Source organism: Vulpes vulpes, chromosome 4 (assembly GCF_048418805.1).
Source record: "Vulpes vulpes isolate BD-2025 chromosome 4, VulVul3, whole genome shotgun sequence".
NCBI lineage: Eukaryota > Metazoa > Chordata > Mammalia > Carnivora > Canidae > Vulpes > Vulpes vulpes.
Window position 1 is genome coordinate 66,880,016 of NC_132783.1, and position 536,280 is coordinate 67,416,295.

The window sequence follows — 536,280 nt, forward strand, 5'->3', positions numbered from 1 at the left end:
TAAAGAAGAAAAAAAAAGAAGAAGAAGAAAGTGATCAAGAGGAATTTGGCTGGCCCAGTCAGAAGAACATGTGACTACTGATCTCAGGGTCATATGTTTGAGCCCTATGTTGGGCATAGATATTACTTAAATAAATAAATACTTAAAAAAGGGTGATCAAACCTTTCCCTATCACTACCCACATTCTAGAAATGCCCACCTATCCAGGCTTTAAGATCCTATTCAGGAGCATCTGGGTGGCTCAGTGGTTGCGCGTCTGCCTTTCACTCAGGTCTCAGGGTCCTGGGATTGAGTCCCACATTGATCTCCCCACAAGGAGCCTGCTTCTCCCTCTGCCAATGTCTCTGCCTCTCTCTGTGTGTCTCTCAGGAGTAAATAAATAAAATGTTAAAAAATATATATCCTATTCAGGTCCTGACTCCTCCTTGATGTTCACACTCCAGCTCACACCCTCTCCTGTGAAACCACATGGTCAGTACGACTCAGTGTTGCCATGGACTATTCCCACCTGTATCGATCTGGCCTGTCGAACAAACTCTAAGTGCCTGTCTTACTTTGTTCAGCTTGCTATAACAACAAGAACATAGACTGGGCAGCTTAAACAACAAATATTTGTTTTTCATAGTTTCAGCAGTTAAAAAGGAAGAAGAAGAAAAATGTGATCAAAATGGGAAATATACTCTAAGTCAAAAAAAGAAGTGACTAACCAGGTGAGATTGGTATTCACACATGGTATAGAAATTAGATCTGAAGACAATTCCAGAAGGGTAATTAAGTTCACTAAAGTAAGATTATCATCTCCTTGAAACCCTATCTTTTAAAGAACAATAGTCACTTTTATGGGTAAGTTTTGCTATATTGGCTGTTATATAATCCATTAATTTTTAATTATGCTTTGAAGTATTCTGCTCAGATCTCCCTTCTGTCCTGGAGAACATATGGTCTGTCAACCAGGGGAAGAAAAGTATTTCCTACCACCACCATTGCTGCCACTTTTCCTTCTACTCCTCAAACCCCACGCACAGGAAAAAGTGAACTGGCCAGCAAATTCTTTTATTTTCTGTGATTATTGTCTTTAGACTCAACAACACCAGACAAAAATCCAACCATCACTTGCACCTTGCGAAGGGATTTACCTGATTCGTATTTGATATTGGTATCCAGGCTCCCTAGACAAGAAAGAGGGCTGGGGAACAGAGTTGGCATCATTACAGGCAGATAGGCTATCAAGTATCTACAAATGTGGAGCATCAAAGAAGTCTGATTGCAACCAAGGACTGAGTACCTAGGTTGAGGAACTGAAGTGCCAACAAGGAGAGAAAATAACGTAGAAGGGAGAAGGGGAACCCCAAATATAAACTTTGAGGAAGTTGTAATCTTGTGAAAGATGGGCTCTGCTGCCAGGTACCCATTCAACTATTTACCAGTTGATAGTGGGGCACTCATCAGCCCCCATCAGCCCCTACTGTGTCAAGGATCACCTAAGAAAATTTGGTCGTGAAAATCACAAAGTGTTGATGTATTAGTTCTGTGTCTACCAATGTATCATACAACAAGAAGAGAAACAGATTTGCCTGTGCATTAGCTGAAAGTTGCTTATGATTTTAATAAGACAACAGGAAAAGAGAAGAAAGGTGTTTTCTGTTAACATGGCTCTTTTTGGATATCTGGATAGAGGGAATCCAATATATTTCTTTATATGTAATGACCCAAAAGTTTAAATTTCCTCATCTGCAGAAGAGGGGTAATAGTAACCACCCTTCAGGGTTATTAGGATTAAGTGATTTACGTAAATCATTGGGAGGTCACTGACTTTAAGTTCCCTGCCATCTACCACAGGGTGTGTTTCTGCTGTTCCTCACATTGAAACTCCTTCCAAAGGTTGTTGATTTTGCGGTCTCCCATTGACTTCCTCTCCTTTTCTCCTCTTGCACTTCTGTCTCTTTAAATATTTCTCCATTGCTACTCAGGTTTACATAATTCTACAGCCTTAAAAATCATCTATGTGTTAATACTCAGTCCAATTTAAGCTCCTACTGCCTTCCCAGCATCTCCATTTGTATGTCTAATAATCATTGCAACTCAACACAGACAAACTACTGATAGCCTATCCCCATCCCAACACACACTCCTCTCTTCTCCAAGGTCCTCCCTGTATCAACAAATGATGTTACCACCTGTGTGGGTCTGAAACCTTGAGCTCATATTAGATTGGTTTTATTCCCTCGCACTCTTGACAAGTGAGCATAAGTTAGATAAATGGAGACCAGCATTCAAGGCTAAGAGCATAGCCATGAGCAAAGGCCCATATGCAAATAGATGGAAGGGGCTCCTGGGCAGCACAGTCAGTTAAGCACCTGACTGACTCTTGGTTTCTGCTCAGGTCATGATCTTAGGGTGGTAAGACTGAGCCCCACATCAGGCTCCACACTCAGAGGGGTCTGCTTAAGATTCATTCTCCCTTTCCCTCTGCCCTTGCCACTTGTGCTCTCTCTTAAATAAATAAATCTTAAAAAAAAAAAAAAAGAAAATAGAAAGTTGAGAAATGGTAAATGACCTAGAACAGTTAGAAGGAGATCATTCACAATGAGTCTGGAAGGATAGTTTGGTTACAGACAATGATCATCTTTGATGAAAACTTTATTGTTTAGGCAACAGCAAATCACTGAAGGGTCTTGAGCCTGAACTGACCATTGGTTAAGGAAAATAACTTTGGCCATGAATTTATTTTTTTAAGATTTTATTTATTTATTCATGAGAGACACACACACGCAGAGAGAGAGAGAGAGAGAGAGAGAGAGAGAGAGAGAGAGAGAAGCAGAGACACAGGCAGACACATACAGGGAGCCTGACATGGGACTCGATCCCAGGTCTCCAGGATCAGGCCCTAGGCTGAAGGCAGCGCTAAACCGCTGAGCCACCCGGGCTGCCCAGACCATGAATTTAAATTATGAGAAATTACAGACAAAGAAAACAATTAGAAATCCATCGCAATAGTTCAAGTCAGTATGGTGAGAATCTGGGCTGCACAGTACACAGAGAATGAGAGAGATAAGAACTCTCAATGCTAAAAACAGAAAGACTCACCTGATTAGACAGAGGCTTAGGATGGAAAAGGAGCATAAAGCAAATGTGAAGCTTCCAGTCAGTGCATCTTGGAAGAAGGAAGTGCCAGATTCCAGGATAAAGAACAGCTGAATGGCAGGTAGACTATTAGAAGGAAAAAAGTGAAGTTGGTTTTAGACATGTTGAGTTTGAAATGCCTAAAATGTAGCAATAGAAATGTCCAGTAGAATCTAAACCTCAGACAAAAGGGCAAAACCAGAGAATGTTTTGAGAGCACTAAACCATACATAATTTTGAGTTTGGGGCCTAATATAGTAGCTAAGGTTTAGTGGATGCTCCATAAATATTGCCAATCCAATCACATACCTTTGGGAATAATCACTATAAAGATGATATTGAAAGTGTTGGAGTAGATGAAATTGCCCAGGGAGAAAGGAGATCTGCAGACAGGGCCTTGGGGTATCCTTCTTCTATGCCTGAAAGAAAACAATCTTGCAAGAAGGCTCATGTAGGATGAGACCACTGGGGGATGTAGTGTAATGGAACCCAAGAGTGAAGGGAGGTGCAACAAGGAAGAGATTTGTTTCAGCATTGGACATTGTTACCAAAATGATGAGTAGAATGAGGGCCGAAGAAGTGCTGTTGGATTTGGCAAAGCATGTGCAGGAAGACTTTCAATGAAAAGATGGGAACAGGGGATCCCTGGGTGGCTCAATGGTTTGGCACCTGTCTTTGGCCCAGGGCACGATCCTGGAGTCCCGGGATCGAGTCCCATGTCGGGCTCCCGGCATGGAGCCTGCTTCTCCCTCCTCCTGTGTCTCTACCTCTCTCTATATATATATGTATCTATCATGAATAAATAAATAAATCTTTAAAAAAAAAAAAAAGAAAAGAAAAGATGGGAATAGGAGCCACACCTCAGGGGCTGAGAAGTGAGTGTGTGACAGGAGAGCACAGCAATACCTTGTAGTATCAACTCCTATAAAATATCATAGATATCTCCATAGTGGAGCTTCATAGTTGTCTGGTAATTGTACGGGCATTAATAAATCTTTTAGTCCTCCTGTCCATGCATATAACCATTTGTTATGAGCATGTGAAATATGCCAGTTATGACAGCTCTATTCAGCTATCCATCATGGTTTAAAACCAAAGCATAGGGTGGCCCCGGTGGCCCAGTGGTTTAGCGCCGCCTTCAGCCCAGGGCCTGATCCTGGAGACTCGGGATCGAGTCCCATGTCGGGCTCCCTGCATGGAGCCCGCTTCTCCCTCTGCCTGTGTCTCTGCCTCTCTCTCTGTGTCTGTCATTAATAAATAAATAAAATCTTTTAAAAAAATAAAACCAAAGCATAAATTTTAGACCAACAACATTATGTCACTTTCCTGGGGAATCACATGTCTGCCCCAGGAAATGTCTCAGGGAGAAAAGCTTCCATTTTGTGTGCCTTTATAAATGTTTCTCCTCATTTAGAAAGTCATTCAGTAGCTCAAGAAAATCCTTTCCTTCCTCTACAGGACAGAGGGATCTCTTTATGATTAAGAAAAAACATCATGGTACAGTGAGCTGTATTCTCTTGATAATATAACAGAGTGAAAAGTAATAATTAAGCAGGATGAGAGTCTTGTAATCTTCTAAATGGCTGTGATTTCAGATTTGCCATAACCATCATAAATGAAAAGATGATTTAACAAGAAAGAGATTTTAACAAGAGAGAAAGGGAGACTGCCCACCCAGGATGGGGTGGGGTGGGGAGAGCAAGTAAAGGGTTCTCTGTTGGCCCCTCTTCCGCCCAGCTGAGACACTTAGAATTCCCCATGAGGCGACTCTAATATCATCCTGGGGACATCCTTCCTCTGGCCTATCCCTGTCTGCCTTTGGAATTCTTCCCTGGACTCCTGGCATAACCTGGACCATGGCGGGGACCAGCCAGGCCTGATGCCTCTACGCTGCTCTGCCCCCACAGCTCACTGCTTGCCAGGGGGGCACAAACACAAAAGTACATTGGAACACCAAATAAACAATTTCACTGCGATTTTGTAGGCCGGCTGAAACTCTTCCTCACTGCTGCGATATGCCCGTGGTACATCTGTCTCAGTATGTGAAAGGATGCAGGAGCTTCCTAGCATAAAATATCCAGATGCCCTTCCTCAGTTCAAACTGCTCAGAGCTAAGTGTCTCCCTGGTAATTGCCAGCTCCTGGGGCCAGGAAGAGACGCCTTTGTACACTTGCCCTTAAAAGTCAAAACTACACTTAACGAGATACCAGTTGGTGCATGCCTTCTGCGTTTCCCAATTTGGCTGAAAAGTAATACATCAGAGACTGTCATCTGTGTATTGTGTGGTCCATGCCACCGCATAAAGGTCTTTTTAATTCTCCTTTTTCTCACAGGCTGCAAAACACGTCATTTGCCTTCCTCTGGCCTCACGCCTACTTTCTTACCGTCTCTTCCCATATTTGTAAGAGTGCACTGTTTTACTTCCCCTTCATTTTCTTACACATTTTCTTCGAACCACAAGTGCCTTTGCCCAGAGTGTTCATTATCAACTTCTCTCCGGTTCTCTGGTTCCTCAGTCAAGTAGTTCTTATTCATTCTACTTGTAAAGGATGGAACTCTCTGGGCCCACACAAAGCATCAGACGCTTCCATCTGGGTGAAGAGAAACCAGGGCTTGGGGCTTTTATTGACTGATCAGCTTCCAGAAAAGCCCAGCAAAGTCTCCATTCCCAGTGTCCCCAGCTGTGTGGCTGTTACAGATGTTAGGGTCCTGCTGAGAACTGGAGCCCCCCTACCAATGTGCAGTTGAATGAGGCTTCAATATTAGTAAATGAAGAGGGTGCTTTAGAATCACAGGGAGTTCACCTCAAAGCTCTCAAGTAATCAGAAACTGCTACTTTTCCTTTCTCCTCTAAAAAGGAAATGCAAATAAAGGAAATAAGAAAGAGAGACTGAAATAATAAAAGCACCAAGTGGGAAGTATGAGGTAAAAATGTGGACAATAGGTCGTTGACTTTGGGCACAGGTAAAAGAAACCAGAGAATCAAGGGACTGGTATTAAAGCACCTTTGGGAAGGAGACCAAACTCTGGGGTAACCTACAGGGTTGTGGAATGTGCATTCTCATGTTGCTCAGGGATGAAGGACACAGATGGGAGGGGCACCAGGCTGGGGAGGTAGTGTACTGGCCAAGGCCATCCAAAGCCCAGCTCAGGTTGATGTGCGGTTCTGCATATTGGGGGAGGATGCTTTGGTAAAAACGCTTGCTGTACTGAGTAGATGAAGTAAAAGTTATCCAAAGCACCTTACAGTTCAACTTTTCATGTTCCCCTGAGCGTCTGAGAACACCATGGGGGCAGGCAGCAGGGAAGGTTGCTCAGGCCACAAAACAGAGACTTTTTTTTTTTTCCACTAACAACAACCACTGCCACCTGAAGCTAAGTACATCTCAATATGCACTTGCAGATGGGCACAGGAGTCTGGACCGGATGGTGTTCTCCCTTTGGTTGGTTCTGTTCACTCCCCATGCTAGATATTCTCCTCATTTTTAAATGTCTGTATATGTTGCTTTACTTTAAAAAAAAGTCTTTGCACAGGCATAGACCAACTGAGCAATATTGATAAAGGTCAGTGACATATAGCTGCAGACCAAGTCAACACTGCTCATTTTACTTTATTTTTTTATTTAAATTCAATTAATGAATATATAGTGTATTTTTAGTTTCAGAGGTAGAGTTCAGTGATTCATCAGTCTTATATAATGAGCACCAGATATTACATAACACTGTTCATTTTAAATGATAGGAATTGTCCAACTATGATCTGCCTGATGTGGTTATTGTGGACACATTCATGACGAGAGAGAGAATGGCCACAAAATCAATGAAGCCAATCAATATGGGGGTTGGGAATTCCCCCAGCAGAGCACTAGCTGCTTGCAGGGCTGCTGATTATCTTCAGCTCACTCCCCAGTGCAAACTTCATTTCCAGTATGGCACTCATTCTTACCTTTTCTTGTATCCTCCCTCCTGGGAATTTTTTGTACGGGCATAATTCAAAGGCACAGAGAAAGCTGTATGCATGAAAATGTCATTGCTGCATTATCTATAACAACAAAATACTGGAAAGATTTAGTACCCGGTTGCACAGGAATATCTAAGTTATGGTAGATCGATTTGAGAAACGATTATACAGCAATACATACAATGATTATAATGATTATGTGGCAAAATGGGGAATACCATAATATTAAACAGAAAAAAGAGGAATGAAAAATAGGCTGGCTATAGATTGGTGAAATGTGTTTCTTATGAACATAGATTAGAAAAATGAAGATAGTGGGTTACGCAGGAGTCTTTTTAAATAATTGCTTCTAAATGTTGTCTTTACAAATAAAAATCATATAAGGAATAGAAAATAATAAAAAACTGTCCATCAGTATTAGCTGACTCACTATTTTGCGTCTGTGTGTGTGTCTCCATGTGTGTACATCTTCACGCATATGTATGTAGTCTAATCATTTATTTATGTAGATGTAAAACCAAGGGTCCCATGAATCAATATCCAACCCATTTTCAATATTTACTGGATGATTTTCACTAACATTTTAAACCCCTATAGTTGTAAATTCATCCATTTCTAGGAAGAACAATTTTTATAGTAGGAGTTCAATAAGTGTTTCTGGAATGAATGAATACATACACGCTGGGAAGATCTCAAATTCCTTCTATAGGGCTTTGTTTCTAGCAGATGCTTTTCAAACTCTTGGTAAAGGGAGCTGTAGTGTCAAGAAGTTCTGTGTTACTGGGATAATGAGGGGAAGTAAAGGAGTTCTCCAGACTGTCCTTCACTCTGGTGTCTGTTATAGCTTCCCTTCTAAAATATGAATGTGTTTCATACTCAAAAGCATACTTATTTAAACAAAACACTGATGGTGTGAGCAGGTCCCCCTAAGGGACCGTGGGGGACAGATGTGACTGCATTTCCTCACTCTTCACTCTGCCCACATAACCAGCCCACAGGGCTCTTTGGTCTAGTGTTCGGAGGAAGAAGGTTTTACCGAGCTCCCTAACCCAGGACAGGGACTGTGGTCCCAAATGGGGTAGAAATTTTGGTACTAAACCACTGATCATAGATGGTTGTTCAAGAAAGGGCCAAAATAAAATTGATCTCTAGTCTTTAAAATGACAACAATTAAAATGATCATGGCACTCAGTTTCCTCCAAATCTTCTGATTATGAATGTCATAGTTTTCTTTTCACTGATATATGGCACACATCGCTCCAGCACCGTCCTGGGTCCATGGTGGGTGCTGAACAGGTGATGAATCTTGCATCAGCTTCAGGGAGGCCTGGGCCCATGCGCCCTGCTCTACTTTAGGGCCTGCACACAGTCTCCATGATTTGTCATTTTTTTCTTAAAGAAATTAATTTTTGAAAAAGTAAAAATAACCACATGGTACAAAAATTTTGAAAGAATAGCAGTATACATGAAAAGTTAAGTCTCCTTGCCATCCCTTTTCCCTATGTTGCCTGGGTCCTTTTCCAGTGATATTTCTGCAGATATAAGCATTTGCACATAGGAAGATTCTGGGGGGTGCCTGGGTAGCTCAATTGGTTAAGCATCAAACTCTTGATTTCAGCTCATGATCTCAGGGTCATGGGATTGCCTCCTTGATCTTCGTGAGCCCAGCGGGCCCTGCACTGGGTGTGGAGCCTGCTTAAGATTCTCTCTTCTTCTCCCTCTGCTCCTTCTCCCCTCCCTCTCTAAAAAAATAGATGGAAACTAGAATCATAGCTTAAAGGCTAATTTAGTGATTAGTTGTCCTTGGGTTTCAATTTCCTAAACCTGAAGCATTTTCAGGCCTAGATTTTGGTCTGCTTATGTCACCTCCAAGGCACCAGGGCCACATCAGTCTAATGGCCTCCTTGCTTGATCCACTTGACGAAGTAAGGCATTCTGTGCATGTGTAAGCATGTCTGACACCCAAGTACCAGGATGAGGAATTGCTAGAAGGGATGGAGCAGAGTGGGTACTGGGGGTATCTAGACATCTATGACCCAGTTGAGGTCAGATAACATTAATGAACTAATTTACAGAGATTTGACAATTTCTGATAACTTCTCATCCCAAAGTTTAGTATGTCTGTTTATTCAGTTCTTCTCTAGTGTCCTTCACCTTCAAATTTCCTTCAGGACTTACACATTTATTTAATTTTACTCCTAGCTGTTTTGTCTTTATTTTTGTTGCTGTTAAAAATGCGATCTTTTCTTTATAATGTATCTTCTGATTTTTGTTTGTATGTGCAAAGCCCATTGATTTTGAAATGCTAATTATGGTAATTGTGTAAAAATGTTTCTCTTAGGTTTTCTAGCTTACAATTATCAGCACCTGTAAAAACTCATGTTGTATCTTCTCCTTCCAAAATCACACCCCTCATTTGTTTTTCTTGTCTCACTGAATTAACCAGGATCTCCAGTAAAATATTTCAAGTGGGCACCCTTGCCTTGTTCCTCACTTTAGTGGTGATATGATTTTCAATTTCCTCAATGAGGAGTCTGGAATAGAAAATGCCATTGTTTTCTGATTTGTTGAAACTGAAAGTAAACACACACACACTTTAAAGCTTGCTTTATTAGAAATGTCTTGTGTGATGTAACTGTACAATCATCCTATAACAAAAGAGATGAAATGGATAAACCTGATAAATTTTTCTATCATCTATACTCCAGAAGCCAAAAACAAAAGTTAAAGTGCTGCATGGTTTGGTTATTAGCTTTAATTTTGTGTAACAAAAGTAAAATTTATGAAGCAATAAATTATATGACAAAATTCAAAGATTAGATAAGGTGAGGATATTAAAAATAGAAATACTGAATCACTTATACCAGAAGGGATTAACTAAGGGGCACAATGTTGCTTTCTTGAATGCTTTCTGAAAAATAAAAGTCGAATGGGGGTCTTCAAGAAAATCTGCTTATGGCCAGGCAGTACGTGGTTGTTCCTGGCATGGTTTTCCTGGTGGATTGGGAATGAATGGTTGGTTAGGATGGGGGTGGGAGGAGTCGGGTGTTGGGGGATGGGGTGGGGGGGAGGGGTCTGTTGAAACCTGTCTGAACCTCAGAGTTGAGCTAGATTTCATGGCTGCAGCACAGTGGGGCTTAGCTGGGGGCCTGGGAAGCTGAAGTTTCCCTTGCAGGATCCCCAAGGTGACCTCATGTGTTCTTAAATGAACAAAGAAGCTTCATGACTCAAAGTCTCAAAAGTCTCAAAAAGACTTTGAAGGCACTTTAGGAAAAGGAACAGTTAAATGCATTCCACCTGTGTCTGACCACTACTGTCACTCCACCCCTTCCCAGCTCTGTGCCTTGAGGAAAGTTCATTGGTCTCCTAAGGCTCTGTTGTGTCATCTACAGACACCTACCCCATAAGGCTGATATGAGAATTCAATGAGATAATGATGATAAAGGTCTCAGGACAGTCCCAGTGCATACAGATGAGCCCTTACCTGCTCCTGGGGTGGGGAAACCAGCCTTAAAACAGAGGAAGAAAGGTTTCCAATATTACATACTGGTTGCCTGATTTGAAGGAAGATCATTTTGCTCTTGAAATTTCAGGAAGTTGGAAGGCACAGGATCATTACCGACTAAGAACACACCCTAACTCAAGCTGGTGAAAGATGACTGGATGGCCATTTGAATGCCAGCCTCGCAGCGTGATGGGCAGTGTAACCTGCGATTCATTGTTTCATAGCATTGTCACAGTGAAATCAGACTCCACGTCACCATCTTCAATCTGCATTTTGGCTTGTGCTTTTGACTAGCTCCATAAAAGCTTCAATCTGTATTGTAGTTTTGTTGCTTGTAAGTTTAAGCCCTGATAAAAACTGCCCTATGGGGCAGTTTGGGGTTTGGGATACACAATCCTGAGTCTTCCAGGGTCACAGTGGCTGAAAAGGGGACTTGACCCGAGGAAGTTGTGTGGCCAGAGGACACACCCTGGCCTTTAGGAGGCTTCCTGGCTGACTCTGATGCCAGCATAGACTAGAGGGGAGTGGCAATGTGTGGTTAAAGCATCACTCACTCACCTGCCGCCATACCTACATTTGTTCAGCCATCTGAACAAGGAAACAAACACACTGTCTAACCAGAGGTACCAGAGAATTCTTACATGGGGTATAGTCACAGCTCTTATTAGCTTCTAGAATGCTCAAATACATCATGACCTCACAGAAATATTCATGATAGTGTCTGAGTAACACAAAACACTTGGGATAGTGACTGTTAAGATGTCTTGTGTCCAGGGACCTTTTTAAAAGGATGCATGTTGGAGCACCTGGGTGACACAGTTGGTGAAGCATCTGCCTTCAGCTCAGGTCCTAGGATCAAGCCCTATGTCGGCCTCTCTGCTCAGTGAGGAGTCTGCTTCTCCCTGACCCTCTGACCCTTCCCCCCACTTGTGCTGTCTCTCTGTTGCTCTACTTTCTCAAATAAATACATAAATAAATGTTTAAAAGATACACGTTAGGGCAGCCCAGGTGGCTCAGCGGTTTAGCGCCGCCTTCAGCTCAGGGTGTGATCCTGGAGGCCCGGGATTGAGTCCCGCGTTGGGCTCCCTGCATGGAGCCTGCTTCTCCCTCTGCCTGTGTCTCTTTCTCTGTCTCTGTGTCTCTCATGAATAAATAAATAAAATCTTTAAAAAAAAATAAAAAATAAAAAGATACATGTTAAAGTAAACATTTGTCATTGGAATACGCTTAACAAGTTTTGCTCCACTGGAATTAATTCAATGATTCAAAGATTCCAAGAGCCATGTGACTAGTATGTAATATTTTTTAGACATGATTATAAATAATTCACTAATTTGGTCCATCATTAAAAAACCAAGAAGTTCGGGGCACCTGGGTGGCTCAGTGGTTGAGCATTTGCCTTTATCTCAGGTTGTGATTCCAGGGTCCTGGGATCGAGTTCTGAATCAAGCTCTCCCCAGGGAGCCTGCTTCTCCCTCTGCCAATGCCTCTGCCTCTCTCTGTCTCTCATGAATAAATAAAATAAAAATAAAATAAAATAAAAAACAAGAAGTTCTAGAAATTAATTATACTTCTTAAAATACATACAGTATATTCCTTTAAATGCTCAAGATAAAACTGATGAAACACAGTCAGCATTCACATATTGTGCTTTTGCTTTGTTCCCTGGACTATGGCCAGTTGCTGGCTTAAGCAGGGCATCCCTTTGACTGAGGACAGAAGTACTGCCCAGCACGGGAGGCTTAGCAAAGCACCAGCTGCCTTCCGGAAATGACAGCATGACTTTAGGAAATGACAAGAACTGTCCAGCGTCCACAGATCCTAATGATAGCAGGACCATCACTATTCTTATAGGGATAAATGAGGACAGAAACAAACAAACCAAAGAGAAAAAAAAAACAGTAAATCAACTAGTAGTACAAACAGTAGCATGTAGTTACTAAGCTGGACGTTGTGCAAAAGCTTGAGTCTGGTCGCTATCACATCTATATACATGATGGAAATCTTTATTTAGACCATGACTTCCCCAGAGAATGCAGGGCTGCACAACACAAGATTAGTGGGATATTAATAAGACTTAATAAAATCTATGATCCATTAAACTTGGGAAGTCTGGGTTAAGCAAAAAATCAAGTGGATTTCTTTACTGCGCTCTGTCCTAGTCAAATATGCTAATATGCGCTGTGGCTCTCCAACCAGAAATCATGGCATGGCAGATTTCCCAAATGTATTTGACCAAGGGAGACCTGTTTATTTGTGGGGCAACCCTCAGAGGCTGCTGTCCTCAGTGCACCTGGGGAAGTGCTGCCTAACTGAACTTAGCCTGTCATACAGCTGCCTCAGGGGGAGGGACCTGCAATGCCCCACATTGCTGAGTGAGTACGCAACTGCCTTCCTGAGTACTGCTCTGCCCTACTGAGCATGCACTGTCCTACTGAGCAGGCACTCACTGCCTTCCTGAGTACTATACTGCTTTACTGAGTACTGCACTGCGTTCCTGAGTATGCACTATCTTACTGAGTGCTGTACTGTCCTACTGAGTAACTACTGCCTTCCTGAGTACTTCTCTGCCCTACTGAGTATGCACTGCCTTCCTGAGTATGCATTGCATTACTGAGTACTGCACTCTACTGAATGAAGGTTTCCACACCCATGTCTTGCCTGGTCCTCAGTGAAACAGGTTAGGGAGGAAAATAAGAGAGGCCCAGAAGTTTAAACTTGTCATCTGATCCCTTCCTGCCCTTCTCCCTTTTTGCTGTCATTGTGGACAAATTTCAGAATGTCCTCCTTGGTGTGAAACACCAAGGACCCTTCCAGCAGAAACAGGTATTGCCACAATAGGAAAACCATAAGACTGCACCTCACTGACAGGTTGTTACTTTAAAGAAATGCCTTTTGGAATTTTTCATATGCATTCTTCTGAGATTACAGTGAATCACAGGAGAAGGTGAAAAGCTGTTAATTCCAGATCCTGGGGTTAATTAGCTCTTTTATATCATGTGCCTGTAAGAAAGTATAACAGGTACAGTGAGAGAGACTTACATTTAGTTTCCTCTTAATAGGTTCTTAAATCAGGAGATACTTTAATTGCAGTAGCAAGCAAGATGGTACAGGAAAAGAGACATTTTTCTAGCAGAATTCAACCCCAACTTCTGTCTAATGGGAGCTGAGACGAGAAGATTTTCAAGTTCTGTGCAGGACTCTCCGATGAACGACTTGGGAAAGGTACCTCTGGCTGGCATTCGGAAGGAAATCCAGCAGATCATCCCCCTCCAAATTCAGGCCCTGTGTCTGTAGTTGATTCAGGCACCTGGGTCATGCAGGGGAGGTGAGAGAGGCCTCGGGTGCTGACGTGGCCGCTCGCCCTCCTCCTCCCCTGCTGTCCTGCCTCAGGCCTGTGCTTCCCGGACACCAGCTGTCACACAGGAAGCCGCAGCCTCTCTTTCTCCCACCTCCTTTGCTGGCTGGAGCTGCAGGATCATGGCCTGCAGAGTTTCCTTCACCATCTGGAGCTCCCTCTTGAGACTCTGTGCACACGTTGTTAAGGAACACACGCGAAGGTGACGGGCAGCCCTGTGCAGCCTCAGAGAGATCTGATAAGAGCACGTGTGCCTGCAGGAAGCAGATGGGCACTGACATCTAATTGCAGTTTCAAGTTCTTCCAAATTGTAGGAATTAAATATTAATACAAATTTTACACTTCTTGTAAGAGCGATAGCCATCTCCATGAGGCCTGAGGTTATTAACTATCTCAAGTAAGATTTCAGAAAGGAAAAGAAGAGTCAGCTTGTTGACTGAGACACTGAGACAGATGGCCCACTGGGAGGCTCCGGGCTGTAGGGTCAGTGTGAGGGGTTCCTGCTAAGCCCCAGGTGGGGGTGGGGGGGGGCACAAATGCTACAGCCAAGTGCTTGGACAGCACGAAGGGCAGAAGGCTGGAAATTCGAGCTTCCACAAGAAATCCATTATTTGGGGCCACTGTAGGTCCTGACTCGTGAGTTAAAGTCCCTGTTAGCCACAAGCCAGTCTTGTCACCTTGTGCAAATCACTTTGAACCTTGGTTTTCTCATGAAACAAGGATTTCTAAACCCCTGTAGGTTCGAATCTGCAGTCTTGTGTTATTATATCCCCCAGGGACTTGTAAAATAGCCACTCAGGGTACACAAGATTTGACAGAGCTTGCCTTTTCTGGGTTGGTTGGTTGGTTTTTCTTTAAACTGTTGGGTTCTTACTTTCCTAACCTATAAAATTGTTTCTCACATAGAGAAAACCATCACTGAGAACTTAGCAAATAATTATAGGGGATAAATAAGGTTGTCATTCTCTTAAGAAATCAGCCCTTTTCTGGGACTGTATTTAATGAATCGTGCTTTTTTTCTATCCACGGTCAGGTCCCTGTTTCCTTTCATACCTAAAGTCAGAGCAACTCAAAGATAAACAGGACCAGAGACAGATTGAATTATTTTTGTTTCATAAGCAAATTAATTTCACTTCAGCCAAGAGGAATGAAGGGGAAATATGGGAATATGTCACTTAAACATCACTTAAATACTGTTAAATTATCACATGAGGTCAACCACTTAAATATTCCTAGATCAGAAATGGAAAAAAACATAAAGAAAGCTTTGGGAGAAGTAGCTTGCAGAGATTTTACCACTCACAGACCATCAACTCTACAATGTTGTTTTATTTAAGTACAATGTCAATGCAATGTCAAGAGAAAAAGATACCCCCAGGTTATGACTGTAGAGAGCTTTCTTTTTCTTTTTTAAATAAAGAACTCCAGTGGATTCTGGGAATTATGCAAATGAACTTCTCCTAAGTAAAAATGCTGAACCACCCTGAAAAGCTTTTGGCAGCTTTTCATCTTGAAGCTTCACCAGACTTCATCATTTGTGTAATTTACATTCATCTACTAGCATGGTTCACTCCTTGCACTTGAACTTGAGGGGAATGAGGGTGGAGATGAGCGGGTGCAAGGAAAGAAAGAATACCATATTTACCTTTTTTTTCTTTTCTTTTAAAAAAGGCTTCACTGTCTTCCATTTCTCTGGACACTAATCCTTAGTGAAAACATGTATGACTTTACGAGTAAAAGCGTATATAGTCCCAGACTAAATACCAAGCTGCAATTTAACCACAAAGTTATGTCACATTTCCAAAGAGTAAGCACAGAGTTTAAGTAGTTTATGAATCCTGACAAACTCCTGAGATCTAATTACCGTTGATATGCAGCCTGGGACTACATGCCCCTATTTGTAATAATTATTGCTAAAAGATGACACAGGTTTTTAGAGAGAGAATTGAACCAAAGTGAGATGCTTCTTAAAGAACTTGCACAATTTCTGGCCCTCACAGAACACTAGAACACTAGAGACTTTTAAAAAGAGACTGACAGAGAAGCCATAAAGGAAAAAAGACTAAGTTACATAATTAAAATAATGCATCAGCACTTCATCCGACAATTTGCAGTGACACACAGAGGAGTTGGAAGACAGGGATTGGAGCAAATGATCACCAGCGTCAAAAAGCTAGCAAATCACTAAAATGCTTTGTCTCACTTGGAAAATGCATATTCTCAGGAGCCCTCCTCAACTTGCTAGAAGAGATGCTGCCCCATTCATGAATTGTTTAATAAAACCAATTAGATCTTCAAAAACATAAAAGAAAAATAGCAAATAAAAGTAAAATACATACTCTCATACTTTCTTCACAAGACTAGAGTTAAAAGAAATACTTTTTTTTTCTTGTAAGCATTTAGGGCCTTTTGTGAGGCACTAGAGATTTAAGGCTTATCAACTAACGCAGCGGATGTAGCTAACACTCTGGGCTCTGTTGGATCAGGACTAGACATCAAAAATCCTGGAAACCTCATTTAATGAGTCTATGGCGTAATGATCATAAGAATGATTAAAATCATGTTTTTATTACAACAAGTGTTGGCCATGATGTGCAGAAAGAGGAATCCTTGTGTACTATTGGTGGGAATGCAAATTGGTGCAGCCACTGTGGAAATCATATGGAGGGTCCTCAAAAAACTAAAAATAGAATTACCATATGATCCAGTAATTCTACTGGGCATTTACCCAAAGAATTTAAAAATACTAATTCAAAAAGATACATGCACCCCTATGTTTATTGCAGCATGGTTTACAATAGACAAATTATGGAAGCAACCCAAATGTCCATTGATAGATGAACAAAGAAAAGTGATATATATAATGGAATACTGCTCAGTCATAAAAAAGAATGAAATTTTGCCATTTTGTAACTACATGGGTGGACCTAGAATATAACACTAAGTGAAATAAGTCAGTCAAAGAAAGACATACACCATATGATTTCATTCATATGTGGAATTAAAAACAAACAAACAAACACTCCTTTTTTTAAGACTCTTAACTGTAGAGAACAACTGGATGGTCACCAGAGGGGCAGTGGGTGGAGGGATGGGTGAAATAGGTGATGAGGATTTAGGAGGGCACTTGTCATAATGAACATCAGGTGATATGTGGAAGTGTTGGATCATACTATACACCTGAAAATAACATAACACTGGATGTTAACTATACTGGAATTTTTTTAAACTGAAAAAAATCATGTTTTTATTTACAAAATACCTCTCTCTAACCAACCTGACTATGCGATGCCTTACAAATGTATGTTCCAAAACATGGACTAAAATGGCAGAGAATCCAGGATAAAATATGGAGTGGAGATGGGGAAGACCAAGTTACAGGATAATTTGTATGGAATGGAGAACCTATACACATAAGTGATTTCTGCAAGAAAAGTGCATTAGAAGGACACAGTGGTAAACTTCTAGGTATTGATCCTGGGAAGACAATGTAGCCTTTTATTTTTTTTCATACTTCTATAATATTCAAATCGGAATGCATACTTTTATATTTAAATCAATATTTCTATAAAAGAAATCACTTGAAACATTTCACCATTCAGCAGTTGGGGAAATAAAAAAAAAACAAAAAACAAAAAGAGATCCTTGTTCTTTCCTTCACTCATTCAAATACTCAAACGTTTCCTGAGCTCCTACTGTGTGCTAAGAAAGGTTCTGGGGGGTAAAAAAAAGAAAGAAAGGTTCTTGATGTAGGAAGCACAGGATTGAACTGAACAAAGTCACCACCATCGTGGAGTGGAGTGTCAGTGAGTTCAAGGGAAAGTAAACCCACATGGGCATGTATGTAGCCTCCAAGATGGAGGCCATGGAGGGTATGGAGCAGGAGAGTGACTGATCACTCGGCTACTTTCATCACTAGTAGGTTAAAGGGGGCAAAGGCAGAAGCAGGGAGATAAGAGGCACTGGTTGCAATACTCCAGAGAAGAAAAGATCACGTATTGAACTGGGCTAGTGGCCGTGGAGGTGAGAGGTGACCAGATTCTGCATATGTTCTGAAGGCAGAGCCAAGGGCAGATAGTGATGGGCCATATGTGGGAGGTGAAAGAGGGAAAAGGCATTGAGAATGACTCCCAGATTTTTTATCTAAGTGATGAACTTGTAATTTATCAAGGAGAAGACTGAGTATGAGTTGGAGTTTTTTGAGGGTGGGGAGGGATTTTTGGAAAAGCCTATTTGTCAGCCAAGAAATGTACTTAGATATGTACTTATCTAAGTACTTAGAGGTTGTGTTGAATAATATATTTAAAAAAATATTAGATAAGTACTTATCTAAGTACTTAGAGGTTATGTTGAATAATATATTTAAAAAAATATTCTCATACTTTCTTAATGTATTCCATTTGATACTGCTAACTAAGATCTTAAGGCTACTAAGTAGTACAGTAGGTCTAGAATCAGTGTTTCTGATTACTAGTCCAATAAATTCAAAGTGGAAGCCCATTGACATATTTGACCTTGGTTTTTGTCAAAGTGCTGAGCAAATGAAGTAAAATTCCAATATTGGATTTTAGATAGATATGATAGAGGTGCTCACTATATCTAAGTGTAAGAGTAAGTCTCAAAGAGCTGAAAGATTCTTATGATGCCTGTGCCATTGAGACCTCTAGGGCTAAATATAAAATTCCCCTGTAACAGATATGCCACTACAAATCTGTGGCATCTAAGAATATGAGCAGATTAATTACAATAATGGCATAAGGACTGACATGCCAACATCTTTAAAAATACCTTTGGAGCCCAAGACCATTCTTTACCACCATGGGGTAGACTATACACATATCAAGCAAATGTATAACTTCTTGCTAATAAACTTATGCAGGCTGTGTTTGCAATTAGTAAAGGGGTAAGATAGTAAGACAACTTTCACAGATGTCACCCAGGAATACAGAGGCAAGACAACATTGTCACTTAGGGCAGCCACTTGCAAAGAACCTCAAATTCTTTCAAGAAGGTCTTTTGTTTACACATAAAAACATTTTTTTGTGTGTTTGAGACTGTCAATTAGGATTCCAAGCAATCATGTTCGTAGCTCAGTCAAAAGTAGATCAGCTCAGCTGGTCTGGTTTGGTTCAAAAAGAAACAACAGTATTTCTCAGAAACAGTTTCTCATTTGCTAAAAGTGTTTCTTCATACCAACAGTGATGGCTCTCTAGCCACTGGGGCTTGCAGTGCGAGGAAATTTACCTTCAGGAAAAAGCCGAAGGTGAGGAACGCAGCTGCTAAAGAGCAAGGAGGAAAGCCTCATCCACACACGTGACCTGCTTGGTTGCATCTGATGCTTCTACAGGGGCCGCTCCTTGTGGTGCCCACCTAGTGCCAAGTTTGCATTGTGCCAAGCTAGCAGCAGGGCAGCCTGGGGCGCACACCACCTCCTAGGCTTCCTCTCCCCACCCCATTCCCTTTGGCAGAAGCCAATGGAAGAAATCCAGGCCACCGTATCCGCATCAGCCCAGCACACACAATGCTCTCAATGACAACCTCTTACAGTCTGTTTTTTCCTCTGTAAGATTCACAAGTAGAGTTCTGTGATCCTTGTGGCCCCTTTTCCAGCTCTTTAGCTCTAGAGTGGAAAACATTTCCAAGAAGGCACAGCAATCTCCCCAGACTGCTGTTACCTTTGTCTGTTCAAGCTACGCATTTGAAAGTTGAACCAGGCAAGGGATCTGAGGGGAATGTGATGTTTTTGCATGCGCCTGGATGTATTTAGAGTATTTGCATGCCATAAAGCACCACCAAAACTAATCGATTGGGCACCATGCATTCCAAATAAGCAGAGAGAGCGGAATTCCATGAAGGTCTCCTGGACATGGATGCAAATAGAACCACAAATAGAAGCAGTCTGTCCTCATCTCATCTGTGATTCAGAAGCAGGCAGGACTGCCCAGGGGGCGGGGGGGTGGGGGGCTTTGAAATACGCTAAAAGTGTCTTAATCTTAGGTGTACTTTCCCCAGACCCCCACTTTGAAAGTGTGTTGTAGAAGTTGAAGGGGGAAAAAATAGAAGAAACCTGCTTAAAAATCCACCTCACCTGGATGGTTTTCGGTTAAAGAGTTTTGGACATGGAGGAACCATCCAAAATGGTTTTCAAAACATGACTGCTAATTAGGACCCAAAATGACTGTGAAATCTTACTAGAGACTCAGACTAATGCTCCTGGAAATCCTGGCTTGACTGGCAGGGAAGTCACACCTCCTGTCCTCTCTTCAGACAGCAGGCATGAGTCACCTCTCTGACGTGGGCTCTTCCAATTAGTGGTGCAGACTTCTTTCAGACACTTGCTACCACAGTAGCTGACGGGTTTGTGTTGGTCTTTGGTCAGGCTACATGTAATTTAGTGAGTCTGTCAGGATGACGAAGAGACATGGGCTATTTCCTCTCCCTTCTTGGATCTGTCAATCCAGTGTCTTCTTCTTAAAAGCAGGACACTTTCAGCAGGCTGCCCAAGCCTCAGCATCAATCAGGATGCCCGGAGGATCTGTTTGGAAACTCATCTCCACCGTCGATGAGTGGCCCACCCCGCACTGATGCCTTGCTAGCAACACTGTCTCACACGCATGGTTTATGCAAAAGCCTAGTGTCTTCCACACAGAATATGAGCATCTGTAGCATCCAAGGCTTGAATCTTCTGGACATGGACATTCACTGCAGACTCACATTAATCACGTTCATGCTACATCATATATGCACAGCAGGCTCTGGCAGAGTATTTAATGGAATCAAACAAAAATATGATACTCACTGTGTAATTCTTTTGTGTTGTTGATGGCAAGCTGTTTCTTTCAACTGTACTCAGCTTTGTGTCTTTGATCAAGAGTGGAAATACAAACCAGTCAGTTTGGCTGGAGGATTCAGCAGCCTCTTTGAATCTCTAGATAAGTTGAAACTTATTTGAAACAAGGGCTTTGGTTTGTACAGGGAGGGAGCGTCCACAGAGCCATGTCAATATGTCTTTCTATCTTAGGGTGCCATGTTCCACTCAACTCCAAGTGCTGTTTTGTTTGAGTTCAAAGATTTGCTTCTGTGTCTTTCCCCTCAATCAGTGACACAGAACAAAGCCTGGGATTCAGAGATAAGTTTGGGTTGAAATCCATATTGCAGTATGGATTTTCTTTGAGGGGAAGAGGATGTCTTCAGGACCCATGCAGTATTTTCCAGCCCTGGTTTGACATGCCCCTAGTTTATGTCTCCACTTATCTCAGCAAGGATCAGCAAAATTCTCAAGAACATAACTTTGGTAAGATACTTTTATTGTAGCTTAAAAATTTTATAGTAATTTTATGGTTCACAGAATGGGTCTGTCCACTTATTTGCAGGCATAGCTACCTCCCAATGGGACCAACGAGGACCACAGAGCTTGCCACTCATTAGCAATGACGCTGGACCAGTTACCTAATTTTGGTTTTCTCAACTATCAAGTTGGAAGAAGAATCCCTATCTATTTATTGCTGTTTTATTAGACATAAATGACTTTTTATATAGGCCACTGTGTGGCTACAAACTGACTTATTCACACATCTATTACAAAATAATTGAATAAACCTGTCTTAAAACTTCTGACATATAAATGGGATGTGGCTGGAACTTTTGACACAGACACTGAAATTGTTGAGGCAAACGGACTTTGGGGAATGTAATTTTCTACCTAAAACCTAGCACCTACCATGTACAACCATGTTAAAGATTTTTCCTGAATATAGCCCCATGGAGCCTCATGAAAACCTTAGAGGCATATGTTACAGATGAGGAAGCTGAATCATGAAAAACCTTTAGCAATTGTCTGTCTCCTGCTGCTCCTGAGTTGTGGGTAGACTGTGGGGCCACTAAACAGGGTTTATTTACCCAGAGCTCTACCTCCTCTCAGCCTCCTCCCTGGCCACTCACCCCTATTAAGGAGAAAACCTAACTCTCTAGAACCAAACTTGACTATAAAATTCAGAAAATTTAGGTCTAGAGACCAGCACAGACCCTGCCTACAGCCCTCAGAATTGCTCTCTGACTCCACTATAAGCTAGAGGTATGTCCCACTGGGGAAAGCCCCCTCCTGCTGGGCTGGGGGCTTGGAACCTCTCTAGAGGCACTAGCTCTCTGTATCACCTCACTCCAGGCCCCCAGGCACATAGACAGTTACTTGTTCATTTGCTGGAGCCCATGTTCCCTTATAAATACTCAAATCTAGGTAATCTGTGAACACAGAATAAACAAAAATGCAAAACAAGAACTCTTCCACTGTTTCTTTGGCCAACTTTCTAAGAATAGTTTAAATACCAGTTTTGTAAGAGGTAGGAAATTCTGAAGAACAAAATGTCTGCTTTTAAAAATCTACCTTGAGCAATGTGAAAGGAATCACCAATTATGTTGAAGAAATTTCCTGCTAAGTTTAATAACCAAGGTCTAAGATTTAAGGTTATGATGAGGAAGGAAACGGCATTGAATCCATCATTAAACTGTGGGTCTGATACCTGTGATTAAGATTAGTCGCAAAGCTACTTACAAACACGCAGACATACACACACAGTCACTCAAGATACAATATAAAAAGAAGCAGAATTCTGAAAAGTAAGACAGCAATGAGAACAAACACAAGAATAGCTACATTTCCCACAAACTTATCTAGCAAGGGTCATACTACTGACTGGAAAGGATGAATGAATGGAGAAGTGTTCTGATTGAATAATTGAAAAAAATATAGGATGGGGCTGCATACCCCTTCATCTATCTGCACACCCATCCATTTGCCCTTGAAAGAACTAACTAGAACTAAGCACATTCACAAATCCACACAGGAGGTGGTGCTTCATATGGATGTAAACTGAAGCTAATATGTTCTCATGCCACCTTGCCCAGTGGCAGCTAGTATTGAAGAAGGCATCTGCAGATGTGACACCAAGTATATGGAGTCTCATGCAAGAAGAAATTGAAAAGGAATGACCCAAAGTCCTGCTAATTATAATACTCTGCTGCTCATTCCAGGGCAGAATTGTATGGTAAAGAAATATAGAGAAGCCCCTGGGAAACTGAGCCAGGGAGACCCACAACCACCTGTGCCCCACAAACCCAGCTTCATGCCTCCTGAAAATTGCATTTTGCTTTGGCCTTCTATGCATGTCTGAACTTCACGGTTAATTTTTAGTGATCAGGCTTAATAATCAAAAATGCTGAATTACTTACCAACAAAAGCAAGAGAGAAAACACTGCATCCAGGATAATCTTAGAGATCTAAGGTGTGCTGTGCTATAAATTACAGCAGCATCTATTTGTTTCCATCTGCCAGGGCATGGAAAAAATTGAGTATTTTTTTAAGACTTGCTCTTACAAAACAACTAGCAAGTGCTTAATAGGTAAGACGAAAAGGATATGAATGAGATCTTCATCATGGCTGTGGATTGCTGTGTGAAGCTGGTCTTCTAAGTACAGTAACTTCTTGTCTATGGCTTCACATTTTTCTCCAAGTTCTGCAGAAAGGATGCAAGATTCCTGGCCAGAGAAAAAGAAAAAGATCATTTGTAAACTATAGACTTTTTCAGGACTATGAGACATCTGTACTTTCCCCAGCAGTACCCAGAGCAAAGATTTCCCAACAGAGCCCTCCGGGCTTCTGCACACCAGGAGAATCATGCCAGAACCTTTGTCTTCCTTGGAGGTCATTCTCGAGAAGACATGAACTGATTTCAGGTTATTACCAAATAACGAGCTCCACAGATGACCTCCCTTATCCGGTCATCTCAAAGTGCTATTTCCAGGATGTCAACTCCTAACATTGAATTATCAAAGGAGAAGCCTGAGTCTCCCAGCTGCATCTGTGGACAGATGTAATAGGAATTCGAAACAAGAGTCAAGCTATGGCAAATCACAGGAGCAACCTGGTTGAGCTGTATGAACACAGCTACTCCTTGAGGGGCACAGTAATCCAATGGAGCACTGGACATGGTTTACACACTAGTCACAGGGCCTAAAAGTTAGAAAATTAGGAAGACTTTAAGTGCCATGAGGTATGTATTCTATATACAGCTGCTGCTGCCACCACCACAGGTATTAATCTGTTCTCCCTCTCACCAGAAAAGAAACCCTCAGAAGACCAGGGCTGCTGAATGCCAGGCCCCAGAAGAGCAAGATGGATGGTGGCCTGCTCCCTGTGGTCCAGAGCCCCTGACATATGGCAGGCATGGGATATCCACTGATTCCATGAATGAATATCTGAGTCTTAGAGCCCCTTCCTTCTCAGATGCTTCCCCTTCAAACTTAGATCCCACCCATGAACCCAAAAAGTGTCTTCTATATCTCACTTTACAGCACAAAACCACCACAGAGCAGAGTCCAAACTCTGCCCCTTCACAACTGGCCATGGGGCCCACTCCAGTTGTATCCCCTTTGACATGCAACCTAATTTTGGCCAACTGGATGGCCCCTTTGCCTCTGGTCACACTATTCTTCCAGCCATTCTGATACACGTTAGGTCCTCAAAAGTGTTTGTAAAACCTCTACTACCCATTCATCCCACACCCGCAAGCACAATAACTTGCATATAGAAGCTCACGGACTTTTAAAAGAAAAGAATAAGCAAGGTCCAAAAACTGAGGAAAGGAAATAGAGAATCTTAGAACAAAGGAAAAGGAAAAATGCAGCATTATGCTTAGTGAGATAAGCCAGACAGAGAAAAATATATATTGCATGATATCACTTCTACGTGGAATCTTAAAAAGCCGAATTTGTAGAAACAGAGCATAGAATGGTGGTTACCAGGGGCTGGGTGGTGGGGGTGGGGTGGGATGGGGATAGGTGTGGCGAGATGTTTTAAAAGGACAAACTTGCACCTAGAAGATGGGTAAGTCCTGGATATCTAATGCACAGCACAGTGATTATAGTCAACAATACTATAGTATAAACCTCGAAAATCCTAGTAGACTAGATGTTAAATGTTTTAACCACAACAAAGCAAGGATAATTATGACATGATAGAGGTGTTAGCTAATGCTAGGGTGGTAATCACTACGATATATACATGTCCCAAGTCAACGTATTGTATAACTTTTTTTTTTTTGAGAGAGAGAGAGACAGAACACACACTTGCACAGGAGCAGGGGTTGGGGGGACACTAAGGGAGGGGAAGAGAGAGAATCTTAAGGCTCCACTCCCAGCGTGGAACCCAATATGGGACTCAATCTCACTCCCCTGAGATCATGACCTGAGCCAAGATCAGGTCAAGAGTCCAACACCTAACTGACTGAGCCACCCAGGCACCCCAACTTCGTTGCTGTTCTATGTCAATTATATTTCAGTAAAAAACCATAATACATAAATAAATAGATAAATAAGCAGCAAAGAGCAAGCTCATTAAAATTTAACAAAAAATAAAAAATAAAAACAAATAAAGTTTAACCTAATGTAAAAGTGATTATTTTCCCAACCCTGAGTGAAAGTCTTAGAAGGTACACTAAAAAGATTTTGCCTAAGGGAAGAATTAAGATACATATTTAGATTAAACTGTAGGGTTACTATAAAAGTTGCACTTAATACCCAACAACAACAACAAAATGCCCAAGTGTAGTGATATTCACTGTTAAAAAGGCCTTAGAGATAATGAGCTATGTAATATTATAATTGGAGGCCATGAATAATCATTAAATCCAGATATGTAATTTAACATTCATTATATTACCTCCAGAATGCTTTTGAGTTTATATTCCAATTGGTCAACTATATTAGAATAGAACGGGGCTAAGGGGAACTATAAATAACTACCGCAAATATTGGAAAAGCCTTTTATACTGCAAGTAAATGTATATACAGAAGAAAAAAATTTAGCGACAGCATCAAACAATTTCAAGGACAAATGGACACAAACAAGAAGGCACGTGAAGCATGCATGAGGGTCTGCCCGTAATTGACCATGGCAGTGATGATGAGAAGACAGCAAATGTATACAAATCACAAATACATCCATATATTACTGATCCTAAAAGTAATCATGTTATCATTCAACGATGCAAAATTACAGGGCGGACAAATCACACGGAAGCGGAGACAGTGGGCAATGAGCAACCCCACAGTCATGCGTGAAATACGTGAGACACTAGGAGAAAGATCATCCGAAGGAAAATGACCGGTGGCAGTGAGACCACGACTCCTGCACCAAGGAGAAAAGCACAGTGTTTGGGGGAAAATACAGACAGCTGAAAATACACTTCAAGAGAGGAAAAACACAGGCTCAGAACACAGAATTAAGGAATTGAAAGCACTTAAGATAGAGAGGCAAATGACTTAATCCTCACCTTCAAGCTAAAACAAATACAAATCAAAGCTGAATTAGAGAAAGAGAACTCCAAATCTAGAAAGCAGCAGCTGGTCCCTGGCTTCCTTCGAGTAGCCAAGCTGCTGTAAGGCAGAAGCACAAGTCCTCTCTCCAGACTGAGCAGCCTACGGGGCATTCAGCTGGTTTTCTACATTAGCTCACGAAGGTTTTCCTGACCAACTTTCTCCATGGCTTGTATTGAAAGTGGCCTTGGGGAGCACACCCCTTCACCCCGTGGAGTAGTTGCAAATGAGCGTGGGATCTGGGAGCTGCACCCCGACCACGTCTCTCCAGTGTTCCAGTTCCAGGCCGAAAGATGTGGAGCCTTGGGGCCACCATCGCGTCCTGCTGAGACCTCCCCGCAGGGTGCTGCCTGACCTGGCGAGAGCAGCTGGAGCGCCCCTCCGAGACCGCCCCTCCGAGACCGCAGGAGCCTGCAATCCTGTGGACAGTTCCAGAGCTCACAAACACCCCTAAGGGCCACCACCTGCTGTTGCGGAAGAGTCCCTAGCATAGCTGGCAGGCTGGAGGCTTAGGGGACAAGATTCTATTAATGTGTCCCAGAATTCTCTGGCAGCCCTCCCGCACTGATGATGGGGGGCAAGGGTCACCAGTGGGGGCACCGAGAGGTGGCAATAATCCAAGGCTATTCATGGCTTTGCCACGAGGTCAGGGGTGCTTTCCACAAGTAAGAGGCCTCCCACATATCCCCACAATTAGATCAGGGGTAATGATGGAGCTGCCTCTAGGAAACACAAGAATGACCAGCAAGGAAAGGCTGGCTCATGTTTCTTTCCTACAGGGAGGCCTGCGGCACCCCCTGGAAAATTGGCCAAGGTCTCTCCCTTGTCTTCCAGTACTCCCGGTTTGCCTTCTTGCCCTACTGCTCATTGCTTTATACTTCCTCGACCTCTGAGTTTCAGTCCATTTCTTGCTATGCCTATTGCTTTTGCTCCACCCCCCAATATTTGGTCCTCCGTTGCCTTCTTATTTTGCCAATTTTCCTTCCTAGGAATGCCGGCTCCTGCGCCCTCAAACAGAGAGAACTGATGACAATAAATGGAGGGGAAAAGAGGGTCGGGGAAAAGGTGAAAATCACTAATTTATGTTTTTATATTTGAAACCCCCTACCCTCTTAAACTTTGTTTAGCACTAATGTGCCTTACATGATTGAAGATTCAATAAAAATTCTAAAGTTTGAAAAAAAAAGCTGAATTAAATTCACTTAAAATATGACTTTACATACCCCGCCCCCAAACATATAAGCCCCGCCTGTTTGCCTTTTAAAATTATGTGCAGATTGATAGTGATTGTGTGAATTTGGGAAAGCGATTTCAGACATGTAGCAAAAACTTTAAATTATTTAAATTTAAATTATTCATAGCCTGTGATCCAGTAATTCCATTTCCTGGAATCTATCACAAAGAAATAAATTTTATTTTTATTAAACCTTTTAAATAAGTATGGAGAATGCTATATATGTTAAATAAAAACATATTTAATAATGCAAAAGTAATTGCATTAAAAGCATGGGAAAGAAGAAATAAAATGTCCAGCATTAAAAGGGGTAGTTAAAATAAAAGGGATAGTATATTTAATTCATTTTTAGTCATTAAAATCATTTTAAAGACAGGAATATTTAATGATCAGGCAATACACAATGGATAAAGTACTAAAATACTAACAATTATTATTTTGAGGGGTGGTGTTATAGAAGAGTTTTATGTTCTTCTCCATACTTAGTTGTATTTTCCACATCTCTAAAATATAAGAAAGAAAAAGGTTACCAAGAATACTGATTCAAACCATAATGGAAAAGTATGGAAGAAATACACCTGAATATTTAAAAACAAAACAAAACAAAACAAAACAAAACAATTTTGCAGATTAAAAAGACATAAAGAGGCAAAAAGAAACAAACTCAAAGAGCTTAAGATTCCATGACTATGAAGAAAAGATCTGTCTGGCAATCTGACACGAGGCTGTTGCCCTAATTACAGAATCTCTATAAGCTCCTGCACAAACCATTGCTTGGTGGCCCAACAGACTCTGCTCCTGAACTCCTCGTTCTGCCTGTGACCTGGGTGGGTGTTATTTGAGGAGTTGACAGCTTTACCATAGTGCTCTCACTTAGAACCTTGGGAAGAGAACTGATTTATGACCTGACCTGAGCAGTGACAGCCGACGAAGAGCAGATTTACATATTTCTACCAACCTGGTGAAAAATTTTGCTCTGTCCAAAGGACTCCTTCCTGTCCCTAGAGGCCACAGTGGGACCAGAGTCATGGCTATAAGGTGAACACTGTTGCAGAAGTACTTAAACTAGGGACCAGGCAAAACTTCCTTGTATTTTCCATGCTATGCTCAGGTATGGCCAAGTGTATGTGTAGCCACAGGAGTACGGCCTACCAGGACCTTGCTGCTCTGCTGTCAAGGGTCAGCTTATGACTCCTCCACCCTGAGCCTGGCTGGGCAGTTGACAATCCTTCAATGGACAAACCATGCCAAAGGTGACATGCTTGACTTCCAAAGCCAGCTCATACTAGATGATATGTCTTCTCAGATCACTTGCCCTGGAATCTGGCCTCTATGTTGTGAGAACGCCCAGAGCCCATGGACAAGCCATGTGTGAGTGTCTAGTTGAGAGCCCCAGCTAAGGCCCCTGCTGACAGCCAGACATGGACAGGACTCAGCCTTCAGATGATTCCAAGCTCCATGTTGGAGTCATCCAGCTTACAGTGTGGAACAGATGGTTCTCTGCCAATTCCCCATCCAAATTCCTAACCATAGATCCATGCATATAGTAAATGGTTGTTCTAAATCATTAAGTTGGGATGATTTGTCACACAGTCACAGTAGCCACACAGCAGACTACGCAGGTTATACCCTACACAGGATTCTGAGTAGATAGATAAGACTGATGCAGAATGTGAGCAGGAAGTACACTCTCACTGGTTCTTAGCTAAAGAGTCATCCTGAAGACTGACTAGATCCTGAAGCTCAATAACATGCTAATGCCCAGGCTTGTCTCAGATGGGAAGGTCTGAGCCATGCTGGGAACTGTGGCTCTGAGATGAGATGTGCAAGAAGGAGATTTTGATGAGCTGCCACTGCCACCCTCCCTGGTCCCCAGATCTCTGGTTTCTGGTCAAATGTGCAGGCAGGGCTATGAAACAGTGCGGATATACTGAGCAGTATATTTATTTGCAATAAGACTAACAGGGCCCCACTTCCTTCTACCTTTGGGAGAAATGACTCTCCAGTAGACACTCAGCACAGCAAGTGCTTCCACCACCAGAGGTCCCAACAACAGACCAGTGGTTATTTGTTTGGTATCTCACACTCTCCTGGAGTCTATGGGATAAAGGGCAATACTGCTGCACTATTTAAATGGTTGTGCCCTCCTGTGAAAATGAGTGTGCATACACTACAGTTATGGGATGGTAGAGTCTCTGCAGGGAGCATCAAGTGTGATTTCTCTCTTGCTTTGAGACCTCCTTTCTTGAGTGTATTCTTTTTAAGCCAGTGGATTTTAGGCTTTACTAGCAGAGATGCCCTGGCAGGAAAGCAGGGGGCTTGACTGTCAACTATACCTCAACTTCTGATTTTATCCATTTCATTTGCTTAAGCCTTGATGGAAAGTTAAAAACAAGTAAATGGAACCAGAGCTATTAAAGGGTTTTGTTTTCTTGTTTGTCTTAAAAGAAAGGAAACTTCTTTCAAAGAAGTTGTCCTTCCATAAAAGCTTTGGCAGCTCCAGCATTTCTGTTTAAGCGCACTGTACGTCAGCTATACCATTCAGAAGTCCCCAGCCTGGGATATAACTGCATGAAAATGAAGCCTCTCATCCTAACACCCACCTTGTTTCCCAGGACCTCAAGTGCAAGCATTTATAAAGGGACAGCTCCATCAGGGCCACTGAGGATGTCATGAACCCTTCCTTGAGGATCTTAATACCCAGAAGCAGAGAGAATTGGAGCTGGCAGGGGGCTTGGGAATGATCTAGTTCAATTCTTCCTTTTATACACGCAGAAAGCATCTCAAAGAGTCCTGTGTCTCATTAAAGGTCACACACTGAGAAAGTGGTGGGTTGGTGTCTAAGACACAGGTCTCCCATATTTAGCAGATTCCCCCCTCTGGATCTGATTTAGCCGTGCCAAGGGGAAACACAGAAAGGGATTTTTGTTGGGCTACTCCAGGGTGGAAGGGAGGGGGGCTTCAAAATAATGACAAATAAATCAGAGAAGCGAACAGTGCCTAAAGATACCACATCCTTTCCCTTGCACCCTTGGGACTCTGCAAGGTCTGCTCTGATTCCTAGACAGCTCTGCATCACTAAGGGGTTCTTCCTCCTGGATTCAGATAGATAGATATCAACTGGAGGTGATAATGGCAGCCACCAGACAACCTGACTTCCGTGGTGAGCTGGGGATCTTGGGTCCACATGTCCATAAAACATAAGGCTGGAAGCAGAGGAAAGCAGTGAGTCACACTGGAAGGAAGCGAGTTTCAACTTTCTGAATAAGAATAGAAGAGCCTTGACCTCTCATCTCTTTTATCACTTTGGCAGATTCCAAACTGAACATTCTCTGAACCATATCCAGCAGCTCTTCATGCACTGAGCTCCTCTTGGTTTGAAATCTGTAACATTTGCTTCCATTTTTATTATTAAATTAAACGTGGAAAAAAAAAAAAAACCTCACAAAAAAACAACATACCAAAAAAACAAAAACCCCACATGACCACATGACTGACACTTGATAATAAAAATAACACCCACTACAAAGTCACTGGTATTCCTAGCTGAAATGGAATTTTGTAGGATTTGCAATTCTGAACAGATAAAGTACAGGTTGTCTGGCATTTCAAAGTGGCTTTGAAAACTCTCCAGTAATTTGTCCCATCAGGCAGTCTCTTCAGCAACTCAGATTATGACTTTTCCTTTCTGTACCTCCATTCCCTCATTTAGCCCTAGGAGTATCTTTCCTATGGGCCAGAATGAAAGAAACTTCACTGGGTAAATGGCCCCTTGGCTGAGAGTTTCCCATTCTTTGCCTGGTTAATACCATCTCTCTCTTCAAAACCAAAACCCTGCAGATTCCACTTCTTCCAGGAATACTTCTGGATTCCTGAATCTCCTATACCACCTAGACCCTGTTAGGGCTTAAGCATGAGACTCCTTTATTGGGCACATACCGGCCTATCTCCCCCACCAGGAGGTGGCATAATGGCGTCCTGCCATTTCTGTAGCCCAGTGACTACTGCCCTTGTGGAAGCTATGCTGTTTCTCAGATTGCATTACTCATGGCATCATCTAGCTGAATTGAGAAGGGCCAGACAGGAGGGATCCAGGGCTGCCAGCCAGTCTTGTGTGTTCACCACAGCGCTTTCATACAAACGCATCTTTCATGGACCTGAGAAAAAGCCCTACATCTTCCCTACTATCTCTCCACATGGCTATGATTTGGGAGCACCAACTCAGCTAGACAGTATTTCAAATATAATTTCTCTAACTCACCTTATGATCAAAATCTGTAGACTTGAAAGTTTGGGCAAAAATTTTCAGCTGTGTTGAATCAGAGCTGTTGTCAAATATCTGTCCTACCCAACAAACTCGGGACACATGATTTAAAACAGAAAAGAGGATTTCCTTTGTTGGGCAGGATTTTCCCATTAAAATGACTTTCTACAACATTTGTTGACAAAAATTTATACTCAGATCCCAAAATGCATTCTGTGCCTAGACAGAACAGATGCCTAAACCTCAGAGTCTGGTGACAAACCTGAATCACACACTCCATGGCTAAGGTCTCCAAGGACTTTTTTACTTAGTGATAATTCCCATAAACAAGACTAAGTCCTTGCCTGTGACATTTGGAGAATATCAATATTTAATGTTTGAAAACTAGAGCCCATACCCAAAGGGTAGGGAATATATTACATCACAGTAATTGTTTCAAAATGAGAAAATATCTGGTAACAATATCCCCTAGGCTACACCTAGAGTGATCAGGAAATCATATTGATTATTTTTATTCTGGATAGAAAATGCATGTGGAACAGGAGGCCGTTTAGATTAAATTGTCAGTTAGCAGACAATGTTGCCAATTTTATTTATGAAGGGCTCGCACACCTAACAGAGCATACATTTCCAGAAATGTTATTCATCACTGGTGATCTGCCACAAATTTGAGCAGATGGACTACACCTTGGGTTGAGTCAGTAGATCGAGAAATTCAAATAGTTGATGTTTTTAATACTATCAAAAGGAGTTCCAAAGAGAGAGGCAGTGTGATGTCTGAAATGGAAAAAACCTCATAACTGAAGGAAGGATTACTGCTACAATTTAAAAATTACTCTGATACAATCAACAATGACTTTTGAGGTCTACACTTTAGGTGGGAAATACACTGTGCTGGATGCTGTACTTCAAAGTCTACTCTCACCACTGCTATTCAACATAGTACTGGAAGTCCTAGCCTCAGCAATCAGGCAACAAAAATAAAAGGCATTCAAATTGGCAAGAAGTCAAACTCTCCCTCTTTGCAGATGACATGATACTGTACATAGAAAACCCAAAAGACTCCACCCCAAGATTGCTAGAACTCATACAGCAATTTGGCAGTGTGGCAGGATACAAAATCAATGCCCAGAAATCAGTGGCATTTCTATACACTAACAATGAGACTGAAGAAAGAGAAATTAAGGAGTCAATCCCATTTACAATTGCACCCCAAAGCATAAGATACCTAGGAATAAACCTAACCAAAGAGGTAAAGGATCTATACCCTAAAAACTACAGAACACTTCTGAAAGAAATTGAGGAAGACACAAAGAGATGGAAAAATATTCCATGCTCATGGCTTGGAAGAATATTGTGAAAATGTCAATGCTACCCAGGGCAATTTACACATTTAATGCAATCCCTATCAAAACACCATGGACTTTCTCCAGAGAGTTGGAACAAATCATCTTAAAATTTGTGTGGAATCAGAGAAGACCCCAAATAGCCAGGGGAATATTAAAAAAGAAAACCATATCTGGGGGCATCACAATGCCAGATTTCAGGTTGTACTACAAAGCTGTGGTCATCAAGACAGTGTGGGACTGGCACAAAACAGACACATAGATCAATGGAACAGAATGGAGAACCCAGAAGTGGACCCTCAACATTATGGTCAACTAATATTCGACAAAGCAGGAAAGACTACCCACTGGGAAAAAAAAAAAACAGTCTCTTCAATAAATGGTGCTGGGAAAATTGGACATCCACATGCAGAAGAATGAAACTGGACCATTCTCTTACACCATACACAAAGATAAACTCAAAATGGATGAAAGATCTAAATGTGAGACAAGATTCCATCAAAATCCTAGAGGAGAACACAGGCAACACCCTTTTTGAACTTGGCCACAGCAACTTCTTGCAAGATACATCCATGAAGGCAAGAGAAACAAGAGCAAAAATGAACTATTGGGACTTCATCAAGATAAGAAGCTTTTGCACAGCAAAGGATACAGTCAACAAAACTAAAAGACAACCTACAGAATGGGAGAAGATATTTGCAAATGACGTATCAGATAAAGGGCTAGTTTCCAAAATCTATAAAGAACTTATTAAACTCAACACCAAAGAAACAAACAATCCAATCATGCAATGGGCAAATGACATGAACAGAAATCTCACAGAGGAAGACATAGACATGGCCAATAAGCACATGAGAAAATGTTACGCATCACTGGCCATCAGGGAAATACAATCAAAACCACAATGAGATCCCACCTCACACCAGTGAGAATGGGGAACATTAACAAGGCAGGAAACCACAAATGTTGGAGAGGATGTGGAAAAAAGGGAACCTCTTACACTGTTGGTGGGAATGTGAACTGGTGCAGCCACTCTGGAAAACTGTGTGGAGGTTCCTCAAAGAGTTAAAAATAGATCTGCCCTATGACCCAGCAATTGCACTGCTGGGGATTTACCCCAAAGATACAGATGCAATGAAACGCCGGGACACCTGCACCCCGATGTTTCTAGCAGCAATGTCCACAATAGCCAAACTGTGGAAGGAGCCTCGGTGTCCATCGACAGATGAATGGATAAAGAAGATGTGGTCTATGTATACAATGGAATATTACTCAGCCATTAGAAATGACAAATACCCACCATTTGCTTTGATGTGGATTGAACTGGAGGGTATTATGCTGAGTGAAATAAGTCAATCAGAGAAGGACAAACATTATATGGTCTAATTCATTTGAGGAATATAAAAAATAGTGAGAGGGAATAAAGGGGAAAGGAGAGAAAATGAGTGGGAAATATCAGAGAGGGAGACAGAACATGAGAGACTCCTAACTCTGGGAAAGGAACAAGGAGTGGTGGAAAGGGAGGTGGGCGGGGGTGGGGGGTGGGGGGTGACTGGGTGACGGGCACTGAGGGGGGCACTTGATGGGATGAGCACTGGGTGTTATGCTATATATTGGTAAATTGAACTCCAATTTAAAAAAAAGAATATATGAAAGAAATATTTTTTAAAAAGTCATCAACTGCTTTGTCCCTTTCTAAGGAACAGGATTAGGGTGGGGAGGGGAGGAAGCAGCTCCCTCTCTGGAGACCCTGCTCTTTGCTATAACTCAACCAGCTTACTTAGATCCCTATTTCCCTAGGCCATGTAATAAGGCATCCGCAGTAGTTGCCTATCCAAAAAAATATTTAATTCCTGAAGTTAAACTCACAGGCTACATAATAAAGAAAGGACAGGTGACAGAGCAGTCTTCCCTTATGGTTGGCAAGCCATCTGCATTTACGGATTACTTGAGCCTTGGCAGTATTTAAGTTTTTTCAAAAAAAATTTTTTTTAACCATGCACTGCATATATGCATACCTACAAAAAAAAAATGTGACTTGAGCCTCATGATGTTTGTTCCGCTGTTAAGTTTCATTCCCTTTCCTATAGCTTGAGGTAAACCAGATGTGATTACCGCCATCCATGAGCTTAGCTGATGCATTAAAGCATTTCCTTAGTTCGGTATTAAAATCACAGCCTTAAATATGTTCCTTTGGGCTGTTTTCCAAAATATTTACTTGGCAAATACATTCCCAGAATACTATATGGCTTTCTTTTTCTTTTCTTTTTATTGTCCACAAAGAGAGTATTTACCTATGACAAACTCCTGTCCATACCACAAATAAAATCTTGCACATCTATCTGAAATAGACTTTATAAGTATCTGTCTTTCCACATAAACACTCATTCTATAGGCATTAATGCCAAAGAGCAGAAAAACATGAATTAAGACACTGAAGGCATATCTTTACTTCTCCATATAATACAAGTATTCATCCAAATACCCAAGTTATATGGCTACACCCTGAGTAAGTGGTATTTCTTTTAAAAGCATCCAGATGTGAAGGGCAAAGAAAACATTTGAAATATTTAGATGTCTTTCAGTCAGAGTAAGCAATAAATTGTCTTCAAGTATCTGTGCACTAGTTCCAGAGAAGGTGCTGAGAAACAAGTTCTAAACAGAACCATTTAACAGAACAACAACAACAACAACAAAAAACTGATAAAAGAAAGAATTGGCTGATAATTTGCATAAGCTAATTGGCCTATGGCTTCCGGTTTACATGAAGGGTAATCTTTGAAAAGCTATATTTTATATTACAGGATAATCTAAGAGAACTTGGATTGTTTTCCTTTTGGCACACATCCAGTTGAACATCAAAGTTGAGTAAGGCCAAACTCTATTAGAAACTTCAAGGAAAAACCTAGGAGTAAATAATAGTCATACCATCAGCAAGTATTTAAATAATCTCTATTTTAACACAAGCATTGAGATATGGAGGACAGTGACATCAAATCCCAAAACCCTTTTGTATAAGGAAAATGAGAAGGGAACACGGTTGGGGGGATTCCACATAAGGAGAATGTGCTGGGCAAGATGTCTGTTGCTAAGAAATGCTGAACCACAAAGAGTAAAGATGAGCCAGGAGAAAAGAATCAAATGCTAACTTTCATCTGTGTTCATTTTAGATTAAAAAAAAATTCATTTCTAAATATTTTTTGTAAATTGTGCAACCACAAGACTACCAGAATTACTGTTTCTAAATGCCAGTCTTTGGTCCTGGTCCTGGTCCTGGATGGAACCCTTCACAAGGAGAGTATCTTCACGTTCTATGGGGACCCTGCCCCTGCTGTACAGGAGGTTCCTGACTTTGACCGCCCAGGCCCCCAACAGGGGAGAGCATCAGCTGCAGCCTAGGTATGACAAGGGGCAGAGGGTCAATTCATGTTCCAGGAACGTGAAACGCTGTATTAAAAAACAAAACAAAACAAAAACAAACAAACAAAAAACACACCTCTCGGCTACTGAACCACTGCGTAGTGGTCAGATAAGCCTCCTGTTAACAAACACCCTTAAGTTAGTCCTTGCCAGCGAGGCGGTGGCGATTCTCTATTGATCACTCGGTGTTCATCAGTGAGGGACAAGGAATCTCCAAGGTAAAGAGTGTCCGAGAGCCCAAGGCTGGTTTCCTCAGAAGCACTGACCTATGTTTAATTAGCGAAAGAAATGCCACAGTTAGGCCCTGGAGCAAAGAAGGTGATTCCACAATTTTCCAATGGGAGGGAAAGCGGCGCGATCAGGGGAGTCCACTTCCTTTCCTTGGGCAGGGGAGGGAGGCTGACAAGCTGACAACGTTAATTAACAGAGAAGCAGCAGGAGCCAGCTAACAGCTGATGGTGAAGCCCCCTCCAACCTACCCTGCAGCGCCCCTGGGGCTCCCTCTCTCCACCTGCGGGGGGCGGGGCCGGGAGGGCGGAGCCCCGGGGCGCCTGCGCACTTCCCCAGCCCTGGGGTGCTGTTTGTCGCTCCTCCTACACGTGCCGGTCCTGCCTGAAATTCTAATGGCATAACGTAAAGAAATACAATGGGAAGCAATGGAACGTTTGCATGAAAGAGACGTCCCGTCTCCACAGACGTCAAGTTGAGGACCTTGGGAAACTCAGTAATATTGAGGAGAGAGGAGAGAGGAGCCCCAGGGATTGGTTTTGCGGGTGCGCACTTCCCGCCCACTTTCGAGAAGCCCACTCTGGACAGGGCAGGTGAGGCGTCGTGGCTGAGGTTTACCCATGCACGATGGGCCGAGCGAAAAGGAGCTGGGTTTTGGGGAGACCCGTGTCCCAGAACAGGGCTGCACTGTCGGGGTCGTGGCTTACTGCGAGTTTCTTTCCTGGCACACGGCAGGACTATGCCTCTTATTCCCGTGCTGCACGAGACCGCGCGGAGCTCCGGCCCTTTTCCTGGCCTCTTGCAGCCTCTTTGGTGGCAGCTACTGGCGAGGAAAGGAAGCAGCTGGAGTTAGGAGAGAGTGATCCTGTCGGGGGAACTCCGCGGGAGGGGAGCCCACTTTGTAGTGAAAACAGAAAGCCCCCAGCAGGACAGGCTGCAGACAGGAAAGGGAGCATTACGCAGGTATTAAGGCCAGGACGGCGAGTACAAAAGAGCAACTTCGCAGCGGAGGAAGCCGGCTCCCTGATTTCCCCAGCTCCTGTCTGGCCCCCGTGCAATTTCTGCACCGTCTGTAAACCCGGGCCAACAGCAGCTGATTGTTCCCAGAGTCCGCGGAAAGGCTTGCGGCCGAGCAGCTAGCAGCCGGGAAACGGCACGGGAAGAGCGATCTTGCAAATCTGAGGACGTGCGAGCTACACCTGGCCGCGAGCCCTGCCGCCCACTTCCTCCGCCGCAGCACAGCCCCTAGCACAGGACGGCGCCTCGGGGGCGCAGCTGCAACGCGCGGGACGCGGCGCTGAGCGGCCTCGGGAGGGGGCCGTGGGCTCAGGGAGAGCCTTAATGGACCACAGCCCGCTCCTAGCAGGGGCGCACCTCGGGAAGGCGCGGAGCCGCGGGGCCGCTTACGCACACAGCCAAGGCTCCGAGAATGCGGCTCCCTGTGGACCTCCGTAAGAAGTCGGCAATTTTTCATGGGGGATTTGGGTTATAAAGAAACTGCCTGCCTTCGGGCCGTCATGCTTCAGTAGAGAAACCAGGGTGGGATGGCCAGACCCAGCAGACAGTTCCAAAGTAAAACCAACTCCCAGCTGCAAAACAAATAGACACTTTAGCCACGGGATGAACACGCAAGTCCCCAGACTTCAAGGACTCCCTGGAGGAGGGAGGAGGGAAAACTGAAACACCCTTCTAAATGAGATCCTTGATTATCGTTTCTCTGAGCCTTTGCTTGTCGAAAATACTCCATCTAAGTACAAACGAGATTCTTCCTTTATTAAATCTTTCTTGTCTGGGATTATCTCCCACTCATTCATTGCTCTCTTCTGCTGCTTGATAAGAAAGTCAGGCGTATTGTTTGGAAAGGTCTTAGAGATACCTGTGATTTGCCAAAAAGAGTGATAACAGACAGCCCCCTCAAAAAAAAATTTTTTTTAAAGCTCTGCTATGTATTTTCTTAAGCCTCTATTGACTTTTAGAAGCATTATTTTATTTAAAGCCTTAAAACCTCATGAAATACTTTTTACTGTCATCATTTAGGGGCTGTGGGAAGGGGGGCTGTTTAGCAGGTGAGTAAATGCAGCCTGCAGATGGCCTAACTAGGGTCAGAGCAGAGACTCTGAGCTTCAGGTTCCTTTGCCACACCATACATTCTGTCTTCTGATAGCCCTGAATAGTACCACTGATTCCAACATCGATACCCTCGCTCTTTTTTTTTTTTTAATATTTATTTATTTATTTATTCATGATAGTCACACAGAGAGAGAGAGAGAGAGCGAGGCAGAGACACAGGCAGAGGGAGAAGCAGGCTCCATGCACCAAGAGCCCGACGTGGGACTCGATCCCGGGTCTCCAGGATCGCGCCCTGGGCCAAAGGCAGGTGCCAAACCGCTGGGCCACCCAGGGATCCCCGATACCCTCGCTCTTAAATAGGTGGATGTTATTTTTTTAAACTGTAATCACCTTTGTGAAGTAATATACAATAAAATTAAAAAAATAAAATCTTTAAAAAAATAAAATTCACTCTGGTATAAAGTTATAGATCTATGTAGATAGTCATGTAACTACCACCTCAATCAAGACACGGAATATTTTTATCACACACACACACACACACACACACACACAAATTCCTTCATGTTGCTTTTCATGAACAATCTTCCCCTAACCCCAATTCTTGGCAACAACTGATCTGTTTTTTGTTCCCATAATTTTTTCCCTTTCCCTTTCCATGTTAAGCCTGATATCTTAACATTTCTGCTACTGACAAAGGGCGTCTACCCTTCTTTGTGAATATAAACCCAGAAAAGAAATGCAGGAACAGTAAGTGGGCTGAGGCCTGGCACAGGACAGGAACACAGCAGTGAAAGCTAGCAAAATCTTTAAAATACCCTCTGTCTCCCCTATCCTGAAGAAAGCAGCAAAAAAATTGTGGGAAATCCTCAGCATTTCAGTTGGTGGAGAGGAGGTGGGGGTTGGAGGCAGGGAGTGGGGGTTGGAGGTCCCAGAGCTCAGAGAAGCAGCCACTGTAGCTCTCCCATTCTCTGGGTTACAATATGGTCTTCCTCTTCACCAGAAACTTCAAGTATCATTCTGTGATAGGGTTCTACACTATTCATCCTTGACCCTACATTTCCTACTTTGTAGCTCTGTTTTCCTATAGTCAGATTGGCAGGTGCTTATAATCTTATGGAAGAATAATCATCCCCCAGAGAGCCTGGAGGGACACAAGGGCACAGCAAGGAAGGAAGGAAGGGAGGGACAGAAAGGGGGAAGGAAGGAGAGAAGCTCCTCCAACAGGTAGAATTTGCTGAATCAATCCTGACCTCCAGAGGGGTCCCATGCCCGAGCGGACCCCATCACACACCAGGCCTGACTCCTGCCTGTCCTGGTACTGAGCTCCAGGGAGCCTACTGTGGACAGCCAAGCCTTCCTTCAAAGCCTCTGACCCAGGGCCCACAGTATCTTCAGCCCAAGGCTGTGACCCCCCCCTTGCTTGGGTGGCACTTCCCTCCACATTAGAATCTTCTTTCCCGTGGGCCAACTGTAACAGGTGGCAAATTTTCAATTACTCCACCAACAGAGCTGGTGGCCACCTGCAGTGTCTTGGCTAACAAAGAAGTTGAGATCATCTATAGCTCGATTTAGAGCCTAATTTATGAGGCCAGCAGGATTTCAGAGAGTGACAACAGCCTTTTTTCTCATAAGGTTATTCAATTCAAATATAGGATCAAGTATCAATTCTCCAAGCAGTCCAGAAGGCAGTGACTATAGCCCACGTTGTCAGTGAGTGTCTGCTCTGTGAAGACCGAGGTCCTACAGACACAACAGGCAGGCCTGCTTGGGTGGACGACTTTCTGGCAAAGGCCTAGGGAGGGGACAGATCTTTTTTTTTTTTTTAAGATTTTATTTATTTATTCATGAGAGAGAGGCAGAGACACAGGCAGAGGGAGAAACAGGCTCCATGCAGGGAGCCTGATGCAGAACTCGATCTCGGGACCCCAGGATCACACCCTGGGCTGTAGACAGGCGCTAAACTGCTGAGCCACCCAGGGATCGGGAGGGGCACATCTAATATCAAATGTGAGCCATGAACATGAAGTAACATGTTTCACCAGGCTTTTATTTCCTTTTAATTCAGAACACCTGAGTACCTGGCCAGAAAAAGAGCTCCAAAGCCTCCTGATGTGGTACTAAAATTGGAAGAAGAAAAAAAAGTTGCTTAGAGAACTTTCATTGAAAGGTGTCTTGTTAGGGTTGGAAGGGAAAGTGAGTGAAAGAGAAGGGGAGGTGGGGAGGGAAGTAAAGGGTGGTGGGGGGAGTGGAGTTCTTCTCTGTTAATCTAGGTCAGCCTTGGAGTAAAATGTTAAATAAATCCACATTTTCATTATATATGTGATATATATATATCTCATAAGTCAAGTACCAGGTTTTTCTTAAAAAATGAAAACAGCATATTACAAATATCCATTATGACCTTGTCTAGGCCAAAACAAAGGTATGTGTATATATATATATATATATATATATATATATATATATACACACACACACATATTTGAATGTTTGATTCTAATAAATAATAATAGATATTCTAATAAATAATGATATATAGATTCAAAATACATTATTAAATATCACGTCATATATAATAGTATATAAATTATGATATATGGCATATATGGTATATGTGATATATATATTAATTATATACCAGATTTATATTCTAACTCTATCCATTAAATTACAACACAGAACTAAATATGTCAAAAGTGATTCTTTTTGCTCTTCTATATTTTAAACTTTCACAAAAATTCTACATTATTTTGCATTCATATTCCAGGGTTATTAACACTGTTAAAAGTTTGTATGGTTCAGTGAGTCGCCCTCCCAATATTTACTGTTTCCACTTGGAGTGTGGCCTCAAAGTACCCCTCTGAGTAGGGCCCCTGCTGAGGCTACACAGATGGACAGACCTCTTTCTGTTCGCTGCCAGCAAAGTACAGAGCTGGGCTCAGCTGAACCTTCCAATCTTCAAAGGCTTGCAAAGGGGTCTTCTTCTCAACTTCAGAGTGGAGCCTGGGGGAGATGGCAGGAGTGGTTGTACAGGCAGCTCCCCCTAAGTCATCTGTCTGCCTCTCATCTTCTGCAGATAGTATGCCCCTGGCCTCCTGGAGCTGTAGGCCCTGGATAAGCAACTGACAAGCTTCCAAGTCAGCTTCCCACACTTTTCCAAGCAGTGGACACTTGCAGCTAAAACAGAGGGGAAACAAAGGCATGAAGATTTATTCAGTGATCTATCATCCTACCAAGTCAATAGCTTAATCTGGCTAGAAGTTAGCTAGTCATCTTACAATTAACAATTTAATTTCATATAGTGGTGGATTGTTTCAACTAGAAGGTATAGAGGGGCCAAATCTGGATATCATCAAGTTAACAGTGAAATAACTATTGGTCCTTCTTAGCTACTTGATCTGCAAAGACATCCAAGATCTGGTGTGTTTTTCCAGACTCAGTGTTCCAATATAATACAGCCCCTTCTCATATCTGTGCTCCAGCCCGGCTGGCTTCCCTTGAGTCTCCAGACTTGTCCAGCTCTCCCAGCTAAATACTTTTTCATGTGCTATTTCATATGCCTAGACTGTCCCTCCCCCGCCATATTCACCTACCAATACCAATTCACCCAAGTAATGTCAATGAGTGAAGCAGTGCATGGGTAATACAAACCATAGCAAAAGATATGCAGTTTCAGTGGCAGAAAGCAAGAGAGCAGAACAGACTCTGGCTAGTAGGAAGAACATATCCATCTACAGGGAGACCTTCATCAGCTCAGGTCAACTAAAGGAGTATAGACTCAATGTTCAAAATTTTTTTATTTTTTTATGAAAAGGCAAAAATGTGGAATTTTATAGGAAAATATACATTTTTTTACCCATACATTCAGCTTCAGGCTGGATATTTTCTAGACATCTTTCTTCCTTTTAATAACCCTTCCTTCTACTATGTCTAATCTACCATTCAACTTATCTATTGTGTTCTCAATTTTAGTTACTTTACTTTTCATATTCAATTTTCAGTTCAATAATTTACTATTCAGTTCAATAATTTTTATTTACTTTTCTTTTCAGTTCAATAATTTTTATTTAATTTTCTTTTCTACATTTTAGTTCACTGCTGAAATTATCTATCATGCTCTCTAGCTACTTAAAAATATTAATTGTCATTAGTTTAAAGCTGTGTTTATAAATGATGAATTCAGAAGGAAAGAGATTGAGACAGAAACAACATTATTGAGATATTAGCTAAGGACATTAAAATCTTGACAAGGGACATCAAACTACACATTCAGAAAACATTACAATCTTAGAACAGGAAGAATCTAAGAAAAAGAAGAAATACACCTGGGCTTATCATAGTGAAACTGCTGAACACCAAAGATGAAACAAAATTCGTTAAAGCAGCCAGATTTTTAAAAAAGCATTAACTTCAAAGGAACAATAATATGAGTGACAGAAATGGTAGAAGCCAAGAGATAATAAAACAACATCTTTAAAATGCTGTAAGAAAATAAGTGTCAATCTATAAATTATACAATCATTTTCAATTTCCTTCAAAAGTAAAATAAAGATATTTTCAGAGAAATAAGAACTGAAAGAATTCCTTGGCAACACATTCAGAAAAAGGAAAATTATCCCAGCTGAAAGCAAGGACATCCATAAAGAAATGAAAAACAATGAGAAGCATAAACATGTGATTAAATCTAAGTACATTTGGATGTAAAAAACAGCAATAATTTCTTTTGTAGTCTAAAATATATGTCAAATTAAAATACATGACAACCAGTGCAAAAAGAAGGAGGGTCCTTGTGTTGTCCAGAAAGCAAAAGAGTGCTCATTTATATCAGACTTTAAAAAGTCGAAGATTTATATGCAATGTTCTATAGTAATTGTAAAATAGGTTAAAAGAATGTATAACTGACAAGCTCATACTATAGAGCATTTTAAAAATTAAATATACTTAATTGTTTAAGTATTGATTTAATAAAAGCAATAAAAGACAGGAATGAACATGATACAGATGGGGACAATGGTAAAAGTAGAAACACTTATATGCAAATATATCAAGATTTACATTAAATATAAATAAATATATTTAAAAGGCAAAGATTTTAGACTAGAATAAAAAATCAAAATCTAATTATATGTTGCTTACAAAAGGCATATATTAAATATAAGGATACAAACAGATCACAAGTAAAAGGGTAAGAATGATACATTATCATTAAAGACATCATTAAATACAGTGATTGTCCTTTGTGGGAAAAGGACAGTCTTTTCAACATACTGTACTTATTTCAACTGAATATCACTATAGGAAAAAAATCAAATCATGATTACTGGCTCACATTACACAAACATCAATTTCAGGTCGGCTGAAGATCAAAATGTGAAAGTTTATAACACTAAAACTTCTAGAGGATAATGTAGGGTAATATCTTTATGACTTCATAGTAAACAAAGATCTTTGAAATATGAAAAGGACAAGCTGTAAAGAAAAACAAATGGTAAGTTTGACTTCAGTTATATCATGACATATATTCACCAAAAAAACACCATTGAGAGAATGAAATTATAAGCCACAGAGTGGGAGAAATTATTTGTAATGTGCATAACCAACAAAGGAATGATTTGAAAATATATGATGACTCCTACAAGTCAATAAGAAAGAGACGGACAATGCACTTTTTAAAAAGGGCAAAGATCTGAACAGGCACTTCACAAAAGAGGGCATCTAACTGGCCAATACGTAACTTATGAAAAGGATGCTCAACACCATTAATCATCAGGAAAATGCATATTAAACCACAATGCAATGTACTACACATCAACAAGATGGCTAAAATCTGAAAGTCTGACAATAACAAGTGTCAGAAAAGATACAGAGCTATTAGTATTCTCATACACTGATGGTGAGTCTAAACATGAATACAATGTCTTTGAAATCTCTTTGATGGATGTACTAATACCCAGCACATGTCAATCATTAAGACCTACCAATGTGACTCCTAGGTATACACTCAAGGAAATGCATATACTGTCAGTTCTCATATTCATAGTAGCTATATTCTATAAAGTCACCATGAGCACCAAACTAGCCAATACTGAACGGTGCTCCCCAGGGAAACCTAGGGTTAAGTTCCTTCCAGCCTCTGGCCACAACGGTTTCATCAACCAATCAATGTATAACTTTGTTATGTACGTCTCTGTTTGAAGACACCTTATTTAGAGTATATTGTTGATTCACTAATGCTGAACTCATGTCCAACTGCGCTATAACTCCTGCCTGAACATACATTATTTTCTCCACACAGCACATCACAGTCTTCTTACCTGTAGGAGAACTAGACAGCTCCTCCTCGCTAAGCTTCAGCCTCATTTTAAATAGTGAAATCACTAAAAAAAGTACAAAAATTTTAAAAACATGACACTAAGTAGACCATGAAAATGACACTTGTTTGTAATATGAGAACTGGAACAAGGCAGAGCATTGCCTTGCTTGACATCAGCTGAGAACATGTACATCAGATGACTCAAATTTTTCACTACTCTGCATGTGTATGAATGACAGTGAAAGCTCTGTGGGTATTGATTTCAAGGTTACAAATAAACTTTACTAAGTAGGCAAATTCACAGAATCCACGAATAATGGAGATCAATTGTATAATATAATATTATTTGTAACAGCCAAAACCGGGGAGGGAAAACAAACATCTGTGGATAATTGTGTATATTCATTTTTTGGAATATCATACTGCAAAGACGAAGGTGAATAAATTATTACTATCTGCAACAGTATGGTAATCTCATAAACATAAGGCTAGGCAAAACCAAAAGATAAAGAGGAGGCACTATGGTTCCATTTATTTTCTATTTGAAAATATGCAAAACTAATCCATGGTCTTAGAAATCAGGACAATGGCTACCTTGGGGAGAAAGGGGATGATGACAGGAAGAAGTACAAAGAGGGCTGCTAGCATACTGGAAGTGGTTTATTTCTCAATGGGATGGTGATTTATATGAGAGTGTTCATTTTGTGAAAATTCATCAGGCATACATTCATGAGGTGTGTGCTTCCCGGTTGGTGTTATGTGTCAATCTAATATAAAAAAAAAAAAGAGAAAGGGATCCCTGGGTGGTTCAGCGGTTAAGCGTCTGCCTTCTGCCCAGGGCATGATCCTGGAATCCAGGGATGGAGTCCCACGTCGGGCTCCCTGCATGGAGCCTGCTTCTCCCTCTGCCTGTGTCTCTGCCTCTCTCTCTCTCTCTCTCTCTCTCTCTTTCTCTCTCTCATGAATAAATAAATAAAATCTCTAAAAAAATAAAAAATAAAAAGAGAGAAAGAGAGAAGAAAGATTTTCTGAGCCATGTCCTGTAACAAGAGAGCTGGAGTGGAATCTCATACACACTAGTAGTGATTGTCCTTAGTTACACATGCTAGACTCATTTTCCAGCTTCCTATTTGTAACCAATCAGACAGGCATAAAGTGGCATTTTGTTCAAGGTTGCATCTCTCCACTAGGATCGGTTCATAGCCACTCAGGTTTTCTCCTGTGAATTGTCCTTTCATATCCCTTTGTCTGTTTATTCCTTTCTTAAGTTCCACTTGCTTTTTCTAAGGCTTTTATTGAAGGAGATATTTTACTACCACTTCAATATCTTTATTTTTCTAGTCTACTTAAAAATTTTATTACTTCTTGGGTCCAATTTAACCCATTATCTCCTTTATAGAAATCAACTCATTTTCTAATGGATTTTGTATTATAATGTGTGTTCATAATTATAAAAATTATCTTTTTAGGCAACTTGTGTTTGTGTGTAAAGACAATGCTCCTTTTCATTGTGTTTTGTGTAGTTACTTTTCTGATTTATCTTGTTCAGTCTTATCAGAGGTTTGCTATCTTCTTAATCTTTTCTAAAAAAAAAAACTACCTTTTGCTTTGTTAATCTTCAATATTGATTTTTGTTCTCTATTTCCTTGAATTCTGATCTTATCTTTCTATTTCCTTTTTCTCATTTCTTTGGATCTATTATCTTTTTATTAGCTTCCTTTTTCAAGCTTAAATTGTTTGTTTCCTTTTATTTTTTATTTTCCTCTCTTGCCATTTTAATTTTCTAATAAATGAAAGCTCTAAATTTTTGTCCAAGTCAGACTTTAACCATGTTTAAGTTTTAAAGTCATTAAATATTTTAAATATGCAGAGAAATACAGGAAATAATTTAACAAACATTTCTATACCTACTGTCAAACTTATTGATTTTTAACATTTCCTGTGATTGCACAAGATTTAATTCCAGAATTTATAACATCATTGTCACACAAATTTTACATTTAGTGCTTTCATTGTCTTTCCTCATTTTAAATTCATTTAAATCTCCAGCTTCCTTTCTGTTAGGTTGCTATCTAATTGTATTGCATAATGATCAAGAATAAACTTTATTTTTTATTTTTTTTAAGAATAAACTATAAAATTAGTTAAGGTTCCTACTATTATCATCTACTACTTGATGGTTCTTTGTAATTGTCCCACATGCATCCAAAAGAAATGAGTGTTCTACTCATTGCATCTACAGTTAAGGCATTTTATATTATTAAAGATTTTTATACATTTGCCTTTTTTTTTTTTTTTTGCCTGTTTCATCTATCAGTTTCTGAGAGGAGTGTTTTAAATTTCCAACTATAATTTTTGATTCATTTATTTCTTCCCACAGTTCTACTGATTGGTTTATGCATTTTGGATTATGGTATTGGATATATATGGTATTGGATATATATGGTATTGGAGATATATATATATGTATATATATATATTTCAATCATTAAAGTTTCTACTGCTTCTTTTCAGTTTATGATGACCTTCTATGTTAGTATAATATTTTAGCCCCAGAATCTATTTTGTGTGATATTATAACAGTGACTTTTAGTTCAACTTTTCCAGGCTTAGATATTTACCATCCTTTATTATATATATTTTGCCCCAAAAAATGAATCCATGGATAGATCCATTCTAAGTTAATTTTTAAATAGTGTGAGATTTAGGTTGAAGTTCCTTTTTTGCCCTGTGGATATGGAATTTGGGGTTGATTGTTTTTTTTCATCATTTGAAAAATGTACCATTTCTTTTGGGCTCTCATGGTTTCAGGTGAAAAATCCACCATTATTCAAATTAATGTGCCCCTATAGGTAATATATCATTTCTGTCTGGCTGCTTCAAGGTTATTTCTTGGTCTTCTAAGTTTTCAGAAATTTAATTCTGATGTGTTTTGGTATGGATTTTTTTGGGTTTATTTTAGGGGGGGAAGCATTCTTAGCTCTTGAATCTGTAGGTTTGTGTCTTAATTTTGGAAGTATTTAGTCATTATTTCTTCAAATAATGAATTATTTCTCCCCTTTTCTCTTTCTTGGATCCTATGATATGTATCAGATTTTTTGTTATTGAGCCTCAGGTCTCTTAGGCTCTGTTAACTTTTTCTCAGTCCACTTTCTTTTGTTCAAATTGGGTTAATTCAGTTTTTCTCTTCTCAAGTTCATTGATTCTAACCTCTGTCATCTTCACTGTATTATTAAGTTTTTCCACTGAAGTGTTTGTTTCTGTTTTTGTATTTCCAGTTCTATAATTTCCACTTGATTCTTTTTTTATAACTTTTCTATCTTTGCTGACATTTTCTCTTTTTTTTGCCTTTATTTCAAGAGAATTTGTAATTGCTTATGGAAACACTTTTAAAATTTATATACTTATTTAAGAAAAAGAGAGCACATGTATGTGAGCAGTGGGGGTGGTGGATGGCTGGCCACAGGGAGAGGGAGAGAGAGAATCCTCAAGCAGACTCCCTACTGAGCACAGAGCCCCAACATGGGGCTCAATCTCTGAGATCATGACCTGAGCTGAAATCAAGAGTCAGATGTTCAACTGAATGAGTCCCCCAGGTACCCCATCTATGGAAACATTTTTTATGATGGCTGCTTTAAAATCCTCAGCATGTGATTCTAACATCTAACTCATCTCCATGTTCAGGTCAGCTACTGTTTATTCTCATTCAAGCTATGATTTCCTTTGTTTTTATATTTTGAGGGATTGTCAATTGTATTCTGAAAATTCTGGCCATTATGTTAGGAGATTCTGAGTCCTGTTTAAATGCCTTCTAAAATAAGTGCCTTCTATTTTAGAACGCAATAATCCAGTTAGGTTTATCACACAGTCCTATTCTCCTTTTAAGGGCTATGGTTAGAATTACATTTGTGTTTTTTTTTTTATGTAGGCTCCACACCCAGGGTAGAGCCCAATACAGGGCTCAAACCCATGACCCTAAGATCAAGACCTGAGCTGAGATTAAGAGTCAGATGTTTAGCCAACTGAGTCACCCAGGTACCCCTCCAATTACATTTTAATTTTAAGATCCTTTGCAGCAAATGTATGGTTTTCTTGGGGGGGGGGGGGTGTTTGGTTTGGTTTGGTTTGGTTTGGTTTGGTTTGGTTTGGTTTGTCTGCTTGAGATATCTGTTCCAACAAGAGCTTTCACTGGTCCCAGCTGAACTGCACAAGGAGCAAAGGAGCTTCCCCAGGCCAGGCCACTGAGTGTCTCTGAGAAGAAAAGGGAGTCTTGGGCCAGCAGAAAGGGAGAACACTCCTCTGGGTGCTTATTGTTGGCAGGTTATGCTGTGTTGTTGATGCATTCTCACCTGTATTGTCTGAGGGACTCCCATTAGATCCAGGGGCAGAATGAGTGTACCTAGCCTACACCTTAACCTACTTTCACCTTCCTCTCATTCTGCCACCATCCTACTCCACAGTGATATATTTGTATATATTTTGAGGCTATATTTTAGTTCTAGGTTTTTACTAAAGCATGGTTTTTTTCATAAGTTTTTTATTTCATCAACAATAAAATTACTAAGTTTTTTTAATGCCTTCTTTCACATATCTCATACTGCCCTGCTGGACTTATTTTTCATCTTGTTAAAACACTTCATCTAAGAATGTTTCAAATAATATCAGGTATGGCAAACCTTTTAAAGACTCCTAGATCTGAGAACATCTTTATTTCACACTTAAACACTAAGTAAAATATAGCTTAATATTCTCGATTCAACACTCTGAAAATATTACTCCATAGCATTTTTGCAGATTATGTTGCTCTTGAAAAGTGTGATATCAGTCTAATTCTTATTTTAAAAAGATTTTATTTATTCATTTGAGAGGCGGGTAGAGAGCACAAATGGAGGAGGGGCAGAGGGCGAGGGAGAAGTAGACTCCCTGCTGAGCAGGGAGTCCCAATGTGGTGCTCCAACCCAGGACCCTGAGATCATGACCTGAGCTGAAAGCAGATGTTCAACCAATTGAGCCACTCAGGAGCCCCACAATTCCTCCTTGTCCTTGTTACATATAAATTTTAACTGCAACCTATCCATGTTCCACTTCTCACCCTTTTCCATCCTATCTGTCTGTTTTGTACTCTGTAAAGCCCAGCTGCCTAAAGCTTCATGTCTTTTTCTTCTCTGGCTTTCAGTCATTGGTCTCTCAAATATTTCTTCCTTCTCCTCTACTGTTTTCTTCCTTTCTAGGATTCTTTTCACATAAATGTTGATCAAATACCTCTATTCTGTATATTGCTTAATTTATATTTTATATTTTCCTTCTTTCTATTCCTGATACCCTCCAAATACCTTCCAATAACTGCTGGCTCACTAATTGGTTCTTCAGCTGAATTCATTAGGCTGCTCAACTCATTTGCTGAGACTTTTTAAGTTTTTATATTTTGCTTTGTCTGAGTTGTCATTTGGATTTCTTTGTGACTTCTTGTTTTACCTCCTGTCTCCAATATCCTTCCTTATCTTTGGGAAAATACTTAATATGTTTATTGAATGTTGTAGTGTCCAATTATGCTTCATCAGGTACAAGTCCTTCTGTTGTTCTTTTTTTATTTTAAGATTTTATTTATTTATTCATGAGAGAGAGAGGCAGAGACACAGGCAGAGGGAGAAGCAGGCTCCATGCAGGGAGCCTGACATGGGACTTGATCCTGGGTCTCCAGGATCACACCCCTGGCTGAAGTCGGCGCCAAACTGCTAAGCCACCAGGGCTGCCCGTTTCTGTTGTTCTTTTAGAGCAGTTACATCCTTAAGAAGTCTTATTTATTTCATTAGGCATATTAACTACATTGGTTGGTGATAAGTCTTTGGGAAAGCCCTGATTTGTGCCCATCCTAATAGGGTAGGTGGTGGGTGAGTGGGGTATCATCTCAGGGGAAAGGGCCTCTGGTAAAACAATCTGTACTTGCAGAAATACATAGACTCCCTGAATTATAATTATCCGCCCCTTAGGGACCAGGGAGGACCAGGGGAGTGTTCAAAATCAAAGCTATTTTTTGATGCCCTCCCATGGTAGTGCTTCTCTGATGCTGGTGTTCTTGTTCTTTCTCCCTGCCTCAGCAGTTGACAGGTGCTTGTCTGTTTCCAGAAGTGATGGGGGTAGGCACTGGCCTTCCCAGGCAATGTGTTTAGAAGAAAAGGGCATACCTAAAAACCTCTCCTCCACTTTATCATCTGTTTCTTCCCCACATGGGGACCAAATCACCTTCAGCTGCCTGAAGTGTTCTCAGTAATTTTTTATTGTTATCTTGACAGATCCATCAGCATCTTTCTGGCTTCCAGTGGTGAGGCCAGGCTGGATTCAATGAAAAGATCCAGTAGGCCAGCTCCCATAACTAAGGAAAAAAGTTGGCCGCTTCCATCAACAATTTTCTACATTATAGCAATTTGCATAGTGTTAGTTCATGTCCATTTGCTATTTGAAAAAGTATATTTTGTGTAGCTTTTGAGTGAAAGTGGGCTGTCCTAAAATGTCTCCTGGAATGCACACATCAAAGTCTCAAAATCTACAAGCCAATTTTAGAGAATGCTGAATGGTAAGTAAATCATGTAGATGTAAAATTGTCGTGCTTTATTATGGCTCATGTAATAATTTCATCAAGCTTTAGATTTTCAAAATATCTTTTCTATTGAATTCATTTGTGCTAAAGAGAGTAATGGTTGATTTCAGTCTTGAGATGCTTTGCTATTCCTGCTCGGGAGAGTAATTAGGTCATTAATAATAATCCCTTAAATGAATGAGTCACAGCTACTTGAGCTATGTGAGATCTTTGGTGAGGTTTTACAACCAGTAATGAGACAATTTAAAGATACAATTTCAGTGTTTGGGGGAAATTTCTTGAATGGAGAATTGAGATTCATCATTTCTGTTGCTCCTGCCAGTTAGAAGTAAAATGAGGTCTAAAAGATCATCTGAGTGTGGCTTGAATCCTTACGGAACTAAGGCATGTGTATATAATTTATGGAGAATGATGGTAAGAGGGCAGACAGGAAGTTTGTAGGGAAAAGTTTCTACCCATTTTTAGAATGGAAATACTGAATCTAACATAGACACCAATAGTTTCAGCTCTTGGCACCAAACTTTCTTGACTTATGAATATTTTCACTTAAGGAGTATTAGCATTTTACCTAATTCTTTGGAAACTTTAAAGATAACCAGGTCTTTTTATAGAACTACAATGGAATAAAATAGCAAACAAATATGTGAATGCCTAATTGTTTAAGTACTAATAGTCCTCATGCTTCTGAAATCTTTTCATTCCCTGGGCAATAATGACTTAATTCTAATCTTTAAAAATTGTTGTTATTAGAAATATGTAAATTTTATTCCTATGTCTTCTATTTTCCAAAAAAGAAAAATTAACATAATTCTTCACCAAACAAAGACTTTTGGACAGCTTAGTCTCCTTTCCAAAATGCCATCTGATAATATGAAAAAAGGAAATGTAGCATAGGAAAGAGTGTTTAGGAAACTGTAGTAGACAGTGCTGTTTGTTAAGCCAACACTCCTTCCTCTTTTCATCCTTCCTAACAGAACTCAGGTAGTATTCAGGTAACCAACCCTCCCCCCTTAGGACATGTTGGATGGTGGCCCCTCCCTAGCTTTTCAGGTAGAGTGTGATTAGATGAAAGCAATCAACCTATGACATTTTACCAGACAAGCATTTATAGTCCAGACATTGGCAACACAGATAGCTGAGCTAAATTCAATCTGACCATGTCTCGTGGTCCATGCTGGGATGCTGGCAGGTGAGGTGTTGTATTCCCTCTCCCAATAACAATGAACAAAGAAACTACTGCAACTATCTTGTGACTCTATTGGAGTGCATTGCAAAGCTAATGCACTATGAATGGAAATGGCTAAAAAGAGGTATGGAAAATATATTAACTTGATGACAAGTCTGAACTACTGAATCAGCCAACCCAGGTGCCCATCTTTCTCTTATTTAAGTCAATTAGAGCTATTGTTCCTATCAATTGTAACCAAACACATAGCTGATTCAACCAAAGTCAAATGATTCTGTTTGCAGTTTAGCCTCCTCTATAAAGTTTGGTGACCTTTGGAAAATACTTTATCTCAATTTGAACTTCTACATTTGTAATATAACATCTCCTATGTCTATCTCAGAGGATGGATTATAAAAATGAAGCTACAAATGAGTACATAACTCATTTGTAATAATGAGTAAAAAGTACATAACTTCTCAAATCTTGAATAGTAGGAGGCACTAATAAAATGAAAATTGCTTTTAAATGTGCATGGTAATATGGTGGCCAAGATGTGACCATTGTTGTCCCTATTAGTTTATGATTCTTCTATTACTATGTTAAAAATAAAGGCCAGGTGAGACCAATGATTAATTCCCCACTATTCAACCTGCAAGCAATAATAAAAGATATTTTGCAGAAGGGCAATGCAGTTACCACCGTCAACATTATCCTTGTCACCACCACTACTACCATCATCACTGTCCTTAACAGTCATTGGTCAGGAGCTGTTCTAAGGATTGTTAATCCTCAAAACAATCTTATGAAGTAGATAAAACTATTTCACTGTATAAGTTTTAAGACATAATTCAAATTCTTTGCCATTCCTATAGTCAGGAGGTAGAGTCTATATCCTCTTCTTTTGAATCTGGTCTGGCCTTACTGACTTTCTTGTTATCAATGGATTGTAGAGGTTGTAATGCCACACAGCTTCCGAGGCTAGGCTAGAAAAGGCCATGCAGCCTTCACCTAGTGTTTTGGGACCCTGGCTCTGAGTAAAGCCAAATGCCATGCAAGAAGTCTACTCCCTCGTGAAATTGCAATGCTGGAGAAAGTATACTCACTCACTTGGTCAATGGAATCAGGTACAATGTCAGCTGATACCCGCTATCAGCTACCAGCCATGTGAGTGAACCATCTTGCTTGTCCAGCCCTGCTGAGCTGATAAAACTGCAACCTCAACCTCATGTCACAACCCCAAATGAGAACTGCCTAGTCAAATTCTACCCGAGTTATGACCTACAAAATGATGAACAACGTAAAAATGTGCTGGGACAGACCCCTGCTTTACCAGCTGAGAAAACTAAGGCGTCTTCAGAAATCAAAGAGATGTTCTGATCACCAGCCTGATCAGCAACCTTTTCCTATTGTGGATAAGGCAGACAGCCACAGATTGCAGAGGCCCTTCCACCTTTGCAGCCTATTTAAAACTCTAAGTAACAAGTTACTTTTTTTCCCTCCATCACTCAGTAGTAAACACCAGATGAAGAAGGAAAGAGAGTACCACCCAGAAATAACTACATAATTATCTGAAACAACTACTGAACACTCAGTTTTAAGACTTAAAGTGAAAGTCATCAGGGATCCCCATCAAGCTGCTCCTGCTCTTAATTTCTCTACCTATATTCATGGTCTCTACTCCTGCCTCATCCTGGCTTGTTCAGTGTTCCTGCATCCGTGGAGTTCCATCCTTTGAGAGTGGGAACCTTGTCTTCATGCCAACTCCTCTGCTCCCAGTGGCTCACAGAGTGTAACATACTGGGCACTTATGTATTAGAAGAGTGAATTGAATGAAGGCCAGAGATCATGGTCACTTTTAATGTTTCTTTCCTTCGACTCCCATATCCAAACACAGGCTGTATGTTGAGAATATCATTTGGGTCTATTTTTTCCCTTTATGACTGCTACCCCAAATTAAGCATTTCATCTCTTCACCCCCAGGAAAGCTGCAATTAATGATGAGTTTTCTGCCTTCAAATATTTCATCCTTCTAATCTGTTCCTTCTACTACTGCTCCAAAAATGTTAGTGGCTCTCATTGCTTGCTAAATGGAAGGTAAAGTCCTTTGAGTTCTTTCCCAAGATGACCTCCAGCCTGCCCTGGGTTCCTTTCTCGTTGCTCTCCTATGTGCTCAATGTCAGCAAAGGGGCCACTTGTTCCTCCCAGGACAAATGTACAAGTTTCAAATTACAGATGACTATTTTTTTATGCCTTTCTTCAAAATCTTCACCCATTAAAAGCCCACCATTTCATCAAGGCCCAACTCAAATGTCACTTTAATAAAGAACTCTATGGGATGCCTGGAGTGGCTGAGCAGTTGCCTTTGGCTCAGATCGTGATCCCAGGGTCCTGGGATCGAGTCCCACATCAGGTTCCCTGCAGGGCACCTTCTTCACCCTCTGCCTATGTCTCTACCTCTCATGAAAAAATAAATAAAATCTTAAAAAAAAAAAAAGAACTCTTCCCTGATCCCCACATCATATATAATATCTCCTTTCTCTCAACCCACATGGCATTTTGCAGTACTCTGAAGACCATTATTAGCCTGTGCCTTGATGCCTGGGTTGTATGTACAGATACCTTCTTCTACTGTACACACTTAATGAGGTTTCAGAATATTTAGGACTCATTCTTTTAATCCTATGAAGCATATAGTCTATCAAGGTATTAACCACAACAGGAACTCAGTAAGTACTTAATTAACTAAATGAACTTTCAGGGAAGTTACATTTAAAGGACTCCTCCAATTTGAAGCAAAGAAAACAATTAAGTTTTTTTTTTAAAAAAAAATACATCCTAATAAAGGTTATAGAGGAAAATCTTTCCTGATAAGTGATCCCAGTGGACTGACTACATTAAAAATTAAAGTCTCAAGGTAGGTCTCAATATGCCACTCTACTTTGCCAGAGTGGTATTGGCTTCTAGGCTGTGCAATGCTGAATGGAAATTTTAGATTATTTGAGTATAATTTTGAAGTGGGGAAAAGATTTTCTAAGCAAGACAAATCTGGAAGTCAAGTAGGAGGAGAAAACAGTGATAAATCTGAAATCATATATATTTTAACTTCTACATGGCAAAAATGCCATAAATGAAAGTCAAAATATAAAAGGCCTTTTAGCAACAAATATTTCTAACACATGTAGTATAGTCCCAGAGTCAAATTCTTTAACCTTCAAGAGTTTTGAAAAACAGCAAGAGAAAAAGCACACATCCCAAGAGAAAACAGGCAGAATGGGCAGAAGAGAAACACAAACAACCAATAAATACATGAAAAGACGATTGGCCACATTCATGGCAGAGATGTACTGTCCTGGAAATGAAAGTATCCAAGTGGTACAATTTGCTCTTTTGGAAAAGAGAGACAAATCAGTACCCTTTTTTTAAGGAAAGTAATTTGGCAATATTTGTCAAAATTAAAACTGCACCTGGTCTTTGAGCTGCCTCTTCTACTTCTAAGCATTTACCTCACAAATATATTCAGACAAAAAAGAGAACAGTAACTGCACTGAGAGAAATAACTGGAAACCAAATGGATAAAATTGAAATTGACCACATTTATTGTTACATCCCATGTAGCCACTTATAATAGAAGGCTAAGCTCTATTTCTCACAATGGAAATATTTCCAAGAAAAATTAAGTGAAAATAGGTAAAGCACAGAACAAATAGTATTCTGTTGTGCTCTCATTTGAATTTTCTAAAAGTCACAAAAGGGCAGGCATATATATCCATACAGGCCTATGCATGAATGAGATATTTCTGGAGGAATAGACTTATTTTCTCATGATCAGGGTAGGGACAAGGGGTTTTTACTTTATATTTTACCCCTTTCTGTTGAATTTTTTTTCCTTCAAAGAAACCAGATGCATCCTTTACTTTTATAGCAAGAAATAAATTTTAAACTTTTAAAAAATTATTCACCTTTTGGGGTGTCTCGTGGGCTCAGTTGGTTAAGCAACTGACTCTTGCTTTCAGCTCAGGTCATGATCTCAGGGTCATGAGATTGAGCCCGCCATGGGACTTGACTCTCTGTGAGAGGTCTCCTTGAGATTCTCTCTTCCTCTGTCCCTCTCCTTGCTCACACACTCTTTTTTTCTCTAAAATTAATAAATAAATCTTTTTTTTTAAAAAAAATTACCCACTTCTTTCCCTTCTGCCATTTCGCCAAACTTATGCACTATCTTAACCTCGGTGATAAACATCCCCCCTTTGCAAAATCCTTGTCATGGTTCTCAGGGCCACATTTTGATCAGTGCAAGCTGGAAGTCAGGGAAGTGGCTTCCTAATCAGAGCCTCTCAGAAGTACAAGAGCTGCATTCAGCCCCAAGAGCTATAGGATAAATGGAAGCACATGCCCACACTGAGGGCAGCCAAGGAATTTTAAAGGGAAACAGAAGCAAGACAAGCAAGAGAGAGCATGCCTTGTAAATCACCTCGCAGCTTATCTCCTGGGTACCTTCCAGTAGTTCAATTCAGAATGAAAAGGGACTGGTCAGACCAGAACTGGCTCTGTAGGTAAAATATATTATCCTTCCTACCTATCAGAAGACACCACTTTCCAAAGAGAGCTCAGTAACAAATGCCAGTAGAGAGGATAGAAGACGGACCCGCCAAAGAGCTTGCACCCCAAATATTTTATCTGCGGCTGTGCAGGCCAAAGTGTTAAGGATGGGAGGATTCCATGCAGCTAAGCAGACATATATATCTGGTTTTGGGGAAAAGAAAGTACAGAAATGTCCCCAAACTATTCTGTGTTCTAGACAGAACAGTAAAAGCTATTTAGGAATGCGCAATGGTGCCACACGGGTGTGAACCAGCCTAGCATAGTGCAGAATGGCAAGGTATGGAGCCAGGTGGAAGCTGCCGTGGAGTCCTGTTATTTGGAAGATCTTCGATATGCTTTCCCTCGTGCTTATCCATGGACGGGAAGGTGGTAACATTCCCTCCAAATATATAATAATCATGGCCCAGGAGACAAGGAACAGCCCACCTGCAAGGGACAGAGCCTGGTTTCTGACTTTGAAAATGGATCCCAGTGAGTGATCTTCAGCTTCCCTAGGGTGTGTCTGTAAGCTGAGCTCGCATCCCAAAACAAAGACGGGACCAACTTTACTTCTGGCTGAAGGAGCTCAAGCGCTGCTTCTGCAGGAGTGTTGGGTGGGCCACAGGTGTGAGAAGCAAAGGGCAGGAGGCAGAAACTAGAGCTCTAGCTGACAGCGCGTGCACACAGGTGGCAAGGCAGGGAGAGGAATGTGACATTATGGAGCAGTGTGCACCAACCACATCTGCCTTCCTCCCAAGCAGTCTTGCTGTGAATTCCCACCCCTCACCGACCCCAGGATTCCTGCAGTGCAAACACCATTCTGGGTTGGACCAGGCAGGGGGCATGGTGCACAGTAAGCCTTGGTGGGGAAGGAGATGCTGTCATTCAGGCTGTGCTGTGAATTTGCTCTCCATCTTCATCTATCAAGGACCTCACCGTCATCAGTCAAGGTGGCCAGGGCTCTCTCCCCAGCAGTGGAGCAGCAGGCTCCTTGGAGACATAAGGGGAATGCCTCCTGTGTGGTATGATCAGATTCCACACAACAGAACCACTAGACAACCCAGAAAAATGCCCATCTCTCTTTCCCTCACAGCCCATCAGTCCTACACACATGTGTGTTCATTCTACACAGACACATGGTGGTTGGGGATGCCACTAGACAACCCAGAAAAATGCCCATCTCTCTTTCCCTCACAGCCCATCAGTCCTACACACGTGTGTTCATTCTACACAGACACATGGTGGTTGGGGATGGCTGTTTTTCACTGATGCCATGAGAAAAGTTGGAAAGACTGAGGTGCAGGGAGAGGCAAGGGAGCCAGCCTGTTTTGTCCCAGGCAGGGGTTGGCTACAGGCCTCTTGTCCAGGTAAAAGTGGCTCTCTGCAAGGGAGACCAGTGCTGGGCCCCCTAGGCAGGTGGGAAGTCCAGTTTTACCACATGCAGCTGTGCAACCTTAGGCAAGTTCCTTAACCTCGCTGTACATGTCTCCTTATCCATCAGGGAAGGATTATTGGATGGAGAGGATAACAGCCCTGGGCCTGTCCCACAGCACACAGCAGCTATGTGTGAACTCCTCTAGCTACCTGCTTTCTCACTTCCCATCAAGTGACTTCCTCAACTTGATCTTCCCAACTCTGGTTTCCAACAGTGATCATGCCCACAGCCCCTATCTTGGGCACTGTCCTCTTCATCCCATGGATCCCAGCTCATCTCCTTGAAGCTCTCCCTTACTCCTCTTGGACAAGCTAGCTACCTCTCTCTTGGGATTAGCCATGGTGTTTTGTCCACACCTCTATTTTGACACATATCATATGCTGTAAACATCCACATACATTCATTCCCTCCCAAAACAAGGACGGTTCAAGGTCAGAGTGCATGGTTGACAAACAAGTCAGTGAGTGAACAGATTTTTCTCAAGGTTTTCTTGAGTTGGCCACCATCAGGGGTCAGAGGAAGTCAAAGCCCACAGCAGAACTGGAGATGAGCCTCCAGGACCTACAGGAGGAGTTCACAATCGGCAGGAAAAGCAGGAGAACCCTGTCCCTTCAGCAACTCTCCAGAGCCTGACATGAGTAGGGAAGAATCTTGGTACTGATGCTATCCCACTAGCTGCTCTCAACATATGGTCAGCCTAGAACACTTGGTACCCATCCCTAATTGAGGCAGTGAAAGAGCCAAGCAAGAAGCATGATAGCAAGGCTGATAAATGAGGGCCACAGGGAAGACAGGGACTGGAGAAGGTGACAGTGATGCCCCAAGGCTGGTGCTCCTCAGATGTACAAGATCCAGGCAGCAAAGTGAAGGCTGCTTCCATGCGACAGCCAAGCAGCAACACAGGTCACCAAGGTGGGGGGCCATGGCATTTGGGATCTCCACCAGGCATGCACTCAGATTCCCCTGAGTGAAGGATCCATGGAAGCTGAACTCTCTGAAATTAGATGCAAGATCTTGTATTTAGATGCACTTTTATAGGAATAGATTCTACAGATTTTGAGATTCTAAAAAAGCCTTGTAATTTCAAAAAAAGGGAAAAAAAAAGATAAACGTGCCTATGAGTTACTCAGGGATCTTGTTAAATCGCAGGTTCTGGTTCCTAAGTCAGGGCGGGGCATGGGGCTCTGTGCTGTAACCACGCCCAGGTGATGTCCCTGTCGCTGGTCAGCAGCCCACACCTGCAGTAGCCAGGGTGCTGCGAGGAGCCTTTCCTACCAAAACCTCTGCATTACCAAGCTGCATGCAACCACAGAATTCAGCGTGACACAAACTGATCTGAACTTTAGTACATGGGACAAGATACACAAGATGCAACATAAGCTCAGGCAGGTATTACTGACACTTTTTAAGATCCCTTTGGAATTTAGGACCAGCCCATTACAGTTTGGAAGAACTACGAAACTGTCTTCCATCCCTGCTGCAGGAAAAGATAACCTGGAGTCCGTGGTGTCTGAGCCTTTCTTGTTTGTTCAGAAGGAAATCCAGCAAAGAAACAGGTTTTCCCTCATTCCGGGTTTCACCTACCACCTCTGGGAAAATGACTAGAAAAGCAACGATGGTCAGGTGGACTCACTGTGTTTATAGAGAATTTGCGTGGCACTGAATATTTATGCATATGAAAGATCAGATTAAAGCTTCACAGGTAAATTGGAGACTCAGTGGCTGCTGGCAGCAGGTTCCACTGGCAAACACTGTGGATGCAGAGCACAAGTAGCTCTCTGGGTCTAGCCGGGCCCGCAGCCACCAACGGGGACAATGTGATTGCGTGGTGCTGAGGTCTGGATCCGAGAGAGGAAGCCTCCCAGGGGCGGTAGAAAGCGGGGTATCTCACAGCTGGATGGTGCATCAATAGCTCTATCCCCAGCACACAAAGTATTATAAAGGCTGAAGTCCAAATTGAAGTCTAAAAATAGCACAATAAAATTATTTCCTTCTTTCACTCCACCAGAGAGCAAACCGGCTGACATCAGTATCTGCGGGGCACAACGGACTTCTTAGCGCTTATGGGGAAGAAACGATTACACAACTGCCCTTTCTCACCAGCAGACCGACTGCCTCAGAAAATAAGGGAGGGAAAGCAATTATCCTGTTGCCGAAAACCAATAATGGGTATTTGATTATGATTATTAATGGGGAGAAAGGGAGACAGACCGCTGAGCAGAAACCAGGCACTAAGTGAATCTGCGTGAGATTCCAAGAGGGGGAATTAATTTTTTGTTTTCTTTTCACCTCTCATCCCGTCATTTGAATGTGACACCAAACTTTAAGCACGGCCTGTCACATCCTTATCCATATTCAACGCCACTGCACTATGGCCACATTATCTCCCCTGGATACCCGAGTGACAGGCTCCTTGCTGCGGGGGACTGTTTTCCCTTTGCCTCTAAATGCGGGGCGGATGGAGCAGGGAACTGACTTGTCAGATACAGGAAATTAACTAATTTTCAAGACACCGGAAAGACATTTTGTAGCAAATATTTACTTCTCTGTTTCTTTCCTACTGATACTGAACATATATTATCTAATCTGGAGGATGCCGGATTTACAATCTCTGTGAACAAAGGGATGTTATGGCTCATTCCAAAGGAAACGATGCCATCAATTCCTTCAGCCCCTGTTGAAAACATGAGTGCAGCGTGAAGTATATTTGTCATGAAAGAATAAAAGAAACAAATGAACAAACAACAACAAAGGCGGAAACAGACTCATAAATACAAAGAACAGACAGGTGGCTGCCAAAGAGGAGAGGGATGTGGGGATGGATGAAATGGGTGAAGGGAACCGAGAGGCACAAACTTCCAGTTATAAGTAAGTCGTGGGGATGAAAAGTAGCACAGGGAATACAGTCATGAGTGCAGTAATACACTTACCGTGGTGAGCATTTTGTAATGTATATAATCGTTGAATCACTGTCCTGTACACCTGCAACTGAGTATTATATATCAACTACAAATAAAAATAACTTTTTTAAAGAACAAAAGGGACCTTGAGGGATATCGGTAGAGAGGGCATTGAGCCATTTCTCTGACTTTATGTCACATTCTGAAAATCAGTTCCCTTATATTACCTTACCTATCCTTTGAATTTCCAATTACTGTCTGCCTCAAGGTCCACGTAAACACAATAGCTTCATACAAAGTTGGCCACTGGCAACTCAAGAAGCCCAGAGGGAAGGCTGGGAACAGGGAGGGCTGAATTAGAAGATGCTGGGTAAGGTAGGATGTGGATCACCCTCTCTGTGTCCGGCAGGGTTCTAGGCACTTTTCATGCATTCTCTCTTTCTACTGTACAATTTCACTTGAGGTGAGTATGATTATGATGATGATCTCAATTTTACAGATCAGGACAGAGGCTCAGAAGATTCTGGTGTGTGCTCAGTTACCTAGCTAGCTAGTGGATGGAGCTCAGATTGAATTCCATCCTGATGACAAGATACTTAGGATCTGATGGCACCAGATTTTCACTCATAAGAAATATTTAGTCTCTTTCTCCACCTGGAAACACAATTTCCTAATGTATACTGAAACCAAACATAACACTTAGGAGATTAGGTGACTAATAGCAAATGCACAGCCTAAGACCCACAAAGCCACCCTCACCTCATCATTGTTTTGTGGTAGATATCACTCATTTTTGTGCAAATATAGGAACATTTCTTTCATGATTGAGAAAACACCAGCAGTTGTAAACAGTAACAGACAAAATAGGCACTCATTATCATGTGCAAAATTGAACTTTTCCCTATGCTGCCTGTTCCCAAAACAAAGGTTTCACCTGAAAACTATTTCAAAATTCTACATGCATGGGGCACCTGCGTGTCTCAGTGGTTGAGCACCTGCCTTTGGCTCAGGTTGTGATCGTGGGATCAAGTCCCACATTGGACTCTCCGCAGGGAGCCTGCTTCTCCCTCTGCCTATATATCTCTGCCACTCTGTCTGTCTCTCATGAATAAATAAAATATTTTTTAAAAAATTCCACTTGCGTGCACACACACACACGCATGCACATATCATAACACATTATATGTCTAATCCTTTTTATTCTTTCCAGGTCTCTAATCTTCAGCCTCTTCCAATAATATAGAAATAATAAATATTATTATTAATTACTATTATATATTACAGTATTACATTAATAAAATATTATTATAAATAATACTAATGATGATGGCAGCAAACATTTACTGAGCCTGTCCCTTTATTGGTGAGAATGGGCTTTCATATCTCATTTGATCTACAGAATAGCTCGGTAAGGAGGGTACTATTTTATTTCCTTTTATAGGCAGGAAAGCTGAAACTTAGGTTAAATAATTTGCTCAAGGTCACAAAACTAGAAAGTAGAGAGGAGGCCACGGATTTGATAATCTGACCCCAGAATCCATTCTTCTTGACCTCATGTTATCCTCTTTCCCTGGCTTCCTATCAGTCTGAGTCCCTCCACTCACAGGCCCTTGCTTCTGCGGGCCCTGAACCTACAAGGTCCTCCTTTCTCCAGCCACATTGGCCAGCTCTTCCATCTGACTCAAATGCTTCCTGTTCTTGACACTGTCCCTTGACCTCTTCTGTGAACAGAACTAGTTGCTTCTTATAAAGAAGCCATGCGTCAGCCATGAGGCAGCCATGAGCTTCTTGAAAGACCACCATGCTACCCAGCACATGGTCTGGTACACAGGAAAGGCTCCATATAGAATTGCCTCCAAGTCCACCCACTGGGTGCATGTTTTTTGTTCCTCCCCCTTCCCACCCATCAGCCATGAGGAACATTTAATCAAGACCTTCTGAATGTCATCTCTTCATACCCATAACAGTGAATTTTGAACTTGCCCTCCTCCATTTTTGTTAAGCTAAACTTAGGAGCAAAGTCCATCAAACTATACTCAAAATTGTGGGACCCAGGAAATTGAACAACATCCCCTACCCCTGGACAAGCAGAGCAGGACTGACTCTATTTTGGGCTGCACCCCCCTTGTGCTGACCTGCTTATTACTTAGGGCACTGCCCCGCCCTAGTCAAAGACCAGGACACACGCTAATCGGAAATCTGGCTCAGCGGACCAGCATGTCTGTGCAACTTTCTGCGTATCCCATTGGCCACTGGCCCCTATACAGCTGCTACGCCTCTTAGTCTCTGGGTCCAAGTCCCTGCTCCGCTGCGTCGGGTACACTTGGACGCAGGCTCGAGCTTGTAAATAAACCCTCGTGTGATTGCATCGGTGTCAGCTCCTTGGCGGTTTCTCGGATTCGCGATCTTGGGCACAACAAAAATAATATTTTCTAGTGTTCTCATCACATCAATTATCCAATTTTTCCACCTTTCCCTAGGCTAATTAATATTTCCTTGCACATTTGTACCTTGTTTTAAGGGTAATTAAAATCTCTGAATTTATAAATATCGAAAATAGAGGAAGCTGGTCTAATCACAAGAGGGCTGACTACAAAGCCCTTTTAAGTATTTGTCTTTCCTGATATGCTTCTCTGTTCAAGGATCAGTAGTGACTTCGTAGCCTGTCAGGCAGATCTGGAGTCAGACTGCTCATGTTTGAATCTACCCCTCTACCCCTCATGTGGCTGTGGGCAAGTGACTTGGCCTGTGTCTCAGTTATGTCATCTATAAGTGGGGGTAATGACAGTATCTACCTCACTGGATTGTTAATATAAAATGAATTAAAATACATAAAGTACCAAGAACAGTACCTGTACACCTTAGATACCACCACCAATACTCCTGCCATTACCATCATCACCACCACAAGCAGGACTCTGATTACCTAGGCAGGTCAGTTATGAGATCATTGCCTCTCAGCTCCAAATTTATCCCTCATTGCCTGCTCTGCAAAAATTTAGCTGGACCCCTTAAAAAGTCTTCTTTTGTCAGCTGGGCCAATAGTAAGTTTCATCAGTAGAGGAAGCTGGAGAGACATGGCTAGAGGAAGAGTTTCCTTTCTGGTTCCAGCATGCTCTCAGCCAGCTCTTGAAAAGTGGATGGCTTCTCTCGACCCTCCTCCCACTGTATGCACAGCTTCTCCAGCACCCAGCTCCTGAAGTGCACACAGGCTCCCTGGTTCCCCACTCCTGCAGTGCAGATGGTTTCTCCAGCATTCAGCTTCTGCAGAACTAGGTGCTTTCAGACACACAGCTCACCCAGCATCTGGCTCCTGCTGTGTGAGCAGCTTCTCCGGCACCCAGCCTCTGCACCCTGCACAGCTACTCCAGCCTCTGGATGTCAGAAGCTCCCAGAAGCCAAACACTTTGCCCCAAAACCCCCTCAAGCAGTTTTTTAGCAGACTGCTCTTGGTGAGACAACTCCCTATGACTAGTCTTATTTGGCACTCTGGAAAGTGGATTCCAGAAGTTTCCAGAGAGGACTTCCAGTGAGGTACCCAAGGGTGGCAACATAGCAACTTCCTGCCTATTCTGCAGCTGTGTAAGCCCTATCTTAGCCCTGTGGATGGTGGAAACTGCTGCTATCTGGTATTCCTATATTCCTTACTGGTGAATTCCTCATTATTCGAACCCTCTGTCATCAGGTATAGTCCTTTGTATTATACGGTCTCTATTCAAATAACTGTTTGGACTCTGTCTCCTTATCAGACCTTGACTGAAGCACTCTCTGCCCTCACCTCTTTGCCCTTAGTAGGAACCCTCCAGGACTCTCATCCTTCTCTGTGTTCCTCACACACTCCAAGTTAATTCTTGTCTTAGGATATTTGTTTTTTTCTGCCTAGAAATGCCATCAAATCTTCTTATGGCTGATTCCTTGGACACTTCCTCTGAGACACTCTCCCAAATTTCCAATCTGAAGTAGTCCCATCTAGTGCTTATGACCTCAATCACCTTTTAGCCCTGTTTTACTTCCTTCATAGCACATATCACTACATGAATTATCTTATTCCTTCATCTGCCTCCCTCCCTAATTAAATGCAGGTTATCTGAGAACCTTTGCTCTATGAGAGCAAAGACTGTGCCTGTATTGTTTACCACTGAAATTATGGAGAATCCTTGTCAAACGTGAAAGCCCTTGATAGATAGTTGTATACAGAAGACAAGAAGGAAAAAAAAGAAATATAAGAAAAAGATGGAAGGGAGAGAGGGAAGAGGGAATCCATCCTGTCATCCCCCCTTATTTTAATCTAGAACCCAATCCTAGTGCCCCCAATATAACAGTTACTTTAATGAAAGTAATCTCCCAATCACTGGTGCTCAAAATCTTGAACCCACCACTCTCTGTTACGTTCCATGCTCATCACAAAGACCCACAGAGTTTTCTCTAAATTTTGTCCTTATTTTTGCTCCCTTTTCTCCAATAGTTCCATCAGTCTCCACAGAAATCAGTTGTGTCTCCATGGAATCATGACTCTATTACCTTAATAGCCTCCTTACTAGCCTCTCTAATTTCATGTCCTTTCTCTTTTTTACTCTGCTCTCAATGGTACTGCCAACCAATTTTCCTAATACATTGCTTTTCCATCAAGCTCTTCCCCATTTCTTTACAAATTCTTCACTTATTTCATCACCCTAAATGTATTTGTCTACCTTCTAAGGCCTTCTCTACATTGGCTTCATGCTACCTAATAAGCTGCACTGTCCATTACCTGCAATCACACATGAATAAGCCATGCCATCCTCATCCAAGGGCTTTCATTCACAGGAGCTCTCTCCTTCCCGATATTCTGGAAGGGGGCAGATCCCACAAAGTCTTCATTGGCAACCACAGTCTCACTGATCAGCTTCTTCTCTCAATTCCCATACTTCAGAAAACAGCTGGATTTCTTTTATAAACATATGTTGTTTATAAAAAAAAATGTGTTCACTCCATAGTTTTCTGTGGCTTCAGGTAGAGTTTTGAACAAGCAATGGGAGATGCTGTGATAAAAAAAAAAAACTACCAGCCTCCTAGATGAGGATCAATATGAGCTCTAGGGCCTGGAGGACCTGCCTTGTGGTAATCTAAGGTCCTGTTCCACCAGAATGCTCTAACATTATCATCTGACTCAAATCATAGTCTGAGTCATTATTCATATATTAAATCTGTTGTAACACATTTTGCATGTATCTTGTATGGAAATTTTACTTTAGAAAAAAAGTGAAAAATGTGAATTTTTCACAAAGGTGTTTGTTTTTTAAAAGGGCCTCCTCCTGTCTATCTTCATCCCTTGTTCTTTCCATATTTTCCTTCTCTTGAAATTAAGGGGAAAAAAAGGCTTTCTTTATAATTAAACAGACTGTAGTATGTACACTCACTGGAACATTAATTACTACTAAAATTATGGCTATAAACATCATAGAGTAACATAGGAAAAGTATTTTTTGACAAACCATCTCGTTGAAAAAAGCAGTATTTCCAAAATCAGTACATACAATTAATTATAATTATTGTCAGTCCTGAGAGATCTTAGAGTGGTATGAGAGTATGAGGAGTAAAATGTAAATGTCACCACAGACTAGGTCACAGAGTTCTGCAAAATCTAACTCTAAATCTAAATCTAAATCTAAATCTAAATCTAAATCTAAATCTAAAGTGGATTCTGGCTCCCAGTTCTTTAGGATGTGATTTGATGGGCTTACAATGAGAAGGTGATATGATGGGTTCTGTTTCCTATGCCTAGGAAGTTTTACATTCAAAAGGCATATTGCCAGGTGCAGAACAGTGTCTGCAGTACTTCACCTTTCATCTAAGTAGGGACCATGAATATATATGGCTTCATTATTAAAAAGCAGTGGAAGGATAAGTTCTAATTGAATGAAAATGGTTTCCTGTAGAGGGAGGTAATGGAACAAGTTGGAGAAAGAGAATGACAGCAATACTTCTCTGAATGTACCTTGCTTTGCACATCTGACTTTGAACCATAAAGTTTGTGTTACATGTTTATAGAAACAGCAACCACTAAATAGAAGTCAAAATAAAACAAATGAGCACACTGTTCATTGAGCTAACTACATATTGAGTTGATGGATGAACTATACCAAGAGAAATTAAAGTGGCTTTAAAACTATATTTTAACTTTGCATCCTTAAGAACAGAAGGAACTGCAAAGAAGTTTTAAGTTGCTTTTAGTTATTATATCATTAATACTACTATTAATATTATTATTATGAAACTACAGATATAAAATATGGATATACCAAATATACTATTATATATAAACATACTATATATATAAATACTATATATACACTGTACATATACCATATATCCCACTATATATAGTCAAATATACTCTTCCATATATACATATGAATAGATAACTGACAGATAAAATAATTTTTTAAAAATTTTAGTGTATGAGAAAAGAAATACAAATATAAAATTAAAGAAGTTAAGGGAAGCCATATAATCCTAAATTTGGACTGGAAATAACAGTATGAATCTGTGATATAATTTCTTTTTTTTTTTTTTTTTAATTTTTTTTTTTTAAATTTTTATTTATTTATGATAGTCACAGAGAGAGAGAGAGGCAGAGACATAGGCAGAGGGAGAAGCAGGCTCCATGCACCGGGAGCCCGATGTGGGATTCGATCCCGGGTCTCCAGGATCGCACCCTGGGCCAAAGACAAGCGCCAAACCGCTGCGCCACCCAGGGATCCCTGTGATATAATTTCTTTATCCAAAAATATCCTAGCTGTGTCTACTGAAAAGGTTAAGAAATAAATAACAACCAACCCAGTAGTCATGAGCACTCCCAGGGCCCAGACTGTGGTCTCTATTCAGGAGCCAATTTGAAAGGGCTCTCAGCCAAAGATGGGTCAATTTGAAAAAGAAAAATTGCTGCAAAGGCTTAAACATAGCAAATATCTTCAAAATCCATGACCTCATAGTAATACATACACACACACACACACACACACACACATACACTTTTTATTCACTTTTGGAGCATGCTAGAAAACCAATTATTATTCTTAAAACTAACTGGTGCATAAGGAGAAAAAGTCAAATATTTATCTTGTCTTTCTTTCAAAAATTGTTCCTCAGGACAATCAAATTGATGTTGAAACAAAATTTTTTTTTAACTTTGAGACAAGTATTTACTTTCCCTCATCACCAGTCATGGTCACTGTGAGTGAACTGGGTGGCTCCCTATGCCTTGGAAGGAACAGGAAAACATTGCTGTTGAGTTCTGTGGCATCCTATGCAGAACTTCAGTCTTTGGTGATAGGGTTAGAGTTTCTGATTTCACAGCCCCACAAGCCTCCTTTAAAATGATCTAAGGAATTTTCTTCTTTTATAGGAGTATTCTAACAAGAAAAAAATAATAAAGACAGTGATGGAATTAGAATATTACGGTTCTGAAACCCACTAGAGAAATAATAAATCCAGTCACTAATCACCAATGCAGGTAAAAAGCTGATAAGGAACCAGATCCAAAGAGGGTAGGGCTCCAGACACCTGAACCCAACAATCAAGATCAATGCCACATGAGAGAGACAATGGAAATTATTGGCTTCCTTATATGATTCAGGAGAAAGTTATAACACTATCAGTGAAAGTCTCTTGACAATAAAATCAAACCTCAATATAATCGAATCTCTAGATCAAACTATCAGTTTATGGGAAATACATAGAAAAAAAAAACCCATGACAATGACCACAAAGACACAATCAGACAAATTCTGTAGTACAGAAAACTTGATTTCTCCAACAATAATAAAAACTAAAGTAAAAGAGAGAGAACCTGCAGATTAAAAAAAACCTAAAACACATTTCTTTATTTGAATAGACAACCTGTTAAAATAAAATCATGAAAAAATTCAGGGAAATTGGAACACTGACTGGATATCTGATGATAACAAAAAAGTCTTGTCAATACTTTAAAGTATGATGAAGGGTATCACAGTTACTTTTTAAGAGTCTTTTTCTTTCTGAAGATATGAACTGACATATTTACAGGTTAAATAAAATGTCTGAGATTTGCTTCAAAATATTCCTTTTGGGGGTTCAGGGGGTATGATAGATGGAATAATAACTCCCCAAAGATCTTCATGTCTTAATATTCAGAACCTCTGAATGTTACTTTATATTGTAAAAGGGACTTTGCAGATGTGATTAAATTAAGAGCTTTTGGATAGGGACGTTATCCTGGATTATCTGGTGAGCCCAATGACATCACCACAATGGTCCTCATAAGTGAACCAGAAGGTTCAGAATCAGAGAGGGTGGTATCATGACAGAAGCAGATTGGAGTGATGTGCTTTGAAGATGGATAAATGGGCCCCAAGCTAAAGATACTGGTGGCCACTCGCAGCTGAAACAGATAATGAAACATTCTCCACTTAGAGCCTCCAAAAGGAAAGAGCCCAGCCAACACTGCAATGTCAGCCCAGTGAAACCACTTATGCACTTCCAAATACTAGAACTAGAAGAAATAAATTTGTTTCAGTGAACTGTTTGTCATCATTTGTTTTAGCAGCAATAGGAAATTAACAGAGTAGGAAAGTTAGTGGGGGTATAGCTGAAATCACTTTGGCCACATGCTGAAAATTGTTGAATGTGTGTGATGTGTACATGGGGGCTCATCACCCTTATTTATTACATAATTTCTCTGGTTTTGTATATGTTTGAAATTTTTCTTAGTAATTAGGGTGTTTTTTAAGTCTTACTAAGGGAATTTAAACCAAAAATCTATTTTTTGAGATACTGCTTTCAAGTTTTGTATATATGGCTCATATGCAACTCTGGAATGTTGTGCCAACATTAGTCTCAGAGAGTCAGGGCTCTTAGGGAGGTTGAAACAAACAGACCATGATTCCCTAAGAGGAGTCCCACTGGGACATGGGCAGGGTGCTTTCTCTTCCTGAGCCTTGGCTGTCTTATATATTTGGGTTAATAACAGAGCTTCCGGGAAGCCCGGATGGCTCAGCCGTTTAGCGCCTGCCTTCAGCCGGGGTGTGAACCTGGAGACCCAGGATCGAGTCCCACGTCGGGCTCCCTGCATGGAGCCTGCTTCTCCCTCTGCCTGTGTCTCTGCTTCTCTCTCTGTGTGTCTCTCATGAATAAATAAATAAAATCTTTTAAAAAAAATAACAGAGCTTCCATCTCATTGGGTTATTAGGAGGCTTAAGTAAATCCATTTAAAGTATTTAGTGGGGGGATCCCTGGGTGGCGCAGTGGTTTGGCGCCTGCCTTTGGCCCAGGGCGCGATCCTGGAGACCCGGGATCGAATCCCACGTCGGGCTCCCGGTGCATGGAGCCTGCTTCTCCCTCTGCCTGTGTCTCTGCCTCTCTCTCTCTCTCTCTCTCTCTCTCTGTGACTATCATAAATAAATAAAGAAAAAAAATAAAGTATTTAGTGGGTTATCTGACACAGTATCTCATAATAAAGGTTAGTTCCATATTATCATGGCATGTCATTTCCAGCTTTCCAACAAACATTTGAAAAATGTCTCAATCTGTCTCTATCATCATTACTAGAGCCCTCTAAAATGTATTTGTGGCATAAGTATTTAGAACCTATTTGAATCATCCATAGTCCATTTTAAAAAGCTCTTGTCTTGGTCTGACTGTTCTGCTCTGATGATCTCCCAAGATAATGAGCAATCCAGAAGCAGAGGTATTGCATAAAGCCCAACAGGGAGGCTCTAAAGAAATTTCTATCCTGGGAAAATAACTGGTTGGCCTCTCAGGTTCCAAATGCTCTCCAATCCTTTCCCTCAGGATGAATGCCTCTGTTCCTGGTTTATCCTTCAACATGGAAGTAAGAATCAGAACTCTCATTATCCTATGTAAACTGAAGGGAGAGCTTCCTTTTCCTGTCCCCAAGTTATCTCTTCCGCTGAAGCAGCTGCAAGAAAGGTCAGGCCGGCTCTTTGAGGAACAAATTTATACTTGTCATTCTGTGCCTGGCTCCTTTTCAGAAGCTCTGCGTCTTCTGCTAACTGGTGGCTACAGGCTCTTCATGGGGCTTCAAGCCAGAGTCTAGGCTGATGCGCAGAGGTTATGAAATAAATGGCATTTTTTTTTTAAAAACACTGTGATGTCTCTCAAGTCCACTGAAGCCCCTGGAGTCACACACAAGGAGATGGGGACTCACAAGTCCATTAAACACTTTGCATCAAAATAGTTGGCAAGTTTGCTCCTGGGAAGCAGTGGAGGGAAGGGGAAGAAGGGACGCCTGCAGCTTGGCCTCCTCTCCTGTCACAGGAGTCACAGCATTTGGGAGGGATGGCAGTGAGTCAAGGGGGGCTGTCTAGACACGTAATGAGTACACTGATGTGCAAAGTCTGCAATAGTTTTCAAATTGCTTAATGCGTTTTTGAATTTCTTGAAGAAAACGACAATGCAGATTGGTATTACTGGTTCATTTTATTACAATCCTAGATGGGTCTTAAAGGAGCCAACAACAACAACAAAAAAAAAAATCCAAAAAACAAAAAGACACTGGTTGACAAAATGAGGTGTGGCTACACACATTTAAATCAGTGCTGCCCAGGATCCCTGGGTGGCTCAGCGGTTTAGCGCCTGCCTTCGGCCCAGGGAGTGATCCTGGAGTCCCGGGATCCAGTCCCACATCAGGCTACCTGCATGGAGCCTGCTTCTCCCTCTGCCTGTGTCTCTGCCTCTCTCTCTCTCTCTCTCTCTCTCTCTCTCTCTCTCTGTCTCTCATGGATACATAAATAAAATCTTAAAAAAAAAAATCAGTGCTACCCTTCTTCTAGAACCTCCACATCTTCCTTGGCCTTCTTCTTATAGGAGTTAAGAAGACAGAAACAGCCACCAGTTACTCCCTGAAAATCCACGCAGACATAAGGGGGCTGGTAAAGAAATGTCTGTTACCAGGTTTTCACTCAGCTCATTTTTTCACATTTTCTGAGGACCTCAATATAGGGGATGAGATTTATTTTCCTGACTTAAGAAAAAAGACGGATAAAATGGTCTAAGAAGAAAATGACCAATAATGCTGATTTTAAAGGTTGTCGATTTCATTTTACATGGCTGTCGTGGCTGGAGTGTCCATTTCATTGTTGCTCAGTCAAGCTCAAACTCTGAGGAGAGGCAGAGGCTAAACATGCAGGGGAGAGGCTGGCTTGTGCCACTCTGAGACCACGGGAAGGCCGGCCGAGTGCACACAAACACACAGCTTCCGATCCTGCCCTACAGACCCCGAGACGTGCTTCTCTCCTGCTATCATCCTCCAGGTGACTTTGCTTGGCTTGTGAGTCCTGAAGATGGCAGCGTGGGGGAGTGGGGGGGGGGGGGTCCTACAGCTGCAGGAAATACCATTTTGCAGACATAAACATCTACATCTGTAAGGGAGATAAAAAGCCACCACTAACTCCGAATCACCGAAACAGCCACAGCTTCAGAGGAAGAAAAATGTGAATTTGGGGTGGAAGTGAGGAGAGTCCTCCATGTTGTACCTTGCCCGCCAATGAATAGCGGCTGGCTTTTCTAGCTTTTGACCTGTTGAGCCCTGAAAGTACTGAGTACTGTCTCGAGTGTCTCATTGTTATTATTACTAATACAGCTATTTTGTTAAACAGATGCTTAACTTCCAACCCACGGCTCACAGTCTCTGTTGGTAAGGAAATGCTGACTCTACTTCTTGGAGCATAAAGGAGGGCAACTGTAGAATAGGAAAGATGCATGTGATTACATGTGATTAATACAGATCTGAATTCAAGACTTCAAGAGACAAGAGAAGCCAACTGAGGCTTTAGGGGGGTTGTTGATGGTAATTATAAATCACATCCCCAAGGTACCCATTCTCATGTGTGGAAACCAGATCAGCAGTGTCTGTGATCCATGTCATGTAGTGGATTTGAAGGACACTGGAAAAGCCTACCCTGACTGACATCACTCCCAGACCACCCATCTCTGACCCAGGAATTCCTTCTTTTAGACCTTTGAATAAAGTGGTAGCTGTCTCCCAAATATTTATTTATTCCCTGAAAGAGTAAGACAGTGACTCGGTTATCCTCACAGTCTCCAGTTACAATTGGCCAGGATCCATCACATAAGGGGCATGGGGATATGTTGTCAAGGGGGCTGAAAAGGCTTGTGAGGAAGAGACAGAGCCAAGCATTACAGGCCTCACACTGGAACTAGGGCCCATGTGCCCTCTAAGTGGCATATGGCCACTGCTCCCTGGAGAAGCTTGTCTGCTTTTCCTGAATACTTATAGCCAGTCTATTCCTCTCGGGCTCAAGCAGTGCTGATACCTCAGCATTGACTATGACAGCAATTGGCTGCTACATCAGTCACCATTTTCTTTATCTGCCTTCCAAATCCTCATGTCATGAGATCCTGTGGCTGTTTTTAGGAGTCAGACTTGGACAGGGCCAACCTACTGGCCAATTTGCTCTCACGAGACCATCCCTCAGGGTGTGAATCTCTCTGTGGATATTGTCCCACTAAATCTTAAATAAGAGTCCTTCCTCCTAGATAGACTAAAGTAGCCTGAGACGAAGCCAAGATCCTATGATCACAGCTACTCTAGAAGGGTCTAAATGCTGACAACCTGGAAAACAAAGATGGGACCAAATTCATTCTGAAGCTAGACAGTTACACTTGACCAAACCCTTCTAGCGCAAAGCATTGAGACACTTAGAGAATCAGATAAAGCATCCTCCAGGTGAGACCCTACCCCACAGGCCCACAGGAGGGCAAGGCAACTTACAGAAACACATTCCCCCTTCATGCTCTAATAACCCACATGAATGAGCGCCCTGGCATCAAAGCAATACTCAAGAACAATCTCCATCTGTAACTACAAGAGTGGACAAATGCCATTACCAAAACAAAAGTAAACTCCACTGAATGGCAATAGATCAAGAACATTCTAGAGACAGAGTGTCAATTAAAAGAGACAGGCTTGAGTTCACATACAGAATAGGGAGACGTAGTGCTGTGGCCCATCTGCACCAGGGAAACGCATCTAACTAACCAGGGCGTTCGCTTATTTTCCCATTTATAGAATAATAGAGGAAATAACTCAGTCAAATTGCTTTGTGTAACTGTCACAAGTCATCATCTTGGTGATTCTCTTCTCTTCCTTAGGCCACTAAATAATTTTCACGATTTCTTTAGGGGATTTTTTTTTTCTTTTTTTAAGAAGCACAACCAAAAGACCCTGTTTTGGTGATGAATGGGAGCTAAAGAATTATCTTTTGCGGCTTAGCACACAATACCGTCACATAAAATTCTCCCAGCTCAAGAAATGTCATCTTTACATCAGCAGCAACAGAGGGAAAAACCTGCTTTCCGCCTGAGGCAGTTGTGATAAGGGATTTAGAGCCCATCCTGGTGTGAGCTTCCAGATATAATGAGATGCAAGCAGCACAAAAAGTGTCTGCTGCTCTCCGCTTTCTAGCTAACACTCACACAGCTGTTGCATGACTCAGGCTGGCTGGGAGGTGGCAGGGTGGGGAGGGAAAAGGAGCAAAATGAGTCACAGAAACGTCGTGTGTAATATTTTGTCTAACCTACATTTGCCAAGGCTGCTGCAGGGCTGGCATCTCACTTTACGTGAGATAAGGACACTGAGCAGAGTCTTAAAACTGCACACTGGAAGTGAGCGTCAGAAAAAATCCCATGAGGAGTGTTGCTTGTATTAATCATGCAGCTGAAGCTAACAGGTTCATACCATGTTAGCAAATTAAACTATCATACAATCTTGACAACGCTTCTCTGAATCCTTAAAAGTCTTCTCATTTTAATTAATGACAAATTGGTTATCTACCTACTGGGGTTTCCATTGATACAGCAATTAATTTTTCTTTAAGATTTCTCAACTCCCTGCCAAAAGGCATCAAAAACACTCAAGCTATAATGGTTTCTCTTGAGTTTGCAAAAATCCCCTTAGCTTGGACATTCCCTATTGATTAATTAGAATTGCCTTTTTAGAAATGTGACAGGCACCTTGAAATGCACACACTCTGAAGCACACTGGCCTATCTGGGGTGCCAACAGGCACATAGGCTCATAGAGCATAGTGGACATCACCTCTCTCTGGTCTCCCCTAGTGATCACAACTGGTGTCTCTCAGCCACCTAAAAGAAACAGAGTAAAGAAACAGTAATCACTGGGCAACTGGCCAAGCCTTGAGCCTCCTTGAAAACTGGTTGATTTCTTAATTGATCTCAGTGGACAGAGTGATCGTATCACAGGTTGAAAGCAGAGAAACTTCGGGTCGAGCTGCACAAACCACAGTAGAATCCGCTGGCAGGGCCTTCTGTTTGAAATTACAATCAATCTCCTATCTATTCCCTATCCTATCCATCAAAATCACAGTCATCTTTTTTTGTTTGTTTGTTTTCTCAAGCTACTTTTAGAAATGGCACCAAGTCCAATTAAGCCTTGATGCATCAGCAACATAGTGATGACAGGTGGCTATGACCTCCTCACAGGTATTCTGACCTTTTAGTCCTGACCTGGCAATTAAAAGTCTGTCTTCTCCATGTGCCACATCACTCTGCTCCCCAGATGCTTCCTGCCACACTCTGCACTGAGCACTCCCCACTCTTTGGAGCTCCTCACTAGACAGGCTCAGAGGGCTTCCATTCATGCTTTCCCTTCTTCCCATCTGCCACCCCCTTCTCTAGCGCAACATGTTTGCTTACTCAAAGGGAAATGTCAGAGGGAGAGAAGCAAGTATATTGGAGTTACTTTCCTCAAAAAATGCTGTCCCTGAGGTAACTGTAGCCTGAGCTCCACAGAGCATCAAGTTGAGGTACCTTGTAGCTCCATGAATCACAGAAGAGATGGTAAATTCTTCCCAGCTTTGGAGCCTGGGAGCTCAGGCCTTTCTCAAAAATAGTGAAAGGGAATAAAGGGAAAAGGAGAAAAAATGAGTGGGAAATATCAGAAAGGGAGACAGAACATGAGAGACTCCTAAATCTGGGAAACAAACAAGGGGTGGTGGAAAGGGAGGTGGGGGGGCGGTGGGGGTGACTGGGTGACGGGCACTGAGGGAGGCACTTGATGGGATGAGCACTGGGTGCTATATGTTGGCAAATTGAACTCCAATAAAAAAAAATAAAATAAAATAAATAAAGTAAATAAAAAAACTCCACAACTGGCCAGACTGGTTCTAAAGACAGAAGTTTGCTCCAGGATCCTAGCCATTTCATCCCACAAACCATGGGAGGCTCTAAACCTTTGTCACAGCCATTAACAAGAACTCAATTACCTCATTTCTTTCCCTCCTCACCCTCCACAGGAGGTTCTAACAGCTGGCTAAAGGGCAGACAGCAGAATAAAAGCTGTGTTTCAGTAATATACAAGGGTTGTGAGACTCTTAGTAGAGGTTATTAGCTACAACCAAACATCTCTCTTCTCCCCATAATTTTACCAGGAGGATAGGGGCTCTCTTCTGGATTAATAAAATAATATTGTTTTCTGTTTGTCTGTTTGGTTTTTTTTTAGAGACAGAAGGAGAGCATGAGTTGTGAGGGTGGGCGGTTGAGCAGAGGGAGGTGCAGAGGGAGAGGGAGAGAATCCCAAGCAGTCTCCACACCCAGTGCAGAGCCCCACCCAGGGCTTGATCTCATGATCCTAAGCTGAAATCAAGAGCCAGTTGCTGAACTGACTGAGCCACCCAGGTACCCCTAAAATAAGGATTTTTTTTTATGGTTTTATAATTTTTTATAGTCCAGAGCTACTACTAAGGTAATAATAACTAGCATTGATTAAGCCTTTACTGTATATGAGAAACATTCTTTATCCTACTCTATTATTTGTCCATTTTAATAACAGAAAATTGGATCTTGAAGAGATTTATTGACTTAGTGGCAGCCCACAGCCCAGAAGTAGCTGCACTCAAACTTACATGATGTGACTGCAGAGCCTGCACTACCTTGTGATCTAATAATCACACTACTGGGTATTTACCCAAAGAAACAAAACACTGATTCAAAGGGACACATGCACCTCTATGTTTATACCAGCATTATCTACAGTAGCTGAGATATGGAAGCAGCCTGAGTGCCCATTGATTGATGAATGGATAAAGAAGATGTGGTGGCTATTACTCAGCCATCAAAAAGATGGCAATCTTGTCATGGATGGCCATGCAATCTTGCTAAATAAGTAAAAAAAAAAGTGAAATAAGTCAGTCACAGGAAGACAAATGCCATACGATTTCACTCATGTGTGGAATTTAAGAAACAAAACAAGCAAGCAAAGGGAAAAAATAAGAAAGAGAGAGAAACAAATCAAGAAACAGACTCAACTATAGAGAAGAAATGGATGGTTCCCAGAGGGGAAGTGAGTGGGGGGATGGGTGAGATAAGTGATGGGGATTAAGGAGGGCACTTGGCATGATGAGCACCAGATACTGTATGGAAATGTTGAATCACAATATTGTACACCTGAAACTAGTATTGTGCTGTATGTTAACTATACTGGAATTAAAACAAATTTTTTTAAAAAATTGAAATGTCTCAGGTTCTCTATATAATCATCAAGAGAGAAAATGTTTGAGGATTATTTTTATGGTCTCCAAGGAAGGGAGACCTTTTATATTAATTCCTGCTTCTGGGCACTGCTGGTCAGTGTACCTAGAAGGGAAGAATGGGTTCTGGCCCCACTTTGTGGACTGGGTATAGAGGCCAGATGGGATTTGGGTGGTGATAGCACTTCTAGCCCTGAAGGAAAAACACCTAATCAGAGGACTTGGGTTTCTAGAGCAGGAGCTCTGCTTTCTCTTTCTGGAGAACTTCTGACTCCCCCAAAACATAAATACTGTTAGCCTACTGTTGCCTGAAAGCCTTTCTGATACAAAAGCAGTCAATAAATACATATTTTGTGTGTTATGTATATTTTATACCACATTCTTACAATATGGTCAGCATCTCCTGTTTTTTTCCAGGAGTGATTGGTAACAGCTACATGAAGAGTACTTTTGCATTGGTTATGAATGTGTTCATGAGGACTTTCCAGTATATTCTCCAAAAACTGCCTTTAAAGGGTGCCTGTTTGGCTCAGTCCATTAAGCATACAGCTCTGAATCTCAGCTCAGGTCTTGATCTCAGGGTTGTGAGTTCAAGCCCATGTTGGGCTCCACACTGGGCATGGACATACTTTAAAATATATGGTGGGGGGAAGAGGGAGAGAGAGAGAGAGAGAGAGAGAGAGAGAGAGAATATGTCATTAAGAAAATCATAAGGAAGAGAAAATACATATATAGTAGTCTACTGGATTTATTTTAAAAAAAAATCTGCATGTAAGTGGACCCAAACAGTTCAAACTCGTGTCGTTCAAGGGCCAGATGTATAGATGTGTAGGATCAATTTGTTTGGTTTTGAAAGGGAAATGTGGGCTTGCTACAAATATATCAATCGATGGATGAAGTCATAAGTATTTCCTGTGTGAGAGGACAGGCTCTGAGCTGGCCATTGAGGCAAGAAGGCAGGACACAGACAGTTAAAAAGGAAACTCATGTCCCAAGGCAGTGTGATCAAAGAGCAGGCACGAGGTAGCCAGAAGAGAGGCACCAGAAGAGGGAGAAATCACTGTGGGCCACATCTGCTTCAATAGAATCTGAAAGGACAGACAGGGTTCAACTCCGTAAAGAGCCTGCTCATCAGGCAGGGATAAAAAGTCTCCTGCTAACGAGAGAGAGAGACAGAGCTGATACAAACAGCCCCCAGCGAGGAATGCAAGTAGATGCAGGAGGGTCACACCAAATCAGGGAGGGGAAAGAAAGAAGCTGAGACTCTCCATATTTCTGACAGCAGAGGCAATGCAAAAAGGGGTCAAGGCCACGCAGAAGCAGTGATAAAGGCACTGAGCTCGCCGTGAAGAAGTGAGGTCTGGGGAGAGAGGTAACACGTTTGACGTGTGTCCATTAAGAGAGGAGGAAGGCATATGTCAGCAACGGAACAAGAAAGTATGAAAAAACAAATGGAGGTGTCCACGTGGGTCTGCTTTCCTTTTCTTTGTACAAGAGGGGGGAAGGGGTTCCCATGGCAGCCAGTTGCTTATCTACTGGCTGCCATTTCTTACATTCATTTCCCTCAACAGCTTTTGAAATCAGTTCAATATGGGTTGAAAATGGATTGTTCCAGGTGTACAGGAACTTCAAAATTACCTTGCATAATTTGGCATAAAGGGCATTATACGTGAGACCTCAAAGAATTCCATTCATTGTTCAGGGTGAGCAGGCTCCATGCCTGCCATGAACGCCAGCATTGCCAGGTCAGGTTTGCAATACGCTCCTAGGATAAGCAGACTCTTCGGCTTTCAGCTATTATGCTGCTAAGGGCCAGACACCTGAATAAGGCTCATGAATTCTCGCCTCGAGTCCCCAGTAGCTGCCATCGCATTTCAGATTCCCATGCCTCCGCACGTTCTAACCCTGCTTCTTCACTCTCCATGCCTCGCTTCTTTCATCGTCTTTGTGAAGCCTGAGTGTCTCTCAGCATTAACTCCCTTTTTCCTTTGTGGATGGATGGGGTGGGTGTATGCTAAATGCAGTATCTGGTTCAGTATTAGAAAAATAAATAAAGGAATACTATCTTTGGCACTATCTCTGCTACTTCTTATTATATGTCAACTCATCAGTAATGAAATCACCAGCATGCGCTATAGTATTTGTTTCAAAACTTGTATAATGTAGCACTGCATACATATAAAACATTTCAAGAACAAGACCACTTTTCAGAGACAAAATTTAAATGGGTAAACTGAAAACGTAAAATAGAACTCTAAAAGGTTCTTCCCACACCCAGGGGGACTCTTGTGTGTGAAACAAGTGCCCCAGAGAGCACATCTTCAGCTGTGATTCCCATCCTCGCTGGATTGTGAGCAGTCAGTCATGACACTTGCTCTTGGGCGTGACTGATGGGCTCCGGGAGCACTGGGTGAGGGAATAGACCTTGGTCTCTGAGGCACTGTCCCTTACCCTCCAGAGGGCATGCCTATTGAGTGCAGGGACGCTGCTTGGTCTCCTGCACTGTGCTGCCTTACACAGAAGGTCAATACAATTTCGCCAGATGCCTACTCCAAACTCTAGTCATCTGACTCTCACTTTCTACTGACTTCCGATATGAAAGCAGAGCCATCCACACAGGCAAGCTGAGAGGTAGTAGGAGATCCAGGTAGGAAGCTACCAGGACCTTTCCCTCTCTGCTCATCTCTGCTGGTTACCTCTGGGTGTTCATTAGCAGAGTGAGTTCACCCAGCCACCACTTCCCATCAAGCTGTTTGTATTGAAATTTTGAGATAATTAGAAACTAATCATTATAAAAAAAAAAAAGAAGAAGCAAATCACCTTTTGAAAAATATGTTAGTCTCTAAATTTCAAAGTAAATTTCAGATGAAACTGATGTATGTTGGATAATCCTTTCTTTTTTTTAATAATCCTTTCTAAAGCTAAGAAGGGCCTCTAAGAAATATCTAACAATTTCTACATTCGAAAAAAATTTTCTGTTTTCTGTTTTCTGATTACAAAAGCATGATACATACTCCAAAGGGGAAATAAAACCACTTAAACACAGAAGAGCACAAGGAAACAAAATAATCTATAATCCAGTGAGCTGTACTTAACAAAGTTTTCATATTCAACTGCAGGAGAAAAAAGGTAGCAATAGAACTGCAAGAAGCTAGAAGAGACAGTTTCCCATTAGTCATGCATACAAGAGATTCCACAAGGTTAAATGGAACCACTACTCCTTAGCCATAGGGTAGAGGGTTTGATGCATGCTACCCAGGGACATGAGTTAGCCATTGAACAATAATGAATTTCTCCTGCACCGTGCTTAGACATATAAGATATAACATATGGCCAATAAAATATGTAACCTGTCGATAGAACTTTTGGATATTTCTGTTGAGTCTTTGGGAAAGATAGCTACTAGGGAATATATAATAAGGGAGACAATGGAAATTAAAGCAAGGTTTTACCATAAAGGAAAATCAGCCAGACCAAAATATCACATACCTCTTAACCTCTAGAGACAATAAATCTGAGAGAGTAATAATAAGTGGGGAAAGCTCTTTAAGAGTAGATTTGTTGTTGTTCTATTGTATTCTATACCATTAATATTGGATGGCAAGACGAATGGATTTCTGGGGCATTATATCTTCTTAGGATGCCTTAACATTTTGAAGATAACAGTTGAAAATAGAGTATCAAGATACAATTGCTATTTAGCCATTTTCATTCTTGCAGTAAATATAATTTTACTGACTGTTGACCACATGCCAAACAGCACACTGGCCACTTGGAATACAAAGCAACTAAGGCATGAAACCCATTCTCTAGGATCTCATAGTCTAATAGAATCAGATAGAAACCATTTAAACAAATTGCTGTAAGTGGCCCCCGCTGTGGGTACCAAGAAGGAAGCAGAAGGCCATAAAGGCTTTATAGATAAGGCATATTATGTTGAGCCCTGAGGATGAATGTGCACGCAGAGGCTAGGGAGTGAGGGCTCCCAGGTCAGAGGCAGTAGCAGCGGGGACAGAGAGGAAGGCAGTAAGGGCCTGGGTCCATGGCATGGCCATGTGATGATGCCCATGACAGCCACCCTCCTGCCTCTCCAGCTAAGAGAAAGGAAGGAGGAACATCCCTGAAACAAGGGAGCAAGGAAAAATCCCCAAGTAGTATCTCTCCTTTGCGGAAGGGGAAACAGGAACACACATGTATCTAACTTATAACTCTGATTTTTTTTTTTTTATCAGTTCATTTTCTTCTGGAGAACAAGGTGTGTTGATGTATCTCTGCCTTTTGCTGACATAGAGAAATGGTAAGCCATGTTCTCCTTGTGCCTAAGCCACTCCCTGTTGGTGAGGTTAGATATTAAAGGAGAGAGGGTGACCTCCTTCTGATCCATAGACTTCTGGTCCATGCACTATTGCTAAAAGACAGTTTTCAAAATAAATAGAATAACTATGAATGTCTATTTTTCTATTGTAATTTTGTGTGTTTATATGTGTGTATGTGTACATATATGTGTATATTTATATATGTCTATATTTTTTCTCATGTATATTATATGAAATGAGTTTACGGGTATAATTTACAAATACATGATCTTACTATTTATCTATTGACAATTACACTCGACTGAATAGGTTCCTGAGTATGTAAGATAACATAAGATTTAAGTGCATCAAATATTTTGCAACTTTAACGTAGTTGGATAGAAAATAAAACCATGATCAAAAAACAAGTTTTTAGGGATCCCTGGGTGGCGCAGCGGTTTGGCGCCTGCCTTTGGCCCAGGGCACGATCCTGGAGACCCGGGATCGAATCCCATGTCAGGCTCCTGGTGCATGGAGCCTGCTTCTCTCTCGGCCTATGTCTCTGTCTCTCTCTCTCTCTCTCTGTATGACTATCATAAATAAATAATAAAAAAAAAATTTAAAAAAAAAAACAAGTTTTTGGGGGAAAAAACTTTGTGAATTTTTATAAGCATTCAAAAGGGAATTTCTTTTCTTCTTCTTCTTCTTTTTTTTATATATAACTCAGATTGTTATGGCAAATCTTCATTTAAAAATATACTAAAAGCCCCCACTGAATATTTTCACACTTGGTGCAGGTATCCCTTTGAACTGCTAACAGAATCGGACACTTCCTAACCCACTAATTCACTTGACTTTCTTGATAGAGAGTAGGATGCTGAGCCCACCAATCTGTCTCAGTGTCACTGACATAGTAACAAAGTTATTGTTGTCATTTAGATTTATCTGCCAAATCATGACTGGCCAGATCCAAATCTCACTGTAGCACTGATTGTAAATTGTGTCCTCCATACATTCAAAGGGGGGAAATGAGCAATCTTTTCAGTTCTCAGCCACTTCCTTTCAAAATTCCTGGAAGACCAAGAGAGGCTACAGATGGTGGTAACAAGTAACAAAGACTCACAGTAGCATCTATCTCCTTGCTTTGGTCAATATCCTGCAGTATTAATTGAGCAGCCACTGTGAGGCAAACCGTTCCACTCATGGAAAGAACTGGGACTGTGGTGGGATCATGCAACCTTTGCTCCTTGGGCCCAGGCGGGAGGACAGTTCTGTCGTGGGAGGGAGAGGTTGACCATTTCCACACTTCTCATGGCATCCAGTCTGGCCTCCTGATCTGAGGCGGCAGTAAAACTCCCTGCACACACCTTGTGGTACACATAGCCTCTGCTACTCTGCCTACTGCCCACTGCTTTCCCTTCTATTCCAGTGTTTCTAGCACACCAGTTCAAACCATCTGTACCAGGTCCCTTACAGCTTCCAACAGCAAAGGAAAAGCCCTGAGGAAGTAGGCCGTAGGATGGGTCAGCTGCCGCTCTAGTCATTTGAGGCTGTTGACAGATCCTAAGTGACGAATGTATGTGAGTCATACAGCCCCATGGCCGGAGGGGCAAGGAGGGAGGCAGAAGGTGATGGAAGATGGGACTAGGCGGGGGGGGGGGGGGGGGGGGGGGGATCTAGAAGTTTGTTACATTCACTCAACCATTTACTCATTAACTATTTGTTGGATACCCTTACGCTGTTCAGCACCATCAAATCACAAGACACACACTGAACAAGACAAATGTGATCTGCAATACCTGTCACAAAGCATTTTGAAAGTGAAAAGAATTCAGGGCAAGCATGTTTTTCAGTGATGGGGAGTCACAGAAGGCTTCAAACAGGGATACCTAAAGCATGAAGGATGAAAAGACATATGGCCATTGAGGGTAGAGCTGGGAGCGGCCACAGTGGTGCATGCAAAGGGAATGGCAAGAGTGAGTGTTCTGATATGCCAGCATGCCACAGGGAGGACACTGGCCCGTCTCAGGCCAGAGCATCTGACCCTCCTGAAGATGACTTCAAATCCCATTAGGAAACATAAGAGAACCAGTACAAGTAGTAGGACGGTGGCAGGATGATGATGAATGATGCTGAAGGACACACAGAGGTCATATGGAAGAGTTTAAGGAGCTACAGTAAGATCTTTGAGCTTTATCCTTAGGATGATGGGGATGATCACATTTGTATTTTAAGATGCTCACTCAAGACCACCTGGAGAGTGGAATGAGAAGGGTAATATGAGACAGAAAAACACAAAAAGTAGCTATGATGGTTGCTCAGTAAGAAAAGACAGATGCAGACGAGCAGTGGAAGGTGGGAGGGTTTGAGGACACAAAAGAGGCCAGCCTGGTTGGACTCGATGACTTGGAGCAGGAGTTGAGGGCCCAGGGAGTGAGCATAGGTCCATGGGGCCACACAGGGAGCCAGGCACAAGGATCCCTCCAGGCGGGTGATGAGCTATTCTCTGGGCTGGATACACAGCAGGGAGAGCTGGTTTGGAGGGAAAAGGATGAGTTCTGGGCATCCCTGTTCACTCAGTTCTGATGAAAAGGAGAGCAAAGATCAGAAGCAGCAGGAAACGAAGGGAACTAATGTTTGCTGACTGCCCACGAGGTGTGGACTTTATCTCTGCTGTTTAATAAAAACCACACCCTGACTCTAGAAGGCAGGTATCCCTCCTTCAGCTTGACAGCTAAAGAAGATGACAGTGAATATTTACTGGAAGTTGGTAGTTGGATAAGCTGTAGAGTTGCATTCTAAATGGGCATGCATCTCTCCACCAGTGCCCAAGCTCATACGACCCCAAGCTGCCAGCCAGTAACCCAGTGGAACCTATGGTGTGTGTCATGCTTATGCTGAATATGCTGAAGACTTCCCCAGGCACAGACAGGAGAAGGTGAAGCTGGACTCAGAGCAGAGTACCTGATCCAGACAAGTATCCTACTTTCTTAGGAGGGGAGACATTTCCCGTGAGGATGCTCATACCTGCATGCCCTCCTTACCCCACACTCTCTCCTGACCATCTTTGTCATAGTTCCTCCCTGTGTCTGGGGCACTAGAAATAGATAAATATCAGTCAATATTAGAAGAACTTGCTTCTCGAGGCGTAGAAGAAATCCCATAGTACCTTCCTTGCCCCGCAGAGCAGAACTCAGCAAGGCAGCTCCTCTCAGTGTCTCTTAAGGGACAATATTTTAGCCAATGGCATTATCTCAGTTGACAAGGGTTTAAGACATAGCCTATTTAAAGAGTTATTTAACAATTCCAAAATGGTAGCAAAACAGTCCATAAAGCTAAATGACTCCCAGGGAAGAAAGTACGCATTACATTCTCATACTTGTTTCCTTAATTAGGAACAGATCCTGGTGGCTGGGATTTATTTTCATGAGTACACATCCACAAAAATGAGAAACATCTTGACATGCTGCAACATCCGTAATGTTTTTCAAACTGAATTCCTAATTGGGTTTAAAAAAAAAAAAGGCAACCACAAATTTTCACGCTGGTTTTGAGTCAGGATTCAAAACAGAACCTAAGATGTGCATTTTTAAATATTGTTCCAAAACATGTATAAGCTGGGTCAAAATCCGTAAGACCCACTTCAGACATTAAAAAGAAAAAAAGTAGAAAACAGACCAAGGCATGAATTCGGAATTTAACATGGCAAAGAAGATTCTTCCTATGGAACATGAAAACTAACTTGTGATCTCCCCCAGACATTTTTAAACAACCTAATCTATTTACCTTTTATAAAGAGGAGAAAAGGACTGGGGGATGTTTATATGGCACCTGCTTGAATCCTGTTACAGAATTCAAAGGACTCCTTTCTCTGTGTTTTTCTGTTACTTATTACAGAAATTGGCTAGGCTTTTTCTTTGCTTTCACTAAATTCTGTTACAGTTTGGAATCCAGGTGCACCATGGAGTCTTAATGAAGAAATTCTCATCCTTACCTACGCAGCTTGTCCTCAAGCACTTCCATGTACTTCATAGTATTCTCCTTCACATTCATTTCTGCAAAACAAAAATCCGAAGTTGATGCACTTGTACTCAAAGATTGAACAAAACCCAGAAGTGCCCAACTAAAAGCCTAAAACTCTCAGTCAGGCCAATAGTAATGATAACATCCTAGGTTTGGAAAGCCCTTAAATCCACTGAGATGGCTGTCTGGAGAGATGTGCTGGAAATGCTCTGAGGCCTCCAGGGTCTCTACTAGAGATAGAGCGTCCTTGTGCTGTGTTTTCAAAGGCAGCTCATTTGGTGGATGGTATGGAAGCTGCTGTGCTCTGTGCCTCCCACCATTCCCCCTGGTAGTCAAGAGCTTGGTTGCAGAGGATGGAAAAAAAGACCAGAGTGGGAAACAACTCTCATCCTGTGGATGAACCAGAAAAACTTCACCAGTAGTAGCATGGGACTGCGGACCCTTTCATTAGACACACAGGGAAATGTGATCCTGACAGTATTTGACATAAATGGTTTAGCTTCCAAAGCTGGGATGTCAGAGGCCCCTCGAGATAAACTCAGAGCCTCGTAATTATCAAATTTTGGAGGAATAGATGATTGTTGTGCCCCAATGGATTAAAGAGGCATTTAACTAATAAAAAGAGATTTGGTCTTTTGTGAGTGAAGAAAATTTTTATTTCTGACCTCTTAGTGGGTTTAAAAAAAACAAACATTGATTTACCATCATCACTTTTTTAAAAAATAAAGGGGAAAAAAGGGGGGAGGGACTCATCCTGTTTTACTATGTAAGTAAACATTTGTGTACTAAAAAAGAGAGAGAGATTCGGTGCACTCTGGGCAAGTCCAGACAGCCTCTGTTTCCTTCTCTGGGGAAAGAAAGTGCCATGCTCTCAAGGTGATCACTGATGGAGATGTGAATATGAAGCACCCAGAAGAGCAGGTGGCAGCAGAGAAGTCCCCATCAGATGGTAGCTGTAATTAGTGATGTTGCTGCCATTCCTATCATGACCATTATTATTGCTATTGTGGAGTTTATTAGTGTTTTTATTCCAACCTATATTCTCAAAGGCAAATCATGCATTGACACTCTAAAGTTGGGATGTGTGGAAAGCAGAATCCATACTGCCTGACTCTGCCCTGAGCCTGAGCCTAGAGGACACTCATGACCCGATTTTGTCAACATGTGTGTATTAGGGTATGGGACAGGGGCTACGTTTGTAACTGGAAAAAGTATCTCAAAATTCCTCATAAAGAAACCAAATATTTACATAGAAATTCAAACAAAAGTTCTGACTCATGAGTTCATAATAGATAAAAATAGAAATGTACCCAGTGAAAGCAATTATTTAAGTTGGTTTCTTTATCTTTTTGATTTATGCCAACCTCATTTACAACTTAAGGTGTGTTGAGGTTTTTTTTTTTCTCCAAATAAATATTTATTTTTAGCACCTACTGTGTGTTGAGTACTATGCTAGCACGGAGAATAAGGTGCGGTGGTAAGAATCCATGAAGCAGAAATCTGTTCACTAGTTCATCTGGAGCAAGTACTACAAATTTAGAATGCCCAAACTGGAAATACTCTTTTTCACATTCTACACATGTTTATGTGCCACACACTGTTCTAAGCCCTTGGAATAAACCTGTGAACAGAAGCAATAAAGATTCCTGCCTATATAATGCTTCATTCTGGTAAGGGCAGGTAATAAAAAATAAACATAAGAGTTTCACAGAAAACTAGAAGTTAGTACTACAAAGCAAGAGAAAGAAGGGTATCAGAATGGGGCTGCAGAGTGGTCAGGCATCATTAGGAAACTGACATTTGAATAAAAGTATGAAGAGGTGGGGGGAGCACATGAGCAGCCATACTGGGAAGATCAGCACAGGTGCAAGGACCAACCTGTCTAAAGGTCCTAGGACAGGAGCACACCTGACTTCTCCAGCAACATCTAGAGCAGATTTTGTCTGGGAAAAGAGATGAAGGCAGAGAAATAGCTCAGCTCCCACCATGCAGGCCATTGTGGCAAGCTGTGTTTCCATAACATAGCCACAATAATATTCCCAGCCCCACACCCTATTCCAGAACTTGGCTGTTCTCCATCAAGCACTGAAATCGATTTCTCTCCTCTTCAGTCTGAACAGGCTATGACATTACAACCAATAGAGAATGACAGGAAGGATGCTCTTTAACCTCTGAGGCTAGGGTCCAGCTTCTGCCCACCTCTTTCTACTGGCAACTCAGCCACCAGGTTGTGAGGAAGCCCAAGCCACATGGAGAAGCCATGCATAGGTGTTCTGGCCGAAGGCCCAGAAGAAGCTTTCAGCCAACAGCCAGATATGTGAGTAAGCAAGCTTTCAGATGATCTGAGCCATAGAGTCTGAGGGACCCAGACATCATGAAACAGAGACAACCCACCTCTGTTGCTCCAGGTCTAAATGCCTGACACACAGAATTTGCACACACAATAAATGACTGTAAGTCATTAGGTTTTGGCATGATTTGTTATATAGCTATGGCTCCTGGAAAAGGAGGAGCCATGTCCTCATTTCCAGGACATGGCTCCTGGAAAGCCATGTCAGGATTTTGAGTGCTCTGAGTGAAATGGGAAAACACTGGAGAAGAAAGGTGACATTCTGGCTCATGGCTGCTATGTTGAAATAGAGTCTAGGAAGGCACAAGAGAAGTCGAGAGACGGGAACATTAGAGTGATCATCCAGGACGAGGTAAGGGAGACTGAGACCATGGTGTTGCAGGAGTGGGTGATAAGAGGCAGATTTTGGATAATTTAAAGATAGATATGGCAGGAGTTCCTGATGGATTGAATTCAGGTGTGTGAAAAAGAGACCCATCAAGAATGACTGCAAGGTTTTCACTCTGAGCCACTGGAAAACAGCATTGCTGTCAATGGAGATGGGAAGGTTTCACAGGTGAAACCAGTTTGGGGAGACGAGCAAGAGTTCAGTCTTAGACTGAAATTTGCTATGAGAGTAGAACTTAAATGTTCTTACCAAAAAAAAAAAAAAGGTAAATACAAGTATACAAGTGGTGATGGATGTTTTCATTAACCAGATGAAGAGGGAAGGGGTTCTTTCACAACACACATATGTATCAAATCATCATGTTGTTTACTTTAATTTTTTTTAATTTTTATTTATTTATGATAGTCACAGAGAGAGAGAGAGAGAGAGAGAGAGAGAGAGGCAGAAACATAGGCAGAGGGAGAAGCAGGCTCCATGCACCGGGAGCCTGACGTGGGATTTGATCCCGGGTCTCCAGGATCGTGCCCTACACCAAAGGCAGGTGCCAAACGGCTGCGCCACCCAGGGATCCCCATGTTGTTTACTTTAAATACCTTACAATTTTATTTGTCAATTATACCTCAATACACTGGAAAAAGATAAAAATAAAAGCAGTTGAGAAACTCAAAAAGAGTCCAATTTTGGATCTGATAACTTTGAGCTTATGAGCCATCCAGTGGGGATGTCAAGGACAAAGTTGGATATATGAGTCAAGAAAAGGTCTGGCATGCAGATGGCCATTTGGAAGATATTGGCAGGTGAAGCAGCGAGACTAGATGATATCACTTAGGAAGTGAGAGTAATTTAAGAAGCTCTTAGTGATCATATGTAACTATGGTTATATTGTGATAGCATCTTTCATCCAAAGGGGAAAAAATGCACAGCACCTCCCTTGAGGATAAGAAAGCCACACTCTTATGTTAAAATTAATCCAGATATATTCCATATTAATGATTTTGTTCAGAAATCACTACATACTTGGCTCATCTAAGCATCCAAGTCTCCAGTTAGTGACATTGCTGGACCCAAACAGGAACATAGGCAGTTTCATGTGCTTTTCCACTTGCCTAGAGGCTGCCATGTGACAAGGATGTCACACTGAAATCCCGCCTTCATTGGATCTTGACCCATCTCCCAGCCAGGCAGCCTAAAATGCCTTGCATGCATATGCACTAGGTTGACTCACAACCTTCCAGAAAGGCCAGGACCACAGACAGGGAATTTAAGTTTTTATCTTCCTAAATAATATGCCCAAGTTGGGGTGCCTGGGCAGCTCAGTTGGTTGAGGTCTGACTCTTGATTCTCACTCAGGTCGTGATCTCAGGGTGGCGAGATCGAGTCCCACATTGGGCTCCATGCTGGGCATAGAGCCTGCTTAAGATTCTCCCTCCCCCTCTCTAAAGAAAAAAAATGCCCAAGATGCAGTGAGAACAGAGCTCATCTTTTCTTCTCTTCTCATCGTGCCTCTGTTTCCTTTTTTCCTAATCTGTTCTTAGAGTGGACACTAGAAGAATGGTAGTGTGGTATTGAGGCAACCTTCTGAGAACCAAGGGTAGTGCTGAAGGAAGCTGAATACTCCAGGTCAGCAGGCCTCCTAATGAAAAATGCAGAAATATTTCCCCTGCTCTCCATTTGCTGAGGGAATCTGATATTCAGAGTTCGGCAATATTATCAGAATGGAATTCATATAATTAATTTCATGAATCCAATTAAGCAAAAACTGATTGATAATTAAATGCAGTAAATCTGAAAACATTTAGCAGAGTGTGTGGTACAAACACAAATCAACATTATGGGAATTTAACCTGGGTTCTACTTCATACCAGGCACCATATGAGGCACTATTTAAATCTAAAAGAGACATGGCTTCAAGGGATACAGAGATAGCTATGGGGTGAGACTCTAACATGGATGTCTCCCTGGAGTGCACAGCAACATTTTCCATAAATCTTCATGATAACTAATAATCCACAAATGCCCCCGAGTCTGATGAAAAAACACTACCAAGTTGCCCAGCAATATCTTTTTTTTTTTTTCAGCAATATCCTTTTAAGCATACACAAGGAAGGTAAAGGAATGTTAAGTAGAAAACAGGCCTAACTTGGTTTTAATGCATTTTATCCTTTGTTTGCATCATAAAAGGACAGCAATATTTGTCAGGATACTAGTACAGGAAATGAGCAACATCCAGGCAGACTCACTATCAGATTGAAAGAAGCAGTGATATGGAGAACTTCAGCCCTACCACCTTTTTGATGCGTAAGGACAGCATCATGAGATCAGGACAATACCACCTCAAATTTGAAAATGGAAACCAAAGGGACTCCATCAGTTTAGCACGAATCACAAAGTTTGTCTAACATTTGCCATTTTCTCAGAAGAATTTGCCAATAACATAGTAATTCTAGTAACATGAGGTTTGGCCTCACTTTACAAAAATAAGTCATCAGATTTTTTTTTTAAGATTTATTTATTTAACCATGAGAGACACGGAGACAGACAGACAGAGAGAGAGAGAGAGAGGGAGAGGCAGAGACATAGGCAGAGGGAGAAACAGGCTCTTCACAGGAGCCGATGCAGTGCTCGATCCCGGATCCAGGAATCACGACCTGAGCCAAAGGCAGCGGCCCAACCACTGAGCCACCCAGGCATCTCAAGTCATCAGATTTCAAATATCCTTATTCAAGGTTCGATTTAGATACAATTAGCTCCCACTAGTAAAATCCTCCAAAAGGAAGAGTGAAAGACACAGGAGGAATTACAGAATTCTGAGAAATTTTCAAACATCTAAAATAGTATTCTTCTGTTGGAGTGAATGAAAGAATTACTGTTTTTTTGAATAATCAAACTATGCATCGAGATGGAGTAGTAACACTAGGCTAATGAAGACCCAGGGAAGTCAGACACAGAAAAATGGACTTATAACTTGTTTGTCTTGCTATGTGGGATGGATTAGTGTTGTCTAGGACCTTGAAAGATGGTGGAATCCATGCTGTGAAGCACTACACAAGTCAACTTTTACACTGGAGGGCAAGAGGGAAATGACAACCATGAGTGCCTGATAATAATAGAGTGATCTTGTAACACTGGAAAGTCACCATGCAGAAAACATGATACCAAGGTAATGATATCAATGACATTTCATTGAGCACTTCCTGGGCTTGTTCTAAACACTAAACAATGATAGTACCTACGAAGCAGCTCTATTATTATCCTCATTTTACATAGATGACACAGAAAGGCAGCAAGGATCAAAGTCACACAGCCAGTGAGGGATCATCCCAGAGCCCATTGTTATGGAACCCATGACTTCCATTTTAAATAACACAGGGGTTCAGAAAATGCACATAGAATAAATACCTGTGAAATTTTAGCCACCAACAAAATGAAGCTGGTGTTCGCACAGAAAGTAAATCAAGGAAAGACCAAAGATTGCTCTAAAAAGTCAGAGCTGCAAAAAGCATGGACAATTATAAAGAACAGCCATCAATAAATGGAAACCTGATTGTATGTAAATTGCAGGGAAGAATGCTGCTAGCATATCTGCCTAAAATAAATCACCATTAATATGAATACATATTCACATATATATGTCTACATATATGCATGTAAAGGGTATAGGCCAAGGTGATTTCATAGTAGGTTGCACCAGAAAATGATTAATAATTCTCTGAGGCTTATATTCATGTTGTTTGCTCCTAATAATAGGACGTCAACTTCACTTGGTTTTACGAACAGATTTTTATTTGCATGTATCTATTTGTTTATTTATAGCATTTTCTGTTACCACTATGCAAGGTGGTCATTTAAATAGAATCTCAGGTGGGTTCCTGGGCTTTTGGCTGGTCATTGTCAATTCCCTGGGGTGGATACCAAATAAACACACCATCACTAAATGAACAACGGCTTCACTTCTCATTGGCAGGTCATCATTCAGCGTGTTAATTTCTCTCTCTTTTTTCGTCTGATGTCGATAAGAGATTTGCAGAGAGAAGAAAAATGGCCAGATATGGATCTGACAGCATTAATAAATGATACCAAAGAGCAGGCTTCTCTTTTAGGGGCGTGCCTGACTCTCATTCTTATACCCACTAGAGGTTCTTCAATGCCTGCCTTGTGCCGAGTTGTGCATTGGGCACTGCCGCTGTAAACATGAATCACATGGCACTGCCACTGTAGACATGACTCAGATGCGGCCCTTAGCCTGGAGGACACCAGGTTTGGCAACAGAAAACAGTCACACAAATGCATGATGAATAAAAACGAGTCAAGTTCAGTGATTGAAACTTAAAACAGCAGTCTGTTCTGGGAGCGATGCAGAAGAGATTCCGCCCTGCGTGAGGGCATTAGAAATGGACTTCCTGAGGAAGTGAATGAAGTAGAAATCTTAAAGGATTTTCCATGCTGGCTGAAGCCGCAGGAGGCATGGGTAATCTGAAACAGCAGTTGCACATAAAATCAGATTTGTGTTTTAGAATATTGGGCATTTAATGTCATATTATTTCACCCTCTCAATAATTTCTGAATCATTTTTTCCCCTCAGCTTACATTAAGATTAGTATCCCACACCAAAGAAGGCAGGGTGCCTGCAGGAATTGGGCAGATCCAAAAGCACAGGCTCTGAGCTTCTACCACCAGTATCACAGCCACACCTGGAAGCAGACACAGCGATGAACTCCTGCAACCAGATGTTCTCCTTTGGGGGGATCTGAGTAGGAATGTTGTGTTACGATAGGCTCACACTGGCAGAGGCACCCAAAGGTCAGAGGGTGGAAAAGCTTTTTCAGAACTGGGGCATCATCTGACTCTGTTGCCCACTAAGGAAGTAAAACTAATTATTCTGAACTGTGTTTATGCTTCACCTGTGCCATTTTGCTCCGCGTGCTGGTGTGTGGCAAAGGCCATCCCCCCAGATGCCTCGTGGCTGCCTCAGGGAGCCCTCCTCACTGCCCTTGAACCCAAAGCCCATCTCAGTGACTTGTCCATCTTGACACCCTTGTCTGTAGAAACCACTCCTGGTTGGGTGGGAAGAGATGGTGGGCAGGTAGGAAGGAAGGAGAAACGAGTAGGTAAGCTCTACTAGGTTTAAAAATATTTAATATATAGTGAGTGATTCCAGTCCATAAAAGATAAAAGCCCAGAGTTCCAATTTCACCTGCTGTGCTTGTCCCGAGTTAATTGGGTATCATCTGATACAGTAATTCTCACTTTCCCAGTTCAGACCTGCGCCTACATGCAATCTCCCGGTGCCCTTGAAGCACACAGCCTAATAAATCAGCACAATTCAAAGACAAGAAGAAAAACCAAGTATGCATGGTATGGAAAGCAGGTCAGAAAAAAAGCTAACGCTAATCCCGAGCAGCCTCACACCGCAGCCCCGGTGTGCATGTCCTCACCAGCCAAATGTTTCTACCAAATGGAAAGACAAGCTCCCTCTCCCAACTCTCCCTGCAAGACAGTAGCAGGCTCAGGTTCGACTTCTTGCTTTCTAGCACATATAACTTAAAAGACTTGAAGGGCACCTGTGTGGCTCGGTCGTTTGAGCATCAATCCTTGGTTTCGGCTCAGGCCTGGTCTCAGGGTCATGAGACTGAGCCCTGCATCAGCTCCCCGCTCAGCGGGGAGTGTGCTTGTCTCCTCCTCTATCTGCCCCTCCCCCCACTCCTGCACATGCACATAGGCTCTCTCTCTCTCAAATAAATAAATAAATATTTGAAAAAAATAATTGAAAGAGTCGTGACCTGGAGATCCATTTACAATATTTTAAAAATTGCTTAAAATGTCTATTTATTTACATTGCCTGGTAGTGTACATTTGAGAATATATACTTTATTCTTTACTTCTTTCTCCTTACTCCCCTCAAACATGCACACCACACCCACAGATACACACATGATTTACTTCTCTTCTCTTTGACAGACAGACTAAGGAATGGAATGTGGGGCTTGGTTTTTAAAACGGAATACTGTTTTCTTAAACAATATGTGTTTAAAAAAAAAAAGCCCAAATCCACATTTGATCTTCTTAAGCGAAGGAAAGTGAGCTCATGAGGTGCCAGCATGATGCATCCATGTGGGTGCATTATCTATTTACAATAACTCCCCAAATCCTTTTGAGGATAAGAAGACTGAGGCTGAAGGAAGTTCATTCAAGGAGTAAATAAAAAAACTCAGACCCAGTTCAGTTTTATAACAAAGTCTATGTGTTCTCAAATACATAATCCTGCTGCCCAATTGTCATGAAACATAACTGACGAATTTCACTGAAGGCATTCTATATTTCACAGAAGGGAAGAATTTACTTTTCCCTTAACTGTGTAAGATTTGAAACTGGCATCTCTATATTGGACACAAGAACACCCAAGGTCTGACCTGAGTTATTGCCCCTGCAAGAGAGATCCTGGAATGCTGGCAGGACAACTCAGAGCGTGCTCCAGGGCAAGGAACAGCAACTAACTATCTGAAGCCAATCAGATCCCCAACTTCATGGATTCCCCATGTTGGATGTGCCCCTCTGAGCTATCTTGGGAAGTAACTAAGCAGGCAGCTCAGTTAATGGCCTTGCTCCTTGCACCCAGCAGATTTGGGCAAGGTAGTGCTAGGGATACTAGGGAAAGATTTAACATCACCAACAGCTCTGCTTATCAGTCCCATAGCATATCAACCCATGTTCACCACCTCCAGCAGAGGGATTATCTGGCCAACACCCTTCCGTTTTGAGGTGCTAATCATCCTCAACCCAACCCCTTGCCAGCATATCCTAGCATCCACCGGCTTCTTGGCTGAGTCTTTCCTGGGTAGAGGAGACACTCATATGAACCAACTGGCTCCTTGCTCCAGAGTTTTCAAATGTGCACAAATTGAAGAGGATCCTCATTCTCCAGTGCCTTGCAGACAAATGGCTGGGGGCTGCCTGCAGCTACAATTGGGTCCCAGTTTGAAGATGAAGCTGACACAGATTAGCTCTCAAGGCCCTGGGCCCACCACCCCGCTGCCCAACCCATCCCCACCTCCACCATGGTGACTTGAGTCAATGCAGTGTCATTTCTGATGCCTGAGGGTCACACCTCTGCTCTGTTTCCTCTGCCTGGAATATCCTCTTCAAATGTTTTCTGCCTTCCTACCCACCAAGACGCTCTCTGGGCTATAAGATCCTGCTTTCTTGCCCTGTGCCCCCTCTTCCCATGGTGCCTCTCACTCCTTCTGGGCTTCTGCAGATCTTTCACACCTTCCTATAGCCATCAAGTTTATGTGGGACATGGCTGATCTCTCTGCTCAAATTGTATCTTCTTTGAACCCTTAGCACCCAGCACAATCCTGGGCTCAGAGGAGGTGCCCAAGTAGGTCCTGTGACACAAGCTATAGGCCAGGTATTATGCCAGCCACTGGGGAAGCCACAGTAGAGACCAGACAGTTTCTGTTCTCAGGGGATTGACAGCCTGATAAGGAGATGGAAATCAGAACAGATTATCAGGATGCCAAGTGCCTGAGGTCATCAGAGAATGACTCCCTGGAGGGTGCAGGAGAGACACAAATGCAACCCAGGGTGAAGGGACAGGCAGGGCCACGTGGGCTCCCTGAAAAAGAGGACCTGTGAACTGAGAAGGAGATGAATCTACAGATACGCCTCAGTTCCATTATAAACAAAACAGCACACAGGAGATGAGAGGGAGAGGTATGGAATGAAATAAAGAGAGAAGGTTGCAGAACTCCCATCTTTAAACACCCAGTCATCAACCACACCTCCGGCAACAAAGAGACATCAACCTCCTGCTCACCCGTGCTTCTCATGCTACTTGGTGGGCACTTGAACAGGGCAACTCCCCAATAACCTGGATTACATGGGGACTACACAGACAATCCTGAGCCCTTACAAGCTGTGACAACGTCTAAAAGTGAACTGGCTTTTTTTTTTTCCCCCGCATAAAGGCCAGCTAGCAGCCACCACTGCCAAATGATCCTTCCACCTGGGGTGAACAACCCAGGGTTTGGTTCCATTCAAGGCTCCGAACGAAGGGCATGCCTTTACCAAGCAGCAGACATGACCTCCCTCCAAGGTAAGACAATAGCACACAGCCCACAGGATGCAGTGCACAGTGTCCCCACCCTCCCCCCACTGTGCTCAAGTGCTAAAAGGAGGAGGTAGATGCAGACATATCAAGAAGACACTCCCAAGAAGGCAAAATCCCTAAGATCCTACCTATCTAAGATCCTACCTATAGCTTTCTTGTTGATGTATTTTCTCAAGCCTTACACAGAAGAAGTGGGGAAAAAGCCAGATGGGTCATACTGAGGCACCAATCGGATGGGAACAATTTTCAATGTAGGGACAATTTCACAAAAGTATGAGTTTAGGAGCACCTGGGTGGCTCAGTCAGTTAAGCATCTGTCTTCAACTCAGGTCCTGATCTCAGGATCCTGGAACTGAAACCCGCAATGGGGCTCTCTGCTCAGTGGGGAGTCTGTTTCTCCCTCTCCCTCTGCCCTTCCCCACCTCTGCTCATTCTCTCTCTCTCTCTCTCTCTCTCTCTCTCTCTCTGTCTCAAATAAATAAATAAAATCTTTTTTTAAAAAAGTATGAGTTTAACTGGCTGTAAGATTCCTTCCTTCTAGTGACAACCCCCATCACAAACACACACACACACACATACACACACGCAGTGCCCACATCTAGGCACTTGCTGTCACCTCCACATGGCCCCATGACCAGGCCACACATGACCAGGCACCTGCTGCCGTGGACCAAGTCTTCTGAGAGGCCAGGTGTAAGCAGCATGCCTCTCCTCCCCTTCAACACACAGCCCATGCTGGCATGGGTCATAAAGCCAGGATGTTGAAAAAACTAACAGAGGAAAAACATGAATAGTTTGCATCCCTGCTTCCTCAGGACAAACATGTGTCAGGTGGGAATGACCATACGATATAAAATCTCAGAGGAAAACAGCCTGAATGAAGCCTCTTGCTTCTGCCTGAAATGACTCATCTTCCCAGACTCTTCGGTCCAGGATCACCTTACTGGGACAGGCATCGGGGATGCAGGTCTTGTTGGGTGCTCATCTTGAGGGGTGGTGTGACCTTGTCCTCCAGGGCCTGGTACCAGACAACCAGGGACATCCCTGTGCCCCAGAGCCCTGCCCTGAAATTATTCAAACCAGCCAGTCCTCAGCCTGCATGCCCTGTTGCACCTGTCCCTTCCCTCACAATAAAGGCTCTTGACTACATTTCCCCCTCAATCCCTCTGCCTCCAGACTGAGCCCGGCACTTCCCCATGTGACCTCCATGGTGTGGCCTGTGCCTCCCCTTGGGACCTGTGACCTACAAACTCTCTTTTCAAGGGCAATCGTTGGCCTGACCATACCTGATTAATAATAAAACCTATACTTGAAACTCTCAACTTAGGACAATAGAACATGCTACATTCAGCCATTTACCAGACAGATTTATAATCAGATACACAGTATATGTGCCTTGTGCTGTATCTCTGCCCCAGCCTCACATATAGTAGTGATGAGTCTGCTCTCACCAACATGTGCCACTAATTCTATAATGGACAAGGGAAAAGAAAGAGACAAGCCTTATCAGCAATGAATACAACATTATGAAAGAGCTGAATTTCAGCCTTATCAAAACAACTGCCAGGGAACATAATCCTTGAACTTCCACAGCCCAGGCAATGATGTGTAGTAGGAGGCTCCCAGATGGCTCCTTGCCGGGACAGGTATCAGGGATGCAGGCCTTGTTGGGTGCTCATCACGAGGGGTGGTAGGGCCGAGAGTGCCCACCCTGCGCTTCTGAGGGTCTGACATGGTGCCCTGAACTGAGGCTTGGCACATCTGGCCATTGTATTTTCTATTTCTACTCAGGGAAGGCTGGCCGCAGAACTCTGGAAACTATTAGTTCTGTCTTTGCCAGGGCCACTCAGTTGGGCCCCCGGAACGGAAAGAACCTGAGATTCCCAACCTTTCTACGATGGCCCTTCTTATGAGAGAAAGGCCACGAAACCTTGCTTAACACCCTGTGCTGGCTTCCCTTTGACCTTGGAAACAAATCTAGACCTTTCCACAAACCCTGCAGGTGCGGCACAGTCAGTCTCCCGTCTCCCCACCCACACCTCACCCCCTGGCACCCTGGCCTGGCCTCAACCTCTCCACACTAGACTCTTTCCCTGCCCTCTGCCTGGCCCTCCTCCCCTGCTCCCTGGGCAGAAGCTGTTTTCTTATCCGTAAGCTTCAGCTCAAATGTTGACTCCTTAGAGGGCGCTTCCCCCTTGGTCACTGGCTGCTTTCCATCCCAGTTATTTTCTCTCTGATCCTTGATTGTTGCCTTCATGGGCCTTACAACATCTGGTATTTATTCTATCTATGGGCTCATTTACCTGGTGGTGGTAGTGGTGGTGGTGGTTTTCATCTGTTTTTATTTCTCTGTCCCTCTCTTTAGGTTTCAGGAGTACAGCACCCCACAGTGCATTTCCCTATGCATTTGTTAGATTATCTATTAGCTTTGTTACAACGTGCATCTTATTTCGCTTCCCTGGCGTTGCTGCTGAGTCTTGCTATTGCTTCATACAGCAGAGAATGGCATGTGGGGAAACATCCTGACTATGAGCACAGGCGGGGGGCATTCCGGCATCCCTGGGGAGAGTGAGGGTCAGCTGTGGGCCGAGTGTCAGGAGACATCAGGGGTCACTGGTGCCTTATAGACTCAACTTCAGTATGAACACTCAGCACTACCCCCTGCAAGGGCTCTCCAGCTCACAGCCTATGGCTACAGAGCAGCTTCATATAGGAATGCACGTGAGAGCACAAGGTTTTGTGGGCCAACTTCTAACGTGAGAATGGGAATTCAGGACTGTGGGTGAAGAGAGTGCCTAAGCCAGCCCACCTGTTCTCATAGGTGCCTAGGAGAGCAGGGTATGTAAGTCAGGGGGTCTGTACCCACTGCTAATGCCAGCATCTTAATCAGCTCCCACCTGCCGTCTGCAGTGGGCATGGCAGAGACAGAGAAATGCGTTGGCTGGAAAGCAGAAGAATGTTGAAACTCCCACTGTGATTCACAGTGCAAGCTGCCCCTCATGCAATTGAGAATGAAATGCAGCAAATGTTGAGGCTGAATCTCATTTTTAGTCTTTGACTTTGGAAATTGTATTTGGGGTAATGCTAATGTGAAGAGAGTGTATTAAAACAAAGTACAATAATAACATGGGGCATCTCTTAATAGCTTACAAGTGTCTTCCTTCCTTCCTTCCTTCCTCCCTTCCTTCCTTCCTCCCTCCCTCCCTTTTGCTCTCCCTCCCTCTCTCCCTCCCTCCTTCCCTCCTTCCCTCTCAAACACACCCTAAAGAGCACAAGATCCATGAGAATTTAAAAATAGCCTAACATGGATTTCAAGTAGAGTAAACTAAATGAGTCCAATTTTCTATGCCTTTCATTTTAAATTATGCGCTAAATGTCTAGAAACATGAGATGTAAGTGAGGAGGATGGGACATTTAAAATCTAATTTTCAAAAATTGGGTCCTAAGGCAGAACAGTGAAAATGCATTTACACATATAATTGTGCCTGCAAATCAATACTGGCAGAGCAAGTGCCCCTTTGGCTGGTGAGATCGCCTGGCCTGGGTTCACGAAGCCCCAGGAAGCCAATGCACTGGTTTGGTGGGTATGCACTGAGCCCCTGTTTGGTGCCAGCCGGTGATCCAGCCCATGGCCTCAGCAACCTGGTGAACTAGCGAGGGAATAGCAGGGGTAAAGAGGTCTTTACAACACTGTAGGAGGGAAGAGGAGAGGCCAAGACAGAACAGCTAGTGAGCACAAAGATAGGCGCTTCCCATAGCAGAGAGACCAGTGGGGGTCAGGGAGGAGACATGCGGGAGAAGAACATAGCTGAAATCCAAGTGCTGTGCAAGGAACAGGGCAGGTAGCAAGGCAGAGAGACCAGGGGCAAGGAACTCCTGTACCGGCTCGGAAGTAAAGGGAGAAAGGACACACTTGGGAAACTAAACGTTCAGGCTAGCTGAAGATTAACGTGGGAGGAAGGCAGGGGAAGGGGGGCAGTATGGGGCATAGGGAGAAACAAGGATGGAGAGAGGAAGCAGAGGCAAGTCAAGGAAGGCCTCATAGGTCCCTGTGGGAATGTGGGTTTCCTCCTACAAAGGGGAGCCTTTTGGGGTTTGACAGATGAGTGTGTTATGTCCATGAGAACAATTTCCCTGCAGCTACACTGCAGAATGGGTTGGCTGTAGGGCAGAGGACTGCAGGTGAGAGGATCTCTTCAACACTGCTACTATGATGCAGGAGGCCTGGATTCAGATCACGTTCGTGGGATGGACAAAGTGGGTTGATCTAAAAGACAGTAGGGAGGGACCCCTGGGTGGCTCAGTGGTTGAGTGTCTGCCTTGGCCTCAGGTCATGATCCCGGGGTCCTGGGATGGAGTCCCACATTGGACTACCCCCAGGAAGCCTGCTTCTCCCTCTGCCTGTGTCTCTGCCTCTCTGTGTGTCTCTCATGAATAAATAAAATATTTAAAAAACAATTAAAAAATAAAGACAGTAGGGAAATACAATTAACAGGAATTAGCTTTGGGTTGAATTCATTCATTCATTCACTCAGCAACTACATATCAAACAACTATTATGGGCTGGGCACTAGTCTAGAAGCTAGCAATACAACAGTGGAAACAAGAGTATTAAATAAGTGGGTATTTATACAACTGCTCAGAGGTGCCTAAACTCGTTTGGGAACTTCTGTGTTACTGCTTGTTAAATAGAATGAATACAATAAAACAGACAAAGGGTTTCGGAAGTGGACGTGGGTGGGGGGGTGGGGTAACTGGGTGACGGGCACTAGGAGGGCACTTGATGGGATGAGCACTGGGTGTTATACTGTATGTTGGCAAATTGAATTTAAATTTAAGAAAAAAGGAAGGAAATTCTTACAAACTTTGCTGTGGCATATGTATGATCATAGCTTTTGAGAAATGAAAAAAATAGGATTATTGTGAAGTTAAAAAAAAAAAACAGACACGGAGCCTACATTCCAAGTGGGGAGAGAGAAAAGCAAAGAAACGAGTATAATACAGCAGATGTCGATAAGTATAAAAAGACAATGTGGGGGCGCCTGGGCATCACTGTCGGCTAGGCGTTCGACTCTTGGATTTGGCTCAGGGCGTGATCTCAGGTGTTGTGAGATTGAGCCCCGTGTCGGGCTCAGCACTCAGCACGGAGTCGGCTTGGGACTCTCTCTCCCTCTCCCTCTGCCCCTCCCGCACTTTTTCTCTCTCTCAAATAATCTTAAAAAAAAAAAAAAAGACAATGTGTGTATCAGGGGAGGGCTGCCATCTTAAACAGGATGATCAAAAAAAATAAAAATAAATAAAAAATAAAATAAACAGGATGATCAGGGGAGCCTTCCTTGAGATGGTGACAGTTCAACAAAGACCCAATGGAGGTGAGGCCACACAAGCAGTCAGAGAGAAGGAATACAGCATAAAGCCAGGTCTCTGGGTTGGTGGGTCGGCAATGGAGAACACCAGAGGAAGAGAAGATTTAGGAAGGAAGAAAATTAGTTCACTTTCTAATAGGTAGGGTTGGACATGTCTTTAAGATATCCGGGTAGAGCTGCCCAGCAGAAGGTGGTCCTGACGGGATGGAATTCAGCAAGGTGAACAGGGATTCGTTGTCCTTTACATGGTGAGTTGAAGCTGTGAGAGTAGACAGACCATTCAGGATGGATGTATTCATTTCCTATGGCTGGTGCAACAAATTGCTACGAACTTAGCAGCTGAAAACAACAGAAATGTATTATCTCACAGTTCTGCAGGTAGAAAGTAGCACATCATGGCTCAGCTGGTTCTTTGCTCAGAGCCTCACAGGATGAAATCAAGGTTGTTAGTAGAAACCAGATCTGCGAGACTTCAGGTCCCCATTTCCTTGCTGGCTGTCAGCCAAGTGTGGTTCTCAGCTCCTAGAGGTTCCCACAATCCCCAGCTACTGGCCCCATCTCTCCATCCTCAAAGCCAACAGTCACTGCTTTTAAAGGCTCTTCTGATTAGATTGGGCCCTCCTTTTTCATCCAGGATGCTCAGCCCATCTCAAGATCTTTAACCTCAGTCATATCTGCAAAGTCCTTTTTGCCAAGGACATCCCATATTCACCGGTTCTGGGGATTAGGGCGTGACACCTTGAAGGCCGTTACTCAACCTAACACACTAGCCATGTAGCATGAAAAGAAAAGGTGGCTGGGGACAGAATTCCAAGGATCAAAACCTTAGAAAGATGAGCAGAAAAGGAGGAGCTGGCGAAGGTGACAGTGGAGTGATGGGGAAAGTAACAGGACCCCAGCAGGGTAGGGTCTATAGAAGCAAATTAAAAGTACAATGTTTCCAAAATGGTCAGCAGGAGTAGACACTGCCAAAAGGGCTGGAAAAAAATTAGCGAGTTTTGTAATGAAAGGGTTACCAGTGATCTACAACTGCTTTCTCACACACACACCCCAACCGCAGCCTGGATATCCCAGAACCAGCCGGCAGAGCTGTGTGGAGGAGGGGACAAGGTTTCAATGTCATCCCACTGGTGGGTACCAGGACCTCCTCAGTCAAATAGACATGAGCCTGGTTCTGAAATCATCAACCCGATTTTCATCCCACATGCACGTTCTCCCTCCCCTGGAACAACAGGAGAGCTTCATGTGTGGAAGAGGCAGAGAATGGAGCCCCTTCCCCGCAAATCTGCAGACAGTGATCCCCCTGATATGTGGAAGCACTAAATGCCAACAGAAAATCCATTCTGAAATCCCCATAGTTTCCTGGTATTTGTTTTAAGTATTTAAAATGCATTAGGCTTGACACTAAAACGGTTAATAAGTTAATGTCCTAGATATTTAGGAGGAGGTAGGTATAAAATTATTGGCTTAAAATGATCCCAGTGAAACCATTTCTTCTGACAAGATCATAAAATGCACTTTCCCAGTGAGTCATATATAACTGGCTCATGTCTTTTTTTTTTTTAATTTTTATTTATTTACGATAGTCACACACACACACACACACAGAGAGAGAGAGAGAGAGAGAGAGAGAGAGGCAGAGACATGGGCAGAGGGAGAAGCAGGCTCCATGCACCGGAAGCCCGACGTGGGATTCGATCCCGGGTCTCCAGGATCGCGCCCTGGGCCAAAGGCAGGCGCTAAACCACTGAGCCACCCAGGGATCCCCCTGGCTCATGTCTATAATAAAATGGGTGTTCGGGTTTAATGGAAGGCAGAACCTGTGAGGCTTTGGATTAAAGGGTAATTTTCACCTCATGTTGCTGTGCATTTGAGGGATCGTGATATCTTCTTCCCGACACTTTTTCTGTCATCCACCTCGAGATAAGTGAGCAGCCTCTCCTTATCACAGGCCACGTTATAAATGTGTGTTGGGCGGTGACCCCTCTGACCAAAAGGAAAAAGAAAACAATGGGAAGGCTAGACTGTGTTTTTGATTGTACAGATACCATCAGGCAGGCCCTGGCACTACCTCAGAATCCCATTAGGTTTTAACAGGGAGTTGGTCTTAAGGGATTGTGAGAATAGATTCATTTTGTTTAAATATCAGAAGATAATGTGGGTGGAACTCCTGTTGGCTTGTTCTCAGTGACAGGTGTGGAGATCCAGAGACATAAAGGCGCATGGCCTCCATCCCTGGTACACGCACAGCTGCCGAATCTTTTGAGACAGGTTTTGTCAGCCTGCGTGTGATTCTAGGCCCTGGGGTTTTCTCGATTGCACCATTTGCATTGTGCAAGTCTTTCTGTCATCTGCCTCCTCCCACCAATGAAAACAGGAGAAAAGTCCCTGAAGATGAAAAATGCAATGCTGTCATCTCACTGCTGCCCACGGCACGGTGGGAGAGGGTACAGAGGGACAAGACCGACCCCACATAGTCACATTTGGTCCTGTGGGGCCCAGAAATGGGTCACTGGACTCCTGGACAGAGCGAGTAGCTCTCCAAGGGAACACAGGCAGGAGGGTGAAAGCAGTTAGTTCGTGCGGAGGAAGTGGAGCAGAGCAGGGCTGGGAGCCCCAGGTGATACTCGTGATACTCGTAACTTCCATACCTGCAACTAGGGGTGGTCTACGTGACTATTTACACAATACTGTAAAATAATACTTCACTGTGTATTATATTATTGTTATATATTATTCTATTAAATGTTGTGCATTGTACACTTCTACATACTCAAATTAGTGAATATTTATATATGACCAGACATACACACACACACATATTTATATATGACCCATACACACACACACATATATATGTATAACCTAACATACTGCATTTTATGGGCAACTTAAGAGATTTCCAAGGGCAATTTTAAACATGCTTTATTTTTACCTTAAACTTCACCTTTAGAACCCAATCCCTACATAAGGAAAAATTCCTCTACTTTCTGAACTGGCTTTCTATGACTGCCCAGTAAACACCGGGACTATAGGGGGATGCAAGTTGTTTGAAAGGTGTTTTCATGACTCTCCTCAAAAAGGCTTTAAACTCATTATGGTCTCTGAAATCAGCTACTGCTGAGCAATGCTATATTGCGTGTGAAGAACAATATGTGCATTTGTGAGACATTCCCAACCTTCATCTAAACTTTCCTGCTTTAGAAATTCAGGACCTGAATTTTGAGAACCACCTTAATAAAATTTAGTGTTTCCCCTTTCCTTGTGTGGATTTATTTCCTTTGTGTTCATGAGGCTGTTAAAAAAAAAAATTGTGTAACAAAGGGGGGGGCCCACCCAGCATTGTTCCCAAGTGGCATGGCTTCCCCTGGTCGATGCCACTTGCATACTAAACCGACAGTCCCCCGAGGTTCAGCTCAGCACTCCCCATAAAGTCCAGAGAACAGACTGGATCATCCTGCTGTATTAAGATGTCCTGAACTCTCTTTAACACAATCCTTCCTTGTCCCGTTTTGGCAAGAGCTCCCTCTGAATGTGAGCACACAAGGGCTATGTCATTTATCTCTCTGGCTCAGACCCAACCACAAGTTAATCCCTGCAGGCTGTTCAAACAAGAACAGGAGACTCCAAGATAAACCCCTTCCTCGAGTTTCACCAAACCTCTCTCTAAATCAACTCCAGTGAAAGCTGCACATCTCTGAGTAAGCTCTGCACTTCAAATGGAGGAGATCACCTGCTCAGAAATGGAAGTCAAGCTTCAATTGTGAAATTGAACAATGTATCTGATCAAAATAAGGGACTACACATTTTCTGTAATTTCATCAAACAGATCATTCACATAATGACAGATTTAGCTGCTTTTCATCTAATTGGGTAACAATACATAAAATGTACATCTTAAAGCTGAAAGCAGTGTGCATTTAAGAAAAAAAAATCAACACTAAGATCAAAATTTTGATCTTATACGTCTAATATTTCTACTGGGATTTGTATTCCCAGTAAGTATTCTCAGAAATCTTTCCCTTTTTCTTTCATCTATCTGTGCTATGTGGTGCCCACTAAAACTCAGCACAGACATGGTAAGTGTACTGGCCCTATAGGGGGATATGGGGTGGCTCTTCCCAGTGGTGCACATCCCATGGGAGGCTCTCGGTCAACCACATTGACTCAAATTTGGAGAGGGTAGGAGACTGGGCCAAGGAGGGTGGCCACTGGGGGAACTGCTGGATTCTGTCCCAAGAATCCAGTGTTGCAAATATATCCCTACTTAATTTATGACACTAAGTCTTCCCCACTATCTTAATTTGTTTAGGCCACTGTAACAAAAATATCATAGTCAGAATGTTCATAAACAACAGAAATTTTTTCTCACCGTTCTGGAGGCTGGGAAGTCTAAGAGCAAGGTGCTACCAGGTTGGGTGTCTGATGAGAGTCTACTTCCTGTTCTTTTCACTGTGTCCTCAACATGGTGGAAAGGGCAAGAGACTTCTCTGGGGTCTCTTTTATAAAGTTACCAATACCATGTATGAGGGCCCCACACTCATGACCTAAACTCCTCTCAATAAAAACCATCATGTCAAGCATTAGAATTTAACATTAAGAATTTTAGAGGGACACATACATTCAGCCAATAGCACCCATCAGTAATATGCTTGATCAAATACATTTAAAGGAAGCCAGGTGAAAACGAGATACAATATTTTTTTTCTGGACATTCATGAATTACTTTATGAAAATCAGAGATACCAGGAAATATCACAGAACTAGGTATAAGAATGAGGTGGAGCTGGTGTGCCATAATCAAAAAACAGACCCAGAAATGTTTGAGAGGTGGCAATAAATGGCTGGATGATTTATTTTGTGCAGGATTGTTTTTAGGAGCATTACTATAGCTACTTATTGTTTTTGCTTTGAAAGCAAGAACCCAAAGCTCTTCTTATAATTGAAAGATAGTAGAGGATAAGTGGTCATGAGTAAGCCTGTGGATTCAGGCTAACCTGGGTTAGCTCTGCAATGCAGCAGTACCGTCTACTTGGGCAAGCTAATTAATGTCTCTACACATCATTTCCTCATCTGACAACTGGGACAATACTTGTACTTCCCTCATAAGGTGGTCATAAGGAATCAAGGAAATAAGGGGTACTCAAGAACTCTTAACTTTTATCTTTTCCTGCTTTTGCTATCATCATTAGTTTCACCATCACCATGATAGAGCTGTTGGGGTGGCACAGGGACATTCCCTTCCATTTCACATATTATTGCTTTTGGTTTTTCTTCTCTTCCAGTTTTATTAAGAAACACTTGATATACACCACTGTGTATGTGTAAGGCATATAGCATGATGATTTGATTTACATACATTGTAAAATAACGATCACAATGGGTTAACAATCATCATCTCCTATAGATACAATTTTTAAAAAAGAAAAAATTCTCCTTGTTATGAGAACTATTAGGATCTACCTCTTAAGTTTACTATGTATCACACAGTAGTGTGAACTACAGTCATCAAGGTGCACATACATCAGAGCCCTACTGCTTATTGATCTTATAACTCGGAGTTTGTACCTTTAATCATTCTTCCTTCAATCTCCCTTCAATCTCCCCCCTGCCCTTGCCTCCGGTAACCACAAACCTTATCTCTTTTTCTATGAGTTTAAGGTCATTTTTTAAAATTAGATTCCATTTACAGTGAGATTACACAGTATTTGTCTTTCTCCATCTGATTTACTTCATTTAGCATAATGCCCTCAAGGTCTGACCATGTTGTCACAAATGGTAGAATTTCTTCATTGTTTATGGCTGAATAATAATCCCCTGTGTGAAGTGAAATAATTTCTTTATTTATTCATCCATTGCTGGACCATTGGGTTGTTTCAATTGTAATTGACTATTGTAAATAATACTGCCATGAACACAAGGGTGAGGGTACAAATATCTTTTCAAGTTAGTGTTTTCATTTCTTTTGGATGTATTCCCAGGAGCAGAATTACTGGCATATGGTATAGTTATTTTTAATTTTTTGAGGAACCTCCATACTGTTTTCCACAGTGGCTGCACCAGTTTGTATTCCCAGCAGCACTGCATGAGGATTCTCTTTTCTCCACATCCTCACCAGAATTTGTGATCTCTTGTCTTTTTGATATGGCCATTCTAACAAGGCATGAGGTGATATCTCATTGTAGTTTTAATATGCATTTCCCTAATGACTAGCAATGTTGGGCATTTTTTCATGTACCTGCTGGTCATTCATATGTTTTCTTTGGAAAAATGTCTTCTTAGGGCCTTCATCCATTTTTATGTTGGATTATTTGCTTTCTGCTACTGAATTTTATGACCTCTTCATATATTTTGGATATTAACCCCTTATCAGATATGTGATTTGCAAATATTTTTCCCCATCCTGTAGAGTGGCTTTTCACTTTGTTGATTTTTTTTTTTTCTGTGCGTAAGCCTTTTAGTTTGATGTAGTTCCACTTGTTTATTTTTAATTTTGTTGCTGGTGCTTTAAGTGTGGCTTCCTAAAAATCATTACCAAGACCTGTGTCAAGGAGTGTTATGCCTACATTTTCTTCTAGGAGTTTCGTGGTGTCAGGTCTTACGTGTAAGTCTTTAACTCAGGTTGAGTTAATTTTTAGGAGTGGGGTAAGATAGAGGTCAAGTTTCATTCTTTTATATGTGAATAGACAGTTTTCCTGGCACCATTTATTGAAGAAACTGTCTTTTCCCCATGGAGTATTCTTGGCTGTCGTGTCAAATATTAGTTGACATAAAGTTTGGATTTATTTCTGGGCTCTCTATTGTATTCCATTGTCCAGTTATCTGTTTTTATGCCTGTACCATACTGTTTTAATTACTATAATTTTATAGCATAGCTTAAAATCAGGTATTGTGATGTCTCCTGATCTGTTCTTCTTTCTCAGGATTTCTTTAGCTATTCAGGGTCTTTTGAGGTTCCACATAAATTATAAGATTCTTTTTTTTAACTTATATAAAAATGCCATTGGGATCTTGATAGAATTGCATTGAAGCTATAGTGGCTTTTAGTTGTATTGACATATTAGCAATATTAATTCTTCCAGTCCATAAACACAGGATGTTTTTCCATTTATTTAGATCTTCTCTGATTTCTTTCATCAACGTCTCTCATAGTTCTCAGAGTAGAGATCTTTTACCTCCTTAATTACCTAAGCTTTTTACTGCATTACTGCATTGTAAATGAGATCAGTTTATCTTTTTTTCAGAAAATTCATTGCAAGTGTATAGAAATGCTGATTTTTATACGTTAATTTTGTATTCTGCAACTTGACTAAATTCATTGATTAGTTCTAAACAGTGTTTTAGTTGAGTCTTTAAAGTATTTTGTACATAAAATCATGTCATCTGTAAATAGAGACAATTTTACATCTTCTTTTTCAATTCTAATGCCTTTTTCTTTTTCTTATCTGATTGCTCTTGCCAGAACTTCCAGTACTATTTTCAATAGGAGTGATGAGATTAGGCACCGCACGTCTTATTCCTGATCTTACAGAAAAAGTTTTCAATCTTTCACCACTGAGTATAATATTGGTTATGAGCTTGTCATATTTAGCCTTTGTTATGTTGAGATAAGTTTCTACTATGCCTAATTCATTAAGTTTCCATGGTGAGTGGTTGTTGATTTTTTGTTGACTGCTTTGTCTATGTCTGCTGAGATGATCATATGATTCTTTTCCTTCATTCTATTAACTCCTGTAAGATCAGGAATAAGATGTGCGGTGCCTAATCTCCAATCCAGAAGTAACATACTGATTTGCACATGTTGAACCACCTTTGTATCCCTGGTATAAATCCCACTTGATCATGGTGAATGCTCCTTTCAATGTGTGCTGAATTCAGTTTGCTAGCATTTTGTTGAGAAGGGTTTTTGCTAATAGGACTATAAATTGAGCTTAATTTATAGAGTAGCTTTACAACTTGATCAGTGCTCTCCAAGGTTGAGAATCAGAAGTATAATAGGATTTTTCACAAGTTGTGAGAAGAACAGAAATTTTGAATTATAGTGTATTAATGCCAGATAAATGTTCAATATATCCAGTAGAGATAAAGTATTCTTCATTTTAGAATTATTTCTAGCCTCGGTCACCCATTGAACTTAGAATACTGAACAGATATGAGACTGGCTTCCTCGAGAGGCAGTGGGGCACAGTAGAAAGAAGAAAGCTGTAGGTTTCACAATTCCAAAAGCACGGTGCACATGAACTATAATGGGAATGATGTCCCTGGATTTGGCAGTGCCATTGAGGCTCAGTGAAAAAGCATAGTCTTTGAGGTCAGATAAAATGGGATTCGGGCCCAGTCCCAGATATGAAAGCAGATATATTACCAAACCTCAGACCCACTTCCTAACATGTAAAGTGAGAGAAATTATTCCTATATGTTAGGTTTCTGTGAGAATTAGAAATGATAAATATGTAGGGCACAGCCTGTATTCAACAGGTGCTCAATACAGAGTAATTTTTTTAAGATTTATTTATTTATTTATTTATTTATTTATTTATTTATTTATGATAGACATAGAGAGAGAGAGAGGCAGAGACCCAGGAAGAGGGAGAAGCAGGCTCCATGCTGGGAGCCTGACATGGGACTCGAACCCAGGACTCCAGGATCACACCCTGGGCCAAAGGCAGGTGCTAAACCACTGAGCCATCCAGGGATCCCCAGAGTAATTATTAATATTACCATAACTCGTCACTTCTATAACTCTATTAGTTCTAATATTAAATATGGGACAAACAGTTATAGTCCATATCGGTGGTTTCCAAGTATTTTTAAATAATGGTACTTCCTATAAGCATCTTTCCAGTTACCATTTAATCATATGGTCCTGCCTGATTGTGAAGCCCTAATAGAAGAGGATAAATTTCATTTGATAGTTATTTTGTAAGGTTACATTCCCAGGTCGAGCTGCCACTCTGAATAACTCCGAGGGCACCATTCTAAGGAATTCCAGGTCCTGGCACTGCCAATGATTTAATAGGCACTGTACTTGTAATTTAAGATATTGCCACCAGGTGTCAGCGCTGAGCAACAATCACAGGGTATAGATACTCTGGATCCCCACATCCAGAAGCAATAGATAATACAACTAAGTGCTGAAACTGAGCCATACATCAGGTAGGTTAATCATGAGTCAGTATAATACAGACACCCTATTGCTCTGGAAACACTTCTTGGCAGACCTTGGTTCACTCATTCATTCACTTACTGAATCAACAAATATTTACTAACTCTGCCAGGAACTTCTAAGTTAAAGTTTTGTAAGTAAACTTTCTCCTGGTCACTCTCCATAAGCAAGTCCCTAAGGCATCTTCTGTAGATCCATACCCCAGCACAAATCAGAACGGAGAGGAACTGTTCTGACTCCCTTACTCCTCCACCTGACCTGAGGATGAATCCTAACAAGGGCTCTGACCATCTTGAGGAGTCCAGGCTGGTTTGGCTTCTCCCGTGTTGAATCACCAGGAAATGAGGACTACCTAAAGCAGGCAGGAATGGTCTGGCTCTACTCTGGGCAACTGAGAACTACCTTGATCTAGAGATCTTCCCAGAACAAAACATGAGCCCGGGACTCAGCAAAAGTAATTCTCTGGGGCATAACCTAGTTTGGGAACTGGTATCAGAAGTGGACCCAAAGCAGATCACTAAAGGGGAAGCAACTTGCCAAGCCCTGAGTTTATCAAGTGAGGGACAGAGGGTGATGGCCGGCTATTCAAGCAGCAGGTAGGGAACTAATAGTAAATCTGAGTGGCAGCCAGGCTTCTGGACCTCCACCCAGACTGCTGCTCACCAGTGAACCCCTGAAACCAGAACTGTAACTGGCTTGCAATCTCCTACATTTAGTTCTCAAGCCATCAGCAGTACATATGACATCATGCTGCTCGACCTCTGCCAAACAGCTGCAAGCAAGTTTCTGCGTCCCCTTGTCACTCGTCTGTGCTAATGGGTACCTTCTCTTTCAGTACCTTCGGACACACATTTCCCTAGGGACACAATGTTATAAATGGTGGTTAGGATCTCAGACTAGCCACCAAAACCTGTTTAAGGCTGAGCAGGCCACATGGGGCAGCAGCTCAGAGCACTGCTCCAGAGGCTCACGGTCCCCGCAGAACCCCAGCTGTCAGTTCCTGGCTCTGGGACTCTGGGCAGCAGACTTAACCTCAGGCTCATTGTGAATCAAAGTAATGACAGCAACCTTACACCGTTACAGTGAGGATCAAATGTGTTTACATGTACAAATCACTTAGAGCCATGCCTGGCACACACACACACACACACACACACACACACACACACACACACATTCAGACAACGTTAGAGAGAAAGCACTGGAGGAGCTTCCAGAAGTACATGTTCATCAGCCCTGGGGTCCCTGTAAACTTGAACCTTAAGCTGCCACTAAACTTCTCTGACCTCACATTTCTTACATGTAAATCAGAGTGGTTAAATTACATGAGCTCTGAGGTCCCTCCAATTCAAAAACTAAAGAAAGCAATGCCTGGGTGGTTCAGTCGTTGAGCGTCTGCATTCAGCTCAGGTGTGATCCTGGGGTCCTGGGATCAAGGCTCCCTGCAGGGAGCCTGCTTCTCCCTCTGCTTATGTCTCTGCCTCCCTCTGTGTGTCTCTCATGAATAAATAAATAAAATCTTTTAAAAATAAAAAAAAACTAAAGAAAAATAATACTGGGAACATGCTGTCAGTGTGTTTTCTGAAATTCCCTATTTAAAAAAATATATATTCTTTTTCAGTGATGTTGATAGTGAGAACCTGGTTGATCTCAAAGTCCCTGGCTTATAACCAGTCCCAGAGGCCTCCAGGCAACTTTTCCCTCTAGGCTTGATGCCCAGAGCCCACAGCTGGCCCATGGGCCCCTCTGTCACTCAGACTCCTGGCATCATGTTGGCAGTCAGGTGTGAGCCACTGCTGCCACTGGCCCCCACCACCAGCCTACTTGTCAGAGGCCTTTTAAATTATAAGACCAGGAGAAAATCAGAAGTAGTTCTTCAAGAAAAAAAAATGGTGGAGTGCCCTCATTTAGAACAACTTTTTCTTGCCAGTCTCAAAAGAAAACCAGCCTTATCCTTCATTGTTTCTCTCTTCCCATCTGGGTTTTAAGCCACTAAAAGCCCCTTTTCTGCGCCACCCCCCCCTCCCTGAACTCCTTGAGTCACACTGGGCTTCATGAACCAGATCAGCTACAGAATGGTCTGCAAAAACGCATCTGTTTGCTTGTCCTAAGCAGCCTCCCTGCTGTGCACTCTGAGAAAGGCTGAGGACTTGCACTTGGAGAGATCAGGCTTGTCTTTGCTTGAAGCCAGTGGCGTGCACCCTGGCAGCACGGTGCCACGGGGGCTCATTAAGCCTGGGAAAAATAACAACACAGTGGCAGACTAAGAGACGACAGCATGAATGATTTAAGCCATTTTCGAAGTCTCGGGGTTAAAAATACATTCTCTTGGCTGTAAGAATGTGTATTGTGATCAAGACTACTTGAGGACAGGATTTCCATACTTTGTCAGGAGTGGGGGAGGTGAGCACGAGAGGAAGGATGAAGAGAACAATAAGGTTCCTTGGGGCTGGCTCTGTGAAAGACTAGCCTGTCGTAAACACGAGGGCACAGCCTTCCATACTTGGGAAACAAGCAAAGGGTCGTCTCTGAATGCCACTGTCCTCTGCGCCACACCACGTACATTCTTTACCTATGTCCGGAGAAGCTCTGTGTAACCACATCATCCCCACCTCTGTTGGTGCCCAGTTATCTAGTTTTCATATGCTAAGAGTAGGCATCCTCAATAGGTGCTTTCTCTAACTTGAATGAATAAACACAAGAATGAAATGTTAGAGAGATGTTAGAATAAATCTCCTCTAGGGGAGAAAGGAAAGAAAAAGGAAAGGAAAGGAAAGGAAAGGAAAGGAAAGGAAAGGAAAGGAAAGGAAAGGAAAGGAAAAAGGAAAGGAAAAAGGAAAGGAAAAAGGAAAGGAAAAAGGAAAGGAAAAAGGAAAGGAAAAAGGAAAGGAAAAAGGAAAGGAAAAAGGAAAGGAAAAAGGAAAGGAAAAAGGAAAGGAAAGGAAAGGAAAGGAAAGGAAAGGAAAGGAAAGGAAAGGGGAAAGAAAGTTCCCTAACTCAGAGCCCATGCTCCTGTGCAGGGTGGCTTGAATCCAGACCCACAAGAGAACTACTGAAGGGAGTTCCCAGGTCCAAGGAGGCAATGCAGGTCCCAGCATGGGACTGTAAAGGATGGAGTGGCCAGGAAGGGACAGGAAGCTGGCACTACTCTCGGATTTCAGTGAGACTGTGATAGGGATCCAGCCAGCTGCAGGCATTGGAGGAACTTAAGTCTGCTCAACAGAGCCCATTACCAAAGGAATGGTATCATTCCTATCATTTGGAAACCAGCTCCTCAACTACTTGCCCATCCTCTCTGTTCCCACAGAAATCCACCTACATATTTGTCATCACATTTTATGATGTCTATCCACTTATTTGTATGTCCTCTCCATCACTTATCTCCTTTGTGTCCTAAACGTTTGGCACAGAATGGCTCCCCATGAGTGGAGCAAAAGGAAGGGCAATCTGGGAGCAGGGAATGTTGGCAATGCATACAAGTGGGTGGGGAGTTTCCAGGAAGCCTGGTTCCCACAAAGAGCCCTGAGCTATAAGACAGAGGACAGTGATACAGCGAGAATGCTAGAGCTTTCCTAATTCTCGGGATGCCAGACATGTTACCAAGATAGGATTCGATATCCAGAACATGACAAAGTAGCAACTACCTCAACTACCATGGGTAGAAAGCAGGTCTTACGAAGCTGAAGCATCAGATTGTACAGAGATGTATCAATAGCAGAAAACGACCTGATTAGCCTGAGTTTTGACTTTCCTAACCTAGAAGTGGGTATATATGCCTCATGCTTTGGATCAAGTATTGGTCTTGGACTTATAGGCCATTAAAGGGCTATCCTTGGAGATCATGTGGCCCCAGTCACAGCGAGTGGAAATCCAGGCAAGGAATGAGAATGCAGGACTTTTCCCTCCTCTCTGTCTCAAAGAAAAGGGGATTCTCCTTGGTAGCTGGAGAACATGGAGTTGGAAGGACAATCAGTATGCTATCACCATCCCCAAAGGCTTTGTGAATCGGTTACGGGAACACACTGCAACAAAAACATTTGCCATTAATGTTAATAGTAAAAACTATGGCCATTAAAAACTTTATCGTTGGACTATCTGGAATTCGAAGTAAAAATTCCAGGAAACCAATGGACTTCTGAAAAAAGTACATGGAGCGATGAAGACAATGTATCATCCCCTTGGGAAAGCCTCATTCCTCAAAGCTGGCCTTCCTTAAAGGAGGTCACAAAAGGAGCATGAGAACTGAATTCACATCTGAACCCTCTCTCCATCAGGCTTTCAGTCCTTAGATTTAGTGAAGGATAAATCTCGGCCCCTGCCTTTAAATCCAAAGAGTTTCCTTTCCCTTTTGTTCCCCTTGGCTTTCCTCCTACTGTGTGTAAAAGTGGTATTACTCCCTCAGCTCTCTGTTTGGGCTGATCTCTTAACATTCAAACTCAAAGGTAGCCACTGAAACTGGGTCAGGCACAGATATGAGAGCCTGAGACTAATCACCAAATTTATAAAAATTGTGATCCAGCTCTCCTCTGTGCCACGAGCACAGAAGCTGCTGGTACCAAGGAGCATGTAGTGAAGACAGACTTTCGATAAGAGCCCTCGTCCCCCTGCCATACTAGATGTTGTAATATTTGATCTGGCATTCTGAATTTGACTATCCTGAATTTTATATTCTAGACTTCACATAGACAACACACTAGTGCTTTTCGTGTACACCTGCTTTTCATGTGGGTTTAGAGAGCAGAAACATTCTACTGATCCTAAAGGTATTAATTTGCTCGTCCCTAAATAAGTGTGCCCTGTTCCCCTAAGTCTCTCCACAAACACGGTTTGTAGAACAGCTTTTCCTTTCAGTAAGTCAACTGACAACAGCAGTGCCAGGTTAGGGATGTTCTTGGAAGTGTAATAACTGATTCTCTGCAGGAGCACATAGTCCTGGTTCTGCTAGTTACCGTGGTGGCAGCTGGAACTGCTAGTCGTCACTGAGGGCTTCTTAGGGTTCAGGTATTATTCCTGAGGCTGCAGTGACAATGTACCACAAGGGTCACTTAAAACAACAGAAATGTATTGTCTCACAGTTTCAGCAGCCAGAAGGTCAAAATCATGCTGTGGTAGGGCTGGTTCTTTCTGGAGGCTCTCAGGGGGAATCTGTTCTGCGACTCTCTTCCTAGCTTCCGCTGGTTGCCAGCAATCTTGGTGCCCCCTTGGCTTGCAAATATATCACACCAATCTCTGCCTTCCCCTTTGGGGTCTCTGTGCCTCAAGTCTCCTTTCTCTTAAAAGAACATCAGTCACTGGATCATTCAGGGTCTATCCTAAATCCAGAACAATCTCATCTCCAGATACTTAAATTAGGAGCACCTGGGTGGCTCAGTGGTTGAGCATCTGCCTTCAGCTTAGGTTGTGATCCCAGAATCCTGGGATCGAGTCCCATATCAGGCATCCCCTCAGGGAGCCTGCTTCTCCCTCTGCCTATGTCTCTCTGCCTTGCTCTCTGTATCTCTCATGAATAAATAAATAAAATCTTTTATAAAAAAAGATGCTTAAGTTAATTGTGTCTTCAAAGACCCTATTTCCAAAGAAGTTCACATTCACAGGTATCAGGGGTTAAAACTTGGAAATACCTTTGCAGGGGAGGGGGGACAATTTGCCCTGTTACAGATGTAATAGGAAGCACTTTGCATGTTTTATCTCACCAATGGAGGAGGTTGTCTTGTCCCATGACCCATGAACATTCTCGACAACATACCTGACATCAGTCATTCAGCAGCAGCTTGACTAGCTCCCGAGCGAGGGAACTCTCAAACCTGACAGAAGCCGTGCCAGCTTCATACTGCTCTAGCACTCTCAAGATCTTCCTAGATGCCTAGCCTCACCGCAGAGTTACTAATTCTATTACCATCTGTGAGATAAGAAACTGAGGCCAGAGCAATATATGACTTGGTTAAGGTCATGCAAATAGTGAGGAGGGATCTAGGTCTCACACATTCTTAACTACACACCATTCTGATTCTGATACTACAGGGGAGGAGGCAAAGCTTCCAGATGAGTTCACCATAAAAAGATAAACCTTGAAGTCCAGAATAACCTTGCCATATACGATGCCATCCCAAACTCACCTTATCCATAAAACAAATGTTGAACTAACTGGTGCCAGCCCAAAAATCAGAGCAAAAGAATCATTTAAAAAACAAACAAAACTGAAAACCCTGTTGCAAATGTTGTTCTATCCACAGAGCAGTTGCTTTTTCTTCTGCTTGGCTGTGAACACCCTCATGTACATCCCCATAAGGAAAATTAGGATTCCCAATATCACTCCTCTTCTTCCCTCAGATTGTTCACATTATTATCCTCACGTCACCCACGCAGATATATTCACACCCTCCCCACACACACTCTGCTGCACATCACACAAATGTTTCAATAGGTTTTCCAGGAGAACATTTCCATCCCGTACTATGGTGCTCACATGTGCTTTCTTTGACAAGAATGCCCTTCACCCTTCCAGCTCCCACATGTGAACAAACACGCAGCCTCACTTGTGTGTACAGCTGTGTGTGCTCTGCCGCAAAGGGTCCGGCAGCACGTGTGGGCTGTCCCGCCAGGGACAGATGGCCCGTCGAGGGAGGTAGGCTTTCCCTCTGTTTTCAGTTCTGCTGCTTTCCTTTGATTGATTGCTGCCCTTCCTCACCTGGGGGAAAAAGTTCATCTTTGTCACTTTACATGTATTTATATGACAAGCTCCTTTAATTCTGTGATTAAATTGTTATTGCACATAAAGACACAGTGAAATAAGCAATTCTTAAGCTCAGAATACAGGACAGAGCAGGTAAAGGGACATGGGCAGGACTTGTCCAATGAATACAAATGAATGCTCAGATCTATAACTTCGGAATCCAAGCACCTACCTCGCAATCTCCCATCAGGCCTCCTCTTGTGGGACCGTACTCTTGGTGAACCGCAAAGCCCACAGAAGCAGATTTCTCATTTCTAGTTCCTGGGCTGCTCCACTTTGTCCCCCTCACACCTGATCTGCAGCTGTCCTAGGAAGATGGCGTAAGCCAGAGCTAACTGCCGACATCCCCTCTGTACCGATGCAGGCACACTGGAAACACGTCCTGGCCAAATCCACAGCCCCACAGAGATGCTTTCTGGGGTACGAGCCCAAGAAATAGCCTGAACGTGCACTCCACAGGGTGAGCCTGAAAGGCTGTGGGAGTTGGTGCAAAGTCTGTCGGTGAAGAAAAACATACCAGGTGAGGTGATGTCTGTCTACAGCCGTCGGTGACTGAAAAGGCTCCTTTCAAGGCCCCAAAGTAAAACACTGAGGAGGAAAGAAAGGTGAGGCAAAATCTCTAGTCAAAAGTTTGAACTGCCAACACCTTCAAGCACCTGGCACCAGGGAGAGATGGAAGGAGCCCTCGGGAAAGCAAATGTGCAGGAGCCCCAGGAACCACGGTGCAGGACAGCTACATGGTCACCGGCTAACTTCTCATTCGAGTCAGTTTAGGTAGATTAAAACCATTTCAGCTTTTGTTTTAAAAAGTAAATATTGCATGTCCTCAAGTTGGGGGTTGATAGTGTGAATCCTGGGTGCCACTCACATGATAGTTTGCAAGCTAGATTTTCCGAGTAGGTTGGAAGCATGAAAGGTATTCTGGAAGAGGCAGACTGCTTCAGGGCTGGGCCCAAGGGGCTATCAAGGCATCTGTCCAGAAATTCTAAAGGGAGGGGCCTCTGGGGTTGTCCTTGCTGACCTGGTGTCACCTCCTGCCTCAGTTCCCCCCATGTGGGTCATCCCACAGACTGACGTGGGGCTGAATGTCAGGATGGCTATTCACTCCGGAATCAGTATACCCCGATACCAGTCCCCGCTCCACCACTCACTAGACCTTCAGGTCAACTAAACTTCTCTATGCTTCACATTCTTCATCTGTGAAAATGGATTATAATGATACAAGCCTCCAGGGCTCAGTGTAAGGATTAAATGCAACAACACATGTAAAAACTTTAGATTTGTGCACAGAACATAGTAAGCACTTAATAAATGTTAGTAATCATTGCCACCTTTGTGCTATCAAAACCTCATGCCAGCTCCACAGCTAAGGCTAGCTGAGCACCTGCCCTGTGCCAGATATTCCCACAGCAGGGGCCAGCCATACCTGCATTAGTTCCCTCACTTCTTAAGGTGACCCCACTGAAGAAAGGGTCGAGAGATACAATTCTTTTATCATAGAGGAGGAAACTGAAGTTGACAGTAAGTGCTCTGCCCAAAGTGGGCGGCAGAACAGGGCTCACCCATGTCCCTGTGCCTCAGAGGCAGAGTTCTAGGTGGCCACACCCAACTGTCTTCAATCAGGTATGAACACTCTATTAAGTGGCTTTCTCTAGTGGTAGAAAATGTAAAATGAGAAGAAAGAGATCATTTGAAATGGAGACAAGTAGCCACTGAGGATCCCAACTTGTTTCTTTAACTTGATTCTTTGAAGAATCCAATCATGACATTATTTTCTCTACCAACATCTTAATTAAACATGAATTTACCAGGTAAAGTGGGTGAGAAGCAAATCAAAGTGAAAGGTCAACAGTTACATCACCTTTCCCCAGTTGAGAACATACGGTTTTGGGCTCACAAAGTTGAAGGAAGAAAATGCTACCACACCCACATTGTTCTGCAGGTGCTGCAATGTGCTCACCATCATGAAATATCCAGGATTTAACGTGCAAGCCTTTTTGGCAATCCCAAGTTCAAGCGCTATCAATGCAGCCCCAAGCCAGGGTCTGAGGAGGAAAGGGAGCCCCCAGGGCCATGGTTTTCAACCAGGTAGGATTATCCAATAAAATAAAGTACAGCATGTGCAGTTAATTTGATATCAGATAAGCAATGAATGATTTTTAATATAAGTATATTCCAAAATTGCATGGAACATACTAATCCTAAAAAATTATTCATAAGCAACAATGTTCACAGCATTATACACAATAGGCAAAAGGTATAAACGACACAAATGTCCATCAACAGAGAAATGGATAAACAAACTGGTATATCCATGTAATGGAATATTATTCACTTAAAAAGAAAGTAAGTTCTGACACAGGCTACAACGTGGATGAAGGACATTATGCTAAAGGAAATAAGCCTGTAACAAATGGACAAATACTGTTTAATTTCACTTATATGAGGCTCCTAGAATAGTTAAATTCATAGAGACAGAAAGTGGAATGGTGGTTGCCAGGAGTGCGGAGGTAGGGATGGAAGGAACAGGAATGTACTGTTCATAGGGACAGTTTCAGTCTAAGAAGATAAAAAATTTCTGGAGATGGATGGTGGTGCTGGTTGCCCAACAACCAAATGTACTCAATGCTACCAAACTGTACCCTTAAAAATAGTTAAAACAGCATAAAAAAATTTTATGTTATTATATTTAACCACAATTTTAAAAGTTACATTTGGCTTAAAATTCAAATTTAACTGGCGTTCCTGTGTTTTTATTAGCCCCATCACCAGGGACATTTGGCAAGGGACATTTTTAATCATCATGATTGAGGAGGGGATACTACTGGGATTTAATAGGTAGAAACCAATGATGCTGCTCAACATCTTGCAGGCCACTAGACAGCTCCAACAACAAGAATGATCTGGTGCAGAAGGTCTACTGTGCTGAGGTTGAGAAGCTCTGCCCCCAAGGGAGATGCAGGGGAACCTCACAGATTTTGCCTGGGGCCTAGAAATTTAAACTTCAGCCACATCCAAAAGACAGATTCCCACAGGGGAATAAAAATGAACAAATCCTATCTGTAGTAAGGCACACCTAAAAATTATCTGTAATCACTTTGTACATTATTTTTGTACACAAAATTCTGTTTGCAAAAGAGACTGCAATTGCTATTGTGAATTTTCAAAAATAGACACCCTTACAGAATTCATTTGGACTCATTCTGATGAAGACAAAGAGTTTATCAGAAAAGGTCTTTCTGTCCAGTCTCAGCCTCAATATGTTTGGTGAGGCACTTTAGCCACAAAAACAAAATTAGGAGGGGGAAGGGGGAAAGGGGAAGGGGAAAAAGAAACAAAAAACAAAAAAACAAAATTAGGAGATTAGCTAAGGATGAAATGAGACCAAATCCCCATAGCAAAGTTCCATGCACCAGCCAGAAGACACGTACTCAGCCCACTGCGACAAAAACACCCAACTGGAAAGCCCACATGCCAGGAAGAAGCTTAGCTCTCCCCATTTGACCTTGTATTACTTGCTAAACCTTTAAAGCATAAGAAGAAAGGGAAATCCACCAAGAACTTGAAAACAAGCATGATGAAGTCTTAAGCACATTTTTCACTATTATCAATGATAACACAAATGGATGGTGTTTTATTAATGCTGAATTAAGAATCAAAGACAAAGTAGCAGCTCATTGTCAAAGCTGTCTTAAGAACAACAACAAAACAAGATTAGTATCATGGAGTTGTATATAAATTACACCCATGATCCATCAAGAAAATCAATCAGTGAGGAGGGAAAAATAAAAGGGTATTTCCTGCTTCTTAGAAACCGTCAAGACTCATCCATCAACAAAGACTTTTAGTGCAACTAAAGTGGTAAAACCTAAAGGAAAATAAATGTCAGATAAGGTAAGCTCTGGAACTGGAAGATCACAAATGCTTTAAAATCAAGGGACTTTATGGAAAGTGATATGAGGAAAATTCTCTCTGCCCAGAGAACATACTGTAGAAAGCATATAAATAAGAAAGGAAATCTATAACCAAAATTAGGTCACAATGGGACAGTTGTGATTGAGGTTTCCCGGGGCTGGAGCTGGTGCCTGTCGCCTCCTGGGTATGGAATTTGGCATTTGTCTCCTTTTTGCTGCTCTTCTCTTTCCTTCCCTTCCCAAGTGTCTCTTCCTTCCTGCTGACCTAGGGTCCCACAGACCTTATAAGCAAGCAAAGAGCCATTAAAAAAATGCATATCAAGGAACTCTCAGAGCAAAAGAGATTTCTCCTGATGGTCCTACAAGATAATTGTAGGTGAAATACAAACTTGAAAATTATCCCTGGATTTTATAAATGCTGTATTCCAAAATCATACCAGCTCTGTACCAATTAACTTACAAATACACATATAACACAGACATGTGTGCACAGAGGCACAGTGAGGGCTATGAACTCACCTAAGTGGGATGCAACCATCAACAAGCTCCCAGTACCTGGAACACACCCTGAACAAGGAATCGCATCTGAATGGTCCCTTCAGAACCCACAAGGGAGGTCAGAGCTTCTGTCAACGTTGTTGGCAGGCTACCACTAAGCCCAGTGCCTTCTCTCTTGCCACACAGAAAGATGTAAATCGCCTTGCTCCTCTCATTTCTAAGGTCCTAACAGATGAAAACAAACACATTAAAATAGGAAAGAGCTGAAATAGACAGGAACACTGCTAGCACAAATATAGCTTGTAGCCTGGATGAGGGAAGAGGGGAGAGTAAGAAAAATGACAAAAAGAAGACACACCTCAAAACACAGCAGGCCCCCTGGCCATTTAAGGAAGGGGCCCACGGCCATGCACCACTCCACAGACCCTGAGGCTCTGACAGTGTGGACAGTCATGAACTTGGAGTCGCATGTCCCAGTTCCAATTCTAATTTTTGCTGTTATAAGTATGAGCACAAATACCTTAGCCTCTTTGAATCTCTGCTTCTCCAATCATAAAATGAAAATAATCACATTGCCCTTCCTGATCTTCGTGTTGAGTATGAACACAGTCTAAGAATTGAAGTGTGATTATATATACAATTGAAGAATATTATTTAATTAATAATTAGTATACATAGTAATTAACCTAAGGCATCAAGAAGAGGTTAAATTGCAGTCTGTGTCTGGAAAGCAAATGTTGTATTTTTCACAGCCACACAGGAAGGGTGAAGGGGAGGCTCATCTCTCTAGGGTCAGCCACTGTGACACCCCACCCGCCCTCTTCCACCCCAACTCTTGCCTCATCCCTGGCTTCCTTAGCTTGCAGCATGCCTGAGGAGAAAGCCTGCAAGACCAGGAGTAGGAGGGAGCACGTTCATCCGTGTGCATCCCTCCCCACTCCCTTCTCTCTTTCAAATAAATAAATAAAAATGTTTTTAAAAGCCTACCTATGTGATTCTTAATTATACATTATCTTATTTGGAGCCTACAATACTAAATAAAGCATCTGGGAAGCTCTAAACTTCCCCAATGTGAGAGAAAGAGAGCACTGTGACTTATACTATCCAAGGCATAAGGTAAGAAAACATACCTGTGCTTTCTTTATGGAAAGTAAGATATATTGCATTCAGTGAGAATGGCATATACTCCTACTCAAGTTTGACTTCATCTCGGTAGAAGAGAAGCAGGAAGGATCTCCAGGTGCAACAAAACTTAACCTGCCAGCCCAGGTAGGTATCTCCTGGTAATAAACTTCTCCAAATGTTGGACCCCAGTAGAACCAAAGTGAATCCATTTTCTCAAGGAGAATAAATTCGAGGTCCATGGTATTTGCATCATTAAAAGAGCAATGGATAAAACAAACTCTGACAACTTTTCTAGACATGGCTAAAGATTGTGTTTGTCTAAAGAAAAGAAAATTGGAGTACCCCAGGAGAGGCCTCAGCTTGCTGTCTGTGCTGGTGTAGGTCACAGGACGCATGCTGCGCTGTGCAAATACTACAGAGGAGAAATGGCAAACACATGAGGTCTAAGAACTAAGCATCCTTCTAAGAAATTCCAACCTGTTGATGCTATGATGCCTCTTTGGAGAATCCAGTTGGGTAACTTCCATTTGAAAACTGTTTACTGCTCTTTTCTCCCTCTGATAAAAATCAGTGTACCTTCCTATCACTGCAGAGACTCTAAATTGTGCTGTGGACAAGGGCTGTTCTTTATAACCTTGCAAAAGCTGCTGCTGAAGCTCCCTCGGGCTGTCTTCAGAGGCACAGTCCACCCCTTGAAGAAAATGCCCTTGTGCTGCTGGGAGGGGCAAGTACAGATCCATGCCAACCAGGCCCCCCCTGGGATACATGGCTTGGCAGTCCCTGTGGTAACCTTCAGACAGAGTGGCTCAGAAGAGGACAGTGCTTGGAAAGAGTCTGCTAAGTGCATTCTCAGGTTTTCTTCTCCTCTCTGTCCACAGAATAAGGCTCTGGGCTGGGCCTCCTTGTAGCTAGATGTCACTAAGGCACTAAGACTTGGACAAAGGGCCATAATTGGAAGTGTCATTGGGCAGCTTCTGGGAACCTTCCCTAAGAGACAGAATGTATGGGCACCATATGCTGTATCCCTGCTCCCAACCTTCTGCCTCCATCACCACATTTCTATAGGCCATGAGGTTGAAGCCACGCATGAAGAAGCAAAATTGCAGCTTGGCAGCATGCAGTGGCTGAGACTGTGAGGCACCAGGACAGCCCTGGAACTGCCTACCTGTGCATTAATGTGAGAATAACAACAACAGCAACAACAAATCAGGCCTATTGTAGGCAACTATAATTAATGATTATTTGGGATTATCTGTCTAGCTCAATCTAATGCTAACTCACATAAGGTCAGAAACAAGTAGAATAGAAGAGACAGCTTGAGGTGGGTATTTTGTCAAGATAACAACATTTCCTCTTTAGAGAAAAGAATCTACAGAATCTCACTAGAGAGAACATAAATATTTTTTCAACTACCAGCCCCTTGGTGCCTTACCTACTTTATTCTTTCCTTTCTTCTGCAGTTAAGCCAGGCTCCCGATCGCTACCAGCACAGTATACACAATTTTCACATTCCACTTTGAATGTTGTTTCTCTCCCTCTGAACAGGCCTCTGGCCATATATACTTCTTTTGAAATCTGGGACAGAGATATAGCAGCAATGCACTCTCCTCTGTTGTCCTGTCCTCAACAAGCCACCTGATCCCCATGTGGTAAGGTGAGGACAACAAGAATGGCTCAGGTCCCCTGTAATCACGGGGTGGGTGTACCACCCAAGACAACTGGAGACCTCCTGAGACTAATGTATAGAATCTGAAAGGAAAAAGGTTCCTCTCTGTGATAGAAACCAACCATAAGGCAGGGGATGCAAGCTGGCAACTGCCAAAGGCCACCCTGACAGCCATTTTTCTTGTTACATGGTATGACATGTCTAATGTGAAGCAAAGCTGTCACAAGACCACCAGTTACCTACCCAATAGCTATTCTCCCATCATAACCAAGCTCTTATTGGGGATGGCAATGTCCTTAGCTAAAATCAGATAAACTAAAAACAGAAAAACACAACACAAGAGCAACTAGATTTCAGGCTCTCTTGCATACTGGGCTGCTGAAGGACATCATAATGACCAATGGGATATAAGTGTGAGCCACTGGTTGGGCCTGTGAGAAAGCTACTTACTAGAGAAATAGACTTATTGGGTGTACCTCTTGCCCACTATCCTCCCTCTGCCTGGAACACAAATGTGATGCTAAAAGATAGGCAGCCATATTGTGAACACCAGGAGACAAGCAATGCTAAGGATGGCTGAGTGCAAATACAGAAGGATCCAGAGTCTCAGGATACCTCCATGCTCACTCTGGGTACCTGCTTCCAGGCTTCTTGTTGCAAGAGAAAAGTAAATCCCCCAGTTTATTTAAGCCAGGATGTGGAGGCTATTGTCACTTACAGCCATATGAACTTTGTTACCTCGAAGTAAAACATTACAAGAAACAGAACCAAAATGGGAAACAGGTAGAGTAGAAAAGATGGAGCTTTGAGTATGTGGCTGGAAATCTTGTATCTTGAAGAACGGTGAAAATGTGATGAACTACCATCTTTCATACCTTGGAAATGCTACTTGTCAAAAGAAGTGATATCAAGTGATATGATTATAATAAGAATTCAGAGCATTAGCATCTGCTGGCTCCTTCTTAACACATAAAAAAAGGGAGATAAACTCACATGATTACAGATGCCTATGACACATTTAAGAAGGTGTCACCCTCAGGTGTTGACCCTGCACCTGACAACCCCGAGAGTGATGTCCCCTTAAATTCTATGTTCTAGGGAACTCCCTGCCTCACACTAGTCCCAGCACTGCCCTGCTACAAGCAGAGTAGAAAGGAAGGAAATGCAGCTCTTCTAGAAAAAGCTCTGCCCAAAGCTTGCAAGACGAGATGATTAGGAGTCCCATAATTCGAAGACATTCATGGCTAAAAAGGGAAATTTCTTCTCTACCCCAAAGTAAAGAATTAATAAATATTAGCCATAAAATGATAGCCTTAGCAAGAGACAAAACTGGTGTACCACCAACCATAGGGGACAAGCTTGCTAACAAAAATGGGATTATAGATATTGCCTTGGGGGAGTGACAAAGCACAGAAGTAAAAGACAAGTTCTTCAGCTTAAGAAACTACATCTAGACAAAATGTTTAAATACAGTTGTTAAAAAAAAATACAGTTTTTCACTCGTGGGATTGACTGGAAGGAAGTAAAACAGAAGCCCACCTTTTTTTTTTTCTATTTGTGCTTCCTGTTTTCTTTGCTAATACATACGCAGCTCATGTTTTGCCTTCAGGGAGCCAAATATAGTTAATAAACATGACCACAATACCTCCCAAAAAAAGCATGGTGGAAAAATAATATCAAGGCACCATCTAACCTAATGAGCTTTAGAGAATTGGCTTAATCCACTGCAAATCTTGAGGAAGTACATCTCTATCATAACAGCTCAAGTCAGTTCAGAGTCAGTGGTTATTTTGTTTTGCTTTGTTTTTGTCCTTTTTTTCACATAACATTACACTATCACCAGGGAGGACCTGCATTCATCTTGAACTCACCCCATATCCCGTTTGGAGGAAAGAACAGGATCTTGGAATATGTTGAGATTTCCAAACCCATAAACACATGAGAGAATTTAGTAGCAATAGGAATGCTAACCTCAAGAATAGGCCAAACAGGCATTGTACCTGTGTCTCCCTTACTGATTCATGAATCAAAATTCACATCCTCGATGAATTTATTTAAAAAAAAAAAACACACAAGTTTCAGTAAACTTGCAAATACAGTATGAAGAATTATTATTTTTTTTTTTTCTGAATCATCTGAGAGTTGTTGACCAGATGCCCCTAGGTTCCTGACTAGTTTAGTGGTATTTTCCTACAAATAAGGACATAACCTATATGAATACAAGACAACTACCAAAATTAGGAAATTAATACTAAGAGATTACTATCATCTATTCTCAAGCTTCAACTAAATTTTACCAATTGTCCCAATAATGTTTTTTGTGACAAAAGCCTTCCCCCTCCCCTCGAAATCACACACTGCATGGAGTTCTGATGTCTCTTTAGTCTCCTTCAGTATGAAATGGCTCTTCAGTCTCCCTTTGACTTTCATGACCTTGGCACTTCTGAGGACTACAGGCCAGTTATTCTGTAAAATGTCAATCTGTTTGAGTTTGTCTGGTGTTTCCTCATGGGTAGATTCAGGTTTGCATTTTTGGTAGGAATAGCAGATTTGATGCCATGCTATTCTCATTGCTTCCTATCAGATGGCACAGGATTTGGGAGTTACTGATGATGTTAACTGTGATCACTTGATTAAGATAGGGTCTGCCAGACTTTTCTAACATAAGGCTACTCTTTTAATCTTTGTATTTAATAAATATTCAGAGGGAATGTAATTAAAATTATGTAAATATCCCATTCCTCAGGAAACTTTTCAGTGTATTTATTTGTATATATATGGACTCACTATTGTCCATTTTATTCTTGGGTTATAATCCACTGGTATCATCTTCATTTATTTTGATGCTCAAATTATGCCTAGTTTAGCTGGAGGGTGTGGAAGGGGTGCAGAGTATGCATGGTGAATTCTGGGTCCATTTGTCCCACCATTCTTTGAACACTTCTTTGCTTTCCAGCCCCAACTTGTTCTTGCCCTATCTTGTACTTTTAATGCTTGTATTCAAAAGTGGCTCCAAAGAGCCCCGGGTTCCTCTCAGTGTAAAGTAGTATTTAGAAGCCAAAAAGAACTGGCTCTGGGTATGCTTACCACTGTTGGAATGCCACTGCTCTAAGCTTTCTCAGTGGCAGAGCTGGAAAACACATGTGTAAATGCATAGGTACACACACACACACACACACACTTTTACCTTGGTATTTCTGTATCTAGTTATACATCTTGAAAGCTCTGAATTCACAGTGATACCTCCAGTTTTACTCCAACACCACGAGATTCCTTCCAGTTTTCTCCCTTTCCTTAATTGTAACTCTCAACAACAGTGATAGGAGCTTCTAGGAGGGACACCACAGAAGAGGCACTGTGGTATCCCCATCATGGATGCCTACCTACTTATCCCACCAAATATCTAAGTTGTCAAAGAAGGGAAGGGAAGGGATAGGAAAAGAAACAGGAGAAAGAGCTCCAGTGAATTTCTGAGGAAAATATAATGTTAAAGAAAGTCTGGCCTGCAACAACATATGACTATTATTTCCTAAGTTGATTTTTGAGCCCCCAAGTTTGTACCCACAGGATGTGCAAAGCCTCCAATCCAGTACCTACCTCAAAGATGCCATAGATGATAAAGGATCAGGGAAGAACTAAGGTTGAAGGAGGAGGGAGGGCTGGGCTTCTAGACTGGTTAGCCTGGGAATGTGCTGCCTGCAGGGCCATAGCTCTCACTCCCACACAGTCTGAATGCGCAGTACCTCTTGTCTGCACCATCACGCTAACTGCAAGTGGAGCCCCTTGTATGTTCAATTTGATTCTCCATAGTCCATTCACCATGGCAACAGAGTGATCCTTTAAAACATGAATTGTATCATGCCCTCTTCAACTGAAAACCCTAAGATGGTTTTCCATCTTAATCAGAAAGTTTGTAACATTCTGTTATACACAGTCTTATGTGATCTGTCCCCTCTTTCCTCATTGTCTTCACTTCCCACTGCCCTCCCCTCACTGAGGCCTCCCACACAGGCCTTCTGGCAGCTCCTCAGATGCCCAACATGCTCAGACCTCAAGGTGTTGGCTGTTTCCTTTGCCTAGAAAATCCCTCCCCAGAATCCAGACTGCTTGACCTACTTCACTCAACTGTCACCTTATCAGAAAGGCATCCTTGACCAAACAGTCTAAAATAGAAACACACACACACACACACACACACACACACACCACTCCTGTGCCTTGGGCCTGTTTTTTCTTCTTAGCACTTAATACTATTCACTTATTATATGATTATCATTCATTTATTTGCCTATCTCCTTCCATCTCAAGCAATAATCTTGTAGGCTCCATTTCTCTAACTGGCTGAATTTTGTCCCCCAAAAAGATATGTTGAAGTGCTGACCCCAAGATCTGCGAGGATGACCTCATTTGGAAACAAGGTCTTTGTACATGTAATTAGCTAAGTTATAATAAAGCCGTACTAGATTGGGGTGGGCCCTAAATCCAATGATCTGTGTCCTGATAAGAAAAGGAGAGGGAAGAAGGGAGGGAAGAAGACTGCCTGGAGACAGAGACAGAGACTGAGATTAAAGTTGTATCTACAAACCAAAGAATGCCAAGAACTGCCTACAACCACCATAAACTAGGATGAGGCAGGGAAATGTTCTCCCCCTAGAGCCTTCAGAGAGAGCACAGCCATGCTGACACCTTGATCTCGAACTTCTAGCCTCCAGAACTATGAAAGAATAAATTTCTCTTTGTGATTATTTATTAGGGCAACTCTAGGAAATTAGTATAACTGTATTTTTTCATCATTATATCTCCAAATGCTTAGAACAGTGCCTGGTACATACAAGGCACTAAGAAAGTAACTGCTATCTGAACAAGTGAACAACTTTCAAAACTACCTTGTCATTCATCAACATCGTCAACTTATCCAGGACCACTGCTGACCTATGCTGCTGACCTAAGATGTACCTACATCTTGCATTTGTGGAAAACAGAAAGAGGTGTCCTTCTTCGAGACACTTCACTTCCTTTGGTTGAAAAGTTTCCATAACATACTGACTTTATCAGGACAAGATGTAATACACATAATACATATAATATGATTAATAATTAAAATACACATGATAAGGGCAATAAATAGTGTGAGTGATATTCCTTGTTCCCAGTAGAGTCTGCACATATATAGTGGCCCTGATCTAAGCCAATCACATTTCTTTCAGTTACTTAGGGAGGAAGTAGAATTCAGATAGAAGATCTAGGGCAAAGGTAACAAGAAGCCGTACCTTTTCTTCTCTTTTATCTGGGAGACAAAATAAACATGGGATAACCTAAGAAAAATATTAAAGCAACATACTGCAGATTAAATACATGGTTTGAAAAATAAATGCACAGGTGAAGCAGAATAAAAGGATCAGATGATGGCATCATTGCTCTGGGGTAAGAAAAAGAAAAAACTGCCATTCATCAGTGTCTGCCATATGCCAGACAAACCTGATTCCATTTCAGGTACACACAGCTCAATGGGATAAAGGCTTACAATGCTCGCACCAGTGCTCTTGCCACTGAAAAGTAGTAAGGCTTACTAACTTGCCCCAGATGAGGTAGCTAGGAAGTAGCAACACTGAGATATGAACTTGGATCCAACTGGTTACAAAGCCTGCACTTGTCATACATCAAGCCGCCATCTTTGAGCAAGTTTTAAAGAAATTGTGGACAAGCACAATCAGTGAAATAGGAGTTTTTCCAAATTAAGTGTATACAACTTTCAGTCCTAAATAAGAATAATACATTGACAAAGAAGATACGGTGTATATACAATGGAATACTACTCAGTGATCAAAAAAATGAAATCTTGACATTTGCAACAACATGGATGGAACTAGAGGGTATTATGCTAAGCAAAATAAGTCAATCAAAGAAAGACAACTATCATATGATTTCACTCATATATGGAAGTTAAGAAATAAGACAGAGGATAATAGGGGAAGGAAGGAAAAAAATAAAATGAGATGAAATCAGAGAGGCAGACAAACCATAACAGACTCTTAACTATAGGAAAGAAACAGGGTTGCTGGAGGGGAGATGATGGAGGAATGGGGTAATTGGGTGATAGGCATTAAGGAGGGCACTTGATGGGATGAGCACTGGGTGTTATATGCAACTGATGAATCACTAAACTCTACTTCTGAAACTAATAATACACTAATTGATTAAATGTAAATACACATATAGGGAAAATAAAAAAATAAAAATAATAGGTATATAGGCTATTCTGCATACTAATTATCTTCATATACTCTAAGTAAATTTGGAAATTAATTTTTACCTAATAGCTAGTATGAAGGCAGACCAGCTATTTGCAAAGGGATGGGTTTACAGCATGACTTAATATACACCATTGTGAGTAACAAAATTTCAGAAAAATTCATGGCATTTGTTGTCACTTGGTTCACTCAAAACCACTGCAATCCCTGACAAACACGTTTTTCTCTGCTATAGAGAGTTAAAGCAAAGGACTACAATTTCTATATTCCCTTGCCATTAAGGTCCCGCTGTTGGTTGACTTCTACCCTGGTCACACTCCCCTGTAGGACCAGGAAGCAATGATGAATATGCTGAGGCAGCAGTCCCAGGATCTTATAGCAGCATGGTCAGAGGCATCTAGCATTTCTGAAGCGGTTTAGGCATGATACTCTCTGTGTAATGCTTGGCTCTATGAGGTTGAAACAGCAAAGGGCATTGGCACATTCCACTGCCCTAGCTGCATGATGAGGTTGGACATTTTCCCTGGCTATATTACTTCCAGGTGTGAAGCACCCAAGTGTGGTTCTTTGGACCTCATGGAAATTTTACAGCAAACTAACATTCTCTAAGAAATCTTTCTTAATGATCCAGAGTACACTGTGTTGCCTTGCATCTAAGAAAATCTATGTTTAAAATTCTTCTACTTGTATACTTGGATAAGTGAAAGAAGAATGGCTCTGAATATCATCAAGAGTTACTGTAGGCATAGAAAATCACCCGTTTCCTTGTCTGGCTGCACTACCACGCAACTCTCACCCCAAGAGACCAGCAATAACATCCAAGAACTCTTCTAAAATGAACAAAATAAACTCATCTGGCATGCGCAATCTTTCCCACTTTTGCAGAAGTGACTCTTTGCAGGCTCAATGAATAAGCCATTGATTCTGTGAGAAAGGAACAAAAGAATGTGGCTGTAGAGGCAGAGAATGGATCACAAAGCCATAATTCTTTACCTGGTCGTATTACCAGGTGACCTTGGGCAAGTCATTTAGCAAACTATTGCCTCCAAGGAACTCCCCTCGTCTTATTTTTGAAGGACATAAATGAAAGGTCTTCTATTACTGAAACACGCAGGCCATTTAGAAGTATTATTTGTAGCCTTCTTTCAGTTATCTGACTGTACCCACTGGTGGTTGAGATAAGACTTGTTTCCAGCAGACCAGCAGTGGTATTTTCCCCTGAATAACTAATGTGTGCTAGCCTGCCTATGGATAAAGTGAATGTGAGCTAGCATTTTAAGAGGTTCAGAATTAGCTGTTAATAACCATCTCCTGTTATGGGGCAAAGAGGAAGAAGAAGATTAAGCCATAGTCCCCTATAAAAACAGACATGAAAGGCAGCAAGGTCAAAAGACACTTAAATCCCAAACACAGGCTGGACTATTTGGAAGAATGCATCATAAGTTAATACTGTAATAAATAAAATAATATTATTTGCATTGCACAGCTTCAGAAGCTTTTACTCTGGAAACAAAATCTTTATCCTGGATACACTAAAATCACTTATACATTCCTGTATAAATCATGAAAATCCAATAAATCTAGGCTTATATATAATGTGTCTCTTTGGGGAAGCAGGAGAGGAGTAGGAAGTATAAAATAACACAGAATGGGAAGTCTCTACATTTGGCCACTGTAGGCAAACCTATTCAGTACAAAAAGTACTTTTCTCTTTTATTGGAAATTACTGGAACATATGACAAACTGAACAGAAAACAATAATCAAATGTTCATGCTTAGATGCTAAAAATACACCAGGGTGATTGTGATTTTTTTATCTCTAATTTCAGCACTAATGATGATGATTATTAAAATATATGTATAAAGAAATCAAACCTCAGGCTTTGATAGGGAGGGGAGAAAAGCTCTAACCTAATACTTTCTGCTGTAAGAGCAATTTCATCCTCAAAATTAATCAGACCATCTAGATGCAGGATTTTAATTAGGTAAAACCTACAGCCATGTTGAATAACAAAGGGAAAGACATAGATCAAGTGGTAGATAAGATCCTCTACATGGTTCTATTTTCCCAAAGTTGTATCACTATTGATGAGAGTTAAGGGGGTCAATGCAAGAAAACTGGAAGTAGGTCATGGGCCACATTACCTAAAAGTAGTGGTTCTCAAAATGTGACCAGCAGCATCAACACCTCCTGGGAATTTCTTAGAGACATACATCCTCAGGCCCTACACCTATGGAATCAGAAGCTCCGAGGGCCCAGCAATCTGTGTCTAACAAGCCCACCAGGTGATTCTAATGCACACGATAGTTGGAGAACCACTGCCCAAGAACTTCAGATAGGGAGTATAAAATAAAATTCTATTACTTTCCTGACCTCTTAGAAACTAGTCTGAAAATCCACAGGACACAAGCAGTTTGTGGCTGAATGGTGGTGAAAATCCACACTGCTTAGCCAGTGTTAGGAGAATTTTCTGCTAATATTTGTCACCTGGTCCTTCCATCTTCCATCCACCTAACTTCCAATAAATAAGTTATTTATTGATGTAGAACCATTGGCAACTATTTCCAACTTGTTGACTTAAACATCAGTTCCCAAATTACATTTTGTTTTTCTGTGTTTTATTTACTTCAAAACTTTCCATGGTGAAGGAGTAAAAGGCCAGATTTTTCTCTTCTTCCTCACAATTGAATTTGAGAAAATCTTTGATCAGTCAAAATATCCTTCACCCTGCCCAGCATAAATTCCAGCCCTTCTTAGCCAACCATGCCTGGACCATCTGTCCAGTTGAATGACTGCAGGTCCCCCTCAACATGAAAACATTGGGAAAACAAGAAAATGTAATTCTTTCTTTCTAAAATCAGTATGTTATTAGTTTTTCTAGCTCTTAGGACATAGCTCTGTCTGTGGTTGGATTATTATGTGTGATTGTAAGCAATTTTATTATAGCCATTATTTAACATCTTACTGGGGGGCAAAGTCATGACTGACCTAAACTGAGTACATATAGAGTCAACCCTTTCTCTGACCACACTTCTGTGTATATTTTATACTGCTTTAATTCACTTGATGATATCTTGCTATCTTATCTAAGGTGTATGTATATTTCTCTATGATTCTATTTTAAGCTCCTTGAGGGCCGCAACCACACCTTCTCCTTCTCATTAAGCAGTAAAGCACTTACAATGAGATTCAACAAATATTCACTGTATATATTTAATCAAGTGTTCTCTCCCCCTTGTCCCAGGAATAAGCTGCTGACACTCTACTTTGGTGATTTACCATTTGACACTAAATGTTCGCTGATTTGGGGGAAAAAACATAGAACATCCCTGGCTTAAGCTAACCCTAAAGGAGCAACTGATAGATAAAGCTATATGCATTCCCAAATATGCCCAAGATCAAGCGTGATATAAATGGGGTGTTACGATGCACCAGGGGACCTAGTTATTACACTGGGACATGGTCACAGCTCAAAATCAGCCACGTAGCTTTGCTTTCAAGCACTGACAGCAGCCTAAGGCAGCAGACTTTACAATAAATGACTGCAAAATGTCACTGCCAGAAAGTTTCTCAGATGTTACAAATAGGCTGAAGATTGTCACAGAGAGAGGAAAGGACAATTTAGTCAGCACTATATATATATGGAAGAAATATATTGGCCTTGTTCCATAAATGATAACTGAAATGCTATCTGGACCAATTTATCACAAGAAAATAAAACAATCTGCCACTGTAACCCAGAGAGGAGAAAAATAAGGATAAAAGATGAAAAAGTTCCATTCATTTCAAAGAAAAGACACAGTGACAAAGAAACTATAGCAGGCTGACTATTAATTCAAGACCTCTTGCTACTCTGGCAGAAGTCTGAGCAAGTCAGTTCACCATGGTCTGGCTGCAATATGCCCTCCCTCCATTGCAAGTGCCCTGCCCTGTATCCTCTGTCTGATGAAATTCCACTCATCCTTCAAGATTTACCTCCCGTGTCACTTCCTCTCTGAAGTCTTGCAAAACGCTGCCAGGCAAAATTAATCACCTCCCCTTCCCTGCTGCCCTCCTGGTGCAGCATTGTGATTCTGGATTTCATACCAGTCCATGATGCCAGAAGGGTGGAAACCACTGCTCAATTCCCTTTGTTTCATTTACAGGACACCTGACAAAAGGCCTGGCACCTTGAAAGTCAGTGCTCAAAAAATCTATTGAAAATCGTTTGACAGAATTATAGACAGTATTTCAATTCCCAGTGGTGGAAACTTTATTTGATGTGCATTACAGGTATAATATTTATTGAACAACTCAGTACAAGACACTATGTTGGTGCTTTACATACTATGGTCTTTAATCCCTCACATCAATCCTATAAGGACAGTGGTGCTCAGGAAGAGAAAACCAGGACACTGAGATCCAAACCAAGCCTGACAGCAGGGCATATCTTGCATCCCTACACCACTGCATGATCACGTGTGCCCCAGGCCACTGACACAACCTCTGTGAGCCTCAAAGTCCTCCTTTATAAAACTGGGATGATTATATTTTAGTGCTCTGGCCCACTTTCTACAAGAGCATCAGGAAGACCAATGAAATCCCACCATTTATTGAAGAATAGAGAACAGTGAAGAGGATAAACTAAAATGGAAAAAAAAAAAACACCACATGCATTTAACATATTTCTTTTCCAAAGTTTCAGATATGGCACCTCATCTGCATCTCCTGAAGGGACAGCTCTCAATAGAAGCTGTACCTTAAAGGTACAGCTGCTTCTATGAAGACACAACTTTAAAATGGGCAGATTTTTATACCAATTATTTGAACATTATATCCCTCTTGTAAAAATCTGCTCTGGACCCCAAACTCAGGAAAAATGCAGAGAATGTTAGGTCACTGCATCTCAATGCCACACTTGTGACCATTCCCTAAATGTTTCCCATCTATTTAGACCCCAGGTCACACCACACAGGTAACTGCATGAAAAATGACAGTGGGGAGTTAGCTGTTAATGGGCACTATTGGCAAAACTGATGCCCCATAGGAAATGGGAATATGGTGGTGGAAAAGCTGCCATGACACAATACCAGCCAATATCTGTGGTCACATGACACCACTTCAGCTTGTATAATGCTAGAGAAACCCTAGAAAACAAATAATTACTAAGTTGCTAAAATGAGCCATCAACTGTTTCATGTTTTAGGCAAAGTATGTGTATCCTAGAAAAATCACCACATTGTGGCACATGGACTTGGAGGCAGATATATATGATAAGACAAGAGTGAAAGGGTAAAGAACAGCTCTTAGGCTACTACAACAGTCTAGGCATAGGAGGATGATACCTAAAGAATAAAAAGATGGACATCTTCTCAGTCACATTATGACTTCCCAGTCATGTTATACCAAGACTGGAAAAAGTTAGTATGAAGATATAAAGTTATAGTTAATTTCATTTATTAATATAGTTGCAAAACTGCTCTAAAAATTAGTAAGACTTGGGGAACCTGGGTGGCTCAGTGGTTGAGCATCTGCCTTTGGCCCAGGTCACGATCTTGAGGTCCTGGGATTGAGTCCTGCATCAGGCTCCCCACAGGGAGCCTGCTTCTCCCTCTGCCTATGTCTCTGCCCCTCTCTCTGTGTCTCTCATGAATAAATACATAAAATCTTTTTTAAAAAGAGCAAAACTCCAGCATAGTATTAAAAACAATAGTTTATTCTAGGAAATGGAACAATAATTTAATTTTTAAAACCTTATTGATTAGGGTTTATATACAATATATGTGGTGCATATAATAATAAATATATATTTACATATATATATGTGTCTGTATATATATATACATATATATATATATATATATATATATATATATATATATATATAATGTGGCATAATACTGTTTGAATTAAGACTGTTAAAGGTGCATAGTATAAACCCTACAACCAGCAAGGAAAATGAAACAAAATGGAATAGTAATAATCCAAGAGAAGAGATCAAATAGAATACTAAAAAATAGGGACACCTGGATGGCTCAGTCAGTTGGGCATCTGCCTTTGGCTCAGGTCATGATCCTAGGGTCCTTGGATTGAGCCCCAAGTCAGGCTCCCTCCTCAGTGGGGCACCTGCTTCTCCCTCTCCCTCTGTCTGTTCTCTCTCTCTCTCTCTCTCAAATAAGTAAATAAAATCTTCGAAAAAAAAAAAGAATTGTAAAATATACTCAATTCTAAAGGAAGACAGAAAAAGAATAAAAAAGAAAAAATACATATGGGAAAAATAGAAAATAATAATAAGACAGTAGACATACTCAAACATATTAATAACTAGACTAAATGTAAGTGAGTTAAAGATTCCAACTAAAGGAGGAAATTATCTATCTGGATAAAAAAAAAAAAAGCAATATCAAACTATAGTATGCTTCCAGGAAACCCACTTGAAACATAAAGACATAGATAGGTTAAAAATGAATGAAAGAAAGATACATCATGCTAACACTAATCATAAGAAAGCTGAAGTAACTATTCCTACCAGATAAAGTAGAGTTCAGTAAAAAAGAGAATTGGCATAAATAAAGAGGAATATTTCATAATGATAAAGTGGGTATGTAGACAACCTAAATGCTGATAGAACATGAAAATATTTGAAGTATCAAAATATTTAAATAATGGAGCACTGACATCTATTATTTAATAGAACTGAGAAGAGAAACAGACATATCCACAATCATAATTAGAGATATCAACATACTCCTCTTAATAATTGATAGGTCAAGTAGACATTAAATCCGTAAGGCTTATGATTTGAACGCTATCTACTGGAGTCACCTAATCTACATTTATAGAACACCATGCCCAGTAATTGCAGAATTTACATCCTTTTCATGCACACATAGAACTACAGAAAGACTCTATATTGGTCCATAAGACAGGTCTCAATAATTTCAAAACAGATTAAAATCATACCAGGAATGTTTTTTAAACACAAAAGAATTAAATTAGAAAGGAATAACACAAAGATATCTTCGAAATACTCAAACATTTGGAAATTGAGCAGTCTATTTCCGAGTAATTCATACAGCAAAGAAGAAATTACAAGGAAAATTAGAAAAATTTTTATTTGAATGACAATGAAAACATAACAAAATTTGTGGGCCTCAAATGAATAAGTGCTTGCCAGAAACTTATAGTTTTAGAAAAGAAGGTTTATAATAAATGATATAAGTGTCAACCTTAAGAAGGTAAAAAAGAAGAGCAAATAAAACCCAAAGTAACTAGAAATAAGGAAATAATAGCTAGGAACAGAAATCAATGTAATATAAAATGGAAAAACAGTAGAGAAAATTAATGAAACAAAAAAAATGAGTTTTCTATAAGACCACTAAAATTGTTAAAATTCAGACTGAAAAGCAAAAATTTACAGAAAACACAAATTACCAAATAGGTTATCAAGAAAAAAAAAAGAGTAGCACATTACTATAAGTCCTAAAGATATTAAAAGCATAAGGACATATTATGAACATCTTTATGACAGTAAATTCAACAGTTTAGATAAAATAGAAAAGTTTCTCAAAGGTGCAAATTATCAAAAATATATACACATATATCTATTAAATAAATTGAATTTGCAATTTAAAACCTACTTTCAGGAACTCCAAAGTCAAGTGGCTTTACTATTAAATATTATCAAACATTTAAGGAAGAAAAAATACCAGTTTTACACAAACTTTCAGGAGAAAGGAATACTTTTTATATAATTTTATGAGGGCAGCATAACCGTGATTTAACATACAGAGCAACTTCTCTCAATCCTTAACCAAATAGTAAGCAAATCAAACCCAGTAATTTATAAAAAGTATTTAATGATCAACTACGGTTTATGCAGGAAAAAGTGTTACTTAACATTTTAAAATCAGTGTTACACTGATTAACTACAGTAACACAATAAAGGAAGAAAATAGCTCAAATGGACTTCATCAAAATTAGAAACTTTTACTCATCAAAAGACACCATTATGAAAATGAGCAGAAGAAAATTTCTGATGCAGTCAGTGGCTGCCTCGGCTGCATGGTGAGATGGCCGAGCAGGTGCCCAGGCCAGTGCTATTGCTGTGTCTGGGTAACATCTGTCAATCACTTACTGCAGAAACAATTTTCAAAAAACTTGTAACTGATCAAAATGTTTTAGGCAATTGGAGGGTACACAGTGCTGCAACATCCATGCATAAAATAGAAAGCCCTCCTGTATCAAGAGCACAATTGCAAGAAGAAACAGGATACTCCCATGAATCACACTGTCCAGGCAGGTTACCAAGAAGACTGTGCCATATTTGACTATATCCTATGTATGGATGAAAGCAATCTGAGAGATTTGAATAGAAAAAGTATGCAAGGTAAAAATGGCAAAGCTAAAATGGAACCACTTAGGAGCTATTATCCATGAGAGCAACATATCAGTGAAGATCCCTATTATGTGAGTGACTCCAAACTCAAGACTATTTACCAGCAGTGTGTAAGGTGCAGCGTATTGGACAAGGTACGCTGACACTGCATCCATTCCTTGATGCAGCCAGCGGGGCTAGTCCCCACAGCCTCGCTCAAGATGTCAGGTGTCAAAGTGTGATAACACTCCAGAGCTCAAGCCCACAGCTGTTTCTTTGGCTAACTTGCTCTTTCTTATCTTAAAATAATTATAGATGAAACTCAGTTGTTGTGTTAGGCAGAAGAACAAGTAAAAAATTTTGATCTAGACAGTTTCTGGGGTACATAAAATCTCCTTAGACTAAACCCCCTACTTCATTTCAATTAGAAAAAAATGTGGAAGAAATAAAATAGAACATGATGAAATGAGCATTATTTTAAGACCCAGATCAACATCTGAGCTGACTGAGACTTCTAAGTCTTCTGCTCTACCTCTTCCCTAAGTTTGTGGAAACTTGAGGATGAATGCGCCCTGTTCCCCTATACTACCTCTTTATACCAGAGCCTTTTTAACCATCCATGGGGACTCACAACCTAGATGAAAAGGGTTAATACACATATTCATAGTGTACACTTGCATATTTAAAAAATAGAAAAAAAGGTTTATGGAATTAATCTTAGCACCTCTACTACTCCCTAGTTTTTGTTTATTTAGTTTATTCTATAAGAAAGTAGGCTTCTTTGCTCCCATTTGAACCACTCTGCCCCTAGAAATTGAATCATATCCAGAAAAGATATTTGTATGCTGGTTTATCTCATGATCCATTTGCAGAATGTGTCTGCTTTTATATGCATATATAACCCAAATGTCAAAAATAAATTAGCATAGGAGGAAAAAATAATTAAAAAGTTAGCAAAAGATCTTTTATTTTGGAATACATATAAGTATTGATACGATGATAAACATTCATCAGTGCTTAATTTATAGGCAAATATAGGTTATTTCTGTGTACTGTCAGTTAATTAATCTAAAATTAATAGGGATATATGTCAGAAAAGACTGTTTCAAAATGAACTGGAGAAGTTATAAAAATACAAAATTTTTAAAAATAGAAATGAACAGGAAAGTCCTCCAAGTAAGAGAAAAAGATCTGTAATAAATATACCTGACAAAAGACTTGATTTCAAAATATATAAATAGCCCCCCTACAACTTAATAGTTAAAAGACAATCCAACAACAACAACAACAAAAATTGGGCAAAAATATTTGAACAGTAACTTCACAAAGGAAAAATATGTAAATGGGTAATAAACACAGAAAAAGTACTTAACTATTGTTCTTCAGTACAAAGGAATTAGGATGGCTAAAATAAAAAGGACAGACAACATCTAATGTTGATAATGATATAAAACAATTATGATTCCCCAATAGTGTTGGTAGAAATATAAAGACTCCTAACTCTGGGAAACAAACTAGGGGTGGTACAAGGGGAGGAGGGCGGGGGGTGGGGGTGAATGGGTGATTGGCACTGAGGGGGGCACTTGACGGGATGAGCACTGGGTGTTATTCTGTATGTTGGCAAACTGAACACCAATAAATGAAATGGTAAAAAAGAAAAGATGGTACAATTTTGGAAGTTTCTCATAAAGTTAAATGTATGCCCACACTATAATCTAGTAATTATACTTTCAGATATGAACCCAAATAAAATGAAAACATGAGAGACTTATGACAAGGATGTTCATAGAAGCTGAAGTCATATTAGTCAAAATCTAGAAACAACCCCAATGTCCATTAAGAGGGAAATGAATAAACAAATCATAGTATATTTATATAATGAAATACTATTCAGTAATAAAAAAAAGAAATAAACTACTGATACACACAACAACATGGATGAACCTCAACAACATGTTAAGTAGATGACAGAAAAGAATGTCTACAGTATTAAAATTCCATTTTTTCTGGAGTAGACAATATTTACCTATACTGATAGAAATTAGACATGTTTGGCCACGGAATGGGGGTAATTAACTGTAAAGGATACTCTGGATGGAGGAGACTCTATAGTTTTACAGGGTACAAATTACATGGATATATACATTTCTCAAACCCCATCAAACTCTTCACTTCAGATTTGTGCATTTCACTGTGTGTAGATTACATGGTACTATAAAACAAAATTTTAATTATGACTTTAATTCACCATTTCAATGTGTTAAATGAAATATATTCAAGTATATATGTAGATATATATATATACACACAAACATATATATATAATTTAAAGATAGTTTTAATCTAATAATGGATCTATCAGAATTACAAATATCACACATAATAGAACAAACCTTAGAATTTACCTTTTAATATCAGATAAAACCCTCAAGGACATCAGGTATCACTGCATTTATACAAAATAAGACAAGTGGGAAAAGCAATGAAAAGAGTAAAGAATGGAAAGAACAAAACACCAGTATCTACAAAGGACATGATTCCTCTGTAGAAAATCAAAGGCAATTTATAAAAAACTAAGACAATACCAGCAAAGTTGCTGGAAACAAGATCATATAAATCACAGTATAAAGCAGTAAAAAACTGATCAGGAGAAGTTTTTGTTTTTTGTTTTTGGGTTTTTTTTAATTTAGCATTTGTAATAGAAAAAAAATGAACTGTACATTAAGATGAATTTAACAACAAGAAAACTGTATAAATAAGGAAGAGTCTATAAATGTAGTCATATGAAAGGTTCATGAAGGGGAAGGAGAAGGCCAATAATAAAATTTTGGCCGTCCACTCAAATACTTAATATATAAATTCAATGCAATCCAGTTAAAATCTGACAAGCTGATCCTAAAGGGCCATAAATAGCCATGACTTTGAAGACAACTTTGAAGACAAAGGATAACTAGTCCTATGTGGGGGAAGAAAGGGGGGATGGAGGGGAGGAGGGGGTTATGTCCTACCATACATCAAAATGTACTATAAAGCCATAAGCCATAGCAATGACACAGTGTGGTACCAGTGCAGAGGACAAACAGATCAATGGAATAGTATAATGACTTATAAGAAGATGCAGGCACACACATACAAGTGGCACACCGATCAATGGAAACCATGATCCCATCAGGTATTCATGTGTAAAAAGGCAAAATTAGGACCCTGCTTCATGCCAAACACAATAAATCCCAGATAGAAATTTTAAAATGTATTTTTAAGAAAATAAATAAAGGTATAGAGCAAAACTTTAAAATCAGAAGAAACCATAGAAAATATTTGTATGATATGAAGTAGGAAAGAATTCATTAAACAAGAAATATAAAGAACGAACAATAAAGGAAAAGACGAAGTTGTCTAATTTAAAATTGAAAACTCCATATGACGGGATCCCTGGGTTGGCGCAGCGGTTTGGCGCCTGCCTTTGGCCCAGAGCGTGATCCTGGAGACCCGGGATCGAATCCCACATCAGGCTCCCGGTGCATGGAGCCTGCTTCTCCTTCCGCCTGTGTCTCTGCCTCTCTCTCTCTCTCTCTCTCTGTGACTATCATAAATAAATAAAAAAATTAAAAAAAAAAAAAAAAAGAAAACTCCATATGACAAAGACACTGAGGCGGGGAAACAGACTCTCCACAGTATAGGATATGGGACATCGGTGTATTTGTAATTTTTTCTTAATTTAAAACAATTCTCTGGGACTCCGGAGTGGCTCAAGCAGTTGAGCATCTGCCTTCAGGTCAGGGCATTATCCTGGGGTTCAAGATTGAGTCCTGCATCAGGCTCCCTGCAGGGAGCCTACTTCTCCCTCTGCCTATGTCTCTGCCTCTCTCTGTGTGTCTCTCATGAATAAATAAATAAATATTTTAAAAATAAAATAAAACAATTTTTGAAAAAATAAAACCAGAGGTTGATGTGAATCCAATGTGGTAAAATTTTAACATCTGCAATAAGTGGATACCCCATTATGCCTGTGAAATCTCTATTGATGGGACTGAGATGCATGGCTCCCCACTCTCCCTCCATGTCCTGACTGATCCTGGAGCTTCCCTGGGTGGCTCCAAGGCACGACATGCCCCTGGGATCAAACTACCTTTTCACCGGCAGTTGTATCCTGATCTGTTGTCCTTACTCTACCTCAACTTTTCTATTAATATACTCTATTTTAAGACAGTGGAAGGTGGGTCTCCCCTGAGCCAGTGGACAAGGAAGCAGCAGCTGAGAGATGCCATGTAAGCATCCCCACCCTCAGCTTCCAGAAGGTTTCAGGGGAGCTGTCAAACAGATGGTGGGAGATGAATGCACCACACTTAATCCCTCTCTTTGTCATGGGAGGAAATGTGACATAGCTTTAGCTATTAAGAAAAATTAAAAATGCTGAACATAACACCCAAAGGAAAGGAATAAAAACTGCATTCAGTATGGAGAAAGGATACATTCTCAGATGGGATTATCAGGAAATAGGAGAGTTGTCTGAAATCACAAGGATATAGCGTCAGTTTTTAATCTTTTTTTTTTATTCTGGTAAAATTTATAGCATAAAATTGACCATTTTTTCCATTTGTAAGTGTACAGTTTAGTGGCATTAAGTACATTCACAATGTTATGCAACCATCACCACCATCTGTCTCCAAACTTTTCATCTTCTTAGATCCAAACTCATTAAGCCCAAACTCCCTATTGCCCCTTTCTCCAGCCCCTGGAAACCACCATCCCACTCCTCTATGAATCTGACTGTTTCAGTAACCCCTAAAAGTGGTATTTTACAGTGTCATTTTTAAGGAATTCCACATACTCTGTATTATTGATTAGACATTTTAAAAAAGCACAACTGATGTGCCTTCTTCTCTCTTTTGAATTTGACTTTTGCTTTGTGAAGGTGGGTTGATTTGTGCCTGATGAATGCTATATAGACAATGCCATACTGTGTATGCTCAGTACCTAATTTCATAGGGAATTTACTGAAAAAGAACTTTCTTTTTTTTTCTTTCTTTCCTTTCTTTTTTTTTTTTTTTTTAAAGAACTTTCCACTGCTATGTTGTAGCAGTTGCTGTGCTTCCTGCTCACACAAGACCAGAGCCTCCAAGGCACAGGTTATCACTCTCATGTACAGAGTTAAAATATGTATGGTTTGTATTAAAGCCCTGTGCCATAAAGAGCAACCATATTATTTAATGGTAGTCCTTGAAAAATCCATGAGGGGAAATCAAATTTTTCACAAATCAAAGAGAAAAGCACTCCCTAAGCAAATTCTCGAGTCTAAGAGCACTCCCTAAGCAAATTCTCAAGTCTAGGAGAAACAATTTCTCATAACAAAAGTTCTAGAAACCAAAAGTACTAGAATAATAAATACGGGACAAATCACAGCTCCCTTTAGCATTAGCCAATTTCAGTCTTTTGAGCACAACCTGAATTATGGACAACATGTGACATAATCTTCTAAAAAGTTTTCGGGAAGGTAATTTTCAGAAGGCGCTCCTGGTAATGTCTTATATTATAGCCCCTACTTGCTTTACAAACCCACTAAGGGCAATAGATGGGAAGAAAGATGGAAGAAAGAGGAAAGATGACACAGAATGAAGCAGGTATGTGTATGGTGGGAGAAACTCTAGGCAGAGACTGGAAATCCAATGGTTTAGCTGCATCTCTATCTCTTCCCTGTGCGCTTAGCCAAGCCTTTCACCTTGCAGGCTCACCACCCTCTCACCTATAAAGCAAGGAAGGGTGCTGCTTAAGAATCTAGAGACAGGGAGGCCTTCCTATCTAAAAGAAAAACTCATCCATTTTGCACCAACACATTGCCTAGGATTCTCTAATAAGTAGTGACTTTTGATGTTTTACCACACTAATGATGATTTGAAAATCGTACTCCATGTACAAAAGGTTTTGTCCTCTGGCTTTGGTTTTACATCTATCTCCTTCTTCCCCTCCATTTGATATGTTTCTCTGCATTTATAAATATTCCCAAGTGTTGCCCAGGCTTCAGCCTCAGTCCTGGTGGCATGAAGCCTACACTCCATACAAGGGTGGCTAGTCCTGCCCATGTGCCCAGACCATCCCACCTTGCATATGAGGATGCAGAGTCTGGAAAAGGCAAAATAGCCATCACAGGCAGACCCAGAACTCGGAGTCCTTGCAGACAACTCAGGTGCTTTCCAGCTGGAGCCTGGAAGCCTCTACTAACTGATGTCCACAAAATCTGCCAGCTGACAGTTCTTCCTTTTTGCAAGGAGAGTACTCAGGACATGGTCCTGGGACTCCTAGATCCAGGATGAAGATACCTCTCACACCCAGAAATACGGGGCTGCTCAGCCTCCCCAGAGGATCCCATACAGGGATGCAAGGCCACTGGGCTACAACTAGCTGGTCTTAGCTAGAATTCTGCTTTTTGTTTTTTTTTTTTTTAAGATTTTATTTTTTTATTTATTAGAGACAGAGAGAGAGAGACAGAAACACAGGCAGAGGGAGAAGCAAGCTCTATGCAGGGAGCCTGATGTGGGACTCGATCCCGGGTCTCCAGGATCACACCCTGGGCTGAAGGCAGGTGCTAAACTGCTGAGCCACCAGGGCTGCCCTAGAATTCTGTTTTCTAAACCACAGCTCATCACACAGGTTGGACCAGGAAAGAAGAAAGCAATCTGTCGGCTCCTGAGGGACCACCCAGGTGAGGCGCACAGCAGCTCAGTAGGGTTGGGGGACTAGGGATAACACTCTTCTCAAGGCTCCCTGGGCAAAACAAGGCTGCTTCTGGGTGGATTGTCACCTCCCCACAAGAGGAAGACTTCCTGGCATCACTCATGTCCTTCCTGCCACGTACCTCACTATTCAAGCACCCACACCTTCCCCATCCTTAGCCACCTTCCCTGTACCTGGAAGCCTAGAGCTGTCAGGCCTAGATTTTGCAGGTGTACTACCAGAGTCATAAATCCATCTCTATGCACTCCCAGACCTTACCCATTGCCACAGTGTTTCTCCTTTTCCTTCAATGTGTTCTGCAACCCTGGCATTATACAAGGGATGGAGACTATAAAATAAACACCATGGGCCAGTTATCCCGCTTATAAAAGAAAATTTTACTGAAACTCTTAAAGACCACCAGATTACATTATGCCCACTGACTGCCCCAGAGGTGGTGATTTGTAGATATTTGTCATCCCCATACACATATTCATCCTTTTCTTTGCTATGCATGTATCCTTAAAACATAGAATGCTGTTTTACATGTTTTTAAATAAAGAGTCGATATTTAACTGTATGCATTTTACTGGAACTTTCTCACCTCACTGAGATTATATAAATGAAATTGGTCCACATTGATACATATAACTATAGCCCACTTGTTTTCACCTCTGTATAGTATTTTATTATGTATGTGTGTTACTTATTCATAAAAGAAATACTCCAACCAGAAAGCAAGGAGTAGTTCACCTTTACATATAAAGGGTCCTCAAATTAAAACAGATAAGGGCACCTGGGTGGCTCAGGCCATTAAATGTCTGCCTTCAGCTCAGGTCATGATGTTGGAATCCTGGGGTGGAGCCTCATGTCAGGCTCCCTGCTCAGCAGGGAGGGTCTGCTTCTCCCTCTCCCTCTGCCTCTGTGTGCTCTCTCTCTTTCTCTCGCTCTCTCGCTCTCTTGCTCTCTCACTCTCACATGCTAGCTAGCTCAAATAAAATAAATAAATAAATCTTTAAAACAAATAAATAAAATGGAACAGATAGTAGTCATCAATCCCTGATTTGTTTTCCCTACTCTTTCACATTGATTTGATAGCCATAACTAGTTTAAATGCTAAGTGAATTCAATAATGTCCATTTCTAGAGTGATTACCTACAAATAATCCCATGTTTTAAATAACAGAAAGAGGTATTTGTATTACAACACAGAGACGCTGGACTAATGGCCAGGTCACAACTACCTGGTCCTGTAGATTTAATGGTGTGACTCAAAACATACAAGTTTGAGAGAGAAGCTCAGTGAGGAGGATTACACATCCAGCTAAAGGATGCATCAGAACTCAGATATTCTGCAAAAGGAACTCTACATGAATGGAGCAAATCCATCTGTCAATAAATGCAATAACCCAGTCTGGCACCTTATGTTCATCTTTCCATCATCAAATGGGAAAGAAACAGTCAACTCTAGATATCTGCATGGTGCCAGGGAGAACGTAGGTTGGCAAGTGAAGAAAAAGAGGCACTGGGAGAAATGGGAAAAATGGCAGCCACAGGAGAAGCCAACACTTTGAAGCAACGGTTGGTCCATCTGTCTTTAAGAGTTGCTTCAAGAAGGAACCAGCTGTCTGATACTGGGGGGTGGGGGTGGGGAGTAGAATAAGAACTTGCATTTAAAATAAAATCATATTAGAAAGCAGACAGGTTTGTTCTGTTTTGCTTGTCTCCAAATCACGACCAAAGTCTTCATCCTGTTTTATTGGCTTCTGGAGGCTGAGCACTGGGTATTTTAGATCATTTTGCAAACTTTAGCTTAGGGGAATAAATTGCCAAAAAACTTGAGAAATCTATATTATTTGTATTCCATAAGACACATGTCTGGAAATATACACGCAAATTTGGATGGACTCAACTGCCATATTTAGCGCCTGGAGGAAGAAAGAGAAAGAAAAGGGTTGCTTTGTGTTTGTTTTTTTTTGTTTTTGTTTTTTTTTTGAAAACTCAGACACACCTTTCTTTCACAAAAATTATTTCCTTAACAACTACCCTCATCTGGAACATTAAGCCCACAGAAACTACCTGAGGATTTTGAAGGCTCACCACATGCAAACTATAAAGTGGGGGTCTTGCCATTGTTGTTTAATGAGTAAAATCACCATGAGGGGATTGCTCATTGTACCAAGGTAGTAACAGTCATTTGACTTGACAGTCTAGGCTCCTCTGACTTCACACAAGCTCCCCACAGTTCCTTGCTCTTTCCTCTTCCTTTTGCACCATCACTTCAGATCTGATCAGAGAGAGAAGTCCTCAGAGGCTCGTTCATTTGTATACCAACATATTTTAGATCACCTTATTCAAGAGAGATCCAGAAAATGGCGAAACAGCCCATATACATAATCCCAGGCCATCCATACCCAGTAGCATGAGAAGGCACTTTTTGAAGCTTTTGAAAGAAGGGAGCCTAGAATAATCCTGTGTCTTTAGCTAGACACAGGAGGCTTCGCTTCCCTGTGGGTTTGCTCTGGACAGGCTACATCCGGCTTGGGTACTTGGCTTCGTGTTTTCCAAAAACAAAAATTATCCAGGAAAATTGCAGGAATGTACTCTCATATTATACTCCTTCCCTCGGTTTTGTCTCAATAGTTCAAGATGCTAAAAATATAAACTATGATTCAGCTTTTAAAACTTCTGTGGTCCTGTCATAATAGTGGGCCAGACATGAGGGGGCACGAGAGAAAATCCAATTAATCCTACCCCCATGAGCAAACAACCTTATCAGACATTTTACTTCAGTCCCAGCAGAAGTTTTGCATGAAAGATCCCACCTGTCAGTTTTTCGTTTATTTCAGCACAAAACCTCTGAGGCAGCATTTTTATTTTAATTCAGAGGTAAGTTTTATTAAAAATGCCTGTTACAGCCAGCTGGTGTCAAACCATTGGTTTGCTAACTAGGCATCAATTGAAGAGCCTGCAATTTTCTGTTTCATGAAGATGAGGACTGCAAACTCTTAATACCAACTTCTAAAGCTTGTCTGCCATGGGCCAGGTGAACCATGAGAGGTGGGGAGTTCTAGAAGAGAGAGAGGGGAAAATTTCTCTTTTTTAAATTTTTAAAAAGATTTTTATTTATTTGAACGAAACAGATGGTGAGAGGGAGCAAGGGAGAGTACAAGCAAGAGGAAGAAGCAGGTTCCTCCCTGAGCAGGGACCCTGACGTGGGGCTCGATCCCAGGACCCTGAGGTCAGGACCTGAGCGAAAGGCAGACATTCAATCGCCTAAGCCTCAAGTCACAAATTTCTGTCTTAAATTCACTCTTTCCCCCAACCTGGACTGGTTCCTTCTGTAAAACTGGATCATGCAAAGACACATCCCAGAATTACATTCCAGGTTTCCTGTTGCCATATTTGTTACATTAGCATAACATATGCTATCAAACACCAACAACATACGTGTCAGACCAAAAAACGCCCCAGAAAAGATTCAGGTTCTCCACACTGGGAGGGTATTTGCACAGAGCAAGAACATCAGACCCAGAGAATCTGTCAACCCGACTTCAGCTTACTCAGTGGGTGGTGAGGATAGTGGGTGTGGAATGCAGCTTCCCCACCCCAGAGGACAGTGTATCTCTCACCTGTCTAAATTTGGATGTCCATGACTGCCCTTCCCCTGCCACCCTCCCTGGACAAGGGACCCTCAGAATTTTACATGTGAGGTCACCTGGTGTTGTCATTTATTGAGCTGACCCTCAGCCTTTGGAATTCCTGAAAGCGTTTTAGGTTAGAAGGGTTGGAGCTGGTATCACTGACGATCCCCAAGATGCAGCCCTGGTTCAGAGCAGGTGGATCTTAATGGAAGAGCACTAGATCTAGAGTCGTTAATCGTCTGAGCTCTGGCTCTCCCACACAGTTTTTTTTTAACAGCATGAGACTCGGTTTCCTCTCCTTGCAGTGGAGGTGTGAATAGTCAGCACCTCATATGCGGAAGACATTTAATGTTTTTGAGCTCTGAAAACAAGCTTCCACAAACACTTCTGCTTCCTCTCTGGTAAGAAGACCCTCCAACTTCTAGTACTCTCAGGTGAAGCCTGTGGAACTCTGGGATTCACAAGCAAGGCCCCCAAACCCAAACTCATCACATTTCCCAGAACTGGCACTTTTCCTCTACCCTCCTCCGTAATCAGTGGCACAGTCACAGTGCAAGGCTGGAAAGTGCGAGTCATCCTGGAATCCTCCTTCTTACCCTTGCCACTCCCAGGAATCCATCAGAGAGCCTGCTAATTCTCCTTCCCTGGCATCTACTGACTGTGTCCACACTTGCCTCTCCCCACGCTACGTAAGGTTTATGTCCTGAAGGGGCTCCCTGCCTGCACCCTTGGCTTCCCTACCCTGCACACAGCTGCTGAGTGCTCTAAGTCCGAGGATGTGACCCCCCACACCCCCTCTGAAATCAGTAGCAGCTCTTCATAGCATTCAGGAGAAAATTCAAGTTCCTTGGCTTGGCACACAGACTTCTCTTTTGGGACTGGTCCCTGGCCCCTGCATGCCTCCCCTTTGACCCACCCTATATCCACTCACACCAAGCTCACTATGGGCCCCATGTCATGGTCCATACTGTTCCCTGCACCAAGCCAACCCTTTCCTACCTGGCTGTCTGGCTACCACTTACCTACAAGGATGTGAGCTCCCCAGGGGGCAGGAGGTAGAGTGGGGGTTTTGTTGGGGGGGGGGTGTTCTTCATTGTTCTATTTCCTGAACCTAGCACAGTGTGTGGTACATATGAGAGCAGAAACCTAATGAACACTCGAAAGAATGCATGAATGGTTATTTAAGACTCGGAGGAAGCATCCTTTTCTCATGGGAGCATTTCTTGGTTTCTCTTCTTAATCTCAACAACTAAATGTGTAATCTTTCATATGTGTGTCTCTTTCTGCCACATCATCCTGCAGGCACCTGTCTTGTAACATCTGCTGCTCACTCCTGATTGCTCAGTTTCCCATGTGTGTTCAGCACTATGTCACAGGCCTTGTGAGAGAAGAACTGCCTTATGTTTGCTCTTGTGTTCTCTGTCTCTCACTCTCCCTTTCTCCACCTTCTCTCCCTCCTACCCCATTCTCTCTTCTCCTGTATACCTGATACAAACAACCAGGTACTGGGCCTGCACCCTGTGTGTTAGCATCGCAATAGGCCCCTCATTAGGCTCAGTGACAAATCATAATGGTCTGCCTGTATGTTTTAGCCCACTCCACATTCACACCTAGATAAGGAATCATTTTTCCTGGCTAATCCACAGGCCTGATCTTCCCAAGGACATGTTCAAATACATGTCATCCATTCAGCAACATGGTACAACTCATGGCGGACAGTGACTGTGCCTCTTTCACTCAAAAACGTAATACCACTTCATTGTGTAGACAACAAATATCGCACAGCTTACAATGCACAGGTACTAAAAAAAAAAAAAAACAATGCACAGGTACTATACTGAGATAGGATATGATGGACTCCATTTCCTATTCAGTGTGTTTATTTATTCAAGCAATGTCTGAAGGCTTTGTGTGAAGAGAGAGAGAGACACTCACTTTTGAGGGCAACAGGAAACAGCTGCTCCAAGGAATATATATAGACCAGGAAAATCAAACACATTCTCTCTGTAAGATCCAAATCCAGTTCCAGTTGAGTCGACCCCTCTGTTTCATGAAATGATAGGATGGGACTGGGGGAATTCTGGAGATGACTCAGTTTGAGAAGATGGGGCCATCACCTTGTGCTTTTTATCTGGTCCTTTCTCAGGGCTTGGGGAGTATTTAGACATCATCTCTTTCCCAGCTGTAGGGACCCTGATTTATGAACTCTGCAAATAAGTCAGCCTGACTTGGGGAGAATAGTACGTTCACCCAAAAGGCAAAAATTAAAAATCTGTCCAGCTAAATTGTATTGTAGAATCTGAGAGAAAAGTCCCCTGTGTCCGTTATGGCCTGAGACTGCAGCAAGAAGGAGAAGAAGGAGCCACGGGTGTGGGTGCAGGCACTCGGTCTCCATTGACAGAGCGTGTGACCTGAGTCCCAGCTTGCTCATCATCTCAACAGGGTGAAAATAACACCTCCTTCACAGGGCACTTATGAGGATTAAGAATTTGTGAGGAGATGAGGTAAAATGCCTGATACAAGATGAAGGGGTGATTATTATTATCATGGCTTTCCTTTAAAATTTCTGCTTCGTTGGAAGCCTCTTATGATCAGAAAAATTTCAGACTCAAGATTTTTTTTTTTTTTTTTTTTTTTTAGACTCAAGATTTTTAACTGACTGGTTAAGACACAAAGTGGATACCAGTTATGTATACATGGTGAGGGGCAGGTGAGCTATGGCCCGGGAATAGGACTCTGGCTAAGAGCGTGTTATAGGTTAAAGTACATCCCCCTTAGAAAAGATATAGTAGAGTATCCCCAGTACATCAGAACATGACCTTACCAGGAGGTGGGGTCTTTAAAGACGTACTTAATTTAAATGACGTCATGAGGGTAGGCCTAATCCAATCTTACTGAAGTCCTTCTAAGAAGAGGAGATTAGGACACAGACACACACACAGAGGGAAGGCTGGTGGAAACACAGGGAGAAGGTGGCCATCTACACACCAAGGAGAGAGGCCTCTGTCGGAACCAACTCTGCCGACAGCATGACCTCAGACTTCTGGCTGCCAGAACTGAGAGACAACAGATTTTCATTGTTGAAGCCCCCCAGTCTGTAACAGCCCCAGGAAACTGCTGCAGAGGACAAACGGATGCCCCTGCCAGAGAAATGGCCTTTGGTCACTGTGGTGTTTTATAGAAAATACATCTCTCCCTCATCTCCCCTACCTATGACATCATGTAGCCATCTCTATACTCCCAAACAAACAATTGCCTAATCTTCAACTTGCAATAAAATTGAGAGGGAGGGATCCCTGGGTGGCGCAGCGGTTTGGCGCCTGCCTTTGGTCCAGGGCGTGATCCTGGAGACCCGGGATCGAATCCCACGTCGGGCTCCCGGTGCATGGAGCCTGCTTCTCCCTCTGCCTGTGTCTCTGCCTCTCTCTCTCTCTCTGTGACTATCATAAATAAATAAAAATTTAAAAAAAAAATTGAGAGGGAAAAATTTTTAAGTGTTCAAAGGTTTCATTTGAAAAACTGCTCTGAAACTAAGTCATAGAACTGAATTGGATCTTCCCATTATTCTCATCCCAGGCACCTTCCCTCCCTGATGCTGCTGCTGCTGTGAGGACACAGCATTACTTGTCTACTAGACTCCCCTGAGTTTAGGCCTCTAGTCTCTAATTGCCTCCTTGATTTCCACGTGGACATCCCTAATGCACCTCAAATCAATATGCCCAAAACCAGAATTTTGGTTCAACAACTCACACCTCCCCATCCCTGGTCCATTGTTCAGACAAACACCACCATCTAACCAGCTATGCAAGGCAACAATGTAAGGTCTTTTTTATCACCTCTCCTCACTCCGACACCCTTGGTGAATGCCTGAAACCACAGATAGTACTGAACCCTATACATACTTACATATGATAAAGTTCATTTATAAATTAGCTGCAGTAAGAGATAAACAGCAATACTAATAAAATATAACGATTATAGCAATATACTGTAATAAAAGTTTTGTGAATGTGGTGTCTCTCTCAAAATACTCTGTTGCTCTGTACTCACCCTCCTTGTGATGACATAGATGATAAAATGCCTACATGATGAGATGAAGTGAGATGAATGACAGAGACACAGTAACGTAGTGTTAGACTACTATTGACCTTCTGAGGATAGGTCAGGAGGACTATCCTCTGCTCTTAGTTGACTACAGGTAACTGAAACCATGGAAAGCTAAATCATGAATGAGCCAGGGGAGTGACTACTGTGCAATCCTTGGAACCATCAACTTCTCTACCACTACTCTCTCCTGAATCTGTGCGCTTCTCTCCATCCCAACTGACTTTACCCTCTCCCCATCTGCTCCCTGACTCACCATAACAGCCCCCCACAGGTCTTCCCAGGATCTCCCACCTCTCCAGTCCATTCTCCTCATAGCAGCCCATGTGGCCTTTGAAAAGCATAGATCTGGTCATGTCATTGCAGAAAATCTATGAGAATGCTCAGGCACTGCTGGCAGGGGTGCAAATCAGAACAGCCACATTGGAGAACTGCTCAGTGTGATCCATTAAAGTTAAACTTATGTATATCTTAAGTCCCAGAAATTCCACTTTTAGGAAAACACCCAACAGAAAGGGGAAATAGAATCACCAAGTCATTTACAATAGTACTATTCTAAACAGCAAAACACAGGAAACTACCCAAATGTCATCAACAGCAGAACTGATAAATAAATTATGTTATATTCACACAGAAAACTATTGCTACAAGCAGCAAATGGAGTTTCATGTTGTTGAGTGAAAGAAGCCGAACAAAAAATACAATCATGTGACACCATTTATGGAAAGTTCAGAAATAGTAAAAATTGATCTATGGTCTTGCAAGTTAAAAAGGAGGTTATTGTGAGAGCATGCTAGTGACTGGAATGGGATCCAGAGGAGCTTCTGGAGTGTTAATAATGCTCTGTTTATCGAGCTGGGTGCTGGTCACATGATGTGTTCAGGGTGAAAAGTCATAAACTGACTCACTTGGGCATTGTTCTGTATGCACATGCTTGGATTAAATATTCGTGTCCCTTCCAAATTCATATGTTAAAACTCTACTTCCCAATGCGATGGTATTAGGAGGTAGGGGGGCCTTTGAAAGGTAATTAAGATTAGTAATTAAGAGCAGAGGGCATAGCCTCATGATTGGAAATAGTGCCCTTGTAAGAGTCAGGAGGGCAATTGCTGAGGGTAGATGAGAACATGACAAGAAGTCATCTACAAAGAGGAAAAGGACTCTCACCAGAACTCGACCACATCTGCACCCTGATCTCATGCTGCCCTCCTCAAGAGCTGTGAGGAATAAATTCCTGTTGTTATAAGACACCTAATCTGTGGTATTTTGTTATAGCAGCCCAAAATGGACTAAGAAAGCATGTTATAATATAGTTTAAAAAAAAAGTAAAAAATAAACAACATAGACAACTTTTCATCCCTTTTTATATGAAGACCAAAATCCTAACTTACTTCAAAAACCTTCTTGGTTTGGGTCCTACCTACAGTTTGAACCCAGGACACCTACTCCTCTCTCCCCATCTCTGGACTCCAGCTATCCTGGCCTCACTGATCTCTCTCTCCCTCAAACCCACCAGCTCCCTCTGGCTTTGGGGTTTTTGTATAGGCTGCTTGCTCAGCCCCTCCCCTCACTTACAATTTTCTACTCATCCTTCAAATCTCAACTCAAACTTAACTTCCTTGGAGAGATCTGCCCCTAGCCGCTAGCCCCCAGACTGATCAGGTGCACATGTTACACTCTTGTACATTCCTTTGTGGCACTTGTCATAGTTTATACCTACATGTTTGTGTCTTTGATCAACATCTGTCTCCCCCCACTAGATTCAAGTTCCATGCAGTCAGGGTGTGTATCTGTCTGTTCACCTCTGTACCTGCAGACCTGCAGCACCAAGCCCAGCACCCACCTTGTAGTATATGCTCAATAAATATTTATGGCCTGAAAGAGTGAGCCATCCTAAGACAGCAGTGTCATTTCTTTGAATCAAACATCTCAAAAGACTAGCCCTTCCAACTTCTAACGCTTCCTTCCTAATGTCTAACTCCTTTCTCCTGCAATTTGAGTTCATTTATCTTCATCTTGCCCTCAGCGAATATGAATTGAGATACTTACCACTAAATCTCCATTCTCCATACATGCTTTTTACATCTTTGAAGTTAGCTGTTAAGTCACTTTTGATTTTCATCTGTTAAGTCAAAATAAGCTGATCCATGCAGATTATTCCTTCCTATTCTCTAACAGTGCCTTTGCTTGAATGTAAACTCAGCCATGCAAAGTTACACGGAGGAAAAAATGGATCTGAACATATATGTTTCACCAGTGACAGGGGACATTTACATCACATAAACTCATAGAGCATATCTAAAATAATATTAATAGCTATCATCCATTGAATACCAAATGATGAAGATCAAACTCAGAGCACTCAAGTAGTACATGGAAAGTAAGCCAGCTACTAAGATTCAGAGGTAGGACTAGAAAACAAGCAGACTAGTTGAGCATCTTAACCTTTACTCAGTTAGAATACAGTAATGCTTATTATTTTCTCTCTGCCAATAAATGAGCTATACAAATACAACACTTTAGATCACTGTATCTTGATTTTTCTTTGAACAGTAATGGCGATAAGGTATAGTCCCAGAGTACATCAAATTTAGTCATTAAATTTATGATTCACCAAGTAGAACATGACCTTATCCCCTTCATGCCCAGAGCCATAACATAGCTTGTCTATAACCTAGATTGGGAGAATTGTACATGGAAAAGACATCTGGGACCACCCAATTGATCTTCCTGGCTGTACAACTTTGGGCTCTGCCGTTAGACCTGTTTTAGCTATTCTTCAGTATAGCAGGTGTTATAGATCTCTTTTTTAATTTTATTTTTATTCCAACATAGTTAACATACAGTGGCATATTAGTTTCAGGTGTACAATATAGTGATTTACCTATTCCATACATTACTCAGTGCTCATCAAGGTGAGTATTACTGACCTTTTGATGAGAAAAGGCATTGTCATACTACACTGAATGCCTCCCTTCTCGTTTTTAATTCTTCACCTGTGGGGAAAATTGCCTTGTGACTGTAGGAATTTCCCTTTGATCATGTAACCCCCAATCTGCTCTCCCACCAGAGTAGCACTTGTGCTGGATATAAAATTAGCACCTGTCGCATGGCTCCCAATGACACTATTCTCCATATAGATGGAAACAACTCCCTAAGCTGTGGGCACCCTATACACACCACCAAATTCCCTAAGGCTTAACATTTCACCATTAACAATGGAGGGAACAAAGGTAGGAGAGAAAAAAGACATCCACACACCAGTTCCTATGGTCTGCCATCAGGCAAAAAAGAATCACAGAGTCATGACTCACCACAGTTACCTGTGTACCTCTGTCTGGCTTCAGAATCACAAGCCCTCTAGACACTCATTGACATATAATTCTGGATTCTGGAATGCTAAAACTAGTGCAGATGTTCAGACTCAAAGCTTTAAAACCCAGACAGCAGCTGCTATAGGTCAGCAACACTCATACCGTTTCTGCAAAAGGCATGGTTGTTTTTCATGATTGCTAGGATAGTTAGGTGTCACAACTACTGCTACATACAGTTAGAAGCCTAAGATACTAAAAGATTTATCAGATGAGAGAAGGTCCTTCAGGGTATCCTACCACACACCAGGGCTCTCAGGCCAGCTGAGAACCAGTGACCCTGCTATTTACATACCTTCCAATGTTGTTTGCTCTATTATTTTCCCTATTTGGTTCTATTTATTTGTGGTCCCACTTCCAAAGCCAAACCATATTGGAGAATCACGAACTGTCTAAATTCTCCATCATAGACCTTAAGAGGAAGGCAAAAGGAAAAAGAATAGCACTTACTATTGCCGAAGAAGAGAGAAAAAATGAGCATGGGGTCTTCACCTTTGTGATTGGAGTGAAAACAGTTTAGTTACATCAAAACAATATGTTCAAATAACAACCAAGCCAGATGAGCTCAAGGAAAATTAATGAATCATCTCCACTATTCTGCTCATTGACAAATGAGAAAACAATGAGGTAGAGACCATGAAATTGTCCAAGACCCCTTAAGTGGTCAATTCTGTTCACAATATCAAAGCTGCAACCTTGGTAGGTAGCTGGCCACCACCAATGTAGGCAGACATCCAGCCAGTGTCCAGGCCTCAGAAAAGGTGTCTCAGAGTGCCTGACAATCAATGGCAGGTGGCCTTCAGTTACCAAGGCCCACAGCTGACTGGTGGCTTGCTTCCCCACAGACTTAGCTGCAGTGACTTCTCTCCCTACCACTAATAGCATCCAGACCATCTCCTTCAAATATTATAGCTATATGGGTTTGTCACAGCATTAATGAAAATTCAGCTTGCCACCACACAGGAAAGATTGATTTCTCTGTCAGTGTTTATACCCAGGTTTGAGGTCAAAGTGAGGCTAGAGAGAGCCAGTCTCCTGTGGTCACATCAGATGATGCTCTGAATGAGCCCTGGGAGGGCTGCATCCTAGATTCTGATAGAAACTATTTTAGCGCCTTTATTAATATGTCACCAAAAACCAAATCCTTAGTGGCATCTGGCTAGCTCAGTTGGTGGAACATGATATTCTTGATATCAGGGTTGTAAGTTTGAGCCCCACACTAGGTATAGAGTTTAGTTAAAAATAAAAGAAAATAAAACTTTTTTGAAATTGAAAAAAATACATAAACCTATATCCTTAACAATTCAGATGGTTACTAAAGGGATGAATTTTGGTGTTTATTTGTTTTAATTGGATGCCTATGGAAAAAAAAAAGTTTTTCAATGGGAGAGTTAAACCAAGAGAGCTATTTACTAAGTGAGTTATTCACTAAGTTTTTGGCCAGGCCATGGAAAATGATGCTCAAAGCATCACTGTTTAAGATTACTTAAGATGCCCTTTTCCAGTTGTAGAAATTGGAATTTTGGCATTTCTATTACATTTTCCCACAGAACCCTCCTGTGACATTCAATTCTAAGAGCCCATCATATTCCATGGAGAGAGAACCTCTCCCTTTCCCAGTCTGGTTCTGCAAGAAAGATCTGATTGTGAGATTGAACCAATTTTTCTTGATAGCTTGAAATTTATTATTTGAATTTTCCTTAATGAGTACCTTAACATGCTTTAGTAAAACTTGTCCTTATAATCCTAAACACTTCCAAATCTGTTCCTTACATGAGCACTCCATAAAATGCCATGACTCTCTATTTCCTTTAGTTTTCAAATCACTAATGGACCGTTGCATAATACCTGACCTGTGGGGCTGGCAGAGGGACCAGGGTTGGGCACTAGGCAAGGGACACCACAGGGAGGTGCTGAGAGACACCAACCTTATATGGCTCATCAGGCAAAATTCAGCTTTGCTTCTCATCTGTAGCCCTATTATAAATTGCTTACCTCTTCTTGGGCTTAAAATCATAATCACTGGGGCTCCTGGGTGGCTCAGTTGGTTGAGAGACTGACTCTTGGTTTTGGCTCAAGTCATGATCTCAGGATCTTGAGATCAAGCCCTGCCTGCATCAGGCTCTGTGCTCAGCATAGAGTCTGCTAAAGACTCTCTCTCCCTCTCCCTATACCCCTCCCAGCTCTGTCTCTCTGTCTCTCTTTCTGTCTGTCTCTCTCTCTCCAGAATAAACAAATCTTTATAAATAAAAATCATAACTAGTATGTGTCAATTACACTGCAATTTTTTTAAATGGTTAAGTGATTTTTAAAAATCATAATCAGTAGCCATAGCTGATCATCTTTCCCCTCTCTCTCTCAGGTCCTGATAAGAAAGGACACCCATCTTTCCTGGTGACTTGATATTATATGATGAACTTTTGCTCCTTATCTAAGGAGTCCCTTAAGTGGCCCCTTAAAATGGCAATTTATGGCAGGAGATCTGGTCAGGATCTGGAGCAGAGAGGGTACCTGTGGGATTGGGCTCTAGGTGTGAAGTCCCTTCCATGGCCACACCTGAAGGATGTCAGGACCCCTCTCCCAATCTTCTTCCATAACCATCTCTATGCCAAATAAACTGAAGCTTATGCAAGGATACCTGAAATGCATCTTTATGTGTGGTAGTGGGAAATTACATGCAACAGGAGATTATTTTAGAATGCAAAAGGATATATTAAAACCGAAAGCACACGTCAAAAGCAATTTCTTCAATAATTGCTTATCTGGGGTACAAGAACCCTGCCTCAGAAATGTGCCCTTATCTTGAAATATGCAGTAACCCCAACAATAGATTGTATATGGAAAAGGAGTTGAGTAGATGAGTAATTTTACAAGAATTTTCTTCTACTGGTTTCCAAAGCATCGTCAAGATTGTGCTCCTGTCATCTGGATTGGCTTAAAATAAAACTCAGTTGGTTTTTTTTCAAGAACAGATGGAAAGAGGGACACAAAGGCGAACAGTATGCAAACAACAGCAGAATTTCAAACAGTAGTGGGTAAAGAAATGGAAAATAAACATAAGTCTAGGAAACAGCTATAACTTCAGTCCTAGGAAAGTGTTTTCTGACCTATTATGTAGACGCTTTCAAGATGAAGAATCTCTGTCATGGGATGCCTAGGTGGTTCAGAGGTTGAGCATCTGCCTTTGGCCCTGGGTGTGATCCCAGGGTCCAGGGATCGAGTCCCACATTGGACTCCCTGTAAGAAGTCTGCTTCTCCCTCTGCCTATGTCTCTGACTCTCTCTGTGTGTCTCTCATGAATGAATAAAATCTTAAAAAAAAAAAAAAGAATCTGTCATTCTGTCTTCAGTCAATGCATCAGACTGCAGGTGTGTCAGGAGACCGGGGTCCTCGGGGCCCAACACACAGGAACCAGGAGACCAGAGCTGGACTTTTAGGAGCTTTTTATATAGTTAAATCAATAAAAGGAGCTGAGAGTAATAAGAAAGAGTTTTCAAGCAAATGGAGAGAAATAACATTACAACAAGAACCAGTGTGACACATACATTTTTTTTCATTACGAGGATGAGAAATTTTTTTTAAAGAATGAAAGAAAGCCAATGTTAAAGGGAGTAAGATGCCTACATAATTCAATAGAGTAGATGATCAAGTACCAAAGCAAAATTCTCATTTTTGGGACATCAGGATTGATCTGCCCAGACAATAACATCTGCATGTATCACATCAATCAGGTTGTCTTCATGCTGCTAATGTGGGGTCCAGGCAAGGCTTCCCATGCACCACCGCAGAGCTGCCCCACTACACATGGGCGGGCCTTGCATGGCACAATCCCACAGGAAAACCACAGGAAACCCAGGTTTTCCCTTTAGTAGTGAATCTATTTTAGACAATCAGTGGCTCTCCTTTTCCATAGCAGGGAAGAGGAAGAAAATAAAGAGCAGCTGGCACATACTGTGCACAGGATTTGCTGCCACCGAGGGCCCCAGATGCAATTCTGAATTGTTCACATACCACACACATGCACCACACACATACGTGCACGCATATACATGCCACATACATGTACGTGCTGCACATGTGCCCGCCCTTTACACCTACACATGTGTGTGCATGTGCATGCCACACATCATGTACATGCATGCACACACTACACTACACTCATATACACTTGCATACACACCACACACACATGCATGCACACATAGATACACATGTCACATGTGTGCATACATACACCATATACCCTTTGAAACACCAGCACCATTATTACTCATGACTTGTGGGGGTGTCCAGGCTCCCTACCCCTGTGCAGTGTCTAGATGCCCTGCTCTGTGGGAAGACAAAATGTCCCAAGGTCATTCTGGCTATATTAACAAGATGACATTTAAATTAGTTATGAAGTGGAGACTCATTAAGACCAGCCCAGTTGTTAAAATAGATGGCAGGTGGTCATGAATGATACAGAAATCTTGTAAGGAATTGTTCAGATGTTCTTTGTTTCATATAGTTGATATTTTAAAAAGCTGCCCTTTAGGAAGATGGTGGTATAGAAGGGACACTCCACTAGCTATTAATACCAAAAGTCTTTGTGACTGTGTCATAATTGGTACTTTCCAACTGAATGCTAGAGTTTAGGCCAGAGGTGGGACCTGGTGAGCCGACAACACATGGCGGCGGCGTCCAACTGCTGTACAAATGTTGGGTACGGGTATTCAATCTGGACTCAGAATGGTATGTCTGTGATACTTGAAAACAAATCTTATCAGTAAGCAGGAAGAAAGAAAAAAAAACATGTAAGAGATTAACTGCAATTATGTGGGTCTTGAAATACAGTCAGTCCCACAAGCCAGGAGCAGAAGCCAGTTAAGCACAGCCTGGTAAGAGAAAGAGACCATCAACAACCAGACATCAAAATGAAGTCTGAAGGTGAGGATTCTAGTGGACATGAAAAAGATGTGGAGGACACACTGTAAACAATTTCAAACCTTACAGCAGACCCAGAGACTGCAGAAATTGACACTCGCAGCAGACAGGTATGCCAACAAAGGCTGCAATTTTGGGTGGTCCATCAGGCAGTCCATCAGGCAAAGAGGAGAAATCAAAGCATCACTGGCTAACCACGGTAGACCCAGCACCAGCAAGGGACTACCAGCCACAAATCATTCAGATTCAACAGCTGTTGATTCTTGAGCAACACAAGGGTGAGCGGCACCAAACCCCCATACAGTCGAAAATCCACATACAACTTTGACTTTCCAAAAACTTCACTCCTACTATTCTGTTGACCAGAAGCCTAACCAACAACGTAAACAATCAATTAACAGGTTTTGTATGTTATGTGTGTTCTTTATTGTATTCTTACAATAAGACTAAAGAAAATATTATCAAGAAAATCGTAAGAAAAAATGCATTTCAGGGGCACCTGGGAGGTTCAGTTGGTTAAGTGTCTGCCTTCAGCTCAGGTCATGATCTCAGGGTTCTGGGATTGAGCCCCACATCAGGCTCCCTGCTCAGTGGGGATCCTGCTTTTCCCTCTGTCTCTGCCCCTGCACACATGCTCTCATTCTCTGCGCTCGCGCTCTCTCTCTCTCTCTCAAATAAATAAATAACATCTTCAAAAAAAAGAAAAAGAAAAAGCATATGTAGTACTGTATTCATCAAAAAAATCTGTGTAACTGGACCCACATAATTCAAACTCATGTTGTTCAGGGGGCAATTGAATACTTCTGCACAATTGGCCGGAATCTGGTTAAAGAGAGAACCACCTCACAACTGTGGGCAGAAAGGTGTGTTCACTATTGGCACTGCCCTGAGGAAACATTTGAAGCAGGGCAGGGTGATTGTGCTCACCCTGGCAGCCACGTCCATAGCCATCTCCCTCTGCCTGACTGGGTCTCCTCTCTAGAAAGACCCAGAGCTTTCTAATTTTCTCTCACCCCTGCCAAGTTCGGCTCTCAGAACCTACCAAAACTCTGAGGAGAAAATGACAACTAATCAGCAACCCTCTACAAAGCAATTCCAGCCCAATCCAAAGAGAATCCGTGACTCTAGGCTCTCAGGGAAGATGGCAAACTCTGGGCTCACTGCACCAATGGAGAATGCCATTCTGAAGCCCCCCTGAGGAGGCAGGCCCACACGTCCTCCAACAAGCAGCCTCCCCAGCAGCAAGAAGAAAAATGCTCAACATACATCACAAAGCTTGAGATTCAGGTTTATTCTCGGAAACTGGAATATTGAAGCAAAATTAAAGCCACAAAATGCTAGAAATAAGATAACCCTAAGAAAAATATGTATTCTTTAAAACATAATCCAAATCAATCTTTAAAATAAGTCATTTCACTGCTTATAAAGCCCACCAGGCATATCTCAGTTTACAGAGGAAGAACAATGGCATAATAATCTAGGTGGAAAAAACATTAATTGCTGATCTTTAAAATCAGAGTTTGTAATAAATTAAAATGAGAGCAAAAGCGAAAACATGTCCATCATTCTTGTTTGCCCATTTAACAAGTTTTTGTAGCCCTTCTGTTGCTGCCAATTTCCCCAGCTTCTAACACACGGCAAGTCTGTGCTGCTCCTGAGCAAGCTGGAGCTTTGCGGAGACTGGGGAAGCCACAGCTCTCCAACATCCCCTGGTCCAGCAGTGTTCCCACCATGGGTTCAAGATAACATCAACAGACAACTCGGGCCCTCAGAGCAGCAGGTTGCAGAGGGCTAGCACAAGCTGGCCAACTGCTGAGCACAAGCTAGTCAGATACAGGGTAGCACCATTACCCAGTGGATCATCAGGCGCATTATAGGGAAAAGAAGGGAAGATGGGTGTCTCTAATTACAACTTTCTGCCTCGCTGGTCTAAGAAAAGACTTTCAAACTGCAATGGCCTGTCAATGTTTTATTCTGACCGTTATGTTGGATGTCTGTGGAGCCCTATGTGCTTTTCAGCTGGCTCTTGCCACTGGGAGGAAGAGGGATGGTCCTGCTCCTTTAGTGATAAGAGCATATGTCTTTGACACCTTGGAGTCCCACCTTGGGAATGACAGCAAAATGGTGGCCGGGTATTCAGATCTCATTTTCTGGGCCTTCCCCACATTCCTTCTCTTCTTCCCACCCCCTCGCAGAAACACACTTGTGCCCAGATTCCCAGAACTTTTGGCTGCCTACACCCACTGTTTACGACTTGCCCTAGAGATGGTTCCCTTTCTAAATTTTTCTCTAACTTTTTGAAAGTCAGCCTTGCATTCAGCTTGTCAGAGACCAGCTCTCTTCCAGAAACCAAGGACACAGTATAGATTTTACCCAGGAAATATGGTGACAGCTAAATAAGTCAAGACCCCTCTCAGGAACGAAGGCCCACACCACTTCATCTCAAGATCTTTATGAAGAGACTCTAACACTGAAAATGTCCAGGCCCCTGGTTCACGTAGTTCTTGTCAGGGGCTTCTGGACCTTTGCACTCCACACTGGGGACAACTAGCAATTCTGCTTCTGAGTTAGGAAGGCTCTGTGAAAACAAGATACTCACTCGTGGTCTTACACCTTGCAGACAGATGCTCCTCTAGGTCCAACCATCTGCTTACTTCACTACTTGTCAGTCACTCCTTTCCCCCTTCCCTCATTGATTCCATCAACCTGATATCTGTCACTATTCGGCATCCTAGACTATGTCTCTTCAAGATCAGCCCTCTTTCTACTAACCTAAAGGATGTCCCATCAGGAATCTAACACTACTGCTTCCTCCTTCCATCCAGGGAAGGGGCAAGGGAGGCGGTATGTACCTCGGTTCTTGTCTTAATTATTACTGGCTCTATACAGCATTTCCCATTACTGGTTTCAAAGATGCATGACTGCTAGTCCTTTTTAAAGGCCCCAGATTTGATTTCATGCTACTATCCTCTTCCACTCTCTTGCAAAGAGAACAAAAACGTAAAAGTTTGATTAGGCTACAGCTGCTGCGAGGATGCTCAGCAAGAGGCTGACCCAAGCCCGGCCAGGAGCCGGAGACACCCAGGAGTCCTTGGCGCTCACTGCTCGCTGACAGGACCACGGCACCCCTGAGAAGATATAGGGAGAGCAGTGGAAAGGAAAATAAAAGAGGAGAAAAGAGGTTAAAATGCAGGAGACCTGACAGGGAAGTGGAGTAGCAATATCTGCAGAGAGGGGAGTGACATGGGGGCGGGGAGAGGCGCTAACCAGGGCTTCCTGGGCCCACTCCTGAGTCTCAGGCTGTGTAGACATGACTTTTTCAAAAACAGAGATAACAATTTTTTATTCCTCCAGAGATGAGTGTCCTCTGAGGGTTTCTCTTTCCCCCTTGCTTGCCAGCCTGCTAAGTGGGAGCTTTAAAGTTCACTTAGCACCAAAGCACACTCACCACAGAACAAATCTAATATTAACATTATTAGCACGGGAATGCTAAAAGGGAGGGTGGGGGCTTTCTCCCCTCCCTTCACCACAGTGGGGTTTCCAGCGGTCTGCTCACTTCCTAGAGAGCCTTCGCCCAAGGAATGACTCAAGCCTCAGTAGATTAAAAAGTGTGTGTGTCCTTGTACTGAGCCAAGCACAGTGCTCTGATTGTTTCCTAACCAGCGCTTCCAGGTTATCGGTTTATAATCATTTACAAGGACTTACCATCTTTTTTCCTAAATAAATATAAGTGTATGGAAAGATCTGTTCTATGTGCCAGCACAGCAGAGGACAAAAGCAGCTGACTGACGAGGAGCACAGCAATATGGGCCACAGGGCTGTGCTGGAGCCTTGTCTTCTCTCAAGGCTTGAAAATGAGTCCTCCCCTCTGGAGGGTTCACTTGCAGCCCAACTAAACAAAAACATCTCTCCATCTGACGGGGGTGCTCCCGTGGCTTGAACAGGCGCTCATTGCTTCTCCTGGGTACCTCGTTTTTCCCTCTATTATTATTTTTTTAAACACAGTTCCAGAGCCTTATACAAAGCAGCCCCAGCTACCCTGTGCCGCCTGTTCTTATCTGAAGCAAGATAAGTATATCAGTCGAATATTAAACAATTACTTTCTCTAAATCTGTCTCACTTCCAGTCACACGGAATGGCAGCATGATAGCTAGCCATACATATGAATAAGTAATGAAAGATTTTTAAAAAGCGGATTTAAATAAAATATCCTTCATTACCGTGTTGAATTCTATCTACTGCTAAGAAGACAGCCATCTGGAGCATTACAGCAAGGTGGGTTTAAGAAGGCACCCGCATGCGCTAATGCAATAGGTAGACAGAGATCTGAAGACAGGCCAGAAGAAGACTGGTGATATTATCAGAGAGGAGCGTGATTGTGTGATTTATCTGTTATTTTCACTCTGAATTTTGCAGGAATAATGACTGGTTCACCCAAGTTGATAAATGGGGGTCTCAGAAATGCCATATTTCTTCTAAAGTTTGTCCCAGGAATTGGTGCCCTCCTCAGGCACTGAGGATGCGCAACCGAAAGCTTTGCCACAGCGCCCTCTTGTGTCCAAAGAGCCACGCGCCGCTCTTCCCTAACCCCCTCCCTAAGAAACCCTATTATTACTTTAATTACAGATTAATTACACCCTTTCATCAAGGTTAGAAGATTCCATACAAAGCATGACAGCTAGAGAACGGAAGACAAGCTTTGTGCTTTTTTCTTCTTATTGTGACATAATTTCTTTTCAACGCTCTTTCACTCTAGTGGTTGAGAAGTGGGCTCTGGGGTCAGACTCCCCAGGTTCAAGTCACAGATCTCTGGCTTGCAGGCTGTCCTTGGGCAAGTTACCAATGTCTCTGTGTCAAGTACCTATCTCCCTATGGCGGCTGTAACAGTAAAGGCAAAGGACCCTGAAAGTGCCTGGAACCTTATTTTAAAAGGTTAGCTATTGGTTATTGTTGTCAATTATTTAGAAATAAATCAAAGAATTAATTACATTTGTGCCTCAAGTGACTTTGGAGATAACTAAGTCCAATCTCCTCATTTTATAGATGAGAAATCTACAGTTCACAAGTGCAGAGTGACCTGTCACAGTCACCCACCCATTTTATGGCAGAGCTGGAACAAGAATTCAGTCTTCTGGTTCTAGGCGATGTGAGTCCTTGGTCTCCCCCCTAGAATGGCTCCTTAGAAAGTACTCCCTTTGCTCTGAATGTGCAGAGCATGTGCTGCTAGAGCAGGGTTCTGGGGGCACACGGGACACTATCAGATCAGTACTGAGCCTCACTCAAATATCAGTCGGAGGTCAGGGCACAAGGAGTAATGGGTAATCCCTGTCCACTTTTTCTGAAGAATGTCAAGGTGATGAGATCTATCATCCAATATGGAGAGAAAACAGGGCATGTGAATTACAATCTATCTAGAGGCACTGGCCTCACATACCTTTCAGGAAGCCTAATAGGACCATACACAAAAAATTAAAATCTAATGCTTATATTAGATTTTATCTAATCTGTTTCCAGAGTACTACATTCTCAATCCTCCACATCTTCTAAGATAATATCTGACTCCAATGGGCAAGGTCCAGAGAGCCATGTACGAATGTGGAATGAAGAGACGTGTTGGCTATGGAACTCAGTTCTCTCAGAGAAAGTTTCATTTTGTTTTCAAAGAAGATACTATACCACAAAAGGACACATTATGGTTCCACTTATATGGGGTACCTAGAATAAGTAAATTCAAAGAGACAGAAAGTGGGACAGAGTTTGCCAGAGGCTTGGGACAGAGAAATGGGGAGTTAATGTTTAATGTGTATGGCCAATGTTGCCAAGGAAATATGTGCCAAAATGCAGATTAGTTAGTTCTTATACTTTTATATCTCATCCTAATACTTGTTTTATTGTGGTGAAGATTACTGTATCTTGGATTAAGACTCATGATACAACAAAAACTTAATGAGGCAACACAACCTCCTCTTGAGTGAACCTCCAGTACTTCTTAATGCTCCTTTGATCTTCTAACAGACCTAATGCTGATGTATAATCAACAGGTGTAAATACAATTACTGGTCAATGTATTTGGCAGTTTGGGGCAAATATGAAGAGTGGCCATTAATGAAAGGTCCTAAAAAAACTCTCTTCCAAAGCAAAGATGTGTGAACTTCAAATTTCAAGTATCAGCCTATGGCAATAACCAGATACACCAAGTCAGCATGTTTGTATGAAAAGATGAGTAGACGTGGGAAGACCAGGTGTTTGACACAGCTTACTCACTCACTAGCAATAGGGACTGGGCAAGTAACATGACTTCCCTGAGCCTCACCTTGCTCCTCTCTACAACAGACTTGCTGGTGATTTCTAAAGGCTTCCAAAGTCATCATTCTATGATCTGGATTGAAAACTGGTCTTGAATCTATCCACAGCTACATAATTGAAAATCTTTCAAAAAAGATCCAACTGTATGAAGGCCACAGTATCATAAACAAAAAAAATTATTCCTTCTCTTTATGGAATAATATGCAGAATGAGAGGTTGAATATAGGATTTCACATATCAAAACAGAAAGAAAGTTGGAGGAACAATGTACATTATTTTTGTTTAACATAGTCTTTTTAATACCCACCGTTCTTTCTAAACACTCATGCATGCAGTCCAGTGCCACAAAAATCAGTGTTACATCCCCTCGGATTTTTGGGTAGTAGCAATACATTGAAAATAGAGGCAACTGTGGTGAACTATATAAATGGAAAACCAAGATTTCACAGAACCCAGACTAGAAAGCAAGAGCATGATGCAGGGGGGAAAGAGCGAACAATGCTAAAATTGCTCCCTGTTTTCATCTGAAATTTTCCCCCTCAGAAATCAGATTAATGGGGGTGCCTGAGTGGCTCAGTCGGTTAAGCATCTGACTCTTGATCTCAGCACAGGTCATGATCTCAGGGTCATGAGATCGAGTCCTGCGTCAGGCTCTGCGCTGGGTGTGGAACCTGCTTGGGGTTCTCTCTCCCTCTCCCTCTGGTCCCTGCCCCACGCCTGTGGCTTGCATGTGCACACACTCCCTCTCTAGAAACATTAAAATAAGAAATAAAATACATGCTTTAAAAAAAAAATCAGATGAGTGAAAAATTATGAGAATCATTTTAGAAGCACGGTGAGTTGCATATGTTTCGTATCGTTAATTTTGTATGATGAAAACTATGTTTAAGCTCAGACGCTCATATTGTTTGTCAGTTATACTCTGCAAACAGATGCATGACAAAGATCTTCATTAAAATATATCTACACTATAAGCCATTGCAACCCTTTTGTATGGACAGACACCAAAGCAGAATTCCCCTGTGTTAGAGCAAAGGACAATCTTCTCTTTGGGGGCACAGTGATTTCCCCAAGGAAAAGAAGAACTGAATCCCCTCTTTGATTCTGAGTTTCCTCTCATGGTTTCTGATCCAGAGAAGTTCTTTCGCTCTCCACCACACCTCAGAGGACTGGAAGTGTACTAGTCATTGGCAGCAGCTTCCTTTTATTCTCAGAGAGTAGAGACAAGGGACTCATTACCCTACTTTCCTAAAAAGTTTAGGACAAAGAAACAAATGAACTCATCTGAGAATTCTGGTATTGGAAAGAAGTTGTGATCTGCCTCTTGACAGTTTTATGAGTTTACACAAAGGGTCTTAAAGAAGCCATATTGTCATATTAAATGTAATGGTTCAAATCTATCTGAATTCGACATGAAACTATACTCTTATTAAAAGAACGTTTCATAAACTATGTCAATCATAACTGAATTTTTTATAGCTGAATTTTTATTAGTCCAATATTTTTGTGTCAATGAAGCCACAGGCCCCAAGGAGACATCATTACCAACTTTGTACATGCTGCTACTTGACGTTTATCTACAAGCTAATGAAGATATGTTTGTCATTATTATCCCTTATCAAAATGGGGTGACCGACTTTCTCATATGGAAACCATATGCGTCTTTTGGAGTCAGGCAAAACTGGTTCAAATGCTAGCTCTGTCACTCATTTGCTGTGGGAACGTGGGCACATTTTACCTACACAAGCCTCAGTTTCAGCAAACCGCATACATTAGTGTCTGTCTTCAAGGAGAAGCAAACTAAATAATATGTATAAAGTACTCCCAACTGGGCCTGGCACACAACTCCCCCCAGTAAGTGGCACGTTGCTGCCATCATCATTCCACATTGAGGGTATTCTGAGATGATCACATTCATGTTATGAAAATATTGCCAAGCTAGGTGTTTTTCCAAATGCAATGAGAATGTCCAAATATTTCCAGGGCACTCAAAGTGACTCAGAGACATTTATTAAGGGCTCTATACAGAAAAGGGAACAAAGAACTTCCTCTGGCTCTGCTTCTATGACATTAGGTAAGGGTTGCCTAATACTGCCGTCAAGTAGTAAAATATTATCAAGCAATCATACCCAAAACACTTGACTTGAGGACAAAAATGATGTCCAAAAATCAGAGAGGAAAAAAATCACAAAGTTTTTTTTTATGAGCATGCTATTATTCGTGAAATGTATTCTCAAATAACGAAAAATGAAGTCTACTAAAACAATGGAACACTAAATAATCATTTCCAAGTCATTTCTAAGAGGTACATCTCTTTAGAGTTCAAATATGACACCATTAAGGAATCTTCACAATGGAAAGCAGTTGCCATGAGGGACAAAAGTACCTAGAATGTTCAGCTCAAAGGCAGAATCCCATCCCTGCTCTACCTACTAATAGCTGCCAGAGCTACTTCCAGTCCTTCGGATGTCATAGTCCCTCATCTACTGTACTTATGCTATAGAGTTATCTTGCTAATCAGAAATGAAATCATGATTATAAATGATTATGAATCATGATTATCTGTAAAGTTATATAACTACTGTTAATTATTGTGTTTTAGAGCCAACTCATACTACTCAGCGAGAGAGGCAATTGATAAATTTTCAAGAATTTTTAAAGCTACTTCTTAAAACATTGGTAGCTTGAAGGGCACCTGGGTGGCTCAGTGGTTTAGTGTCTGCCTTTGGCTCAGGTTATGATCCTGGGGTCCTGAGATCCAGTCCAGCATCGGGCTCCACACAGGGAGTCTGCTGGCTTCTCCCTCTGCTTATGTCTCTCTCTGTCTCTCATGAATAAATAAATGAAATCTTTTATAAATAAATAAACAAATCAATAAATCAAACAAACATTGGTAGCTTGAAATCAACCATGATGGGAGTATTTACCATGGAAATGGGCAGACATTATAAATCAGTGCTTTTTTTCATCTTTTTCTGGAGAGCAGGTTATTAAACATTTATCGACACACCACTGGTTCTAGTTAATACTGTAAACATATGAAGTTTCCTGTGCCTACAGATGAGTGAACAAAAGTTCAACGAAAAGGAATCTATTGTGAGGTTATGATAAATCTCAATCAGATTCTTAAAGAAGCTATTGTATTCAGAGAGAATGGACATGGGGTAGCACACACAATTAGACATGTTAAAAGATTAGAGAAAAGTATTCACTTTATAAACAATGCAAGTAATAGAAGAGCATGCTATGAGACAAAAATGGAAAAAGAACATGTTACTGCAATCTTTTATACCTCCTGTGGTCTGAATTTGATTTTTTTATTTTTTATTTTTTGAAGATTTTATTTGTTAAGTCATCTCTACATGTAACAGGGGGCTTGAACTCACAACCCTGAGATCAAGAGTCATGTGCTATATGGATTGAGCTGGCCAGGTGCCCTGGTCTGAAGTTGATTTTGAGTGGCATCATCAAGCGGCGTAATCATTAAAGATCTACAAAATGTAGGGCAAGTTAAAAAAAATAGATAAATGTTACACACAATATAGAGCCTATTGTTGTGAAACTGTGAATCTAGGAGACACAAATATTAAAAAGTAAATAATGGGCTCTGAGAACAACTCAGTAGGGATGCCCTCTCTGGGAAAGAAGCTTCCACAGCAACAACAAAAACACTTGTCAAAAACAATGTCAAGAAAGGCTCTTAAAGAACCCAAAAATGTGAGAAACATTCCACCTATAGGACAATGTCATCATGGATCTTTGTTAGACAAAGAACCTGTCTAGACCCTGAAGGATCTCCATTTATACAGCAGCTTCCCCGCAGAGACCGAATAAAACTTCTGTTGCTGTTGTTGGGGTTTGGCACTTACAGGTGCTGACATGAATAGGAACAGGAGAAATACAGGTGCAGACTTTCTTAACACACAAAAAGCAGGAAAAAGATTGTTTCCACTGATACCATTCAAAGGCAAAAATGCCCTTTGGAAAATGTTGATGAGGTACCAACCATTCTCAGATGCTTGGTCCAAGATTGCCATGTGGATTTCTGCCAGACTCATCCTGCATCCTGCCATCTGCCCTGTCGTGGGAGCCAGACTTTTATCCCACCAGCTCTATACCAGGCACAGGGGACTCCAGCATCTCATGTTATACAGCAGGAAACGATCTATGATTGGAAAGATTTGCCTGATTCAAGGAATGAACAGGTGAGAAATAAGAGGTAGAGATATAACTCACATCCAGTTCAAATTTCAGTTTTTATAAGTACACACGAAGACAATAAAAATGAGGGATGAGAGGAATATCAAATGCCTGGTAGTCATAAGTCTGAAGATAGAAGTGAGTTTGCTGTTTTTGGTGGACAAAAATGTAATGACTTTGGAGCAAAGATAGGAAGAAAGAAATGTGAACTTTTCATATCTGCTGGAGTGTGAGAAGGTTCCAAAGATGCCCCTACCTCTCTCACACACACACAGCACAGACAGACAGACATACACACACCACAGAGACATTACACCCCGCCCTACAAAAAAAATCCTTTTATTTTTGATATATTATTATACTGAATATGTCTTTGGCTTAGAGTACTCTCTATTTTTCATAAACTAGAAAAATCAATCAAGTGCCAGGGTCTTTAAAGTTTTAGTAACCATATGGATTAGTTTGTAATAAAATCTTAAACTATTAAAAATCAGTTTAATTTGTAAACATTAAATAGGAAGAGAAAAAAAACTATTTTTCTTAATAGCATCTTCATTTGGGCTAAGAATCTTGTCTGTCATTGTTTTTGACAATTTCCTTAAAAACACCACTACATTTCACCCTTGATTTCTAGATTTCTGTGGCACATGGGTACCTAAATCCAGGCAAAAGCACTAAACACAATTTCCTTCATCGCCAAGTCTTACACGGATGGCAAAAGCAGGAGGTCACCTTGCCGTGGGATCCCACACACACTCTGACCCAAGTGCCATTTACAAGGATCTCAGCTCACAGCCCCTCCGAATCCCCAGGCTTTGCCTAACTCAACATTGGCAGGAGAGCCCATGCTCCCTGACTCCCCAGTACTCAGAAAGTCCCGCCATCTGATGGTACTTCTTGTTTTCTTAAGAAGAAAAAAAACTTGATCAAAATGCAAAAGAAAAAAAGAAATAAGAGGTACGCAGAGCTCTGCTTTTAGAACAAGCCAAAAGAGATTTTAATGCAACAACAGAAGATTTTGAGGTCGACATAAAATGGAGATAAACAAAGAAGAAATACATAAGGGTAGATAGACTAAAGTAATTGATAAGGAAACACGTGAGTATATTCAGGTAGACACAGGGCACTATGCAATAGTGTTGGGCAAAAGAGGTCCAAACAGATGGTTGTTTTCAAGCTGAAATTTCTGAAGAATGCTGGTTTCCAGAATGTGTCTGGTAAAGAGAGATGCAGCTCCCAGAGATGAGACAGTGAGCTCAGACACCATTCCCCAGGGCCACTCGGTGGTGGGTGAGCGCTCAAGAGATATAGAAATGTTTTAAAATAGAAAGTGACTTCTGGACTTTGAAGGCTTTTCCTGAAAACCACTCACCGATCAATGCCATGTGTCAAGGTCACCCTGCAGCCCATCAATGTCTTGTGTCCCGGGCTCCCTTACTGACGTTTCCACTTCCTGATATCCAGCCCAAGAGCATCTGAGGAACCATGCAGGAGGCATTTAAATACTACCACGGCCAAGAGCATGAGAATAAGATAGTGCCCATAGTATTCCCCAGAGAACTTGAACATGAGGAGGAAACTTGGGCTCTGGAGCATTTTTTTTTTTTTTTTGTAAATAAATAGAAAAAAGGGAAACGACAGGAATTGGCTCTGAATTATAACCTTTAGTTGAACAACAACAAAAAAAGCCATCTGACGTGGTGAGTGAGTGGAATGGTAAGTAGCGAGGCTGGGAAAGAACAGAGAGGAGGCAGGAAGGCCGGATGCAAACAGCCGAGAATAAGGACAGGACGCTGGCCACCACGGGAGCAGAACACAGCAATTGTACTGAAATCAGTAAGCTGCCTTATCGCCAAGGCTTAACATTCAAAAAGAACACTAAAGAAATTAACCAGATTTACCCATATGAAGTTTCGGGATCAACTACAAATTATTTCTAAACTAGCCAGACTTGGGGCACCTGGGTTGGTGCCCAGTGGTTGAGTGTCTGCCTTCAGCTCAGGGCATGGAACCAGGGTCCTTGGATTGAGTCTCGCACCAAGTTCCCCAGAGGGAGCCTGCTTTTCCCTCTGCCTATGTCTCTGCCTCTCTCCCAGTGTCCCTCATGAGTAAATAAAAACATAAACTAAAATTTTAAAAATTAAAATAAATTAAAAAATAAATAAACTAGCCAGACTTCAGAGTCACCTGGAGAGCTCTGAAAAAAAATGCTGAGTCCCACCACTACTCTGGACCCACAGCCCAGAAGGAGGTTGCCGTGCACAGCCAGGGGGAGAGCCACCGCGACACGTGGCACTGCCCTGATGTCTCCCAGAACAAGACAGGAGCTTCAGTTCAGCTCTATGTAGTGGGGCAACTGAATTATTGATTGTTAGTAAAATCTGCGTTATTTTACTTTTTTGTTGAAACGAATTTTGCTTTGTACCAATTCATTGTGTTTGTTTTCATGTTCTGCAGGCTCACAGTAGGCCACTAGAATGAATTTCTTCCCGAGGATCTGACCTAGGCATGCAGCTGAGCAAGTGGCTGACATTCTCTTTCTGCTCCACTGCCGCAGGAGGAATTTGACTTCAAGGTGGGTGGTGGTAGGTGCAGGGCACTTAGCCTCCTCTCCATCCACCTTTTAGAGAGTGCTTGGAAAATAAAAGCATGGACACTAAGCAGTGATCTTGGACTTGAGGGCCGCCCACCCAGCAGCTCTGTCTCTGCCTCAGGGTAGTGTGCTAGTTCTGACAATGAGAAATCACTGCTGCATTTGGGTTGTGCCCATTCCAGAAGAAAGTAAACGCGTTCCACTTGCTTCAAGATCCTAGCTAACAATTCCAGTCTACTGTCTACCCATGTTAGCGATAAGTTCACCGCATCACCAAAAACTACTGCCAAGGTTCTTATGGAAGATCCAGCACAAATCCTTACTTTTGTTGTAGGAAGACCCAGGCCCAGAGGTTGAAACCACATGGTCAATGCTATTCAGCTGGTTAGAGTCCTCACACAAGACCTACCTGTCATGATCCCCGACTGGGGGCCTCTCCATTCCTGGGAGGAATTAACACCATATGCTGCTCCCTTTTCCCGGTAGTGGATTCAGTGACAATCATCCAGGTAACCAGAAATAAATTTTTAAAATCAATTAAATAGATCGTGGCTTTCCCACGTCAAATAGGCGATGAGGCTAGCATGACTCATTTAGTCAGCAAATGACTGTTTGAAGATTGTAGCCTAGTAAGAGTGTCATTTTCATTTCTGAGACAGGCTGTGCTTGACAAGCTGTGGCTGACAGTGGGGTCCCCGGGTCACGGAATGCAGATCAGAGAAGAGATATGAAGGGAAATTACCTTGTCTTCAGCTCCCTGGCATGCAGAACTGGGAACCTCTACCACAATCCACTCAACAGGGGTGGGTGGGTCCCTGGGGTCACAACTACTTGAAGACTGAGCAGCCTCTGTGGGCAAGTTTCCAGCCAGAAGGCCATGCCTCCCTGTATAAGACAATGAAACTACAATAGGCCGTGGGAGGAAATGAAGGCATGGGAGCAACCGGGCATCACGCACTAGCTAGAAGAACATATAAGTAAATCATTATTAAAATAATTTCAATATATAAATTCAAATTAAGATTGCCACAAAGCTGTTTGAAAAACTGATTTTGAAACAGCCTCTGCATGATCCATTGCACTGCAATCAGTAACCCAGAGAAGCAGAGAGGAATGCACAGCAAGGAAAGGGATGTTGAACCATCCCCATGCTCCCAGACTTGCTACTATCTTCCTCCCTCGCTCTTCCTGGCCTGGAGTCTCCCTCCTGCCTTTTACCCTCCCATGTGACAGGACTCATAGAATTTTGGCTCATAAATATGGGATCCCGCTAAGAGCACAAAAAGGTCACCATCCAAACTGAGCAACCCCCAAACTGAATTCCACCCAATAATTCTAGCAGCTAATGAACTGCTTAGGCTCACACAGCTCAACAAACATTTGTATGAATTTATGTTCTCCGAAGCCTTCAACATGCATGTTGAGCTAAAAACAAAGCTTTAAGTCTTGTAGTTTAGATAATCACATTCTAGGTTCATGACACTCACATTCTAAGGGCAATGTTGGGACTTGAATTTTAACAGTAGGATTTGGATATTACATCAAACTAATGGCGGACCTAGCAAAGAGCATCTTTTCCAAGAGTCTGCACGTGAACATGTCCAATGAGAAAAGACATAGCCAGGGTTTTTCAGACTTTGAATCAAGTTCCAAAGTGGAGTCTCACTTTTTGGTCTGTGAAGTTGATCAAAGAAAAAAAAGGAAAAACGGCACTTGCCTTTGGCTATAATCATCCATAAAATAATCTCACAGCTAGCAAAATAAATCATAGTTAGAAAACAGCATACAAGAGTTTGGCTTAAGGAAATGAGTAACACCTCAATTTTGCTCATATCCCCGCCCCTGCCCTCTAGTGGCTTAACCTTTACTCTCTGAGCACAAGATGGAGAGTTTCATGAAGAGAGAACAAAAGGACAAGTGGAATTTTAAGTTTGGCAGGAAAGACTGTTTTCATGAAAATTAAACTTAATTCCTGTATCAAATGAGGAACATTTTATCACTATGGGTGAAATCACTCAAGCTCATTTATAGAAAAATCATATTTAAATATAAGACATTCTTTACACTCTAGTACAAAATTAATGAAGAAGCCTAGAATAAGGTATAAGTTTTCAGAAGTGTCATTCACCGATTTAAGTGTTTATGGAAGAACTTGCCTTGACATTGAAAACCATAACTGTCCCCAACACTTAAAAAAAAAAAAAACCCACTCAGGAAATGCCTTTCCTTATCTAAAAAATTTCCTTAGAGTCTTCTAACACATATGCCAAGTATGTTATATACCTCACACCACATGGAATTATGGAAACAACTATGAAGACTAGGATGCAAAGCTGAACATAAGAAAATAGAAGATGGTCCTGCCAAAGATTCATAAAAGGGCAAAAAGCTAAGAAAAAGAGGGTCATACAAAAACTCTAATTGCCACCAGGTATTTTATGAGAAGTTTCATATGTATTAGTGTGCATGTTACACAAGAGAATGAGCTGTAGTAGGGTATGTACTATGTACGTGACATATATGCAGTACTATATGTAATATGGGTATTAGTGGGTATATGTTAGGAGTTACACACATAGTTCACAATCTAACAGGCATTTTCCCAAAAGTTGTACACATTTTATGTTATCCCATTTATTATAACCTGTATCATCATATATACTGCCTCAGTTACCCCTCTCGGTGACTATACCAGGATGTGTCCTCATTTCATAGGTGAGGAATCTGAGACTCAGAAGGAGGCTGGATGACTGACACACCATCAAAGGACCATTGGGAGGCTAGCCAGGATCAAAGCTCACTCGGGTCCACCAGGCAACAAAGCCCATGCAGAAAGCTGGCCTCATGCAGTGTCTTTATTTCTTAGTTCGTGGGATGGTTGTCAGCTCCTGGGGTCTTCCTGTTGACCACTGCCACCACCACCACAAGGCTCGCCAGCCCAAACCCATGAGCTTGATTCTTTCTCTGGGGTTTTGCCACACTCCTTCAACCCTTTGCAATAGACAGCAGATTATTATTGTCAACTTAGCCATAAAGGAGGTTGTGAAGGGAGGCCTCTCTAGTGTCATCAGAGCAGTAAGCTTCCTAAACTTCAAGCTTACCATGAAATCAGGGACCCAGATAAGAAAGACACAGAGCTAGGACAGGGCAGCCCATCTTCAGCTCTTCGGCCTTTCGTGACTGGTCCCTTGTTACTCATCCACCTTTAAAATAAGAAGTTTGTGTCTATTCTCTCTCCACCCTCTGGATTCAGAAGCATTTCAATACTAGTGTTTGATTATTTTATCTCTGGCAAATATTTTTCTCACCCGTCCTTTTTCCAAGGACAGCAGCTTTTTATTAGAGAAGTCTAAATACCTCCAGAAAGAATGCTAAAGGCAAATATCAGCAAAGATGTCTAGCACAGCTTTCATGCATTCCCAAACAGCATTACTCTTAAAAACAGAAAGAAGTGGAATTAATTTGGCTCTGTTTAAAGATCAAATCCAGAGGGCATTCTCCTGCGAACTCCAGTCTAATCTCTCAGAGTTGCTATAAGGTCAAATATTGGGCCCAAGTCCAAGACGATCTGATATAATCCCTTGTCATTTAAGATGGGATTTGCACAGTAGAGAAACTTAAATTTAGTTACAATTCAATTTCCCTTTCACATTAAAAAAAAAAAAGTCTCTGACTTTTTTCCACTCATTGTCATCTTTGGTCTAACAAATGCATGTTCCCCATTATTCCTGGCCATCCCAGAGAGGAGACAGAACTGGCAGCTGTCTTTATCATGAAGGAGCTAATGGGCTAAATGCAGCCCCGGATGCAAATACCAAATTAGGCGAAGAGGAACCTATATTGAAAAATAAATATGACTGGTTCAAGTGTGGAGACCGAGCACTTAGAATTAGCCCTGCCTACCCAGCCTACCCCTGACTTAAACAAGACCAGGAACCTATCACTTCCCCAAATGTCAGAATGTGAATACCTTCCAAAATATGAGAAAAATTAATAATTACACTGACTTTTTTGGCTAAAGTGAATGCATTTAAGGAAGATGCATACAAATACTGCATATGTTTTTATATCCTTGAACCGTTGCTGTATTCATCCCTATGCCTGATACTACTTTCCCTTCACTTATGCAGAGAAAAGTGAAACCAAATCAATAGCTTCCTAGCACCTTCCAAATCCAAAACGTAAGCTAAATAAAGCTCAGAAATAAAGATTCAGAACAGCTGAATAAATGATCAATCCCAGGAGTGACCTTCAGATATTGTGAAATGGGATATCCCTGGTCTATCCCAGAAGAAAGATGAAATAATTTCAATTTTTTTTAAGATTTTATTTCCTTATTCATGAGACAGAATGAGAGAGAGAGAGAGAGAGAGAGGCAGAGACACAGCCAGAGGGAGAGGCAGGCTCCTTGCAAGGAGCCTGATGCGGGACTCGATCCTGGGACTCTGAAATCACGACCTGAGCCGAAGGCAAGTGCTTAACCACAGAGCCACCCAGGTGCCCCTAATTTCATTTTTTTTTTTTTTTTTTTTTTGTCAGCCAAAAAAAGGTTTTACCACTTCCTAGCTCTCAAATGTTGAGCAAGTCACTGGACCTTTTTAAACCTCATTCTTCACTACCGTAAATGAGAGCAGGAGTCGTGCCTCCCTCATACTACTGCTGCTACACACCAGTAGAATGTTCTGGGCAGGCTGCACACCGGAAGGGCAACTGTCTCCTCCCAAGCACACTTTCTGACACAGGAGCACATGGTGGGCCCCTGGTAATCCCTTCATCTTTTCATGCACAACTGCCCTTAATCAATCTTTTCCAGAGTTAATACTGTGTTCCTCCCTCTTCAAACACAATATCCTGATTTTGTGTTCTAAGCCTTTGGTAAACGGGGGCTCAGGAGACTGGGGGATTCCACTCTCCCCAGATGCTGATCTGAAGCAGCACATGTCCCTCCACTGCACCCCGCTTCTTCTCAGCCTGGCCGGTGCTGAGGCCAGCTGCCCTTAGGGCTCTTCTTGCACTCTCCCCCTCTTCCCACATCCTCCCAAACCTATAAATGAGCATCGCTGTGCTGGGGGAGGCCTTTCTTCTTTCCAGTTTGCAGTTCCATTGGAGAAAATGGTCATGTTTTTGCCCACTTGGAAGACAGATGTCGTCTCCCCAGCCTGCATTTGTAGATGTGAGGGATGATATCTTTGCCTGCTGCTTGAGGTTGACCCCATTTTATGACAGGCTTTGCAGCATACTCAACTTCCCAGATGTGAGAGCAAGCTGTCATCAAGGGTAGTCATCTGTGTGCTCACAGCTACTTAAGGACATGGAGTTGAGAGAAAGAAGTGAATTGACCACTCAGAAGCCTTGTGAATATAAAAGCAGAAAGCCACCCCTATCAAGTTGTCTTCAAAAAATACTATTCAGGGCGCCTGAGTGGCTCAGTCAGTTGAGCATCCCACTCGTAGTTTCAGCTCTGGTCATGATCTCAGGGTCGTGAGATTGAGCCCCATGTCTGGCTCCATGCTCAGCAGGGTATCAGCTTGGGATTCTCTTCCTTTCCCTCTGCCCCTTCCCCTGCTCGTGTGCTCTCTCTCTCTCTCTCTCTCTCTCTCAAATAAATAAATCTCTGAAAAGAAGAGAAAAGAAAAGAAAAGAAAAGAAAAGAAAAATACTATTCAGAAATACACTCAGAAGCTCTTGTAATCCAAAATACCATGGATACATAGAATATTTAGGTAACAACTACGAAATGTATATACTAACATACATGTAAGGTACAAAAACCACACCCAGTAGTCTTGCCCTGTGAAAAGCAGGGCCCCTTGGAAAGTCGGGAGACACACACACCTCATCAGACATGCTCTGTTGGGAAGCAGTTTTTGCCCTTGCTGTGACCTCTGCATACCACCAATCCCAGTTTCCCTGTAAGGGTGTCTGAGATAACGAGGTGGCAGTGAGAGTCTAAGGAAATCTAAAATTAAAACAATGAGCTATTTGTGGCTCCCCCTCCTACTGATGACTGACTGAAATGGAGCGAAAAGCCAGGGCCTCAACTTTCACAAAAGGATCAGACATCAGAACAATTCGAAATAAAAAACCAAACATGCTCCCTTTTAGTAGAAGTTTCTCTACTTTTACCACATTTAAAACAATTCTGGTATATTCCTTTTTTACAACATCATAAAAAACAGTGTAAGCTCTTTTTCTTTATTCTTTGTATTTATTTTCCTCATGACTGACAATGTGCCTTGTATCCATATAGTGCCAATATATCTACCATTCATTTTTGTCCACCTGTCACCATTCAGTTATGTCAGCATATTCCCTGGGTCAAAGCAGAGGTTCTATTTTTGTTTTGCACAACTCTGGAAGATTTGTATCACTACAAAGACACATGAGAGAAATTTATGATTTACTGGAATTTTAAACAACTCAAGTCTGAACTTGTTTGGGACATGCATTCCACAGACAGGCAAGTCTTTCAAAATGCAGATATACTTGATGGCAAACTTTGGCATCATTCCTGACACCCTAAGGGCTGTCTGTCATAGGATCATACCTAATGCCTCCGTCTGTCCCTTGATTTTAGCCATCAGGGATGCCAATGGGGACAGAATAAACACAGAAGCAGGGAAGGCCCTCTACTGCCTTCAGGCACCTGACAGTAATCCATAGATCCTTCCCACCACCTTCTGTGCCCTGCCTGGGACACACAGCATGCACCAATCAGGCCTTTGCTGATTCTCACTCTTAGCAAACTGCCAGAGTTCTCTCTGATGTGGGGCCTGGCACTCCCACGGGCATTTACTCTTTCACAGAAAAAATATCATAAATCAAAATTAAACAGGATAGAGAAACCTGCAGCATCCAGAGTTTTGGTCACCATCGACCCCTTATTGAGTGCTGGGGAAAGCTTTTTGGTACAGAGGCTGCCCCCATGCTTCCCAAATTCTATTTCACTCAAACTGCACCAAAGCCATAATGATTGAGCACTGCAGGGAATAAAATGGAAAATAAAGCCCAGGCCTTGCTCGTGAACAGCCTACAGCCTATTAGAAGAAAACTGTATACATGCCCATGAGAATGTGAACTTAGTACCTGAAGAGAAGATGGATGGGCTGCAGTGGTTAAAAGGTAACATTATATTAGGGATCAAAGAAAGATCAGGAGCCCTGTGCAAGCTTGTAGTTAGCTACATACCTACCTGGTCTTTGGCTTAAAAGCATACACCTGGAAAGAATGTAAGTGATTATTTAACAAGCAAAGCCCTATGAGGAACGCACACTCATCATCATCATCATCATCATCATCATCATCATCATCATCACTGGTGGCCTGCAGGTTGTTGACTTGACATCTAGGTCATGGCTAACCTCTCTGAGTACCTTTCCTCTCCTTAAAATGAGAACACGACCCCACCTTGGAGGTTGTCATGAGAAGTAGGCATAACACGCATCAAGAGCCTGGCCAGCTGTATGTGCTCGGCAGGTGGTATCTGTTGCCATCTAGACTAGGTTCCTCAGAAGTGGTCACTGAAGATCAGGAGAGGTTAAGTAATCTGCTAGAAGTTTCATATGTCATTTGGGAACAAACTAGTATACAATCCCAGGTCTTTTGTCTGATCCTGCAGACAGACCATCCGGCACACATACCAGAGCCCCGCCATGCCAAGGAAGGGTGCACGGACCAGCAACAGCAGGATCACCTGGAAGCTGCTAGAAACGCAGACTCTCAGGCCTCCTACACCCTCCTGAATCAGAATCAGCAATTTAACAAGCTCACCAAGTGACTGACAGACATTAAAGTTTAAGAAGCCCTGCCTGGGGAATCTTCAAAAGACTGTCTGCTCTTATCATTTAAATATTCACTCATTTATTCATTGTTTCACTCTGCAAACATTTACAGTGAGCCTGCTGTGTGCAAGATACTGCAAGGTATAAAAACAACCTATTCTCTGCATCACAGAATACAATCGAGCGCCTGTAGTTCAATGCCACCCAAAATTCAATCCAAGACACCAGGCATGATATAAAAGGGATAGGGGGAAAACCAGAGCATTTGTACATGTCTCTGAGTCACACTTGTGTACAAAAATGTCATCTGCTGGCTAAAATGATCATGGTCACAGAAAGCAAATCACCTAAGTCAGACCAGCTCTGGTTCTTTCTCTTCCAGGGGTGGGAACTTGGGCAAGTTGCCTACCCAAGATGGGTCTCGTATGAAAAAACTGGAGTCAGTCTTTAAGAACTCCTAGATTCTTGCCCAGCTTTCTTAGTTTTTTTTTTTTTTTCTGACTTATCTGATTTTATTCATTTTTTCAGCAAATATATGAGCAATACTATCTTCTGGGTACAGTGTGGCTGCTGGGAACATCCTGGTGACAAGGTAAATGAGGTCTACTAAGCCAGTGGTAAGTGTTATGGCACAAACAGAAGCAGGTAATGAGATCACATGCCGCTGGGTGGTGGCTCCAGCAAGCCGGTCAGAGAGGCCTCTTGGAGGAACAGGATTTAACCCAAGACCTGAATGGCAAAAACACAAACCTGCATACAACTGAGGGGGAACTGGTTCTGGATGATGTAACAAAACCTGAAGGTGTGAATAAGCTCTGTGTATTCAGGCCTGAAAGAAGGTTCCAGGCGTGGAGGATAGAGGAGAGAGAAACATGGTGCAGTCTATCATCCAGGGAGGGCCCTCCCAGCTGCAAGAGGCTAGGCAGCCAAGGTAAGGAGCTGGATTATTTCTTGGGTGTGACCAGAAGCCTGGGAGAGTGTAGGCAGTGATCTGATTTTAACTTCTCTTACTATAAAATGTAGAACTGTTAACCTGTTCCAGCCTGAATTGAGCACTACCTCCCCCCAGATTCATATGTTGAAGTCCTAACCTCTCACATCTCCGAATGTGACCATATTTAGAGACAGGGTCTTTACGGAGGTCATTAAGAATAAATGAGGTCATTGGGGCAGGCCCTGATCCAACAGGACTGGGTGTCTGTATAAGAAGAGACGATTAGGACACAGACACACACACAGGAACCACCTTGTGAGGACACAGGGAGAAGACCACCATCTGCACGGCAAGGATAGAGGCCTGAGAAGGAGCCAACCCTGCTGACACCTTGATCTCAGTCTTCCAGCCTCCAGAATTATAGGAAAATACATTTCTGTGGTGTAAGCCACTGGGCCCATGGTACTTTGCTCTGGCCACTCCAGCAGACTAAGACATACTCAATGTAAATATAAGAACAACCATCTTTACAATGACACAAAGGAAGCCACAAATTCTCCTGCCTAATTCTAAGAGCATCCTAAGTTGTCCTCCAAGTCTTCAGGCCAGTGATCTAAACTCGTGGTTCTGCCTAATTCCCAGGGTCCTTTTCCAGCAGTTCCTAAACTAATCACAGGGAATTTGTGAATATTCCTGGAAATTTTTCCTACCTTAGTTTCTCCCAGCTTAAAAAAAATTAAAAATTAAAAAATAAAAAAAAGAAAGAAAGAAAGAAAGAAAGAGGAAAAAACCCACCTTAGACTTTTCTCTGGTTTCAGTTGTCTTATCATTTTAGTTACCATTGCCTAAATTCTAAGATACACCTTTTAAAAAAATGAATTATTTATTTATTTGAGAGAGAGGGATAGAGAACATGCACAGAGAGAGGAGCAGGAGCAGAAAGGTATAGGGAGAGGGAGAGAGAGAATCTCAAGCAGACTCCCCACTGACCGTGGAGTCCAACTCAGGGCTCGATCCCACAGGCCTGAGATCATGACCTGAGCTGAAATCAAGAGTTGGATGCTTAACCAACTGAGCCACCCAGGTGCCCCTAAGATACACCTTTTCTTTAAAAAATTAAGAGGCAATCTTGAATGAAAGTGAACATCAGCCTTTGTGTCTGTCCCCCTGAAAGCCTCCATCAAGTCCGTGGGGCATTTTACAAATACCGGCATCACAGTGACATTCTATTTCTTTCACAAAGGTCAGTGAAAAGCCAGGACAGAAGCCTTTTTCCTTTCCAAAGTGGCAGGGATCATGGGACAAGGATAGATTTTGATTCAGAAGGCCAGGACAGGCACTGGGGTGGGGCAGTGTCCCCACAGCCGTCCTTGTGGATGCCCATCTCCAGCGCTCCACCATGCTATCTGGAATCTCCACTCCTTGGTTAGCAAATTCTGCATCCTCAGCCCCTTCCTTCCACTTTGTCCTAACAATGATCTTCTGTGCTCCTTCTCCCTGCTTTCAGTCTTCTGCTCTACCAAAGCCCTGATGTCCTCCACCAATAAACAGGGTAATGCCCCCAGCTTCTTGGTTCCCTGGCCTCACCTGCAGTGACCTTTGCTTCCACCCAATATGAGCCACCCCACCCCTAGCCACTGGGGACTGTGCCACTCATAAGCCCACCTATTCCTGCCCTTCCCTCACCACCTGTTTTTCTGTCCCTTTCTGTGGCCACATTAGGCCATCCATCCCTTGACACCTTTACTTTCTCCTTTTCAGCAACCTCCAACTTAGGCTCCATGGTCCATCACTTTCCCACCCTCCTGCTACCATTTTCATCTCCCAAATCTAGCTGCCCTTCTCCTCTGCCTACCTGTGAAAATGCCAGCCTGGGATCCTCACTGGCGACATGCTCACTCCCTAAAGCCAGGCTGCCGAGCATGGTCAAAACGATACAATTGCAGAGGCAGGTGTCACTAGGAGGGAGATCCAAATGGGTACCCTGACCACACCTGGCAATTCTTCTGTTTCCCACCACAGATCTCCCCCATCTCCAGAGCGATCACTGTAACCTCATCTCAACCCTCCACCCATGACCTTCCTCTTCATTCATTCACTTACTCATGTATTCATTCCAAAGTGACCATGGAGAACTGATGCTGAGCCCAGCCTCATGCTGGCACAGGGGTCCTACTCAGCCAGCCATCTTTTTTCTCTGCTGCTCCCCATCTACTCCACTGGTTCTGTTACTAGTATCTGAATGCTCCCCATCTACAGTGTCTGAAAGAAAGAGGGAAAGGGAGAGAGACAGAGAGAGAAAGGAAGAAAGGGAGGGAAGGAGGAAGGAAGAAAGGGAGAAGAAATTCCTTACCCCATTATATCTTGCCCATTCCCTTTTCCTTTCCTTTCACAATTAACTCATAGAATGAGTTTTCCACTCACTTCCTCCTCTGCCTTTCCTCCTCACTCACCCACCCAGCAGACTGAATGCTATCCCCATACTTCTCCCTGGACCTGCGTGCACCTGCAGCCAGCAGACACACCCAGGCCCCAGTGCACCTGCTTTCTCTGCTGTAGTTGCCACCACTGTTCTCCTTTTCTGAAATAATATCTTTCCAGGGCCAGAGGCAGGAAAAGGTTTAGGGCTCAGATTCTTGGATAAAAGGAGCCAGAGCTCTGCAGCTGCTAGGACTCTCCGCCTCCCCTCCTCATCCATCTCTCATCTCTGCTTATCCCTTCATGGCTTCATTTTGCATGTGACCTTTCCATGTGGCAGGAAAATGACTACCCATGAGCCCTGGATTCTCATCCTTCCAGCTTTCCTTACTCTGTTGGGGGTGCAGGAGGAGGGCAGGTTCTGAGGGACCCTGCTCATTTCTACCACTTGAACAATCCTCACTGACAGTGTTCTGTGGTAGCCCATGCTGGGCCATGTGCCACATCAATGGCCATGGTATTGATCCCTATGGTCATATTCTTGCAAGAAATGGGAGGAGTCCTTAATGGAAGGAACCAGACAAATAAAAATAACCTGTGCTCCTCTCAGCTTCTGGGATGTCCCACTCTTGCCCATCCTCCCTCTTCTATGATCAGTCCTTCATGCTTCCTTGTGGCTCCCCTTCCTCTGCTGTCCCCTAAATGTTTGTGCCCTTTGGCATCCTCCCTAGTGCTTTTTTTCTCTGCACTTGCTTCTCCTGTGCCCTCTCCCTTATCCCCAAGGCAGTGTCGGCCACATGCTGATAACAGCCCAAACCCACATGGTCAGCCCAGCTCTCCTTCCTCAGCTTCACAACCAGCTGTCTATTGAACATCTCCATCTGGATGTCACATAAGAACTACAAAGTAAACTGGCTAAAAGCAAATGTATGAACTCTTCCCAATCTGCTGTTCTTAACAGTCTTGATTCCAACTAATATGGCTGACTCCAAGCCAACTCCTCCTTGTCATCATCCTGCCACTTCCATCTCTAAATATCCAATATCAAACCCTGTTGGTTCTAACTGCTAAACATCTCTTCCCTCTACCTACTCCTCACAGTCCTTATGGCCACTGTCTTGTTTCCATCTACCTTCACCCCAACCCCCTCCAGGATACTCCTCCTCATTCATCTCCCTGATGTAGGAGGTCCCTCATGCCCAGCATGGCTCCCCTCTGCAGTCTGCAGCCAGACCCACTGTGGGCTTTATTTTTTGTTTTTGTTTTTTTTTTTTTTCTATACAGATCTGATGAAATCACTCCCCTGCTTAAATCTTTTCAGTTGCTTCATCTTGCCCTTCTGATCATTTCCAAGCTCCTTAAATGATACATGAGCCAGCCTGGACTTCTCTAGCTCTGAAATTTAAGCCCTTTCCACTCCTCCATCACATTAAATAACCAGGCACACTGAACTTCCTACAATCCTTAAAGGAAGTATGTTTGTATGTTTTTTTTCTCACCTCTAAGCCTTGTTCTTTCCTCTGCTTCAAATGTGCTTTCCATGTTTTCCTCTGTTTTAACCTTTCCATGCCCTGTGTCACAGCTTAGATATCATTTATTCCAGCAACCTGGCCCTGGCACTGCAAGCTTCTCTGCCATAGCACTTGTCACACTGCAATACAGTTTGTCTGTTTTCTGCTAGTACCTTCCAGCAGTTCTTCCATCTCTGGGGCGGGACACATAATGGCCCACAGTAAAATCAGCTGAAAGCAAGGACAGATTTACCATAAATCTAATGACACATATGTCTCAGGGCCACCCACTTTTATGAGTCTCTTCCAAGGCCTGTAACTAACTTTTATTCATAATTTTATGTGTTTTTTCTTAAATAAGACCTACCTCCAAATTGTAAATGCTTCAGGGAGTGTAAACTGTGGATCCTCCACTGGTTACATGAGTAAATTGGGCAAAAAATGAGGCTCACAGAAGTTAAATAACTACCCCATGCTATGCCCTACTTCATGACATGGTACTATCTGGATCTGATTTTGCATGGGTCTGGCCACACAGTTCAAACTCTGGTGTGCATTCTGAGAAATTCAGCTCATCCCTCCTGGCCTCAGTTTCCTCCTTCAGGAAAGAGGATATATGCTTCATAGGATTTTATAAGTAATAATTCATATGATATCTCTAAAAGCACCTACACAGGACTTGAAACATAGATGATTCTGAATACAGGATTGCTGGAAGAATAATACTTTGAAATACTGCACACCACAAATTCCACTCAGCTCTCCAATTCAAGATCCATATAGTTCAGCAAGCCTTTACTAAGCCCCTACTCTATATGCAAAGCACAGATGGGGGAGGGGGGATACAGAAGATTAATGATCTCAAAAAGCTGTCACAGTAGTGGGGGAAATAGATATTTAAACAAATAAGTATAAAATATGCAAAAAATTAAATTTCTTCATCTTTTTTTACTGTTTCTCTTTATTTAATATCTTGCTCTTCTTTTCTCTAAGGAGTTATCTCCTACCCTGTGGTCTAAGGTTGAGTATGTTAGTTAATTAACAGCTCTACTCCGCCACAGAGTTGCCTTGGGTTACAACCCAAATGATATTTAAGGAGACTAAGTTGAAGATGTGAAGGAACAAAAATTGAACAAGGTTTTCGCTGGTGTCACCATTCAAAAGCCCTCTGGGGAAATAGTAGTTCCTTAAAAAGAAGCCAAATTTTAACTAAGCCAACAGTAGAAGTTAAGAAGTTAGGGATAAAAAATATTCAATAGCAAACTCCCCTTCTGAGACTAGGTGTATGTGAAAGTCATTTAAAACCTTTGCCCATTTGTATATTTTGAACCACAGGACACTGACTGGTCAGCTGGATTACTGGCTCACTGGGGAGCAGCCTGGACCAGAGGCCAAGAAAAATGGCTCCCACCCGCTCTCCAACTCTTTGAGGGGTAGCATGTAACCCTGTGGCCCTGAAGAGTGACACAAACCTGGCTTGTGCCAGGCTCTGCCTTCAGGAAGGTATGCGACCTTGGGTCAAACCCTGTGAAATGTTGACACAATCAATAATAACAATAGTGGATAATATAATACTAGAGAAAATAGTAACATCAACCTCACAGGGCTGGTGGATGCTTAAATGAGATCAAATAGATAATGAATGTAAGAAATGAGCTATAAATTTAAGAGTTTTTAAAAACTCTTCTTTCATATATGTAAGTAAAATTCACTTTTCCTTTTGTGTGTTTCTGTGTGTGTAGTTCTATCGGTTTTATACCATGAATGAATTTTTGTAACCATCACCACAAACAGGATACAGAACAATCCCAACACCTCCAAGGAATTTCCTTGTGCAGCCCCTTTCTAGCCAGACCCTTCCCCAGCCCTATAACGCAGTCCCTAGGGGTCTGCCTTTTCTACAGTGTTAAATAAATTGAGTCATACAGGATAAAGCCTTTTGTGTCTGTCTTCTTTGGTTCAGCAGAATGCATTTGAGATGCATCCAATTTGTGTGTATTAAAAATTGATCCTTTTTATTGCTGGGTGGTGTTCCACTATGCGGATGTACAACAGCTTCCTATTCCATTAATCCACTGAAGGACACTGGGCTTTTCCAGTTATGGGTGATTATGAATCATGCTGCTATAAACATTCATTACACATTTTTGTGTGGACATACTGTTTCTATAGGATAAATAAATACCTAGAAGTGGAATTGCTGGGTCACCATGGCAAGTGCCATTTTTAAGTTTATAAGAAACTGCCAAACTGTTCTCTAGAATGGTTGTACCATTTTATACCCCACCAGCAATCTTTGAGCAATCTAATTGCTCCATCTTCTCATCAACACTCAACATTATCAGTATTTTTTATCTAGCCTTAATAGGCATGTAATGTTAGTTACATTTTTAAGAGATAAACATTTAAACATTATATAACATGTATAATCATCTATTTCATAAGGTAAGAATGTTCAGGGTAGGTTAAGGTCTCAGAAACCAGGTTCCTTCAATGACCACTACCTTCAAAAAGCCTTGACAACTCCAACATGACAAAGATGTATCTCATGGTCTGGCTCTTCCCTACTTCTTCAGCCTTATCTTCTACCCTTCTCACTCTTGGACCCTTATTATTGAACCTATTATAGAACCTACTATTGGCCAGATCAATAATGATGTTAAGTAAGGTTAACTGAGTCCTTACTACAAGCCAGGGGCCAACCCATGTCTGTCACATGTGTTATCTCATTTCATCTTCTTACAGTCTGTGTAATTATAGGTCACATTCCTGTGACACAGGAGAAAACTGGTGCTCAGAGAGATCAGGAGCTTTATCCAGAGTCATGTAGCAGCTATGTGGCAGGCTGGTATCTGGTCCCTGGTCTCATCATGGCCCAGATGTGCCATGCTCCCCTGATCTGAGTCATGCTCTCCTCCAGCCTAGGGGCCTCCAGCACTTCTACCCTTCGGCCACCTTCAAGCCACAACCCACACTTTGCATTCTGTGGTAAGCTGTCCCAGGCTCTTTCAGGGCACACTTAGCTATCCTCTCTGCTCTTTCCTCACCTTTGTTTCTTCATTTCATCCATCCCCACACAGTGTCCTGTTTGCTACATATGTTTGCCTCCCCTACTAATGACTACAAGCATCTCTGGGGGATCCAGATCTTTCTATTCTTCTTTCCCCATGCCTGGCACCTAGGAGATGCTCAACACCTATTGTAGTGTCAAGTATTAGCTAAGGCTTCTCAATGAGAGACCAGGCAGGTACTAGAAGAACTAGTGCTGCACATAATTTTCAAACATGAGCTGACAGTGCTACAAAATACATCCATGTAAAAGCATTATATACTGGTTCAAAATGTACAATCAAAATACGGCCCTTACACAAATTTACATGTAACTCTTGAGATAGACTCAGATATCCATCCCTATCAGCATCAAACAGCATTTGGTGTATAATAAAAGATGACAACAGGGACATTCACCCAATGGTTACAGATTTAGGACAGAGAAAAAAGTGGAAGAAAGAAGCCCTTTTCATATTCATGCTACTATTATTTTCCTTATTTACATGAGCATTGTGACTTTTTTCTTCATTTATGTGTAATAGGACTATGAAAACTGTTTATTCTTCTTTTTTCAGCACTGTCAGTTAAGAATGATCATTTTTAATAGCAAAAATTACTAAAATCAATTTATTAGCCTGGAAAGCATCTTGAGGGATGTGGACTAATTCTGTGCCTCTGCCAAATATGACCACAAACCATTCCAGATAGACAATGTGCAAGCCACCAGAGTACAACTCAAAACCAAAGGCTTGGAAGAGGCAGCTGTCTATACTGTCTACATCCCATGAATATATGTTCAAAAAATATGATTAATTTTTAAAGCTGAGGCATTTAATAGTACCATAGGGCAATAATCAGATGTTTCATGGGCCACAGAATCTTCTCCAGTAATCTTCTAGGCAAGAAATTTGAAAATTATGGAGACCATGTACATGCACTAATGAATCCAAGACACTCTTACCTGGCTTTTCTATATATTTATAAATGTCTGTAAACTCTAAAGGCTTGAATACAGAAGTTTAGCCTGTCATAATTCAGGCAAAGAAGCTTGGAGAAAAAGAAGATAGAAGGATAGGAAGGAGGGAGGGAAGAAGGAAGAAAGGAAAGAAGTCAGGCGGCAGGAAGGAAAGAAAAAGAAGGGGAATTTATACATAGAAATATATTAATATTTCAACTATGGCAACCTAATTTGCTATTCCTGAGCCAGATTAAGAATAATTGTCCTCCAGCATTAGGTCTGGAGACCCTCTTCTCCAAGGATCACCTGCTTGGAGACTAACACAGATTTAGGCCTCTACAAGTTCCATAAGAAACCTATTACCCTGACTCATGGCTACCTCCTCATCTTCTCCCTATTCTTTCATCAAAGTTCAGATGTGGAGAATTAAATACAATACTGTTCCCATATGTTAATACAAGTAAATAATTTTTTAAGCAAGACAGAAAAAAGATCAGAAACAAACCAACGTCTTCATGTCAAATTTCTCTACCCATTGTTTTCAGGCCCCATCATATCATGCTTAATGGATGGGGGTAAAAAAAAAACTCATAAAATTTAGTTTTTGAGAACACAGAGAAGAATTTGCTTTTGAAGTCTCAATTTCTATGTCCATATATGATGTAAGGCGAAAGAGTAGTGTGTCCTATGTTCAGTAATTAGATGTAAACAGCTACACTTTGGAATAAGAAGAATCATGTCTTCCCCTTCTATTTGTGCACAGGTGCCCTCATACATCTCATACTGACAGCCATGAGCTGGTTTCTATATCTAACAGAACCTGGCAAGACAAGATGACCTTTCTAATTGTCATTATGAGAAGCACAATTGCAAGTAACTTTGAAACATATGGTAAACTTCATTATTCTAAAAAAGAATAGCTTCTTCTTTGGGGCTCATGATGAATATTAATGTCAGGGCTCCTGAGAAAAATGTGCTCTAAATTTTATATTGTATAAAACCCTTTCAAGACCAGAGAGAGCATTTATTTATAGTCTTCAGGCTTCTTCATAGATGCTATTAAATGTCCCATTAAATATGGCAAAATGAAATGAATAATCATGGGACATTAAGGAAGGGATAATGATCACCTTTGCAGTATCAGGCTAAGTTTCACAGTATCAGGCTAAGCTCCAGGCAGGGAGAGAACAATATGACACAAGGAGGACACAGAATGTATATACAGGAGAGTCCATGAATTCTATGGCAAGAGTAGTCCAGACACAGATATCATAGGCTTCATATACTTCATCCAGAGCACACAGAGATTGTGAGAAGTTATGAGGGTCAGAGGGATCCAGCAGGGTGAAGCTTAGAAGGAATGTAGGGAGTGGGCACATGGGTGGATAAGAGCATGGGATATTCTGGAGGTAAAGGAAAGAAAACAGAAAAGCAGGTGGAAACCAGTGGGGAGCAGCAGAAAGCCATGGGAAGACATGGTCTCAGAGGTGGGAGAAAATGATGCCCAACAGCTGCAATAGGCAGGAAGGTGCCTTCATGATGTGATAAGCACTGGGTGTTATACACAACTGATAAATTATTGAACACTGCATCTGAAACTAAGTATGTATTATACATTGGCTAATTGAATTTAATTTTTTTTAAAAAATTTAAGATAAAAAATTAAATAAATAAATAAAATGAAGAGAAAAAAGAAGGTGCCTTCATGAAGCCCAAATCATAGTAATGTATTACGATTACACGTCATCCATGGAAAAGAATCTTTGACTTAATACCCAACACTGCTTATTGTCTGAGGAGAGAAGGGGAGGGAGCCTGACAAACCCAACAGCTCTCTACAAAACGCTGGTGACAATTTAAAAGGTCATCCCATCTGGCATTTTTCCAGGACAAGGAGGTCCTTTATCTACTATGCCCTTTAGCTCTCTCCCTCAAACTGCAGCTTCAGTGGCCATATACACCATAACTAGACCCTCTCCTTCAGTCTGTGAATTAACAGCATGCTTTGGAAAAAAACTCCTATAGGCAGAAGCTATTTTTCTAATGGATCTATTCAAGAAAACAGAAAAAAAATTTTTTAAGGGGGGAAGCACCTGGGTGGTATACTCGGTTAAGCCTCAGACTCTTGGTTTCAATTCAGGTCATGATCTCAGGGTTGATAGATTGAGCCCCGTGTCCTAGGTGAGCCAGTGGTTTTGGGGTTGTGCAGAAGGGTGTCCATGTTCTTGGGAATACACACTGAGATATTCAGGAGTGAAAGGTCAGAATATTTGCACTTTACTTTCCAGAGTTCAACAAAATAAAACAAACAAATGTGTATGTGTACACACACACACACACACACACACACAGAGTAGAGAGCAAGAACAAAGTCTAGGAAATGTTCACTGTTGAATGTGGGTGAGTATTATACAGAAGTTCATAAACAAGGGAGAAAACATGCTAAAATACAGAATTTTTAAATGGTAAACTAAAAAAAGAGGTAAACTAACAGTAAAATAACAAATTTTTTTTTTTAATTTTTATTTATTTATGATAGGAACACAGTGAGAGAGAGAGGCAGAGACACAGGCAGAGGGAGAAGCAAGCTCCATGCACCGGGAGCCCGACGTGGGATTCGATCCCGGATCTCCAGGATCGCGCCCTGGGCCAAAGGCAGGCGCCAAACCGCTGCGCCACCCAGGGATCCCTTTTTTTTTTTTTTTTAATTTTTATTTATAAAATAACAAATTTAAAACAAGGGCTCCACACTAAGCCCAAAGTCCACTTGGGATTCTCTCTCTCCCTCCCCCGGCCCCTCCCCCTGCTCATGTGCCCTCGCACTCTCTTTCTCTCTCAAATAAATGAATCTTTAAAAAAAAAAAGTCAAAGACGGTGAGGTACTATTATACACTAGCTGTACCACGCAGAAAAAGGAAAGAGGTGGGTAGGAAGCCATACACTTCTCTCAGCTTGTGTATTTTAATGGACACAACCATGAAAACCAATGCCTTCCCCAGATTTATTGTAAAAAGTGAAGTGGCTTCATTATGGTCCCAACCGCAGCAGTTCCCTGGATGTCACATGTGTTTGAAAGGCCAGGTCCAATGAATATTAATGCACAGAGTGGAGACAGACCGTCTTTTCTGGGGAAGACCTGTCTGTCACTATTTGTTACATTATTTGTACCCTGATGCCTTAAGTGGTTTCAGAATTTGTTCTAAACTGTCATATCAAAATAATATCATCTTTTACAAAAATTTCTTTTCTTGTTCTGTTACTAATTATGATAAGGGGTTAATTTCACACGTGCATACACATAAAGGAAAAAATCATAATATATCATATAAGGATGAGGAAATCATCAATTTCCCTTCCCCTCCCCACCAAAAATGGACCAAGCGCATGGACAATAAACTATGAAAAAAATTATAAAGGCACAAAAAGAAGCTAGTTCAGCTTTGTGATCGATCAAATACATGCAAAAATAAGGCATGAACTAAATATTATCTAATTATTGTTATTATACTAATAACCTTTTAAGAAATAAAACCCAGTATGGGAAAGGATGGATTGGTGCACCAATTAAACTGGTATAATTCTTCTGAAAGTCAGTTTGCAGCAATGCATTATGCCATAAAGCTAATTATACTCTTTGGTCCAGTAATCCTGATCTGGCATTTTATCTTTAGAAATGAATTCATAAAAATGATCATTAAACACATCAGAATAAGAAACAGCTAAGCAAATCATGGTATATTGAGTCTCAAAATGTTATAAAGACCATAAATAATAAATTGGAATGCTATGTCACAACAGGGAAACGTAAGTGCATGATGAGGAATATGGCTCTGGAGCCAGAAGGTCTGAGTCCCATTCTAGCTCTTCACTTCCCATCTACAATTCCCTTAACTCACTGTGCCTCATTGTCAGCCTCTGTAGAATGGGGATGACAAATTTATCACAACATATAGTTTCTAGGCTTGAGTGATGCAATGCTTATTGCCATATAGAGCTAATGGCAGGAAGAGAATGCACAGCGTGCAAAAGGTATGCATGTGTTTCAGGCATTGGGGCAACACTATAAATGAAACCAAGAGCTCTGTTATAGAAGTTGTATGATGGACACTTTTTGGTCGGCTTTGAAAATGTGTTTTGTTCTTATGCTATTTTGTGGAATGAATTTTTCTTAAAAAAAAATTTAAACTACTAGAGTAACCCTGGGAATCTTATAAACTTCAACTTCAGAGGATTCTTATAGAATTGATTGGGGAAATTAACTTTGTCTCCAAAGGTTGGTGCATTGATAGGATTCCAGATCACTAGGGAATTTCAGTGTTTGGTAACCTTCTCAGGGTGGACATGGAGTTTGGTATTAGGTCTCTACAGTCCTCAGTATCTGGGGGAAAAAATGGGGTTCAGTGACAGGCAAACAGACATTTGCCAAATTCTAATTTTCTGTCTTGCCAATACAACTGGGACATATGGATCAAAGTCAAACACTGGGTCACATACAGAGTTAAAAAGAAGCTCAATACTACAGTTACCTTGTATGAGCAAGACCAGGCTTCCTTTCCTTAAGTACATTCTGAAATCATAGTATATTTGCATTTGGTTCTTTCTTAGGGAAGGGTAATATAATATTTGGGGATACACGAAGTGTAAAGTAGCCATAGTAACACATACAAAATGGGAGATGTTAAAAATAGGCTAAAAGAACCAAAAGTGTAACATCATTTTGGTAAATAAAAGGAGAATTTAAAGGTTTGGTTATAATTACATCTAAAAGCAAAGGATGCAATCAGTTGTTAATGAGTTATAAAAACTTTAGAAAGTATAATGTCAAGACAAAAATACAATTACATTCTATAACTATGTGAGCATGTAAAATACAAGCATATCTGGCTTATAAATTTTTGATGTTGTCAAGTCAGTGGATCTTTAAGCAACTCTTGATGGTTCCTGCCATGCTATAAATATTAAATTGCAGTGCATTAGCTTATCATTGGCCACGCCTATGGTGATCCAACTCTCCCCAAATTGTATAAAACTCTGGAGGGAAAGCAGATGAGACAGGATGGCTATCTCTAAATACAAAGTATACTGTCCCCAGGGCAGCAAAAACTGGTACAACAAAGCAGTCAGGACAGAAAAACATTTATCAGTGTACCCTCTCTCTTTGACAAGAGCTAAGAAAACCTGAAAAATCAAATTAACAACAAAAAATGGTCTCTCAAAAATGTACTGTCTCTCTTGGATTGCTAAGCATATGGCAGCTTCAAAGAAGAGGAAGTACCCGAGGAAAATGGCAGGAGGCTATAACTCATGGGAATGTCGAAGAAAAAAAACAAGATATTTCATACAAATTTAATCATTGAAAAAATTCTGACAGCATAAAAGATGTCATGGCACCAATAAAACTGAATTCTGAAAAACCTCACAAAATTGGACTCAATTTTTAAAAAATCAGTCCTAACTCCTCAAGGCCCCTGAATTACAGAATATTTTAAATGTTTTATTTAAAGTTCAAAAACTCACTCAAAGAAGCTTAGAAAGAAGACTATCACATTTTGCAAGTTGAATCCCTTGTGGTCAATAGGACGATATAGCAGTAAATTCATAGGCAAACAGGGCTTGTAGTAGTCCATGACCAGAAAGTCTGGATAGTATGTCAACCTACTTATTAATGCCTGTCCCTGTAAGAATATAGAGGGAAACACTGACATGTAAGCATTTTAGAACAGGAAGCAGAACTATCAACAGTTCTTTGAAAAAATATCAAAAAGTGGTTTGAAGTTAACAAATATGTATCCAATTAAATTGTTATAGTTCAACTTTTTTCCTATTGGCTGTAGAATGCTAGGACCTCTTAGTCACCCTGTAACAACAAAGGATTTCCGTTTTAATACAAAGTATGTTGTTATTATAATGGTGATAACCTATAGAACCTCATATCAAGTGAAATGACCCATCTGGTATCAGGAAGTTGCAGATAGCAGATCATTTATTCAGGTATGAAATACAGAGAGCATACTTAGAAACTTCAAAAGTGAGAAAAACCTATCTTTTCAGGGCACTCAACATCATCAAGAGATGATTTTTAGTGGACTTTGTTTTCACAGTCATGACTATGAGGACAGCATTTAGGTAGAGCGGTGAGGTTGAGGGATGGGTAGAGAAGCTCATGTTCATGAAGAACATAAAACTGCAGACAAAAAGGATTCAAATCCTGATTCCTACCTCTCATGTCCATGTGCCACTGGTCAAAGCTCTGACCCTCTCTAAGCCTCAGTATCTTCAGCTATAAATCGGAGAGTATGGAGCCGGACACACACTGTCCAGAGGATTAGGTAGCTAAACATGTGTCAAGACTTGGCTCAGTGCCTGGTGCAGAGTAAGGGCTTAAGAACAGAAAGAAAAGTAATCCACATTTATTATTGAAGAGAATGTGACAACATACAGGGGATCGCTCCTTCCTTTGCAAGAACATAGTAAATCCATGATAGCTATAGTTAATCTGTGCACACAGCAAGGTATCCAATGAATACATGCTGAGTCTATACAATGAAGAGCAAAGGGGGAAGAAATCTGAAGAAAACTCATTTTTAAACCTATAGAGATCTGAAAAAAGGTAATATGAATACCTTCGAATTGAGTTCTACAAAGTTTTAATAATCACAATAACAATATATTTTCAAAGTCATAATATAATTCTGAAGTTGTTCAGTTAACTGAGGATGGCATCACTCCTACCCAGGAACATTTAAAAATAGGGGCGGAAGAGTTGCACAAAAGACAATGATCCAGATGTGAAGCACTCTGCAATACATGGTACCATCTCAGGCAACCGATCACCCCTCACCCAAACCACAGCAACAAACTCTCCTCTGGGAATCATGATATTCCACTTAACCACCATTCTTGGCGGATGTATGAGTGTGAAGGGAATGTATGAGTGTGAATTTGTGTGTGTGTGCATGCATGTGCACACGCATCAATGTCATCAAAAGCCCAGAGTCCAGATGAAATTGAGAAAAACTAGGAAAGACACTGTTGCCAAGAATGATCCACCAGACACTTCAGAGTCACGTACACCCACCCTATTACACAGAATCACGTTCCTGCTCCAAACAAATTAGCATATCAAAAAACTGCCTATTGCAATTGGGTATGAAATACAATTAAAATCATCATTGCATTCCCCTCTGGGGATACATGACTGAAGAATTGGGAAGGGAGTATAGAAAGCAAATGGGGAGACAAGTGGGAAAGAAAGTAACAAGTAAAGACTTCTAAAAAATTACACAAAAGTAGGAGAAGGAAATCAGTTATAGTAGAGAGCAAGGAAATGAACAAAGTATGGATACAACCATGGGAATGCAAGACCAGTGGGACTCGTAAATGGGATTTTGGTGACTTAAAGGACTTCTGATTCACTCTGGACCACAAAGGCCTAACTAACACAGTGCCTGGCATACTGTAACTGTTCAATAAATGCTTAGAGAAATTACGCATGGCGAGATGAAAATGCTGTGTTGTACCTGAAGCAACTGAGAAGCAGTGAAGATACAGTGACTTGCTAAAGATCAGTCATTCATCAGGCCTCATGTGGGGATGCCTCTCCATGCCAGGTGCTGTGCAGATGATCAGCAAACAACAGAAGGGAAATGAAAGTGAGGACTCCCACGTCTGAACACAGGCTTTTTACAGTGTTGTGGAGAGGCCTCTCAAAAAAATTATCACAATTTTTTTGATAAAAGAGAAAGAAGTTCATTGCAAATTTCAAGCATAGAAATTCACAGGCAAAAACGGTTGCAGAGAAATAACCACACTAATAGGGATGCAGGGATATAACTAGAAAAGGAAAAAATATGGAGAAATATTTAAAATGCAAATATATATTTAACTGTGATCCTGGTATAACAATAATTTATTAATAAGATTAATCAACGATAAATAGAAATGTAAAAGTTCAGCCCATGGAAAAACCTGAAAGAAAGATTATGAAATTTTTTAAAAGAAGTTTTTTCTCCCTGGGGAGTGGGGAGGTCAGGGACACCTAGGTGGCTCAATTAGTTAAGCACCTGATTCTTGGTTTCAGCTCAGGTCATGATCTCACAGTTGTGGGATCAAGCCCCATGACGGGCTCTGTGCTCAGTGCAGAGTGTTTCAGATTCATTCTCTCTCTCTCTACCTCTCTCTCAAATAAAATATTTTTTAAAAAACGAAATTTTCTCCCAAAGTTCATATTACCTATGTTTTTAAATCTAAACAAAGATTTCTAATTTAGAAAGGCAGACACAAATAGGAGATTATTCCCCATAGAACAATCTAAGTTCTTCCATGTACAGAACCTGGAACACATCTAGTTCCAAGACAAAAAAGCTTGGTCCTCAGTCATCAAGAGCTCGATTTCTATTCTGGCCCCAAGTAAGCAAAGTTGTCTTCCATGAGGACCTTGGTCAAAGCTCAGAGGGAAGAACTGATATTTGGTGAGTCTACAGACTATGATCTCTGGCCAATCTTCCAATGTCTGAAGTCTCATCTTTGAACCATGTCAGATCACTGGAAGTTCCCATACTTAAAACTAATTAGCCTGAGCCCTTACTAATTCATTCCCATGGTATTACTATAATTTAACATGTTTCTTAAAATCTGAGAGATCTTACAATGGCTCTTTCCAAATCCCATTTGCTGAAACATGGAATCAAAATTTTGTGGAAAAGTATGTACACACCCACAGATCTAAGATATGTGTACATTTCAGTCTATCCATGAGCTACTGCTCTGAAGGCATCCCCTAGGTTTTTTCTAGGAGTGGTTGGAAACAGCCACATGAAAAGTGCTTTCTCATTTGTTACGTATGAATGTATTATTGAGGACTTTTCCAGCATGTTTTCAAAAGAATTACCCTGGGGTGCCTGGGTAGCTGAGCTGGTTAAGCATTTGACTCTTGATTTCGGCTCAGGTCATGATCTCAGGGTCATGAGATCAATCACTGGGGTCCACGCTAAGTGTGGATCCTGCTTAAGATTCTCTGTTTCCCTCTCTCCCTCTGCCCCTCCTCACTCTGCTCACATGTGCTCCACCTCTCCCTCTCTTAAAAAAAAATTGCCTTTAAGAATTTAACACCACTTCACATTCCTGAAAACTATGTGCTTTAAGCTGCTTTTTTGAGGAGGATGGATGATGCTTCAAATGTCTTTTTTGCTCTGGCTCCTAGGAAGCTCATTATCACATCATATTCTCAACCAGATTAATTAACATTTGTCATTGGCTTTTCTTCTATCTCAACTTTCAAATTATTTTTTTCTTAATTGTGTTACTTACATCTTCATTATATATGTTTTCCATTTCTCCATTTCCTCTCTATACACACACACATATGCAAATTCTATTCTTCTGTTCTAATTCTTCTTGAAAGTTTCTTCTAAATATGTCTGATAAATGTGAAAAGGGAATTACTGCCTATACATGCAGAACTTGTAAAGTGCAGGATCTCTAAACTGAAGATTAACTATATTTTCTTAATAGGTGTGAGGTAACTTCTAAAAGAAGCTTCACCTGTGGACTTTCAGAGTTAAAGGAATTCATATCTCACTAGAGAATGTCCTAAGTCCTTTCATCAGCTATTTCAAGCTCAAAAATTTATGAAATCGTCCAAAAATCATGGCAAGATGATGTCAGCATGGACCTATGGCCTTTCTAATCTAAAGTAAAAGGGAGGTGCAGTGATTTACCCTGATGCATAGAAGACACTTTCTAAGACCCCTGTGGGTGCCTGAAACCCACAGTAGTATACTACTATATATGTAGTATATACTACATAGTATACTATGTATACTACATTTTTTATTATACATATATATGTATGATAAAGTTTAACTTACAAATTAGGCACAGTAAGAGATGAACAAAAATCACTAATAATAAAATAGAACAATTATACTGTAATAAAACTTTTGTGAATATGATCTCACTCTTTCTTTCAAAATATCTTGTTGTCCCTTATTCGCTCTTCTTGTGATGCTGTGAGATGTAAAATGCCCACGTTATGGGATGAAATGAGGTGAGTGATGTAGGCGTTGTGACGCAGCATTAGGCTACTAGTGACCTTTTGATGATTCATCAGGAGGATCATCATCCTGACGGGGGTTGATGGCAGGAAACTGCAGATAAGGGGGAGGTACTGAACTAGCCCCAAGCCAGAACTGAAAAATTGACTCCTCTCTGACTTTATTACACTTAAAACCTGCTCCTTACCTGCCCTCCACTTGTTCTTGCTCAATGGAAGGCGAATAAGTTAAAGCTGAACACAGCCAGCCATCAGTCAAAGTAAAAAAAATGAAATCCTGCCATTTGATAGCCATACAGAGAATCCCTTTACGTACTTCACGGACCCTCTATATGAATTCCTGACAGCTCGGTGGGCCACAGACCCTGCCAGATTTTTGAGCTACATCTGCAGTATCTTTTCTATTCAGGCAGCTGGCATAAAGTGGGAAAATTTCATTAACATGCTAATGATGTCCTATTTAAAATTCTAGCCCTGATTATTCTGTGATTAAATCTCTCGCCTTGACGTCTGCTTCCTCTATATCTGAGTTATAGTGAAAAAATCAACAATATTAACAAAGTACAATACAGATTACAACTTATGCACAGGGGATGGAAAAAAAGTTATATAAATCTCAGGGTTGTCTTTTTGCTGAAAAGCAGACGTAACAAATCAAAAAAGTTACTTATTTTTTTCCCATCCTCCCTTTAAAAAAAAAATTGAAATCCACAGTAATTAAAGGTTTATAGTTAATCTCCATAGGTATTCAGGGGTTGAAAGCTTTTCATTCTATCTCACTCTACTTAAAGTTGCTCAGAATTCAAGCGTGTTCTCCTGAAGTCTTAAGAAGAGCTGATACAGGTTAAAACACACCCCCCTTCTTGCCTCATCACAGAGAATGTGTGTCACTGTGACAAAGCCAGTGATTTCTGTCTCCCTTTGCCCTTGACTACTCTGGCACATTTCAGTACTTTTTCATCATTTTGTTCTGTCTGCTGACACTTCAGTATGAATATCCCACTCAGACAACTTCAAGCATCTTCCACGAAGGACAAACTTACCTCTGTTCTCACTAAATTAGAAAATGAATTTGAAAAATCAAAAAAACGAAGAAGATCCAAGGTCTGGGTCTGTTATTCAAAGTAGAGGAGTAAAGGAATAAAATAGAAGTAAAGGAATGTTTCATTTTAACATCTGCGCCCAGTAAATGAACAAATATTTACGGTATATTTACTATTTTCAAAGACATCATGCTGCATACTGTGACAAAACAAATGAAACATAAGGACAGTGCTTTTCTTTGATCTCAATCAAGCCAGCCCCATAAGATGTAATAATATTTTAAATGATCAGCAAAGCACTTCCCATCAATAAGAGTTCTCTATACAAGAGAGATTGCTAATTGCTCCCTAAAACTGCAAATTTCTCCTTCTGCTATAGAAACAGAATCCCTGGTTAGACTTGGACATATAGGTTGGCCATCTTGGACCAAATGTCACATGTTGAGGAGTACAGATGAACAAAATCGAAGAGCCCGGGTCCCTGACCATCACAGAGTCACTTGTCCATTCCTAAATTGCCTTTTTCCCTTGTGCCACATTCTGCAACCATTGTAGGAATTCAAAACCTGGGTATTTTTTAAAAGAATTCTACATATTGCTTATTTCTTAGTCTTATTTTTTAAGCATTTTGTCTAAGGATAAAAAGAGGTAGCTCATGGTACCTATACGCCTATGCATACTATTCCTTTGTATCTGCTCTACATTTAAAGCTCTACATTGAGACCTTCCTGTAAATTTTTAACTCTCAAAAGCCAATAAATGGCAGACTATGGACTTTGGCCTAGTTTTATTGCATTCCAATAGATAAAAAGCTCCAACCTACTAAGGAATTTGTTAAGTATGTATTATTTATTTATTTATCTCCCATTACTTTCATCAACCCAAGATTACTAATTCGGTTGACCTGATACCAAGTCACCTTAAACTGGTCAAGAATTACTGTCAGGCTAAATAAAGCATAGGGAAGAGGGTAGCTGATCAAGCAAAATCCAAGTCTAAAACATAAAGAATGCCTTCACAACAGTAATGAGCCATCTGCAATTTAGAATCATTGATGGTAACAATTTCTCATTCCATTTGTTTATGTTTTATTCATCATTTTGAAAATACTTAGTAAAGTGACAAGGGTGAGATTCAAAAAATACTACATGGCTCTTTTTTTTTTCCTTCTTAAGAGATATTTATGGCTTTCAAGAGCTCAACTGTTCAAATGAAAATATTGCTGAACTAAATTTGTCCAAATTTGTTCACAACTTCTTTATTCTTAGATACAATAGATTCCCCATTTTGTGCCAAAAATTACAGAGTGACAACATGAAAAATCTTATAGTTGTTATTGTTAATACATTTGAAAAGTCTATAGCAAAAATTCATTTAAAATATCCAATGATCTTTCCTATCCTGACTTCACAGAGCACATCATCATATCTTAGGGAAAAATGTTACTACTATCCCTCAGTACTCTAGTTACAGAGTCAGACTCAAATGTACAGTCTCTACATATTTGCCAAAAAAGAAGTCTTGACCTACAGAAGTGGGGAAAGGAAGATAAGTAGCTCTCAATTGTTTAGCCAGGGAGGCCTGCCTATTACTAAGAAGACTCTATAACAACTGAACATCCTATCTGTGATTCAAATAACTATAATTGAACATCTTTCTCAATTGAGTAAGCATTTAAAACAAAATTCATTCAGATTAAAATGACACACCTAATTTCTGCTAACTAATTTCATATTTCTTTGTTTGGTTTTAAATACTAATCTTTATTTACCTCAATCCATGGAGTATTTTCAGGTAGCTGTGTTTCCAATGTGGCTAACATCCCTGTTCTTTTCCTATTTCTTTTTAAATAAGAATACTTTGTAAATATAGTTATTAATTAGTAGATAGGTCTTTCATTTTCCTAATAAACATTTATTTAGGGATGATAATATACTATATATGACCTCTCGCCTCCAGCAGCTTCTACTTCCTAGAAGAAATGCAAGAGCAGACACACACACCCACACATACACCTCAAGATCTTTATAAGTTACTTCATTTAATCTGATTAAGTACTGCTCAATCAACCTATGAGTTCGATATTATTCTTCTCATTTTACCAATAAAAAAAAACAGATTCTAGTATCTAACATATTTGAAACCTGCATTTATTTCTCATGATTTCATTCTTCAGATTAGAAACTGAATCACTGTAAATTCTTTACATTCTTTTTTTAAGAAGTAAGTTTTCACTTTTTCAATTCAGACTGAACTAGCATCTTCTAAGACTATCCCTCAGGGAGCAAACCTCAAAGTGACCTCAGTTACTCTTAACAACCAGAACAGGAAAAGAATACAAGAGTATGGTAACTCCTCTGACAGGCAGATACTTCAGTTAAGGCATCATTGGCCTCTTCTACATCATTCTTCCTGGAGAAAGAAGCTCTCACGAAAACTCACACATAGAAAAAGCCACTTCATGGTCTTTATGCAGTCTTCTGAGTCAGCCTGCTCTCATCTGTGATTGTGCAAGCCAGAAGACTGAGCCAAGGAACAAAAGGAACATAATTGTCAAACAGAGAAAATTCTCAAGACCTGTGCCAAGGGGGAGATTACTCTAAATAATCGCAAGGCCATTAGCAAATCCAGGGTAGAGAAGGGGGAGTAAAGACAGAAAAAGAAAAGACGTCACATGTGAACAGCAAAACAAAAGCTGACAAGTAATTCCACCCCATTTGCCAAGACTCCTGCCAAAAAAAACCCTCCAGGAAAAATATTGTGTGCTCCAGGACGCCCTTTGCAGTGATGCTCACATGACACACAGAACATCCTGCCCAGCCGCAGAGTACAATCAATACCACGATATTTCACCAGGCAATAGTTGTGATTACTTACCGTAGGCAGTTTCCCCCTGGTCCAGCTCTCTTCTCAGTTTACTGTAATCTTCCTTAACACTCCCCAGCTTTTGGACATTTCTGGAACTCAGTACCCGAAGCTTGTCCAGGAGTCCCTCCAGCCCTTCCCTTTCTGATGTTAATGTTCTAATCTCCTCTGTGAGCTCCTTGGCTGTAGAGAAATTATTTCCTGTAGCACATTGCAAGAGAGAATGAGGGAAAACAAGTTTTACAGCATCCCCACACATGGAAGATTTAGCAACAGCTTGTGAGTACCAACAGTATGGAGAAAGAGGGCTGATCTTTGCAACTGCATCCAGCTACATTAATAGTCTTCTGTGGAGGAACTTGGAAACACACTAACTGTCCTCCTTCAACTGGGAAAACCACCAGTCTCTTTATGACCTTATTTTTGTAGTCTGTTTTAAAAGTCCCAATCCAAAAAAATAAAATAAAATAGTAATAAAATACAAGTCCCAATCCAGGTCCTTGTGAAACACAATGATGCAAAAATGTCCAAGTGAGATCCAGGGAAACCATGTAGTATTACTCCATTCAAATATCTAAATGTCGGGATGCCTGGGTAGCTCAGCAGTTGAGCATCTGCCTTTGGCTCAGGACGTGGTCTGAGAGTTCTGGGATTGAGTCCCACATCAGGCTCCTGCATGGAGCCTGCTTCTCCCACTGCCTGTGTCTCTGCCTCTCTCTGTGTCTCTCATGAATAAATAAAATCTTTAAAAAATATATCTAAATGTCAAAGAGGTGAATTATTATAGTAGGGTGGAAAAGGACTAGCCATTACAGTCAGACTAGACCTAAATTCAAATCCTAGTCTTCCTGTTACTCAACCTTCATGACCTTGAGCAAAGAAATGATAACACATAATTTCAGGGCAAACTTTTTATAAAATGTGATTGTACTAATACCTGCATCACAGGTTGCTTTAAGAACATGAAATTCCGTAAAGAACTAACCAAAATATATCATGCATTGAATCTAGCAAGGTTGCAGGATACAAGGGCAATATACAAAGATCAATTGAATTTCTAAATAGCAACAGCAAATAAGTAGAAGATGAATTTTTTAAATACTATTTACAATATTTTTTTTACAACATATTTTAAAGGTCAAAATACTTAGGGGTAAATTTAAAGAAACATGTGAGGCCGGCCTCCATACAGAAAATCATTTTTAAAAATTCTGAGAGAAATTCAGAAAGATTTAAGTAATCAGAAAAATATAAGACTATATATACATATATTGGAAAACTGAATGTTTTTAATACTTCTATCTTCCTTAAATTCATCTATTCATTTAATACAATTACAATCAAAATCTCACGGTGGTCTTTTATAGAAACTGACAAGCTTATTCTAAAATATAGAAGAAAATGCATAAGGCCTAGATTAGCCAAAAGAAAAATTCTTTTAAGGTGGAATAAAGAGAACATATAATACTTGATTTCAAACTAATGCTGAAGCTACACATCAAGACAACACGGCATATAGATAAATAGACAAACACATCAATGGAATAGAATAAACAGTCCAGAAGTAAAACAAATGCACACAGTCAATTGATTTTCAACCGTGTCAAAGCAAATCAATGAGGAAAAAAGAGTACAACTGACCCTTGAACAACACAGATTCAAACTGTGCATGTCCATGTATAAATGGATTTTTTTAATATAAATATAGTAGTGTGAATATATTTTCTCTTCCTTGTGATTTTCTTGTTAGCATTATTTTCCCTACTTTATTGCAAGAACGCATGATGTAACAACATATAACATACAAAACATGCACTAATCAACTGTTTATGTTATTGGTAAGGCTTCTGGTCAACAGTAGACTACCAACAGTTACATTTTTGGGAAGCCAAAAACTAAACTCAGATTTTTTTGACTGTGTGGCACATCAGCATCCCTAGCCCACATATCGTTCATGGGTCAACTATATTTTCAATAAATGGTAATGGAACAACTAGCTACTGAAATGGAGAAATATTAGCTTTGATCCATACTTCAAACCATATGCAAAATTTAATTAGAGATGGATCACAGACCTACATGTAGCTGCAAAAACTATAAAACTTAGAGAAGAAAATACAGAATACTTCTCTAACTTTGGAATAATCAAAACTTTGGTTAGGACTCAGAAAATACTAACTAAAAAAAAATAGATAAATGGACTTCATCACAATTAAAGACCTCTACTCATCAAAAAATACCACAAAAAAAAAAAAATGAAAAAGCAAGCCACAGACTGGGAGAAACTATTTGCAATACATATACCTGACAAAGGAGTCAAATTCTACAACCCAATAATTAAAATACAAATGACTTAACAGGCATTTTACAGAGTAAGATATACAAATGGCTGGTGATCATATGAAAACATGTTGGTGGTTATTAGTTACCAGAATAGTACAAATTAAAGCCATAGAGATTCCACTACAAAACCATTCAAAATTCATGGTTCAATGAACCAATAGTTCAAATGAACTAGACTGAAGCTGTCTAGCTGGTAAGGATGTGGAGCTGCGGAACTCTCAAACATAATGGGAGTGTCAGTGACACAGTCACCTTGAGAAGACTCTGTTTCTCATAAAGTTAAATACACACCTGTTCTTGGGCCCAAAAATTCTACTTTCAGGTATTACCCAGGAGAAACAAAAACATGTAATCAAAAAATAGTTGCATGCAAATATTTATAGTGGCTTTACTCATGATAGCCCAAACAAACAACCTAAATGCCCACCAAGGGGAGAAAAGCAGAAACGAGGGCACATCTACGCAGTGGAGACTACTCAATAACAGAAAGGCACAAACTCTTCATACACACAGTGACATGGGAGTATCTCAAAAAGAAAAGTGGGATCCCTGGGTGGCGCAGCGGTTTGGCGCCTGCCTTTGGCCCAGGGCGCGATCCTGGAGACCCGGGATCGAATCCCACGTCGGGCTCCCGGTGCATGGAGCCTGCTTCTCCCTCTACCTGTGTCTTTGCCTCTCTCTCTCTCTCTCTCTGTGACTATCATAAATAAAAAAAAAAAAAAAGAAAAGTAATAAGACATAGAAGACTGCATGCCACATGATTCCAGCAATACTAAGTTCTAGCACAGAATGATCCATGGTGAAAGATATCAGAACAGAGACTGTGTGGGGAAGGCGGATGATGACTGGGAAGGGGCACAAGAGTGATGCTTCTGGAGGGATGAAAATATCTTGATAGGGCTGCAGATGAGAGGTGTCAAAATACATACAACCGAACATTTAAGATCTGTGCATTTCATTGAATTTAAATCATACCTCAATAAAAAAGGAAAAACATATTAGGGAAAATTTTAATATGAAAATTATGCTGTAAATTAATAAGCATATTACATTAGTGGGCGCTCCATAAATAACAGTTATTGTTATCAAGGGGCTCCATGATGTTTGCACAGTAACAACTACGAATCTTTTCTCCTCTACCTTACAACAACCTTAAGAGGGAAGTCATGCCCTATGTTATCTATGCTGAGAGGCACACTTTGTTTTCCCCATGGTAACATCTCTGAAATGGAGATGTGTCCAGGCTGTGTCCATCAGCCTGGAAATAGTCCAGATGAGGCTGTTACCATGTGATCATCGTTCTTGGTGGCTCGGTGGACCATCTGCAAGCCACTGGGGTTTCAAAGTAAAAACCATTTCAGGACCCATTGGAGACCTGGCTGTTGCCTGAAAACCATCTCTTGTAATGGATTTGTAAGATTGGGCAAGTACCATCATTTAAAACTTGAAGAACTGTTTTGCAGCTTGGCAGAAAACAGTAGTTCATTCTTAGAGGAAAAAAATAGTTTCTTCACCAACAGCTTCACTGATGCAGAGAAAGATAATGGGTGAAAAAATGTGAGCTCCAACTACTTTGAGTCACAATGTGTTTTAGAATACTCAGACTTTGAATAAGAAGACATTTTAGGAAAACCTTGAGTGATTAAGTTTTCTTTTGAAAAGGATTTTTCAAAAGCCTAAATACATCTAAAAGAACTATTTCAATAAGTATAAAATAAAAATCCAAAGCCACAGAAAGCATTATATCATTGTTTAATTGACAGCAATTTTTCTTTTCTTGTACTATATAAAATAATGGGGCATTTTATGTTCACTGAAATACATGTTGTTATCTCTGCTTTATAGTCAAGAAAACTGAAACCTCAAGAAAAAAATCTTGCTAAGGTTACATAGCAACAAAATGGAGGACAGATTTCCAACTCAAATATAACTCCCAAATCCTTCTTAGGTACTAAACTACGTTGTTTACTTTTATTATTATTATTATTATTATTATTATTATTATTATTATTATTCAAAGGCAAGTTTCAACCCAATATAAATGGGAGAAATATGACTAAATGTTTTCCCACTTTAAAGGCATTCTGAACACCCAGCACTTACCATTTCTGTGAAATCCATAGTTTCCAATTCCATGACTGGATAAATATCTTTTGAGACCCTATTTACTGTCTATCGCTCAAGTGGTCAAATATGGGAGGGAACAAGGCACCACCCTGCTCTCCAGGAAGTCACTGTTAAATAAAGAGGAGGATATGTGTTCTAATAAATGGGAAAATATGCTCTAGAAGAGCTAACAGAAGAAAAATTGTTCCAGAAGGGGAGACAGAGGCAGGTTTCACAAGGAAAAAATACAAGGTTTCCAAAAGAAGAAACAGAAACCTGGTAGACAGCATGCTTGCCTTCAGTGAGTGGTAGGTGGCATGTGGCCTAGGTAGAGACTAGACCCACAAAGAAGTTGGATCCTAATGGTAGAGGGTCCAAGATGCCAAGCTGATGGGCTTGACCCATTTAAAAAAAGTCCGGATAAGGAGAGCAGACTGGACGTTCACAAGTTTTGGGCTATAAATAGCAATACAAATAAAACATTTCCTGGCCCCATGATTTCCTTCTTTTTTTAAGATTTTATTTATTTATTCATGAGAGACACAGAGAGAGGCAGAGACATAGGCAGAGGGCGAAGCAGGCTCCCTAAGGGGAGCCTGATGCAGGATTTGCTCCTAGGACCCTGGGATCACGACCTGTGTCGAAGACAGACACTCAACCACTAAGCCACCCAGGTTCCCCCCGTGATTTCCTTCTTGAACAATGACCAAGTTAGGGCTGCTATGGATGGGGCCCCTGTAGACTGCCACCCACAACCTCAAGTTTGACAGGTACAGAGTTCTGGTTTGGGAAGATGAAAAGATCTGAAGATAGATGGTGATGATGGTTACACAGCAATGTAACTGTACTTAATGCCACTGAACTGTACACATAAAAATGGCTAAAAAGGTAAATTCTATGTGTATATATATTTTACCACAATAGAAAGATATCCTTCCAAGAAAAAAAAGAATCTCAAGATATGTGCCACATGCCCAGGGTAGTTTGGGGAAGACCAGCCCAGAGGTGTGACCACTTCTAGACATGGCAGCCACAAGCACAATGTGGTGCCTTCAAATGTCCCTTCACTGGCTGGGCTCAGGGAACCCCAATCTTTCTGCTGGACCATATTTTCAAGCAAGGGGGAGTGACCAAAAGTGAGGTGGGCACCAACTGTGTCCCCAGAGACACCACAGTGTGCAATCTCCTCCTCCAAACAGTTCAGAGAGAAAAGATCTCTAAAAATAAATCAGAAAAGACTACATAGGCAGGGCAAGTGCCTGCACAGAAGGTTTGCTAGAATGACAGGAAATACATTCTCAGATTACCCTGCAACTCATGACAAGCTCTAGAGACCAGGGCCCTTAATAAAACATGAGAGAGATCATTAATTAAAACCTGGGTCCCTTCCTTGATCCTGAGGGAAAATGCATAGTGATAGACATGTAAATTTTATATATGCAGGAAGAGTGCAAATTCCCAAAGAGACAGTTAATACTACAACTGAAGCCATGATAAAATGCTACACTGCCCCCAGTTAATATTTTATAAGCATTTTGATCTCAGATCCAAACCCATGAGTAAATCCTTCTTGATTTAGCCCTCCCTGATTACTGAAACTGGCCAAGAGCTCTGTGATGAAAATACAGAAAAGTAAAAGCTGATCCCTGAAGGAAGTCCCATCAGTGACCCCATGCCCCCAATCTCTGTGACTCTAATGAGCCCCTTTCCTAAATGCCACAGGACGATTTGTGCAGATGAATTCCCGCCTTTGCCATCATCCCACACACACATCTGTCTGCTCTTCAGCGAGAGAACCATACCTGGGCCTTCACAAAGGCTTATTAAAGCACCTGTCAAAATATTTCCTTCTACAAATGCCACAGTTAAAACCCTCCAGGTGAATGCCAAAGCCAAAACTGACTTTACCCACTCTGTTCCTTCTAATTGTATCCTTTATCCTGAACTTAAATATGTCCCTCCTCTACTTCACAGTATCTAGGGTTTCTTTTTTGAGGCTGTTATTTGAGAGTCTGATTTTACAGATTACAGAGCTCTTGTTAGGCCTTTCGACAAGTCAGGATGGGGATCTCAGAATGACTATCTCTGGTTTGCACTTGGAGAAACTAAGACCCAGACCTTCTCAAGGTCACAAAGTTTTGGAATTCTAAGATCCCACATGAGGTTACTGATCTTGAACTGGGTTTTTCCAACCTCATGTTAGGTGCTTATTTTACCAAATATAATTCAACAAGTGACTTGGTCAAAACGTGGCCACAAATCACCCATAAAGGGAGGGAGTACAGAGAGCCTTAGGGAATGAACTCTGTACTCAGGTAGGCTGTATCACCAAACAGGTCCAGCCCTCACTACAACTTTCAATTAGGGGGACATGACACACACACACACACACACACACACACACACACATACACACACAGTACAGCATAGGTCCACAGATACTTCCATCTGTAACGATCCTCCTAAAATTATTCACATTTACATACTCTAATTTCAGCTGTCCTTCTTTACTGGAAAAAAGAAATAAAGCTAGTGTGAAAATCATCAAACTCCAAAAATAATAGAGTCCTGCCTCTTTTTTCTTTTTGGCAAAATGCTGTAATTTTTTTTTTTTTTTTTAAGATTCCATTCATTTATCCATGAGAGACACAGAGAGAGAGGCAGAAACACAGGCAGAGGAAGAAGCAGGCTCCCCCCAATGCGGGACTCAATCCCATGACCCCAGGACCATGACCCAAGCCAAAGGCAGAGGCTCAACCACTGAGCCACCCAGGCATCCCAAGGCCATTTCTTTTGAGGAACTCCAAGCTCAAGTACACATGGTGAGGAAGACCTCATGCTCTGTCACTCAGAGCCTCCCCCTCCATGATGTCAAAGCTAAGAACTTGGCCTAGCATGGGATGCTTGGGTGGCTCAGTGGTTGAGCGTCTGCCTTCAGCTCAGGGCATGATCCTGGAGACCCGGGATCAAATACCACATTGGGCTTCCTGAATGGAACCTGCTTCTCCCTCTGCCTCTCTCTCTCTCTGTCTCTCATGAATAAATAAATAAATAAATAAATAAATAAATAAATAAATAAATAAAAGAAAGAAAGAACTTGGGCTAGCAGAGCAAAGGCTATAAACCAGCACTTGCCAATACTCCCCCTACCATTCCACCACCTCTCTACGGAAGCTCCTTTGGCTGGAATCTGCCATTCTCTGTCAGTTTTATCACTTTCTTCCAGTCAGTATGATTTCCTGAGAGAGCAACAAGCACTTTATGTGAGCAGAGCCCTCTGACTGGTTTTGCACATCAAACATTTTAGATGGCCACACACTTCACAGTTAAGACGGGGAATATAACACCGGCACACACGGGATTTTATGTAAAACATAAACAGCTTCTAACAGCTTGAAAATTGTGGTACCTGGTGAGAGACTAAATATACAAACAGACAATGGCCAGATCATCTAGAGCAATAGCACTCTGTCCCACAACCTACAGCAACCTGTCCAAGAAATGAACCCCCATATCTACAACAGCCAGTTCAGGAAGGCAGGCTATAGGAAGCCAGATTGCTATTTCTATTAATAATCCAGGAAACTAAATAATCATGTCTATAATAATCGGTCCAAAATGGCCAGGATTTTATTAATAATTGACAGCTTCCCTAATTTTTGCCCTTGCTTCCAACTTACAAACCAGCCAGAGAAAGCCAAATATGCTCCCCTAACCAATTACATAGGATGCTCTAATTAGCCTGCCTCTAGCTCCCCCAGGCTCCTGTCAGAGTAAACCTGAAGCCTTCCCTTTTTTCTACTATGAAGCTTTCCCATTTTTCTGCCTGCCTTTGAGTCTCTGCCAAAACACAGGTAATGGTGGCTGACTCCCTTGCTATAGTAAGCTCTGAAGTAGCTTTCATTTCTTCTCTTTTGGCGGGCCTCATTTATTTCCACACTGGACAGATAGCATCTTTGAAAAATCTTTGCTGGGCCTATCATCTCCTCCAGCCACTGATCTAAATTTTTTAGAGAGAGGGAAACATTCTGTGCTTATCTAGAAAATCTTGTTTATGTCTAGATAGGCTTCCATTTAGACACTAAGATATTTTAAACGAAGCTAATTTTTATTCTCTGGAAAAGAAAAATCAAATTGGATAGAACCATAATTAAAAAAAAATGGAAAAAAAAATGGCTTGGAGTACCTGAGACACCTTGGTATGCTACTAAAGAATAAACGATGATCTGAACTGTTTATTCCTTGGAAACAAATAATAGGAGGCAGGTGGGAAAGAAAATATACCACAAACTGAGGGAAGACCCAAAGGAGGTATGAAAATAACAGATTCTGGGGCTCAGCAATCTACAAATGAGGTGCAGTTTTTCTTAACACAATTACTCTTATTGACTATCTTCTGAGTGCCCGGCAAAGCCCAAGAAAAAAGCAGCAGTGACTCAACAGATGGATGGCATCAACAATAGTGCGTGATCCAAGCAGGGAAAGGCTGGAGCAAGAAATGCACGTGCAATGTCAGTATCCGAGCAATATCAGAAGCTGGGCAGCAGAGAGCCAGGCTTTGATCCTAGGGGAAAGGAAGAAGTCAGAGCAGGGCAGGCCCCATGCAGATGAAGACTGGGACACTACTCAGGTTACAGAGCATAGATGGAGACAGAGCCCGGTTTCAGGACCTGAGGACCCATCCAGGACCATGTCTGAGCAGCAGAGCAGACCCAGAGCCTGAGACAGAAGGCCAATAGCAGGAAAGATGCTTGCTACTGAGTCTTATACCAGGTAACCACCACTTAAGTATCTTCTGTGTGTGGGCATGAAAAGTCCTGGAGTGTCAAGGAGGTCCCAGCTGTGAGGAGGAGGGCATGCATGGAATTGGACTGAGCAAAGGCACAAGCACTCATCACTAGAGGCCAGTGGTTACACAGGGGCCCAGCGCAGTTCTAGAGAAGGAGACAGTCCCCAACTTCTGGTGTTGACATCTTAACAATAGTACCCTGATCACCCGTACCCACTACACACTCTCTAGAAGGCATGAAGGTCAAAGCAATCACTGTGGGGCAGAGGATGAAGTTTTCAGTGAGGGTAACCCTAAAGAGGTTAATGATTCCTTGTCTCGGTTGGGCTACCTTCTTTGAAAGTGGATTCTCCAGTCCCCGTTCAACCACCCTATCTGTTCCTGCCAGGGTCTGCCCAAATAGTTGCAGATTCATAGGCAAAATAAATGATGGGTATGCTTTGAATGACTAAATCTCGAGGTTGATTTATTATGCAACAATCAATGAGGAGAACAGATTTTGGTGTCTGAATGCTGCTGTAACAAATCCCTAAAATCTGAAGCACTGATTCTGGGATCAGGTGGCATGCAGAAGCCTTGACAGGCCTCAGTAAAGAATAAAAGGGAGGCAAGAAAAATATAATAGAAAGCTGGAGGAAAGGAGTTCCTTGCCATATAGTAACAGAAAGTCTGGTATCATTATCAACTGAAGTAACAGAGAAGAAAGTTGCTAATGAAGTTGGTCATACACCCAAGAAGACTCCAGGCAGAACATAGAAGTGCCTGCCAGGCATCCTGTCACTGCCTATGATACAATGCACGAAAAGAGAAGAGAGTTAAAGAATACACTATTAAAAATAAAGGAGCTAGGATTTGGTGAGTCTGAAAATAAAGCTATTTCTTATTCCCAGTCTCTGCAGATAGCCAATTTGATTCTCAAATTAAGAAGTCACAGTCTATAGACCAAATCAATGAGTGAATCAAAGAAACTTTCAGACAGACAAAAAGCCCTCTGGGAATCTTAAGGGTACCCCCTAATACCCTTTTCATTCAAGAGTGCCTCCAAGAATCCCAAGGGCATTGCCTCTCAGCATTCTAGCAGACGGACCAAAATGAAGAAGGGCTTCTTTCCCCTGGAGTGGTTTGTCATGGCTTTTGTCTAATGGAGTGAGGATTTGCCACTCTGAATGTGCTAAGGTAAGCCTGTCAAGATCCTAAAGGAAGGGCCTTTCCCTGCTCAGGTCCTCCCTGCTGTAGAGCATAGCTCAAAAGAAAATAGAAACCACTTTACGTAGAAATGAAAAAGAATGATGACCATCCTGGCACAGCCCCAGCCCATGGGGACAGCCCACTGACTACAGAGTAATCAGGAAGCAGGAATGTTGAGAAGTGAGTTCCCATCCCAGCTAATTCAGGTCATCCCTCCTCCAACTAGGCCTCACTGATTTTCTTAGCTGATCAAAAAACTAAAGACAAAACCCAGACCCCAAATGCAATATACCATCTTAAGAATTTTCCCTGGGATTCTAAAAAGAGATTATTCACATTTGAGAGAGGGACATCTCTGCTGCCTGAATGATCCATCTCCTCCCTTGGGCTTAATAGATACATATCCACCTGTATTCCTCAAGAAGATATATGGATTAAGAAAGGCAAAACCACTAACTCAGAAGAAAGATTGTGTTCAATCTTTTTTTTTTTTCTCTTAGCAAATGGGGCCATAATTTCAAGTAAATGGCATGTGAAGCTGTTAAGAGCCAAGCCCCACATTCACATTTCGATGTTGTACTGGTTGTAAATAATATGCCTGACTGCACCAGGAACCAAATTGCTCGTTAGCTGCCAACATTAGTTGTTTAATGATCTGAAGAGCAGAAGCTGCCAATTATTGTATTCCTTCTTAAAATGCCATTTAAAACCCATACATGTAATTATTATACCTTTTCGTTAAATTTTTATGATTCTTCTGAAGCTGATGAGCTGTAGGTTCACGCAACCTATAAAACTCCGAGAATACTTGGAGGATGTCATTACATAACTGGATTAAAAATCCATTTATCACACCTGAACTTGAGCCCCTGTTCTGCCACCACTTAGCTAATTGAGTGAATTAACCAAAGGACATGCCCCAGGGCCTCAATCTCCTAATCAGTTCATTGGGACACCGTATCTCTCCCACCTACTTAACATAGCTGTTGTGAAAATAAAATAACAATATAGAGGAATGTCTAAAAGCCCTATTCAAATGATAAGGTAAAATACTATTTTCAGAGAATTGTCTTTTTAACCTACTAATTAATGGAAAAATATATTCCTAATAATTACAGGATTGAGAAGGGATTACGATCCACTGAGAACCCTCCAAAAATCTAGTATCTCTGACTAGACTACTAAATTGAGTGCATCACCTGGTCTCATGTTATCAGCCCCTGTAGGAAGGGGCTGACTTCACCCAACAATCTCCATGGGGCCTCTACAGACACATAATGCTATCTAAACATCTCCTAGAATTATATGGTATGCAGAGTACCTCTGGTCTCTTAAAGAAACAGAAATTGGAAGTCCAAAATACGATACCTACACAAATAACTTATTTTTTTTGTTATATGTGCATATGTAGCCTTAAGAGTCTTACAAGGAAGCCATGCTGCACATTTCTTCCATGAGTTTTAGTAATACTTCCCACAAAAGCTCTGAAACGTCCAAGACATAAGTAACAAGTAGAGTGTCATTCAAGGATAAAGCCTGGCTGTGGTGGCAGCTGTCACTATTCTACTCCACTGCTTCAATGTCTCCTCTACATCCAGTTACCTGATACAGCAAGCATTTTGGCTTCAAGTAATGCTGGGAGTTGGGTTTCAATGTCATTCACTTTCTTCCTGAGAGTGCTGCTGAGTCTCTCACTCATACACACCTAGAGGGAGAGAAACAGCCATAAATCAGCATTCACTCAAGTCAAAATCAGAAGGCAATGGAGCAGCCGCTTAGAGATTTCTGGATTTAGAAGCAATTAAGAGGGGTGATAAGGAATAACTGAAGGAGAGTTATTTAAAAGCAAACAATGTAGGGCTGCCTGGGTGGCTCAGTCGGTTAAGCATCTGCCTTCAGCTCAGGTCACAATCCTGGAGTCCTGGGATTGAGCCCCTCGTTGGGCTCCCGGTTTAGCTGGAGTCTGCTTCTCCCTCTGCCCCTCACCCTGCTCTCTTTCTCTCTCTCTCTCTCCCTCCCCATGGTTACTCCCTTCTGAAATATTCTTGCCCCAAGTGCCTTAGCTTACTCATACCCTTCAGGGCTCTGCTCAAACATCACCTGGGAAGAAAGGCCTGGCTGATTACCTATAGAAAATAGCAACCTCCTCAACCCTCCCTCCCCTTCCACCTTCACCCTGCATGGTGTTTTTCCCATGTCTTCTCCAGCTGACATGATTTGTTTTTATTGTTCTGATTTTCTAGTATCTCTCCCCACAAGGATGCAAATTCTATGTAAGCAGGCACTTTGTTCTTGTCCGGCACACAGTAAGCAATAAGTGAAGGTACACAGTAGTTGAGATCAAGGGCAGAGGGGCAGACTAATTACCAGTAGATGTTGTCTAATGAATCTTTGAGGGCAGAGATTTGCTGGTAAGTCAGAATTGAAATTAGACAAGTAGACCTCAATGAGTTTTATAGGTTTTATGTCATATTTTTCCAGGATACCTAAACACTTCCTACATTTTCTTTGCTCTTTCAAAAATAGAAAAAAATCTTATTTTAAAGATTTTTTAATTTATTTATTCATTTATGAAAGAGAGAGAGAGGCAGGCAGAGACACAGGCAGAGGGAGAAGCAGGCTCCATGCCTGGAGCCTGATGTGGGACTTGATCTCCAGTCTCCAGGATCACGCTCTGGGCCAAAGGCAGGCGCCAAACTGCTGAGCCACCCCAGGATCCCCCAAAAATAGAAAAAAATCTTAAAGTTCACTTTCTTTTTCCAAATATCTTAGATTATCTTTTATTTTGTTTGAAACTAAAACATCTATTACTCAGCCATTAGAAACGACAAATACCCACCATTTGCTTCAACGTGGATGGAACTGGAGGGTATTATGCTGAGTGAAGTAAGTCAATCGGAGAAGGACAGTGTATGTTCTCATTCATTTGGGGAATATAAATAATAGTGAAAGGGAATGTAAAGGAAGGGAAAAGAAATGTGTGGGAAATATCAGGAAGGGAGATAGAACATAAAGACTCCTAACTCGGGGAAACGAACGAGGGGTGGTGGAAGGGGAGGAGGGCGGGGAGTGGGGGGGAATGGGTGACGGGCACTGAGGCGGACACTTGACGGGATGAGCACTGGGTGTTTTTTCTGTATGTTGGTAAATTGAACACCAATAAAAACTAATTTATAAATAAAAAAAATTAGGTTAGAAACCAATTTAAAAAAACAGTAAAAAATATTTTAATTATAAGGAAATGTAAATGTTTCTAAATCATAATATGATGATATACACACTTGAACAAAAATAAATGCTACATATAAAAAATTTTAAAAAAAAGAAACTAAAACATCACATTTTTTTCGTTTTGTTTAAAGCAAAAACTTCATATTCAATTGATATCTATACTCAGATCAGTGAGCTACCTCGAAAAACGAGAAAAACATCCAGTTCAACAAAAGTACACAACTCAGTTGAATAACAATGAACATGTGTATAGAGACATTTTGGGTGGCCCACAAATGATCCTTCTTTTCTGGATAAAAATCTGATTCCATTCAAAAACTAAAATTAATCCTGTTGGGTTCATAGACCCCAGAGAAAATATAAAATTTAATTTCCCCAGAAGAATCTAGATCTTGCTAGATACCATCAATTTGAATTGTTTGGCTTATCTCAGACTAAAATTGAAATTATTTTTGGAATCAAAGCAGACCTCACCCATCCTGCCTAAATTGTTATACTATTTCTTGGCCTTAAATATGTTCTTTTTCATTAAGCAATTGTAATTTCTCAAATCTCTACAAAACTCATTCTCTGGATGAAGGTGACAGTGCAGTCGCTTCCATGCCAAAGCTGGCATCAGAAGTGATGAGCATCTCCATGCCCCAAGTGATAATTCCTAGACCCTCTAAACAATCCTGAGATTTGTCAGGATTCAGAACTGCATGTTAAAAAGAAGATGCTCTGGATTGCTCCTCATAGCACTCAGTCTCAGGCTGGCCCAGTGCCCGATGATGGGCACATCCCTTTCCATCCATCCAAGAATGTCATCAAAAGTCCAGGAACATTTCTGCCAAGTCCATAACACCAGCCATAATTCTTATGTCTCATCCAATGTATGTCCAGTCTTTCTGATTTTAGTTAACAGTTTCTATTAATCATAATTCGGTCAGTTTCTCCTTTGTTGAACAAATCTATCCTTCAAGCTGTCACTGTTAATATGAGACAGACTTTCTAAATCTTCTTATTAAATTGCAATGTACATTCTTTCAAGCACTGCTGGATGTAATCTAATATCTACCAATCACCAGATATTCCATTTATTTCCAACTATTTCTTTCATCTCATTTATCCCTTAATTACCTGGTTTGGGAACCATGGAGTCAAAGAAATGTAATGAATGAATGAAGGTTCCATCTCTCTTTGGATGAGGAATCAAAAGAATATCAGATCTATATATCTAATATACTAAAGGAACAGGGCCAAGCTGTAATTTTTGCCTCAAGGTCATGAGTCAAACAAGTCTAGTGAGTAAAGTTGTTTTGTGTGACTGGACAGTTTTGTTTCAATTCTGTGTGGACTAATATATGTCCCCCATATACATACACATTCATGTATGTGTGGATGTACACACCCACCTATACACACAAATACACACCCTAGAAAATCTGTGTCTCCTTTGTATTTCCAGATAACTTTGGACCCTGGGGAACTCATTATCAAGTGGAGCTTCTAAATTTACATTTTAAAATCTTAGATATGGGGCAGCCGGGTGGCTCAGCGGTTTAATGCTGCCTTCAGCCCAGGTCATGATCCTGAAGACCCAGGACTGAGTCCCATGTCAGGCTCCCTGCATGAAGCCTGCTTCTCCCTCTACCTGTGTCTCTGCCTCTCTCCCTCTGTGTGTGTCTCTCATGAATAAATAAATAAAATATTTTAAAAAAAATTTTTTAATAAAATCTTAGATATGATTTCCTTTATCTTATGGAAAAGCAAGGGAATTTTAACTTATTTGTAAGTGCATTAGAGAAGGTATGCAAACAAAGCCAATCACTTTTGGCATTTGGGCAAATCCAAGAGCTTTAACGGTAGCTGGAGATTATCAACAAATCCCACTGTCATATGCCTATGGTAATATGTTTGTGTGCATAATATAAAATGTTCTATAAAACACATTGCTATATAAACACCATGTATATTCTCTAATAGGCACACCTGTATGCTCACTGTTGGGATAGGGATTCATTCAGAATACACACAGCATGTTCCAATGCTCAATAAATCCAAACCCTGAAGTACTTCCACCTTTTAATTATGCCCCAAAATTAGGATGCTCCTGATAAATGGCACATATTTACACCAGAAAATACAGAAGAAGGAATAGTCCTACCTCCTGCCCATGCAGGAAGCTTTGGCCTCTCCTCACCTCCCTAGTGGCTCCATGTGGAGGTCACCTGGCAGACATCCATAGAACATAAACACTAGTCGGCAATATCACCAAAACATATATAGCAGAAATTCAGGTATGCCTTCTAGCACTTCCCTTCCTGCTTCACATGACAAAATGGGCAAACTGAGTCAGTCTCCTTGAGCAGGGAAGAAGGTCTCTCAGCCTTGCCTGGGGATTCAACCCCTTGCATGTTCTGCATAAAGGCGTGCCTTGGGTCTCATCTTGCTCTTCTTCCAGCAAATGTTCTAGCAGAACATAACTGCTTATCAAACTGCTGCTGTGTGACTTTTTTAGCAAAATCATTCAATTTTTTTTTCAGAAAATGGATACAAAAATAGGGGGGAAAGGGGCCAGGAAGACTGTGGACACTTTCGTCAAAAATACATCCCCAGTCTCAGCCCAGCTGTGGTGATGTGCAAGCCCTTTGGCAGGTCTTCCTGACCTCTCTCCTGGGCACTGAGGGAGGGCAAGAAAACATTCCTTTCAGGCCAGTGCACTCTCGTCTGCTTTGCTCTCTGCTCAGACACCAGCTCTTTTTACATTCTGACCATCTTATAACCAGCCCTGGCTCTCAGACCTAACACAAATAATTAACAATTCCTACCCAGTTCTCTGCCACACAGTTAGTAATCCGCAGAGTAATTGGTCCTACTTCTCAGTTTGTCAATAACTCGGTCACATAGAACTATCTCTGCAGGAAAAGATTCTGTTTTGTAAACTGTGGTTATCCTAATAACAATAACATTGACTATTTAATTGAATTGACACGTGCTCCCAGGGAATAATGCAGGAGTGCACTGTCTCTGTACAGATCAGGTCCTGATTTGAAGTATAAGTGGCAGAGAAAATAGGCAAAATTATTCCAAGTCAGTTTAAAAAGTTTAAAAACAAACACCTACTATGCCTTTTCTAAAACCTGTTTGTGAGTATCCCTGAACCCTGCCTTCCTGGAAGAAAAGCAATTAACTTTTCAGATTACTCCCATCCCAAAAGCCTTTTCATACAAAGGCATTTGATGGTATACAAAAGCATTCATTTTCCATTCCCTAACACTGATGGCTCCTGTGAAGCAAAGGCTGAACCAGTCAACCCCTGTGGGACCAGAAGCCAGGACCTCTACCATGGGAGCAGCCCTCATTCCCAGCTCTTTGGGCCCATCACCTGGCCTGTAGAATGGTTCTATAGAGTCTATACTTCTTCCAGAGCCACGAGCTAGCCATGAAATTTCATGTGAACTAGACATGACATTAAATCAAAAGAAAACTTAAGAGACTTTAGAAAATGGGCATATGAAGTTACTTACCTTAGCAGTGATTTCCTTAAGTGACAAGTTGAGGGATTTTATCCGTTCCTGGAGGCTAGAAGAATTAGAAAGAGGACATTGGTCTTCTTGAGATCATAGTTCTATACCACCACGTACAGGAACACTATGAGACAGTGAACTTTCCATCAACCCAAAGGCTAAAGAACAGTGGGAAAGATGATGCCAAATTGGTTCCATTTGACTGTGGAATTAACATGTTACTAGGAAGCAGATTTCCCCTCCATAATTATGCTCTACTTGGGCTGGTATTAGAATCTGTTCTTTCCATAGTACACATCTCCATAGTAGGGCAAAGGAACAACCCAGATGTCCTGGAAGCAGAGATAAAAATTTATATTCCTATAACTACCTTCCAAGGAGGATGACCTGCCCTGTTGGACTCCTTGCTCAGTGCAGAGTCTGCTTTAGATTCTTTCCTCCTCCCTCTCCCTCTGCTCCTACCCCCCCCCCACCCCTGCCATTCATGCACTTGCTCTCTCTGTCTCCCTAAAATAAATAAATAAAATCTTTGAAAAAATAAAAAACCTATCACAGGCAGATACTGTCTCCAAAGACACAAGGGAGACAGTAAGGTGGGTAGCAACTTAGAAAACAAGGGAACTAATGGGACAGCTCCCTGGAAGATGCAAAAAGTGAACTGGGCCTCAAGAGAAAGGAAGGAAAAACAAAACTTCAGGGAAAAGATGAGTCCAACTGGACCATATGGATCGCAGAGGTGAATCGTGGTGGATGAAAAGGGGAAGCAGTGGGGCAAGGGACAGAAGGGGAAGTCTGTCTGCATCTGCAATGTGTGCTTATTTATTTAGGAAAACAAGTAGAGGAAATGCTGTATATATTTAATCTCAGTGGTGGATAAATGAGTAGATGTTATATTTTTCAATGTGTTTAGAATATTTACAATCAAAATAATTCTTAAAGGAAGATCAAGAACAAGCAATAGTCAATAAAGAATGCCGGGCTGAGGGCTACAGAGCTTTATCCCACAGGCAACAGGAAATCATCCCAGTTGGGAGCAGGAGAGCAATAGGAAAGAAAGAGGATTTTCTGGAAATTTAACTAGGCAGCACTATAAGAGGTGATTTGGAGGAGGGACACTGAATGTGACAAACCAGGTGGGCACCTTTAGCAGAGACCCAGCTGCAAGGCCCAAGGGCAGGAAGAGGGACAGAAAGAAAAGGAAGGTGGGGACCCTTTCATATGCCGCTGCTGAAAACATATGCTCTGGGGCTTTTCATTCATCCATTCATTCATTTATCCACAAATTCATTAATTCTTTCAACATCTACTGGGCACCTAGTAAGTTAGGAACTCAGAGCATAAAGACCTGGGTCTTACCTGTCAACAGCTCACTGCTGCCAAACAGTAGCCCAAAAGAAAAAAAAATTAAAAAGGGGATATAGGTACTAGAAGAAAGGAGATCAGTTAACAAAATGATAGATGCAAAAGCAGGAAGGTCAGGTTTCCTGGGGTATGTGTGGGGAGGTAGGTCAGGGCAAGTTTCTCTGGTCGGGGTTGCAAAGTATCAGAGGGAGGTGGCCAATCTGCCCATTGCTGTTGTTCTTCAGCTGTAAGAGCTGGTTTTGAATGTTATCACCTCCACTCATCTGTGATTTCTGAGCATAAGCAAGTTCTTTTGGATTGCAAATTGCCCTGGAACTGGGGCAGGTCCATTCTAAGCCAGTCATCCTCACATCCAGACCTACATTCAACAGAGGAGGGACACCCAGTTGAGCTGAGGTCAGATGGCAGCTGACAAAGAGCAGGGCATGCAGCAGCAGAATTTTCTGAATTCAGGAGTCATGAGATGACCAAAATCAGTGTGCTCAGTGGGAACGGTGAGAAAGCACTTGTGGAATCCTGCCTGGAGAGTTCCAGCTGACAGGATGGAAGTTGATCTTTTGAAGGGAGGGAAGTTCGAGTGGTATGCTAACATGGAAAGCAGGGAACAGACCAAGCCTCTCGAGTTGCTGGGGAGAGAAGGGCAGAGGGTGTCAAAGATGTGTCTATTCTGGTTCTGCCTCTGATTCCAGCAGCAGCACTAGCTTCATGCTAATATCTGCTGTCCAAATTTCAAACTTTCTGTGGGTGGAAATGCATTTTCCCTTGCCAGGCTAAGGGAGTCCATTCAACTAATAACTTTTCAGTAAACAGTTCGTCACAAAATTAATCCTATATGAGCATTTAATAGCATTTTATAAGTAGGTGTTCCCAGCCACACACAAAGACTAGTTCATGCATTAACAATGAAGATAGATAGGTGGTGGATCTACTTACTGACCCTGAAAATTTAGCTGACCAAATAGCAGTGTCTTTAACTTATGCTCAATAGGTCAAGAACCATCCTTCCAGGGGTTGACACAATTCACTGGTCTTGGTTCAGCCCTGGTTCTATCACAGAAAGAAAACTAGTCTCCTCTCAAATATCCATATTAAAGCAGGGAAGCAGTGATGCAGATAATTGAATGCATTGTTTCATATTTGATTTGATTTATATTTAATTTATTTAATTTATGCTGTATTACTTTTTGCAGTAGATTTACCTTCCTAATTATGTTTTGCTCAGGCTAATATTAACATTAGTTGCATCCCCGGGGTATACACAGAATGAAAGCAACAGGGGGCAAAATAATATGAATAATCTACAAACCAGGCTAGTGGTTCTCAAGCTATTTTTAGTAGCAGAACTCTTTCAGACAAATTTTACATAGAACTGCAATATATACATATTAAATACATATATATATTATATACATATATATATTTAATACATAACAAGGGGATCTGTTCTGATTGAGGGTAGGTGTCTGGCCTGGGGTACAAACAATGTCACACTGATTCCACACACTTCGTGCTCTACCATCCCCCGTGGCCCCTGAACCAGGATTCCGGGAGCAGGAATTCAAATTGAAAACCTCCAAATTATATAAATTAAATGTTTATTAAAAAGAGTCACATGTGGGACGCCTGGGTGGCCCAGGGCGTGATCCCGGAGTCCCCAGATCAAGTCCTGCATCAGGCTCCCTGCAGGGAGCCTGCTTCTCCTCCCTCTTCCTGTGTCTCTGCCTCTCTCTCTGTGTCTCTCATGAATAAATAAATAAAATATTTTCTTTAAAAAAAGAGTTAATGTACCTCAATGATAAAAATTAATCCTCATGTTTCTTTTAAGCTGGTATATTATTGACAAATGAGAACTAACTCCTAGATCAAATACACCAATGCTGGTGTACCCTGGAAGCACATACACTATTTCCACAAATAATGTTTTAACAAACACATCAGACCTCATTTATTCAAATTGAGTATCTTTGTTCAAAGCAGCCAACCTGGGAAGAGTAGTGCCAAACATTTGTTGAGCATTTACTATGTACCAGGCCCTCTTCTATATTCCTTACATATGTTAGCATTTTAAATCCTCACAACTCTGTGAAGTAGGAACTATAATAGCTACAATTTCAGACAAGAAAACTTAGTCAAAGAGAGATTTACATAATTCTCCCAGAGTCAGCCAGATGGTAAAAAGGTAAATAACAACCCAGGCAGCCCAGCTATCTGTTCTCCTAACCACTAGCCTGCACTACCTCTCCTGGAAGATGTGCACTTATTCAAAACATGCTCTCACTGTCCAGGCTGACTTTTAGAATCCTTTTTTAGAATTATGTTACATTCAGAATGCAATCACTATCATTATTTGTAAATGCACATTATTCTTCACTCACAAACTAGTGTTTAAGTCATATGACCAAAATTCAACTTCAACAAATGAAGTCTTAGAAAAACCAAGACTGTTGACAAGAATGTGCTGCAGAGAAAGCACATCAGGGGCAGATGTGCCTGGAGCTGGTGGTGGCAAAAGAAAGTAAGGGCAGAGGGGTCAAGGGGTCAATTTTGAGTTGACTGTGTCCCTCTCACCCCAAATTCATTATGTTGGTGTCCTCACGATGGACCCTTATTTGGAGACGGGGTCTTTACAGAGGCAAGGTATTAGGGTGGACCCTAATCCAACATGCCTGGTGTCTCTATGGAAAGGGAAAATTTGGATACACATACATACACACACACACACACACACACACACACACGGAAGACCATGTGGGGACATAGGAAGAGACATCTATCAATAAGCCGAGGAGAGAGGCCTCAGGAGAAACTAAAGCTGTTGACACTTTGCTCTTAGACTTCTGGCTTCCAGAGCTGTGAGACAGTAAATTTCTGTTATTGAAGCTTCCCAGTCTGTGGTACATTGTTATGCCACCCAAGCAACCTAAAACATGTGGTATTTTCAATTTTCAACTGAAATTAACACACAATTAATCATATGTGTTATTAAGATCCTACATACTGGTACTCTAGAGTCCAACAAAAAAGTTACTTCACCATAGCAGCAGGCAGACAACAAACAACATGATAGCTTTTTTTATTTGCTTCAGACTAACAGACAGTACCATTTGCAACTGATTCAAGTGGCAGACCGAGAGGCTACAATAGATAAGTGAACATTTTTATTGGTAGCTAAGGATTTGAAGAGCAGCTATAAGAAAAGTTTACATAAGGAGGTGGCTCAGTTACTTAAGCATCTGACTCTTGATTTCAGCTCAGGTCTTGGGATCAAGCCCCACGTTGGGCTCCATGCTCAACATGGAATCTGCTTTGAGATTCTCTCTCTACTTCTCCCTCTGCCCTTCCCCCTGCTCGTGCTTTTTTAATAAGTAATTAATTAATTAATTTTAAAAATCTTTCTAAAAAGAAAAGTTTGTATAAGAATGTCTTTGATTTTTAAAAAGTGATTACAGGACCACTGGGTTAGTATAGGAGCTCAAAAATCCCTGAGTTTCAGTTTAGGAATGAAAAGGAGCTCTCTTAACACCATAAGAATGCTACCATTGGTGTCAAAACTATCAGTAATAAAAAAGGTCAGCTTGGGGAGGGACAGATTGCTTTCCAGCAGTAACTAGAAGGGAAGATGGAATGGAGGTCAATCACAGTAATGAATCTAAATCTAAAAAAATCTAAAGACTAGTCAGAAGGAGATGTATGCAGAAGACCATCAGCCAGGTAATTTGGGCTCAAAGACTTGAGATAAGAAACACTTCTAAGGGAGAACAGGCCAACCGAAGAAGCAATTCTGCTGCTACCACTTTGGCCCATGGACACTGACCTCTGAAATGCTACAAAGGCCTGTGAGCTGCTCTCCTGCTTTTCCCTCACCACTACTTGGTTCAGATTTGGCTCCAGGATACCCAGGGAAAGCCAAGGACCAGTATGGCCCACCTGCCATCGCATCTCTAACCACCTCTCCCTTCCTTCACTGGCTCAAACCTGCCACAGAGGCCACCTGATAGTGCCTCCAATCTTCCCTGGGAGGTGCAGATCCCTCTGCCCAGATGCCCCCACTGCCCCCAAGGCACACACCAGGCCAGCCCCTTACCCCCCCTTCAAATCCTTGCTCTAAACTTACCCTCTCAGGGAGCTCAGCTTGACCACTCCATTTAAAACTACAAATTCACATCCTTTCCTATTCTTCCCCCACAGCATTTACTATCTACTAACCTACTATGTAATTTACTTACCTATTACACTGATTGTTTTTTCTGCCTTCTCCCTAGACAGAAAGCTGTGCAAAGGCAATGATCTTTCATAGAGAAGTTCCTGGCACACAGTGAGTACTTAATATTTGTTCAGTGAGTGCTACCCACCTTCTTGTCTTCTTCCTAAGGAATACAGTAGTCCCTGCCTTATTTATGGTTCACTTGCCATGGTTTCAGTTACCCGTGGTCAACCAGTCTAGAAGCAGATGATGTTCCAAGCTATCATCAGAAGGTCAACAGGATCCTAACGCTATGTCACATGCCCACATCATTCACCTCACCCCATATCATCATCATTTTTATCATCTCACATCCTCATAAGAAGGGTCCGTGCAGTACAAGATTTTTTGAGAGACTAAATTCATGTAACTTTTATCATATATAATACATTGTTACAATTGTTCTATTTTATTATTAGTTATTGTTGCTAATTTCTTACTGTGCCTAATTTATAACTTAAATTTTATCATAAGTATGTGTGTATAGGAAAATATACAGTATAAGTAGGGCTGGGTACAACCCATGATCTCAGGCATCCACTGCGGGGGTGGGGGGTGGTCTTGGAACATATCCCCATGGATAAGAGGGACTGCTGTAGATGAGGCACAGTGGAGACATCCACACCTCTACCAGAGGATACTCAACCCACAGGATGGTGAGAGGCTCCATCTTTGTCCTCACCTCTCACTACTGTCCCAACATCAATGAAGATTAAAGGCCATGACTGCTCTTGACCATCTTGCTGTAGGTGGAGCTTCATATGAGGAAGAAGAGGTTAAAAATCTAGTCTACTCAGTAAGATCTCCACTCCTCTTCCTGAAACCCATCTCTTAGAACTCTGGCTCTCTTTGATTTATCTCTTTTGGATGATTTCTTTAATAGACTGTGTATAACTGAATTATATTCCCCAAATATTTATATCTTGAAGTCCTAATCACCCTGCACCCTGCATCTCATAATGTGACTTTTTTTGCAAATAGGGTCATTGCAAATATAGTTGGTTAAAAAGAGTCTGTTAGAGTGAGCCCTACTCCAGTATAACTAGTGTCCTTATAAAAAGGAGAAATTTTGATTCAAAAAAACACATAGAAGAAACACAGGGAGAAGAATGTCACCTACAAGCCAAGAAGAGTGACTTGGAACAAATCCTTCCCTGAAAGTTTTCAGAAAGACCAGCCCTGCCCATACCTTGGTCTTGGACACCTAAATACAATAAATGTCTGTGTTTAAGACACTACCTGTGGTACTTTGCTATGGCAGCCCTAACAAATTAATGCAGACTAGCATGGGGAGGGAGACATGTGGAGAGCTTGAAGGTCAGAAGTAAGGATCAGGACTGTGCAAAGGGCACCCAGAGGTGTCAGCCTGGAGGCTATCTCTACCCAGTGCAAATGAGTCCTCTCTGCTGCAAGGCTGCCAAGGCCAGAGGGTCACTCTGTAAAATTCAGAGTTGTAAAATTTAGAGTGTCTTGCTAATCTTCCTCAATAGCCTAGTGCTGCATTAGGTATCTATTTGTATAAAGAATCTCCCACTCCAGTCAAATAGCAACCAACTACTATTCACTCCCTATTTCTCCAGACTTAGGAAAGCATAACTCAAAAGCCTTATAAGAAACTTGACTATGTACCCTTTCTTAGTAATACTTTCAATACTTCCCATAGACCTAGGTATCAGAGGGTCCTGCCCTAATCCTCTGTATTCTTGGAGTGATGCCAAAGGTACATGCCCATCCAGAGCTGGGCCAAGCAGCCAAGACCAGAATGCCTTCCCAAAGAGCCATGAGACTGCTTCCTCCCAGGGTATTCTCAGGGTATTCCTCTCAAGGATGGAACACACACTGCAGTGGACATACCTGCAGGCCCAAGCTCTCGTCAGGCAGTGGCTACTTTGAAGGTGTGGATTATTTCTTGGCCATGCAGGCCAGGGTGTTCACAAATAAAACCTATCACAATAGCAGGGCAGGAAGGACAGATGCTAGGGTGGGAAGACAAGGTTGATCAGGTATTCCATTGGTCTCCTTCCTCTGAGCCACAGCTATCAGGTGGGCCTGAATTAACTCCATTGTGTTCATGTCCTAGAGAAACTTCTCTCACTTTATGTGGTCTTCCCTTGTTTTTAATGTTTCCTTCTGCCACCACCACATTTGGTACCAGCCTTGGCCTGACACATTAGACTCACACCCAGGAAGCCAACAACATACCTGCCCCAAAGACAGGCCTTTGAGGAACAAACTGTGTCCCTAGTCTCATATGACCTCTGCTGAATAAAAGAATATTAATGGCTCTGAGAATTCCACCATTCCACTAACTCTCTGCAAGATTTGGAAAAAGTCACTTTTTCTGGAGCTCTACTTCCTTACCCACAAAGTGAGGCAGTTGAGCCAAATTATCTCTAAGAAACTTTCAATCCTACCATCCAAGGTTCTTTTACTATTCTACCATTTAAGATTCTCTTGCCAATATTATTTTATCTGCAGAGAGCTAAAGAGGCTAAAAGACACATAGGTTATATAAAGTGCCAGATGACCTTGATGACAGAGGTAGAAACAGAGGCCAGATGTCTGTTATTTTTCTAAGCAAGACACAGATTTTAAGCCCTCAGAACAGAGTTGTGCAGAAAGGCTGCTATCTGTTGGCAGCTGCCTGTCCACCTCCTCCCTGTGTATATGTGGCCTGATCCTGAAGTCTCATTTTAGCAAAAAGCTCTGGGAAAGGAGGAGAAGTATCAATTTCATCTCCAAACAGTCTTCTCCCTGTTCCTCTTTCTCTCTCCCCATTTGTAGTTCCATCCCATGTATTATTTAGTAAAAATAAGTTTAAGAATGAGAGATTGTTATTGAAACAAGTTAGAAATGATATAAAGGTCAAAATGATAGCCACTCAGGCACAGGAATTACTTGGGTCTTAAATTAAAAAAAAAAAAAAAAAAATACAGGAATCCGTTAACATTAACAACCTTGCCAATTACTGCTCAGTCCTCTAACCTTCTGTCAGGGGCAAGTGGTTAAGAAAATGACAGCAAAACAGCTTTAGGAAATGCAAGGTTTTATCTGTTTGGCCTTTTTCCTTCTTTGAACCCTTCTTGCCTCACAGCTGATAATGTCACATGTCACCAGTGGGACATGCACAGGGCACAGACAACAAAAATGCCAAGAATTCCTCCAGACTTTGGAGGATCCGGAGAAGGCACGATAGGGCACAAATACTCACCAGGAGCAAGCCATTCTATGTGGCTCTAAAAGCTATTGAGCTGGTTACTTGAGACATTTACTCTTTGGGAAGCCTGCATAGTACAGTGGGGAGAGATTTGTTACCAGAGCTCTGGTACCCCGTGGCCATCCTCACTGCCGCTGGCACAGCACATAATCTCTGTTCTGGTCATTGGCAGGACAGGAACATGGCACAGTGTCTGCTCATGTGACAGATACTTATATTCACCCTGGGCATCTCGGGCAGAATGAAATATCGAAAGGTTTTTAATAAAGCATTCATACGAATAACCATTACCATAGCAGAATAAGAAAGTAGTTTTGAGTAATCTGACAGAAATCAAGCACATGGGTTTTTAACTAGAGTAAAATACATGTGATGTTTTCCTCTCTGCCCCAAGCAAAAGAGATTAAATGAAAGAAATAAAGAAAAGAGGTCAGAGAAATACTCAGACTTTCAGCCCTTTAATTGGTTCTCTGGATATGGATGGATCACATTAGTGACTCATCTCCTTAATGAGTCTCTCTCTGAATTTCAGGGATCCTATGTCCGAACTCTAAAATATTACACTCTGTTACTCCAGAGTTTTTGTGGTAAAGCCTCACTTTGTGGTAAAGCCTCACTTCTCCAACTAACTCTGCAGACTGAGATTGAGATATAAATTCTTCTTAATAAAATACATCTAAGCTTGTGTAAGTACTCCCAAAGGAGATAGCAGAAAGAGAACGAGTGAGAGCGCACAAGGATTTCCAGCTTTGTAGGAAAGACTTCCTGTGGTCAGGGCGCTGATGTGGAAATACAGAGCAGAGAAAAAAGAGTGCTAGTACTGAATGTACTGGATTTCCGGTCTTCCAAATTTGCTGATATGGATAAGATACAGTGTATGTGCATGCACACGCCAGTTCCCACCCCCCACTGGGAGACTGCCTGACATCACGGAGTCACAGTTTGCTTCTGAGGCCAGTGCCATTAAAAATCACAGCTTTATTTTCAACTGATTAACTTGGTATTTGGCTTGCCCAAATACTCCAAGTGTTAATTCAAGCAGATCTTTCAGTGCTTCCCAAACCACTTTACTCCAAACTGTAACTGTAATTCATATGCCAGAAGCATTTTGACTTGCAGGCATTTGTCTGTAAGGGATCTTATGCTGTCTAATGAAGAGGAAATGAGAGCAGGAGTGAAAAATATGAATAGCCTTACATTCAGATCATAAGTACTCCTCTCTACCCCTTCCTCTCAAGTTATTCAGGGATACCTGTTCACATACAATGAGAAACTAAATTACTGGCCTCTTATTTTTTGAAGACTGGTAACCAAGTGGACTCCACATTTTCAACTATTATCATAACCCAAATGTATTTAAACATTCAAAAACTATTTCAGTTCTGTGCTATAGAGATTTTCTCCACCAAATTGCTGTGAGTTAAATCCTGGAAACACTAAAATTTGATCCAAGTGGAAAATGAGCTGCCTCTGGGTTTACTCTGTTAAGTGATCCAAAGGCAACTTCAGATTTCCATTTCAATCATTTCTTAATTCTGACTATTAAATAATAAGTAATGTCTCATTGTTCCCAGGATTTTTTAAAGAACTACCCTGAACTGCTTGCATTTCTTCTTAATACTATTATTTTTAAATGTATACTGTTTTCCTAAATTTATAAACATGCAGACTTTCCATAACTATGGAGTTTGCCCAAAAGGTTATACTTTCTGCTTTGGGTTTATGATGATTTTCTGAGTCATCTTTAATTACCTATTGTCTGGCTAAGAACAAGCATATGCACAGCTAAAGCCTGCACAATCAGTTTAAATCTTACATTTCTCTCAGACGCTTTCAAAATCTGCTGACAAATCAACAGTTCAGTCATATTCCTGAAACTGGAGAATATTATATATTTCATTTCCTAAAATGTTTCAGTGGGTAAACTAAAGATTTACACATTTTACTGGGTAAAGATGGCAAAAAATAGACCATTGCTGAACAAAATGAATGAACAGCAGGGAAAAATCCAGTTGCCTAAACAAGTAACTGAATTTAAAAAAAAAAATCAAACACCAATATCAAAACAACTCAAAAAGAAAGCTGAAGAAATTTGTCCAAAAGTATGTACACAGTAGTAATGATATGGCAGCTATGATGAACATCTTAAGAAAAATGTCCCCAATGTATAAAGCACAGGGGCCCCCTGCAAGCACCTACAAAAATCCAAAGATTCTGGTTCAGGTCATCCCAGTAGCCTAGGAATCCGCACAGGATGGATTAATAATCACCCTTTACCAGCTTGGGACAGAAGTACTCTTAATTAACTAAATTTCCACCAAGCAATGAGCTGGCATTTCCAACCTGGGGTTATTCCCTGCAACCACTTGAAAAGGTTCTTTCTGACCAAAACTGAATTACCTTTCACTGGAAGAGCTTTCAGCCTCCAGCTCAAGGCCTGAAGAACAGTCTAGTGGTGTGTTAACGCCAAAGAGTTAGAGCAGGGAATAGTAACATAAAACCTACAAACAGGGAAACATTCTTGGAATATGTCAGGAATAAAAGAATTTGGGGAAAAGGAGTGGAAGATTGTAGAAGACACCCAAATTGCAAAGAGGTTAACTACAGAACAGTTCTCAAGATGAGAAAATCGTGGAAAATAAAAAACTGAAATACCAGAAGAAAAACTTTTAAAATAGGCCACATACATTCATGTATGCTGAGAGATCACTTGCAATTGCAATATTAGGAGAACTGGCTGCAATCAGTTTAAAATGATTATCTCCTATCCCTGGAGCTCTAGCTGAAAACAGTTAATCTGATTCCAAAATTATAAAAGAGAAATGGATGAGTCTACAAATTACAAGCCTCCCAAGAAGAACCTACCTAAATAATCACAGACCCACACTGGAAACTCCATGATGGAAACAAAGCACAGAGAATTTGTAGAAAATCATAGTAAACTCAATCTAGTACAAAATGACATTTTTTTTTTAATCTATAAGGGGAGATTCCTCCCCTGCACTTCTCAAATACATTCAGCAAACACAGAAGCCAGGGTCCTATCTTCTTGGGGTGAGTGGCAACTGTACTCAGCCAGAGAGTTGGTTGTTTCAAATCCCTTCCTTCTCTTCCAACCCTTCTTCTCTTCCAAGTTGTGGTTGGTATACTTTTCTCATTGCCTATAATGATGACCTTCCAAAGGAAATGGGAGGATACAGTAGTGAGTTGCATTCCAAACGCTGAACAGTAGCTACAGCGCAGGCTTCAGTTCTGGCCTGTGTCTGGTGACATGCTAGTCATTAACACCAACCCACTGAGAAAAGAATTTGAACACAGTGCCCCACATATGGTCAAGTTCTGCCCAGCGAACGTGGCAGGGGAACTCATCTGGGAGCTATTAGGAACAGAATTACTGTGTTTTTAAGCACTGGTGTTTTAACTGATTTCACAAAATCTGAAAGTACAAAGTGTTCTAGAACCAGAAGGAATCTCCAACATCATCTGGTTCAAACCTTCATGTTATGAACCAGACTTCCAGTTCCCATAGCGCCAGGCCTTGGAAGTAGTGCCATCCTCCTTCTTCCTCCATCCCTTTCTTTGGAATGGCCAGCGAACCTCTCTGACCTGAAACAGTCGGCTGCCTGCGTGTAGAAACCTGTTTGCTCTGATCCCACTCAGATGACACCAGGTGATCTGTGGGGCACAGAGACAACCATCGCTGGAATGACAACCATTCTCTTTTGCTTGGATCCACAGACCCATGCTTTGGCTAGCTGGACTTCTTTCCATTGCCTGGGCACTGGATTTGAAGCCTTGGTCTTGGTCTCTCCTGGGTTGTCAGTATTAACTACTTCCCCCAACCCCATAGCAAAGATATTGGAACACTGCTGCTATGTGAACTGGGGTCCTCAGCAGCCTCGTCTGCAAAATGGGCATAAAACCAATATACTGTCTAGGATACTTTATAGGGTTATGATGAGCAAAAATTAGCATTTTGTAAACAATGGCAATATTAAAATTAATATGTGATTATTATTACAAATCTCAGTAAGAAAGCAAGCTATGATAAATGTGAGATTTGAGAGGAACATCTGCAGAGTGGTCCTGAACACGGAGGCCACTGCCTACCCCTGCTCCAAGGACATACCAGTCTTGCTTTGTTCCTCTGCCACCATCTCAACCCATTGACTTTCTGGGCAAATACTGTCTGCCTCAGCGATTCCTGAGGAAATAGAGGTGTATGCTTTACAACAAAGATAGAAAAGTCATTATCTCCTATACATTGGTTCTAGCAACCACAGAGCTACTCTGCCAGATGATTTCTGATGGATTAGTCCCATAAAGTCACTGCTCCTGAAAGAGCTACCAGGTGAAAAGACAAGACAGAGAAGGTAGAGAAACAAAGACCAGGAAGAGAAACTAATGAACACAATCAACAAATGGAGAAAGACTGGCAGACCTGAGGGATGTCCTGAAGTCTCCATGTCACTCTGCTTTGGGCCAACCTGTTCATCAGCCGTGGGCACAGGGACACACACAGCTGCCTCCCTGCATACACTCTGAGGATCCAGCACACTCCTCCTGGACGTGCTGGATCCAGGCCTTGCTGTGCTCACGGTGCCTCCTCATTCTCACAAGATATGGATCTGAGGGGAAAGTGAGACTACTGATTTTTTTTTTTCCCCAGTCAGTTGTGAACTGCTGAATTTTATTATTTCAAATCTGTCTTGAAAGGAGCCCTGATACTGGCTTGGGATGCTCACAGATACCTGTGACAGGGATGCTTCATCACCTTCACTGGGGAGCCCTGAGCAGTACACTGTAGGGAGGAGGGCACACCCCATGCTACCCAGTCATGCTGACCAAGGTCCCAGACATATCAAGCAAGGTCCAGCCAGCCCCTTGTAACTAGGGATTCAGTTGGCTTCACACTTTGTGCCAATGGTTTGTAAAAAGATGTGACACGTTTCTTCCAAATGCCCAAGAAATAATTCATCCATGAGCTGCCAGAGCACATTTCACATGAAGCATGAGAAATTCCAGGAGCTGAGGGATAAAGACCTCAATCACAGGCTAATACGAGCCAGACACAGGTATCTAAAGAATGTTAGGAAGTATCATCCACAGCCTGCATCTCCATTGTCATTACTCTGATTATTCCTATCTCACTTCACAGTTGGCCACATGCTGCTGGACAGGGTCACTGCCTGGCTCTTCCCTGGTGTGCAAGGCACACAGACCAATAAAGGGCTAGGAGAGCTGAGCCAGTGGCACTGGAGAGACGTGAGCTGCAAGTCACGACCCTCCTCAATTTAAGCCACATTAAAAAAAAATTATGCCACATAAACAGATGGGAACTCACACCTCACATACAGGGATGTGGCCCAAGAAAAGCCCCAGAACTTGTCACATCCTTCCTTCTCTGCTCCCCATCCTTCTCCCCACACTGCCCCCACAAACACCCAATCCTATTAGCGATTATTGGAGTGGAGTCAGTATGGAATGGAATGAGAAGGACTGGTTAATGTGGTTGGAGAATCCAGCTCACTGGATAAAAGCCATCCATCTAGACCTCTCCCATTAAATGAAAATTTGTAAGAGGAAACAAGGAATTCGTTTTAAGGCTGAGGGTTTGGAATCCCAGGATAGAGAAATTCAAACAAACAAATATCTGCAGTGGGCCCTGTCCTTTCTACATCCCTGCTCTATCAGCTTCCACACTGTGGAGTTCCTGATTCCCCAGAGGATTAAAAAATATTCTCTTGGTCATTGGAAGAAAACCATTTCTGTTGGCTCTATAAAAAGGCAGCTATGATATCTCTGAGAAGGCAGCTCCTCATTCCACCCTGCTAAAAGATAATTGATCCAAAACACACACATTAGAAAATTCAAACTGCTGCTTTGGTTTCTATTATAATGTCCAAATAAAAAGTCACTGGCTCTCTCATTCCCTCATACAACCTTCTCCTTCCAGCCTTTCTCTGACATCCACCAGATGATTCCCAACAAGCTATGGTCAGAAATGATGGCGCCATGCAAGCAGAGAGTCTCCATCAGTGATTTGCTCAGAAATGCCAAGTGCTATTAGGAAGTTCCTTTTCAAGCTGTGTAATTTATCCAGTGAAGAAGCATATCCTTCCCTTTGAACTTGCACATTACCCAGTTGAGTAAATCAGAAACAGCTTCTCCCCAGATAGCACCCTGAGTTTATAGCTCATCTCTATGAAAAATCTTTATCAGTGATGATAATAATAATTGTGATGCTGAGTGGTCTGTTTCTCCACATATTTGTAACAATACCAATCTCTACAACCTCTCTTCATAAGACTTCAAGATTTGCCTGTTTCACAATTTGTCAGGATCTCTCCTCCATCTGGCCTAAGAAGAAACTATTCTCATAAACAACAGACACTGGTCAACAAAGCTGTAGGTGCATATAAGATGCAGTCTTCTGGCTGGGGCACCTACGAGATAGCCCCCGTCAAGTCAACATCTTCGAAAAGAAAACCAGTATCTCATAGGAAAAAACTAAGTCAAACAGTATTGTGTATAATTAGTTAAAAATACTAGACCAAGCAATCTGTGATCTATCGAGCCATATGACTCCACATTTGCTTCTTTGAAACACTCTATTTCTGGGAGTCCATGCTGCAGCCCATCAGTTTGGAAAAAGTGTGTCTTCCTTCTTAAATGGAAAGCCCACAAAATAACAATGATTTTTCCAGTTAATATTTATGACCAGAAACAGCATGAAGCCTCACCTCCCTCGTGCGGAAGAAAGGAAACTGATCTGTACTTACACACCCCAAACTGTCCTAAGGCAGGGAGGTGCCTGACTGTACCACTAAGTAAATAAAGGAGATGCCAAGGGTCACCCCCTGTTACAGTGTCACCCAGATTATGATATGTCCCAGGGTGGTCACTCTCCAGCAACATAAAACTCTGCTCAGTGCTGGCAGTGTTCTGCTCATGATAAACATTCCAGACTGAGAACTAAGGCAGAATAACAGATTAGAAATTATAGGATCCAAGTTCAAGGGCCTTGCTCTATCAGCCTGCCATATAATGGAGATCCTTGTTTTAGACTAAGAGAAAGAACTTCCTTGGATCTCTGGAAAGAAACTATCTTCTATTAGCTCAGACTCAAAGGCTGCTATGGATGTATATGAGAAGGCCTCTTAGTAGCTGCTTCACCTGGAAAAGCTCCTGAGTTTTTGTTTCCTCATCCATAAAATGCAAACAAGGAGAATAGCCCGCCTACCACCCCAGGCTGCTCTGAACGCAGTGAGTTGGTGTGTGAGAAAGCACTTGCTCTACAACTTATGCATCTCTGTACAGGACAGGGCACACCTGCAGGGATGCTTTGAATTCAACTCAAAACCCAGAGGCTTTGCTAAACACTGCAGTGGATTCTAAGTTAAGCATGCCCTAGCTTTTTCTGGCAAAAAGCCATCACCTTGTGGGAAAGATGAGAGGTGGATAACAAATCTCTGTGTGGTTAAAAGCAAAAGGAAAAATAAGTAGGACACATCTGGATGGTAGGATGAAAAAAGGATCATTTTAAGCTTCAAATATAAATATATGTATTTGTAAACATTATTATAAATTCACATGTATATTTCATCTTATATATTATACATAATACATGTATATAATACAGTGCATGTTAGGTGTGCATATATGACATATGATATACAAAGTATAATATATATATATATATATACCTATACCTCTGTATGTGTGTATGTGTGTGCGTGTATACACATATGGATGTAGAGTGACTTCCACAGGAGAACACTGGAAGCATCCCTGTGTGGGAAAGATCCTCAGAGGTGGAGGCAATAGTATAGGGACACGTACAAAGATGCAGCTGGAGAGCACAAGTCATATTCAATGGTCAGTTTCCTCTGGCTGAAATTTGGCAACAATCCAAATCTCTTCTTCTCCATGAGCATGAGCCATGAGGTTAGATTTCTGAAGGGAAATATTAGGGCTGAAAGGAGAATGAGAGGAAGTCCTAAGCACCTCCCTAGAATAGCATCCGTGGCTTGCTTTTCTTGGCTGGATAGTATATGCTATGTGGATAAGAGGGGACCAGGATTCACTCAATAGCCTAAGACACGTTGGGATAGACAGTTTGAAGGCCTTCAGAAGCCTGGAATCCCATTATAAACGTGACAAGCAGTAAGCACAGTAAAGTGCTTACTACCATCCAGGCACTGTTACCAGAGCTTTATATGTATTAACAGTTGATCCATGTAACAGCCCTATTATCATCATCCCCTTCCCCAAGTAATAAGTGGCTCCCAGCTGTTACATTGTTGAGTGAGGATTCGCCCCCAGAAAATCAAATGGCAGAACCCACATTCTCAACCACTACAGGTGGTAAGTCCTATGAAGTAGTGCCTTCAGCATAATAACTAAGCAGAACGTGAATCTCTCCCATTGCTCTACACTCACAACACCCACAGTCCTTACTACCCATCTGCATGTTCATTTGGGCACTACTCAGCTTTTTAGCTAAAATGCATACACGTGAGTTCTTTCACCAAAATAAGTCCATGATCTCCGAAGGACAAGACATAGAAGTGTATCTTGTAGATATTCCACAATATAGACCACAGGAAAGATTCTCACTCTGTAAGTGGATAAGAAGCTAGGCTGAGAAGTAACAAATAGGAATTTTAATATCAATTTTGCCTCTTATCAGGACTGTGGGCAAATTACTAACATTCTTGAACTTTCTTTTCCTCATCTATAAAATAAATATAATAATAGAAGCAACTCTTAAAGCTTAGCACAGTGCCTGTCAAAGAGTAAGCATTCAGTAAATGCTAGCTATTATTAATAACCATTCATTCTTCCTGAAAGAAATACTGTCATGATTGAGTAGCCCCCTCTTAATGATTCACACCCTCCATCAGTGAGAGGTATAGTTTACCTCTCTCCAGATGAGCATCTTCAGCAAAGGTTGGCATCAGAATCTCTAACCAACTGAGCTGCTACAGATCTCAAAGAGAAAGAAGGTGCCCTTGGGGTCTCTAGAAATGGGGAGGGTGCGTAGTAGAATGGAGAAGAATACTGGCATTTGGTAGATTGGGTGGCCAGAATATAAAATGTCTCCAAATATTCAGAACTGCCCCATACAATGAATAATTTTCCCTGCTCAAAATAACAATAGCACTGCTATTGAAAAACTAGAGCCCTTCTTGGAAAAATATTTGTGTATGAGGGACAGCAGGTAACATCAGTCCTGTAAACTGGTCAATGAGTTGAGGGATCCCAAATCAATTAGGAAATCAATACCTCCTTATGGTTTCAGGTGGTTCTGCACAGATGGGAATCTGGTTGGCAAAGGCCAGGGTGTCATGCAAGGCCTTGCGGACTTCCTGCAGCTCGCCCAGAGACAGCCTGCCCACTAGGGTGGTCAGGTCATAGCCCTGCCATGGGAGAAGCTGCTCCTGCTCTTCTATTTCCCTTCTCAGCTGTTGATCTTTTGCTTCCAGCACAGACATTCTTGCTTGGAGAGCTTCGATTTCTTTCTGTAGAGAATGGAGAAACCAGATTTTATAAATTAACCCTGCTCATGGCAAACTGCTCTGCTGATAATGAGTCCTTTAAATGAGAGTCGGCCATATGTACAAGAGCCCCTTCTAAGGCAGGCAGATTTTTGGAGGTTTGTTGAAGTAGAAAAATCACGCCAATTTTATATTTCTGATTAGTTGGCGTAAGGAAAGATATTCCCTCCCAAGTATTCAATAATTATGGGGGGTGAGCCAGGAATTTGACTTGGAAGAACCAAGCAAATATATTAATAACTTACTCCATTTGAGCCAGAAGAGCTACAATATAGAGTCGCAAATGTCATATGTTTGAGGTATGAACTAAGTAGGTTACACAGGTCACAGACCGAAAAAGAAAAGGGAACAATCCTTGGTTGGTCTGTCCCCAAACGTGAAAATGTAGTATGTAGAGAAAGATTTAAAAAAATCACAGTTTGCTAAGTCTACAAGATTGAAGGAGCAATGGGATGCTGCAGATAGTGTTATGCAGTCTAAAGTTCATAAAAATATTAAATAAATTCAATTTCCACTAATATAGCAGACCAAAATCCAAAGAATCTATAGAGTATCATCCAATCTTGAGGTCAAAGGATAAAACAAACAGTAGGTTATTGAGTGAATGCCCATTGTGTGCACGATGCTAGAGCAGATAAGCACCTCACTGCCTGTAGCACTCTGAATTTAAAATGAGACTCTTTCAATCACCACACTCCCATGTCCCATGCATTGGTTTCTGGCTAATAAGAGCAGAGCTCTGATCCTGGGTGTCTCCCCATCTCTTATCTGTGGTCGCTCAAATCCAAGTACAGATCACCTACCTATAACTTCTACCTCCTGACCCCACTTCCAGTTTGAGCTGAGGGTAGAGACTTAGTTGGTTGGTACTGAAGATCCACCCCTGAGATGCTCCAAGAAGATAATGTCTCCCATTGGTTTATCGTTACAATATCATTGGCATTGTTTCCCAACTAACCTCCCATCCTCCACCTCTACCCGTATCCTATTGTTTTCTTTCTTTGTAACTGTGGAAAATGCATGTAACATGAAATTCACCATCTTAATCATTTTTAATGCCAGTCCCATGGCATTAAGTACATTCATATTGCTGTGCAACCATTGGCACCATCCGTCCAAGACCTCTTCATCTTATAAACCAAAACTCCAGATCCCCATTTACCCCATCCTTCCCCCAACCCCTGGCAACTGCCATTCTACTTTCTGTCTCTCTGAATCCCTAGGAACTTCATATAAGTGGAAGCATAGTATTTGCCTTTTTGTGACTGGCTTATTTCACTCAGTATAATGTCCTTAAGGTTCTTCCAAGTTGCACCATGTGTCAGAATTTCCTTCCTTCTTAAGTTTGTATAGCACTCCATTGTGTGGATGGACTACATGTGGTTTATCCATTCATCTGTAGATGGACACTTGGGTTGCTTCCACTTTCGGCTGTTGTGAAAAATGTTGTTTTGAACATCACTTTGAGGTCCTTATTTCAATTCTTTTGAATATATACCCAGAAGTGGAATTGCTTGATTGCATGATGATTCTATTTTTAACATTGTGAAGACCCACCGTGCTTTTTCACAGTGGTCCAGCACCCAATTCTTAACACAGAAGTCAAAGTGATTCTTTAAAACGTGGTCAGAATATGTTGCTGCTTTGCTTAAAACCTTCCAATGGCCACATTGCAGTCAGACAGAAGCCCGAGTGCTTATAAAGGTGTGCAAGGTCCTCCAAGACGTTTCTCCTTGACTTTGTCCTCTACTATTCTCCCCTACCCTGGCCTGCTGGCTGCACTATGAATATGTGAGGCACATCCCCACTGCAGGCCTTCATGTGGCTGCTCCCTTGGCTTCCATCTCACTGCACAACGGGTTGATCTTAGCTTATGCATTATAGCTCTTACCACCCTACAACATAGTAAGGACGTAACTTGGGAATTAATTATGTTTGCCATTTCTTATCTATCTCCCCATGCCCACCTCTACTAGAACATCAACTTCACAGAAATCCTAAGCATTTCAAACAGTATCTGGAATTATAAGAGGCATTCAAACACCTGCTGAATAAATGAATATTCACGTTCCCCCAGAGTTCTGCTGAGAACATCCTCCTCAAACACTAAGAATCCCAGGCTGAAACTATTTTCTGTACATTCTGACATCATAAGGAATTATGCAGGCTACTGAAAAATATTGTAAATATTTTTCGAATATTGTTAATATTGTAAATATGAAATATTGTTCAAAACCAAAAGCCAGATTTCACATTTTCAGCTAGCCAAAGTGATGTGGAGAACAAAAGCAAAAGACATATAAGAAAAATAATCAAATTTCCTTTGCAGTCCACTGACAAGTACTTGAGACAGGCAGGAATGACCTTCCTCCAGGAACTCAACTGCCTCAATGTGAATACTTTGCTAGAGGCAAAAAGCAACCCCAGCTTGACATTAACTTGACTTCCAGGATTCTGTAAGTCTTCTTTAACATATAAAAATCCCTTCAGAAACTTCCTTTACCTCTACCCCCCAACAAAGATATATATTATTAATCATCCTCCAAACATATGGCCCACTGATATACATCTGAAAGGTTTCATGACTAAGAATTTACTAGACAGCAGTAAATGACTCCTCAAGGTCCTAGAAACCTTGCTTCCATATTTCTTAGAGACTTACACTCTCCCCAAACCCCTTCCAACTTAAAAGCATATAATCAGTCACTCCTCAAACCCAATGAGGCTCTTTCTGCCCATGGGTCCTGTCTCCATGCTTTAATTTTTTTGCACCTTTTTGCACCAAAGACATCTCAAGATTTCTTTCTTGACCCTTCGCTCCTGAACCCCATACATCACAACACAAACTTTTAGGACGATACTCACTGAATATAGAAGTATTCAGTTTACTGGAGAATATTTTCAAGTTGTGATGGCTTTTGCCACCTTGCTGTTATGGGGACTTGGATGGGCAAGCTCAGGTAATAAGAATACTCTGAACCAGGGGGTAGGGATGGGAGGGCAGTCCAAGAACTCATCCAAGCCCATAAAACAGTCTAAACTCACTCCATTGTTTAGAACCTAAACCAAGATTTGCACTCAGGTGTTCAAGACCCATCCTCTTCCTGGAAGTCACGTTGTCTTCCATAGATGCTGCCTTGTTACCCTCCATTCCTGTCTCGAGCCCCTAGGTTCCAGGTGGTATGGACCCAACTTCAAGGGTCCCTGCCTCAGGAAGGGGGAGTCCACTTCCAGAGCACCTGATAGCCTCCTGCCTTAACTCTGTGTTGCATCTAGACTTCTAGCCCCTGAGCGGTTCCTGGCGAACTTTTACCCACCACTCTGGGCCAATCTGGAACTTTCATGTGATATCTACTGGTTTTTCCCAGACACGCTAGCCTTGCCCAGCCCACACTTACAACTCTGCCCCCTGACAACTGCTCCTCACACTTCAACTCAATACAATTTTCCATGAAGGATTTTCACAGAACACATTTCTTCCTGCCTTTCAAAAGAACCTCATAAAGATCAAAATGATCAGAGGTGACAAATTGGCCTGGCAGACAAGGAAAGCATATTCAAAAAGTAAAGAGGAATATTGAAAATGGGCACAAACACCGCTGAGCTTTCAACCCCTCTTTGTGGAATGAGATTCCTACCAGCCCTCCAGCCAACTCCACCCATCTCTCTCTTTTGGACTTCATGGGTGGATGGCCAAAGCTCTCATTTCTCTGAGCATCCTTCCCCTGCTCACCTGCAGCTGCCGCTTCTCCTGAAGAAGCCAGTCTCGTCTGGTGATGGACACACGCAGGGTGTCCTGAGCAGTGGGCTCCCACAGCTTCGGCTCCATCCTGGGGGTGGTATGGGGGTCATCACTGCAGGCCCTTAAAGTACAATATGCATGTTAATACAGATGTGAAGAAACTGAAATCCTTGGAGCTACAAAACTGTCCAGAGAAAGAAATTTCACAAAGTGGCCACCAGCTGTTCTCATCTTTGGCGGGTCAGAGGAACTAGGTCCCTAAAGTAAGTTTCTGTTTTAATTACATTCTGTTGGGGATTTTGCTTTTACCCAAAGCCAGACTGCTATTTTTAGGCCTGCCCTGTCCCGTCCTATGGCCCCTAATCACATATACTATCTACATGCTGACACTGTCCAATGCACACCAGATTTTAAAGACTTCGAATGAAAACAAAGAGTGCAAAATATTTCTATAATTTTTATGTTTATCACATATTGGAATGATCATATTTTCGATGAACTGAGTTGCATTAAATATATTTGTAAAATTAACTTCACCTGCTTCTTCTTGCATCTACTTAGTGAGGCTACTGGATAATCTGAAATCATGTCTATGGTTTGCATTGTATTTTATTGGACAGTGCTGGCTTGATCATTCAGACAGAGCCAAATGCCAGGGGCTGGTCGTGGCTGCAGAGATTAAAAAGAGCTGTGACTGATCCACAGATTCTTGGGTCAGAGCTTCTCAGAAAAGGCTTGCTAAAAGACTGTCAAAAACCACTTAAAATCTGGCTCTGTCAGGAGCTGGCACATTTGGTCAAAGCAGTGCTGGGGGAAATGCAGCACAGGCTTGATTGAGGCTTTGCAGGGGTCTTGAAGACATTTACCCTTAACGGATGACAAATTCATCCTTAAAGTATTCAATTTCTAACTCGATGCAGTTGGACAGAAAAAAATATATACCCTAAGCAAAAATCTATGTCAAACCTATGTCAACCATTCAAGGAAACTAAGTTTCAGAAAACATCACCAACTAAAAAAGCAAATGACAAGTTGGGAAAAATATTACCAACCATGTACCATAAAAAAGGAAAAATATTTCTAATTTCAAGAGTCCTATCGAACCAAGAAGATAAAGACGAACACATCTATCAGAAATTCAAACAGGTGTGCATAGGTGGCTAAGTCGGTTAAGTGGCCAGTGGCCGACTCTTGGTTTCAGCTCAAGTCATGATGTGGTCCTGGGATCAAGCCCCACATCAGGCTCCCTGCTTGGCAGGGAGTCTGCTCAAGGATTCTCCCTCTCCCTCCCCCTGCTCATGCTCCTTCTCTCTCTCTCTCTCTCTCTCTCTCTCTCTCTTTCTCTCTCTCTAAAATGAATGAATAAGTCTTTTAAAAATCCAACCAAAGGGGCAGCCCCGGTGGCCCAGTGATTTAGCGCCACCTTCCGCCCAGGGCGTGATCCCAGAGAGCCGGGATTGAGTCCCACGTTGGGCTCCCTGCATGGAGCCTGTCTCTCTCTCTGTTTCTCTCTCTCTCTCTGTGTGTGTCTGTCATGAATAAATAAATAAAATCTTTTTTTTAAATAAAAAATAAATTAAAATCCAACCAAAGGAATTACAAAGAGTTAAGGAAAATGTTTACCATCAAAAACACTTTTCAATGCAAATCCAAACAACACAAAATATCACTTTTCACTTAAGCGGCAAATGTTTTCAGGAACCATCATTGCTTGGTGAGAGAAGGGAAAAGGAATTTAGCATAAAATACAATATAACTTCGGATCCTATATTCCCACTTCTAAGAATTCATCATATGTAAATAATTACAGATGTGCACAAAGGTTAGCTATAAAAATAACACATTTTTTAGTAGCCCCAAACTGAAAATACACAATTGTGTCCCCAAATGAGGAGCAAAGCAGTAAGCCATGGCACAGCCACACAAAGAAGGGTTATGCAGCCACTAAAATTAGGTCACCAAAGAAGATGTAACCACTGGAAAATGATCTCTATCTATTGCTATTTTTTTCAATCAGCTATTATGATAATATGTAGAATACAAAACAACTATTGTAAAAAAAATGTATATAAAATATAGGAAAACATCCACCAAAATGTTATCAGCTCTCACCTCTGGGTCATAGAATTATTTCTTTTGGCCAATTTTTTATTTTCTAAGTTTTCTATAATGAGCATATGTTATTTCTAATACTATAGTGGAAATGCTTTCTACCATATACACTAAGTAGCTATACTATTGACTTAAATAGTTTCACATAGCCAATTGTCATAGCCCTTGGACAAAATAAAGGTTGAAATAAAGGTCAAGGGCAAAGTAGGTGTCTATAGCTTCTGATAGTCTGAGGCATAAAGGACACCTGTCCCTTCCTCCCCTGGAATCTCCTTCCAGATAGCTAGAACTTGGCTGCCACATGTATTGACTTTCAGGGCTCATCAAGCAGGAACATGAAGCTTCCTGTTCTTATTTGTACAATCATATAGAGCCTCACTCCCTCCATGTTTCTCAGAAAAGAAAATGAGCAACTCATTTTTTTAGATTCCATTTATGAATGGATTTATATGGTGTCTTTCTCAGTATAACTTATTTCACTTAGCATAATACCCTCTGTCCATCCACAGTCACAAATGGCACAATGTCATTCTTTTTGATGGCTGCCTAATATTCCTGTGTGTGTGTGTACACCACATTTTTCTTAACCATTTGTGTGTTTATGGACATTTAGGCTGCTTGGCTATTGTAAATAATACTGCAATAAACATAGAGGTACATACATCTTTTCAGGTTAGTGTTCTCCTTTTCTCTGGGTAAATATCCAATGAATAAACAAACAAAAAGCAGAATCAGACCTATAAATACAAAGAATGAACTGATGGTTGCCAGAGGGGTGGGGGTGGGATGTTGGGCTAAATGGGTGAAGGAGAGAGGGAGGTACAGGCCTCTAGTTACGGAATAAGTAAGTCACAGGATACAAGACACAGCACAAAGAACACAGTCAATGATATCGTAATTGCCATGTAATAGGATGGATGGTAGCTACACTTGTGGTAAACTTAGCATAATGTATAAACTTGTCAAATCACTAAATCATACACCTGAAACTAATGTAGCATATTGTATCAGCTGTAAGAGGAAGAAGGAAGGAAGGAAGGAAGGAAGGAAGGAAGGAAGGAAGGAAGGAAGGAAGGAAGGGAGGGAGGGAATGAGTAACTCATCCTAACATCTGTGCTCTTCATCTCCTTTCACTTCCAGCCCATTTCATTCATTCATTTAGAAAAAGAAAACACTATTAAGCCCACCCATCCTGTGCTGTGGTTCGTCCCTGGTGCTAGGGACCCAGCAGTAAACAAGACTTGGTTCCTGCACAAGAGCAGGGAAGGCAAACACACCAAAAGGAAAATACAAGGTAATAGACAAATGCTCAACCCAAGGTTCAAACCAATTATTATAGGAGTTCCAAGGTAAGAGTGAGTCTCCCACTTCCTAAACCTTAACGTGGCATTTACAAATGAGTGAGCCCACCAAGCACTGCAATGAAGCAGCACTACTATTTTTAGAAACAATGGTAGAAAATATGTCACCTCAGCTCTTCTAAGTTGGGAAGCAGCAGCTACAGAAAAGGGAACCTTGCTGGTATTTTTGTGGGCCTGACACAGATTCGGGTTCTCTGAATAATCTCAAAACCACTTACTTACTGTAACAGACCTTGCAATTTAGAAATTTATTTTAAGACCTGTTACTCTGATTCATGTGTGTAAAGGCAAATCACAGTAATAATTGTAAAAAAAAATGCTTAATCTGATGATAATAAACTAGTACGAACAGAGAATTTTCTGTACACTGGACACATCACTTTTAGCACACTCACTTCTCACTACAGACCAAGGAGGAACATATTATTATCACAGTTTTGTCACTGAGGAAGCAGTGGCAGAGGAGATTCAGTGACTTGCTCTTGGCCACCAGGAGAACCAGCAGAAGAATCGAGGGGTCAGGGATGCATCCTGCTGATCCCCACTTTCTGGCCTTTCCTGGACAGTGTGCCATTTGGGCTCTTGGCAAGATTATCAGCTCCATTTCCTCCTAGTTTCTAGGCTTGTGCCACCCACACCCACAGATTAAGTCCCCTTGCTCGCTATTGAGCAGGGCCAGCTGAGAATGACAGGGAGGGAGGTGACCAGGGTTTGAGTACTAGTCCTACCTTTTTCTTGCTACGTGTCCTTGGATTTATCAAAGCTCTCTGAACCTTACCTTCCTCGTTTTTAAAATGAGGATGGTGATGAAGACAATGATGCCTTCCCTGTGTGGCTGATTATGGGGGTCACCATCAGTTCATTCACCAAATGAGCACTGTGCACCTGCTCTGTGCAGGCCCCACCCTTGCATCAGGTGTGAGGAAGGAGGCAGAGCCCCTCTAACCTCAGGGAGATGTCTGTTTGCTGTCCCTCATGTCCCCATACTTGCAGGGAACATGAGATCTGTGTGCATGTCCAGTGGACACAGTGTCCTCTCCAGGGTAATGAAGATGAAAAAGAAAATGTTTCTGAGGATCTTCACATGGATCAGAAGAGGAAGTCTCTAGAACAAAACCATCATCAGCTATTGCCATCTGTGGGAATGGGACATGCTTCCTACCTCTGGGCTCCAGGGTCTTGGCCTGTCACATAGCCATCATAGCCACTCTCTCCGGAATGAGAGCCTAAGGAAGGGAGAGACCCAGCTCACTTCGTGTGGTTCCCAGTGCTCGCACTGAGTAGGGGCTTAGCAAATATGTGTTGAATGATTTAATGAGCCCACGGCCTAGAAAATCCAGAAGTCGTTTACATTCAGCTTTCTGTTGCATTTGGATCATTTCTTTGCACTAATTTATTTCTCCATTTGCTCTGCTTATGCAAATACTAAGAGTTTCCTGAATTTCCTAAATAGATACCATCTGGGTCAGGTTGGGAGTTACTGAAGGAAATCAACATAGAATTGAAAATTAGCTACAGAGGAGCTACAGGTGCAGAACTGGGAATTCTCCATATTATTGTTAATCACATTCATTACTTAATCCATAAGAAAAGCCCCTGTGATTAACCAAAACTCCTCTCTCTGTCTCATACACTTTGACTCCAGGTGTAGAAAGCCATCCACAGATGGCTGTGTGGCAGCCCCAGGACACACTGTAGCTCCGTAATGAAGCGGGGGACAGGTTTCCATCATTGAGATGTTCAGTCATCTGAGCCATACTCCCTCTTCCTTCTATCATGTTGCTCCCTTTATATTTAATAATTCTCCATGTGTAATCCCTAATGTCAGTACAAATTAGCATTGCTGCTATAAACTAATCAGTATGTAAGATGAGCAAATCCCTCAGGGGCCAGAATTAACAACACGAGGGTTGGAATGTTAGAACAGCCCTGGGTGCCAGCAGGGACTCGGGGGTCTCTAAGATCCTGCTCTCCACCTCCCAGTTTCTTACAGGCCCCCATTTGGGGCTGCTCAGTGCTGGAAATATCCTTTGGCCTTTCTCCTTTGTCTTTTCCACTAACCATTTAAAGGAAAAACCCAATTTGTTAAGTAAGATCCTATATCACTGAAACCAGTGAGAGCATATCTCATCCCAATGACCCCCATATACCACGTGACTTTTGTGCATGTGTAGTTCAGTAATAATGAGAAAAGAATGAAATGCCCTCTGGGAATCAACATTTCCAGAGCCAGGTGGTTAATGGGTGTGTGCCTGAGATGAACCTACATCACCACCTACTCCCTAGCAGCACCCTGAGTCCCTAGAGCCTCCAGCACCCTCCTTTTGCTCTAAGGGTTGCCTTCAGAAACATGGGGAGTGAGAATGCTATAGGGCAGAGGAGAGGCCAGACAATACACCTGCTAGGACATTCCGTATCAGAATGGCTCATGGAAGTGCCCATGGTTTAGACAGTTGTACATATAACACAGAAGATTCCTTTCTCAGACAGGAATACCAGTCTTCACAATGCCAGAAAAAGTGCTATTTTGTGCCACTTCTGGAATCAAAGAATTTTAGTCAAGGGAAAAAAAAAACAACATTTACCAAGGCCAATGCTTTCATTATTACAGTTTGGAAAACTTGAGTTCAGATGACTATTTTTGACAACAAGAGCCAAGTACAGCCCTTCTGAACACCTTTACTCATTGCTGCTCCCCATGGATGACCATTCAAACAAATTTATGTCATATGACTTCTGTGCTTCCATCCCTCCCTTTTTGGGAAGATGGTGAGAAAGAAGTGGTTTGGGCCAGTCATCGAATCACTGAAGTATGGTTTAAGTCTGGAAATAGCTTCTTCATCCAACAAAGTGTCATAAATTAGTAAGGCCACTGTGATAGTACAAATCCTGTAAAAATGCCTGGCATAATTCAGATAACTGTACAGTTCTGCCTATATATATACCTATGATTTGGGTCTGAAGAGTAAAGAGAATGGAGTAAAAGTCATATTCCTTAGGAAATCTAGCAACATTGTTTTATACAGTCCTACCCCACTCAGAAATGACTGTCCTGCAAAGAGGGGCACATGAATATTTGTTTGGGTTTATAATAGCTATGCTCAACACAACTGGCTTTAGGACAGACTTCAGTTGAATTTGAGCAAAGAGGATGGCATGAGAGACCTTTATCTGGAAGATGATATTTATAACCCACTAATTCTAAAACAACTTCTGAGGAGTATTCTGTGGCTCATCCCATCTATTCTTCTCTTCTGTTCCTATCTCGAGTTGATGACAAAGGGGTCAGTAGTGGGTTTCCTGGGAGTGCAACACACGCCATCCTAGTGACATCTGACTCCTGACCTTGAGCCTCAATTCAGGTTCAGAAACATACCCTGGTGTGTTCTGGTAAGAATAGCCATTGTTACATCTTACCATAACATAGGCATCTTGTGTTATACCTCTGTAAAATGTATCTATAATAGTTACTTTCTCAACTTACACAATGTATCTCCATTCCAGGCTGTGAACTTAGAGCTAGTTGTCTCTTCCCTAAATACCATGGTGGGAAGGTCCTGACATGACAATAAAGAATCACATGTTTCAAAGGGAACAGAGGAAGACCTGGTCAGAGGAAACATGACTCAGTCCAGAAGCATCACCAACTACAAACATTTATCTCCCCTGTTCCCACCTGAAAGGAAGTATGTGAGCAGGAAATATTTGGACAGGCAAACCAGAGCTCTGCCTTGATAAGCCCCATTGGAAAACCATTGTCTATCTTTGTTTTTAAACTTTGTTATATTTTGTCTACTTGTGCTTTAAGTTATCCACTGGGAAACAGTCTTTTATAAAGGATATTTTGCACGATGCCCTACACACACACACACACACACACACACACACGGAATTTAAGTTGTGAGTATGACCGATTTTAAAGTACATATTGGTGAAGGTCCGGTGGGAAAATACATGGGATATATAGTCAGAGAAATGCATAATATTAATGAGAAAATTATCAGTCATATGTGTGATAGTTGGCCAAACTTCTCTCTTAGGAGAAAGAAAAAAATAACTCTTTTGATTGAAGGAAAGATATAGCAGGAAGAGGGACACCTGGGTGGCTCAGCGGTTGAGCGTCTGCCTTCAGCTCAGGGCGTGATCCCGGTCCCAGGATTGAGTCCCACATCGGGTTCCCTGCAGGGAGCCTGCTTCTCCTCTCTCTGCCTATGTCTCTGTCTCTGTCTCTGTCTCTGTCTCTGTCTCTCTCTCTCTCCGTACCTCTCGTGAATAAATAAATAACATCTTTAAAAAAAAAAAAAGATATAGCAGGAATAGTTGCCCCTCTGTTCCCTTCTGATCATTGCTATAGCAGGATATTGAAATGTGATTTTCCAGTTGTTCCAGAATAAGAAGCTAAAGCTGAAGAACACAGGCCCACACACTCTACATTCTAAATTCTAACAATAGAGTAGGGTGCCCTACCCTGGGGGCTACACAAGCAACGCTACCACAATCAACTAGCACTCAACACACATACCCGTTGGCCATGTAGGAAATAGAGTTTTCATGAAAGATGCTTCTTCTCCTCCTTTCCCCAGTCTTACATGGGGGCAAAGAGGGAATAAACGCTCCCGCTCAAACTAAACAGAAACAAAAAAATCCAGTGGACCTGCTCATAAAGATTGGAAGTGTCCTGCAAGCAGGAAGATTGACATGTGATTCTCCTACATGAATGTCTTTCTAAATTTGGGTTGTCTTAATACAAAGTCTGAGACAAGGATCTGAGTTTGGGCTATTTTCTGGAGAAGTGAGTCCCAAGAAACTAAGAGTGAGGGAGCAAGATGCAGGAAAAGTCAGTAAAGGCACATTACTGAGCTGAGCACCATAGGGGCAACTGGGGCTTAATCCCACCAGGAATCATATCTGGAAAAAAACCTCCACATCTGAGGTACCTCCACATCTGAGGTATGTGGAACATACCTCAGAACTATCCCCATAGAGACTGGGTAGGCTGGCACATTTATCTACCAACTCCCACACCCTTGGGGACATTACCCACTCCCTGTCCTCACAAGCTTCACAGAAAGCCCCATGGCACATATCCCTGTTGGGTGCCTGAAGTGGAAAAAACTTCCCACAGCTGGAGTGAAAATCGGAGGGAGACCAAGGGACTGGGACACAGGGGGCATCAAGTGTCTGTTGCAACATGTACTTACACAACAGACTTTCTGATGTATCACTGGCCCTTCAACAGGGACAAAGAAACTGGAGAGCCATGGCAAGGCAGAGGGGTCTATAACAAGGCAGCCTGAGTGCTGACCATTCAGTATGACAAAGACATGTGAACTTCCCATGAATCAAATAGACATTGCAAAAGTTATCTTCCCAAAAAGTGTGCCCATTGGACAAGGGGACCTACAGAAATAGGCTAAGTAATATCTAAAAGGGGGTGGTTGCATTTCACATCAGGATCTGGGCAGTGGGGAAGGCCTGTGGTATTGTCTAGAGAACCGACACATGAGTGCCATAAGGCAATTACCATGCCTATGTGCACGAGGTGTCCCAGCCTGTTAGCCAGGGGAGCAGCAATGACCAGCAAGAAGAGGGTTACAGACAATGCACAGGGAGAGACTTGAAACAGATATACAATGAAAGTTTCAAACTAGGCTGGGCTGGATGAACATTGGTAACTGAAAATGGCCCAAACATTTGTCTTATCTGCCCAAGATATATATAAAAAAAAAAATAGGACGATGTATTCAACAGAGCACAACAGAGACTGGAGAATAGTAAAACCACAGAGTGTTTGTTCCTCTGCTAACTAGAGACACCCCTGAACCAGTTATCTTACTGAGCAGCGTGGGACCATCCACTAGGGTAAGACCACCAACCGGGCCAGGGTGCCACACCATGCGAGGGCTGGTACCTGCCGTTAGAAAAGCCTGGTTAGCCCGCAAAGGCAGCAGCTGAAACTCTCTGGGCTGCAGAAAGGACCTGAAGAAACTGAGTGCGGTTCAGGGTGATACCACAAGACTCAGAGAACTACACTTGATCTCAGCCAAAATGCTGAGAGGCAGTGAGTCTCAGAGAATTAAACAGTAGTTTTTAAAAAGTTGAATGCAGATTATTAAGAACAAAGTGACAATAAAAACTAAAAATGAAGTACAGCACCTGATTGTACTTGGGTGTTTACATTTCCTTAAATCTTATTCTAAACAAAATTTTCTTAACCTGAGACGCAAAGACACCCTCCCAAAAAAGATGCCCCCCCCAAAGAGTGAATGGATGAGCCTCAGAAGACCTGCAAGTCTCCTGAAACTGCGTGCAATCATTTGCATGGTTGTACATATGTGGTTTGGTAATGGAAGGAGTCTATAGTTATCATCAGATTCTCAAATAATAGGGATCTCAAAAAGCACTTATTTGTGTTATTCATAAGTACTGAAAATTTCCCATGTTGGTACAACTATTTCATTTCTACAGGAAAAGCATCGTTCATCAGAAAGTATTCTGTTTCCTCCATGATTCAGAGAGATCTCCTGGCCTGTGAGAAACTTTTTGCCCTGGTCTGTCCTGGCTCCTCCAGGCTGTGTGAGCTCTGGCCCCACACCATGACCCCTGGTGGCCCCTGTGAGAACTGCAGCCACAGTCCCAGGTTTAGAGGAAACCCGAGTCCAAATAATGCTGTTGAGGACACGTCACAGGCTAGCTGGGCAGTTGGCGCATTGAAAGATAACTTTCTAAAGATTATTAATAACTATATAATTCTGTTAATATGCATTAGAAAAATCTAAAAGTTGATTTTGAGTCATTATTTTCTTTTTTTTAAGATATTTATTTATTTGAGAGAGAGCAGAGTGAGAAAGAGATCACAAGCAGGAGGGAGGGGCAGAAGAAGAATGAGAAGCAGACCCCCTCCTGAGCAGAAAGCCCGATGTAGGGCTCGATCCCAGGACCCCGGGATCATGACTTGAGCCTAAGGCAGACACTTAACCAACAGAGCCACCCAGGCGCCCTGAGTCATTATTTTCTAACTGTGTTAATAATAGGATGGGTGAATTTGGTGAAGAAAAGCCACAATTATGCATAAATAACTGAAGTTTGGAAATAGTGATCCAATTCAACCCTCTCATTTTCTGATGAAGGTAGTGAAGTGTGAAGAAGTGAGGAAATTACGCCCAGTCATATATAGCTGGTAAGAAGAGACGGGACCAGAAGGGAGGCTGTCTGACCTGTAATCTAGGGTTCTATCAAGATACTACAAAAGTTCTTCTTGCTGGAAATGTTGGAAACAAGGCTGAAGGAGCATTTTCTCTAGGGCAACTGAACCACATTAGAGTGAAGATTCTCTCTCTCTCTCTCCATAGATATTCACATGTATCTTTGTGAACCTGTATATAGATACGTCCACATATGATCATATTCATTCATTCAATGAATGTTTATGGAATACCTATTTGGGGGTCAGCCACTGTTCTAGTCTTCAGGAATAAAAAGATAAATACAGGGCAGCCCTGGTGGCTCAGCGGTTTAGCACTGCCTTCAGCCCAGGGCGTGATACTGGAGACCCAGGATCGAGTCCCATGTCAGGCTCCCTGCATGGAGTCTGCTTCTTCCTCTGCCTCTCTCTCTGCCTCTCTCTCTCTCTCTCTCTCTCTCATAACTAAATAAATATAATCTTTTAAAAAAAAAGAGAGAAATACAACCCAGTCTTGTTTTCAAGGAGCTCACAGTCTGAAGAGTAGACTAATATTCATGGAAATAGATTTACTTATTTAAGACCCAAGGCAGGGGTGAGGTAATTAAATGTGCTCCAGTAATTCAAGAGGGAGATGATGTGACTTCAGGACAAGGCTTCACAAGGATGGTAGCTGAGCTGAGTCTCAAACAAAGAGTAAGAGGTAATTAACAGTGGGGCATGTGCAAGATCATAGAATCCAGAGACATTCACAACATGTAGGTGATTTCTAATACTTCAGTGAGTGTGGATTGCAGCTGGTGAAGGGCTAGTCAAATTCTGGGCTGCTGAGAAGCAGAGCAGGAGCTGGATTGGAAAAGTTTTGGATGACATGCTAAGTAATCAGCATGGATGCTGAGGACAATTGGGCATGACATGATATTTCCACTTGTGGTGCTGTGTAGGGTGAATGAGAAGGAATAATGTTGGAATCAAAAACACCAGCAAGGAGACCACTGTGATAATCCAGATTAGAAACTCTGAGGGGCGTCTGGGTGGCTCAGTTGGCTGGGCATCCGATTCTTGACTTCGGCTCAGGTCATGATCTCAGGGTCATGAGATCAAGTCCCACATTCGGTTCTGTACTGAGCATGGAAGCTGTTTAAGATTTTTCTCTCTCCCTTTCTCTCTGCCCCCTGCCACACACACACACACACACACACACACTCAGATGGGCATGTGCTCTCTCTCCAAAAAAAAAAAAAAAGAAAAGAAAGAAAGAAAGAAAGAAAGAAAGAAAGAAAGAAAGAAAGAAAGAAATTCTGAGTGACATATGAGTGAGCAACGTAAGCGGGAATGAGATAAGGTTAGACAATAGGATGAACAATGAAATTGGAAGTAAGTTAAAAGGAGGGGCCATGTATGTCTCAGAGTTCCCACCTGGGTAACTGGGTAAATGACATAAGTCCCTGAGGTTGGTGCTGTAGGAGAAGGGGCTGGTTGAGGAGAAGGCCAATAAATCTAATAATTTAAAGATAAATTTAGTAAAGGCAAAAATAAAAGACAGTAAATTTTTTAGGATAGAATAAAGATATAGTAAACTTAATAAAAGTCAAGGAGATGTTCAATAAAAGCCAAATGGTAGACTGGAACTCTGGAGAGGGATCAAGGCTAGGGATATCAATTTGAGGAAAATTAGTATGTTAATGGTGCTGGAAGCATGGAAGTATTTGAGATCATCCAGAATAAGAATATGTAAAGTGAGAAGACAGGATAGGCTACAACAGAAGACAGAGTAACAACCATATCAAGAAGACAGGGTGAGGAAAAGATGCTCACAAGAGGTTGAGAAGAATGGCCAGCAAGGTAGCAAGAAGACCAGGAAAGGGCAAGTCCTGAAAGCCTAGGGGAGAGAGTCTTAGGAATGAATTTGATTGATTCAAAGTTCCAGACCATGCAGTGATACAGAGCAGAATATGAAGTGAAAATGCCCTTTAAATCTAACAGAACATTATTGCTGACTGTAGCAGTGATAGGGACAGAAATCAGATGACAGATAAAAATCAGGTCAGAGGGCAGCCCAGGTGGCTCAGTGGTTTAGCACAGCCTTCGGCCCGGGGCATGATCCTGGAGATCTGGGATGGAGTCTCTTCTCCCCCTGCCTGTGTCTCTGTCTCTCTGTCTCTCTCTCTCTCTCTCTCTCTCTCTGTGGTGTGTGTGTGTGTGTGTGTGTGTGTGTCTCATTAATAAGTAAATAAAATCTTAAAAAAAAAAAAACCAGGTCAGAAATCACTTCATAGAGGTCAGATCCCATTCACTCCAAAGTGAACAGGAACTAAAAACACAGTATGCAGGCAACCCCTTGAGGAAAGGGGCAAGGGATAACAGGTAACAAGGTAAGCTGACAGTTTACATTGGCTTAATAAACGGTTAATAAAGGCCTATACTTTTATGGGGAACATATTAAATTAAACTCTATGAAACTGACATCTTTATAAGTCACAGTCAGATATAAGGAATGTCAGATGGTATAACCTGAGTGAGAATGGATGATACTGTGTTTTAGTTCATCGCATTCTCTGAGAAATTTGGCCAAGATCATAACTAACACATCGCTCTCTGTTCAAATCACATGTAAGCTAAAAGACAATAATTGAAAAGCCTTTGCCAGCTCAGACTCGGGCAGCTCAGCGAGCTAGTTCCAGGCTGGGACTCGCACTAGCCAGCTCTGTGCCCAGACTCAGCACCCACCTGCTGGGGTCTGCAACCTCTCCTGGGCCTAGCACAAATATAAATACAGATGACAATCATGCTGATCTCCACACTGAGGTGGACACTTGATGGGATGAGCACTGGGTGTTTTTCTGTATGTTGGTAAATTGAACACCAATAAAAATTAATTAAAAAAAAAAAGAGATATAAAATGGTTCTACCTCCTAGAATTGCCTTGAGGATTAAATGAGTTCCTGCCTGTCCATCGCAGGAGGAATAGGCAAGCAAAATGTGGTCCACCCTCACAATGTAATATTACTCAGCCTTCCAAAGGAAGAAAATTCTGACTGATGGCATGACATGGATGAACCCTGAGGACATTATGCTCAGTGAAACAAGGACAAATAGTGTGTGATTCCACTTACATGAGGTCCCCAGATGTCAAAATCAGAGAGACAGAAAGTAGAATGGTGGTTGGCCGGGGCTGAGGACAGGATGGGGAGTGGGGAGTTCAGGTTTATTAAGGACAGAGTCTCAGTTTGGGAAGAAGACAAGAGTTCTCAAGACGGATGGTGGTGATGGTGGCACAACAATGTGGATGAACTTTATGTCTCTGATCTGTACACTTAAAAATGGCTGAAATGGGGGCAGCCCGGGTGGCTCAGCGGTTTAGCACTGCCTTCAGCCCAGGGTGTGATCCTGGAGACCCGGGATCAAGTCCCACGTCAGGCTCCCTGCATGGAGCCTGCTTCTCCCTCTGCCTGTGTCTCTGCCTCTCTCTGTGTGTGTGTTGTCTCTCATGAATAAATAAATAAAATCTTTTTTAAAAATGGCTGAAATGGTAAATTTTATGTTACATACACTTTATCACAATAAAAATGAAAGAAATAGTTAATTCCTAAAGCACTTAGTAACTATTATGCAAATAGAAACTAAATACAAAAAGAAAAAAAAGAAACTAAATACATTGAAGTAAATAGAAGCTCAATACATTGGCAGATGTTAAAAATGACTCAAGACAGGAACGAAAGACAAGAAAGAACCCCAAAGAACCAAAGAAAGAAAGAATTCAGTAAAAAGTCAAGTTGGGAAGGACCCCATGAGAGAAAAGGAGAGGAAATGAAGTGATATGTCAAAGTAGGATGAAAAAAAATGAATAGAAACAAGGAGGTGGAATCCATCTGGTCCTGAAGAAGCCCAGTAAAAGTTCACTTAACAAATATTTGTAAGGAAGCACCTACCAGGTGCCAGGCACTCGGCTACGTGCTACCAGCAAAACTGCAGGGCAAGAATATGAGAAAATAATTGGCATCACTGTTAAGACAGGCTGTATGGAGGCACCAAGAGAAACTGAAAGTAGGATGCCATGTACACTTAATAAGAATGAGCCAGATAATCTTCCGATTATCTGGGCTACCTGGAAGTTGGAAATAAAATGTAACTGCTGTGGCCACGTTTACACCTAAGTAGAAGCAGACCTAACTGTGATCAGGTTAACAGCATTCATCACACCTGCTCGCTTGCAAGCCTTTACCCAGGAGAGAGGCAACCGGCAGGTAGACGAGAGCAGTTGTCCTCAGACTTTCCAGACACACCAGTGCCTGGGGCCCACCAGGCCCAGGCAGCCTGACTTGGTCGGTCTGGGTGGAAGCTGGACATTTAAAAACTCTCCTAGTGATTCCAACACACAGCCAGGATTGAGAGCCACTGAGTTAGAAAGAGCATTTGTTCCCTGTATACCACCGATCCCAGGGAAGCTTTGGGTAGCAGAAACAGCGAAGGTTGATCAGGAGCCGGAAGTGAGAGTCCATAAGCATCAGGCAGAGAGGACCACCTGTGGATCTTACAGGCTTAACACGATGACAGAAGACCAAGCAGCTCCTGACAAGAGGAAGTCCACCCACCCTCGAGAAGGTTGGCTTCCCAGAGGAAGCCTAGCACCCAGACCCTTGGGGAGGGTCTCTCCCTGTCAATTAGTAGAAATTGCTTCTCAGGGGAGCATGACCCACACCAGTCGCTCACTCTGGAGGCACCCTCACCTGCCTGACCAACAAATGAATGCTTCCCAGGAAAAAGCAGCTGAGGGTCTTCCTAGCAAAGCCACTCCCAGCTCTTCACTACGTGGGAGCCAGGACAGCAAAGTGGGGGCGATCCCAAGTACTCACAGAGTGGCCCCGTGGCACACGGCTGCTTGGGCCTGTGCGTGCAGGTGGCCCAGGAGGCTGCAGAGGGCTGGCTGCCTGGAAGGAAGCTGGAAGTGCAGGCTGTTCTTCTCTTTCTCCAGCTCTTCCAATCTGTGTCTTAATGCCTCAGCTAGAAACCGAAAATGTGAGAGAGAGGAATAAAAAAACCGTGTAACTCAAGGTGGGCAACCCCAGCCAGTGTTCACCTTAATGACTGAACACAATGGCCCCTGCTTCCCTGGCCAGCACCTTTGTCTCTCAGCTGGTGCTTTGAAGAATCTTCCTTTTAGTGACGTCACAGCCTCTCTGGTTTTTATTCTTCCTCGAGTTAGAATGTACAGTTTATGTATTTATAGCATGGTCCTAATTATGATCATCCCGTAGGAGGATACGTATTAATTATTTTTAAAACCATGGTCTTCACTTGGGAGAAAACTTGCTAAGTTTGATGAGTTTTATGTCTATAATTGAAAAATGTCGGTGCCCGCGCTTGGCTTTTAAGAATGTTTCCTTAGAAACTGCCCATCAAGATAGAATCAGGTACAATTATTAAAGGCATAGAAGCGATGTTCCAGTTCTATGTTGCAGATGACTGTATAGCCATCTCTGTTATAAGGAGGGGTCTTATTATTTTTTTTAATGACCTTAAGTTTCCCCAGACAAGGTACAATACAGAATCACTGTAAAACAATTTTTATCTAACAAAGTAAACTTCAGAAATTGGAATCCTCTCAAATGAGAACTTACCTTCATAACCAAACACCTAAAGAATGGGAAAGTCTCCCATAAAGCTATTTTTGCAGAAATATAAGGACTGAGTGTATAAATACCATCCATCAGATCTTCCCTCCTGCTGATCCTTGCAAGGTGAAGGGGCAGAAACTTCGATGGGCTCCACTCTTGGGCAGTATGTGGATCCCAGGCAGTCACCTCTGGCCATGAGTGCCTACCGCTTACCCTTGGCATGCAATGCAAACATTATCCTCTGTGTGTGCCATGATAAGAAGATGTTTGGAGGCTCTACCCTAGATCACACTCCTGTACATTTCCATGCTCTACAGGCCATTTTCCAACTAGGCCATTTCTATAAGACCCAATTTTAAATTAAAACACTGTTTCCAACAAACTTGCTATTTTTTAAAGATTTGTTTGTTTGTTTGTTTGTTTGTTTGATAAAGAGAGGAGAGAGAGAACATGTAGGGAGAGGGGCAGAGGGATCAGGAGAGAGAAAATCCTCATCAGACTCCTCCTTGAGTGTAGAGCCAGACACAGAGACTCAATCCCAGGACCCAGAGATTGTGACCTGAAATCAAAACAAATGTTTAACTGACTAAGCCACCCAGGCACTCCAACAAGGTCGTTATTTTTAAAATACTTTGAACAAAACTTTGTGTTGTATACCAGCAGAGGCCAACACTAATCACAGTGCACCCCTTGACATGACACTTCTCCCATGTTGGCCCCCTCCCAAGACACACCTGGGAGGACAAAAGGCAGGCCTCAGGTGTGATGGGCAGCAAACAACCTCTCCATTAACTTGCCATATTCAATGGGACCAACAGCCAGGAACATGCCAAGAGAATTTGCCAAGGATTCATTCTAACGGCATCAAAAAGGGTCATTTATTTGCTTCAAGACCCAGTCACAGGTAACTGCCAATGGCTCTCAGTTTGTTCCACCTTCTTCAAAGTGACAGTTGGAGCTAATCCAGACACCACACCTACAACACACAGTGCAGTCTGGCCTGGCAGTTCACCCAGAATAACACCAAAAACACATCTATTCCCTAACACCAAGCTTCAAAATTTTTTTTAAAAAATTATTATATTTCATTTTAATTAATTTTTAATAAATTTTAATTATTTTTAAAAGGTTTTATTGGGATCCCTGGGTGGCGCAGCGGTTTGGCGCATGCCTTTGGCCCAGGGCGCGATCCTGGAGACCCGGGATCGAATCCCACATCAGGCTCCCGGTGCATGGAGCCTGCTTCTCCCTCTGCCTGTGTCTCTGCCTCTCTCTCTCTCTCTCTCTCTCTCTGTGACTATCATAAATAAATAAAAATTAAAAAAAAAATAAAGTTTTAAAAAAAATAAAAAATAAAAAATAAAAAATAAATAAAAGGTTTTATTTATTTATTCATGAGAGACACAGAGAGAGGCAGAGACATAGGCAGAGGGAGAAGCAGGCTTCCTGTGGGGAACCTGATGTGGGATCCGAACCCAGGATCCCAGGATCACACCCTGAGCCAAAGGCAGATGCTCAACCACTGAGCCACCCAAGTACCCCAAATTTTAATTATTTAATTAATTTTACTACTTAATTATTTACTTAATCTGTACTATAAAAAAACTGCCATGAAAAGCAATAAATTTCTTTAGTGCTTTTTGTTTGTTTTTTATTTATTTATTTTTTTATGTTATGTGCTTTAAAAGAATATCTTTGTGCTGTTGTCACATGGTGGTAAAGATGTGTCAAGACACTATTACATGGAGATAAAGACAAAGCCTGTGTTTGTACCTCAGCCCTGTCATTCCTAGTTGCCTGACCTTCCAGCTACTTAACCTTTCTACACTTCAGTTTGCTAATCTGTGGAATCAGGACTAATAATATCTACGTCCTAAGGTTCCCTGAGGATTAAATGAGATAATCTACTGCAAAGCGTTTAGCAGCATGCCAGGCAGCTAGCATGTGTCTGAGGGGTTGGTGATCATAGTTAGTAGTGCCATGAAGTAGTGGCCTTGAAGTTGGCAAAGCCGTTAAACACCCAGCCTGGCCTCCCTCTGCCGCCAGCCATATTCTAAAACTGGACCCCCCTCCCCCCACCCCACACTGCCCAGAGAAAAGCCCTCAGAGACTACAAGCTGATCCAGCAAAACAAAACCCCGGGAACGGTAAAGTGGCTGCCAAAAATCACAGTCACAGTGAATTTCAAAGGGAAATATAAATTATCCCAGGAAATACTGGTGATTAGCTGTGCTGTGCATTGCCACTCACCCCAAAAGAGTGACATCTACAGTTATTTCCATGTTATGATTGGAAAGGTGCACCAGGACAGTCAACACCAATTTTATAGCTTATTGTCCCCACTCTATAAATGGCCTCCTTCCCCAGCTTCTCAAGTGGCTATCTGCTACATGGGGCTCCACCTCACAGTTGGCAACACCTCTGATCAGCATTAGGGTGTGTTCTACTAGTTCCCTCAAAGTATACCGCTATTCACTAATTTGATATTGCAGGCAGAGGGAGCTCCCAACCAAGGCAAAGGCCCTGAGGTAGCAAACAAAGGGGAGAGGTGGGTGGGGTGGGCTTGGTTATCAGCAAGGACTGTGTTTAGCTGGAGGAAAAGGGGAGCCCCTGGAAGGTGTTGAGCAGTGGAGTGACATGATTGACTCTCGCCAGGATACATGGAGCTCCACTGGGAAGAGACCATCAAGAGCAGAAGCCCAGAGACTAGTCACAGAGTTATTGCAGTTCCCTGGACCTACAAATGGTGGAAAGTGCCAGGATTTCGGATATTCTCTGACAGATGGGACATTGAGAACGGAAGTTGACAGAGGTCAAAGTGACCCCAATGTCTGTGGCCCGAACAACCAGGGTGAGATAACTTGCTATGAGCAGAGCTGGGTGAGTCTGCTGTTCCTTCTGCCAGAAACACCCCCCACAGAGGCCTGGGCAAGCCCTGCTGCCTGCTCAGATCTCAGCACCCTCCGGTGGGCTCCCCAGGCTCTATGCACACCCAGACTTCTACCCTCGCGAGAGCCTCACACTTGTCTCCTCGCGCTCAAGGCCTCTTGTGTTCATGACTGACGGACCATGTCACCATGCTTGTCACTGTTTTTTTTTTTTTTTTTAATTTTTATTTATTTATGATAGTCACAGAGAGAGAGAGAGAGAGGCAGAGACATAGGCAGAGGGAGAAGCAGGCTCCATGCACCGGGAGCCTGATGTGGGATTCGATCCCGGGTCTCCAGGATCGCGCCCTGGGCCAAAGGCAAGCGCCAAACCACTGCGCCACCCAGGGATCCCCATGCTTGTCACTGTTTAAAGACCACATGGGGCTGCTGCCAGGCTCAGAGTTAGCACACACAAAACATGTCCAGCTAAACTCAAAATAGGTTTCCTCATGGTGTTTCTTGTTTGGTGAGTTTTCTTAACCACTTTACACCATCTTCATTAGCTACTAAATGAACATAATGATGTAAAACTCATCAAGTCGAAAATGAAATCCACTGACTACCTTGCACAAGTTTACTCTTTCTGCCACAGGCCCTGACTGGGTCCCTGCTGGCCAGGCCTACAGCTTTGGGTTCTTGGACTTGTTGCTATCCATACCTCTACATCCTCGTGGTGTCCACCGCCCTCCCACCTTCTTCCCCATTTCCACTGCCTCCAGTCAGCAATGTCACCCTCACATCTGCAGGACAAGTCACCTCTCTGCCTAAAAGCCCACATTCTGGGATGCCTGGGTGGCTCAGCAGTTAATACCTGCCTTCGTTCAAGGTGTGGTCCTGGAGTCCCGGGATCAAGCCCCAACATCGGGGTCCCCTCAAGAATCCTGCTTCTCCCTCTGCCTATGTCTGTGTATCTCTCGTGAATAAATAAAATAAAACAAAACAAAACAAAATAAAATAAAATAAAACCCACATTTCTCTGGCATTCTTACAGGGGGCCTGTAGAGTGCCCTTTATCGTATTCAGTCATATACAAGACAACGAATGAGAGAGAACAGACCGAGAAATGCAGAGACACCAGCTATGCCCCCACACCGTGCCAGACCCCTCCACACATGTATCACAGAATGTTCTCAGAATTCTGGAGGACTCTGCCTAGCCACCAGAATAGAAGCCAAACATCTGTGTCTGGCGTTCAACACCACCAGCAAGCTTGCTCAGCCTTGCTCTCTCTTCTCCCACAGACACTCTGCGCCTGAGTGACGTAGGAATAGGTCACTGGAAAGAACAGGGAATCACAGCATTGAGAATCTGGGCACCTGAATTCTATCACTGGCTTCAGTGCCAAGCATAGTTTTGACAAATCACTTCCCCCATTAATGTCTCAGAGATTCATCTGGTAGGTGGGATGAACATCTCCCTGAGGTGTTTAATGAAATCATGGATGTTATCAAACAGTAAAGAGGTATATTGGGAACAGCCTTGACTTTGTCAGCTTGAGCTGCTATAACAGAATACCAGGACTAGGAAGCTTACCAGTAAACATTCATTTCTCACAGCATGGGAGCTGGAAGTCTGAGATCACAGAGGCAGCATGGCGGGGTTCTGGGGAGAGCTCGTCTTCAGGTGGCAGATGGCCAGCTTCTTGCTAAGCCCTCACATGACAAATAGAGCCTGAACTGGCCTCTTCTTATAAGGGCACTAATCATACTCATGGGAGCTCCACTCTCATGACCTGCTCACGTGCCAAAGGCCCCATCTCCATTGGGATTAGGCTTCATCATTTGGGTTTGGGGGATACAAACATTCAGTCCATGCACACCTCAAAGGGAGAAAGGAGGAGTTTCAGCCAGAGTACCCACTTTTTCCATTAATATGGGTACTATGGAAAAATATTTCCTCTGGGGGAAAGGAGTGTTTGGAAATGTTGGAAAATAGTATTTTTCACCTCCTAAAAACCATGCTTATTCATTATTCCCTCAATTAACAAGTATTTCTGATAACTTGGTATTGCCAGACCATAGGGCTACAAAGATGAGTAAGACACACTGCTAGTTCTTAAGGAACTCAAGGACTGTGGACAGGTGTCAAAATTACAAAAAGGTCTTTTCGTGTCTTTCTGTGCAGAAAAGGTGGCAGCAACATGCCCCATTAGTAGAAGAGGGTCATAAAGAAGCACAAAGGTAGTGTGCCCACCAGCACCCAGGGCTGGGGAAGGGAGGCAGGGGGCCTCGGGAAGCCACACAAAGGTAGGCAATGGCATGCTGGGTGCTGTGCCCATTGGTACCTGAGGATGAGACACTGAAGGGAAATGGGGAGCATGTGGGAGGTAGCCAAGAACATGAGAGATAGGTTACAGTAAGAAATAAATAAACTAATAGAACAAGTAAGTAAATAGAGAGAGCCAGGTTCCTTAGTATTGGAGAAGATACTTACAATTATGGGAAGGGGTAAGAGCAGAAAGTACAAGGTGTGTTGTATTGGAATTGGAAGCACTGGTATGATCTAATGGTTTTTAATACAGATATTCACACATAGAAGTGGAAAGAGTTATAGATGTGCATTTGTTTGCAATTGCATATATTTTCTGTCTTTACCCGCCAAGAAAGCCTAGAAGCAACAATCCCCAGAAACAAGAAGCACACCAAGCACATAGAACCTGATTTCCAAACACCATCCTCTATGAAAGGAATCAGACCCCTTCAGAGAAAAGGTTGATTGTAGGCCTGAGGCAGGGCCAGAATCTGAAGATCTTATTGTATCAAAAAATTAGGACATGTCCAAGGACTCATGGGAAACATGTCCATAAAGTACAAGAGTCCATAAAATGCAAGGAGCTCCCGTAGACCCAATCTGGGATCATTTGAGAATCAAATAAATAATACTATTAATGAAGAACACCCATCGAATAGAATAGAAACCTATATATCCATGCTAATAGAATTCCAACTAATAAAAAGGAATTTGTGGGAGATGGGCAGGGGATGGGTTAAATGGGTGATGGGCATTAGGAAGGCACTTCTGTTGAGCACTACGTGTTATATGTAAGTGATGAATCACTAAATTATCCTTCTGAAATCAGTACTGTACTACATGTCAACTAACTAACTAGAATTTAAATAAAAATTTCAAAAAAAAGGAATGGCGTTTGGGTGAGGTGCAGTGTAATCTTATAATATCTCCCCACAAGATACTAATCAATTTTCAAAGGATAAATGGTATCTTTGTGGTGGAAAGACTTGGAAAGCACCAGCATAACCAGATGGTCAAGATATCCATCATCAGTGGTGGCATGATGGATCTACCTCATGTGACACTAAGAGAGATATGCCAACAAGTACACTGCTTCATTTCCATAATGTTCTCATCAGGGCTGCATGACCTGAGTCTAGTCATGAGGAGACATCAGTGGACCCAGGTTGAAGGTCATCTGACAAAATATAAGGTCTGCACTCCTTAAAACTTCCAAGGACATAAAAGACTAGAGTCCTGAGAATCATTCTGAATAGGAGGAGAGTAAAAAGACATAACTGCACACAATGTGTGAACCTTTTCCGAACCAGAAAGAAGAAAGGAACAATGGTGGCATTGTTGGTGAAATGCACATGAAGTCTGTAGACCGGATAGGGGCCGTTTATTAGTGTTGCCTGTTGGTGGCCTGTGATTGTCCTTGTTTGGGGAAAGAGCCAAGCAGGTACACAGGGCCACTAGGGCATCATGTCTGCAGCTCACTCACTGTCAGTGGTCAGAAAGAAGACAGTGACAATGGATATGTGTATCCACTTGGGGAATCAGAGCAAGGGAGACATGCGAGTTCTTTGTGCTATACTTACAACTCTTCTGTGAGTGGAAAATTATTTTATTATTTTAAATTTGTATTTTTAATAATAATTGTCTAACTTTTTAAATACTTATTTTCAAATTACTATTTAAAAAATATAGGGGTGCCTGGGTAACTCAGTCAGTTTGGAGTCTGACTCTTGGTTTCGGCATGGGTCATGGTCTCAGGTGATAGATCAAGCCCCACACTGGGCTCAATACTTAATAGGGAATCTGCTTGTGATTCTCTCTCTCCCTCTGCCTCTGCCCCTCCCCCAAATGTGTGAGTCGCTCTCAATAAATAAATAAATAAATATATTTATAATAAATATAAATAAATAAATATTTATTTATATATTTATATATATTATGTTTATATTTATATATTAATTTAAATAAATAAATAAAATTTTTAATTAAAAATATAGAGAGAAAGTGTTGCCTAAGTGGCTCAGTCAGTCAAGTGTCTGCCTTTGGTTCAGGTCATGATCCCAGGGTCCTGGGATTGAGCCTCCCATTGGGCTCCCTGCTGCATGGGGAGCCTGCTTCTCCCTGTCCCTCTGCCTACCACTCACCCTGCTTGTGTTCTTTCTCTCTGTGTCAAATAAATAAAATCTTTAAAAGATAGATAGATAGATAGATAGATAGATAGATAGATAGATAGATAGATAGACACAGCACTATTAAATGCTATATTTGTGACTATCATGTCCCTTTATTAACATGAATCCTGCTGTGTGCTTAAGAAAATTTCTCCTATCATTCTATCTGGCCCACTGGTTGAGGAAACGTAATTCACTTTCTTGGTCTTTTCTTTCTTTTAAACCTCTACAAGCTTTCTGTAGACATTATTCATCTTATTTCAGTTTGTAGCTCAAGATTTAAAGGCAGAATTGTAGAGTGGTGCACACAGCAAATGCTGATTAAATGTGGTCCACTGACCATCTGAATGATAGAACAATAATAATATTAGAAATCTTGGTTGCATTTTGTAAATACAGCTGGATAGTAAAAACAAACACTCAAAGTTAACTAGAGAAGACATTATCAAGTGCTAAGCAAAATGATGCTTTAAATAATAGGTCCTAATTGATACAATGTATTCAATTTATGGATCTAACATGCATTACTTTTAGGATCTCTGCAATAAAAATGCTAAACACCATCTCATCCCATTTTGGACCAAATCGATGCATTTTTTTGATGTCACTACAATATATTTATTAATGTTTAATTGAGGGTCAGTGCTCATCTGTATTCCTTAGCACATCAATACTAAGTGCCTGTTACTTTGAGGCTGCAATTTGGAAACAGAACGAAAGAAAAGTACTTTCTACATCTATGAATAAATAAGCAAATAATCATTTACAGAGCAGCAAGAAATCTTCACACATAAAGGCAACCTGCTAAATAGATTCAATTTCTGCTGACTTGCTCTGTCTGTGGGACAGAGCCATATTCTTGACTGTGTGGCCATTCTGCATTCTGAGGAGCTCCTTAAAGCAGAGAAGCAATCAATGTCTTCATAAGTCATTTTTCCTTGGTTTTTACATAATGGCCACGAAATGCTATTCATTGAGAGTTGAATATTCTAATATTTCCACATTACCATACACATCATGTGCAGATGACCAGTTTACAAAGGATTCAACTGTAATAAAACATATTTCAGACTAACCTGAGTGCAACTGAGCCAGTCTTTGACATTTCACAATGCTGGACTTTTGTCGGATTCATTATCATAAAAATCAGCCACTGTTGGGGCACTGAAGACTTCAGGCATAATCATTTTCGTGCATCTGTTGCATGCCCCACACCATAGACATTATTTCTGAGCCTCACAAAAACTTGTAGAGCAGGAATACAAACACAGAAACTAAATTGCAGAGAATCGAAGTAATCTGTCTAAGGCCTCACAATGAGATCACAGCAAAATCAGAATTTGAACCTTGATCTTTTCTGTACCAAACTCTTTTTCTTTTATACCTCCCAGGAGTCATCCTTGAAGCAGTACCTGCTCCTTAGAGTTTCCCTAGCTACACAGGGGTCTTGTCTGCTGATTCATTTGTCTGGGTCCCTAGAGACCATAGGACCCACAGAGCAGAGCTTGAGCCTCATTCATCTCTGCCTTGCCAATATCTAGAATTCAGTGCTAGGCACTTGATAGGTACTGTGTAAATGCTGAGTAAATAAATGACTCTTTCTACTTGGATGAGGATTTGTGGAGACACAGAAGAACAGCAACCATCTTATGAGCACTGCTATGTACCAAGTGCCAATCATTTTAATCCTCACGATGATGTCAGGAGGGACACAGGATTTGTTTCCACTCTGCTGATCAAAAGACTGAGGCTATGAAAAGTTAACGAAATTTTTCTAGATTAGTCACACAGCTGTGTGACTCAAAAATAAAGCCAATATCTGCTGACTCCAGACCCTGTGCTCTTCACCACTGTGTCCCACGGGCCAGATCATATCCTATGGTATACACCATACCCTTGAAATACACACCTGAATGCATGATACAAATGCAAACTATTCTATCATCTCATTGGCTGCTTCATCCACCTCTTTCTCACAGAAAGCCGCCAGTAGCCAAAACAAATGAACAAACTGGCAAAAGTGGAAAGAGCCTCAGATCCAATTTAAGGGACATGGTTAAATAAATAAGAGCCTATCATCTCAGGGAATGCTATGTAGCAAGTCAAAAGCCAGTTAGAAAAACTATGCAGAAATATTTTCAAGTTACAAGAGAGAAAAGCAAGATGCAAAATTATAGGTAGCTATAATCTATACTTTTATGATTACCAATATGTTTCAAAAAACAAACAGGTGGAACGAAGAGTCTTGCCAATCAGTCAATGTGGCTGGGTGACTTTCTTTCAATTTCTTTTCTTACAAAATAGGCTGTAAAATCTTGAGTTACTTATTATTTAGAAAAGTGCTATATCTTTTAAGTAGCCTACTGGTTTCTTATTCTACCCTTTGATTTCTGCATAATAATAGAGATTTGCTTTCTCAAATTCTTAATGCTAAACTGCTTAGGGTAAGCTTGGTTTCCCTGGGACACCCGTCTTTTCAATGTACACCAAAGAAGATTTCTAGAAATGTTGTATTTTAAGTCGGCCACTGTGAGGAAGGAAGACTGAGAAATCACTGTGGTTGTGGGATAAAAGAAAAAACAAACATTTGAGGGAGATAGGAAAATTTTGGAAAAAAAAATTTGGAAGACAAGCAATAATTTAACTGTGGATACTTAACTACTCAGCACTTAGTCTGTCACCTTGTTCTTCATACACATTTGTTGATTTGCTCTGAATTATTTCAGCCGAATATTTGTTTTGAAGCATCTGTTCTTCCCCAGCAAGAATTTACAAGCAAAATAAACTGTGAGGGATCAAAATAACAAAAGTAATGCAAGTTCCAGGTACTTCCCCAGGTCTGGGGTGTGTCATACGACCAGCAAGCTGAATGAGCGTGTATGAGTGTGCACACATGCAATGTCAATAGGCTTGAAAACAATGCTTAAAGTTACAGTATTCAGGCACATCAGAAAACATACAAAATTCCTCAAGATCGTGAATTTATAAAAGGATGGTTGATTATGGACCATTCCAAAATACTCTCTGCCTCAACTCCTAAAACTAAAATTATAGAAAAATGTTTCTTTCACCCATCACCAAATGTCCTAGGGAAGTAACTGACCAACTGAATTTCGGTTACTCTTTATAAAGTCTTCATATTTTTAGAACTATAAAAACCCTCTCTAAAGTATGCTTTCATAGGTACTGTGGAAAACCAGATCTGTATACATGTGGTCCATGTTCATTGTTCAGAATCTAGGGTGGCTGACTCTCCACTGGCAATTCTCAGTCGTCTGCTTTTTTTGAAAAAGTGCCTAAGACCATGCCCCACCATCCCCCCCCAACTTCCAACATTACTCCCACCACCACCTCCACCTCTTCCTCCATCCCTACTTCCTCTACTACCACCACCACCACTTCCTCCACCACCACCACCAACTCCTACCATAATGCCATCATCTTTACTGATTATATTAGAAAGAGATCCATCCAACTTCCCAGCTACTTATTAGGAGACAGGAGTTGAAAGCACTTACCCAAGAAGGAGGAACATTCTTTAGATTATTTCCAAATAGCTACAATGCAGAGAACCCAAAAGAACAGACAAAAGAGAAAGAGCCATTCATCAGCACAATGAAAAATGTGACCAACAAACAAACAAAAAAACAAAATATTAACTGCGCCCATATCTACGCATGAAAATAAAGATGATTTTTTCTGAACTTGAAAAGTGTTTTTACAACAATCATGAATAGCTTCAATAATTAGTTTTTAAAAATCCATTTTTAGAAATAAAAGGCAATCATCAGCTAATACATTGAGGCAAAAGCAAGTAGCATTCCTACCTGGAGTTAACTTGCATAGATTATGGAGTCAGACATTAGGATATGATTTTTTTTTCAGCTACTTCAAAATGTGTAAACTCTGAAAAAGAAACTCTTATTTAAAATGTAATGGCAGATCCTCCCATGTGAAACAATTTTTTATGCCATGTTCTTTATTTTAATTGAATTTAAATATATGATCAGTCATTACCAAAATGGGCTAATCACTTAGGCAATTACTAACTCACTTAGCAATCTAGATGCATGGCTGTTAACCGAACCAGCTCAGTGCACTGAATATTGAAGTTTATTAGGTATAGTCTAGTTAAGAGAGAAATTAAAAGAATAATTCTTATAGCAGATTGACTATACCAAAGAGGCCAAAGAAATTTTCTGGCAAGCTATAAGACAACTTAAAGATCTGGTCAATGATTCTTGGGCCTCTTCCACATTAGCAGTAACCTTATAAAATGACACCACAGAAAATCCAAATGGTCACTTGAGTTTCTCCTTCAAGGGCTTCTTTCTCTTTCTCCACGTTATGTTAAAGGGCTTTGGACCATTTAAAAGATTGATGTGCCTCTCAGACATGAGAATGTACTACTGACTCTGTGGCTATTTTTAGAAGTCACACAAATGGAACAATTCAAATGCCTATTCATTATTGCTTTCTCCTGGTTTTGGTTGTACTCAGTTTTCACTATTAAACTGGACATGGCATTCAATTAGTTCCTATGAATAGACTTTTCATGAGTAATTTGCTCTGCTGGTGTTTTCATAAAAAAATAGCTGGACACATCTGTTTGTCAGTGCTCAAAACCACAGGCTCTCTTGTCTTTGAATGGTAATCACCACAACCTGCAATCTTTTAAGATTTAATTGTTTTTTGTAGAACATCTTTTAACACATTTATCTCTAATGGAATTCAGGACATTAGGAGTTCACTGTCGAGCAACTGCTATCATCATTATTTTTAAAAATATAATGCATACCACAATAATGTGTGTATCCTTTCTGCAACGGACAAATAGAACACACCAATGTAGTGCTCAGCACCAACAGGATTGTATTAAGTTGATCTCTGACTAACAACATAGCAACACAAACAGCTTAAATTCTTTGAGTGGCATAAAGGGATCTAGGTAAAATGCATATTGTAAAATAAAAAAACTAAGAAGATTAAATAAATTATTTCCACTAGCCTAAGCCATTCCAATTAGGATGAAATCCAATCAGAAGGAATAAAGCACACTAGAATATTGGTTCCTTGGAACAAAGTAGAATTAAGCTGTTTTCTTTTGGAGGAAGAACTATAAGACAAATAAAACTGTGACCTTCCATTCAAAGACGATGTTAATAGAAATCGCAAAACAGCAGCCAAAGATAAGAATGACTAATAAAGAGCAATGCTTTTAGCATGCTGTGAAGCTGCATATGTACTGGTTTCAAGCAACGCCTCTATAAATGGGGAAGAAGCTAAAGAAATTAGAAGGCTCTGCAAGACTAGTTTTAAAAGTATCTTCCCAGAGTCCTTAGATACGATGCAGATATTAGAAATAAAACTGGAGTTAGCGGGAACATTTTCCCAGAGCAGGAATGGAATAGTAACTGAAAGCCAATGCAAGAAACACTTCGGGTCCTCTACAGAACCAACTGAATTCCCAGGTGGCTCTAGATGGCATGAAGTCACGGTCCCCAGCCATTGGGATTTCCAGCAGCTAAGCATAATTCCAAAGACAGAGCTCCAAAACCAAAATAAGAACGGCTGACAGTTCAGTGACCCTCACCTCCACTTGGCGGTAAAGTCTTAACTCCTGGACCTGAATGGGGACTGTGCCATTCCACAGCAGGAAGACTACAGAGGCTCTGAAGGCAGAAGACAATGATGCTTTGTTGGTGGCTCTCTCCCCAGTACCTAATGCAGTATGTGGTGTAAAAGGCACTTAATCAGCATTTATGGGATGAATGAGGAGTGCCACAGCCATACTGTCAAAATAAATCTTGGCTTTATAATCATTAAAACTAGAATCTTAAGGATAAACATCACAGATTGTATAAAATGTTATCCTAAATACAAATATTTAAAATGTATAGAATAATCACATAAACAATGTAAAAGGAAAGTGTTGTAATCCTTCTTTCTGTGTGTAAGAACCTCTAGTATAGGAAGAAAATCAACATTTTAAAATTATTTGCTTAAGGATCAGGAGATACCTAGATTTTAGTCCTGGATTCAGAGGGACCAAATATGTAACCTTGAGATTATTTAGCTTCCTTCAGACTCTGTTTCCTCTTCCTACCTCTGAAATTCCTAGTCCAATGTGTGCCACCAAATTATCGTGAAAGAAAAGAATGCCTATGAATGGTTTTGAAAAACACAAGTGGCAGACTCTTTACAAAAGTAAAAGTAACTCAATGAAATTGCTGTGACAGCCCTACCTTGTTGATTCAGATTTAACTCAATTCAAATGGTGTCTCTTTAAAATTCAGCATGCATTCAGTGTGGCCCAACACCCGGAAGGCTGTCAGATTCAGAGGAGTTTATAGCCAATCTTGCTCTGTGTTTCCTTTCTTATCCTGTAAAATGTACAACCATGTCCGTCCCTCCTCCTGGCTCCCACCCAGTCCTCCACTCACACATGTAGGCAGCACAGGCTACCTTTAGCTTCCCAGGTACCAGTGGTTCTGAATCACCCAGGAGTCACAAAGCCTTTTGAGGAACACCATGAGCCACCATACACTAAATTCCATCATAAGCATTAGCAACACTGTAAGTGACAGAAATACCTGTAGGTGGAGCAATGATGTCTGTGAAGAAACGAAACAAACAAACAGAAGCTCTAAGACAGGCATGATGCAGAGTTTCTGAGTTTTCCATGATAATCTTATATATGTGCTCATCCATTTTATTATCTTGCAGACACTAGCAAACAAGTGGTAGCAGGCACCAAGGCACAGGTGTTACAAAATTATAATATCGTTAACTACTAAGTATTCAGTGAATTATTATGCCAGGTCTACCCCTGAGGTTGATTCTATTAAGATTGAAAGTCCTCTCTTAATTAGCAATTCTGAATAGTTGCACACCCAATTCTTGCAAGGAGGGTAAAATCTCCCCGTTGATCCTTATCTATCAAGGCTAAGAAAGGATATGTTTGTGATGTTTCCAGGATTATGCAGTCCATCCATTCCCCTTCTCTTAATATTCTAAAATCACCTCCTGAATGAGGACAGAGCAGCAGACTTGAGACCACCTCATACTGGCTACCTACAAATTTTTTTTGGCCAAAATCCGATTTAGAGTGATTCCATCAACTTTTAAGAACTGGTCTCTGCTATGTGGACTGCTTTGGGGATATCACCCTTCACATTATATAGGGAGGAAATGTTTCCTCCCTATTCCTAGGTATCCATATAGAGGATTTGCTTTGCTGCCCCATCCGTTACACCTACCTGTCCAGGGAGACGGAGTGAGTTTCCTGGTTGGTGAGTTTGAGAGCCAGATTGAGCAGATATAGCTCAGCCTCTCTCTACCTCCCTCTTTTTTCGTTGGAGGCCAGGTGACCTTGCAAAGACCCACACACACACAAAAAGGAGGCAGCAGCTTATCACTGTCTGTGGTTGGGTGGGTAATTCTTATTCTGGAATTTGGTAATCAGAGGTCCATTGTTGCCATAGACTTAAAACACATTCTACAGTGTTGGCTTTACCAGTCTAGAGCTGGTATTCAGATCTCCATCTGCTTTACCCCCTTATGTTATCTCTCAATTGGCTCATAACATGGAAAAGCAAGATGTCATCTCAGGGATGTGCCAGTTATTAAGCCACTGTCTCACTGTCACACAGCTCCCGTCTTAAATCTTCTGCTCTGTGCTGGGGCTGGACCTCTGCAGACCAACCACACTTCTGCCTTTGCCGCTGGCACCTGTCAGTCTCTTCCAGTAAAGGCCGCCAGAAAGAGGCTGCAGGCTAGAAGAGCAAGGGCCTTGCTCCTTCCCATCTGCTCCCTGCTGTTGCTTTCCTGTTCCTGTCTTCTACCTGCCAGCAACTCTAGGCTACTGTGTTTCATTCCAGTAGCCCCAGTTTGCAGTTTTTCCAGTACTCGCAGAATCAGCCTCATCCCCTCAAAGACACCAGCCTCAGCAGGCCGGGGCCACCCCCTCAGTACTGTGGATACAGGAACCCATAGCCAGCTTAGGCAGTGCCAACTTGGCTTTTTCCAGCACACTGGGAAAATATCACCATTACTCTAGGATGTGTTTTGTGGATGTAAAAATGTGAGAATGACTGGATTCAATAATGGAGAGAAAGCCTCCTCGGTTCCCTACAACGGTGGCCTCCCCATGGAGCCTGATCACCCGGGATTTCACTGAGCTTGGTGCAGCCCTGGATGACTCCCCATCCCCCTTTCTGTACCTCTGTAGCCCTGTCTGAGGTCACGCAGGAGCAAGATCCATAGCAACATGGGCAGAGGGCACGGAGCCCAAATCAGCCTTTAGGGACATGACTCACTGCTTCTAGAACACACAGTGACCCCTCAGATAATGAGGATCTCTCCTATGGTAAAATAGATAAGGAGGAATGCTAATGGAGGGGGACAAATTCTGTACAGAAAACCAACTGGAAAAAAAGAAAGAAAGAAAAGAAAGCCAACTGGTATCTGGTTCAGTGACAGTTGGTCATTTTGTTTGTAAGAGCAAAACTATGCGAGGCACTTGGCACTCAGAGTCACTTCAGTGACTAGACCAATGGAGCCAGCTATCCCACCACAGACTGCTAGGAGAATGAATTCCAGATAGCCTGTCCCCAAGTCTGTACATTGAAGAATAAAGCAAAGAAGTCAGGAAACCAGATTGTCTTTGGCAGAAGAACAGAAGTCAAGGCACTGTTATAGATTTGTGTCCTCTCTTCTTTTCCAAGGGCAGAAGTCATTATACTGTTTATCTCCCCAAGGTCAAGGGCCTCAAGGAAACCGACTTCAAGGGGATCCCTGGGTGGCTCAGCAGTTTAGCACCTGCCTTCGGCCCAGGGTATAATCCTGGGGTCCCAGGATCAAGTCCTGCATCAGGCTCCCTACCTCTGCCTTTGTCTCTGCCTCTCTCTCTCTTTCTCTGTGTCTCTCATGAATAAATAAATAAAATCAGAAAGAAAGAAAGAAAGAGAAGAAAGAAAGAAAGAAAGAAAGAAAGAAAGAAAGAAAGAAAGAAAGAAAAAAAAGAAAGAAAGAAACTTCAAAATGGAATGTCTGAAAGAAGGGTAAACTGTATCTTGTTCAGAGTTGAACATTTGCAGAGTTCTAGAACCTACAGGCCGTTCTGGGGTCACCTTCAAACATGATAAGAAGCCTTCAGGGTGAAAGCAAGAAGCATGGGTCAGGAAAAGGCAAAAGTCCCTCCTGGAGCCCTGCTATTCCCTAAAGAGCCAGGGATTTCTAGGTGTCCCAAGGAGTCAGGCAGACATTCAGGCACCCCTGGGCATTCTAGGAGACAGCCCAGAGTAGCAGCACTGCCCTAGTCCCACGCACAGTGTGTGCCAGCTGAACATTCAAACTCATCTGAAGGACCAGAGTGATATTTTTCAAAATGCTGGTCCAACTCATTAGTGGGTGGCATTATCAATTTAAAGATTGGAGACCAGCATTCACTATTCACAAACTAGAACAGAATGAATACAAACAAAGTCAGAGTGGCTGCATTTTTGTTCCATGTATGTATAGGATCATGGTGTATTTCTTACTGTGGATCATCGTCAAAACTGTGAAAGCCACTGATTTGGAGAATTCATTGTTGAGCCATCAGCAGTGGGTAAACAAACTTCCCACCAGGCCCTTGATGTCTCTCGGGTGAGCAGATGCAGCCCACCCACCAGCCACCAAAAGAGGAGGCAGGGAGGGAAGGAGAGAAAGGAAACACCAGATCTTGCCCTTCCCTACCGGACTCTCTGAGTGCCCAGTGCCTAGCATCGCTTTGCTCTTACGAACAAAATGGCCAACCGCTACTGAACCAGATGCAGGTGGCTTTCTGTACAGACTATGCAGAGGTCCATCTGTAGGGGGAAGAGATAAGGGGAGGCAGGAAGCCTGAGTTTGAGAATAACACCCAACAGTGGTTGAGGGCATAAAATAACCCGATTGATGGGACAAAAATCACCAGAGCAGACTATACATTATAAAGTTACAAGCCAGAACGGGACCCTTTTTCTTTTAAATGTCTCCTCTGGGCTAGCTTTCGAGCAGTCTGATGTAATAGGTTAAAAAGAAATTTAACCTTCGATGGAAGTGTCAGACTGTACAGAAGCGATGCCTCTCACTTCAGCTAGACCAGAAAGAAGTTCCATAAAAACAGTTAAGTCCACAGCTAGTGATCTGACCTCCCAACAACAATTCTGGAAGGGAGGAACACGGAATGTCATCATGTTATGGACCTGAGTTTGCAGGACAGGTGACTTCTTGCCCAGACATTGTAACCCGCAATTAGTACATACTGTCACCAAGGGGTAATGGTTGCTTAATTATGGTCCAAAGGGCCCCAAGAGTTGAATTCCTATGACTGACATTAATCATAGCATATTTTTCCATTCACTTTTGGGTGGGTTTTTTTTCCCTACAAAAATGTAACTGTTCAAACACAGATGTTGAACAATAGTGTTTTTTCATGCCACGATACAGGATGGGAACATTAGAGAGACAGGCTTTAGGGTAGGCAGAAATGCCCAATTGATTTTTCTCCAGTCCATGGCCAGCATCCAAACAACTGCATCTTGAAAGAAAAAGAGAGAGAGAGAACAAGAAAGAGAAGCAAGATGCCACCCCAATCTTAAATGAGCATATTCTCCACCTGAATCCTTTTTTTTTCATTATGTCTAAAGACATATTAGCTAGCTCCATGTTGCTATCTATTTTTTTGTTTTATTTAAATTTAGGGAGTTTCATTAGTAGGAGTTCAGGATATTGAAGTTTCCATGGAGGATCCAAAGCAATTGGTTCCGACTGCCAAGAAGAAAATTAATACCTCTAAGTGGAATGGACACAGTATAACATCCCTGACTGGGACTAACAGTGTTTGAAACACACGGCTGTTCATGCTGGAAATCCACCCTCACATGAGCTCATCAGAAGCACTTGCTCCAATGGGGATAACAGGAAGGATTTGTTTCAGAGCTCAGCATGCTGGACAATCCTGTCCTCACTGTTTAGGACCTGATTAGAAACAAATGCCATCATCCTTCTAGGCTGTGCACTTCTTAGCGTACTGTGGTTTGGGACACCCAAAAGTCAAGCTTCCATCCAAAATATGAAAAAGAGGCCAAGATTTGGAAGGATTCTCTTTCTTCCTCTCAGTATACTTTCAGAGTTTCTGAAGTATCATTTTTAAGTCTAATGGCAATCATTTTTCAAGTACTTTGCTTTTCTTTGTTGTTTTTATTGTGCTTTAATCCTTTTTAAGACACAGTCTTACTGAGTACTAACCACCAGTAAAAGCCAAGACACACTGATACTTGGGATGGTTCTTCCTTCCAGCTCTCCTAAGGATCCCTGGGACCCCTCAGAACACAGTTTGAAAATCAGTCTGCCAGAATTCTGAAAAATTACATAGATTCAAAACTGTTGAGGAGCTGTAAATACTGCCAGCCTTAAGCTGCCAACTTTCCATTGCACTCCCAAGTTTGTATGACGTAAGTGAAATTTTCATTGTATAAGATCTTCAAGAAAAATAAAAGATTTGTATCTTTATCCACTATTTTGATAGGGACAGACTCCAATTTCAAAGATGCGAGTGAGTCTCTGATTCCATAGATATGCATAAAATTTATTAATCTCAGTGAGAATTAATTACTCAGAACATGAGACCAGATCTTCAGCTGTGGTATTGAGGGATTTATGAGATTTCCAACTTTCCAAAGCTTTTCTATTCTTTTGGTATATTTCCTTCTAATTTTTTCCTATTTTTTTTCTTTTTCTTTGTTCATGTATAGTATGGAAAAGCCTAAAAAGCGGAAAGCATTATCCATAGCTCCCCATACTCCCTAGCCAGTATGTTGGCAGAGTTCTTTCAATCAGAACACTTTTTCTATTTAGTATTTCCTTTGTTTCTCATGAGTCCAGCAACAGGAATAGGGCAGATGTTATTGTACCCATTTAGCAGATGAAGACAGGCTCTATCAACTCATAGCAGATCAGCTTTGGGAAAAGTTCCAGAATGGCATGCCCATTTTCTACTTGTAATTATTCATGATAAGAACTAACAGTTTCCATCTACTTCAAATAAAAATGGAATCCTTCCTCTGACTTCTTACAGAGGAGAGATAAATTACCTGTGATTATCGATGCACTTAGTATCAGAACCAAGGCTACAACCCAGGTCGACTGATCATCAGCATCAATTTTCTCCACAGAACCTGCAAGGCTGAACTGCAACACATTTTTCCCCTGCTTCCCCAACACCACTTCTGCCCCCATGACTAGGAGAAGGAGCAAACTTGCAAAATTCACATTTTAGCCCTTGTGGACAAAAACCTCAAGGGAAAATACCCATAGCAGAAAAACTAAAGGGAAGTAGTAAAGTTTATGGAAAGGCAATAATGAAGTAATAGGAGAAAGATGTGCAGAAAGCATCCTGTGATGTTTTGGCCAAGAAGAGAGAAAGGGAGCTAACAAAGTCAGAAAAGTCGGAAGAATATAGTCTGGCCCGTGCAGAGTAATCAAGTCCATGGCAATAAAAATTCATTATGAACAAATCTCATTTAAAAACAAACTCCCAGAGGAACTAATTACACTAAATGTTCTGGCAGTGACTTAGGTAGTACTCATTTCTAAGCCACCCTGGGGGATGTGAAAGTCACCACGTTCTATAGCAAACGGGGGCTGCTAGAGTGCCTATCTCCTGCCAAACAATAAGCTTCTGTCAGGTTAGTGTTCTATCAAGCCTGTCAATTGTAACTTATTTTGTGTTAGGAGACAAGCTGGCACATTGTATAAAGGTCAAGTGGAAAACTGTCCCTTCTGCTACATCACTGTCATCAACTGATAAAGGTCATTCCACCCAATACATCGCCATGACTGAAAATAACTTTGTTTGTCTAACAAGTGAAATATTAAAAAGTCCCTTTGCTGTGGGCTTTCTGGTTTCTCTCTGCTCTCAAAAGGTATTCAACTAGGCACTCCAAGGTATTCCAGCTGCTGCTCTGACAATAACTTTTTTATAAACAAATATGAACAGAAAAACACAAAGACAGCAAGTCTAAACTACTATATAGACTGATCATATTTAAATACTGGTGATTGTAATTGTCGCAATCACATCTAGCATTATATATAACCCAAATGTTCAGCATACACCATCTCATTAAATCTCAAAACAAATCTGATATCCCATCTTATAGGTGGGAAAATTTGAAGCTCGGAAAGATTACATGATTTGTCTAAGCTTACACAGCTAGTAAATACCAGAAGCTAACTTTGTTGTCAGGCTTTTAATTATGTTGACCTGAAAGGCACTAATACTTTATGACTCTATTAGTTAGTAGAGTTACCGACTATTAAGAACAAGATAACAATGACAATCATCATTGGTAGATAAGATGTATTTAGAACATTCTTTTGTTCATTCAACAACCATTTCTTAAGAGTTGCCTTAAGAGTGCCTCTCGGGCACCATGTGAGGCCCGAGATTTTTTTTAAAAAGTTAAAATTAGACAAGGTCTTATTCTCTCCCCCAGACAGCTTACAGTTCAACCAAGAGGACATCCAATAGCTATTTTAGAACATAATATGGACAGGGCTAGGGAACATGCAAAAAAGCCAAAAGAAAGGACACTGAAACCAAGACTTGGATGATCTCATAGGACCTAAGAAGGAAAAGGGGGAAGTGAGTGCAGGGAAAGGTGTAAACTGATCAGGAACAGATTTCCTGCCTTCAGGAACCACTGGAGCACTAGGGAGAAAGCTACTGGCAGGAAAATAGTGGCAAGAAAAGAAATTAGTAAGCTAGGCAAGGGCCAGAGTGAGACAGGGTTACTGCAGGCTACGTTTACCAATTACCCTAAAGATGTCCATCACAGAGAGGTGAAATGGGAATGGGAACCTACAAGCATCTGAGAAAGAAAACTGGTTACAAGGTGAAGGATAGATCGGAGCAGGGCAAGAATGCAAGCAGGGACCCTGTAAGAGACAAGTGTGTTGGTCCAGGCAAAAACCAGTAAGATCTAAGGTAGGAAGGAAGAGATACTGTGGGGATGAAATCGAAAAGATATAGTGGCTTAAGTCCAGGGGGAGGGGAATGTCCAGCACAACTCCCAATTTTTCTTCCTTGGTGCCATTCATGGCAGAAGGAACTACAGCAAGAGGAGCTCGGCTGTGCCAGAGATCAAGAATTTCTAGAGGAAAGGATGGATCTTAGGTTTTACACAATAGTTTTGGGGGGCGGGTAAAGTGATGTCACAAATACAAGTCCTTTTCCCTTATCAATGGAAAGATCCAGCTTTAAGGAAACAAAGGTACCTGAAAACCATTCTCAGGCTAGAATGAGCAGGCAAACAAAGTATGGAGGTGACAGAACTGTGGGACGAATGTGTTCACAGAACATAGAATGTGCTTTACTTTACAAGACCACTCAGTCCCCACACTGAAACCGTGTACTGCCACTTTGTCCCACTTGGTCTTGTCTTTCCTTGTTGAAACAAGACCCAAAGGCCAATGTACAATCTCACACTAATGGCTCAGGGAGGCAGAGGGAGCAGAGAGAGCGGTTTAAAACTGTATCAAGGATCCTGGTCATGACCCCCCAGCCCCCACCACCAAAGTAGAGGTGAACAATCACCCCTAGAGCTTTCTACTCAGAACCCATGGGGATGCTCTTTGGTTCTGCAGGTGCCTTCCTGCCCCCCAACTGAGGATTTTGGTAAACAAAGATTTTCTGTTTCCAAGTCTTACAGAAAACTTACTCAAATTTCCGTATATAACTTTTTTAAAAAGTGGGTCACGATTCATCTCTAAAAGGCAGGGCCTCTAGAGCAGCTGATATATTCGTGCCATGCTTTCAGCCCTTGCTGATTTGGAAGCAAGAACAGCAAAGAGAGCAGCAAAAGACACACTGCAGAGCTTGTTAAACCTGGAGGGAACAGCCACTCCAGGTTCTCTTCTGGTGTGACTCTCTGTCATCCAGAATGTGATGGGAGTATATTTGCTGTCAGTTTCTTATTAGACAGGACGCAAGATTTAATTAAGTGCCTGGTCAGTTTATAAAACCTGGTTAACTGTCCAACGATACATCACTTGTGCAAGGGGCCCCAAGTAGGGGCCAGGGCACCATATCATTGCCATTATGCAGAGGAAATGAATGCCATGTTTGTAAATGACTGTTTTAATTGGATGGATTAATAATTGTCTGGAAACTGACACTTAACGCTCTCTGCCCATGAAGTTACAGGTCACAGAGCAGCAGAGACCCACACAAAAATGACCAGAGCACAGAATCTATCTCTCTTCAATTCTTCTTCACTTTTATTTTTAGCCCCCCATTTGTCTCAATGTCCTCTTCTTCCATTTTTTCCCACCCACCCTCAAAACCAGGATACCTAATTTCCTCAAAGCTCAAGCAGAGTTTCAGTCTTGTTTTCTCAATGTCATCCAATGTCATACAACAGAGAATGAGGCAAAGAACAAGATTCAAGGTCATGATATTTACTGCCGAGAAGAAAAATAGTTTGCCACAGGAAGACGTGAAGAGTAGTCAAGCCTTAAATGCCTCATTATAATTTGCATGTTTTAATATGTATTGCTTTACCTCATTTCCGAATTTTTTGCAGCTGGAAAGAAATCAGGCTATGTGCAAATAAGCTACTTATTGCCAAATAGAAAGTAAGAAGCCAAATCATTCTATCTTATTTCTTTCCGTGGTACTGATGCTAACTACTGGCAGAGATTGTACAGAAGAAGCCATACTTCACACTGTGTTTTCAAGCCTGTGCACCAAACTCCTCACACACACTATTATCACATTTAACCTTCCACCCTCACAGGGGGTAGGTATTCTTGCTCCTAGTTTATACAGGAACAAACTGGTGTTCATGAACAGATTACAGGATAAAAGGCCCCCACCACACTGACACAGAGTCCCCTTGCCCAGTCCTGGGACTCTCCACTCTTTGTGCTGAGCTGACCTCACCCAGAGGTACAGAAGGGGTTATTATTAAACATTTCACAGCTCGTTGTATGTAAACTCTGCCTCAACTAAAAACATACAGAAAATTAAAACTAAATATGTAAATAAGCACTTGTTAAATCTGTTATAGCTTGTGAAGGTATTTTTAAGTACTGACTATCCCAGGTTGAATAAATTAATTATTACTAATTGTCACTTTGCGTAAAAATAGAAGGGTTAATCCTGCCAGTTGAATTCATCAATCACTCAATTCAGTGACAAGACATGGGCCAATCAGCCCCATAATAACCAACTGATAGATTGAGCTTTTTCTCAATCTAACACACAAAGCCCCTCTAGATGCTGCCACAGTCAGAGACAAATCAAAGGTTACTTTGCTCCCCAGGGAAGATTAGGACAAGTGTCTGGGAAAATCTCTAAATAAGAGGCAAATTCAAATATGTGAGAGCAGGTTTTGGAAAGGGAAGGACTGTATTAATTCACCACGGCTTCCCATCGTCCAGCAGAGTGCTAGGAAACAGCAGGCATTCAATAAATGTTTCCTGACTAAATGAATAAACTCTGTACAGAGTGTTTCCATGTTAATCTTCTTGTATATTTTTAACATCCCTCATTTTGAAATTCATATGTTGTTCTCAACCATTCTTAATTACTTCCTGTGTTTCATGAAGCAGTAAGTGAACTAGGCTACTATTTTTATCTGCTCACCACCAGTTCCCTCACCTCCATAGCAGACATACCCACCGCGTCAGAGAGACAGACAGGTAAACACACTTGGCTCATGACACTACCTCACCCCTTCAGCTACAGCAGCTGATCCCAGGAGTTTCCACCTGCCCCAACCTCAATATGAAAGTTTTCATACTGGAGCCACGGAGGGCAGACCCTTTTCTTCTCAAGTCACGGTGCTGTTAGTATAAAAGTCTTGAATTACCATGTGGAATAGTTGTGGTATGATCATTTTTAAATGTGCCTCCATCAAAAAGTGGCCTAATTCTCTGCTTGAAAATGGGCTAACTTTGGTGACTTGCTTCAAGTAAACAGAATCTGGTGGAATTAACACTACATAATTTTTTAAATGAAGTCATAAATACAATAGATTTTCTTCTGCCTCCCGTCCTACCTCTCTCCACTGCTCCCCCCAACTACATTCTCCATCATGCTGTAAGGAAGCCAAGAAGCCCCATGGAAAGGCCACAAATGGGCATTGCAGCTACAACCCCAGCTGACAGGCAGCATCAACTGCCTGATACAAGAACAGGCGTGCAGATGATCACAGGCCTCTCCAATTCTGTGAGCGGCCCCAGCTAAGGCCATATGGAGCAAAGAAGAGCTATCTCTGCTGAGATTTCCCCCAATTTTAGATTTTTTTAAGCACAATACATGTTGTCATTTTGATAAGCCTCTAAGATTGGGGGGGGGGGTTCATTTGTTATTCAGCAATAGATAACAGGAACAGATTTTAGTGCCATAGTAGGGTTCTCCCATAGCAAAGCCCAAAACATGTGGCCACAGATTTGGGATTGGGCAGTACATGGAAGCTGGAAGGGCCCTAAAGACACGGGAGAAGCACAGCTGACCTTAAGGAGGCTGCTGGGAAGGACTTAAAGGAGAAAGATGAAAATGTTATCAGAAACTGGAACAAAGGACAAAAGTTCGAAAACACTGTCACCCAATGTGACATGATACAGAGTGTACCTATTGAGCTGGGTGGTCTGGCTAAGGAGTTTCCCAGGCAGCAGGTGAATTCCCTGGCTTCTCCTTACTAGCCACAGGACAATGTAAGAAGAGAGAAAGAAGCTAAGGAAATGCTTTTGAAGCCAGGACTTGCTGGGCTTGAAATCAACACTGTTCCTTATCTCCAGTGTCTTCAGATGACAAATAGTGCTAAGGTTAAGAAATGGCTTCTAGACAAAGATCAAATCCAGAGTGCTGCCTGGAAAATATGGTCAAAGATGAAGCCAAAGACATAAACTATAAAACCCTTTCTTAGATCTCAGGAAGATCACAGACACTTTCAAACAGTCAAACAGCCCTGTAAGAATCTTAGGAGCATTGTTCCCCCCACCCCCGCATACCCCACCCCTCACCACCACCACCCCCCCGCATCTCACCCCCTGTGAGCCTTATAGGGAGCCTGAAAAAGAGGCTATTCTTGAAGAGATCCATGGGCATAGATTTGTCTGATGGAGTAGATTATACATTGATTCATATGAAACCCAAAACATTTTTAAAAGAATTATGTCAAGTTGGAAAGAACAAGGATGGTATAAGATGACAAAAAACATTTAGATTCCCAAACTTGTAGGGGTGGAAAGCAGGCTGAAAAACTACTTGGCTCCAAACTCAGGCTGCTGTTTATGGACAAGGAAGGATGACTCAGGATGTAGAATCAGGAGCCCATAGGTCAGAGCTGAGTGCCATGAAAAAATCACTTGCAGGCAGTAGGGATAAACCCTAATCAAGGATTGACAACAGGAGCTCAGCTGCATTTCAAAATTGCCATGGACCCATGGCTGCCTGTGCCTCCTATTTCTCCCCTTTTTGAACAAGGATCTGTAGCAGTGATCTTACACCTGTCTCACTGCCATAGGTTGGGACTGTGGGGGTTGACAAGCTGTATCTTCAGTACACAAGTGTTCCAAGGAGCTGTGCTTGGAGACTGCCACCTGAGGAGTCTCACCTGCAGCAGCACCTGATTAGACATGGAGCCCCTGGACATCAAGCCTGAACCTGGTGCCATAATATGTGACACTGTTGAGGGGTTTTGAATGTGGGTGAGTATATTTTGCATGTGGAAAGAATGTAAAATCACAAGAATAAAGGGCAGTCTGTTGTGGCTTCAAAAGATACCACAAATTCTTTAGCCACTCCTCGCATCAATAGATGGATAATTACTCTGCCCTCAAGTATGGATCACATCACACTTAGTGATTTCTAATGAGTAAATGCAGCAGTGGTAACGCTGCCTGACCCTCAAGTTCAGTCCACAATAGGTACTACTTCTTGCCCAGCTCTCTCTCAGGATATCATCACCATACTGCAAGGCAGGCACAGAGCCATAGGCTACAGGTGTCCCAGCCCCAGTCCCAGCCAAGTACCAAGCATCAACCACCAGCCACAATGAGTGATTCACAATGCGGGTGATTCCAAGCCCCAGCCTTCAAGCTGCCCTGGTTGATGCCTGGGGTAGAGATAAGCTACACCCACTCAGCCCTCCCCACAATGCAGACTCACAAGCAAAATAAATATTTTTGTTGTTTTTCTTAAACAGCTTTATCAAGTATAATTCACATGCCATACAATTCACCCATTTAAAAGATATAATTCAATGGGTTTGGGTACATTGTATTAATTTTTTAAATTATTATAAAATATGTATACTGCAAAATTTGCCATTTTAGCCATTTTTGAATAATTCAGTGGCATTAAGTACATTCACAATATTGTGCAATCATCACCGCTTACCATTTCTAAAATTTTATCATCTCAAACAGAAACTGTGCAACCGGGGGGACGCGCCGCCGGGGCCCGCCCCTCCTCTCCCCTCCGCCCCTCCGCCCCCCCCACCCCCGAGGGTGCCCGCTCCGCCCCGGCGGCCGGCGTGGGGCACTCGGACACTCGGCTGAGGAGCCAGGTGGACCGCCTCGCGGGAGGGACCGGCGCGCCGCCGAGGGGCGCCGGGGTGTAAAAAAAAAAAAAAAGAAAGAAACTGTGCAACCATTGAGCAGTAACTCCCCATCCCCCTTATCCCAGTCCCTATTAACCTCTTTCTTTTTAAGATTTTATTTATTTATTCATGAGAGACACAGAGACACAGGTAGAGGGAGAAGTAGGCTCCCTGAGGGGAGTCTGATGTGGGACTCCATCCCAGGACCCAGAGATCGCCACCTGAGCTGATGGCAGACACTCAAACACTGAGCCACCCAGGTGTCCTGTCCCATTAACCTATTATCTGTTTTGTTTCTGAATTTGCCTGTTCTAGGTATTTCATGTAAGTGGAATCATACAGTATTTGTCCTTTTGTGTCTGGGCTATTTCACTGAACACAATGTTTTTAAGATTCATCTATGCCATAGCATTTATCAGGATTTTATTCCTTCTCATGGCTGAATAATATTCCATTGTATGTATATGTCACAGTTTGTTTATCCCTTCATCTACTTATGGACATTTGGGTTTGTTGCAACTGCTTGGTTAATGCAAATGATGCTGCGTGAACATTAGCATACAAATATCTGAATGAGTCCCTGCTTTCAATTCCTTTGGGACCATACTTAGGAGTAGAATTGCTTGGTCATGAGGTAATTCTATGTTTAGTTTCTTTAGGAACTACCAAGCTGTTTTCCATAGCACCGCACCATTTTACATTCCTACACCAATGTATGAGAGCTCCACTTTCTCTACATCCTCACCAATGCTTGTCATTGTCCATTTTTTTGATAGCAGCCATCCTAGTGAGTGTAGTTTTGATTCACATCTATACCTCAGCATTGTTGATATTTGCATCTATAAGTGATATTGATCTGTAATTTTCACTCTTGTGAGTCTTCATCTGGCTTTGATATCAGGATAATGCTGGCCTCATAGAATTAATTAGGAAGCGTTCTCTACTCTTCTTCATAGCAGTTAGAAAAGAATTAATGTTAAATTCCCTGAAATGGTTCATAGAATTAACCAGTAAACCATCTGGCCTGGACCTTTCTCTGCTAGGAGGTTTTTAATTACTAATTCCATCTCTTGACTAGTTCTTGAGTCAGTGTGGGTATTTTGTGCTTTTCAAAAAATTGGGCCATTTCATCCACGATATCCAATTTGCTGGCATAAAATTGTTCATAGTATTCTCTCATATTCATTTTTATTTCATATGTTTGGCAGTAATGTTCTCGTTTTCATTTATAATTTTAGTTATTTCCATCTTCTCTCCTTTTTTCTTCTCCAATTTTGTTGATATTTTCAAAGAACTAAATTTTGATTTTATTGATTCTTTCAACTGGTTTTCTATTTTCTATTTTATCTCTGCTTTAATCTTTATTTCCTCCTGTTAGTTTTGGGTTTAGTTTACTCTTTTTTCTGGTTCATCAGTGTCTAAATTTAGGTTATTTTTCAGATATTTCTCCTTTTTTAAAAATACCTATAGGGGTACCTGGATGACTCAGCCAGTTAAGCGTCCAACTCTTGGGACACCTGGGTGGCTCAGTGATTGCACATCTGTCTTCAGCTCAGGTTGTGATCCCAGGATCCTGGGACTGAATTCTACATCAGGATCCTGGCAAGGAGTCTGCTTCTTCATCTGTCTATGTCTCTGCCTCTCTCTCTGTGTCTCTCATGAATGAATAAATAAATAAAATATTTTACAAAAAATAAAAAGTATCCACTCTTGATTTCAGCTCAGGTCATGATCTCAGAATCATGAGATCAAGATTCTCTCTCTCCCTCTCCCTGACTCACTCCCCACTCTCTCTCCTCCCTAAAAATTTATTTATTTATTTATTTATTTATTTATTTATTTATTTATTTATTAAAATAGGTATTTACAGCTATAAATTTTCCTCTGAGCACTGCCTTACTTGCCTCCCATAAATTCTGAGATGTTTAATTTTCCTTTTCATTAATCTGTAAATGTTTTCTAATTTCTTTTGAGATTGCTTTCTTACCCATTAGTTCTCTAAGAGTGTGCTGCTTAATTATTATGTATTTTGTACATTTTCCAATTGGCCCTTGGTTTTCATTTCTAGCTTCATCACACTGTGGTTGGAGATAATACTTTGTATGATTATAATCTTTTAAATTTATTGAGATTTCTTTTGTGGCCTAACATGTGATCTACCTTGGAGAATGTTCCATGTGCACTTGAGAAAAAAAATGTATTTTGCTGTTGATGGGGTGTTCTATATATGTCTGTCAGGTCTAGTAGGTTTATAGTGTTAGTCAAGCCTCTATATCCTTATTGATTATCTGTCTAAATGTTCTTGCATTATTAAAATGGTATATTGAAGGCTCCAACTATAACAGAGAATTATTTCTCCCTTATATTTTGTCAATACTTATTTCATATATTTTGGAGCTCTGTTGTTTGGTGCATAGATGTTTAAAATTATTGCATCTTCTTGATGTTGATGCTTTTATCAATATATAATGCCTCTTTGTCTCATAACAGTTTTTTACTTAAAGTCTATTTTGTCTAACAACGTAGATCCCCAGATCTCTTTTGGTTACTATTTGCATGGAATATCTTTTTCCATTCCTTCACCTCAATCTATTTTCCTTTGGGTCTAAAATAAGTCTCTTGAAGATAGTATACAGTTGGATCATTTTTTTTAATCCACTCTACCAGTCTCTGTCTTTTGATTACAAAGTTTAATCAACTTAGATTTAAAGTAATTCCTGATAAAGTAATTCCTGATAAAGATTTAAAGTAATTCTGTATGTCTTTCTTTTGTTCACCTCATTGCCTCCATTACTGTCTTCTTTTGTGTTTAATCAATTTTTTTGTATTGAACTGTTTTGATTCCTTTTGTGTATATTTTATTGGCACATCCTTTGTGGTTGCCATGGGACTACATTTGCCATTTTAAAGTAAAGACAGTCTAATTTGAATTGATACCAATTTAACTTCAATAGACTATAAAAACTATGCCCCTATACAGCTCCTTTGTTATTGCTGTCACAAATTACATCTTTTTATCATGTACACTCAGGAACATGGATTTATAATGCATAAATTATAAATTTTATGCATTTGTCTTTTCAATCATATAGAAAACAAAAAGTGGAGGTAGAAGCCAAAAATAGAACAATACAGGCTTTTATGTTTGCCCATCTATTTACCATTACTGAATTATTTATTTCCTCACATGGCTTCAAGTTATTCTCTAATGTCCTTTCATTTCTACCTAAAGGACACTCATTAGCATTTCTTGCAGAGCAGGTCTAGTGGTAATGAACCCCTTTAGCTTTTGTTACCTGGAAATTTCTTACTATTTCCCTCATTTTTTGAAGGACAGTTTTGCTGGGTATAGAATTCTTGATCAACAATTTTTTTCTTTCCACATTAAATATATCTTCCTTGTGCCTTCTGGTCTTCATGATTTTTGATAAGAAAATAGCTGTCAATCTTATTGAGGATCCCTTGTATGTGAGGAATTGCTTCTCTCTTGCCGCTTTCAAGAGTCTCTTGTCTTTGACTTTTGACAATTTGATTATGTGTTTCCCTGTGGGTCTCACTGAGTTAACCTTAACTTGTAGTTTATTGAGCTCTTGAATTTGTAGATTCATGTATATCACCAAATTTAGGATGTGTTCAGCCATTATTTCTTCAAATATTCTCCTGTCATTCTCTCTTTTCCTTCTGGAACTCCTATAAGTATATGATGGTCTGCTTGATAATGTTCCAGTAGCCTCTGAGGCTATCTTCAATTTTCTTCATTCTTTTCTCTTTCTCCTCTTCAGACCAAATTATTTCATTTGTCATATCTTAAATTTGCTGATTGTTTTTCTGCCCACTCGGATCTACTATTGAGCCCTTCTAGTGAATATTTTGTTTCAGTTACACTTTTCAGCTCCAGAATTTGATTACTTGTTACAACTTCTTTCTTTATTAATATTCTCATTTTGTTCATATGTTGTTTTTCTGATTTCCTTTAGTTCTACATCCATGTTTTCTTTAACTCTTTGGACGTCATTAAGACAGTTGTTCTAAAGTCTTTAATAAATCTGATATTTGAGTTTCTTCAGGGATGATTTCTGTCCATTTATCTTTGCTTGTTCAATGGGCCATGTGTTTCTATTTCTTTGTATGTCTTGTGATACTTTGTTGAAAACTGATCATTTAAATATTATAATGTAGTAACTCTGGAAATCAGATTCTCCAAATCCCCCAGTTTGCTGGCTTTGTTGCTGTTTTTGCTGTTGTTTTTACCATTGTTGAAGGCTACAGTAGTCCATCTGTTTAGGTAATTTTCCAAACTATTTTTGCAAAAACTATATTCCTTGAAGAGTCTTATAACTTGTGTTTAGCCAGTGTTTAGACAAAGAGTTCCTCAAATGCTGGGAGAAAAAGAAAAAAAAAACAGAAAAGAAAGCACAGGGAGAAATAGCACAGAATAAACACACAGAAAAACACCAAAAATGAACAAACAAATTTCTCTCCCAGTCTTTGCACTGCTGGGGCACACCAGCCTCCTTAGGATCAGACTGAGGTAAAAGTTTAGTCTTCTCTTTCTTTTTTCTAAGTATGTATCTTTCTCTGAACAAATAAGTGGTTTTCTAAATTTCTATATATACACAAGTGCTTTTGAATATCCCAAAGGTCTCCCCAGCTGTTGCTCCTGGGCAGGAGATAGCCTGCTGTATCTCTCAATCAGTAACTTTTGTCCAGCTGTTTTCAGTTCGTTAGTCCACCTTGCAGTGTTTTCAAGCAATGCTTGCCATTTTTCTAGGCTCCACCCTAAGTTACCCAAAAGAAAGACAAGCACTTGATGTCAGTCCTTTAGGTAACCCAAAACAGGTTAGAATAGACTTATGTAATAATTTTCCAGTAAAATCTGCTCTGCTCCCCCTGGAATCAGGGACCAGAGTCCCACACCAGGAATGTGAGCTGTCATCTCCAAGGTCACTGCCATCCTGGGGAGGAGTAGGACAAGGGCAAGTAGAAATGCCACAAAGTCCTCCCACTATTTTCAAGTTGCCTTTTTCTTGGTTCAAGGTTTGCTTGGTTACACTAAACTTTAGGCTATTTTCCAGAGTTCAAAAAGGTTGGTTCTGACGGTTTATATTTCTCTATTGATGTTTCTGTGAGGGAATGAATGCTTGGAGTCACTTACTCTACTATTTTCCTGATGTCATTCCCTGACATTGCTTTAACTACTAAATTTTGTGGTTGTTTGTATATTAGTTTCCTATGGCTACTGTAGCAAATAACCACAAATTTTGTGATTTAAAAGAACAGAAATTCATTCTTTCACAGTTTTGGAGGCCATAAGTCTGAAATCAGTTTTACTGGGCTGAAATCAAGTGTTATCAGGGCTGTACTCCTTCCGGAGGCTCTCAGGAAGAATCCATTCCTTGCCTCTTCCGATTCCAGTTGGCTGCCAGCATTCCAAGTCTTTTGGCCACATTACCCCAATCTCTGCTTCTGCAGTCATATCACTTCCTCTTCTTCTGTTGATCCAGTCTCCTTCTGCCTCTCTCTTAAGAACATATGTGATGGCATTTAGGGCTTACCCCAATAATCCAATTAATCTCATCTCAAGACTCTCGATTTAATCATACCTGCAAAACACTTTTCCAAATAAGGTAACATCTACAAATTATGGGAATTAGGATGTTAATATCTTCGGGGGGCTATTTTTCAGTCTAGCACATGCAGCAATAGGTAAGCCACTCAAACAAGTGGTTTGAGAGAATAAGTCAAACTGCAAACAGAAAAGTGAGGATCCTGGGTCCCCTGACCCCATTCACCTCAGCACTGTCACACCAAACTATGAATCCTCTTTTCCTCTTCTTCTTGTTTAAGTTGGGTCTCTTCTTCTTGAAAGTACAGAGCACACACACACATACATACACACATGCATACACACAAACACGCACACACAATTTTAATGTTAACTGAAATTTCACACATTTATGTTATTTTCATTTCATCCCAAATAAGCTAACATTCCCTAAGAAAAAAACTAATATCTTTTACACATTTTTTTGGTCCACCATGGCATGGTAAACCTGGCAAAGAGTCAATAACATGCTGTTCATGTGAAAAGGTACTGTGATATACTGATCCAAAAGCCATTCTCTGCTCTTCACTAGCTTCAGGGTTTTACACAAAACAAGATACGAGTAATAGCCAGGTTACTTTGTGGACAGGAAAAGAATAATTAGCTCATTCATGTCACAGAAGTCTGCCTTTTTTTTTTTTTAACTTTTTTATCAAATATCTGCATTTGACAATAGACTAGTGAAACCAAATTATTCAAACTTTTGCAGAAACACCTGGATATGTTTAGTATTTAGCTCTGCCCTGAGTCCATTAGGCTCTTGTTATGGGCTGAATTATGTCCCCTCAAAATTCCTATGTTAAAGTACCTAAGTACCACATAAAATGACTATATTTGGAGATAGACTCTTTAAAGAGTTATAAAATTAACATGAAATCATTGGATAGGCCCTAATCCTAAATGGCTGGTGTCCTTCTATAAAGAGGGAATTAGAGCACAGACACACTGAGGGAGGACCCCATGAGGACACAGGGAGAAGACGGTCATCTACAGGACAAAGAGAGAGGCCTCAGAAGGAGCCAACCCACCAACACCTGCTTTGACTTCCAGCCTACAGAACTATGAGGAAATAAATTTTTATTTCAAGCCACCAGTCTGCAGTGCTTTGTGATAATAGCCTGAGTGACTAACACCCTGCATCTCCCTTTAAGGGCAAATCTACCATCTGTACCAAAAGCAGAGACATTTTGGACCTGAAATGATTGTGGGAAGATTCAGTCATGCTGAGGTTTTTGTTCCTGATCACAGACACACCCCTTCCAGTTCTCAATCTGTAGAAAGAGGGGAAGCAATCCTTGAAAACACTGCTAAATAAAATAAAATTGCTGAATTTCTAAAGTTCTAAGTGCTCTCACAGAAAAACTATCCCAGCTAGCCAGCCTCAATATAAGTCACTGCTTTGTCCTGTCTGGCTACCTGTAGAGCAGCTGAGTTCCTCAGGCCCAGATGGAATATCTCCCCAGGTGAACTTACTCTCCTGGGCTCCCAGCTTGCCTCTCAGCCACTCAGGGAAGGTGGCAGGAACATAGAAAACTCTGTGGGATATGCTTCAAAATCAGTCTTGTAAGTGCAAGAGGAACTTTTGCCCAACCTCCTGCTCCCATCCACCAGACTCTACAGCTTGAGAAACTTGTGTCACTTGTAGAGTTTCCTAGAGAGTAAGATGCTGTGTCCACTATTTTCACAACCACCTGCTACCACTCATTAAAAACATGCTACAGTTCAGCCAGCAGGAAAGTGTGTCCAAGTTTCAACTAAGTGCTTAATAACGGGAAGGAGATGGAGGGGGAAAAAGATTTTTTTTGTTTGTCTTGATGTTTTGTGTTCAACAGCATGTCTAGCCTTGATGGTCAGATTTCATAGTGAATAATGTGCTGTACTCCATGCAATCCCTACAGGACTGACCGACTTCCTCAGAGCCAGGGAAGGCAAGGGAGAGGTCCATCAATGTGGGGAACAGATGGTAAGGTGGCCATCAAGAGAAGACATTTTCTCCTCTGTGCTTCCACCTCCAAAGTTCTGAAGGTCTAATAAATTCCAAACCTTAACACCCCAACAGAGGAGGTGGCTGAGTGTACACCCAGCTGGAACACCAAGGAAAAAAGGCGTCACGCTGAAATCACATTCTGTGCTACAAATGAAAGGGAAGTTTACCATATGCAGATAAACCATCTGGGTCTGTGCATAAAGCTCACATCTGAAGTAGGTGTCACACGATGTACTACACTCCTAGCACTCATGAAAAATGCCAACACACAAACTGCAAATATGAACAATGACCTGAAAGCCAGCATTGGCTGAGATATTGGACCTTAACTTATACAAACATAAACTCTCCTGTAAACAGGAAAAGAAGCTAAGACAATAAACTAAGTGAAGTAAATGGTGTTTGTCTGCATTCTCTTTTTACAATGTTTGTTTTCACAAATAGCTCATCTCTCAATTTTTAAGTTTTTACCTAAAATAAGAGGAAGCAGACACACAAGCTTTTGCTTTTGTGAGAATAATATTGAAGGTTAAAATTGAAATAATACATATGCGAACTTCCTAATACCCTAAGGTTTTAGATAAAATCATAGAAAATCCTCCTGATGCATCCCAAGTGGAGCCCTCCTCCACTTCTTCCCTAATCGTCATGGAAAGAAGAGTTTCCAGAATCCAGAAACTTTCTAGGTTTGGTCGCCACAACTCCTCCAAAACTCAGTTTTCCACATTGGGATACAAAATGCTCGTAGACCCAGCAAGGACAGGAGGCAAAGATATGGGTGGCCTGAGGACACAGCTGGTCCCCTCTGAGCAGTGTATGTGGCCTCACCAGAGAAGCAGGGGCAGTATCAATTCCTCCCACAGTGATCCTGGGATGTAATAGCTACATATGGGAAAGTGCCCAACATGGAACAGATGTGCAACAGCTCTACATTAACATACATATCACATGTAAAAAAAACCTATAGACAATGCATACAAAATGCCATTTACTTTACTTGGTTGCATTGTCTTAGCTTCTTTTCCTGGTACTTACTGCAAGCACTCCTCAGAACCTAGAGGGAGAACCTGGTAGATAGCAGGCCACTGCGATGATGTTTCTAAACCTTGCATGCGGGGAGGAAGAGAAGTGCATGAGCACAGGTATTGCAGACAGAAACTGCACCCCCATCCATCTCTGTACTCAGTGCAGCTCTTTTCTCTGTAAACATCTTAAGTGCCAGTCATGTGTCTCTGAGCAGATGCCAAATGCAGTCTACTCTTTCAGTAGGAACACAAAGCAATACAGGCTGCCAAAAATAGCATTTCTCTTCTACGGACCCCAAAATGGCACCCACTCCCATTTTGAAAGGGCTCTATCACATCCAGGGCTATGAGTAGAGGAAGCAGAGCTTCTGTTTCTAAGCATGAGACTCCAGGAAGCCACTCAGACACCAAATCCTAAAGGAGATAGAGAATGGGGTCCTCCCGGAAAAACAGGGCTGTCAACTTGGATGATTTATACACCATCACCAAAGAGCAAAGAGCAACTGTAAATAGACCGATCTTGCTTAAAGAAAAAATGAAGATTATGGCAATTTAGGAAACAGCTGGTCACTCTCTAGAGTGGTTTTATGTTTGACCTCTATTGTCATCATTCCTCTTTCCAATGCCTCATGTCATACTTGTGTTTTGTCATAATGGATATTGGTGAAGACAAAGAATAGAGGAACCAATTCAGTGCTGACCACTCTTTACACTAAGAAAGAAATCCTAAGCAAGCGGGGTAAAGCCAGCTGTGCTATATATCACAGTGATGTGAGTCCCTGAAATGATGAATTCCTGAAATTTTTCTCCTTCTTCCCCACAACCTCATTCCATTTGCTTCAGGAGTGAGCAGCAGATATGGTCACAGGCAGGGGAACGTTCCAGGCCAGATGTCAGTGCAGAAGCAGCTGAAACAGCAACCACATTGGACATCCTTGCCCACGCTCTCCTTTTCTCCCTCTCAGCCGGTCACAGACCCTGCCCTCCATCTCCCATTTCGGGACAGCACTTTCTCCTTCTGCAGGACTCTGACGTCCCACACTTGCCCTTCAGCTGACCACAGACATGAGACAAGCACTAACGTGATGAAATCAGTAAGGCGTTTTGAGCCTCTGCAGAGAAACTCTTAAGCAAGTACCAAATGGTGTTATTCTTTTCCTGCCCAAGCTCTCCCAGCTTTATGCAAGAATATAAGGAATTATTAACTTTACTTCCTAGGCAAGGGAGAGGTGTAATTAGAGCCCTGGGGTTTTCCCACAAGGCAGTAATGAGTAAATCTGCCAGCACTTTGAGGAGATAAAACATGGAACTTTCTATTCTGTGCCAATTGCTCCTTTGTGTGGAACAGAAAGTCATTTTTTATGAGTGAAACTAAAAAGAAAGAGAGAAAAGTAACAAAACCAAGGGAGAGCCCTCCAGATTCTCGTGGCAAACCTCGTGAACTCCTGCAGTCCCTGGGGGGCTCCCCTGAGAAAGAGCACAGCCCCACCACTGCTGCTAACACTGAAGCAGAAGTGAGTCCACTCAAAGACTGTGAAGGCTGAGTATACAGCAAAATCACAATCCTTGAAACATTTACTAGTAACCCTAGATAAACCAAGTGAGAAAGGAAATCTTACTCAAATCGTATTTCAACAAATCTCATTACAATAAACTCTCCACCTCAATATCAACCAAACTTCCCAAATGACTTGGCCATTAGTTTACAAGAATGTATGGATCACTTACTGCATGCCAGTCCATGCACTGGGCCCTGTGGTGATCCATTTCAGACCACAGCCAGCTTCACATCCCATTTCAAGACAACCACACTGTGGGACAGTGGCTTTTACACCTCTCTGTGTTCTCTAATGTGCCCTTCCAGACGCATCCTCCTTTCCCTCCAAGCCCCACCTAGGTTACCACCCCCTCCAGAGAACTTTAATCCTCACCCACCCCACCTCTAGCAGAAGTAGTTTCTCCTCCTTTGGAACTTCCTTAGTTTATATTTTAAGGGACGTGTTATGTGTAACTTTACTATCATTATTGTGTACTGTGCTACCTCCCCTCTCCCTGGTCAGAAACTCCCTGAGATGAAAATCCTAAGGACAGTGCTCAATGTGTCTTTTTTTTTTTTTTTAAGATTTTATTTATTTATTCATGATAGGCAGAGAGAGAGAGGCAGAGACACAGGCAGAGGGAGAAGCAGGCTCCATGCAGGGATCCCAACGTGGGACTCGATCCCAGGACCCCAGGATCATGCCCTGGGCCAAAGGCAGGCGCTAAACCACTGAGCCACCCAGGGATCCCCTCAACGTGTCATTTCAAATGGCCTTGCATCAGCGTGCCTTGGTAGCTCAGTCAGTTAAGTGTCTGACTCTTGATTTCAGCTCAGGTCATGATCTCAGATCATGAGATCTAGCCCCACGTCAGGCTTTGGGCTCAGCGTGGAGTCTGCTTGGGATTCTCTCTCTCCATCTCCCTCTGCCCTTCCTCTCATTCGCACTGAACTAACAAACAAATAGATAAATAAAATCTTTTTAAAAAGAAATAAATAAAATGGACCATGTCTCCCTTGTATCCCACCAGCATGCCAAGTGCAATTCTCTGGACAGCTGCAAGAGTGCCCTTTGGGAGCTTGTTGGAAATGGAGAGTCTCCACTCCAGCCCAGACCTACTTGGTCAGAATGTCCATTTAACACATTCCACAGATGATTCCTATATACAGTAAAGTTTGAGAAGCACTATAATATACAATAGATGCTCAATAGATATTTTTTTTTAATGAGACAAATTCTACACAAATATCTCCCCCTCATGTACCTCATCCCGGGGACTGCAGATGAGCTAAGTAATCCCATCCTGGGGGGGCAAGAGTGCTTGATCCTTGTGCTCACTCCAGCTGGCCATCCGTGGCCCCTGTGCATTCAGCAGCAAGTAACTTCCTTGTTCATCACAAAACTCTGACGTACTGCCCACCTACTATGTGCCAGGCCCTCTGCACATTTCATAAGAGCATTCACATCTCAACACACTGAACCAGGTTTGCAGATTTGGGAGTTTAAACAGAAGGGGGTCAGTATGTGATTCTGTGTGTTAAGTGCTTCCCAGGGTGCTTGTCTTGTCCACAGACTCCAGATGCATCAAGAGGGACACAGCCCCTGATGGCTTCCTGCTCCTGCCCCCAGGACTCAGCTGGCTGCTATGCAACAAGGCCGGTCCTCCACAGAGTAAAGCCCTGCGCCAGTGTTTTCTCACATACCAGCATGCCTCCTGACCACTGGAAGGCTTGTAAAACAGACTGCTGGGCCTGCCCCCAAGCTTCTCATTCAGGAGACATTCTCATTCTCGACATAGAAACAGGACAAAGAAATTCAGACAGAACACTAAATAAAGGTGTCTTTATTCCTTTGGCTTCCCTGATGAGGCGTTATCTTATCCAATCTTGTTCTCTTGTGTGTTTTGGAGATATATGGAAAAAAGACTAAAGAAGTGAGCCTTTGTTTAATGAAACCCACTACAAAAACCAAGTCCAGAAAGTTCCCCAGGCCTTAATCAGAAAAAGAGGGCCTGGTTTTCCACCTATGTCTTCAGTTTTGTGTGTTAGGGCGAGAGCTGTGTGCTAAAGGCCCATGCCAGAGAAAATTAATTTGGCCAGCAGTGGAGAGCCTCAAACCTAGGCTCGGTTGTCCCTCACAGACAAAAGTCAGTGAGTGCCCCTTCTGCAGGCATTGCTCCTTTGCTCTCTGCCTGCAGCTGTGCCCATTCACAAGGTGCACTCTGCCTCAGACTCGCCTCCTCTCTCACACATCTCAGTCTCCGCCCAGTGCTGTCATGAAATCAAGACAGCCTGTAGAAAGAGTGGGAGAGTTTAGAGTTCCACCTCCATTCCCAGATTCCTCTCCTTCCTCCCACCCCGTCACACTCTAACTCCACCTCACCTCAATGGTAAATGTAATAACACTACACCAGCTCTGGGTGTTTCTAGAATAGGATTTGCAACCTCCTTTTGGAAATCACTCATCCCACTCTGTGGCATCCTGGTGCCAATGGTCCATGACATATTTATTAGAAATAAGAAATATAGGTCAGTAATGTTGAAGACCCAAGCCTCCAGGCTAACCAGCTTCCAGAAGAATCCTTAAGTCTACATTCTATTTCCAGACCTATTCTGAGTGTGCTAAACCTGGTTATCACCAGGATGATCTATCAAGTTCATAAATGTCTAGGGGAACCTGGAAGTTATTTTAAGCCTTCTCTCTTCCCCACATCCAGCAGAAATGGGTATAAAATGTGGCAATCAGCATCGAAAGCCTTAAAGACTCTTCTCAGGCCAACCAGACTGGATATCCTTCCTTTGACCCAGTCTACCCCATGTCCATTCAGCTGCCACATCAGTCCTTGTCTGCTTCTGCTCCAGCTCCTACTACAATGTCTCGTTTTAACTGTTGTTGGTTTGTTTGTTTTTTTCTATCTAATCAATTCCTCTATCGTCTGGTCTCATGTTGTGAATTCTCTTTTCTAGCTTGGATGTTTGGGGATATCACATGAAAATTTGGTACATTTGACCCCTTTGGCGCAGCCTGGCATTTCTCAAACCCATTTCATTTCCTATCTCTGGTCCTGGTAAGTATGAAGTCAAAAAGTTCCATGAGAGCTCATATTTATAGGCATCACAAGGTCAGATACTGTGTCCACCTTACTTTCCTATTCCTGCCACATTGCCTAACACATAATAGGTATACAACAAATATTTTTCAATGAATGAATAAATTATAGATCTATCACATGTTAGGCAGGCAGATGATGAGTTAATAGCTTTCATTGTCCAAATACCCCAAGTATTTCAGAGTAATCAACAAATTTATAATTCAAAGGATTAATGCTCATAAAGTCCTTTTATATCCACAAAATAATAGTGCTATAAAACAATCAATTGTTACTGAGTGGAGGTGATCAGAGAAAAGACTACACAATTCATTTGGGGGGTAGAAAATAGGTATAAATGAGGGTAGAAGAGAAATGGGACATTCCAGGGAAAAGAAGAAATAATCAATAAACAAAATAAAACTCACCTTTATCATAATCATCATCTTCAATTGCTTTTTCTTGAAGTTTCTGAAGCTTTAATCTTAGGGATTTTACCTATGTTGGTTTGAAGGGGAAAGAAAATGAAAGCCAAATTAGAATAGCATTCAAGCAAACTTATTTTTTTAAAGCTAAAAACATTTAGAAATGATTTTAAAACTGAAGTTCTTTATTCTCTTTTAAAAAAAGAACCACAAATGTACATTTTTCCAATGCCAGATGCATTAGTTTCTCAAAAAAAAGAAAAAGTTATATAAAGAGAAAGTGTAATTTGAGCATAAAATCCACAAAAAGAGTTAGAAAGTTATTTTAAACAAAAACATCACATTGTACCCTTATCTGCATGAAAAAAAAACTGCATAATGAAAAGGAACACAAACTTCCTGACCTGACCAAATGGTCTCTGTTCTCAAAATCACATTAAAATGATGAAGATAAACACACCAAGACTGGAAGGGAAGCCAAGAGAAGGAGAAAGTGAACTCTAACTCGGCAGGCTGCCCTGCTGGCTGGCTGAGACTGACAAGAAGGACTTCACAAAATCCTTCCAGAAAAGAGCATCACCTTATTTAACCTACATATAGACACAGTGATCCCATCGCTTGTCGGAGGGTTACCAACACATTCATTCTTAATTGTTTTTCTTCTTGACAGGAGGCCCGGGATTTTCTGAAGATAATTCTAGACCTATCAGTGAATGGATTTGGGTTTACTTCCCGAAACACACCTTCCTCCATGCTTTGCCTGGCTACATCTACATTTCCTTCAATATCCAGTTCAGGTATCACCCCCTTCAGTCTGTGCAAAATGTCCTTCCTGGGTACTGTCTCTGTGATGGGTGCCTGTTCCTATTCATGTAAGCCATTCAACAAATATTTACAGAGTGTCTCCTAGGTGTTAGGCACCATCTGAAGTGTTGAGGATACAGCACAAGATTCTTAGCCATCTCTGGACATATATTCTTGAGCAGGAAGATAAAAATTAACATAATAAGTACATTTTCTGGAGTCTTAGAAAAAGATTAGCGTTAAGAAAGAAGAAAAACCATAGAACCCAGTAAGGGGCATCAGGAATGTTGGTAGATGCTGGGACTGCAGCTTTAAATAAGATCTCTCTGACATTTGACCAAAGATTTGAAAGTTTTAAGAGGGGAAGCCCTGGGACTCTTGGAGAAAGCATTTCAAAAAGAAAAACTAGCTCAAAGGCTCTGGGCAGAGGTGTTGCTAATGTTGCCAAGTAAAAGCAGGAGGCCACTGGGTCTGGGGTGGATTGATTAAGGGGGGATTATACATGATGAGGTCAGAGAAGTGATAAGGAATGCATCATGAAGATACACGAAGACCTCTGAGAAGTGTTTATGTTACTCTGAGGGTGATGGGGGGCAGTCGGAATCCACCGTCTGAATGATTTCTGAACAGCTCCATTCCAACTCCTGCGGGCAAGGGCAGAAGTCAGATGATAGGGGAGGCCATGGAAATCCCCCAGGATGGAGGTGATGACAGCCTGAATGATACTGGGCACAGTGAAGATGGTGAGAAGGGATCTGATCCTGGGCACATTCCAAAAGTGTCTGAAGATAGAACCAACAGGATTTGCTCATAGATCCCATGTGGGGGGTGAGAAAGTCAAAATGATTCTGAGTTTTTGGTTTGAGCCACTGGATGAATGGAATTGTAAAAAATTATCGTAGTAATTAGAACACCATGTTACAGCTATTGTTTTGTGTCATTTCATTTGTGTGCTCCATTCCCAACTGAGCATCTTTAAGGGAAGAACTCTCTTCTACTCATGCAGAAAAAGGCAGGGCTCACCCGTACTCAGTTCTCCACTGCTCTGGGCACACAGAAGGATGTGTGCCCTCCCTGCCTTGCAGTGGGTAATGGGGTGCGGGTGCAAGTCTTGGAGGTCCCTGCTGCACTGAGCATTTAATTGCTCTTGTAGGATCCCTTACTGTTTTCCTCTTTGTCCCCTTGACTGAGGGGCCATATGTTCAGGTGGTGCAGGCAGGGTTCCTGAGCGACCCCCTGAAGCAGATCCCCCAGCTACCTCTGTGGAACTCAAAGCAAAAAACACAACTTTGCCCTGTGAAGGCTCTAATGCCATGTCACTGTCTGCTACGAACCTATTCTAATACAATTTCCAAAGTTGGGCACAAGTAGTACATAAATACTTTCTGAATGAATGAACGTTTACATTAACCCCTTTATCCTTGAGTTGGTCCATGTTACAACTGAAAACTGCACCAGTAATGTAGTCGTACATATTAGGGATGGAAGAAAGTCTGTATGAGTGGCTCAAATGCCACATAAAGCATACTCTTACCAGCACCGCTCCCAAGAGGGGGTATTATTAAACAGTTACTAAAGCTGAAGCAGAAGAATTACAGAAGAGAAAGTCATGGAAAATTTCACATATTAGCCAGCATCCACCTCATCTTCTCCCCCTCACCCAATTAGCCCTGCAGGTCCCTGAGCTGATGCCCTGAGAGATGTCTCAATACCCATCTTTGCTGGAAGCAGGGCCACTGATGGTCACGTCTTATCCAATGACACAACCATGCGAGGCAGGCAATTTCCCTTCTTTTCCTGCAGCTTCCACAAGCAGAGGCAGGGCTAACTTGCAAGGTTCTCTGTGCTTGCCTCCTCTGCGCACCCAGCTAGCATTTCCTCTCATCACAATTTTCTCAGCCCCACACAAGCCCTGGTAACGTCCCTGGGTGACTATTTCCAAACAGTATAAGCTATACATTCTCACTTCTCATTCACAGTAGCTGTGTTCTGTAAAGTCATCAGAAATGCCCAGTTAGCAAACACTAAACCGCGGCTTCCCGGGGAAACCAGCCTTCGGCTTCTGAGAGCCTCTGATCACAACGTTTTTGTCAGCTGATCAATGCCTAACCTTGTTTTATGTGTGCTTCAGTTTAAAGATGCCTTCTTTAACATATATTGCTGGTTCATTAACAGAACTTACGGCCACAGTACTACAGCTCATGCCTGAACAGAGCTTATCCAACACATGTTTCCTCCCTGGGGCACGTGGCAGCCTGGGAGCACCTGGGAGCACCAGGCAACCTGACAGCCCTGTGCCGGTGGGCCACTGTAAACAGTGAAATTCCAAAGAAAGCACTAAGTAGACCACCCAAAGGACACTTGTATACAGGAAGAGAGCTGAAACAAGACGGCAGCATCGCCTCGTTCAGCCTCAGCTGGGAAGTGCGCGTCAGGCAACCCAAACTTTCAGCCCCTCTGCACACTTCCACAAATGACCAGGAAAGCACCACAAGCATTGACTCTGGAGTTACCGTTAAACTGTAGAAAGTAAGCAAATTCACAAATTCAGATGGAATCCACAAATACTGAGGATCGGCTATATTTTAAAAGGAGCTAAAACTCAAATTCCTGAGATTTGCTTTTTCACTTAAAGAGAAGGGAGTTAAGGAATTAGAATATAATATCTAAAAGGCCCCAGAACACTAGAATCCCAGTCTTTTTTTTTTTTAAGATGTTATTTATGTATTCATGAGAAACACAGAGAGAGGCAGAGACACAGGCAGAAGGAGAAAAGAAGCAGGCTCCATGCAGGGAGCCCAGTGTGGGACTCGATCCCCCATCTCCAGGATCAGGCCCTGGGCTGAAAGCGGTGCTTAACCGCTGAGCCACCCAGGCTGCCTGAATCCCAGTCTTTCAAAGGACATCTCCCAAATCCGTAATGCCTCTCCAGTAACCTGAATGAGCAATCTGGAGACTCTGCACAAACGTGATACGAAAGAAGCCACCCCTCCGGCCCCCGCAAAAGGCCCCCCTCATTCTAGACAACTCCAGCTGTTAGGAGCCTCTTCTTCCTATTGAAACAAAATCTACCTCCCTATAAATCCTATGCCCTGGACAGAGTTCTTTCCATCACTGCTACCACACAGGATAAAGCTAATTCCTCCTCCACACAACAGACATTCAAATAATTGAAAACAGCATCATGTTCTTTGCCATCCAGGTATTAGTTTACCAAACAAAGGTACTTAAATTATGGATAAACTCTGTCCAGATCCCATTACTTGAGACAGGATATGAGTTTAATGTGCACTACGAGGAAAAGGGTGAATTTGATTTTTTTTTTACCCAAATCCTCTTCTTCTGAGCTATTTCTTTAATGATAACAGTGACCAACAATCTGGGTACTTGCTCAGTGCCAGACCTTGTCTGAAGAATCCACAAGTGTGAGCACATTTCATCCTCATCAGAATCTAATGAGGGGGGTACTATGGTTTATGTCCACCTTCTAACAAGAAAGGCGCAGAACAATTAAGCAAATTACCTACAGGCACACAGCTGGGAGAAGAGAATGCCAGGCTAGCACCCAGGCAGTCCCAGTAATGTGCCCCGCTGCAGGGAGTCTTGGGATCACAAGCACACACACATGCCCCAGCAGGTGCCCAGAGACAGCAGGGCTGATTCATCCCCCAGAATCCCACAGGTGCAGGAGGTGTGGGCCAGGCATTGCCCTAGGCATGTAATAAGCCCCCAGGGTGAACTGGCTGCCACTTTGCCCTTTTTCCTCAAGGAACACCTCTCTAGTGGGCTATGATCAATCAATTCTTTCAAAAGCTGCATCCTGTGCAGCCCCGGTGGTGCAGCGGTTTAGCGCCGCCTGAAGTCCGGGGTGTGATCCTGGCAACCCGGGATTGAGTCCCACGTCAGGCTCCCTGCATGGAGCCTGCTTCTCCCTCTGCCTGTGTCTCTGCCTCTCTGTGTGTGTGTGTCTCTCATGAATAAATAAATAAAATTCTTTAAAAAATAAAAATAAAAAAATAAAAGCTGCAGCCTGGGGCACCTGGGTGGTTCAGTGGTTGAGCATCTGCCTTCAGCTCAGGTCATGACCCCAGGTCCTGGGATCGAGTCCCACATCAGGCTCCCCACAGGGATCCTGCTTCTCCCTCTGCCTATGTCTCTGCCTCTGTGTGTCTCTCATGAATAAATAAATAAAATCTTTAAATAAATAAATAAATAAATAAATAAATAAATAAATAAATCCCACAGCCTGGTAATAAAGGTGAAAGGAAGAGCTGTATCTAGGGTGGTTCATATTTTTTTAAACCTAAAAATCATGAAACCCAAAAAGTAAGTCAGGTTGGCTTTCTGTAGCCAGAGCCCCTGGAATGCCAGTTCTCAGGCCCTGCAACGACCCCGTGGCTCAGGGAGCTGGCATGGTGAGCCCGAGGCGTGGCTGGGCCCCACGAGCCACAACTGCTTACGGGTTCACAGACTCCAGTCTATTAAAAATAAGATTCTCAGAAGGATGTCAGTTACCTGCAGGTAAGAGAAGTTAGAAGAAAGAAACCCAGTGAAGCCACGTGGACTGCAGAGGCATCACTGCCAACGTGAGTTTCTGTTCATTTGGCTATTTGGGAGGGAGAGAAGCGGGCCATGATCTGCATTGTACTTGTGCTTCACTTGAGCCAAAACTTGAGTTTTTGAGATGGAGAGATACAGATATACATTGTCGAGATTTTTTTCAAGAGATCTTGGAAATGAAACATTAAATAATGGCATTTACAGTCAGAAAAGTATGATGACACAAAGCTCCACTTAGTACCTGCAACCTCGGAATTCCTAATAAGAGCTACGTATTTGAGCTGTTCGTTTCTGACACAGGGCCCCTAAAACCCTAGAAATTTCCAGTGAAGAGGGTAAGAAAGGTGTCTTTTGTTATGTTAATAAGGTGACTCTCGGAAGACACCTTAGGATGAGGGCTGGTTGCCAGGGGAACCAACAACGTGATTAGAGGCCTGGGAACCTTACAGCCCCCTCCCCCCCAACTCCCCACCACCACCACCACCAGGGAGGATAGAGGGGTGGACGTTGAATCAATCCCAAATGGCCAATGATTTAATCAGCCATGCCTATGTAATAAAGCCTCCATAAAAACCCAAAGGACAGAGGTGGGAGAGATTTCCAGGTTGGTAAACATGAGGACATTCAGGGAAGTATGAAGCTCCAGGCCCTTTCTCCACAAGCCTTGCCCCGGTGCATCTCTTCCACTGGCTGTTCTTGTGTTATATAGCCTTTTATAGTAAACGTATGATCTATTAAGTAAAATGTTTTTCTGAGTTCTGTGAGCCACTCTAACAAATTAATCGAACCCAAGGAGAGAGGTGTTGTTGGAACCTCCGATCTATAGCCAGTGGGTCAGAAGCACAGGTGACAGCCTGGACCTGCAACTGGCATCTGAGGAAGAGGCAGACAGTCTTATGGCACTGAGCCCTCAAGCTGTGGAATCTGAGACTCCCTCTGGATAGATATGGTCAGACCTGTATTGAGTTACAGGACTGACCTGCATTGGAGAATTGATGGTAGAGACAAACACCTTTCTGAGGTTGGAATTGGTGATGAGAACCCCTTTACACCTTGTATATCTGCCTCTCATACTCTCTTTTGTGCCTTAGCCAGGCAATCCAAGAAAGCTGTCAGTTAGGTATCTGTGGTCCCTCTTAGCAAGATTAATCATTTCACTAAAAATACAAATAAAAATGAAGCTGAAGCTGAAGGCCAAGAAGTATGCAAGGCATCAGGCCATTCAAAACTAAGACACATGATCTGTGGTTACAGAGCTCATGGTCAAGTGCAAACTTGGACCCACAAATTATTATTAAATATGATGAGTGGTGCCATGGGGCATGTCCAGAGTGCTATGGGAACATGGAAAGAGGGCATCATTTGGCCCAGAGAGGATAAGAAACATCTCACAAGGAGATGGCTTCAGACCCACACCAAAGGGATTATAGGAGCGTGGCAGGTAGAAAAGTGTAGGAAGGTCATTCTAGGCAGAGAGAACTGTAACCAAAGGCCTGAGGCACAGCTTTCCCTGGTGTCTTCAGGAACAGGAAGCAGCACCAGATGGCTAAGCCAGCAGGAGTAAGGCATTGGGGCAGGCTGGAGCAGGTTGGGAAAGGTCTCAATTATCAGGATAAGGAACTTGGATACCATCCCGAGAAGAGCAATGAGCCACCAAAGGTTTCAAGCCAAGGAATAACACTATCCCACCAGTGTTCCGGAAGATAACTCTGCTGGCCATCCGGAGAATGAACTGGAAAAAAGACACTGAGAAAGGCAAATATGTCAAGAATCTCTTACAAAACCCACGTTGAAAATAACAAGGACTTGAACCAGCGCAGAGGCTGCGGCTGTGAGAGGGAGGTTAGCTGCAGGACTATGTGGATGAGAGAGGTGTTGAAGATGCTTGCAATTTCTCTAAGAAACTGCATGGATGCTCTTAATTAAAATCAACAAATATATGTACCAAGACTAGGGCCCTTTAGAACAGGTTTGCTGGGGAAGACAATGACATCAATTTTGAACACATCTAACTAGAGGGTTCTGTGCATCACCTGGGAACAGAGCCCTGTCTGCATATCCAGCCTGGCTTCACAATCTCCTTGAGATATAAATCGTGTGGCTGGGGTCCCCAAGGGCTGGCACAGGGCAAACAGGGACAGGGCCAGGAACATCAGGCCACACGTAAAGATTTCAAAGTAAATGAGATGCAATTGCTGGGAATGAACATGACCTTCACATTTTCAGGTATTTCCACCAAATGCCTGATGAGTAGCTGTTCTACTTCCTTGTGGATGTGTACAAATGTCAGCAAACATACACACATATGCATACATCATATGCACACAGAAGGAAAATGCAGTCACATAGCCCAATGGGTCAGCCACAAAGCATCTCAGGCTGGGTTTCTCTTCGGATTTTTTGGAGGTAGAACAACCCTGCCTATTCACAGTTGTAACCACCTCTCTGATAACACAGTGCACAACACACTCATGATGCCAGAGTTTGCATGTATACAGCCCCCCCTAGCTTCCAAAAGCCCTTAGCTTCTCACTGCAGCCACAGAAAATCCCATGCAAGGTTACCATCTTTAAATAAGGAAACTGAGAGCCTGACCAATGTAATGACCAGGAGCAAAGTCTCCTGGCTGTGTCAGGCAGGGCCCACTGAGCAGGATGAAATGCAAGGGCTGCAGGAAATGCAAATGAAGCTCAGCCTCACCCCCAATATGGTGCGTCAATCTCCATCTTCACACCACTCAACCACAGGCCAGCCAGCCCCAGCTCCCCTGCCTCTGCCCCCAATTTCCTGTTTCAAAGCAGAGCTGGGCAGAGCTAACCACACATCACGTAGGCCAGGAACTGCAGAGGAGCCTGCTGCTCAACACAGAGCAAATCTGAGCATTCAAGTGACAGAGAAGACAAGAACAAGAACAGATTTGTGTGCAAACAGAAAGAGAAGAAACAGAAGTACGGCAACATCTTTTTGCCGTCAGTTACAAAAGGAGCTGCTGCAGCTCCCAGAGGGAAGTCGGTGGTCAACCCCAGAACTACTCATTTCCTGCCTTCTGCCCGAAGCTGGCCTGAGCTCGTGACACTCACGGGCCCCGGAGGCTGGGAGACACCAACCTCCAGCTGCCTCCGGTCGCTCAGCAGGCAGTCCAGCAGCACAGGCTCGCACCTCCTGAGCAGCGTCTCCCAAAGGTGAGCCTCCCCCAGGCTGCTGCCCTCAGACCGCCAGGGGCCTGGGGAGCAGGAGGAGGCAGTGTCCGTGTCCAACAAAGAAAGCATGTCACACTCCGGCCTGTGGCTGCCCCCTGTGGTCTGGGCAGAGTCCGCCAGGCTGGGAATAGTCTTGAGAGTGAAGTGGGGAGAGAAGAGTCGAGGATGTTCGTGGGGCCTGTCCATGCTGGCAGCCTTCACTTCTGCCTCCTTGGGGCTCTGACAAGGGGCCTCAGCCTCTCTGGATGGCAGGCAGCCTTCAGCTTCTCCACGTTCCCCAGCAGAGCCAAGTGAGAGCCTTATGAAGCTAAAGCTTGACGTAAAGGCATCCTGAGAGCCAGCAGGGGTTGGGGGGGCCTTGGGGACACTTCCAAGGCTGTAGCTGCTGCCACTTGCCTCCTCTGGGGACAGACAGCCTTTTGTCCAGGTACCGCCTCCAGCAGCATCCCGGCCAGGAACTGGAGCCTCAGAACTGTCCATGGATGGGAGCTCCCCCTGCCACCCAGTGTCCCCAAGGCCACACGACCTGGCTGGCCTGGCAGGTGGCTTGGTGCCAGCTCTGAGCTGAATCCCAAAGAGCCCTGAGGGCCTTCTCACAGGGGTCAAAGCCAGGCCTAGGTAGCCCCCAGAGGTCGGAGCCGAGGCTGCTGTGCTCCTAGGAACAGGGCTCCCAACCGAGGGGCCTCGCCACTGGCCTCCAGAATCAAGGCCACACCGTCCGGCCCTGGACTCAGACTGGTGGGACTCCTCACTGCACGCCCCTCCCTGGGCCTGGAACGGAGCGGCCACTGATGGGTAGAGGAACCCGATCCGGGGCCCAGCTGCACTTCTCATGTAGCCCCGCCTCCGTGCCAGCCGCCTCCTCCGAAAAGACGCTGCAGGTGGTATGCAATCCTGGCTGCCTAGGAGGAAAAGAGAAAACAGCACCATCAACATGCAAAGCTCACTGGCTCAGCTGGAACTGCATTTGGAGAGCATATTAGGTTTAGAGGTCGCCGCTCTGTGCATCTGTCAAAGGGAGATGCTGGCTCAGTGGTCACGGGGCCAAGCCGGGACGAAGATTCTGACGATCTTCTCCAAGTGTTTGCCTCGAATGCACAGAAGAAACACAGCGTCTCCGCTCTTCTGTTTAGCAGAGCAGCTGGCGTTGCTGTGAGTTATGCCAGCATGTCAGCATGCCCACTGGAGTTACAACCTCGCCGGCTCCTTCTGAACCCTCTGGCATCTTGCCTATTGGGCTCTTAGGCACCGCAGCACTTTTATCCCAGAGTGGGCCTAAAAGCAAACAATTGGGAGGCAAATGCCAGCACACTCCTCAAAACAAGATCCAATCGCTTATTCTAGCTCCTTATTGAACAATATGTGAGTTTTCATTATCTGAGCTCTCCGTGTCCCAGCATGTCTCTGGACCATGGAGAGCCAGCTGGGGCACAATTTATGGCCATCAGTTCATCTCTCACAGTGGACCACGGGAGGCCCTCCTTGATGTGCTCAACAAACCAGGGACTATGTCCCCCTCGAGCTCTGCAAAAGGAATAGAAACAATAAAAAATGCTGATAGCTCTCAGGCAGGATTGTATAGCAGTTGAGAGCAGACTCTGGCACCTCATTGCCTGGCTTAAGCCCTGGCTGTGCCATTGCTGCCTGTTAACCTCCACAAATTACTTAACCTCTCTGTGCCTCAGCTTGCTTCTCAGTAAAAGGGAGACATTACCAGTACCTCTCTCGCAGGGTGAGACTTAACTAAATGAGTCACTAGAGGTAGACAGCCTACAACAGGGCCTAGCACACATAATAAGTGTGCTGAAGATGTTAGTTATTATTTCTCCATTGCACAGCACATTGGTACTCAGAATATGGGCATCATCTACATTAATTTCATTTGCTCCCTACCAAAGTTATGTAAATCAACCAGACTAGGAATTATAACTTCCTTAAAGGAACTTCCTGTTCCTTCTACAGTTAAGGAAACTGAGGCTCAGAGAAATTGGCATTCAGAAACCCCTGCAAGTGACTGAGTGACCAGCATCACAGTCTCCTGACTCTCCTGACCCACACAGTGTTCTCACCGTGGAGCCCCGCCACACCATGAATCAGATGAGATGGAAAGCATACAAGTAAGACCAGGCAGTGCTGAACGTGGCTGTAGGTATACTACAGCCCATGGTGAGGAGTGGAACAAAGTTTCATGCCAGGCCCACAATCCTACCCTGTCTCCAGAACTTGGACGGCCTCCGGATCTTTGTTATGTTAAGTAGAAAGCACTGGGCATTTGGGCTCGCCCTGTGTTATGATCATGACACACACCAGTCTTTCGAATGGATGTCAATGATAATCCCTGGGGAAATTAGCACAATGACCATGAATTTGAGCAACTAAGGACCAAAGAGCCTAAGATGTGTTCACCCAGTGGCCTTCTCTTGCCAGTGTGCCAGCTGCCCCGTGCCGGGGAAGGGCCAATACCATCCAAGTACGTAGAATTGTGGAAGCTGGCAGTGAAGGGAGGCAGGAAAGCAAGGGGCTTCAGGGGGTAGGAGAGGAAGTCAGGATAAAGGAAGGGAGGGGGGTATATAACATACAGCCATTTTCATTCCATAAACAATAAAATTAAAGTTCAGAAGGTTTTAATTTGCCCAGAACCCCCAGATCATAGCTTACCCAAGACTGTTTTGCTCTTTACAGAACAATAACCTAGCACAATGCCCTGCTATGGCCCTAAATGGCTTGCTAAATGATGAATGGATGCATGGATGGATGAGGGAGGGATGGATGAATCAAGGCCCTCTGATTCCAAAACACATGCTCTTCCTATATCCTTTGCCTCCAAGCATATCACTTAATATGGTAACTTGAAATGACAGGATGTCAGAAGAAAGATGGATTTTTCTTTTTTTCTTAATAACAGAGGCCATGCAAAGTTGGAATCAGTAGAAAAGGACATGATAAAAATGTACACAAAATATATAGAAGGAATTAATTAACTAACTAATCAGTGAATAGTCCCAATTGGACCATCCAATTGGACCTTTGATGGTGACTATCAAAAGAACCCAGCAGTGGTTAAAGAGTGTGCTTGTCGTGATGAGCACTGGGTGATATTTGGAACTGTTGAATCACTTCCAACTGTATTATCTGTACACTTGGAAATGATATTACATTGTATGTGAACTAACTGGAATTTAAATAAAAACTTTTTAAAAAATAAGACATTGAGAAAAACGTTTAAACGGAAAATAACAAGTGTTGATTACAATGTTGAAAAATTGGAACTAGTGGGCACTGTCAGTGGGAATAGAAAATGCTTTCAGTGTAGCTGAAAATAGCACAGTAATTCCTCAAAAAGTTAAAAATAGAATTACTACGTGGTCTAGCAATTCCATTTCTCATTATACACCAGAAGTATTGAAAGCAGAAAAATTATCTCTTTGAGATATTTGTATATCCATGTTCACAGCAGCATGATCCATAATAGTCAAAGGTAAAAGCAACCCAAGAGTCCGTCTATGGGTAGATGGATAAACAAAATGTGGTAAATTCATACAATGGAATATTATTCAGCCTTAAAAAGGAAAGAAATTCTGACACAGGCTACAACTTGGATGAACCTTGAGGACATCACGCTAAATGAAAGAAGCCAGTCACAAAAGGACAAATACTGTAGTTATAGACATATATACATGTATATAAGGTATCTAGAGTAGTCAAATTCATAGAGGCAGAAGGTAGAGTGGTGATGGCCAAGGGTGGAGGAAGGAGAAATGGGGAATAAGTGTTTAATGGGGACAAAGTTTCAGTTTGGGAAGACAAAAAATTTCTGGAAGTGGCTGGAGGTTATAGTTGAACAACAATGTGAATATACTTAATGCCACTGAGTATGCTTAAAAATGGTTAAGAGGCTAAATTTTATGTTAGATGTATTTACTCCAATTAAAAAATTTTTAACGGGGCAGCCCAGGTGGCTCAGTGGTTTAGCGCTGCCTTCAGCCCAGGGCCTGATTCTGGAGACTCGGGACCGAGTCCCACGTCAGGCTCCTTTCATGGAGCCAGCTTCCCCCTCTGCCTGTGTCTCTGCTTCTCTCTCTCTCTCTCTCTCTCTCTCTCTGTGTGTGTGTGTGTGTCTCATGAATAAATAAATAAAATCTTTAAAAATAAATAAATAAATAAAATTTTAAAAAATCTTTAAATTGGTCAAACTGGGTCACCATGCTATGTGGTCCACCAAGCTATGTGGATCCCCATCCTTTACCTCAAGGGTTTCACTATCTGAGGATGTCCCTACATGTCAGGATCTTGACCACAAAGAGAACCCATGCTCCTACTGGGGATCTGGTAAGATGTTGTTGGGCTACAATGCTACATGAGCAACAAGCCAAGATCAGACATGAGAAAACTTCACCAAACATGAGGATAGAGAGACAAGAGTCAGATTGTGTGAATGGCCCAGCTCTTGCACCCACTGGACCACTCACACATCCCATCCCGTGGCATAGGCCTTCCCAGAAGGCATCCCAAGAGGCAGACACAATCACACACTATTAATCCTAACCCTCAGGAAACGGCAGAGCTGACAGCCAGATCTGGATGGCACTTCTGGAATGAACTAGAAGGATTTTTAAAAGAGACCCATATTGGTCAGATGGCAGCTCAGAAACCTCTAGAAAGATCCCCAGTTCCCTGTACTCAAAGTCCTCTTTTTTCAACTTTTTTTTAAATTATTTTTGAGGGAATTTATGATATCCCCTCTAACCAGAAATTAATTATTACTATCTATCCTTCCTGAAATCCTACCTCTTAGATTTGTTCAAACCCAAGCCCTGCCATCATGCCCTGCAGTTAAGGAAGGGTTATGATGCATTCAGACTTTAAAGGGCAGGATTCCTTCCTGACACCTAACTTCAGGGTTGAATGGGTAGGAAGTAGAACACCACAAGATTCGAAGTGCACACAGGCTTTGAGAGTTGGCCAGGGAAGGCAGCTGTGCCTTCTGTTCTTTATAAAATGCAGAGATGGTTTCATTCTGCCCATCTGGCCCTGGAAAGGCTGAGAAGGGAGAGGTGCTTCACACAGCCTTCTCCACCCCTCACAGCCTCCCACTCTGTAATAGACCCTAGGGAGAAGAGCACAGACCTGCTGGCCCGGATTATGTAGGATTCTCATCTCCACCCCCATCCAGCCTAGTGAGCTCCGGGACTGGAGGGAAGCAAAAGACAAGAGCTTAAGAGATCCAGATGTCAAAAGGCCTCTCCCTACAGTCCAGATAAGGTGCCTGGAAATATGTGCTTATCTAACTTAAGGGGGAAATTGGGGGAAACCTAGTTAACCAGCCAGATCAGCAAAAATTCTGTCTGCCTCTAATGCTCTCCTTCTTCCAGACAAATCCTTCCCATCCTTTGGCTTCTAATGCCCTTCCCCATCAGCTACCTTGTCCTGATGACCCCATTCACAGGGCTTCCACCATGGTCCACACCACTCCTGTCCCCCTACTTACTACCACCAAGCACTGCTAGCTATTTTCTTCAGCGTATGCAAATTGTTCCCCACTTATGCTCTATTATAAGCTTCCTGACACCCTTATAATTCCCAAAAAGTCCTTGTATACAGAGAAGGCATTCCAATACACATTGGCCACATAATATTTATTTTTAAATAGGAAATCTAAAATATATAATTTAAGGAAACATGATATATATGAACTTACTTGGAAGAACTTAACACCAAGACCCAAAGTTCAAATCTACAGGAAATGGCCACGTGGGCTTGGGGAAGCCACCTGGTCGCCCTGTCCCTCAATGATGCGATGATTCACCCAGGGAAAGTGTACCCATCTCCTAAGAAGAAATAGGCCCTCAGGGGCCCTGCCAAGAACACATAGAAGAGTCAGGAAAGAACAAGCACATAAGACTTAACAAAACATAATTTGGATATAAATGTATAGTGGAAGCATAAATGAATGTATTCTTTTCATAGAAGGAATTTAAATCCTATTTGTCATGGTTGGGGCATAAATCTTTTCTAAAACATTCAGGTTAACCAAAGATTCTGAATCATAAAGAAACCACACATCCCAGTGGATTAACTTGTTTTCAAAGAATCAAAATCCAATCATATATCCACTAAGCACAAACACTCTGCTGAGCATGAGTTCATCTTTCTTTGATAGTTCAGAGAGCACCTGAGGATTCAGAAGTGGCTTGGGGTCCTTGTAATAAGCATCTAGCAAGCAAGGCAAGTCCAAGTGCGGAATAAATCAACCCTTATTGTGTTTCCATTTTAATTGTGCAATCTGTTTTAATAAAACAATTCCTTATTGAACACTATCTCCTGTGTGGGATGCAGATGCAAGCAGGGCACCATCCCTACCCCCAGTTGCTCATAATCTAGGAGGGAACATAAGCCATGAACGCAAAAACTGTCACAGGATGGAATGTGCTACTTTAATCCCAGAGGAAGGAGAACTCAATCTGAAATTAAATGAATGGGGTAATCTAAGTGGTTCCATTGGTTTACCTCACAGTTCTTTGCCCTTCAGCGAAGCAAGGACTTCATGAGCTCCAGAACACTCCCGAATTTATGTCACCACCACCCCCACCCCCCCGCAAAAAAAAGCACCTCTGGGGATGGAAGGGAAGAATGGTGATAGTGCAGGCCTGTTCCGTGAGACACAGGACCACTGTAACAAGTAGGTCTGTGCTGTGGCCTGGGGCCTCCTTCCTCCCATCTCCCTGGCAGCTTCCCTGCCTTTTCCTGCTCCCCTCCTTCCTCCTGCACAGACGTCCCCCTCAATCAACCTCTTGCATGTCTCACTCCATCTTAGCTTCTGCCTCTCAGAGAACCCAAACACTGTCCTAGAGAAAGTACAGCGAGCAAGCACAGGTGGCCCTGCCTGCTTGGAGTTTGCCATCCTTGGGAGAGCAGAGAGAGGAATCAAGCACACACACAGATAAGTCCTGACGGGATGGTAAAGGACAGGTTCATGGTGCCCAGTCACATAGGGTAGGGTACCTGGCTTTGTCTCACAGGGTCTTGCAGTGACATTTGGTTGAGCTTGACAGGTGAGCAAGAGTTATGGAGGTCACAGGGGAGGCTGCAGGGAAAAGCCTAAGAGAAGGAACAGGCCAGCCAGAGCAATGGCATGGAGGACACTGGTGACAGGCCAGAACAGGATGGAGCCAGACACCCCCATGCATACTGGCACATCAGCCTGGATCTTTGTCCTGAGAGGGATGGATGGGCCCTTTGAAGGACATGAAGCAAAGGAGAGACATGATCAGATTTGCATGTTTTAAGAGATGCTTTGTGGAGAATAGACCACACGGGAGTGAGAGAGGACACAGGAGAACAGTTAGAAGGCACCAAACAGAGGCAAAAATAAAGAAAGTAAGCCTGCAGCACGCACAGTCATCCTGGTACTTTTCAGAGGTCAGGTCATGGGGTCAGGAGGAAAATTGTTCCTGGGACATCTATGTCCATCCTTGCTGCGCACACAGTATTGACTTATGTGATGAAGCACAAGGAGCAGTTTCTTTGTAGCCTTCTGGACAAGCTCCCACCGTCCACCACCCTTCCCCAAGCAGTGTTTAGACACACAAAGATCTGGGGCCAAATGAGTGATATTCTCAATGAATCTCTCGGCAAAGTAATCAGCACAGGCTTGCTGACCCGGCGTCTTCGCAAACTGACACTCTCCATCCGGTTGAAAGCCAGATTGTTTTCCTAGGCAAGATTATTCACCAGCTGCTCTTGGTGAGCAGAGCCGCCTCACCCCGATCTAGCATTTCCATAATCATCAAAGCCGCGTGCACCGTGGTGTAGACACCAACAGGTCTGCAGAGCGCGGCTGTCTAGGCCAACCACTGGGAGTTCCAGGAAAGCAAAGCTCGGGCAGTTTCCTATCAGCCTAGTCACCCAAATGCAAGAGCTCTGATTCCCGGGCTGCAGACATCACTTCTTATAACAGCCTCACAGTCAGAAGGGACTAGGCCCACACTGCATTGTGGCTCCACTGGCTAGAACATCAGCCCTGAGTCAGGGAAACTGAAAAGGCTGTTCTGCCTGGAACTCAGGAAACATTTATATGCTAAAAGTAGGAAGAAAAACCAAAAAACGATAAACACAGCACAAACTGGTTGGGGGAGGAGACACGATTCATGAAGGATTTCAAGGGTACCGTCCCATTGCTTAAGTGGGGTGCAGGGTAGTTGCATGGGCGCCGACAGTCCCCACACCCTATGTATGTACAGTATCATTTCTGTAACTGGGAGGTAGTCTGTAACACGTTTTCAGAGCCACAGGCCCTGCCCTCAAGGAGAAGGCAGATGCGGACCGGGCTGCCAGGGGCTCCACCACAGGAGGCAGGGAACAGCCTCACCAAGGAGCTGGCCCTGCAGCTGAACAGAAAGGTTGAGGCTACAGAGGTCACATTGGAGGTGAGGTCACTGTGGGTGGAGGAAGAGCAAGTACACAGGAATGCAGGTGACAGCTCAGAGAGGTTCAAAACATCCGGGGCCCAGGCAGGCGGGGCCCCTGTGGAATATGCAGCAGGCAGCGGTTTGTGAGGAGGCCCAGGAGGCTGATGAGGGCACTGGGGCAGGGACAAGGCCCGGGCAGGCCCCATTCTGGGGGCCCCCAGGGTGATTCTGGGGGGTAAGCCAGGGTTGGGGACCTCTGCTCCAGGGATAAGTCTGACTTTACACCCCATTGAGTTCAGAATCCAAATGCATTATAAACAACATTCACAACACTGCAGAGGCTATTGCCTCGCAGAATCTTCTCTTTCCCCAAAACTTTTTTTGCTTCTTGAAATGTGGCCTTTCACTGTGAATCTCTACTCGTGGACAGAGTGTGGCCTGTGTTTAAAATATGTCCCCATACATCTGTTCTACATCTTCTAGCCCATATAAGCTTTCTGCCTTGGGTCAGACAGTGGGAGTCCTGGGCCCCACAACAGGGCCTCCCATGAGGACAGGCTGGGAGGCAGGCCGCTGCTGGATACTGTGTCACTTCCCTAAAGTGCGGGCACCAAACAGCAGATCAACATTCAGCCTCACTTCAGAGTTTAAGGGTCAAACAGCATCCATGCCGTATGCAACATGCAGCGTGGATCCCAGACTGGGTCCTACAACAAAGAAAGGATATTGGTGGAAAAGCTGGTGAAATTCAAATAAGATCTATAGTTAGTTCATTGTGCCAATGTTCATTTCTGAGTTGTAATAACTGTTCTGTGATTACAGAGGCTATTCGCATTAGGGGAAGCTGGGAGAAAGGAACTCTATCATATCTTTGCAACTTTTCTATGAATCTGGAGATATTCCAAAATAAAAAGCTTATTTAAAAAATAGAAAAATAAATAAATAAAAAATAAAAAATAAAAAAAATAAAAAATAAGTACACAGGGGTATCTGGGGGGCCCAGTCAGTTAAGCACGTGACTCTTGATTTTAGTTCAGGTCGTGTTCTCAAGGTCAGGGATCGAGCCCCACATCGGGCTCCACGTTCAGCACAGAGTCTGCTTGGGACCCTCTCTCTCTCCCTCTGCCCCTCCACCTTCAATTGAAAAAAAATCTGAAAAAAAACACATATACACATGTACACACATGATTTATGGACCTGTACTTTATACTACGAAAGGGAATGGACTCTGAAGATGGACTGCCTGAAGTGTTCTTAACTGTCACTTGTTAGTGAATGCTGTTGAGTCACCTGCCTCTCTGCTTGCATTGTCTTGTCTGTTAAAGGGGACTCTATCTCATAGAACTGCTGAAAAGATAGAGAGGAGTATGAATTTCACTACCCTATACTACGTCTGGCATAGAGTAACCATTCAAAAGCGTTTTTATTTTCAATTCAAGAATAAAGACAAGAATATCATCCTGAAGCAAAGACACCTGGACACAGGCACCTGGAGGCAGAGTTCAAGACAAAGCTTAAAGCAGCTTCAGGTCTGACTCTAACCCTTTTTCTGTGCTAACAAAACTCCTGGAGGCCAATAGGGATCTACTCTGTGTGTGTGTCTCTCTCTGTGTCTCTGTCTCTCTCTCTCTTACTCTCTCTGTCTCTCTTTGTGTGTGTCTCTCTGACTCTGTCTCTGTCTCTCTCTCAGATTCTCTCTCTCTCTCTCTCTCTCTCTCTCACACACACACACACACACACACACACACATACACCCCATCCAGCAAGTCACAGACAACCTATACTCTCTTGCTGACCAGTATGTTCCCACCTCTCTGATCCAGTTTTCTGTGTTCTGTTTTCTTTCCTTTCTACACCCAGATCTACAACCTCCTGCTGAAGCAGGTAGCTGAGGAATTCAGCAGCAAGAGATTCACAGACCACGTGAACGTGTTTGCTCTGAAATCACTGAACAACCTCTCTCCGTGGTGCTATTAATTTTCATAAACGATTGTCTTTTTCTTTTCATGTAAAGTGCTACTCAAAACTCTGATCGCCATCTGAACCCCCCTCAAGAGGGCTGCTAGCTACAGATGGGTGTCTCTAATGAATTTTTTAACTGCTGCCCTAATAAAATATGGATGAACCAGAAGGAGCCCTCTCTGTAGCTGTTATTTCCAAACAACCAAACAACTTAAGTTTCTGCTTTTATTTTTGTAGCAAAGAGCTGCAAGCTCTCACATCCACCCTAACAAAAGATAGCTTTTCTCATGCTCGTCCATCTGCAAAGTTCACAGTTACCTTTTTAAGTGCCATATTTTATGCATGGGCTTATTTTCTTGGCTGTCTAAATGCCCCGCTTTGTGTGCCAAATTTGAGATGTGTTTATTAAAAAAATGATCCCAAATTGTCCGCACTTCACACATAAGTAGTGCCCTCGAGACTGGAGTGCCTTTCAAGGAAGTCCCTACTTTGCACTAAATTTTTATAATACTCAGAAGTTAAGCCCACATCAAAGGTTGTGCCACTTTAAATACCTGACCTCAAAAATGATACAATTATAGCATTGCAAATGTACTGCGCAATGGTCCTATTAGAAAACAAGAGGAAATTGGGTATTTCTTTTTCCACACTTCAGTATGGAAACTTGGTGCATTGGTCAAAGGAAATAAGAAAGAAATTAGAATTATACGACTCTTGTGTTATAAAGATCTGGACTCCTTGACACCACACACATGTGGATAGGTGCTGGGGGTGGTGGGGACCTGTACATCACGTGGGTCTAAGATCTAAAGAGACAGCTTCTAAAAGAATATGATTGTCTTTTGTCTACACCTGAAGATTCTTCTTTTGTAAAACTTCTCTAGTCTCACTTCATATTGGGTACTATATATAGCATCCGGGTTTTAAGAGGCCATTACCATATCTAGAAAGCTCGAGTCTCTCTGACTGATTCAAATCCAGTTGGCATTTGGAGTTGATGATAACGAGGCAGGGGCTGGACTGGAGGTAACCTTCACGTTATTTACCAATGAAGGGTTTGTCTCAACAGTAATCAATCCTATACCAAAGATTACATGGGGGAATACTTAGGATATTTAAGAGAACAAACTTTTGTCAAATATCCACTTACATTCATATGGTGCAAATTAATTATAAAAAAATCCTGTCTCTTTTTGCTTTCACAGTGCCTCTTCACCATGGAATGATCTTGAACAAAGCAATACATTTTACTGTTAAGAATAAGCCCCCGCAGATGCTTTGATGCTTAAATGTCTAAAGCATGCTTTAGTTATAGCAATATGTTTCCACACTGTGGAAAGCAACTAATCATCCTCACTGAACTCCTTTTGAAAGCTTTTGTTCCCAAAGTGGCATATTTTATGACTTTTAAATTATTAAAATAAGATGCTAGCAACTCCACCAGTCACTACTATCAGATTGATATCACATACACACTCAGATCAGGGCCATCTGCCAGAGGAGGCAGAGAGCCGGAGGTGCCGGCCACTCCCCTGAGGGCTAGAATTCAGAATATGGTGAGGATACACTCATGGGTATCACAGCCAGGCACTGGGCCAGAAACCAAGCAAGAGAAACCACTCCTGCAGTCTGAGGCTGTGCTTACTGGGAGGTAGATGTGCATCAGTGAAGGAAGGATCCCCTGCTGAGCACTCCCTCACTGGTAAGCTGTGACAGCGCCTTGCTCTATGAAATCAAGGCATCCACGGTAACTAGTGTCCACCATCAACTAAGCCACCACTGTGCATCCCAGAGTGATACTCGTGACGTTCTCGAGAGCATTCTGAAGTTAGCCTGGGTTTCAAACTATCTCTGCCCTTCTTTGACTTGTCCAAATATACCTTCCCTGAACCTCAGCTTTCTCATCTGGAAATGTTCCTCATCCCTTCCTTGCAAGGAATGAGCCACTTGTCCACACCACCTTCTCTCAGCATCGCCACAATCTCATGGCTCCTAGCATCAAGCAGGATAGTGGAGCAAATGTCTTCATGTCGCGGAGCTGCAGGCCTGCCTGCCACGCAGACAGAGGAGTTCCTACTGATCCTCACCATCCTTCCCAGGCCAAGCAGGGCAGAAACAGCACCTTCTTCCTCTTTGCCCTCCTGTTTACAGCTCCATCCTGACCAGCCCTCTCTGGCAGTGCACTTTTTTCAGATATGACCAGTACTGTGTATTCTGTGTCAGTTTTCCTATTCACAATCTCACCCCAGGCCTGGCTGGAGATCACACCGAAGCCACCTGGGAGTGGAAGATATTTACAGACAAGCCGCCAGTTACCTGTGTAAATGACTAATTTCATCTGCTTTGTAAGAGGTTTACCGGTTTAATATTCAGGGAGGGGGTCTGGCAGTACGAAGACCTGGATCTTGATTCGGTCAGTTCCCGTCCGAGTGATGCTCAGCAAGTGATTTAGCCTACCATGCCTCGGTGCACTCTTGTGTTAAATGGGCATCATCTCCAATACCATGAAGTCACCAACATGTATTTGCAAAAGCCCATGGTCATTTGTGACACATGGCAATACATGTTTCGTAAATTTTAGTTTCTTTCCCCCACTTTCTTCTGGGCATCTGAAGTCATCGCTGAATCCTGATAACATCTTAGAATTTTCCCAGACAGTCTCTAAAAGGAGGGAAGAGCGGTCAGTCTTCACTCTTATCCTCCATTGTGTACATGTGGATTTTTTTGGGGGGTGGGGGGCATGGTTAGAATTTGTTAATTAGTTCCAGTTATATTCTTCAACACTCTGCTTCAGAGTTAGTTTTGTTTGGAGTATTTTTTTTCTTACCTTTCTAAGAGAGTAGAAGACAGAGAAAATAAATGGGTGGACATAAAGGCATAAAAGTCCATGGAAAAAAGTCCAAAGTATCAGAAAAAATACCGGACAATCTTTAAGCAATTGCTGACAAGTAAAAGAAACTTATTAAAATTTTAGCAGATCTATATTTTCCCCTAGGGCTACAGAAATCTTCTGCGTGTACATTCATTGACCAAGCACTACTTTGAAAATTTCCTCATTTTCCTTCAGGGAGCCATTGAGGGGAAAAGTGACATTTCACATACTCTAAACACTCAAAATTGGGGGGCTTCCCCCCTCTCCCTCTTTGTTTACCTTTTCAGACTTTGAGCTATTTTTCTCACCCTCCATCAACATCCAAAGGCCTATTTCTTTTTTTAAAAAGGTTTTTAATAACTAACACAAACTAGATACGTCTGTTTTTCTCTAGGATGGGCCTTAAAACTTGAGTTAGCTCTCGCTAAGGGAATAGAGCTTCCTTTGTGCATAGCCTATTTTGAAATAAATGAGGCAATCCTGGGTAATAAATTGGCTTTAATTCTCTTATGCTGGAGGAAGGTGAAAATGAGATTGGGAAATTGCTGTGGTGGTCTTTGAGGAACCCGGGGGCATAGGAGACATGTCAACAAACTAGAAACACACAAATCACCTCTTGTGTTCTAAAAAGCGAAATAGGTCATTCCTGCAACTGAAGTCTAGTGATCGCAAACAATGAGTGTGACCCAGACACCTGACAAATTTCTGAAAATTAGTAATAGGGTATTTTGTGGGCACTTACAAATAAAAGGGTCTACATGGGCTTATTGAAAATAAGTCACTTCCAACTAACTGTATTTTATTTACAGGAAATAAGAAAGGGGAAATGACAATAGCATCTATGGAGAATTCTATGTCAGGCACTGTAAGTCAGGGGAAAGGTGATAGGCATAAATATCTGGACTTTACCCAAAGGATCTGAGAAGGCCTTTCCCATCTCCCCTGTGTACAAGTAGGCTGAAGGAAGGACAAGCAGGATGGGCTGGTGGATTCATAGCTGGTGAATGACAATTCCAGGCCAAAGGGTTCTGCACCTTGAATGGATGGGAGACCGGGAGAAGGGTCCAAGCTCCTTGATGCAGGGCTCTTTCCTGTCCCCTTGGCACTATCTTCTTCAATATCATGGCTGAGAGTAGAAGCTAGACCTAAAAATGTCCTCAAAAGGATGACTCATGCTCATATAAAACTGTCACAGATTATGACAAAGAAGAAGTAATTCAACTAAACAAAGAGAAGGGGAGGGAACCATGATACATGAGCCAAACACTACCAACTACCAAGGGATTTCAGCTCATGGGGAAAGATGTCACAAGAGGGGGCAAACAACCAAAGAATGTTCCTGAAGGATGGAAAACAAAACGAAGACCAAGCAAATATCAACCAATGGCCTCTAAAAGATGCAGCCAATGACTCTCTGCAGTTTTCCTCCAGGGCAGTGTCATTAAGGATGCAGGTGATAGCACACAGCCACCTTGAGAAACCTACTAGCAGAGGAAATTTTGAGAGTGTGTGTGTAAAGGAAATATTTATAAAGAACGTATACATCTGTTTAATAAAATGAACTATTTTCTTGGGGCCAAAAATCAATCTACAAATGTTTTCACATGAAATCTTCCTTTTGTCTAGTTCCCTGCCTCTGAGAATGAGCATTAACAACCACAGAAGCACCAGAGCAAGCCTACACTAGAAGTGTGTTAGCGTGGAGCAGGGGAAGGGGCAGGAAAAGGACCTCAGGGCCCAGCAATCATCCAAGAGAAAACAGATGTGACATTTTTGCAAGGCACACCAAGACAGTGCCACACTTTATGGTCAGGAGTGGCCAATAAGCAGGATGCACATAGATGCATGTGATTCCATGTAAATCTCCATAAGCTGCATGAAGAGCATCAAGATTCTGAGTTTTTCATTATGAATAATATCTTTTAGGGGCATCTGGGTGGCTCAGTGGTTGAGCGTCTGCCTTTAGCTCAGGGTCCTGGGATTGAGTCCCACATCAGGCTCCCTGCTCAGTGGGGAGCCTGCTTCTCTCTCTGCCTATGTCTCTGCCTCTCTCTCCATGTCTCTAATGAATAAATGAATCTTTTAAAAATAATAATAATAGGGATCCCTGGGTGGCTTACCAGTTTAGCGCCTGCCTTCAGCCCAGGTGTGATCCTGGAGTCCCAGGATCAAGTCCCACATCGCGCTCCCTGCATGGGGCCTGCTTCTCCCTCTGCCTGTGTCTCTGCCTCTCTCTCTGTGTGTTTCTCATGAATAAATAAATAAATAAAATCTAAAAAAAAATTAAAATAATAATAATATCTTTTAGAGAGATTGTTTTCACATGCTTACAATTAGAACACTCTGATCAGACATATTTTAAATCCACTGATCCAGAGATTATGTCTGTGAACATATTTTCAATTATACAACTAATTTTGGCAGAGAGCCAGGCAGGATTAAAATGAGTGGGTGAGTTTGGATGGGGGTAGGGGCAGGGTAGAAACAGAAGGGCATCAGGGACATCTCATAAATCCTCACCTACTAGAAAATGAGTTTCAAGGTTATTTTTAGAATGTTTGAGGTCATCAGGCTTTGTCATTATATTGGCTACAAAATCATGTAACTATGTTCTTAAACAGAACTAAATACACATGGCCACAAAAGTTCAAATCTCTTTTTCTTATAACTGCTTTGATGCCTAACAAGTGCTGTATATTTTATGTACCCCACAAGTGCTCCAATATGACACAAAGAGCTGTCTGATCGCATCCCAGGCCACCAATCTGATTCTGCATTCCAGGGGGTAAGACCCAGCCTAATGATGGAACAAAAAGAAAAGCAGTCATTTCTCTGCACTGCAGTTTTTCTGTATGTTTAAATGAGACAGGACAGGAGAAGACACACTGTAAACCATAAAGTGCTATAAAAATGAAAAATCTTACTAAGGCTGTTTTCTAAGAATGATAGCCCAGTCTTATCCCAATAGTTTATGGATCAAATATTGTTACTGTAACTGCCTAGTTACTGCCCACAATATTGAGTCCAGACTATTACCTTCTCTCCACATTATAAGGTTTGATACACCTAACAGATATGATTTAGAAAACAAATCAGAATGCAAGGACTTTGAAACAAACATCAAAACATAGCTTGATAAATTTGACATAATTGATGTCCATTTACTCATTCAACATTCACTGAGCATCTACTAAGTACCAGGCACACTCCAAGCTTTTAACATATTTTTATGTCATTTAATCTTCACCAAAACCTATTAAGGTAAGGATTATCACTCTGTTTCCATAATAGAGAAGTTTATTTGTCCAAAAGTCACACAGCTGGCTAGTGCTAGAGCTGGGGCTAGAGTCCAGGAAGTCTGGCGTCCCTCTCAGCCTCAGCCCTTTCCTAAAGGCAACATATGCTGACTTTCTTTATGAGAGTCTGGGATAAGTACAGATCTCTGAGAGCTTGGGACTTAACTCCTAAGGAGTCTATATGACCTGTTTTCACATTTGTTAACTTTCAGATGTAATCCCCTAAAGGATAATTGCTCAGTGGTATTTACTGATTATCTATAAAATATTCCAGAAAAAGTAGACTACTAAGAACTCTAAGAGGAACACAACACAGCAATAATGTCCAAACTTAACTACCTTGCATGACTTACAAAGCTCTTTATACAAAATCTTTCCAAACTAAAAATGTGCTGAAGCAATTTGATTTTAAGCAGGGGCTCCTTATCAAAGATCCTTCCCTGTGGATGGCATCAGTTTTAATCTGACAGCCACACAACATGTATCCATCACACGAAAAGAAAGGAAACCTCTGGAGAAAGTGACCAGGTCAAGTTGGAGTTAGAAATTGCCCCCACTCCAAGAAAAAGGTTTGGGGTTAGTCATTCTTACCATCAGGCAATAGCACACCAGAGATAAGCTGGAGTAGGAATAAAACACTAAAGCTGTGAGTCATTTGTTATAATTAGAAGATTCAACTTCATACTTAATGCCAAGTCACTCTCATTCACTCACATTCAGTTATCTTTCCTAAACAGGCAAGGAAGGGACAGAATTAGGCTGGCAAGACAAGAACATGTGACTGACCCTGGGGTAGACTCAAGGAGAACCCTGTGTTCACCAGTCACCCTCACTCAAGCCATGAGTGAAGAGAAAGTTCAGAAGCTTCTGCTCCAAACCAGTTGGGCTTGAGTGTGGTCTCAGGACCATTTGCATCATAAGCACTCAAGAGAGCTATGAAAATGCAGATTTCTAAGCTTTTTCCCAACCCTCCTGGTCTCCACAGTAGCTGCACATCCCCTCTGGAAGACATCCAGGGCCATCTTGTTAAAATTGCATGCCCCATCCATACTTTTAAGAGCAAGGCACATAGGTGACTTTCCTAACACAGAGAAACAGACACAGTTAGGTAAAATGAGGAGACAGAGGAATATGTCCCAATGAAAGAATAGGGGGGAAATGACAACAGGAGACCTAAGCAAAACAGAGATACGTAATATGCCTGATAGGGAATCTACAGTAATGATCACAAAGAGACCCACAGGACTTGAGATATTTTTTTAAAAATCAGAGATGAAGAACACAATAATTGAAATTAAAAATACACTTGATAGAATAAATAGAAGGCTAGAAGAAGCAGAGGAACAAATTAATGACCTGCAAGACAGAGTAATGGAAAGTACTCAAGCTGAGGAAGTAGGAGAAAAGTTATGCAAAATGAGACTAGATTTAGGGAACTCAGTGACTCCATCAAGTGTAAAAGCATTCATCTTATAGGGATCCCAGAAGAAGGAGAGAGAGAAAAGGGGTCGTGAAAATTTATTTGAAGAAATGAAACCTAAAAAATTCCCTAATCTGCAGAAGCAAACAGATATCCAGATCCAGGAGGCACAGAGTTCCCCCAACAAAATCAACCCAAGAAGGTCCACATCAAAACACATAGTAATTAATATGCCAAAAAGTAGTGATAAAGACAAAAACTTTGAAGCAGCAAGACAAAAGAAGACAGTTATATACAAGGGAAACCAATAAAGGCTGTGAGCTGATTTTTCAGCAGAAATTTTGCAGGACAAAAGAGAGTGGCATGATATATTCAAAGTGCTGAAAGGGGGGGGGGGGGAGAATGTAGCCAAAAATATTCTGTCCAGCAAGGCTATTATTCAGAATAAAAGAGGAGATAAAGAATTTCTCAGACAAACAAAAACTAAAGGAGTTCATGACCACTAAACCAAACCTACAAGAAATATTAAAGGAATCCCTTGAGTGGAAAGGAAAGATCATAAGTGAGGGTATAGGAAGTAGGAAATACAGAAGTAGTAAAAGTAAATATATCTGTAAAAATCAGTCAAGGGATTCACAAAATAAAATTATGTAAAATATGACACCACATACCTAAAATCTAGGGGAAGAGGAGTAAAGATTATGTTCAAACATAAGCAATCAACTTCATATAGACTGCTACATGTATGTTCTATACAAACCTAATGGAAACCACAAAACAAAAACCAGTAATAAATATGGAAAGAATAAAGAAAAATGAATCTAAATATATCACTAAAGAAAGCACCTGGGTGGTGTAGTAAGTTGAGTGTCTAACTCTTGGTTTCAGCTCAGGTTGTGATCTCAGGCTTATGAGATCAAGCCCTGTGTTGAGCTCCATGATCAGTGCAGAGTCTGCTTGGGATTTTCTCTCCCTCTCCCTCTCCCTCTGCCCCTATCCCATGTGTGTGCTCTCTCTCTCTCTCAAATAAATAAATCTAAGAAAGGAAAGAAAAGAAGAAAGAAAGAAAGAAAGAAAGAAAGAAAGAAAGAAAGAAAAAGATAGGACCAGGGCTAACCTACAAAAACAACCACAAAATAAGCAATAAAATGCCAAAAATAAATACATATCTATCAAAAATTACTTTGAGGGCAGCCCCGGTGGCCCAGCAGTTTAGCGCTGCCTGCAGCCCAGGGCGTGATCCTGGAGACCCAGGATCGAGTCTCATGTCGGGCTCCCTGCATGGAGCCTGCTTCTCCCTCTGCCTGTGTCTCTCTCTCTCTCTCTCTCTCTCTCTCTCTCTGAATAAATAAAATAATAATAATCTCTTTAAAAAAATTACTTTGAATGTAAATGTACCAAACACTCCAATAAAAAAAAAAAAAACCAGAGGGTGACAGAATGGGTAAAAAACAAGACTTATCTATAAGCTGCTTACAAAACTCATTCCAGACCTAAAGACACCAGCAGATTGAAAGTGAGGGAATGGAGAAACACTTTTCATTCAAATGGATGTCAAAAGAAAGATGGAAAAAAAAAAAGAAAGAAAGATGGAGTACCAACAGTTATAGCAGACAAAATAGATTTTAAAACAAAGACCATAACAAAAGTCAAAAAAGAACACCATATACTAATAAAGGGGACAATACAACAACATATAAGAATTTTAAATATTTGCATACCCAACATGGGAGCACCAAATACATAAAACAGTTAATAACAAACTTAAAGGAACTAATCAATATTATACATTATAGCAGGGGACTTTAACACCCCACTTACATCAATGGATAGATTTTACAAGCAGAAAATCAACAAGAAAATGGTGGCTTTGAATGAAAAACTGGAACAGATGCATTTACCAGACATATTGAGAATATTTCATCCTAAAAGAGTAGAATACACACTGTTTTCAAGTGCACATGGAGCATTCTCCAGAATAAATCACATATTAGGCCACAAAACAAGTCTTAACAAATTCAAAAATATCAAAGTCATATCATACATCTTTTCTGACAATAGCACTATGAAAGTCAATATCAACTACAAGAAAAAAAATTGTAGAAAGAGCACAAATGCCTGGAGGTTAAGTAACATGCTACTAAACAGGAATGGGTCAACCAAGAAATCAAAAAAGAAATAAAAAAACTACATGGAGACAAATGAAAATGAAAACACAATGGTCCAAAATCTTTGGGATGCAGCAAAAGTGCTTTTAAGAGGAAAGATTATAGCAGTAAAGGCCTACCTCAAGAAGCAAGAGAAGTCTCAAATAAACAACCTAACCTTACACCTAAAGGAGCTATTAAAAAAAAAAAACAATAAAAATCCAAAACCAGCAGAGGGAAGGAAATAATAAAGATTACTAGAGTAGAAATAAGTGATATAAAAACTACAAAGACAATAGAATAAATCAATAAAACCAGGAGCTGGTTCTTTGAAAACATCAACAAAATTGATAAGCCTCTTTCAAGACTCTTCAAAAAAAATACAGAGGGCTCAAACAAACAAAATCAAAAACAAAAGAGGAAAAATAACAACCAACACCAAATAAATACAAACAATTGTTAGAGAATATTGTCAAAAATTATATTCCAACAGGAGCACCTGGCTGGCTCAGTGGGTAAACTTTATGTGACTCTTGATCTTGGGGTCATGAGTTCAAGCCCCATGTTGAGCATATAGCCCACTTATATATATTTCCAACAAGCTGGAAAAACTGGAAGAAATGGATAAATTCCTAGAAACGTATAACCTACCAAAACTGAAGTAGAAAGAAAGTTTGAACAGACCAATTACCAGCAATGAAATTGAATCAATAATCAAAAAATTCCCAGCAAACAAAAGTCCAGGACCAGATAGCTTCACAGGTGAATTCTACCAAACATTTAAAGAAGAGTTAATACCTATCCTTCTCAAGCTAGTCCAAAAAATAGAAAAGGAAGGAAAACTTCCAAATTCATTCTATGAGATTAGCATTACCCTGATATAAAAATCAGATAAAGACACTACAAAAGAAATGACTACAGCCATTATCTCTGATGAACATAGATGCAAAACTTTTCAACAAAGTTTGAGCAAACCAAATCCAACAATACATTTAAAATATCATGAACCATGATCAAGTGGGACTTATTCCCAGGATGCAAGGTTGGTTCAATATCTGCTAATCAATCAATGTGATACATGAGGTCAGTCAGAGAAAGGATAAAAACCATATGATCATTTCAATAGATGCAGAAAAACCATCTGACAGAGTACAACATCCATTCATGATAAACACCCTCAATGAAGTAAGGTTAGTGGGAACATATATAAACATAATAAAGGCCTTATATGAAAAACCCACAAGTAACATCATACACACTGGTGGAAAAGAGAGAGCTTTCTCCCTAAGATCAAGAACAAGATGGGGCAGCCCGGGTGGCTCAGCAGTTTAGCACCGCCTTCAGCCCAGGGCCTGATCCTGGAGACCCGGGATCGAGTCTCATGTCAGGCTCCCTGTGTGGAGCCTGCTTCTCCCTCTGCCTGTGTCTCTGCCTCTCTCTCTCTCTCTCTCTCTCTCTCTCTCTCACATGAATAAATAAAATCTTTAAAAAAAAAGAACAAGACAAGGATGTCCTGTCTCACTACTTCTATTCACCATAGTACTAGAAGTCCTAGCCATAGCAATCAGACAAGAAAAAGAAACAAGGCACATTCAAATTGGCAAAAAAGAAATAAAACTTTGACCATTTGCATATCACATGATACTCTATATGGAAACCCCTAAAGACTCCACCCAAAAACTATTAGAACTCATAAATGAATTCAGTTAGGTCTCAGGATTCAAAATCAAAGTACAGAAGTTTCTTGAATTTCTATACACCAATAATGAATCAGCAGAAAGAAAAATTAAGAAAATAATCTCATTTATAATTGCACCAAAAATAATAAAATACCTAGGAATAAACCTAACCCAGGAAGTGAAAGACTTGTGCTCCAAAAACTATAAAACCCTGATGAAAGAAATTGAAGGCGACACAAAGAAATGGGAAGACATTCCATGCTCATGGATTTGAAAAACAAATATTGTTAAAATGTCTATGCTACCCAAAGCAATCTATAGATTTAATGCAATCCCTATCAAAATACCAACAGCATTTTTCACAGAACTAGAACAAACAATCCTAAAGTTTGTATGGAACCACAAAAGACCCAAATAGCCAAAGAAATCTTGAAAAAGAACAAAACTGGAGGTATCACAATTCTAGATATCAATGTATACTGTAAAGTTGTGTTATCAAATCAGTATGGCACTGGCACAAAATGGATACATAGATCAATGGAACAGAATAGAAAACCCAGGAATAAGCCTATGGTTATATGGTCAATTAATCTTCACCAAAGGAGGCAAGAATATGAAATGGAAAAAAGTCTTGTTAACAAATGGTGTTGGGGAAAATAGGCTGCTACATGCAAAGTAATGAAACTGGACCACTTTCTTACACCATACACAAAAATCAACTCAAAATGGATTAAGGATCTAAATGTGAGACCTGAAACGATAAAAATCCTAGAAAAGAGCACAGGCAATAATTACTCTAACATTGTCTATAGCAACATTTTTTCTAGATATATCTCCTGAGGCAAGGGAAACAAAAGCATATATAAATAATTGGGACTACATCAAAATAAAAAGCATCAATACAGTGAAAGAAACAACCAACAAAACTAAAGAGCAACCTATGGAACGGGAGAAGATATTTGCAAACGATACATCCAATAAGGGTTAGTATCCTAAATATGTAAAGAATGTATACAACTCAACACCAAATAATAATAATAATAACAACAACATCAACAACCCAAGTAAAAAATGGGCAGAAGACAAGCAAAGACATTTCTCCAAAGAAGACATAGAAATGACCAATAGACACATGAAAAGATGCCCAGCATCATTCATCATCAGGAAAATGCAAATCAAAACTAAAATGAGATACCACCTCACACCTGTTAGAATGGCTAAAATCAAAAATCCAAGAAACAACAAGTGTTGACAAGGATTTGGAGAAAAATGAACCCTCATGCACTGTTGGCAGGAATGCAAACTGGTACAGCCACTGTGGAAAACAGTATAGAAGTTCCTCAAAAAGTTAAAAATAGAACTAGCCTACAATCTGGTAATCACACTACTAGGTATTTAGTCCAAAAATACAAAAACACTAATTCAAAGGAATAAATCCACTCCTATGTTTATCAAAGTATTATTTGCAGTAGCCAAATTATGGAGGTAACCCAAGTGTCCATCAATAAATGGATGGATAAAGAAGATGTGTTATATACATATACAATGTTACTCAGCCATCAAAAAGAATGAAATCTTGCCATTTGCAACAACATGTATGGAGCTGTAGAGTAAAGTGCTAAGTGCAATAAATTAGACACAGACAACTACCATATGATTTCACTCAAATGTGGAATTTAAGAAACAAAACAAGGGAGTAAAGGGGGAAAAGAGAGAGAAGGAGAGAAACAACTAAGGAATAGACTCTTAACTCTAGAGAAAAAACTGATGGTTACCAGAGGGGAGGCTGGTGAGAGGATGGGTGAAATAGATGATGGAGATTAACAGTACAGTTAAAGATGAGCACTGAATGATGTATAGATTTGTTGAACCACTATATTGTACACCTGAAACTAATACAACACTATATGTTAACTATACTGGAATTTTAAAGCTTAATTTTAAAAAGATAAGCAGGAGAAAAATTTAAGCAGAAAGGAAATAATGAGTAAGGACAAGGGATCACAAAGCAATAAGAAAAAAATCAAAAATACTAAAGGCCAGAATGAGTTATATACCTTCTGTAAATATACTAAGAACAGAGAAGGGTTCAGAACAAGTGTCCCCAAAATATGCCACTTTAGCACATGGATTATTTTGAGCTGAAGGCAATCAAGACCCAAAAGAGTCAAGAAAAACTTTTACCTCTCTCTTAACTGCCTAAAAGAATCTAGACAGAAGGTCAGGTCCAGGAAGAGAACTATCACCATAGGTAACTACAGAGGCTAGGCCTAGGTGCGGTATGCTGGTGGGAAACTGGGCAGGGCCTGGAGATCAAATACTTCTCTGTGTCCCATCATCTTTTCAAGGCAACCTGTGAATTGTCTTCCTCCTCTTTGTGGTCCCAGACTCCCACCTCTTTCCCCTTAGTTCAGAATGGCATATAAACTTCAATTGCCTGATTGCCTGTGGGTCTCATATATTCTCATGGGGTCCCCATACATACATAATTAAATTTGCTTTTCTCCTGTTAAACTGTCCTATGTTAATTTGATTATTAAATCAGCCAAAGAACCAGGAAGAGTAGAGGAAAACAAACCTCCACACTCATAAGAGAAAAACTTGAGCTTCAAAGGGACAAACAAAACCTGGGAAAGAAAGTTAGGCAAGCAGGAACAGGCTCCCAAATTAGGGCACAAAGGTAGTAGATAAGAGAGAAGACAGTGCAGAATTACACAGATCAAATGTTCAGCCCTCACCTCTATGAAAGAAAATGATCTTCAGATTGGAAGGGATAACAACAGCGTAATTTAGGAGGAACTGAAGCCCAAGAGAGGCAAAAATATGGAAAGAGAACACCTCACCACTTCATATGAGTTCATGTCCCCATAGGAGGTCAGATAAATTATGATCTAGTACTAAAGGAACTCATGGACAAAATCACAGAAATATGTACAGTGGCTTTGAGAAATCATGGCCCTTCTAAGGAGCAGAGATTGGCAAGTGATCTGGTTTCAAGAAGGGAAAAAGTAGAATCTAAAAGCTATGGATTAGTCAGCCAGACACATATCCTCAGTACAATTCTAAATGAATGTTCAAACAAACACGTTATGACCAAAACAAATCAGGCAACCTCTAGAGCAAGAGAATGGAATAAAAGCAAGTGAATCCTATTAAAATGGACAAAGCATGAGAAATTGGGGAGAACACTTTATTGACAATGCATGATCACATGCCATATTCATTTAATGGGCCCTTATAAGTGCCTATTTATCATTTGTGCCAAGTACAGTTATCAACATTTTACAGGTATTAATTCTTTTCATTCTCATACCAGCCCTATGAGTAGCCTCTGTCCACAAATAAGGAAAAGCAGGCAATCAAGAGGTTAAGTAACTTGCCCAAGTTCACATGGCTGGTGACTGGAAGAGCAGGAATTAAAACCCAGACAGTATGCTCCTGAGTCATGTTTTTAACACTATGCTGCTTCTCAAAACAATGAGGAATAGCTGCCAAATACTGTAAAATTTGGATGAAATTAATAGCAGACACCAAGATTAATACATTCCTCTCCAGTTCTTGAGAAGGAAAGTATTTTTCCAAGATACTGTATTCAGAAAAATTAAGAGGGCAGGCTTGAGTTTGGAAGAAAGCAGCTGCAGTCCAACTGTTAATTTGAGAAACATTAACATTTTTAGAAAACAATAACCTAAGATTTCCCACCAGTCAGCTGATGCCTGCCTGGGTGTTCTGTTCATTCATAAAACAAAGCCATCTCAGAGCCACAAGAAGTACAGTTCCAGTTGAAAATTGAGTCAATAACTTGGCATATCAGTTTGAGAAAAATTACAAAATGCAAGGGAAAAGGGAAAGGAAAAAGAAAGAGAAGATGACATACACACAGGGTAATAAGCATGTGGACAATAACTGTCGCTCAAGAAGACAAAACAAATAGGGAATCAAAGAAAACATCTATGAAGTAAAAGACAAACAAACCAAAAAATCAATAAACTGTGCAGATAAAAGGTATACACAGCACACAGGGGAAAAGAAATTGAAATATTATGACCAACACCAAGATATCTTGGTAAAATCACTAACTCCAAAGAAAACTATGAATCTTATGTGAATCTCAGAAAACTCAAGTCACTTATATAAAAGAAAAACTCAATGTTACTCAAAGTAACATTAAATGCAAGTGACACTGTTGATATAGTTTGTGGGTATGGGTGGAGGCATTCAAAAATTTTATACCCAGCCAAGTTGTCAAACATTGTAAAGACAATTAAAAGTCATTGTTCAATATGCACAGATTTGCATACAGTACAACTATGGATCTTCTTGATAAAAACCTCCAGATGGTGAAATCCAGACAACCAAGCAATAAATCAAGGTACAAAACTCAGAAATGGTGAGACCCTTCTATGAAAGACTACTGGGGTCAGGGGGTGGGCACCAGAGCCTTTAAATAAAGCACTAAATGCTAGACAACTATGAGAAGTATTAATGCAGAATAGAATATATTTAAATGTTACAATGGCAACAATATAAAGTAATAATAGATCTAATGCAAAATACTTGCAAAGCACTTCCTTATTTATCAAAGCCTTTCCCATGTAACCCCTCATTTAATCAACTGAACAGTCTTAGAGATGAGAAACTTTCAAGCTCAGAGAAATGAGCTGCAAAGACACTCCTGCAGTTTTCCAACCTGAATATTAAGTCTGTCCATGCTCACCATCTGATATAAATGTCAATTTCATTTTGCTTACAAGCCCTATTTTACACAACATAAAGACAATATAAAGACATCTGAGGACATCACTCATGAATTTCTACCCAGTTGTTCCTCCTAATAATTCCTAGGCATCTCCCTCACTGTGATTCTTTTTTCTGTGTCATTGCTACCACTCCCCTTTGAGCCTTGGTCCCCTTTCTCATCTCATTTGAGGACTGCATTCAGAACAAGGACTGCTTAAAAAAAAAAAAAAAAAAAGACCAACGATTGCTTTTGTACACTACACACATGACAAACAGGGAACTTCCCCAAGAGAGAAACGGACAGACCCATATATACTTACGGCAGGGGGCAACATACACAGAACATGGAAAGAATTGGAAGAGTGAGGGAACTCTTCCCTAGTGAAGGAAACATGAGTACTATCTTAAAATCCTTAAAAGACTGCCAAGTGATGCAGAGTGAAACTTGTATTGTCCGTATTGTATGTTCAATGACCCATCTCTCAAGTATCACAGAGAGCCATGTCCCAAACATCACCCAGCCTAACATCACTTCACGGTGCTTATTACAGCAGAATACCACCTGTAATAATATCTTCCTTATATTTTTGCTTAAACTGACTCATTTCCTTTCTTAAATACCTCTATTTTAAAGAACAGTTTATGTTATCACTACTATAAATGGGATATGAATGATCACTTGCCATTATTAGAAGATAATTGTACATACAAATAAAAACAATGAAAAACTGCAATTTTTGCTGTTGGTCAGATTTGGGAACAGATGTCCCCTCAACTCCATCTTTATTATAAGGGAAATTAGTTTTAGAGAAGGGTTAAAGACACACTAGCAGCAAACAGATTTTCTCCTTGGCAGAAAGAAAATGTAAGACTGTGAGTTAATGCTATTCCATGCTATGTCCTGTGACTCTGAAGACCATCTCTTGCACCATTGGGGGCCACATCCCTCATGAGGTGAAAAATGTTACTAAATGATTTATAAAGTTATTCATTCTAACTTATATTCACAAAAAGTAAGCTAGGAAAATACTTGTTATAATAAGTAAAGCTGGCAAAAATGGAAAAAGCATCTTTACAAATGCTAATAATAGTTAATATTTGTTGAATGTTCTACAATTTACAAAGCACTTTCATTTACATCATTACACACAATCTATTTAAAGTAGTGGCTATTCTGTCCCCAGAAGAGCTCAACAAAGCATCCCTCAGGACAGATGACAGCTAAGACCCCTGCCAATACCCACAAACTCAGAATCTGGGCTGCCTTACCAACTTTGCAATTTGAATTGCTAATTTTTAAAAGAAAGGGAATTTTATTTTATTTTTTTTATTTTTTATTTTTTTATTTTTTTTAGAAAGGGAATTTTAAATTAAAACTTTAACCTATGGTCAGTTAGAAATCTGAATTGGATTTACCGAAGTAGAAAGCAATTTGATCTTAACTCAGCAAGGATGAAGCATATCCAAGGGAAGTTTGAATGGCAATTATTCTGTGTGTGTTAATACAACAACAGATCATACAAGCAGAATAACTTCCCTGAAGCTTATCAGGGATAGGAGGGCTAAGGAAAGGTCACTGAAGGTAAGGAAGCATTGAAGCCCTGACTCTGCCATATAAAGAGAAGTAAACTCCAAAGGGGTCAGCCAGACTGCAAAACTCAAGCGTGCAAATTAAAATTTTCTCCCTATATCCCTTGGCAACCTTTGGACTGCCCCAGATTTATCTAAACCAGAGAGAATGAGACCTCCGTGGTCCTCTTGGGTATCTTAAAGTTAATGGAAATAATCTTGCCAATTGCTTTCCTCCTTCTTTTAGAAGGCACCAAATCCCAGTTGTTCTGTAAGGACATCCTTCAAGATATGGACTCCTGTCTTCACTCAACCAGGCTCTGCCAGGCGACCATGCAGGGGAGCCAGCTGGTTTACCTACTTTGGAAGTACAGCATCTTAGCTACATTGTTTGAAATATTTGCATAGGAATACATAAACATTTAAACACAAATTCTAGGAAGCCCGGAGGGTTTGGGCACAGCTGTTCTGAATTTTAAAGGAAAGACCTGTTCCATCTCTGAAATTCTCAATAACCTTAGCACCCTCCTTTGCTGAAGCTAATCCTGAACTCCCCTCTCAGGTTCCCAGTCATCATCCTCAGAGCCCAAGATGACTGGGCAAGGATGAAAGCCTTCTCTTCTTCCTAAGAGCATTTCCCTTTACCCTTCAAGCTGGCAATGTCACAGAGCAAAATGATTGGGAGATCCTATGTCCTCTAAAGAGCATGTGGGGAGGGGGTGGGCAGAGGATAGGCAGATCCTGTGTCTGGCTGGGTCTACCCTGGTCTCTGCTTCTCTCAGCTTCCTTTATATCACACCACTATTTGTTAAAAAATACATAGATAACAATTCTATGTAATACTAAAAATTGAGATTCGATTCTTGCTGATAGTTTCTTTGCTGACACTGATTGTCATATTTTATTTATGCACCAGTGCAAAGTTCCCATAGATCTTTAATTAGATTAACTCTAGAATTTGCCATCTTTCTTTCAGAATTCCATCTGCCTCTCCTTATTAGCCTGGTCTTTAATCCTTCCCTGGAGAGATTAATTCAGTACATTTTTTCCCTCTGTGAGCCAAAAACTACATGAGTCAGGATGGCAAACATTCTACAAGATACAAGAACAATTCATAATGCCTTCTGCTTTAATATGATGTGAAAAGCTGAGGGGTTGTAGTGAACAGTAAACTCAACCTGAGTGGCCAGTGTGATGTGATGTGAGCATCAAAATTAGGCATTATCATGGCACATCAAAGGGACCTAACATTCAGGTTGAGGAGGTAGGAGACCTACCTCTCCCTGTTCTGCTAAGAACATATATGGACTATTCTTTCCCTTCTTGGCACCACCTTTTAAGAGAAAACCGCCTGGAAGGTCACTAGCACAGCACAGCCTTAAATAGAAATGAGAACCTTACCATATCCAGAGAGAGTGGTAACCTAGTGGTGACACAGAGCTCTGGAATGTGACTTGGAATGGTGACAGAGGGAGAGAGAAATATGAAGAGAAAGAGGGAATTTTAGAGAACTAGTTCAGAAATCTTCCAGAGAGCAAGGGAAGCAGAAAAACTATTGTATTAGTCTCCTATTGCTGCTGTAACAAATTACTTCAGATTTGCTAACTCAAAGTAACACAAATGTGTTATCTTACAGTTCTGGAATTCAGAAGTCCAAAATGGGAGTCACTGGGCCAAAATCAAGGTGTCGAAGTGCTGACTTTTCCAGCTTCGAGAAGCTGCCTGAATTCCTTAGTCTATGGCCTCTTTTTCCATCTTCAAAACCAGAAGTTGAGCATCTTCAGATCTCTGACTTTGACTCTTTCCTCCCTCTTTCACTTATAAGGACCCTGAGGATTACATTGGGCCCATCTGGGAATCCAAAATAGTATCCTCATCTCAAGATCCTTAATTTAATGATATCTGTAAAGTCTCTTTTGCCATGTAAGGTAACAAATGTAACATATTCACAGGTGCAGAAATCTTTGAGGAGTCATTATTCTGCCTATCTCACCAATACTGGGGGAGGGTGATAATGAATAATGAAAGGCTTGAGCTTGGATCACACACTAGATGAAGAACTTAAAGGATCGAACTATTAGTATATGTGGATCTTTAAAATAATAATAAGCAAAGAATCAGGTTGATGTGGATTCAAATTCCAGCTCTTCATTTATGGACTGCATTAGGAAACTGAGGCTAACAAAATTCAGTAGCTTAGCAAGGCTGTCCAACTTTATATTGTGATGCTTCCATTAGCTAATACTTGGGGTTAAGATCAGTGTTCGGGCCTAATTTAAAGAAGTATCTATTGAATCAATTAAAAAATAAGATTCTGCATCCAGGTTACAGTGCTTAAGTGCCAGTGACTAAAAAACCATTAGCCCCCAAAGAATTGAAGATTTGTTTGGGGAGATGAACAAATAGACAAAATATAAACACAAGTATCAAATATTAAATATAACGTGCTAAATGAGTGGTAGAGAAAATGTATGCAGTAGGCCAAGGGCAATTGATCCAAGTCATTATTCTGGACTCATGCAAAAAGCTTGCTAGAGGGGACAGGGTTTGGAGGAAAGAGAAGCCTCCAGACAGGAGGGTGGGACATGATACAACCAAGGTGGGGATGCTCATCACCAACTCATCGTAGTAGCACAGCCAAGGTCAGAATTCACACGAAGAGGCTGCACTAGCCTGCTTGCTGCATTGCACAGGCATTCCATTCCAGAACTATTTCTCCCTTCACATCTGTCAGTGTTTGCTTCCTGTATTTAGGACCTCTGATATTTGATAGACATAGATAAATAGATATATATTGATATAAAACTCTTCCATCTTCCTGGTGAATTAAGCCGTTTATCAATATATAGTGTCTTTCTCTGTTTTCTGTAACACTTTTTTACTTAAAGTCTATTTTGTCTAATATTAGTTTCAGGTCTCCTTTGATTACTATTTGCATGAAATATCTTTCCCCCTGCTTTCTACTTTCAACATATGTATGTCCTTAGAGCTAAAGTACATGTCTGTAGACAGCATGTAGTTGGATCACGGTTTCTTTTTTCCATTCTGCCAATCTCTGCCTTTTGGTGAGTTTTTATCTATTCACATTGAAAACAATTACTGAGAAGGAAGAACTTGCTTCTGCCATTTGCTATTTGATGTCTTTGTGTCTCACAGGTTTTTGGTCCCTCATTTCCTCCTTTATTGCCTTCCTTTGACTCTAGCTGATTTTTTTATAACAGCATATTTTTATTTCCTTCTTGTTTCCTTTTGTCTGTACTCCATAGTTGTTTTCTTTGTGGCTGCCATAAGGATCACATATTATATCCTAAAGTTATAATAATCTAATTTGAATTGATACCAACTAAGCTTCTATAGCATACAAAAAATTCTGCTTCTACATAGCCCCATCCTCCTTTATGTTACTGATGTCACAGATTTCATCTGTATATATTGTGTACTCATTAACATAGATTTATAATGATTCTTTATGCATTTACTGTTTAAATTCCGTAAAACCTACCATTTTAAATGTGGTTTTTTCTTAATTGGTATTCATTTAGCTGCTGTAGACCTCTGACTATTTTCCAGAGTTCCTGTGAAGTTATTTTAGCCAGTCTCTAATTGATTGTTTGTTTTTGTCTTTTTGAACATCTCCATAGGAGAACAAGGGCTTGGAGCTTCTTACTCTACCAATTTGCAGACATCATTCCACTCAGGCATTTTAGGTCCTGTAAAGGAGGGACGACCCCCGTTCCTTTCCTCTACCCCTCCTCCCCAGTTCTCAATTCTGAAAATACCTACTAAGGACCTCCAATCACAGGCATAAATTCAGATTGGAGCAATGTGAGGGCAGGATTTATGTTGCCACTAATTTTTCTTCTTTTCTTGTTAATTTGTACAGTCCCGTAGTCTTCTAAAGGATTTGTAATTTTTATATTTTGAATTTCATTTATCATTTTGTATTTTTTGTTTATTTTAACCTTTATCTTATTTGGCATTGAGGAAACTTCTATAGGCATACCTCTACAACCTTGCAGGCTCAATTCCAGATCAGTAACGAAATTTCTCAATAAAGCGAGTCCAGTGAATTTTTTGATTTCCCAATTCATACAAAAGTTGTAGTCACACTGTACTGTAGTCTGTTTAAGTATGCCTCGTGTCTAAAAAAAACAATGTACATACCTTAATTTAAAAGTACTTTATTGCTAAAAAATGCTAATCATTATCGGAGTTTTCAGCAAGTCGTAATCACTGATCACAGAGCTCCATAACAAAATAATGAGAAAGTTTGAAATATTGCTAGAATTACCAAAATGTGACACAAAGACATGATGAGAGCAAATACTGTTGGAAAAATGTTACCCACAGATTCATTTACTGGAAGGTTGCCACAAACCTTCAATTTATTGAAAAAAAAAGCAATATCTGCAAAGCACAATAAAATGAGGTGTGACTGTATTTTCTTTGTTTTGAGCCATAAATGTATTACATCTTACTGAATATTGAGTCTTAAGTTTGCTTTGTCTTTCTTAATATTTTTATTTTCACTTACTTTCACTTATGTAACATTTTTCTTCCTTTATAATGTTTTACTACTATTTTATTCATCCAGATGATTTATTTCAATTTATATGTATTTTGTAAACACTTTTTTCTTTTTCTCTTCCAAATTTTATTTAAATTCTAGCTTGTTAACATATAGTGTAACACTGGTTTCAGATATAGAATTTAGTTATTCATCACTTACATACAATACCTAGTGCTCTTCACAGCAAATGCCTTCCTTAACATCCATCACCCATCCCTCACCCACCTCTCTCCATCAACCCTCAGTTTGTTCTCTATCATTAAAAGTCCGTTTCTTGGTTTACCTCTCTCTTTTTCCCCTCTACATTCATTAGTATTGTTTCTTAAATTCCACACGAGTGAAATCATATGGCATTTGTCTTCCTCTGACTGACTTATTCTACTCAGCATAATGCTCTCTAGCTACATCCATGTCATTGTAAATGGCAAGATTGCACTCTTTTTGATAGCTGATATATATATATATATATAATCACATCCTTATCATTCATCAGTTGAGGGGCTTTGGGGTTCTTTCCATAATTTGGCTATTGCTGATAATGCTGCTATAAAAATAAACATTAGGGTCGTGTGTCCTTCTGAATTATTATTTTTGTATCCTTTGGGTAAATACCTAATAGTACCATTGCTAGGTCATAGGGTAATTTTATTTTTAACTTTTTGAGAAACCTCCATACTGTTTTCCACAGTAGCCACACCAGTTTGCATTCCTACCAAGATATAAACACTATTAATTTCTACTTTTCTTTCATCTTTTTCCATTATGTTTCATCTATCACATGTTTTCCTAATATGACATTGAAGGCTGTGTATCATTCTTTTAAGTTTGTATCTTAGGTTCTCAATTAGAGTTATTTCTCTTTATTTTATGTAATTTTTAAATTTATCACTTTTTTTTATTTTTTTAATTTTTTTTAATTTATCACTTTTAAATCTCACTTTTTAATCTTTGAATCTGTGATCTTCACTTTTATCATTTTTATATTTCACTTTCAAGTTCAACTGTATTCTATTTTATCAGTCTAGAGTAGTGAATAAGGCTGCAGGTCCAGAGCTGAGGGCCTCCTGTCTCCACCACTAGTAGCTATGTGAACTTTGGGGAGCTATGTAGCTATTTGATCTCCCAGTGCCTCTGTTTGCCATTTGTAAAATGAGGATGCCAATAGTTTCTACCACATAGAATTAAAGGAGCTCATATATTAAGGCTTTTAGAAGAGCCTCTGCTATGTAGTCACCACGGCAGAAACAGATACCTGCTCACCAGCCCATTTCCCTTTTCTCCTGGACACACGGTTGGACTACCTTTCCCAGCTTCCTTTGAAATTATGTGTAGCCATAAGTCTGAGTCCTAGTCAACAAAATTGTGGACAAAAGTGATGCCCTTCACTTTCACTACTGGCTTATGACAATCTTCTTTACAGTTGTCCCACACTCTTTTTTCTTTGGTCTACTGATTAGCTGTTGACTCTCCGGGTGACTTTGGAAGCCATGTGCTGAAAACAGAGATCTGATCTACCTGAATCTGTGAATGAGTAAATAGAGTAGAACCCTGCTCTTTACCACCACTAACAACCCAGCTTCAAAATGTAATTTATTAAGTCTATTGGAGAAGGACAAACATTATATGTTCCATTCATTTGGGGAATATAAATAATAGTGAAAGGGAATAGAAGGGAAGGGAGAAGAAATGGGTAGGAAATATCAGAAAGGGAGACAGAACATAAAGACTCCTAACTCTGGGAAATGAACTAGGGGTGGTGGAAGGGCAGGAGGGCGGGGGTGGGGGTGAATGGCATTGAGGGGGGCACTTGACAGGATGAGCACTGGGTGTTATCCTGTATGTTGGCAAATTGAACACCAATAAAAAATAAATTTATTATTTAAAAAATGTAATTTATATGAGCAAGATACGAACTTTGAAAGTGATGTGCCACTGAGAATTAGGATTGTTCCATTACAACAGCAGGTGAACTAATACAATGACTGCTGCCTTAAATAAAGTAGGGTATGACCTAAAACAAGTGGCACTGGCCTAGTAATCAGGCAGTGTACAGCAAGGAAACTGATCTGGGAGGCTGGAAAGACAGAGGCCCAAGTTATGCAATGGCAAAATATTTGGTAAAATCATCTCCTGCAGTAACTAAAAAGCAGACCTACCGTTTAACCATGATTGTAGCTCTAGGGAAAGAGTTGGAAAGTAGAACTTTCCAATGAAAATAAAATGAAAGAAATAGTAAATATCAAAGTAAGAAATAAGATTGAAGAAGCTTGAGTGACAAAGGCCCAAAGTCTCAGCCCTGTGGCAAAGATTAAGAGTGTTGCATTCCCATCTGAGCTTGCGGGCCTGAAAGTAATCACCATTTAGTTGAGAAAGAAGGACATGGGGTGATAATGTAATGCAAAAAATCAAGCTTGATAATAAAATCTAGGAAAAAACTTTGGGATTAGTTATTGGTATAAGGAATTTAATGGAAGAAAACAGAAGAGAACCCCACTAAGTTTTTGACAGAAATGTATAGCCTGAGAAACCACGGGCTTGAACTTAAATAAATTAAAAAGTCTGTAAGAGCTTTCAAAATTTCAGGCCACCAAACAGAGGGCAGCAAAAGCTCTGTACACCCTCATGAAGATGGCAGACTCCCCAGCAACTGCTTCAAATGTTGCCATGGAGAGTAAAAGACAAAGACGAACTTGGCATGACAGACCATGGAGACCAATCAATAAGAGATTTCCTCCCAGAGAGCAGAATCAAGGTCTAATGGAGAAAGTTCTCCCATCCCCGGGTTGGGGGCCTCTACCTTGCCTACCAAAGGCTCTCATAATTGCTTTGCACCCATGACTGCTGTGAATACCCTATTTTACCCTGCTCCAAGTGGGAGTTTTTAGTGCTCTTATGCTGTCTCTGCTCCACCACTGAAAACTGAGAGAGGTTGGAAGGAAGCAAATAACACTTTTCTTTTTTAATTCACAAGTCACAAAAGCATGAAGATCCTCATTTGAATGTAGAGAAGACTGTACCTCAGCCAGAGACCCGACAGAGTGATCCAGACTCAATGGCTGCATGGGACTCTAGTGTCTCCTTCTGGGAGGGGTAAGTGGAAATGCGAGGGGAAGAGTGAAACAGGGATGTGGTGACCAGAAGGGAAAGCTGTGGCAGAGATTGGCCATTGTTCACCAAGCCTTTTTCCCTTGTCTCCTGCATCCCCAGCCTCTCTCACAGCTGTGCGTGGCCATGTGACTGACCCTGGCCAATGGAGTGTGGACAGAAGCAGCGCCCCTAAAAACCTCTGGTGAAGTCTTCTCTCTTCTCCACTCTCTGCTAGCTGGGTGGCAAAGGCCAGACCAACTTTGGAAGCCACATTCCGAAGGTGGTGGGGCCTTTGTCAGCCCAAGTCCATAATGGCCATGTAAGGCAGAGCAGCCCCTCCAGCCAAGTCTGGTGCCTCCACTCACCAGTAAATGGAGGGTGAATCTGAACTTCAAGAGAACTACACTTCCGATGTCTTAAGGTGCTAGTATCTGGGAATATCCACTATGGCATTAGCGTCATCTTAAATCCAAGAACTTAATAAAAGCATGGGCAAATCACAGTATAAACATGCAACTTACTGTGTAGCCATTCAAAATGATCATGTAAAGCAACATTTGTTGACATGAAAACATTTCTGTGCTATACTAATAAGTAGGATAAAATTAGGTTAAAAAACGATATATAACACGGTCCCATTTCTATAAATTGTATGTGTATATAACACAGGCTCTGAGAACCTTCTAGAAGGATGTTCACTAAAGAATGAAGAGTGAGGGGACACCTGGGTGGCTCAGGGTGTGATCCTGGCTCTGGGGATTGAGTCCAGCATCGAGTTCCTGCAGGGAGCCTGCTTCTCCCTCTGCCTGTGCCTCTGCCTCTCTGTCTCTCATGAATAAATAAATAAAATCTTTAAAAAAAAAAAAAAAAAGAATTAAGAGTGAGGAAGGTGGGACTTCAGTGATCATTTCTTGATATATTTTTCAGGGTTGTTTGATTTTTTTTTTTTACAATGCCTATATTTTGTTTTTTTTTTTTTATACAGAAACAATAAAACTATGTTTGAACATTAACTGTATTATTTTTCTTCCAAGTGACCCCATAATGTCCCAGTCATTCCCCTTAAGACGTCTTCCTATCCTCTTCAATATGAAATTTCTTAAAAACATTACTTCAAGGAAGTCAGAAAACCTATGGGTGAAAAACTCCCCTCCCAAGCAATCTTATCTAGGCTTACAGCTCATCTGCACTCTTCACAGTACAGATATTTCCATCAGTTTATAAGAAGCTATATGAGATTTAAACTTCCCAGAATATTGGGCAGAGCTTATAAGCTGAACTTTGCCCTCCAGGAGAGGCAGAGGGGCCAATGCAATGCAGTTGGACTTGAACAAGAAACCAGTGAGAGGGGTGCACCTGGGTGGCTCAGTCAGTTAAGTCTCTGCCTCTGGCTCAGGTCATGATCCCCGGGTCCTAGGATTGAGCCCCCAAGTCCTCTCGGGCTCCCTGCTCAGCAAGGAGTCTGCTACTGCTCTCCCTCTGCCCCTTCCCTCTGCCCCTTTCCCCTTCCCCCTGCTGATGCTTATGCTCTCTCTCAAAAATAAATACAATCTTTAAAAAGAAACAAACAAACAAACAAACAAACCAGTGAGGGGAGGAGGCAGCCACAGACAGGCTTTGAAATCTTCCTCATACCCATGTGACTATTGGTGTGTCTATCACTGAGCTAACTCCCTTCCTCCCAGCCAGGGTGAAGGAATGACCCTCTTTCTCCCTCTTTCTCCCTTACTAGGATTGCGAAGAGGTGTCCCTGGTAGTGTTCTCACCATTGGGGTTTAGGTCACAGGTACCTTTGCTAAATGGCTGCCATAAAAACTGTAGGGTTTGGAGTAGAAGTGTGACCCAGGTGAACTAGAGTTTTAGAAAATTAATCTGACCACTGTGATTAGGAAGAGGCTAGAGCTGAAAACTTATTTTAAAGGCTATCACAGTAACCCTGACATGTGTGATGAAAATGAAACAGAGAGGAAGGGTCCATGTGCTATAAGATCCTAGGGAGTGTACCAGGCCCTAAGCACCCAACAGATTTAGAATCCATGGAATCCATACACTGAGTAGGAAAAGTGAGACCACTCCAAGTACCCACCAGAGGACATTTAATACAGGGCACTGGTCATAAAAGTGTGGAAAAAATTGGAAGAGAATGAAGGAGAAGGAAAAGCAGGAACAAGGAGGAAGAAGGATAGTAGCTAGAGATCCGAGGCTGTTGCTCCTGGGCTGCATCCTGGAGACTGCTCAGTCTGCTGTAGCAGAAGAGGCTGTGTGGGTTGGCTCTGGAGCCTGAGAAAAAAGGCTCCCTGTCAGGGCTGTTGGAGTCCCAAATCACCCAGCCTTCCCACTGCTACAGCACATGTCTGCAGCTGTCCCACTGAAAAACCCAGAATCCAGAAACTTTTCTCTTCCTCCTGCCTCTGGTGTCCCACAAGGGCCTCTTGTTTACAGAGTTTAACGGGTAGGGAGCCAGGGATGTGCCATTTTCAGACTCCCAGCCTCAGCAGTAAAGAGCAAAGCACAGAAGGGCGGGTAAGGGACCAGGAGTCAACAACCAGCACCCAGCCTACACTCTGACCCATTCTCTTCCAACCTGTGTCCTTTCTGGAGGCCATGTGCAGGACAGTGGTGAGGAAGGGGACCTTGGAAGGCAGGGGACGATAGCTCTTGGCCTCAAGGAAAATCCTACAAAAAACTTAGAATTGAGGAAATGGCAAAATTGTTGCTCTGACCATGGTAATCACATCATTGAAATTACAGCAAAGTGAGCAAGATGGAGCTGGGTAAAGCAGGCCACACACTCCCTCCAGAAGGCCCCGTCTGCTAAATTGATCATAGCACCATTCTCTTGTTGACAGGGCCACAGCTGGCCCATATGGTACCACTGGGCAAATTTTTTAAAAAGTACCTCCTCCGGGGTGATGAATGATGAAAAGATGCCCCCCTGGGAAACCAGACTAGAAAAAGGTGGCCCCTCTGAGCTGATGAATTAGGAAAAGGCAGGCCTTCCTCAGGACAGGGACCCAGCCTGGGTGTGGACCCCACTCACCTCTTACCCGGGACGCTGGGTAGGACATCACCTGCACACCTAAGGGCTGCAGCCCCCTATTTTAACTTGCTACTGTTTCCCTAAGCCCTTTGTGTACATTATCTCATGTAATGTTCACATCGGTCCTACAAAATAAGCATAATCACTGCCCAGCTTACAGACAAAAGGGAATATACTTAGTAAGTGACAAAACTGCTGTTAGAGATTTGAAATCTAATAAGAGCTTATTAATAATAATAATAATAGTAATAGTAATAATACAAGTGCCTGTGATGAGACACTGTACTCCTATCTTTACTCACATGACCACAGTCGATTCCCCTAACAGTAGGATGTGGCTATTATCCCCTTCAACTGCTAGCCAAGAGCTCACTGCTCAGAGCCCGGGCACTGGGGTCTAAGCCAGGTGCCTGACCTGCATGCTAGTGTACATGGCATGTGCCCTTGACCCCCAGCCACCGTGAATGGCATCCTTTCATTTATTTATTATTTTGTACGGGTTACTGCCTCTCTCAAAGGAGGCCTAAGCACAGTCAGATCTGATGGAACAGTGAGACCGCATAGGAATCTCTGAAGCTGGGATTTCCTGTGGGTTTTTCTGTCGGTGAAACAAAAAGCCCCTTTGACTCCGGCTCCTTTAGGGTTCCAGGGAACAAGCTGGCATTATCTTTGCACTGAAGGGCCTTTGACTCCCACACTCACTGCAGACAATGCTGAAAGAACACCCAAAGGATCAGCCAGCTGGCCTGCCAAGTCCCCAGCCTCACGGAAGTTCTCCCTCAGTGAAAACAGCTCACAAGTGACAGCTCCAAAAATTTACAGGGAGCCAGCAAGGTTCGGTGGGAAAGCGAGCAGCCAGGTCCTGCTCTGTCCCAGTGTGCGCTTGGGTTGCGTTCGTTTTCATAATGGTTTTATTAAATAAATGTGAACCATGACTATTTCTTCCCTGGAGCCAAAACACCTGAGAAGCCAAGGGAGTGAGCAAACTCTAAGTTTAGAGAGAAAGGCAATGGCAGGCTCACTGCTGAGCTGAACTTCTTTTAAGGTTAGAATGCCCTCTTTGGGTGTGAAATGAGAGCAGCAGGAGCAGGGAATTTTCTGCGACAGGAAAAGCAAACCAGCAGAGAAGACACCAGAACGCGATGTCCTAATGGAGAATCTTACGGAGCTTACATTTCATACAGATGAAAACTTTATAAAGACAAAACCAAAATTAAATTACACCTTGAGAAAGCAAAGATGGACTGGGTCCGGACCAGAATTCCCTTTGCAGAGCCAACCCAGTATGCTCTGTCATGCAACCTTCACTCTTCGAGATGCACTTGGTGTTAATCATCCACACAAAGCCTTATCACAAGCAACTCTCCAGTGCTTGGAGCCCAGGACAACATCACACCTGCCAAAGGACCTGCTCACCTTGAGTACAGGTGTTGTGCGTTTAAGGGGGCATCTTGACAGTGTCAACCCTCTCCTCTGCAGGCCTGTGGGTGACATCAGTCGTCCCATGCTCCTTCTGAGAACAGCCCCCCAGGAACACCTCCAGAGTCCGGGAAGCATCCCCCAGACTGCAAAATGTGGCAATAGAAGGATTAATCCAAGAGGCAGCATCAAGAGAAGAATCACAACTAGTGCAAGGCAGTCTATACAATGTGGCCCTCCCAAAGTGCTGGGCACAGCACAAAGAACCCAAGTGTCAGATCAAGAATCAAAAACCAGGGAGGCCTAGTGAGCACACGGTCTTGGAAGCTGAGTACGGGAACCTCCCTGCCCTCCAGAGCAGACTGCCCGGGCGGCCGTGTGCAGGGACCATCTGCACTCCTGCTCGGGGAAACATGCTTAAGCTGGACTGAACAATACACCCTCCAAGAGGTCTTGTTCCTGTCTTCCCTGTGACATGTCCCACTGCCCACCTCTTGTGCAGCACTGGGCTTGGTGACAGCTTATCAGCAGCCCATCTTAGAAACAGTAGAGATGATGCAATCAGCTAAGAACTGGAAATGAAGGAGGAAGAACTTGGGGAGTGGGGTGGTGCAAAACTACAACAAGTACTATGTACAAGGTGGTGATGGATCATCTAGCATCCCAAAACCCAGAGTCTCTGTCTGAGAACCACACAAGCTTTCTCTCCTTCGCCTGGCAGCCATCTGATCTGACTGAACTCACACGGTGGCAAACCTCATGTGCACAGATGCAAAGCGATCAGGCTCTTTATTTATTCCACTTAGTTCTGGGAACAGGCATCTATTTGGCCACAGAAACACTAATGTGATTTACTCAAGGGATCAAGGACTCAGATAAGGGTGTGAGAGACAAGCTACAAGGCAAACTGAGATCATAGGTAACACAGATGTCCTGTAACAAAAGCAATTCTGTACACAAATTGTGATGAGCTCTTATAAAAATGATGTGACCATAATTCTACACTGAGGGCCTGATCTCATCTGCCCTGTCCCCAGCCCCGTTTCCACAAGGGAGGACACTGAGATCCAGAGAGATTAAGGAACCTGAAATTGTCCGACTCCTAGTCCAGTGTCCTTTCCATCTGGCCACCTGACCACTCATGGCTAGCCATCACTTCATCCACAACAACAAATAACCTGAAGTATTCTGATCACAATTTAAATGAAATTTGCCTTGGCAATGCATCTCTGCACTTCCATGAGGAGATGCATTTGTCTGATGTTTCAGCAATTCACAATACATCATAAGTGATGAACATCATGACAATAGAATGTAGGAGGTGCTGGGAGCAGTGGCGATGCCAAGCAAGGGCAAGGGTTAGCTTGGAGGATGCTGTAGCACCACCCCCACCCCTCATGCTTCACAGTCTTCTAAAGCCACTCCAGACAAAAGTCATGATAATGTGCTTTGATATATATGGGCAGCTGACATTTTTCCTCTGTGAAATGTGTGAATGGAAACACCTTTAGAAATTTTCACGACTTGTATTGATGTATAAAGAATGTGCCTGCATGTAAAAGCAACTTTATTCTTTTTCTTTTCAATTGATTTATTTATTTTAAAGAAAGAGAGAGAGCAGGGAGGAGGGGCAGAGGGAGAAGGAGGAAAAAAACTTCAGCAGCTTCCAGACTGAGCACAGAGCCCAACCCTGGGCTGGATGCAGGGCTCAATCCCATGACCCTGAGATCACCACCCCAGCCAAAACCTAGAAGTGGATACTTAACCAACTGTGCCAGCCAGGCACCCTCATGTAAAAGCAACTTTAAAACAAGTCCCCAGGGATCCCTGGGTGGCGCAGCGGTTTAGCGCCTGCCTTTGGCCCAGGGCGCGATCCTGGAGACCCGGGATCGAGTCCCACTTTGGGCTCCCGGTGCATGGAGCCTGCTTCTCCCTCTGCCTGTGTCTCTGCCTCTCTCTCTCTCTCTCACTGTGTGCCTATCATAAATAAATAAGAATAAATAAAAATAATAAAAATAATAAGATAAAATTAAATTAAATTAAAAAAACAAGTCCCCTATCCTCTCCTTTCTAATGCAACCACTGCCTAAGATTCTCTCAGCCACCACTGGTTGGGAAGCAATTCTCCCATATGGCACTGGGGCCATATTACACATGTTACTTTAAACCAATGCAACTCAATAAGTCTTTATTCTTACCTCAGGTCTAACAAAAATGATAAGAAGATAAATAAGATTAGGCCTGCCCTCAAGAAATTCAGCCCAAGCTAATGCAAAGGCATAACCAAAAGAGAATATTTCTCTATAGTAAATTCATGGTTGATTCGCCCCTTCCCAGCTCTGTAATGATTAATAATTACTCATTTTAGTGGAAAAGGCAGTCTCCAAGTGTGAATAGAATATTGCTTAAAAAGAGGGGGATCATTTGTTCATTAAAAAGCAGGATACAAATTTAAGAGTAATGTCAATATAAATTCATACCAAGATTAGCCTAAGATAAAGCAACCCCTTGGAATGTCTCACTTTATTTCCACTGAGCCCTAGTCTACCTCAGCAAGATGGGAAAAATAGAAGTAATATCAATGCTTTTCCTTATATATCACCTTAGGCTTTTCAAAAAAAGTTTCTAAAACTATTAATATTTGAATAAATGCACTAGGCAATCCCAAATCAAAGAGTAAGGAAATATAACTGTTGGACTAAAATCATAGAATTTATCCATTTTTCAATTCAAATTGCCATTTAAAATCAAGTGAAGAAAGACACACAAAAGCCACATGGTTGAGAAATAGTTCAGAACTCATCCTATAACCCCAGGCCAACTGGCTATCCGGGTAGAGAATGAGATCATAAGTGCTGAATCAGTGTGAGACAGTCCCCTTCATCACGGTCCGCAGACAGCTGGAGTCCTCCCCCCACCCCCACCCCCACCCCAGGGAAATGTGTGTTCTCAGAACAGAGCTGCCTGAGAAGAGAATGCTGATGAAATGAAGCAAACACAACACCACAGCCAGGAAATTAATGCAATTTCTACAGATGGAGACTTAGTATGTCTTTCCTAGATGAAGAGCAACAACACATTTTATACACAAGCGTGAGAATCAATACTTGAGTAAATTATCTTCAAAATTATTATACCTTGAAGTAAACACTGCAACTGATAAATTATAAACTAAAGGATTCCTCCTTTCTTCTTCCCCCTATTCATCCATCCACCCTGTATTATATTCACTGGGCATCTACTAGGTGCTAATTACTTCGTAATACTTCAAATACTTGATTTTGCTGTATTGCAATGCCCCATCATTCTGATGAAACAACATCCAGAAACTTCCCAAGAATCCATTCTCTATTCTCCACTGAACTATAAGCTTCTCAAAGGTATGGACATATTCTACATTTTTTCTTACCTGAAACTGTTACAAGAATCTGGCGATGTGGTTTGTGCATCTCAATAAAAAATTGAACTGAACTGAACTTGTAAAACTCTTGATTGGTTTTGAAAGATATACAAATAACAGATGTGATTAATCTATACACTGGATTAGTCCATCTAAAATATAATAAAGAGTTTAATTCAATTCAGTGAGAGTGGAGAAAACTATAAGCATACTACACAGATGAGGGTGTAAAGAAATACACCAGACTCCTTCCTTGAGCTGAAGGAGTTCACAATAGAGTCAGAAAAACAGGTGAAATACATAACAAACTGTAACAGAAGAAGAGAGAAAGAAGTGGATGACTCTAGAAGACCAGGGAAGGCTAAGTTTTACTGGCTAGATCTTAAATGAGGGATAATATTTTGACGTGTAGAGATTGATGGGGGCAGGAGGGACATAGATTCCATAGTATTTTTGGTGGCTGAATAACGTGTGTAATAAAAGAGCCAAAGTGTCAGTTTTAGGGATTCAGGGGCCAGTTTATGGAAGGATGGAAGGCCTGGCAAGGAATGCTGAGAATTTTCTTGTGGGACAATGAATCTTTGCACTGAGTAATAGTAACCTAATCAGATCTGTGCTTTGGGAAGATTATCATGGCAGCAGTGTGAGGCTGACTGGAAAACTTTATGGAGCAGAGAAATTCTGATAGATCTGTGTCAAGACTGGGAAGACATAGGGAATCCCTGAGACGCCCTACAAAGAAGCATCCTAGGAGTGGTTGTTAAACTGGAAGGGTTGCCTTCAATCACCTGGAAAGTACACCAGGTTTTGCTACATCTTCTTTCCAGACCGGATGATCCGTGAGGACAATCTAATACATCTTTAAACAACATGCTGTGCCATGTGTAGCATACATTAAATAAATACTCCTGAATTAACAATTAAGTGGATGACCTACTGTCCTAGAAGAGAATTCTATAAGCAGACAAAGGGAGACAAAAGGATTGATAGTCAAGGTAGATCTCAAATGATCTTAAAAGTAGATCCTAAAAGTTCTTAACATTTTCACAAGAAAAAGAAAATTTTGTAACTACGTGTGGTGAAGGATGTTAACTAGTCATTTCACAATATTCACAAATATCAAATCATTATGTTGTATATCTAAAACTCATAAAATGTATGTAAATTATGTCTCAAAAAAAAAAAGTCAAGGCAATTAAAGGTCTCCAAATCTATTGTTTGAATTGAATCTCCACCCAAGGACAGCTATCTTGTATTCCACTCTGTCTGACCTGTGGCTATGAAGAAAAGCATTAGGGAAATATTAAGAATCATGCTGAAATATACAAACATTTTTCATCAGAGGATTTGTAATTACAAAACAGCTTTTGCAATTCTAACTGTCCAGTTTATTAGAAACGGGAGAACCCCAATTTATGTCTATATTGACATCTTTTCTCATTTAACCCCTGTAAAATAATCCTCCTTTTCCCATCAGTGCTTGAGTAAGATGAGGCATACTTTCACTTGTAAATGCAAAACACATACATTCTACTGTGTCATAAATTAAGCCTAATAATTACGCCAAATCATCTTATCAATCCACTCACAAATTAAGAGACAACAGGTATGAAAAAGAAAAGTTAGGTTAGTGTGCACATCATAAAACTAAATTTAAACTCCGGTTCCACATTCAAGACACAATTCACTCATTAAACTTTGAGATATTTCACCTTTCAACCTATGAATGCAATTAGTCTCCATGTAGGGCCACCTGTCAAATGCATGTTTCTATTCCTAGTCATTTGTTTGCCTGGATGAACATGATCATGTTAATGATTAATATCAATCCTTGATATGTGCAACCCTGGGAAGTTAAAGTGCCGCTAACTGCAGGGCGGCACTGCTGTCTAGGCCTCTTGAATTGGCATCACCTGGGGTTGGGGGTGGGGTTCAAAATGTGCAACCTCAATGAGCAGGGAATAGGAAATTCACACAGTAGTTCAAATCCTCCAGGACAAAAATCACAGAATCCTAGAGCTATAAGTGTTCCCACAAGTCTTCCTCCTAATCCAGCCATCCTCCCCACAGGCAGACTCCTCAATTACATTCAACCACAGAATGACCCAATACCAATTTAAATGCCTCTGATGGCAAAAGAACACGCTGCTTTCCAAGGCAGCCTCTTCCAAAATAAATAAATAAGGACTTAGTTTGGTTTATTCAATATTTTTAAGAAGTGATGAATTCTGCCAAACTATGGAATGAAGCAAAGCTTACTGGAAATAGCTCTCAGTAAGAGAAGAGGACCCAGATTCTAATACTCATTCCTCTGCCATCTTTCACCCTTTCACCTGTAAACTAAGCAGGCCAGACTCTGTGACCTCTACTGCCACTCAGACTGTCAGTACTCTCTGATATATGACTTGTCCTCAGAGATTGCTATCTTGTACCTCAAGGAGTTTACTGTCTTTATTGCATTTCTCTCAGAGTTCAAATGGATCAGCAAATAAAGGGGAAAAGTCCTACCATGACAAGCAAACTTTAGAGTTCAACAGATAGAATTTTGTCCATGTATTTTAAATGGATAAGCACAAGGCAACGTGGCTGGGAAACTAACCTGAAGTTGAGAAGAGAAAGATAATCCTGGCCTATTTATTTCAATTACTTCATTTGTGACCAGGTCTCCTGCCCCTAACTACCAGATATATAGTTCTCAGCATCTGCACTTGGTGAATGCACTTGTCAATGCCTCACCTGCCAGAACTCAAGAGGTTTAACCAATTGATCTTTTGAAACTTCATCCAGCAATAAATTCTGGGATTCTGATTATAACACTTGATGACCAGTGACCCTAGTGATTAGAGGAAGCCCCAAAATCTCAACCATCTATTTCTGAGCTATGACAGTAGACAAGTGACCAAAAGGAAGGAGGGCAGGGTGAGGAGAGCAGACACCAAACCAGGGATCATGTCAGCCACTGAGCACAGCATGTGGACTCCTGACTGCCTTTCAAAGCCAAATATATATATAATATTCATTGGTCAGCCACAGTTCTTCCACTTGCTGTGAAAACTTGGAAACTGATTGCAGTCTGCTCAAATAAGCAGCTGGTAAACTGATTTCAAAAGAAAAAAATGGATTCAGGATGGTCAAAGTATCTGTGGCAGGCGCTTTAAAAACTGCATGATTGTTGCATAAGACATTCACTAAGGAATTTTTACCACAAAGTCATTAACATCAAGAACAAACAACATAAGACTCCCAAAGGCTAAAAATCTTATGTTACTAAATGGTGCTGGCTGAAAAATGGCCACAAGTGGTCTAGGCTGTGCCAGAGGCGACTGTCCCCACCCCTAGGAGTGGCTGCCAAAGATGTCTGGAAGCAGGGCTCTCTGCTCACTTTGTATGAGAACCCAGCTTATTAAACTGATTATTATCATGATTATCAAAACAATGAGTCTAATTCTAATAACATTAGTTTAAAATGTTACCTATTTTTATACTCAAAATCTTGGCTTGATACTGGATTTTTAGATCTTACTATTTCAAGATCACCACTGTACCCTCTTTGTTCTGAAGGTCTTTCATTGAACTTTGGCCAAAACCACAATAAAACTCAGACATCAACAACTTAATTTCTAATCATTTTCCAATCAAATATTTAAGATCTTTTTAAAGGAAAAGTTTTAATGCACGTAATAAATCTTTACTTATTTCCCAAATTAATGTCTTGATGATTAATGAGCAAGTATCACTTTTGTCATTGAACAAAACAATAATAGTTTGCATCTCAGTCTTAAGACATTGAAATTGATTAACATAGCACAGAAATGGGTTACAAGAACAGAGATGTGAAGCTATTTGCCTGCATTGATGGGATCATAGTGATTTTTAATGTTCTTTTTCTTGTTTGTTGTTTTCTGTGCTTTCTGTGATGACTGTGTGTAGTGCTTTTGGAAGAAGAAAAATAATAAGATAAATTTCATTTGGGAAAGAAATGAATTTGGAATTGTTTCTGCAGCAGACAGACCTGGCATTCACTCTCCCTCGGATGCACAGACTTTCTCTAACGGTCCATTTCCCTCTGGGGGCATCTCAGGTGAGCAGTAAAGTCCCTAGAGAAATATACAGGGTCCCACCCCTGCACGATAATCGTGACGCTGCAAGCTTCAATACCAATTTACACCTCTTGTGCCACCTTAAGAGTTCTGGCAAACTTAAATGTTTAAGTAAAACATTAATTGAGATTTCATTTATTGTCTGAGCTTTGCAATGAATCCTCTAGATATGTCTTTCAAGATCTTAATGCTTTTTCCCTCTGCAAATTTTCATTATTTGTGCAATAGTTTAAATGGGATTTTAAAATAGGGATGAAAAAAATTAAGTTTATTTCAAAACCTCATCTGCCAGGGCGAACAATTCACTCATGAGTATATACACTTACGTATGTAGTGAATTATTTTTTAATGTTTTTTTTTTTTTTTTAAGTAATCTCTATGCCCAATATGGGGCTTGAACTCGCAACCTTGAGATCAAGAGCCACCTGTTCTATTGACTGAGCCAGCCAGGTGTCCCTTAGAATCTGTTAGGATATATATTATCTCCTATAATCTAACACAGGTCTACTCTGAACCACGGCTTGTCTCCGTAACTTCAGTTTTGCCAGTGGTTGAGAACACATTTGCCAGAGGCACCCACCCTACGGTTCTAATCGTGGCTTTACATAAACTGCTACGTGACCTTGGGAAAGAGGCAAAATAATCCTGAATCTCAGCTTTGAATAGAGAAAATGAAGATTATAAATATCCAATGCACAAAGGTTTAGGAGGGATTTCATCAAAGGAATTCCTAAGAGAGTGCCTGGCACATTATAGGCTCTAAAAAATTGCAGATGTTATTATTCCCTGCTAGTAGCAGTCACGTCTTATATTTGCGTAGTGACTCACACTCTTCGAGGCACTTTCAGATCTTCTACCCCATTTGATCTTCAGGCAGCTCTATCAGCACCAAAAGCACTAATTGCTACCCCTACCTTTCTTGTCCTTGGTCTTTTTTTTAAACAGATGAGGAAACTGAGGCCCAAGGTTACAGAGCACAGAAAGCAGATCCAGGCTCTTTTTGATCAGTAGCACTGATTTACAACAAAACCTCAAAAAGCCTTTGGAGGCTGTGTCTGGATGAAATAAAATTAAGTTTCTTTTAAAATACTCCATTACTGGGGGCCCTGGATGGCTCAGTCGATTAAGCATCTGACTCTTGATTTCAGCTCAGGTCACTATCTGGGGTGATCACGAAATGGAGCCCCCATCCAGCTCCATTCAGTAAGGAGTCTACTTGACATTCTCTCCCTTTCACTGTCCTGTCCTTTCCCCTCTCTAAAATAATTAATAAAAAAAAAATTTTTTAATAAAATAGGGACGCCTGGGTGGCTCACTGGTTGAGCGTCTGCCTTTGGCTGGGTAGTGATCCCAGGGTTCTGGGATCGAGTCCCGCATCAGGGACTCCCTGCAGGGAGTCCGCTTCTCCCTCTGCCTGTGTCTCTGTCTCCTCTGTGTGTCTGTCATGAATAAATAAATAAAATCTTAAATAAGTAAATAAATACTCTGCTATTTATACCTTAATCAAATCAAATTGGTATTTCCACATCACTCCAAATTATTTAGGTTTTGCTCAGTAAAAATAGGAACTAAGGTTATTCAGAGCTTACTGTGTATCTCAGGCACTGGACTCCGCGCTTCGGATTCACTGCCACATTGAAACCCCATAACCCAGGAGGTAGGCACTGACACTGCCCCCACTTTACGAATGGGTAAACTGAGGAGTGAGCGAGTCCAGGCTTGACTGTCTCCAGCTCCCAGCTCTTAGACTCTGTCCCTACCCGAACCTCATCTAACTGGGCACACGTTAAGGTCAGGAGCGAGCCCTCTCCCAGTTGAGGAAACCAGGTTCCCAGACGCGCGGGGAAGCGTCCGCGGCTACCCGGCCCCTTCGGGCGCAGCAGGGACACGGCCCGGAGCGCCGAGGGAGGGACGAGGGAAGTCCTGGATCCTCGCGGGTGCCGGACAGCGCGACGGCCGACGCCGCCTTTCCTGACCAGCGACATCCTCCAGGCCCTGTGTGGGCCGGGGCGGGGGGCTGCAGCGTGGCCGCGTCCGGGGCGCTGGGGGCCGAGCCCGGTGCGGGCGTCCCCGCCGCGCGGTCGGAGCCGGAGGTGCCCGGAGGTGCTCGGGAGGTGCCCGCGCTCCGCGCCGCCGCCCACGCCGGCCCCCGCCCCGGGTCTCGGGGCGCTGGACCCCGAGAGTGCTCGCAGGGTGCGGCTGGCCGGGGTCAGCGCGGTCCCGGAGGAGGGACCCCGCGGCCCGGCCCACGCCCCTCCTGCCCGCGCGCCCCGCGCCCTCCTCGGTCGCCGTCGCCTCGGAGGGGCGTGAGCCCGGGTGGTGACCGAGGCGCAGCCCCGCACCTGCGGACCCTCCCGGGCCCCCCCGCCCCGCACCTGCGGACCCGCCCGGGCCCCCCCCGCCCCGCACCTGCGGACCCGCCCGGGCCCCCCCGCCCCGCACCTGCGGACCCGCCCGGGCCCCCCCCGCCCCGCACCTGCGGACCCGCCCGGGCTCCCCCGCCCCTGCCCGCGCCCCTGCCCCGCGCCCCGCCCCGCGCCCCTGCCCGCGCCCCGCCCCGCGCCCCTGCCCGCGCCCCTACCTGCGCGCGGGCCCCCGCCGCCTCCGGCCGGCGCGCCTCGGGGCCCCGCGCCCAGCATGCGCCCCACCGGCTCCTGCAGCTCCTGGGCGGCGGACAGGCCCGCGGAGCGGGAAGCGACCGCGAGCTGGACGGGAAGTGGGGAGGGGGCGACGACGAAGGGGGAGGCGCCTTCCTCCGCGGCGAGGCGGCCGCTCGCCTCCCGGCCTCGGCCCCCAGCGGCCCCCAGCGGCCCCCAGCGCCCCGCCGCCCCGCGACCTGCGGAAGTCGGGGGCCGAGGGGAGGGCGCGGGGAGGGCGCGGGGAGGGCGCGGGGAGGGCGCGCGTGCAGGCGGGGGCGGCGGCCGTCGGGGGCGCGGTAGGGAAGTGACCGAGGGAGGGGCTGGTGGAAGAGAGGCCGGAGGCGAGACGGGGGGAGAAAGCGGGACGAGGGCCGGCCACACCGGGAGAGACGCCAGAGCAGCTGCTCCGAAATGGGAATCCAACTTCCTGGATCTTCGGGCAGCAGTGGACCGGCCCCAGAGCCGCTCCCCACGCTGGGCCGCCGGCGCAGCAGGCAGGCTGCGGCCCTGGTGGAGCTCCTAGGCCCCCTGACCGATGCCCTCCACCCCTTCTGTTTGGTTCAACCTAGGAGGCTACTGGAGCACCTCCCCACCCTCCCCCACCCCCCCACCCCACCCCACCCCCCCATAGAGCACCTGCCAGAAATGGTTCTTGCCCTTAAGGAGCTCACCTCCAGGTGGGAACTTAAACATCTGCGTATAAAACTAACTAACAATATACATGCCAAGAGCCAGAGGCTTGGTTGGCATTAAAAAATGTTGCAGAATTCGAGGGCTAAGAGAGTATTTAAAGAAGTGTCAGGAAGCCTTTCTGGAGGAAAGGGAAGGATCTGGCTAGAAATAGAGCGCCAAGATGCTTTAAAAGATAAGACCCCGGGCCGACTGGGTGGCTCAGTGGTTGAGTGTCTGTCTTTGGCTCAGGGTGTGGCCCCAGAATCCTGGGATTGAGTCCCGCATCGGAATCTGTGCGGGGAGCCTGCTTCTCCCTCTGCCTGTCTCTCTGCGTCTCTCATGAATAAATAAATAAATAAAATCTTTTCTTAAATAAAATAAAAGATAAAACCCTTGTGGGTGCAAACACAGATGCGCTTGAAAGCCAGCATGTTTGGGGACAGGATGACTATGAATATGGATATTAAGGAATGTGGGAAAACAGCGGAAGGAACACAAAGTTGGATCAGGCTGGATTTAATGATGTAGACCACTAAATGGAGATCTGGAGTCAGTGATTTAGTCTGAGAGATTAGAAGGGCATCTCACTTTTTGTTTGGTTAGTTGACTTAAACATGGACCAAGAGGTGATCTACATTAAATGCTAGAGGTGGCAATGCCAGACTTGTCTTGGAATACTGTAAAGGAACTACCCAAACGCTTAGGGAGATTGGAATATTGGAATGAAATTATCCCGTAAAAGCTGCTCTCCCACTCTGGGAGGGTCTTGAGGACACACCTGTCACCATGACTCCGGTAAATAGCTTTGTGACCCAGTATCCTTGGTCATTCTTCTCTGTGGGTCAGAAATTACAGTGGGAATTGCAACCACTGAACTGGGACCCTTCAGTGCAATGGGGTTAACTGGATCTGAGGGTGGCAGGAGCCAATCAATGGTGGCAACCAATCACCATCGGCAAGGTGGGTATATTTGATCATGGTGTTCCCTGAAGTCAAATAGATGAGAAGTCTACTAAATTCTTACTTGATCTGTGTAAGCGGAAAAGTTCTAGGTCAAGGGAACAAAAGCTTAACTTGCTTCCAAGTTAAAACAGAGGGACTCAGACCTTCAATCAATTCCCAGACTTGAGTCAGTTTACAGATCCAGAACTCCTCGAATGAAGGAGGAAAGGCCTGGAACACTGCCAAAACTCTATCCTGTTAATCTTTTTTTTAGCCTCCCCCAAAGGGACAGATGGCCTTTTACAAAAGTGAACCTGCAATGGGAGAAAGGAAATAATCAGGCCTTTCGGAAGTGACTGGACCCTGGCTCTGAGCCAACACGAATTCCAGGAAGCCCAAACCATCTTTGTGTCCCACTAATCACAGTAGGGGTTTGTGGAAGTCAGATGATCAGAGTCTTATTTTAGACACCCCTCTCACAGTGGGTGTCTGCACCCATCCTGTAGTCATTGCTCCGGTTCCAAAATGCATAATCAGAATAGACATACTCGGCAATGTGCAGTCCCCACATTGGCTCACTGACCTGTGCAGTGAGGGCTCTTGTGTTAGGGAAGGCCAAGTGGAAGCCACTACAACTGCCTCCAGCTAGGAAACGAGCCAACCAAAGCAGTAGTGCATTGCAAGAGGGACTGCAGAAATTAGTGCCACCATCAAGGACTGGAAGGAGGCAGGGTGGCAATTCCCGCCACACCCCCATTCAACTTGCCTACGTGGCCTGGGCAGAAGACAGATGGATCTCAGAGAATGACAGTGGATTATCATAAACTTAACCAGATGGCAATTCCAACTGCAGCTGCTATGCCAGGTGTAGTTTCATTGTTTGAGCAAATTAACACATCTCCTAACACCTGGTACACAGCTATTGCTCTGGAAAATGTTTTTTCTCCATACCTGTTAGTAAAGGCCACCAAAAGCAGCCTGCTTTCAGCTGGCAAGATCAGCAGTACACCTTATCGTTCTGCCTCAGGAGGGTGTCCACTCTCCAGCCCTACATCATACTTCAGTCAACAGTTGACAGTCAACAGGTGCCTTTCCCTTCCACGAGACTGTGCTGGCCCAGCACACTGATGATATTATGCTGACTGGATATTATGAGTAGGAAGTAACAACTCTATACTTATTGGTGAGACACTTGCATGTCAGACAGTGAGAAATAAATCTGACAAAAATTTAGGGGCCTTCTATCTCAGTTGGGTTTTCTAAAGGTCCACTGGTGTGGGGCATCCCTTCAAAGGTGAAGGGTAAGTTGTATTTGGCTCTTCCTTCAACAATAGTAGCAACAACAAAAACCACAACACCTATGGTCCTCTTCAGGTTTTGGAAGCAAGATATTCCTCATTTGAGTGACTCCTCAAGCCCATTTGTCATATTGCTAGATTTGAGTGGAGCAAAGAACAAGAGAAGGCTCTGCGACAGGTCCAAGTTGCCATGCATGCTGCTCTGGCTCTTGGGCCATATTCAAGCAGATTCAATGATGAATCCAGCAGATTCGGTGATGCTTGAAATGTCGGTGGTGACGGAGAAGCTGATAGATACTTTGTCAGGCCCCTACAGGTAGATAACATCACAGACTTTTAAGATTTTGGAGGAAAGCCCTTCCATCCTCCTAGATAACTACTCTCATTTTGAGAAACAGCTTCTGACTTACTCCTGGGCATTAATAGAGACTTAGCCTTTAACCATGGGCCACCATGTTACTATGCAATCTGAGCTACCCATCATGAACTAGGTGTGGTCCGACCTACAAGCCATAAATCTGGGCGTGCGCCATTGCACTCCATCATCAGATGGAAGTGGTGTATGATATTGGGCTCAAGCAGACACCAAAGGCACAAGTGGACCAAATACCTATGGTCCCCACTCCTGCCACATGACTTCCTCTCCCCCCAGCCTGTACCTGTGGCCTTATGGGGAGTTCCCTGTGATCAGCTGACTGAGGAAGAGAAAAATCAGGCCTGGTTTACAGATGGTCCTGCACAATATTCAGGCACTGCCCAAAAGTAGACAGCTCCTTTCTGGAACATCTGAAAGACAGTGGTAAAGGAAAATCTTTCCAGTGGGGAGACATTTGAGCAATGAACCTTGTCATTCAGTTCACTGGAAAGGAGAAGTGGCCAGAGGTACAAGTATATGCCAATTTATTGACTGTGGCCAATGGTTTATCCGGATGGCCAGATTTGAAAGGGACATGACTAGAAAATTGGTGACAAATAGATCTAAGAAAGAGATATGTGGATAGACTTCTCTGAGTGGGCAAAAACACTTGAAGATATTTATGTTCCATGTGAATTTTCATCAAAAGGTGATTTCAGCAGAGGAGGATTTTAATCATCAAGCAGATAGGATGACCCATTCTGTGGATGCCAGTCAACCTCTTTCCCAGACATGCTTAACATTGCCCAATGGGCTCATGAACAAAGAGCCCAGGGTAGCAGGGATGGAAGCTATGTGTGGACTCAGCAGCATAGATTCCTTTATTATTGTTATTATTATTATTATTAGAGTTTGATTTGCCAACATATAGCGTATCACCCAGTGCTCATCCCGTCAAGTGCCCCCCTCAGTGCCCGTCACCAGTCCCCCATCTCTCCACCAACCTCCCCCTTCCACTACCCCTTGTTCGTTTCCCAGAGTTAGGAGTCTCTCATGTTCTGTCATCCTCACTGATATTTTCACTCATTTTCTCTCCTTTCCCCTTTATTCCCTTTCACTATTTTTTATATTCCCCAAATGAATGAGACCATATAATGTTTGTCCTTCTCCGATTGACTTACTTCACTCAGCATAATACCTTCCAGCTCCATCCACGTCAAAGCAAATGGTGGGTATTTGTCGTTTCTAATGGCTTAGTAATATTCCATCGTATACATAGACCACATCTTTATCCATTCATCTTTCGATGGACACCGAGGCTCCTTCCACAGTTTGGCTATTGTGGATGTTGCTGCTATAAGCATAGATTTCTACTCGCCAAGGCCAAGCTCACTATGGCCACTGCTGAGTGTCCAACATGCCAGAGACAAATGATACGGCACCATTCCCCAAGGTGATCAGCCGACTTGCTATTTGGTGGCAGGTTGATTACATTGGACCGCTTCTATCATGGAAGAGGCAGCATTTTGTTCTTACTGGAATAGAGGCTTACACTTACAGATTTCCCTTTCCTGCTTCTGCCAAAACAACTATCTGAATTCCTTATCCATACGGCATTACTTCTGATCAAAGAACTCACGTTACAGCAAATGAAACATAGCAATGGACCCATGCTCACAACATCTTTCTTATCATCTGAAGTAGCTGGCTTGATAGAACAATGGAATAGCCTTCTGAAGACAGTTACAGTGCCAGCTCAGTGGCAATACCTTGCAGGGCTGGGACACGGTTCTGCAGGACGCTGTCTGTATATGCTCTGAATCAGTGTCCAATATATGGTACTATTTCTCCCATAGCCAGGATTCATAGGTCCAGAAATCAGAGAAAGATATGGGAGTGGCACCTCTCATTAGCCCTAGTAATCCACTAGCAAAAATTTTGCTTCCTGTTCCCACAACATTAAGCTCTACTGGCCTAAAGGAATTCCAAAGGGAGGAATGCTTCCACCAAGAGACATAACAATTCCACTTAACTGGAAGTTAAGACTGCCACCTGGCAACTTTGGGCTCCTCATTCTTTGAATCAATAGGCAAAGAAGGGAGTTATGGTGCTGGCTGGGGTGACTGATCCTGACTACCAAGGGGAAATTGGACCACTATGGAAGTAAGGCAAAGTATGTCTGCAATATAGGAGATCCCTTAGGGCATCACTTAGCATTACCATGCCCTGTGATTAAGGTCAACACAATACTATAACAACCCAATTCAGGCAGGGCTACTAAAAGCCCAGACTCTCTAAAAATGAAAGTTTGGGTTACCGTATCAGGCAGAGAACCGTGACAGGCTGAGATGCTTTCTGAGCAAAGGGAAATGATAGTTTAAGAGGGTAGTTACAAATACCAACTATGACAAGTTGCAGAACCAAGGACTGTAATTGTCATGAGAATTTCTTCCTTATTTTGTAATGACTATGTTTTTGTTTTTGTTTTTTTAAGATTTCATTTATTTATTTATTTATGAGAGACCCAGAGAGAGAGGCAGAAACACAGGCAGAGAGAGAAGCAGGCTCGCTCCATGCAAGGAGCCTGATGTGGGACCTGATCCCGGGACTCCAGGATCACGCCCTGAGCCAAAGGCAGATGCTCAACCACTGAGCCACCTAGGAGTCCCTGTAATGACTGTTTATTTTTTGTTTGTTTGGGGAAATTGACATTTCAATCGACATAAGCATAATTCATACCCAAATTTCTTAAGTTCTATCAAAGTTATGGCCTTCATAACATTTCTTAATTTTAGTTTTCTTGGTGAGCTCTGCACTGCCTCAAAAAGTAAACTACCCTTTAATGGATTCAATAAGCATAAATAATCTAAATTTGTGATACCTGTATCTAATGAAGTATAATATATAACCAACATTGTATCACCTAGAATTGTCAAACTGTTCATGAAAACCTGAAAAAAGAATCCAAAAGGATTAAACTATTTAACATGTAATAGGTATTTCTCATAATGCAAGGAAGGAAAGAAAACAAAGGTATTTGACATTTTATACTTTATCTTCATTTTCTCCCCTTCCTTATCCACTCATCCTATAACAAAAGATGTATTAAAAATAATCAGATTTATAATACAACATTCAAGTAATAGAATATGAAGAAGAATAAACATCATCCCAGAACTATGCGTCTTCTTCCAGGGAAAGGATAGTGCATTTATTAATCGTACAGCGGATAGTTATATCACATTAAGTGGAAGTGTTTTGTTATTGTCTTTATTTGGTAATTAATAATGGGTTAAGGGAATGTGTATGAGTGTTAAGTTGAGAAGACATGGATTGTGATGTATGTCATGTGTGTTCACAGGGCTAGGCTATAACATGTTGCCAGCCATCTAATCAAACACTAACTTAAGAGGATTACCCTCAATAATGTAGGTGTGTCTCATCCAATCAGTTGAAGTCCTTAAAAGTAAAAGCTAAGAAGAAAAAAATCTGCCTCAAGATTAAAGCCTCAACCCTGCCTGAGTTTCCAGCCTCCCCACCTGTACTGCAGATTTCAAGCTTGCCAGCCCTGACAATTGCATGAACCAACTCCTTAAATTTTTTCTCCCATTTATCTATCATCTATCTATCTATCTATCTATCTATCTATCTATCTATCAACATCTGTCATCTGTCTATCATCTATCTATTCCTCTCCTCCTTCCTCTTGTCTACATCTTTTAGGTCTCCTTCATTGGCTTCCCCCCTCTCCCCACACCTTATATTAATCTTCCCAGAATTGCATCCTTGGCCTTCTTTTTTTCTTAAGCAGACCTCACACTTGACCTAGCCCATCCACTTCCAAGGGTTCAACTCTTTTGATGCAACTTCAATCGGCATGTCTGCCTGCACCTTCTGTCCCAAACTCTAGATTCATATTTTCCAGCCTAGACATTCCACTGGTCTCTCAATACCTTCAAAGGGATCCTCACTGTCTTCTCCCACATATTCCCTGTGTTAACCATTTTACTCAGGCAAGTTTACTCGCCTTTCTTCCTGCCTCTAGCTGGAACCCTGAGATACAATGCCATATACTCCCTCACCTCATTTTTTTGTATTCAGTCACTAAATCCTGTCCATTGTACCTCAGAATTGTCTTTTGTGCCCATGCTTTCTCTCTATACCCACTACCCTGAATTACACTGGGCTTCATTGTATTTTTAATTGCTACCTAAACATCACTACCTAGTTGTCTAAAAAGCTATTCAAACCAGTCAAGGTCAAAGTCATTACCATCAACTCTCCCTCAATCCTGTACTTCTAAGTGTGTTCCCCATCTCGCCTGCTGGTCCTATTATCCATCTAATCAGCCCTGCGGCACAGTTCAGAAGGCATCCTAATGTATGCTTAGGAGCATAGGCCCTGCCCTCAGATAAATGAATGCACAACTAAGCTCCACTACTTCCTAGCCATGAACCTTGGGAAGTCATTTAACCTTATTAAGCTTCAATTCGCTCATTTTCATAAAAGAATTAATAATAGTAGATTCCACATAAGGTTGTTGTAAGAGGTTCCGATACACGGTCTGGGTGGGGCATAGGCACTGGGTTTTTTAAAGGTCTCCTGAGTGATTTGAAAGTGCAGTCAGCTAAGACCATTGATTTTACTAGGTAGTATGGATGGATTTGTGGTAGATACTGAAAGACCATTTAGGGAAGACGCAACAGTCTAGGTGAGAGCATTTGTAATGAGGATAGAGAATAGGGGGTCACATTCAAGAGATGCTTTAGGAAACAAATTAATAAAAATTTGGCAAACAGGTGTTGAGGGTGATGAGAGAAAAGCATCTAAGATGACTCTGGTTTTACTTTGGTTGACTAGACTGAGTGGATGATGGTGCCTTAAACTATGGCTCCCAAACATGTTTGCTCACTATACTTACTAGGAAAAATTTTCTATACTTTCCTAGTCTTACCTACTGTGCTGGATTGTATATCAAAGACCTGTGTACAGGACTGTTCTATTGTCACCTTGATTATTCTGGGAATTATATTTTGCAGAATCCTCTTCCCTGAATAGTTGCCAATTACCCTTAGCCAAAAGCATGCTACTTGGAAAATGTCAATGAAGCAGTAGCCATTTGAAAGGTCATTGTTAGTTAGAGGCAATGGAGACAGATGCAGAGATATTGGTGGGTTCCAGTTTGTCCTTTCTCTTCCCTGTGCAACGCATAGGTATCTTTCCCACCTACTAATCTTGCTAACACCAATAGCAGATGCTTCTCTACACATTTACAGAGGCAGTATATGTAAAGATACATCAAACCTTCCACAGACTGCAATATCAGCCCCCTGCCCCATCCCACCTTAACAGCTGGACATGCACAGCTTCCAGGTTCCATGCAAGCTCCAACTCATTACCCAGGCCAAGGCTGGTTAAAAACTCAGATTCTCAGATTACCCAACTTCCCATTTTTTTTCAGACTTCTGCTTCACCAGCAGCAACTAAAATTGTGTAAGGCCTAATTGTGTACGGTCTACAGTATATTCCTTCTTCCACAAAACTCACAGAGCTTCTACTGCTTCAGCTGAACCCTCACTTATGAGATTCCTGATTCCAAAGCTCTGGCCTGGATAATACAGAAGTCTTCCTTTAGTCATGATGAAAGCTTTCTCATTCCAGTACAATATTAATTAAGACTTCTAACTGCAACTAACCAAAACCAATATGCTCTAACTTAAGTAATAAGAATTTTCACAAGAATACAGGGGCATTTCACAGAATCCAAAGGCATAATGAAGTTGGTCCCCTGAAAAGATGAGAGCCAATTTCTGGGAAGCCAGCAGAACACTGGCAGTTTCACTCCACCAAGCTTCTCTCTGCACATGGGCTTCCCACTGCTCCCAAGTTCACATGTTTCTAAGTCAGCCCCATGGGAAGCCTGGCCCTGATGGAATCAATTCTAAATCTTTAGGAATGAGATCCTCATTAATCCAGACTAGGTCAGGAAGCCATCTCTCATGCCATCAAGTACAGCCAAGGAAGTGGGACCATGTAGGAATATAGGATAGGCCCCCCTGAAAACACCCCTGAACACATGGGTGAGGGACACGCAGGGGACCACTGTGAGCTGGACAGCCAACCTATATTGTGTACTTTAAAAGTTATAGTGAAGATCAGGCACCAAGAATTCTGTGGCTTATAAGCATAAAAATAACACCTTTAGTTTCTCTCTTTTAATATAATTTCCACTGTCGCTTTTGCATAGTGGTGTTTGCCATGGATGTAAATTGTTGGTTCTGTTTTTGCTTTTTCTAAGTAGGCTCTAAGCCTAATGTGAGGTTTGAGCTCCTGACTCTGAGATCAAGAGTCAGATGCTCTACTGACTGAGCCAGCCAGGCCCTCCTGCTGTGGGTATAGGTTCTGAATACTGAGGTCTGGCAAGGGTGTCTACAGAAGAATGAGAACAGGTAATGAAGGGATAATTGTTCTGTGGATATTTTTAAACTTAAATTTTTGGAAAGTTTTCCTTCATGAACGCTATCAAAATCTTCCGAAAAGCGGAAAGGAGTAACGTCATAGATGCCGACACAATCTGAGGCTGCAGCCTAGACTCCCTGCATCATTAACAGAGTTGGCAGTCGTTTGCTATATTGACATTACACATATCTACAGGTAACACCAACCTAGCCAATGAATGTTAAATACTGTAGCTGTAAATTTGCAGGAAGAAATCAGGAGCTCAGGGGGGGAAAGTGTATAACTCATTTGCCGACACAGTGAATTTCAAAAATTGTGCTTAAGGATCTGGGAATGTCTTAGGAGTTTGCTAGTAATAGATAATGTTTATTGGGCACTTACTACATACCAGACACTGATGTATACAGTATAAACTTGTTAAACGTATTTTACCTTTGCGACAACACAATTTTTATACCCATCTTCAGAGTAGATTGCTGACACACAGAGAAATTAGAACTTGCCCAAGATCCTAAACATAGTAAATGGCAGAGGAGGGATTTGGGTCCACATTCCTAACCACCATGATTTACTGTATCTCACTAGATAAAAATAGCATTCTCTAATGCCTGAGCACAAATTATCACTCTCCCTTCATATAATGAGACTTATATTTAAGTAATAATTCATTCTGCTACATTTTTATGCATAGTATCCTTCCCCCACCTACATACACACACACACACACACACACACACACACACCCCACACACACACACACTTTCCCTTAGGCTCATGCCCAGCAGTCAGTAAGAGGAGAGAAGGTCGGATATAACAATCCTGCCTTCTGTATAAATAATGTATCTTTTTATCTCCCTTCTAAACTGTAAGTTCTTTGAGGGCGAATGTCATGCCTGATTCATCCTTGCATCCTCTGGCCAAGACTTACTAGAATGAATGTCCTAAATTGGGATTCTGCTACTTGACAGGCTAGCTGATTTATTTCTCAGGTCTCCTGCAAATCCTTTGAGTATGGCAATGATAGATATGCATGAGAATTCCCATCAAGTTACATAGCAAGAGTTAAATAGGAAATATTCTCATTGAGAACAATAACAGTGCTTAAACAATTCTGGGAAATTTAATTGTCTAAAGGAGATCTTTTCTTTAAAAAATAAATAAATAAACTTAAATGAATTGGAGAAAAGAAATCTGTCTTAAACTCAGGAAATAACATTAGACAACATGAAGACTCTCATTTGTTAATGCCTGGAAATAGGAAGTTGGTTCAGTTTCAAATACCATCAGATAATGGCCATGCCAAAGGATGTTATCATAGTTTTAGGCTAAATATATAATATAAAGAACCTGCCTTTTGCAATGCATATTGTCTAAAAGCTATAATACTGAGATAATACATGGGAAAGTGTCTTTTTCTAGACATGTGATCCTGAGATACCCCTAACTGATAGCACATCTTTATCTCCCAGTGATTAGTGTCTGCTAGAGATCTGGCATTCAAAATGGGTTTGTGTGATCAAATGGCTAAAAGGGTGCCTTCATTTTGTTCCGCATTAAAATCTACCATTCAGTGTTTTTTTTATCTGCTCTTGCCTTGGTTTACCACATGCAATGTAGGGACAGCTGATAGCACTGACAGGAATCTCTCCAGATATTTATTCATAATTATAATTCATTGTAGGAGAGTCAAAGGGTATTCCTCTCCTTGCCGTTCTCTGCTTTGAATAAATAGACTTTCTTCTCTATTAGAAATTCAGGATCTACACTTAGTCCAACTTCCACCAAGAGACACTTGTCTCCCTCTCACCAACTCTTATTCATTCTTCAGCTTACCCCCTGGGTACTATCCTTATCACTTCCATGAAATAGGTAGCACCCCTCTCCATCCCTCTTTCCATCTGACAGATAACTTTGTTGCTCTCACAGTTCTCTTTCAAAAGACACAACATTAATCACATAATAATACACAGGCAACCTCACTGTCATCAAAAAGCTCAAGCGACCTCAGGGCTTCTCTGATTTTCAATCTTGCCTCTTAGTGATGAAGAGGACTTTAGCCAACCTGCTTCATTGCATTACTGCTCCAATTCTCTCACAGTTGATTTTGTGATCCACTTACATTCCTGGCTCACCTTTGGGAGAAAGAAGGCCCCTCAGCTGATGCACACTGCACCATGAGGAATTTATAAATGCCCCAGTTCCACAAAGTCACACTGGTACAGAACACAGCGTGGTTAGTTTCAGGAGGCCATGCAGGTCTAACATGGATCACTTATATGGACAACCATCCAAAGTCATGAGACAGTCTCATTAATAAATGTAAGCCACCCACAAAATGTTTTCCTAGTTGACTCTTTCCATATGTTTCATGGTAAATAAAGCAAACGTGTTCTTTCATCTTCTCTGGCAAACACTGTTAATGGCCAGGTAGAGACCTGAATATTTCTGGGGAAGAAAGTTCACACAATTCAGCCAACTTGAAATTTGAATCCAAAAACCAACTGAGGATTCCTTTTCCAACTTGATGTGTGTGTTTGGAGGTAAACTGTTTTATTTCCTAGTTTTCTTCTTTGAAAACAAGAGGGAAATCAGATGACTGGCTTTTAGACCATCAGATTTCCCAGGTGGTTGATAAAAAAAATTTTTTAATAAGATATAGATAAGGGTATAGAATATTACCAATATTTTATTTTTCCTTTATTTTTAAAAAAGAAACTTATACCAACTTCCATTGCCACTATTTCATAAAGAAAAGGCCATTGTAAGCTCAAAAATATAATAAAGATGTGATATCAAATAAAGGGTGTTCTCTAAAACGGAATAAATGTTTGCTTTTTGAAAAGTTCATTACTTTATTCTAGGTTTGTTCTCTCTCTCTCTCTCATTTTGCCTTGATCCAGTGACACTTCTATGGTAGGTAGGACCAGTCTCTAAGCAGGCTCTAGGGGCCACTCAGTAAAACAGCCTCTGAGAGCCACCTGAGCAGCTCAGTGGGTCAGGTCATGATCCTAGGGTCCTGGGATCGAGCCCTACATTGGGCTCTCTCTCTCTCTCTCTCTCTCTCCCTCTCTCCCCCCACCCCCCCCCCCCCCGTCAAACAAATAAACAAAACCTTAAAAAAAAAAAAAAAAAAGATCGCCTCTGAGCCCAGGAAACTAGAGTCTCTCTCTGATGTGTGATACACAGTTTCACAACAATAAAGCCATGAATATAATCAGTCTTTATGTGATGAAACTATTTGCCTATTTGTCAGGTACAAGCCTGTTCATAAGATTTTGAACTTGGAACTGGGCTTTCCAAGGACAACATGGGCACACAGTTGGGAATTAGAGCTAAACTACTAGTAGTCATAGTGGCATTCACCATGTTTCTGAGTTGCTCTCTTCTACACCCACAGTGGGAATACTCTTCCCAACTCCCTTGAAGTTGGCTATGGCCATGTTACTTGCTCTCATCAGTGGAGTGTGAGCACAGGGGTTATGTGCCACACCTTGGTAGAAGCCTTAGAGGCCAGGGACTCCTGGGTGGTTCAGTGGTTGAGCGTTTGTCTTCAGCCCAGGGTGTGATCCCAGAGTTCTGGGATCAAGACCCACATCAGGCTCCGTGTGAGGAGCCTGCTTCTCTCTCTGCCTATTCTCTGCCTTCTCTCTGTGTCCCACATGAATAAATAAATAAAATCTAAAAAAAAAAAAAAAAGAAGAAGAAGAAGAAGAAGTTTTAGAAACCAAAACTTGATTCTTGGCTCTTTGCTGTGATACCACTCTGAGATAGTGGAAGTGTGTCTTGAGGTGGAGCTTCTGTCAGCCTTGATCCCTATGTGATTCTATTACTAGAAACCTCACCCCCACTCCTGGAGTTCTATGTAAACCCACATTGAACACATAGCCTGAACAAGAGAAAAAAAAAAACTCACATTGAATTACGCTACTGAGATTTAGATGCCACAGGATAGCTTAGCTCATTCTGATTAGTAGACCAAAGTGCTCTCAATTCTGAAAGCCTTATGACCTGAATGGCAACACAATGTCTTGGGTCTTGTGTTTTGGAACTGGAAGCTACCTCCAAACTGTCACCAACAATACTCATATTCTTCCATTGTGTGGATTTTCCCCCCAAGTTCTAACTAAACTGGTTCTATTATTTAGCAAGGCATTCTTCCAGGAATGAAAGGTAAGTCTTGGCAATAGCAAGAACACACAAAAATGGTTTAATGACAGCACTGGAAGGTGTGGGGTTCACAGAGCAGAGCCTTCCATGGAGGACCTCCTTGCCCTGGGTTGGGTTGAAATGAAAAGGTTAAAAGAATCTGATATCACAGTGTTTTGTGTGACTTTGAGCAAATCTTCTGAGAAATGAAAGGAAGATCTTTCTTTCTTTTATCCATGTCACATCCTTAGTTATGGATGTGATGGCTGGAGCCTAGAAATGGCAAAGCAGAGAAATGAAATTAGTCTTGTGGAGTTGCCATATCACCTTTGGGTTGTCTTTCTTCAGATTTCCTTTATGTGATAGAGGAAAGACTGTTATGTTGTTTGTGCTACTAACAACATGTTTGATTTTTTTCTCATATGTACCATAACTTTTTTGATTATATGAAATTTAGTTTATTTGAAGGTATTTGAAAAATACTATATATTTTATTTTTTAAATTTCTGTTTATAGGATTTTTATTATTTTAAAAATGTATATAATTTATTTTTTAAAGAAATATGAATTTATTAAGGAGATGTATTTTCCTCATTAATGGGTAAACAGCCAGAGCCTGGAGACCGTGATGTAGGAAATGAAGCATGAGGAGCCACTGGGTTCCAGACTGTTCTTCAGGTGTGTGAGGCTAAGCTCTCTCATGAACGGTGTTGGGTGAGGGTGGCTACAGAACTTGAGCTTTGATTGTCCTGGTTGTTACCTGACCCTCTCTTCTCAGTGGGTTGGCATTGCCAAGTTTCTGGCCTGAAACCTCTGAAGAAATGAACCTCATTTCCCTTCCCCCCAGTGAGAGAAAAGGCAACTTCTGCTTCTCTCACTCTGACTCCAGTTCGCCTTTTGGGCTTTCTCAAAGACTAGTCATTAAAGTTCAACTGACCTTTTAGACATCCAGAGTTTAAACTGAAGTGTGGGGGTGCCTGGGTATCTTAGTGGGTTAAGCATCTACCTTCAGCTCAGGTCATGATCACAGGGTCCTGGGATAGAGCCCCATGTCAGGCTCCGTGCTCAGCAGGGAGCCTGTTTCCTCCTTCTCCCTCTGCCCCTCCCCTTGCTTGTGCTCTTTCTCTCTTTCAAATGAATAAAGAAAATCTTTAAAAAAAAATAAACTGAAGTGTGTACAGTATATGTATGTAGCACATAAGGACACTTAAAGGTCTGAAAGGATCTTATGTTAAATTAATAAAACCTTGAGGCAATATTAAGCAACTTTCTGTTTTAATATTTTAGGATCTATTTCACCTCTAGACTCTAAAGCCTTCAAGATATAATTTAATTTGCAATCACACCTTCCCAAACACCGCAGGTGAGGAGCCTCCAGCAGGGATTATCCTGGTGGAAAGGCTGAGAAGAAGGTGCTCTGAGGCCGTGTTACAGAGTGATAGTCCTGAAAATCTGCAGTGTAGACAAGGCCCTAGGGAAGATAAGGAAGACTAGAGACCCAGGGATGATCAATTAGGAAGAGCTTCCAATTCATAAAACATTTTCCATGTTCCTAAGTCACCTTCCACCAGCCACCTGCTGGGATATGCTTAGAGATTGACAATTGCCTTTATTACCAGCCTTGTTCACATGGAATTGGTAAATCTACAGCTGCCCACCCTCTATGCAAACAACTAAATGTGAATTCTACAACCAAGTAGACAGTTTTAAAAATTATCTGTATGAAAGATTCCTTCCATTGATGCTTATGTGCAAGAACGAACTCTAATGATATTTGAGGGTTTGGCATATATAGTAGCCATCAATCATTGCTAGTTTCTACCTTGCCATTGCCTAGCTAGCTGGCTGTTATACATTTACCTAACCTAATTAGAAATAAGATAGTCCAATAGAATTTCACATGAAGTATTATAAAGCAACTATTGTTTTATAACCAATGCATTTCAATCCATTTATTCTTCAATGCATTTTAATCCATTTATTCCCAAAGGAAGTCATCCTTAAAAAATCAGAATTATCCATTTTCTCTAACCGACTTACCAAGAAATGACACTGAATGAGCTAGTGCTACTGGGGGACTGTTGCTAGATTTCATTGCTGTTTTATTTTATTTTATTTTATTTTATTTTATTTTATTTTAGGATTTCTTTATTCATGAGAGATACAGAGAGAGAGGCAAAGACATAGGCAGAGGGAGAAGCATGCTCCCTGCGGGGAGCCCGATGTGGGACTCCATCCCAGGACTCCGGAATCATGACCTGAGCCAAAGGCAGATGCTCAACCACTGAGCCACCCAGGCGTCCCTCACTGCTATTTTAGAAAGAGGCTTTACTTTACACCAATAGCACCTGCCAGGAGCCGCTCAAGGGCCCTTGCACCTACTAAAGCCCTTGCTGAATAAAGTACATGCTCACTGACACTTCCAGTGCCTCCTCTGGCCCATGGCCAATGCCAGGAGCTCAACTGACTGGTTTCCTCACCGGGCCCTTGAAATAACAAAGCAGCAGACCACAATCAAACCACAGACCTTCCCAGGAGATGCTGACTACAGCACTCTACCCGTCAAGAGGATTTTTGTCCTAATCCAGAGGCTTCCGACCTTCCTCATAAAAAACTGCCTGAAAATATCGCATGATTTGCTAGAGACTGTGGTTCCTGAAGCAATGCCTGAGCACACCAGGAGTGTGTACTGACATCCACATAGACATTAAATCCACGGAATCGTCTCTTTGGTTACTGTTACTATCAAACAGCCCACAGGTTTATAATTAGCACCTTCCAGATACAGCACTGTCCTAGGCACTATTAAAATTAATAGCCTGCCAAGAAGCAGGAGAGGGGGAAAGGGGACAAATAGGTGGAACTCTGGGGAATTTTAGGACAGTGAAAGTACTCTGTATGGCACATTAATGATGGATACATGTCATTATACATTTGGCAAACCCCACAGAATATACAGCACAAAGAGTGAACCCTAATGGGACTCTGAAGTCTATGGACTTCAATTAATAATAGTGTATCAATACTGGCTCACCAACTCTCAACAAGTGTACCACACTAACACAAGATAGTAATGACAGGGAGCCCGTTCAGAGAGGGGGAGGGAAAAGTATATGGAAACTCTGTATTTTCTTTTTTTTTAATATTTTATTTATTTATGAAAGACATAGGGAGAGAGGCAGAGACACAGGCAGAGGGGGAAGCAGGTTCCCCGCGGGGAGCCCAATGGGGACTTGGTGCCCGGACCCGGAGATCACGCCCTGAGCTCAAGGCAGACGCTCAACCGCTGAGCCACCCAGGTGCCCCAAACTCTGTATTTTCTATCCAATTTTTCTGCAAACCTAAAACTCGAAAAAACGAAGTCCATTAATTTAAAAAATATTAACAGAACGGACAAGCCAAACAGGACAGGCACTAAGGCGGTAAGCAAGCAGGTATGCAGAGACAAGATTCAGTCACCAGGTGTAACATTGTTTCCACTTCTTGTGATTCTTTGTAATTCTCTGCATTTTAAATTCTTTTTTTTTAAGATTATATTTATTTATTCATAAGAGACAGAGAGAGACAGAGAGAGAGAGAGAGGCAGAGAGAGACACAGGCAGAGGGTGAAGCAGGCCTCCTGCAAGGAGCCGGAGGCGGGACTCGATCCCTGATCCCGCCATCACGCCCTGAGCCCAAGGCAGCCGCTCACCGGCTGGGCCACCCAGGCGTCCCTGCATTTTAAATTCTAAGGCCACGAGCTTCGCGGCAGGGAGGACCAGCTAAGAATAAGCCTACAAAATTGGCTCGAGAGCTGTCAAACCCGGCACATGTGTACATGAAGTTGACTCAATGTACCATTTTTGATCCTAACTTGGGGGAAATGGAGAAGAGAAGCGAGAGCCCTAGGAGAGAGAGGCAGCAAGGCAAACACATCCGCCGCTTTGAGAAAAGCCCTCAACGGTAGTGACCGCGTGGCGGTGGTGGCACGTGCAGGGAGAGGAGACCATCTGCACCCCCGGGGGCCTCCGAGGGTGTCGACTGCCTGGCTTGGCCCCACAGCGGAGAGAACCACCCTGTGACGGTGCCCAAGCTCCTCGGGTTCACGCCCTGGGCCTGCTGTGTGTTGGCAGCTAAGGAACCGAGCTGCGTCCTTGAGCCTAAGCCAGACGCCGTGACAGATGGCAAGAACCTGCTCCTCCCGGGCACCGCGTCACCTGAGCAGCGGCGGAAGGAGCCGGCGCCCGGTGCCCAGCTGGTAATCTCCTTATGTCCTGGGGCTTACGGAGTGATAGCTGTTTGCAACTGTTCTTTCCAAGCAAAGCTTAAAGCTGGGCGGTCTGGTTTAGATCTGTTTATAGCACGAAAGAGACAAGGATCAACCAACAAGTAAGGGACTAAGGTGTAATCTGAAATGATAATAACAGTGGACGTGCATATCCCACGGTTTCAAAGCATTTTCTCATACTTTAGCTCTTTCAATTATTACAACAACCATATGAGGAAACAAGGAGGAATCATTCCAATTATATTTTAAAAAGAGAGAGAGAAAGAAAAAAGAGACTGCCAAGCAGAGAGCTGTCACCACTGTGGTTAGTAAATGGTGGTATATCTGTGAGTCCTAGATTTGCAAAACAAAACAAAAAAAAAAAAAAAAAAACCAAAAAAAACCCACTTCTGCAGCCAGGTAAGATCCAGGTTCTGCCTGCAGGGATCTTAGCTCCTTGGGGGATAGCCAGGGATTTAAAAAAAACGGTGAGTTCGAAGTTCAGGAAGGTAGAAAAAGCACTGTGGGCTCAGATGGCTGGAAAGTCTTCCTAAAAGAGGAGACTGTTTCAGTTCCCTAAAAGAGAAGGGGAGGGGTGGGAAGGGAAGGCTTCCCAGGCACAGGGAAGAGTGAGAGCAAAGATGGGCAGCTTGCTTGCCAAAGAGAACCACTCACCCGGAGCTGAGAACTCATGTGGCTGAGGTTTTGGAGTAAGTAACTTTAGAAACAGAGGTTAAGGCCACATGATGAAGAACTTTGAATGCCAAGCCACGGACTTTTTTTTTTTTCTTTTCCTGTCAGCAAGGAGGCACCATTAAAGATTTTCAAGCAGAGTGATCTGCACAAAGCAGATTGGGGGGTGGGGGGTATGGACCTCTGGTTCAAGAGAAGCTGCAGAGAGAGGAGCCTGGGTAAGAGGTGGGAGGGCCAAAGTCACGGAGATGGTGGGGATGAAAGACATTGAAAGGAAAGGACCAAGTGCTCAGACAAATGAAGAAATAATGACACCATGACATTAAGTTGCAGACGGATGGTGGGGACATGGCTGGAAACCCCTAGCAAAGGACAAGAGATAAAGGAGATAGGTTAAGGGAGAGTTATTTGCATAGATATGCTAATTGAGCATTAGGGGTAGAATGAGAACAGAACACTGAAACGAGAACTCCTCTTTTAAGGAGTGGGATCAGGAAGCAGAGTGAGAAAAAAGGTGTAAGACGGGAGTGCCTGGGTGGCACAGTCCGTTAAGGTTAAGCGTCTGACTTTTGGCTTTGGCTCAGGTCGTGATCTCTGGGTCATGAGGTCAAGCTGTGTATCAGGCTCCATGCTCAGCAGGGGTGTCTGCTTGAGATTCTCTCTCTCCCTCTGCCCCTCCCCTCACTCTCACGTGCACAGTCTCTCTCTGTCAAATGAAATAAATAAATAAAACATTTTTTTAAAAAAGGGTGTACGACAGGAAGAGAGGCAGAATGGAGTATAGGTGTCACTTCCAGAAAGCCTTCCCAGTCAGGCCCCTGGCAGTTCCTCTCCTCACATGGACTTGCCTACACACACCCCTAAGCTGGGCACCAGCCCCCAGGCACATAGTCAGAACTGGGAGATCCTCTGAGCCAACTAGGAACGCTGACTAGACCTGGGACAATCCACAGCAAGGTCATGAAAATCAGAAGAGAGCTTTGGAAAGCAGGACACGCACAATGAGGAAAAACACAGAGACATTGATGAGCGTGAAGATGGAAAAGAAGAATGGCTTGAGAGAACTATTTCACACGGAGCTTCGGGGGCAGGACCAAAATGTAAAGGAGCTCAGGAAGGTGTGGATGGCACTGAAACTAAAGCTCAGTACACAGCCTCCTCTTTCAAGATGTTCGCAGAGGGATCCCTGGGTGGCGCAGTGGTTTGGCGCCTGCCTTTGGCCCAGGGCGTGATCCTGGAGACCCGGGATCGAATCCCACGTCGGGCTCCTGGTGCATGGAGCCTGCTTCTCCCTCTGCCTGTGTCTCTGCCTCTCTCTCTCTCTCTGTGACTATCATAAATAAAATAAAATAAATTAAAAAAAATAATAAAAAACTCATACAAAAAAAAAAAAAAAGATGTTCGCAGAGAAGGAAAGGAAAATTTAGGAGGAAAATCTGTGTGTGATGTGGGGAAGAGAAGGTCCTTTCAGAATAAGGTGAACATGCTCATAACCACGCAGAGAGGAAGGAGAGGAAAAAGAGTGATTGAGGAGAGGAAGAGGGAAGATGCTGGGAAAAACTGCGGGGAGGCCCAGGATGGGGAAGACCAGCAGGCCTTGGAGCCCAGCAACACTGTGCAGGCTCGGAGCTGTGCTGCCCACTGCTGGGCTCCTCCCTCACATTAGTCACCTGCCCACCCTTTCTCAGGAATACCACAGGGGTCGCTCAGTCAATTGCAGTAGTCTGAATGGGCACACTGACAGGATATTCCTCCCATAATTAGATATCTGGAGAGAAACAGGTATGAGGAGCACACAAGAAAAGTAAGAAAAGCTGACAGAAGTGAAGAACTTACTTAGGGTTTATTGCCATTTTGCTAAGGGCTTTACTTTGACCATTTTATTCAGTCCTTACACTGCTGTTATGTTTTACAAATGGGGAAACTGAGGGTATAAATGAATACCATGCCCATGCACAGGATGTGGGCAATGGAGCTGGACACCGAGGGACTCCAGACCCATGAGCCCATCTGCAGTGTGGGGGATGGTTTACTGCCTCACGGGTGAACCAGAGTGACCTAAGAGATTGGAACCAGAAAGGTCCAGTCCGGAAGGATTCCTTGAAAGTGATGAGTTTAGCACATGCAGTGTTTTGGTTCAAAAGGAGCAGGACAGATTTCAGGGAAGAGGCTATGGGAGGGTATCTCATTAAAGGGGGGTTACATGTGCAATGGTGTTGAGGCTGGAGATGCAATATGAACATGCAAGCTCCTAACTGGCTGAATGGCACTTTGATCCAATATAGAAAACCCCTGGATTCTGTTATGGGTGCCTCCCAGTTTAAGAAAATCTGACATTCAAAATCCAAACTTAACAAGTAGAGATAATAACTTGCTCAGTGAGCATCTACTGTGTGCTAGGCATTGCACCAGGAGCTTTCTAAACATGACCTCAAAACCACACAATTTTGCAGAGCAGAGATTGTCAGCCATGCTCCCAAACCAGGTGTCATAGGTGAAATGTATCCCCCCCCCCAAATTTATATGTTGGAAGTCCTCAGAATGTGACTGTAATTGGAGATAATGACCTTTAAGGAGAAAATTAAGGTAAAATGAGCTCATTAGGGTAGGCCCTAACCCAATCTCACTGGTGTCCCTGTGAGAGGAGGAGGTCAGGACATGGACGCACACAGAGGGAAAATGACACAAACAGCCATCTACAAGACAAGGGAGATGCCCTTAGGAGAAACCAAATCTGCCAATACCCGGATCCTGGGCTTCCAGCCTCCACAACCATGAGGACATAAACTTCTGGGTTTACTTCTGGGTGGAAATAACACCAGTCTGTGGTACTTGTTATGGCAGCCCTGGCAGGCATCCGCCAGAGAATCAGGGCTGGAGAGCCTAGTTCTTGTCCATCATCACAAAAACAAGAGCTCGGCCAATGAGACACCAGAACCTATGCAACAGACAGACCCATTGCTGTACCATAAGGTTTGCTCCAGGCCTCATAGTATCAGCTAAGCTATCTGATTAAAATACACTTCATTTTACAAAAGCAACTTGCCCTTCTGGCAATAGATATTTCAAGCAAAGAAGATTCTACTGCTTTAGATTCTACTGCTTTTGTTCATGTTCCTTTGTAGATGGTGATGTTTCCATAATTATGAGTTGGGTGATTCTGAGCCCACATCCATGTTTGCATCTGGATAAACTAAAAAAAAAAAAAAAAAAAGGCTGAAAACTGTAAACTAATTTGATCTATTGAAGTGGTGGAAGTGAATTTTATTTTTAAGTAATTTTTGTTTTCCATGTCATATAAGGTTACCTGGAAAATAATCATTTTAACTGTTTTCTTTCTTAACCTTTTTTCACATTCCTATTTAGTACTCCTTTTGCTCTAATTGCCAAAAATTATTTCCCCTCAAAATGTCCCCTATTTATATATTTTTTAACTTTTCTTAGAGTAGTTTTTTTTTTCAAGTTTTTATTTAAATTCCAGTCAGTTAACATACAGTGTAATATTAGTTTCAGGTGTAGAATTTAGTAATTCGTCACTTACATACAACACCCAGTGCTCATCATAAGTGCCCTCCTTAACGCACCATCACCTATTTCCCCATCCCCCACTCCCCTCCCCTCAGCTCTCCCTTTATTCTCCATAGTTAAGAGTCTGTTCCTTAGTTTGCCTCTTTCTCCCCCACTATGTTCATTTGTTTCTTAAATTCCACAGAGCAGTTTTAGGTTCACAAAAAATTAAGATAAAGATACAGGGATTCCTATATGCCCCTTGCATCCATACACACAGCCTCCCCCATTATCAACACCACCCCCACCTGAGCATTACATTTCCTACAATGGATGAGCCTACGCTGGTGCATCATAATCACGCAGAGCCTATAGTTTACATCGGGGTTCATTCTTGGTGCTGTACCTTCTATCGGTTTGGACAAATATGTAAAGATGTGTATCCATCATGACAGTATCATACAGAATAGTCTGATTGCCTTAAAATCTTTTGCCTATTCATCACTCCTCCCTCTCCCTCCATCTCCTGGCAACCACTGATCATTTTACTGTCTCCATAGTTTTGCCTTTTCCAGAAGGTCATACAGGAATCATATAGCATGTAGCCTTTTCAGATTAGTTTCTGTCATTTAGTAATATGCATTGAAGTTTCTTCTGTGTCTTTCATGGCTTGATAGCTCATTTTTATTTTTAGCACTGAATAGTATTCCACTGCCCGGATGTACCATAGTCTGTTACCTACTGAAGGACACCTCAGTTGCTTCCAAGTTTAGGCAATTATGAGTAAAGCTGCTATAAACATCCATGTCAGTTTTTGTGTGAACATAATTTTCGCCTCCTTTGAGCAAATACCAAGAAACATAATTGCTGTGTCATATGGTAAAAGTATACAAAAGTGTTTTTGTAACCACTGAATTATATTCCAAAGTGGCTGTATCATTATGCAGTCCCTCAAAAAATGAATGAGAGTTCTCAAAGCTCCACAGCTCTGCTAGGATTTGGTGTCATCAGAGTTTTGAAATTTGGCCATTCTGGTAGATATTGTAGTGGCATCTTGTTATAAGTTGCATTTCCCTGATGATATATTATGTGATATATTTATATGCTTGTTTGCATATGAGTATCTTCTTTGGTAAGGTCTCTTTTAAGGTCTTTGGGCCATTTTTAATGGTGTTATTTGTCTCCTTATTGTTGAGTTCATCTATTCGTATTTTTAATAAGATTTTTTTCAACTTAAAATGCATATTATAAAAGTATCATACACACATGACAGTAAAAATCCAAACAGTGTAGGAGGGAACAAACCAAAATAAGACATGTGCCTGCCCCAATTGCCCACTTTGAGCACCTTTCATTTTTGGTGCTTGCAGTGCACTTCCCTTTGTGATACAATGGTATTTTGCTCCTAATATCTTTAAAGAAAACAGGGATTGACATATATAAATGTCTGCCTACATGAATATACTTTTAAAAATAAAGGGAAAAGAGCTTCTCAAAAATGGCCACTAGATGGTAGAAGTAAGCCAAAACATGCAACAAGAAGTAATGCTCCAGGTAACTTCTCTCCATTAGGAAGAAATCCATTTAGAAAGACAGGATTCTTCCAAGGTCCCCTCCTAATAGACCCAACATCCCCTCCCTCAGACTGCCTGGCCCATCTCAGACTGTGCATGAATGGAGATGGGAGGACTGTCATCATCTCATCTTCCCTGAATGCAAGACAGGCTATGAGGGCAGTTCATTCAAAATGAAAGGACGAGGCAGGCATGCTCTGCCACCTTCAGCATATCCAGATGTCTCTGTGCCCCCGTATAAATGATGGCCTTCCACTCAGCTTCAGATACTGCATCCCACCCTCCAGTCCCACCAAAGTAAATGTGCCACTAGTGAGAGACCAGCTCTTAATGCAAGCCCACCTCTGGCCCAGGAAGGAAGAAACTTCTGAATAGCCTCTGGACTGGAGTGAATTAGCTCAAGTCAAAATTTCTAGAATCTTTTTTGTGTTTTGGTCTGTGTTCACTATACATAATAAATTATCAGTAAAGACCTTGTAGTGTTCTGACCCAAAAGGGCACCTGTATCCCAATGTTCATAACAGCAATGTGAATAAGAGCCAAACTGTGGAAGGAGCCAAGATGTCCAACAACAGATGAATGGATAAAGAAGATATATATATACCACAAATATATATATACACAATGGGATATTACTTAGCCATCAGAAAGGATGAATACCTACCATTTACATTGACATGGATGGAACTGGATGATATTATGCTGAGTGAAAAAAGTCAATCAGAGAAAGACAATTATCATATGGCTTCACTCATATGGGGAATATAAGAAACAGGGAAGAGGATCATAGGGGAAGGGAGGGAATACTGAATGGCAAGTATCAGAGAGGGAGACAAATAATAAGAGACTCTTAACTCTGGGAAACAAACAGGGCTGCTGGAGGGGATATGGAGGGTGATGGGGTAACTGGGTGACAGGCAGTGAGGAGGGCATGTGATGGGATGAACACCGGGTGTTATACACAACTGAAGTATTACTGAACACTACATCTGAAACTAATAATGTACTAGGTGTTGGCTAATTGAATTTAAATTTAAAAAAAAAAAGATGCTAGTTGAAAACAAAAAGACTTAGTGTTTTTACTTGATCTCAAAACCACATTCCTAAAGCACTGAAGGAGGAGCTTTCCATTCATTAGATGTTCCTTTAGTTAACACAAGGGCTTAAGCAGCAGAAGAAAAGGTCTTACAGATTTGAGAATATTCTCTATACTTTTCTCTATAACCAAACCATTTCATGATTCTAAAAAAATGAGAACAAAAACAGCCAAGCAAGTAAAAGGGGGAAAAATTTTTAAATAAGAAAAGTAAATATGAACAATGCTTTGAGAATTTTGCTCCCCGAAACTTATCCTAAGAAAGTATTGCAAGAGAGCCAACAAACAACAAACAGGAAAGGAAAAAGCAGAACTACAAACTTAAATATCCAACAACTGAGTAATAGTTAACTATAAACTATTAATTTGCTAGATCACTATCTATAGTAAAAGTCATTTTGAAAAATTACAAAGTCATGCATTATAGATTTACAGTTTTTTTTAGACATGACTGTAATTAGGCTCCATAAAGGCAAAGCAGACTAAGCAAGGAAATGTTTCTCCATAACAATCTGCCAATAGCAAGACCTAGATGTTGACCAAAGCACTGTGTTTTCCTAACAAGAATCCAATCTCTCAGTTCCAATCTCAGGTCACCTACAAATGTGATATTGTGTCACACTGTGGTTATCTATTTATTGCCTTTGTGTTTGAGTTGCCATAGTAGTAAAATTTATTTTAATAAAATTATCAAATTTTCCTTTACTAATTAAAGCGTATTTTATTTTGAAACCATGGCAACATAAATTTACTCTCAACCTTGTTACCACAATGTTCACATTTTGTTTCAGATTTTTCAGTTTGTGGGATCCCTGGGTGGCTCAGTGGTTTAGCGCATGCCTGCAGCCCAGGGCGTGATCCTGGAGACCCGAACCAGTCCCCCCCCCCCCCCCTTGGGCTCCCTGCAGGGAGCCTGCTTCTCCCTCTGCCTGTGTCTCTGCCTCTCTGTCTCTCATGAATAAATAAAGATCTTAAAAAAAAAAAACAAATTTTTCAGTTTGTAATAAAGTACCTAAAACATATAAATGTCCTTATCAAGCAAGATAAGGAGCTGGGGGGCAGCCCGGGTGGCTCAGTGGTTTAGCGCCTGCCTTCAGCCCAGGGCCTGATCCTGGAGACCCGGGATAGAGTCCCACATCGGGCTCCCTGCATGGGACCTGCTTCTCCCTCTGCCTGTGTCTCTGCCTCTCTCTCTCTCTCTGTGTCTCATGAATAAATAAGAAAATCTTACAAAAAAAAAAAGATAAGAATCTGGTTGACCCACAGAAGGGTCCAGGTTCTTTTGGCAGTAACAGGATAGAGCAGGATCCCCAAGGAGAAAATAAGTTGTTTATGCTAATGTTTATATGAGAGAATGAATGACCCTCAAATTCATATCTAAAAAAGGGGGGGGGGGGGGAACTCTTCTAGTTATTCACATGGATTTTGGCAAGGAAGTCAAGCTTCTTTGGACTGGGTCCAGAACCTGCAATCCCAGGACCTCCACAAAGACCAAAGGGCAGCAGAGGTTGATTAAGCCCAACAGAGAAATCTATCTCCTGGCTGGCTCACAGACACAGTTTCTGACCCTACAAAGTCTCACAGTGTGCAGAGTGAGAGGAGTAGACAAATTTTGCTGCTTAGAAGAAATGAGCCAACAATCCTAAGTGTTCTTCTATGCCTTTCCCATTACGGCAGAGAGCTAGCATGGATCGTCATTAGATCAGGAACTGAAAGAGGACGGAGATCTCAAATCTTTCATTCGAGTCTGTTCATTTTATCCTAAAAGCCTTTTGCCCTAAAACAGAGAAAGAGGTATAATGTGTATGTATCAGTGGATTCCTTCATATATATCTATAGATAGATAGATAGATGATAGATAGATAGATAGATAGATAATAGATAGATATAGATAGATATACAATGTATATGTGAACATATAATTCTCAAATATGTGTGTACTTGTAAAAAGCTATTTTTTCAAATAAGATTGCCCATCAGAAGCTTTGTGATTATACTAGAATGAGGTGGAATTGAGTCAAATTTTGATCGTCCAACACAATGGACCATCACTGATCATCTTAAAAGCTCGTGTTAAATTAATAATTTTCACCTCCACCTGTGTCAAAAGAAAATATTTTTAAGTAAAATGAAAAAGACAAGAATATGGGGATGGCTGGGTTACTCAGTGGTTAAGCAACTGCCTTCAGTTCAGGGCGTGGTCCAGGAGTCCTGAGATCAAGTCCCATATTGGGCTCCCCTCGAGAAGCCTACTTCTCCCTCTGCCTATGTCTCTGCCTCTCTGCGTCTCTCATGAATAAATAAATAAAATCTTAAAACAAAAAAGAAAAAGACAAGAGTATAGAAAGATATGTGTATGTGTAGTAAACATATGTAAGCAGAGCAGAAAATTAGAGTTTTTAAAGAAAACGCATTAGTTTGGGAAAAAATAGAATTGAAAAAAACACATATTATTATAACACATTTCCTCTATAATGCCTACAAATTTAATATGAAAGATATTTAGTACAGTACTTTAAAGCTTATTTGAAATGGCAAATTCTTTGCAAATGGGAATCAGAAGCCAGGTGCCTATTCCAGGAAAGAGATTTCTGTATTGAAAGAAAACAACAACAAAGGACCTATGTGCAAATAAATAATCACCCATGTTAAATCAAGGGGTCAAAGACCAGCCTGGCAGCTGGAACAAAGACAAATTTGTCATCAAAACTCTTTGGCCCTACTTTCCTAAAGTAAATTTGGAGCTAATTAACTTTCAAGACTTTTCCGGGATTTTTTTCCACAGTGACAAGACAAAGAAACACATTCAAGATAAAAAACAGATGTTGAAGTTTACTGGTCATTTGTCCATGTACATTATATATTTCCAAGTCATTGTGAAAGCTGTAGTTTGGCCAAGGTCCAGATGTATTCGGTGAAATGGACATTGTGGATTTTATTCTATTCCATGTGTGTGGAGCATGGCTGGACTCTACCTAGGCTGAGATACATTTCCCTAATGTGTTAGATATTCCTTATTGCAGTTCCCTTTGGGTGTTGTGTAAAGATTTTCAAAATTCACTGGGACTTTAGAACTTTCATCAGGTCTCTTACATTGATATTGGGTCCACCCACATTCATCACACCGTCTCTTTTTTATCAAATCATGAATTTTGGTTGCTCGATACCTGACTTCAAGAATACAAGGAGAAAATACAGCAATAATTTCCCCACACAGATGTCAGAGAAAAACAAACAAAAACAGAAATAAAAAGATAAGCAGAATACATCTATGTTTTTTAAAGGACCTTTGTACGATTTTTTAAGTTCCTGTGAACCTGTGTTCACCTTTGGTTGCTAAATAATAAAGTTGTTTGTTGACAACAAACAAATGCATTAAAATATAAGATCTCTATGCATCTAAGAGCCTGTGCAGCAGTTGATTTAAGATCCCAAAATACTAGAAGTCCTTGAGGAGTTGCAGACTAGAAGGAAACGATAGAAATAGAACATTTCTAGATAAAATATTCTTGAATGAACAAATTTGTATTTGAATAGATACATTCATTACATGTTCTAGAACTTCCCTTACTCAAAATTTTAAATGAGGTACAACTAAAAGCACTAGGGACAATTCTAATAAGACACGCATACTACCAAATTCATATACAAATAGTTCTTCCCTTTAAAAACTGATCAGGCTGCTGAGTGTTTCTGAGAAACAAATACAGCACCTCATAGAATTTGACTTGTATATGATAGAGTCATCTAGAACAGAGAGATGTTTAAATTTTTATTTTCAGGGCACCTGGGTGTCTCAGTGGTTGAGCGTCAGCCTTTGGCTGGGGTCATGGGGTCATAGGATGGAGTCCCACATCGGGCTCCCCACATGGAGCCTGCTTCTCCCTCTGCTTGTGTCTCTGCCTGTCTCTCTGTATCTCTCATGAATAAATAAATGAAATCTTTTTTAAATAAATAAATAAATAAATTTTTATTTTCTTGTCCACTTCTCTGTCTTTCTCATGGGAATCTATCTAGAGTTCCAAAATTTACAAGGTCTGTAAAAATTAAATTTGGTCCGCTCAGCTGGCATCCGTCCTCCTCATAGTCTTCAGGAGAAACGGCTCTATGATCTCTTTCTGTGGTTTCCCCAAATGTTGCAGAGCACTCACTGGCAATGCATACACAAGGCTTTAGATTATAACTCACCCACATATGGTGCTCCCCCTTATCCATAGGGGATGCGTTTCAAGACCCCCAGTGGATGCCTGAAATTGGGGATGCTACCAAACTCCTGGTATACTGTGTTAATTCCTAGATATACATTTGATAAAGTTTAACTTATAAATTAGGTACAGTAAGAGATTAACAGCAATAACTAAAAATAAAATAGAACAATTATACGGTAAGAAAAGTTATGTGAATGTGGTCTCTTTCAAAATCTTGTATTGTTCAGTACTCGCCCCTCTTGTGACAATGTGCGCTGATGATATGCTTCCTGATGAGTGAGCGTGAAGGGAGTGATGCACACCCTGACCTAGCGTGAGGTGCAGTTAGGCTGCTAATGGCCTCTGGCAGATTCAACAGAAGGAGGATCATCTGCTTTGGGCGGGGGGGGGGGGGGGGGGGGGGGGGGGGTGGGGGGGGGTGGGGGGGGGGGGTGGAGGGGGCAGTTGACTGTGCCTTATTGAAACTGCAGATAAAGGGAAGCCACTGTACTCAACTTCTAGCCTATTGTTCTAAACTCAGAAGAAAGATAAATAAATTGTAAGACCTTTCTTTTGGACTGCTTTTGCTATTATTAAAGTTTGTGCACAAAGATCACATAGAGGGGGTTGGTGGATCTTGGTGAGTAAGCAGGAATGTTTTACCTGGAGCCTCATTTCTAAGCAGCTATGTAGCAGGGTTCCTTTGGAGTCAATCCAGCCCACCACTACCTTCTTTCTCCCACACACCCTCCTGCCCCCCCCCCCAGGTTCCACCCCCATCCACTCCACACAGTCTTTTGCTGTTGAAGGCCCCCTGCTTTCCCTGGTGGATTCTCTTGGTCAGGACTTCCATAAGGCTCCAGACAGTGCTGGAGGTATTCTTGCTCAACAGGAAATACTCAGGAATCCTTGGCCTCCATATTCCCAAGACAGCAGCAGCAAGTGCCTGACTCCACTCCTGGTTAGTGAAGCTACCCCTCACCATCTTCATTTCCCAGGAAGGTTCAGACGCCATTCCAAACATGCCCTAACTTCAGCAAACACATGGAGCTCTCAGAGTCCACTGAAGCTCCTCTCTCTGGCCTTGGGCAGGCAAGGAGCAAGTGTGGAGACAGGGCATGGTGTGAATGTCCCTCTTCTCACTATCCTCTGTAACCCCATTTTTTTTGTGTGTGTTTTTTTAAGTATTCTACTACATATAACATAAGATACACCTCTTTTAGGTACACAGTTCAATTACATTCATGTTGTTGTGCAACCATCACTACCATCAACCTCCAGAATTTTTTCATCTTCCCCAACTGGAACTTGGTTCCCGTGAAACAAAAACAGTAACTCCCTAGCCCCCTACACTCAACCCCTGGCAACCACCATTCTATTTTCTGTTTCTATGAATTTGACTCCTCTAGACATCTCTTATAAGTGGTGTCATACAGTATTTGTCCTTTGTGCCTGGCTTATTTCCCTCAGCATAATATCTTCCAGGTTCATCTGTGTTGTAGCATGGGTCAGAGTTTCCTTCCTTTTTAAGGCTGAAAAATATTTCACTGCACAGTTAGACCACAACTTTTTATCTGTTCATATATTGATGGACACTTGGGTTGCTTCCACCTTTTGGCTATTATGAATAATGTTCCTATGAACAGAAGTATACAAGTGTCTCTTCTGATTCTTTTATAACCTTGATCTTTTCTAAATTTTGCCTATGTCAGACTCAGTCTCATATTTATTTTGGTATTTGATGTCCATTACATTAGTGCCTCAATCGAAATTTAGACAGGAAGAAACCCATCTTAACATTCTGCTAGAAGAACACCCGAAGATAACCTTAGGCCCTATCTAAATTTCTGTAACTTTAATTATACCAAGTAGGTCTTGTGTCTCAGGGTTTTCCCCCAGAAAACTCCTGCCTTCATTTTCTAGTGAAGGTTTCAAATCAGACTGCTTCAGATAAGGACCTCAACAATATAATCCAAATGTTAATATAGAGTGAACACATGACCGGGCAATTTCCCTCCTAAGTATACACTTGGGAAAAAAGAAAACACCTCCACATAAAAACTTGTAGACAAATATTCATAGCAGCTTTATTCAGAATAGCTGAAAATAGGAAACAACCAAAATATTTGTCAACTGATCAACGGTTGGACAAAACGTGCTATATCCAGGCAATGAAATACTACTCGGCAATAAAAGCAATGAAGTAGTGATACAAGCTATGATATAGATGGACATCAAAAACATTATACTAAGAAAAGAAGACTAATGAAAAATCCAACATATTGTAGAATTCCATTTATATGAAATGTCTAGAAAAGCCAAATCCATGGAGGCAGAAAGTAAATTAGTGGTTGCCAGGGCTAGGCAGTGAGAACAGGGAATGGCCATAAATGAGACACAAGCTTCTTTCCAGGGTGATGAAAACACTCTAAAATTAGATTGTAGTGATGACTGCACAATTCTCTAATTTCACTAAAAATCATTTACTTAAAATGAGTGAATTCTGTGATATATCAATTATATCTCAATAAAGCTGTCTTTTAAAAATATAATTCAAATATTTAACAAATATAGTTCATGACATAATCAAAACACAATCTTCATAAAGGCTGAAAATGTCTACAGCAAGATGCTTATAGTGACGTTCTGACAATTAGGCTACAGGATTCTTTGCTTTTGCTTATGTATTTTTTTAACTTTCTTCATTGAACATATGACTTTCCTAACAACAAATGTTGTGTGTATATTTTAAATTAAAAGTATGAGTAGGAGCACCTGGCTGGCTCGGTCAGTAGAGCATGCAACTCTTAATTTTGGAGTCATGAATTCAAGCCCCTTGTTGAAGGTAGAGATTACTTTTTAAAATTGAAAATATAAAATATTGAACAAAATTGAAAGCATGAGTGAATTTGTTTATTTACTTTTTGACTTGCTTACTTACTATATAGTAGTGGGGGAGGCTTTTCAAATAAGACAGAAAACTCACGAGACTAAAGGCACTCTGCCAAATTTGTCACATAAAATGTTAAAATTTCTCTGTCAGGAAAACCAAACCAAACCAAAACCAATAATCGAACACGAAGTTAAAACATAGAAGATAAATTGGGGAAAACAGTTACAAACACAATGACAGACAAAAGATAATTTCCTTTATTTAACAAGTGTAGCCAAATCAGTAAGAAAAAAGTTGAACACAATGGAAAAATAAGCGAAGAATATGAACAAGTAATTCACAGAAGAAATAACTGCCATTTCTACATATAAAAAGATGTTAAATCTCATTCACATTTCAGTGAGGGTATCAATTTGTGCAACCTTTTAAAGTGCAATTTGATATAATCTACCTACTACTATTAAATCTACTTTTAAATAATAAAATATTATTTTATTTTTATACTTTTTTAAAGTGTGGTTCTGTATATGTATGACTTAGTGCTTCCACACCTAGGACTTTTCCCTATAGAATATTCCAGCAAAGATATTACCAGACAGATGTGAGTGTATGGTCTTTGCATTGCTGTGCTAGTGAAATACTACAAACCTAAATGTCCATGAGTAGGAACCAAGCTAAATAAATCATAGTATCTTACAAATGGATCCTACACACCTTTAAAAAGTATTAGATCTAGATGTGCCAATGTAGAAATAGCCCTAAGAAAGATGGAGTGAAAAAAGAGCAGAAGAATGAAGAGTGAAAATACAGTCTATATACATGTTGAATACACACACATATTTGGGGGGAAAATAAAAATGATTATCTCTAGTAACAGGGACTGAGGGACTGCTGGGAAAGAAAGCTGTTTATTATCCATTTTTAAACTCCTATGCTGCTTTGCATATTTCAAGCTTGTGTCCTGCAATTTTTTTTTTTTTTTTTATGTCCGGAGAGGTTACCTAGAGAGTGGAAGTATGAACCATTTTGGTTTTTTTTTTTTTTTTTTTTTTTTTTTTGCTTTTCCATATTTAAACATAATGGATCTGTTATTTGAAGAGGGTGCTGCCTCCCGCCGCCAGGTGCAGCAGGGAGCGCAGACGCCCGAGCTCGCCCTTGGGCGCGTGTGCACGCGGGGAGGGGGAGTGGGAGGGGGGCTGCTCGCCATCCCTCCCCCCCCCCCCCCCCCCCCCCCCCCGCTCCTTTAGCAGCTCCTTTAGCCTCTCGTCCAGTGATTTGCCTCCCCACGCCAGAATGTCTTACCCACGCCCACTCCGCAACGGGAACCCCCTAACAGAAGTAATAAACAGGTGCGGAGATGATGGGGCCCTTTTATTTTGTCTGTGTTCCCAAATGAGCATGTGCCACCTTGGTTATCGTGAAAATCGGTTTAAAACGATAAATCACCGATACGGGCCTGTCTATACCAAGACACGACATCTACTGGATTCGAGGGAATTTTGAGTCAGGGTAACCAACCTCCCCTGCAGAGAACAGAATGGGGGGGGGGGGGGGGGAGAGACGCAGCATGTGGCAGGTGAGAGGCCTCTGAAGGCTCCACCTTTCTTGGGAGGCAGGCTTGGGGCACAGGGGCCCAAAGAAAGGACAGCGAGGGGACGGAAAGGCAGAGAAGAGCCGGTGTGTGCGCGCTCTGGGGTCTGAACTACCTCCTCCCAATCTCTCCTCCCGCAGCCTTCACACAATGTGCCACGTACCTGCTGTCCTTAGCTCCGTCCTGCATCAAGACGCTTACCTTTACAGAGGAAGCCAGAAGGGGTGTGGTGACACTGCCTCTCGTGCCAGGCACTAGATGGCAGAAGTTGCCAGGAAACCTTTACTGTCCTACCCTCACCTCCAGAATTCCCCCAAGGAGGGAAACGTTCACATCTGATTGTGGCCCTTGTGGCCTAAGCATCTCAAACCGTATCACTGAGTGGCTCCTTTATCAGAGTTCTGACTCATAACAGGAAGGAATAAAAAAAAATAAAAAATATAAAATCTTTGTTAAATTCAACTTGGGCTTCTTTAGGTTACTACTGTACAGGTTCTTTTAGATAGACTCCATTCTCCCAAGGGTTACCTAGGGGGGTATCACCTCCTGACCCTCTGGTTTGGCTGTGCCCCTCTGAGCAGTATTTGCTTCTGCACGGGATGAATGCTCTCCATTTCAGCTCTGAGAACCAGAGTTTATTCAGAATGGAGGGTGTACACAAAGGAGGGTGACTGGGGCACAAAGAAAGGAAACCGGTCCCCATTCTTCAGCTGACTCCCCATTCCCGCCTCTTTTTAACACAAAGGCAAGCGGTGCTGACGGTGGAGGGGACATACTGAGGTCTTCCACTTCCTGGTTCCAGGTGGAACTCCATGGAGCCTTGATCAGGATTTGTCCAACGACCTCCTGTACTCATTTTTTGACCCGATGCTTTCTCTTGCTCTTGTCTCCCCTACTGCAGTGTCCCCAGTCCTGGTCATGCCTCCTTCCCAGTCATCTTCCAGAGATTCTCCTGTGGGCCACAATGTCTGTCCCCACAGAATCTTTTGACATTTCAACCATCACCATCCCAGTTAACCCCCTTGAATGTTACACTGCCTCCTTTGGGATGTAATGATTTAAACAACTGGGCTTCTTTTGAGGCTCCCCACCAAATCTTGACATCATATGGCTCCAGAAAATCTATGCTTTCCCACCATTTGTTGTTAGTCAGTAAACCCTGAGGTTCCTGGGGGGGGGGGGGGGGAATTCAAAAAAAGACTAGCAAGATTCTTGCTTTCAAAAACTCACAACAACTAGAGAATAATTCAGCATGACCTTTTAGGGCAGTAATTTTCAAAGTTATTTCCAAAATAAGATAATTGTAGTTAAACAACCATGTTTGAAAAGACGACTCTTGTGGTATATCTTAGCTAAAAACTGCCCAGAAATATAGACCATTAAATGACTGGGTCTTCAGTTAACAGGGGTCCAAAGATACGACAAACACTTGGATGAAGCACTAGAACATGGACATCACTATGAATGATGGCTGGCTTCCACGTTCATGAGCAGATATTTTAGTTCCCATGAGACCAAAGAGCTTATGGACTAGTGGTTTACAGCTCGCTGCTGTGGCTCTGGCCAGTATAGTCTGCTGAGCTTCGCGACTCAGTGAGATCTGCTGCAGTGGAAGAGAATGACTGGAAGTTTTCCCTAGGAGTAAGTGTGAAGAGTCAGGGAAAGGTTCCCGCCTGGGACTTTTGAGACGTTGCCTTGTGTGGTGAGGCACAAGGGTAAGTCCACTTCCATTCTGGTTTCTTGCTCAAAATCATTGGCTTCCCGTTACCTAAAGCAGCATTTCCAAAGAGTTCCACAGAAAGACTATTATGTTCCATGAAAAGAGGCTCCAAAGGCTAACCTAGCACTTCTCAACGTCAATGTGTATTATGGGTCACCTTTGGGATCTCGTTAAATGAAGATTCTGATTCTGGGGTGGTACCTGAGATTCTGCATTCCTATCAAACTCGCCAGGGTGCTGATGCTCCTGGTCATCAGACCACACTCTGAGTTAGCAAAGGGTCAAAACTTGTTTAAAAAAAAAGAAAATATATATATATACTTTTGGGGATTCCTGGGTGGCTCAGCAGTTTAGTGCCAGCCTTTGGCCCAGGGCGTGATCCTGGAGTCCCAGGATCGAGTCCCATGTCGGGCTCCCTGCATGAAGCCTGCTTCTCCCTCTGCCTGTGTCTCTGCCTCTCTCTCTCTCTCTCTCTCTCTCTCTCTCTCATGAATAAATAAATAAAATCTTTTAAAAAAATAAAAAAATAAAAGGAACTTTCATGCCTCTAATGTGTTCATGTGCCCTGTAGATCTCTAAAGGAGTAAACGGAATCTAATGTTCCCTAAACAAATGTGCCCTGTTCTCTACTCTTACAGTCTTTCAGTCTCTAACTAAAGGCTTGGAAAGCTATAAATTCACAATCAGTCCCTCTCCCTTTCTTACATCACTCATCCCTACCTGCATTTCCTTCTTTCCCTCCCTGCCTCCTGGTATGACTCCCCTTCCCCCCCTGTCCTCCTAAATGCAGTGCTTCCAAGCTATGCATAAGAATTTCCCCAGAGCTTGTTTAATGCAGATCCCTTGGCCCCACATCCAGAGACTCTGATTTAGTAAGTTAGGAGTAGAGCCTGAGAATCTGCACTTCTAACAGACTCCCATGGAACACTGATGCTACTGGTCCAAGGAGGAGCATGGCCTTAGAGATGGAATCTCCCTCTGCATAGAAGCCTCCTTTCACACACAGTGGGGAATTTTTAAATAGTTACCAGGCAATGGATAGTCGTTTACTTTTTCTTGAGTGTGTTTTCTTTCCCTGTGAATCTGTAAGCATCTTGACAGAAGGAACAATGGCCTGTTCTTTTTTCATAGTTGTCTAGTGCAGTATTTTGACTAAATGAACAGCAAATGAAGGTTGGCATCCTAGGAGGTAGGCACTTGAGTGCCGAGGCTGGCAGTCATGGCTGTCAGGAGCTGTACAAGGCTGCAATCCCCTGCTCCAGCCAACTTCCCTTTCTCTCTCCAACTGGGGCCTAGACTGGCTGGACTTACAGATCTATTCCTGGCCTTCACAATGATCCAAGCTCTCTGGGAAAAGGCAGCAACATGGTTCATCAGCAAATTAGCTTCTTCCTTTAGATACCTGTACTTGTGTTGCCCAGACCCTTGGTCTGAGCAGAGACCCTTGCCAGGTATTTTGCCCCCTTGCCATATATCCTGGACACTGATGCTTGGTCTTGTTTTCTTGCTTATTTCCTCCCTTTAATTCCTGCAGGATCTCTGTCCTCTGAACACTAGCATTAGGTTTTAGAATGCTCTTGTAATCTTAACCCTTGTAAGGGTTTTGTGGCATCTTTCTGCTGCTCTGACATCATGCTACCTATTCAGTCACTAACACAGAGTCTTAGAGTCAGACTACTGACAACTACTACTGATAGTCATATTTGCTCATTCTCATTCTCTCTGTCTCCACTCTACCCCCTCTCTCTCACCCATTCCTCACTCCTAACCATGAAGTGAACTAACATAGCCCTGGTTCACAACCTGACTTTCAAATTGCAATCACTTTGTCCTGATTCCTACAATGTACACAAACTTAACTATGTGCAGTTACCTAGAAAAAGTCTGGATTTGCCTCCATTTTAATAAAATTCTGCTTCTTGCCATTTGGAGGCATAGCCTAATCTGGGTGCTAGAGGTAGCCATGGTGGAAAATATGCAAGGCCCCTGACAAACATTTATCCATCCTCTAGGATGGAGCCCTGTATCAGGCTCCCTGCTCAGTGGGAAGTCTGTTTCTCCCTCTGCCTCTGCCCCTTACCACTTGTGCCCGCTCGCTCTCTCTTTCTCAAATAAATAAATAAAATCTTCTTTAAAAATTCTTTTAGGGACGCCTGGGTGGCTCAGTGTTTAGGTGTCTGCCTTTATCTCAAGGCATGATCCTGGGGTCCTGGGATCAAGTCCCACATCAGGTTCTCTGCAGGGAGCTTGCTTCTCCCTCTGCCTATGTCTCTGCCTCTCTCTCTCTCTCTCTCTCTCATGAATAAATAAATAAAATCTTTTTAAAAAATTATCTTCAATAAAAAGTGTCAAAACCACTTGCCCACTTACCCTCCACCCTCATGACTCCATTTCATGTAGAAAAATAGAGCAACATCTCCATTTTTTTTAGGTCTCAAAATTGTGGGGAAAAAATTGTGGTGAGGGTCAATGAGATGAGATAAAAAGATTCTCATGCAGGAAAACACATGTTTTACTCAAGTTCCTCACAGTAGAATGAAACAGGTAGACTATATGATCTCTAATACCCCTTCCAGTATTAACACCTTAATCAATGAAAGTGAAAGAATTGAAACCCAGATACAGGCTTACAGCAATGGAAAGTGTGTGTGTGTGTGTGTGTGTGTGTGTGTGTGTGTGTGTGTGATCCATGTATATACACATACACATTCAAATCCAAATCTGTGCCATCAGATGGCAGCAGGAAGCTAACTCATAACAAAGTTGGCTTCAGCCAAGTTTCTCCCTCTGCCAGACAAATTTCCCTTGGCTTTTTCTTTTTTACTCTGAATCTGCACAGGGTTCTCTTTCTCCTAACTTAAAGACTACCTTTTTATTAAATTATGAAATATGTCAAATGTTCACAAGCCCATCACACACAAATTCAACAAGTTTTGTCGTACTTTCCTCAACTATCCACCAATCCTTCTTTCTTCTTCCCTCCTTCTTCATTGAATTTTAAAGCAAATCCCAGGGGTGCCTGGATGGCTCAGTCAATTAAGCCTCTGCCTCAGCTCAGGTCACTATCTCAGGATTCTGGGATCAAGTCCCACATCAGACTCCCTGGGAAGTCTGCTTCTCCCTCTGCTCCTCCTCCGGCTCATGCTTGCACTCACTCTCTCTCTCTCTCTGAAATAAATAAAATCTTAAAAAAAAAAAAAAAAAAAGCAAATTCCGGACTTCATGTTGTTGCACTCATTAGATGTACAAATCTAAAAAATATGTGTTTATTCTTACATACTCATAATGCCATTATGAAACTTAATTTCCTGGAATCATACATGTCTCTTTTCAATGTTTTTAAGCAATAATAATGGCAATATTTTACATAACCTGCAATTTAATAAAAATGACACTTGAATAATAAACCAATTCCATTTTAGAGGTTTCTAATATAACATTGTTATAAAAATGGCTTTAGAAAGTATAGATAGTAATTGGAAGTTAGAAGACCTGAGGACTATATTCCCATAAACTTTACTCCATCTCATCACTGTTTTATGCTTCAATTCTAATAACCCCAGAATGATGCTGTTACCTGACAGTGCTCTCCTGAAGATTAAAGAAATAGCATCTGTTAATCTCATTAAGTTCACTGAGGCAGGATGAGGCTGGCTGCTGGTAAATGGAGCAGATAAATGTGAGGCACATACACTTTTTTCTTCACGTTGAAAAGTAATCATAGAGAACCTTGTCTCCTTCGGCGCACGTACCGATACTCCAGAGCACGTGTGACACATGGAAATCCTATTAAGCATGATAGGGTGGAGTTAGGTAGAAAAGTCATGCCAGAAACTGTGATATGATACCTACAGCTCTGGGAAGAGACATATAAATATATGTCCATGTCATTTAGATCTTAGATATCTGGGGAACAAGGATTTAGAAAAAGGGAGTTGGGTTGATAATTATTCCAGGAGAATAATTTGTCAGTAAATAGCAAAAACATTCATATTACTCAGCTGTTCTACTTTTAGCAATTTATCCTAAAGAAATAAACATAGATGCAAGAAAGGATGCACTTGTAAGGTCATTTGTGTCAGCATTGTTTTTAATGAAAAACATTTTAAAATAACCTTTAAATATTCAACAATAAACTGGTAGAGTAACTTGCATTATACAGCACTATGATGCGATACTTTGTAGCCATTAAAAAGTCTCTGGTAGGAATATATTGACTAACATGTAAATTTTCTGACATTGGCTTTAGTGAAAAATATCATATAAAATAGTACTGAGGTGCCTGGCTGGCTCAGTTGGTGGAACACATGACTTGTGATCTCAGGGTTGTGAGTTTGAGCCCACTGATGGGTGTACAGATTACTTAAAAGTAAAAGATCTTTTTTTTTTTTTTAAAGTAAAAGATCTTTTAAAAAAAATAGTATGAAGAGTGTAATTCCTCTTTAACCCTAATTATATATGTGTGTATGCACCCCACACACATATACACACACTCAGAGAGAAACAAGATTAAAAAGATTGAGTTTTTTTTTAAAGATAGAGTTAACATAATGCTAATAGTAACTATCTCCTTAAGTAAAATACAAAAATTTTTTGTCTCTAGATTTTCCACCATGTATATGTAAAACTTATGTAAAGAATTTTTTTAAAAGATTTATTTGTTTATTCATGATAGACATAGAGAGAAAGAGAGAGAGGCAGAGACACAGGCAGAGGGAGAAGCAGGCTCCATGCCAGGAGCCCGACGTGGGACTCGATCCCGGGACTCCAGGATCGTGCCCTGGGCCAAAGGCAGGAGCCAAACCGCTGAGCCACCCAGGGATCCCCCCATAGCATTTTACTTTAGATCATTCTTCCATGTTGCCAGATCGGTAGTTGAATTTTTAAAAGAAAAATTCTTGGGATCCCTGGGTGGCTCAGCGATTTGGCACCTGCCTTTGGCCCAGGGCGTGATCTTGGAGTCCCAGGATCGAGCCCCACATCAGGCTCCCTATATGGAGCCTGCTTCTCCCTCCTCCTGTGTCTCTGCCTCTCTCTCTATCATAAATAAATAAATCTTTAAAAAAATAAAATAAAGTAAAATGCTATGTACTACAGATCTAGAGAAATAACACATGAAAGAGAAATGGGGGTGGGGGCAGGAGGCAAATCCTTCAGAGACACAGAGGGATCTGAAATCCAGATTGGGATACACATGAATTGATGATACTCATGGTTGCAGATACAGTAGAAGTAGGACCCAAGCAGCAGGTACTAAACACCAGGGGCATAGACTGTAATGCCACACAAGGACAGGAGATGAAACTTCAGGTTAGGTAGTAAATGCAAAATTAAAAAAAAAAAAAAAATATATATATATATATATATATATATATATATATATATATATACTTGAACAAATGAACCCCATTCACACAGGACTGGCTCCTTAAGGACTTGTTCTTTTGGAAGAGTCTGAAAGAGATTTTGAAATAAGTATGTTTAAAATTATTAAGAGATTTCTAAAAGTAAAGAATATGACATTATGGAAAAAGAACAGGATTTAAAAAATAAAATATACAGAAATTTTTTAAGCTACTGAAACAAAAAAAACTCAATAGATAGATTCCTCCAAAAAAAAGTTTGGTAGATAAATTACATAAGTTAAGTCCCAGTGAAGAGATTATTAGAAATCTGCAAGATAGCCCTGGAAAATTAACCAGGAAGAGTCCAAAAAAATAAAGAAATATATGAAAAAGAATCTAAGAGATATGATGGATAAAATGAAAAGGTCCAAGATACATACAAAAAAGGGAAGAAGGAAATATATATAGGGTAAAAAGCATTATTTTCAGAGATATGCTCAAATGGTCCTTCTGATGAAAGACATGAATCCAAATATGCAATGAATCCCAAAGAGTACCAGACAGTACTGTGTACACACACACACACACACACACACACACACACACACACTTCTAAACTTATCAAAATAACACTGCAAGACTCTTAAGGGGGAAAAAAATCTTAAAAATAGCTGGAGGGAAAAATAATTTCTACAAAGAAAAAAATAGCACAGTAGACACCAGAAGATAATAGAAAATTATTTTCAAAGTGCTTCAGAAAATTTCTGTTAGACTAAAATTCTCTCCCCAAGTAAACTGTCATTCAAGAGCAAGAACAAAATCAAGGCATTTGAAGACAGAGACTGAAACAGTTTAGCATCTCCAGAACGTGGTAAGAAACAAACTGATCCTAAAAGAAAGAAACAGGAGTAAGAAACAAGAGTACACAGAAACTCTGCCTGTGTATAGATCTAAATGGGAACTGACTAAAACTAAAACAATAACAACACAGAAAGGATGGTAAAGATGGGAGGGAACAAAATGCACCTAAAAGACTGGGCAACAATAACAACATATAAGATGAGGGATTATTAGAGTCAAAGCAATTCTAGGGTACATATAATTCAGAAGAAGGATAGAAAACAGATTAACCTTAGACTTTAAGTCAAGGATGCACAATAAATATAAGAGTTGCCAATAAAGTAATTCAAACTTCTAAACCAGAACTCCTTTAAATCAATAAAAGACAGCAAAGAAGCAATGAGAAAAACAAGAGAAGACTTGGTAAGTTGAAAATGTAAAGTAAGAAGAGGGAAAAATCCAAATCTAACAGCAAACATAATACAGTATTATAGCTAAATTAATTCCGGACAAAGAAGACTCATAGGCACAACCCCACCCCCAAAATTATAAATAATAATGGAAAAGCTTCCCATCCCATTAAGTCTCATACAATGCTAATAATAAAACCAGAGAAGAGTGGCACAAAAAAAAGCAAAAGGATAAGACACTCTCATTTGTAAAAAATGAAATAAGAATACTAAATAAAGTATTGGCAAAAGCAAACAAGAATGTAGGTTTTTTTTTTCTTTTTTTAAAAGTTTATTTTTAAGTAATCTCTATACCCAAGGTAGGGCTTGAACCCACAATCCTGAGATCAAGGGTTGCATGCTTTACTGACTGAGCCACCCAGGCACCCCAGAGTGTAAGATTTTTAAAGATTTATTTATTTGGGGGAGAGAGAGAGAACAAGTACATGGGGGTGGGGGAGGGGATCAGAAAGAGAGGGAGAGTCTTAGGCAGACTCTGCCCTGAGCGAGGCTCAATCTTATGATCCTGAGATCACAACCTAAGCTGAACCAAGAGTGAGATGCTTAACAGACTGTACCACCTAGGCACCCCAGATCAAGACCTGAGCTGAGACCAAGAGTCAGATGCTTAAACAACTGAGCCATCTGGGTGCTAAATTTTTAAAAAGAAAAAAAAAATCCTTGCATTATTTCAGGAATATAAAAATAATCTATTAATTAACAAGAAAGAGTCTAAAAAGCAGAAATTATCTGATCTTAATAAATGCAAGAAAAAGATGTAACAGAAATAACACAATCATAATTTTAAAAAGAAAGCCTTAGCAAACTTGGAAGAACTTCTTTATTTAAGTTTTTTTAAGGTTTTTGGTTTGTTTTGTTTTTTGTTTTGTTTTGTTTTGTTTTCTAAGTAAGCTCTGTGCTCAATGTGGGGCTTGAATTTATGACCCCAAGGTCAAGAGTTGCATGCTCTACCAACTGAGCCTGCCAGGTGCCCCAAGAACTTCTTTATTTTTTTATTTTTTTAAACAATATTTTATTTATTTATTCATGAGAGACACACAGAGAGCGGCAGGGACATAGGCAGAGAGAGAAGCAGGGTCTATGCAGGGAGTCCCATGTGGGACTCAGTCCCAGGACTCTAGAATCACGCCCTGGGCCAAAGGCAGATGCTCAACCACTGAGCCACCTAGGTGTCCCAAGAACTTCTTTAAAGAGTGTATCAAAGACCTATGGCAGGGACACAGTAGATAAAGAAAAAGTTTTAAAAATTACAGTTCTGTGATCATAAAATTTAAGATAAATCTATCATAAAGTTCATTATGAATTCTCCTATAATATCAGTACTTATTTTAATTGTTCCAGAAACTATAGATTTATAACTCTTACTGGAGCAGGCTGGTTATAAAAAAGTCACATTTGCTATGGAAAATAGATTGCTTTAAGTTGTGACCTTTAACAACAAAAAAAAGTTGTGACCTTTGCTTGCCTGGGACGTTGACTTTTCCCTGCCAACTCTGGTGATTATTAATTCGCTACAATTCCACATAGCTCTCCCTAACTCAACCTGTACAACGGGAACAAAACAAAGATACTTTCTTCCTTATGAAAAGGTACATTTCAAGTAAAACAAAGTCACTAGCAGCTTAACTTTAAAACACAGTGCAGAATTCTAACAAATATTGAAAGAAATAAAATAACACAAGAATATCAAGACGATATGGAAGAAAAACAAGGTGGGAGTAGTTGTCCTTTCATTTATCAAAACTCATTTATAAATTTATAGTAAATAACAAGTGTCTGATCAGTACAGGGACAGGCAATAGACCAGAGAGATAGATAAGACAGAGCTTTAAAAAAAAAACCCATGTTTCTTATGAGAACTTGAGATAACAGAGTTATCAATGGGGAAAAGATGTGGTTTTCAATCCACGTGAAAAACTAAGATAACTTCTCTTCTGTATACCACATACTTCACACCATACCCTGGAACACCAAAAGAAGAAGAAGAAGAAAAAAAATTTTTTTAAATCCAGACTTATTCCAAATCTAAAGAGAAAAAGTAAAGCTTTAAGCTTCTAAATACATTTAGACAAAAATATGGGATAATGTATTTATGACTTCAGGGTATGGATGAAGTTCTTAAAAAATAAGACCAAAAAAAAAAAATACAAATCTCACAGGACTGCCAAATTTGATATCATTAAAATAAAAAATTTTTGTGTGAGAAAAACAACATATTCCCAACCACAGACCAGGAAGAGGTATTTATAAAGAAAAGCAAAAAGAGGGAGAGACTACAGAGCATTTGGGGAAGACAGTCTATAGGAAAATATCAAAAACATATGAACAAATAATTGACAAAAGAAGAGATATGAATGGCAAAGAGAGGGCACCTGGGTGGCTCAGTGGTTGAGCATCTGCCTGTGGCTCAAGTCGTGATCCTGGAGTCCTGGGATAGAGTCCTACATCAGGCTTTCCGTGGGGAGCCTTCTTCTCCCTCTGCCTGTGTCTCTGCCTCTCTCTCTGTGTCTCTCATGAATAAATAAATAAAATGTTTTAAAAATGAAGGGCAAAAAGTTTTTTAAATTTTTTTTCCATTTTTTTCTAAATGATTTTATTTTTATTTTTATTTTTTTTAATAAATTTATTTTTATTGGTGTTCAATTTACCAACATACAGAATAACACCCAGTGCTCATCCCGTCAAGTGCCCCCCTCAGTGCCTGTCACCCAGTCACCCCCACCCCCCGCCCTCCTCCCCTTCCACCACCCCTAGTTCATTTCCCCGAGTTAGGAGTCTTTATGTTCTGTCTCCCTTTCTGATATTTCCCACATATTTCTTCTCCCTTCCCTTCTATTCCCTTTCACTATGATTTATATTCCCCAAATGAATGAGAACATATAATGTTTGTCCTTCTCCGATTGACTTATTTCCCTCAGCATAATACCCTCCAGTTCCATCCACGTTGAAGCAAATGGTGGGTATTTGTCATTTCTAATGGCTGAGGAATATTCCATTGTATACATAGACCACATCTTCTTTATCCATTCATCTTTCGATGGACACCGAGGCTCCTTCCACAGTTTGGCTATTGTGGACATTGCTGCTAGAAACATCGGGGTGCAGGTGTCCTGACGTTTCATTGCATCTGAATCTTTGGGGTAAATCCCCAACAGTGCAATTGCTGGGTCGTAGGGCAGGTCTATTTTTAACTCTTTGAGGAACCTCCACACAGTTTTCCAGAGTGGCTGCACCAGTTCACATTCCCACCAACAGTGTAAGAGGGTTCCCTTTTCTCCGCATCCTCTCCAACATTTGTGGTTTCCTGCCTGGTTAATTTTCCCCATTCTCACTGGTGTGAGGTGGTATCTCATTGTGGTTTTGATTTGTATTTCCCTGATGGCAAGTGATGCAGAGCATTTCCTCATGTGCATGTTGGCCATGTCCATGTCTTCCTCTGTGAGATTTCGGTTCATGTCTTTTGCTCATTTCATGTTTGTTTCTTTGCTGTTGAGTTTAAGAAGTTCTTTATAGATCTTGGAAACTAGCCCTTTATCTGATATGTCATTTGCAAATATCTTCTCCCATTCTGTAGGTTGTCTTTTAGTTTTGTTGACTGTATCCTTTGCTGTGCAAAAGCTTCTTATCTTGATGAAGTCCCAATAGTTCATTTTTGCTTTTGTTTCTTTTGCCTTTGTGGATGTATCTTGCAAGAAGTTACTGTGGCTGAGTTCAAAAAGGGTGTTGCCTGTGTTCTCCTCTAGGATTTTGATGGAATCTTGTCTCACATTTAGATCTCTCATCCATTTTGAGTTTATCTTGGTGTCTGGTGCAAGAGAGTGGTCTAGTTTCATTCTTCTGCATGTGGATGTCCAATTTTCCCAGCACCATTTATTGAAGAGACTGTCTTTCTTCCAATGGATAGTCTTTCCTCCTTTATCGAATATTAGTTGACCATAAAGTTGAGGGTCCACTTCTGGGTTCTCTATTCTGTTCCATTGATCTATGTGTCTGTTTTTGTGCCAGTACCACACTGTCTTGATGACCACAGCTTTGTAGTACAACCTGAAATCTGGCATTGTGATGCCCCCAGCTATGGTTTTCTTTTTTAAAATTCCCCTGGCTATTCGGGTTCTTTTCTGATTCCACACAAATCTTAAAATAATTTGTTCTAACTCTCGGAAGAAAGTCCATGGTATTTTGATAGGGATTGCATTAAACGTGTAAATTGCCCTGGGTAACATTGACATTTTCACAATATTAACTCTGCCAATCCATGAGCACGGAATATTTTTCCATCTCTTTGTGTCTTCCTCAATTTCTTTCAGAAGTGTTCTATAGTTTTTAGGGTATAGATCCTTTACCTCTTTGGTTAGGTTTATTCCTAGGAATCTTATGCTTTTGGGTGCAACGTAAATGGGATTGACTCCTTAATTTCTCTTTCTTCAGTCTCATTGTTAGTGTATAGAAATGCCATTGATTTCTGGGCATTGATTTTGTATCCTGCCACGCTACCAAATTGCTGTATGAGTTCTAGCAATCTTGGGGTGGAGACTTTTGGGTTTTCTATGTAGAGTATCATGTCATTGGCAAAGAGGGAGAGTTTGACTTCTTCTTTGCCAATCTGAATGCCTTTAATGTCTTTTTGTTGTCTGATTGCTGAGGCTAGGACTTCCAGTACTATGTTGAATAGCAGTGGTGAGAGTGGACATCCCTGTCTTGTTCCTGATCTTAGGGGAAAGGCTCCCAGTGCTTCCCCATTGAGAATGATATTTGCTGTGGGCTTTTCGTAAATGGCTTTTAAGATGTCGAGGAAAGTTCCCTCTATCCCAACACTCTGAAGGGTTTTGATCAGGAATGGATGCTGTATTTTGTCGAATGCTTTCTCTGCATCTAATGAGAGGATCATATGTTTCTTGGTTTTTCTCTTGCTGATATGATGAATCACATTGAATGTTTTACGAGTGTTGAACCAGCCTTGTGTCCCAGGGATAAATCCTACTTGGTCATGGTGAATAATTTTCTTAATGTGTTGTTGGATCCTATTGGCTAGTATCTTGTTGAGAATTTTTGCATCCATGTTCATCAGGGATATTGGTCTGTAATTCTCCTTTTTGGTGGGGTCTTTGTCTGGTTTTGGAATTAAGGTGATGCTGGCCTCATAGAACGAATTTGGAAGTACTCCATCTCTTTCTATCTTTCCAAACAGCTTTAGTAGAATAGGTATGGTTTCTTCTTTAAACGTTTGATAGAATTCCCCTGGGAAGCCATCTGGCCCTGGACTCTTGTGTCTTGGGAGGTTTCTGATGACTGCTTCAATTTCCTCCCTGGTTATTGGCCTGTTCAGGTTTTCTATTTCTTCCTGTTCCAGTTTTGGTAGTTTGTGGCTTTCCAGGAATGCGTCCATTTCTTCTAGATTGCCTAATTTATTGGTGTATAGCTGTTCATAATATGTTTTTAAAATCGTTTGTATTTCCTTGGTGTTGGTAGTGATCTCTCCTTTCTCATTCATGATTTTATTAATTTGAGTCTTCTCTCTCTTCTTTTTAATAAGGCTGGCTAATGGTTTATCTATCTTATTAATTCTTTCAAAGAACCAACTCCTGGTTCTGTTGATCTGTTCCACAGTTCTTCTGGTCTCGATTTCGTTGAGTTCTGCTCGAATCTTAATTAACTCTCTTCTTCTGCTGGGTGTAGGATCTATTTGCTGTTTTTTCTCTAGCTCCTTTATGTGTAAGGTGAGCTTTTGTATTTGAGTTCTTTCCAGTTTTTGAATGGATGCTTGTATTGCGATGTATTTCCCCCTTAGGACTGCTTTTGCTGCATCCCAAAGATTTTGAACGGTTGTATCTTCATTCTCATTAGTTTCCATGAATCTTTTTAATTCTTCCTTAATTTCCTGGTTGACCCTTTCATCCTTTAGCAGAATGGTCCTTAACCTCCACGTGTTTGAGGTCCTTCCAAACTTCTTGTTGTGATTTAGTTCTAATTTCAAGGCATTATGGTCTGAGAATATGCAGGGGATGATCCCAATCTTTTGGTATCGGTTCAGACCCAATTTGTGACCCAGTATGTGGTCTATTCTGGAGAAAGTTCCATGTGCACTTGAGAAGAATGTGTATTAAGTTGAGTTTGGATGTAAAGTTCTGTAGATATCTGTGAAATCCATCTGGTCCAGTGTATCATTTAAAGCTCTCGTTTCTTTGGAGATGTTGTGCTTAGAAGACCTATCGAGTATAGAAAGAGCTAGATTGAAGTCACCAAGTATAGTGTATTATTATCTAAGTATTTCTTCACTTTGGTTATTAATTGATTGATATATTTGGCAGCTCCCACATTTGGGGCATATGTATTGAGGATTGTTACGTCCTCTTGTTGGATAGATCCTTTGAGTATGATATAGTGTCCCTCTTCATCTCTCACTACAGTCTTCGGGGTAAATTTTAATTTATCTGATATAAGGATGGCTACCCCTGCTTTCTTTTGAGGACCATTCGAATGGTAAATGGTTCTCCAACCTTTTATTTTCAGGCAGTAGGTGTCCTTCTGTCTAAAATGAGTCTCTTGTAGACAGCAAATAGATGGGTCCTGCTTTTTTATCCAGTCTGAAATCCTGCGCCTTTTGATGGGGTCATTAAGCCCGTTCACGTTCAGAGTTACTATTGAGAGATATGAGTTTAGTGTCACCATGATATCTATTCAGTCCTTGTTTTGTGGATTGTTCCACTGAACTTCTTCTTAAAGGGGAATTTTAAGAGTCCCCCTTAAAATTTCTTGCAGAGCTGGTTTGGAGGTCACATATTCTTTCAGTTCCTGCCTGTCTTGGAAGCTCTTTATCTCTCCTTCCATTTTGAACGAGAGCCTTGCTGGATAAAGTATTCTTGGTTGCATGTTCTTCTCATTTAGGACCCTGAATATATCCTGCCAGCCCTTTCTGGCCTGCCAGGTCTCTGTGGAGAGGTTTGCTGTTACCCTAATACTCCTCCCCATAAAAGTCAGGGATTTCTTGTCTCTTGCTGCTTTAAGGATCTTCTGTTTATCTTTGGAATTTGCAAGCTTCACTATTAAATGTCGAGGTGTTGAACGGTTTTTATTGATTTTAGGGGGGTATCTCTCTATTTCCTGGATCTGAATGCCTGTTTCCCTTCCCAGATTAGGAAAGTTTTCAGCTATGATTTGTTCAAATACATATTCTGGCCCTCTGACCCTTTTGGTGCCCTCGGGAACCCCAATTAAACGTAGGTTTTTCTTCCTCAGGCTGTTGTTTATTTCTCTTAATCTATCTTCATGGTCTTTTAATTTTTTGTCTTTTTCCTCAGTTTCCCTCTTTGCCATCAACTTGTCTTCTATGTCACTCACTTGTTCTTCCACCTCGTTAACCCTGGTCGTTAGGACTTCTAGTTTGGATTGCATCTCATTCAATTGATTTTTAATTTCTGCCTGATTGGATCTAAATTCTGCAGTCATGAAGTCTCTTGAGTCCTTTATGCTTTTTTCTAGAGCCACCAGTAGCTGTATAATAGTGCTTCTGAATTGGCTTTCTGACATTGAATTGTAATCCAGATTTTGTAACTCTGTGGGAGAGAGGACTGTTTCTGATTCTTTCCTTTGAGGTGAGGTTTTCCTTCTAGTCATTTTGTTCAGTGCAGCGTGGCCAAAAACAAGTTGTATTGGAAAAAAAAAAAAAGTTGTATTTGGAAAAGGAGAAAAAGAGAGGAAAGAAAGAAGGAAAGGAAAGAGAAAAAGAAGAAAAAAAGAGAAGAAAAGAGAAAGGAAAAGAAAGAAAGGGGAAAAAGGGGTGGGGGAAGCGAACAAATAAAAAATCAAAAAAAAAAAAAAAAAAACAACACGGGGGAGTATCCTATGATTCTGTCTACTTTAAGTCCCTTGACTTCCCCTGGAACTTGTCCGTCTGTCCTTCTGGGGGAGGGGCCTGCTGTGCTGATTCTCAGGTGTTAGCACTTGGGGGAGCTGCTCTGCCCCTGCCTGGTGCAGGGCTCAGTGGGGGTTGTTCACCCCGTGAGGCCCCAGGAGGAACAACCCTAGTGGCTGCGGCAGCTCTGGAGCCCTGGATTCACCCCCGCAGTAGCTCCGGGGCTCTCCGTCTGCAGGGTCTGGATGCTCCGGGGTGGCTGCCGATGTGCTCAGCTCGGGGCAGGAGCGTCCTCGCTGTCCTGGGCCCTCCCGGCCTCTGCCTGTCTGGGGGAGGCTGGATCCTGGGCTGTGTCCCGGCGCCTGCGCTGTTGGATTCGCGCTCCCGCCCCGCAGCCCCCTCCGCGGAGCCGCCGCCCGAGCCCCTCCGAGCTGCTCCGGGTCCCGCCGTGCGCGCTGCAGCCCTTAGGGAGCTCGGGGCGCTCTCCCCGGGGCGCAGGTTCCTGTTACTGTCCCAGGGAGCCCGAGGGCATCCCCGCCCTCCTGGGGTCCTGCTCCAAATCCCTGCGAGGCCTTTCCGCCCGGGAAGATTGGTGCAGCTCCTGCTTCTCTGGGATGGAGCTCTCCTGTCCTGGGGGCACTCCCCGCAAAGAGTTTTAATTGTACAAATATTCACTGTCAGATTAAGCCACATTAAATTACCAATATATACTAGCTTTTGGCAAAAATGGAATTTCATATAGGTACAACTATCAGCAAAAAGGGCTATAAAAATTAAAAGAGATACCATTTAAAACCTATCAGATTGGTCATCAGGATTGGCAAAATTACATGGAAACACAAACTCTTCTACAATTGCAAAAGAAAGCATAGATTGGTAAAAGCACTTTGGTAATATCTAATAAAATTGAATAAATATATACTCTAAGACCAAGCAATTTTTCTCCTACATAAACTGCTTAGGTAAATTTTTACACATGCTTACAAGAAGATAACCTAAGGAAAAAAAAAAAGAAGATAACCTAAGAATATTATATTCAGATTCTACAGAGAAGTAGAACCAATAGGGTATATAGTAGGGGAGTATATAAAGATTTATCATAAGTTATTGGCTCATGCAATTATAGAGGCTGAGAAATCTCAAAACAAGCTGAAGACACAGGAGAGCTGATGTGCAGTTCCAGTCCAAGTCTGAAGGCCTGAGAACCAGGAAAGCACATGGTGCAAGTTCTAGTTCAAAAGCCAGCAGACTGGAGAACTAAGAAAACCTGGTATTTCAGTCTTGAGTCTGAAGGCCAGAAAAGACCAACTTCTCAAGTTTGCAGCCACGAGGAATTTCCTCCTACTTAGCCTTTTTCCATTTAAGTCCTCAGTTGATTGGATGAGGCCCACACATATTAGAGAGGGCAATCTGCATTCCTCAGTCTACCTATTCGAATATTAATCAAACAATCTCATCCAAAAACGTCCTCACAGACATACCCAGAATAATGGTTGATCAACTGTCTGGGCTTTCCATTGCCCAGTCAAGTTGACAGACAAAATTAACCATCACAGATATTCACTACAGTAATATTTGTAATATCAAACTTGGAAAGTCTATTTATTCTTCAAATATTCAGTAAGTACCCATTGTGTGTCATGAACTGTTCAAGATATCTGGGATACATCAGTGAGTCAAAGAGACAAATATTCCTCTTATTGAGGAGCTTACCTATTAGTTAAGGAAAACAAAAAATAACACATGACTGAGTTATATATTACTTAGATTATAAGGGAATGCTACTTTCCACCACTTCAGGGACACCATTCATATTATATAGTTCATGAAATGCCACACTCTGAAAACGTGTTAGGCGGCAGTATGGAGTTGGGAGAAGGTGACAAATGGCAATTTAAAAAGCCTCATTATGAAGGTGACATTTTAGCACAAACTTAAAAGTGATGAGGGAATTAAAAGAAGACACCTGGGGAAAATGAGCAACCAGGCAGAAGAAACAGACCTTGTAAAGATCCACAAGCTGGAGGTCAGTGAGTCAAAGAGAGGATATTCAATTAAAATGAAGGGTAGGGTAGTGGGTGTGGACAGTTGGTGTAGAGTCTTGTGGGCCACTGCAAGGACTTGCATGTTTTAGTCTGAATGAATCAGTAGCCGCTGCTGGGATTTTAACAGAGAAGTAAAGAGATCTGAGTGTATGTTAAAAAACCACTCTGCCTTCTCTGCAGTAGAGCAAGGTCAGAAGCCAAAAGCTACTGCATAATCCAAGTAAAAGATAGTGATGGCCTGGACCAGGATGATTAAAAAAAAAAAAAAGTTGGATTCTGGAGTCAAAGAGGGGAGTCAAGGATGGGGAGTCAAGGATGACTATTGCTATGCCTCACGAACTAGAAGGATAAAGTTACCATCAGCTGAGAATCAGCACATAACATGCAGAGCAGGTTTGAAGGGAGAAGACCAGCTAAGTTCTGGACATATCTTGGACATGTATATTAGATATTGGGAGTTCAGAAGAAAAGTCTGGGCTGGAATTGTCTGTATATAGATAGTATTTAAATCCGGGAGATTGAAAAAAAAATCCAGGAGATTGCATAAGACCTCTAAGAGGATGGATGCAGTTAGAGAAGAGGTTCAAAGATTGAGTCAACGTTAGAAGGTTAAGGGGATGAGAAGGACCCAGCAAAGGAGACCGAGGAGCAGATAGTGAAACAGGAGAAAGACTAAGTGTCCAATGGCTAGACGCAAGTGGAGAAAGTGTCTCAAGGAGCAGAGAATGATAACCTCTGTCAAATGCTGCTGATAGGTGGCATAAGAGGAGGACAGAAGGTTCTATACTGAACCAAACAATAAAAAGGACACCTGGAGAAGAGCAAATTCTGGTGAAATGTCAGGGACAAAAGTCTAAGTACCTTCAAGAGAGGATGGGAGGAGAGGATATGGAAAGTACATACATGTCTTTCAGAAAGTGGGGATAAAGAGGTTTGTTTTGAAATGATATGCACAATGAAAGCACAAGTGAATGCTGATGGGAAGCTCAAGTATAAAGGCAAAAATCAGTCTTTCAGGATAGAGGTGAGAGTTGCTGCAGTAGTCCTTGAATAGGTGAGGCGATCTAGAGGTTGACCGTAGAGAAAAACATAGACAGTAGAAGACACAAAGGCAGAGTGTGTGAATGTGTGTGTTGGCTGAGCAATGTGACGAGCTTGTGGAAATTCTGTTTACTTCCAGTTTCATTGCCACTGGCCAAGTGGGAAGATATGGAGGTAACATGGGAGTTAAAGGAAAAGGGGACAATGTGAAATGGTCATCTATGAGAGAGGAAGAAGGAATGGAATAAGGAAACACAGTAAGACTGCCAGGTAGTATTAAGACCCACATGAAATTCATGGTCATAAACTTGAAATGGCCCATCAGTGTGGTTGTCTGTTTTTCCTGTATTATCTTCAGTGTCATAAAGATAGGTATGAAGTAGTCAGAGATAGATTTAATCTGGGTTTTAGTTTTGCCAGTGAGTACGATGAAGTAAGAGGAACAAGAGAGCTGACATGGCATGCAAGGAAACAGTAACAATTAGCAATGGAATGTGAGGTGGAAAATAAAAGAGGCTACTAAAGGGTTAATAAACAGTGGAAAGTTAATTGGATTCATGGATTGAAGGTCCCAGTGGAATCTAAGGATTGTTGAAGTTGGGATACTAGAAACAGATAAATAAATAAATAAATAAATAAATAAATAAATAAATAAATAAATAAATCAGGCAGTAGGCAGAGAATAGCTGCAGACAATTGAGAATACAAGTTAATAAAGACACAATGGTGGGAAGTCCTGGCGTGACTATGAGGGTAGACAGCAGATGTACAGTGGAAGAAATACAACTAGAAGAAAGCAGTTCAAATATGTGAGAAGCTAAAATATTAGAAGAGTTCTCTTCAGGGCAGGCTGGGTGGCTCAGCGGTTTAGCGCCACCTTCAGCCCAGGGCCTGATCCTGGGGATCCAGTCCCATGTCAGGCTCCCTGCTTGGAGCCTGCTTCTCCCTCTGCCTGTGTCTCTGCCTCTCTTTCTCTCTCTCTCTCTCTCTGTGTCTCTCATGAATAAATAAATAAAATCTTAAAAAAAAAAGGCTATCTTCATGTATCTTAAACTTACCATTGGATTAAAATATGGGCCTCACATTAAAGAGAATGAGAGTGAACCAAGAGCTAAACTCATTAGGAAATGAGGAGGACCAGGCTGGGCTACAGCAGAGTACATCAGAAGGGAAATGGATAACTGGAAAATATAATGCCAGGTAGCAGTTAAATGAATGAACTAAAATTACATGTACTTCTGTACATAAATTTCAAAACCCTAATATTAAATTTTTAAAATCTGGGGGCAAAAAAGATACATACACTATGACACTGTTGACATAAATTTTAAAAGTAAACCAAACTGTTTATGGACCAATTCATATATAGCCAAAACATAAATACATGTATCAGAAGAATATATATTTCAATCTTGTGGTTGGCAGTTATTCTGGGGATGGAGAGGTGGAGTAAAACTCTGTAACATTTTAACTCTTTTTTTTAAAATATTTATTTATTTATTTATGATAGACATAGAGAGAGAAAGAGGCAGAGACACAGGAGGAGGGAGAAGCAGGCTCCATGCCGGGAGCCTGATATGGGACTCGATCCTGGAACTCCAGGATCATGGCCAGGCCAAAGGCAGGCGCTAAACCGCTGAGCCACCCAGGGATCCCCCCATTTTAACTCTTTAAAAATAGCCTGGAGCAGGGGCACCTGGATAGCTCAGTTAAGTGAGCAAATGCAGTTTTTGGTTTTGGGTTTTTTTTGGGGGGGGGCGGGCAAAGGGAGAGGGAGAGAGAGAATCTTAAGTAGACTTCACTCAGTGCAGAGCCTGGGGCAAAGAAGCTCAATCCCATACCCCTGAGATCATAACCTGGGCTGAAATCAAGAGTTGGAGGCTGAATTGGCTGAGCCGCCCAGGTGCCCCAGCAAACACTTTTTTTATTTTTATTTTTTAGATTTTTTATTTATTTATTCATGAGAGAGAGAGAGGCAGAGACACAGGCAGAGGGAGAAGCAGGCTCCATGCAGGGAGCCTGATGTGGGACTTGATCCCGGGTCTCCAGGATCATGCTCTGGGATAAAGGCAGCACCAAACTGCTGAGCCACCCGGGCCGCCCCAAGCATGGTTTTAAAGACTGTAAATCAGGGGTGCCTGGCTGGCTCAGTGAGTAGAACATGTGACCCTCAATCTCAGGGCCATGAGTTCAAGTCCCATATTGGACATGGAGTCAACTTTAAAAAAATAAATAAAAAGTGTGAGTCAACTAGCTGTGAAAACTCAGGAAAGAAGGCTTCATGTGTATTCTATCAAACTTGGGATCAGAGTGATTCTAGCAGCTATTCTCAGTTTACTAAAAACAGAGTTTCTGGCTTCTCTGGTGTACCTTCACAAATCCACATCTTTTTACATCTCAAATCTTCCTTAGTGAAGACTGAAACAAAATTAATAAAAATAATAATACCAATATTATCCTTGGTTTTAATCTCTTTATGTGATAAAGCCTATAAATGTGCCATCTATTTTTTTCAGCCTTGCTCACTGATTTATATCTGAAAGGTGGGCACCCAACAAGCACTGCTGTCATGTTGTATTTTTTAGGAGTATTTACACATTAACGAAAACATACACACATATTCTTTTAACTTTTTCCCACAATAGTGGCATATTTACATTTTGCTATTATCAAGTTAAAATGACTTGGATATCTTTCCATAACAGTACATGCCAAAGTGCCTACTTCTTAATCGCTTTATGGGACTTAATTGTATGGTTGTACACAATTTAACTTTTCCTCCATAAAAGAACACTCATTATTTCAAACATTTTTCTGTTAAACAATGCAGTAATGAGTATTTTGAACATATAATTTCATAAATGCAAGAATAAACTTGATAGACACTGCCTTTATACCCGCACAGAGAACAATATCAATTTCACTGATCAATATCAATTTGTTTTTCACAGCAGCAGGAATGCCTAGTCCCCTCACATCCACAGTGTTATCAATTTCAAATCTTAGCCGATTTGATAAGTGAAATGTGATAAACTGTAGTTTTAATTTGCATTTCTCTTATGACAGAGGTTAGGCATCTCTTCCTGTGTTTAAGAACCATCTGTATTTCCTATCTGAAAACTGTCTCTATTAGCACTCTGGCCAGAAGAACACAAAGCACTCTAGGTATTACACTCAGGAAAGGATTTAATACAGGTGCTTCCAAAACCTTGGAAGGGCTGGGTGAAAGGGAGGTCAGGGAAAGCTGCCAGCAAATTCAGGAAATCCACAAGTCACAGGAATTACAGGAAGCCACGGCTGATGATCTCAGTGCCTGCAGCACAGAAGCAGATGATTAACAGAATGCAGAAGCTCCTGCAAAACCTCACGTATGCCATTGGAATGAGTCGGAATGAGTCTGTAGGCCGGCCTTCTGATGCTGAGGGAACAATACTGGCCTTCTGTTTCTCTTTTGTTTTTCAAATGTTACATGGGCCTCTCCTAGGTAGACTGCAAATGAAACCCTCTTAGCAAGATAATCAAGGAAATGTGGTTTCCAGGCTTCAGCCCCTACAATAGAGTCAGAGTTCTGAAGGCAGGTCCAGTACCAACAAGTAATGCCCGGCGTAGTCCTCTCCATTGGTTACCTGGCACTCATGACACCCTGCTTGCTAGGTTTCAACTTCCAGACTACATCATGCAACTATAATGAAGCAACCAGCCCCCATACAATCAAGGTGTCTTCACCACATTCCTTAATATCTCCAACAAAGTTCTATCCCTCACCATCTCTGATGTTCACTCCTCTTTTAGTTTAATACAACCTGCCTTTGCCATCCTACAGCTTGAAAATTAAAAGGTTAACCACCAAAACAGCCTATAGAAAATAACTAGGCAAAAGGAGAGGAAGACAAAAGGATACAACTGATTAATATATAAAATAAAAAAGTAAAAAAATATGCATAGTCACTGAAGTCATTGTTTCTGCAACTACTGCTGAAGTGATCATTGGTATTTGTCATTTTCTTCCACTACTCATCCTATGTTCCCTGTGTTTTTGTCCAAAACCTCAATTAATTGGGATTCTCAACTGGTGGGTGACCCAAATTTTCATTCCTAAAGAACCTGTGGCATTTGGGTTCTGCCTATTTAATGTTCCTGTAGCCTTCTATCCATTTTACCTCCACACAAAAGCACGGAGATGTTCCAGGATCTACTGTGGGAATGTGTTTGCATGTGTGCGTTCAATTACATAGGCAGTTTGGGAGGCTTTTATTTGCATTATGAATATGGAAAAAAGTTCTAGACTTTGAATCCTGTGTTCCTGTGCTGCCTGGATACTGTTCCTGAAGCAACACTTGTGACTTGGCATATGTAACTACATATACTATTCAAAAGATCATTGAGATGGATTACAAATATGGGTTTTCCAGAAAAAGTAGACCAGTTAGAAATAAACACTTTTGACAGCAAAAGCACATATAACAAAAGCAAAAATAAGTAAGTGGGACTACAGCAAACCAAAAAACTTCTGCACAGGAAAATAGTCAACAAAATGAGAAGGCAACCTACCAAATGGAAGAAAATATTTGTAAATCACATATTTGATAAGGAATTAATATTCTAAATATATAAAGAACTCCTACAACTCAAAAGCAAAAATACTAACAATTTTTAAAATGGGTAGAACTGAACAGTTTTCTAAAGAAGACAACTGTGCTAACAGGCACAGGAAAAGATGCTCAACATCACTAATCATAAGGGAAATGCAAATTAAAACTACAATGAGTTAGGATCTCACATCTGTTAGAATGGCTATCACCAAAAGTATTAGTGAGGGTGCGGAGAAAAGGGAATCCTTGTGCATTATTCATGGGAATGTAAATTGGTGCAGCCATTATGGAAAACAATACAGAGGTTCCTCAAAAATATTAAACAAGAACTACCATATGATCCACTTCAAGGTATGTATCCAAACGAAATGAAAACTGGATATTGAAGATATCTGCACTCCTGTGCTCACTACAGCATTCACAATAGCCAAAATACGGAAACAACCAAAGTATCCATCAATGGGTGTATGGAAAAAGATGTGATGTACACATACACATATGCGATGCATGCACGTACACACATACACACATACAATATAGTATTATTCAGCCATGAGAAAAAAGGAAATCCTGCCATTTGCGACAACATGGAAAGACCTTGAGAGGCATTATGTTCAGTGAAGTCAGACAGAGAAAGACAAACAATATATGATACCACCTTTATACAGAGTATAAAAAGGACAAAGAGAATCAAGTGGTGATTGCCAGGGGTTGAAAAGTGGGAGAAACAAGGAGATTGCTCAGGGAGTACACAAAGACTAACAATTAACTATAAATCATGGCAATTATAGCTGATAACATTATTTCATATACATAAATGTTTCTAGAAGAGTAGATCCTAAATGTTGTCACCACCAAAAAGGACTAGTGTGTATGGTAACAGATGTAAAAATAAAAAGGCAACTATGATGGGATAGAGGTGGTAGCTAATGCTATGGTGGTAATGATGTTGTAGAAAATATATCAAATCAACTTTGTACATCTTAAACTTACAGTGTTGCCTGTCAATTATATCTTAAAAGCTTAAGCTATATCTTAAAAAAATATCAAATGATAATAAAGGTAAAAGAAAAAAGGAACACTTTTATCCTAAAATTTGAAAATCATATGACTGAAAATTAACTATGTATATTCCACAAAGGCAAAAAACTTTTCTCAAGACACAAATTATATGAACATAAGGAACAGTCACAATAGGTAATGTTTGAATTAAAATATCAACATGATTCTACAAATAGTAACTTTTATTAGGGGACATTAGGAAATTCATTCAACAAAACTTTATTTACTGTTTAAAAGCAAATGACCGGTGAATCTAGGTGGCTTAGTCGGTTAAGCCTCTGCCTTCAGCTCAGGTCATGATCCCAGCATTCTGGGATCAAGCCCTGCATCAGACTCCCTACTCAGTGGGGAGTCTGCTTCTCCTCCCTCTGTCCCTCCTGCACCCTACGCTCTGTCTCTTGTTCACTCTGCTCTCTCAAATAAAGTCTTTTTAAAAAATTAAAAAATAAAGATAAAAACAAATGACCAAAAGAAAATCCTACTATTTCCTAAGCAGCCCAAGGCTGGTAGAAAGAAGGTCTAGGCTGACCCAGGCAAAAGGTGGGACAGATTTGCCCATTGGCTTGGTCGCTGGGGGTGGCCCAGTGAGTTGCTAGGGGCTCAGGGGATGAGGGCATGGAGAGGCAGAGGGCAGAGGCTAAGAATCCGGGGAGCGAGGGAGGGAGGGAGCGAGTGAGGGAGTGCAGACCTGAGGATACAGGGTTACGGGGTCATGCGCTCCCACAATTCCCTGTCCTCACAGGTCCTTTTTCCACTCCCTCCCTTCGTCCCCTTCTGCCTGCTTTACTGAATTAGGTGTAAGTGGTGTGGCTTCCAGGCCCAAGGGCTTGGATGTGGCTGTAGTTTTCTGAGCAGGCTTTTGAAAAGACTGTCAAAAGATAGAGGATACTAAGAGAAGCCATAGAATTAAAGGCAAAATTGGGGAGAAAAACAATACACATCAGCCAATAGAAGCTAATTAGGCAATTACTAATTCCCAAATTGGGGGAGGGGAGGCTGAGAGAAAGGGACATTTAGACCTCTAGAACTAGGAGATCAAGATGGATCAATCCAGGGCTATAAAAAAAGTATACTAATAAGCACCCCAGAAGCATTTATTGAAATGAATTTTAAAAAGAAAACAATGTTCAAGACCCAGAGAAAAAAAAAATCTAAGAAAAAAAACTAAACTAAAATGTAAAAAATATTATGATACAGATAATAGAACATAAACCCCAAAAAAGTAAATAGTAAGAATATAAATCAAAGAAACAGAAAACAAACTACCAAAAATAAAGACAATCTTCAATAAATGGTGCTGGGAAAGCTGAACAGCTACAGGCAAAATAATGAAACTGGACCACTTATAAAAAAAATTTTTTTTTAAGATTTTATTTATTTATTCATGAGAGACACAGAGAGAGGGAGGCAGAGACACAGGCAGAGGGAGAAGCAGGCTCCATGCAGGGAGCCTGATGTGGGACTAGAGCCCAGGATTCCAGGATCACACCCTGGGCGGAAGGCAGGTGCTAAACCACTGAACCACCCAGGGATCCCCTGGACCACTTTCTTACACCATACACAAAAATAAACAGATTAAGGACCTAAATGTGAAGCCTGAAGCCATAAAAATCCTAGAAGAGAGTACAGGTAGTAATTTCTCTGAGGCAGGGGAAACAAAAGCAAAAATAAACTATCATGATGAGCACTGAGTAATACTGTATAGAATTGTTGACTATATCAAAATAAAAGGCAAAAGAAACAGTCAACAAAACTAGAATAGGCAAACTACTGAATGGGAGAACATATTTACAAAGGACATATCTGATAAAGGGTCAGTATCCAAAATATGTAAAGAACTCATACAACTCAATACCAAAAAAAAAAAAAAAAAAATTAAAAATGGGAAGACATGAACAGACACTTCTCCAAAGACATCCAGATGGCTAACAGACATATGAAAATATGCTCAACATCACTCATCAGGGAAACAGAAATCAAAACCACAATGAGATATCACCTCACACCTGTCAGAATGGCTAAAATCAAAATAAGAAACAAACATCAGCGAGGATGCACAGAAAAAGGAATTGTCATCCACTGTTGGTAGGAATGCAAACTGGTGCAGCCACTGTGGAAGACAGTATGTAGGTTCCTCAAAAAATTAAAGAATTACCATTTGATTCAGTAATTCCACTACTGGGTATTTACCCAAGGAATATGAAAACACGAATTCAAAAAGCCACGTGCACCCCTATGTTTACTGCAGCATTATTTTAATAGCCAAAGTATGGAAGTGGCCCAAGTGTCCTTTAATGAATGGATAAAGAAGTGGTGTGTGTGTGTCTGTGTATACAAGTATTATTTGTATATTCACAAATGTGTGTGTGAATAATATACAAATATTATTCAGCCATTAAAAAGAATGAAATCTTGCCATTTGACACAACATGAATGGATCTAGAGAATATAATGCTAAGTGAAGTAAGTCAGAGAAAGACAAATACCATATGATTTCATTCATATGTAGAATTTAAGAAACAAATGTACAAAGAGAAGAGATAGAAACAAACAAACAAAAAAAACCTCTTACCTGTAGAGAACAGATAGTTACCAGAGCAGAGGTTGGAGTATGGGTAAAATAGGTGAAGAGGATTAAGAGTATATTTATCATGATGAGCACTGAGTAATACTGTATAGAATTGTTGATTCACTGTACTGTATACCCAAAACTAATATAACTGTATGTTAACCATACTGAAATTAAAATTTAAAAAAGAAAAATTAAAATTAAAAAGCAAAAGTAACTCTGAAAAGACTAACATAATGGAGATGCATCTGGCAAAACTAAGAAAAACGTATATACAGAAAGACAACACATACATATTATGTACAATTCAGTGGCTATCAGTATATTCACATGGTTGTGCAACCATTCCCACTAATTCTAGAACATTTCTATCATTTCAACATGCAATCCCATACTTGCTACCAGTCACTCCCAATCCCCACCCCCATTGTTAATTTGGTTGATCGTTTCAAAGAACCATTTTTTTGATACTATTTCCTATTTCATTTATTTCTACTCAAGTATTTATTTCCTTTAATTATTTAGTAGTTTAGCTTACTATTAGTTTTCTAGTTTCTTAAAAGCAGATGTTTAGGTTATTGGTTTGACTTCATTCTTTTTAAATATAGGGACTTGAAGCGATAAAGAAATTTCCTCTGAGTACTGCTTTCATTTCATCCCTCTTGAAATATATTTTTTAAAGATTAATTTATTTATTCATGAGAGACACACAGAGAAGAGAGGCAGATACATAGGCAGAAGGAGAAGCAGGCTCCCTACAGGGAGCCCAATGTGGGACTCAATCCCGGATCCCAGGATCATGCCATGAGCTGAAGGCAGACTCTCAACCACTGAGCCACCCCAGGCGTCCCACCTCTTGAAATATTTTCTAATTTCCCTGTGATTACATCTTTGATCCACTGCTTATACAGGAGTATGTTGCTTTTAATTCTGTTACTAATTTCTAATTTCATTCCATTTGTAGTCATATACTTTCTATGGTTTCATTCTTTTTAAATGTATCAAAACTTGTTTTGTAACCTGACATTTTGTCCATTTCCTTACTCATCTGTCTTGTTCTTCTATGTATTAAAGTGAGGAACAGAAGTCTCCAATTGTTACACTGAATTATCTATTTCTCTTGCCAGTTCTGTCAGATTTTGCTTCATGTTCTGGGGCTCTGTGGTTAGTGTGTGTGTGTGTGTTTATAACTGTCATATGTTCTCAGTGGAATGAGCCTTTTAACATTGCATGTTGTTCTTGACTCCAGCAAAAACAAAAAATTAGCGTTAAAGTCTATGTTATACAGCCCTCTTTTGGTTACTGTTTGCATGAAGTATCTTATTCTGTTCTTTACTTTTAAAATCTATTTGTGTCTTTGAATCTGAGTCTTTTAGATAGCAAAGAGTTTGAATCAAGTTTTTAAGGCCATTCTGCCAATCACCCACTTATGTAGCATCTTTCTTTGAGGCACCCTCAAAACCCCTAAGGTTCTGCAGTGTGGATTCTGAAACCCACTGATTTAATAACATGCAGGAATTATTTGTAAAGGAAATAACCCAATTTTATTTCAGAATTCTGTCAATAACTTGCCATGTAACCTAGAACCAGTTTCTTTTTATAATAAAGATGAAAAACATTACAACAGATGATGCTATCAGAGCCAACTATTTTAAAACTGAGGAACATTCAGGATATACTCAGAGATCCTCTACTATCATTGTATAGCACCCACCATATTAGTATGATATGCAATATGGAAATGCGTCAAATAGCAATGGCACCGATCCACCTGTAATAAATAACTGTTGACTGCCTACCCTTCAAAAGGCCACTTCCCTTCCTCCTATGATGACAATGCCCTAACTTGGTTTCTTGTGCTTGCACTTCACCTCTAGAAAAAAGGTACCTTGATCTATCAAGGTGATCTTCTTCTCCTTTCCACCAACTGGTTTAGAAAGATGAGAATGATACCCAGTTTGGGTCAATGGTTGATGTGAAGAGCATCCTTCCAGAAACTCTCCCTACCTCTAGACTAATTTTACGAAAAAATAAATCTCCGCATTAAGCTAGTTTACATTAGGTTTCGTATTTAGGCCAAAAATTCTACAACCATTTGATTAAGTATTTCTCAGTATGATCAAAAAAATAAGCTTAACTTTTATCTTTCAATATTTTATTTAAAGACTTCAGTTTTAAACATCTGTAAGACATTCATCAATCCATTTATTATTTTACTTTTAACATTATAAATTTAACTTCAAGTGGCAAAAAAAACCCAAAAATATGTAATCAGACTATATTTTAGCAGTGTCTTCAAATAGGGAAACCAAAAAAACTTACTACCACCAAAACAAACAAACCAATCTAATTTATTAGGCATGTCTATGTTTTATTTTCCTTTACAGGATAATTATTTTTTGGAAAAAATTCACTTTCAAAGAATCAGCCCTTGCAAACAGAGCAGCTAGTCTTTCCACAAATAAAATCCAGTACCTAGATTCTCAAAACTCACAACACCAAATGGAAATGTCTGGTTGTCAGCCAATAGTGTCATGCTCAAGTCAGTTTCACATCACAGGGAATAATCTATAACTAATTTCATAGGCAAATTCCAATTCTAAATATTACTAGAGACTACTAATTGTTATTCCCAACTGTGGTGACAATTGTCTTATTGCTGAATTATACATGATAAATTTTCTTTGGCAACTTTTTATACTATCAAGTAACACAACTGGACAACTATAAAGGTTTGAATTAACTTAGTATTTCAAAATTTCAAACTTCATTGTAATTATTTAAACGTAATTTCTTATAGATGCATCTATAAGAAACATGCCTAATGTAATATGACAAGAAAAGAATTGCTAAATAATCATTACTAAAAGCCTTTCAGATATATGTACAAGTACACAGTTGAACTCAGAAACCAGTGAAAATATTATAATGTTAGCTCCAATTCACTATCAGACTTTCTGTGATAAAGAATAAAAACTAAATGTAAAAACTAAAATCTGGGTGTCCGTCAATTTTTCTGGAAGGCTCTTTCAAATGGATTCAAAATGGCCTAAAAATTGGCCAGAATACAATATGAATTCTATTATACCTCATAAAATTAAGTATATTGATAACTTAATAATTTTTAATTCTTGTTCTATGGAATAAGCCTATAACGGAGGCTCGGCAAAATACTACCAAGAAATTTAAAAAGGAAGCTCAAGTCCAGATGTATAACTAAGAAATCTTCTCTATATATAACAAAATCACCAACTTAAATTATAAACGGCTTCCACTTAATATTATCACTCCAAACTTCACACAATGTAAATTAAAATAGGTATGGCAGAAAGTGCACTCTGAAGCATGTTCACATCACAAAGATAAATGATGAAATTTAGCCAGCAAAAATTCAAATAGGCATATATGCAAACATCTGTATGCAAACTTTCATGAGTAAGATGTAAGAAATGATTCGTCTTGATAATTTTATGTACAGATTGTTTACAATTTAAAACAAGTACAACTGAAAACATTTCTATGTAAAAGCCACAATAAAGTCAAACGAAAGACTAAATAACAGTCTTACAAACTGGTCTCTCAAGAGAGTAACAATGGAGTATGGTATTCTAAGAAATGCCTTCTTCTTGATCAATCATTTCTGTTTTAACTGAAAAGACATCTGCTAGCATATGTTTTGGAATTTCTGAACCTCTGACTTTCAAGGCATAACAAGCATTCTCCACTTTGGCCAGACTTTGTTTCAAGGTATACAACTTCTTAGAAACCTCATAAGGTCCAGTATTGCCAATGAATGAAAATCCATCATAAACCTGACGCAAAAACTGGCTCACTTCAAAGGGGGTGTCAATGTCCCCATTCCCCACACTGTTAATACACATCCGCATCAACTCTCCAGTTAAATCAGCCACTCCCAGGAGGTAATCAACAGGTGTGATTTTCAGTCTCCAAGTACCAAACTGCTTATCCTGTCCGTCAGAGGAGGGCTGGTAAAGAAAACACACACACACAAAGAAAATACAACGTGAAAAAGAGTGAATATGCATGTATGCCATTTATTATAAGGTAAAAAATCAAAAGCAGGTCAGTCATACTAATCTCTAAATAAGAGGATCTTTTTTGTTTAATGACCATTTGGGATGTTACAAGAAGAATTCACGCCCTGGGTAGAAAGTTGAAGTAAAGGACTTCAAGATAATTTTGTAATCTAATATTGTATCATTTTAAAATCAACTATTCCCAACTTCACTTGACATATAAAGTAAAATTAAAACATTCTTAATAAAGCCTAATGACTTTATTGCATGACAGTCACTTACTTATTTAAATGACAAATCATAAAGCCCTCCAGGGTTTGTGATCCACGCATGTTTTCCTAAGTCACTTAGTCCCTCTCTGGCCTTTTCTATCCCCACTCAGCAACACTGACTATCATAATTTATCACTCTCTTGCTACATTCTCTTCAGTTCCCTTAGACTCAGACTCCTTTGTTGTTGCTTTTTCTGCACCTGCCCTACAAAGACAAAACCCTGAATCGATATTATAATCTACTCATGCTAGTGTTTTATTCAAGTAGCGGAGTACCAAGCTGAAAAAAATAGTAATCACAACTATAGAGTTGGTACTGCTACAAATTACTCACCAATCCTTCTTCCTTATTCCTATAGTTCTCTTTCCTGTCTCTTCAAACACTATTGCAAACCCTTACCACTCTCCTCAGCCCCCTACTCAATCCCAAACCTCTCTACTCTCAGTAGACAATCTTGTCTACTTACAATGACCTGGCCACTTGCCAGATTAACTGGCACAAGCTCTCTCAATGACCTTATCCTACAAAATAAAACAAAACAAAAAGAACTTATTTATGTCCACATCCATCTTTACCTTCTATCCTCCAGTCTCAGATGATGGGTTGTCCCCTCCTCTTGTTTGAGGTTAACTCTTCCAAATGACCTTGACCCATCTCCTCCCACCTCTTCCAGGACCTTGCTTCATAAGGTGTATGCCCTTGGGCAAGTTATTTCATCTCTCTAAACCTCAGTTTCCTCATCTGTAAAATGGGATAACAGCACCTACCTCAGAGGTTTATTTTAAGGATGAGTTAACATTTACCAAGTTCTTGGCATAATGCCCAACACAAAGTAAATACTCAATAAATGTTAGCTGCAATCACCATCACCCTCATGTCCATCTCCTCTCTCCACATCAACTTTTCCCTCTCTCTATTGGAGCCTGTCTGGAAGACGACAGGCCTACACTATTATTAAAAGTCTGTATGAGATGTAGCTGGCTGAGGCTGTAATCATACTGGAGGACATTTTAGGCAGAACTGCAAAGGCGTGCAGGTCAGAATTACGTTGTGTATTTGAGGAACTCATGAGGTATTTCCTTGGGTAATGTTTAAAGTGAGTAGTAGTATAGGATGATTCTAGAAAGGAGGTCAGGGTAGAATGTCACATTAAGGAATGTGAACTTTACCTATGGGTAATCGATAGTCACTGAGAATTAAGGAAATGAAAAAGTGAAATTTAAGTTTTATTAATACTACTCAATATCGTTGGACTGTTCAGAGATTGTCCAATCCTTTCAACGTAGATATAAAAAAGTGAGGTCCAAGAAATGTGGTAGGTAATAGAGCTAGTTAATGACAGAACTAGGTAAGTACCCAAAGTCAACTTCCCAATTTTTCTGATACCTGATATCATGACATAAAACTACCTGTTATGTTTGGTTTCTATTCACTGTTAGTAGAATTGGCATCTTTTTAGAAAGGGTAGCTTGTGGGGAAAATGGAGGGGGACTGCATTTTATAGGTAGTTTATAAAAATAACTTTGGCTTAAGCAAACATTAATGTTCTTTGTTTCTATCATTAGAGAGAAAGAGCTCCCTGATTATGACTAAGAAGTTGATTTTAGAGAAAAATGCATGTTAAAAACTTAACATATTTCAACTAATAAATTGTCAAGGAAATAAATTCTGCTTCACTGGTAATGTGTATTAGAAACTAGAGAAAAGCAAATTACTTGAAATGCAATTTTTCAAGATGTGTCTGAAGTATTTAGGGGTGAAATATCAAGGCATCTGCAATTGACTTTAAAGTGGTTTAGCAAAAAGTATTTCGATAAAGCAAATATGGCAAAATATTAACAGTTATCCAGGTAGTGGGTACATGGATGTCCATATGTTATTATTCTACTTTCTTGCATGTTTGTACTTTAAAACATTTTTAAAAATTTAAGTGGTTTTGACAATATTCTCAGTAAGCAAGTCAGAACAAAATATCTTTCTTCCCTGTCAAATTCCCAGAATTTTCCACACCAAGAATCTTCAGCACTAAAAGGAAAAATTATTTCTGAATGTGGTCTTAATTTGAAAAGTATATGAATTATTTTAATATTATAATCTCTGAATAATTTACTACCTAAATCCAGTGCATTTACTCTCAGTTTTTCTTTACATTTATGTCCTGATATTTCCAATTTTGAATCAGAAAGAATTTGAAAGGGAGTATATATAGCAACTTCTCTAATATATATATCAAAGAGGCTTCCTTTCTTTCTTTCTTTTTTTTTTTTTTTAGAGGCTTCCTTTCTTTCCATAATTCAATCTTCACTAAATAAATAAAATATAAAGGAATTTTACTTCTCAAAAATGAAATGCCCTCCTTAATGAACTTCCTACAATTTTAAAAACTGAGAAAATATATACATGGCTTCCTTAAAGTTGTATTTGTCATGCCAAATTCAGTCTGACCTTTCAGTGTTAACATTTTACTTCCTATTCAAGAAAACATTATTTCTATTATCTTCCTCCATCTTCTGCCTGACCATCCAGTAATCTCAGTACTAATCATCAGTAATCATCATCATCAGTAATCTCATCCTGATCATCTCAGTAATGTTTTAAAAAATAATAAAAAAATTACCAAAACTAAAGACAGGAAAAACTGTCCAATTTTATCCTTAGGTGTACTTGTATCTCAGGAAGTATCAAATATTGAAAATCTCACCTTTCGTTGCCTGTATAATATACTGAAACTCAGGGAAAAAACAATATTTATTTATAAGTCAGACTGCAAAAGTTTCTTTTTTCTTAATCTGAAATAGCGGCATAATTTTCAGATACAAGCTTTATGAACTGAGTAGGTGATTAACAGCTCTCCCTGTATAGGAACAATTTTACATTAACTTTTCTAATGACAACTAGGGACCACTTCCGTGTCATATACTACACACTGCTAATTTAAAACCTTTAAATCAAATCCTGTAAAACACTCCTTTGAGGTAGATACTTGGTGCAGGGGTTTCTGTGCATACTCTGAGAAATATTGGCAGAGTGCAGAAGGGCACTGGCTTAGATTTCTAAACACCTGGTTTCAAAATTTAGCTCTGTCGCACTTAATTTGTTGTGCAGTTTCTGGTAAGTTACTTAAACTCTCTAAATCCTGTTTCCTACTTTGTAAAATGAGGGTGAGAATTCTTACCTCATACAGTTAATAAAAAATTTAAGTGAGATAGTGCTTACAAAGGGCACATGGTAAATACAGAGTAAACCAAAAGTGGACTTAACAGTAATCACTTAGCAGTACTTTAGATAAATAGTATTACTATCCCCCCAACATAACCAGCTGTTCTTGTTCCACCCACTAACAAAAATATTTTAAAAAGACCATTTCCTTTGTTGAGAATCTATGAAATCGCACTTTAGAAAGAATACTGCCATCTCAATATTCTTAATATTGTAAGCCAAGAAATCTCCTATCATCGCTATACTGTTACATGAATTATGTAATAAATGTGAAATGATTTCAAATTCTTACGGTCTTATTTTCTTTTCCACATTCTTCTGTTGTAAATATCAACTGTTTATTAATTTCATCCATACTGATAAGTGATCGTGTTTTGATGAAGTGTTGAAAAGAGACAGCCTCCACATATTCCTGTAGTCCTGCAACACCAACCAAGAAAATTACTAAGGAACAACTACTGAATTAGTCAGACTGTCATTAATAAAGAACTTCAAACTGTTCATCGCCTAGCTCAACAAAAGTTTAATGGAGGGGCACCTGAGTGACTCAGTTATCTGTCCACCTCTTGGTTTCAGCTAAGGTCATGATCTCAGGGTTGTGAGATCAAGCCCCATTTCAGGCTCTGCACTCAGTGTGGAGTCTGCTTTAGATTCTCTCTTCCTCTCCCTCCCACTTGCACTCTCTCTCAAATAAATAAATAAAATCTTAAAAAAAAAGTTTAATGGATGCTGACTATAATGGTAGCACTGGATTCAATACTTAGACTACAAAGAATTACTTGGGGATAGATGGTGGGGATTAGTACTGAACACAGCAAACATCTCTACAACTCAACTTTATAGACAACTCAAATACAAATGTATTCAAGCTTTCTACTTCATGAGTCATTGGTCTTAAAAAATCTACTTTCTTTTCTACAGAGAAACATCAAAGACATATAGAAAAAAAGGTTTAAAGAATTTAAGAAAATTCTATTATAAAAATTCTTTAGGCTTTAACAGAAACTGCACAGTGGATTATTTTTTGATTCCCTGAAGCAGCAAATAGGTAATAATTTAATCAAATGAGACATAAAATTAAATGACATTTGGATCTTTCCTGAAATTTTAATAGGTAGAAAACACAATAACACAGTATTAAGTGTCAATATGGTCTTTCTGCACCTACTCCAAAATGGATCTAAGAATAGATAACTCCTTCTGCGTTAGTAATTTAAGTTTAAAAAAAGAAACAAAAAACCTAATGAGCAATACAATTTTATACCAGATCTAAGTTCCACAAAATTAGCACTGAAATAAAAACAAATTTTGGTAAAGATCAAAAGTAGTACTATATATACTTTTTCAAGTGTTTTAAAACAACTAAATTCTCTAGCCACAATTTTCAATGTTATTAATGGTATAATCTATAAGATGATATTTACAGAGAAAAAGTATTTCTTAAAATGAATATCATTAACTGTTAAGAAACTATTTTAGTATTCTTTGTAAAGGCTTTGTTATAAACACAAGAGAAGAATGAATTCTGACTAAAGAAAACTCAGAACTGAATAGAATCATCATATTCAAGCTAACACATCTTGTGAAGAGTCCTCCCAGTGCTGACACTAAAAATCAGGTTTGGCATCAACAGTGTTGAGACTCACCCCACTGTGGGATCATCACATCAAATGCCACGTAAGGGTCAAAGAAACAAAGGGAAGTGGATGACCTGGTTTTGATAGCAGTAAGAGGAAGCTACTAAATGAAAATATCCTGACTCATTTTAAGCCACAAGTGATGTTAAAGCAAAGTCAGAAACTGGTGCTTTCAGTTGACAGAACAGGACATGATAGGACACTGTTTCATAAATTATAACATGCTGAGAAATGAAACAAAGTTTAACAGAACAGATAACATCTTTTACATTATAAAAAAACATTTGTGTAAAATTTTAGTTTTATGAATAGGTGACCACCCAGTTCTCTTTCCCAAAGACAATCTGTACGTCTCAATCCCTTCCAGAAATAACTTCATGCACACAAAAGGAAAGAACAAAACCTAAAGACCACTCATTACATCTCTCAATATGTTCTACCGCGGTCAACTCTTATGAATGGGCTAAATAGAAGATAATTGCACAAAGATTTACATGCAAGGGTATTCGTCATTATAATCATTACAGCAAGGAAGTAGAGAAAGTTTAAAAGATCAATTTAGCTCCACTACTTCAGATAATGGAGGTGGACTCTAAAACATTTCTCCTTTGCCAGCTAGTACAGTATTAAACTTTGTTGGTAGAAAGCGCTGTAAGGGAAAGCAAGGAGGAAAAAGCTCTCTTCCTTGTTGTAGTGTGTCTCTTCCAGCAGCCTTCTCCATGTGCGGAAACCAGCTGCTTGAAGTAGCCAGTAGCACACAGCATTTCCTTGGGAATAACTTCTCAGTGAGCTACCACCTCGGGCAAGGAGTTTGACGGTATGGCACCTCTCCATGGACAGCTTCCCATAAAATTCTATTAGCTCAGCACCTCAGCAAACTTCTCTGCCATCCAATGGGCCATGCCTTCAAGGAGGTGAGGGAGGGTGGGAATGAGGGAAGAACTCTTCCGGATTTGCTCCTTTTTTAGATCCCCTGCCTTAGCCCTGGGGTAGTGGCTGCCCTCTCTGAGATTCCTACACTTTTTAGAATATACTTTTCCTCTTATCAGGTAATCACCCACACAGCTAATTCTTTATATTAAACTTACCCTATTCAAATTACCATGCAGCTTTTTTTCCTATTTGGACCCTGATGAATACAACAGGGAATTATGAAAATGAATAATGATATTATTTTTCCTTTACCCCTATTACCATAGAGGAGGTATTCTATCTTTTGAGGCCAGACACTGTACCTAGGATCAGGATAAAGATGCAATCCGAGCAGGAAGCTTAACACAGATTTTCCCTTCAATGTTCCACCTTATGTTCTCTATTGAATTCTAATGGTCAATATTCAAACATGCTCAGATCTCTCCCATCTATTGGTCCTCTTTCTTCCCAACTATTGCCCCATCTCTCTTCTCCCCTTCAGAACTAAATTTATTGAAGTAGCTGGCTACAACATTCCTTAATAACCTCACCTCATACTTCTCAACCTACTTCATTCTACCTTGAGCCCCTCTCTACACCACAACAGCTCTCACGAAGATTATAATATAATATGACCTTTAACAAGGTTAAGGGACATTTTTTCATTTTCCATCCTGGCAGTAGTCAGAATTTTGACCACTTTAAAGGAGGAATTCTTTGGGGTTTTTAAGATTTTATTTGTTTCAGAGACAGAGAGAACACATGTATGAGCAGGGGGGAGAGGCAGAGAAAGAGGGTGAAGCAGACTCCCCACTGAGTAGGGAGTCTCACATGGGGGGCCCTGATCCCAGGAACCCAGGATTATGACCTGAGCTGAAGGCAGATGTTTAACCAACTGAGCCATCCAAACAACTCAGGAGAAATTCTTTAAGCAAGTTTCCAGGGCACCTGGGTGGCTCAAAGGTTCAGCACCTATCTGCCTTTGGCTCAGGTCGTGATTTGGGGGCTCTGGGATGGAGTCCCGCAGCAGGCTCCCCATAGGGAGCCTGCTTCTCCCTCCACCTACACCTCTGCCTCTGTGTCTTAACCAAGATGTTATCTACAGGAGAACATATGGTAAAACAACATTCTTTGAGTGGAAAAAAATATTTGGCTGAATTCATGAGTTAGCCAGTTGTTTTATCCACATGAGCCAATCCAAAACATGGAAAACAGTTCCAATGAATACATTCTTAAAATTATTTGTAGTTAATAAAATTAACTAAGTACAACCAACTTTCACGCCTGCCCCTCAGCTGTAGAAGTGCTAAACACAATGATCTCTATGGTAATTTTCAAATTCAGAACGGTAGGAACTACTCTTCCTATTGAAATGTCAAAAAAAATCCATTTGATGAAACTAAGTGGTATGACAACTAAAGAGGACATCTCTCACTTTGAACAAAGCACTCCTAAATGACACAAAAATTAATAGTGTGCTGTTGCTAAAATGTTTGCAGTCTTACAAATAAATGCATTTGAAATAGTACTAAACTCACCAAACAAGGTTTAAACTTAACATTTTAAACTGATTTTTTTAAGCTGATATTTTAAGTGTATAGTTCTGTGGCACTCATTCACACATGTGGCACAACCATCACCACCAACTATTTCCAGAACTGTTACCTTACAAAACTGAAACTCTATTAAATACACTCTCATTCCTCTTTCCTTCATGCCCCAAACAGAATAGAATTTGTACAGAATTTATCCTTTTGTGACCGGCTTACTTTAGCACAATGCCTTCAGGGTTCATCCATGCTGTAGCATGTGGCAGAATTTTCCTCCTTCTTAGGGCTGGTATTCCACTGTATAGACATATGACACTTTGCTTATCCATTCATCCATCAACGGACATTTAGGTTGCTCCCACCTTTTGGGTATTGTGAATAATGCTGCTGTGAACATGTGTATACAAATATCGGCGAGTCCCTGCTTTTAATTGCTTTTGTGTATGTACCAGAAGCCTCCAACAAGACATTTTAAAAATATAAAGTATGAGTAGTAGCTTACTAAGTTCTGAGTGCCAGTTAGATGTTAAGATAATGTATCTGGTACTTTACATCCATCTTTTTCATATTCATTATAAGCTTACATGGACTGTATTACTGACCTTCCTTTACAGATGAACTGAGGCTCATAGAAGTTAAAGAATTCACCCATATCAAAGTAAAAAAAATTTTTTTAAAGATTTTTATTTATTCATGAGAGACACAGAGAGAGGCAGAGACACAGGCAGAGAGAGAAGCAGGCCCCTCACAAGGAGCCCGATGCAGGACTTAATCTTTGGACTGGGATTACGCCCTGAGCTAAAGGCAGATGCTCAACTGCTGAGTCACCCAGGGGTCCCATAAAAAAATATTTCTAATTCAAAATTCAAAAGTTCATGTCCTTCCCCTTACCTGCTTCTTTACATTCAATTCCATATAAAGCATAATCACTTTTTCTCCTACTAAATCCAGTTCAGCTATTCTCTATGCTTTGTGCTTTTGTTTAACTTTATTCTCTAGTCTCTCCTACCATAAACTTTCATGATTACATGCTATTCTGTGCCTAAGCTGACTTCTCTAAACCCTTTTCTACCTGTAGGAAAAGTTTAAATGTTCTGATATGCCCAGTCAAGGCAGCACTCATTTCTCCATACCCATTACATAAAACACTGCATTTTCAAATATATCTAAAGTCATTTCTTAAGTTGTCCTTGGAATGTGTTTGATTAAAGTTAATCCTGAGATGAGGTGTCCATTTCTGCTCCATGGTAGTTAGGTTTCATGATATACCACAAAGAAAGTTCAAGGACATCTGGCCCAAAACACTGAAAAGCAGTTCTGGTCACATCTAGGTAAAAGGATGTTTAAACAAGTTATGTTTCAACTTGATGAAAAGGACATCCGTTATTTTCAGTGAATAATCCCCAAGGTGAAAAATTTCAACCTACTGCCATATTCCATCAAACAATGCCTTCCCCTTCTGCTTTTACCTTGGATGAAATCCAATTAGAATTATTTACAGAATCAGCTGCCAGTAAGAGAGAAGTCTGTAGGTTGCTTTTATGTAATTTGTTATTTTTCTCCTTGTTCCTCTATTAGAACATATAGAAGGAAACCCAATTAAAGACTTCTGATTTTTACTTACTCTTATAATACTTAAGCAATATACATCCAATCCAAATCTCCATCAAAAACCATAAATAAAGGTAAACAGACAAGACAGAGGTCTCGCTCTAAATTCAAATTTTGCATCTCAACTCTCTCTCCAGGCTTTTAGTGTTTTTAAAAAAATTGCTTGCCTTATGACCCAGCAATTCCACCCCTAGGTATATACACAAGAAACTAAAAGCAGAGGTTCACACAAACTTACAAATGTTCATAGCAGTACTGTTCACAATAACCAAAGAGTAGAAACAACCCAAATGTCCATCACTGATGAATGGATAAACAAAATGTGGTATATACATACACATACTGTGGAATATTACTCAGCCCTAAAAAAGGACAGAATTCTGATACATACTATGACACATACAAGAGCCTTGAAAACATTATGCTAAGTGACAAAAGCCAGACACAAAAGGCCACAAATCATATGATTCTATCTACATGAAATATCCAAAAGAGGCAAATCCAATGAAGACAAAGTAAATTAGTGGTTGCCTAGCTATGGGTATATTGGCGTGGGGGAAGGAAGATGAGGAATGACTGCAAATGTGTGTGCCCTTCTGGGATGATGAAAACATTCTGGTATTAGTGGTGACAGCTATACAACTTGTTACAGTAAAAACCACTGAATTAGACAATTTAAATGGGTTAATTTTATGGTGTATAAATTGTAACTAAATTTTTAAAACTGCATTTTTAGCTATTTTTAAGAATACTATCTGAATTTTTTCAAGTTAGCTTTATTAGATCACTAAAATGTTAGAGTAAAATCAGATCCAGGTCTGATTCACATGCCATTCTGCTAAAAAGTCCTATATGCAAACACATAAATTATACATTGAAATTATATCCATGAGCCTTAGCTTTGTAAAATATATGCAATTATACTACCAATAGTAAAACTTAAACACAATTTCACTAATTTGGATTTTGTTTAATTTGAATTGTCCACTGAGCAGGGCTTTTACTTTAGCACTGAAGAGTGTATGCTGAGAAAATAAGTATTACTGATTTTTTAACCCAAAATAAAAATAAATTTTAAAATTTAGCACATTACTACAGATTAATTCTGCTAAATTCCAGAAGGGAAGAGGACAAACATTTGTTAACAGTTACGTGCCAAACAAAGTAAGAAATGCCTTTCATAAACATACTTCATCTAGTTTTCAGAGCAACCCATGAGGCAGTTATTCCCAATCCCACATAACAGGTGAGAAAGCTAAAATTCAAACAGGTTGTATATTATGTTCCAAGGTTACAGATCTAAGGAATATCAGAGCAAACAAACCCAGGTCTGTCTGACAGAAAAGGCTCTCTTTCTACTTCACCTCAGTGAGTGAATTTTATGTTTAAAAAGCAAACGTGAATCAGCAGAAAAGTTAATAGTAATCTGGGGATCTTCTAAATCCCTCCAACATGACTGCTAAATACCAAAGGATCACACTCTCTTCCTATCTCACTTAGTCACTATAGTAATCCCTTAAACATCTCCTGTCAGCATTTCCAACTCCCTTTTCCCTTTCAATGAAATTCAAAATATTTTAACAGGAACATAAATTATTATATAAATCAATATAAACTTCAAACTCTAAATATATTCTTTCATTGTCTTACTATGTTAAACTATATTTACTAAAAATTGCTTATCAAGTGCTGTAAAATATAAGCATAAGCTATTTACCAAATCATTTCTTGATTTTTAGATGCTGGTAGAAAGATCTTTTGTTTAATTTGTCTTTCCCTAGCTAAATGAAGCCACTGAGACATGATTTGATATTCGGAACCTCACTGAACTCATGACTTCCTCCATTAGAATGACAGTCATTCAGTGACTAGGGATCCTACCTATGTGGAGATTCACAGGCCTGCCTCTACCTCTACTCTCTCCACTATTCATCAAATCTCTATTCCTTTCTCATCATCCTCGCTCTAACCACTGAGATATAAATAAAGGGAGTAGAAGAAAAAAAAGCAAGGTTTGGCTGGCACTTACTGGGTAGGAGAGGTGAGCATCCTTTGGTCATTTGATAAGATGCAGGACAGATCCCTTCCCCTAAGACGTCTCCCCTATGTGCAGAGGCTCTTCACTCCCCTCACCATCAGGGAGTATGTCTCAAATAAAGCAAAGCTCCCCTGAACCTACCTCAAAGACTACTACTGCAACCTGAGGAAATATGCTTTGCATGAAACACCTGTTTATATCCCTGGTTCCTGGTAGACTTCCCAAATGCTATCTGCTTGTCTCCTTAGAGCATTTCTTTGAAGGTTTACAGAAGGGAGCCACAACTCAGCCGCACAACACAAGTCCCCCCAACCATGCCTCTAGACTTAACTCAAAGCAACTCCCTGGTCTCCCAAACCCAAAGTAACATTAATTTTGCAGCTTATCCACTAGCTGCATTGCATAAAACCATAAAGTAGGTTATGGGCTAAACTATGCACCTCCCCCAAATTTATATGTGGAAGCTCTAATCCAAGTAACTCAGATGATTAATTCAACGTGACTGGTGTTCTCATAAGAAGAGGAGATCGGCACACAGAACAAACACTAGGGATGCCTGTGCAAAGAGGAAAGACCATGTGATGTCACAGAAAGAAAGGAGCCACCTTTAAACCAGAGAGAGGCCTCAGAAAAAAAATCAAACCTGCCAACACCTTGATATTGGACTTTAAGGCTTGAGAACTGTGGAAAAATAAATTCCTATTGTTTAAGCCACCCAGTCTGTGGTATTTTACTATGGCAGCCCCAACAAACTAATACAGTATCTTGGAATCATAGAGCCTGTTTGGCTTATGAGATAAACCAGACATGCTGAAATTCGTATTATTTACTAATTTTGCTACTCATCACAGTTAATACACTACTTACCGAAAGACACAGAAGTATTCTTTTAACCAAAATGACCATAGTAGTTTATTAAGCTGAGCATCTTGTCCTACTTCTCCCACTGCCATCCTGCTGCAACTAATCCTAACCACATGGGATGCCTCAGAGGCTCAGCAGTTGAGTGCCTGCCTTTGGCTCAGGGTGTGATCCTGGAATCCCGGGATCGGGTCCCCACATTGGGCTCCCTGCATGGAGCCTGCTTCTCCCTCTGCCTATGTCTCTGCCTCTCTCTGTGTCTCTCATGAATAAATAAATAAAATCTTTAAAAAAAGATTCCTAACCACAAATTATTCTAACTTTCTACCTCCTTCACTCCTATTCCTATGTAGAAAAAAACAAATTTATTGATCAGGTAACTTTTAAAAATAGTAAACCATAACTATTAAATGTCCCTGGTTAAGTTCTCACCCCCATTCCCTTCACAGCCATCCTTGTATCTCCAGTCTCCCATCAATTCCAAGCCACTGCCCACCTCCCATCCTCTCTTTCTTAGCACACAACAGAAAAAGAGGAATTGAGTACAAACTTCCTCCACTACCTCCATACCGATCCTTAACTGCCCATCTCCTCTCCGATAAGGCTTATCCAATCCATCTAATAAGCTCTAGGTTCCACTCTCTCCTGGTTCTTCTGGGAGTCTATTCCATCAAATACTCTATTCCCTTTAAAGTTCCACAGGACTCAGTCTTTGACTTTCTTCTCACCCTATACTCTCCTTGAACAATTTTATTCCCTATACTCTCCTTGAACAATTTTATTCATGTCTATGAACCTAGCAACAGCTTATAAGCTGATAATTCTAAGCCTGTAACTGAAAATCAGTCCTATATTATATTATCAGTTCTCTAGACCCATATATCCAACTGCTTATTAGGCAGTTACTTGGATGCCCCACAATTTCCAATTAATCATCCAAAACCCCTTCCATCTTCTGGTTTTCTTCTCTTAAATAATATCCCCATTCAACCAGCTGGCCAAACCAGAAACCTAAAGGTTGTCCTGAGACTATTTCCTTTCTCTTGCACATTTTAAAAAACCATACCCTAAAAGTATGCTCTTTGCCTTCCATCCCCACTGCTAACACCAACCTGGAGGCCCTATTCGCTTCACACCTATAATGATAACCATGGCCTCCTCACCTCCCTGCCTCTAGCCTTCCTCCAAATAGGAGAATGGCATAAAAAAAAAAAGGCACAGACCTGAAATGAGGTTCAAATGCTAACTCAGTCTCATTAGTGAGTGAGACCTTAGTGTGAACTAAGGTCATTTTCTAACTTTACTGCACTTCAATTTCCTCATTTGTGAAGAGCAGACCTCTACCTACACTGCGGGATTTATATGGAATAATTTATCAGTGTCTGGACAGGGAGCCTCTTTAACTGCTGAATTAAACTGAAGTGAGAATAATTAAAATAAGAATGAAGGGTACTATCTTTGGAAAAATGAAGCTCACAATGCATTTTCCATCATTTGTCTTTAAAGAAAAGGAATGAAGGTGATTAATTTTTGTCAGACATTTTCTAACTTCTTTAAAGAAATCAGTGGTTTTTCTCTTACTTTTTATTGTCTTTGCAATACACTAACTCACTTTAAAAGAGGCCGTTCTTTTAAAATGTTACTCTAGCCCAACATGCACTGTAATTCTAAGTAATGGCAAATGATGTTAATGAACACTGATGTTTATTCCTACAAAGGTGTATTCATTCAGTTGAAGTAGTTTGTCACGTACAAAACTAAACAAGAAGCCGTCTCTTCCACGTTCCCCACTTAGCTCCATTCTTACCAACAGACCTCAGCTCAAAAAAGTAGTTTTCTGAAATAGGATTTCAGAAAAGCAATAGGAGTATTTAAAGGTGAAAAGAGAAACTGGGCTAAAAGATCTCATACGTGGACAGTCTAAGTTACGTGAACCAGACATTTATCTAAAAGATTGTTTATAAACTGAGTTCTTGTAACCCAGAAAACACCCATAGGGATTTACTCATGGTCCTACTACTCACCACAGGGTTTTGCACTATGATACATACACATATTAAATTGTGATTAAAATAGGACAAATGGTTATTGAACCATCTCACATTTAAATGGAAATTTAAACTATACCTATTTTATTTGCATGTATAAGTAAAATTAAAGGAAGGACGAGTGTCTTTAACAAGATACAGGATCTGAGGATCTGATACTGTCAAGTAAAAAGCTTTTGGCTTTGGAAAAAACACTTAGAGGAGGATAAAGCACTAAATACCAGCTATCAGAGAGAAGGTAGTCTACTAGAAGATGTATCAGAAGAGATAAAACAGATTTCAATTCCACTACCATCACTAAGCTCATTTAGAAAATGGGGTAGCAGAACTAGTTATCCTCTAATCATTCTTTCAGTTATAAAATTATTCTCAAATTAGGTAAATGAATGATTTCAAACAAAATTAAAATATATTCAGGAAAAAATTTAAAATCATCATGTATATATCTGGATTTTCCACTAAATCAAATGGAACATCAAATTATCATATTGGGCAGAGAAAAACGGACTATTCACCAAATATATTTCATTATCCTTGGCACAGGAAGAGACTGCATTTCTCATTCTCCCCTGCTGTTAGATGTGGCTGTGTGACTGGCCAATAAAATCTGGGCAGACATGATCTATCTTTTGCAGGGCTGGCTCATTAAAACCTCAGGTATCAGCTAAACTATTCTTTCCCAAAATCCACTAGTTTTATTTTGATGCCCTAGCTCACCTTGGAAACCAAGTACTGATTATACCAGAACCCCAAGATCCTGGGTCCCTGAATGACTAAGCTGGTAAAGCACATGCAAACTACCATTACAAAGCCTGGAATTTAAAGTGAGAAAGAAACAATTCCTGTTTTGTTAAGCCACCAAAATGTCATGGTTTTTTTCATCTGTTTTAGTCCTTAGCTTTAGCTTAAATAACATCTCTGACATACTGAATCTCATGCATAAACAGATAACTTCAATTCTCAGCTGTATCTTTCCCTTCATTAAATTTTTCTATTATTCCAAACTTTTTCTATCTTAGTTCACTTTTTCAGTGAGCCTTTGGAATTTTGCTAATATGCTGAAACTGTATCAAATTTCTCTGTACTGATAAAATGACACTTAAAAATTCTTAAATATTAATACTGATCCTATTTCTACTATCACATTGAAGTAACAGCTCCTGGAAACACATTCCTTCTTTGGAAGGAAAAAAAAAAGTCAAAAAAATTTGCAAAGCAAACTATCAGATAAACTATCAGATAAACTATCAGGATTTGGTTGAAAAGAGAATAACCCTTTTAAAATAGTTTGTTCTTCATTCTGTCAACATTTATCAAACACCTGTTAAGTGTCTGGGATATATGAGGAAACAACAACAAAATCTGCAAAGACTTGTGGAATCTACATTCTAATACAGGAAAAAGAGACAATAGAAAGAAACTACATGGTACATAAATGTGAAGGTTTTAAGTGCTATGAACAAAGGAGCAACATAAAAGCTATAACATGTGCTGGGTTAAGGAAAACCCTAATATTTGAGGGAAGGGGACTTAAAGCAAGATTAAGCCTTTACTAGGTAGGAGTCAGGTTCTTAAGTCAAAAGATAAATTAAATCCATATGGTAAGAAACCAATGATACCACTTACTAGCTTATATTGGGCAAGTTGCTTAACTTCTGTATAACTCAATTTTCCCACTTGTTTAGCAGTAAGGATAACATCTATAACTTAGGGATATTGCAAAGGTCACAGAGAACAACAGCTTAAAAAACAATCTCTAACTGGCCTAAAACACCCACTTAACTCATCATTCACATTCCTGAATAAGAGAATTAAAATATTAGTTGTGGTCTAAACTTAGTTATGTGCACCAAAATGTCTTAAAATTAAATGACAATCTTTATCATTATCAGAGTGATATAAGCTAAAAAGAATTTTTTTTTGAGATGGAGGACATTTTCCCCCAACTGTTAATTTTTCAACAAAAGAAAAACACAAAATAAAAACATGATAGAGCCCAACATTTTTTTATGTGACTTATTTCAAGCAACTAAGTATTCGTTCATTTGTTTAGCCATCCCTTGGGACAATCTGTAATCTACTCTGATAAGAAATGTGTAGAAAACAGACCTAACTTTCTGTTGTTGTTCAATTATTAGGAGGATACTCCATGTTTGAGCTCACACAAGTATCCCTTAGGGAAATGCTCTGCGTGCCATTAGCACTATTCTTAATGAGGAAAAGCACAGAACTCCTTTAGTTCAATGCCAGAATTGTTTTATCTTCAAGTCAAAAGAACAACTATTTGGAGTAACACCAAAACAAGCATTTAACAATTACAAGCAGCAAGCTATTCATAAGCATCATATTGTTAATGCTACTCTAATTATAAATAACCTTATTTTATCAAATAAAGTATCTGTCAGCAAAATTTTAAGTCCCAGATAGCTCTTTATTTAACTGCTTTATTCCTTAACTTTAAGAAAAAAACAACTTTATTGCTTTGACTTAAAGAATCTCATTTTATTTTAAGGACTTAGCTACAGAAAAGTGAGATATAGGGAAACCTTACATTTTTAAACCAAGAGTAGGCAGTCTACAAAAAAATTTACAAAGAAAAGATAAAGGCCTAAAATGGACTTGGTGCTTCAAATAATCCTCAATGATACACTGAAGGGGGAAAATCTGAAGATTGCTTCCATTTTATTAATGCCCTAACTCTTTTCAAGAATGCAGTGCTTCCTTCCTGACTTAAGAAACATTCTACTGACTCCATGAAATGTCCATTTTGTCTTTTCTTCTCCATTTATCTATTTTGTTCTAAAAGCCAAATTAGGTTTCTTTTCATGTCACTATCCATATGATCCTCACTTTTATTTAAAGTCTTTCCTTACACTTTACTCACTGACAATTAAAGAATATACAAAAATAGATTACTGGGACAAATAAAAAAAATCTACGATGTCCTAAGATTAGTAGGCTTAACCTTGAACTAACACAGAATTGAGAAGTTTAACCTAACACATCATCATATATAATACAGAATTGAGAAGTTTAACCTAACACATCATCATATGATGAAGAATCAACATTGTGAGGAAAATATACCAGTTTTTGCAGAAGTATTAAAGTTCTAAGCATGGACTGAAGTCAAAAGTGAAGACTACTGCAGCCAGCTTTTATTATATGCATTATATTGCCACGAATTTTTATATAAGATAAACTTACTGCATGAAGTGACAGAAAAATGATAGCACTTATGGAAGTTATTCAAACTCTTGCCTTTAGTTATCCAAGCTAACAGGATACTTAGAAGCTGTAGAATGTGATTTGTTCACTTTGCTACAGTAAGACATTTAGACTGTACTGCTTCTTCAGATCAAGGACTTTCTGGAAACTGAGATAAAAATTTCAGGAGATCAAATAGAACAAGGCAAACATTGCCACAAACATCATCTGCCCTGCCTAACAACTAGAAATGTCAGGGTACACGAGAAAAACCTCACCAAAGGGATTTTGATGAAGAATATCATCAATATGAATGGCATAAGTGTTTTTAGTAAACTTTGGCACATATTTTCACCAAAAGACTGCCATGAAGACATTTTTTTTTTAATTTAAGTCACCTCTACACCCAACCTGGGGCTCAAACTCATGACCCCAAGATCAAGAGTCACACACTTGGGATGCCTGGGAGGCTCAGCAGTTTAGCGCTGCTTTCGGCCCAGGGCCTGATTCTGGACGACCAGCGATCAAGTCCCACGTCAGGCTCCCTACATGGAGCCTGCTTCTCCCTCTCCCTGTGTGTCTGCTTCTCTGTGTCTCTCATGAATAAATAAAATCTTAAAAAAGAAAAAAAAGAGTCACACTCTCTTCTAAGCCAGACAGGCACCCCTCCACCACAAAGAGATTATTGATATGATCTCCTGATACAAAGAATTGCTCTGGAAAAAGGAACTAAAAATTTGTCAATAGTGACTTTGAAAAAAAAAAAAAGACTTATAATTTATATTGTGTACAACTCAATTTTTAATTTGTGCTCACTATGTACCTACCACCACCCAGCTATAAATACAAAACATTTCTATCACTCCAGAAGGTTCCCTCATGCCTCTAGTCAGTAATCTCTGCCCCTAACCTTTACCACCAGGTAACCACAATCCTGCCTTTTAACTCCCTAGATTAATTTTGCCTCTTTTTGAACTTCACTTAAATGGAACTACACAATAGTATTGCTTTGAGTCTGCTTATTTTGCCCAATAGATTGTGAGATTCATATTCACTAGTATGCATGTTTATCATTTTTGCTATGTATTTGTTATGCTGTACAACTACACCGTAAATCATTTATCCATCCTCCTGCTAATAAACATCTTGGGTCATTTTTTAGTTTTAGGATATTATCACTACAGCTGTTACGAGCTTTCTTGCGTATGTCTTTTGGTGACACGAGCCTCACTTTTATTGGGTACATATCCAAAAGGGATCATATAGTAGGCACACATTTTTAGCCAAAGTTTCTTAAAGTGTATTGTCAGTCTTTATAATTTAATCATGCAGGTAAGTAAACGGTACCATTTGGCTTTAGTTTGCATGACTCTAGTGAATAATGCTCAGCACCTTTTCATATGCTTATTAGCCATGTGAATATTCATTTTGAAACCCCTGAAGTTTTTTGTTCATCTTTTCTAAAGTAATCTCTACACCCAACATGGGGCTTGAAGTCATGACCCAGAGATCAGGAAGCTCCATCCACTCACTGAGCCAGCCAAGCACCCTTGTCCAATTTTTAAAATTGCCTGTCTTCTTGATTTGTAGGAATTCTTCATATATTCCCTATGTGAGTCCTTTATCCAGGGTATGTATGTCTCTTCTGACTTTAGCTTGCGTTTTCACTTTGTTAATGATGTCTTCTAATAAATGTCTTAATTTTAATGAAATCCAACTGATCCATTTTTCCTTTAGTAAATGCTCGTTATTTCAAAAAAATCTTTTCTACTATAAGATCATGAAGATATTCTCATGTCTTCAAGAGACTTGTTTTAGCTTTCAATAAGAACCCTTCTCACCAGTAGTCAGATCTTCTCTCCCAACCCTGCCAAACCCGTCACATTCAAGGTTTTGCCACATGACAGCACAACTGAGTTCATCAAATCTTTTTATTATGTGTGCTATTACCTAAAAAAACAAATCTCTGATAGTAAATAATAAATGACAACGGGAATGGATCTCCTTTGGGAATGTACTAGAATGACTCTTCATACAACTGTTTGAGTTATCACTTCAATTTTGAGTAACAAAACTCATCTTTAAGTGATATAAGCAGGTACTTTCTTTGTTCGTATAAAAAGACATTTTAAGTAGTTGCCAGAGGTGGGAGGTGGGCAAAATGGAAATGTACAGCGTGACAACTACAGTTAATAATAATAGACCTTTTTTTGTTTTTTTAAAGATTTTATTTATTTATGAGAGAGAGAGAGAGAGAGAGGCAGAGACACAGGAAGAGGGAGAAGCAGGCTCCATGCAGGGAGCCTGACATGAGACTCCATCCCAAGTCTCCAGGATCACACCCCGGGCTGCAGGCGGCGCTAAACCGCTGCGCCACCAGGGCTGCCCAATAATAACAGACCTTAAAAGTTTGTCATATGAAAACATAATTGTTAACTGTATATAGTTATGGATGTTAACTAGACTTGTGATCATTTCACAACATATACAATGTACACCTAGAACTAATATATTATATAACTAATATGTTATATGTCAGTTATACCTCAGTAAAAAAAAAATACACAAAATAACAGGTAACCCTTGAACACTGCAATAGTACATGCCTATGTGGATTTTTTCAATAAATATAGTACAGTACTATAAATGTATTCTTCTCATGATTTTCTTTTCTACTTTATTCTAAGAATACAGCCAATACACATAATATACAAAATACCTGTTAACAAACTTACGTTATCGGTATGACTTCCAGTCAATAGTAGGCTATTGGTAGTTTAGTTTTGGGGGAGTCAAAAGTTTTATGTTTTGGCTGTACAAGGAGTTGGCACCCCTAATCCTGACCCATTGTTCAAGGATCAACTGTATGTATAATTATTGAGCAACAACAAAAGACACATGAACATACATACTACAGGTTGACATTTCTGAAGAACAAGCTGAAATTATAAATGTTCACACTAAGCTAGACACACTGAGCAGCTCATTTTTAATTATGAAATGCCCTGAGTTCAGTGGAATCAGCTATTTAAAAGAAACAGAGAACTCTCATACATATGAATCAACCTCTGACTTTGTCTTCCTCAATTATATAGTATCTCTCCTGTCAGTGAATTCACATTAAGAAAAGCATGAAGATAAAAGAACCTAGGGCTTCAAATATTTACGTGACTGATTTGTGTGTATATATAAAGCGATTTGTGTTTATATAAAGCCCAGTATAATCTTAAAATTCCAGTATGGAGTCACACGATGAGATGTTGGGTCTATCTGGCTAGGCGATACATTCTCTTTTATGAACCCACTAACCTGAAACTTAGGGCCATCAGTAAGATATACCTGTACTGGGAAATGAGATGTACCTTGTCTGAATACACCCTATACACTCAAAGAATAAAAGTTCATTCTGTAAGGCCTGTTTTTTTTTTCAGTAACTTTATTAAAATCTATTAATGACTATTCTATGTAATTGGAAAAATAATACAAATTAAATGTTTTTGGATTATCTTTATATTACTATCAGAAGTCCCAATTCTTAAAGCCAATAAAATTCACTGTGTCAATTAAAATTCATGCAACTCACATATAAATCACATAACACACTGTTGTTTTTTTTAATGTTACCACTGAAGTGAACCTACACTTACCTGTAGTAATGGCTCTATGAAACTGATGCATGTCTTCTCCTGAGAGCTCTTGGGCTACTTGCAATATCTTTTGTCTAACACCATCCAACTTAATTTCTGATTCAGTCAATATCTCTTCCATATCAGGAGCACTATAATCAAGATATTGGGAACTTTTACAGTATCAGCCAGATGCTTTGTTAGTGAAAAACTAAAATAATCTAAGTATCAATGAACACAGGGCTAAATATTGTATCTGGATGTTTCTAATGAAAACTACAATTATATTTTATTAAAAATACATAAAATCAGGGGTGCCTGGCTGGCTCTACCAAGAGCATGTGACTCTTGATCTCAGAGTCATGAGTTCAAGCCCCACATTAGGCACGGAGCTTAAAAAGAAAAGAAAAAGCCGTAAAATATGAAATCTGCTCAAAAACAATAGCTATCTTTGGATACTGTGACTGAATTCTTTCACTGAGTATCTTTACTTTGCTACAATGTATTATTTTTCTAAAGATTACTACTTTCTAAGTTTACTATAAAAACAATGCATTAATTATTTTTAGTGGAGAAACACACACAAGATGACTTGACACAACAACATGGCTTTTTCTAAAATATTAAGACCCCCCCCCCGTCACAATTCTATTATTTCTCTAAACTGCTAAATACTGATGTCAGTCCTTTTAAAATTGCAATTTGTACTGAAAAAGTGTTCATAATTAGTCAAAACAGTGTTTCTTCTTTCCATAATAGAACGTCAAGTTCAAGAATAGCTTAAAATCTTTCCATAATAGAAGCTAAGAACTCATTTAAAAAATAACCAAAAACTAATTTTAGGGTCAGGGAAGATAAAAATTAACAGTGTCACATTCCAATAAACCTATATATGGCAAATTCACTTCCACTTAATAGAGTAAAAATTAAACTATTAATAAGTTACCTTAAAAGTGTAAATGAAAGAAAGCTGTAAATGAGAGAATACTGAAAAGATTATAAATTATATCTGGACTTTTGGGGTGCCTGGGTGGCTCAGTCAAGAGTGTCTGCCTTTGGCTCAGGTCATGATCTCAGGGTTGTGGGATCAAGCCCTGTGTCGGGCTTCCTGCTCAGCAGGGAGTCTGCTTCTGCTTCTCCCTCTGTGTGCTTGCTCTCTCTCAAATAAAAAAATCTTAAAAAAAAAAAATTGTATCTGGAAGATATAATTAACTTAAACCCTTAAAAAGATATATACACTGTAAGTCCTTCTAGAGGTATTTGTACTTTGTAACAAGAATTTCTCTATCGGAATTAGTTACAGGTGGGCACTTTTTAACCTCATGTACCACAGAGAAGCAAAGAAAGCCAATTAAATGAAATAGGAAGCAAACAAACAAAGAAGCAAAGATGGAAGATAGAGATACCTAGCTGCATTCATAGAATATTCCTGAATCTTTATAATTCATTTCTGCTTAGGGTAGTTTAAGCTGGTATATATGTATGTACGTATGTATGTATTTATTTGAGAGTGAGCACATGCGCACGTGAGCAGGGTGGGCTGGCGGTAGGGGGGGAAAGAAGGAGAGGGAGAGGATCTCAAGCAGACTCCTCATTCAGTGTGGAGCTGCACATTGGGTTCAATCTCTTGACCCTGAGATCATGACCTGAGCTGAAACTAGGAGTTGGACGCTTAACCAACTGAGCCCTAGGCACCTCATAATCTGGTTTCTTTTATTTGCAACCAAGGAATCTAGGATATATCTAGAAAAATAAAATATTCTTACAGAAAGAAATTTCAAAGAAAAGATGCCTCAGAGCTGAAGAAATGGGAACTTCCAAAGGAGAATTAAGCAGTCAATACTATCATATGCTACAAAAATGTAAAATAAGAAGAGTATGCACTAGATTTAGCAATTATGAGGGTAATAGGACAATTTCAATAGTTATGAGGCAGAAAAGCAGATTGCAATGAGTTGATCAATGAATGGGAAGGTAAATAACTAGATTTCAACATTGATCTACCATTAAAATTTTACATGTATCATCCAAGTAAAGCTTTTATGCAACAGGCTCTAATAAAGCCATTAGAAATTTAGTATTTTCACAAACAGCTATTCACTGAGTGATCTTAACACAAATCCCTAGCTGCTCTGAAAATAAGAACTTTCCCTTCCTGTGTTGATTAAAACATTTGTTCTTAAAATCTACGTGCTACTGGGGTGCCTGGGTGGCTCAGTCTGTTGAGTGTCTGACTCAGGTCATGATCTCAGGGTTGTGGGACAGAGCCCCACATTAGCTTCAGAGTGGGCATGGAGCCTACTTAAGATTCTCTCTCTCCCTCTGCCTTCTCCCCTCCCCTCAGCTCATGCTTGCTCACTCTAAAAAAAAATAACTAAAAAAAACCACTTGCTGCTAATGTCTTCTGATCCCAATGTTCATATAACAAATCACAAAATATTCTAACAGCTAGTTACTGTTCATTGAGGCATAAAACATTACAAAACATATATAATACATATCAAACTATATGCAACTATAACAAATTTTAAAGATACTTACTCACCTTGTAATCCTATGGAGAAGAAAAATTGTCCTTTTACTTTCAACAGTTATATCCCGACTAAGTTTCACAAGTCTCTCATATTTATCATGTCTTGCATCAAGTTCCTGCTGAAATGCTAACACATTATTACAACCATAAGCATGCATATTCTATGCTTCAAGCCTATCAAACAACACTGTTATTATGCACTATAAAGGAACTATTATTTACTCTATAAAAATGAAGAGCACATCATCTCATTTAAATGATGGAAATCAAAGACTGCTAGTAACCCAAATATTCTTTCTTTAAACAGGTATGCTTTAACTAGATTTTACCACTCATAGCCTCATAGTAAAATGTATATATATATATATATATTTATATTTATATAGTGTCAAAAAAACCCTCATCTAATTCAAACATGAATTATTGCAGAATTATCACATGAGACTTTTATAAAAATTACTTCAACTACCTAACTTTCATAACGTTTTTTAAATCGTATCACATGCAATGTTATCTCCCCCCACAAAAACCTGGACTTCTTTTTTATTAAAAGTTCATAACTTTTAAGGACAACTTTCTGAATTTCCAAGCCCTAGTCACTGAAATACCCATAAGCCACTTAACTCTTAATCACCACTTTATTTCAGAAGCATTGTCACAACAAAGACCTAGCAAATATCCTGTCCCACAGGGAGCACAGGGATGTATTTTGCATGATTTAAAAAACCCCAGACCTTGAATAAACTATTAACCAAATTAACAGGTTGACAAGGACCAAATACATTTGCTTCTATTATTGAAATAACAACTAAGCAGGGATTTTGCCTAATATTTCAAGACAATGAAAAGCTTTCATTATTATAAATATTAATGACAACTGTGAATCAGATACTATGAATACAAAGTTAAACAAGACAATTCTTATCCTTAAGGAGTTTAGTCCAGTTAAAGATAAAAATGTAAACAATTAAAATTCATAATAACCATGTGTAAAGGTTCAGGAAAGCAGGAACCACATTTTTCTTGTTCCTGCTAACACATGCTAGAACACAGCAGATGCTCAATAAATATTTAATGACCAAATGGATGAATGGATAATGAATAAATGCAATGTCTGTCAATAAATTTGCTTGACAAAAAAAGTCAGAAAGACTTCCAAGAAGATATGTGAGCTAGGTTATGAAGGAAACCACGGTTCACCAGATGGACAATGGAAGTAGCAAATTAGAAGAAATTTTGAGCTTAAAGAACTATGTGTGAAAACGCAGAAAGAAACATACAAAAGCAACATATGCTTGGAAACAAGCAGCTCTGTATATGGTGTGTCAGAGGACAAGGATGGGGAAACCCTGGCCCACTGCAGTTTTTGCACTGTGTATACCATTCATTTTATCAATACACTCTCTAAGCAATTACAAGTTGTTTTATACATCTAAAGATCAATGTAGGTGCCATGATTTTAAAATATACCCACAAATTATTTAGGACTCCCTTCAAAAGGTGGAACTTAATTTGTTCCCTTTAAAAATGAAGCAGAGGGCAGCCTGGGTGGCTAAGCAGTTTAGCGCCGCCTTCGGTCCAGGTTGTGATCCTGGAGACCCGGGATCGAGTCCCACGTCGGGCTTCCTTCATGGAGCCTGCATCTCCCTCTGCCTGTGTCTCTGCCTCTCTCTCTCTGTCTCTCATAAATAAATAAAATCTTAAAAAAAAAAATTAAAAATAAAAAAATAAAAATGAAGCAGAGTTATTTAAACTGCCTCATCTCTAACAAACAGAATGTAGCAAAAGTGACAGTGTATTGTGTCTGAGATCAGGACCTAAGAAGACTGGTTTCCTCTTTGCTTTGATCGAGGAAGCCAGCTGCCATAACATTAGGCCACTCAAGTAGCTTCCTGTGAGGACGGAGAGCTGGTTGTTGGCAGAAGGCCCGACTGGTCAACTGAGGCGGATCCTCCAGGCCCAATCAGGTCTTCAGATGACCGAGAGTGAGAATCAACAGCTCAGGCACTCTCAGGCTCTAACTGTAAGGTGTGGGAGGGTGAATACAGGATGACAGGAAGGAGATTTTTGTTTTACGCTTTCTTCTGAAATGAGGAGCAACTCAACCAAGTTAATAGGAGGATTGTGAGGGACACCTGGGTGGCCCAGTGATTGAGCATCCCATATGCTTCAGCTCGGGTCATGATCCCGGGGGCCTGGGATGGAGTTCCACATCAGACTCCCCACAGAGAGCCTGCTTCCCCCTCTATGTCTCTGCCTCTCTCTCATGAATAAATAAATAAATAAAATCTTTAAAAAATAAAATAAAATAAAATAAAATAAAATAAAATAAAATAAAAAAATAAAAGGAGGCCTGTGAATAACACATACACACAAAGACATTACGTATGTGCAGTATATCTGTGGCATGTATATGACTTATTAATAGAGAAGGTCCCACTCTGTGCGAGGTGTGACAGTCGTAACAAAAAACTTAATCCTGGTCTTCAAAGGTCTAGCTGAGGAGCCAAAACCAAAATATACGCTTCAAAGTAAACTAATTAAATCTATATGTATACATACAGCTGACCTATCTATGTAGCGGACACATATTTGTATGTCAGGGACACAGTAATTTTTAGTGTGCATTAGCATTTCTGATGCTAGTATTTACCTGTAGAACCCTTACAGAAAAAAAAAAAAGCCAACACCTGAGTACCCTCGACTTTAATGGCAGACCCAGCACCACAGCTAACCTCTGGGGAAGAAGGTACAAGGGTCACACCGGCACAGCTCACGTTCTAACGGTGTGTGCACAACATGCCTAAACGCTCCTTCTTACCACCTCTCTCGCTCTCTTCCCTTCGCCAACCTCCATGACAGAAAACTTACATTTGAAGGCCAACATCACAGGTGAAGATGAATTAACATCCTTCCCTTCTCTTCTCTGGTTATGTGGGAAATTGTCATGCTTCCTTTTCCTGAACCCTCCTGATCCTTACGTAGAGAAGGAGAAAACAGTTGGGTAGGGCTTTTGCACCAGAGCTGGCCCCTGCCTCGCTCTCACACCCGCGCCCAGGGGCCCCGGCCCGAGACTCACGCAGCAGCAGCCCTGCCTTTTATTCCCCCCACCCCCACCCCCCAATCTTAAGCTCACCTCACCCGGGGCCTCCACCAGTGGCTTTCCTGATCTGGCACAAGGTGGAGCAATGACCAAACTAAGATCAAAAACACAGCTCGAGGATTTAAGAAATGGCCAGGTGTCCATAGGCCCGACGTGGCCAGGAAATCTCCGGGGCCGCCCCCCCGCCCCCGCCCCCGCGGCTGCATGGGGAGAGGGCAATCCCTCAAGGGGGAAGCGAAGTGGAAAATCCGACAAAAAGGAAGGAGGTCCTCCCCCTTTGAATAAAGAACGCCCAGGGCCGCCGAGGACGCCACCTTCTTTGCTGCTCATGTCGTCACGGCCTACGGCGAGATGAGCGGAGACCCAAGGCCTGGGAGCCAGCGGAGTGCGTAAGGTGCTGGCCGAAGAGCCTGCCGAGGAGCCCTCCGCAGCCGGCCGACGTCGACGCACTGGCCGGAAGCGCACGCCCGCAGCCACTCACGCCTCTCCCTCCGTCCTCGCACACTTCCGGCCTGCGCCCCGGCCCCGCCGCCGCAGGCTCCGCCCCGCGCGCGCCCCGGGGCTCTCGCGCCCGCGCGCCGTCGTCCCGCCTGCCCTCTGCTGTGCCCGAAGGCAAAGCGAACTGTACAGGCCTCACTGCGCTTCCATCAAAACGGATGACGGAAGCGAGGCCTGTGTGAAGATGGAAAAACGGCGGGAGGCGTTCGTGATTTTTTTTTTTCCTCAAGGCACTTTTGGAACACCCCCGCGTTCCCTTCGCGTGGACCCAGCCTTCCGCGCGGGGAGTGATGGGGGTTGTAGTTCGCCCGCCGGAGTCAGCCCCTTGCTGCTCTCCCGACCTGGCTGTGAGGAGGGAGCGAGCCGTCCGTCGCCTACGGGAGGGTCTTCTCAGGATCCAGGCCGAATCTTACGAAGCTGGGAGTTTAAACTTTCCATTCCTGGCTGTGGGGCCAGCAGGCAAAGTGATGGGCAGATACAAATCAGTAAGCAGGCGGCCTTGGCGTTCGGACGAAGGTAAAGCCCGCCCTCTGTGCCCCGCCCTCTGTGCCCCGCCCTCCGTGCCCCGCCCTCCGTGCCCCGCCCCCGGGCCCTCGCCTGTCATCGCCTCCTGCACCGCCGCCCCCGCGCGCTCGCTGCGCGGGGCTGTGACCTCGAGGGCAATTAGCCGCTGTCCTCAGTTTCTTTACCTGTGAAACAGGGATGGAATACTACCTGCGTCACACGCTTAGTCGAGGGCCAAATGAGTTAATACTAAAGCTCATAGAAGAGTGTCCTTTCGCATAGTACATGCTCGATTAAATGTTAGCTCTCAGGGGCACCTGGGTGGGTCAGCGGTTGAGCGTCTGTCTTCGGCTCAGGTTGGGATCCCAGAGTCCTGGGATGGAGTCCCGCATCCAGCTTCCCGCACGGAGCTGCTTCTCCCTCTGCCTGTCTCTGCCTCTCTCCCTGTGTCTTTCGTGAATAAATAAAATCTTTTTTTAAAAAAGAAAATATTAGCTTTCATACCCTTCTCCCAACCTCACGCTCCAGAAAAGAGAGAGAGGTTGGTAATAACAGGCTAACAGGTGCACACAACTAAGTTGTGAGCTTTTTATTTGGGGCAGATACTGCCATATCTTGTTAGATTATATATATATATATATATATATGATTTTATTTATTCATGAGAGACAGAGAGAGAGGCAGAGGGAGAAGCAGGCTCCCTTGCAAGGAGCCCAATGTGAGACTCCATCCCAGGACTCCGGGATCATGACCTGAGCCAAAGGCAGGCGCGCAACCACTGAGCCACCCAGGTGTAGGCCTTCCAACCTTTTATAACCTCCCACCCGCGCCTCCGGGATCCACAGCTCTTGTAAAGCCGCTATACGTGTTTGTTCAAGAATGAGGTTCCCATCACCAAGATGGGTAACAAAGTAGCAATCCAGCATCTTCTAGGTATAAACTCAGGGTAGGGCTTTGGTAAATTGGGTGGCGTAGGCCGAGTGGGGAAAACACAAGTATGTTATTACACTTTCTCTGAATATCTCCATGTTGTGGGCACATGCTGCACACATAGTCCTTAATTCCTCCTAATACGAAAGAATAGTGAATGAAACGACTTGACTAGAGTATGGCCGAATTTTCAAGCCCAGGACAGGGGTGTGTGGTAGGAAGGTTTCCTGCTCTAGCTAATCTCTAGAGTCTTTCCCCAGTCTGAAGCAAGAAGGTACCTCCTATCCATACCTTTGCAGCTCTTCGACTACATGAATTAATCAACCAAATTCCTTGCAGATAAAATAGGCTGCTCATGACTCTTGCTTTGTAGATTTGGGGCAAATTAATTCTGAGTTTATAGGAGATCTGACCCTGGTGACGTTCACCAGTATCCCCCCTTTTTAAATGAGAGAATAATTGACCACGGAGGAAAAAAAAAAAAACCCTCTGCTATAAATATAGTGATTTAGATGTGACTCCCTTCGATATAAGGAAGCCAATAACTTATGAACATTTTTAGAGTCAATATTTATTTAGCACGGTCTTAGAAGAAGAGTATTTTTTCCTAATTCTACTGGAATAGCAGCTCTGAAGACCTCAACTACCCAAAATTTAGATCAGCCATGTTTATTTTCTTTCCCCAGACACCACTCCTGTTCAGCTGTTTAACTACAGCTATGTTGCTTGAACAGTTTTTCAGGCTTCCCATAATTGTTACAATTAGAATGCAAAGTTTCATAACTTGTCAATGACTTTTCAAAGTACTGAAAGGTGAATCCCCGGGAACACTTTTCCAGAACTTATTTGCATATGCAGTTTCACCAGGTGTCCCATCTGTAACTGCTCCTTTGTCAGGAAATACCACCTCTGGTAACCTGCAGAAGTCATCTCCACGTTGTCTCTTTGTTTGTTGCTTCATATACATACACAGAGTTTTGCTATTTGGCAAAACATATTTTCGTTTGTTCTTAAGGGAAAGCTACCACCCCAAGTTGGGAAGCGGAAGGTAAACATTTTCGGTGAGACCTTACTTCTCCCTTACTAGCCAATTCTCAAACCTTTGTTGTTCCTCCTCATCTCCCCAAACTCAACAATCAATTGCTCAAAAGACTTCCTCTTTGTTACACTTATTCTCATGTTGATCTCATTCGGATGATTTTAAATGTCGTTAGTAATCTAATAAAACCCCACATTATGCCTCTGCTCCAAAAAATTCATATCCAGTCCAAACCCATATTCACCTTATTCACCTATTTCTTGAGTGTCTAATATTTATCTCAAAATTAACATATCCAAAATTGAACACACCAGTCCCCCAAAACCCATCTCTTCAGCATTATTCCCTATTTAAGTTCATGTAAATATCTTTTTCCAATTGATCAGACTAAAAAACTAGAGTCCTCGTTAACTCCTCCCTCTTTCACATTCTACATCCTGTTTACTCTGGACTGAACCGCATCCCCCAAAATTACTATGTGGAAGCCCTAAACACTCAATGTGACTATCTTTGGATACAGGGTTTTTAGGAGATAAGTGAGATTAAGTAAGGTCATGTGGTGGGGTACTAATCTAGTAGGACTGGTGGTGGCCTTACAAAAAGAGGGAGAGAAAAATCTCTTTCCCCATATGCATTCATCAAAGAAAAGCCATATGAGGATACCTCCAGACACCATCTGCGAGCCAGGAAGAGAGGACTAGAACCTACCGTCTTAGAACACTGATCTTAGACTTCCATCCCCCAGAGTGTGAAAAAATAAATTTCTGTTGTTTAAGCAACCCAGGTTATGGTACTTTTCTTATGACACCCCAAGCAGACTATGCCACTATTCATTACCAAATCCTATTTGTTCTACCTTCACCATATACTTAGATTACAACCAGTCTCTCCAAATTCTACTTTCCGCTTACCCAAGCTACCATCATCTCTCATCTGAAATACTCCAATAACCTCCTAACTGAATATAGATGTCAGTCCTTCTCATCAAGAAATGGAGTCAGTTTTCTCTCCCCTTAAAGTTGATTTAGCCTTTGGCTTGTTTTTACTAACAGAATGTGGAGGAAGCAGTGTTGCATCAGTTGTGAGCCTAGACCTTAAAAGACCCAACAGCTTCCCTTTTAGCTCTCTCAGAACCATTAGCCACGGTGTAAGATGTCTGACTATTCTATTGGAGAGAGAGGCCTGACCAACCCACGTTCCTTACAACCAACCCAGCTGAGCTGCCAGACACATGAGTGACACTACCTTGACATTGCAGTCCCAGCTGAACTCCTTTCTGAATGCAACAGAATGATGACACCAGCCATCACCTCCATGGAGCAAAAGAACCAGCCATACAACCCACAAAATCATGAGAAATTTTAAATCCCTTTAGTTTCAGGGTAGTTTGTTGTGCAGCTGATAGACACTGGTGTCCTGTTTTCAATTTTGCCCAACTTTCAGTCATTTTTCCACACAGCAGTCAATGATTCCATTAAAAAAATATAGAGATGGTGTTACTCCTCTACTTAAAATTGCAAGTATACTCCTCTTCCTCAGAGTAAAAATCAAAATTATTACTAGACCCTATATAATTGGCCCCAACTGCCACCTCATTACCTTGTCCTCATCTACTGTTTGCTAACTCTGCTCCATCCTCTTTGACCTTCTGTTCTCAAACAAGCTAGACATGGTTCTGCCTCAAAGCCTTAGCACCTACTATTCTTTTAGAATGGATGGCTTTTTCCACAGATTTCCTTAAGACTTTTTCTTTTCTCATTTCATATCCCCACTGAAAATGGCACCTTCTCATTGAGGCCTTCTGTGGTAGTCCAAATAATGGCCTTCCAAAGATGTCCATATCCTAGAAAGGGGAAACCTCTTGCACTGTTGGTAGGAATGCAAGCTGGTGTACCCAATCTAGAGAACAATCTGGAGGTTCCTCAAAAAGTTAAAAATAGAACTACCCTATGACCTAGCAACTGAACTATTAGATATTTACCCAAAGGATAGAAAAATACATATTTGAAAGGGTATATGCACCCCAATGTTTATGGCAGCATTATCAACAATAGCCAAACTATGGAAAGAGCCCAAATGTTCAACTGGTAAATGAAAAAAGATGTGCTATATACATATACAATTGAATATTATTCAGCTATCAAAATGAATGAAATCTTGCCCTTCACAAAGACATAGGTGTAGCTAGTGTATTATGCTAAGTGGAATAAGTCAGTCAGGGAAAGACAAATACCATATAATCCTCACTCATATGTGGAATTTAGGAAAGAAAACAGATGAACATATGGGAAGCGGAGAAAAGGAGAGAGGGAAATAAAGCATAACAGACTCTTAACAATAGAGAACAAACAGGGTTGATGGAAAAAGGTGGGTGGGGGATGGGTATTAAAGAGGACACTTGGTGCAATGAGCACTGGGTGTTGTATTAAGTGATGAATTGCTGAATTCAAACCAATATTGAACTGTATGTTAACTAACTAAAATTTAAATTTAAAAAAAAAGTCGACATCCTAATCACTGGAACTGGTAAATATGTTACCTTAATGGCAAAAGTGACTTTGCAAATGTAGTTAAAATGAAGAGTCTTGAAATAGGGAAATTATCCTGGATTATCAAAGTGGGCCCAATGTAATCACAAGTGTACTTATAAGTGAATGGTGGAGGCAGGAGAGTCAGAAAAGGAGATGTTGACTATAGAAGAAGTAACAATGATAAGATTGTTGGCTGGAGGCCATGAGCCAACAGATGTGAAAAAAAGGTCAAGAAACTGAAAAGTGGCAAGGAAGCAGATTCTTCCCTAGAGTTTCAGAAAGGAATAAAGCATTGCAAACACTATATTTTAATCCAATAAAATTTTTGACCCATTTCTGACGTCTGACCTCTAGAACTGTAAGATAATAAATTTGTGTTGCTTTAAGCCATGAGTTTGTGATCATTTGTTATATCAGTAATAGAATCTATCTGTAGGGACACCTGAGTGGGACAGTGGTTGAGCATCTGCTTTTGGCTCAGGTCATGACCCTGGGGTCCTGGAATCGAGTCCCACATCAGGTTCCCCACAGGGAGCCTGCTTCTCCCTCTGCCTATATCTCTGCCTTTCTCGCTGTGTCTCTCATGAATAAATAAAATCTTTTTTTTTAAAAGTGTTAATTCGGTGATTTTTTCGTGTATTCACAAGATGGTACAACCATCATCACCACCTAATTCCACATTTTCATCACCCCAAAAAGAAACCCATGCCTTAGCAGCCACTTCCCATCCTCCTTCCTCAGCCCTTGGCAACCACTGATCTATTTTATGCCTCTGTGGATTCTAGATATTTCATAAACATGGAATCATGCAGTGTGTGGTCTTTTGTGTCTAGCTTCTTTCACATAGCATAATGTTTTCATGATTCACCTACCTCATAGCACATATCAGTTCTTCATTCCTTCACATGGCTGAATAATATTCCGTTGTAAAGGTATAATACATTTTGTATATCCATCAGTTGATGAATATCTGAGTTTCTACTTTTGGCTATTATGAAAAATGAACATTTGCCTACAAGTCTCTATGAATATATGCTTTCAGCTTTCTTGAACATACTCCTAGGAGCAGAATGTATAGGTCATAGGGTTCCTCTCCATTTTTAATTGGCTTACTATGTTCTATGAAAAACCCTGTTTTTAAAAAGCACTGGATTATATATATATATATATTAATTGCGGAAAATGTATGGCAATGAGGGTTTTTTAAAGATATATATATATATATTTATTTATTTATTTATTTATTTATTTATTTATTTATTTTTGAGACACACACACAGAGAGAGAGAGGCAGAGACACAAGCAGAGGGAGAAGCAGTCTCCCTGCACCTCCCACCTCCCTGAGGTGGGACTCTATCCTGGGTCTCCAGGATCACACCCTGGGCCGAAGGCAGCGCTCAACCGCTGAGCCACCCAGGCTGCCCAGCAATGAGTTTTCTATGCATTCTATAAACTATGGATATACTGTATCTCTTGATTTATTACTTTTATTGTGCTTTCCATGAATAGAATTTTGTTAACTTTGGTCAGATTCATTCCTAGGTTCCTTATAGTTTTTGTTAGCTTTATGCTATGAATTTTACACTTTTTGTAAATAGTGTGGGTGGGATCTTTATTTTTTATGTATCCAATTAGCTATCTAACTAGTAGATAGATAATATTATTTGAGCCAGAAAAGCCTGACTACTAAGTCTGTGTCAAGGATAGCATTATGTACAAAAGCTTCACTTTTAAGATATTTAAGATATTTAGAGCTGCATTATAACAGGGAAAAATATGAATTTTATTTGAACAATAAATGACTAAGGTGAGTATTTGGAAATGATATTAAGATATAGTCATACAAAGAAGTGTATGACTATTTTTTAAAGATTTTATTTATTTATTCATGAGAGACACAGAGAGAGGCAGAGACACAGGAAGAGGGAGAAGCAGGTTCCATGCAGGGAGCCCGATGTGGGACTTGATCCTGGGACTCCAGGATCACGCCCTGAGCTGAGGGCAGATGCTCAACTGCTGAGCCACCCAAGCGTCCCAGTGTATCACCATTTAAGTGAAAAAAGGTGAATGTAGTTTGATCACAAATAGATATAGAAGAATAAAAACATTTTTAACATTGTTGATGTGTGCAGTGAATTGGGGACTGTAAAGCTAATGCAGCTACTCTTCTAGAAAGCAGTTTGGCAGTTTGTATTAAGATTTAAAAATGTTTATACCAGTTGACCTAGTAGCAATTGTACTTTTTGAAATTTATTCTAGGAACCTATTTAAAAATGTAGGCCAAGACTTAAGTACAAATTCAACATAAGACTAGCAAAATTTGGAAACAATTTAATGTATATTAATAGGTAAAGTTAGGTTGTGTAAATTATGATTCACCCATCCAAAGGATAATTGTATAACTATTATAAACACGTTTTACAAAAATATTTTAGTGTTTATCTCACAGAGTAGCATATACTACTTTTGTCAAGGTCTGAAAGTTTACCCTATTCAGAAGCTAATAAGTTAGCCTGTTACTATGTCATGGATGCTGGCAGAGGATGTGAGACTCCTGAGTCAGAGATAAAGAACTTTATTACAGCAAGCAATAGATCATGTTGTATTTCTTTCTCTTGCTCCCAGAGTTCCACAAGAGCAATGCAGAGCAGCCCAGATGGATTCTATGCACATAGTGAAGTTTGTATCATAGCAGAGGAACAGTGAATTGGAGAAGCTGCTGTTTTTATAGATAAGCAGTAAGCAAGCTTGCTTTTTCTTAGAGAGATGTACCTCTCTTCTCACAACCTTGAGAAATGGACCACTGAAGTAATACGTATTTGTATATTTATAGAGAATGGTTTAAAAACATTGTGATTTGTGCAAATGTATGTAACACACACACACACACACACACACTACTGCTATCTCTGTTTATCATATTTAAAAATTGGAAATTATTTGTTATTTTAACGTCTTCCATATTGAGTTAACTAAATTTGGTTGTATTCATACATTGAAATACTGTATTGACTTTTAAAAGAATAAGATTAATGCATTTATGTTAAAAGATATCCAAGATATATCATTGGAAGAAAAAGGCAAGTTGCAAAACAATATTTAGAGTAAGATCTTACATCATAAATTATTTAAGTCATTTGAAATCTCAAACTTTGGATAGCACAGAAGACCCCCCCAAAAAAGATATCTGCATGTGGATAACTAATTTACCCAGAGAATTAAGAATCTCATCGATAAAGGTAATTGGGTGGCTCAGTAGGGTAAGCGTCAGACTCTTGTTTGTCTCAGGTCATGATCTCAGGGGCATGAGATGGAGCCTCACATTGGGCTCCACACTGGGCATGGAGCCCCACATAAGATTCTCTCCCTTTCTCTCTGCCTCTCACCTCCTTTTGTCTCCCTCTCTAAAAAAGAAAACGAATCTCACTGATTGCTATCACAGAAAACATTTTTTAAATGTTAGTGTAACCAAAACAGGTGAATGCGAGTGAGTGATACAGGCTTCTAGTTTTGGAATGAATAAGTCATGGGAATAAAGGCACAGTGTAAGGAACATAGTCAATAATATTGTAATAGCCTTGTATGGTGACAGATGGTAGCTACACAAATGGTGAGCACAGCATAATATATAAACTTGTTGAATTGTTACGTTGTACACCTGAAACTAATGTAACATTGTGTGTCACCTATACTCAAATATATATATTTATAAAATATTTTTATTTTATTGTAAATGTGAACATAATCAGAGTCAGGTGGGAGTATGCTGCCCTTTTAGGAAATTATTAGTGAAGACCAGAGTTTACTTTTTAAATGTGTTTTCCAGTGTTTGAGGGAGCAGGAGGTTGCTAACAACTGCACTCTTAGGATAATCTCTAAGTATGAAATCATATGACTAGATTTCAAGGGTTGTGCTTGAGTTTAAAGTACTTTCTTCTTATTAAAATTACTCCTTCAATTTAGGAGACCAATCCAAAATCCCTGAACAAATTCCTTTTCTGATAAACTAGTTAAAATGGGTTGTATAGTTACAAAGAAAAACTATGATTGGCACAGAAATTGCTACAAGTAACAGTTTCAGGGCACAGATCCTCAAGAAAATGGTTATTGATCTTAGAGGGATCTGAAGGCATGAGGATGTGTTTCATGGGTAGTCTCTGGCACACAGAGTCAAGAGTTGCTCAAATTACTCCCTAGGCCAACTGTAATGAAGTGCCTGCTGAAGGAAGACTGGGTGACAGGTGTATTGTTCCTTCTTTCAGTTCTGAAGAACTTTAAAGAAAGCTAATAACAGACTTGAGACAAAAATTCTTGGCTCAGCGTAGAGAATCGGGAGCTATCTTTAACTGTGCTAAAAGAACTTTTAGATTAACCACCTCGGAACTGAGGTCACAAATATTCAAACTCAAATTCTGATCCTGTGGATTGCAAATTTCAAGGTTAAGTTGCTTTTTACAGGGGCACATGGGTGGCTCAGCTGGTTAAGCATCCGACTCTTATATTTGGCTCAGGTCCGTGATCTCATGGTCCTGAGATTAAGCCTGATGTCAGACTCTGTGCTCAGTATAGTAGGGAGTCTGCTTGAGAGTCTCTCTCTCTCTGCCTCTCCCCATGTGCACACACACTCTCACTCTAAAATGAATAAATAAATCTTTAAAACAAAAAAAGTTGATTTTTACAGAATCACCAGACCTCTTGCAAAATTTGGACGCTAAATGGAATAGAATGGAAGATCCCAAGAATTGGCATAGAGAAGAATTTGGATGATTTAGATTGCATCGCATTCCACTCAGCATTCCTTGCAAGCAGAAATGTAATCTCTCATCCACACATCTGATAAAGATGTTCCTGCATGGCTTGGAGATCTTATAATGAATGACCTTGCCTCAGATGATTACCTCATAAGAGGTGGCCAAATTGCTTTATGCCTCCTTCCCATCACTTCCCTTTGCCTCTGTGTCTACTATTATGGTCACATCCTAGCAGGCACCTGGAGTCAATTACAAAGTCAAACCCTAATGGAGAAAGCTCACAAAACAAAAGACTTGTTATTTCTATGCCTAGCCTCTGAAGAATAGCCAAGTAATGCATTGTGAGAGTGTTAGACTAGGGAATAGGGAAGAATTTTAGATAGAATCAAATTTGCTAATAGGTGCTCAAGCAGATGGGAGTGATTTTAATAGTTTGCTTACTCAGTTATCTGAAATCTGACCCAGAGGCAACCAACACTAAATGGAATGAAGTTGCAATCATTCCTTTTTATAAAATAAAGAGAGGGAGATGGGAATGCTAGATTGGATTTATCAAATCCATCTACTCCCTCATCCTTTAATGTTCAGTAAGAGAACTCTAAATACATTTTCCCCATTACAGCATTGGAAAGTACAATGGGAGCACCTGGGTGGCTCTGTCAGTTGAGTGTCCAGCCCTTGGTTTTGGCTCTGGTTTTGATCTCATGGGTCATGGGATGGAGCCCGGTGTCAGGCTCTGCACTGGGCATGGAGCCTGCTTAAGATTCTCTCTCTCTCTCTCTCTCTCTCTCTCTCTCTCTCTCTCTCTGCCCCTCCCCTGCTCACTCTAAATAAGTAAGTAAATAAGTAAATAAATAAATAAAATCTTAAAAGTAAAGTACAATGGTGAGAGATGGATCAGAATTTTCAAAGTGTTATAGTGACTGTGTTCGGTAATCAAGGGATGCAGGTAGGTGATTCTGCTATTGAAATTAGGTTAATAGGATCCTAGGTAATAGCCAGGAGAAACATCTAAAGACCAAACTAAGCATAATTATTATGACAAACCATAGAATAGGAGTAATAATCAGAATGGTTCTAGATCACATAGACTTGAGGACCAGACTGCCTACTAAGTTCCTAGCAAATACAAGCTTCAGTTGAGTATCTAGATCAAATTCCAGTCAGAATTATAGGAAACATTTGGTTTATGTTGCATATATTTCTGCACTGTAACCCACACGTATGTTTGTAATCAGAAAAAAACATTTTTCACTTCAAAAATTTTATTTTATTTTTTTAATTTTTATTTATTTATGATAGTCACAGAGAGAGAGAGAGAGAGAACGGCAGAGACACAGGCAGAGGGAGAAACAGGCTTCATGCACCAGGAGCCCGACGTGGGATTCCATCCCGGGTCTCCAGGATCGTGCCCTGGGTCAAAGGCAGGCGCCAAACCACTGCGCCACCCAGGGATCCCCACTTTAAAAATTTTAATGAAAGCATGAATACTGCTAAAATATCAGTTTTTTAATGTCTATTTGCATGTTTATTGGTAATTTTAATCTGCATATACATTTGGATTGTTTCAATTTATCTACAAAATTTTTCCTAATCTACTGAGAAAAATATTACTTAGAGAAAGAATAACAGTGAATATCTTTGATTAGTGCAACATGGTGTGTTCCCATCCCTACATTTTCTAAATTTTTCATATGTTAAGGGGTGCCTGGGTGGTTCAGTCAGTTAAGCATCCGACTCTTGATTTCAGCTCAAGTCGTGATCTCAGGGTCTTGAGATGGAGCCCCATGGCTCTGCACTGGACCTGGATCCTAAGATTCTCACTCCCTCTGCCGCTCTCTGGCATGCATATGCACTCACTAGCTCACTCTCTCTCTCACACAAACTTTTAATTTTTCATATGTCCAAAAATTGGCTTGTAATTGAATGTATTATTATGTTATTATATTATTGTGTTACATAATATGTTGGTTTGCCCTGCCTACTAATATCACTTCCTTTAGGCACCTGTTCTTACGCCATATAATCCTAAATTAATCTTTTCTCTTTTCTAGAATTGCTCTGAAACAGACACACCCTGGGAGGAAAGGTAGTTTTAGATGAGTCATTTGCAGGCCCATGACTTCCCTGAAACTGCACTGGTTCCTATCCTCCCCAAGGATTCATTGTTCATCCTGTATTTATTTATTTTTAAGATTGTATTTATTATTCATGAGAGACACACACACACACACAGGCAGAGACACAGGCAGAGGAAGAAGCAGGCTCCATGTAGGGAGCCTGATGCAGGACTCAATCCCAGGTCTCCAGGATCATGCCCTGGGCCAAAGGCAGGCGCTAAACCGCTGAGCCACCCAGGGATCCCCTATTTATTTTTTTAAAGTAAACTCTTTGCCCAATGTGGGGCTTGAACCCTCAACCCACTGAGCCAGCCGGGTGCCCCATTGTTCATTTTTTATTTTGATGCTGGCTGCTTATCAGAATCTCAAATAAATTCCTTTTTAAAAAAATTTTATTTATTTATTCATGAGAGACATAGAGAGAAGGCAAGAGACATAGGCAGAGGGAGACCAAATGACCACTGAACATATGAAAATACACTTCATCAGTAGTCATCCAAAAAATGCAGGTTGAAGTCACAATGAAATTTAAGATATATTAATTATAAAATAAATCTCAACAAATTTTAGAGTTGGTCTCATAAAACAGGAAATTAAAAATGCTGCCTCCAGAATTCAAAGACCCAGCAGGTATTGTACCAACTTCTCTGAGATTGTAGGCAAAAGGTAAAATGTCTTTTTTTGTGACATGGGTGAAAATACCATGACCTAGTCTCTATCTACTAAAGGCATAATTTCTGGGATGCAGTAGGGTCTTGTATCTTCACAGATTTTTATTTTCATCCAGTAAATATGTGTCATACATGGCATCTTGTGGGCCTGCTGTGTCTGGATCCCACTGGCATGCCATCATCAAGGTAGTAAATTAAGTGTTGTCCTGAAGAATAACAAGCCAGGCAATCATGTGTGGCTAAGAACAAAAGCTAAGTATCCTGAGCCAGGATCATAAATGTGTACTGCTGTTCCTATCAAATGCAAGCAAATGCTTCTGCTATTTTCTTAAATGATTTATATCTATTAAAAACAACAATATTACCCTTTATAACTCAAATTATCTACATTTCCTTTAAAATGGCTTGTTGTAGGGCGTCTGGCTGGCTCCGTCAATAGACCATGCAACTCTTGATCTTGGGGTCATGAGTTTGAGGCCCGTGTTGGGCATAGAGATTATTTTTAAAAATGAAAAAATAAAATGGCTTGTTGCACTACCTACTTGTTTCCTCTAGAACAACTCTCAGAGCACTCATGGTCCCAGATGGCCATATGTAATAACATTTGCCATTATGTATTGTGGGCTGCTCTCTTCCCATCCTGGATTATAAAATGATTCCCTATTGAAAGACCTGTTGAAGTCTCTTGACCATTTTAAATCATGCTCGATATTTTTAAAAAATTGCTCTGTAGATTTTTGTTTTGCTTATTCTGCACACAAGTTCTTTGCCAGTTATATGTATTGAAAGTATCTTCTTCAACTCTTTGGGATATTTTTAAAAATAATCTCTACGCCCATCATGGGGCTCAAACTCACGACCCAAGATACACAGTTTCATGCTCCACTGACTGAGCCATCCAGGCACCCTTGACACATTCACTTTAAATCTATCTCCTCTCTGTTTGCTCTTTATTAGTTTCATCTAATCGGTGTCATCTAATTGGTGCATTCTTTTGGAATGACTTAATTTTTAAAAATTATTTTCCTCCAGCCCTCTTCCATTTTTTAGTCTTGAAGTTATATATTTTACTCTTGTGTTAGTGGTTCCCTAAAGATTGTAGCATAGGGGTGCCTGGGTGGCTCAGTCAGTTACACGGCTGCCTTCTGCTCAGGTCATGATCTCAGGATCCTGGGATGGAGCCCTGTGTCAGGTTCCCTATTTAGCAGAGAGTCTGCTTCTCCCTCTCTCTCTGGTTCTCCTTGCCACTCATGCTTGCTCTCCCTCTCTCTCTCTCAAATAAATAAATAAAATCTTTAAAAAAAAAAAAGATTGCAGCATAAACCTTAGATTTATCAAAACCTACTGTTAATTGTTATTTTTATCATCTTCTTGACCAAGTACCATTTTCCTCCTTTTGATTTATATGCTGCTGTCATACCTTAAATGCTTTATATATTTTAAATTCCATGATTATTAATTATATAATGTTAATATTATTAGTTTAGGTAATTCGTATTGATTAATATTATTATTATTAGTTTAGGTAATTAGTATTGATTGGATTAGCTCAAATATTTACCATATTCACTGCTCTTATTTCTTCTTGCACTTCCAGTTTTCTATCTGGGATTATATTTTCTCTTGTCTGAATAATAACATTTAGTATTTCTTTTAGTGTGGGTCTATATCCTTACCAACACTTGTTGTATTTTGTCTTTTTGAGTCTAGCCATTCTGACAGATGTAAAATGATATCTCATTTGCATTTTCCTGATGATTAATGATATTGAGCATCTTTTCATCTGTATCTGTTGGTCACCTTTTTGTCTTTTTTGGAGAAACATCTATTCATGTCCCCTGCTCAGCTTTTTTTCTTTTTTTCATTCAAGTAGGCTCCATGCCCATTGTGGATCCCAACTCACAACCCTGAGATCAAGACCTGAGCTGAAATCAATAGTTGAATGCTTAACTGTCTGAGCTACCCAGGCACCCCCGTTGGCCCATCTTTTAATCAGATTATATGGCTTTTTGGTGTTGAGTACAGATCTGTTCGTGGCCAATTCTATCAATTTTTGTTGGTCTAAAAAAATTTTTTTTGCTCTTGTTGAAGTATTTTTTCTCTGGATATAGAATTCTAAGCTGGTAGTTATTTTTTTCAGCTATTTAAAATATCACTGCTTTACATTCTGACTTGCATTGCTTTTAGGTTAGTTGTAGGCCAATCAAATTGTGGCTCTTTATTACTTTTATTAATAAATATTTTTAGAGTATTTTTAATTTTGCTTTGATCTTTTGGAACAGATGATAGAAATATAGAACAACAAGCATGTTTACTTATTTACCAGTCCCTATGTAAGCCACTGGTCTATGCTAATAATAGACTTTTAGAAAAGGAGGCAAGGAAAACACTTTTTTAAACTGTTAAGAGCTGATATTTAAATGTACTGCTTATTTCTTGTTATTTGAAATCATCTTCAAACGATATACAATCAGTAAAACTAGTCAAGCTGAAATATCTCTACTTGTCGTGACTGAAGAGCTATGACAAGTTTTCTTTATTTGTGCATCTTATTTTTTTAACCACAAAATACACTGTAGAATTGTTTATTGAAAAACTAGATTACATATGCAGTAGATTTTGCTGATTGCACTTCCATGGTGTGGTTTAACATGCTCCCCTCTCTTCATACGTAATGTTCAGTGTATTGGTAATTTCTGAGATTCAGATTAAATTTTTTGGCAAAACTATTTCAAAGATGTTATTATCTTCTTCTATGAGGAAGCACATAACGTTTTTTTCTTTTTGTGTAATGTTAGCAGCTACTGATGAGCAATGGTAAGATCCTTTAATTTACTGCAAATGAATAATATTCAATTCAGTTGTTTCCTCTGCTTATTAAGTGGAATACTTCTCTAAAAAACAACTTTCTCTCATCTACTAGTTCAGAGTGTGTTTAGGAAAGGCAGAATAAATGCCTGATTCTTTCCCTTTATTTACCAGTTTTCTAAATGATGAATTGCCTTACTATGTCCTCTAACAGTGACCTATGAGGAGCTTAATTGGGGTGGGGGGGAAGAGTATAATTATGAGTCTGTAGATCTAAATATACTTTGCGTGTTTCAATCTCTTCCAGTTATCTTAGTTCACAAATTGTCCCAACTTTGTCTTCAATAGCTATATCTTAACATTCTGTTCTTTCTTAGGTTCTCAAATTTCCACTAGCATTTGATTAACTTCAGCTTTAATTGTATTTCTTGTTGTTTCATGCATCTCATTGAACTTTCATTTAGGATCTTAACAGTGGCTGGTGGAGTGCGTTCCTCCATGTAGCAATGTCTGTGCAGAGGGAAACAGCAGAGGTCGAGTACCACCCGGCTCAGCAGCCTACCACACTTGCTATGAATCACTTCCATTCTCCATTCTTAAATCTTGTCCACGCAAGAATGAAACTTCGTCTCTACCACATCCATTGATCTTGTTCATAAATTCTTGCTTGGGCTGTATCCATCTGATATTTGTTTTATTGGAGGAAGAATATCTGTGTTTATTTTTTTTAAGATTTTATTTTTAAGCAATCTCTACACCCAGCATGGGACTCAAACGTACAACCCTGAAATCAAAAGTTGAATGCACTATCGACTGAGCCAGCCAAGCACCCCCAGAGTATCTGTATTTAAATCCTAGCCCCAACCTGAGCAATTTTCTTAACCTCTTGGTGACTGTTTCTTCATCTGTAAAGTAGAAATAACAGTAGTACCTACCTCATAGAGTTGTTGTGAGAACTTAATATGTGAGCATAGAGTATTGCCTGGTACAAAGTAAAAAATACCTACAGTCTACCTGTTACTATTATTATTATCATTATTGTGTGCCCTGTTATATTTTCATCACTGTATTTCTACTTGTTCTTTCTTTTTTTTACTTCTTGTACCAGCTCATATTACTAATATCTTCTGTGAGAATATTTGTTCTTTATTTGAAATTCATGATCTATCTGTACCAATAATTCTGCTTTCCGAATTCATGTGGTATGTGCTATCCAGTTTTGTTGTTTTTCTAGGTGACTATATATTAAAGAAGAGCCCATGCCCAGGCCCAGTCTATCTTCCTCTGGGTGACTTTAAGATAATAGAGGAAATGAGCCTCAGGGCAGAGAAGCCCAGGTACCATGAAGCAGCAGTTTCAACCCTGTCTTCTGCCACCACACTGGAAACTCCTGGTTAGTCAGGCATTTGCTCTTAAGTCACAGCGATACACTCCTGTGCTGGGAAGAAACAATCTTCTTGGAATTTGACATACCAATCCCAGTGTTTCAAGTGGGAATGGGTGCAGGTGTGAGCATCAGACAGCACCTGTCTTCTGCAGCACCTCATCTCACCCCAGCAAACTTTTAGGCTGCCCTGATGGTATTCTGAGACACCAGAGGGCCTGTTACTTCCCTGTGATCTTCCCAAGGCAGACTGGAGGAGAAGCAAGCATAGAATCGAAAAGTTCTGGTCTGGGGGATTCCTGAGTGGCTCAGCAGTTTAGCGCCTGCCTTTGGCCCAGGGCGCGATCCTGGAGTCCTGGGGTCAAGTCCCACGTCGGGCTCCCGGCATGGAGCCTGCTTCTCCCTCCCCCTGTATCTCTGCCTCTCTCTATCATAAATAAATAAATAAATATTTAAAAAAAAAAAAAAGAAAGAAAAGAAAAGTTCTGGTCTGGCTTTCTGGGCCTAGGCTGTTCTCCTCGCCAGGCTGCAGCCCCTGCTTGCCATCTCCACACTCACAACCAGTTTATGAATACACCTACCTCTACTGGTGTTTCTTACAATTTTTAGGTGGGATCATCAGAGCTTTGCTTCACTGTCACTTCTGCTTTGAGGAGATAGAGTCAGCAATCAATACTCCATATCAGGAGCCAAGAGTCTCCTCTTCGAAGAAATTGTCTCATTTCCCTCAGTTTCAGACATATACTTGACTGTCAAACATTGTGAGTTTCTTGGATGAAAGGTACTTTAAAAGATGCAGTCATTTGGAAGCTCAGGCCAACCTCAATTCTTACAAGGGCACCACTGACTTGGGCTCTTTGAAATAGAGCTTTAAGAAAGATCAAACACTTGGCACTCCCCACCCCAAAGGAGATAATATTTTTTCTTTCTTTACTTTTTGCTTCTTCTCCTTCTCCTTCACTTATCCCCTCCTCCTCCTCCTCCTCTTCTTCTTCAAGCACAGTACCTTGCATATAATGGCCATGTGATAAATCTATGTTGACTTGATTTGGATCTATATCTAACTCTTGTCATGCAATGTTTTCAAATGCATTAAACCATCTATAATAGAAAGTATCTGCCTTTCTTAATTTTAAGTCTGAGTAACTGAAAATTCTGTTGAAGGGTGTGTACAAGTGTAAAACAAATTCCTTATGTGATTAGTCAAGCTGACTTCAAACAAATTTTATTTTTATCTATATTAGTGGTAAACCACTTGGCCTACTTCTCCTTGGCTCAGATCAAGTTTGATCAACATGTTTAGCAAGGGTAAATTAGTAAATCCCTGAATAAATCAGCCTGTTTGGGCAACATAAGCAAATCTATTATGACATGAGCCAAGCAGAAACTTCCTCTGCAACTTCCCTATGAATATGACACATGTTTGGTGTCTAAGGGTTTCGCCCACTATTGCAGGGAGCCGAGTCGTACCTGCCTCAGAGCACGTTGAAGTTTACACAACTTTACAAGTGCGTGTCATGCTGTTGCTTTGACTGAGAACTAGGTGATGGACAGATTAATGTTACCTGGAGAATATCCAGTCTTAATCTCAAATCTGCCTCTGGTTTTGGTGAGACTGTTAAGAACTCTGAGAAAACAGAAATGCTCTCTTATCTGGCACGTGAGAGATAAATGAACTGTGTACATTTAATTTTCAACAGCACTCTTTGAAAGTGCATAAATGAGTCCATAAAAGTAGGAGTTTCTGCCATACACATGTTGCTTTCAAGTCTACTAAAAATATAGTTTCTCACACTTAGTATTTCATAATGAATTGTCTTGGTTCTCAGTGATGAGTAGGTACCTATATAACAAGAAAATGCGTGGCTCTTCACAGTTCACATTCAGCCTCAGACATTCCCTACTCATTTATAGATATTTGAGATAAGAACTGGCAGCCAAAGTATGTTCTTGGATTGCAGTAGGATTCATATTGACAAGTAGCAGAGTGGAGCCAAATAACATAGTTTTGAGGATTAGATGAACGTTGGTTTGAGCTTGGCTCTCTCAACTCTGAGCTAAAGCTTCATGCTTTTAGGCATGTCACTTCATATCTCTGGGTCTCAGTCTCCTCATCTGTATAAGATGGTAAATAAGTGAGATGATGTATACAAAGTGATACATAAGAGATGCTCCAGCATTTAAGAGCCATTACAATTATAACATTCACTTATTTATTAATATTGTGTGCCAACTTCCAGGAAAGGGTAAAACACAAATATTCTGGTTTTCAAACATGGATTTCTTGATATATTGAAATTTATGTTACATATATGTATACTGGATTCATACATATAAGTAAATATTGCATACTTCCCATATAACTCTGAAAATTAAAAATTGGAGAGTCAAGTGCTTGAGTGGCTCACTTGGTTAAGCGTCTGCCTTTGGCTCAGGTCATGATCCTGAGTTCCAGGATCAAATCCCTTATTGGGCTCTCTGCTCAGTGGGAATCTGCTTCTCCCTCCGTCCCTCATCCTGCTCATTCGCTCTCTCTCTCTCTCTCTCACCCTGGGTCTCTCAAATAAGTAAATAAAATCTTTTTTAAAAAATTGAAAAATAAAAACTAAAATTGGAGGGTCAAAGAAAATTGCCACTTCTTTTTATCAGACTTTAAATTGTCCCAGATCTTTGAAATGACCATAATACCAATTGAATATAAATTGAAGTATAATCATTTATTATATTCACATGGTTGGGAACACAGTAAATGTTATAACATCTTATTTCATTACTTTTATTCATGATCTTAGTTTCAGCACTTCTTATTACAAATTTTAGAGATAAATGAAATAAATTCCTTTACACTTGTTTTTAAGTTTTTGCATAAGAAAGAGTACTTTCAGTATTTTATTTTATTTTTTTTAAAGATTTATTTATTTATTCACTCAGAGAGAGCGAAGAGAGAGGCAGAGACACAGGCAGAGGGAGAAGCAGGCTCCATGCAGGAAGCCCGATGTGGGACTCAATCCTGGATCTCCAGGATCACACCCCGGGCTGCAGGCGGCGTTAAACCGCTGCGCCACCGGGGCTGCCCTACTTTCAGTATTTTAATAAAATTAGCACAATATTGTTACATCAAAATTTTATAAAGATAGCACCAAAAAGAAAAAAAAAAAAAAACACAGCCCAATCTCACCAATAAATGTCACTGCAAAAATTGTAAATAAAATCATGTTCAGTGGAACTCAGTAATATATTTACCAAATATCAGGTAGAATTCATTAGAGAAACATGAGAACAGTGCAATATTAAGAATTCTAGGGGCAGCCCAGGTGGCTCAGCGGGATAGAGTCCCACGTCGGGCTCCCTGCATGGAGCCTGCTTCTCCCTCTGCCTGTGTCTCTGCCTCTCTCTCTCTCTCTCTCTCTCTCTGTCTCTCATGAATAAATAAATAAAATATTTTTTTAAAAAAAGAATTCTATAAATGCAGCTCACTCTATTAATGTATATAAAAAGTGTATGGTCTTGTGGTGGCTTTGTAATGTGTCGACGTGGCTAGGCCTACCCAAGTTCCACTGAATTCTCTTCCCTTAATTACAAAGTAAGTCAGTTGAGATGATGGCAATATTAACAACCATGAATAATTTGTGCATACACAAGCAATGACAATACCTTCACCTGATCACAGCAGTAATAAGAGGTTACCAATTTTAAGACATATTCTGATTTTAGAGGTTTTTAAATGTCAAAAAGATCTGCATTTAATAATTAATGAAATATTGCATATGACATTTCAAATTTTTGAGGGAAAGATGGGATTATTCATTACAATTAACATATTTGACAATCTTAAAACATTTCTCTTTAACAAAATGAAAACATAGGACATAAGACAAATGACAAGTCAGAAAAAATTTGTTTTGGAACAGTTATTTTAAAAACATAACAAGGGGGAAACATTACAAAAGGTTCATTACCTTTCTATAAAAAGAATGCTTATAACTAACAATAAAATGATTGATATTGAAGAATAATGAGCAAAAGACATAACCAGATCTCTGCAAAACAGATATGAATGGACAATAAGTCAATAACAGTGTACTCAGCTTCACCCTTAATTATAGAAATGCAAATTAAAACAAAATACTATTTACACTTATCAGATTGTCAAAAATTTTCAAGTATGATAAAGCATAGCTAAGGGTAAGGAAGAAGCGAAGTACAGTGTTATTGGTGGAAGTATAAATGGCACATCTTTTTTTGAGACAAATTGTTATGGTATGTCAAATTTTAAAATGTGTTCTCGAATTAATTGAATTTAAATAAAATAAAATGTGTTCTCAGTTTGATAGAAATTAATTGATCTCAATAATTTATAAAATCCTCTAAAAGAGAACACTTAAATTCAAATTTGTCAATTATGTGTGTGTTTCTTTGTTTTAGATTTTATTTATTTGACAGAGAGAGAGCACAAGTGGGGGGGGAGTGGCAGGGAGAGGGAGAAGCAGACTTGCTGTCAGCAAGTAGCCAAATGTGGGACTTGATCCCAGGACCCTGGGATCATGACCTGACCTGAAGGCAGACTCTTAAATGACTGAGCCATCCAGGCACCCAATCATGTTTTTGTAATGAAATTAATCTAGACAAAGTCTAGGCCTTGGGATTTGTTGTAGAGAATTAAAAAGCTGGGGTTGCAGGTAACTATAAATCTATATACTTCAGGGTTTTTAAAATTTCTATTCATAACTCCAAGTAAGTCCTTACATACGGGGTTCTGCCTGCCATGAAAAGCAGTGCCTATAAATGCTGCTTGGAAATGTGGAGACACCACAGAGCTTGGAGCCAGACAGACCTTGGAGCAGCTCTCATTTCTAGCATTTACTTGCTGTGGGACTTGGTTAGGACATTTTCATTAAGACTTGGAACGTAGGAAAAACAGTATCTATTTCACAAAATTGTGGTGAGGATAGAATGAGATAACACATCTAAGCTTTCTATGATGTCACCTAATACACAGTATGTACACAATAAATACCATTATTTTATTATTACCTCACAATCTTGGCTGTTGATTCACTTAAAATGCTTTTCTTCTGCTTAATTTAATAGGGTTCTGGATAAAATGAAGGCATTGGAATTCAGTGCTTCATCTGTTATGCCTTTCTTGTTGTAGACATCCATGTGCCATTTGTTGTTTTTGTTTCAATTCTTGCCATAAAGTACTCACCTCATATCTTTAGTCAACACTCAGGTACTGGGACACCTGGGTGGCTCAGTGGTTGACCATCTGCCTTCAGCTCAAGTCATGATCCCGGGGTCCTGGAATTGAGTCCCACATCAGACTCCCCACAGGGAGCCTGCTTCTCCCTCTGGCAATGACTCTGCCTTTCTCTCTGTGTCTCTTATGAATAAATAAATCTTTGAAAAAAAATTCAGGTAATGTTCCAGGCCTCTCTTGTCTGACGATGACTTTAGGTCAGGGCAGCCATATGCAAAAATATCCTGCATTTCATGGTGGTTCAACTGCTTTGTAGGAGCCAAGTTGACAGAAGGGACAGCTAATCCCAAAGAATGTTAAAATTTGCTGGTATTGGAATCTGTACTTGGAACTCTAGTAGCATCTATTCATAACAGTCCCATGGGTGACATTACATTTGTGTTTGGGAGATTATCTGAGAAAAAGTCACTTACAATTTTTTTGGACTTGGAAAAACTCCAGGTCAAAATCAACTACAGTGAAGTTTTATTTATTCAAAATGTAGTTGTATCTTGCTTTGAAATAAGAGAACCTGACATACCAGGGCCGAATTCAGATATAAAGAGTGGATATTTGAATGGACTGTATGAAGACCTTAATTTGAACCAAATAGTTGAACATGAAGTGATGTTTACCCTGGAATGTGTCCATATCAACTGATATGTGAGTATGTCCTATTATGGGGTGAGTGAGACCTAAATTATAGACACATGTATTATATTAATTATGTGAAGTCATCTTTTTTTTTAAGATTTTATTTATCTACTCATGAGTGACACAGAGAGATAGAAGCAGACACAGGCAGAGGGAGAAGCAGGCTCCCTGCAGGGAGCCCAATGTAGGACTCGATCCCAGGACCCTGGGATCACACCCTGAGCTGAAGGCAGACGCCCAACCACTGAGCCACCCAGGCATCCCTATGAAGTCATCTTAATTATAGAACATCTAGGCTTCAGGCAGAAAGAGAAAGTTAATTATTGCTGACTTAATAAAACAAAAACTGCTCTGGAAAAAATGATGTTAAAAAAAAGAAAAAATGATATTAATATACCTGAATGGAGGAACATTGGCGTGATAGGGGGCACATCCAACACTGTCTGGAGTAATTGAAGGGCCATAAACAAACCTCTTTTGCACTGATTGTATGTTGTATTTGGAAGGTGCTCTTGGCTGCAAGTAATAGAACTCTCAAACTGTCAAAGGAAAGGTATTATAGGGCACCTGGTGGCTTAGTGGTTGAGCATCTGCCTTTAGCTCAGGTCATGATCCTGGGGTCCTGGAATCGAGTCCCACATCAGGCTCCCTGTTTCTCCCTCTGGCTATGTCTCTGCCTCTCTCTGTGTGTCTCTCATGAATAAATAAATAAAATCTTTTATTTAAGAAAAAAAAAAGGAAAGGTATTCTTTCACCAAACAGTAAGTCTAAGTGTAGGATAGGCTCCAGATACAGCACAACAAAGGCTCTGGCTGTGTTTAATTTTATTATTCTGACCTTTGTTTTTATTTTATTTTTTAAGATTTATTTATTTAGAGAGAGAGAGAGAGGTAGAAACACAGGCAGAGGGAAAAGCAGGCTCCATGCAGGGAGCCCAACTCGGGACTCAATCCCAGGTCTCCAGGATCACCCCAGGCTGCAGGCAGTGCTATACTGCTGCGCCACCAGAGCTGCCCTGCTCTGACCTTTGGGAATGAGTTTTGTCCTCTGGATATCTCCTACTATTATTACTAGAGGAGGGGAAAGGAGGGGAAGGAAAGAGAGAAGAGAAGAGGAGTAGAGAGAGAACCAGACGCATCAGTCTGATTAAGCTAATAAAGGTCATATGCTCTCTACTGCATTGGTTCTTGTTAACATGAACACGCCATTCATTGATTGGCTTACTTCATCCCTCAGTCAATTTTTTGACAAGAGGATATAGAATTAATGTTATGGGCGTGGACCAGACAGAGCCTTTCTCCCAATCTGAGGATGGAATCAGATTTCCTGTAATCACACAAGCTGCATATGAACAAAATTGGCACTCTGTTAGGAAGGATATCTTGGGAGCTGGATGGAGAATGGATGCCAGGTGCACAGCTAGCAGATTATGTTGCTTGTACTCCTTGAGCAACCTTCTGACCAGAAATCAAAATTTAAAAATTCACTGTTTATAGGGCATGAGATCTAGTCACTTTGCCAGCTATAGTTTTCATAAGTTAATATACTGGTATTTGGGTTTATACTTTTATCTCTCAAGATCTCCACAGAACTGAACCCTTCTTTCTTTATTAACTTTCAGAATTAAAAAACAATCCAGTATAATTAATTTACAGTGTTGTACTAGTTTCAGGGGTACAATATAGTGATCTAACAATTCTGTACATTATTCAGTCCTTCAAGATAAATGTACTCTTAATCACCTTCCCCTATTTCATCCATCCCCTCTCCCACCATCCCTCTGGTAACCATCAGTTTGGGCTCTCTGTTTCAGTCCTTTTTTTCCAGTTTGTCTCTTTTTTTTTTCCATTGGTTTTGTTTCTTAAATTCCACATATGAATGAAATCATATGGTATTTGTCTGTCTTTGACTTACTTTACTAAGCATAATACTCTCTAGAGAGATCCATCCATGGATCCATCCATGTTGTTGCAAATGGTAAGAGTTCATTCTTTTTTTAATGCCTGAAAAATATTTCATTTGTGTGTATACATGTATAATATATTTTTATGTGTGTATATAATGTACAGACACATCACTTCTTCCTTATCCATTCATCTATCAGTGGACACTTGGGTCGCTCCCATAATTTGACTATTATTAATAATGCTGCAATAACCATGAATTAGTGTTTTTATATTCCTTAGTAAGTACCCAATACTAAAATCACTGGATCAAATGGTAATTCTATAGTTAATTTTTTGAGAAACTTCCATACTGTTTTCCACAGTGGCTGTACCAGTTCGGCTGTACCAAACTATACCAGTTTGCATTCTCACCAACAGTGTACAAGATTGCCTTTTTCTACACATCCTCACCAACCTTAGTTCTTGTGTTTTAGATTTTAGCCATTTTAGATTTTAGTCATTCTGATTGGTTTATTTTTATTTTTTTAAGATTTTATTTATTTATTCATGAGAGACTCAGAGAGAGAGAGAGAGAGAGAGGCAGAGACACAGGCAGAAGGAGAAGCAGGCTCCATGCAGGAAGCCCGACGTGGGATTCGATCCTGGGACCCCATGATCATGCCCTGAGCCAAAGTCAGATGCTCAACCGCTGAGCCACCCAGGGGTCCTACTGATCGGTTTAAAGTGATATCTCATTGTGGTTTTGATTTGCTTTCCTTGATGATTAGTGATGTTGAGCATCTTTTCATGTGTCTGTTGGCCATCTGCTTGTCTTTTTTAGAGAAATGTCTATTATTCATGTCTTCTTTTTTAACTGGATAATTTGTTTTTTGGGTGTTGAGTTGCATAAATTCTTTATATATTTTGGATATTAAACTCTTACCAGATATACCATTTGCAAATATCTTCTCCCATTCAGCAGGTTGTCTTTCTGTTTTGTTGGTTGTTTCCGTTGCTATGCAGAAGCTTTTTATTTTGCTGTAGTCCCAATAGCTTATTTTTGCTTTTGTTTCCCTTGCCTCAGGAGACATATCTAGAAAAATGTTGCTACAGCCAAAGTCAGAGAAATTACTGTCTGTGCTTTTTTCTAGGATTTTTATAGTTTTGGTTTTCACATTTAGGTCTTTAATCTATTTTGAATTTATTTTTGTGTACAGTGCAAGAAAGTGAAGACTTCTTGATGTGTTGACAAAATCAAGTGCCTGGGCCTGCATTTCTAAGAACAAACTACCCCCACAGAATATAGTGATTTCACCAAAGTAACATCACTATTATTGGACTTTAGTTGGCCTTTCTTTGATGGATCCCTTCTTGTCATATTCCATGCTTTCATCATTTATATTTCATCAACATTCAGTGCACAGTTGCTGTAAATGTGTTAGTGGGAGCATTCTAAGTCTGTATGCTGTGTTACTAACTCAGGTCAATACAAGTACTAGTTCAAATGATTTCCTTCTCTCTCTATTAATTATGTTCTTTTAATCCTAAAATATTTATATACAGTACACTTTTTTGTTTATTATCTATTACACCCACTGGGATAAGGTAAATGAGAGCAGAGGCTTTGTTTGTTTTATTCACCACTGTAACTCAGCACCTAGAATAGTGCCAAGCATATACTAGTGGCAGGCAATACATTATAAACAGTTCTTGCTTTGCACAGTGGTGTGGGAACATAAAATGATTGTGCTAAAACCAGTCAAAGCATCCTTTTTTAAAAATCTTTTGCAAAAATGTGTAATTGAAGTATAGTTGACATGCAATGTTATATTAGTTTCAGGTGTATGTAATTCAGTGATTCTATACATTACATAGTGCTCACCACAAAAAGTGTAGTCACCATCTGTCACCATGCAATATTATTACAATATTATTGACTGTATTCCTTATCTATACTTTTCATCTTTATGACTTGGTTTAAAACTGAAATTTTGTCCCTCCAATCCCTTTTATCAATTTCACTCATCTCCCCAACCCACCTCCCCTCTGGCCATGACCAGTTTCCTCTACTTAAGAGTCTGTGTTTTGTTTATGTTTTTGTTTTTAGATTCCACATATAAGTGAAATCATATGGTATTTATGTTTCTCTAACTTATTTCACTCAGCATAACAATTTAGGTCCACCCATGTTGTTGCAAATGGGGACACCTCATTCTTTTTTATGTCTGATGATATTCCATTATATACAAATATATATTTATATATATTACTCGGACATAAAAATATATTTATATGCATATATGTGTGTGTGTACATCTATCAATAGACATTTGGGTTGCTTCCATAACTCAGCTATTATAAACAAGTAAAGCATTTTTCCTTTTTTCCTCTTTTTTAAAAAATTTATTTAACAGAGAGAGAGAGAGCCAGAGAACACAAGTTGGAGGAACAGCAGAGGGAGAGGGAGAAGCAGGATTCCCGCTGAGCAGGGAGCCCAACAACGGGGCTCAATCCCAGGACCCTGGGATCATGATCCAAGCCAAAGGCAGCTGCTTAACCAACTGAGCCACCCAGGTACCCCCTACTGTTTTTTTGGTGGGGGTAAAGATTTTATTTACTTATTTATTTGAGAGAGAGAGATCCCATGCATGTGCAAGCAGAAGGAGGATCAGAGGGAGAGAAACAAGCAGACTTCATGCTGAGTGTGGAACCCAATGCAGGGCTCAATCTCACGACCCTGAGATCATGACTTGAGCCAAAATCAAGAGGCAGTTGATTAACCAACTGAGCCACATAGGCACCCCCAGGCAAAACATTCTTAATAATGTATAGGAAAAGTTACAGTTGTTCCATGACCATCAAAATTTTTTGTCAAAACATTAAAAACACTCTAATATCAGTTATCAGTGCATAGCAAAGTGAAAAAGTAGTAAAACTAAAAATTAAAATAAAAAATTTTACTTTATCTTTGAATCTAATTACTTTATTAAGATATGTCTCAGAGTTAATCATTCTGGGTTCATTTTCTTAGGAATCCAGTGAGCACTTTCAGTGTAGAGTCTGTTGTGTTTGTATTTCCACAAAATTTTCTTGGATTATGGATTTAAATACTAGCTCTTTCCATCATTTTGTTTCTTCCTAGAGGACTCTGATAATACAAATATTAAAACTTTTCTGCATGTCTTCCAGTTCCAGTTCTCTACTTTGTCTTTGATCCTTTTTACAGAAAAATTTGCCTTCTGTATAATTGCACACTAAAAGTAATAGATTTACAGGGAAAATTGGATTAAGTAAAATCACTTAAAACCAATGCAACCTTATCAATTAGAACTGGTAATTATAATAAATAATTATAATAAAAATATTACCACAATTTAAAAGACATTTTGAATTCCTTAAAGTAAATAATTCAATAAACATAGGACACTACCTTAAACAAAGAAAAGTGAAGATAGGGAGAGGAGGATATTTTATGAAATTGCTGGCATCTAGTCTTGAAAAATATTTGGTTAATGAAAGACAAAGGAAGGCTGAGGAACTGATCCAGATTAGGGGAGACAAAAAAGACATGACAAAAGAAATCACAAAAGATGTGGGTGAACCTTTAACACATATTGCTAACTGTAAATTTTAACAATAAAGTACAAACCTTTGCTAAGTCTGGAAAGGCTACATGCTGTGTGGGAGAAAGGGATGAATAAATGGAACATAATGGATTTTTAGGGAGTGGAAACTCTTCTGTATGATACTATAGTGGCAGATACCTGTCATTGTATATTTGTCAAAACCTGTAGAATGTATAACACAAAACATAAACCTTAATGTAAACTATGGATGTTGATTAAGGGTAACATGTCAGTATTGGCTCATCAATTGTAGCAAATGTACCACACCAATGTAAGATGCTAATAAAGGGGGAAACTGAACAAGAGGAGGAAAGACAAGGTATATGGGAACTCCCATTAAACCTGAAACTATGCTAAAAATAAAGTCTATCAATAATAATTTTTTAAATGGACATGGCAGCTAAATGGAACACATGATCCTGAACCAGGAAAAACATTTTTCTCCCTTTGCTATAGAAGGAATTACTGAGATAATTTGTTAAATTTGAATATGAACTTTAGATTAAGTATCATAATTGAAATATGTAAGCAATATGCCTGATGGAGAATTTTTTTAAAGATTTGTTTATTTATTTGAGAGAGAGAGAGAGCAGGAGGAGGGACAGAGGGAGAGAGAGAATCTCAAGCAGACTTTCATTAAGCAGGGAGCCCAAAGTGGGGCTCAGTCCCACAACCCCTGAGATCATGACCTGAGCCAAATCACGAATGGGATGTTCAACTGACTGAGCTACCCAACACCCTTGCCTGATGGAGAATTTAAAGCAACAATCATAAGGAAATTCACTGGGCTTGAAAACAGAATGGAAGACTTCAGGGAGGCCCTTACTGTACAGATAAAAGGGTTTAAAAAATAATCAGAAATGAAAAATTAATAATTGAGATTTGAAACAGACTAGATGCAATGAACACAAGTAGAGAGGAAGCAGAGGAATGAATAAGTGCTATAGAAGATAAAATAGGGACACCTTGATGGCTCAGAGGTTGAGCATCTGTCTTCAGCCCAGGGTGTGATCCTGGGGTCCTGCATCAGGCTCCCCACATGGAACCTGTTTCTCTGTCTGCCTATGTCTCTGCTTCTTTCTCTGTCTCTGTCTCTCACAAATAAATAAAAATCTTTAAAAAACAAAAGATGAAATAATGGAGGGCTCCTGGGTAGCTCAGTAAGTTAAGCATCTGATTCTTGATTTCAGTTCAGGTCATGATCTCAGCATCCTGAAATCAAGCCCTGTGTTGGGCTCCACACTCAGTGCAGAGTCTGCTTGAGATTCTCTTTCTCCCTCTCTCTCTCTGCCCTTCACCCTGCTCACATGAATGTGCACATGCTTGCTTTCTCTCTAAATAAATAAATAAAATCTTTTTTTAAAAAAAAAAAGAAGATAAAATAATGGAAAATAATGAAGCTGTACAAAAAAGATAAAGAACAATTATGAAATATGAGAATAGACTTAAGGAATTCAGTAAATCCACCAAACATAGTAACATTTATATTGTACAAGTCCCAGAAGAAGAGAAAAGGAGGCAGAAAATTTTACTTGAGGAAGTTATAGCTGAAAACTTCCCTAATCTGGAGAAGAAAGAGACATCCAGGTCCAAAAGGCACAGAGAACTCCCATCAAAGTAAAAAAAAGCAAGCCACTACCAAGATATGTTGTAATTAAGTTTGCACAATATAGCAATGATGAAAAAAATACTAAAAGCAGAAAGACAAGTCCCTAACATACAAGGGAAGACCCATAAGGCTAGCTGCAGATCTCTCCACAGAAACTTGGCAAGTCAGCAGAGAGTGGCATGATACATTCAACATGCTGAATGAGAAAAATCTGCAACCAAGAATGCTCTATCCACTGAGGCTATCATTCAGGATAGGAGAGATAAAGAGTTTTCCAGACAAATAAAAACTAAAGGACTTCATAACCACTAAACTTGCCCTGCAAGAAATATTGAAGGGGATTCTTTGAGTGGAAAGGGAAGACCAAAAGTGACAAAGACAAGAACAGAGAAAATCTACAGAAATAACAACAAAACAAGTAATAAAATGTCACTAAATAGATATGTATGAAAAATTTTTCTGAATGTAAATGGACTAAATGCTCCAATCAAAAAACATAGAGTGTCAGAATGGATAGAAAAACAAGACCCATCTAAATGCTGCCTACAAGAGACTCATTTTAGACATAAAGACACCTGCAGATTGAAAGTGAGGGAATGGAGAAACATTTATCATCCAAATTGTTGTCAAAAGAAAGCTGGAGTAGCAATACTTATATCAGACCAACTAGATTTTATTTATTTTTTAAAGATTTTTTATTTACATATTTGAGAGACAGCAAGAGAGCATAAGCAAGGGGAGGGGCAGAGAGAAAGGGAGAAGAGGGCTCCCTGCTCCCAGGATCCTGGGATCATGTCCTGATCCAAAGGCAGATACTTAACCGGCTGAGCCACCCAGGCACCCCAGATAAACTAGATTTTGAACCAAAGACTGTAACAAAGATGGAGAAGAGCACTATAACACAATGAAGGAGACTATCCAACAGGATCTCACCATTGTAAATATTTATGCCCTCAACATAGGAGCCCCCAAATATATAAAACAATTAATAACAAACACAAAGAAACTAATAGGAAATAATAGAATAATACTAGGGAATTTTAACACTCCACTCACAGCAATGGCTAGATCATTTAGGCAGAAAATCACAAGGAAACAACGGCTTTGAATGACACCTGGACCAGATGGATGTAACAGAGCTACCCAACACCCTTGGGAGGGTGCATACATCCTAAAGCAGCAGAATATACATTCTTTTCATGTGCACATGGGATATTCTCCGGAACAGATCACATACTAGGTCACCCATCAGCTCTCGACAAGTACAAAAAGATTGAGATCATACCATGCATGTTTTCTGACCACAACATTATGAAACTTGAAGTCAACCACAAGAAAAAATTGGGGAAGACTACAAATACATGGAAGTTAAACAATATGCTACTAAACAATGAATGGTTCAACCAGGAAATCAAAGAAGAGATTAAAAAATACATGGAAACAAATGAATATGAAAACACAATGGTCCAAAACCTTTGGGATGCAGCAAAAACGGTCAGAAGAGGGAAGTACATAGCAACACAGGCCTACCTCAAGAAGCAAGAAAAATCTCAAAAAACAATCTAAACGTATACCTAAAGCAGCTAGAAAAAGAAAAATATGGGCACCTGGCTGGCTCATTTGATGGAGCATGCAAGTCTTGATGTCAGGTTTGTGGGTTCAAGTCCCACACTGGGTGTAGAGATTACTTTAAAAAAAAAGAAAAAAAGAACAACAAATGAAACCTAAAGCCAGCAGAAGAAGGGAAATGATAAAGATTAGAGCAAGCAAAAATAAATGATATAACAACTTAAAAAAATTAGAATAGATCAATGAAACCAGGAGCTGCTGCTTTGAAAAAGTTAATAAAATTGATAAACCCCTAGCCGGACTTATTAAAAAGAGACGAGAAAGGACCCAAATTAATCAAATCACAAATGAGAGAGGAGAAATAAGAACCAATACCAGAGAAATAAAAACAATGATAAGAGAATATTATGAAAAATTATATGCCAACAAAAATATTATGAAAAAGAAATGAGTAAATTCCTAGAAATATATAAACTACCAAAACTGAAACAGGAAAAATTAGAAAACTTGAACAGACCAATAACCAGCAAAGAAATTGAATGGGTAATCAAAAATCTCCCAACAGCGCACCCGGGTGGTTCAGCGATTGAGCGTCTGCCTTCGGCTCAGGGCGTGATCCCAGGATCCTGGAATCAAGTCCCACATTGGGCTCCCCGCAGGGAGCCTGTTTCTCTCTCTGCCTATATCTCTGCCTCTTCTCTGTGTCTCTCATGAATAAATAAATAAAATCTTTAAAATAAAATTTAGGGCAGCCCCGTGGCGCAGCGGTTTAGCACCACCGGCAGCCCAGGGCGTGATCCTGGAGACCCTGGATCGAGTCCCACGTCGGGCTCTTTGCGTGGAGCCTGCTTCTCCCTCTGCCTGTGTCTCTGCCTCTCTCTCTCGCTCTCTCTGAATGAATAAATAAATCTTTAAAAAATAAAAATAAAAATAAATAAAATAAAATGTAAAAATCTCCCCAAAAAACAAAAGTCCGGGGCCAGATGGCTTCACCGGTGAATCCTACCAAATATTTAAGGAAGAATTAATACCTATTCTTCTCAAACTATTCCAAAAAGTAGAAAAAGAAGGAAAATTTCCAAATTCATTCAACAAGGCCAACATTACCGTGATGCCAAATCCAGACAAAGATTCCACTGAAAAGAGAAAATTTTAATTTAATCGAGATCATACTATATTCATGATACATTAATTCAATAAAGTCAGAGGATACAAAAATTAACCAATGTAAATCTGTTACATTCCTAAATACCAATAATGAAGTAGCAGAAATAATTTGATGAATAATTATCAATAAAATACTAGCAAATTGAAACCGATAGTATATTAAAAGAGTCATTCATCATGATCAAGTGGAATTTATTCCTGGGCTGCAGGGGTGGTTCAATATTTGCAAGTGAATCAATGTAACATACCACATTAATAAAAGAAAGGATAAAAAACATGTAATCCTTTTAATAGATGCAGAAAAAGCATTTGACAAAGTGCAAAATTCATTCATGATAAAAAACCTTCAAGAGAGTAGGGTTAGAGGGAACATATCTCAACATAATAAAGGCCATGTATAAAAAACCAACAGCTAATATCATGTTCACTGAGGAAAAACTGAGAGCTTTTCCTGTACAGTCAGGAATAACACAGGGATATACACTCTCACCACTGTTATTTAGCACAGTACTGGAAGTCCTAGCCACAGCAATTAGACAACAAAAAGAAATAAAAGGCATCCAAATCAGCAAGGAAGAAGTCAAACTTTCACTATTTGCAGATCACATGATACTCTATATAGAAAACCCAAAAGATTCCACCAAAAATTGCTAGAACTGATACATGAATTCAATAGAGTCACAGGATACAAAATTAACCAACAGAAATCTGTTACATTCCTAAATGCCAATAACGAAGTAGCAGAAAGAGAAAGAAAGGAATCAATCCCTCTTATAATAGCACCAAAGCCCATAAGATATCTAAGAATAAACCTAACCAAAGAAGTGAAAGATCTATACTCTGAAAATGATAAAAACACTGATGAAAGAAATTGAAGATGACACAAAAAAATAGAAAAACATTCCATGCTGATGGATTGGAAGAAGTCTATATTACCCAAAGCAATCTACACGTTGAATGTAATCCCTGTCAAAATACCAACAGCATCTTTCACAGAGCTAGAACAAACAATCGTAAAATTTGAGTGGAACCACAAAAGACCCCGAATAGCCAAAGAAATGTCGAAAAAGAAAACCAAAGCCAGAGGCATCACAATTCTGAACTTCACATTATATTACAAAGCTGTAGTGATCAAGACAGTATGGTACTGGCACAAAAATAGACACATCATTCAGTGGCATAGGATAGAAAAACCCAGAAATGAACCCACAACTATATGAACAATTAATCTTTGACAAAGCAGGAAAGAATATCCAATGGAAAAAAGACAGTCTCTTCAATAAATAGTGTTGGGAAAAGTGGACAGCAACATGCAAGAGAATGAAACTGGACGACTTTCTTATACCATGCACAAAAGTAAATTCCAAATGGATAAAAGACCTAAATGTGAGACAGGAAACCATCAGAATCCAGAGGACAACACAGGCAGTAATGTCTTGACACTGGTCATAGTAACTTCTTATGTCTCCTGAGGCAAGGGAAACAAAAGCAAACAAAAGCAAAAATAAACTTTTAGGACTTCATCAAAATAAAAATCTTCTGCACAGTGAAGAAAAAAAAATCAACAAAACTGAAAGGCAGCCTACAGAAAGGAAGAAGATATTTGCAAACGACACATCTGATAAAGGGTTAGTATCCAAAATATATAAAAAACTCATAAAACTCAACATCCAGAAAACAAATAATCCAGTTTAAAAATGGGCAGAAGACATAAATATTTTTCCAAAGAAGACATTCAGATAGACAACAGATACGTGAAAATATGTTCAACATTACTCATCCTCAGGGAAATGTGAATCAAAACTACAATGAGATATCACCTCACACCAGTCAGAATGCCTAAAATTAATAGCACAGGAAACAGCAAGTGTAGGCAAAGATGCAGAGAAAAGAGAACCCTCTTATAGGTGGTGGGAATGCAAACTGATGCAGCCACTGTGGAAAACAGTATGGAGATTCCTCAAAAAGTTAAATTAGAACTACCCTATGATCCAGCAATTTTACTACTAGCTATTTACCCAAAAGATACAGAAAACTGACTCAAAGGGATAAATGCACCCTTATGTCTATAGCAGCATTATCAGCAATAGCCAACTTATGGAAAGAATCAAAATGTCCATCGACTATTGATTGGATAAAGAGGATGTGGTATAGTCGGGTGCCTGGGCGGCTCAGTCAGTTGAGCATCTAACTCTTGATTTGGCTCAGATCATGATCTTGGAGTTTTGCGTTCAAGCCCTGCATCAGGCTCTGCACTGAGCATGGAGCCTGCTTAAGATTTTCTCTCCCCTCCTTTCCCTCTGTACCTCCTCACATATTCTCTCTGTCTGAAAAAAATATGGTATGTGTGTGCATGCATGTATATATATATATATATATTCTATATATAGTATAAAAATATATATATAGTATATAATATATATAATGTATATATAACATATATATGTAATGTAATATTACTCAGCCAGAAAGAATGAGCAAGTCCCTCCTCACATGCTGTCTCTCTGTCTGAAAAAAAAATGTGGTGTTTGTGTATATACATATATAATATATATTATATATATAATGTATATAATATATATGTACATATAATGTAAAAAAAATATTACCCAGCCACAAAGAAGAACGAACTCTTGCCACAGTGATGTGGTTGGAACTAGGGAATATTATGTTAAGCAAAATAAGTCAGTCTGAGAAAGACAAATATCATATGATTTCACTCATATGTGGAATTTAAGAAACAAAACAAACAACATAAAGGGGGTAAACAAAGAGGGAAACTAAGAAATAGACTCAACTATAGAGAACACACTGATGGTCACCAGAGGGGAGGTGGGTAGGGGATGGATTGAATAAGTGATGGGGATTAATGAGGACACTTGTGATGAACCAAATGTTGTATGTGTTGAATCACTAAATTCTACACCTGAAACTAAACTTACACTGTATGTTAACTAACTGGAATTTAAACAAAAACTTAGGGAAAAAAAAGATTGTCTCGAATGTACAGTTCCTGATTTTGATCATTGAGTTAGTTGTGTAAGAGAATGTCCTTGTTTTTAGGAAATACACAGTTAGGATTTAGAGATTCCTGGAGTAGTATGTGTACAACTCAGAAAAAAAAAACAACAGGATGGATGGATGGATGGATGGATGGATGGATGGATGGATGGATGAAACAAGGTGGTGAATGTTAACATTTAGGGAATTTGGGTAAAGGATATATAGGAAAATCTGTATTATTATTGAAACTTCTCTGTCAGTCTGAAATTATTTCAAAGTAAGAATTTGAAAGAATGAAGGCAGCTTTATGGAAGGGGATGTAAAGAAAAGTTGAGTTTGCTGATTTATGGAGACAAGGTAAAAATGCACAGAAATCAGGGAAAATTTTGCAGTAAGTAATTCCAAAACAGTGCATGTGTTGGGATGAGCCTGGAGAAAGAATGTGGGCTGAAGATATGTGGCTGACCACAAACTGCATTTTGTGGATTTTGCATTCAGTTGCTATCATGTGGTGGCACACAATGTGTACCAATGGTACTTCTGCTCTCAGGGGTGACATTACCTGGTTTACCAATTACATATGGGCTAATTTTCCTTACAGAAACAGACATGTAGCAGAAAAGGTTGGGTTTTTATTCCCATTTCATAGATTGAAAACAGGCTTAGGGAAAATGATAAACCTAGCTTAGGCTGCGTAGCTGATAAGTAGCCAAGATAATTGTGGCCAAGATGCCAAGCTGTTCACCAAAGACCCATGCTTCCTGTCCACAGTGTGGAGCTGCTGCTGGGAAGTGGCTGCCTCTCTGGAAACTGCCTCAGCCAGGTTCCTCTGCGTGTCAGTGGAGCCTTGTAACAAAGTTTTGCCTAACGTTATGGAATAGTGATGCACACTTCTGCCAGAACTGACCCATAAAAAACTCCCTCATGATCCTCCACGTACTCTGTCTTTTGTAATCTGCTGGCTGAGTGGAGAGACTTCCTCCTCCTCTAGAGAGGAGGGTGAGACCGGGATGCAGGAGGAGTATGAGGCCTGATGACCACATACGTGGAAACCTGCCTAACCAGGAATGTCAGACCAGGGAATGAGTAACCAACGAGTTTTATTATTGTAAGTTGAGAATCAGAAATTGAGATTTATCTGCAATGACCACTAACATCACCTTAATTAAATCCTGCTACTGGTCCTTGAGGCTGTGTCAGACTGATGCCAAGGTCCATACCTCGAGCTATTGTGCTGTTTCCCACAATAAAAATCCCAAGAAAAGTTTGTGAGAAAAAAAAAAAAACTTATCTGATTCACTTAGGTGATAAGATTATGGAGCAACAGGTTCTGCATTTACCTATATGCGTTACTTGTACTCTGCACATGTATGTATTGCCCACCATTTTCTATATCCTGGAGTGGGAACTATAGGTCCCTTAGTTTGCCTGAACAGTGACTTCACCCAAGACCCTGCTGCTTACATTTGGTCCTTGGACACAGGCTCCAATTTAACTCCAAGACTCCCGTTTCACACCATCTTCAGACATTCTGGACAAGAATCCATGGAGAAGGTGCTCTGAGACACTCAAGCTCTTGCTCCCTTTTCACCCAACCCCTACAAGCAACCACCCAGGTAATAATTGTTTACCAATTCCAGGATAATGATATTTCTTGAGACACACTTAGGAACCATTCTCTACAAATCTGCTCTTTCAGATGCTATAACAGGGACTGTTTCATTAAGAAAATAAGCCTGTTCAATGCATTTTACTCAATAAACTATAAGAGATTTTCCTTGTGTAGATATCTTACAACATTAAAAACCTCTCTGGCTTTGACCTAGTTACTGAGTTAAAAGTAAAACCTGGATCTTGATAACGAGAATTAGTATAACATATAATTTCCAGCAAATCCATTTTCCCCATAGTTCTCTTGTTCAGAAATTTACATTAACTCTGACATTCCAAGAATTGGAAGCCATACAAAGTTCTGGGAAAGGCATCATCCGGGAGTCAAACCTGCAACCTAATCCTGCTTTTGCTTCAACAGTGAGGTAATCTTGGGAAAATCATTTAAGCTGCAAATTTGTCATCTGTAAAAGGATACTAAATGAGTTCTCTTTAATGTTGTATGGAAGATGAAATGAGAGATTCTGAGAAGTCATAAAGCACACCACATTGACCTGGGCCTACACAAGGGTAGGTAAATCTCATTTGGTTGCCATGCCCATCATTATTCACGGCACAGGGCAGATTAGAAAACAGTTGACTAAATAAAAATATCAATTTACAGAGTATTTTCGGAGTTGATGACTGGTGTGATCTAACTTGTTTAAATGCCTAGCTTCTCTGACTGTGATAATATAAGGTAGTAAGGAGCCAGCTAAGTGATTTGTAAAGCCTGGTGCAAAATGGAAATGCAGGCAGGGTCCCTTGTTCAAAAATTATTAAAAATTTTAAGATGATGGGGCACCTGAGTGGCTCAGTGGTTGAGCTGTGCCTTTGACTCAGGGCGTGAGATCCCATGGTTCTGGGATCGAGTACTGCATCGGGCTCCCCGTAGGAAGCCTGCTTCTCCCTCTGCCTATGTCTCTGCCTCAATCTGTGTCTCTCATGAATATATAAGTAAATTCTTAAAAAAAACATTTTTTTAAGACGGCAACAGCAGCACACGTAACTAAGTGATGATGCTTCTAAGTGTGGCACTCGGGTAGCTGAAAAGATTCCAGGCCTCTGGAGGGGGCTCTGAAGGTAAGCAAAAGAACAGACTCTGAAGCTAGATTTCTCGGGTTCAAATCCTAGCTCTCCTGCTTTTAGAAACATGATCTTATACAAGTGACTTAACCACACGCTGCCTCAGTTTCCCCATCTGCTAAAGGAAGGTTATTAGAATATCCAATTCATAAGGTTATTGTGAGGTTAAATGAATTATTTTCATAAAATTATTAAAATCAGCACATTGAAAACGGCAGGACACCTGCACCCCAATGTTTATAGTGGCAATGTTCACAATAGCCAAACTGTGGAAGGAGCCTCGGTGTCCATCGACAGAAGAATGGATAAAGAAGATGTGGTCTATGTATACAGTGGAATATTACTCAACCATTAGAAACAACAAATACCCACCATTTGCTTCAGCGTGGACAGAACTGGAGGGTATTATGCTGAATGAATTAAGTCAATCAGAGAAGGACAAACATTATATGGTCTCATTCATTTGGGGAATATAAAAAATAGCGAAAGGGAATAAAGGGGAAAGGAGAGAAAATGAGTGGAAAATATCAGTGAGGGTGACAGAATATGAGAGACTCCTAACTCTGGGAAACAAACAAGGGGTGGTGGAAGGGGAGGTGGGCGAGGGGTTGGGGTGACTGGGTGACGGGCACTGAGGGGGACACTTGACAGAATGAGCACTGGGTGTTATGCTATATGTTGGCAGATCAAACTCCAATAAAAAATATACAAAAATAAAATCAAATCAGAGAGCACTCAATACTGGTAACAATTATTACCATTATTTTCATTTATGTAGTGAGGCCTGTGTGGTAAGTGTTATTATTATTCCACAGGAGACTAGGGGCCATATGTATCTTGGTATTACATGTACCCAGGGCCCAGCAAAGATGCTGGTGCTTTTATTGCATTAAGGCACTAGAAATTAAAATTGATCTCAAATCAGGTGAAGGCAACTCACTTTATTTAATACACTGGTATTGGTACTTGAAGCTGTGTCAGATGGACTCAAAAGTCCATTAGAGAAGCTAATATTCTAAACTCTTTTCAACATTAAAAACCCACAGTAGGGATCCCTGGGTGGCGCAGCGGTTTAGCGCCTGCCTTTGGCCCAGGGCGCGATCCTGGAGAACCGGGATCGAATCCCACATCAGGCTCCCGGTGCATGGAGCCTGCTTCTCCCTCTGCCTGTGTCTCTGCCTCTCTCTCTCTCTCTCACTGTGTGCCTATCATAAATAAATAAAAATTTAAAAAAAAATAAAAATAAAAATAAAAACCCACAGTAAAAGGTTTGGAAAAAATGTCCGTGAATCACTTAAACAGAAAGATTATATAGCACCAGGTTTCATATTTAACTTAAACGTACTGTCCTTGGAAGATTTAAAATACAGATTGGCCAGGTATCCATCCTGGGAGTGGGACTCTAGACACAAATTTGTCTGAGGAAAAGTGAATTTACCCAAGATCTTCCTGTTCACAGTAAACCTCTGTTGTGTTGGCTAAGGAAACAACGAATCCTCATTTTACTTATGAGAAAACTATGTTTAGAAAGGCTCAGTAACTTGCCCAAGTTCATATTCCAAGCAATTGATCAAGTCAGGATTTCAACTTGGATGTTTCAGGGTTTATTATAGTCTCCCTACCCTGTTATACGGCCTCCCAAACACGTTGTCCCCCCACTCTGTTGCTTCGCCAGGCTGGGAGTTTGTTGAACTGTAGCAAATGCATAGCTCAGGGGATGGAGTTAAGTCCAATTTCTAGCCTGTCTCTTTTCTACCTCCACCACATTGAGCTATATCAGACTATGAGCAGATACAGAATGTAGATACTAATTTTGGAATGTGGTTAAAAAAAAAATCAAGAACACTTACTGCTTGCTTTTGTTTGAACAGCTCAATTGCTGGAGTAATTGAATCTAACTATTTGATACAAATATTTAACCATTTTAAACTAGCCACCTTGATAAGGAATCAAATCATAGTTTTGGAAAGAGCTAGCACAATGTGTGTAAGTCATAATCATAGTGCAATTTTTCCACTGGAAAAGATCCATTTCCACTTTATTTATGGAGTGCGTGTTCTGGAAACTTCTCTGACCCTGTAACAGAGATAGCAACTCCCATAGCTTTGTCCATAGAGTTACCAATGTAGCATAATAGCTACATGACCTTTATAGAGTTTGATTTCTGCTGTGACACTTCTCACTAGTTTTATAAGTAGAAGGAATATCAGAATGTCTAGTTTCTTGGTTTTACTAGTGTGATAAAATTTTTTTAAAGATTTTTAAAATTTATTTATTCATGAGAGACGCAGAGACATAGGCAGAGAGAGAAGAAGACTCCCTGTAGGGAGCCCAGCGTGGGACTCAATCCCGGGACTCTAGGATCACGCCCTGAGTGAAGGCAGACGCTTAACCACTGAGCAACCCAGCCATCCCCAGTGTGATAAAATTTGACAGGATTAGAAAATTCGCCCTAAATTATTAAATTTATTGATCTATATTATTATTTTATATTACATTAATTTATATTATTAATCTATAAAATTATTCCTGTGTTGGACTACTCTTTAAGAATTATTTATTTTTTTATTTTCTTAATTCCAGTATCGTTAACATAGTGTTATACTACTTTCAGATATATAGTTTAATGATTCAACAATTCAGCAATTCTATATGTTATTCAGTGCTCATCACAATAAATGTACTCTTAATCCCTTCCACCTATTTTACCCATCTCCCCACCCACTTTGCCTCTGGTGACCACCAATTTGTCCTCTATGGTTAAGAGTCTGAGGGGGTTTTTTGTCTTTTTTTTTTTTAATTGTTTGTTTTGTTTCTTAAATTCCACATATGACTGAAATCATATGGTATTTGTCTTTCTCTGACTGACTTAGGTCACTTAGCATTATACTCTCTAGATCAATCCATGTTGTTTGCAAATAGCAAAATTTTGTTCTTTATGGCTAATATTCCATTGTATATATGTCTATACTACTTCTTCATCCATTCATCTATCAATGGATACTTGGACTGTTTCCATAATTTGACTATTGTAAATAATCCTGCAATAAACATAGGGGTGCACATAACTTTTTGAATTACTGTTTTCATATTCCTTGGATAAATACCTAGTAGTGGAATTACTGGATCATATGGTAATTCTATTTTTAATTTTTTGAAGAATTTCCATATTGTTTTCCACAGTGGCTGAACCAGTTTGCATTCCCACCAACAGTACACAAAGATACCTTTTTTTTTTTTTTTTTTTGCACATCTTTGCCAACACTTGTTGTTTCCTGTGTTTTTTATTTAACTCATTTTGACAGTTGTGAGATGATATCTTATTGTGGTTTTGATTCACATTTCCCTGTGATTAATGATGTTGAACATCTTTACATGTGTCTATTGTCCATCTGTTTGTCTTCTCTGGAGAAATGTGTGTTCATATCTTCTACCCATTTTTAATTAGATTATTTGTGTTTTTTAGTGTTGAGTTGTATGAGTTCTTTATATAGTTTGGGTACTAACTCTTTATTAGATATATAATTTGGAAATATCTTCTCTCATTCAATAGGTTGTCTGTTTTCTTGATTGTTTCTTTTGCTGTGCAGAAACTTTCCATTTGGTAGTCCCAATCATTTATATTTGCTTTTGTTTCCCTTCCCTTAGGAGACATATCTAGAAAAATGTTGCAACAGCCAATGTCAGAAAAATTACTACCTCTGCTCTCTTTTAGGATTTTTATGGTTTCAGGTCTCACATTTGGTCTTTTAAAAAAAAAAAAAAGATTTTATTTACTTATTCATGAGAGACACACAGAGAGAGGCAGAGACACAGGCAGAGAGAGAAGCAGGCTCCATGCAGGGAGCCTGATGTGGGACTCGATCCTGGGACCCCAGGATTATGTCCTGGGCTGAAGGCAGGCACTCAACCACTGAGCCACCCAGGCATCCTTCACATTTGGTCTTTAATGTACTTTGAATTTATTTTTGTGGGGCGCCTGGCTGGCTCAGTCGGTAGAGCATGTGACTCTTGATCTCAGGGTCTTGAGTTCAAGCCCCATGTTGGGCATTGAGACTATTTAAAAAATAATAATAATAAAATAAAATAATAAATTTATTTTGTAAATGGTGTAAGAAAGTGGCTCATTCTTTTTCATGTAGCTGTCCACTTTTCTCAACATTATTTGTTGAAGAAACTTTTTCCCATTGCATATTCTTGCCTCCTTTGTCAAAGATTAATTGACCATATAATTGTGTGTTTATTTCTGGGCTTTCTGTTCAGTACCATTGATGTATGTGTCTATTTTTGTGCCAATACTATATGGCACAAAAACTCTTTTGATTACTACAGCTTTGTAATATAACTTAAAATCTGGAATTGTGATACTTCCAGTTTTGTTCTTCTTTCTCAAGATTGCTTTGGCTACTTGGGGTTTTTTTTTTGTGGTTCCATACACATTTTAGGATTATTTGTTCTAGCTCTGTGAAAAATGCTGTTGATATTTTGATTGGGATTGCATTGAATCTCTAGATTTATTTGCATAATACAGAGATTTTAATAATATTTGTTTTCCCAATTCATAAGCATGGAATATCTTTCTATTTGCTTCTGTCAACTTCAATTTCATTCATCAATGTTTTAATAGTTTTCAGAGTACAGATCTCTCACCTCCTTGGTTAGGTTTATTCCTAGGTTGTTGGAGAGTTTTTTTGGTAGAATTGTAAATAGGATTATTTAGAAATGCAAGAGACTTCTGTATATTGATTTTGAATCCTGTTACCTTACTGAATTCATTTATGAGTTCTAGTAGTTTTCTGATGGAGTCTTTATGGTTTTCCACATACAGTATCATGTGACCTGCAAATAGTGAAAGTTTTACTACTTCCTTGCCAATTTGGATGCCTTTTATTTCTTTTTCTTGTCTGACTGCTGTGGCTAGGAATTCCAGTACTATGTTGAATAAAAGTGGTGAGACAGGACATCCTTGTCTTGTTCTTGATCTAAGGGGAAAAGCTTTCAGTTTTTTAGCTGTGGGTTTTTCATATAAGCCTATTATGTTGAGGTATTGTCCCTCTAAACCTACTTTGTTGAAGATTTTTATCATGAATGGATGTTGTACTTTGTCAGATGGTTTTTCCACATCTATTGAAATGATTGTATGGTTTTTATACTCTTATTGACAAGATGCATCATGTTGATTGACTTGCAAATATTGAACCACCCTTTCATCTTGAGAATAAATCCCACCCGATCATGGTGAATGATATTTTTAATGTGTTGTTGGATTCGGTCTGCTAATATTTTGTCAAGGATTTTTGCATCTATATTCATCAGAGATATTGCCCTGTAGTCTTCTGTTTTTGTAGTGTCTTTATCTGGTTTGAGTATCAGGGTAATGCTGGCCTCACAGGATGAATTTGGAAGTTTTCCTTCCTTTTCTATTTTTTGGAATAGATTGAGAAGAATAGATATTAACTCTTCCTTAATGTTTGGTAGAATTCACCTGTGAGCCAGCTGGTCCTGGACTTTTGTTTGTTGGGAGTTTTTTGATTACTGATTCAATTTCATGCTGGTAATTGGTCTGTTCAAATTTTGTTTCTTCCTGCTTCAGTTCTGGCATGTTATATGTTCCTAGGAATTCATCCATTTCTTTCAGGTTGTCTAATTTGTTGGCATATAATTTTTCATAATATTCTCTTATAATTCTTTGTATTTCTGTGGTGTCTGTTGCTATCTCCCTTTTCATTTCTAATTTTATTTGTATCCTCTCTTTCTCTTCTTTATTTTTCTTTATTTTATTTTATTTTTGGTGAGTCTGTCCTAAGATTCATCAATTTTGTTAATCTTTCAAAGAAGCAGCTCCTGGTTTCATTAATCTGCTCTATTGTTTTTAAGTATCTATTTCATTTATTTCTAATATTCTCTATTTCTTTCCTTCTACTGGCTTTAGGTTTTGATCTTTTTTTTTTTTTTTCCTAGTTCCTTTAGGTGCAAGTTTAGGTTGTTTATTTGAGATTTTTCTTGCTTCTTGAGGTAGGCCTATATTGCTATAAACTTCCCTCTTATAACTGCTTTTGCTGCATCCCAAAGATTTTTTTTTTTATCCCAAAGATTTTAGACCACTGTTTTCACTTTCATTTGTTTCCATGTATTTTTCAAATTTTCCCCTTTGATCTCTTGTTCGAGACATTGTTTAGTAGAATATTATTTAACCTCCATGTATTTGTGCTCTTTCCAGATTTTTTCATGTGGTTGATATCTAGTTTCGTAACATTGTGGTCAGAAAAGATGCATGGCATGACTTCAGTCTTTCAGAATTGGTTAAGACTTGTTTTGTGGTCTAACGTGTTCTGTTCTGGAGAAAGTTCCATGTGCACTTTAAAAGAATGTATTTTACTGTTTTAGGATGGAACCTTCTGATTACATCTGTTAGATCCATCTGGTCCAATGTGTCATTTAAAGCTACTGTTTCCTTGTTGATTTTCAGCTTGGATAATCTATTCATTGTTTTTTTTTAAGATTTTATTTATTTATTCATGAGAGACACAGAGAGAGAGAGAGGCAGAGACACAAGCAGGGAGAGAAGCAGGCTCCATGCAGGGAGCCCAACATGGGACTCCATCCGGGATCTCCAGGACCATGCTCTGGGCTGAAGGCAGCACTAAACTGCTGAGCCATCCGGGCTGTCCTATTCTTTGTTGTAACTGGGATGTTAAAGTCTTCTACTATTATTGTATTTACTATAGATTTCTTCCTTTATGTTTGTTATTAACTGCTCTGTGTATTTGGGTACTCCCATGTTGAGTACATAAATATTTAAAATTGTTATATCTTCTTGTTGAATGGTTTCCTTTATGATTGTGTAGTGTTCTTCTTTGTCTCTTGTTACAGTCTTTGTTTTAAAGTCTATTTTGTTCAATATAAGTATTGCTCCTTCAGCTTTCTTTTCGCTCCTATTTGCATGATAAATGTTCTTCCATCTCTTTGCTCTCTTTTTTTTAAATTTTTTTTTAAATTTATTTATGATAGTCACACATAGAGAGAGAGAGAGGCAGAGACATAGGCAGAGGGAGAAGCAGGCTCCATGCACTGGGAGCCCGACGTGGGATTCGATCCCGGGACTCCAGGATCGCGCCCTGGGCCAAAGGCAGGCGCTGAACCGCTGCGCCACCCAGGGATCTCCATCTCTTTACTCTCAATCTACATTTTTTAGGGATTTTATTATTTATTTACTTATAAATAGCAACAGAGATAGCAAGAGAGAGAGCATGAGTGGGGAGGAGAGGGAGAACAGGCTCCTCGCTGAGCAGGAAGCCAATGTAGGACTCAATCCCAGGACCCTGGGATCATGACCTGAGCTGAAGGCACTTAACTGACTGAGCCTTCCAGGTGGCCCTCAATCTGCATTCGTCTTTAAGTTTAAAATGAATCTCTTGTAGGTAGCATATAGATGGGTCTTGCTTTCTTATCCATTCTGTCACCATCCTATGTCTTTTGATTGCAGCATATATCTGTTTATGTTCAAAGTAATTATTGATAGATATGTACATATTGCCATTTTGTTACTTGTTTTATGGTTGTTTTTGTAGTTATCTGTTCCTCTTTTCTTTTGTGATTTGGTGGCCTTCCTTGGTGATATGCTTAGAATCTTTTTCTTTACTTTTTGCATATCTATTACTAGTGTTTTAATTTGTTTATATTAAGTTAAGCTTATATATAACATATTATGTATATTAACAGTCTCTAATAAGTTGGTGGTTGCTTAAGTTTGAACTCATCCTAAAAGCACTAGATTTTTGCTTTTCTCCCATTCCCCATGTTTTAGGTATATAAAGTTAAACTTCGCATCCTTTTATTTGTGAATCCCTTTACTGATTTTTATGACATACTTAATTTTATTGCTTTTGTGTTCCATACTTTTCTTACTCCGGATTATAGTCTTTCCTTTCCATTCAAATAATCCCCTTTAACATTTCTTACAAGGCTAGTTTAGTGGTGATGAATTCCTTTAACTTTTGTTTCTGTGGGAATATTTTATCTCTCCTTCCATCCTGAATGATAGCCATACTGGATAGAGTATTCTCTAGCTGCAGGTCTTTTTCTTACAGCACTTTGAATACCTTCTGGCCTGCAAAGATTCTGCTATTAGATTAGCTGATAGTCTTATGGGTGTTTCCCTTGTATGTAACTGTTTTCTTATCTATTGCTATTTTTAAAATTCTCCCTTGGTCACTACTTTTTTCCATTTTAATTACTATGTGTCTTGGTGTGGACCTCCTTGGTGTGGATCTCAATTTCTGTTTCTCACTCCAGATTAGAGAAGTTTTCAACTATTATTTCTTTAAATAAATTTTCTGCCCCTTTTCTCTCCCTTCTTCTAGGATCCCTATAATGTGAATGTTGTTATGCTTGATGGTGTCACTGAGTTCCCTTAATGTTCCTATTCTCATTCTTTATTAATCTTTTCTCTTTTCCCTATTCTGCTTGATTTCTTCTTCTTCTTCTTCTTCTTCTTCTTCTTCTTCTTCTTCTTCTTCTTCTTTTTTCCACTTGACTGCTTTCTATTATTCTGTTTTCCAGGCTGCTGATCCATTCTTCTGCTTCATTTACTCTACTGTTTATTCTCTCTAGTATATTTTTAGTTTCAGGTATTGAATTCTTCATCTCTGATTGGTTCTTTTTTAGGCTTTCTGTCTCTTTTTGGGGGGTTTTACTGAGATCCTCCACTCTTTCTCAAGCTCAGTAAGTAACTTTATGATGATTACTTTAAATTCGCTATCAGACATATTACTCAGTTCCGTTTCATTTAGCTCTCTTGCAGTAATTTTGACCTGTTTTTTTCATTTGTGACATATTCTTCTGTGTCTTCATTTTGTCTAACTCTCTGTGTCTGTTTCTATGTGTCAGGAAAATCAGCGACATCTCCTGATCTTGAAAGTAGTGGCCAAGAAAAAAGAGAGAGAGAGAGAAATAAAGAAAGAGAGGAAGGAAGAAAGAAGGGGCCTTATGAATAGAGGTCCTGTGGTACCCTGTAATTCAGTGTTGTCTGTTCAAGAGAACCTGGTATTTCATGGGTATCTCTTATATGTTTTGCATGCACCCTACTATTGTGGCTGAGCCTCATTTGCCTTCAGTCCAGTTATCTGCAATGGCTCTCTTTGCCTGTTGTGGGCAGGATTTGGTCCATGTGTTGCTAGTAGGCCAGTCTGGGTTTGCCTTGGGCTTGAGTTGAGTCAGACTAGGCATTTGCCAGAGCCGGGGTAGCACCAGAATGCAGGGTATTTTCCCTGTGTCATCCCCTGAGAAGCTTTGTTGGTGGGCAAGGCCTGTAATCAGACCATATGTCTGCCCCCAGCTCATGGCTTGGTCACAGTGGAAATGGTGTATATGGTTACCTTCCCTTCTTTACAGGGCAAGAGTCACTTTAAGATGGTGCTGGCCCCTAGCAGGGATGCTTGCACGATTCCAGTCTTAGGTGGATTCCTGCTAAGGACACATTAGAAAGGGTGGGGTGCATGGTGTTAGCAAGCCAGGTGGAAAATGTTGGTGCTGGTCTGCATCTATCCTGGAGGGTGGAAGGAGGAAATGGTGCTTCCCAGCTCTTTTGTTCTTGATGAAATCTCCTAAAGATCTCTAACCCTACAGCACATGTTCTGAGATTAGTAGATAAATCTTACTGTATACACCAGGCAATTTACCACTGCTTCTATGTGGTATCTCAGCAGGACTATTTGTTGTGCTATCTCTTTAAGGGCCGGGACTCAGTTTCTTATTAACCTCCACCTATCCTAGTGCCAAGCCACTGATTTTTTAAATTCCAGATATTAAGTCCCACTGATTGTAAAAACTCATAACAATAAGCCCCTCTGGTTTTGAAAGCCAATGTTATGGGGATTTATCTTCCCAGAGCAGATCTCTTGTGCCTAGGATGCCCAGTGTGGGGGGCCACTCCTCTTTCTTCTCCCTGTTTGCAGTGTTCCTCCCTCCCACAGACATTCTTGTAGGTCAGCTTTGTTCCCATCCGTGTTTCCACCCTTCCTTCTGTTTTTGATGTGGCTTCTTCTCTATGTTTAGCTATGGAGAGTCTGTTTCTGGCTCACTCACACTTATATGGGTGTTATCTAGGTGTCTGTATGGGACAAAGTGAGTTTATAATACCCCTACTCTGCCATCTTCCCCAGAAGTCCTGTGTAGGACTACTTTTAATAGAAAACTCGACATTGGTAGCCATCAGCAAGCCACTAAGTTCTAATGGGGGTTGTGGGTAGATGTGGTTAATAGCTTTCTTTATCAAAGCAATGTAGAGAATACTATGTTTTAGAATCTGAGACACCAAAGTGAATCCATCTTAATATATGACAAGTATGGGCAGCCCGGGTGGCTCAGCGGTTTAGCACTGCCTGCAGCCCAGGGCCTGATCCTGGAGACCTGGGATCGAGCCCCACATCTGTCTCCCTGCATGGAGCCTGCTTCTCCCTCTGCCTGTGTCTCTGCCTCTCTCTCTCTCTCTGTGACTATCATAAATAAATTTTTAAAAAAATCTGCCTTAAAAAAAAAAGAATCAGAGGTGATCAATAAGCTATTGTGTTCAGAGCTATCATCAAATTCATTCTGAGTAAAATGTGAAAAATAAACCAATATTCTTTTTTTTTTTTTGGTTGTTTGATTCATAATCCATTCATAATCCAATCTCACTGAACTGAGGTGGGATTAATCAATTTTAAGAATATATGACTCTTCTATATCAAAATTTAAAAACTGCTAAATTATTTATCAATACATCTGGCAGGGGGAATGGAGAGTTCCATGTGGTACATGGTAAAAAAAAACAAAAAAACTCTGTGCATCACAGGACATAAGTAACAGAGTGGAAAGACAACAACCTATGGCATAGGAGAAAATATTCATAAATCTACATCTAATAAGGGGTTAATATCCAGGATATATAAAATCTTCTATAATTCACCAATAAAAAAAGCCCAAACAACCAATTAAAAAGTAGGCAATAGACTTGAAGAGACATTTCCTCAGGAAAGATATAAAAATGGCTGTAAACACATGAAAAGATGCTTAATATCACTAATCATTGGGGATATGCAAATCAAAACCACAATGAGATACTACTTCATGCCCATTAGGATGGCTACTATCAAAAAATGGAAAGCAAGTACTGGCAAAAATGTGGGGAAATTGAAGTCTTTGTGTATTGTTGGTAGAAATGTAAAATTGTGCAACCACTGTAGAAAACAGTTGCTCAAAAAATTAAAAAAGTAGAATATATGATCCAGCAATCCACTCCTGGGTATATGCCCAAAAGAATGAAAAGCAAAGTCTCAGGACACCTGGGTGGCTCAGTGGTTAAGTATCTACCTTCAGCCCAGGGCGTGATCCTGAAGACCAGGGATCAAGTCCTGCATCAGGCTTCTTGCATGGAGCCTGCTTCTCCCTCTGCCTCTGCCTATGTCTCTGCCTCTCTCTCTCTGTGTGTCTCTCATGAATAAATAAAATATTTTTTCAAAAAAAGAAAAATAAAAGAAAAGTCTCAAAGAAATATTTGTACACCCATGTCCATGACACCATTATTCAAAAAAGGTGGAAGCAATCCAAATGTCTGTTGACTGATATAGGAATAAAGAAAATATGTTTTGTACACAAAATAGATAATTATTCAGACTTAAAAATGAAGGAAATTCAGACATATGCTGCAACACGGATAAACCTTGAGGGCATCATGCTAAGTGAAATATGCCAGTCACAGAAGGACAAATATTGTATGGCTCCATTTATAAAAAGATACATAGAGTGGGGCTGGAAGTAGGGGAGAGGGAATGAGAGAGTCATTGGTTAATGGGTACAGAGTTCCAGTTTTGCAAAATAAAGAGTTCTGGAAGTGGATGGTGGTAATGGTTGTACAATGATGGGAATGTACTTAATACAAGGGAATTGTACACTTAAAAATGGTGAAGATGGTGAATTTTATGTTCTTAGTGTATTTTACCAGAATTTTTAAAATAAAGGAACATATAACTCTTATTATAGCAGCTTATTAATGTTCATTGCAATGGTCTCCATATCTCATTAATCTAAACCCTTTTGAACATAAACCTATTTATTCCTTTTCTGTATTGTGGCCTTGGGTTGAAACTCGATTCCAATTAATACACTGCACAGGAGAACTAATTAAATCCCATACAACAACTTTAGGTACAGCTGATCACTCCCTTCTGGAAAGACTCTCTACTCTCAACTTTCAAGGTACGACAGTATTTTGGTTTTCCTTCTACTTATTGACAATTATTTTTTTACCTTTGCTAGTCTTCCGCCTCTACTTGATCTCTAACATTTCTAGTAAATTTAGACTCTACCATGGGCCTCTCTGTATGTACTCCCTCCCTAGGTGATTGCATCTATTCCACGGCTTTCAATTCCACTGAGAAATTCTGAGACGGAAATGGTATGGATGTGATGTACAAATGGAAGGATACTTATGGACATTACTGGGACAGCAAGTCAGCTCTGCTCCAGAGCTAGGCTCTCAGGGAATACTAGAGAATCTCTGGTACCTGTAGGATGCTCTATAACAAAATACTCAGACCAAGTCTTTTCTAGCTGCCACATAATCATTTTACAAAAAACAAACAAACAAACAAACAAACAAAAAAGGAAAACAAAATGTACTCAGACTGTCGATATTTTTTTCATCATTTTCCCTTCCTCTCCTCTCTCTTATCAATACTGTTTTTGTCTTTATTCCTTAATACCAACAGTCTAAAGATTGTGTACCTTACTTGTCATGGGATGCTTGAAATACCTCTAATGAATCTGAATTCGCAAGTGCCCTCTAGCTTCACCCTCTCTTAGTCATCCCCTCTCACTAAATGGTACAAACATTCACCCAGTTGGTCAACAGAAGCAAAGGAAATAAAAAAAAATAATAATAAAAAGAAGCAAAGGAAATACCTTCAGGTTTTCTCTTCACCCCCTTATTCAATCTCCCACAACAGCAAACATTTGGCTGATGAATGAATGAAATGAACTAACGAAGGATTTGTCAGAAAGAAACACATTTCATAGTGGGTTTATTGGTGACATTTTTTGATAATTTACTCATGTAAAAAATTTATTTTAACCATCTACTGTGCATAGAACTGTTAGGGGAGCTAACAGAAGAAATAAGCATGGTACACACCCTTAAAAAACATTCTAGCTAAGTAAAATAAGACAATGCACAAGGCATTCTTCAAAAATGAATTGGCTTAAACTTCACTTAAGACTGTGGAATGCAGGGCAGCCCGGGTTTAGCGCCGCCTTCAGCTCAGGGCCTGATCCTGGAGACCCTGGATCGAATCCCAAGTCAGGCTCCCTGCATGGAGCCTGCTTCTCCCTCTGCCTATGTCTCTGCCTCTCTCTGTGTGTCTCTCATGAATAAATTAAAAATCTAAAAAAAAAAAAAAAAAAAAAAAAGACTGTGGAATGCAGAAGAAACACTTGAAATATGAGCAAATGAAGAGAAAATGGAAGAAGGAGATAGTGATAAGTACAGACATACATAAAGGGAACTACTTGATGGATGGCTTTACTGATTAGCTGAGGATTTTACATCTGCCCTAGAAATAGCAGGGAGGCATTGCATTATTGTGCATGGAAGTGACTTGATATTTTACAGTAAGTTCATTGACAATCTGACACAACTTTATTAAAAGCATTCACAATGTTTTCATTTATTTTTAGATGGTCTTTAGGTACTTTTCCAGCTCCAAGTTCAATAATTCTGTAGCTCTCTTATACTGAAATAATTTGTGAATATTCATGGAATATTCATCCGCACTCCTCAGCCTCCATGCCTGATATATTTGAAAGGTGCTCCGCAGATGGACTTTTCCTTTTGGACTGATGGACGTAGAAAGCATTTTTTGTGCTTAGGTAACTAGGGTGGAAACTCAAAGCCAAGATAAGGTTTGGGAAAGGGTGGCTTGGGTATCTTGAGAGCAGAGAGCTAGCTGGTCAGCAGGGTTGACCAATATTCTCAAGTGCATTGCTGAAATTAACCTCCAAGAGGCAGCTGGAGTGGAAAGAAAAACAACTAGGCTTGCCTCTGAACACACTCAGAAATACCTGGGGCTCAGCCTTTAGAGGTAGGGAGCTAATGAATCAGCAAATGTGGGTATTAATATCATTATTATCTCAATTAAATCCACAGGCTGGTGAGAGGGTGATATTTGATCAAAAACCTAAAGGAGATAAAGAAGGAAGCCATATGGATATCTATGGAAGACCATTCTAGGCAGATCCTAAAGTTAAAAGGTCCTCTGGTGGGGTGTCTGGGTGGCTTAGTCAGTTAAGAGTCTGCTTTCAGCTCAGGTCTTGATCCCAAGTCCTAGGATTGAGCCCCAAGGCAGGCTCCCTGCTCAGTGGGGAATCTGCTTCTCCCTCCCGCTCTATTCCTTCCCTCAGCTCATGCTCTTACTCCCTCCCTCAAATAAATAAATAAAATATTTAAAAAGGGGGGGGGGGGGGCTGAGACAGAGGGTTGGGGTTGGGAGAGCATGCTTAAGCATTCAAGGACCAGCAAGGAGTCTGTGTGGCCCAGTGATACCAAGGAGGATAAAAGCATTAGGAATGTGATCCAGAGGAGGGGGTTGGGAGGTAAATCACAGTGAGCCGCAGAGATCACGATTAGTTACTTAGATTTTTTTTTTTTTTTTTTTTAATGACAAGGAAGTTCACGGAAGGGTTTCAAGCAAAAGAGTAACAAGATCTAACAACATTTTAGAATGGATCTTTTTGTCTACTCTAGAGAGCATATACAATAGGGGGTGAGGGTAGAAGCAGGAAGACCAATGAGGACGCTATTGTAATGGTCTCAACAAGAGGTAAAATGCACTTTGCACTATTCTCTCAGGAGTCGAGAGAAGTGTTAGGTTTGAGTTATAATTCCAAAGTAAAGTTGACAGAATATACTTGCAGGTTGAGTGTGCTGTGTGACAGCCAGGTTATTAGCCTAAGCAACTAGAAGAATGGAGTTGCATTTTATAAGATGGGAAAGAAGGGAGAGGGGCACAGAATGAAGAGTTTAACTTTGAACACGTTCAATTTGAAGTGCCTACTAAATGGGTATCTAGGAACATAGAATAGGGCACTGGATATTGGAGACTGAAGTTCAAGGGAGATATACAGGCTAAAAATAGATTTCTGGAAGGTATCAGTGTATAAATGGCATTTAAAGCCGTGGGGCAAAAAAAATAAAAAATAAATAAAAATTAAAAAAAAAATAATAATAAATAAATAAAGCCATGGGACAATTACAGGTCATCAGGGCCATGAGTACAGGTATGAAAGAGAAGAGACAGGCAGGCTGGCTGCTCGCTGCTGGGCTAAAGACAACTTTCTGTTATAGCCACAGACAGAATATTGTGGATTTTGTAAATACTGTGAATATTGAATTCTTGTAAATATTGTGAATTTTGTAAATCATTCAGCTGAATTTGTTCCCAAACCTATTATGTCAGTTGATCTGTTTCCATAATTACACCATACAAGTGAACATTAGAAAAAGTAATTAATACTCATCCAAAGTAAGACCTATTTCTTTATTATAGGAAACTCTTGACTATAGAGAACAAAGGGAGGGTTGATTGATGCAGGGAGATGGATGGGGGTGGGCTAGATGGGGGATGGGCATTAAGGAGGGCACTTGTTATGATGAGCCCTCGGTATTGCATATACGTGATGAATCACTGAACTCTACTCCTGAAATCAATATTGCACTGTATGTTAACTCACTAGAATTTATTTTTTTTTTAACTCACTAGAATTTAAATAAAATTTTGAAGAAAGAAAAGGGAAAAAAAAATCTGTTTCTTTGAAAGTTTCAGATATATTCAACAATGGCAAATGGCTAAAAAAAAATTATTAATAAAAAAATGCTGTAGACTTAAGTGTGAGTAGGACAACTGTAAGAGATTAAGAAAAGATGAAAATCTGGATGAATCCTGTGTTCAAAAATGCTTCTCTTCACAGTGTTGTTGCTTTTTTTTTTTTCCTGCCTTTAGCTGTAGTTTCAAGAACTAAAACTGGAAATAAAAACTATGTACTTTGTGCACAAAAGATACCGTGAAACTCCAGTCAGTGGGGTTTAATTCAAAGGAAGGGTCTTGACCTTGCATCACCATAAACGGTAGTGTATCCTTGCCTTTCTGGATGGCAAAGGAGGCTAATAGCAAACTACTGGGAATTGTCACCCACATTTCCCCCTTACCTGCATGCTTCAGTTTGCAAGATAGTGAAGAGCAAAATGCAGGACAATGTCATGCTACTTAAAAAGCCAGCATTTTCTTACAGCAGAGGTGATGGAGGAATGCAGCATGGGAGGGACAAAGCCAAATGTTCAGTACTTCCTCTCCCAGCACCTCTCCTTTCTGACCCCAGGCTGCCTGGCATAGGGAATTTGTGAGCAGTAGGGAGGCTTAAATACCTACACTTGAGCATTTGGCAAAAGACAGATTATAGGACAAGGAGGGAGCCACTGGCTCCACCAATTACAGCTGGATTTCTGTCTTTTACTTTAGCTTGTCTCTGAGTCATTCTTCAGTATAGTCTAATCAAAGAAAATTAATGTTTAAAATTTTAGTTGATCCTCACCTCAGCACGTCTACAGTGTTTAAAATTCAGAATATTATGTTTAGTCATCACATATAAATAGAGTCTCCTAACAACTTCACTGGAAATCCCCAGGAAGTTAATTTATCCTCATGACTTTGTTATGAAGCCCTACCATCACCTACCAAGAGCTATTTCTGGAACCAGATTTGGCAACACCCCAGGATCACTGCCAAACTTTTGCAAACTTTCCTCATGATATTTCTGTTACTTCTATGTTTAAATTGTGGCAAAGTGTACATAACAAAATTTACCAATTACCCATCTTTAAGTATACAGTTCATTGTTATGCAACCTATCTCCAGAATTTTTTCAGGCCCATTATACCACAACTCCCCATTTTTCCCTCCTCTAGCCCCTGACAGCCAGTATCTTCTACTTTCTATGAATTTGACTACTCTAGGTGCCTTAGATCATAATACTGTAAGTAAGATCATACAGTATTTGTCCTTTTGTGACTGGTTTACTACATTTAACATGATGTCCTTAAGATACATCTGTGTATAGCATATATCAGAATTTCCTTCTTTCCTTCTTAAATCTGAATAATATTATTTGTATGTATAGACCACATTTTGTTTATCCATTCATCTGTGGAGACTTGGCTTGCCTCTACCTTTTGGCTATTATGAATAATGCTTCTACGAACATGGGTGTGCAAATAGCTCTTTGTGTTCATTCATCAATCATTTGGATATATACCTTAATTATAATTTTGATATAATTTTTATGGTTCTAAATTTTAACCTCATCTCATTATTATTTTATTTTTATTTTTATTTTTATTTATTTATTCATGAGAGACACAGAGAAAGGCAGAGACGTAGGCAGAGGGAGAAGCAGGCTCCATGCAAGGAGCCTGATGTGGAACTCGATCCCAGGATCACAACCTGAGCCGAAGGCAGACGCTCAACCACTTAGCCACCCGGGCATCCCTCATTATTATTTTCTATGTTGTTTTGTATAATTTGAATTATAGAGTTGTAAGGGACTTTACACATCTGGCCCAACTGTCTCATCTTTCAGATGAAGACACTAACACTCAGCAGACTTTAGCATATAAAGTCTCACTGGTTTGACAGTTGACAGCAGAACTGAGACTAGAACCCAAGCCTCTGAACTCCTAATCCAGAGAGTGAGCTATCATATAGGCCTGGCCTGTGGCAACCTGATAGTAATATCTATCCCCTCTCCTGCTTGAATCTAAATGTTGTCAAAGGCAGTCATATTCTTCCACCTATTGTCTTACTAGATATTTGAAAAACTGGGCAAAGTTTTACTTCCTATACCTAAATTAATAATTTTGTCTCTGGGAGATAATTAACCCAAAACTAGCAATGTACATGCCTCCCCAACATAGGCTTTTAGCGTCAAAAGCAAGACTCTCAAAAGCAGATACACTAACAAGAAACAGCTTTGTAACTGGTTATTTGTCATGACAAATGCTCAAGGAGGAAAAAGGAAATTCTAAGCTCACACTAGATGCTAGGCAAAGGTGTGCTGGAGTTTGCAGGAGCTAATTGTAACCCATCTATCTCCGGTTCCTAGCTCAGTGACATCACTTTGGTAGCTTGAAATCAGCCATGTTGGAAGTATTTCCACCACAAAAACTGCGAAATGCTACAAATCACACCCATATTCTCACCAAGAACTGGTTGTTAAGCATTTATCAGCACACTACAGTGCAAGAGATTATGCTCAGAGTTATGGAGTGGGGGTGGGGAGAGACAGTGTTATATAGCCAAGCTTATAATTGATAAACCTTAGTCATTTGGTTATATAAAGCAAATCATTTATTCTTTTTTTTAAAGATTTTATTTTTTTTTAATTATTTGAGAGAGAGTGCACGAGCAGGGGGAGAGAGAGAGAGGGAGAAGCAGACTCCTCATGGAGCAGGAAGCCCAATGCAGGGCTCTATCCCAGGACCCCAGGATCATGACCTGAGCCAAAGGCAGACATTTAACCAACTAAGCCACCCAGGCACCCCTAAAGCAAATCATTTATTCTTATTATACTTGTTATATTTGTTTTCTCAGATGTAAAACAACAACAAAATACCCTTATCTCCAGGAATATTGTATTAAAGTAACTTGTTACTTTAAGCCAGGGTCCAAAGGAGCCTAATCTATATACTTGCCTGGCACATCAGGTCCAATTTGCATAAAGTGTAAGACTCATCAAAAACTAAAAAGCCAACAAATGTAACATATGGAAAGTAGGAAATTTATTCTGAGAAGAATGGAATTTACATACTTAGGGCACAAATAGATTACTGAAGCAAGGGGTATTTTGGGTATGACTTTACCATGCCACTCAAACACCTTCCAAAAAAACCCCCAGAGAAATTACAAGGGAATTTAAGAATGTGGTAATGCTTTCTGGATAAAGTCATAATCCAGGTGCAGAGAGAGCTTGATGGAAGTTGTGGAAGGAGTCACACACAGATCACCGGACTGGGCAGACTTAGGTAAGTCTAAGATGGAACACAGAGCAACAAATCTAGCATTTCTAGTAGTAAAACACCAAGAAAACTCAAATGGAGCCAATCAGAACTTATAGGTTACTTGGCCAAAATACAGTATCTAGACCGGTCACTAGGTCTCCATGACTCTGATGAATATGGAGTCTGAACCAAGCATTGCTTTTGTTATCTACTCTCTTATTTGTTCTCCCAGGGTGGGTGGTTTAGGGAACCAAAGGTCATAACAATTCAAGGAGGGATAAATGACAATTTTTCCCCCAGATATACCACATTTGATGTCCACATGTGCAAAGAACATGAGTGTCCTTTCTCCTCACCTTCAATATTTTTGTCTTGTTGGTCATATTTTATAATATCTCTTAAATATAGTGCCAAGAATATAGTTGACCCCTATTATTGCTTGTTTAATTAAAAAAAATTAATGGATCTCTTTCTTTCCATTCCCACCAACACTAACCAAGATCAGGCATAAATGAACATATCTTTAGTAACTATGGTGTTCAGGCATGTATTGAGTTAAAAAGACAAAAGTAGGAGTTCCTTTCCTCAAAGAGTTTAGGGTCCATAAAAATATATGAATCTACTATGGCAATAGCCTCATAATTGGTCTTCATTTCTTTGGTATCTTCCTACTGCAACCCATTCTGAATGTGCTAGTTTCATCATCCTGAAATACCCCTTTGATCACATTCCCCACCCATTTATCTCAGTGCTACTCCTGTATTGATAACATATAGTCCAAGCTCCTCAGACCAACAACAGAAGTCAGATTACTCCAGGCCAATTCGTCTTTGAAGCTCTTTGGTGTTGCATATAACTCTACTGTATAAAATGCCTATTCCATCCATTCTAAAGTTATCACTGTTTATTAAATATGTCTCATGCTACTTTTATACCCCTTTGAAATACATTTCTTTCCCTACAAATGCCCTCCCCATTCTTTTTCATATCCAGATCCTTTCTACATTTCAAAATCCTGTTCAAATTAAACCTTACCGATAGAGTCTTGTTTTTACCTCATAGGTGACGCTTATTAATTCATTCGACAACACATATTGAGTCTTCACTGGGTACAAAGAATATACTCAATGCTAGAGATCCATTCCTCTCTCTGAACTTTCATTAATTTTTTTTTAGCCATCACATTCTTATTTATTTATTGGTTTCTTTATTTATTGGGACACATGGGTGGCTCAGTCGGTTAAGCATCTACCTTCTGCTCAGGTCGTGATCTCTGAGTCCTGTGATCAAGCCCTGTGTTGGGCTCCTTGCTCAGTGGAGTCCATTTCTCCCACTCTCTCTGCCCCTCACCCCCCTACTTGTGCTCTCTCATGTGTTCTCTCTCTCTCATTTATTTATTTATTTCAGAGCATGGGGAGGGGCCAAGGGAGAGGGAGAGAAATCATCAAGCAGACTTTCTGCTGAGTATAAGCCTGAAGTGGAGCTCTATCTCACAACCTTGAGATCAAAACCTGAGCTAAAACCAAGAGTCAGACACAGCTGACTGTGCCACCCCAGTGTCCCTCCATCACATTCTTTTAACAATAATTATCTGCTGGCTTATGGCATCTATTTTATTGTTTTATTTTAAAATAGAAATTGAGTTCTTATTATTGGATCCCCTACAGCACCTGGAAAGATGGCTCCTGTGTAATAAATCCTTAAATAATTATTGACTTTATGTGAAATAGAAATTCTGATCCTATTTAATCTTGTCCTTACCCAGTGAATGTCTATAAACTCATTAAAAATTTAATGAAAGGATTTAAACTTCCCAAATTAAAGAATATTATGATAGATCTCTGTCTTGCTTTGACATTTCATGGGAGATTATTTGTAATGTCTATGGAAATAACGTATCTGTTCTTTTCTCAAAGTGAACAATGCTTTCTGCAGGGTGAAAAGTCTATCTTTTTTCTGACAGTGGCCAGTCTGAAGTCCTTTAAGCTTAGGATTTTAGTGCCTACCATACAATGTTCCAGTATTACATATTGCCTCATGTTTTGTGAGCCCTGTACTCTGTAAGTCATGCTAAAAATGAGTTTGGTTTATTTATTTTCAGAATAGACTTTGTTTCTTAGAAGACAAATATGTTGTAAAACTTTGAAAATATTCCTATATATATTTAACAGGGGGTCTGTAAATTTCATTCATATTGCAACTTGCATGAACAGAAAAAAAAGTATATTTTCCTTTATAACTAATTTGGACTTCCTGACAAGCTCCTATTGTTTGAGTAGTATGAAATGACATTTAATTTTTATTGTAATATGATAATATTTGCCTGGTGCAGTACCTTAAAGAGGCCTTTTTCATAAGGCCTTTTTCTTTATCTGTGTAAGATAAAAATCATCAGTCTCAGATTTCCTCTCTACCTTTCCCTTGCTTCTCTACAAAGGAAAAGATGTGGCTTACTGTGGCCTTGTGGCCACAAGGGATAAGCTTCCTTGGAAATGTGCTCTTTTCTCTGGCCTCTGCAGTGATGATAGCATCCTCCTGGTCGTATTTTGTCTTCCCAGTACCCTGGGGTGAGGTCTGCAGTCAGTGTAATTTATAGTTGGGGCTCTTAGCCTTGTAATGCTAGTGGAACTCCCTGTATAATTGGGCCTCACTGATAATGAAGACCCTTCTGCATTTTACTTTGTCTTCCTTTATGTTTTGACCCAGGGAACCACCACTCAGCTATGACTGTTTTCCATATATTAGGCCCCGATTGCCCCCAGTGCAGCTACCTGCCATATGCTTTATTAGGGGCTTCTAGGAACCCCTAAATCCTTCTCAGATTATCCAGACACTGAGGCTAGCTAAGGAAAGTTAAGGAGCTGCCCTTCATCCACCTTACCAAACTCCTCCACCAGGGTTAATGTGATATGGTCTTGACCTATTTTGGTTGGCAAAAATGGACACCAATCAGGACCCATCAGCCTCTCCTTCCAGGTCTCTCCTTTTCCCCACAACACTCCAAGACCTACAGCAAGCTTTCCCTCACTTCCATTTTCTCCTTCCCAAAACTCTGTGGTGTCTTTCCCACTAGCCTGGACCTAGAAATGCTGGGGTAGAGGGTTGAAGGGGAAACAAGACACCAGGTTCATTAGTTGGTAGAGATGCGACACTCTTGGTCTTGGGGCTGTGGGCTTAAACCCCACGTTGAGTGTAGAGTTTACATTAAAAAAAAATAGATGTGCTAAGGGGGAAATGAAGGAATTTAAGAAATCCTCTATCTTAACAAAGCCTCTCTTGCAACATTATTGTCTTTGTGTCAAATTTCATCTTGAATATCACAAGCCGAATATGAACTCTACTTTCTTTTTACATGCTTCTGACACTGTCCTAACTGGCATTCCCTGATTTCCTGCAGATTACCATTTTCAGCTAAGGAGAGGGACATGAATGCAGAAATATAAAAAAGAAAAATATATTACATGCTATTATCCCTGTTAATGATTATATTAACTTTGAGGTTAAAATAGTATAAATACTAGAAACCATATTGTAAAATATAAATATTTTATTGTAAAGTAGGCTAGAGTTCTAAGTCAGGTGTGGGAGACACAGACCTCAGAAAACATTCTACCTGCTAATCAATGCATACTATGGAGTTCCACATGAAGGGATCCAACCTGGGATAAACACCACTCTAGAGAGTTAAGAGATAAAACTATGAATCCTGACAGTCCCAATGGTGTTATCGTAGGTCAGTTGTTGTTTTGTTTAATTAATCTCTACACCCAACATAAGGCTCAAACTTATGACTCTGAGATCAAGAGCGGCTTGCTCTTCCAACTGAGCCAATCAGGCACGCCTAGATCAGTTCTTTTATATAGTCCATAATATGGGCTATCAGTTATAAAAACACACACACACACATACACACACAACAACAACAAAACACTAAGGCCAAAAAATGCAAAATAATAAACTACAGAGTTCAGTAAAAAATACTAGCAATATGCAATTAATTCTCACTTTCTTGTAAGCAGATTTTCACATGGTGGGTGGTCTGAGTAAACCCAGGGGCATTTTCCCTTATTTTGACTTTCTCCCCATCCAGGCTGTTAGCAGGCCATTATGAGATTATAGTTTCCAACTCTGGACTACTGAGAGTTAGACAAAGCCAAGACTATGGTTTTAATCCTACACAAAGAAAATTCAGTTTGCATAGTAGAGGAAGGGGGTTGGGCAGATGTCTGCCAACATTTCAAAATTGAATACCAACTATTTAATATTGGTTCATTTATTTGTCCATTCTTCATTCAAACCAATACCAATTCAGTTTGAAAAATAGATATTTTCAAATAGACCACAATGGAAAGAATTTATCTCCAGCGAACCTGTATTATGAGTTTTTCAGGATGAAGGAAAATGATGCCAGATGAAACTCAATATATGCAGGAGAGAATAGTGAGCAGAAAAGGTAAACATGTGGTTTTAAAAATTGTTTCAATCTTCATCCCTTAAATATATTTTAATTTTCCTTTTAAAAATTATTGATATTTGGGGCACCTGGGTGGCTCAGTCAGTTAAGCATCCAATTCGTGGTTTCAGCTCAGGTCATGATCTCGAGGTTGTGAGATCAAGCCCCAAGTCAGGCTTCACAGTCAGTGAGGAGTCTGCTACAGATTCTCTCTCTCCTCTCCTTTTGCCCCTCCTTGCTCATGTTCTCTGTCTCTCAAATATATAAATAAAATCTTTTAAAAAATTATTGATGTTTTAGGGGGACCTGGATGGCTCAGTCAGTTAAGCATCTGCTTTTGGTTTGGGTCAGGATCCTGGGGTCCTGGGATCAAGGCCCACATCAGTTCTTTAGGATATATACCCAGAAGTGGAATTTCTGGGTCATATGGTAGTTTTTTTTTTTTTTTTTGCTTGATCCTTACTATTTAACAATTCTTTCTCTTGTTTATCTCTATCCATACCTTATGACAAACAGCTTAAAGAAACTAGATTAACACTTTTGACATCTGACCACAAATCTCCTTAGTTGGATCCATGACTTCACTAGCTACTCCATCTATTTTCCATGTTACTATAGGTAGCAACACTGCTAACCTTTCCACCACTACATAGCAAATGTCTTCTTTCATCCAGCTTCCAATAACATTTTCTTCACTTCCTTGAAGCCTTCTCTAGCAGCCTCCTCGAGGTGCCATCAGGATTCAACTAACCGTATCTTTAAGACCCTACCTTCATCCCACTGCCACTACATATTTTATTATAGCAGCACCCTACTTTCAGTTAGCAAAATCTGTCCCAGTTATATATCCTGTATAATGATCATCCTATTCTTAATGTCTTAAAACAATAATTATTATATTATTATTTCTCATAATTGGGGGGCATGTTGAATGAGCATAGGGGTTCTTTCTTAAGATCTCTCATATAGTCAGACGGGGACTAGCATAACCTCAAAGCCTTCCTCCTTCACATTTCCGGTGGTTGATGTTGGCTGTCATCTGGACCACTTTTGGACTATTAGCTGGAACACTTACATGTGGCCTCTTTGTGTGGCTTGGGGTTCCTTCCTCTTGGCACTGAAATTTAAAGGTATACTTCCTAAATAGAAAGAGCTGGATGGGAGCTGTATTGCCTTTTATGACTTAACCTTAAGGTCTTATTTCTGAGGTCATCACAAAGAATCACCACACTCAAGGGTAAAAGACTTTCCACCAATTAATTGGATGAGAGGCAAGGATCTGGAAGAGCATGTAAGACTGGATATATTTTTGCAGTTTTGTTGTTGTTTGTTGTTGTTGTTGTTTTCAGAAAACAGCATAAATCTGCCTCGGATCTCATTTGATGAGGTGGTGACTTGGTCAGTTTTCAAGTTCTAAGCCATTACTAGCCACCTCTCTTCAATTATAAGCAGACAACATGGTCACAGTTACCTTCACAATCAGAAGAGGATAGGATTCTCTAACGTTCATAGAGGGTGGGCTAAAGGGGATATTGTGATAACTCTTTCTGAATGAAGTAATAATACAAAGGCCTGGATATGAGGCCAAGTTTTTGTGCTTGGCAAACTATTACTTAGGGCCAAATTCAGCCCACCACACATTTTCATAAATACAGTTTTATTGGAGCACAGCCATACCCATCCACATTGTTGCCTACAATGGTAGAGTTGAGTGTTTGCATTAAAGATCACAGGGCCCTCAGAGCCTACAGTATTTTCTATATGGCCTTATACAGAAAAAGTTTGCTGACATCTGAGACAGGTTACTCATATCTCATCATAGGAGCAGATGGTGGATGTACTTTCCCAGTCTCAGGATCTCTGGATTGGAAAGATTTGCCCAGTCTCTTTTGGTCTCATCATTTTGATTAAGGTGCATGAGGGGAGGGACTGATGGGATACTTTATCACTAAGAGGTGGGAGGATGGTGGACATCTTGGCCACCAACTCCATTGATGAAGCTAAACAGACCATGAAACAGAGGTAGATGTTTATATAGACCTTTCTTAAGAAGACGTCAGAGTAGGTAGAGTCCTATTCACAGTCTCCAAATCACTTTTTGTCACATCTATTTAACTATGAGTCAATGATGACAGGGATGCCTGGGTGGCTCAGTGGGTTAAGCACCCAATTCTTGGTCTTCATCTCAGGGTCATGATATCAAGCCCTCCACGGGTATGGAGTCTACTTTAAAAAGAGAGAGAGGGATCCCTGGGTGGCGCAGCGGTTTGGCGCCTGCCTTTGGCCCGGGGCGCGATCCTGGAGATCCAGGATCGAATCCCACATCAGGCTCCCGGTGCATGGAGCCTGCTTCTTCCTCCGCCTGCATCTCTGCCTCTCTCTCTCTCTCTCTGTGACTATCATAAATAAAAATAAAAATTTAAAAAATAAATAAATAAAAAGAGAGAGAGAGAGGGCAGAGTCCATGAAATAGTTTTTAATGAGGGTTTTTAATGACTCACAAGAATGAGTCAAAAGAATCGACTCAGAAGACTTCTCTGTGGAGGGACTGGAGGATCAGGTCTTCCTGACCATTGCTTTTAGAAGCTTAGTGATTGGGGGTGTTGGGGGGGGTGGCAGGGTTCTTTCTATTTTATGCTGATTACTTTTTTCTTCTCTTCAGAGAAGGCTCTTTCCATAGCATAAACAGGGAGTCAGTTGTCCGCGCTCTCTTAATAAGAGCAAATTGCTATTCATGGAAACTCTTTGTTATCTGAAATCATCATGTCTTGAATTCTTCTGCCTGTAAATTTTTGTTTCTTCTATATTGACCATTTCTGTTCATTCTTCATATCCTTCATAAATTAGTTTTTTCTTTTTAAAGAATGTCTATCTGCTCAAGGAGTTCTTTAAGAGCTTCTATTTTCAGCTAGAGGGCTTTGTATTTCTTTTCCAGTTGTGCTTTAATTAATTGTCAACTCAAAAAAAAATTAATTGTCAACTCCTTGTTCTTGTTCTGCCCGTTCATGTGTATAACTCATACCTTATCACTCATTTTGGACTGTGATTTGAATTTTTATTTTAATCTATTATTTTCAACTATAATATCTATAATATTCATATAGTTTCTGCACATAGGATGCAAATCATCTTTTTCTGGTTGTTTAGTACCTCATTCCGATGATCTTCCAGTTGTCAATTTCCACCTTTCATTATATATTTGCCACCTGATTCAGAATGAAGATCTAGCTATTTTATTGCACAATGCAATGATTAAGATGTTCAGCTTCATTTTCCTTGTAAACAAGAGTTCTTTTATGTCTTTCTGAGACTTCTGAATTAATTGCATGTCTTCTCAGTAAGTTCTGAATTATAGGCTGCTACTTCCTTCTACATGCTCTTCAGTCTTGCACTTTTCTTCCTCAGTAGGAAGTCCTTTCACATTGCCTTCATTGCCCCTACCTCATGAGGGATATTTTTAGATTTTTGAAAATGTTGTGGAATTCTTGTAACATGTGTATGGATTTCTGTCTTTTCAATATTTTATCCCAATTCTTTACAAAGTATTCTTTCTTGGTTCCAAGATGACAAGCATATATTCAACATGTTTTGGCCATCTTCATCAAGCCCAAGGATTGTATCTTTTTAAAAAAGATTTATTTGTTTCAGAGACAGCTGGAGAGAGTATGTGGTGGGGGAGGGGCACAGGACAAGGGAGAAAGCATTTCAAGCAGACTCTGTACGGAGTTCAGAGCCTGACATGGGACTTGATCTTAGGACCCTGAAATCACGACCTGAGCTGAAACCAAGAGTCAGAAGCTTAACTGACTATGCCATCCAGGCACCACATATCTTTTTTTGTTTTGTTTTTTAAAGATTTTACTTATTTATTTTATTTTATTTTATTTTATTTTATTTTATTTTATTTTATTTTAGAGAGATAGAGAGAGCAGAAGTCAGGGGTGCGGAAGGGGAGGAAGGAAGGAGGGTAAAAAATCTCAAGCAGACTCTGCTGAGCACAGAGCCTGACACCCAGCTTAATCTTATAACCAGGAGATCATGACCTGAGCCAAAATCAATAGTCAGATGCTTGACTGACTGAGACATTCAGGTGCCCACCCAAGGATTTTATCTTTAATCCCAGTCCCTCCATCAGAGATACCGGTGTCTTTCTTTATTGGTTTCTTCAAATATTTACTCTTAATATTACATCTTTTTATTTTTTTTATTTTTTTAAGACTTTTTTTTATTTATGCATGAGATACATAGCGAGAGAGAGAGGCAGAGACACAGGCAGAGGGAGAAGCAGGCTCCATGCAGGGATCCTGGGGCTCCAGGATCAGGCCCTGGGCTGAAGGCGGCGCTAAACTGCTGAGCCACCGGGGCTGCTCAATATTACATCTTTTAAAAAAAAATGTTTGCCCTCCAGAATTTTTTTTTATTTTTATTTTATTTTATTTTATTTTATTTTTTTTTTGCCCTCCAGAATTTTAATCAAACCCCCAGATCTTGATTTTCAAATATTTGGAAGTTTCAAATTTTCTCACTACATCAGAATGTATTTCTTTAAAGAACTGAAGTTTTTGTCCAGATTATTTCCCACATCATTGGCTAGACATTCTTCCTGGACCAATTTTAACTTTGGCTTAATTAGGACTTTAATTAGGAGGAATGTAGCAGGACTTTAATTAGGAGGAATGTTGAGAACCAATGCACTTCTGAACTATCATATAGTCCACTTATCAAGATGAGGTATCTTTTTTTTTTAATTTTTATTTATTTATGATAGTCACAGAGAGAGAGAGAGAGAGGCAGAGACACAGGCAGAGGGAGAAGCAGGCTCCATGCACCAGGAGCCCAACGTGGGACTCGATCCCGGGTCTCCAGGATCACGCCCTGGGCCAAAGGCAGGCGCCAAACCACTGCGGCCACCCAGGGATCCCGATGAGGTATCTTTATTATAGGCAATGGTTTCATGGAATTACTTTTTCTTTACCCTATAGAGGCAGATAATCAGGTTATATCTAAGTTCCTTTAAATTGATTGATTTTCTCTATGAATTTCTTCAAGTTCTCATGACATACTTAACAGAATTCTATGTTAGGCTTCTTAGTAAGGCTGAAGATTTTTATTTCCATGGAGTTATTTTTTACTCTAGCAAAATTCCTATTTAGTTAACAAATCAACCTCTCTCTCCCTCTCCCTCTCCTTCTCCTTCTCCTTCTCTCTCTTCCAGACAGGAAAAGAAATGAAGGGAGTCTCAGGCAGAAGAAAGAGCATAACCAGACGTAGAAATGAGGAAACTGCACTTATTTGTGGAAGAATCCACATGAGCATAACGGGAGATGTGGCAGGAGCTGAGGTTGGAAAATCAGAGTGGAGCCAGTGTGGGGAGGGTCCAATATGGTCCAACCTTACGGAGTCTAACTTGTCTTGCTGAATGGACAACCATCTAAGTCTGTTTTTTCACAGGAGCAGTATGTAATTTCTGTGTTGAAAACTAATTCTGAACTAGTAGTTTTGGGATGTGGGTAGATAGTGGAAGACAGATATTGGAAGGATGGAGACCATTCAGGAGATAGCTACAATAATTTAGGGATTGTTGAGTAAGGCCAGTTGTGTTCCAGCTCAAGCAGCATCTTTGAAATACTGAAGGGTATAAAGCTCCAGTGATTCCCATATGAGAGGCCCGACCTACAATGCCAGTGAGGAGGAGGGAGAAGTCATTGGAAAGAATTGGATGTAGACTGAATTCTTGGTAGCCTGACTAGTGCCTGACTGCTCTTCAAAACACTGTCCCGACTAGGGGCGCCTGGCCGGCTCAGTCAGTAGAGCATATGACTCTTGATCTTAGTGTTGTAAGTTCAAGTCCCACACTGGGTATAGAGATTACTTTAAAAAATAAAATCTTAAGAAAAAAAAAGACACAATCCTGACTGAATTAGATCTTTCTGACTTTCCTAACTCTTGTTACCAACCATTGCTGCTCTCGTGCATTATTTAGTAAGTCGTGCTTACATTCATGTACTCCTTGTGGATTAACTGGATCTGACTACAAATGCCTTCCCAATATCTGTCAGTGCAGCCCATACACTGCACCAGGTAAAAAAAGTGGTAATGAAACCACTGGAAGACTGCAGAGCCCTTTCATCACTATGACTGGTAGAGCTTACCCACCTAAACAGATGTGAGAGATAAACATCAAGAAGCCAAAGTTATCCTAACATGTCCATTTCAGGAGCGCCTGGGTGGCTCATATCTAACTCTTGGTTTTGGCTCAGGTTCATGACCTCAGAGTCGTGGGATCGAGCCCCACATCAGGCTCTGCACTCAGCTGGGAGTCTGCTGGAGATTCTCTCCCTCCCCCTCTGCCCCTCCCCCTGTGTATGTGCATTCTCTCTCTCTCAAATATCAATCAATCAATCTTTAACATTTCCATCTCAGACAATGGCATGATTAGCAAAGACTTGAAATGAAAGAGGAGCCTGTGGGGAAAATGAGCCTTTTTTTAAAAAATAAGATTTTATTTATTTATTTGCCAGAGAGAGAACGTAAGCAAGGGGAGCAGCAGAGAGAGGGGGGAAACAAATTCCCCATTGAACAGGGAGCCCAATGTGGAGCTGGATTCCAGGACCCTGAGGTCATAACCTGAGCTGAAGGCAGATGCTTAACCAAGTGAGCCACCCTGGTGCCCAAATGAGCCTTTTTTAAAACGAGATTTTATTTTATCTTTAGTAATCTCTACACACAATGCAAGGCTTGAACTTACAACCCCAAGATCAAGAGTTGCACACTCCAGCAACTGAGCCAGCCAGGTGCCCTGAAAATGAGCCTTTTCAAACTTTCAGAGTTTAATGTGCTTGTAGCCTATCAAGGTACAGATCCCTAGTAGATAGCTGGAAGTACTGATATTGTCTTCTCCACTTGGAACACTTAATCTGGAACCAAATACACATATGTCATGTCAGACAGTATGTAAAGGCCTAGCCAGAGGCCTCCTGTCTAAAATACTGACTGAATGTGTCACATCGTCTGTTTTCTGTTAGGGGCTTTCCATCATTTCAACCTTTTAGCTTCCCACTCCAGCTCTTGGTATCCCTTTTGGGCACTTGTTTGACCAACCAGTTTGTACTGCTTTCCCTAATTTACAGACTACCCTGTTTAGTTGCCAAATTTATGATCTGTCTCTAAAAATGGTGGTGATTAAATAATGCCTGTCTTATTTGCCTCAAAGGAATTATTGTGAGAAGTAGTTGAAAATTGCTTTAATTGTATGCTTCACATCATAAATAACTGCATGAATTTTTAATACAAGGTAATGATGATCTTTTAGAAGTTTGTCTTTTTTTATTTTTATTTATCTATTCATAAGAGACGGAAAGAGAGAGAGAGAGAGAGGCAGAGACACAGGCAGAGGGAGAAGCAGGGTCCACACAGGAAGCCCGACGTGGGACTGGGTCCCAGGACTCCAGGATCATGCCCTGGGCCAAAGGCAGCACTAAACCACTGAGCTACCCGGGCTGCCCTAGAAGTTTGTCTTAAATCATAATGCCTTCAGCATAATATTGAATTACTGTGTTTCTGTGCAATGCTATATAAATGAAGTGATGTGACTATATATTTTATTTGCATTTATTTACACTCTGCCTCAATAATTCAAATATGGCTCCATGAACCCATGAACTCATGGTGCCAGGACCAACATGCTAAAAGTCAATAAAGAACATGAGTAGAGGAGAGATAATTATCAGCCCTGATGGGAAAGACAGAATTGAAACTCACTGAGGAGAGGTCATTCCCAGAGGACAGAGAGTACCATACTATGCTTCTGTTTTCACCGATTCCAGAAAACTTTCCCTGGCCACTGCAAAGTAGATTGGATGTGCCTCATCTGCAAACTCCTGGCACTGTATGCACCGTTTTATTTTAACATTCCTTATCTATACTGTGACCATTTGTTGGCCACATGTGCACTTGCCCTTGCCTACATCTCTGATCCATTTTCTATTCCTCTCCCACATTTGTATATTTTCTATTTATCACTTTAAAAGAAACCTATGTGTTTTATGTGTGATAAGCTCAAAGACTATTAGAACTGGAAAGGAAAAAAAAGAACTGGAAAGGAATTTTGGGTTTTTAACTATTTGTATCAGACATATAGCAATGTACAATATTTAGCACCCACCACAGCAATATATAGCACCCATATGTCTGTGTGTGAGTATGTGTGTATGGCTATGGCAATCCTATTTTTATATATTTGATATATATATATATATATTTATATATGTAGAGAGAAATAGTATGTACAGAAAGCTATATAATATTGTACACTGCTACATTTACTATATATATGCCCAGACACACAGCATATGTGTGTATCATGCACTACAGCAATGTATAATGACCTCCAATGCAAGCATCTCCACTTTGTCATAGATGCAACTATAGAGGTAATAACCAAAGGTTAAGTGTTACATAGTGTATGAGGTTCTTTAACAAATGCACCATGATTAATTGTGAGGGAAATCTTAATCACCAGCCACAACCAAAACCACAGCTTCTTTGCAATACACATTGTGGCTACCCTCAGGAGATGACTTGCACTTTAACTCCCTCCCCTGCCTCTACTGTCATCCTAACATTTCAAGGAAATTCACAGGTCACTCTGAGACATTCTTTTTATAAGGATTCCTTACACCATTCCTATCAGAAAATACTTTTTTTCTCTCATATTTCAAAAAAAAATAAATAAATCTGTTGCTCCATTCCACTACCCCTTTCTTTTTTTATTTTTTACAGATTTTATTTATTTATTTGACAGAGAGAGAGAGAGAGAGAGAGAGAGAACATGCAGCAGAAGGAGAGAGGAAGAGGAACAAGCAGACCCCCCACTGAGTAGGAGCCTGACATGGGACCAGGACTTTGAGATCATGCCCTAAGCCAAAGGCAGATGCTTAACCAACTGAGCCACCCAAGCACCTCTCTACTACCCCTTTCAATTACTGCCCCATTTCTGCCCTTTCTAGAATAAAGGTCCTATATTCATAATCAGCAGTTCCATTCTCTCCTGAACTGGCTACAATCAGGTGTGGACCCACTCCACTCCTAAACTGCTCACCTGGAGTCATCCAACATCTCCACTTTTTCAGAGCCACTGGCCACTTCCAAAGGCTCATCTTACTCATCATATTAGCAGCATTTGTCATAGTTGGTTACTTTCTCCTCCTTGAATCACTTGCATTTCTTAGCCTGCAGGGCACTGTCTCTCCTGATCCCTTTCCCATGTTTCTGCCTGCCCTTCTTTAGTCTTCTTTTTTTGCCATATTCCTCCTTATCTCTAACTTGTAAATGTTAGTTCCCCTACCACAGTCCTTGGTCTTCTTCTCTTTCCTATCTATACCCATTCACTTGGTGACCCTTGTTGAATGTCATGGCTTTATATATCATCTATGTGCAAGTGACTCCCAAGTATGTGTCTTCAGCCTGGACCTCTCCCCCAAATTCCAGACCTGTGTTTCCAACTGACTGCTTGAATTACCATTCAGAGCAATAACACACATTTCAAATTTTGTAGATCTAAAACTGATTTTTCTTTTTCTTTGTTTCTTTTTTAATGTAATCTCTACTCCCAGTGAGGGGCTCAAACTCATGAGTCACATGTTCTACTGAGTCAGGCAGGTGCCCTTAAAACTGATTTTTTTGGACACATGGGTGGCTCAGCGGTTGAGCATCTGCCTTCGGCTCAGGGCATGATCCTGGAATTCTGGGATCAAGTCCTACATTGGGCTTCCTACCTGGAGCCTGCTTCTCCCTCTGCCTGTGTCTCTCAGAATAAATAAATAAAATCTTTTCTTTTTTTTTTTATAAAATCTTTTTTTTAAAAAAAAACTGATTTTTTGATAGCTGCCTTTCTCAAGGGCATCTCCATCAGTTCCTTCCATTTCAGTGAATGGCAACTCCATTCTACCCTTACTCAGTAAAAAAATAGAAACATTGGTGTCATTTGACTTGGATTCATTTCCTTCTCTCCCTCTCATCCTACAGCTGATCTATTAGTAAAGGCTGTCACTTCCACCTTCAAAATAATAAGACCACTTCTCACCAACCCTATTATTATCACCATGGTCCAGGTCTCCACCACCTCTTGTCCAGATGAATACAAAAGCCTTTTCACCATAGTGAAAGGAAAGGAGAAAGTTAAATTAAGGGTCTAAAAACCAGGTTACACCAACACTTTCACCCTCCAACACTACCACAAAATCATTTTTTTTTTAAACTATACTTCTGGGGGAGCCTACGTGGTGGCTCAGTCTTCCAACTCTTCCTTTGGTTCAGGTCATGAGATTGAGCCCTGTGTGGGCCTCTGCCCTCAGCAGAGACAATCTGTCTATAATTCTCTCCCTCCCACTGCTTGCACTCTCTCTCTCTCTGAAATAAATAGAAATCTTTAAAAAATAAAAAATAGAAAAAATTTAAAAAATAGAAAAAATGTACTTCCGTATCTTGGCTGAACTCCATCTCCCAGGAAGAGTGAAATATTAAATCAACTCTATACAAAGCAAGTTTAAAAACATGAATACAAAAAAAAAAAAAAAAAAAACCAAACCTTTTAGCTGATGAAAATTCTCCTCCCCAAACCAACCACAAAGTAGTATACTGTAACAAAAAACTCTATATTGAATTATATATTCTCAAGCATTAAAGACAATTTTTTTAAAAACTACTTAGAATGATAAAGTTCAACACTAAGGATATAAACAAACAAATCCAGGATGAAATGCAATAAGAATTGATCAAACTCAGGAAAGTACTGGATGATAAAGGCATAAGTGTCTAAAAAATAAAACATAAACTATAATGTGCCCAAAAAAGAAGAAATTCAAACAAAAAATTAAAAGAAACATTGAATTCATTGATGGATGAATAGAATATTATTCAGCAATAAAAAATCAAGAAAATTTTACCATTTGTAATACCATGGATGGTCCTTGAAGGCATTATGCTAAATAAAATTAGTCAGACAGAGAAAGACAAATACTGAATAATCTTACTTACATGTGCAATCTAAAACACATACGCACACACAGAACAACCAAACTCATACAAAAGAGATCAGATGTATGGTTACCAGAAGTGGAGGGTAAAGGAAGAGGAATTGCAGGAAGATGGTCAGAAGGTACAAACTTCGATTTATAAAATAAATCAGTACTAGGGATGTAATGTACAACATGATGAGGATAGCTAACTGCTGTATGATATAAAGGACATTTGTTAAAAGTAAATTCTAAGAGCTCTCATCACAAAGAAAAACGAAGAAACATTAAAGAAAATGAGTAAAACAACAAGAAAATGAAATGGAGGTTAAGATATTTCAAAAGAAATCAAGAGAATTTGAGGGAATGGAAAACAGACAAACACAAAAAATCAAGGTACACATAGTTGGAATTTCTGAAGAAGAGAAATGAAACAATGGAATAAAACTAGTGTTTAAAAAAAATTTTTAGACCTTCCAGAAATGAATTTAAATATATTTCAATATAAATATTAAAAGGACCCACCACATACATGGGAAAAATGACCTGTTATAATGAACCCTGAGACATGTCTTAGAAAAATCAACAACCTTAAAGACAAAGGAAAAAGCCTCAGAGCCTTCAGGCATAAAAATATATTTACTTTAAAGGTAAGGAAATCAGGCTGGCATTATACTTCTCAAGAGCAACATACAGAACTTTAAAACTTCAGGGCACCTGGGTGGCTCAGTGGTTGAGTGTCTGCCTTCCGCTCAGGTCATGATCCAAGGGTCTGGGATGGAGTTCCACATCAGGCTCCCTGCAGGGAGCATGCTTCTCCCTCTGCCTGTGTCTCTGCCTCTCTCTGTGTGTCTCTCCCGAAAAAATGAATCTTTAAAAAAAATTTTTTTAAGTAACATAAAAACTTTCCAGACAAACACTGAGAAAATTTCTCTCTCCCCCACCCCCTGCACATTTTTTTTTTGTCCCAGACTTACACAGAGGAAATATTTATGGAAGCTTATTGTGCTTAAGAAAAATTATACCACAAAAACATCACTCTATCAAAAGAAGAAAAACAAAAAGACAGAGGAAGTAAAGGGACAGAGGAAAGGAGAGGAATAGTAGAAAAGAGGAGGTAGAGGAGAAAGAAAGGAAGGCGGGAGAAGCAGAACCAAGAGCAGAATAAGCAAGTAGAGAAGCAAAACAAGCAAAAGCAGAGAGAGCCTCTCTTTTTGTAAATAAATGGGCCATGTGCATATTTTTATGTATTTCCTACAGATAGTTTGATTCCACAATAGCAGAGCTGAGTAGTTGTGACAGAGACCAGTTTACTAACTGGCTCTACAGAAAATGTTTGCTAAACTCTTGTTTATATGTCTCAAATAGAGATTATCAGACTGGATATAAAAGCAAGATTCAACTATATACTATCCCCAGGAAATATGCTTAAAACACAGAGACATAAGTAAAAGGATGAAAATGATATATCATGCAAACATTAATTGTAAGATAGTTAAAGTGACTATATTAATAGCGAAGTAAACATTGGAATAGGTAAAATTAACATGAATAAAGAGGGGTATTTCCTAAAGATAAAGGGATCAACTCCCTAAGAAATAACAATTTCAATTGTGTATTTAATCACAGAACATCAAAATATAAAAGCAAAATGTCTTAGACCAGAGAGAAGAAAAAAAAAAAACATGTAACTATAGCTGGCGATTTCAACACTCCTTTCTCAACAACTGATAATACACAGAAAATAAGTAAGAATATAGAAAACTTGAACCCTGTCAACCAACTTGACCTAACTAGCTTGTATAGAACACACCACTCAGCACAGTGGAAGATAGTTTCTTTTCAAGCACCATCGACCATTTACCAGAACAAACCATTTGCTGGGTCATAAAATAAATCTCGATAAATTGAAAAACAATTGAAATAATAAATAATATGTTTCCATCCAAAACAGGATTAAATTAGAAATCAATGGCAGAAAGATACCTGGAAATGCCAAACATTTAAAAATTCATACACACACATACACACACACACACACACACACACAGAGAAAACTTTAAAAAATAACCCATTTCTAAGTAGCCATGAGTCAAAAAAGAAATCACAAGGGATATTATCTCAAAATACATCTTATTGAATGAAAATGAAAATACAATGTATCAATATATATGGATTGCAACAAATATAATGTTTATAGGGGAATTTATACCTTTAGAGTGTTCATATTACAAAAGAAGTAAGTCTAAACATGTTCCCAAGTTTCCACCTTAACAGACCAGAAAAAGACAGTTAAATCCAGAATGAATTGAAAAAGTAAATTATTCAGATAATAGCAGAATCAGTGAATAGAAAATAAACAATAAAGAAAAATCAATGAAACCAAAATTGTTTTCTTAAGATCAACAAATTTGACAAAACATTAATTAGCTAAATGAGTCAGGAGAAAAAGAGAGAAAATAAAATTATCAATGTAAAGAAACTACCTAAATATTCAAACACAGAAGACTGGTTGAATACACGATAGTATATTCACATGATGAGTATCTGTGCAGTTGAAAGCAAAAAAATGAGGATGGTCTCTGGGGAAGAAATGTGCAGTGGTTTCCAGAATATATTAAGTAAAATAAATGAAATGCAAATCAGCACATGTAATATGCTACCTTTTATATAAGAGAAGAGGAAGTTTAAAAATATACATAAGTCTGCTTATAAAGAAACTTATAAATTTGTAAATTTATTATATTTATAATTTCTTTTTTCTTTAAATATTTTATTTATTTTTTTATGAGAAACACAGAGGGAGAAGCAGAAACATAGGCAGAGGGAGAAGCAGGCTTCCTGCAAGGAGCCCAATTTGGAACTTGATCCCAGGATCCTGGGATCACACAGACTACCACTGAGATACCCAGGTGTCCCTCTAGATTTCTTTATAGAAAGAAATACAAGAGAAATTACAACTGATACCACAAAAATACAAAGGATTATGAGACACTACAATAAATAAATATATGCCAACAAACTGGATAAACTAGAAGAAATGCATAAATTCCTAGAAACATAGAGTCTAACAACAATGAATCACGATGAAATAGAAAATCTAAACTGACCAATGTTTCACTCACATGTGGAATATAAGAAACAGTGCAAAGGATCATAGGGGAAGGGAGGGAAAACTGAATGGGAAGTAACCAGAGAGGGAGACAAACTATGAAAGACTCTTAACTCTAGGAAACAAACTGATGGTTACTGGAGGGGAGAGTAGTGGGGAGAGTAGTAGTACTACTTCATCAGTAGTACTGATGGGGTAACGATGATGGGCATTAAGGAGGGCATATGATGTGATGAGCACTGGGTATTATATGCATCTGATGAATTACTGAACTCTACATCTGAAACTAATGATGTACTATACATTGGCTAGTTGAATTTAAATTTCAAAAATAAATTAAAAATAAATAAATCGACCAAGAGGTGTAAGAGGGTTGAATCTGCAATCAAAAAACTTCTCAACACAGAAGCCTAGGACCAGGCGAATTCTACCAAGAAGAATTAATGTCAATGCTTCTCAAACTCTTCCAAAAAATTGAAGAAGAGGAACACTCCCAAACTCATTTTATGAGGATACCATTACCCTGATACCAAATTCAAGACACTGCAAGAAAAAAAATTAGAGGCCTGATGAATGTAGACGTAAAAATTCTCAACAAAATTTCAGCAAACTGAATTCAACAGCACATTAAAAGGGTCATTTCACCATGAGCATGTGGGATTTATTCCTGAGATGCAGGCTATTTCAATACCTGCAAATCAATGTGATATGCCATTAACAAAATGAATGATAAAAATCATATGATCATCTCAATAAATGCAGAAAAAGCATTTGGCAAAATACATTCTTTCATGATAAAAACACTGAACAAATTGGATTTAGAAGAAATAAATGTTCCTCAGCATAATAAAGACCATATATAACAGGCCCACGGTGAAACTCAATAGTGAAAGTTAAAATCTTTTCCTCTAAAATGAAGAACAAGACAAGGATGCCCACTTTTACCACTTATCCAAAACAGTATTAGATGTCCTAGCCCGAGCAAGTAGGCAAGGAAAAGAAAAGTCATCCATATCAGAAAGAAACAATTAGTTATCTCTGTTCACAGATGGTGTGGTCTTATATATAGAAACCTTAATGCCCCCACTAAAAACTGTCAGAACTAAGAAATGAATTCAAGTGAAGTTGTACAATAAGAATAAAAAATCGACATACAGAAATTGGCTGCATTTCTTTACATTAACAATGAACTATATGAAAGAAATTAAGAAAACAATTCCATTTAAAATTGCATGAAAAATAATACTTAGGAATAAATTTAACCACAGAAATGAAAGGCCTGTACACTGAAAACTATAAGACATAAGACATTGATGAAAGAGATCAAAGACGACACAAATAAATGGACAGATACCCCACATTCTTGGATTGGAAGAATTCATATGGTGAAACTGTCCATACTACCCAAAGCAATCCTCAGATTCAAGAAATCTCAATCAAAATTCCAGAGGCATTTATTTTCATGAAATAAAACAAACAACTCTAAAATGTATATGTAATCACAAAAGACCCCAAATAGCCAAAGCAATCCAGAGAAAGAACAAAGCTGGAGGCATTACAATACCTGATTTCATGCTATATTTTAAAGCTTTAGCAATCAAAACAGTACGGTACTGACATAAAAATAGGCACATTTATCATGTGAAATGAAATGAAATAGAGAGTCCAGAAATAAACCCCTACACATATGGTCAATTGATTTTTGATAAGGGAGCCAAAAATACACAATGGGGAAAGGACAGCCTCTTGAATAAATGATGTTGGGAAAACTGACAGCCAAAAACAAAATAATGAAATCAGACCTCTGTCTTACAACACTCACAAAAATTAACTCAAATGGATCAAAGATGTCAATGTAAGACCTGAAATCACAAAGCTCCTTGAAAAAAACATAGGAAAAAAGCAATTTCCTGGATATCACATGTAAAGCACAAGCATCAAATGCAAAAATAGCACCTAAAAAGCTTCTGCACGGCAAAAGAAACAACAGAGTGAAAAGGCAGGATGTCTGGGTGGCTCAGTGGTTGAGCATCTGCCTTCAGCTCAGGTTTTGATCCTGGGGTCCTGGGATTGAGTCCTGCAGGAAGCCTGCTTCTACCTCTGCCTATGTCTCTGCCTCTCATGAATAAATAAATAAAATCTTAAAAAAAAAAAAGAGTGAAAAGACAACCTATGGAATGGAAGAAAATATGTGCAAACTATATCTCTGATAAGTTAATATCAGAGATAATATTAATATCCACAATATAAAAGGAACTCCTACAACTTAAGAGCAAAAAACCCCAAATAATCCAATTTAAAAATGGACAAAGGACTTGAACATTTCTCCAAAGAAGATATATAAATGGCCAACAGGTACATGAAAAGAGTACAACATCCCGAATCATCAGGGAAATGAAAAAGCAAAGCCACAATGAGTTATCACTTCATACCTGTTAGGATAGCTGTCATTTAAAAAATGCAATTTTCCCTTCTTTGACTCCCCCATATTAATTTGCATTTATCTCCCTTAAGGAACTTATACTTTGCCAGGGGATTATAAATCAGATCCTTTACTTTAAGTCCATATCCTGTCCCTGGTGATCTTGGCAACTATATAAATGTAAAGCAGAGATGGTAATACCTACCACAGAGGTTTACTGTAAAGGGTAAATTAGATGAGGCATGAAAAGATTCTAGAACAATGTCTGGCTATATGCTATATACTACATAATTAAAGGCAATTATTCCAAACAGAAAAAAATCAATCCCCTGAAAGTTGAAAACAGAATTGAAACTAAACTCACTACATCTCAAGTTGATAGCACAGTCATATAGAGAAAATAATTAGACCAGGTGACTTTAAATCACACTGTTTTGACTATCTGCCCCTATTGGGATATATTACTAGACAAAAAGAATACAATATACTCTTAAGTAGGATAAAGCAGATAAGTCGTTTGTAAATGTCATCGGGAAAAAAAAAACCTTTCATGAGAGAAAATAAAACACAAATACAAAATCAAATTAAGAGAAAACCCTATAATGTTAGATTTGAACTGGAATATAGCATGAATTCAAGAATTTTTTTCTCTTGGAAAAAAAAGCAGGATGAGTCTGGTACATCTTATACCAGAAGGCAAGAAAATTGTCAAGGATTAATGTGAACATATCTAAAGTACACAGGAACCAACCTGAATAATTTCTACTGGCCAAAATATTTAAGCATCAAAAATAATAACTAAGATGATTAAGATGATTCAAATATATGAAAATCCATACATTCACAATTTTTTAGAAGGCCTTAGAGTCACAACTAAAGTAGCAAGAGCACCAGTTCACTATTCTAAAAATTGTTTTAAACAAGTGCTATCTTTCATCTACAAATTGTGTTTCAAGGTAACAAAACGGTTGATGATAAGAAGTTCTCTATGGTAGCATTCCAGCTGGTAAATTAAAAAAAAAATGATAAAACTCTTTATTGTGCAACTTCTAATAAAATATTGGATCGCAATCATCAGTTGATGCTAAAACAATCAGGTGAAAGGTTGATGAAAAACGTTATAATACAGGAATCAAGCTGATACCACTTGACCCCATGAGCAATATTTCATCATGAAATATGAAACTATAACATTATGTGCCTCAAGATGTGATGCATTAAGAAGTATACAGTAAGTACTATGAAATTCTCTTATCCAAAACATAGAACTGAATTTAAAAATTTTAGATCTAATTACCTATCTACAGAAATAAGAGGAATATCTTCAGAAAGGAATCGGCTAAATACAGAAAATGTAATATATCATTTTTCCAGTAAATCAATGCTATAAAAACAAGAGTGGGGTACTAGTAAAATTGAGTAACCAAGTGCTAGGTATGAACCTTGTTTAGATTTTTTTAAAAAGATTTATTTATTTATTTATGATATACAGAGAGAGAGAGAGAGAGAGAGAGAGGCAGAGACACAGGCAGAGGGAGAAGCAGGCTCCATGCCAGGAGCCCAACGCAGAACTCAATCCCAGGTCTCCAGGATTGCACCCTGGGCCAAAGGCAGGCGCCAAACTGCTGAACCACCCAGGGATCCCTGATCTTGAGTAGAATAAAGTAACTGTAAAGAGAATCTCTAAGACAATCAGAAAAGTTTTAGCATTTGATGGATGATGGACAGTGTTGAGATTTTCTTAATTTTGTATATGTGATAATGGCATTGTGGATATGGTTTTATTTTAAGTCCTTATAAGACATGCATATTGAAGTTGGGATATACTTTATGGTATTTCAGCCAAAAAAAAGGGACAAATTTGGAGACTACTATGAATTATACACCAACAAGTTGGACAACCTAGAAGAAATGAATAAATTCCTAGTAACAGACCACTTACTAAGACTGAATCATGAAAAATAGACATTGTGACTATATATAGCAGAATATTATCCATCCATACAAAAGAAGGAAATTGTGCCATGTGTGACAATAATGGTTGGATCTTCAGTGCATTATTCTAGTGAAAAAAGTCAGACAGAAAGACAAATAGTGTATGTTATCACTTATATGTGGAATTTAAGTTTTAAAAAACCCGCTAAGCTCATAGATGCAGAGAAGAGATTGGTTATTCCTAGAGGTGGGGGTTGGTGGGGTGCGCAAAATGGGTGAAGGTGGTCAAAAGGTACAAGCTTCCAGTTGAAAGATCAATAAGTCTTGGGGTGTAATGCACTGTGTGGTGACTGTAGTTAATACTCTGTTATATATCGGAAAGTTGTTAAAAGAGTAGATCTTAAAAGCTTTTATCACAAGGAAAAAAATTTAACTATATGAGGTGATAGATGTTTTAAACTTATTGTAGTGATCATTTCACGATATATACATGTGTTAAATCATTATGTTGTTCACAAGGTTCTATGTCAATTATATCTCAATAAAAAATAAATTTTAAATAAGGCAAAATGGGGGCAGGACTAGGCTACGAAAATGTTGATAATTATTGAACTAATCGAGGTTGAGGTTGATTATACAATTATTTTTATGTATGTTTACATTTTTTTCACACAAAACAATGTTACAGAAGAAATTATTTAGCTGTCTCTGGTCTGTGTTGGTATAAGTTACTTACTGGGAATACACTAAATGTCAGTTCAATGTTAAGTAATGTTTGTTGGGAGGGACAAATGCCCTCATTGTGTAATTACATTAACACATAAGATATAGTATTCCATTTCTGTGAGTAATAAAAAAAATTCACGATAGTGAGGGTGTGCCTGGGTGGCTTAGTCGGTTAAGCATCTGACTTTGGCTCAGCTCATGATCCCAGGATCCTGGGATTGAGCCTCACATGGGGCTGTCTGCTCAGCAGGGAGCCTGCTTCTCCCTCTCCCTCCACCTCCACCCCCAGCTTGTGCTCCCTCTCTCTCTCACTCTGTCTCAAATAAATAAATAATTTTAAAAACTCACGAGAGTGAGAAATCGTTTAAAGTTTTATTATAATTCTTGAGATGAGGTGATCAATTTTTAACTGGATTGGTGAATAAAAGCTGATAGGGACGCCTGGGTGGCTCAGCATTTGAGTGTCTGCCTTTGGTTCAGGGCGTGATCCTGGAGACCTGGGATCGAGTCCCATGTCGGGCTCCCTGCATGGTGCCTGCTTCTCCCTCTGCCTGTGTCTCTGCCTCTCTCTCTCTCTCTTCTCTCTCTCTCTGTGTGTCCCATGAATAAATAAATAAAATCCTTAAGAAAATCATAAGCTGATAAAGTTGGGTAATAGATAAATTTTCCTGAATATATATAAAAAGTCTTTGAAAT

General features: G+C 40.7%; 2 protein-coding genes, 1 non-coding gene and 2 pseudogenes across 5 annotated transcripts; 3 read left to right on the plus strand and 2 right to left on the minus strand.

Annotated features, from left to right (window-relative positions):
* Positions 1-9,674: 9,674 nt before the first annotated feature.
* Positions 9,675-362,391, minus strand: DISC1 (DISC1 scaffold protein). 3 transcript variants are annotated; one of them, XM_072755974.1, is made up of 13 exons: positions 362,205-362,391; positions 311,822-312,816; positions 303,354-303,423; positions 261,936-262,083; positions 246,415-246,544; positions 242,410-242,645; positions 224,300-224,354; positions 219,162-219,264; positions 207,146-207,334; positions 86,715-86,775; positions 41,785-42,061; positions 23,364-23,481; positions 9,675-14,118 (listed from the first exon to the last, which is right to left on the minus strand). In XM_072755974.1, exons 1-13 carry the CDS (start codon positions 362,260-362,262, stop codon positions 13,979-13,981), a joined length of 2,580 nt encoding a protein of 859 aa, XP_072612075.1. In that variant the 5' UTR covers positions 362,263-362,391; the 3' UTR covers positions 9,675-13,978. The 3 variants fall into 3 exon arrangements, with proteins under 3 accessions (XP_072612075.1, XP_072612076.1, XP_072612077.1); XM_072755975.1 differs by lacking the exons at positions 9,675-14,118; positions 23,364-23,481 and adding an exon at positions 45,199-45,261 and having other exon boundaries at positions 41,927-42,061; XM_072755976.1 differs by lacking the exons at positions 9,675-14,118; positions 23,364-23,481; positions 41,785-42,061 and adding an exon at positions 88,622-88,686.
* On the plus strand, positions 26,546-27,346 carry LOC112927343 (proline-rich protein 32-like; annotated as a pseudogene).
* LOC112927344 (low molecular weight phosphotyrosine protein phosphatase pseudogene) lies at positions 140,363-140,831 on the plus strand (annotated as a pseudogene).
* A 63,204-nt stretch (positions 362,392-425,595) lies between the features above and the next one.
* On the minus strand, positions 425,596-454,665 carry TSNAX (translin associated factor X). The gene is made up of 6 exons (XM_026008692.2): positions 454,427-454,665; positions 453,881-453,985; positions 451,022-451,136; positions 448,498-448,628; positions 431,279-431,406; positions 425,596-427,443 (listed from the first exon to the last, which is right to left on the minus strand). The coding sequence occupies exons 1-6, from the start codon at positions 454,440-454,442 to the stop codon at positions 427,066-427,068; spliced, it is 873 nt and encodes a 290-aa protein (XP_025864477.1). The 5' UTR covers positions 454,443-454,665; the 3' UTR covers positions 425,596-427,065.
* Positions 454,666-496,814: 42,149 nt separating this feature from the next.
* TRNAK-CUU (transfer RNA lysine (anticodon CUU)) lies at positions 496,815-496,887 on the plus strand. Its single transcript has one exon. It is a non-coding gene; the product is annotated as a tRNA-Lys (tRNA).
* The last annotated feature ends 39,393 nt before the right edge of the window (positions 496,888-536,280 follow it).

Coding starts and splice junctions, on each gene's coding strand:
- DISC1 (XM_072755974.1), bottom strand. CDS start 362,262: ATGCTGGGCGCGGGGCCCCGAGGCGCGCCGGCCGGAGGCGGCGGGGGC. Junction 23,482..41,784: donor CTGGCAGCGAACAGAAAGAG/GTCTGTCCATCT, acceptor TTCTCTGGCCAG/GAATCTTGCATCCTTTCTGC. Junction 14,119..23,363: donor CCATGATGAAGATCTCATTC/ATATCCTTTTCG, acceptor CAACGTGTGCAC/AGAGTCTCAAGAGGGAGCTC.
- TSNAX (XM_026008692.2), bottom strand. Junction 451,137..453,880: donor TGTGATGTTGGCCTTCAAAT/GTAAGTTTTCTG, acceptor ATAATGTGTTAG/CATTTCAGCAGGAACTTGAT. Junction 448,629..451,021: donor CTTCTCCATAGGATTACAAG/GTGAGTAAGTAT, acceptor TCTTGATTATAG/TGCTCCTGATATGGAAGAGA.